At 40.2% G+C, this 576,716-nt stretch overlaps 7 protein-coding genes across 17 annotated transcripts; 2 read left to right on the top strand and 5 right to left on the bottom strand.

The window, feature by feature from the left end:
- Window positions 1–138,719: 138,719 nt before the first annotated feature.
- YTHDC2 (YTH domain containing 2) lies at window positions 138,720–172,335 on the bottom strand. The gene is made up of 30 exons (XM_032205922.1): window positions 172,230–172,335; window positions 172,045–172,135; window positions 169,141–169,337; window positions 167,193–167,392; window positions 166,443–166,609; window positions 164,331–164,433; window positions 163,023–163,179; window positions 161,395–161,502; window positions 160,209–160,357; window positions 157,598–157,733; window positions 157,115–157,241; window positions 155,959–156,024; window positions 154,869–155,047; window positions 154,593–154,689; window positions 154,419–154,506; window positions 154,256–154,336; window positions 153,336–153,418; window positions 152,146–152,251; window positions 151,909–152,028; window positions 151,331–151,603; window positions 150,719–150,845; window positions 149,463–149,668; window positions 148,728–148,923; window positions 145,730–145,839; window positions 144,887–145,179; window positions 144,280–144,454; window positions 143,044–143,247; window positions 140,239–140,421; window positions 139,665–139,768; window positions 138,720–139,519 (listed from the first exon to the last, which is right to left on the bottom strand). Exons 2-29 carry the CDS (start codon window positions 172,131–172,133, stop codon window positions 139,688–139,690), a joined length of 4,101 nt encoding a protein of 1,366 aa, XP_032061813.1. The 5' UTR covers window positions 172,134–172,135; window positions 172,230–172,335; the 3' UTR covers window positions 138,720–139,519; window positions 139,665–139,687.
- A 13,275-nt stretch (window positions 172,336–185,610) lies between these two features.
- Window positions 185,611–395,549, top strand: MCC (MCC regulator of WNT signaling pathway). 5 transcript variants are annotated; one of them, XM_032205497.1, is made up of 19 exons: window positions 185,611–185,744; window positions 211,239–211,486; window positions 218,897–219,108; window positions 323,316–323,429; window positions 330,684–330,826; window positions 338,669–338,805; window positions 342,268–342,431; window positions 347,469–347,675; window positions 358,690–358,836; window positions 359,143–359,232; window positions 359,903–360,051; window positions 361,844–361,984; window positions 363,619–363,719; window positions 366,220–366,403; window positions 373,356–373,590; window positions 379,267–379,473; window positions 380,398–380,495; window positions 390,727–390,849; window positions 391,953–395,549. In XM_032205497.1, exons 1-19 carry the CDS (start codon window positions 185,611–185,613, stop codon window positions 392,131–392,133), a joined length of 3,015 nt encoding a protein of 1,004 aa, XP_032061388.1. In that variant the 3' UTR covers window positions 392,134–395,549. The 5 variants fall into 5 exon arrangements, with proteins under 5 accessions (XP_032061388.1, XP_032061389.1, XP_032061390.1 ...); XM_032205498.1 differs by lacking the exon at window positions 185,611–185,744 and adding an exon at window positions 208,336–208,364; XM_032205499.1 differs by lacking the exons at window positions 185,611–185,744; window positions 211,239–211,486; window positions 218,897–219,108 and adding an exon at window positions 241,384–241,993.
- LOC116500460 (transmembrane protein 150A-like) lies at window positions 222,834–223,639 on the bottom strand. Its single transcript, XM_032205502.1, has one exon. It carries the CDS (start codon window positions 223,637–223,639, stop codon window positions 222,839–222,841), a length of 801 nt encoding a protein of 266 aa, XP_032061393.1. The 3' UTR covers window positions 222,834–222,838.
- A 4,113-nt stretch (window positions 395,550–399,662) lies between the features above and the next one.
- Window positions 399,663–433,265, bottom strand: DCP2 (decapping mRNA 2). 2 transcript variants are annotated; one of them, XM_032205663.1, is made up of 11 exons: window positions 433,173–433,265; window positions 411,770–411,921; window positions 410,043–410,170; window positions 409,465–409,563; window positions 406,898–407,050; window positions 405,989–406,101; window positions 405,773–405,880; window positions 405,061–405,181; window positions 404,649–404,759; window positions 402,932–402,983; window positions 399,663–401,886 (listed from the first exon to the last, which is right to left on the bottom strand). In XM_032205663.1, exons 1-11 carry the CDS (start codon window positions 433,223–433,225, stop codon window positions 401,723–401,725), a joined length of 1,254 nt encoding a protein of 417 aa, XP_032061554.1. In that variant the 5' UTR covers window positions 433,226–433,265; the 3' UTR covers window positions 399,663–401,722. The 2 variants fall into 2 exon arrangements, with proteins under 2 accessions (XP_032061554.1, XP_032061556.1); XM_032205665.1 differs by having other exon boundaries at window positions 404,649–404,756.
- A 9,029-nt stretch (window positions 433,266–442,294) lies between these two features.
- Window positions 442,295–466,282, top strand: REEP5 (receptor accessory protein 5). The gene is made up of 5 exons (XM_032205527.1): window positions 442,295–442,509; window positions 442,835–442,928; window positions 456,876–457,014; window positions 462,425–462,593; window positions 463,635–466,282. The coding sequence occupies exons 1-5, from the start codon at window positions 442,392–442,394 to the stop codon at window positions 463,682–463,684; spliced, it is 570 nt and encodes a 189-aa protein (XP_032061418.1). The 5' UTR covers window positions 442,295–442,391; the 3' UTR covers window positions 463,685–466,282.
- A 5,723-nt stretch (window positions 466,283–472,005) lies between these two features.
- SRP19 (signal recognition particle 19) lies at window positions 472,006–477,017 on the bottom strand. The gene is made up of 5 exons (XM_032205712.1): window positions 476,940–477,017; window positions 475,800–475,875; window positions 474,651–474,722; window positions 473,907–474,018; window positions 472,006–472,807 (listed from the first exon to the last, which is right to left on the bottom strand). The coding sequence occupies exons 1-5, from the start codon at window positions 476,975–476,977 to the stop codon at window positions 472,674–472,676; spliced, it is 432 nt and encodes a 143-aa protein (XP_032061603.1). The 5' UTR covers window positions 476,978–477,017; the 3' UTR covers window positions 472,006–472,673.
- Window positions 477,018–487,181: 10,164 nt separating this feature from the next.
- APC (APC regulator of WNT signaling pathway) lies at window positions 487,182–576,105 on the bottom strand. 6 transcript variants are annotated; one of them, XM_032205581.1, is made up of 16 exons: window positions 576,076–576,105; window positions 548,769–548,921; window positions 531,060–531,144; window positions 529,905–530,106; window positions 522,012–522,120; window positions 518,862–518,975; window positions 514,577–514,660; window positions 508,497–508,601; window positions 503,897–504,019; window positions 500,976–501,354; window positions 499,611–499,706; window positions 498,604–498,743; window positions 497,555–497,632; window positions 496,188–496,304; window positions 494,942–495,156; window positions 487,182–494,435 (listed from the first exon to the last, which is right to left on the bottom strand). In XM_032205581.1, the coding sequence occupies exons 2-16, from the start codon at window positions 548,901–548,903 to the stop codon at window positions 487,868–487,870; spliced, it is 8,550 nt and encodes a 2,849-aa protein (XP_032061472.1). In that variant the 5' UTR covers window positions 548,904–548,921; window positions 576,076–576,105; the 3' UTR covers window positions 487,182–487,867. The 6 variants fall into 6 exon arrangements, with proteins under 6 accessions (XP_032061472.1, XP_032061471.1, XP_032061475.1 ...); XM_032205580.1 differs by lacking the exon at window positions 576,076–576,105 and adding an exon at window positions 559,325–559,371; XM_032205584.1 differs by lacking the exon at window positions 576,076–576,105 and adding an exon at window positions 559,325–559,371 and having other exon boundaries at window positions 503,921–504,019.
- Between the last annotated feature and the right edge of the window lie 611 nt (window positions 576,106–576,716).

Raw genomic sequence — 576,716 nt, 5'->3', positions numbered from 1 at the left:
AATAAGTCATGTTCTGAAAAACAGATTCTATTATTTTCCTCTTGATCGGTGCTGAGAAAAATGCACTTAAATGAACTTGCAAGCACATGGCATCTCTATAATCTAGTAAATGAGTAATTTACCAACATTTTTCTTTCTTCCTTCCTTCCTTCCTTCCTCCCCTTCTCCCTTCCCCCACTCTTTGTCCTTATTAGTATGCAAAGCAAGTCCAAGGAGGGAATCTCTTGTTCTCTTGCTCACTAGCAGGAGGGTTATTCCTTTGCCGTTCTATTTATAGATTTGCTTTCAACTGCAGTGGGGAACTCACCATTAGCTGTTCAGCATTTTATGCTCAGCTAACCTCCTGGGGACATGACATTTTCATAAATTCTATGAATGGCTCTGAGATTGCATCTAAAATTCCATCTGCTTTTCTATTTCATGAGAAAAATCTTATCCTACCACCATTTTCTAAGTTTAAAGAATACCCTAATTTATTTCATAATAGAAGTGCAAAGGAGGCATACTGGCTTGTTTCTGTGGAAAGATTTGTATACAGTTGTTGTTGTTTTAATAACACTACCTATTACAACCATGCAGAAAAAGCTACCACTCTGAAATACTGCAGGCACAAGTTAAGGAATGAGATATTAAATTTATTTATGAAAAGAGATGACTCACTTGATATGATATCATCACCCTTTGAGTAGGGGCATAACATCACCATACAGAAAAAGATATGTAGATCTATTTATGTTATAAATGGTAAGCTTATTTCTAGGATGCAGCAGCTCTTTTGAGGCTGCTGCTGTAAATCCCAGGCACAGAGTACTAATACAGTGGAAACTACAGTCCATCTGAGTGTGGGCTGCCATAAGCAGGACTGCAGAACAGCCTACCAACCAGTCTGTGGAAAACAGCCCCAGGCAGAGCTGATTTCAGCTGGCCTCATTCCCGGGACATCAGTTTTTTCTTTGCTGGTTCTGCACCTCCACACGCTGTCCTCCCCATCGCAGGCTGCATTATGGAAGAGGACAGCAAATGAGGTTGGCTACAAACTGCTGGGCACTAGCACTGTACCTCCAAAGGCAGAGAATCCCTAAAGGTTGTCCTACATGTTTTAGGACACACATTATTCTCTCTCTGGATGCTAGACCTGCAGCCTGCTCTTGCTGAAGACAGCAGGAGTGCCTACAGGGTGGGAGCATGGGCTCTGGAAAGCAAATGGCAGGAGGCACAGCCCTGCAGAGCAGTGGCTTCCCACTGACAATAAAATTGCCACGGGGTACCAGAGGAAGCTCTAGAGGGAAATCTGTCATGCCCACACCATCTCCACCTTTTAGAGAAGGGCCTAGTTCAGCTCCTCATGCTGATACACAGAGCATAACTGAGGGAAGATATCTTTCCATGTTGAAAATCCACATTAATGGGAGTGTGAAAGGTTTCCACTTAAAATAATAATAAACAGGCTTTAATCTCTATGCCAGCAAAGCATTTAGTCTCTTCCTGTATGCTGATAAGCACCTAGGGCATTTGCCTACTGGCATGAAGTGAAAATTGCATAGCCCTTCCATTTCTCTTTCTACCTGTCATTAAGTAATCTAAGGAGGGAAAAAAAAGAAAAAATTTGGACCATTGGGTCAAGAATTGAACTGTGGTCCCACTGATTACACTGGGATCAGAGGCTGCTTGCTCAAATTTGTTCATTTTTTGACTGCAACACACCATTCATAAGCATTAGAAGGTAGAGTCAGGCCAAGAAAATGTACAAGAATTCATTACAAGAAAAATACAAACAATTTTTATGTTTTGTTTTGTTTTTAGAAATAACAAAGCAAAAAAAAAAATGTCAAATTTTTATAAGATCTAAAAATTATGTACGTTACCACTACTTCTTTTTAATTTTCTGTAACAGAAGGGCATGAACTGTTTTAGCTGTGAAATTATTAGTAATTCCCAAAGAAGGAATAATAATGAAATCAAGAGTGGTACTATTGCATAATATGAATAGTCATTATCATTTAATTCAGTGTCTTCTATGAATTCTTTATAGGAAAATTAAATCTATGTATTCTTTTTAGTTATCAGTATCCAAGTGGAAAAATTAACCTTTTATCTGGTACCAAATCACTACAGTTAACACAGAAAAGTGATAGATCAAGTGATAGTCTGGGTGTGTCAAAATAACTCCAAAATGCATCTAAATATTGAAAATATGTGTAATATAGAGTACTAAAATCCACTCGGTGATGACATCATCACATCCTAGCATTGTGTTATGATTAATTCATGATTTTTTACAAGCTGAAGCTTTTATGTCCCATAAGTATCCCATAAATGGCAGAGTGACTTTCAATTTCTTGTGCTCCATTTCTTCTAATTGAATTTGAAAGAGAAAGCCAAGACATAAGAGCTAATTTATGGGTTTTAACTAGGAGTTCAAGCAGTAAAAACACTTCCCCTTACATGTTCACCAGTGTTACACTTCTCCCTGTCACTCCACATTGAATTTCCTATTTGGATTTGGCAAGCCATCATGCCACACTGCAAAATGAGAGGAAGCAAAGTACAATGACTAGAGAGATAGCAAAAGACTTGGGAGACTTACCCTGATACATATCTCTAACATGTCCCTGAGTCCTCAGCTTTTCTGGTTACACTGACATCATCTCAGCTTTTAAAACAAACTCACAGGGTGTCCTGCATGAATCCCCCTCTGGCTGCAGTGCAGACCAGGTTGCCATAGCCAGGTTATCAGTTGTGCTGCCCAGAAAACCTGCAGAGATAGCTCAGATCCCACCAACAATGCTTTGAGCTTCCATCTCAGATCACAGGGCTGTCAGCCTTAGTCCAAGTGAGCAGCCCTGAATCTACAGACAAAGAGACCGTAGATGCTCGCTGCTGACCAAGATGCTTGCTTTGCTGCTGACACAGAGACAGACTGACAAAATGAGAGTAACAGTCTAAGCTTGTGAGGCTCAAGATGGGCTCCTGATTTCTGGGCAAACACTGCCAGTGTGGGATTTCAGGGATGGAAACTGCTCTGCTGTGTCAGAAGGACTCAGGAGCAACAGTGCAGGAAAGAGCATAGGCAGACAAAATGGAAGGCATGAAGAAACACTGCTTTCTGATGCAGAAATAGGTGACAAGCACCAAAAAGAGATGGATGAAGAGTTAAAATGTAAAGAAAACAGCATATCTCCTACCCTGGCAATTTCCACACCTAAAGACAAATAATTGTAATGCATGGTTAGTGACTGGCACTGACTCAGGAGCAATGACAATTTATTTACAGCCCTACGGTGCTTATATAATACCGCTAGGAAATGGGCAAGTGTCTTCAGGAGGAAATGGCTCTGCATGTTCCTACCCTTTTAATTTTGCCATTGGAAATATTCTGGTTCAATTTTTAAAACATAATTAGATACATTCTCTCCTTACTCTTACTTGATTTAAATGTTTCCTTCTCTGTCCACCCTCAGGAAAACATTAAAAGAGTGGACCAAAGTGGTCTGTCTCCAGAGCACTTGGGAAGAAATTGAATACTATTTTTCTGGAAGCTTAGGATTTTAAGAAATCTGTTCATGTTGAAGGCATTCCATATCTCTAATAAGTCACTGGGAAATGAAAGCACACCACTTAATATGTAAAAATAATTATGAATTAATTAGCACAGCTTAAGGCAACAATCACGAACCTGAAATACTGTCTACATTACTTTTACAACAGTTACATATTTAAAAAAAAAAATACGTATTAAAAAATAAATAAATAGTTTGAAGTACTGTCATGTCCTCCCTTGGAGATTTTCAAAACTCAGCTGGACTAAGCTATAAGCAATCTGATATGGCTTTGAAGTGAGATCTCCTCTGAACACAGGGTCAAGTGGACAAATTCTAAACTAAATTTCTATATGAATCCATTTTAATAATATTTTAATTGTGTTATATTTATATGTAGGACCAAGAAAGAAAACAAAAGGAACAAGAGATTTTTTTTTTTTTCAAAAAAAAAAAAAAAAAAAAAGTAGGTTTTCACACCATAAAATTAATCTTGTACAACTGGAAGGAATGGTCTTAAAGCATTTGACACAACACAAAAGGATGAAGGCAAAAAATTGAATAAAATGGTACACAATTGCAGGAAACACAGATTTGCAACTGCAGAGGAAAAGAGGGAAAGGGGAGGAAAGGAGAGAATGGGGGAGAATGGGGGAGAAAACAGAAGAAAGGGGAAGAAAGGGAGAAGAGCTGAACATGTATTAAGAAATATTCAGGAAATAAGCAGAATAAAATCTGCATGACTTATGAAACAATCCTTTTGTCCCACTCTTTTGGTTGGCTATGAGTTACCAGAGAAAATCCGAAAAACAATGAAATTGTGAAAATATGACCCCTGAGAAAGATCAAATTAATTGGGGTGTTTCTGACAGGCAGAAATAGATTGAGGACATGCTGTTAACTGACAATTAGTTGTCCTATTATCAATGTAATTATTGTAATTAGTATACAATAGCTAAAGAAATTATTGAATGTTTCTACAAGTAAAGAATACTTGCAAGCACAAAGAAGCTTACAAGGCACATGGGGGTTTTATTTCTGGAGACGGCAACAAAAGAAACATGAGATATATTGTCTCAAATGTTAGAGAAATGTTAATTGTTACTTATGCTATTTTAGGTTGACCAAAATTGTAATGATAGCAGGAAAAATCTGCAGATGTGGGTTTATTATATACCTAACTCTGCTAGCGAATTTTAGACTTAGAACAAAAATACGGGGGTGCCAATAAGGAGGTGAGGTAGAGGTCTGCTGTGGGATGTTTTTTAAGGTTGCACTTTTAGCAATGCATATCCTACAAAATCCTTGACGCTGAACAGAAAGTAAGTTTTGTAGCCCTTCAAAGATGTGAATAAAATTTAAGTTTTCACAAAGAAAAAAAAAAAAAAAACTATAAGCATCTCTTTTCCTACTGAAGGCTTATTTGAAAAAGCAAGGGAAAAAAAAAAAAAAAAGCAAAACTCTAGCACAGGAGTGTATTCAGACTTATGGTTTAATAAGAGATGGTGCAATAGTGCAAGGAAAATTAAGTTTGGTGCAGAAAGCACATGCACCCTGATTTATACATGGTTGAACAACACTAATAGTCTTATAAAGTCAGGCTTTAGGGCTTATGTATTCATGAATTTACTTTGCTCTTTCAATCTGCATTGTGTTGAGAAAGGGAAAAAGAAAAACCAACATTAAATAATAGTCTCCTCTGAATAGGACAAAAATATAGAAACAAGTATATTAAGCTGGCAGATGGTTTGGTGACCACAAATCTGTCTAAAGAACAAATAATTAAAGTAATATTTTCTTGAGAGTGTAATTTCTTCAGTTATTCTTTGACATTAAGCTGAGCACCTAACAAATAAACTGAAATCAGAAGACTTAGGGGAATCAGCCAAGCTCCTCTCCACTTCTCCTTCTCAAATTAAGGCATTATACAGCAAAAAAAAAGGTTGTACCAGATTTTATTTACACAGGTCATAACTATAATTCTGGCCTGAACTTTTCATGCCAAAAGAGAACAGTTTGGATTGGATCTCTGGTTTCTTACTGGCTGTTCAGTACTAGCACAAATAATGGTATTCTATTTTCTAAATGACAAACAGCATTTACAATTACTATATCTTCTGCAGAGATCTCTAATCATATCACTATCTCTAATTAATTAAGGTATATACTTCCCAGAGGCTTTAGGAAAAAAAATAAATAAATAAATAAAAAGTTTCTCATTTTAAATATGACATCAATGAAATACATCTGCTCAGAGGGAAATTAAATACAAGTACTTCAGTCCTTTGAACTGAATGCATATAGCAAAATAAGCAAAGATCTCAACAAAAGCACTATAACTAACCCACATTTTTACAAGACATACATGAACTTCACCAGAAATTCAATGATTCAATGTTAAGTCAGCAGTGAAATTCCTCTTATTTAAATGCAGTCAGAACTTAGTCCTGACTTTTGAAAAAGATTCAGCAAAGTGTTTTCTCCCCAAATATCGTTTCTCTTCATCTTTGAAGAGCTACTTGGTTTTCCTCATGAGCCAATAGAAAGAGCACAAAGCCAGATCATTGACAAAAGCTGCTTCTTAGGCAGTTCTTTGTTACGGGCTTGCAGGGAATTAACTGCAGCAAAATATGGTCTAAAATAAATGAAAGGATAGAAGGAATAAAAGTGACTCAAAGCTCCCAAAAGCAGTGAGTGACCTACCTATAAGGAAGATTAAGTGTGTGATGCTTTATGGAGACTAAACACAAATCACAGAAACTCAGATTGTTCTTGCTCATTTTATGCTGGTTCTTTCAGTTCTCACTCATCACTGGAAATAGATTAAAAGGTCAATACCATGAAGTGTGTGAGTTTGCTTATTGTCTATAGAGGACTGCCCTGTTTGAAAGCTTTAAACAAAGACAGCATTCAAAGAATTCTAATAATTTATTTCAAGACTAACCCTATAAGTCATGGAGAAAAGGAGAAAGGTCACTGTGATTCAAACCCATGCTTCCAATTCACATCCACTGGGTTACAAAAGCCAGAGCAGATTCAGCCCCAGGGCTCCACTCTCTAGCACAGCTCTTGCACAAAGATATGGACCCCACTTTCTTGGTCCTGCATTTATACAAGCAGACCCTAAGTCAGTCTATACACATATGGCACCATTACATACAGAGTAAACAAAGGCTTTTTTTTTTTTTTTTCAGGAATGTCCTTACAGAAGTATTACAGAAACACTTGTACTAAAGATTCCCATAAAGGCATTCAGACTGATACTGTATTCACACCACTTCATCATGGCCTTCATGAACCAAAATCATCAACATTATACTAAAACCTCACTCAGGTGAGATAAATGGTGCCAAGTAGAACAACATAGGTCTTACCATTGCTAAACAGCCATAATAAATGATAAATAGTAAATAGTAAATAAGAAATGATAAATAATAAATAATAAATGATAAATAATAAATAATAAATGATAATAAATCTTGGTGGTTTTTGTTTGTTTTCTGAAACAAGCAAAAGCAGAATATCATTAAATAAGGATGACGTTTGCTATAAACTTCCCACTGATGAAAATTTTTTTTATTCTTACAGTGAGGCAGAACAGTAATTACGTATGAAAACCATTTAAGCTTTGCTTTTAGGCAAGATTCCATGAGAACTGAGAATGGTCCAGTTTGGAGTTCAACACATTCTAGAAACGGTATGCAGTTTTAATTCCAACTAGAGAGAAATAATACATTAGTTTCAGGTCCATATTTTAACCCATTATGCCTGTGACTGGTCATTCAGGACATCTGCTGCTCAGAGAACATGAATGGCACCAAAGTCACAAACTATGGACTCTGAAGAGATGCAGGAACTGAAGCAGATTGGTTTTCTCAACTTGCAGCCAATTTATCCTTGGGAGGAAAATTAAAAAAAAAAAAAAAAAAAAAAAAAAAAAAAAAAAGCCAGGAGAACCTACATTTCCATCATTTCCCTTGAAATATAAGTTGAGAAGCCTCATTTTTCATTTTCACACACCAAAGACCCTGGGCTTCAGAAAGCTATATTGCAGAGAGATCTATTTGGAGAATTAGACATGGAGAAATTTGCAAGGCATCAAACCTTAAACCTTAAGGCCTACCATGGAAAATATCATTAAACTGCACAAACAGTATCTTGTCTGTCTCCAGCATACAACTAATCTCTAGCATACAAGTTCATCAGACTGTCTCATGAACCTGTCTTGTACTTGATGACGTTGGTGTGGTTTTAATCCAAGCCTCTATTTCCACAACACCATTTTGCCTAGGGACCACAGATTTGGCAAACATCTGCCAGGTACCGTGAAGTAAATTACCAAGTCTCAGCCACCTGAAAACATTTCAATGTGTTCAGAACAGCTCCAGTTTACACAGACTCTTTCAAACAAGAATCTCAAATGCTTTGTAGGTATCCATTAGACTTCACCCCTTAAAGCAAACTGGGTACTTAAAATAGAAGAGTGAACTGGAGACAAAGAAACCCAACAGCAAAGTTCTTATCTGCCTGAGCCAGCATTGTTGTACATGCTCTCCTCTGTGACTGTGACATGAAAGCAAAATGTTGGGAACCAGGAGAAGCTAGTCTTAATGTTTTTCTGAGATCTGAACAGGACTGAACTTGTGCTAGGACAGCTCTGGAAGGAACAAAGCACAAAAGGCACTAGTCTGATCTCTGCTGGATACTCTGCTTTCTTTCCTGAGCAAAGAAACTACACACGGTATTTTACCTTCTACAGTACTCCCTAATACTAATTAAATTATTGACTGTAGATGTTTGTGTTCAGTGTTCTTCTATAAGTTTAACCCCAAGATTGTCAAGTTAGGCCACTTAAATTGAAGACAACTTCATCCATAAATTAACAGCAATAGCTTTTTGGTCATCTGGGAACAGAAAGTTGACTGGTGCAGTCAACACACTCTGACGCCATCAGAGGGACATGGACAGGCTTGAGAGGTGGGCCCGTGAGAACCTCATGGAGTTCAACAAGGCCAAGTGCAAGGTCCTGCAACTGGTTTGGGGCAATCCTGAATGTAAAAACAGGCTGCACCATGAGTGGAATGAGAGCAGCCCCATGGAGGACTTGGAGGTGTTGTTGGACAAAATAACAGGAGCCAGCAATGTGAACTTGAAGCCCAGAAAGACAGCTGTGCCCTGGGCTGCACCAAAAAGCAGTGTGGCCAGCAGGGCAAGGGAGGTGATTGTCCCCCTCTGCTCTGCTCTTGTGAGACCCCACCTGGAGCCCTGTGTTCAGCTCTGGGGTCCCCACCACAAAAAAGGACAGGAACATGTTAGAATGACACCAGAGGAGGGCCATGATCAGAGGTCTGAAGCACCTCTCCTACGAAGAGAGGCTGAGGCAGCTGCGATTGTTCAGCCTGGAGAAGAGCAGGCTCTGTGAGACTTTACAGTGCCTAAAAGGGGGCCTACGGGTAGACTGAGGAGGGATGGTCTTTAAGGTGGTCTTTAAAGTCCCTTCCAACCCAAACAGTTCTATGATTCTACAATTCAGTCTCCCAGACCCATTTCTCTTGACAGTAGATGAATCTTCTTCCTTTCGGATACCTAAGGTCAAAGTTTCATTATGTCAATAGCCTGATTCCAGCCATTTTCTTGTGGAAATAAGGAATAAGCTCTTGTGTATCTTAATATTCAATACTGGCAAGAAGTCAAACATGTAAACTGCAGCTTCAATAAAAACTGAAGAATGATTTATTTGGTTCTGCAAGCTTTAAAAATATATGAATAGAAGCAGAACAAAAATAATCAGAGATGATTGATAGAGCATACACGATCTTTTTGTTCCAGTCAGTTGTTTCACAGCCAAAAAATACAGATCCTGTCACTGATGGCTTTTGTCTCTAGCAAAGCTGAGAACTGTGATTATCTTGTTGGTACTGCAGTTTGGTACTATCCTTACTTGCTCTGCAAGATTATGAACAGAGTAAACCTTCAAAGGAAATACCTTCTCTAATCATTTACAAAGATGAGTTGTGCAACCAGATTCTTTGCACTTCATACAGTGTTCTAGTTGCTGGCACTTTGCTGTCACCATCCTCTGTTAATGCAGACTTCAAGATTTCTAAGGCACAGAAGTGTATTCCTGGCAGCAGTTTCAGTTTTCATCTCATAGAAACCTTTTCATAACAAAGTCTATGTAATTTTGAGTTCTGGGTCTCAGAAAGTGCAAGACTTTTTTTTTTTTTTTTTTTTTTTTTTTCTATATACACCATTCAGACTCATTGCAGCACCTACTTGTTACCACTACAGAAACAACAACAAGAATTAAACAGCAACGATGCAGAAAGGAGGCCAGTACTCCTATCATCCCCAAAAGAAATTTCCTGCAGAAGCACTGATGTTTGCTAACTATATTTATTTTCCTCTTTCCTAACAACAAAATTTCCCTTCAAACTCCTTTTAGATGACCCTAAGCACATAAGGTTATCTCAGGTAAGAATCAGATTACATTACTTCAGGCATGTATCAAACAGGTAACAGCAAGAACTTGCAAAAGATTACAAGCAACCCATGGATGATATAAGAAGTAACTTTACAGAACAGGGAGGATAAAAATCAAAGCAATTAAATATTTCAAATAAGGAGAAGAAGTTTTATCCCACTTCTCACCTGGCCCATATTACATAGAATGATATGCAGCTGTAACAGAATCATACTGTTTAAGGAGAGATTTTAAGGATTATTTTTACAAGACTTTTAGAATTTTTACATTCAAACATATTCAAGAAGCTCAGAATTAATAAATAAAATAAAATAAAATAAAATAAAATAAAATAAAATAAAATAAAATAAAATAAAATAAAATAAAATAAAATAAAATAAAATAAAATAAATGCACCACAGAGTGGAATAGGGAAAAGTGGTAAGTGACACTAAAGAAAAAAATTATTATATCTGGTGTGATGCAAATGAAAAAAATTTACCACACAACCATAGAAGGATTTTGAGAAACTTTAGGAACAAATAAAAATGTTAATCATGTATTTAACTGTGGTGGATCCTATTTCCTTAACACTGCTCCCCAGAATGTTTTAACCTAGCGTGTGAAACAAGCCTTGGTCATTACTTGTTTTTCAATTTACAGTGGCATTAAAAATTGGGGCTTGTGACCTTCCCTTAGAATTCATTCAGACAAGCCCCTGGTCTGCACTGCCGGCATGTGTGTATTTTGGAAGATGTCATTAAAGAACTGTCTTCACATGGTGATTAGGAGAGCACAGCACAAACAGAAAATGACCTGAAAAAGTATCTTCTCTCACCAACTGCCTCAAAATGGCATCACTTAGCAATTAGCATTTCATTGATTGAGGTACACACTGCCCAGTACCAAGGAAACAGCATGCTGGTTAAATGTCAGACTAACAGTTCTCTGACAAATTGTATGTCTCAAATGTGAGTTTGTTCATTAGACACAAGGAGAACAATATGTCTGTTCACAAAAAAAAAAAAAAAAAAAAAAAAAAAAAAAATCTGTAGCAAGAGAACTACAGAACTACTCTGCTCTTGGCCCCAGAACAAGAAGGACATGGACCTGTAAGACTGGGTCCAGGGGAGGGCCACGAAGATGATCAAGGAGCTGGAGAACCTCTCCGATGAAGAAAGACAGAGAGAGCTGGCGATGTTCAGCCTGGAGAAGAGAAGGTTCTGGGGAGACCTCATTGCAGCCTAAAGCAGGCCTACAAGAAAGCAGGAGAGGGACTCTTTTTCAGAGATAGGACAAGGGGGATTGGCTTTAAACTAAAAGAGGACCGATTTAGATCAGATATTAGGAAGAAATTCTCTCAGACATTGGTGAGGCACTGGCTCAGGCTGCCCAGAGAAGCTGTGGATGCCCCATCCCTGGAGGTGTTCAAGACCACGTTAGATGGGGCACTGGGCAACCTGATCTAGAGGGAGTCGTCTCTGCCCATGGAAGGGGGGTTGGAATGAGATGGTCTTGAAGGTCCCTTCCAACCCAAACCATTCTGTGATTCTATGATGATATGAGAACTTTTGTAAATATTCAAAAGTCCAAGAGTACATAACTGATCTACTTCCAGTTCTCTTATGTTAGTTACTGTGAATGGAGCCACAGTGTGAAGTAAGATGCCATTAATTCTCCATAAATATTAGTTTATTGTTATAACTTGAAAATTGACAGATTGCTCAATGTAATTTATTTGGTATTTTAGCTTGGAATAAGGAAGTCAACAGATATATATATAGATATACTCAGATATATATATAAATTTATAAATGTATATATAATTTTATATATATAAATTTATATATATATATATATATATACACATACTCTTGCTTGGCAAAATTGAAGCAAACAGGCATACAGATTTGATTCCAAAGTTAAAATGGTACACAAATACAAAACAGTTCTTTGAAAGGTACTTGAGTCTAAATGGTTGTCTAAAAATGGCTAGACTCAATGTCTGTCAAAGCTGAACTGAAGTATAGTAGTCTTAAGATCCCATTTGCAACAATGAGGAAGAAATTAGCTGGGAAAACAATTATCAACTAGATATCATGTTGGGGATCAACAGAGAGTTAAACTTCATCCCAAGAGGTAAACCCACTGTCTCAAACAATATTGGAAATTACATGTTTTAATAAATCTTGGGTATTATTGGTAGAATGTAGGTTTTGATTTTGTACAGTGGAAGTGTCCTATCAGAAAGCTATAGTTAACAACTGCACTGATCCAGGTGGAGAAAATAAAAAGTTTTGCCAAAATATTAACATACAGTTAAAATGTCTAATACTTTGAGAATTTGGAGACAGCAGGTCAAAAGCATTTAATAATTCATTTTCACTGTTTATTTTCTTGCAAAAGTAGGATTAAAAATTGCAGGACTCTTTTCTTTCTTTGAGTGAATACTTACAGCTTTCCTCACCAACCCAATTGTTTATTCACAATGAGGCACTCATCTCCCCTTTACAGAAAGCAGCAACCTTGCATTTAGTTAATACCTTCAATTTCCTCCTCTTACCAGATTTAGAAGTCAGAGACAAGCATGAAATGCAAAACTGAAGAAAGCTGGATATTGTACCACACTTTTTGTTGCTTTTCTTGTTTTGTCTGTTTGTTTTTACCTTAAAAATAACCAATGTGTAGAAAAGCAGAAAGTGCAAAGGCTCTGACAGATCAGACAGAGACAAGAGCACTCCGAGGCACCCATCTCTAGATGCTTCTATTAGTCATCGTTGTGCACTTCAGGAACCAAAAGTATTTTGAGCCCCACTGGGGATCCGAATGCAAAAGGGAAATTACTCTTGCACTGACCAGAGGACCATCTGGGTGGATAGCCTTGAGAGCACTCAAAACTTGCTTCCTTTCACAAGGACACCAACAGACTAACAATTCTGGCAGATGTTCAAGCAGTTTGAAATGAACTAAACGAAAGTAATTTAAATTAGGCATGTTTGGTTTGAGTCCATCAGTAATTCAACGCCAGCACGGTTCTACTTAAGAGATTTTAAACAATCCAATTGCTAGGCTTACAAAACTCTCAGTCCAAAGCTGTGTCAGGCAAAATCAGTACAAAGCAATTTTATGCATGAATAAGATCGTGTGGCAGTTTACACATTAATTTTGTTTGTGAAATGGATTATTTTTCAAAGAATTTCACAGATAATGCATCTCATATTTGATTTCTGTGACTTGGAGAAAAGTGTAACATTGTATTTAAGAGTATCTTGTGTCTTTGGCCTTTTAAATAATAGCAATCAGCAGCAATTATACACAAAGCCTGCATAATCACTTCCATAAAATGCATTGGCAGTCTCTTCATCCTGGAAAAGAGCTTCTTTGGCATGGCCCATTATCACGTGTATTAAAGAGGTTAAGCTGGGGAAATCAGAGTGTGCCTACATTGAAAACTTTGCAAGTATTCTTCTACCCCATGTAGTTCTAAGGAATCAGTAGCACAGACAGGGCACAGTGGGAATAAAGCAACTATCTGGTAACTCAAAACTCATGTGTCTTCAGCTTCCAAGCTTTGCAGCATTGCTGGAACTGGAGGGTTGTTTAGCAGTGTCTCAGGGCACGCATACCGTAAGACATTTTTCTTAGTATTAATGGTAAGGTAGAAGATAGAAAAAGAAAGAAAGATAGAAAATAATCATTTGAAGAGGAACGTGTTAAAAGTCCTTCAGACTTTGGAGGCATGGAGAGACAGACTCTTTTAAGGCTTGTAGAAAAAGAAAAAAGAAAAAAGAAAAAAAAAAAAAAAACTTTGTTTGGAATACGTTAAATTATTTTTGAGCGGTAAAGAAGATCCAGGATAGAAGAGTCAGAAAGACACAGACAATTGGAAATACGGATTACAAAAGTAAAGGGTTTATTAAAATAATTTTTGCCATCAGCTCCCCAAGAATACTCAGGATCCAGGTAGCAACATCACACTCTTGCTTCAAAAAAGCCTTAGCTGAAGCATAAGATCTTGGGGTAATATCTTTCCTGCTAGTACTGGGCACAGTCAGGGAGGTTCTGCTTATTAATTCTTGCTAACAATGGGATTTAATCTTCCTCAACATAGGAATAACAAACGTTTTTCTGCTATATAATACTGTTACACCTAGCATGTATCTGCTTAAAATGACAGAAAACAGAAAATCCCTGTCAAAAAAGCAGTGCTGCTTGTCCACCACTAACTGTTCCCCTGGGTATGAAGACTGGTCAGTCAGACCAGAGAAAACCCAGAACTTGGCTATACAACACCTAAAACATCTGAAGGTAAGCAATGAGATGTTTCGACAGAAGCATGAGAGTTCAAGTGTCTTTTCACTTTTTGAGCCCAGCCTGGCCTCTTTCTGAATGAAAATATTTGCCTGGCAAGACCCTGGAGGTCCATTATTCCCTAAAGGACAGAAGTAAGGACAAGATTACCTAGATTCCAAAATCTAGGTTTGGAAATGTAAATTCTCTGCTACTCTCTATAAAAACAAAATAATATTTGGAAAGCATTTTCCACCTGTCTTATTTTTTGTGTTTCTATAGGCTCATGTGCATCAATATGAGTATATAGTTGTTAAGATCACTTTTTGCAACTGTAAGATCAAGTTAGAAAATTACTAGCATTAAAAGCTTCGTAATAGCTTAATTAAGCAAACTTCACAATCTGCAAGTCATTGGCTATATGTGGCCTCCTGAGTTCAATTGATAGACACTGTTCTTATATGTGTAAAAGATTATAATGAAGATAAATTCTCTACATGTAGAGACCAAAACAACAGCAAAAAAGAATTAGGTAAAAAATCATCCTTTACAGAGACATGCAAAGTAATTCCTTCTTACTCCTCACCACTAGGCTGTGAACACGTTCTATGATGGTGTTAGCTCAAGCAAATAAAACCCTTATCCTTACAGGGGAAAAAAAGACGTGTTCCAGAAATAGTAGCACAGGGAGGCTGTTGTTGGGCTTACTACAGTATGTTCTAGTTATTCTTTTATCACCCATCACGAAATGCACAAAATATCAGCATGTGTTTTCTCAAGAAGCCCTACATTTTAAGATCTAAAGAGAGTATCTAAGTTTCTTAAGTCAAGCATACAGGGGATAACAATTCGGGTTTAAGTGCACCCAAATGAAGTTTGTGACTTTGGCCACCCAACATATTAGCACAGTAGTTTGAATGCAGTGAAAGAAATTAATTTTCCAACAAAATATTCTTCTCTATTTCAGGGAGATAGCTTTGCTTACATAGCACTGCCAAACTAACACTCTTTTTTTTTTTAAAATCTTTTTTTTTTTTTCACTTCTGTTCTTTCCAATTGTATTTCAAATCAATACTCCTTCAGTGGAATTAATTTACTTTGTGCCCAGGTAGACAAAATTGAAAATGTAATCAATACAAAAGAAAACTTGTTTGACACATCCGGGTGATAATGACCAATGTTTTTTATTTTCTGTCCTTTTTCTCTAGAATTGCTGTGCGAGCAGCTTTAAGAATAGTACTAACATGATACAGAAAGCTGTCCCATCCATACCACTGCCCCACCTGCCAGGCACGCGTTGGTGGCACAGCAGCATTCTAAAACAAAAGAAAAGTGACAAAGGAAGGAAAGACCTTAGAGTTTAGCAGGCCTGTGAGCACTGTACTGGGAAGCTGTTATTTGATTACATTCCAATAATAAAGAGAGGCTTACTTAAGAGATAATGGCACCCTATTATTTACTGGAAGGTGCACATAATGCTCCTGGAAACATTGGAAAAAAAATTCAGACAAAGACAATCCAATTTTGCCTCCCTCCCTCAGCCAGTAAACTGTGGATCCATCAATTCTGAAGTTACTCTTCATCCCAGGAGTTCAATTCATTTCAATCCAATCCAACCCTATACAAAATGCACTAGCAAAGTATACAGATTCTGTATCATGGACAATCATCCAATTTGGGCTACTACATGACAACAAACTGTTTGAAGTCCTACAGTGTTCGCAAAGAATATCCTGTTATCAGCATTTCTTCCACACAGAGATGAGGATTCAATTAAAAATGAGTGGTTCACTTGCAGTGGCACCATGTCACAAGGGAAAAGGCAATCTCACAAGTAAACAATTGATCTAGTGGAAGACAGAATCAGAGGGTATATAACAATAAAAGTGACATGTATAAACATCTTCATCACTGGAGAGGAAAAAGTATGAGAAAATAAACATTTAAATACTTGACAATCCAACCTTTCTCAAAAGGCATGACAGCTGCAGTTGCAAATGATGGCACAACATTTTAATCAGACATCTATAAAAGCATATGAATTATTTGTCATATAGAAGTATATGTATATAATACACATATATGTATATCATTGCTTCACATCGATGTATACCTGTAGTAAAAGCACTTCCACAAATAGACAGACTAGAGGAACACAGAATCACATTGACAGTCTTCAATCCCCCATGACTTCCCATCCCAAATCTTGGTTTCCGAGCTATTCAGAATGCTGCAGAGCACTTAAAATTAAATGCAGCACAATAGGAAATTCATGACTGGGACACTAGCCCTACTTTCTCTTTGCCATTCTAGAAAACAGCAAGGTCACTCTACCACTCAGAAAGTGTGAGGATAAGTTAAGTACAAAAACATTAACCGGATTCCCTACCTTGGCTGAAAAATAATAGCATTGGAAGTGGCAATATGAAGTATTTCTACTAATTTGCTGCACTGTATTTTTGGTGACCTGAGTCACCAAATTTACATGCTTCTTGGCCTTAATGTTTACAAGTGTTTAGTCATTTTATCAGCATTTTAATTTGAATAAAATTTTCAGGACTTCCACTTCTTGTTCACAAACCTTTCAAACCACTAGATCTTTGCCAGAGCAATTTTTATAAGCATAACAAGCCTCTGGGAAATTACTGTTTTGAAGACCACAGTAACCAATGTCTCGTTATGGAGGATTTCATTTCCCAGAATGTTGATTCTCTAAGACAATCTGTATCTGGCTCTTCCTACACCCTAGCATTATTTTCTTCAATAAACCATCCCTCTGTTATTAGCATGTTTACAACCTTTTTTTTGGCATTTGCAAAGCCTTCTGAATATTCCTTATTCCAGCCAAAAGTCTAAAACTTGTTACACTGGACAGGAAATTGCTCTAGAGACTTGAAATTTAGTGTTGTTGGAAAGCCTGGAGTATTTAGATTCTGTATACATACCTTGCTGAACAATGCTCCCACAACCCAGTCCAGGTTCACTTCCTCATACTGACTGGGAGACATCTCAAGACCGCTCCTCTTCCAAGTATGGACTAGAGACACTAGAATACCTGGGAAATCCACGTGGGGAAGTAGCAGCATCCTTGTGATCCGATGATCCACTGGCAAAACAAGTTCACAATTTCTGTAAACTGCACTAAAGTAGGAAGTCTCTTGTCCTCAAGGAAAATTTAGTGCACAAATAGAGTAAGGCTTTAAGAATATTGTATTTGAATAAAACACATAGTTGTGTGTTTTATTCAAATTCATGTAGTTTATTCATGTAGTGGGAGGAGTATTACTAAAAGGAGCTCAGCTTGCAGCAAAGCAGCCAACTGCAAATTAATGTATAAATAAAGATTATCTGTCATATTCTTATGTTCTATAGAGCCAGATACCCATGGGAAAAAAAAAAAAAAAAAAAAAAAAAAAGGAAAAAAAGAAAAACACTCATGTATAAACAAAACCCCATATGCAATTAAATGTCCTGCTGGAATAGCCACTGACTGCACAGTGATAGAGGTCTGTAATTATTATGTAAAATATCAATCAAAACCAAAATGATGAATGATGGGCAGCATTTCTTTAACAGACACAACCTGTTGACAAATGGAGAATCAGTGCTGCTACTAAACAAAATATATAGAAATAGCCAATTGAAAGGAGCCTGTATAAGTCTACTATAAAAAAATCTACAAGTTTTGTAGTGATTCCATTCCCTACAGTGCAAAAGAACAAACTGCATAAAGGGAAGTTGCTCCATAAGAACAACAATGTTCTTTCATAAGAACAACTTTTCCTCTACAGGAAAAACTTGCAGGAAGCAGCTCTTTTACATAAGATCACTACATCAGGGACAGGAGATCAGGGGCAATGCCCTCACACAGGAGGTACTGGCATAATCCTTCAAAGTTACATAGCCTGAGATCCTCAGGAGAAAGAAAAAAAAAAAAAAAAAAAAGAGTTACATCAATACCAGCAGCTTTTTCTCAGCATCTTATAAAGATTCTACAAAAGTCAACTATAAAGAAGCATTCATCCTATTTCGGTGAAACCCAGGAACCCTCACCTCCTCTGATCCACAGCATGTAAATAACTGTGTGCTCTTTATTCTTACTCCTTATTCTGACACAGCTGTTTCATTCTAGCATTTTAATCTAGGCAGCATGGAATTTCAAAAAAAAATAAAAATAAATAAAAAAATAAATAAAAAAAGAGCATTTGGTCAAATACTCACTCAATATTATGGAAACCAAGCCATTTTCAAAATATGTGTGTTCGCATGGATGAGAATTTGGAAACCCCAAAATATCGTTAGAGAAGACATCCTTATAGTACTTCTTGCCCTAAAAAAAATTGTATGAAAGTTTTCTAACTCTGCAGATTGATTCTGAAGGCTCTAGGAATTGAGGCAGTTCAGATAACAAAATGGAAAGTACAGGCAAATTGATTTACCTCATTAATTTACATAATCACCAGTAAATCTAGCTCACAACAAAGAGGAAATTGCAGAAGGTTTCTAATGAGTGAAACATTACTCATTATGTGGAATAACATAAAGCTTTATAAAACAAACAACAGCAACAAATCTGACTACCTTAATGGTGGGATTGTTAACACAATTGTTATTAAACCTCTCTGGTACTTCCCTTTCTTCAATTTCCTATAGCCTTGCTGATTTTCACTTAAATGCAGATAGAGCCTGCCAGGGTAGCATTGTCGTAACTACTGGTTCATTCTTTCTCCTCCTGCTCTTCTCTCTGTTGTCCACTGCACATCTTCCAGATTGTACATTAAATGAGACATAAGTTTGGCAGAGACAGCCATTCTATGATTCTACGATATGACGTGATAGACCACAACCCCTTTTGCAAAAGAATACTAATTAAGCCTCAAAGCAGCCCATCTTCTGCACAGAAAGAAACAATCTTTCTGTAGAAAAATATCCAATCACATCATCAAGGGCTTAATAAAAACATCTCCTAATTTTTATAAGAGTAATATGTTCTTTTCAACATCATTTCTCATACAATTACTGTACCTTACTGTGAGTACCATTCTGCAGACAAAACAAGCACCACTGTCTTCAAAAAGCAAGATGAAAAACACTTTCAATATGCAGCTGCAGGAAACAAGTTTAAAAATATATCTTAAGTACACAATGATCAATAATCCCTGTTTTTCTCTACTCCTATCCATTATATCAGCAACTACTCACTAAAATGTGTTTGCCTGGGAGACTTTTTGTATTCCCATTGGTACTTTAGGGATTTTCCAATATTCTTTACTTCGTTTTCTCAGAGATGAAAGCCTTATAAGAAATTACAACTTTACAGCAGATTGTTCCTCTACGCCCTAAATATTCTTTTCCACATTAGCTATGCCCAAAAGAACAAAGGACCCAGTGGTTTAGTGGCTTGACTTGCAGCTCTAGCTTTCGGGAACAGCCAGCCAGCAGCAACTAATGAGCAACTAAGCACTGCCAGTACCAGCCCAGAATTAGTACAACAGTGTGCAACCACTGATGGAAGCTCCCGCAGGATCCCCACTCCCAGGCACAACAGGAAGCAAGCCAGTGAAAGCCACTAACACAGCACCAGCAACCCAGGTATGGGATCAGGTACATGCCCTGTCCTTGGAAATTCTGGCACGTGGTTTGGGGAAGTTGGCTTCCTCCTCATTAAATTGTCACAACATGATCCCTAAACTGCATTTCTTGGCTCTCATGGAGATGTTACTTGTCCACATCCAAATCACACCATGGCTAAAAGAACACTTACATTTGCAATGTCCATGCATTTCATTTTGGTATTTTCTACTGCTACTGTCCTCCTAATACTTCAAATCTTTGCAACAGAGTGAGAGGATCAACAAACACCTAAATACCTCATAAAATTAACTAATCATTACATACAGAAAAGTTATGATTAGTGGATATTCCACAGCCATCCCATTGCAAAGAACAATATTTGTTAAACAAGGTTTGAAAATAAACAAGTTCATGGAAATCAGGATAATATTTTCCTGCTTGGCATAACTTTTCGGATAACTACGTTTTTTTCCTGTGTAAAAATTGCAATATTGTGCCAAACTCTTAAGAGCAGATGGGTCTGTGAGATTTGTAATGATGTTGTCCTATAATATTTTTCAGGAAAGGAGAGGGTAAACAGGTTTAATTTACAGGGCTACAAGTTGTCAAGTTTAGGTCTTATTTTAGTCTGCTGGGATCCAACAGCATTGTCTTTATATGTCATCAACAGTATATTTCCAGTCAGCCTGTGTTATAAATGGCTCAGGATTCAAATTAGAATTTAATGAATTAGAAGTAGTAATGAATATGTATTAGTCTAGGAGCATAAAAATCAGTTGCTTGATGTAATTGGGGTGCATCCTGGTGGAGCGGAGACTCCTGGTGCACCCAGCGCTGTTTGCTTACCTCTATTCCTTTATATCCTTTAATAAATCCTATTTTTCATTAAAGGTCACTTAGTGAAGTCTGAACTTCTCCATATGGAATTTTCCTAGGTTAGCAATTAGAGACTGTTCACACAGGGAAGGAAGCATCTTAAGAAGAAGCATGGGAGAGGTATTTTTAAGCTGAACAGTCACCACCTTTCTCAGCTAGATGAGTGGAGTGTACAGATCATCTCTGTGCTGTTCGGGAGATGCAGGAGGGGTGGATCTCTCACAACTTACAGGAGAACAGCCATCTGTGGCCATGCTTCTCCCTCCAAGCACAAAGTCCCAGTGGCTTTACACAGGTTCTGGATCAGAACCTCCATCTGGGGAGTTTCTCAACTCTCATTATGTGATTTGTATGGCCAGATAAGTTTTCTTAGTGGTAAACAGAGATAGTTAATTCTATTGCAAAATTCCCCTTATTATAACATTAAAAGGTAAGGAATAGGTATAGTGGTCCAGTAACTGAGAAGCAATTGCAAAGGCAAAAAAAATCATTTGCATTTTGGGCAATCAGATGCCTTTAACAGGAAACTGTTTACACAAAATGTACCAGATCCATTGGACTGGGGAAGACAAATTAACCAGTGACGTTAACCATATTATTTCTCAGCACGAGCTAAAAATAATAGTTCACATCACTCAGAACAGACTCATTTTCATTTATTTTTGCCTTTAAGCATAATAGCACAATATCCCCCAGTATGAATACCCATTAAAAAATATATATGTTGCTCCATTTTAAAGCTTAACAATTGTGTGGTACAGTTACATCCTTGTTATATTCTGTGAAATGATTTTCACCTGCATTTTTTTCCTCATTATTAAGTTTCAATGTCTCGCTATTTATTTAGAAAAGTTTGACACATAGCCTCTTCATGAATTGTAAGCTTCATGGTTGTATTCATGAGAATATTTTTGATTATATAGATTAAATAAGAAAGTTACTTACAATACAATATTGAAATGCAAATTCTGCTTCACCTTTGCAGCTGGTGGAAATTCTCCATAGGTGTAAGAAACCCGGAAAAGAGAGCAAATTATTCCCAGCTGCATCCTGATGCACTTTCATTTAATGACTTAGGTTCTAAAACACATCTACGTTTCAAAACGGACAAGCACTCAGCAGTTCTTACTGATTTATTGATGTAAACAGGGATTTTTGACACCAACTTACCAAGTGATACAACAGCTAATAGCTCCAAAGTGGGACCATGTCCCTGTGTTTTCATTACTGCTGGGAAGGCAGGCAGAGGAGACAATAGGCATCTGGGAGGTGGCACAAGGGACACACCAGACAATGGCACAGTTCAATCTCCATCACTTTGGAGAATTGCACACTTTTTCTGCTGTCGGGTCACAACAAGTCCATGGCAAGTCATTTCTGGCCACAGGCATTGGTTTTGAAAACTGAAGGGAGGAACAAACAGCAGATCTCTCCTCAGCAGAACCCCACACAGAAAGACTCCAGGTGATGAGAAGACAGCACAGATCGATGGCATTACAACTGCTATGAACTGAGATGAATTCAGAAACTCCTGCCACATCCCTGACTAGCAAGGAATGACTGTGTGTCACAAAGTGCATCCATGACAGGGCTTCACACGGATCCCCCACAGAGTATATGAAACACATGCGGATCACACCAAGGAGGTTGTTCTCAATGGAAAACACATTGGCTAATAGTGGAGCATCCCCCGAGAAAGTGTTTGGTGCAATGCATTCCCACCTTCCACCAGGCATATCAAAGCAGAGCGACTGCCTCTGCTCCTCCCTGGACCTGAACCTTACCTGTTATCCTGATCCCATGGGGCCATAGCTCCACTGGCAGGGTGCTCCTGCACTGCACTGCAGGAGAAGGACACCTTTGGCATGGCCAGTGGAAAGGCAATAACGTTAACACTGTGCTCTCTTCACAGCTACTGTTGAATGTGAACATTCTGCAAGAGAAAGGATTTAATCTTCCCCCATAATTCTCTCTACATACTGATATAAACCTTCCTGATTTGTAGAGGCATAAAACCATCCCACAATTAAGGAAATACTTATTTTCAGAGAATTACAGTTTTAAACACGAGGTGGAATATGATTGTGGAGGAACTTGTTCTGCTTATCCAGCAGGTATATTGCATTTTAAAAGGAGAAACCACTTGCTTCTGCTGGAGTAGGATATCGGCTGGATACAACAAACATTTCTCCTTTGTTTCATTGGGTTTGGGTTCAAAACCATTGATGGAAACAAAGCCAGTAGATAAGAAGTACAACATTTTCTGAAGACTAAAGAAACTGGAGAAAGGACTTCAAGAACTACTAAAGAGGCAACAAGCAAAAAAGAAAAAGAAGCATCAAATTAAAAGGAAACTCACAGGAAAAGAATAAGTCACAGAAAGGGCAAATGGAAAAGAGAAGCTGTTCAGAAGTGAAATTCAACTCATTTAATTTCTGGTGTTTATAATACAGATATGCCCAACTGCATTGCCTATCTTCCCTGTACACTCAAAGGAGAGCTGGTGATAATCCCACCAGTGCAGCCTAGCCTGGCCATTGTGGAAGTACACTCTAGGATGAGATGAATCGCACACACATTTCACTTGCAGCGCTGTCCACCTCCTAACTGATGAAAAAGTATGACCTGTACATAAAGTCATAGGATGGTTTGGGCTGGAAGGAAACTTCAAGACCATCCAGTTCCAACTCCCTGACATGGGCAGGGATACCTCCCACTAGATCAGGTCACTCAGGGAATTATTTAGGCCCAGGTATTATTTAATGCATTTGTAACATTGCTGATACTGCAGCGTATGAGAAATAACAGCATGACTACACTCCAGCCTAGAGACAAACATAGTCTTAAATTGTTACTCTACTAAAGGAGCCCTCATTCACCCATGGAGTTCTCCATCACCCATTTACTGCCACATTATGATTCTTCTGTGTCATCATGAGGGCCCTGGAGGGCAATATCTCAGTTAAAAACTCGCTCAGTACACCTTCATCTCCACCCAGAATTTTCAGTTCTAAAAGGTAGGTGAAATTTTATACTTCAAGGCTTGTCTGTGGAAAATCTCATTGTCAAAAAAAAAAAAAAAAAAAAAAAAAACAGTATTTTTATGGAGAAACCTAACAATGACAAGAAAAAAAAATCATCTCTATAAGTAATATTTTTTTTAATGAAACTTCCCATTTCAAACTGTTTCCAAATGTATTGTCTATTGAATATGTATATTCAAACAAAATATGCAGTTTCAATATTCTATTGAATTCTATGTATATTCAATAGAATATTGAAACTACATATTTTGTTTGAAAAAAAAAGTCTGAATTATGCATTTAAAGATTCTTTATTCAAAACATTTTTTTATTCCCTGAAGCATTCAGATACTCTGGCTTTCCATTCCAATTTGAAAGGCAGATGAAATTTCAATATGTCCCAAATGGTGAAAACATTGTTTTCCCAGCCCACTGTGTACAGTTAACCAAAACCAGTTCTTTTCTTACCAAGGTCAGGTCTTTTGAACAATAGGAATTATGACATCCTCCTTTTTAGTTCTGAAAAAAAAACTAAGATGGGCAATTGCTATAAGCGTTTGTAATAACTTACAGAGAGTAGGCAACACAGCCAAAGCTCAGATGCCAAATGACTGACTCCCATTTTTCTTGCAGTCACCAAGAGACCGATCAATGACTACTTTTTTTTTTGCTACTCCAAGGTGCTGGGACAAATATAATCCTTCCTCCCTACTGGCAACCACACCACAGAATTGCACAGTAGATGGTGTCATGATTCATGTACAGAAGGAACAAAAAAAAAGCAGGAAAGGAAAGATGTCCTTATTTCATTGAAGCCAAAACCCAAATACTCACAATGGTTCCAACTCAGTATTTTATTAATGAAAAGACAATTTACATTCATACATATGCCCAGAAGGGACTGTTAGGCTCCTTGAGTTGAGTACCCCGTGGTCACGGAGAAGCATGTCACAGATGTGGATCCAAAGAGTCAGTACATGTCAGCACATGTTACAGTTATGTTCCCCAGTATCACAGAATCACAGAATCACACAGAATTTCCTAGGTTGGAAGAGACCTCAAGATCATCGAGTCCAACCTCCAACCTAACGCTAACAGCCCTCCACTAAACCATATCCCTAAGCTCTACATCTAAACGTCTTTTGAAGACTTCCAGGGATGGTGACTCCACCACTTCCCTGGGCAGCCTGTTCCAGTGCCTCACAACCCTTTCAGTGAAGAAGTTCTTCCTAACATCTAACCTAAAACTCCCCTGGCTCAACTTAAGCCTATTCCCCCTCGTCCTGTCACCAGGCACGTGGGAGAACAGGCCAACCCCCACCTCGCTACAGCCTCCCTTGAGGTACCTAAAAAGAGCGATAAGGTCACCCCTGAGCCTCCTCTTCTCCAGGCTGAACAAGCCCAGCTCCCTCAGCCGCTCCTCGTAGGACTTGTTCTCCAGAAGTATTGTTTTATATAAATTTTCCTTTCAGGGAAAATAAAATAAATAAATAAGTAAATAAATAAAAATAAAACAATAAAAAACATATGAGATGTTCTATTTTTTTGCACTTTTGCACATTTCAGACAGCTTTGGCAATGGCACACAGGGAGTAAGACTATCTACTTTCTATACGGGGACTATATGCAGCCTATACTCCTGATGCACAGCATGAGTCTCCATTCAAGGACAAACAGGAATGTAGCTGCGAACACACCAGCCACTGCTGTTCGTTGCTTTTCCTCATCTGCCCTGGGCTGAAAGCACAGGGCTGAAGTGCTACACTAATGCAGAGGCAAGACACAAAACACAGATTGTTCCTACAAGATGGGCTGATATTTAAATGTTACAAACTCCACTGTGAGATGGAAAATGGACTTCAATAGCTTTAAAATTGAATAACAAGAGTAAAAATAATAATAAAGATCTCTTTGTGAGAAGATGTTCTATGAATGTGTTTTAAAACTTCACTATGAAAAAACATCACCCTTCATACTCTTGAAGTGCACATGCAGCAACAGCGAAGCAAAACTGGTTATCAAACTCAAAATATAGTAAAGGCAATAGATCACATGACAACAGTTTCAGAAAACAGCAAAATACGCAGGGATAGGATAGTTCACTGCATCTTTCAAACTAAATAATTTTGCAGCAATTTGCTATTAACCTTCTTTAATTTCCATTTACACAGTTAACTCTCACTTATCAGAACTACTGCACATAGCAGCATCTTCCTTTCCTACTGAAAGCACTGGAAATGAATGCTAATCTTCTCATTCACCTATGTCCCTTCATTTGACAGTGTTCAAATAAAAAGTTGAGCCAGCTGCTAAGCAATGGGAATGAATGATGTTTTCAGCAATGCTATCTGGCAGTAAGGAAGGGGAGCCAAACAGTTTACTGGTAAAAATCTGTTCGTCCAGAGCTGGCTTCCAAAGAGTGGGGTACTTTAAATGTTAACAAGAATCCAGTGAATTTGGGAACTTAACTGCAGTGTGTTTACATGACTTAGAAGTAACATAACTTACTGACAAGGTTACAGCTTCAACTGCAGACACTGCAGGGCTTACTTACCATATTTTCATGATTTTACATACCAGTTATCCAAAGAAATTCCACAACAGCAGCAGGTGTGCAGGCTCCATTAAAACAACAAGTCAAAATAAAGGGAATAAATCATTCAGTGATAGACAGGCAGATAAAACAGATTTTTAAAAAGCATTCAGTCTCAACATATTTCTGATACTGCTGAAACAAAAGGTGAAATTATCAATGGCAGGCATGAGAGTAACAATAAATTTTCTCTTGAGTCTTTAGAAAAATCACCTTATTTATCCCAGCACTTTAGGGGTTAAACAGCCCCCAAGCCTCCTTTTCTAAATTTCAAATAGAAATATATATTATTTTTTTCCTAGACAATTTGTAGGTCCCCACTTTACTTTATGCAATTAGTTTATTCACAAGAAAATATTTTTCAGCATGCTAATTTATTTTTTTTCACATAAGCATTTTCAGAACTGAATTCCTTAGCCTAAAACAGGAAGAATTATGTAGCCAGTCAATTTTATATTAATTATTTGACTTTAATATGCAGAGACATTATTGACTAAGTATCAACATCCATATATAATGGTTCTTATTAGACTATGGAATCAAGGTCACAGCATCAATCTACTATTGATAATCAGTTTTCCAGAGTTCACAAGAAAAAAGAAAAAGTGGCAAGACATTAAGAATAGCATGCAAACATGAACTTTCTTCATGGAAACAATTTTCAAAAGCCAACATTTTCTTCCTTCTATTCAAAATGGTTCATAAATCTGTCCTTGATGTGTCAAGAATTCAAAAATCAATCATGTTTCATGCTTTGGTAAATTTTCACATTTCTGCAGGGAAGAAACTCTTCAGTAAAGATGTATTCTCATCTTTGTATAGATGGCAAACAACTGCTATTTTGTGTAGTGTGTGGTTTCAGTCTACAACAATTTATCTTTATCACCCAGAAATGCTTGACAATGCAGGACACCATTAATCCTGATTTCAAACTGGCAGATAATTTCACACATACAGTGAACTTTGGCAAAGTATATCTCATTACTACTAATTTTATGGTTCATGTTACCACTTCTTTAAATTACCTTAATTTTTTAAGAGCTAAGGTTAATGGTCTGTTTAGAGTTCTGATTTTGAGTTTAAAAAATATTTTTAAACTGGAAAATGGAAATTTACTTAAATATAATAATCAGTTAATAATAAATACTTGACTCCCTATAAATGGCTGGGCTTCTTATTCTTTGTCTACTTTAAAATTTGTACATATATATGTCCACACATATCTTCTATTTTTGCCACTAATGAACTTCTTCACACACTTCTTAACTACCGTATATTCTTTGTCTATAATACACGAATATTTGTTCATGCTGTACTAAACAACTCTGAATTTGGGAGATGCTAAAACCAGGAACTGAGCTTTTCAGCAGGAATCTCTATTTAGTGTTGTATCTGAATACTCTATAAATTATAAAGACAAACTTCCACCTCAGAAGAAAAGCATTTGTTGTATGTTTAAGTGACCTACTGCAGGTAAGAATAGAAAAAATAACAATTCTGTAGCAACCAAGGCACTTCCTGAGTCACTTAGAACAGTAACAACCACACAAAACAGGTTCCAGCAGGATGTCCTGTTCATCTTCTAGTGAAAGGCAGCTACAAGTTTCTGTCTGTCTGCCCTGTTCTGAAATTCAGGGACAGACACATCACATTGTTCTGCTACAAAATGTTCCAAAGCTTCATCATCCGTACCACTAGAAAGCTAAACACTAGTAAGAACACCTCGTCCTTCCTATTTGTTTATTTATTTGTGCATGTTATTCGCATTTATTTTTATATACTGGCTCTTTTAGCCAGCCTTCTGTCCTTACTCAAAGCTCTCCTCATCAGATCAGAATTGGGTGAACAAAGCTACCCTGTCTTTTGTGGGGGAAGCAGGCTTAAAAATGACAAATAATGTGATGGGAGAGCTCATGTCTAGTTCATTAATCCCAATTGTCCCCTATGCACAAATTAACTTACTCCTCTCCTGTCTTACCTGGTCTGTACTTGAGCCAGCTTGCTACCACTCAAACTATAATCCTAAGTGATGCCTAGTCAATCAATCAGCAGCTTTTGTGAAATGAAACAGCATTACAGATTCTGGACATCATCCATAAAATAAAATTACTGCAACAAAAAAAAAACCCACCTCATTATCTCCTGAAAAATCCTCCACAAGCCTTCAGAAGAAAATGAGCAGGAGCTTGGGTAGGACAGGTATCCATGCTGCCTGTGTGATCTCCTCCCCTGCAAGCAAAGCCTATGATCACAACAACCAACACACAATACACTGCCCTCCTCCACTTATTTGTCATACCCCTCAAGCACAATGACACCTGTTCCTGTTCTGGTCTACAATGGGGTCAATTTAACCTTATGTTTAACATTCTCAAAGTCATACAGAGTACTGAAAATTATCACCACCAGTACACAGTCAGTAGTGTTGCCAAAATGAGAGAAATGTGAGGCAATCACAGTATCATACCATGAACTGAAATGCAGCCAAGAAATCAAGGATTTTTTAAAAACTCAAGGACTTTTGTTAACTACTTTGTCAATGTCAGTATATAACCTTTTCCAAAAACCAAGGGTCTGCAACCAGAGTCATTATCAAGCAACGTGCCTCATCAAGCGCCTGCTGAGCACAACAGATTCTTTAAAACAAGTCAGTCCACTGCTATGTCAAACAGAGGTGGTCTAGAAATACATCCATCATATTCTGCTCCTGAAGCATTAGTCCACTATACCTCATAAACTTTAAAACTCTCAGAAATGAAGCTGGCCTAAATTCAACAGAGAAAACATTTTCCCTGCTTTGCTTCCCATGTTAAATGCTTCATGATAAACCTTGAAAAATCCTTACCATGTTACCTCTGATTTTTTTTTTTTTAATTTTTTTTTTAAGCTACAAACTGACCAGCAAATAAGGGTGTTTGGCACAACCATAAAAATATATAACAAATCAAGCCTAAAAGGATCTGGAAAACAGGTATACAAATGAAACAGGCTTTAAGGATAAACAAATGATTCTCCCAAAAGCTTGACAAATTTGAAAGCTACAAGTTTGTATAGGAATGGTAACATTTCAGAAATTAGCTGAAAAATATGTTCACAATGAACAGATTTTTTTTTCCAGTTCATAATTGAAATGTTATGGCATTTTCACCTATGCCTAATGACACAGAGTCCAAATAACCAGCTGTATTTCACTTTTTGAACAGAATGTTCCCAGGAACAAAAAAGCCAAGCTGTTTCTTTGTCTGAACCCAGCTGCTGATAAGAACATCTAATTCTCAATTTCACTGTCTTCTTAGAGGGTATATTTCAGTGACAAAAGCAGCTTCTTCATTTGCTTTCTCTACTTCATTGCTTCAACAGAGATTTACAAGTGCAATAAAGCACAGGGTCTTGTTCACAGGAACACCTCTCTGTTAAATCATCGTGGCATTTTCCACAATAATACTGGAAAATATTGGTTTCTATATGTGGAAATCAGCAAATAGCAGCTGTGGTTCTTTTTCCTCATAAACCCTTTATGCATATAATTACATTATTTATCAGGATTGATTTTGCTTCTCCACCAATTTATATATTACATGTTAGTGGAAAGAACAAATTAGAAATGCAAAGAATCCATATGTTAGTGTTACAGTTTGCTTTATCTACAGTGTTACAGATTCCCTTCTGGTTCCTAATTGATTTCATAATTTGCTTGGATGCACAAGAAACTGACTTCATAATGAGCTTCTGGGAGTCAATATTTCTATACAGTATATCTGAAATGCCAAGAACTAAGTTAAAGATATTTCAGAAAACTCCTGCAATCTAGTGTGCAATACAGCACAGTTTAAAATTAATAGGCACAGTTACTATAAAAATTCAGTTCATTTTCACCTATAATTGAATACTGCACAGCAGTCTAAAGGTAAAGCTACCTGGTGTCTGTAACTTGCTTCTGTAGGATCACACCTCACTCTCTTCTGTTGTGTCTCAGTTGGTAATTCTCAACTGCAACTCAAGTATAATTCTAGCTTCCTAATGCCAACAAACTGTTCTTTTAGTAGCTTTCCCAACAAGGCTTTCCTCTCAGAAAGGGAAACTGAACCGGAGAATGGTTTGCACTGGAAGCTGGACATCTCTCAGCATTACTATAACAAGTAGTCTGCTGTCCCCCTCAAACATAAGTCCCAAGCACTGTAAAAGAAGCCTTTAGGGAGGTAAGGAGAGCAGCCTAAAAGAAAGCATGGCTTGAGATGCTAAGTAAAGGCAATACAACATCATTTCAGATTATTATCACATTAAAGTCACAAGAGTCCATTATTCTTTCTACTAAAGTACTTCCACAGCAACCTCACCTCTGAGGTCACCATAAAAACTTAGTATTTTCTGCATGGAAAACTTTTCTCCCATTTGTTCCAAATTTGTTTCTCATTAATTTCTATTTGCACTTACTTGTTGTGTTTAAATTGGGCTGTTATTATAGATGAAAATAGCATAGATTCAGCAAACAGCAGGGCACAAGGAACCTGCCTTCTTCATATTAGTTTCAAAGGCCTCCTAGATTACATTCTTCAATGAATACTCAACACACTGTTTTGATCTTGTATTAACAGACACAAACCTCCATTTCCTCAATATCAAAACCCAGACCTTCATCATATCTGAATTTCAGCAAAGTTCTTCTTTGGTAATCAATCAAATTGGGAACCCAATTTGAGGTAGCCCTATTAAGGACTGTTTGGATTGTCTAGACCTTAATAATGGCAACAATAAGTTTGATCCGGCAACGTGCCCTTGTGGACAAGAAGACCAGTGTCATCCTGGGGCTCATTAAAAAGAGCATGGCCAGCAAGTCAAGGAAGGCTATCCTCCTTCTCTGCTCTGCCCTGGTGAAGCCACATCTGGAATACTGTGTCCAGTTCTGGGTTCCACAGTTCAAAAAAGGTAGGGATTTTCTAGAGAGTGTCCAAAGGAGGGCCACAAAGATGATCAAGGGCCTGGATCATCTCCAGTACAAGGAAAGGCTGAGAGACCTGGGCCTGTTCAGCCTGGAAAAGAGAAGACTAAGAGGTAATCTGATCAATGTTTATAAATATCTAAAGTGTGTGAGACAAATGGATGAGGCCAGTCCATTTTCATTTGTGTGCAGTGAGAGGACAAGTGGCTATATCCAAAAACTGAAACACAGGAAGTTCCACACAAATGTGCATAAGAACTTCTTTACAGTGAGGGTCACAGAGCACTGGAGCAGGCTGCCCAGAGAGGCTGTGGAATCTCCTTCTCTGGAGATATTCAAGACCTGCCTGGACACTTTTCTGCTCAGCCTACTGTAGGGAACCTGCTTTTAGCAGGACGGTTAATCATCTTTAGCAGGACTTAATCATCTCCAGAGGTCCCTTCCAAACCCTATGATTCTGTGATTCTGTAAGTGTTTATGGGTAAGAATCAGGGGGGAGTCCAATAAGGTAGATGTCATTGTGGAAGTCTGCTATAGACCACCCAACCAGGATGAAGTGGCAAACAAAGTATTCTATAAGCTGCTGGGAGAAGTCTCACAATTGCTAGCTCTTGTCCTCATGTGGGATTTCAACTTACCAACTGTCTGCTGGAAATACAACACAGTCTAGGAGGTTCCTGGAGTGTGTGGAAGATAAATTCCTGACACAGATGGTGAGTGAGCCAGCTGGGGATGGTGCCCCACTGAACCTTTTGCTTGCGAACAAGAGAAGGACTTGTGGCTGATGTGAAGGTTACAGGCCATCTTGGGCATAGCAATCATGAATTAATAAGAGTGCTTGAAAAAGAAACTCTTGGAAAAGAAGGGTGGTTAGCCAAACTGCCACACTGAACTTCTGGAGGGCAGAATGTGGCCTGGTAAGGAGACTGGTTGGAGGAGTCCCTTAGGAGGCAGTCCTGAAGGGCAAAGGAGTCCAGGAAGTCTAAACGCTCTTCGAGAATGAAATCCTAAAGGTGCAGGAGCAGGCTGTCACCATGTGCCAAAAGATGAGCCAGTGGGGAAGCAGACCAACCTGGCTGGACAGAAAGCTTTGGCTAGAGCTCAAGAAGAATAAGAGAGTTTATGACCTTTGGAAGAAGGAGCATGCCATTCAGGAGAACTACACAGACATCATGAGGCTGTACAGGGACAAAATTAGAAAGGCCAAAGCCCAGCTGGAGTTCAACCTGGCTACTGCTGTTAAGGACAATAAAAAATATTTTTATTAATACATAATCAAGAAAATGAGATCTAAGGAGAATCTTAATCCTTTAATGGATGTGGGAGGAAACATAGTGACAAGAGATGAGGAAAAGGCTGAGGTACTTAATGCCTTCTTTGGCTCAGTCTTTAGCAGCAAGACCAGTTGTTCTCTGGGTACTCAGCCCCCAGTCTGGTAGATAGGGACAGGGAGCAGAATGAAGCAGAATAATCCAAGAGGAAATGATTAGTGACCTGCTACTCCACTTCGATGTACACAAGTCTATGGGGCCAGATGGGATACATCCAAGAGTAATGAATGAGCTGGTGGAGGTGCTTTCACCAAGCTGCATTCCATCATTTATCAGCAGTCCTGGCTATCAGGGGACTGGTGGCTAGCAAATGTGACACCCATCTACAAGAAAGGCTGGAAGGAGGATCCAGGGCCTGTCATGGTGACCTTGGTGCCAGGGAAGCTGATGGAGCAGATTATCTGGACTGCCATCACACAGCACTTACAGGATAACCAGGCGATCGGGCCCAAACAGCAAGGGTTTATCAAAAGTAGGTCTCTTGCTTGACAAACCTGATGTCTTCTATGGCAAGGTGACACACTTAGTGGATGAGAGAAAGGCTGTGGATGTTGTCTACCTACACTTTAGTAAAGTTTTTGACAGTTTCCCACAACATTCTTCTGGAGAAACTGTCTTCTCATGGCTTTGAGACAGGTGTATGCTTCACTGGGTAAAAAATCTGGCTCAGTTGCCAGGTCCAAAGAGTCGTGGTGAATGGAGTCAAATCCACTTGGAGGCCTGTCACAAGTGGTACCCCCAGGACTCAGTACTGGAGCCAGTTCTCTTCAATATCTTTGTCAATGATCTGGACAAAGGGATCGAGTGCATCCTCAGTAAGCCTGCAGATGACAACACCAAGCTGGGAGGAAGTGTTGATCTGCCTGAGGGTAAGAAGGTTCTACAGAGGAATCTGGATATGCTGGACCAATGCTCCAAGGCCACCTGTATGAGGTTCAACAAGGCCAAGTGCTGGATCCCACACCTGGGACACAATAACCCCCTGCAACACTACAGGCTGAGGGAAGACTTGCTGGAAAGTTGCCCAGCAGAAAGGGACCTGGAGGTATTGGTGGACAGCCAGCTGAATATGAGCCAGCAGTATGCTCAGGTGGCCAAGAAGGCCAACAACATCCTGGCTTGTACCAGGAATAGCGTGGCCAGCAGCACCAGGGAAGTGATTGTCCCTCCATATTTGACTCTGGTGAGGCTGCAGCTCAAGTACTCCTTTCAGTTTTGGGCCTCTCACTACAAAAAGGACTTTGAGGTGATGGAGTGTGTCCAGAAAAGGTCCAGAGGAGGGCTAGGAAGCCAGTGAAGGGTCTAGAGAATAAGTCTTATGAGGAGTAGCTGAGGGAACCAGGGTTATTTAGCATAGAGAAAAGGAGGCTCAGGGTAGACCTTATCACGCTCTACAACCACCTCAAAGGAGGTTGTAGCTGGGGGGAGGAGGGTAAATCAGCCTCTTCTCCCAGACAACAAGCAGCAGAACAAGAGAAAATGGCCTCAAGCTGTGCCAGGCGAGGTTTAGTTTGGATATTAGGAAAAGTATCTTCATTGAAAGGGTGGTGAGGTACTGGAACAGTACACACCGTTATAGCGTTACATAAACGCACTCATTTTTATAGACATGCCAAAGACAGCACTCAGAATCATGTATGTTTATTTCATGACCTTGTCTCTGGTCAAATAGGAATAAACCTAAAATAAATCAAAGCATAGACAAGGTCTTTCTGTTAGTAGCATTCTTTTTTAACCAGGGGGGAAAGATCCAGATAACCTCGATAAATAAACACTTAAATAAAGTCAGGGGGGTTCAAATTAGAGAAGAATGGACAAGTGACTACAAAAAAGCTACATCTAGAAGGTCAGAAGTCAGGGTGACGGTAAACTCAACCCAGAAATAAGATACTTTAATGATATGAGTAGAAGAACAAAAAAGCGAAGCAACTATTCATGTGAAGGAATTTAAGATAACTAAACATTTTGATCTATTTTTCAAGTGAGGTGAGTTCACCCCACATTAGGCAAAAGCAAAACTGGAGAATTTAATGCAATGAAGGAAAACTGGGGAACCAAGTAATTCCCATCCCTGCATTAAACTGCAAATTGAGACTCAAATATTTCTCCCTTATTTGTCAGCAAGATTCCTGTCTAGAAACAGCAAACATGACACTAATGGCAAAAAAAGGAACATAAAACACAGAAAATGAACTAGAATTAGTCTTGCTGAATCTCATAAAACAATCCCCTACAATGTACCACACAGCAAACTATTCATCTGGAAAAGCCAGCTCAATAAAAGAATTGTGAGTTGGTAAGGAACTAAGCAAAGGAGAAAAGATGTGCTGTGCAAGGAGTTTTATAGTCCAAAATAAATCAGGTTGCATGAAGATGGATGGATTATAAGAATTGTGTGTTCTTATTAGAGGTAAAGCATGTAGAAGTATGCTAATGACATTTGCTGAAGTCACAACGCTCAGAGGCATTTTCAGCACAGATGAGGACTGAAACACCATACCAAGAGCACTGGGCAGTGGAACATTAAGCACCATTGTTCCACTGCTCAAATGGAGAAGAGAAACTTCTGTTACAGGATATGGCTTTATCTGTGGGAGGGGGAAGAGCAAGCTGCGTAACCAGAGAGTGATTATGAATCACTGGAGAGCTGGGGGAAAAATACAAGCAATTCTAAGGGATATCAATCATGGATTTCCTTCAGAGAACAAGTTTATATATGAGAATATTAAAGCTTGTTTCTTTCAGGAAATATTAGTACCTCTCTACAGAATAAAACACTGAGGTTGTTTGATCAAAATTCACAGAAAGTGTTTTTAACTGAACATACACACATACTTCATGTATGTTCAGTTAAAAGCACATTCTGTAAATTTTGGAGGAACAATAAATTTCTCATATGAAGAAAGAAACAGAGCTAGGTGTGATAATCCAGCCAAATGACAGCAGAATGAGACCACAGATTTTACTCAGAGATGCCCGTGTGGATTATAAGGGAGGAAAAGTAATGTTTATGGCTAATTTGCACTCCAGCTAAATGTATGCATATTAGCCACAGAAGTAAAAATGTTTTTGACTGTTCTGACTAATAACAAGTCTGGCAATCAAACTAGCTTCAGACTGCATTTGAAAACTTTATGAATAAGATTATGCGACTGACGTCTTCAAAAGTGGGGACTGGACTCGTTTGAAAACTGGGGGTTCTCTTGCTCTGCACCTTGTTCAAGTGGAACAATTAAGATAGATTTTATATTACATAAAGTCTAGATGAAGTCTTGTGGAATCCCATGTGTTCCAATTGATATTCTTTGTTCTATGACAGTTCAAAGGAGCAACAGTAGGGATTCAGAGAGGGGGCACTGACCCACAGTTTGCAAACATCTTTCTTTAGGACTGCCTCAAGAATGTTAGCAATCTGAACTGGGATACAGGATAGAAGGAAAAAGGGGAGAAAGCACAGCATTATTTAAAGTGAATGGGGTTTGTATGGAAGAAGCAAAAGAGGAACAGAAGAAGAACAAAGCAGGAAAAGAAACTTCACAATGAAGTTACCTAGGTAAGGGTTTTTAACCTGCTCAGAGGTTGAAGGACCTTTGCTGTTATGAGGAAAGAAACATCTTTATAGTAATCATGGCAACAAGCTTCATCTTCATTCTTTGTGAATACACACTTAAAAAAAAAAAAAAAAAAAAAAAAAAGGAATAAACAAAGCTGCAAACATAAATAAACATTTTAACAGCAGTTTCTCCTTCTAGGAGGAATGACCTATAATTCATATTCTGCAAAGTCAGATGTAAAGAGGTAACAATATCTCAATTCTCATTATTCATACATATTCTTTAAGAATATCTAGGAATTTATATTTAAGAATATTTATGCTGACCTATACTTATGTACAGCAAGTAAAAACAGCTACTCGTGTGCTACCCTGATGCAAAGGGTTTTTTTTATTGCAGATCAACAGAATATTAAATAATTTTATATCACTTTTTGTAATTCTTCAGCATGGTGCAAAATTTACCTCCAAAATGCCAAAAGACTTGGCTTCCAGAAGCAATTTTATACATTCATAGCAGGTTACAGAACAATGTAGTCAGAAAAAGCACACAGACTTTGTCCTTCTGACAGAGAACTATTTTGCATGTCTTCACACTTCACATTTTGTGAGGAGCTAACTCTTTATTACAGTCTACTCCTGTAAATACTCAGGCAGACAACTCATCTCTGCACTTATGGATATTTCCTGATTGATTCAAATTCATCCCAAGGGATTCAAGAATATTATCCCTATGTTCAGGCCCATGGACAAAGCAATAGCCTGTCCATTGTAGGCTACTTCCTACTGCAGATGTACCAAAAGCACCTTGACACCAATATAAACAATACAGAAATAAGGTAGAAGTTTTTTTATCCATAAATTAAATTTAAAAACATCCTAATCACTGCTCTGTTAGATGACTTAAGACAGCTGAGAATGTTGCCAAGTTGCACATTTTGGTTATATCTGATAACCGAACAGCTCCAGAGTATGAAAAATCTCAGTGTGCTAATTCACCATGCCAGCCAGCCTGCCATATCCAGACTCTTATAAAGGCAAACTGACTGCTATCTGTAAGCTGAGCCAGAAACATCTTAGGCTCCATCATTCACAAAATCAACAAAGATTCATTACAATCTCTCAGCTTTGTTTGTTCATTTTTGCTTGGAAATATTTCTTCCGCATATTAGATCTGTAACTGTTTATCATTTAAAAGACCTACAGAGGACTTACAATGCCCGATGCTCAAGAGTGAAGGGAATGCAACCCATGCAAAAAGTAAACAAATAAATAAATAAATAAAAGTCAAATCCTGAGTTCCCTTCATTTCCAAGAGGGAAATATTTATATACCACACAGACAATGCAGCAGAAGAGCATTAGCATAGCACAGGACACAAAGTCTGTTCAGCAGGGTCCGTGCTCATGTGTCTTAAGGCTCTGGCCATTTTCCTGAACATAAACCAAATGGTCATATAGCCCCCTGAGGAGCCACTCTGTCAGTCATAGTTCACCCAAGCATGAGGCTGCCCTTTGTCCGTAAATTGCTGACCTTCACTTATACAAATCTAACCATAAACATGTAGCAGGCTCGTGCTTATATTATATATATATATATATATATATATATATATATATATATATATATATAAACACACATACACAAACAAACAGCTGGTTTAGCAGAACACTAACACAGCTGTAGTGAAAGCATCCATTTCTTTTAACAATCTCCCATGAATGCATGTTTACCAGCTTAATAGCTACCGTGTAGTGGACACCAGAAAATTAGCTGTGGGAAAACACTGCCACATAAGTGCCTGAAAGACAGTAGCTTTCTATTACAGTTTTAAAATTGTGAAGACTTTTAAAGGTTAAAATGCAGGAAGATACAGAAGAGTTAAGTTTTAGTTTTGTCCAGACCAATGTAAAGAGTGAATTGACATTGCTGTTAGCTATAATAATAATCTTTAACCTTTTTTATTCCCTTTTTATCAGAAAATATTTTTTCAATGACACCAAATACAAATTCTTTGAATTCTTTCTCCTGAAGAAAGACAATTCTCACATTACCAGCTTTCTGTAAATGGTAGACAGATTTTCCAGTTGTTTAGTATAACCAAGATCTAATTTGTTCAATTTTCTGCCCCAGAAAGCAGAATTCTTCAGCAGTTACCCTCAGGTAAGGGAAAACGAGAGAGCTATGCTTACACCTGTTCAAAAATTAGTTTCTCTGAGTGGAGTGTTGTGGCCTGCCAGAAAGGATTAAGGAAAAGTCACACATCCTGAGCTAGTAAAAGAAAACAAAAAAGGAAGTAATACTTTTAAGTTTATCTTCAGGTATCTTTGTTGGCTTGAGAAGGGTAATGGAATGGAATTTATCCACTTTTGCTCATGAAGAAACAGATAACCTGAGACACAGAGAGCCACCCCAATTACTGGAAGCACAGTTTCATGGCTGCAGCAAATAGTGACCACAAAGGTACATGTAACAAAACTGCTTTGTCTACACTACTTCACTGATGGCTGCAATTACAGTCAGCAAGCACAGCTCTGAATGTGTTAAACAAGAATAAGGTCACTGCAGTTAGCAATCTCTTCATTACAGTTCCCTAAATCTTCTGATAAGCAGTGCATAGTCACTTTTAGAAACCTTATTTTGTTTTTCTTAACTTCATGCATAGACTCTGACAGACCTTAATAAAACCCTGTTTGTCTTCTACTGTACAGTTCCCCTTCACCCCTTCACTGTGGGTTTCGATTTTTATCCTCAATACTTCTGACTGCACTGAAAAAGTGCAAAGAGTAAAATAACAGAAAAATAAAAACATAGTTAATTTTTAAAATAAGATGGCATTTTCATTCATGTAATTGGATACATTTGCAAAGCAATGCACAAGTTAGAAAATATCAATGCTTTGTGGAAACATTTTTCATCTGCCATCTCTGAGGAATGCTCCAGTACTGAATTCTCAGTGCAAAGGTATTTCATCAACTACAGCTAGCTTAGCTACACTACACCTAGCATAATGATTTGGTGAATTTGGTGATTGTTCAATATAAGGCTAACTGAACTCAAGCAAATTTCAGCAAGGGCCACAAGACTAAACGAACATATATTCTGGTATCACAGTATGAACTCCTTCCTGAGGGAGACTACTTCTTAGCCAGGAAAGAAATCCAGAAATTAGCCAGATCTTAGCCAGGAAAGAAATTCAGTAGCAACTGAACAAATAAAAATGCCTTATTTGTGCACCCTTAGATTACAAACACACTATTTTCATTCTGAACTTTGCTAGAAACTGCTATCAACGAAACAGAATATTGGTATAATTCAGTGGAGAACACAGAAGTCTAAATCTTTTCACTAGAAATTAAGTAACATTCTCCAATGATTCCTCTCAGAAATAGTGACCTAGTTATGCTACCTACACTAATGCAGCTTGTTTTCCTTTCAAGACCAAAATCACCTTTGCACAAAGATTACTGTGACAGCCAAGTGTTGTTTGTCAGCTTCACAGTCAGAAAGTCTGAATACGAAATGGCTCTGTGAAATCAAAGAGAATCATAAGCAACTATTTCTGGGAAGCATTTGCTGCTGACACACCTCCCAAAAATTAACTGTTCCTCTGGACTTGAAAATGAGTGTTCAACTTGCTCATAGGTGATCACAATGAAGTACAGAGGAAATTAAAACAGGGAGACCCAAGAGAGCTGTCTTGTCAGGTCTAATTTTCTATGTGCCAATGGGGAGTGCTTTAATTTCACTTGCATGTGGATTCAGTTGGTGAAACTATGAAAAAGCTACAGAAAATTATATAAAGTAGTGTCTACAGAATACAACTTAGCTTTTAGAAGATGTTGGCTTTTTCTTTTTTGCATACCTCTTAAATCTTAGCATGTCATTTTACCCCAGTTTTCCTGTGTACATCCTTCCCCTCCTAATATTATTGCTTCTGTTCATCTTACAGTACCACTCAGGAGTTCTGGTGAGTAGCACAGCAGTATTTCTGCTTTGCAATCTGGTACTGAAGAGCAAGTATAAGACAATAAAATCTATAGTATACTTGCTGCTCCAGAGATTTTGTTTTGCTCCAAATAATTGTTCCAAGTTATACATGGGCTATAGTTAGAAAAGCAACTATATGATCTCTATTTTGCCTGTGGTGATCTAAGTCACAGCAGGACACAGTCTCCTCCATTCTACTTCTTTCTGGTGTCTCCTCTCACAGATCCACATGGAGAGGCACAAGAACCAGCAGTTTACCTTCCACAGGGGAGTTCTGGCAGGAACCAGACCATGATCTGTGAAAAAAAAGAAGTCTGTAGGATAGCTAAGAATCAAACCCATGTCGCCTGAGCCACAGTTCAGTGCTGACAGCAATCACCAAATTTCCTGTTCATAAATAAATGGCCACAAGTTTTTCAAAATACAACTCAAGAATAAACACATATCATCAGAGGTTTTCTAATGTAGTATGTCAAATGATTTTTTTTAAGAAGCACACTGCAAAAAATAAGATAGTGTTCTATCTCGTTTTACTATTCTAATTTCTACATGGTGCTGTTACATCTGGAAAAGGGGAGTGAGGAAGGATATGCATCTGTCAATGTGTAGAAGAGCCCCACCCACTTCTTCACGTTCAGTGAAGAGAGGTTTTTTTTTTATATTTTTTCCCATTCATCCTGAAAAAAAATACATAAGAGAACCTTATTAGCATGACATGGAACTAACAAGATGAAGAAAAAATTGCATTTTCACAGGGCACCATATCTGCTTTAAATGACTTTGGCTTGTTGCCCCATCAACATCTCAGATCTCGTCAGAAGACAAATTAGAGCAAGCAGGTTTTTTTTTTTAAGTGCAGAAGCTCTAACAAAGATACACTGTGGTAAATTGGCTGCTCATGACTGAACTTCTCTTTAGCCTTCAGAATAATACTTGATGTTTAAAATAATAATACGATTATCATTATTACTTTGATTTCAAAGGTTTTGTAATCACCGTCAAAGAGCCCTGTTTCTCTGGTAGATAATATATTTCACTTAACAATTTTCTGATTGGGCTGTGTGGTAAGAGGCTCAATTTCCTGGCCCATGTTTCCTTTTAATAAGCAAATTCTTATTATCAAAATCCTCACCGGCCATTTTGAGATTACTCAAATTCTGGAGACATTCCATAAACCCAGCACTGCTGGGAAAGTCTGCATCATTCTTTCCAAAAACTGATTACCTAAAAGTTGCAGTTATCCCTCAGCACATGGCTAACTGACATCCACTTACATAAGTGCAAGTGTCAGTCACACGGACATGAATGACCAATAGGTGTACAAACAACTGTACTTACCTACCTGTTCCTTCTTTCTTCTACATGCCCTAAATTAGTAGTTACAAAGCAGCTTGAGAAAATATCTCCGAGATTAAAAGGGCACAAAGCCAAATAATGAAGTCAAAAATTGTTTTATTTACTACTATATATTGGTCTTTCAGAGTAGTAATATATTTTGCTAAGAATGAGAAATCTGAAACAAGGACAGACAGACAATTTGTCAAAAAGTCAAATTCTCCTACTGCATTCTCCATCTTCTAAATTCATCAATACCAATAAATGATATATTCTCAAACAGAAATTGCTTGTGACAAAGCAGAGAGAATAAGGAACTGCATAGCCATTACAACAGTGACAGTGTGCTTCTGTCATGAACACTGACATCAATGGCAGCAAAGCAGAAGCTGTCTGTTATGCACAATTAAAAAAAATATATTAAAGTGTATCCCAACAAGGTGTCACTGATGACAGTTCCAAGTAAATATTTATAAACACAAATATCTGTTGAGCACCAGGTCTATTTGTCTATCCTATCCTTTCATTCGGCAAAGTGGTAAAACAAACATGAAAGTAAACAAATATCTCTTTGAATGAACATCTATGCAGGGGCAAAATTAAACTTTTGTATCTAAATTATATAATTTATTATTAAATTGCTGTGGACTGAGTTCCAAATACAGTAACAAACACTACACAAGTAGATCGTTGCTTATGTATTAAGTTCCTGCTACATCAAGTGAGGAAATAAGACACTTCTGCATGGAACTCCTTTCAAGACTTATTCAAGATGCCAACAGCAGGGTAACTTTTATCATACAGTGATGTACTAATGTACATATAAAAAGAAGTTATATAATTCAGCCTAATATATTTAGATTTGTGCTGAGTTCATTAAAACAAAAAGCAGTTCAGATAAGTTACTCCAAAAGACAGATCCTTAAATTATGCAAAACTGATGAGAGGATGGGACCCAATTCCAGGCTGGTACTGCTGGTTCTGTTTCCAGCTGGCACTAAGAGGTAGAAGTTTGACAAATAAGCATTTTGCCAGAAAATTCAGTCTGTGCCAAGTACAGCTAACTGAACTTTTTCCAGACTCAAAGTGCTATGATAAGTTGAAAGGATCATGATGTTCTGTTTAGCCATATTAGATTAACTAATTTGCTATACTCCTAGCTGATGTGCCAAGTCTCACACTAAACTTGAATACCTGGGAAGAAGAAGCTCCCATATAGCTCATGTATTGGCTTGATATTCAAATCATTCCTTCTTCCAAATTATTCACAGAAATCACAGAAAAGTGAGCTAGCTGTGATTGCAGGGAAACTACCTCTTTATTTCAAGCACGATCTCATGAAACTGGTGGATTTTAGCTAACCCACTCTTAAGAAGCTCTTGTGATGATAACTCCGTAATTTCAAAACATAACCACATCTACAACTTTATGACTGTTCAATTAGAGAGTGTTTCCTGATATCCAACCTTAAACTCCATCTTCAGCAGCAACTTGCTGCACACTTGAGGCCTATTCTCTCCCCTGTTTTCTCATTTCTGGGATAAAGCATTTCACTTGCATCATGATTTCTAAAGCTGCTATTTCTGACTCTTCTCCTGGGCGTTCTCTAAATCTCTCTGTCTCCTTTTTAAGAGTCATGCCCAAATGATACAACTTTCACTGAGGCTTCACAAGCACCAAGGTCAAGAACTATTGCCTCAGTTAGTACTACCCAAATCAGCATTTTTCTCTTCACAACTGCATAATATCAATTCAGCTTTATGTACAGTCTACTGCAAAAGCCTAATCCTTACCTCCACTCTAATAAGATAATTCCCAAACTCCACAAACACTTACAACAAGAGCAGCAATTGCACAAATACCAGTATAAACCAGACACTATACAATTGTCACTACTGTGCCAGCCAGTCCGACAGAATTTTGTCATTTCCTTTTCCCTCGTTGCTACAATACAATTTCCAAGTTGAAAGAAATAATAACCAAGTCATCAATAGCAATGAACAAGCACAGCCATATGACAGCTCAATACAACAAGGCAATACAAGAGTCAGCAAGACAAAGTCACTGCTGACTTCACTGCTGGTAATAGTTCTGCTTGGAGCAGAAGGTAGGACTGGTGACCTCTTAGACGTTCTTTTGCAACTAATGTCTTTACAGGTCCTTTATGCAATGATTAAAGGCAATTAGCACTTTGGAGAATGAAATCTAATCATAGCCAAAGTTCTCAACTACAAATTCACCAAGAACACTTGGGAAGATCAAAGGGATCTGCCATTTTAGCTAGCATATCTGATCTTCACTAAGAAATATTCCCTATATTTATTGTAATAACTTTATTTCAGTATTTTTTTTTAATTCTTCTTGTCTAGATTTTCTTCTTGCACATTTATGTCAAGTACTATTTTGAATACATTCAGGACTTGGTAAGAATGGAAAAAACAGCTTTTTAGAAGCTTCATTAAATAATTTCTGATATGCTACATATACAAAATAGAAGACAGGGTAACAAAATATACTTTTAAATCAGCAAGTCAAATACTGATCATCTGTACAGATTGATTGGGCTCTTTCCAGTCTCTGGGAGGGAACCCAGACTAATTTATGAGACCTTCAGACGCCCCTTATAGTGCAATGGAGACAGCTAACTGCTATTGGAACAAGACCTGTGTGATGCCTGTGTTTTGCACCAGGATTAAGTACATTAAGACTCCAGTAATAAATGCACTTAGACTCTGCAAAACATCATTTAAAATGCTATTTATTAGAGCTAGAAATATACAGAAAGAGAACAGTATGGACAACGTTATGTCTCATTAGATGCTGGGAATCCTGAGTGGTGTAGCATCAAACCCCACACCACAACCTACACACAGCATGCTGTGCAGACCCTTTCCATAGAACAGATTCCTCCATTTTGGACACTCAAGCTTTTACAGAATTTTCCTGCAAGGAAACAACTCTATTCAACATTTCAACAGTCAAATAATAATGATGTTCACTTGAGAAGTTCTTGCTGCATGCACTTGTAGATAAAAGTAAGGCCATGCAGCTGGTGTAACCTCCAGTACCCAGAGGGGGCTCCAGCATGTTCCCACTACTGCTCACTGGCTGAGGTTATCTTGCAGCCAAGGTATCTGTGGAGCCCAGCACAGGCATGGAGGCAACTCTGTATGGGCAGCACAGCACAGTGTAGGCATGCACCTGCCTAGGTGAATTGTTATGTGGATCACTAATTCCCTGATGTACAACAGTCTTCTGGTCAGGGTCAGTACACCTACTAGACCTTTTCCTTAGGATTAGATGTGTCACATCCCCTGTGTACCTTTTCCTCTGCAATAAAGAGCATACAGTCAGTAAGACAAGTCGGATGGCAATTTCTACACTGTTGAAATTTGAAGTTTCGTAGATGACAGCTGAGCCCCCTTCTTGCATTTTTTAAGACAGCTAGAACTAGCAAGTCTCATCTCTCAAATGTGGAAGATGAGGAAAACAGACTTCTTGCACTCTTGATGCTCCTTCAGTTTAACTTTGAACAAACAAGTGATTTGGCTGAACTAGCTTTTCAGAAAAAAAAGTGAAGGGAATATCCTTTTATTAATTTCAACCCTGTCAGACTACAATGTCTGTCTGCATTAGGCTACCATGGCTGGAAGTCCAATGCTAAATATTAATATTATCAAGTTTCAGTTATTAATTCAGTTTCAGAAGTTCCAAAATACAGCGCAGCTAAAAAAAAAAAAAAAAAAAAAAAAAAAAAAAAAAAAAAAAAAAGCATAAAGAAATGTGCTGAAATGTGCTGAAATGTGCAAATGTGCTGAAATGTGCTAGTTGTGAACTTTGTGATCCTTGTGATCCAAGGCTTTTATAAGTAGCCATCAGCGCATTGGTGTCCTTCTATGGTTTTAGAAGCACATAAAATGACAAACAGGTTTCTGGAACAAAAAGAAACTCAAAGAAAACCTACTCAATGCCACAACTTAGTGACTTTTCCAACATAGCCAAAAAAATGCATTTGCAAAAAAAATGTATTCTTACAGTGATGCCAATACATAGTATTTTTCTGCACAGATCATATGTGATAGCTGAAGTGACAGTTTCTGTTACTAGCACCAGTTGTTTTTAATGAATCTGTAGTTAAGAATTTTTCCCTCAGAAGACCCTTTATGGCTCGATCACAGCTGGAACTCTTTCTCTATAACTAAGCTAGGCCAAACATGAATCCTGCCCATCCCTGGCAGAGCCTCAGCCCAACATCCCCAGCCATGGCCAGAGTAGGAATGAAGAGAAGTTCTATAGGAAGAACAACTTTTGCAGCCTACCTCTTCATTTGGAAAGCCTTTTGCAGCCTTATTTCAACTCAGACTCTAATCTTTCTCTCTCCTAACCCTTGCCTAACCTTTTCCCAAAGCCACTCATTGTGAGAAATCGCTATATAAAAAAAAAATTGTGGAAATGTTGGTGGGAAGGGACTAGAGGTCAGCCCATCCTCCTCTAAGTCCTTCGACTTTGTGGCGTTTGCCTACATTTTATATCTCTACAGTCACTGTAATTTAGCACTTGACAGATTATTAACAGTATAAATAATTTTTCCCCAAAGAAATGATTAGTGCTCATGTCTCTGCTACAGAGTGCTACAGTCTAAACCCTCTAATCCTAAATTAAGCACTTTGCTTTGACCTCTGTAGTAGTGCAGAACAAAGTAATTATCTCCACTTTAATCAGTATTTCTTTTTTCTCTGTTGTGAATTGAATGCAACACAAAGACCAAGTAGCACACATTCCATACGGGTCATAGAGCAAGATGTATTGATCACAAGAAAAACACTTCTTTCTGATTTGCATACATTGTACCATGAAAGCAAAATTGGACTGACTCACTTAAAGTAAGCAAATAACTGTGATTTCTGGTCGGTATTTTCACACAGAGAGCTCCCAAAACTTCATCTGTCCACCTGTGATTAGCAACCTATAGTATTTGCTTCCACAGAAGAAGAAAACATGTCATAACATGGTCAAATACCTACATTATAAGCAAGATTTTCTCCCCAGTGTATCCGAAAAGAAAAGCAATACCACAATATATAGGCCTGAGAAGATGTTTCCTAAATGAGATCCTGACAATCATAATAATCATAATCAGCATATTACAGAGTTTGTATGACTTAGGAGATGAAGAACTCTTACATATGAGTGTGTATACAGGATAACGATGCATTTTCCTAGAAGGAAATGAAATTTTCTAGGACAATGAAACTGAACCCTACTTCACCTTCATGGTGAAAAAAGCTTATGTGCAGGCTTATATTTAGATTCATTAACATTTTAAAAATAAATTAAAACTTTCTTGAAAGACAATGGGGAAGATGTATACATTTTCCTTTTGTTGAAGCAACAGGAAATTTTAAGACATGGCACTCTTTGCATCTTTACATCTGCTGTTTACACTGTCACCCAATAAGCCTGACAAGAATAAAATTACAGCAGTAGAACCACAGAGCACAAGAGAGCTTTAAAGGACATTGCGGGTCTCCTCCTCACCACTCATCAAGGTATGATCAGCTGTCTATGACCATTTCTGAGAAATCTTCAAGCAGTTCTCAAAGACCTCTGATGACAGCAGTAATACCAATTCCCACAGCAATCTTCTGTAGTGCTCCATTATCCATACTGCCAGAAAGTGTTTTTAATGGCTATCTCTAATATTTTTTTTGCATAACCTCTAAGTTCATTGTTTTCTGTCCTACTTAGCACAGGCAGAGAACAGATTACCCTATTCTTCTCTACAACAAGCCTTTACATTCTTGAAGACTGCTAATGCATTCTTACAGCTCCCCTGCAGCAGTGATGTGTACAAAACTGTGTCTTTTTTTTCTAATACTTTTCTTCTTTGTAGCTATATGAAGTCTATGCAGAAATTCAAGAGTTTCCTTCACCCTTCTGAACACATTCTGAAGTCCATACTACCTCCAGCCTGAGTAACCATATTAGAAAAATCCCACTACTTCACATACATATTTTCCAACAACAGACTTATCAAAACTAAGGGTGGAAGGAGAGTCAAGAAGGCACGTAATTCCCTCTTTCCCCAAGAGATCATACTTGTTTAAAATTTAATCAGTTTGTTCTTACTTACTACTTCTCTGTGTAACAAAGACACAGGTGGAAGTTAATTAGCCTGACATTTTCCATAAAGTAGGCTTTACTTACATTGTTTACTATCAGAATCTGTACTGTTATCGTTAACTAAGTACTGCACAGGTGGAAGCCTTCACAACGAAGCTCAGAGGGTTCAACAAAATTCACGTGCTAAGTTACATATTCTTGAGTGCCATCTACTGGTACTTTAGCTATTCTGAAACTCAGAGCTACCTGAGCTCCCCTACGACAACAACATAGATTGCTCTTCCTGTTGACTCCTGTGATAATGTTTAATATCCTGTAACCAAAGCAGTATCAGAGGGTCTTCTGCAAAACAAGTGTGTGAGACACCATAAATTGGAGATCAGAGCCATACATAGGAATTGCACTTTTATTGTGCCCCTATATCAATCCTGATGAAATCAACGGAGATAGATGCTTAGTTTCATCACATGACAATATGATTCTAGCTAATTTTAAAACAGGTTTATTAATATACTATAGAATTTACATTTTATCTTGACAAGTTTTACAGAATCTTTGAGGCCCTGAACAACTGGGTATTAAAGACATGCCTACTTCAACCTTTCCACAGAGGTCATAACAAATACAATTTAATACTAGAACCTTTAATACTAGAACCTTAGAACCACATTTTTGGACACGTGAAAACCAAGTACTCTAACTTTTAACAGCACCTTCCATTAACACACAGCTTGTCAGTCCCCAGTCCTCTATTCTTTAGCATTCCTCTGCTCACCAGGAAGTTAATAGGCTATCTTGGCCCTCCTCTAAGCCTGGGAAGCAACTACCCTCTTACAGTTTGGTTAAGTGAAGGCAGCTTCTGGCACAAAATTCATGCAAACACATCTTTGAACCCACATCAATATCCTTCGTTAGCTGCTCTGCTTCTCCACCCACAGGGTAAACGGGTCCCTAAAAAGACATTTAAAAAAATAAAATAAATAAATAAATAAATAAGGAAAACATTAGCCTGTATTAGAGGGCACAAAGATACCAAAAACAAAACAAAACAAAACAAACAAACAAACAAAACTGTTTCTCAAAACAAAAGTGCTTTAAACTTGAATATGTAACCCCTTAAAGTGTCCTCATTTGTTCTCCATAATATTTTGTTCTCTCGATAGAGAGCTGGTTCCTTTCCTAATCATTCTACTACACTGTACAAAAGAAAAATCTCCTGGGCTTTTAAGCTGAGAATTGCAAACATTACTATATCACAAACAGGAAATGATATCTGAGCAACCTGCAATTAAATATGAATCGAAGTGATCTATTAAGTAAAACACTGAGCAGGCCCCAGGGACTCAGACAGTCCTGTGTGTCTGTTCCCAGTCCCCTTGGGCCACCCCTCTGCCCAGGCCCATGCCACCATGTCACCAGGGCTCTCAACCCTTGCCCCAGCAAGGCCATGGCAGGACTGGGCTCTGTCTCCTCACAGCCCTGGCCAGCCATGGTCCTGCCCAGCCAGGCCAACCCCCAGAGCTGTGTCCAGGCCTGGCCTTGGCCCATCCACAAGAGGTGTCCAGTGCTGATGCTGCCCCGTTGCCCTCAGCTGGGGCTGTGGAAGGGGCCCTGCTGCCAGGCCCTATGCTGCCACCCTCATGGGGAACCCCCATGGCGTCCAGCCCCATGGAGCTGGCAGCCCTCAGCACACCCAGACAAGCATAAGTGCATACAGTAGCAATGGATCAACATGATGAAAATTAGCATTTGACCTAGCTATTGATAAGTCATTTCCCTGACACTAATTAGAAATTATATCGACAGGAAAAGCATCACTCCTGCCCCTCCCAGCACACACCTTTTCTGGCTCAGCATCACAGAGTATTATGACCGTTAGGCAGTTGAAGGTTTCCATCATCTCACCCTTCTCCCAGGCTGTGACACGGTCACTTGTAAGCTGCATTTTCCCTAGGATATCACTCAGGTATATAGGCCTACAATGTTTCCTGCAGGAGCATCTGCCTCATGCCAACAACAAGGAAGGGCAAATCTGTAAAAGACTGGGGTGACATGGTTAAAACACCTTGCTTGCCACAAACAGGTGGTAGAAAACTGTGACCAAGGAGGTTTCAGGTGAAAAAGGCAAGTCTGACCAGCAACAAAGACACCTATGCTTGGGGGATAAAAGAGGGAGGATGGCACAGGGAAAAACTATGAATCCATTCCTTTCCATTACACTTACCACATTGGAAAGCAGCACTCAGAGGTAACCACTTTCCGTCCACCCCATTTGCCAGATTCCTAGATAGATGCTCAGCATGCCCATCACCTCATCCCTGAAGACACAAACATCCTGTAAGACCATCACTCAGAAACAATTTGCGTAGGGCAACAAAGACTGAGGGTCTTACTCCTTGCTCTATCAGTACAAGATGGAAAAGCAAGCTCATCTGCATCTCCAAAAAGGTTGGCAAGCACTCCCAGTTGAGGACTTGGGGAAATCGTGTCTGTAACATAGTGCCTGTTGTCTTACTATCATACAGCCACAGGCACTTCCAGACAGAACGTGCTAAAGACAGTAAAATGGGACAAGGGCTCCTATGCGGTGTGAGCAGCACAGGCAGGCATCTGCACACCACAGGTGATATCCACCCTTCTCCTGTGTGTGAGGTTTTATATGCATAATGGCAGCAGGGTCTGTGACATGCACCACCTGTGTGAAACAGAAGGACACTCAGTATTTTTGAAGCAGCCCAATACAGTAGGAAAACAACTACAGATATATGGTTTCTTTTATACAGCCCCAAAACACAAAGCAAGGACAGACAATGACAGGAACCAGACTAAATCTAATCCAAATTACAAAAACCAAATGACATTCAGAGTACATATGGGGTCTGTCTCATCACCTGCTTCAACCTACTGACTCATTTGTATGAGTCATTACCAGGCATATAACCATCCAGCAAGCAGCCAACTGATACCGCCTGCCTGCAAGACAATCATATGCAAGCCACACTATGGGAATGGAGAAGGAGAAAGCAGTTACCTTATGTTGCTGCACTGCAACAGCACCCTAACAACCATTCTCAGAAAATCTGCAATGAAAGAGAAGTTAATATTTGCTCAGCCCAAGGAAGAGAAAAGTCTGTCAAGTAACATAACTATAAATTAACTAAATTATGAGTTCCTAAAAGATGGACAACTACACATTTAGACACCATTTTCAAGGCATTTCTTAAAAATTTGCAGTACAAATAACCTTAAAACCCAACATAGAAGTTAAACTTATCTCAACCAAGGGTATTATCACATCTTTTCACCTGATAGTGAGTGATTTATACCATAATTAGAAACCATGCCAAGTGGCAGTTGTGTAAACCAGAAACACCTAGGTCCTCCTTACTACATTATCATCAATGTCACTTCTCTTCTGTAGTGTAAATAAGGCCCTAAGCATTTGCTGTTACTTGATTCTGAGATCAAGAAAACCTACCAAGAGAGACCTACATATAAGATGACCTTAACTTTCTTTTTCTATTGAGGTTGGTAGTTAAATTTCAATTTCATTCAGGCTTTCCCTTCCAATAACAGTCTGCCAAGAACTCCAGCTGTGAGTCTTAAAAGTTAAAGGAGTTATCATTATGGTACATATAAGGTAAATGAATCATTTAATCTGTGATCTAATTTAACACTGAGTGCATTTAGCACTTCTATGTTATAGCTTTTAGAACAAGCCTCCTTGTTTTGTTATTCAGTACACAAAAATAAAACAATTTCCTCGGTACTTTGCAGTAATTTTTTCAGTCAGCTTCTGCTTTTCTCTTTCAGAGCTATATGTCTGAATCAAAGCTCCCCACTAACACACCCCCCAAAATTCTTAATCAGCATTATGATTCCTGTTGGTTTTGCAAATAACCCTGGTTTAATTACAGATCAAGTTATGATCTAAGGTTCAACATCCTTAAATACTGGGCAGTTCACGAAGAGCTACATTTTGCAGCATCAGCTTATCTGCACCAGAATGTAAATCTCAAAATCAAGTACTTAGAGTTCTTGACTTCAAAGAGGTCAGAGAATGATTACATAGCAAGATCTCATTCACTCTCAAACCAACCACTTGAATTCAAAATTGCCTTAACTTCAGTGGTTTTATGAGTGTAGTAGTAACAGTACAGGGAGTTCACTATATTCACTATATCTGAAGAAAAACAAAGCCTCATGAGCCATAACCAGGTCCGGAACCCTGTATAGGTTCCATGTTTCATACACAATAAGGAATATACAATCCAGAAATACAGATGGAAAAGAAAACACAACTAAACACATTTCTGCACTGCTGAATTAACAGATAACATGAGAACATATTTAATACTTAAACATCTAAAAGGTTTATTACTAAATTATTGAGTTAACCAGCAATAAATTGGTAATAAGATAAAAGCGAATATTTGCCACAGAACATGTGGAATTTCTAAGCAGATAAATGCTGAGATGGTTCTCTAATGTCTTTTACCCTTGTCCTGTGCACTGGTATGCAAAGGGGGAGGCAACAAATCACCAAATTACAACAGTAACAAGTAAGCTTCATTGTGTTCATGAATCCATCTTAACAAAAGTTTGAGAGACACATCAAACTATAGGAGAATAGTCAACTGACATTTACAAAGTCTTGTAGAGATTGAAATACGTTAACTGTAATGCAACGAGTACTTCAGGTACAACAACAACAACAACAACAAAAAGAACCTGATCCTCATCTCTGACCACTTTTAAACACATTAATATTTTTAAGCCAGTGAAGCTATTCCCTATTTACACTAGTTGATATTTATTGAACCAACCACACAGTAAAAGAATATACTTGTGCCATGTTTTATGAACTCAGGCAAGGCCATCAATTTCATTTTTGCTTCAGTATTTGCTTTAATTCTGACTCACAAAAGTCAAACCCTTAAACATTATTAGTTTATGACCAGAAAATTTCAGAAAAAGAGAAGTAGTAAATTGTGAGAGATGGTTTCTAGTAGGAATACACTTCTAGATGGTGCTAGGTACCTAGGCACCTGCCTACTTTTCATTTCTTTGTATTTTCCATTTTTAGAAGGTTGATTATGGAAGCAACTATTACACAGGAGGGGAAAAAGAAAAAAAAAAAAGTCTTAGTTGAGCCTAAGCAGTAAGAGCTATTGAGAAAGCAACCTTTATTTGACCCAAATGGCAATAGATAGTTGAGCATTTATGAGAAAGCTGACTTCATTAATGAAAAATGGAGTATGAAAAGCAACAAGGAAGAGACAAAGATTTTGTGAGTGACCTGTTCAAGTGCCTCACCACCCTTACGGTGAAGAATTTTGTCCTTAAATCTAATCTAAATCTACCCTCTTTTGGTTTAAAGCCATTCCCCCTTCTCCTGTCACTACACTCCCTGACAAAGTGTCCCTCCCCAGCTTTCCTATAGCCCCTTTTAAATAGTGGAAGGCTGCTGTAAGGTCTCCCTGGAGCCTTCCCTTCTCCAGGCTGAACAACTCCAATTCCCTCAGCCTGAGGGAGGCAAATCTTCATGATTCACCAGCTTGCCTGACCTGAGCTGGTACTGCAGTAGGCAAACAGATCTACATTTTCAGTCTTGAAAGCAAAATAGCCATGAAAACATGGTGCTGCACTCAAGTAGATTTTCTTGGCTGTGATTTAGGGTTTATTAACTTCAACACTGCTTGAGGCTGACATGACTAGTCTACTTCCAATTCCACCAGTTTAGTCATGGAAGACCTGCCTTTCATTCTACAGCATGGGTATGTTATATGATTCTTCATCTGTAAAAATAAAGACAATATTGCATAGCTATCCTCCTAACAGTTGAGTATGATTTGATTTCTGCAACACCCCCAAATAAATGTCACATATTCATGGGATACTTGCTGTTTCTGGATGCTCAAAACTGAAGCCAAATTCTGCTTTGCACTTACCATCTTTCTGCTTCTCTCATCACTTTTTGGATCCTAGTTCCTTGTCTATGCTATGCCCCAGTGAGGGAAGAGAAACCTTAGAAATGAGGATTTGATAAATCTTAGAACAATCTCAAACTAAAACAGAAAGAAACCCACATAGCAGAGGTTAATTCAGAAGGCTTGCCGTAGTTCTGAAAATCAACCAAATTGATTTTGCCACCATCTTGAGCTATGAACATATGGTCAGAGAGGAGACATTCAAAGCTTAAATATGGAGCACCCTAAGCTCTTGGGGCTGCATGCAAAGGAGTATGTTATTCATTTGAGAGATTAGGGTATATGAAAGCTGTACATTTGGAAAACAAGCGTTTGGAAAAAATGACACATTTAGCCCACCATATATCTAGGAGTAGATTTGTCACTTTTAAGACAGAACAAACTTGCATTTTGAGGATCACATCACACATTCAATACTTTTTAGACCTGGAACAGCCCAGTCATGAGTGCATTCACAGTTCCAGTAACCAGTATATAGCCTTCCATTAGTGATCTATCAGAGTGCCTAGCGTAAAGACAGCTGTTACAGTCAGCAATATGTCAAATATCCAGCTCTTCACAACTAGTGTTTTAGACATTTGTATAATTCCACACAAGCTATCAATTATCATAAACAAGAAGCTTTCTGGTCCACTTGATGCAAGTGCGTTATCAGTCACAAAACTCTCAATAATTCAATAACACACTGATGCATACAGGCAGCCCTGCCTCACAGACCAGCCTGTGGCACAGTGTGAGCACTGGGGACACATGTAGAGCATGTGGCTCTCAGAGCACCCCTACTTTGCCTTCTGCTTTTCAAAGCTGTCCTGACTGTCTACAGGCTACCATTTGCAAATTTTCTAAGCTTACAGACATACTACATAAGTTCTTACAGTTTAATTTACAAAAATGTTGCATAATCTTTCTTTTCACTATATGTGGGTTGTCTCAAACCTTCTCTCCTACAGATACTTTGAAAAAATGGAAAGAGAACATATAATTTCATAGTTGCACAACTTTATTTTTACTTTTGCACTAAATCTCTCCCTGATCCCACACTTGTGTAAATGAAACAGGATGACGCAGTAAAAAGACTCCTATCTGTAATGTATTTTCATCCTTACACTAACTGGAAACTGCACAGAAAGGTGTGAGAAGGCATTTGCTCATACCTCTACTGGGCAACTCTATCATCCCTGAAAGGTGTTTTCAATTGCAAGAACTCCTCAGTGACTGAAAAAAAAAAATATATATATATATATATATATATATATATATATACTACACCCATCTTCAGAAAAACACAAGATGAGAGATCTTGAGAGATATTGACCAGCCAATCTAACCATAGTCCTTTACAAGAAAAGGAAACACAACCTTGCTTGGTAGGTTTTGGGGGCCATTTCCAGGTGCATGAAATGCAAGAAAGTGACAGTATAGAGAACAGCCACCTTCTATTTACCAAGAATAAATCTTGCTTGACTGCTCTGACTGCCTTCTATGATGAAGTGACCAGCTCTGCTGACAAAGGGAGACCACTGGATTTAAATCACATCCTGAGATTTTGGCATGGTCTGCTGTCTTGTCTTAAAAGCTAACAAGGATGGGTGAACTGTATTGCAACTAAGGAAAGACTGTCTGGATGCCGGGGTCAAAGGGCAGTGGTGAAGGGTTCAAAGACTGCCTGTCTACCAGTTAATATAATCAAGACAGTTAATATAATCAATAACTGTAGCTCCAGGTCTAGCAGTTACAAGTGTTTCTCAGGAATTAATACTGAGGCTCATTCCATTTAATACCTTCATCAGTGACCTGAAATGTGGAAGTGGGTGCACACTGAGTGGCTAGGTAACTCCACATGGGACACAGTGGTTAATAAGTTGAAGGGCAGGGTTGACATTAACAGTTGCTTCAACTAGCTGGAGAAATGAGCTGCCAGGAAGTTAAACATGCATCAGCAGCATGCTCTTGCAGCAGTTAAAGTCCATTGCATACAGTGTTTTAACAGGACTGTAGCCAACAACTTGTGCAAAGATATTGCTCCTCTGTGATACTCATGAGGCAGGATCTAGAGTTTTGTACCCTTTTAAGCAACCTCAGTGCAAGGGAGATATCACAAAGTGTGAGGAAGTCCAAAAGAGGATTGATTGCTACTGTGGGTCAGAGCAGATCACATATGAGAAGAGGCTGAAGAAACTGTGTTTCTCTAATCCAGTAAGAAAAGGTAAAAGAGAATCCAACTGCTCTCTCCCACTACCAGTCTGGGGTAACAAGGAGAGTCAGACTCTCCTCAGAGGGGCACACTAAATGACAAACAGGTAATGGTCTCAAGTTGCAAGAAAAGATATTCCAGACACAAATCAGGAAAAATTCTTCTAACAGTGGTTTAGCAGATGTTCCAGAGATGTTTGGGGATTTTCATCCTTGGAGATTTTCAAGAATCAAGCGAAAAATGTTCCATGTAATATGGACTAAGTTTGATGTAGCACTGGCTCTAACCAGAAGGCTAGCATATGATGTCTGGAAGCCTCCACCTACCTAAATTTTTCTACAAGTCTGTGAACAAGACAGATTATATCAGGAAGAGAAACATAAAAACAACTGTACAGTGCCCTTGAAAATTAGATCTGGAATTACAAAACAAGATTCTAATTAGAAAGTTATAAGACTATAAAATTTCTTCCAGCTCCATCGATGAGTTTGTATAAGGTAGTTGCAAGTACACAGGCCACTTATTGCAAAGTTGATCGCTTCTGGTAAGCTTTTACTTTTCTAGAGGAGTCTTCTAGAGTGATCTAAGAAGAACCAAATACTCTAGACTGTAACTGAACGCAATATTTATTGCACTTGTTATACAAACTACTACATAACACTAAACACTCTAAAAAACTTATCAGTTGTCTCAGTTACTGAGGATCACCAGCTCAGTTGCCATACCACCTGTCTCTGTGCATCAGTTTTATAAATTGCATATGAGAATATCCCCTCACCTTTATGGGTTTTTGAGATAATTTACTGATGCATGGGATGCACTCAAGTACTACAAAAAAAGTGCAACATTTGTCTTCAAATCAGCATTTGAATGTTATTTAATAATTAAAGTGCATCCTCCCTGCAAACTAAGAATGGAAGAACACCAAATAGCTGGTCATGAAGCATGCACCATCCATCCTGTTCATCTAATAAAGGGCTAAGGAAAGGAACAAAACCTTAAAAAGGGAGGTTGCCCTAGCATTAAATAGATACTCTTAATATAAAAGGAAAAAGGTTAAAACGTGCAAAGGTAACCTTGATCCTGCTGCTTCCTACATTTTGAGGATCTGACTTTTTATTGTTAAAGTTGTTCTTCAAGTGCAGTAAAAAAATGTAGAACCAACAGGCAAGAAACAGCTAATTAGACCGTTGCAGCCTAGTCAGTGGGATTATGTTTCTCAGAGAAATTCATTTCACATGCAGTAGTTGCAAACACACTCCTCGGTGTTCACAGGTGAAAATTAGCATTTTTGAGACAAAGTTAGACTACTTCATCTAAGGTCAGCTCACACTTACCATGCCCAGTTTTCATATCAGATCTTACATTGCCTTTCAGTTCACATTTTTGCTTGCAATGAATCTTACAAATGCAGGTTGCACTCACCTTGAGGAAAGATAGGACCAAATACCAACACTATGCTACAGATAATGAAAGATAAAAAGTAAATTTCATTTCCTGCCAACATGTTTTCTATGGGCCCTTTGATCTTTCCTTGTGCTGAATACTGATAACACCCTGCATTCTATAATGTAATTATACCTGTGTTGTCCTCATTGATTGAGCATGACAATTACAGACCACTGTGGAAAACTGAAACTGTAGCTCAGTCCTCCACTGAACCTGTTAGTCAGATAGGGGCAGGGAGGCAGCAGACTGTTGTTGTTTAACCTGGCAGACAGGTAAGCAAGCACCACATAGACATTCACTCACTATCCCCACTCCCAGTGGGATGGGAAAGGAAAATCAGGAGAAATAAAAAATAAAAAATAGAGAAAAAAAAAAAAAAAAAAGTAAAATTCATGGGTTGGAATAAAGACAGTTTAATAAAACAGAAAATGACAGGAAAATAATTATAATAATTGTGATAAAGGAATATTCAAAACATCTGATGCACAATGCAATTGTTCACCACCCTCTGACCAACGCCCATCCCATCCCTAAGCAGAGCATCCCTCCCACCCTGCTGTGGCCAGCCGCACCCCAGTTTATTGTTCAGCATGATGACATATAGGATGTCTGGCCAGTCTGGGCCAGCAGTCCTGGCTGTGTCCCCACCCAGCTCCTGGTGCACCCCCAGCCTCCTCACTGGCAGGGAAGCACCAGAATCTGAAATGTCCTTGGCTCTGTACAAGCACTGCTGTGTAACAACTAAATCAGTGTGTTATCAGTATTATTCTCATCCTAAATCCAAAATGTAGAACCATACTAGCTATTAGGAAAAAAAAATAAATCTATCCCAGCTTGAAACCAGGACACCAACACTTGTCAGTACTTGAAGGGGACTTACAAAAAAGTTGCGGATCAACTCTTTTCTCAGTTGGATAATGACAGGACAAGGGGCATGATTTAAAACAAAGTGAGGGGAGATTTAGATTAGAAGTTAGGAGGACATTCTTTGCTCAGAGGGTGGTGAAGCACTGGCACAGGTTGCCCACAGAGGCTGTGGATGCCCCATCCCTGGAGGTGTTCAAGATCAGGTTAGATGAGGCCCTGAGCAGCCTGATCTAGTGGGTGGTGTCCCTGCCTATGGCAGAGGGGTTAGAACTATATTATCTATGAGGTCCCTTCCAACCCAAGCCATTCTATGATTCTATGAAACAGAAACTTCTTTTTCTTTAGACAGGTAACAGGTGTTTACACCAAAGGCTGAGTTCACCTGACCTTAAAACCAGAAAAAAAAAAGGTAAGAAACCTCATAGATTAATCCAAATTTGGACAACCTACCAAATAGTTTTACTTCCTGAGGAACATTTACTCTCTCTGTGAGATGAAAAGGTAAAATAAGGGAGCAGTTTTCTTCAAAAGTTAGAGTAGAAGGCTTAGCATTACATAAAGATACTCCACAGTTCATAGTACTGGCTAACATATAACAAAAAAATCTTTTTGAACTGGACAGTTCAAAGACAAAAAGTCTCTAACTCAGTCCATTCAAGATTCAGAGACACCAAGGTATTAGCAACCATTGTTTTTGTAAAACTGTGAATTGATCCAAGCTTCCTCAGCCCTTAAAATATAATATATATATATATATGAATATATATATATAATATAATACATTCCACAAAAGCACTTCCAGTCACAGGAAAATTATTTTTCTTGCCTCTTAAGTAATAACTGCAATTTTAATCTCCAGTGAGGCCCTCTGTAGGGGTGAATAACATACTCTAAAGAAGACAGTGTTCTAAAACAAATGTGAGAAAAAACATACATGCATCTTCAGACACTCAAGTGGTGTAAATGACCTTATGTTTACATATCACTTACTTTTCAGTGCTTTCTCATCCTGCCACCCTGAACAAATTCAGAGCAAACTTTTCCTGCCGATTCACAGCCCCACAGTTAAGCAAGCCCTGAGACCAGAAAAAGCTTTCCTTAGAAGGAAGAGAAGATATTCAGCAACATAATCTTGCCAGCAAAATCCGAGATTCAGGACAGATTAGATTAAATTGTGCCTTGTAGGCACAGCTCTTCAAGAAGACTGGTCCAGGGACATGTGGTCATTGCCACAGCACGCAAGGTTCCATGCCCTAGAGAAGCACATTACCCAAAAATCACACACTACCCCACAATAATAAGATACTTTCCTTCTCCCCACAGATCTTCTTATCAGTCAGTTTGATGACTTGGTAGCAAGACATATAACTCCAGTATCTCAGAAAGAAGATTTTCATCACTGTAGATAATTCATTCACCTTGGATGGTGTTCAGCCTCCAAGGGAAGGTTTTCTTTCCTATTTTTAACCATTACCAGCCTTACTACATGGTATTTTACTAGTTGATCATGGGCATGTTAAAAAAGGTTCCCACATACCATGCTCAGGTGAATCTGATGATCCATACCAGCTGTCTACAAACACTGCATTCTTAATTGCATGTAACAGTATCCTAGATACGCATGGCAATGCCCTCTGTTTGATTTATTTATCCTAATTCGGCATAGTTCATCTAATGCTTTTAAATGTCATTTTAATAAGAGCCAACTAACCACCTTTCAGTAATATCAACCATAATGTATTTCCTTAAAAAGCAGCATCACTAACTCCTCTGGCTCACTGCCTACAATATTTGTGACAATTTATAAATAATTGCAAAGTTATTTAGTGTACAGGTATTTTTCCTAAGATATCTCATGCAAATAAATCCAGGAAACAATTTTAAATGTTACAATATGATACCACAGTCTAATTATCCCCATTGTCTTTCAGGGTTGGTTTAAGGCCCACCTTATCACCTAGAGACTGAATTGGTTACTACTCAGGTGGAGGTTTTTAAACACTTCTTACTGAAAAAAAAATAAAAAGATATTTTCCTGAAGACTAACACAATCATCTTCCCTGTCAGTTTCTTGAATATTTATAATGTTACAGTAAGCTTGGGCTTGATACTGCCTTTACTCCTGGACCAGTGGAGGCAGTACCAATAGTATTCCAGGGAAGAGATAAGCATAAGCAAAGGCCTAAGGAAAAAGGACCTGGACCTACTCAGCACCTCTAAAGCTCTTCTTCAAAAGATCCGTATTTTCACATCAACTACCTTCCCATCTCCTGGACGAACACAACTTATTCTCTTTATACACAGCATGATGGCATGTCACTGAAGATGCAGAGAGCCGGGGCCAGAGTTGGGCTCCTCCTGCCAAGAATGGGAAAGAGGAGACCAGGTCAGGAAGCCTGGGAACAGGTCTTGAATTAAACATTAGCAACTTCTGCTGCCCACAGTGGGACAGAAGGGGAACAATCATGTCTTGGTTCACACATACTCACCAACACATGCCTTGACATCAGGAGCAACAGTAAACTTCAGCTATAGAGGCAGTGCAGAGTACTCTTCCCCATCTCCTCCTGCCTCCAAGCAGACACCAGCACCATGGCTGGTCCAGGCAACCTACAGCTGTAGACAACTGCATATCTTAAATGTAGCCTAAAGCCAGCTCTGCATGATCTCCGAAGTTAGTAGCCTTCTCTCCACTTTATTTATGTAAAGAAAATAAAAGGAAATAAAATAGAATGAGAACAAAAAATACGTAAGTCCTTAAGTCCACATATAAAAACAAACTGGAAGAAAAACTAGGGAAAAAAAAGGATCAAGAGACCTTCATATATCACACTGAGATGTTTTATTCTCAGTAGATACTCTACAACAGATTATGTGAGAGTGTTTAGTGCAGTAGTGCACTGCTGTTTTATAAAACAAGAAGCACATTGGTTTTAACAGGCTAAACAATTAACCTTGAGGAACATTTCTTGCTTCTAAGGCTAGATAAACCAATGTCTCATCTTGGTTTTTATGAAAATATGCATACAATGTCATTCATCTGACATAAAGCCTACCCTCAGATGAAGAATTCAAACTTTTGCTGTTGTACTCCACTGTATCTGAAAGTGGAAGTTACATGCGTATAAATCCAAGATAGAATACAGCTGGGAATCCTTCTATATATATGAAGTTTAGTCTGGATGAAATTCAGATTTGGAATGACAGAAAATTTTTACAGCTGTCATCATTTGACATTTTGTAATTTTTAAAGTGATGTTCTATTCATAGCTGAATTCTGGCCTCTGTTTTGAAAACTTCTATAATAGCAATCTGAGCTTATCACTCCATGTGGAAATGAACTGAACACACTCAGTGCTTTGTTTTGTTTTGTTTTGTTTTTGTTATGGTGGAAAGTTTTGGAGACGAGTTCCCTAACTACTAAAAAAACACTTTTATGGTGATATTTGGATTGAACTGCATTCGGAGTTCGACCTTCCTAAAATGTGTGTTTATTTTTATGGTTACAAGAAGCCCAAACTATACTTCTATAACTGTGTCAAGGGGAACAGAAGACAGAATACTGTATAGATTCTACATATTATAAGCAGCACAACTCCATGTGCACTAAAACATCCTATTCCTAAATTTACTGTCTAACTTCCAGAAGTTAAAATTTCCATGCTTTTTCCATCCTCTTCTGACCTGTTAAAAATTGCTCCCATCATCCTGAGATCATCAATCTTGCAGACACCATGACTGTTTCATGACAACAGCTTTTAGTACATATTACATTATTCTCACAGTAATCAATTTTGTATAAATAATTAATTCATTTCATTTAGGTTGTCTTCTATTATAGATAGGCCCTGGCTATGAGCTATTTCTGAGAGCTATTTAGGGCAAGAGTTAAACCCAACCTCATGCCATCTATGTTATGAACTCAGATTGCAAGACCATTTAAAAATAAATATTTAAAAACAAATATTCCAGAAGCATTTTATGCATGGGGCCATGACTATAAAAGCTTGACAAAAACCAACTGGTGAACAAGTTCTCTTTCCTATAATTGCTTACTCATACTTTACTGTTTGATCCTTCTTCATGAGTCTTGTATTCCAACACACTGCAGAAGTAAATGCAGGCCCTCTGGTGATGACTTAACATGTTCTTTTGGGAAGAAGTCTATTATCTAAAAACAAAATAAATGTAAGATTTTAAAATAAAACACATGCCTTCTTCTTGGCTTTCTTCCCAGTGGGTTCTCCGATGAATCTTCAAGCCATGTTTGCTTTTAAACTCAGTTGACAGAAATATTTTGTATTTAAACACATGCCTTCATTCTTTATCTTAAGTGAAGTTACAAATCAACTATAATCAGGGATGGAGCTTCAGGCCTAGAAAACACTCACGTATCCCTAAACTTCAGACAAATCCAGATTTGGGGTTTACTTTGAACTCTGCAGTCAGCTCCTGTGAAAAGTTTGGGTCCCAGTTTGGGTACCTAGAAACCACAGTTTCTAGGTATTTGCAAATATGCACACATGTACATGTATAAATACTGAGTAGAGTCACCATCATCCTAGGCTAGAAAGGAAAGATGAATAGTCTTGATGTCTCTCCTCATAAGGAAAAGTTTGAAAAAGCTGATTATCTGGAAATGTCAAAATGAAAATACAATGAGCAGCAAAATGTTTCCCAGGAGGAGCCATTCTCTCCCTCTTTCTCCTATTACTCCTATTAACTACAGTGAAAGAGTGTGGAATCCAGGCCCACCCAGTCCTAAGTATTAAATAATAATAATAATAATAATAATAATAATAATAACAATAATAATAATAATAATAATAATAATTCTCTCAGCAAGAATGGTATAAAAAAAAAAAAAAATCAGCATAGATTACATCAGCAAAATCCATACTTCCAGAGACACTTCTCTCAAATCCCAAGCAGTTAAGCTGTGGATTTTCAGAGCTTAGAACATAGCCATTGGCATCGCAAATAGAGGGAAAGCTAGAGAATGTCTCTTGAGCTAGGTAGGAGAATCTGTTTACACAGTGGAAAGCCAGAGCTTGTGTGCACACTGCAGCAGTAGGGCAAGTGGTCTGCCTGCCTCTTTGAAACTGCGCCTACAGTTGTCCTCAAATAATCATCAGACTAGTGTATAAATATGGGCTTGAGAGGGATTCAGATGAAGATAGGCTAAGGATTCCAGTGTTGGGTCTTCCTCAAGCAGAGGATGTTTATAATCCAGGTGACTGTTTTACAGATCCTTTCCTTGCCTGCAGAACTGGAGTCTGTTACAGCCCTGTCAAACTGATGCTTACTCAAGCAAAAGCATTTTGGCTTTGAATATTTTCCAGTTCACTCCTCTGTGCATTAATCAAGATGGTGGCCATTGCAGCCACATTTTCTCCTGTTTCAACCTGCAGCACTGACAACACAAATCCCTTTGCCATGGGTGTCCTCTTGATGTGCTGTCTCCTAGAATCACCCAGCCCCAGAGATTTTCACCACATGAAGTGAAAACTGCTACTGCTTTTATTCTAATATGGCTATTACCCTTCAAGTAGTTTCCCAGAAGCTGCAGTGCAGCAATGCCCTCTCATCAGCTTGCAAGACACATGGACAAGTGCAATGAGCAAGGACCACTATTTTTCATTGACATGCTGATCTCACAGCACTGAGGAACCTGGAAAGGCACTCCACCAAAAAAATACCTCTCTCGAGTCACATATTTCTTCTGACCTGAAATCCCCACTTCCTATTCACTGTAGCTTGCTTTACACATACAAAATACGTGCCCACCAGCCTCTTCCAGATCACATGCTCTGCAATCATAAGGTTTCTTTCAGCAGAACAAGGTGCAGAGGCAATTGTTTGGGATTCTCTCTGTAGTGCTTGATCTTTTCCCAAAAATAATAAAACATAAAAAAGGCTATATGCCATTGAGAATTATCACTGCCAATTAGCTGCATATAACCAAATAATAAATAAAAAGTAATATCAGAAGAAAACCACTTATTAATCAGAATTCATCAGGAGGAAGAAAAATAGAAAGAACTAAACAATGGAGAAATTAGAATACCTTATCCATGAAATCTTTGTAGTCCCTTCCTCTTGGGAACAAAACACACATTTCTAGAGGTCCTGACTGATGTCACCTTCCAACTTGATCAGTCCATAGTACAGAATCTCCTAAATTGGTCTCAAAAGTAAAAATAATAACTTAGGTGAAATCCTTTCCAGAAAGCCCAAGACATGTTACAGTATGCAAAACACCATGTTTAATAGCAGCATCTTTCAACCTCTCTTACAACAAAGAAATCTGTAACTAAGCTGCCCAATGGACATCTTATCACCAGATTTTAACACGTTCATTTATGGTTTTTGTCTTGTGAGAAATCTTTTCTGGGGGAAAGAGGATCCAGTGAAAAGCTTATCAAGAAGCTGAGGCTGTATGCACTCAAATAAATTTTTATTTTTTCTTTAGAGACCTGAGAGAATGATGTAATGACAGAATACAAAGCAAACATGCAAAAAACAAAGGGCATCACTAGCTGCTAAAGGTCAAAGCCCACAGTCTTATGCGGATATTTCAAATTCCTTTGCAGGATTGTACCTTTAAAATACACTTTTAAAATCAAAACTAATGTGTGTAAGTGGGGCAATACTAGGTAAACAACCTTCAATTTAAAGGGAGAAAGTGTCATGACAACTAGTGAAAGTATTTAGCTGCTGGATGGGAGGGAGCAGTCAGGCATGGGGATGTTTCTTCAAGACAGCAAGTTTTAAAATGCCACATTATCTGTTGATCAAATGCCAGCTGCTGTCTGGGGCAGAGCATAGAGAAAATGCATGTTCCAAATACAACCACTCAACCAAGCTTTGAGTGGATCACAGAAGAATAAAATACTGAGTCCCTGGTGCTTATCCCAAGTTAGAGGAAGATGCTGACATGTCAAAATGTTTCCTTGTTAATATGTAATTAATTAATCCTTACAGCAGCCCCGCATTACTACTCTAATATCAGAGAAATGGAAAGAGACATAAATCTGAATAAATGATTCACCAAAATGACATAAGACCAGTGATAAGGCCAGCATTAGTCTTCCAGTTAGCTCTGGGTTCAATACATTTGGCATATCAGCCCCAAACTTGTTAAAATCACTTGATTCATCTCTTTCATTAATTCATCTAAGTATGATTTAAGCATCATGCCTTGAGATCAAACCCTGTGTTTTGTACAGTTTTTGGAAAACAACAGCCCTAAATGTATGTTTCCAGAAAGTCGCAATCACAGCAAAATGTGAAGTAGTAAAAACAGCACTCTGCCCTTGAAAGGAAGTAACAAATATTTCACAGAACTGGACAATTTTTTCTTTCTCTTTGGTATAAAAAATACACTGCTCTATATTTGTAAGTATGAGCAAGGAGCCTCTATAAGGTAAATTTTTCGTACCAGAGTTTTGTGGATACCAAAGCACTCGTACACAAATTGTGCTACCAGGTAACTCCACAAAGGAATTACTGCCCTGTTGTCAGGGATCATCCAGGTTTTCCACAAGCATTGTCTGACAGTTTTCAGTAATGTCAGGTCACAGAGGGTTCAGAGTAAACAGTGAGAGTACACCTCAGCCAGCCATGTCCCCACCAGAGCTTTTTCTTCTGTGAGATCTGTTGAGCAAATACGCAGACACCCCTGTGCTGAGTGAGGGGTAGGCAAAACTTTCGGAGCTCAGAACCCACACACAGCACAGCTATTTGTTGTCTGCCTCTAAGTCTAAACAAGGCTGCCTCCCTCGTCTGTCACGCACAAGTATTGTGAAGCAGAAGGGTTTTGTTTTCCTTGTGTATTTTTAATTGAAAAATTGCAAGCAAACATCACATATGTTGGGTCTTTGGCATTTCTATAGCAACACATTGATTTTGCCTTCGGCTCAGTGCATAATGAAAAATAGAACAGCTACTGTTATTCAATCACAGGGAAACCAGAGCTAGTGAGAAGGGTTTTTCTTCCCAAGTTGGATCCAGCGAGGGTGTATTTACACGGTATATTCTGTGAAACTCAACCCTCCCACACTTGCAGCTGTTCTGCACAAACCACCCAGGAGCTGCTGTTGGTACAGTGAGAAGCCCAACTGTGAGCCCAGCCTGAGAGGCAGGATGTACTTGCTTGGGCTCAGCTCACTGTGACTCTCAGTTGCCTCAGCCTGGTGGCTGAGCAGCATGGTGCCACACAGGGCTGATGCGTATGGAAACTTTACATGCAAGAGGCTTCCTCTAACAGTTACCAGTGACCTGGATAGCAGTGTACTAAAAAAAAAAAAAAAGAAAGGAAATGAAAGGTTATCGGTTATCATAAACCTTGACACTTCCTGTGAAACAGACAGAAAGATCCTAAAATTGTTGTAAATGTAATGGTCAGCTGTTGCAGTTTGAGAATTTCACAACACTGTACACCCTAGCAGGGAACCAGAGGATTTCTCATAAGCAACTGCATGCTCCTGAAGCACATGTCTCCTGCTTCCCTTTGGAACTAAATGTTCATACCATATTGCCCCTGAACTATGCAACTATACAGGAGAATTTAAAAGAAGGAAGCTAAACTTAAAAAAGGTGCAAAAGAAACAAATTACAGAGGTCCTTCTCCATTATATTCATGCGGAGCTCATTGTGATTTTTGTCACAGTTTTATGAAATCTTAAGAATTTGTTTGGATTATATTTTCATGTACTGCTCTGGAGAAAAGGCCACTCAAAACTTTGGGGACTCCATTCACTAGAGGGATATTGGACCACCTTTGTACCACTTCATTGCTGGGCACTGTGCTATTTAGGCATCCACCCATTCCGTTCTTCATTAGAGCTTGTGGGGAGAAGAAACCTTTTCATCTTTGTATTGAGAGAAAATGTTAAAAAACACAGAGCTTGAAGATTCACCTGGGCTCAAACGTGTCCTGGCTATTTACAGTGGAAAATTGGAACAAATATTCAGTCTGCAGCTGCAGAGCTATTAACAGAGGTCAACGTTTTCTGTTTGATAGGCAAAAGACTGAGTGCACTCAAAGTCAATGGCTGTATGATATATTCTATCTTTTTACTTCTAGAAATGATATATGAAATTATTTCATATGTATAAATCAAAATAGATGTAATAGTTTTCCCCTATTGCTGTGCACATGTTTTCTAATAAATATTTTAAATATCCAACAGCATTTTTGCAGGGTGTTAGTCCTTGGTCCTTCTTGTAATTTTTTATTTACTGGGTAGTTAGAGTCGCTGAACATTGGACCAGCAGAATAAGATACTTGATTCCTTAGGGCTTCTGCAAATATTTGTCAAGCCTGTTACAAAAATGCTCCCCACAGAGTAGGCAAAACCAACACAGCACTCAGTTGGAGTAAACATGCCCACATGTTGCACTGTTTGCCACTAGCAGAAGCTTGACAGAAAAGGGACAAAGTCACTGTGTGCCGTACCAACACAGTGGTTCACAGCAGGGTGCACAATCCTTCTGCTCTGCCCTGCACCAGGTTGTGGAGTCAGTGGGGACACAACACTTCAAGAACAGTGTGACTAAACTGAAAATATGCCAGAGGAGTCTGACAAAAGTGATTAGTGATTTAAACACATGAGGAAGTCAAGATGAAAATACGTAATGAATTGGGTTAGAATAGTTGGAAAGAGAACTGAAAATGGTCTTCAGATACACAGAGAATTTCAGCTGAGAAGGCAGGAATCTGTTTTTCAGTTCTACTCTAAGTAGGACACACAGTGAGGGATTCTTCTCAAAGGTTACAGGGTTTTTAGTACCCTATTCTTAGCTAACTAGCTCACCCCTTTTACGCTATAGGGACCATAGGCATCTAACTTTCAACTTGCTCCTTCTAGTAGGTGAACACGTTGAAGCTACTGCTTACAAAGGCAGCATTAAGGCACTTAGACCTAGCTCCTCAGAGAGATCCTAAGTCTCAAATTTACAAATAACTTTATAATAAATGTTATAGAATTGTAGAATACCCCAAGTTTGAAGGACCCACATGGATCATCAAGTCCAACTCATAAATTATAAAATGATAGAAATGCAAATGTTAGCTAGTTTATTTCAGGAAGAAGCTGTAACTTTATTTCAGGAAGTAACTGTAATTTTGAAAGTGGCTAGCACATAGAGTTACTACTTTTCATTTTATGGTATGTAACACGTGGTTTGCTTTGCTGACAGTTACATTTCAGAATGGCTGTCACATAGGAATGGGAGCCACTTCTACAGTAATATATCTGTTCAAATTAAGAAAAATATCTCACGTAGAGCCTCTGTGAAGGTACTTTTTTCCCTAATGGCAAAAGCCTTTACTTTTTAAAGGTTAATGAGCAGTCAGAAAAACTTCTGACATGTGAAGCAAAAGGCAAAATTTTTAGAAATGTAATTATATTTTATTATTTCAGAATCCAGACCAAAGCGATTAACATTACTATGTGGATGAAGAGAAGATTTAAAGAAAAGAGATTATAAGTAAATCATGGACTAAGCTCACCCTTTGTAAATCTCACAGGGGTCTGTAAAGCAGTGGTCCAACTTTGAAGAGATTACCTAAACAGAGAAAAGGAAACCTCCAATGTTATAAGGCTTAAATTCATTATCCAGGAGCTAGCACACCTCCTGGATGCTTGATTATATCCTGGAGAGCACTGAAAAGCCATGGTTTAATCAGTCTGTGGTAAGGGAATACTCAAAGGCAGTGGTGGAGACTGTCGGCTTGGGAGTGCCACCTCAAGTGCACATGTTGCCTTGCCCAAGCCACACAGCAAGGATCTCCTGCCTCGCAGGCATGCTCTCCTTCCTTGCACAGGCTGTCAGCACTGAGCAAGTGCAAGGGGATCTGATCCTCCTTCAGGAAGAGCACTGCTGAAGAGTATTCAAGCCTTTCTTTATCCAGAACAAACCATGTAAAACTAACTTATATTCCTTCATCCTTTTGGCTGAAGAAATAATATTGGAAATCAGTAAGATTAAGTACAGTAAAGAGGAAAGCATATATATGGAGGAATAAACACATACATGCATGCAAAATGGAGGAAGGGATATGGAATAGACTAAAAGTAGATCACAAACTGAAGACAAGTGAGCAAGATCACATGATGACAAAATGGCAAATCTCAATTCATAATACTGCATGCAAGATACACCACCTAATATGCTGCTTAATTTAGTGCTGGCGAGGCATTATCAGGGGTATTTTGTCTTGTTGCTGATACACACTTAGAGGAAGACTGATTGTTTAGAGACAGTTCAGCAGACAGCAGCAGTATTACAAAAAGCAAGGAAAACAGTAGCCAAGAAAAAAAAATACAATTAATTAGTCTACAAGGAACATGGAGATTAATAATCAAAGCAGTCTGCAAATATATAAAAGGCTGGAGAGATGAAAATAATGATCAATGGTTCCCCATGTACAATGCACGAGGTGCCTGTCCTTAGAGAAGACTCTTCCAGTTCTGAGAAACTGTTTGCTAAATATCTTTGGGTGAGATGACCTTCATGTGTTGTCTTTGTTCCAGAAAAATGAATATACTCTCTGCCTGACTGAATTTCCTTCAGTTAAAATGTCTGATAATAAGCTAAAGCAAACCAAAAAAGTTGTGTAAAAAAGCAGAAGTAGTAAAAGTAAACAATTTTTTAGAAAACTTGATTTACATGGAAGGGTTTTACTACAACAATACATTCAATCACTATTCAAGTAAAGCATTTAATCCTTTTTAATTTCCTTAGATATTGTACACATGTTGCCAAGGAGGATTATCTAAGTAAGTGACATTTAAAGAAAAATGTAAAGAGGAAAGATTGATTTTCTGTCTTTGAACAAAACATTTGGGAAGAGGAAAGTCTTCCCAATGTTGTTTTCAGCTCCATCATTTCAGGATTGTGAAGACCTATGAGTGTTTCACTCATATGAAATGTTTGGATTGAAACACAAAACGTTTCAGAAATGCTGAAATAGGAAACTATCTTATTTCAGGAATACGTGGACCCTGCTGGTGCTCTGACAAGCTGTTGTGCAAATTTTCTTGCATCTGGGTGTTCAAGGTGGCGTGCCAGGTTTCCCTGGTTCAGATGCCCTGTATCCAGTATCAACAATTTCAGGGCCAGAATTTCAGCTCTGCAGCAAAGCTCCTGGAATCCCACAGCTCCTGCAGCTGCTGCCTCCTTCCAGGAATGCCAGCAAGCAGACTGGAAGGGATTAAGCTCTTGGACTCTCAGATCCTCACCTATGCAGACAGCCAGAAAAGCTGGGCTTGGCTGGCTGTCCCAAAACAACAGTGCCTGCCTCTTTTTCTGCTCCAGAGTAAAGCTACAAAATAGATTATCACTGGGCTGGGAAATGAAGGAAAATCCGCCAGGTTTCTAGACAGCTTCGTTCAGAGATCTTGTTTGGATTTTAAGTAAAATTTGCAAAAAAGAAGATATCTTGAAAGAGACATTTGGTACTTTAAAAAACCTGCACTTTCTTATCAGATAAGTTAGCAAGTTTTACAAGTGTGCAAGAACATACACAGAGAAATAAATCTGATTGTGAAATGAGTGCCCAGCTGTAACTTTCTATTTCAAATATAAATAAAAATAAAGCAAACATCTAGCACAACCCAATGTAAAGGGCAGCAGCAAAACCAATTTTAAAAGTATTTGGCTTTAAAATTAAACTCACACAATCAGTGCATGGACTTCCTTCCACAGGTAAAAGGTATAAAGTTTGAAAAGATCCTGTCAAATATAACTGTAAGCTAGTCTGAATTTCACATGCTTTATATATTTTCATCTTGACAGTCTGTTAATGAGAAGAAATAGTAGAGGTCAAAATGTTGATATGCTGGCAAGCAGTTACCTTTAAGCAATATGAAAGTTTCAAAAGTGAGCTTTAGCTTTATTGCTGTTTTCTTGCAAAATAACTTCACCGTGGAATAAAGTTTGTGAAGATTTGTACTAACTTTCATGTATGCGGTAATCAGTTTTCTGAGTTTTAGAATACAGACTGGAAATCAGTACTGGAAGTTTTTAAAAGCCACATCTCATTTCTCAGAAAAAAAAAATAATAATAATATACATATGTATATATATGTGTCAAAAGTAATGGTGGTAAATATAAGGCTGGATCTTGAAACTTTCAGTTACTTTAAACCTAAGTCACTTTCTGTCTTCCCTCATGGAATAGTAGGACTTTTGCATAAACAAGAAATTCAGGAATTGACCAAAACCCAGGGCAACTCTGGAGACATGAGGCCAAGTAGAAATAACATTAAATTACTCTAAATGAGTATTTCTTATTAAAAGAAGGAGAAAAGTGTCTGGAAAAGCTGGAGTGACCAAGGACGGAACACTCCCATACATGACAAGAGTTTTGGTAACCTCTTCATATTTTCATACATCCAGAAGAGATATCATTTTCATGAGGACAGTAAGGAATGGAATAATTGTATTTAGTCACTTATCGCTCCTTTGGAAACTCTCCTTACAAAGCCCTTCCACATGAACTGCCACAACTCTCCTAACCTGTGTGTGTGGCTGACTGTAGAAATGAGGAAGGTTTGGTAGAGGCTTAGAAAGCTAGAGGGTTAATGGGTACAATAATCAGTGGCAGACAGAGAATATATTGATAAGAATATCAATACGTGACTTGTGGTGAGAGAACAAGAAACAAACACCATGTGGAGGACAGCATCCCACCAGGGCTGAACAAGGTGGATGTTGTTATAGGGAACTCACCTCCTGGATGGGATATCCCCTGCCTGGAAGCAACGCATACAAAAGGTGGAGAAGGTCATCACAGGACCTGAGAAGAAGCAGGAGGTGGGAGAAAGGTTTAAGACTAAAATTTCTGCCAGTTTGTATCTATGTGGCTGCCATGCTACTCCCCTTCTGCAGTACGAACTGAGGCTACAGCAAGCCAAGACCTGGGTCTGGGACCACTTGTGCTTTCTCACATGTGGAGTGAGGGAAAACACATGATGCTGACCCCAATGTGAATCCAGGGAAAGCTCTGGGGCCACCTCCTCTTCCTCGGGTTATGAACAGCTTTGCTACCAATCTTTGTAATGCAATCCGAATGACTACAATCACTGCATAACTTTATGGTTAAATTGTGAATAGATTTTGGTCCCTCAGTATAATGAGGGTAACACTGTGGACAATATGTAATATAAATATCTTCCCCCCTCCCAGCCCCCCCCCCCCCAAAAAAAAAAAAGAAATAATTTTTTTGGCCAGCATTAACAGACTTATTGCACTGCCAAAGCCCCACAAAACAGACATATCACATACATAAATATCATAAGTACACATCCTGAGGGGGACGTCATCCATAGTCTCAGTATGTTCTAGACAGCATGCATTTCACTGTCCAGGGTTGGGTCTAAGGGGGTCTGGAAAGTGTAGCTACAGAGGAGATAGGGTAGAAAACACACCGTATACGTGTAAGATATATATATATGCATATCAAGCACCTGAAAAAATGAAGAAGCAAAGCCAACAAAAACCATACAAGCAAGCCAGCTCAGTCAGGTCTTGGTCATTTTGGACTCCAGCTTTTTTTTATCTCACTATATTGATTGGTCTCTATTAAACACTGTCTGCAGCTTTCATTTACACAATTCTTATCATGAGTTGCTGTTTTTTCCCTGTCCTTAGGTAGAGCAACTGCATCTCCACCTACCTCTGCTGTCATCATATGCTGGCTGACTTAGCTGGCCAGGCCATGGCCTTCTCCAAGTGAATTTATGCTCCTTCGGTCACAGCCAGCTGCAACTTTTCCCCTGGAGCTTTTCTGCATATCTCTCTGGTGGATAGTCCCTGCAGAGACAAACAATTTTGTATTGAAGCCTGTGCCCACAAGCATGAAAGGCCATTGTGCAATCCTCATATGAACTGGGAGGCATCACTAAGACACACCACAGTTGTTCTGGACCTGTAGTTGCAGTGCTTTTTTTAGGTTGTTCTTTCTAAGACTTCATTAGGATGATGTGAAAGAAGATCTCAAAACCATCTATGATGCTTGAAGACATTTCTCTCTGCCAATTTTATTTTTCTTCTTTACTTGGCCCTGGCATAACAGTATTAGCACAGATGCAAAGAGTCATTATGTTGCTGCCAGGAAAAGATCTTTGTACTGACATCTGTGTTTAGAAAGTGAACCTGACAGGAGCGGCAGCCCTGATACTGATTCCTAATCCCCAGTACCTTACAAGTGATTTACCTCACTGCCATGCCAATACAAAAGGTTCCAATATAGGGATTTTAGTAATCATTTTATTCCATTTGTACTCATGTAAGTCATTACACATTTGACATTGAAAGAGAGACTTGTCTGTTTTATGGGAAGTCTCTAACGTGAACAAATTGTTTTTCTGAAATCTTCATGTTGACCACTTTGACCCTGTTACTGTCTGGAATTCAATACTGTGTGTAATAGTGGCAGCAAAACTGGAAATTACATTAGGAAAGGTCAGTAGCAAGATGCATATATGTAAATTGAAGTAAATATATATATATATATATAATTCAAAAATTATTAGGTTTATGTGATGTTTTGACCTGCCTACATTCCAGAAAAAAATATAATGCAGCACTTAAATTATTTATTTATCAGCCTTTATATATGTGTGTGTGTGTATATATATATGTATTATATTATATTGCACTTTTTTAGACAATCCCAATAACTCAAGTCAAAGATACACACCTCAACCAGTCCACACTGGTTGTAGCTTTTATAGTCCAAATACAAAGAAACATGACTTGGAAACACAGGAAAGGTGGTTTTGCAAGTTACTAATATTGAAATTTATTTTTCCCATAGCACTGGATGCAATGCCACACAAGCTACAGCACACAAACACACCGGGAAGTGACTCTCACTGCACCAAAGAGCTAACAGTGTAAGGAGAAGGATTTCTTGAGAAAAACTGCAAGGTTCTTTTAAAATTGACTATTGCAGCCAATTTCCTATACAGTTTTCTCATATTCCTACTAAAAACTCCCTAACCATGTTCTCCCTAAAAATCCCATCTGGCATCTCACGTAAAATTAATCTTTCTCACTTTGACACAGGACTGTCAGGAACCAGAGCTGGCTATTAAACTTACTAGAAGTAAGGATATACTAGAAGCATATTCCTATCCCTACAGGAAAACACTCTTTTCTGGATATGAGGAGAATATTTAAAAGACAAGAATTCTTAAGTCTCATTCTCAGAATAAGAAAACTGAGATTGTAGTCATATATCTTGTCCTATAATGTTAGAAAACTATCAAAATATTGCAGAAATATCATAATGGATTTTTTTTTTCAAAATTGTCAAGGTTCTCCAATATGAAGAAATTTCCCCCACTTGAAGTCCTGCATCCAGGTCTGGGGCCCACAGCACAAGAAAGATGTGGACCTCTTAGAGAGGGTCCAGAGGACAGCCACAAAGATGACCAGAGGGCTGGAGCACCTCTCCTATGAAGACAAGCTGAGGGAGTTCAATTTGTTCAGCCTGGAGAAGGGAAGGCTCCAGGGAGACCTCATTGCAGCTTTACAATACACAGAGAGGTATTATAAAAAAGACGGAAATTAATTTTTTACACTTACAGAGAGTGATAGGACAAGGGGGAATGGTTTTATACTAAAAGAAGGGAGATTTATATTAGATGTTAGCAGGAATTTTATTTTATTTTATTTTACTCTGAGGCTGGTGAGGCAGTGGCACAGGCTGCCCAGAGAAGCTGTGGATGCCCCACCCCTGGAGGTGTTCAAGGCCAGGCTGGATGGGGCTTTGGGCAACCTGGTCTAGTGGGAGGTGCCCCTGCCCATGGCAGGGGGGCTAGAACCAGAGGGTCTTTAAGGTCTCTTCCAACCCAAACAGTTCTGTGATTCTATGACTCTATGAAAGTTACCAGAGAAGAGTTCCAGAGTTACACAATTCTAATGAGTTTTGACAAAACTAGTATAAAATGACTGACAAATTTACAGATTATGGTATACTGTCCTGGTTTTACTAATTGATGTGAAGAAATATGCACAGATAGTAGATCCTTAACATCTCACACTTCATCTGTAAAAATTTAAGTTTTCCATAAAGCCTATCCTCCAGATGGAATGTTTTGTTCAGTTCTGACTTATATTTACCCTTCAGCCCTTTGGACATGTCTTACAGCTAAGAGATAAAGCACTGAATAAATGTCTGGCCATAATCAGTGTGCTTTCTTTAGAATATATATCTAGCTAGAGAGGAAGAGAGAGAGAATCTATCTGTCTAAACAGGAGAAACATAAAGTCAAATCCTCTTAGGCTTTAGAGACGACAATTTCTAACAGTTAAATGTGGGAAAACCTCAGTATTTCCTTTATGAATAAGGAGAGTGCAAGGACTTGAACAGGGAGATTGGGCCTCCACTGACTGTCAGTACTGAAAGGACAATTCTTTATTGTCATCAGGTCTATTTTGTCTCATACTATATGTATTGAAAGACTTTCCTCTGACAGTGTTTTGCCAAACTACAAATGAAAACTCCATTGCTCATCTGACAAAGCACCTTCAGAAATAAAATTACCTGACAGAGAAGAATTGGCCATTCTAACATTAAGCAAACACAATTGTTCCCATGTTCTTCTGCAAGCAATAGTTTATTTTAAGATAAAGTCAGATGTTAGAAAGTCATCCATGCTGTTCCTGTTTTATGCATACAGAAATGCACACACTACTTAGTGCAGTTTTTTTGGAACTACATCATTAAAAGTTTAATAGGACTTTCTTAATAATCCTTTTCTGCAAGCAAACCAAATAAAGGTGGGAGAAGTTAGGAGAACTTATGCTTTATTTTTGTAATTTTACTAGAAATACCTTGAACTTACTATAGAATTTAATCTTATTTGTGCCCATTTTCTTATGAACTGTGGCACAGAAGAAATCATACAAAGAAAACAAATCCCACCCCTGCTAGGTTACTACAGAAGCAAAAAATCATCATCCTGTACAAAAGTCTGTACGTAATTATTGGCATTCACATAATTTTGGAAATTGGTAGGGGGTGCTTGTCATGAGAGGGATATTTGATGATTCTAGTCAGCATGGGAGGTTTTATATAAATAAAACACTCTAACTATGGTTATCTTTGGGATATGCCATTTGTACTACCTGAAGATCAGGCACTGTTGGCACAATGGTCATAGTTCTGCTGTGTAAAGTAGTTAAGCCTGAAGGCACATAAAGTGAAAAAAGTTAGAATCCCAACTAGACTTTTCAGAAATGAGCAGATACATAAGAGTGCAAACCCAGAGCTGTACATTTGACTTGATACTCTGGCATTTGAAGGGTCTACTTTTAGAGCCTTTGGTATGTCCAACACAAAAACTCTGCTACAGGTCTGTGACTAATTCATTGCTCTCTCCTGGTTCAACCAGGATGCCTTTCATTGAGTGCTCTCCTTCATGTCAAAGGCCATTTATTCTTCTGCAGGGGAGCTGGCTGTACTGCTGGTATTAACATTTGGCAGTCCTGGTATCAGCAATACCTGAATGTTAGAAAAACTGAATGTTAGAAAAACTTCAGTAACTGCAGCATGGTTTTCAGTGGACTCTGTGAGACAGCTACAAAAAAGTCCATAAAAGTAATCCCCACATTTGAAATTCCTTAACAAATTAAATAAGAGCATAAGTATGTATTTCACTTTTTTGTTGTTGTGGTTTGTGCTTTTTGTTGTTGTTTGTTTGTTTGTTTTTCATAAAGACAAAAAAATATTTCTTTTAATTTTCTGAGGGTCTACTACTGCTAGTTTATCCAATCCTAAAGGAAAGGTCTGGGTAAAGAGTATGTTCTCGCACTGCAAAACGAACTAAGGAAACAATATGAGTTTTTGCAAATTACCTCCCTGTACCTAGCAGTTGAGCCAGAGGTGATAGCAACTATCCTGAAAGATATAACCAAGATTATTAGCTCTGAAAAAATAAATCCTTGTCTGATAAGGTCAAATAAAACTGGAAGTCCTAGCTGAAGTGAGAGATTTGAGAGATGCATATGTACCTTGCAGCACATAGAGATGAATGTCAGGATTTTCATACTCCCTCTTAAATGTCTTCTCTCACTCATTCTAAGAGGCAAGACCCATGATATGAAGCAAAACAATTTATGTAACCCAAAGACATATGTTGATGTGTTCATAAAAAGAAGACAGGGAAAAACTGACATTCAATAATTGTATACCATTTACAGATTTCAGAGAAATAAAATAAAATAAAATAAAATATATATATATTATGAAGAGAAAGAAAGATTTCCATTATTTTAACAACAGATAAAATGTCTATGACTGCAATATATTTTCAATTAGTCTTTATCTGGAAGCATTATATGTATTCAGAATATGCAAGGAAAGTCAATACCAGTATAAGAACTAGTAGCCTGTTTTTTCTTTTGATCATTAACTGCAAGGCTCCCCCTTTTTATCTTATCTAAGAAAAGTAGAAGTCATTATAATTGTTCATTCATAGGCTATATTTTAATTGTGAATTAGATCTTCTTCCCCCATACTAATCCTGCTTATTTTGCTTGCTCCCAAACTGTTCGTATTCCTGATCTGTATCTTCTTCAACTCAAGATTTTTTGGGTCTGAAAGGAATACTATGAATCTGCAAATACGTTCCTGAACCAGGCAAAAAGCAACACAGAAGAAGAACCTTCTATGTGGAGGTTCATGGAGCCTACACTGTACAGTACATATGATGAAAAGCAGACTGACCTGTCCTGACCACTTGGGTGGGAGTAAATTCATTGTCAGGGCAAAGATAGCACCCAACAAAATCCAAGACTGGGGCCCCAGTATAAGCCTAGAGTCAGGAGGAGAATTTGCCAGGAGGTGCCAGGCTAAGAAAAATCACATCATTATTGAATAACAAAGGAGGTTTACTTTCATCTATTTTCAACAATCCATGAGGTATTTAGCACTTTTCTGCAGTCTACAGGTTTGCTCTTGCATCATTGCAGTGTGCATCATTTTGCATCAAACAAGCAATTTGTTCCAGAATCTAACACTGCGAACCCCTCGTTCTTAAATGGAAATGCAATGTGGCTTTGAGGTTGCTCTAGGATTGTATAGCAATTCTCACCTGAAATATTTTGTACATTTTCTAATTGGAAAGCTTACAGACAGTAACAATTCTTTCTTTAAAAAAAAAAAATTAAAAAAAAAATAAAAATAAATAAAAATAAAAAAAGCATTTAGGTGCACTTTTCTCACACTGCATCATAATTTTGATCATGTTCAAAAGTACTTGCAATGCTTCCAAGAGCTCTGAATATGTATTAGAGAGAGTGATCTCAGAAGCATTAAGGAGTTGTGTCTAAAATATGTACCATCTTGTCCAAAACTAAATAAAAATCAAAATCTAATAACAGCTGTAAAACAGCTGTTAGCTGTATATACACATAGGTCAGTGTGCCAGCTTTGGTGAGCATCATGCTTTCTTAGTATTGCCGGGGCTTCTTTTACCTATCAAGAAGCACAAGAGATATGGAGGGGAAGAAATGACTTGATTCCAGCCTGACACCCCAGGCCTGGTAATAATAATATATAATGTTGGGGAAAAAAAAATAAAAAAGCACTTTATATTTTCTTTTGCAGTATGTGTCTTAGCCTCTAGACTCCTGTGTCCATCTTGTTCCAATGCCTGGTTTCAACAAGGAGAGAGGCAGAGGGGCAGCCCCCGATCAGCATACCCAATTGCACCAGAAAGCAGCAACCATGAATTTGGTCTCCCTTGAACCAAGATTGCCTAGAAGACAAATCTTTCCTGGAGAACTTTCCTAGATATTAGGGTTTTACTAAACAATATATATCTACAAATACATATAAATACTCTAAAATGTTATTAATCACAGTATTCAATGATTACTCTCAATAACATTGTAAGAAATACTGAAGTATCCATTTCCACGATGGGCCTAAACCAGAACTTAGTCTGGAGGAATATGGATTTCAAATAAAATTATCTAAATTATTCCAGAGTCCTTCCTTCAGTGTACTAAGTCTTTTGGAACACAAACATCTACTAATATAATGGCATCTGTTTTAGGACTGTTCTTTCACAAACAAGATTAAATAATGAAATGATTGAATGGAAAGCACACACCCCTATGTTTTTTTAATACAAATCATTATTACGAATCTCATCAAGTTAAATATCTTATTATTGTTATGAAGTATACCCTAGTGGAAGGCCTGCTACCAAAATTGCAAATGCAGTATAATATTTTAGTGTCATATCTAATTACAGCAAGACCATGGATATCAAACTCAGCATTCAACAAAAGACCATTAGAATTAAAGAATTTTTCCAATGCTACAACATAGTCACCTTCAACCCTAACCTCACAGAGGAGATTTTCCCTCAAAAATAAATAAAAATAATAATAATAATAAAAAGCTTAATCTTCCTCAACATTCCAGACCAATAGCATTGGATTTTTCCAGCCTGCAGTATTGCACACGGCAGAATTACCTGCATGAAAATCTCTCTGGGAAGTGCTATCATTGCCTTACACATTGCAGACTTATACTTCCAATCCCTTTCTGCATGTAAATAAATGAATTTATCAAATTATCAAATTTATCAAATCTGATAAAATTGTCCATGTGCATTGGGGCACCCATACAGCTGCCATTATCTTTGGAAAAGAAGTTTTACGAGCAGTAGTGCCAATGGGTGACATTTTTCACCTCTACTGCAATAGTTCTTCAAAATAAAGCAAATCTTTAGAATTGGAAGTTTAAGTAGAGAGCTTCATATAAAAAATATGCTTTTATTTTCATAATCAAACAAAGATTTTTTTATTTTTTTTTAACTAGACCAGTGGCTTTCTATACTAATTTGTGTCTCAGATCAAATGAACATATAAAAAGTAGTAATTATTAATTGTAGTCTACATTTTCTGTCTCAGAAATAAAAGTTTCATATTAAAGATGTTTTACATCCAGTGTACAATTTCTATATTGATTTTTACATCTGTAATTTAAGTTATAATCCAATGATAACTAAAACTAATTGGAAAAAAATGGCTTTAATGTGTGGGTCAGCCATTTAGTCTTACAGACCTTTTCTTGCCATCAAGATTTAATATCATCTTAAATAAAATTGATAAGCATCTAGTATACATTACTCTTGGGCATCACAGTGAAAGTGAAGCCCGTGAGTTGAGATAAAGACAGTTTAATAAGACAGGAAAATAACAACAACAACAACAACAACAACAACAACACCGTCTCCCACAGCATTCTCCTCAAGAAACTGGCTGCTCTTGGCTTGGACTGGCGCATGCTTCGTTGGGTTAGAAACTGGCTGGATAGCCGGGCCCAAAGAGTCGTGGTGAATGGAGCCAAGTCCAGTTGGAGGCCAGTCACTAGTGGCGTCCCCCAGGGCTCGGTGCTGGGGCCGGTCCTCTTTAATATCTTCATCGATGATCTGGATGAGGGCATTGAGTGCACCCTCAGTAAGTTTGCAGATGACACCAAGTTAGGTGCGTGTGTCGATCTGCTTGAGGGTAGGAAGGCTCTGCAGGAGGATCTGGATAGGCTGCACCGATGGGCTGAGGTCAACTGCATGAGGTTCAACAAGGCCAAGTGCCGGGTCCTGCACCTGGGGCGCAATAACCCCAAGCAGAGCTACAGGCTGGGAGAGGAATGGTTGGAGAGCTGCCAGGCAGAGAAGGACCTGGGAGTGATGGTTGATAGTTGGCTGAATATGAGCCAGCAGTGTGCTCAGGTGGCCAAGAAGGCCAACGGCATCCTGGCTTGTATCAGGAACAGTGTGACCAGCAGGGCTAGGGAGGTGATCGTCCCCCTGTACTCAGCTCTGGTGAGGCCACACCTCGAGTACTGTGTTCAGTTTTGGGCCCCTCGCTACAAGAAGGACATCGAGGTGCTTGAGCGGGTGCAGAGAAGGGCGACGAAGCTGGTGAGGGGCCTGGAGAACAAGTCCTACGAGGAGCGGCTGAGGGAGCTGGGCTTGTTCAGCCTGGAGAAGAGGAGGCTCAGGGGCGACCTTATCGCTCTCTACAGATACCTCAAGGGAGGCTGTAGCGAGGTGGGGGTTGGTCTGTTCTCCCATGTGCCTGGTGACAGGACAAGGGGGAATGGGCTTAAGTTGAGCCAGGGGAGTTTTAGGTTAGACGTTAGGAAGAACTTCTTTACTGAAAGGGTTGTGAGGCATTGGAACAGGCTGCCCAGGGAAGTGGTGGAGTCACCTTCCCTGGAAGTCTTCAAAAGACGTTTAGATGTAGAGCTTAGGGATATGGTTTAGTGGGGACTGCTAGCGTTAGGTCAGAGGTTGGACTCGATGATCTTGAGGTCTCTTCCAACCTAGAAATTCTGTGATTCTATGATTAACAACAACAACAATAATAATAATAGTAATACAATGATGATAATAGTACTAATAATAATAATATGTACAAACAAGTGATGCACAATGCAATTTCTCACCACCCGCTGACCGATGCCCAGCCTAACCCTGAGCAGTCTGGCCCCCCTCACCCGGCTAGCCACCCCTATATATTGTTTAGCATGACGTCAGATGGTATGGAATACCCCTTTGGCTAGTTTGGGTCACCTGTCCTGGGTCTGTCCCCTCCCAGCTCTTACTGCACCCCCAGCCTGCCTGTTGGCAGGACAGAGCAAGAAGCTGAGATGTCCTTGGCTTGGTGTAAGCACTGCTCTGCAACAATTAAAACATCGGGGTGTTATCAGCACTCTTCTCATCCTAAGCCAAAACATAGCATTCTACCAGCTACCAGGAAGAAAATCAACTCTGTTCTAACTGAAACCAGGACACAAGTGATGTCTGGAAGAGCAGTCTGAGGCACAGCACAGTCTTGCCTGGCTGGGGAGAAGGTGTAACAGGGGCAGCAGTCAGGTGACCTGGGGCTCACAGATCCACAGGTTCAGGCTCAGGAGTCTCCTGAAAGCTCAGATAGCAGAACTGAATGCCGTCTGCCATTGAAGGTGCTGGTCATGGCTGCTTTGACCATTCGGGCTCTGTATTAAAACATCTGTGGTCAATAGAACCAATCAAAATATGACCATTCCCCCAGTAAGAGCAGTGTTTAAATGCTGTCTGTGTATGGAGGCATGCACAGGAATGGGAAGCAATTTCTAATGCAGTAAAAACAAGTGGCCCTCCAGCCACACCTCAACACCTGGCCTTGTTTGTTTCCAATAATTGTTATTGATGCCAGGGAGCTTTGATAACCAGCTCTGTAAACAACAAGAGCTGCTTTTGTCAAGATCCACTATCAGAGAGTGCTGTGGAATGGCAGCAAGACTCACCACTATTCACTCCACACATACAAGTACTCTTAAGTATCTCTAAAGTTAGTCAGGGAATGACAGTAAAAACAATACAGTGGTTCCATGGCTACTTTTGCCCAACAGAATCTTCTTCATTCCTGCTTGGTTTACAATTAAAGCTGTATTCACAATTGCCTTCTTGTAGCACCCCAATCTAGATACTGAGAGTAATGGTGGGCACAGTCTTTTCAGGGTAAATTGTGTTCTCAGGCAGAGCTCTGCAAACAGGTTTTCCACTGAAGCTGTGCAACCTATCAAATATCTTTCTTCCTCCCTTCACTGCAATGATTTTTAGAGCTGCCATTAACCAAAATTCTGTTGGTAATTCTGTTAGTGATACATGGCAAGAAGTACACCTCTCAGCTCTCTATTTCCATTGCTAACAAGGATAAAGCAATAACAACAAAATGTTTCTAAAATTACAAAAATATATATATAATAATAATAATCACTTCAGGAAAGTAATTTTTGAACAGCAGTGCCAGATTGCCAGGCACTTTTCAAAACAGTTTCTCAAAACACTGGACAAGTCTGCTTTTAAAACTCAGTATTTCAGAAGCTGTGAGCTCCAGAACTGCCTAAACCAAGCTTCACATTCCTGTATGTTTGCAACAGGTAAAATCTTCTTACATTTTATTGCAAACTACTTGTTCTACACATATGTCTATCAACTATTGAACTTGAAAAGTATACATTAACCTTCATAACATGCAAATACCATTGAAGAGTATATTTGGAAATTATGAAAAGAAGAAAATAACATTGAAAATATGCTCCAAAACTATAATCTCTTTTGAACATTACTTTAAAAAAAATACATTTGACACTGCCATCAAGAATTCAATAAGGATATTTCACAGGTAAAGGCTTTTTATTTTCTATTTCAACCAACCATAAAATGGAGTCCTCTGTATGCTTACTGAGGCATTTTACATGGGCTTTTCTTTACCAGTGAACAGGGAAATGGGCCTTCTGCTGTGCAAGCTTTTCCCATGCAATAGGTTAGCCCCACACAACCTAGTGTGATGGGCATGTCCACTGCATGTTGGCCAAAGCAGAGCAGATAATGAATGCTGCAAGGCAATGCTGCTTGACTTCAATGAAAGAGAAAGCTGAGAAGAGAAGCCCCAGCAGAAACAACTGCATGAAAGCAAGCTTAGCCCAAGACCTTTCAGAAACCCCTAATATGTGAGAGCCTTTCTGACAGGTAAGAGTGTTGAAGTTGTTTGGTTAACTGACTCCTACTCGTGGCCTGCTGGGGAGTACTATTTCAAACAGCATGTTCTCTCTGAGTCATTTGCCATTAGATATTTGCCATTGATTCTCCTTTTTCATCTGCAGTGTGGTTTGTCAAAGGTTCCCATAAGATGGTGGCAGCCTTGATACACGTATTCAAGAAAGACCAAGAACAAGTCACGTAACCCAAAGTTTGCCAGCACTTCCACTCAGCAACAGTAAATGCCTGTCCAAAACAAAAACATCAAAATTCATGAGTCCACATCCAAAATATCATGTACCCTGGGCTGTCTCTGGCCCGTCTCCTGACCCAGATATGCCACTCTGCTTCCCATCTCCTGTTCAGTGCAGCCCCTGCTCCCATCTGCCTTATCACAGTGCTTGGCTCCAGACTCACCTTCCCTTGGGGATCAGTCAGCCCTTGCTGCACCCTGACAGAAACAGGCTCAGTAAAAATGAGTGGCTGTTGGACCACTAAAATGAACTTGCACAGCCTGAAAAGCACAGACATAGCCAGTGACTAAAGGGAAGGCAGCCTGATGTCTTAGTCCATACTTACAAACAGCCTCAAAAGGCACATCTGGGAACTAAAATTCATAAACCGACTGCACACTAAAAATCACAGACTCAGCTTAACATTGGTTTTATGGGTCACCACAATTTTTCTCAGGCACCGCCTGCAATTAATTTCATCATGTCCAAGATGCAACAGTTACCCATCCATCTCCCATACATCTCCAGGACCTGTATGAGTGTCGTGGTTTAACCCGACCGGCAGCTAAACACCACGCAGCCGTTCGCTCACCCTCCCCCCTCCCTCTCTGGGATGGGGGAGAGAAATGAAAAGTGAAGCCCGTGAGTTGAGATAGAGACAGTTTAATAAGACAGGAAAATAATAATAATAATAATAATAATAATACAATGATGATAATAGTACTACTAATAATAATATGTACAAACAAGTGATGCACAATGCTCACCACCCGCTGACTGATGCCCAGCCTAACCCTGAGCAGTCTGGCCCCCCTCACCCGGCTAGCCACCCCTATATATTGTTTAGCATGACGTCAGATGGTATGGAATACCCCTTTGGCTAGTTTGAGTCACCTGTCCTGGGTCTGTCCCCTCCCAGCTCTTACTGCACCCCCAGCCTGCCTGTTGGCAGGACAGAGCAAGAAGCTGAGATGTCCTTGGCTTGGTGTAAGCACTGCTCTGCAACAATTAAAACATCGGGGTGTTATCAGCACTCTTCTCATCCTAAGCCAAAACATAGCATTCTACCAGCCACTAGGAAGAAAATCAACTCTGTTCTAACTGAAACCAGGACAATGAGCTCCTTGGCTGTCCCCACGCTAACACCTCCCATACCTCTCTGCAACAAAACATCCTTCTTTCCAAACGTCCTAGTTTTTTAGTACCAGCTAAACTCAGAACTTGATCTCAACCTATACCTAACTTGACAGATTGCTATTAATCTATATTCTTCTTCTTTATATACATGTGTGCAAATAAAAATGTATATATGTATGCATGTAAGTATATATTATGTATGTGTTATTCCTGTAAGTATGCATATCTATCTATGTATATTTCTAGGACTTGTTTGCCTTTTTGCCTGTTTTTTCTAACTACATCAGTTGTACTAAGTGCTACCACCTCTTGCCCTACAAACACTGGCTTGCCTGATGTCTAACTGCCTTTACTGCCTCTATGAAATTTCTGTCAGAAGACCATGAAGGAGGATTTCACACATAATTTCCAGATAGGAAAGACAGAGTGCAGACTAATTAAGGAATTAGCTTTTGATTCAGAAGAGAAATTTAGCTCTAATCAGTAATAATACTGGTTGTATGCAGAGGAGAGTTTCCTCAGTATAGTTTCTATCCCTATTCTCCCATCAAACCACCCCATACAGACTTTTGCTTCCCCTTACGTGTTACTAGGTTTTGACTACACACTAAACATTTTCTCCATCAATCAGGGTATAAATTAAGCTCTTCAACTGCTAAGACAAATGGCAACATGCACAGACTTTATACCATGATTATATAAAAAGCCCAGGAAATGTTGTCTCCAGTCATATTCTAAAGCACAGAAGTTACTTTGAGAAAGTTTCATCTTAATTCCCTAAATATTCAGGAACTGCAGTTAACAACTGCAAGTAAAGGTCTATGAAGCTTTCCTCTCCTGTAGTTTATGCTGAGGAGTCCAGCTGTCACTGTAACAAGGTCAGTCATCTGATTTTAAGCAGTTAGAAAGTCTGGTGTCAAAGAACAACAGAAAGTCAAAGTTGAAACTGAGTCACTTGCTTTGATCTTCCTTCCAGGAACAATACTAAAAGATGTGATAAATGTGACATTAAGTCAAATTAAGTATAGCTTAGTTCCATCTGCATCAACCAGGCAGATTATAAACCTGTTAGGGGATTATGGTAACAGGGTAATACACATAAAACTGTAACAAGATGAAGTGAAACGTATCCCAATGTGTGGATGGTATTGCAAAATTAGTCATTCCAGATCATATGGAGATGTGCTTATGACTTTCTTCCTTCCTCCAAGCAGGTGATACACTTCATTACTAATGTCACCCAAATTATATTAAGCAAATCACAGATAACTAATCACATAACTATTTATGGGATAATAAGATAATGAACTTTGCAAAAGACCAATTAGAAGAAATTGTTAGCCTAGCCACTGTCAAGATGAACTTAATAAGACAGCAGGTACTGTATTTGACAAGCTCTCTGTAGAGAAAGCATCAGAAAAGTAGCCATCAGGAAAAAATGCAGAGCAGCAGAGCAGCTATTACTTGCCTTTAAACCAATGCTGATGAGACCTTGGAAGGACTTTAGAAGAGGTAGATATCAAATACAAAGTAATTTCTTCACATTGTCACAGTTCCAGGAGAAAGTATGAGATATAACAGAATTAATGTGGGGGCTTCTTTTATTATGTTGTGACACTACCTCATCTAAAACATCTTGGATGGCTCCTATGGAGCTGGAGGCAGAGGTGCGAGCCCTAACTGTTTGCTGGGCAAGTGTCCCAGCCACACACTTTCAGCTACTTATTTTGAGTATGTCTTTAGTGCTGTGGGCACTCCTGTTGCTAATCAAAGAATTTCTCTGCCTACAGGAATGTGATGGGAATTGACAACCTAATGAAGTAACATGTGTAAGGTCCTACAGGAAAAAAAAAAAAAAAAAAAAAAAAACATGGTAATTAAAAATTAAAAGTGGAATAATCCTTTATTACATTTCTATTGTTTTTCCTTGATACATAGCAAGACAGGATCTCACACACCGTCACTGAGTGAAAAAAAAAAAATAGGCTTGATACAATTGAAGTTCCAGACACAGTCCACAGTGCAATATAAACAAGTTGTTTTTATCCTCATGAGTCAGACAACTGACCTTCTTATGGAATCTGAAGTCCGCACCATTTCCCACTTCACCTGTGCTCTAATTTTAAATTGTTAGATTGAAAAACATATTTTCAGCAGTGCAGTGTTTACCTAAAGCTGCTTGCAATGGACTACATTCAATACTTCTGAACAAATTCTGAGTTCATATGGTAAAATTATTTGTCTCTCAGAGCAAGAAAATTACTAGGATTTATTATTCTTGTAAGGGTGGTTATCTTGGGGGTTTTTATTCCTCTAAAGTATCTAAATTAATGATTGTCAAGACTAGTGTATGGATAGTATTGGTAGACATGAGAATTTCACTATTTTATGTGAATGTTTAAATTACATTCCTTGAAAAAGAAAAAAAAAAAAACCCTGCATGTATTTTCATTGTCACAGATAATCTATGCTATGATCTGTACGATTGCTTGTTATTCTGTTCAATTTTATTTAAATGTTATTGCAATTTTATTTAAATGTTATTGATTGCTCTTTTGCATGGTTGTCTTTCTTAGGTTGCTTTAGCCAATTTGGCTTGAACATTGTTGTTCTTGAAAATGTACACACTTAGGTTTTGGATAATTAAAGCTTCTCATTCCTGAGAACAGATTGGTCACTTATTTACCACTTTCCAGGAAAATAAAACAAGTCAGACAATGAACTTGATAAATCCTTGAAAGGAATTTCCCTCACTGTGTAGTATTTCTCTTCACAAGGAGGTCAAGTGGTGTCTTTGCTTTAATGAAAAACTGTACTGAACTTTGCTTTAATGAAAAACTGTACATTTGTACTGAAAGACATTGAACCAAAACATAATGGTCCTCTTTTTTCCTACAGGTGGCTGCCCTGGCAGCCATCCACAAGTTGATACACACAGAGTATAACTCGTTCATTGTTAACATGACTACAGTATAGTATACGGTCTTAACCCTGGTAACACTTCCTTGTCTTCATGGTTCATGGTTACAGGAGACAAACCGTGGAGTAGCTTAGCCAACTAAAAGGAAACCATTATGTAGGACACCTTTATTCCAACATTTACAGCCACTTAAGTAAATGCAGCTTCAGAAGGAGCTCATTTATTTCACCTCCATCTGCTTCTAAATAAGTATGGTCAAAGGTACATAGCTGCTTCATCACAAGTACCTCTTTGGTGTTCTTGTTCTTGGAATATAAGAATGTCAAGCAAAGTCAGGAGGAATGGGACCCAAAACACACAGAAAGATGTTGCTCTTGCTGCCAGAGGTAGCAGTGCTGTGGAAATCACTGCCAATGCATGCCATCTTGCAAAACTTGTAGAGGGGAAGGGGAAGAGTGGGCAAATACTTTAAAGAGAGATCCATTAAAGAGTTTTAAGTAGACAAACCACATCAAATTCCCAATGTTTCCCCAGGGTTAAAAATGAATAAATAAATTATGAGGCTTGAGAGAGTACCTGGGGAAAGTACCAAGCATGTTTACTCTGCTAGCCTGTTTCCTTGACATCTGTTCAGTGGCTTCTGTTGTGGAAGGATGCTGTGCTGGCAGGAGTTCGGATATAGCTCTTATATTCTAGCCCACCAGCCAGGACTTTGAGTAGTGCTGGGTTCCGGGTTGTTCCCTGCAGCTGTATCCTTGCACTTGGTCTCTCTTCACTTTGACGATGAATGCTACAGTAACAACCAAATGACTGTTTTCCAAATATGAGAGTATATACATTAAAGAAGTTGATCTGAACTATGTCCACACACCATGTAAGTATATCATATGACAGTGCCAAAATCTCAGTGTGACACATATGTTATCAATATGACATCTACTATGTTTCCCTACAAAAAAGGCCTCCTGCAATGTCACCGAAGAAGATTGCAGACATAGTTCATCCTTAGCAAACTCTTGTTAACTGTTTTCCTGAATTTCTTCTGAATTCAAATAATTTTTTTTTATTTTTTTTTTCTACAGACTCTTCCCTGGGAAGTGAAGACAATGACAGTTGAACTGCCATTCTCCAGATCTATGTTTATATTTCTTTTTATAGATTTGTACCTGTTAATCCTTCCATTGCGTTGCAAAATCCTCACCAGACCCCAAGATAATTACTGCTTGCTCTGAGACTGCTGCAGCCACTTCTGAAAAGCACAATACAGTTTCATATGATGGTGATTTGTAAACACTGCTTACCTAAGTACTAATCCATTTTTCCCCACTACATGCTGATTTGTTTTCCCTTGAAGTAAAACACAGATTATCCTGGATTTCTGATTGTTGTGGAAGTTTTGTTAAAGATTGCTATCAAAATATACTGACTTTGGCCTTCTCACCTTTGTGTGGCAGTAACTCTTTTTCTTTCTTCCGTGGTGAAGCAACACTTCCCTTGTTCTTCTGTTGACTGTTAGTGTGCTAATACAATGATTCCATGGTATCTTGATAGTTTTATGGTTGTTTTGTACTTTGTTGTGTTTTTTGTTTGTTTTTTTGTTTTGTTTGTTTCATAAGTTTATGCTGTAGCTCTGTCCTTGTTCTTATTTATCTGACTTAGTTTCCAGTTCCTGTACACTTTTCTACTGGTCCCAAAGTCAAAGAAGTCATATCTTTATAACATCTCTTATTTTCCTCTGCATTGGGGTGCTTTTCACTCGTGTGCTTAGGAATGAAAGCAGATATGGTGCCGTGAATACAGTATTGTCTGTGTGTATGTGACCATATTCTGAGACAGACCACAAGATTAGGAAGGCTCAGAAAATCTAAGGACTTCCCCATCCTGTATCTGGACATCTGTAGGGCTCCTACGGGAGCCTGGGACCAAGGCTCCAAGGACCAAGACAGATTTACAGGCAAAATGTGCATCACGGATGAGCCTGGGGAGCTTTTGTGTTAAAGGACAATACTGCAATGTGCTCAGGCATTTCCAGGAGTGGGCAGGTACTACTCATCAGAACACTTGTGCATCCTTGTATCTTATGTACGTGACTCAAGTCTGCCTTTGAGTCTGTTATGTGGTTCCAAATAACTATAACTGCTTATTTCCTTGGCTTATTTTCAAGTGCAATATTTTTCCCTTGTATGCAGTGTTGAATAGTTGAGAGAACTCAAGATTATTTAAGTATTATTTCATATAGAAAACTTACTTTTCTTTCTCCCTGAAAGAAAGACACAGTCCACCCACAATAAAATAAATACTACCACTATATTACATACAAATAAAAGGTTAAAGTACTTTTGAAAAACTGTCATCTTATTGGTATTGTATTTCTATACTAGAAAGGAAAGGAAGTAAAATCTTATACTGTCTGGAGTGAACCTTCCTTAAATTAGCACTGCACAGCAAGAAAAGACATTAACTCTACAGTACAAAAATGATTGCATCATTCATCATAGATCACCAAGGCTTGTAGTTTTCAAGGTTTCCATACTAAAAATACAACAATTTAATTAGGATTATAAACTGTGCAATGCTTTACTGCCATCTATTTAATATAAAAATGTCCCGATTTTGGTATGATAAATATTCATTCCACATCTAATATCCAAAGGCATCCGTTCCTGATCATCTGTCTCTGTGCAAACTGTGATAGAATTTATAATATAAATCATTATTATTGGGATGATTAAGTAGAAGGAGATGAATTCTGCTCTCTGTGCAGTGGTGTAAATACAGAGTAACACCATTAACTTGCACGGCATTGCCCTAGATCTGCATCAGGAAGCAACGTGTTTTCAGTTATAGACGTGCTAGTAACAGAGATGAAGAACATTCCATATGCCAGCAGTCTGAAGTTTTACAGATAGGCTTGCCCTAGGTCCTTTTCTCCTTCTCCTCCACCACACTCTTAAATAATGTTAATTATCAGCATTTGTTGCCCACAGCAGCATGAGATCACAGGGCACTCTACTGCCTGTCCATTAATGGGAGTGCAGCTGTCCAGAACATGCACTTCCAGAACATCTCTGCAGAGCAACTGCTATCCAAAAGACACTCTTAACACAGACACCTCCAGCAATAACAGCTACACCAGCTAAGGTGTTCATTAATTCCTAATTAAAACACAACCAAATCTGAATGTACAGACTATGCTATAAAGCAGTCCGGTGAGTGTTTGCCCAGAGGGAGTGACATTGGGTGTCATTTCACCAATATCTGTCCATCACTTCTCAAGCTGTCAGGTTACACCAGTCCTCTCATAAATCAGTGTCATCAGTTACTACATTTATTCTGACAGCAAAGACACAGTATTTAGTAAACCTTCCCTCCCTAACCCTGATCTGAAAACTCCATATGGTTCCTCCAGTAGCTGCTTCTCCCACAGCAGATAAGGCTTTGGAAGGTAGTAGTCACAGAGGCTCTACCTCACAGCAAAGATTTGGGGAGGTAGAGACTGAGAGTGGAAAAGCAAGGAGCAAAGCAGAGAGCTACAAAAACAGAAACAGTTGGGCTCTTGGTAATGGGTGAATGGAGAGCACAGCCCAACAGAGGCAGTTTTATCTCAAGATGTAGCAATATTATGTTAAAATGACATATGTGGCTGCTTAGAAAATTTTATTTCCAGACTGCATAAACCATCTCAGCCTTTTACACTGAAAGCTTTACCTTTTGTACTTACTATGAAACCATAATCAGGATGAAAATGAAATGATTCTTTATAAATTGTATTGAAAACCTGCAGAATGCTGAAGTAGATTCTGTGTTTTGGTAGATAGCTCTGCAATAAAATTCTATTAAATTCTTTGGGAGTTATTACTCAGCAGAGAGGAACTTGCAGAAGCAATAACTTTTCTAAACCTCTACACTTGTTCTTGAGTGGGCCCAAGAAAGTGTATGCTAGTTTTTCAGAAACGGTAAGAACATTGTGTTTGATCTTAAGGAGTTAGATCTTATCACCTACCTACAGAATGTGTTAGGAAATCCCAGAATTGGCTATGGAGAATTAGACTTGATGAAATACAACATACAGTCTGACTGAAGTAAGCAGTTAAATTTTAGGAAGAAATCCATTTTTGTCAATATATTCATATGCTTAAATCAGACAACAAGCAGAGCAGAACTTCTCCACAATAGCTACTGGAACTTTACCAAACATTAATGGAAAAATGCATCCAAATAATAGCTTCAAAAAGATGCATTTAAAGCTACAATTATATAAACAGCTTTTTCATTTCTAAATCTGCATTCTCCCATCTGTCGAAAGGGAAACAACATGCATTCTTAGGCTGGATCACTTATCTGCAAAAGTAAGGCTTCAGATCCCCCCCACGTAACATTATAATCTTTAATACATTTGTTTTATAGGTCTGCTGTATGCAGAGATAAAAACATTATTAATAGTGCCCTAAAGCACCTCACAAAACATCACTTATTATTCATGTAAGCAAGAAGTGCAAAGAAATCTGTAACCTTTCAGCTTTTGAGAAAAATAGAGAATATAGTGCAGATGAATAATTGGATATAATTTGTCTCACTTAAATATTGCTGATATTGACAGTCACACAATCTCTTTCATACACTTTACAAATTAAGGGCTGATCTAAAGGACAATTCTTTGGTGCTGAACACATTTTACTTATTTATTTGTGATTAAAAATATAATCACTATACAGAAAATCTGGAAGGTTTTTGTGGTGCTCCTTGCAAAAGATAAGAGGCAGGCAACACATTAGGCACCCTTTTTCAGAATAATGATTTAAAGTCCCTATTGTTTCTTGTGACTTGAGGAACATTGTGTTGAAGAGCAAGGATGCTAACTCTGTCTTAACTGCAAAGCAGGTTAATCACTTATGGTGATAAGTTAATCACTTATCCCAAACTGTGTCTCTGTATTCAGCCAACATCTGATACAGGAAATAGTTTTGCTAAGTGAAGAGAGACTATTGCTTATTGTAATCAACAAAACTTCAGGAATAATTGTCTGAAAATAACAGGGAGAACTTACTTTTCTGAAAATAATGGTCAGACAAAGAAACAAGAGGGGAAATTATTGCCAACATAATAACAAGTTTGAGTACGAAAGGAGAGTTGCTTCTCATAACTACCGTGTCAGTGGGTGAAGCACTATAATTGACTTCACAACGGGTAAAGGCTTTGGATTGATGCCTTGACTGTCTGCCCTCAACAAGAGCAGGTGTCCTGCCTTACAAAGGCCTATTGTTTTTAAACAGGATAGTTTCTGTAACCAGCATGCATGAAAGCCAGTATTTTTGCAGGAGTCCTGCCAGGATATGAACAGAAGAAACAAATTAATGATTGTAGAACATTTTGTATCCTAATTACAAGCAAGGAAGTAGCACAAGGGAAAGACTACTTGTTATAGAATGATTCTTACAAGGTACATAAAGTGTGAGTGGCTCTGGAGAGCATAGGTTATGCCTTGTGGGGGTTTCTATTTTATCATCGTGCATTCACCCATCTCAAAACTAAAACTCATTTTTCAATAGGAATGGGAGAAGATAATTCAGAATGGGCATGTTCCAGCCTTGCATTACCTCACCCCCAGCTACAGTGGCACTGAGTGCTGGTGAAACATGCCCAGTCCCCAGGCTCTTCATCCCAAAAACATAAATGAGTAAGAAAAAAGTTTCTTAAATATAGCACAGTAAGTGCTTGTGGCAAGCAGGGACATTCTTAAGGCAGTGTTCAAGGAACTGGTCTTTGTTTCACTTTGCCTATACAAAGCCTGGGAAGGTGATGGAGCAATTAAACCTGGGAGCCATTTCCAGGCACATGAATGACAAGAAAGTCATCAGGAGTAGTCAGCATGGATTCTCTTGGGGAAGTCGTGCCTGACCAACTTCTACAATGAAGTAGCCTGCTTGTTAGATGAGAACGGAGAGGTGGATGTTGTCTGCCTTACTTCAGTAAGGCTGTCAACACTGTCTCCCTTACGCTTCTCACAGAGTTGATAAAGTATGGTCTGGATAAGCAGACAGGGACATACATTGAAAACAGGCACCGTTAGGAAGTTTGCAGACACAAAACTGGGAGGAAGTGGTGAATAAACCAGGTCATGCTACTGTCCATAGGGACTGTGATGGGCTGGAGACATGGGCTGTCAGGAACATCATGCAGGTCAGCAAGGGGAAGGGCAAAGTCCTACACCTCAGGAGAAATAACCCCAGACACAGGGACATGCTGGGGCCACCCAGCTGGAACGCAGCTTGGCAGAAAGGCCTGGGGGTCCTGGTGGGCACCAACTTCTACACAAGCCTGCCACAGGTCCTTGCAGCAAAGAATGCCAGTGTCATCCTGAGTTGCTTTAGCAAAGTATTGCCAAGAGGTAGAGAGAGTTGATCTTTCTCTTCTCCTCAGCACTGGTGAAGTCATACCTGGAGTGCTGGGTCCAGTTCTGGGGACCCCAGCACAAGAAAGATGTGGACATACTGGAGAGAGCCTAAGGAAGGGCCGTTTTTATGGCCCTTCCCTACTCTACTCAAGCCTATTTGCTCTAATTAAGCATATTTGCTCTACTGCAGCAAGTATTTGTGTTTCTGAGGAGGTAAGACCAGGAAAACTGCTAGTCTTATCCCCAGCATCTGTGTTCACTGATCATCCCCCCAGTACTGCTTTAGCTCACCTGAAGCAACAGTAAAAGGACACTTATATGATGTGATGGCATGCTGAAAGGGGAACTAGCAGGATTTCCTGCTGGAGTTAGGACTACCAAACTTAAGTTTTGGGTGATGGCTGTAAACTGTTTACAAATTAATGTAAATATGAGCCTTTCCTGTCTGGTACTATTCCTTGGTCACACAAAATGGGAATCCTACCAGTTCTTTGACAGTGAAAAAAATAGGGTCTCCAGGCCAGTTGTGCTGAGGCATACAGCTGTCAGGTTGACAGTCCAGGTCTGGATAGTTCTACCCAGGACATCAGTGCTTATTCTGTATCTCCTTCACAAATTAACTTGCCCAGTCTTTACAGTCTAGCAAGACTCTCAGTTGCTTTGATACTGTTAGTTTTCTTTAGCAAGGGAAACTTTTTCCCACTACACAGAGATGGCTTCACGTGAAAAACTTATTTTAAATAGGCATCTTCTGTGTCAAGGAAGAAAATTTTAAAAGTGTCTCCACACCTTTCAAATACTAAAACACACTTCAGTTTCAATTACTCGTTAATACAGAAAAAAAAATCTCCTCTTATCAGCATTTTCAGCTATACAAGTTTTACAAGATAAACTAATTTGACAACCTTCCCCCCCAGGCACAGATAGACATTTGAAGAAATATCTCATTAACCTATTTTTTAAAGCGCGCCAACCTGTATCAAGAAACAATGATTTCAATGAGGCATTTTTACTTTGCTAGAATTGCAGTGGATGCCAGCTTTCCATTTGGTTGATTTGTAGAGATCTTGAATTCTTATATGGTTACAGAGCTTCTAAAGTGACCAAGAATAAATAATATTATATAATTAAGGATTCTGATCTAGACTGAAATGCTAGAGCACAAACAATTTTCACAGAGATAGACTTAAATTCTGTGGTGATAACTCAATATAGAATTGAAATCTTTATTCTCCCTCAAAAAGTAAAATTAATTTCTGCTCCTGAAAGTCAACAACCTACCCATAAGAGACTAGTGGAAATTTAGGAACAGTTTCCTATTTAAAGGGCCATTGAAACACAGCAATGCAGGCAAGATTTATTTTTGTTTACATTCTGTGTTTAATTATCTTTCCTAGTTTCCAAAATAGCAGTGATCATCACTGCTATTTTTATATCACTTCACTTGTTGTTTTTATATCATCACTTGCTGTTTTTATATCCTGTTTCTCAAAAAAAAAATATATATATATATATATATTTTTTTTTTTTTTTCCTTATTGTCATCTTGTTTCTGTTTGGAAGACAGTATAAACTCAATGAATTTAATGACACTGACCATATATAGTCTGCTGTTAAACACACAATAAGTTTGCAGCTTATGAAGAGTGATTTTGAGATTTGCTCCCAGTTTCCTTCTTACAAAGTCATCTGAAGTCTTGTTTATTAGCCATCATTGATTAAAAACATTCTTAAAACCGTATTATCACAGTAATTGTTCTTACATTTAAAACTCCTACAAAAGCATGAAACAGCAATTAGACTCAAGCTGAATTAGGAAAGAAGTGAGAAAAACAGTAAAGGAATAATGATTCTAAGTGGATTTGATTACAGCCTTATTTTCAACTAGCAACATTCACTGTATCTGGCCATAAGAGATTCTCTGACAGCATTAAAGAGTGGCCAGTTCTACAGAATTTTATGCTATGCTACGCTATTAGAACAAAAATACTACATATGTGAGGCTTAGACAATCTCAAGCAAATTCCCAACCATTGGCAAGTCTAGAAACAATGTTATGAGACTAAAAGTACAATTTACCATGAAGATCTGAACTTCGAATAGCATCTAAAAAAATAACATAGTCCAAGTGGGTATTTTCTGTAGACCGATATGTCCAACAGGAGAGCTTGACCACTTTGTTTTCATTCTGCTGTATTATCTGAGACTTCACCAGACAGATTCAAATGTACATGCATATTAAAATCATTTTTTTGTTTCTTCTCTGCCTCTCGCTTACCTCTCCCCTTGTGCCCAGGAAATTTTTCACCATGCCTAGTTCTCTGAATGAACAGAGCTGCCTTAGGTACCTTGGAGCATCACATTTATTCTCTGGGCTCTTGAAAAGTCCTCCTTCCAAACCAATTAGGCCCTAGTACCAAACTTGTCAATCTGGGGGAAGTGGCTGATCCCATCCTCCAACACAGCCCACCCCACATCACGAGCACTGCTGTACCATCACCTTTCTCCTCTGAGCTTGCTGCCTGAGCTCACTTGGCTAGCGCAGCATTAAGGCTGCTGTATCTGATCTTTCTGTCGCCTGCTGTCTGCAGGAGTCTTAACAGCTTTATGGGGTTGATGAGACATAACACCAGTGTGGCAGAAGGATGACATCATGAGCTAACTAAATTACCCAGTACTGACACATGAAGCTTCTGATAAGCTTGACACAGTGCACAAAGTGTGCAGGATAAGGCTCGCAGGTGAAATCCTGCCTCTGCCAGCATCACAGGATCTTTACCACTCACTTTGTCAGTACCAGAGCATTTTCACAGAGCTTCGTCCCTGCACAGCAGCACGACTAGGCAGTTAACTAGAGCTTCCCCCAGTGAGTCTTTATGTCTTCCACACAGCTCCATTAAAGCTCATGGAAAGATGCATAGGAAACATGTTTATGTGCCCTCCTGCTGCACACTTCAAAAGAATGCAGAATATGCCTCTCTGGATGGGGACAGAGAAACACAACTTCTTCTGCCCACATGCCCAACTGGCCAAAACCAAGCAAGTCCAGCCTGCAGCTGCCAAAAGCATCCAGTACCACACCACTGCACGGGACTTACAAGTCCAGGAGGAGGTGCTCACTGGTGCCACTAAATAGCTTTCTGACCAGAACTGGCTCACAGCCAGCCCACTCAGGACCATGAGCAATGAGCTTGTATCTGCTTACACCTGTCCACAGAAACATGCCCATAAAGTAGCGTAGACTCTAGATAGGATGATATATTTCTAAGAGTCATTCTTATGAGCAATTATTTTAACTGAAATTATTGAGTTAGAGACTGTTAAACCTTATATGTTCTTTTGAGACAGAGCTTGAGTAGACCATCACTAGCAAGATTTAATAGAAGAGTCTTCTCTTTGTGAAACATAATGACAGTAATAAAACTAAGAAATTAAACTACTGTAGCATATAATATAGATTTGGGATAATGTCTATTAATACTTCACAATTATTATTCAGGCATGCTGGCCAGATGGTAATCCTCTTATAGATATATTTACAGTGTCTTCTTTAAGGAATTTATTTGGTAATACTGTAATCACGAAATAGCACCTTAGAACCACTGTCTCTCTTCTGCAAGCCACTTAGTGATCTAGAAACAGACTATGATTAACTATTCATTCTAATAAAGTTAACTATTGGATTATTTGGGGCAAAAATATGCAGACATTATATGTACATTTTTGTATAGATTATGTATAGCCTTCACAGCTCCATCAGCTGTAGTGTAAAAGGGAAAGAGTCGTGCAATCAGGTCATGTAATTTATATTCAACAGAGTTATTGTAAATTAAGAGAAGAAAATACTTGTGCCCAGAGGAGACTGGGTGCCAGGCATTATTTCGTGAGATTCTACATTATTGTTATTACTACTATTATTATTCTCTTATTCTCTTCCCCTGCACATCAACTTTATTCCCAAATGAAGACACAGTCCAATTTATGCACGTTATCATCATGCTGCAAAAAGAAACAGCAGGCTCAGTTCTGGTAGGCCAAATTGAGTTAGATTAGTTTTATCACTGTTTCTCAGATCGCCAGTCTTTCAAGTAGCATAAAAGAAGCATACATTGTAGCTCATTATTATTTCTCACATTCTAACACATCAGAGGAGAAAAACATAGGCAAAAGGCTTGTACAACCCAGTATGTGACAATATCATACCTATTTTCCTAACCTGGTTGAAGCTTTATTCTCATTAGCACAATATATTGCCAACACCTTACAGCCACTGGAAAAGTTCAGCAGTGCTTCAGGGTGTATATTTGTTGCATAGTCATTAAGGACTTACATCTGTTTCTAGTCTGACAGCACTTCTCATAATAGTGAGCTCCTTCAGCCGTTGTCTGGACTGTGCTCTTTGCACCTCTGCAGAAAATTCTATTAGAGCCTGGTCCTGGTCCCACTTAATTCAATAAAAGGTTTCTGATTGGCTTGAATTACAGCAATAGGCTTTTATAGTCCCAGGTTATACAGCAGGCTAAGTCAGAATAAAATTCTGCTTTCTTTAAAAAGGGAGTGGGAAATGGAAAGCACATTTATCATTCATATGCATGGAGAGAAGGGGATGGACACCAGTCATTCATTACATATTTGCTGTGTACCCATGCAATGCCAAGGACAAAATGGCAATAATGACATTATCAATGTATGGGCACACTTACTGTTTCTTAAACCAGTTTTACTAACTTTTTTCCTCATTATTTCCTGGATCTTGGGTAGACTGTACAAAGGAGTAAAGTGTAGGTGGCCAGAGCACTGAGAGATGTCTGGAAAAAAAAAATCAATTTCATTTTGTTAGGATGAATACATTACAAGGAGATGCCTCCAATATTGAAATTAGGAAAGAGTAAAAATAAATCTAGAACTTTTTGAAATTAAAAGAAATTAGAAGAAATAGAACAGCACTGCATAAATTAAGATTACTTTACCATTGAGATAACACCTGGGTTGCTGAAGTCATAGGTGAGCTGAACCTCTGTGCCTTTCCAGAGGTTCCCTGCACAGCCTGACCTCCATCAGCTGACTCCCTCCAGGTTAATACCTCTCACCAGCCCATTCCAGTCTCTCCATAAGCTGCAAGAACAAAATTAATTCGTATCAGTGGGACTACAAATTCTCACAGTCATGCTCACTCTTACCTTGTACATTTTAGTACATACAATTTAGCTGTCTGTCTTTATAATCTAAGAGACTAAGAGATTATTAGAATTCAGTAGCAAATGCTATTACAACTTTTTTATATCAGTATTTTGTGAGGTTATCTAAAAAAAATAAACATTCCATGTTATAAAGTCTAATAATATTAACTGATAAGAGAGTTATTCTCCCTGGAAACTGGACAAAATATTTGCATTCTCTGCTCTATTTTTCATCAAACTGTTATCTTAGCTTCTGAGGAGTTACAAGGAATGTCAATAACAATATACAGGAAAAAGAAATAAGAAAAAGGTCATCTGCATTAGAGGATTTCTATTAGATCAAATAAATAATACATTCAAAGAAAGAAGTCAGCATAATAAATATTTAGAACATACAAGGCATCTACAAAAGATTGGACTTTTCCCTGTCTTCTTTTTGTCACTTACTCCTACACTAGATAGTATATATACAGTATACTACAGGACAGTATGTCCGGTGTCACTTCTAGAACACTGAAGTCAAGGATCTCCCTCATAAATACAGAAATCCTGCCCATACAGTTGTTTCTACAGGAGCAGGCTAGGAACATCGTTTAATTTCAGTCTTGCTCTCATGGCTCAAATCACTTCTGAAGTTCAGTATGGCCTCATCAGAATAAGGTTGGCAGCACTCAGCTGTGACACCTGAAAACCTCCCATTAACAAGAAGCCTTGGCTACATCCATTAAGGATTACTAGGTTTTGCATGCAAGATATATTTATGTTACTAAAAGATTCAGTTCTCAAATTGCAAAATCCTGTGTAAATACCTTTTGAATTTTAGCTGAAAATGTATTTCAGCAAATTCCTAAAAAAATAAATAAATAAATAAATAAAAGATAATATATTTGTTTCTTATAGCTTGTTCTACATTTCACCATGTTTACATAGAGTAGGTTTCCTTTCTATCCTCTGTACTGGTTGTAGAGGGTCTTTTTCTTTCTCCCTCAAGAAAATTTAAAACAAGCTTGTTAACCATATGACAAAGCTTCAACATAAACTTAAAAGTGACTTTCTTTTTTTTCCCCTGAATTCACATTTTCTGGCTATTTATAATCTGCATTTGTTTGTCAACTAGTTTATGTGGGAATAGGCATCATCTGTTTGCTTGCATTACTCTTTTCTGTATTTTGTACATTAATATCAGAGCAGGTATTCATGCCAGTCTGTGACAAATATTTCCATCTGTCACTGAAGGCCACAAGTTGTGTTTTGATACACACTGTGAACCGCACAGCACATTTTGAAAAGAAATTCCCCAGTGAATCACAGAAGTAATTTCTGCCCCTACAAGTATGAAGGTAAACAAGTATGAGAGTAAACAAGCTTTAAAGTGCTCCCATTCAGTGCCCTGATTTCTCTGAGGATCTCATGTCAACACGGAAGAGGCTTATTGGTTGTGTCTTTCAGGCAGAAGCTGCTGCTGAGGATCACAGAAATGGGGTGTCGTTTAAACTGTAAAATCTTCCCAGTGAGACTGTGGAAGTGTTTGAGTCTGCATGTGAGTTCAAGAAGAGTTTTTTAATCTGACACAAAGTTAAAATGGTAGTCATCACAAAAGCAACAAGGGCTTCAACAATGCAAAAACAAGCAACACAGCTAACAGGAGAAAGACCATTAAAAATTCAGGAGGGTCAGGAACTGATGGCCATCATTCCTGGTGAGCACTACATTTGTCACTTCAGCAAGCTGTGGCTTTTGACCCCATGAAAATTGTTTCTTCAGTGACTCAGGTAGGCCAGAGACCACTGTGGTTATATTGGACTCAATTTGGTGCATCCCTAAGTAGGGATGAGAAATACTGTCCCTCATCAGGGCATGGGCTTGCTCACCAGAGATGTCTGCAGGTCATGTCGTACTCCCCTTCCTTTTGGGAAAGGAAAGAACCTCCCCTCTCCCCACACTGCTCACCACAAGGGCCACCATACTGTTCCCTGCTGAAACCTTTCTCCTGACCACGGGCTTTCCCCTGAAAAGAGCAGATTTCCCCGTAGGCCTAGAAGCCAGCTCTGGCCTTTGCTCTGCCACATGCCTCCCTCCTGGCTGCAGCAACACTCTGGGACAGGCCAAGCTCTCTTCATGAGCTGCAGCGAGACCAAGGCTCCCCATGGCTGATGTAACACACCATGAAAATCGGTCTCTCCATGCTAGTGGCTGGCATTTTTCAGTACAAAGAAGGACAGGACTCAGGGGTCTCTTCCTTGCTCAAGTTCTGCTACCAGCAAGCAGACAGAAAAACTGGGAGAAACTTGGGGACTGCACGAGAAAATACAACTTTAGTAACCAAGAGCAAGCCACAGGAGTCAAACTGACTCTGATATTAAACACAGCCAGCTTTAACATAGTTTGGTGGATGGCATATTGCAGATTATTTTGCGAGACCCTGTCCCTAACTTTCAGCTCTACTTTCTTGCTTCTAGGCCTGTGGCCTGTCCACAGAGATGGTCACCAGGAGGACTCTTTATGCTGCTGGTCAGCAGTAGCCAAATAATTTTATTTGGTCGGTGTGTATTGTTTGTCTCCTTTCACACCCAGCCCTTTCTTCTGCTGTAGAGTCCAGACTTGTGTTTTGTTATATTTAAGCTTAGCAGCACTACATGTTTCTAAACTCCCAAGCTATGGTACATCTCAAAAGCTTCTTTACCCTTCAGAATGTGAAAAACACACAGCACAGCCAGAGGTTTTGTGTAGAGGTTTTGTGTCTGGCAGTTGTTTTTGTTTGTTTCCATTTTTTGTTTGTTTGTTAGTTTTTATTTGGGGAGGAGGGATGAGAAGGGTGTTGTTTGTTGGTTTTCTACTGCATCTTACATTCCTCACCTGTAGCATAAGGCTAAATCTTCATCTTTCAAGACTGTTGGGAAATTATTGCTATCTGTAAACCACCTTGAGATTCTTAGGCAGAAGATGCTATGGAAGAGTGACACTGAAGTTGAAAGAGGGAAACTCTCTGGATGAAAGTTTGGCTTCACTTGACAACCTTACATTGATGATGAATTCATTTGCCTCACAGAAAAACTCTCAAATATTTTCCAGAGGAGAATGCACTGATGTGTGTGAGTATTCAAAAGAGAGGAATTCCCTTTCAAGTGCATACGTCTGTTTACTAGCTAGCACTCCTTTAATGTTAGTATTAAAGGCTTTGAAGAACAAGTGCCTACAGACTGTATAGGTTGAAAAGCTGTGACAAGGGACTCAGTGATTTCTGAAGGCAAGTGAACACAGGAGAAGAGATGAGCAAGGGAAGGATCTGATTAAGGACACATGAATCAAACGTGGCAGTTCATCATTCTAATTATGTTAACAGGACTAATGTGCTTCAGCCTGCCGGTTATATTTAAAACTAGCAAAGCGCAGTGCTTGTTCCCGAGGCGTGCGCGCCCTTTCCCTCTGAGCTGCAGGATGTTTCTGTTCACACGGCGGCAGTCACACAAAGAGCAGCAGGAAGCAGCAACGGGGAAATGAAGAACGTCTGGCTAAGACATAATTGCAAACTTATTTCTAGTGGTTTCCAGCCTATCATGCCTATGAACTGAGCAGCACTTATGCTGTGTTTGCAGTATAAGGCTGGTCTGTTTTCCATTTGACCAGGAAACAGAACGCCTTCAGGCAGACAGAGCAGCAAAAAGCTCAGCAGAGAGGCCACCTTCCTGTGTATGAGTAACAAAAAAGTACCACTGAGGGCCAGGAGACGTGAGGGCTGGCGGGGGCCTGGGGAGCACAGCCCTTGGTCTCTCTTTATGTGTTGGATCTAGAATTAATTGTGGTCACATTCTTGTGCCTTGTGACATTGCAGCTAAGGCACTTTCTACCACTCAAAGCAACACGTTGCAGACATAAAAGATATTTCTAGGGCCACCTCTTCAGTGCTCTCCTTTCTACACCTGGCCTTTCTGAGTAGAAAGGCCAGGGTGCCATGACAGAATAAGCGTCTAAGTGTGAGGAGTCCCACACTTCTCCTTGCTCCTTGGTAAGATGAGAGACCCTTCAGCAGAATAGTCTGAGGAAGGACTGCAAGAGAAGTTGAGGGGGCTGCTTGTGTCCCTGTCACTCACAAAACAGGACCAACTCTGCAGTGGAAAGGAAGGATGCCTGCTATATCCTACCCAGGCTAGAAGTGGACAACAACTTACCTGCTCTGTCTTTGGGGTCTTTTGGTGGTGTTCTTTTCTTTTCCAACATTATCAGCATGGTTTGGAGCAGAGATGGGAAAACTGACCTCAAAGTATTAATTAGATTAATGAGTTTGCATTGGCAAAAAACACAACACGGGGAGATTTCAGCAACTGTCAGACTAACTGAATAATATCAGACCACAACAGAAGAACTTCACACTTGACACCCTATATAACTGTTTTGAGAGCAAATATACAAATGGAACTGAATTTCATCACCCATCTATGATTCAAGGTGTTTTCTGGAAAAAAAAAAAAAAAAAAAAAAAAAAAAAAAAAACAGATCCAACAGGGAATGCCAAGAGATTATCTAGCCCACCTTTCAGTCCCAAAGATCAATGTACTACTAGCAGGTGTTTTCCCAGCCTTCTTTTAAACACCTCCAGCAGTGAGGACTCTTAAGGAAAGTGCTCTCTGCTAATCTCTTTAAAAGTACTTTATAGCTCCAGTGTTTTTCCCTAACTTATACTCCAAACAGTTCTTGCTGCAAATTGGCTATTATCCTTTCTAGTTGGACATGAAGAGCAGATCCCTCTTTGCAGCAAACCTGTCTTTGATAGCTGTGTTATCACCTTGATTTCCTCTATAACTTCCTCTGTTGTGTTACAACACAAAACCTTTCTCCCCCCAGGTCCTGTATTCCAGACCCCTGATTATCCCTTTTGCTTTTCCTTGAACTTTCCAGCATTAGTCCACACCTTTCTAGAACTGTAATACCAAAAACTGGACACAACATTCAAGCAGTGCATTATCAGTATTGAACAAAGTAGATGAATTTACTAACCTTTGACTTCCAACATGATGCTTTCCTTTTTCACAACACGTAACATAGTCGACCTGTGCTAAGGCTGACAGCCACTGCAATTCACAGGTTTTTCCTCTAAAGAACCATTGACTAGAGGTTTTCTATTCCTCACTGGAGTGTTTTCATCTTCCCTAAGTTTGCTGTTTTGAATTTCCTCCCAACCTGTATCTTAAATTTCACAGACCATTTGAATTTTTTAGATGACTTTAAATTCTAATCCTACTTGAAGTCTACTGATAATACAATTTCTTTAGAGGAATCAGAGCAGAAAGCAGCTGAGAAGAGTTGAAGACAGTTATCATCATCTCTAATGGATTGACTAGTAATAAAATGATGGGTGAAATTCTGTATCAGTAAATGTAAAATATCACATATAGGGAGAGGGAAGACTCTTAATGACACACGTATGTGATTACAAGCTTTAAGTTAGCCATTATCTCCCAGGAAGAATCTTAGAGCCATCTTAGACAGTTCTATGTAAACATAAGATCAATACTCAGCAGCAGTCAGAAAAGCAAATGGAACATTAAGAACTATTAGCAAAGAAGTCGAGAGCCAGCAGAAAATACCATTCTGCCACCACATAGCTCTTTTGTGCAGCTTCATGTAATTGCTGTGCACAGTTCTCAAGAATATCAGGAAAGTGATCTTTACTACTGAAGCCTATTCCAGAGCTTGAAGTGCTGCAAAGGGTAGCATGGGTGTTCAGAGATGCAGAATGGCTTCTAGAAGAAGGAGAGAGAAATAGATTGGGATTCCTTGAAACTAGAAGACAAATGAGGGGGGAGAGTGATACAGAAACAGCCACAGAACAGAGGAACCAGTAATTATCAACTGTTTTGATGAACATGCAGTTTGAAAGACACGAAATGAATCTTACAAGTAAAAGCTGTAGAAAAAGAGAAGAAAGCTCTTTTCTCCCAGAGTGTAACTGAAGAACAGGCTGTTAAGGTCATATACTGTCATAACTGTAAGAACAGAACTAACAGAGATAAACACAAGTACAATGTTTTTTCCACACATTGGAACATCATACAACAATATGAATTATTTATATGAAACCATAAAATTTTAACAAAATTCAGACCCTGAAGAACAGCAACACTGGAACAGAAAGAATAATGTGGTAGCATTCTCAGAACTTAGTTGGGTTCCCAGAAGATAACACTTTTGTCTGTGCAGAGTTCCAGGAATATCACTTCTTCATTTTTACCATGTAAATAGTGCTAATAAGCCAAGCATCACCTGCTAAACTGATAGCAACAACTGTACCCAAATCCAAGATGGTTTTCCCTTCACATGGTCGTTTGTTCTCATAGCATCTGCCTTGCAAGAAGACAGGATGAAAATGCGCCATCTCATTTGGGTTTCTGTTCTTCACTGCAAATGGGTCAGCATTACCTGTGTCAGCATGCCAATGTTATGTTTTCTTGTATATGACTGGCTTTCTTGATAATGTTTAGCTGTGCCTTAGTCTTTACTCCTGTTGCAGTTCACATAAGGGGAAAGAGAAAAAAACTTTATGATCACATTTAGGAGAGAAAGAGTTGCAATGACCAGCTTGGCAGGTGCTTTGCATTTGGAGCAAGCCTTTACTGTCTTACACTCCTCCCCCAACTTTAACATGTTGCAGTTGCAAGGTGAGATGTAGATGTACCTGATTAATACTATAATCTGATGTTTATATCAGAAGTAGATGCAGCGTCTCTGAAATCCCTGCATATATAAAGGAACGCATTAAAAGGAATACTACTTCTTTTATCTACCCTTATGAGAAAGAGTGCAATGGATAAAAGGTATTTTCCTTTTCTTTGTCACTGCTGTGGGACAGGAGGTTCCTCAGCTGATGAAAGAAGTCATCGTGATGTCAGCTGACCTACTTAGACAAGAGAAAGACATGAAACAGAATTTCAGCCAGCCACTCTTCCTGCCTTCCACTCATCTGTCACATTAAAGCAAAGGTTCCTAGAAGCAGAAATGGAAATTAAAATGGAACAAGTCAGAAGGGCTTTGCAGAGCCGTGCTTGCAGTGATTTCTTTCATCATTTGCTGAGTCATGAAACACAGGGTAATACAGGGCTACTGCTTCTGGGATATTTGTGTCACATGCAATAAGAAAGGCATGGACCATGGCAAATATCTGCACCATTCAGATGCAGAGTTACTGACAATGTCCATTTCCTTCTAACATGTAATCTGGGCAATCCCACGACCTGTGGAGTGTGTTAAAATACCATTGTAAATACAGAAACATTGGTCTCCGTTGGAGTAGTTCACTATTCATATTAACCAAAAGATATCAATGTAAGTTTAAATTCACAAAGCACAAGTGCAGCTGAGATTTCATGATCATAGCAAGTTACCTAGAGATGAGGTCTGCAACAAGACACCATCAACACACCCTAGGGGTTGCTTTTTTACTGAACATGGACATTCGAATCCTCCAGTCTACTGCTCTTCTCATCCTGATGTGTTGTTACGAATTTTGCCCTTAATTGCATATAATATTGAGCTGTTTCTGCCAAAGAATGCCAGATATCAGGTAAATCTCTCATATCTCAGATCCATTTAAGGGAACTCCAAACAATTTCAGGCTCCACCATGCACACAAAGCAGGAGGAGCCAAGCAGCTGCAGAGAACATGTTCTGGACAGGCTGAGGACTTCAGAGTGCCCAAATCTTGATAATTGCTTTATTGTGTGTCCCTAGAGAAACAGCAAATTTTGAGACAACCTGAATTACCATGTGCATTTTCAGGATCTTAGAGCAGCTGACCTTTCAAACAGACAGGAGTTCACCATCCAAACGGTAGCTGAGCTGGCACAGTACTGTAATTCTTTGAAAAAAAGAGAGTAGCTAAAGAATAGTGAGGCTTGACTGGTTTCGCGTTCAGCTGATAATAAAGGATGCTGGATCATTAATCTTCTGGGTGTCACAAATTGTTGCTGCAGACTAGCCTGTCATTTAAGGTCCTCAGGCCCAGCAGCCCTTTGGAGAGAAAATTCTTGTTGAGAATGGAACGAATCACAGGTCACATCATCAAGGGCTGTGGATGAAAGAGAGGCCTGCAAAAATGTAAAGAGCATAAAGATGTAACGACAGGGGACAGTCAAAGAGATGAAAGCCAATCTCTACGGGAAAACTTGGACCAAAAAGGACAGGTGTCTCCTCAGCAGCAGTGTGAGAGCCCTGGTGGGCATATCTGCAGGAGAGGCATCCGAAAGCAGAGACATAAGGAAGAGACCTTTGGCAGGTTGCTCCTTGAAGAAGCTGTGACACTATCTGATCTGGATACAGAGAAAAAGACTCCTCCATTAGACTTTGGAGATCTGTTTGCCCATTTTCACTAATGCTGAACTGTGCTTTTGAGTGATGACAGGGGTAGGACAAGGGAACCTAAGAGATAAAAGATGGCAGCAGTCAGTTTGTACAGAGGCTTGATTAGATTTGTGACATTTCCATTACTACAAGTGCCCAAAGTTCAGCACAAAACACATCTGCAGGTGGAGGGGGTTACTAGATACCACTGCTTTTTAGGTGAGGTTAGATTTCTGGTGTCCCAAGAACTAGATCTTAAAAACAGATTGCCATAACCTAATTCTGTTTTAAATAGTAATATACTAGGTGGTGATATACTCAACTGGAAATACAATTGGAAAACTTAAGTACGTATATATATATTTTGCATTTGTATTTACAGACAAATGTGTGCACTGCATGGCTTGAGAAGTAAATACCTTAGCTTGAAGCTAACTACATCATTAAAGTACTTTCTAAATGCAATTTTTCTCTAATCTACAGAAAATGAGTAGTGTTTTTATGGGTTATACTACATGCCAGGCACCATTACTTTCTGAAGATTACAGAGTTTTCAACATCTTTGTTTTAACAGCATCAAGAAAATGTCACTTTCTGCCAGTTTTAAACATACCTTAAGAAAATAGTATTTCAGCTTTCATGCAGATTTCACACTTCCGGTTTTATGCTGTTGTACCAGTGCTAACTCCAAAGGTGACTTAAATGTCACAGATACATGACTGAATTTATTTATTAAAAAAAAAAAAAAGAGGGAGAGGAGAGGAGAGGAGAGGAGAGGAGAGGAGAGGAGAGGAGAGGAGAGGAGAGGAGAGGAGAGGAGAGGAGAGGAGAGGAGAGGAGAGGAGAGGAGAGGAGAGGAGAGGAGAGGAGAGGAGAGGAGAGGAGAGGAGAGGAGAGGAGAGGAGAGGAGAGGAGAGGAGAGGAGAGGAGAGGAGAGGAGAGGAGAGGAGAGGAGAGGAGAGGAGAGGAGAGGAGAGGAGAGGAGAGGAGAGGAGAGGAGAGGAGAGGAGAGGAGAGAAAAAACAACTGTGCAGTAATTTAAATTTCGGAGTCAAGCCTTGAAAGCCTAACTCCTTAGTAACTTCTAAGTCTCATCTGTAACCCTTTTGTTTCTAATACATATTGTTATATCTGTTGGGTATTTAGTGTCTCACTTTGCCATCAGAATTAATAACCTCAATGCAGAGACAAGATTATTATGCACTATGATGTATTACTGGAGGTTGCCCTTATGATCTCATTGGCTTAGATAACATCAACTCAAGATTTACTCAATGTTCTCTATACATTACATTGACGTTCAGGTCTTGGACCCCCGACACGAAATGTGCACGGACCTATTTGAGCAGGTCCAAAAGAGAGCCATGAGGATGATCAAGGGGCTGGAGCACCTCTCCAGTGATGACAGGCTGAGTTGGGGCTGTTCAGCCTGGAGAAGAGAAGGCTCTGGAGAGGCCATATAGTGTGACCTTCCAGTACCTAAAGGGGGCCTACAGGAAAGATGGGGAGGTCAGAGGGTGTGGTAATAGGACAACAGGGAATGGCTTTAAACTAAAAGAGGGTAGATATACATGTAGATTAGATATTAGGAAGAAATTCTCCACTCAGAAGGTGGTGAGGCACTAGCACAGGCTGCCCAGAGAAGCTGTGGATGCCCCATCCCTGGAGGTGTTCAAGGCCAGGCTGGATGGGGCTTTGGGCAACCTGGTCTGGTGGGAGGTGTCCCTGCCCATGGCAGGGGGCTGGAACTGGATGGTCTTGAAGCTCCCTTCAAACCAAGCCATGATATGATGATTCTACAAGATAATACTGAAAAGAAGATATGACTATGTTTCCTCTGTACACAGTATCTTGAAAACACAAAGAGGAAAAGGGAACACAAGGAAGAACTGCTCAAGTAAAGCAAGTGGAGCAACAACAAGCATGCATCCATTGTTGCTGGGTAAAGTATTGCCAAGGTCAAGCTAGCATATCATAATTGAAGGAAATTGCTGCCAGTAAAAAAGACACAAGTTCCCAAGAGAAGCAGGAAAGGCAGCTTTTGCACTCCCAAGCACTGGCTGTGAGCAGCCCAAGCCACACAGCCATTTCTGCTGAATGGATTGAGAGCTGCTCTACACAGACAAAGGGAGTTTCATTGTTGTGAGGGGTTGGCCATGCCCTTCTTCCCCCCAGTTCCTCAGCTGATGTTCCCTAAGCCCCAGAACGGGTTTTAATGGTGACTTGGCAGCAAACACTGAACTCGCCTCTGCATCGTGATCAATTGTAATGGCTGTCTGGGGATGGCAGAATCACAGAGGGATGTCAAATGATCCTAAGACGTTTTGAATTATTATAGTTCCCATTAGTCTCTCACAGATGCTGAAAGAACTAGATTCAAGCTAAACACGCAAATACACTTGGCACAGGATAATTAGGAAGGGCTCCTTCTTAAAAAGTATCCTACAGCTTCTGTCTTCTTCATGAAAAACAGCACAGCAAATGACAGGTATGAGACTTAACAAGTGAGTGTGATCACTAGTGTAGAGTACAGGCGTGAGAATTAAGAGATTTCTTTTTTGCCCAGTCACAGATCTGCTCTATGACCACAGTCAGCACAACTATGCTGTTCTGTTTCATTTAATCTTTCCATAAAAGAGAGAACTGCAGGCGCAGCCTGCTCCATGGTCAAGCTAATTTGCTTAGTATTTGTGTAGCTGAGAAAGCAGAAGGAATATCAAACTGCAGTTTATATATCATGTGAACCAATTCAGCAGTTCTACAATAAATCTGTCTTACTAAATGAATTTCTGTGCTGAAGCAATGTTGCTAGCAATTTGCAATTCCCCAGAATATATAATATATTTACATGGAAACTAAATACTTGCATTACATCATTGCCTAGAAGATACAAAATGCACATTTATTGCAGAAAATGCATGTAAAAAAATGAACAAATAGAACTAATAGTTGTGTGCAAACAAGGACTTTAAACATCTTGAAATATCAATTCTTTCACTGAAGCAGTTGGAGCTGCATAACCTTGAATCTAAATTCATGCATAGCAACAGAAGTAAATTTGATATTCAGCTGTAAGTATTTACATTCTGTGGTATTAGCTTTTTAAGGCATAACAGTCTCACTTCTACCACCCATCTGGGATAAAAGCAACATTTAGAGGAGAAAATTTGGGTTTTGATCCTCATTGTCCTTGTACAGCAAGGCAAGAAAGAAATGGAGCACAGACATTGTCTGAAGGACAGAAGTCAGATTTTACAGGGAAAGAGAAATGGAGGAGAAAGAAAGACTGCCTGTTCTCCTCCTGACACCCTGCATGCCCCGGTGTGTGGTGTGACCCCGCTGGCGGGCTGTCTCTGCAGAGAGGACAAAGACAGCTGCCCTCGTTTCTGGAGCAGCCCCTCTGCTACGCGGCGCTGCAGCAGCTTTCAGCCACCGGGCTGGCCCCTGGTCACCTGGAGGTCTGAGTACCACTCCTCCTGCGTACGTGAACAGCAGCTAAGAAAAGCAGTTCGTTGCTCTGAATTCTCCTGACTGCTGTCCTCACCTCCGATGGAAAATTTTCAAGGTTGCGCAGGCAGAAGGATGCTGTATCGCAGCCCCGCCTGGCACCGGAGAGGATTGCAGTAGCAGGGCAGAGTGAGCAAGTGTGGGAACTTGCCGAAAAGAAACACTGCTCAGGCCTTGGCATCCCCCATGGCCATGCCCTGCAGCACCAAAACACCACGGGGCACCTTCCATCTGTAGCCACCCCAGCAGTCCTCCCATCTACAAGAATCAGGGAGACTCTGTGTCGGTCTTCCCTTCCACCACCACCACTTTGTCTTATTTGGGTCACAGGCTCCATTTCTGCCAAGGAAGAAGGATGCTGTGGCCATGATTAACGTTGCCTTTCCAAGGACACATCACCAGACCTCTCCTCTCTCAGACAGGCTGCGTTAGGATCCAGCACCTTCCAGGGGAGCCCCATCATGAAGGATGGAGACTGCTGAGAGCTGGCAAGGCTTGCTGAGATTTCATAATTCATACTTGGGTTTTAAGAGCCACCAAGAACCCGCTGCACGAAACTCAGCAGAATACTCCCCTACGCATACCCACATACAGCAAATTGCACACAGAATATTCAGAACACGAGGTTGGCTTTTCATTTATTTCTTTTTAAACACTCTAGCATCAAATCTTATACCACGAAAACACTCTGGGCACATGATGATTTGTTTTGGAAGCCCAGGTTACCAATTCAGATGGAACAAGCTAATCATGATTTTGTCTCTATATTTAACTCATAAGCCAAAGTTAAATAGTCAAACCTACTTTTTACTCCTACTTGTGGACAAAAAAAAAAAAAAAAAAAAAAAAAAGGAAACTGGAGATTGAAAGCTCCTATAAATCTCTGCAAGCCCATATGGATTTTCTTGTTAAAAAGGATAAAAATATATTTTTTTTTCCTTGAGAAGATAGTGTCAAGAACAAGCCAATCATTAAAAACACGAGCAGCAGACTGGGAATCTCCCCAGCCGGCACCATGTGTCTTCCATGCGAGAGGAAAACTCCCTGTAAGGCAGACAGGGAGTTTGAATTATTAAAGCTGAAGGAATAATACTCAGACTGATCAGAGCAGGGCTCTCTCGAGGGCTGCTGGGGTTTTTCCACTGGCAGGCAGACTACATCGTACGTGAGCTGCATTTAAAGCATTAACCAGAGTATTTCCATATTGCTTTCTCAAGCAGAATCTCTATTTGCTGCAAGTATTCCCCCCCCCTGCCCCCACCAAAAAAAACTCTCCACCCCCACCTCCACTGTTAGAGATGATCAAAAAATCAAATGAGAAAATAGGATTAGATTCTCCAGAGAATATAATGTAATTTCCCCATCACTTCACCAGTTCCACGGGAGGACTTTTTTTAATTATGAATAATTGCACCTACAGGTGCATAATGCAGCAAAATGAAAATCTATGAGCACAGGGTTTCCCAGGCAACCTCTTATCAATTGTCTGTTTCTAGGTGATACCATTCACTACCCTATAAAACCTTGAACAGGCTCAACTGTCGCAGACTAAAAGAAGGGGGGGGGAGGCAAAGGGAATCACCCCAACAGGAGGTTCCTTTGTTGGAATATATGAAAGCTCTGTAATTGTTTTGATTCCTAGGAATAATTTGTGAGCTATCTGCGTGCAAATACTCATTGTAAAGCAGTACACTTAAGAAAAGGAAAAAAAAGAAAAAAGAAAAAAAAAAAAAGAAAGAATTTATTATCCTAAAGACCAGAAAATAAATGTTTAATCTCCTATAGAAAAGGTATCTTACATAAAATAAAATTTAGAAAAATCTGGCATCTCTGTGAAATATTTCTGACTTATTTTGTATTTCAGTTGTGTCACTCACATTTAGTATGACTTTCACCTCCTGAGATTTCACAAAAAGAAATGCCAATCACACTACAGACATACCGCAAGTCTTTTCTCTCTGTGTCAGTTGCTTTGTTCCTAAATTCTCCAAGATGAAGAGCACAGAGAGAGGCTGGGGGCTGCTCTCCCACATGCCAGCATTGCGTGGTGTTATGACAGTGGGCTTCAGTAACAACAGCTAGTGTGGGAGCTGAAAGCCTGTGTTTTGGGAGAGTATTTATGTGTCACAGGGTTGCCTGCCCATGCTGAGAAAACAAATCAAGAGCCTCCAATTACTAAACCCAAAGGCTTTCCAGGTAGCAAGAACACTGCATGCAATAAGCTTTCCCTCCTCACTGTCAAACAACTTGCAGCAGAATCTCTCCTGCGAGTTCTTTCAGCAGCCACATTCCCCCCTCATCTTTCTCTCCAGCTCAGTTCCCTTGCTATGCCCTTTCCTTACCCTTTCCTTTTCAGTCGACTTGCCTACACAAAAATTAAAAAATAAAAAATCCTTTGTACCAGTCAGTCAAGGCAGGGAAAGGGGATGAGCTGGTAACCTCACTCACAACACTGCAGCACAGAGACCACCAGCATATTCCAGGAGCTAACCCCCATCCTGCTGCACCTTCCACTCCAGTCCCTCAGTGACCAAGAGGAGGAACACTGATTTTTCTTTTTTCCCTTTCATATTCCCTTGAGATGACAATGAAAAACCACCCGATATTTTGGCACATACACATGGAAGGAAACAGACGCTCTCTTTGCTTCGTCGGCCACCTGGCAGGGCAGAGGCTGTCATCATGGACAAGCTGCATCCCAGATTCTTCCCTGGGGTAACTCAGATGGGAAACACACGGTCAGGAATCTGCAGATCACTAACAGTTAGCAAGGGGCTAAAGAAAAAGATTGAAGCTAATAAAATGAAAAGGTCAAAAGCTGATCCTAACTTTGAATACTAAACAGACAAGCGCTGCCTGGACACATTCAATTACACTCCCCTATTTTTGCTGCAGCTTCATTCCAAATTTAACAATTAAATCACAAGGATAAAACATGGAACAGAAAGAAATTAACACCTAATTTTGGTAACAGCAATAACAGACATACACTGAGTAAAACAGAACACCATCCAATGGTAGTTTACAATAACTTAGTAAGAGAGAGCATTTGAGACTGGCAAAGTAAAACATAGTAACAGTTATTAAAAATTACAATAGGAGATTGCTTTCATTTTGAGCCAGTCCCAAATGACATGATACAATTTAGTCCAATTGTTTGGGATGGTTCTTTGTGTAGTGAGGTTTTGGGTGATTTTTTTTTGTTGTTGTTGGTTTTTTTTTTTGGCTGTAAGTAAACTTCAGAACACTTATACAGTTAGTGGATGTTTTGCAAATAAATTAAAGCAGAAGACAAAGAAAATCTATTATGCCCCATCTACAAGAGCTGGAGGGAATTACCCAGCATTATTGTATCATAAAAATTATTCTGGAACATGTAATCCACTTGGCAAGGCCAGCCCAGGCTCTGATGGATTTCTACTCCAGAGCAGCGCACATGGGTGGGGAAGTGCACTCTGATGGTGTCAGTACTGCTTGTTCTGTGACAGGTTGTCCGGCCAGCAAATTTTGGAGGTAAAGCTCTAGGCACAAGAGAAAGAACGTGAGCTGGTGTGAGCTTAATCACTGCAATATCACAGGCATTACAGAGGAAAGTCAACTGTAACCAAAAAAAACACTGTCTTCATGAAGTCTTTTGGTGCCAGAAGAAACCCCTAACTCCGCTCTGGTTTTATTTACATTTTTTTGACAGTAGCTGTAGTCAAGCAGACAGGCTGGAGCTCCCTTGGGCTGAAGTCCTTCACCGTTGACTTCCCCAGGGTTGCTGGGTCATACAGAGGCTGGAATGAATGAAATCCAGAACTGAGGATGTCAAAAGTAGAAATCTTTTTCTTCATGAAAATGGGAGGATGGGGCGAAATTAAGATGCAGCTCATGATCTTGCCAATGTCGGCCTCCTCTTGTAAAATGTTTTATTAGCTTATAAAAAAAAAAAAAAAACTTACAAAATATTTTCTCATTAGGGCTGAGTACTCTTAAATCTTCTTCAAATAGTTTTTCTGTATATACAGATGGCCATAATCCTTTAAAAGCCCTCTATTAATTACACCAATTAGATGTGCAAAATGTAATAGATGATTGAGAACTTCTAATGAGGAGAGAACAGCAGACAGAAGCAGCAGTGCTGGACATACATAGCCCTTTACCCCAGTACCACCAGTTCAAAGCTGGCCAATATCAAAGGAGACAGAAGCACTCTCATCTGACAGCAATTACATGGGCTGTATGAAATTAGTGGGGAGTTGCACCCCAGACATGGTGAGAGTGCCCTTTCCACACCCCAAATCCAGCAGCTGCACAGTGTAGCATGAGGTTTCTGCTCCCAGTGGGGAAGGAGCCTGTGCTACCCCTTCATTGAAGCCTTGATCTCTGCCCAGCTGAAGGCCATCCTGTTGTAGGCCAAGAGCTCTGCTGTCTCCTGAAAGGCGATGTGTGGGGACAGCTATGCTGTTCTAGCAGCCCCACATCCTCCTTGTGCTGGGGCCCCAGCCCTGGACACAACACTCCAGGTGGGGTCTCACAAGGGCAGAGCAGAGGGGGACAGTCACCTTCCTCCCCTGCTGCCCACCCCTCTGTTGATGCAGCCCAGGATGCAGTTGGCCTTCTGGGCTCCAAGCACACCCTGCTGGCTCAAGTCGAGCTTTTTGTCCACCAGAACCCCCAAGTCCTTCTCTGCAGGGCTGCTCTCAGTGAGTTCTTCTCCCAGTCTGTGCTCATGTCTGGGATTGCCCCAACCCAGGTGCAGCACCTTGCACTTGGCCTTGCTGAACCTCCTTAGCTTCACATGTGCCCACCCATCCAGCTTCTCCAGGTACCTCTGGATGGCATCCCTTCCCTCCAGCGTATCAACTGCATCAACTCAGCTTGGTGTCATTGGCAAACTTGCTGAGGGTGCACTGAATTCCACTGTCTGTCACTTTAGGAATGTGAACTTCCAAATTAGAAAAAGTAAATAAAACAACTGTCACGGTAATCCCTTCATTTCAGCAGTAGCAGGAGAAAGAAAAGAAAAAAAAAAAAAGAAAAAAAAAAAGAAAAAAAAAAAACCTTTATGGCTGATTTCTTAATAGTAGTTTCACTCAGTATTGCCTGAAGAGACCTAACCAAAAGCTGTTCCCCATGCACAACTCTAGAATGCTGTTAATAGCAGTAATTAGCTGAACAACCAAACATCCTTTCCCTATAAAATAGGATCAGTTAAATTTTGAGAGCTTGGATTCCATTCAGAATACATCACCAACACAGTTAACAGGCTTCAGCATTTTATTACCTTGCAATAAAACCCAAAGCAGTACCAGTATTATTGAGATGTACTCGGCTAGGGTGTGAGAGAAGCAGAGGAGCTTTACAGAAGTTAGGAGCAGGAGCCTCAAAGTTTAAATACTGTTGTTGTATTTGTGTTTTTTTTTTTTTTTTTTTTTTGCTAATGCTTCACAATAAAGCAAAAAGTGTGGCGTAATTAAATATATTTAAAATTAGCTTTCCATCAAGGGTAAATAAAATGAACCTAAAATATTATCATAATTACAGCTGATCTGCATTCATTTTAGATGTAAAATCTGCAAGGTTACTAAGTGGTAGCATTAAAAAGCTGTAAAACTAAAAGTTATTATGGAATTCAGTCACAGAAAACACAAATGAATATCTGTTATTCTGAAAATATAACGGGCTTTCCCTTAAGAGGGCATTTCAAGGTTATTATTTTCAAAAGGACTTAATATTATCAGCCTGTGGATTGAAAATGTTTACTTGAAGGGGAATGTGCTAGAAAGTGCAGTTCCACTGTTAATAAATAAAGATTTCTAGTTAAATAAATAGATGAGCTAGATAGCCACAGAGCCCTGCCAAAGGCTTCACTCACCAGCAAAGCCAGGACCCTGTCTGCTGAAGGTGGTGGAACCAGGTTAGCTGGGACACGAGTTTCCACCTCTCCTGTTTGGTGCAAGCCTGTACCTGTAAAATGAGAGTGTGGAAATAGAAAGTGTAATAAACACAGGCATCTCTGTGTGAGTGCTAGGGTCACCCTGCAGCATCCCACCAGTGCTGGTTTATACAAGTGCTGTGGCAGTTTCTCAAGATTTCAGTATCATTGTGATGGGAGGTTTTTTACTCCTTCACAGCACCTCTGCCTTCCAGATACAGTCATTAGCAGCCTCTTGGTTTTCTCCACTCAGAAATCTGCTTTTAACAGCATGGTATGATACAACACAAGCAACAAAGAAAAGCCTCTTTTCGGATGGGGCAGTAAGAGCTGCTGAGCTGCTCACAGGGTGCATGTTTCCTGCTGTGAAAAAGCAAACTAAAATGGTGCAGTTTCATTTTTTTGCCTTGGAGTCACCTCCGTATCAGGAGGCAGCACCAGTACCCACAGTGATGGTGACACAGTGATGCTGGAGCAGCCAGGACATTTAGAAGGGTCCACCACGAAACTTAAAAGTTCATCAGATGACAAACTGAAGTCATTGTTATCTCTCAGTTTTTTGATTGCTGCCAGTTTGTAAGCAAGAAGTTCCTCTCAAAAGCTGGTCCACAGCAGAGAAGGTTAACAAACCCTCACAGGACAGATACAGCTTACACAGCAGGACTGCTTGTGCTGACACAGCTTATTACTACTGCCACAAATGAAATAACCCGTATTGACTTGTTTGTCAAAATGAGTTGCATTTGCAGTGGGTATTTACTCTCCTAGTATGAAAATGCTGATCATTTCAGTTTTCACCCCACAGCTAGACTTGAAAACATTCCTTGCATTGACCTGTGCCAGTGCCTTTCCCTCTCCCTTCTTGATTGTCTGCATTTTTAAGGTTGGTGGGCAGCCATACTTCTGTATGCAGTCCTTAACCATTCTATGCTTACTGCCCTTATTGGTGCTTTCTTAGGAAGTATTTTTTAGGGGCAGTGGTGAGGAAGGAGAGTGACTTTTTTATTTTTATTTAACAATACCCCCAGAAATCAAATTTGGATTGTAATTTTCCAGAAAAAGCTCCATATGAAATATGTTGGTAGTACCATTTCACACAGGCACAATTCCCAAAAGACCCGTAGGATCTTCTAGACAGGTTGCTGTGGAGCATGGGGAATATTTCTTTCCCCACTGTCTGCCTAGTCCAAAATCTTGTCTTCACAGATTAAGGTCTCTGATCACTCACAAGATCAAGGATGACTATCCAGAAACTTCTCATATCATTTCATTGCTTCCAGTGTATTTCTGCTCCCTCTCAATCTGTGTTAAGGAGATTGCAAAGACAAGTAACTTTGCAGATACAGGAACAGCAAGCACCCCAAGGAAAATTGTATTTACTGGAGAAAGAGAATCAGAGTACAGAAAAACACACATGCAAAGCATTTGATACTGTCCTGCATAACATCCTTGTCTCTCAGTTGGAGAGACGAGGATTTGATGGATGGACCACTTGGTGGGTAAGGAATTGGTTGGGTGACCACACTCAGACAGTTGCTGTGAATAGCTCAATGTCCAAGTGTAGATCAGTTGCAAGTGGTGTTCCTCAGGGTTCAGTACTGGGACCAGTGCTGTATAACACTTTTGTCAGTAACACAGACAGTGGGATGGTGTGCACCCTCAGCACATTTGCCAATGACATCCAGCTGAGTGGTGCAGTCGACAAGCTGAAGGGAAGGGATGTCATCCAGGGGGACCTGGACAGGCTGAGAGGTGGGCCTGTGAGAACCTCATGAAGTTCAGCAGCCCAGGTATAAGGTCCTGAAGCTACACCAGGGCAATCCTAAGCACCAATACAAGCTGGGCAGAGAATGCACTGAGATCAGCCCTGAGGAGAAGGACCCAGGGCTGTTGGTGGATGAGACATGAGCCAGAAATATGAGCTTGCAGCCCAGAAAGCCAACCATAACCTGGGCTGCACCAAAAGCAGCATGGCCAGCAGGGAGAGGGAGGGGATTCTCCCCCTCTGCTCTACTCTTGTGAGACCCCACCTGGAGCACTAGGGACCTGTTAGAACAAGCCCAGAGGAGGTCCATGAGGACGATCAGAGGGCTGTAGCATCTCTCCTACAAGAGAGCTGGAGTTGTTCAGCCTGGAGAAGAGAAGGCTGCAGGGCAGCCTTGCAGTACCTAAAGCAGGGCTACAGGAAAGCTTGGGAGGGAGTCTTTGTCAGGGAGTGGAGTGCTGGGACAAGGGGGAATGGCTTTAAACTAAACAAGGGCAGGTTTAGATTAGATGTTAGGAGGAAATGCTTTACTCACAGGGTGGTGAGACACTGTCACAGGCTGCCCAGAGAAGCTGTGGATGCCCCATCCCTGGAGGTGTTCAAGGCCAGGCTGGATGGGGCTTTGGGCAGCCTGGTCTAGTGAGAGATCTCCCTGCACCTGGCGGGGAGGTTTGAAAAAGATGGTCTTTAGGATCCCTTCCAACCCAAACTATTCTGTGATTCTATGCCAAAGGGAAAAACAGAACTAATTCACTTATTTTAACACACAGGTGCTCTGCATTCCCTTGGAAGTTTCATAAGATAAGCTGAAAACAGCAACTGCCAGAGAGAAAAAGAGTGACAATGTCTCCTCAGCTTTTTAAATACAAAGACCAAGAGCAAGATTTGTGTTATACTTTGGAAATGCAAAATTTGGAAATGCAAATCCTACCTGTCTGATCAATTAGAAATGCAGTAATTCTAGACAAAACTGACAGATTTTAACAAATGCTTGTTAATTAAGCTTCATAAACACTATGAAGAGATGGTTCTTCTGAAAGTCCCAACCCCACACAGTTACCTGTGAAATAAACAATGTTTAAGGGTATATATCCTGTTATTTAAGGGTGAAGACTTTCTTGTTTTTTAAGAACATTTTTTTACCTCCTTATAGATAGAGGAAGCATAAGACAGGGCAAATACGATTACCAAAACAGAAATTTAGAATAAACATACAATAGTTCAGTGCTTTCTTTATTCCCTTCTGTAAACTGCCTCCAACCAGATTTTTAAACATTAGCTTTGAAAATGCTAATGTTTATTATATTTAACATTAAAATATCAGATGTCACCAACCTTCCCAAGGTCTTTACTGCCTGACGTTGGAAGATGTAATTGTTCACATACATGCTCTTCTCACTCCCAGTTAATTAAGATCCATAAGGAACGGTTCATTAGCTGAATGAAATCAACCAGCAAGAGTTTTGGGGTTTTTTTGTTTTTTTTTTTTTTTTTTTTACAAACATTTTGTTTCTGATAAGGATGTAAACAAAAAGCTACAACAATTAAAGAATATTCATTTCTATGTTCTGTGGTATAGATTTTTCATCCTCTATTTGTGAAGCTGTAGTTCCTACATTTTAAGCCTTTCTCGACAGAACATCGCCACCTTGTGACTGTGGCTGCTTATGGGAGCGTCCAGAAACCATATTAGAGGACCTTGACACGGGAAAAAATAGGCAGGAAAAAAGCAAATGAGGAGGAAAGACTCTTTTTGTTATTTTCATTTGGAACAGTTTCCTAAGTAATTTGAAATGCAAAAAGATATTTACAAGTTGATTAAATAATTAACAATTAAGTAACAGTATTTACCATCTCAGATAAGAGAAGCCAAGCTTTTAGCTCACACTGTATCAGATCAGTTTAGTTCAGTAATATCAGACATAATTTGAATTCGATTAAAATGTAAAAGATTAAGACGGAAGAAATTCAGACAGTGTCAGCAAAACCTTCCCAGCAGTGAGATCTATTCACTGGAGATACAGACTCTTGATTCCTCTTGGGATTTTAAGTCTAGGCTATACATAAGCCTACCTTGCAGAGTTCCAGACCACAGTTACTAGATTAAAGCAACTCCGTCTAGTCCAATGGATATTTTTTTTCTCAGACTCTTTTTTTTTTGGCTCCAAGATATCTAATAGTCAAGACAGAGATCTCATTTTCAGGTAAGGTCCCCACAATAGACCACACACTATTGCAACTATTATTGAAGTGTTTCTTTCTTCAAGACCATACTACCACTCCAGCTGCACTCTGTTCACTGACTTCAAAGTAATTTTATGAGACAGGAATCCAAAATAAAGACTAACTCAATACAATCTTTTTTTTCCTAAATTCTCCAAAATTAAGGATCACTACTATCTTGTGCTGAATGTGCACAAGACAATGCACATGGCAAAAATGTGTAAAATCATGTTGGAAAAAGTGGTCACGCCTGGAGTTTTCAGCTTGACCAGAGAGTGAACACAGCTGCACCCAACACTGAGCAGTCTCGCAGGTCTCTGCCAAAAGCAAGGGAGTATCCATGCCAACACATTACCACTACGTCAGTTGCGCCTGGGAATAATGGCCTTTACAGCAGCAATTTTAGGGAAGTTTTAGGGGAGCATACTGGTAAAGTGCTTTCCCTTTTAAAATGCTTGCTAAGGCATTTTCTCCCTGGTTCTTTCATTGCTCAGTACATTGGAAGGACCATATTTATGCTTTTCCTGCCAGTAAAGTGCCGTTCCTGGCCCTGTTCCGAAGTTTCATGAAAGCTTTTTCTCACAGCTGCCAAGGGGAATCCTTTCAGGGGTATTGCACGTACATCACTGTGATTAAAAATAGAAGCAGCAGAAGTTATCAAGAGACTAAGCAGGGTAAGAAATAAAGGTGCCGTTTGGAGGCTCTACGGAGAAAGTTGCATTGAAAATCCTGCATTGAACCAACACCTGTTTTGCTATAGATGTCAGTTAAAACAGTGTCAAATCCAAGTTATGATAGCCAGTCTTATTCTCATCTTTCTTAATTTATTAAAGATGAGATAAATTCAAAACTGAGCCTCTTTTTTACTGCTTCCAAGAATACAGTCTTCACTGTGAATTAGGCTCAGAACAGTAACTCACCTTTGTATACTTTGAATTATGTCACTGACAACCTATATTAGCAATGATCAACAGAAGTAAAATGTACGCATCTCATACTGTGTTTTTTTAGAGCAAGCTGGCAAGACAAAATAGCATGCATCATTAATCATTAAAAACAATCTTGATAGTATTGAATGGTACTTGGTTCCAAACCTACATATAAAGATACTGCTAATAGAAAAGATTTTCCAAAAATGTTAATCATTGGAAATTGAAAAGATTTTGTTTAATGGTCAGCTACAGACTCATTTCATTTTAAAGATAAGATTAGGTGTTAGTCTTCTCCTGTGATCATGCTGTATATTTCAGCAGTTAAGCAAAATATGGGCTTTGTTCACTAAACCAAACTGCCCAGTGATGTTCTAATCCACTTAGTACAGCAAATTATTTCATTTGACTTCCCTTGCACTGAGCACTAGCTTTAAAGTCATATTTACAAAATTAATGAACATAAATGAATCTAAATGTCATGTCTTCTCTGAAAGAAATCCCATTCAATGGCCTTATTAATTTGAAATTAACTTCTATTGTTTATTAGTTTTGTTTAGCTTCAAATTTTTCCAGTTTCTCTTGTGCAACAGAAATGTAAGTCTTTTTCTCATAAACATATGTAACATTAAATATATATGTATTAAAGCTGAGACTGATACTCTTCTAAGCTCTACAGAAAGTGACTTAATGCATGATGCAGAAAGAAGCATTTTCCCCCAGTCTTAATAAAAATAAGAAAAAAAAAATAATGCTCCTTAGTTCTCTATGTTTTTTAGAAAATGGTTCGTGTGACAGAAGTTGATAAAAAGCTATTACTTGATTGGCCCAAATATTTCAAAACCCAATAATAATTTATCTTGGAACACATAGGGTTTTATGCCTGGAGTAGCACATACCTGGATATTTTGTGCATTAAAAATAAATCAGCTGTTAAACCTCCACTTTATGTATATCCTGGATCTCTAAGCATATCACAAATCTCATTATGTTGTTCGAGGCAATGTCACCCTGCACATCTAGCAGCATCTGGGAAAGTGCAAGAATGCAAGCACAAAGTCCTCAAGTCTCTTTCATTTGATTACAGGCTAACAGACAGACATTCAGGTTAGTCACTCCAGGGACCCTGGCAGCATTCTTCCTCCCTCTTTACAAACGGCAGCAGAGCCCAGAAGCAGAACAGACAAAACCAAGCTTCACAAAGAAATACAACCAGCTGTGCACTTTGGAGTTGTTACTCAAGAACAGACCACAGGAAAAGGGGACAAACCCTGCTTCAGGACAGCACAGGACATTACTCACTTCAACGTTTAAAAAGTTTCCACACTGTCAAACCAAAAGGAATTTCTTCATGAGGCATGTCTCCATCTCCACGTCCTTTAAATAGACCTTAATATAACAGGATAGCATCTACCTAACCTGGAGACACGTAACAGCAGAAATGCTCTTAATTTGCAGCACACTGCATTCCAGGTTTTTTCTAGCATATCTGTTGAGTTCTCGCTAAACATCATATCACACACAAGTTAAAGTCTAGTGGCAAGAGACTCAAGTTGCTAAGAAATATTACTATTACATCAGACTGCAGGTCAAAACATTGGTAACATCACAGCTGTCTGTGCTAGCATTGTATTTTAATATGCATGCACTATGAGAGTTTGCAATTAGAAGAGCAATTCGAGCTATATGAGATTAAACATGACATGTATGAATTAAGAAATGAGCACAACTATACACACTGGGTTATAACTTAGCAGTTTCAGCTCCCAGTTCAGGAGTTTCCACAAAATAAAATAAAATAAAATAAAATAAAATAAAATAAAATAAAATAAAATAAAATAAAATAAAATAAAATAAAATAAAATAAAATAAAATAAAATAAAATAAAATAAAATAAAATAAAATAAAATAAAATAAAATAAAATAAAATAAAATAAAAACATGTATAGTACAAATTAATTCCAGAATAAGTCAATCCTTTATGGCTTCCTGATCACAATACCATCAGCAACATTCACCATACTTCTTTACAATATCCCATTATACTGTGGCTTCATATCACTTCCATGGTACAAACAGAGTTCTTGTCCAATTCTAGTCCATGCCTATGATCAATGTGAATTATGAAAGAACTATTATTGCTTCATACCTATAAAGCCTTAAAATTGTTAACTGGCCTGGGGATGTTGGGTCTTGCGTGTTGATAGATAAACATGGAGCACAAGTACAGAAAAACAGGGAAACTAGAAAATAAATTTGGATTAAACCAATCATGTTTTATACGGTAAGAGAAAGGAAGAAGAAAAGTTTCATTTAGAAACAACCCAAAATATCATTCAATCCAAAATACAACGATTTCTCTACAGCCCCCTTAACCTTCTTGACTCTTTTCTGTGATCACTTCCAAATAAAGCTACCATTTTCAACTAAAAGAATAAAGATTCAGTTTTCTAAGGATTTCCAAAATTTCTGACTCAAAAACTTCACTAAATACAAGCTGACTCAGCAATACTTGTATTTGCTTCAAAACTATTAGGTTTACTCTTAGACATTAACATTTTGCATACTTACATTCAAAACAAAACCTTAAAATACATGTAGCAATTTTTTTATTAATAACGACTTGGTAGTTTTAATGCATACTTTGATGATTCACCAGCAACCACTTTATGGTATTCTTAAATATCAGTAACCTGTAAATCAGGGGAACAGTGATGTGACATAGGCTGGGAGCAGATCGTGTGCTATGCAGAGCACCCAGCAGTAACCACGTCCCCTTTTCCCTCTGCAAACCTGGTTCAGAGCTGCCTGAGCAATTACTGTGTCTGCAGAGCGTGCCCTGCAGAAGCACAGATCTGCCTCCCACTGTGCCTTGTGCTGCCCAATACCTAGCACAGGATGAAGGGGCATATTTTATTATCTCTTGCCTGGAACTTAAAAAAAAAAAAAAAAAAAAAAAAAAAAATTACTGAAAATTGACTCCAGTTTCCAAACCATAGTCCTGAGGAAAAGAGGCTATTACTGGCATTGAGAGGAAACCCAACTACAGAGAATGCCTGGTGGTCTCTAACAGCATGATAAGCCTCCAGGTCCCACGTAGGCTTATGCACATCTTCTGTGCTAGGTCAGATTTAATGGGCTACGTTGTGAAGCAGGTCAAACTACATAATTTAATGGCCATTTCTGTCTTTAAAGATTGCATAAAGTCTGGGAACATCCTAAGCAGAACACACTGGCAGTCTCCAATCAGAAAGAGCAGAGAAGAACCAAGAGGTATTTGAGTCTCAGCTGAAATCCAGAGAAAGAAAGAGGGTCAGTCAGAGGTAATAGTGGATGACTGCCTCTCCTTTCCCTACCTCAACAACATTTTTTTTACCTGCTTTAAAAGCTCTGCCTCCTCACCTTCCTCAAGATGTGCATGACCAGGAATGATTTAATTGCCTTTTGAAGTTTTTGGATTATGGTAAAAGCATGCAATACCTGTCACAGGAAGAACAAATAAAGCAAAAAGCTAGAAGCAGCCCTCAGCACATTCCCAAAAGCAGAGTTTTGGCATGGCAATAGAATCTCTGGCAATAAAAAAGTCACTTCTTTGCAAAAGGAAAAAGCAATGCACAAGATTTATACCCAAATGTTCAAATAAAGTATGTGGAAGACACAAAACAATCCTGGCATAACACAGACAGCACCTAGCTAGTTGGACTGACTTCTAGAAGTCAGTCACCGGTTGCATCTTGGCATATATTTTCTTCCCCTGGCACAAGCCCGGGGAATGTGTAAAGTCCACCAGATACTCTCTAAGCTTTCACCACACCTCTCTAGGAAGGCCTGTTTTTTTCTCTTGCTGTGATGGCCTTCCTCCCACCTCACACTGCAGGTAGGTCTAGAATCACCACCAGGGCAGCCAGGTTAGGCATTTGGATTTTTCCCTCTGGTTTTGGCACCTCCAGAGGTGATGCATCAGCCAGAATGGCCACTGCCTCAGTATGTTACTAATTACCTGCCATTCAGACAACCAGGATTCCCCTGCTGGGCATGGAAGAGGCCCAGCTCCAGCAGAGTTCACAGTCAACCGTTTTAATGAACACAGAAAAACAGAAAGCACTGTGAAGCCCCCCTACCTCTCCAGCACAGGGCTGGGGCTTATCTCCATGCTGTACTTGCTTTCACCCAGCATTTAATTAAGTATAGGTGATGGGCAGCCTTCTGGTGGAGCCTCCAAGTTCAAAGATACCGTCTTGCACTACACAGCAACTTTCCCCTCCCTCCTGCCAGCAAACACAAAGCAGACCTGCACTTTTCAGGTCCCCTTAAACAAGGCCTAGGTGGGTGCCAGGAGCCCCACAGGCCACTGAGACAGTGTTCAGGACACTGCAGAACCTCTTGCTGAAGAGCAATCTCAGGACAGATAAATACAAAAGCTTTTATCTATTGTTTCATTACACAGTGCTTCATACAGCCTCCACTCTGACAGCATTAAGACGACTAATAATAATAATAATAATAATAATAATAATAATAATAAGGCTGGATGTTACAGAAAGATACTAATCCACAAAATCTGCAGTTTGTGCCAGGTGCAGAGTACATTGAGCAATGGGAACACTTAGTGGCTTAGCACTCGGTGTAGCTTTTCTCTCCCTTCAGCACATCAGCCAATTTCAGACCGAGGAAGAAAAAAGCACACTCTAACTCCTAAAAAGAAAAAAAGAAAAAAAGAAAAAAAAAAAATCTCTAATGCACAGGGAGCCTTCAATGCAGTCCTCTTCCTAATGCTGTGTTAAGGTTTGTTCCCATGCACACAGAGGGAAACAGTTGCACCCCAAGGCAACACGACTAGCACCTTAATTTTTCACAGCCAACTATATATCCAGATAAGCTGTGTCCTGGTTTACAGTGAACACAGCTCATGTTTATAAGATGGCTACCAATGGCACCTTCTAATTTCAATATGAAAGCTGACACATTTCAGTAAAAATGTGGTGAAAAGAGTTACCACACTCAAGCTCCACTTCAAGGTGAAGATTCTCCTCAGTACATTCCTAAAGTCAGATCCAGACAAAATTCCAAGCTATCTAAGATACAGAAGTGATGGAGACAAATCCCATATTAGTATAAATAGTACTAACAGCACAGCCCATTTCAGAGTAAAAGCCAAAAAACTTCATGCAATAAACATTTGTTTCTTTCCCATCCCAATCCAAGGAACAAGAAAGCCCCTGAAAAGCTAGTCAGAAAGACATCCATTGCTTCCTCTCCATCCCACTATGTTCTGATGTCTTTTCCCTTCACTACACTTTTTTTTTTTTTTCTGTAGCTGCAAAGAAAAACTTGACTACTGTCTATCATGGAATACTGTCCATGCAAGGAAACCTTGCAAAGACATCTAAGTCCTTTCTTGATCAGTCCTTTCTGATCTTTTAAAACACAGTTCATGAGAACATTCTGTGCTTAGAAACCAAAATTTGCAATAATTTCATAAAAGGTACACCATCATGTATCCTCTTGCTCCCATTAAATAACACTCAACACAACAGAGGGGTTATAAGCATTCCTGACAAGATTACAGTGAAGAACCCATATTTTCATCCCAAGTTCAAAAATAGTTCATATGGTAAATTGCAGAAAATGAGTTCAGATGATTTGTTGCTATTATTTCAGCAAATTCATCACAATGTACTCTCACTTGTGGTTAATAATAATAATAATAATAATAATAACTGATGTAGTTACTACTTACTGCAAAATTTGGGGGAAGAACCAAAGTTTGGTCAGGTACCAAACACAGCTAGTTTGTTTTTATTTTTCCTGCTGACATTTTGTATGCAACCATTTAAAACTTATTTATTTTGTCTTAGCCAGCCACATCTGAGTTCTCTGCTAAGTAAATGTATTCTTTTTCCCTTCTTGATCTGGGGACTGTCCTGTTTGTTTCTCATTCCCTGCATAAAAACATCTGTCATAAAATAAGCAGAACACTGAGAGAGCCAGTTTTCCTATGTCTGATTTCAAGAGAGAAGTGTTGCAGTGCTGCAGAAAAACAGCCTTTGACTTTCAAAGAACTTGCTGCCTGAAATAAGCAGTAAATTTGAGCAGAACCTGCAGGGCAGAGACTCCTTATTGGTGCATATTGCTTTTGAAAGGATTAAGCTTTGACTAGCAGAGAGAAGTAGCAATATGCCAAGATATTGTTGTCCAAGTACAGCTAGGGCTCTTGTAGGCTATCTACACCATTATTATATAAATTAGAGTGCTAAAGTAGTGATAAATCTATCTCCAGAGGAATAAAACAGGACACACGGATGGATTTCATACAGCACTACTTGATGCTACTGAGTGTTTCGTTTTGGATTAAAGATTCAAATACTTATAAACTCCTTTTCTTTCTCTACTTTTTTTTTTTTTTTTAACTTTTTCTTTACTGTGTAAAGCTGACAATTCTTTCAAAACTTTAAATATCTTTTTCCTCACCTACTTTCAGATCCAGTGAGCCACTTATATCTCTGGTAGCCTTTTTAGTGACTGCACCAGGTCCTGCAGTAGAGAATTTTAGGTCTTGCCTAAATTTGTAATGACACTGCACTAAAGTTTAAGTCCCAAAAGTATCCAGTGACATCGGTCTAGAGCCTTTAGAGTTGCACGTTTTACTTTTTTTGTTGTCCTTTTTGTAATGTTACTACTAATAATACCATGCAAAGTCTCAAGCAAATACAAAGCTATAGAACTTACTCGGCTCCGTGAGTGAGAGAAAATGCTTCCCAAGTTTACAACTCAAGTGGAGTACAAAAGTGCTCCAGGCAAATTCTCTCGGACAAAGAAATAGCCCAGAGCAGGGCTCAAAGAGTTATGCAGAAGGCTGCTGATGTCTGCACTTCAGCTGGGCAAGGAGTTTGATTTTCCATGTGCTGCGTGACCAAGAGCTGATCTAGGTCAAATAAACAAATGTTAAACTGCTTTTATACACAGCATTGCAGTAAGAAGCACTTCACAAGCATTCTCTAGAAAACTCTCAACAAGTAAGGCAGATAAATACCTCTCTAGACAGCTGGGAAGCTATAAGCAAGTTAAACAAGATTGTGGAGAGGAGTCGCGCCAGAGCTGGGACCTGGATCCTGAACCCTGTCCTGAGCTGTTCTTTTGGCTTAAGAAACCATCCTGATATTAGGTGTTTCTTGCAGTTAAGTTGTGTTCCACAGCAGTAATGTTGACACAAGAACAGTATTATTTAACGGCTTTAGCACATCCTTATTGCACTCACCTCTTACCATCTGCTTTCCACAACTCAGAAAAAAAATACTTAAAGATAACTTTTAAGACATGTCTTTTAATATCTACCTACAGAAGTCATTCCCTTTAGGGAAGTGAAAATTCACAGATGAGTATATATATATATAAAGCAACAGCCTTATAAGTAATATAAGCAGATATGAAGCAACAAGTTACTGCATAAATTCCTTGCCATAATTCATTGCTTTTCCTGGGGAGAGGCCATTTCATTTGCATGTGCTGATAAATCTAGGTTTTGTTTTAAAATAAAATCCTCAGCAGACAAGAGATGATATGCTAGCCAACTGCACCACCTAGCTTCACCCTGAAGGATCTCCATAGCCCTATTTTTCATGACATTGGTGTTTATATTCCTTCAAAGTAAATTCCAGTATAACTACTATCTGTCCAGTATCTAATCACCAATTTTACAAACAATTTGTCATCTGTGACATTTTCAAAGGTGAAGAAACCACTCATGGAAAAAAATAAATAAATAAATGCAGTGTTGGTGTTCATAGGAGAGTAAAAGATATGTTATTTACCCTCACATTCTTTTATCCTACGCAGACTGATGTGACCTTTCAGATGGAGGTTGTTTCCTTTAATTCTCATCTCCACGTTTACCAGAGCCTCACAACATCTGTTGTTAGTTTTAATCACTAAGGAGTGAAAGAAGCATCATAAATTAAAACAAACAGAACATGTGAGCTCCACCACTTGTTACTTGTTCTGTGCCTGCAAAGTTAAGGCTCCCTCAAACTGAGCTCCAGCAATATTTTCTTTTCTAAGAGTATTAAAACAGGGTGCCTGCGTTTAAAATAAAAGCTGATACTTTCCCACTAAGTATCAATCCCAATAAAAGCACGATTTTCACAGTTTTTCAGCTTGAGTATTGGGAAAAGAAAAAGAAAAGAAGAAAAAAAAAAAGAAAAGAAGAAAAAAAAAGAAAAAAGAAAAAAAGAAAAAAGAAAAAAAAAAAGAAAAAGAAAAAAAAAGCCTCCATGTATCTCCTCTGGGTAAATGAATCACGACCCAAGTCTTTCATTATTTTCTGAAATTATCCTTCTTCGATGGTTTAAAAGTAAAAGAAGCAGAACACAGTAACCAAGCTATGGTTCAACATCACACTAAAGAGCAATATAGATATGGCTACAGTGCTCTCACATCCAAGCTGGGCCCTGGTCCACCATAGCATGCTTGCACAGTGCCTCTACAGACATAAGACAAAGAAATTCACACATAAAAAATCTGCTGTTTGCCATATATACATTAGCTTAAACAGCCCAGTCCAACTAATGAAGGTAACAAGAAGAATAAGGTTAGAGCACCGGTCTGTGGGTCTCTTGGAAGCTTCCCAGCTTGTTTGTAAGACTTTATAAAGTGTTCTGTGCCCCTTTTGTTTTTCTCTTGTCAAGTGCTTTAGGCTTGTCCTAGAACAAAAGAAAGGAGTATTCCTCTTTCATATAAATGCTGCAGATAGCACACAGTAATTCACTTGCACCTCAACTAGTATAGTATTAGGGCATTTAAAACATAGCAGTGTCTAAGCTGATGAAAGCAGCAGCTGCTGAAATAACTTTGAAGTCCACTTTAAAAATAAATTTGATCTTGATGTTTAACTCCCTCTCCTACTAAAAGCAATTCTGGACCTCAATTTCTGTTGATTTATTTGAGTTATTTCCCTGAATCAAATCTGAGACACATAGTCACTCACTTCTTAAAATGGAAATTCAGGAAAAAAAAATCCCACTAAATTTATAGTTCAGCCTTGGGGCAGCATTATACAATCTACCAGTGAGGCTTATGATAAGGGTAGTTTGCTGTTTTGTTGTTGTTGTTTGTTTTGTTTTTTACATGTGAAAGTGGTAATGATTATAAAGCAGACTACACAATTTCTCTTGAAAATGCAATTTATTATTAAGATGAAAGATCACGTCATCAAGAGGTTTTTGTACAACTGAAGCCAAGCAGTTACATTTACCCAAACTCCACTAAATCAAGTGATAAACAATAACTGGTGTTCATGCTAGTGAAATTTAACCAAGTCTACAAAAGTTTCTGAACTATTGTGAACTACATGTACCAACTATTTCACAGGCATGTGCTACCCCTGGAAAAAAAAAAAAAAGTTAAAAAAAAAAAAAAGAAAAAAAAAAAAGAAAAAAAAAATATCACCACAATGCAGAATTACCTTTTTTTTTTTAAAAAAAAAAAAAAAAAAAAAAAAGATTATTTAAATAATGTGTTACAAAGACAGTGTCAACATACCACATTGAGATTAGTCTTTGGCATGAGCGAACTGGTGCATGAATATCACACTAAATCTCACTGGGGACTGAATTTATTGCCTAAGAAGATAGATCTCCGGTTGGAAGACTTCAAATGCTGCACATTTGAAAAGCTGCTGCACATTTCTTCATGCCTATAGATAAGAAGGCTCAGGAAAGCTAGAGATTTTCAGACAGCTTCTTCTGTAAAATTTGTAAGAATTTATGTGAAGCCACTACCTTTTCCTAAATAGCTTAGTTAAAATCAGCGAAGTGCATCAAAACCTGCTGCAGAAGACAGCATTGCTTCTGCAAAGAAAGAACAAAGTGAAAGAAAACTGTTAAAAAGTAAGGTTTGTGTTCATATTTTGACAGTTACAAAGAGGACACACTGTAAGCTAAAAGGTCACAGAAATTATGTACCTTTTCCACACACTGTGCTTTTAAGAAGATTATCGGGATGTTTCACAGGAGCTGAAGATATTAAATTTATTTTACGTGTCACACAATTTTCCTCTCAGTTTCTACCCATGTCCAGAACATCCTCATATAGAAGCAATTTTGACAATTGTGTTTTGTTCCTTAATCTTATTTGATTTCTGGTAGGTTTCGCCAGATATTCTCTACATATAGAACAAAGTGTTACATTCTTTAAGAGCCCTGGGCTACAACCTTTGCTCATACACCAACAGCACCAAATGCAATTGTCGTGGTTTAACCCGACCGGCAGCTAAACACCACGCAGCCGTTCGCTCACCCTCCCCCCTCCCTCTCTGGGACGGGGGAGAGAAATGGAAAGTGAAGCCCGTGAGTTGAGATAAAGACAGTTTAATAAGACAGGAAAAAAAAATAACAAAATAATAATAACAATAATAATAATGATGATACAATGGTGATAATACGAAAGTAATAATAGTATGTACAAACAAGTGATGCACAATGCAATTGCTCACCACCCGCTGACCGATGCCCAGCCTAACCCCGAGCAGTCCGGCCCCCTCCCCCCGGCTAGCCACCCCTATATATTGTTTAGCATGACATCAGATGGTATGGAATACCCCTTTGGCTAGTTTGGGTCACCTGTCCTGGGTCTGTCCCCTCCCAGCTCTTACTGCACCCCCCAGCCTGCCCGTTGGCAGGACAGAGCAAAGGCTGAGATGTCCTTGGCTTAGTATAAGCACTGCTCTGCAACAATTAAAGCATCGGGGTGTTATCAGCACTCTTCTCATTCTAAGCCAAAACACAGCATTCCACCAGCTACTAGGAAGAAAATTAATTCTGTGCTAACTGAAACCAGGACAGCAATATGCGCACTCACATGGGCAGAGTCACAAGGTCGAGTTGTTAATCTCAAAGCCACACAGCAAGAGGCAAAAAATAATAATTATTTCATACATATGAGCTGGAGGTGGCTTTAAAACTCCGTATGGGTGTGACACATAAAAATACAACCTCCTTTCTGAATTACCTGGGACAGTAATGTACCAATGTTTTTTTCATATTTTCAGGGCTCTAACTTTATATCCTGTAACACAATGTAAGGTGTTGCCTCAGCCTGCTTTCCTGAGAACTGATTTGTCTTTAAAAATCAGACTTTTGCTTTCACTTTAGGTGACAAACAACACCAAATTCCTTTCAAGAACTGTAAAAAGAATCACATCAAATAAACCTTTTAACCTAAAGAAGCATCACCTACTTCCTGTAATGTGGTGCCCATCAGAAGATACAGTAAAGATCACAGCAAGATAACAGCAATGATGGCTTGAAAGCAAAATGGCATAGTCCAGGGGGAAGGAACAAGTGCAGCTGACTGTGAGCAAAAAGATGTAGGGCAATAGGAGACAAACTGACAATATTCAGCTAGAGAAACCCAAAAGTGAATACATCCTGAAAGTGGCAGCTTTGGAACAATCACTACAGCTCCATATGAAAGAGAGGAAGAGAGAGAGTGAAGCTGCAGAAACGACTGTAATTCACTTTAAAGACAAAGTCCCTAGGGGAAACTACGAATGGATCCAACTACAAGCCAGAGAAATTGGCCTGCCAGGTATGAGCTGTGATTTAATTTTGACAGCAGCCAGGATCAAGCATTGAAAAAGCAAGTTGAAAATAAATAAATAATCCTACAGTGGAAATTTAACACACAAGCATTGTCAGAAATGGTCTTTGTAGATTTTGTGGCAATGGAGCAGAAATGGTAACCATTCAAGAGTATCAAAAAGCTACAAAAAAGTAAATATTTAAAGAAATAATTGCTGCAAATGCACAAGTTTAGGCTTCCAAATATTTAACAAATAAAAATATTTTAGAGAAAGGAGCTAAATTCTGTCTGTAGCTAAACAGCTCACCACCTTTACCTTGTTTTCAGAAATATTTTATTGAGGAGGTGCTGTGCCTCATAATTTTCTTACATGAGCCACTGCTAAAGCTCTGACCTACTGTCTCAAGGAACTGTTAAGCAATGCCTTAATCAAAACTTCTTAAATAAGCTTTGCTCATGTATGAGCAGGGTTTGCAAACTTGTGGCTGTCATCCATAACCCTGTTTCTTTCCCCTTCCTCCTCACTCTAATAGTTACAGTGAATGGTCTACTTTGGAAGCACTTGATATTCTCTGTTTCAGAGTACATGTATGTCAAATCCTGGCTGACAAGCACCAAGCTAGCATTTTTACTACTGCCCTAGTAGTGCCCTTTACATCACTGATAGTGATGGGCCATTTTTCCCATTTGTCATAATAGGTGCAAGGCTTCAGTAAACTGCCCGCTGTTGCCACCCTGGTTTATTTTAGGAGATTCACTTCTTTGCCCTGTTTTCTGCTTTAGTTTTCACTGCACACATTCTCACATTCAGTCAATACCAGATAGACTGGGTGTCTCTAAGAATCCGCAGTACAGAGCTTGTCACACTGGAGGCCTTCCACAAACTGATGATCCTGCTAGCAAGCCACATGACAACCAAGATAATATCTTCAGAGACCAGAAATATATGAAGAGCAGAGTGAAAACAAAGAAGTGTCTATACACAGGCTGATGAAACTGGAATGTGCTTGATACCTCAAAATAGCACTTTTCCAAAACGCTCCATGGGGCTGTTTGCAGATATAACATGTAAAGAAAAAATAATAATAATAGTCAAAGTTCATTGTTGCACAGTGAAATAACTGCACAGACATTTTGCATGGATCGCACTGAAGTTTTGTTTATCCATACACCATTATTTCCACTGGATGAAACCTAGCAAAATTTGCATGGATGACAATAGAGAAAATAAAAGTAGTTTACCCAAGAAAACAAGGCCACTTTCCTCTACGTTTCAGAAGTGGAATCATTTAATGTAGATATTCAGCAAGATTCACTCATAAATAATTTAAGCTGACTTCTTGACAATTACAATTCAGAAATGTCTGACTATGGTACTACTAAGAAATGGCTGAACAATTCAGATGACAATGGGACTGAAAATGCACAAATGTAATATATTTCCTTTGTATTTTTTATTCAGACATATGTCAGCAAATGACTTTGCACAGCAAAACATGCATCGTATTTTCTCAGTATTCCTTTGTTTGAAATGACCTCTTCTAGTAGTTTACTTCAAAAAAAAAATTAAAATATTTAAATCTACTAAATATTTAACTAGTCTGAACATTTAAAGCTACCACATGATGCTCCTTACAGGTTTAACATAGGCAAATTGCTGTGTTGCCATTTACAGAAATAGCATTTATATTCAGTTTTACAGACCATATGTTATTATTGCTGAATTTCAAAAGTTCCAATGATGAGCTGCAACTACTGCTTGGTTGTCTCTTGTAAAGGCAGTCTCAGAAGTCACTGATTCACTGACATGCTGTGGCATTGAGCTTATAATTACAGAGATCAGAAGTAAACTTTATTTAGAATCACACTTCAAAAACTAATGTACATATTTCCACATAGAGGACTTTTCAATGCCTCGGTAGCTTCAAGACAAGTCTCTTAGATTTGCTTTCTTATCTCTGATATGTCTTTCCTGAGTTGAGATTTTATTCAGACACTAACAACACTCACAAATACATATAAGGTTATGTGCAACTTCACAGGAAAAGGAGAGAAAGAAGAAAATATAAATGAGCAAGATAGAGAACAATTAGGGAAGAAAATAAAAATTAAAATAAAGAGGTTTTCATATTAATAGAACCAAAAATATCACATTAAGTAAAAATCCTCACCATGAGTATGGAGTTATGAGAGTTTTGTCATTACTAAAATTATTAAAGATATGGAAAAAGCAAAGACCTGTAAATCTTAGTTTAAAACATTTGCTTACCAGTAAAACGAAACCAACTGTGTTAAGTTTGATCATCATGAAAACATTGACAAATCATGGAAGGAAAGTAGTTCCAAGTGTGCTTTTAAGACCACCTCTCAATATGTAGTTAGCTCCTGTGTACCCTCCTAGAGCTTGAATTACTTTTACGTAAAATGTTTGATTCTACGGACATTGCTGCCAGCTACAGTCAGAGCAATGAATTCAATGAACATGTTTTGAAATGCTCATTTCAAAACGCTGTCACATTGTGCTGTGATAAACCTGTGTGGCATCCACCACCATACTCTCACACTCACTTTCCTCGCCAGGACAAGTGCAGAAGAACATGATGGAAAAAAACTCTTGAGGTAAGTACAGAGAGAGCACTCACCGATCACCATCACAGGTAAGACATACTCAGTTTGAAGATTAATGTAATTTATTGTCAAATGATAACAGTGTAGAGCAGTGAAGAAAAAAATAATAAAAAAATAATGAAAACACCTTCCTCCCAGCCCTCCTCCTTCCCAGGTTCAACATCATTCCTGACTTCCCCAACTCTTCACTCTTACTCTCTTCACCCCAAGCAGCTCAAGGGAATGGGGGCTGCAGTCAGTCCCTGACGCTTCGTCTCCTCCGCTACCTCACGGTCCCTCTCTGCCCCTGCTCCCTGTGGGGTCCTTCCCAGGGATGCCGTCCTTCCCCAACTGAGCCTGCGGGGGCTGCCCACAGGCAGCAGCTCTCCAAGCACTGCTCCCACACGGCTCTGGGTCCCCCACGGGTGGGCGGCAGCTCCCCCCAGACCCCCTGCTCCTGCGTGGGCTCCTCTCCACGGGCTGCAGCTCCGGCCCGGGGCCTGCTCCTGCGGGGGCTCTCCATGGGCCGCAGCCTCCTCCAGGCCACATCCACCTGCTCCACCGGGGGCTCCTCCACCCATGGGGGGGCTGCAGCGTGGAGATCTGCTCCATGTGGGACCCATGGGCTGCAGGGGGACAGCCTGCTCCACCAGGGGCCTCTCCCTGCACAGCCCACAGGGGAACTGCTGCTGTCTGCAAGCAGCACCTCCTGCTGCACTCACCTGGGGGGCTGCAGAGCTGCTTCTCTCACGTTCTCACTGCTCTCTCCTCTGTCTGCTGCTGCATGGTGTTTTGTTTTTATCCCTTCTTAAATATGTAAACATATTGACACTACCACTGTCACTGATGGGCTCAGCTTTAGTCCCTTTTGGAGCTGGCTGGAACTGGCTTATCTGTCTCTTCTACAGAGGACACCTTTACAGCCTCACCTGGCTACCCAACCATTCCACATAAACCTATACACACATGCAGGGTAAAAATAAATAAATAAATAAAATCATCGGACATCCCAAAAGTTTTAGTTGATATAGGTTATCAACAAAGTTTTGCTGGAAAAAGTACAAGGATATTTCCATTACTAAAGAATACTTACCTTATTATTTCTTCTTCCCCTTCTCTTAAAAGCCAAGCATGATTTTTTTGTTTGTTTGAATGAAAAAATTGCTGTCCATTCTAGAATTTAAGTTCTCTCTTTCTCTAAACAGTAATTATTAAAAGAGAGGATACTATCAGTCACGTTTAAAGCTCGAAAAGAGCTATGAATTCCTATTCTTACACATGAAGAAACTTGAAAGAAGTTTCCCACGTGTACCTTTGAAACCTATACGCTGCAGCAGGGAGTCCAATGCACATGGGAGAATGTGAGGCAGAAAGAACAAATGAAGAGGTACCATCACTTGCTGGTAAACAAGGTTTAGGCCGGGATAGCAATGTTTTAAGGAAGCTACCATATTGCTGCCAAGCCCTGGGATATAGTAACATATACAACAATCTTTAGAAATGAACAATTTTTCTCCAAATAATGGTACAGGAATAAATACAGATGAGTAGTATAATTAGCTACATCATAAAGACAGCAAGTCCAATAATTAACTAAGACTGGGCTAGACCTAGTATCTGGGCTCCTGAGGACTGACTTACACAACCACAGCTGTCAGACAGGCAAGAAGCAGGAGGCAGCCTCTTCTCTGGACAAGACTTTGCTGGTGCAGCCAAAGACCTCAAGGAACGCCAAACTCCCTAGCCACGCTTTTTTTTTTTTTTTTTTTTTTTTTTTTATTGTCAAGCCAGAGAAGCACCACTTGGGCTTGTTAACTGATCACACACCACCCCTGCTGCCCATGTGCTCCACTTCTATCCCTGGTGTGCATGGGGCCCTGAACAAGACAATACTACCTGTCCTTCTTTTGTGTGCACAGGCCCAAAAGTACTGGAGAAAGCAATACTAGCCTCACACCTCCATTGCATCCATGGTCTCCCACAACACCATATTAGACAATACCAGCTTTACAAAAGCTCAGTCTTGGAAACACAAAACCAATTGTTTATGCATGGCAGTCCCTACACAGTATGCAAGTGAGTACACTGGGTATTCTGAACTCTGTATGAATATTTTTATTAGACACTGAGAACATAAGAACAGGCTCAGAAGCAGAAAAAGCTCTCAGCTTATTTTAGAGTGACTACAAACATCGTGCTGACAGTGAACAGACTGAATTTATACCAGCCTTATAAAACAGTAAGTTAACTTTTAAGGAGAAGCTCAAAATGAAGAAAGCTTTTTTTTTTTTTTTTTTTTAAATACAGCAAAATCACCTTGTAATAATGCCCACATTAGTGCCCTCTTAAGACTTCCACTTGGCACCAGGCCATTGGAAGATTATTTCAGCTTGCCAAAGTGCAAATACCTTTAGAAAGTCTAAAACAATTGAAACTGGAAGTACACAAAGGTAGAGAACAATTGAAACTGGAAGTGCGCATTGGACCAATCTACTCTCAAAGAAGTTTCACACTCCTTTTATTTCTGTATTTAAACAAACTGACATTCACCAGCTGCCCAGTTGTTTGTCTGAATACTGCTCTCTCACACTGCGCATATAGAATTTGAACCAATACACAGAATCTTAAAGTGTATTAGGAGACAACAACTCTCAATTCATTCACTTTAAGGAAACTGCAAAACTAATTAATATTACACTGTTTTCTCTTCCACTTTGTACTGTGTTGAGAAAGTTTCAAATGTAAACTGTGCATTTAAACTACTTGCTGTGCTACTTAAAGCCCACTAACTTAACATGGTCAATTGTTTCAAACTTGGTTCCAAATTAAACCTTTTTTCTAAATTTTCACCACATACAAAATAACCTCATTAAAAAATACAATTCTGTCAAAACCAGGCTGGTGAGTAACATTATTGTTACAATACAGAAATAAAGAAAACAACATAATTTCTTCTTTTTTTTTTTTCTCCCCGCCACTGCTAGCAGCACAGCATTACTAACAACTTCAGGAGCTTCTTGCACCACCTTCTTCCTCTTCTTTATGTTGTAGGCACAGTGCTGGTTTTACCACTTTTAAGTGATGTTTTGACAACCACAGCTGAAAAAAGCAAGAAGAAAAGAACATTTATTACTAACTGTAGCTGTTAATCAATAAACTGCAAAACTAAACACCGTAAGGATATATTGCATATAGATAGCTTTTCCTCTATCATAAAAAGCAAATAATACATGAAATCACCTACCTCTACTATATTACTTTACATCCTCAACTCAGTTGAGTTTTTTCTGCCAAAGGAATACGATCCCAAAGTTGTAGCAACTGCTCTCCAACTTGTGGTTCCAGCTCCTAGAAACAAGCAGGAAATGTGAGAAGTTATTTCTACTGCTACTATTAAACATACAATTTATATCTGACAATTTAGTTTCTGTAACTAGTAAATTTGGAGTATGAAGGAATAATGTACTTCTACAGAAGACTTTCCACGTGAAGTATATAGTTTTGTTGAAAGCATAAATACAATACATATTAAAGCAACGAGTCAGTTTCTACAACTTGACCTATTACTTCAAAGGTGTAGTGCAAAATTCTGCCAAGTAATGCTTCTTCTACCACATGAACTTTCTCTTGTTCCACAACAAAGCTTCCATTAGTTCAACAGTACCGCATTAGCGGAATATGCAGAGTGCCTCAATGAACTGTGATTCAGATTAACAAATACATCAAGACAGCTGATAGGTGTCAAGCCTAAAGGAAGTAAAAATAAAACCAACATAGTTCCATCAAGTAATGGAGATGCTATGAGACAGTAATATTACCTGGCCATCTCTGCTTATTTGTACTTTCTTATTGTCATTCCAAGGGTTGAGCAAATGGTGTGCAAACTGAAAAGGAATGCTTTCTTTTCGGATCCACTCCACCTTAAATATACCTCCTAAACCGGCAGATCCCCAGTCTTGACTTTTTTCACTCCCTATCTCAGAAGACATTCTGGCAAATCCCTGGAGCAAGAATTGAAATGTGAAAGGAAAAACACAGTTAGATTAGATCTATTTGCTTTGGAATTAAGTAATGATTGGACTGGAGACTAAACTTTCAAATTACTTTGAGTGATTCTCACTCTCTCCCAAGAAGCTGGATATTTAAAAAAGTTTACATCTGGAAATTAAAAGTATCTTTCATTTTTTCCTTTTCAAATATGCCTTCTAGAATTTGACCATTGAGAACGCCTCTCAATCACTCATGACTACCGCTAAAAGGCTCTAAACTTTTTACAAAGTTTAAAGTATGTTGTAAAAGCATTTAAGTGTAAGGGATCAAGATGAGTGTTCTACTACAAAACAGTCAGTTATTATTTGCTAGCTGTAGGTATTTCTTACAGAAAATATATTCCTTCATTCTCATTCCCTCTGTTCTACTGACTCTATGTGAAATTTTAACATAGCTGTTCATCAAAGAAAGAAGTCACAGTGTGTTTGGTTTTCTTATTCAAAAAATTGGAAAGAAATTCCAGAAAGACAAGTATACAGATAGGAAATTAGAGAAATTCTAAACCCAAAATTTCTTCTCAGTTCTTTAAGCAGGCCACCCCTACTTGCCTCCTACGAGCCCCTCCCCCCCCAAAAAAAAGAAAAAAAAATTACAAGCGCTCCTAATGCAATCATTCAGGCAAATTTGTGTCAGCTATGACATATATAGGGCACTGCTCTTCTTGGACTCCTGAGTTCCCAGCACACACTACTGCTTTAAGACGCTATATTGGACTTAACATGCCAAGGTTTTGGTAACAGCTTGGAGACTGCAGGGGTGACCTCTGTGAGCAGAGCCCAGCAGCTACCTCATGTCAGAGCAGAGCCAGCTCCAGCTGCTCCAGAAGGGACCTGCTGCTGGCCAGAGCTGAGCCAGGGAGTGATGCTGGGTGGGCCTCTGGGAGAGCAGAGGTAAGAAAGGGGAAAAAATGCTATGGAACAGCAGCTGGGAGAGCAAGGAGTAAAACATCCCTGCAGACCCCATGTGAGTGCAGCAGGAGAGCAGGAGGTGCTGCAGGCAGGCAGCAGCAGTTCCCCTGCGGGCTGTGCAGGGAGAGGCCCCTGGTGGAGCAGGCTGTCCCCCTGCAGCCCATGGGTCCCACATGGAGCAGATCTCCACGCTGCAGCCCCCCCATGGGTGGAGGAGCCCCCGGTGGAGCAGGTGGATGTGGCCTGGAGGAGGCTGTGGCGCCCATGGAGAGCCCCCGGGCCTAAGAACTGACCACAACCTCCATTTGTCATTTGCCTGCTCTGCTTCAGGAGAAGAGACAATAGGATAGATGGGGTTGAAGGGATTGTGCTTTTAGTTCAAGCTGTTCTAGTCTGTTATTAGGAAGCAACAAATTACATGAATCTCCCTTAGGCTGTCTGTTTTGCCTATGATGGTAACTGGCAAATGAGCTCCTATCCTTATGTCAGTCCATGAGCTCTTTTTCCACCATAATTTCTCCTTGTCTTTTTGAGGAGGGGGAATGAGAGAGCAGTATGGCGGAGCTTGTCTGTCTACTGGTGTTAAACCACCACAGTCCTAGATAGCTCAAGACAAACTTAAATGGAAATTAATAGAAGGAATGGAGGTTTAAAAAAAAGAAGTGGAAAGCGAAGACAGACTTGGTGCAAGAGAACAGTAATAGTAATGGAAGTCTCACATTTTCATGAACATTCATTGTATTGTCAAAACTGGAGGGCAAGGCAACATCAACTACTCACACTCCAGATTTCAGCATGTATTTCCTAGCCTGTTTCCTTCTCCAAGAGCCCCAGTACAACAGACCATTTTCGTAACCAACCGGCATGCCAAAAATTTCTTTCCAGTAGCACATCTGCATTTGCCAAATTATCACATGGTATTATCAATACAGATGTATTTTGACTAGGTCATTATGTTTTTACATTTAGCTGACTTATAAGTAGATTTATATAAAAAAGATAAACTTCCTTTACCCATAACAACTGAGTTCACCCTCCTCTACAACAGTAAACATGCAACTTTGTGCCACCAGGTCAGATCTTTAACTTCAAATTGGACAACTTTTGATGACGAATATCTTGCTAAGCTAGAATTTTTAAAGTAAAGCATTATAGTACATTTTACATAGGTCACACTGATCACACCCTCTGACCTAAACATTTGACAAGTCAAGACAAAGCTCTGCAAGTATCATAGTATGACTTCCCCCCCCTCACAGATTTTAGAAAATACTGTTCAAGCAAAACAGCTATTATTCAAGTTAGTCAGAGACATCTATGAGTTTCCTAAATTTAGAAAGCTGCCATTGGATTTTAGCTGCTTAGCCATTTACTAACATTTACAGTGTTAGTTTTGGCATGCAAAGAAAAAGGTAGCAAGCCCTTGCCTTTTTTTTTTGTGTGTGTCTGCTTTTAACAGATTAATGTAGGCCGTAAGCATTCTGACAGATGTTTGAAGGCAATTCACTACTAGCCTTTGAGCAAAAGGTTGAGTTACCTGAAAAGTCTTTTTTATTCTAAGTAAAAGGTCAGAAGTCCTTTTTGAAGCAAAAACCTCTGCACCAAACGTATTCATCTACTAAACCATCAATCAGAGCTAACATTTAGCATTAACTACAGACTCACCTGAAAGTGTCCAGATCCTTGAACAGAAAATATTAAGTAAACCATGCTGCTGTCCCAGAAAGCTCTATTTAGTTTTCGTTCATTGTTTGGCATTGTAGACCATATACCTTTCTGCTGAGAAATATCAAGGTTTTGCAAGTTGCTACTTTTCATTATGAAGTACCTAACTGGCATATTTGATCTTGGTGAAGGAGATTGGGAAGCCTGGAAAAAATAAATTTAAATTAACAAAGTAAGTCAGGTTCTATGGTTTTACTTTTAAAGCATTTTAGTACATGAAGATAAAACTTTCAACTGCATTCCTGCCCTCCATTCCCATATTCTGCTAGAAGAACAGAACTTCTGTGGTGGTTCTGCCTGGGTTGTTTTTTAAATGAATTTCAGGTCTGTTTTTTACATTTTTGAAGCATTTTCCAAAGCAATCACTCATGAGGAAAAGCAATGAAGTATGGCAGAATATGCCTAAATTGTCCAGTGATTAAATAAACTTCTTTGAAGTTTGACACATCTTCAGGTGAAACTAAGCTGCAGTCTAGAAGAATTAACTTTAAGTACACTACTTGTAATTCTGCCTTCAGGAAACACTCTTTTACACTGGCTGAATTTAAAAATTGAAAGACCTAAGACAAATTATTAAATCTTCCAATAAGTCACCGCCTATGGGAACAGCAGGTTTTCTTCTTAGTTATTGGTTTAATATTACTTTGGCTTATTAAGTACACAGGGAGAATTACACCAGTGACTTCAATAAAAATGCATGCTTTGTTAAAATAATTGTCATTAGATAAGTAAGGCAGGTAACACAAAAAAAAAAGAGAATCAGTATCTCAGCATATGCTATTATGAAAACAGAGGTGCGAAAACACAAGAAGCAAATTCAAAAGTGTACTAATTCTTTCAGATCTGTATTATAAACAGTAATTCAGAGTAGAAATGAGAACACCTTATCTGCCTATTATATGTAGTTTTTAAAAAATCATTTTTATTTAGATAGCTTTACTTCAGCTTTTATATTTTGGATAGCTTTTAACTCAGCACTGTACAAAGAAGAACATTTTTTGCTTACTAAACTAGCATAATGAGGATATTTAGTCTAGGTTTTAGGTTCTAAAAGTTAATGTTACACAGCTGTTAAAAAATGAAAATCTAAGTTCTACAATGTTGTTGAAAAGTATCGGGGAATTTATTTTTGAAGTTCTGCTGGTACCAGAGGGGGATAATTTATGAGAACTCTACCTTTCCAGATGTTGTTGAAGAAGGACTAGCACATGGGCTAGGATAGCTACTACTGTCTGTAGACCTCGCTGATGATTGATCTGACCTGTCATCTGATGTTCGTTTGGAGTGCGAAGTGGTTTTTTTGTTGTATTTCTTTGGCTGGAACACTGGAGGCATAGATTTCATTAAAATTCTAAAAAGTAAAGGAAGGTACAGGATGTTTTAAGATACAAGAGTTTGATACAGAAAAATTTACATGTACATATCAGTGTTTTCCATGAATATGCAATTACTGTAATTCCAAACAATATCAAACACTTTAATAATAATTAATATATATATTTATGCATTTGTTTTGCATGCTAGGGTCAAACCTTCTCTTCTGATACTTCTTCCCAGAGAACACAGTTCATGAACGACATTCCTGAATGTCCTCTCAAACAGCATGCATACATACCAAATACTTACCAGTGAAATCAGCTACAGTATACTACAGGAAAGTGCCAGTTCTTCCATCTATACTGCCATTTTTTTCTTCCTTTATGTGACTAGCAGAAATTCAAGTGATGCTTTTACAGATAAAAAAAATATTGCTTATGTTCTCTAGAAGATCTCAATAGCTTACTTTTCAGCATTAGAGGAGTCATCAGGCAATTCAGTTTCTGCCGAGCTATTTCTACTGCTGGTTGACCTCCATGCAGATGCTAAAGGAAGTTCTTCAGAAGACATAGGCCTTGGCCTCTGACCAATTCCTGAAGGCTGCTGCAAACCTGCAGCCTGTTCTTCAGTACTTAAAACAGTTATGATTGCTTTTATTATCGTTTCATCAATTTGAGACCACGGTTTAGAAGGAGCTCGCATACGACGCAGAAATAAGCTATGCCACTTCTGTCTGAGTTGCAACAGCAAACAAGCAACCTGCAATGAATTTCAATTCTGTTAAAGACTAATGAAAGTTAAATCAGACAAGTACATTCAGACTTATTAGTCAGCATCTGGCATTCTAGAACAAGTAGAGTCCAAGCCAAAGGGCAAGACTAAACTGTAGGGGAAGCCGGAGAAAAACAAACATTTAAAGAAAGCTGCTAAGTGCTTTAAGGTCATTATTAGAACCTTTTATTTCAACTAGCTCTGCACCAAATTCAAGTTATTATACAGTAAACTTACAGGACTTATTTTTCACTTTAAGTCATGAAATGCTTTATGCCTTTTCTCTCCACCCAGTCTGAATGTATGCATGCTTCATATAAGAGGGAGAAGAGCTTAGTTCTAGGGGACATCACTTTCTTATGCAAACTTTAGCTCAAAGGAGGTTAACTGAGCTTAGAAGACTCTAATCCAACTTCCATGTTATCAAAGTTTTGAACATCTCTACAAGAGACAGCATTATTGTTGGATCTGATTACTCAGTGTTTCATAAACAACTCTGCTTCCTAAAACAGCCAGAACTTCTCTACACATTACTTACCTCAGAGTCCAGTTTGAGATGAAGCCATTCATCTAGCTTCAGTAACGCTGAATTAGAATTTGCTTCATCCTCCAGCTCACTATCACTGTTCTCATTGGATACCCCATTCCCTGGATTAAATATATGTATATAGGAATGTTAATGTACCTTATATATTTTCTACTTACAAAAAATACTCACTATTGTATTACCTGAAATAAACCTACCTTCCTTCTAAGTTTTACTCCACTTGATACTATTTCACCTACTTTTCAAAGAAACATTTTAAGATCACTCATTTCATGCAAATACATCGCCGTAACAAGTCTGTTGGGCTACTTTTGTTTCAGTAGCAGAACTCCAGCATCCAGACCTGCTGAGGGTCCTGCTATATAAGCAGCTGTATTGACATAATTTGACTCAACCCACATAATGATTCGTTGATGTTGATAATGGTTACCACACAAACCTTTGCTGGAAGCTGTTTGCAAAACTGCACATCACTCTATGCATTACTTTCTAGTGAAACAGCAGATTAAAGACCCAAATAAAAAAAATAGTTATATAGATATTACGAATTATTATTATTCCTTGGGGAAAAACATTGCAGTTCAATCAGGATAAATATCTTTTTTTAAATAAAAAAAAAAAAAAACAGGTAACAGTTAAAGAGCAAGACAAGAAAACTTCTAACAAACTCTTATTTTGATTCAAACTAGTATTTATAGAGAACAGACAGCAGGACAGATTATTTCTGCTTCTATCCCTACAGCATTCCACTTAAATTTAAAAAAAAAAAAATAATGAAACTTCTTTGTATTCCCAATTACTTCTAGCTACTAGGATAGCCAATTGTTTTTAAAAGTTATCAGTAGAATAAAATTGATAATGTTTAAAATGCATGTTTCAGCTAGAAGCCATATATATTTTGCCATACCAATAGTTTCTAAATTGTTTGAGTTTGAATAATCTGGTTTACACTGTCAGAGAAAGTGATCTGTAGGAGAAAAAACGTATATACTATACTTTTCAGTACTAATACTGCCATTACACATTTCATAATATTAGTTGCATTTTTTATTTCATTACTAACTATAATTTGTGATTCTTCAGAACTATGTGAGTATAATTTATGGATATGAACCATTAATATTCATATACATTAATTTAAGTGATGTAATATTGGTTGCATCTTCCTTGGGGAGAAAATATAAAAGTTGCTACTGGTTGCTCTAGAAATATTACGTAAAAAGTTCTAAGTTATTCTGAAAATTTGACACCTATCTTCAAACTAAGTACTAGCACATCAAAGCACCCTCTGTGGAAATTACAGCCTTTCCCAACACCTCATACAATTTTGTTCCAGTCAAAAAATGCTTAACATCACCTTAAGGATAAGCCTCGTGTTGGTCCTGCCTTCAGAGTGACCAGACTTCTACGATTGGCCTTGCCACCTAGACTTTAAGTACTGTAGGGGGAGCTTGAGGAGCAAATAGCAAAGGAACTGCTAGCAACTCCTACAAATCTATGTTGAAGTACTACAGATGTAGTTCAGAGCAGCTTTCAATCACTTTTAAAGCTTGTTATACAACTTGATTTAGGGGAAAAGTAGGATATACTAAATGAGAATCTCTGTTTGGCTGTGTCCATTATCCTAGTGTTTACAGAGAGGTTAATTCCATACTATACCAGGTCTACAGTCACCCAGTTACTGTCGTAAAAACACCTATCCTGATTAGGATAGTTCATGCCTCAAGGAGACAGTAGTCATTCTGACCTACCCTCAGTGTTTCTTCTAAATTTATTTCAGAGATTTTTTGGCAGATTCTCAAGTTATATTCTACAGAATCTACCCTTCTTTTTAATTTCAAGAACTGCAAAACTGAAAGTAGTTTAGAATTAATTATAAATTCTGCTATTACAAATTAGTTAAAACAGAATTATAATCTTATTCATCAAGTTGTAAGTCAGAAGGGATTTCCTCAACTTTAAAATAAGGTCATTTCAGTCCAGACAACATTCAGTGGTATAGCCTTTTCTCCCTCATTTAAGTTCTCTAATATTTGAAGGCTTGTGACAATCTTCTATAAATCTAGTTCTCTACTTCTCCTAACACAATAAGATGCTGAAGTGCTCTTAGATTAGTATAAAATACAAGTACTTAATCAAATACTTTCTGGGACTTCAACAATTCCTTTGCTCACAACCCCTTTTTCTGGTTAACACCTTTTTCTGGTTCTGTCCTGTAAGGACACAGGTATTTTGTATGGTATGTTTTCACAAACAGATAAAACAGTAAGAGGAGAAGGGAACCTCTGTTATTCTTCAATTGCCTTATGCCAGGGAAGCCTGAAACTTCTGCCTTAATGCACAGACAGTATCCAAATCACCCAGCTATGGCTCAACATTATAAACATGGGGAAAAAGAAAACAATACTTGATAAAGTAATTTTTCAGGAATGATGGCTGTTGATGGAACGTAGGTATAACATGGAACTGGAGTTTTCCTAGCATGATCAATTAACAGCTGCTAAAAAAAACAACTCTTTACAGAGAATAGCTCTTACTGCAGATTAAGAATGTAGATCACAATCTCTGCAACAAATTTCATAATCCTTATGTATAGCAGAATATTAGAATACAAGGTAGGGATGGTGATCATTTCTGACAGTACAATGAAGAATGAAGTTCCTTATCTTCTATTTTTTCATTACTTATTATACCAACAGTAAAAAGTTGCATTTAATGAAATCAAAATGTAGCACTTCATAAACGTTTGTTTTGTTTTTGTTTTTTTTTAGAAGAAGAAGAAGAACATTAAGCTAGAACATTTCTTGTGCATAACTAAGCCATTATTTACAGAGCCAGTAAGCTATTCTGGAACAGCTATAGGAACCACAGCTCTGTAGCTTAAAGAATTAGCCAATACATGTACTAAATACCCTTGTGAAATGAGCCTTCCATATCACATTCTAATATGTATTAAATTGAAACATTACAAATCTGAAATCCGATATACCTCGAAGAGATGAAGGCTCCTGCAAAGCGTTACGTGGTAACCTAGCTGGTCCACAGAAGAGTGCCACAGTGACAGACGTTACAACTGAACAACATCTGATATTTGCTATCCTGTGAGCTCTTGTCATTTCATCATATATAAGCCAGTCTGTGGGGAGTGCCTGAACAGCTGCAGCTTGCCCATTCGCTGGTGGAATCTGCACAGAAGCAATCAAGACTAGGCTGTTTTACCCTCTGTTTGTAATTGAATTAAGTTTTAACATTTCTCATTTGATAGATATATATATATGTAAAAATACAAACAGATATACACACACACGAAATTCAATTTTACTTAGAAAGAACATCCACCTTTAAAGCCAAATATTTTGCTTCAAGCATCTAAAAACTCAAGTTTCAGAGCAGAACTGCTTACTACTATGAGCAGAGATCACTGTCTTTTACACGAGTTCATAACTAGGGCTTTAGTCTTTTTTTTTCATATTGTCTTGTTCCACCTAGAAGGATTATTCCTTCTGAATTAATTTTGGATGAAATATTGTAAAACTGAACCAACTCTAATTCTTTGTTTCATCAACAAGCAGGAAAAATATTTCCTAAAATTCTAGTGTCTACTAACTGGCACACGCATGCTACTTTTAAAAGTACAGCTATGAAAGGACATTTCTAAAACTTTCATAAATTTGATAGAATATCTTTGAATCTGTACTTGACAAAAGAGTATAAGGGATTTTACCTTTTTATACTGAGTCTGGTTAAGAACAGAGGTAGGATGAAAACGCACTTTCTTCTCTTTTGGTCCTGTCAAAACCAGGTTTCCCCTGTCCACATGTACTAGATTGGGATACATCCCAGCCACCAATGCAGCTTTAACTACAGCCCAGTTTTCAGAGTTAGTGTTAACATCTCTGATATCAGCTCCTCCTCGGGCTCTGACAAAACCTGAACGAGGAAGAAGACAGATGTAATACACACATTCATAGTTTTGTTTCTCACTGCATTTTTCTTGCTGCATTTTTCACACTGCCAAACTTAACAGCACCAAGCAGAAACTATTCGACCAAAATCCTTCTTGATAAGGTGCTTTGTACTAACTCAAAAAGCAATTAGTTCTTAAAGCACAGAGACATCTAATACAGAAATAAATTAACATAACATACAAATTCAAGAAAACATAGAATCATAGAATCATAGAATATCCTGAGTTGGAAGGGACCCTTAAGGATCATCAAGTCCAACTCTCGACACCGCACAGGTCTACCCAAAAGTTCAGACCATGTGCCTAAGTTCACAGTCCAATCTCTTCTTAAATTCAGACAGGCTCGGTGCAGTGACCACTTCCCTGGGGAGCCTGTTCCAGTGTGCAACCACCCTCTCTGTGAAGAACCCCCTCCTGACGTCCAGCCTAAATTTCCCCTGCCTCAGCTTAACCCCGTTCCCGCGGGTCCTGTCACTAGTGTTAATGGAGAAAAGGTCTCCTGCCTCTTGACAACCCCTTACGAGGAAGTTGTAGACTGCGATGAGGTCTCCCCTCAGCCTCCTCTTCTCCAGGCTGAACAGGCCCAGTGACCTCAGCCGTTCCTCGTACGTCTTCTCCTCAAGGCCTTTCACCATCTTCGTAGCCCTCCTCTGGACACTCTCCAACAGTTTCATGTCCTTTTTATACTGTGGTGCCCAGAACTGCACACAGTACTCAAGGTGAGGCCGCACCAGCGCAGCGCAACGCAACATCTCTCATATGAAAGTCATATTTCATGTGAAAGCCAGCATAATGCAGAACTACAAGAGTACTTTCAGTAAGATTAGCATCTGCTTCTGTTTTTCAGCAACACCTCCTCTCTCTGGTATCTCCACCATGACCAGAATGGATGTATACTGGTCTGTTTCAAATTAGCAAAGGACACCTGTGAATGTTATTCTTGTTATAATCCATATGCATTTACTCTATTTTGGAGTCAGAGGCTGCATTAAAAAAAATTCTGAGCTACTCACCTGAAGCTCTAAGCTGACCAAGCAATTGTGTTCTCATTCCTATGATGATTTCCATGGTGGCCTGAGAAAGAAAGTTCTTTTCACAGAAGGTTCTCTCCCAGCCATCACTTCGTGCCTTCTGCCATGCCTGTAAAGAGTATTTTTACATTTGCCTTTAGATTTGGTTAGCTAAAAACAACAAAAAAAATTACTTTTCAAGTACATTTACATAGAAAAACAAAGACAAAACAATTCTCAAACTGAAATGCATCAAATCAGATTTTTTTTTCTAGTTAATGTAAAGAGAATTTAGTAGGTAAGTTAATTTAGATAATTGGGTATCTCCAAGTTATTTTATATCCTGTTACAATAACAGGAAGTCTCATTTTGTTAGAACCATTAGAATTTAGACAGATTAAAAATATAAATTAAAAAGCTGAAAATGTTTCCTCACGAAGTTATTAGTGAGTTTAACAATCAGGACAGCCACTAGGCAAAAAAAAAAAATTAAGAAGTTTATTATCTAACTACTTACTCACAATCTATCACTCTACATTCAACTTTATAGGCACATTATTTACTTCAGTACATGATCTATGGTGATTAGTGTTCTTTCTGAAGAAGAAATAATACCTGGAAAGCCCTGAGAAGTGCCATATGGTCACTAAACGTTCCTGCAGTTAAACGTTTTCTGCACAGCAAGGCTGCACGCTTCTGAGAGGCCAGTGTAGGTAGGACAAAAGGGTCTCGATATGCAAGAGTACAAGCAATAGTAAGAATGGGATCCAGGCACTTCAAAACAACAGCACACAGCACCATTTTACCAAGGTGTGGCTCTACTGGTAATTCAGCAAGATGATAACCAAGTTCAGTGAGGTCTTCCCAAGGATCCATAGCATCTATTGTCTGTTTGAAGAGAAAAAAACAGAGGGTGAAAGGGGAAGCAGACAAAATTAATTTCCAATAAAAGCAGAAAGAAGGTGCATACAGGACATTAACTAGACTTGTTACAAATACTAAGAATACAAGTCAAACTCCGTGTGAAGTTTGAGATGAATTTAAGCATTCTTTTCCTTCAATATTAAAACATCCATCCACACATACAAAAACAGAAACAAAACCACAGTAAACATGAAACTCAGTAAGATATACTGCTACACCACAAACATAGAAACAAACACAATTCCATCTAAATCTATACTTCTGCTGACCTTAAGCATTTGCACAGCATTTCTCACAATTAAAGCCGGTGGAGGATCAGGAGCTTTCATAAGGAAGTCAACAATTGGACAATTAATTGGAGCCAGCAGTTTTGTGTGTAAACAAAGCTCCTACAAGTTAGAAACATAAAAAAAGAAAATTTAGATTGTATGAAACCAACTCTTGTAATTGGTAGTATAGTTTGATAATACGTGTTTTAAAGTTATAAATTAAAACTGAACAAGCACCTGAAGTGGCATTCGTAGAAGTTCTGGAGTCTGAAATTCCAACATATTCTGAAATCTGAGCCTGCTGAAGAGACGGAAGCAGACTCCAGGCCGACAGCGCCCAGCCCTTGAAAATAAAATATGGGAAGTTGTTAATAATTACATCTTTAAAAAAAAATAAATCACAAAAATCACACACATCCATAAACAACACAAACTTAGAACAGGAATTGTCTGTAGAAGCAGTTCTAATAAAAAGATAATTCTGTTAATCCTAATTCTCACATATAAAGTGAGAGTCTTTCAGAAAGTAGACTGTTTTTGAGTATGGAAATTTGTTAATATAATTTTATGCCAACATTGAAAGACTTGGGGAGACAAAAACAAGGCCTAAACAAAGTGATGAGTGTTGGTTTTTGTTGTTGTTTGTGGTTTTGTTGTTGTTGTGGTTTTGTTTTGTTTTTATACTAATCTAAGATCAATCCAAATATTACTGTTTTAGCTATAAAGAATATAAGTGGCAAACTTCATTTCTTCTTCTCTTAAACCTCCTTACAACCCCCAAGAGCTGGAAGTTTTTCCAGGAGTAAAAGGTAGAACCAAGACCAAACTACTTAAAAATGAGGGGACAAAGAAAGCAAATTCTTACATGCACACTAAGATTCCTGAAAGCTAATGCCAATATTATAGCAGCAAACACTGGTATTTGTTGCTACACTTAGCCGTCACCCACTGTCGACAAGAATGACAGTCCTGTAAAGTCAGAAATAGTTTGGAAAAAGTAAGTAAGAAATCACTGTTCAATGTCTCTTCTAACATAGGGATGAAGGGGCATCAAGCAAAAACTGGTAGGCAGCCCTTTGCCCAGAGATAATATAGGTAAGTTGTGAAATACCTAACAGGATACAGTGGGTGCTGGTAGTGAACAGTTTCATGGGGGGAAAAAAAAAAAAAAAAATCAAAAAACAAGCCTATTGTAAGTTCTGGGAAATTCCTAAGTCACATTTTTCTAGGACTTGGGGAAGTTACTCCAAGGAACTACATGCTGACCGTTACTTTTCTTCAGAGACTTACTGGCCATAGTCAAACTTTATACTGGACTAACCTAGTAATGTTACCCAGTGTGGCTCCCCTTCAATTGTGTACTTTATCCTTACCATACAGGATGGTGGATGTTTGCACAGTAAAAACCAGCATGAAACATTTATTACCTGCCTTTTCTCTGGATGGCACTAGCTTTTGAAATCCACACAGTTTTTAGCATTGTAACACAACTCAGTGCATCAAAAGATTTCTACAAAAGAAAAGGAAAATAAAATAGAGATTTAACAGAGTACATAAAATAAAAATTATTAATGATTTCAATCATCAATAGAAGATCTGTAAAAAATAATATTAAGTACCAACATTTTTGGCACAAAGTCATGTTCTAAAGGACTTACTCAGAAGTGAGGTTATGCTACCTTGTTTGCAGTATCTTTGCACTACACAGTTTTCTAAGTCAGAAGTTTTCTACTCAATGGTGTTAATCAATAAGTGCTATGAGTTGTGTTTTGCAGTATCACAAAGCAAAAATATGTTATTATACGCAATAAAGTTTTACTCTTGGAAATGATGTCCCACTTTCCCTGCATTTGGTGCAAAAATACAAAACAACGGTAGTACCATCAGAACTTGATAAATTTGGTGTGTATATCTCCCATGAAATTACTCTAAGTTCTCATGTTTCTCACAGAAGTAATTAGTATAGGGGGCATTCAACATATCAAAAAACTGTCTGAAAACTTTGCACTAGATTAGAACTGGCCTAGACAGAATAACATGACAGAGGGAACTCCCAGTGTTGTTTAACTCTCAGGAAGATGGGGTTCTAAGCTGATAGACTGAAAATCAAACAGAAGCGCTAAGTTTTTTTCACATACAGTAGCCTGCAGTAACTTTTCCAGCGTTTTTAATCATTTGTTTACAGTACTTGTCATAAAGAAAAAGGATGCCAGAACTTCACAATGAGTTTTGTTACTTGACATATGCTAGCTCTCAAAAATTAATTTCTCCAAAATTTATGGTATATTAGTATTTTTAAATAATCTTAAAAATTTTACTTCCCAAAGAAAGTTTAAGTCAATCATACCTCTTTCATCTTGCCCGAGTCAATAACAAATACAACATCATTAACTGTGATGCTGGTTTCTGCAATATTAGTAGAAAGAATCTGCAAGTAAGAAAAAGACTATAGTAACTGTAAAAGACTACGTAGATCAATATAATATGTGAAGAAGTCATCTGATACTTGCTATTTTGCGAATACCAGAAGGTGGACTTCTAAGCACTTTCTTCTGATCCAAAGTCTGCATATTTGAATGAAGCATGAAAACTTGATATCTAATAAATGACAAGGAGTACTTTTTAAGGATCTTTAAAAGAAACAATAAAAATCTCAATAGAACCATTGAAATAAAACATTTTACCTGTGAGCATTGTCAGCAAATCTCTTGTCATCAAAAAGAATACGGTCCCTCAAGCTAACTATCTCATCATAGCCAGGAAGAAATATTAGAATTGCTCCTACAAAAAGAGTTGATTTATAGAGTTAAAGAACAAATTCACTTCAAATATATGAAAATACACTTCAGTAACATACATACAACTACCCAGAAGGTTTTTGGTATTACTGAAAAAAAAGAGCACAAATAATCAGAAGCTGAATCCACAGCAGTTATATAGGACTGTGTATATATACTTACCACTATCTGAAGTGTGACAGATGTTATAAAGTATGTGCATGATCAGGTCCAGATCCACCTTTTCATCATCAAAACTGTGATGATAAGCTTTCAACAATTCTCTGTCCTCTGCTCCAAGGTCATTACCACTTGACTGAACAAGGGAACTTTCATCCAGATTTCCAAATTCTACTGATGCACTAAAACATACAAGTATAGGCCAGGGTCAAGGTTGTTTACTTCAAGTTTGCATTCAGCCATCAATTCAAATTTAGATCCAGACTAAGATGACTACCTGTGTCCAATGTTTAAAGTGCAGAAGAACAGCATGTCCACAATACTATCACTGTTGACTGACTTACGTGCTAACCCTGCAGAGCATGCAATTCTCATTTTTAGCATTAGAGTTACTGTACTTCGTTGAAACATGACCCAAAACAACTGGAGGTTACATAGTTTGTTTTATGTGCTAAAGGGAAAACATTTAGAAGAACATGTCTTCCAAAAACTTCCCTACCATGAAATTTAGGTAGTAAGGACACTAAGAAACTACACAGACAAATTATAACAACACAGGTCTACAGAACTGTAACTATTTCCTGTGAGTTAAACATCAAACAGTTTTTAATGTACTGGCCTACATGTTACCTGCATACAATGTTTCTTTAAACATGGGTATATCATGTATCAACAATGCACAGAAAAAGAAAGGATGCCGTTTGCACCATTTTCATTTAAGATGCTTATTTTGAAAGCATAGTATAGCATCAATACCTCCTCCATATTTATGTAACTTACTATAATCACATCAAGCCTAGATACTGACATTCCTGTTGTGTTACAACATGACAGTAAAGGCTAATGATATAAGAAAGTTCCTATACCACTAGAACTATATTTATCCCAGGAGTTGTGCAAACATAATCACTAAAAAAAGTTTCTGTTCAGCATCATAAGCAACATATTTTCAGAATGCTTCTACTCTCAAACAAATCCCTCTAGGCCAAATTCTAGAGTACCCGAAACTGTTCTGATTAAAATGTGGCAAAACATAAACAAACATCCATATACCAAGTTAAACAACTGTTTTTGCAAAGTAGTTATAGCTTACCTGTAGGATTCCAACAGGTCAACAACCTCCGTCTGCCCAAAGTGCTTAGCCCAGTCCAGAGCCATCCTTAAAGAGTTGCATAATGGTCTTTATTATTTTCTCTTCACAAGATACATATGAGTAGCACCTTAAGTGAGAAGACAACTGACATGCTGCACTGCACTGTTCTATCATTTCTGCATTACCACTTAAGCAGTGTCATTACTGCTGGATTAGCAACTTGTAAAAACACGTATAATAAATAGTTTCACAATTTGTATATAGCTGCAATTCTTTACCAAGTAAAAATGGTATCTCTACACAGAAGTACCTGCAAAGGGAAAGGAGTGGGAAGAATGGTTTGTGTTTTTTAAAGGAGTGTCACAATGTGCACAGCTAAACTAAGCCTTTTTATAGCAACCTTTTACCTGGTCCTTTAAATAATCCTGAGAAGTCACACCCCAAGTGTTTTTCTCCATAATGCGTAAAACTACTGGGTTCTGATCCCTTGTGGAAGTCATCCTCCTCACAATGCAGTTCATTCTGTTTTCCTTTTAAACTGCATTCCTTCCCAAATTCTTCAAAGATCAGCCATCTGGAATCCCTATTCTTATCCTTCTACACTACAGTGATTCATAGTAGTTCCCAGCTACTCAAAGATAGATTTATAGCCACCAAAATCTAATTTTTTATTTATTTATTTTAAGAGATTAACAGGGATTTTCCTACCCAACAGAACATACTTGCAGCTGTAACACTGCAAAGATCTTTGCACCTGCAGGAGAATTTTTTTTTTTTAATCCAGTATAGTTAACTCTCTTATAATTTGAACCACCAAACATTTGGGGTCTAATTCAATCAACCAAGTGAGGAAATATTCCTAACTTTTCCTAGCAGTAGGTCAAATCAGGTTCATTGAAATCAGGAGTATAGTACATCCTGTATTCAAGGCCATTTGATTGACAATTTAATTTAGAATTTACAGAAAAAAACGTAATAGAACAGAAATTAGAAATTGTTTAGACTGTCAAAACTCATTACCACTTATGTTATTATACCACAATATTCTGATAAATTAGTAAATTAAGAGTTCTGTTATGTTTTCTAAGTTTTACCATTTTTATATTGAGATACAAGTTGATGTTTTTTTTTTTTCAGTTTATCTGTTTGTTTTTACCAGCCATTGGATGATTTGCAGTGGATACTTGCTCCCATGCTGATCAGTTGTTCTACTTGACTCAGGAAGCCTCTCCCTGCTGCAATCATTAGTGCAGTTGCACTGGTTTCACTGTGCCTATAATCAACTGAGAAGTAAAAAATTAGCAAAAAATTACACATTTTTTCTTCTAAGCAAAATATGAATATGACTTTCAAAACCCAGCCCAACAAGAGTTTATTTATTCACTTCATCCTATCAGTCAATTCATGTAAATTTAGAATGTTTCTAAAACAATAATAACATATATATCAATACTTCAAAATGAGCATGATAACAAATAAGTGCACAACTGATTAACTCTGCTAGACACATTCATTTTTTTTGAATAAGCATCAGTATTCAAAAATAACATTTGAGAATTGAGATAACAAAATCACAGAAAATCAAGTCATTTCATGGTTGTTTTTTTCTTGTGAAACAAAATAATCAGAAGCAACTTACCACTAACGTTTTCAGTTAAAATGAAATGGAACACCTGAGCAAAGGAATCAATATCCTTATGCAACCAGATGTCAGAAAGACAAGAATCCATTTCCTTTATTAGCCATGGTTCAAGACAATTTGCATCTTTTTCAGTCTGAAAAAAAAGAAAAAAAAAAAACAGAATTAAAATGATGAATCCCTTTAAAAAGTTCTTTTGTCTTTATACTCACATATGAATTACTAAGTATTCTGTCATTATTTTTTTTGAGAATCAACAAGAAATATAGTATTCAGTGATCAGTAGAAGTATTTGAAGTATCATATGCAAGTACTGAAAACACTATCACTCTATTTACTCTATCTAAAAAAATATATAAAATCATCATAATGGAAAAGCATACTTTGGCTATCTTCTAGAATAGCTCATCCTAATAAAAAGAAAAAACAAGTAACAATGTCCTTCTAGAATCTCTTCATGAATAATATCACAGAATGGTTTGGGTTGGAAGGGACCTTAAAGACCATCCAGTTCCAGTCCCTCTAACTCTCAGTAGACAAGGCTCCCCAAAGCCCCACCATCCAGCCTGGCCTTAAATACCTCCAGGGATGGGGCAGCCACAGCTTCTCTGGGCAACCTGTGCCAGGGCCTCACCACCCTCAGACTGAGGCATTTCCTTCCTGCTAACATCCAATCTATGTCTACTCTCTTTTAGTTTAAAGCTGTGACCACTTGTCCCGCCACTACACTTCCTGACAGAGAGCCCCTTCCCAGCTTTCCTGTAGGCCCCCTTTAGGTACTGGAAGGCCACTAGAAGGAACCCCTTGAGCCTTCACTAAGATAAAGAACCCCAACTACACCACCCTGTTTTCATGAGAGGTGCTCTAGTCCTTGGATCATCCTCATGGCCCTGTCTGGATGTCCTGGTTTCAGTTAGCACAGAATTAATTTTCTTCCTAGTAGCTGGTGGAATGCTGTGTTTTGGCTTAGAATGAGAAGAGTGCTGATAACACCCCGATGCTTTAATTGTTGCAGAGCAGTGCTTATACTAAGCCAAGGACATCTCAGCCTTTGCTCTGTCCTGCCAACGGGCAGGCTGGGGGGTGCAGTAAGAGCTGGGAGGGGACAGACCCAGGACAGGTGACCCAAACTAGCCAAAGGGGTATTCCATACCATCTGACGTCATGCTAAACAATATATAGGGGTGGCTAGCCGGGGGGAGGGGGCCGGACTGCTCGGGGTTAGGCTGGGCATCGGTCAGCGGGTGGTGAGCAATTGCATTGTGCATCACTTGTTTGTACATACTATTATTACTTTCGTATTATCACCATTGTATCATCATTATTATTATTGTTATTATTATTTTTGTTATTTTTTTTTTTTCTTTTCCTGTCTTATTAAACTGTCTTTATCTCAACTCACGGGCTTCACTTTCCATTTCTCTCCCCCGTCCCAGAGAGGGAGGGGGGAGGGTGAGCGAACGGCTGCGTGGTGTTTAGCTGCCGGTCGGGTTAAACCACGACACTGGACCTCTCTAATACATCCATTTCCCTCTGGGTGCCCCAGAGCTGAGCACAGTGCTCCAGGTGGGGTTTCACAAGAGCAGAGCAGAGAGGCAGAATCACCTCCCTTGCCCTGCTGGCCATGCTGCTTTTGATGCACCCCAGGGGTATGGTGGCTTCTTGGGCTGCAAGTGCACATTGCCAGCTCACGTTGAGCTTCTCATCCACCAGCATCCCCAGGTTCTTCTCCTCAGGGCTGTTCTCAACCCATTCTCTGCCCAGCCTTGGGAATTGCCCCAACTCAGATGCAGGACCTTGCACTTGGTCTTGTTGAACTTCGTGAGGTTCACACAGGCCCTCGCAAGCCTGTCCAGATCCCACTGAACAGCATCCCTTCCCTCCAATGTTAACTGCACCACACAACATAGTGTCATCAGCAAACTTGCATTCAATCCCACTGTCCATGTCACCAACAAAGATATTAAATAATACTTGTTCTTAATTCACTGACAGGTCCATACATCAGATCCATGTCTCTCCATTTCAGAGACAAGGATGTCATGTGGGACAGTCTCCAATGCTTTGCACAAACCCAGGCAGATGACATCACATACTCCTCCCCTTATTCACTAAATGTTTCAACCTCCTTGAAGGACACCAGATTTACCAGGCAACGTCTGCCCTTAGGGAAGCCATTCTGGCTGTAACCAATCGCATCTGTTTTCCATGTCCCATAACATAGTTTCCAGTAGGATCTGCTCCATGATCTTGCCAGGTACAGCAGTGAGACTGACAGGCCTGCAGCTTCCCAGGCCTTCCTTCTTTCCCTTTTAAAAAGTGAGAGTTATGTTTCCCCTTTTCAAGTTACCGGAAACTCTACCAGACTGCCATGACTTTTCAAAGAGTAATGTCTTAGCGATTTCATCTCCCAGTTTCCTCATGACCCTTGTATGCCACATATCAGATCCCATGGACTTGAGCACACTCAGGTTCCTTAGGTGGTTTCAGACACAATCTTCTCCTACAATGAATGGTACTTGATTCTCCCACTACCTTTATAAACCAGTTTTTAAATGGATAACTATACTACAAATTTAAAACATCTCTTCCAGCAAATGGAAAAACTTACCAGTTGATTAAATACTGTGTCACCCCCATCATCCATCAGATTATACTCTTCAGATAGATTTGGAACAGATCTTTGTCTCTGAGATTCTGGCTTGCTACTATCTTCTTGAGCAGAATACCACTCAGTAAGAGTGCTTTGCTGTTTTACTTCTAGAAGGTATAAGATATTTCCAAAAGAGGTTTTACAATCATTTTAATCATCCATGGGTTTTGGTTATAAAATATAGTTACATCAAGTCATAAAGTTTTACCTACTGCATTCTCTTTTATTCAGTCGAGAATGCTGGTACCAGTTCAATATAAGTTCTGTGATTAAGGGCACCCAAAGTGTACTATTTTAAATGTCTGCTCTAAGAATAAGGTAAAAAAAAAAATCATTTGGGTGTTACGGGTAAGCCATCAGTATTCCAACTCAACTGCATTCAACAGAGTTTCAACGGAGTTCTCTATCTACACAATTATGTCCAATTTTTCTTCAGAACAGAAAAAATAGAGAAAAGTGAAATATCTCCTACATGTAACAACTACTTTTTGCATGCAAAAAGAAAAAATAGTAAAGGATACTCTTCTAAGTGAACTTTGCTATCCATTGGGATTGAAGCTGAGCAACACAAAGTTCAGATTGTTTGTTGCAGATTCATTTTTTGTTTTGTTTTTTTCTAGACACTGGAATCATTACTTTAAGTTGTTAGGAAAACTTTTCTCAAAAAATATATCTACTTAATATAATTGTCTTAAAATTCGTTAAGTTCAAGTAAGATAATGTCTCTGGGTTAATATTTATTAAGTATACCCATGCATGAAGAAAGCAGTGAAAATATAAACCATTTCTCTGGAAGATATAATGGCAGTCATTAAAAAGTGCAGGACTTTTTAAATTTGTACCCCAAAAAATCAACATACTGTCTTTTGCTTCTGTATTCAACATGCAATTCTGTATCATAATATTTAGGAAAAATAAAACATCTAAAAACTGAAAGCCAGAAGTATACAACTATTGAAAGGAAGTTAGAGGGTTTTTTTAATCAGTAACAAACATTAGGAGGTTAAAGATAGTAACTGTTATCTAATCCTGCCTTACTTAACATCCCAGCTTTGGAACTTTAACACATCAGATCATCCTATTTAATAGTTGAAACACTCAATTAGCCTCATTGCCCACTCTCACAATTAAGATGTATACCAACCTCGCTGTTTCTCCTTTTTGTACTTTGACATCTCTTTGTTTGTATATCCAGTGCTTCGTAAAATGTCCTCTAAAAACATCTCTTTAACTTCAAAAGGCCTTCCTTGTACTGAAAATACAGATAATTCATAAAGTATTAAGTACTTTCTAGTTTCATCGACAATCTTAATCAAACAAGTGTTTTTGTAAACATTAAAAGTCAATTAAAAATTATAAGGTCCTGGTTTAAGGAATTATTACTTTTCTTGACAAATTCTGTAAGACTATCTTCACCAAGAGTTTGCTTTCTTAAGATTACTGAGCCACAAAACAAGATTTAAAATGGGAATGTCAGCTGGGTACATTGTTTTTCATTAACCTCTTTGATGCTATCAAAGCATTGAGATATATGCATTTGACAGCTTATTCATTGCAATTTTATCAAATCGAGAAAAAGAAAATAACCTTTTTCCATCTAGTGTTGAAGAATTCACTGTGTAAGACTGCCACCTGAATTACAGACATAGCAGTAATGTAACTTTAGCGCAAGATCCCACAAGAAGATTGTCATTTTGTATTGAAATTTTTTTTCCCCCCAAGAAATGTGAGATGTACTTCTTCCCTCAATTTCTTTAATCACTTCAGCCTTTTTTTTGCTGAGTAAGTTGTAACAAGTGAGATATTCCAAACGGTCTTCATCTCCTAATAATCTACCCTGATTTCTTTTTCAATATCACTATGTTCTAGACCGTTCTAACAGACATGAAAGGATACTTTTTCAAAGGAAAAAATTCTCTAGATTTTAATTTCTGGTCCCTTAGCAGACATCTGCCATAGTCAAGTTTCAGTTACCCAAAACTTCTCTCTTCTTCAGAAAGAACCAGCTTGAACGTATCTTTAAAAGCTGTCAGGGAGAAGGCTTCTAACACTGATCACAAACTGTGTGGCTGTGGGTTCCTGTTGTATGCAAAGTGCTGGTAGCCGTGGTCAGGGTTTTACAGTCTACATCACTGAAGGAGGATCAAATCTTTTTTTTTTTTTTTTTTTTTTTTTAAAGACCTTAACAGATACATTATCTAAACAACTGCCTTCTTCTTTTAAATTCTCAAAAATGCAAAAAGCTAAGAAAAGCTAAGAATCTTAAATTGTGATTAGCCTGTGTAGACTAGTAGTATGTAGTCAAAGTATAACCACTGAGGTAAACGAAAGAGAGGTATCTGTTTTCTGCATAAATATATTGATATAAATTAACAGGATGCTGCAAGAAGAGTAAACTGGAAAACCACACAACATAATTGAGGTTTCTTCCGAAAAACATTTTGATGATAGTGAAATCATGTTTAATTTCTAGATTCCCGCCTCCAGGAAGTTGCACCCTGGAAGTCAGTACATTAAGAACTTCTCCTTTGCTTCAACTGAACATTACAACAGGGCACTCCTGCACTTACCATACCTCCTGTGATAAAATACTTCATTCTGAAATGGCTGCAAAAAGTTTTTAAAAATGGCAAAACAAAATAAAAGGACAAACATTATTCTAACTTTCACTCAGTGTTCATGTTCCCTTGCTCAGAATGCTCTGCTATGGTTTATTAAGAACTATAAATTCTAGGCAGGTATACTCAAGTTTCAGTTTACAAAAATACTTACTGTGTATTACGGGGCAACTTCCAAAATACCTAATAAAGAGATTCGCATCTAGAGCAGCACTAGAAATGATTAGTTTTAAATTACTCTGTTTCTGCAATACATCTCTCAGTTTTATTAACAAGAAGTCACTGAATCTATCCCTCTCATGTACTTCATCCTAAAACAAAAGAAAAAGAAACCAACAGATAAACACCACAGATCTAAGATTATAACCTTTCACAAATATGAACTTCTTGAATGAAAATATATAATTCATTTATACATTAATGATACATTAAAATGTAGTATTCTAAATAGTTTATCTAAGGATTTTTTTTACAAAGTATCCAGAAGTCGAAAACTTTTCCAAAGTTTCACAACAGTATCAGAACAGATTGTGCTGTATAACGTATAAGCCACAGACAGCTTGACTTCAGAAGCTGAAGTGAACTTCTGAAACTCTTATATTTTAATGAATCTCATCTCCAAGATCCTGACAAGAACCACTGTTCCTACGTCTTATTTTAATACACTCTCACTTCAGAATTTATGAGCATTTGAAGAAATATATACCACACAACCAGAAAAATTGATTAAGTCATGTAGAAAACTTAACACGAATTAAGGTATACAGCTGATTAATCTAATAATTGTCAGTTTTTCTTCCTATTTTCTTCCACATTATTAATTTATCTTCCACATTATTAATTTATCAAGCAGGAACCCAAACACAACATTTTGAAGCTGAAGTCAAAATTATATAAAACATTCTCATACTTCCATTAAACAGGCAAGTACATAGAATTATTTTTATTTTTTCCTGTTTTCAGAAATAGGGAAAAATCTTGCAAGATGATTCACTTGCTGGTTCACTGAGTTCTAAATCTCCATAATGGAAAAAATCAATCGAAAAAACACTTTGGTAATTTGCTGAAAGTTATACTACTTATTTTGAAAACATTTGTACTAACAAACAGACTAGAGAAATAACTACTGCAAAAAGTAGTATATAATACAAGAAATTCTAACAGTATCATATTGAATCATATCCACATAAGCCTAAAGCTTTTATGCTTTCTGACAGAGGAAGTTAGGAAAAAAATAGAGCTCTGTATGCCACAACTGCTTCATCATACCTTAATTAATCATTGGCATGAACTTACAATAAGATACTTTTACAAAAGAAAAAAAATATACATAACACACACACACGTTAAAATAGGCTCAGTAAACTAGAAAAAAAGTCATGTTAGAATTAAGAAAACTAGGATCTCGTCTTCTATTATCAATACGTGTTGTTTCATCTCACATGAAAAACGGGACTCTTACCACAATAACATGTGTCACTGTTGATAGAGCACTGTCTCCTGTCATTAGTGTGCGAAGTAGTATGCCATTAGTGCAAAATGTTAACAGTGTCTTTGGAGAAACCCTATTGAACAGTTCATAAAGATACTTCAGTCTTTTACACCATTTAAATGCATGCTATCTTTTCATTACTGAAAATTAAAGTATTGAACAGCTACTCACCAAAAGTACGGTCTTCTCACAAAAAATTCATAGTTTAAAACTATGCCTATTCCCAGAGAACGCCTACAGAATGTTGGTGTTTATATTCCAAAACTTCAGACAGTGGATTCATTAGCAAAGTGAGGATCACATTTAAATAAATATATGAACAAATGAAAAAACCTTTAGAATCTCTGTTGTCTAGTTAGTAGACAATTGTAGTCTAGCAGAAAATTGTGTGGATTGCTTTACAAAAACAAGTTCCAATTTTTCAACATGCTTGTACTGAACTATTTGCATTTGACTATACTTGACTGAATCAGGTGAAATCCTTTCAAATGAATCATTTTTTCTCTTAAAGAGTTTCAAGATCTGGAAAAGCTACTATTCTAGTACCTATGACAGAGTTAGTTTTGCAAGTAAGACAGCAGTTGCCACTGCTTTCTCCAGTACTGCCAGCTTAAGTTCTAAAAAAGTCCTTGCTATCATACCCTAGAGTTCTTTTTTCGACAGCATATAAACTCACTACTTATCATATACTTTCTAAGTTTCATCCTGCTTTTCAAAAATCCTCCTACATCATACTAAGTTCAAGGATTCAATATTCCAAAATGTACTCCTCTCCAGCAGCCTTTTCTAGAAATCATCATTGCTATCTAACAGTAAAACGAAAACAATAAAACACATGTGTTACCATAAACAGCCCCCTTTTTTTTTTTTTTACCCAACGTTGGAAATAATGCCTTCTCTCTCTTTTGTCCTTTCTTTTGAGAATCCTATTTATTCTTTTTAAGGAACTGCTTCCAACTGCTCTTTAGATCCAACTTTGTTCTTCTTACTCAACCATTGTAGTATTTCCATACAATAATTATTAACTTTCTTCCCTCAGAGGGTGGTGAGGCACTGGCACAGGCTGCCCAGAGAAGCTGTGGATGCCCCATTCCTGGAGGTGTTCAAGACGAGGTTAGATGAGGCCCTGAGCAACCTGATCTAGTAGGTAGCGTGCCTGCCAGCCTGTGGCAGAGAGGTTGGAACTAGGTGATCTTTCAAGTCCCTTCCAACCCAAGCCATTCTATGATTCTGTGACCTCATTTGCAATTCATCTTTTCTAGATCTTTATCTCTCTTAATAAGCTTTTAAGCTTTTGTACACATACTCAAATTCTTCTTTAACTTGGCTCTGTTGTTCAACTGTACTTATTTTTATTAGCTATCTTCATTTCTATGAACAACATAGCCAGTCATACCCTTTGCCATCTTCTCATTCATTTCCCAACTACGAGAATCTCATCCATCTACACAAGTTGGGGAGTCTAGACATCCTGCACAATCTCCAGAATTTCATCCATTCCTGGTCTGCTTTGGGAAAATATTTCTCACACAACCTAGAAATCTCTACTCCTGTATCACTTAACACCTTAAAAAAGAAGAGTTGAAACATTAAATTTATTCCAGACTAGACTGGTAAATAATGATCAGCTTCATCATTAATATTTTGTTATCTTATTTTCCTTTTTAAATCCCCTATAAACTGTCACTATAAAGCCCTCCTTAAAGCACACTGGCCCTCCTACCTACCATTAAAGCTTGCAGAACTTTTGGACCTACACGCATTACAAGACAAAATGTGGGGAGTAAAAAGTAGAGGAAAATGTAGACTTGCTCTGAAAATAATAGAAGTTTCCTTCTCCCCCCAGAAATGATGTGAATGCACCTGCAAAACATGTGAGAAAATCTACTACATGTAACTACAGACTACAGGAGGAAAACTGTCTTCTGTAAATACTCCACTGCCTGGAATTGCACATCCTACCTACATTTTATACACTTGGCTGTTTACTAGGTTTTATCCCCAATATACTATAGTTTCAATGTACACGAGATTCAAGATACCATCACAAGATCAATTGCCTCAAAGAAATACTGTTAGTACCTGCTTTCTAATCGGATCTGATAACCAACTGTCTGGCCAATCTTTTCTCTTCTTTCTGCCGCCACTCGTTCAGCCACAGCAATAGCTGCCAAACGTCTTGGCTGAGTGCAAAATATACGACAGGGAATTCCATTTTTGTAACAGTCATCAAGAAGGAACTGAGGAATCTATAAGAAGTGTTTTCAAGTTACTTGTTAGTTTGATGAAGTTACAGGGTGTTTTTAACCACACTGAACGAACTTAACCACATCTCAGTACTAGCGGCGTTGCAAGAGCATTCACAACAGAATTACTACTTGAAATGTACTTGGAACATCAGGAAGACAGGAAAAAATTATTAGCTTAGAAATGTAATCTGCTTCACAAAAAAAAAAAAAAAGCTGAACCTATAAAAATACCTGTAAACGACTTTTCTTTTCATCATAACAATATTCTACTCTTGATACTAAAACCAGAACTAGCTGTAGAAGAAAAAGAACTAAACAAAATAATAACATAAATAATTGGTAAGAATGGAGCTATTTTAATGAAAACTAGTAACTATCAGAAAATTACGTAGACCAATTTACACTTTTAATAAGTACCTGCGGAATTAGTATTTCAAAAGCACAAAAGTGAATTTAGACAAAGACTTTACTATATAGGAAAATAAAAGCCTGAGAAGTCAAAGAAACCCTTACTACTTACATGTTACAAAAATTGTGTTAGTTTTGTAAAAACAGTTTTTTTAAGAGAAATAAATATACATACTTGAGTAGTTTTTCCTGATCCAGTCTCTCCCACAATTAGAACAACTTTATTTTCCTTGATTATTTTGACAATTTCCTCCTGTTTTTCAAAAACTGGTAGTGACTGCCTGAAATAATCAAACTCCGATTCCCCTCTTTTCACAGGAACCTGAGGGATACCACTGTTCAGCCGTCCACTTGCCTTGTTGATTTCTCTGTTTTCTGTGGAGAGAATTTAACAGTTTAGGTATGTATGCGAAGAAACAGATACCAAAGAAGGTCATTAAGATATTGTTCATTTTTGTACGATGGTGAAGCATTCCTGACCTGGTATGCATCCCTACAGATAAAGCAATGCACCCATCATGTATTTATAAGAAATGTTTATAGTTCCATATTCTATTATGGTGCTTGAAATAAATATCGTTTAAAGGAGTTACTAATTCCACAAATGTTTTAAACAAAAGCAGACTTTTCCAGTACTTTACTCAAAGTCAAAAAATGTCATGAAAAAACAAAAAAATAGAAACTAAACTTGAGAAAAACAGCCTGGTGTTTTTTTCATGTTTACGCATTCACACCTCCATAGTTTGCCTAGAAATATTCACTGCATAGTTAAATAAAGAGAAATAAGTTATTCCAAACTGAAAAATATTACTTCATAGAATTGGCCTGGGTTGAAAAGGACCTTAAAGATCATCTAGCTTCAACCCTTCTGCTCTGGGCAGAGTTGCCAACCACTACAGCAGCCTGCCCAGAGCCACATCCAGCCTGGCCTTGAAAAATTACTTCTGAGAAGTAACTCGGCAGTGATTCATATCCACTCTTTCATTCTGCCTGTTCTTCTATTACTTCCTATCAGTAAATTCTATATAACTTTATGTTCTAGTCTGCAAGATTGATCTTAAGTAACAGAAGTCAACTACACTGTATCTAGAACCCTAAACCCAAATATGACATTACCATGGATTAGAAAGAAATGCGTAAGTATTCAAAGAAACTGTATACATTCAGAAGTAATTACTTCAAATTCAGCATTGTAAATGCTGTTCTAAAATCCCCTTTTTTTTTCCTAGAAGAATAAAAAGCCTTCTGTAAATCCAATGGCATGTACTAAAGATGTTTAACAGATTACAAGAAGCATCGTCTTACCAAGAGAGACATAGGCTAACAGATTACAGTCAAAAACTGTAGAACTAAAACATCATTTAAAGAAAACTAGAAAAGAAACCACTTGGAGCATGAACCATCATAAATCTGAAATACCCAATGAAATAGGCTGTTTTCCTATTCTACCCATATTGGTAGAAGTGCAGCACACCTTTGCACATCTTTGAGCACAGAAATATAATGAAACTCTTGCATACAACTGTTAAAGCAATAACCTTATTCAAATGATTGTTTTTAAAAAAAAATAATAATAATAAAACATATCAGAAGCATGCCTTCCAGCGGACTCTTTGATGTTCTGGGAATCAAAAAGTCTGGACATTAAGCTCTTTGGAAACAAGTTTACAGCTAGAAGACGAGACAAAATTAAACTTGTGTTATCAAGAACATGAATACCTACAAGAAGAACAACCTCACTTTCTCACAGGCTATTCTTATGCAGTGGACTTGGTAGCATTTCTCTCTTCAGTTCAACTTCACAGAACTTGTAAGAATTTGTTTTGAAGTGGCTAAAAGATTCAAAATTAATTCTGCACAAGGGAAACATCAGAATGTGCGTGGCACGATTGCCTAAGTAATACTTCATGAAACCAGCCTGAAGCCACGCTGTATTAAGAACTGAAGATCGAGTCAATTAATAGCTTTATCTAGGGTGAGGTCTCTCCATTGGAATGCAAGAGGAGACTGAAATCAGTGTGGTTTTATGTGGCTGGGTTGTGTTGTGGTGTCGTGTTCGTGTGGTATTTTTCTCCCCTAAGCCATACTGATGCACAAGTCCACATCAGATACACTGTACTTACCAGCTTCCACAGCAAATGCATTTCCTCGCTCAGTCTTTGGCAGAAGTTCTGTTCGTTCTTTGCTTGTGACAGGAAATCTCTGAATCAACCTCTGAATGGCATGTTTTGTCGTTGGAACCAAACAACAAGTCATTACTGCATGAATTACTTCTGATCCATCTTTCTTCCTTACAGTCAGGTATCGATTTGATCCTTTTCTGGGAGAGGAAAAAAAATACGAATAAGTAACTTATCTACCTCTATGCAATGATATTTCACTGTAATTCTTCCAAGACTGCTGTCAGATTAGTTTTGAATAAAAGGTTATAACTAGAAATTTCCTTTGCCAAGTAACACATAATCAAAGTGAGAGAAGCATCCTCAGTATCCAACACCAAAGCCTCCCACTGTTACCTTAAGGTAATAATGCAGAGACATTGCAGGCTTTGCATGCCTATGCCCAGCACACCACAATTAGGTCTCCATAATGTAATGCTGGTCCGCTACATTTTTTATTTATTTATTTTTTTAAAGTTGATCGTTACATTTGCTTCCCAAAAGATAGTGAATTCCGCCAATCACCGTATCAATCAATACTGAGAGGTATTACACAAAAATCATTTCTAGATAGGAAAGAGATTTAGAAGTTAAAAATTAACAAATAGAAGTAACAGAAAAGCAAGAAGAAAAACAGCAGCTGGGAGAGTGGGGTGAGACAATGTGAGAGAAACAGCCCTGCAGACCCCAGGTGAGTGCAGCAGGAGGGCAGGAGGTGCTGCAGGTGCCAGAACAGAAGTTCCCCTGCGGCCTGTTCAGGGAGAGGCCCCTGGTGGAGCAGGCTGTCCCCCTGCAGCCCATGGGTCCCACGTGGAGCAGATCTCCACGCTGCAGCCCCCCCATGGGTGGAGGAGCCCCCGGTGGAGCAGGTGGATGTGGCCTGGAGGAGGCTGCGGCCCATGGAGAGCCCCTGCAGGAGCAGGTTTCCAGCAAGAACTGCAGCACGTGATGCACCCATGCTGGAAAAGTCTGTTCCTAAAGGACTGCACCCTCTGGTATGAAAAAACTGCAGCCCTTCTCATGGCCTGTGTTGTAGCAGCTCATCAAGTATTTGTACAGCATGGGAGGGACCCCACACTGGGAAAGAAAAGCGTCAGGAAGATGGAGCAGCAGAGATGAAGAATCATGGACTGACCACAGCCCCCACTCCTCATCCTCCTGCACTCAGAGAGAGTGAGGCAGAAGGAGGCACATGGCAGGGAAAGGATTTTTAGTTTTATTTCTCACTGCCTTACTCTGTTATTAATTGACAATAAAATCATCTTCCCCAAGTTGAGTTGATTTTACCTGTGACAATAATCAGTGAGTGATCTCCCTGTCCCTATCTCAACCCACAGATTTTTTCATTGTATTTTCTCCCCCTCCTGATGAGGTGGGAAAGTGAGAGACAGGTGAAGTGGGAACCTGGCTGCTATCTACGGTCAACCCACCACAACCGTCCACAGGAAAACGTAGTTGCTATGAAGAGTTTATAATTCAGTTTCTTTAAGTATTCAACATGTGCTTCCTTAATGTAAAGAAAAAAAAAAAATAAGGACGCACAGCATTGACCTGTGGTTCCCAAGAAACAGTTTTCCTTATTTATGCACTCATTGCCACAGGCACAGTAATGAATATTAATATTAAAATTATACTCTATTTAGAAATACAGTGATGGAAGTTGATAACAATCAAGCTGTTAAAGACAGGTAACTAAAAATTATTGCAAGTGTCATTATGGAGCTAATCTGGGGACACCAAGTCTAAGAATACTTGAATTTATTTTAAAAGGAGATTTATGTTTCCATAATGTGCAATGTATTATCATAGTCAAAAAAAAAAAAAAAAAAAAAAAGGTTTAGCCTTTCTAAGAGAATACTCTTTTTTTTTTTTTTCTTTCCCCATCTGATTAAATTTCAACTATTTTCCAAGTTTCAAGTCACCCTGAATGCTCCAAAAAACACTGCAAACAGTATACCATACTTGGAAGTCACTCAGAAACACTTAGGTAGCTCTATGAGGAATCAGTGGGGATTCAAGCAGGGTTTACTGTTTGGAATAGGTACAGTATAACTCCAGTGTCTTCCTGCTGACTGTTTCGGCACTTGTGCTAAAGCTTTCTAACACTTCACATTCCCAAAATATGATGCAAAGATACACAAGTTCAACCCAATTTATTGGCCCAGGTATCTGCAGCAAAAATCAGCTGTGCTACCCCAAGACCAGAACCAGTGTAGAGCAGCGTAACTTCACCTGAAAAGCATTCAAGCAATTCAATAAACTCTCCTGAAATCAAGCTACTCACTCATAACAAGTTGACCTGAACAGCACCCACTGAAATAAGGCAGGTAAGCACAGTTCAGAGAATTAGCAGGTTACACTCCTTTAGCAAGAATCACAAAGTACCACCAGAAATGAGTAACAGCAAATACTGCTGCAGTTTTACAACACTCTACACACACACACCCACACACAGGTTACATGCGGGATCCTAAATTTCTGGGTTTGTCCTTCAACTTTCCCTTTTCTCGTTGTTTTTTTCACTTTAGCTCGCCCAGGAATCAGGTTCTCAGTTTTTATGCGAGCTTATCAGGTCAATAAACACGGATTCCTTCTTTGAAAGATCAGAGAAGGAGGGGGGGGGGGGGCGGGGAATTGTGAATACCCATGTATGAATCCTGTTCTCTTGCACTTCTTAGAAGCGCTCTTCTGGCGTTTTACCTGTAGCTATCAGATTGTGTGCAAACCTCCTGGGCAGACAGCAGGGCAGGGAACTCTTTCCAGGGCCTGGAGCACTCGCTGCAGCAGTTAATTAATGGACAAGCCACCGAGCGTGCCAGGGGTTTTGTGCACCCGGCCGCTCGTCCCCGCACCCCGCGGGCTGCTTACCCTCTGCTCTTCGATACCAGCCCGAGCGACTGGCACAGCCGGTGCACGAAGGCCCGCTCGGTGTTCGTCAAGGAAGAAGGGAACTCCATCTCTAAGACAAAAAAAATAAAAAATAAACAAGAAGAAGGAGCGAGGCGGCGTTGCTCCGGCCGTGCCCAGCCCCCCCCCGGTCCCTCTCCGCGCACCTTTCTCGTCCCCGTATCGGAACCGCTCCAGGGCCGCGCTGACGGCGATCTCCACCTCCTCGTCCACGCGGATATCCTTCAGCGCCCGGCCGCGCCCGCGGCCCGACGAGGAGCCCCCCTGCGGGCCGCCGGGCTGCCGGGGGAAGCCGCCGCCGCCACCGGCACCGGCACCGGCACCGGCAGCGCAGGGCCGGGCCATGGCTGCGAGCACCGCGGGGAGCCCGGGGGAGCCCTGCGGGACCGGCACCGGCACCGGGCACGGAGCGGGCGGGGGCAGCGTCGTGACGGCAGCGCGCCGGGAGGGGCGGCCGCCGGCTCCTCCCGCCGAGGGGCGGCCGTTGGCGGCCGTTAACGGCCGTTAACGGCAGGGGGGAGGGCCTGCCAACGTGCGCTGGCAGGGGATACGCGGCTTATCCCGTAACTCCATCTAACTTACTCCACAGGTACCGGCAGCACGCTGTTGGTGCTGCTGGTGAGTATTTAGTTAGTAGAAGCACAAATAATCATTATAAATATAAAACTGTATTGTAAAATGAAGAAAAATGTTTTGCTTTGTTTTGTTGCAGCATTAGGCTGCTGAATTGTATGTCCTTGCAATAGCCTACAATTGGCAGTGGCCAAAAAAAAGAAGCACTGATATCCGTCCAGTCATAAATTATGTAATTTAGCTGAGTGATATTAAATACAAATGGGTAAGATCATCACAGTCCTCACTCTCCTCACCGTAAAGTACTACTTGCTCTAGATTTTGTAAAATTTAAATAATATTTCAAGATGGAACTCCAAGGGAAGTTGTTTTGTCCTTTTGCTGTATGGGAAATTTGTCCATTCCTTAAATATTCTTTAGACCAGTAAGTAACCCCTTGGGTGAAACAAGCCTACACAGAGGCTAAGTTAAAAAAAAAAAAAAAAAAAGGCTTTTAGACATGGCACAGGATTCACTTTTGACGGCTGCTACTTTGTAGTCATCATTTAGTCAGGAGAATACTTGGACCCAGAGCAAACTATTCCTCAAGTGTGAACTTAAGTGGACAACTGGGCCAATAGATAGCAAATAAACAGTGTAGAGTGTAGGTGCCTGAAAAATACCTCTTAAAGAGAGCTCTACCAAAGCTGTATGCAAAGCTCGCTTCAGTGTAATTCTGCTCTGAGAATTAAGCTGTGTACCTTAGGAAGATAAAGATCCCATGCCTTGGTATCAGCAGTCACGTTGTGTGCTGGGCCCGGCTGGGATGGAGCTGGCCGTCCTGCAGCAGCCCATGCAGCACTGTGCCCCGCACCTGCGGCCCCAGGCCCCAGTTGTTTTGTCTGCAGTGGGGCAGAGCTGGCACAGCACCAGGGCTGGCCCCCAGCCCCACAGAGCCAGCAGGATGGGGTGGGCAGCCCCGGGGGGGAAATGCACCAAGGCAGCTGGCCCAAAATGCCCGAAGGGACTTTTGGGGAAGGGGCTCTTGTTAGGAAAGCGCCCGTCCTCCCAAGCAACTTGCGACATGTTGAGACCCTCCTTCCTGAGACATGGCTGAACACTGCTTGTTGGGAAATAGAGAATAACTGTTTTCTCCTTTTACTTCTGTGCAGACTTTGCTTGTTTTTCTCTATAATTAAGCTGTCCTTACCTCAATATGTGAGCCCTTTTTCATCATCCTGTTTTCTCCCCCTGCTCTTTTCAGTAGGGGGTATAGGGGGAGTGAGAGAGCGGTGTGGTTGAGTTTAGCTAGCCATCAGCTTGATAACCACCACCACATGACTGACCATAGCAGACTTGAAAGAGTCACATTAGACTTTCATAATTATGAACACAGATCTGTTACTAGTTCCCATGTCTTAATAGCATCATCTTGCTTTCCTACAGAAAAAGCATGTGATTCTGCAAAATTATTCTTCAGACCCTGTTCTGATACCAAATTTGCAATCTTGTGTACACAACAGCTCACAAGGATAGTAATTCACTATTATGATAGGTTTTGTATGGAAAGTTAAGAATATGATGGGGCCCAAGTGCATCCAGCAAAACAAATTTCTTAATGCATAGCTTGCTTCTTCCATTGCTGTGTTGACTCTCCAATGCTATTTTTTGTGAAAAATTAGGAAGATGCTATTTTAGTCAAGTGAAAAGACATGTTTCAAAACACAGAGAGTACACACATTGGGAAAGAAAGAATCATTGTTATATATTTCTGCTGGAAAATTAAGCTACATTTTAAGGAGTGCAGCCTGAACTCACAGCTAGCATAACTCTTGCTAGAATTACACCAGAGGTTAGTTTGTCTCCAGGTGTTTAAGACAGGAACTCATAAAATATTAGTGAAATAAGGGGAAGCTTGGCTCACTAAACTAGCAGTGTTTGAATTTAACACATTGTAAAGATGAGTGGGGTGGAGGCACACTGAGCATGATATAAACTATCTGCTTGTTACAGCTTTTCACTATCAATATGCCAAAAAAAAAAAAAAAATCAGGCATCTAATATATCATTCTCAGACTACAGATACACATTGGAGGAGTAAGGATTTAGGTAAAAATATCTACTGAACACAGAGTAATTCAACACTACAGTGAAGTAGGAGAAACATTTTCATGATAAGTAGCTGCTACCCATATGCTGCGTGCTCCAACAAGTCCTAGTCCTGCTAACTGGCTGTTTGAAATATGCGCTGAGTGTATGAAAACAAAGAGTGAAAACAAAATTGTGCCTTAAGCCCCAGTGTTCTGCGGGCTGGACTCCAGATTATGAAAACACACTTCCAAACCCACAAAGGGTGATTCTAGACCACCTCGAGGCTGCCCTGCAGCTCTGACTCTCCAGGTGCAAGCCACAACCCTGGTCAGGCTGCGCAGCACACGCTCACTGGAGGACTTGACACCCAAACACGGCCATATCAGTGCGTCATGGGGCAGGCCCAGGAACTGCCCAGGGCCAGAAGGTGGAAGCTGATAACGAAATGCACTGTGCCTGCTGTTGCTGAAGAGCCTGCTTTTTCACAGCAATAGAGCTGTGGCATGCTCCCTCTGTTCTCTGCTCTGTGAGGAGGAGCACACTCTTGCCTTCAGAAACAGGCATGTGGATCTGTGGGTTAGATAATTAATAAATATGTGGGATTTAGCAGTCCTTAGTTTTGGTTGGTTGTTAGTGAGAGTTTGATATGTGTTTTGTTATGATTAATCTCAGTAAATCATCATGAAATTCAAAGTCACAAATTCAAGTCTGTTGTATGTGGTTTCGATTCAAGACATACTAAGAAAAGAGGAGCAGAATAAACCCATGAAACATGGGGTGAAAAATTAAACAGCATGTAACAGAACAAGCAAGCAGACCATGACTGACAAGCCAAAGGGATTCTTGAGAAAAATTGTGATGAACATATTCATCACAATTTGGAATTGGAATCATCACAATTTGGAATGTGTTGTGTGTGTGTATATGTGTATATTGTGTACCTTGTATATGTATTACATGTGTAGTGCCTCTTCAGTATTGCCATACAAGCAGAAGGGCCTAATGCCATGTAAATGCTGCCATTGTTTTAACTTCTGTGGTTTATTATCTTCATGTAGGCAAGGAGAAATTGTAATTGCAAAGTGCAGTTTTGACAGCTTCTCTTTTCCCCTTAGGAGTGCTCTCAACATACTTGCTTCTCAGTCAGTAACTACTCACTCTGTAACGTGGTCAAAGACATAGGTCCATTAGATTTGTCTTGTCTCATATGTTTGAGAAAGAATCTTTACAGAAAGGTCTGTGTCTGTGAGCAGAGGAAATGCTCACCTGCTTTCAGGCAGCTCTTCACCCAGTTTGGTACTCTAGCACAAGCTCAGGCCAATATTAGATGTAAAAGTACAGTGGGAACATAGAACAAATCATTCTGAAAAAAATTACATCCAAAACAGGTTTTGAGTTTGTTTCAGTCTACATTCTTTTACCTGGTAGTTCATGTATATGAACTTATACCTTTTTATAAAAACTACTAGCTGTAGATTTTCTTATTAAAGTTAATAACTTGTAAGACTTCTTAAAACCTCTTTTCAGGGTTGGCCTCAGAAATACCTTCTGGCAAAGGCTTACACCAAGCAAATATTCCTCAAATGAGAATTATTTCCTTCTATCACCACATGACCAAATACCTACATATTTTTTTTTAATGAGAAGCATTAAGAGGCAGCAGAGCTTAATGCTAAAATACGCCTGCATATTCAAATACAGTTATGCATTCTTATCTTGCCCTCTTCAGGGGCACTTTTACTATGTAGCAGTATTTGCAGGCTTGTTTTTTACTTTGCGAAATATCCTCTGTCTATTGAATTATGAAAAAAATATATCCTTTATGCACTAACCTCTTAATTGTATTGTGTCAGAGTTGATTACAAAATAGTTAGTCTTTCTGTGATTTTTTAAAAAGATTTTAGTGGTTAATGTTGTAAGATTTACTTATCTCTTCAAATGTGATGCAAGAATCACTGATGATCTAGTATTAACATACAAGCTCGGGTTACTGAAAGAGCAAAGGATTTATATTTTTTCAGTCCCTTTATTAGAAAAATGACATAGTGATACATTTTTGTTTTAGGTATCATAGCGAATTTGTAACCTGATAGGTATTGGCTGTGGTTATTAACGGTCCTATTAAGATGAGTTATGTACTTATAAATATTTAAGGCAGTATGGCTAGTGTGAAATTAGAATGAGAAATGTTTATTTAAGAGAGGACATGGTGAAAATGATCCTCTGTTGCTTTACTGCACAAAATGGTATACACTCATAATTCCCTAGAATTTCTACTGCTGGTGTGACTTACAGACGCATGATTGCCTCCTCCACATTTCAGTTACTGTGCTGGGTTTACATGGCAAGGTTGTGGTAGCAAGGAGGGGCTGCAGGGGTGGCATCTGTGAGCAGAGCCCAGCAGCTGCCTCATGTCAGAGCAGAGCCAGCTCCAGCTGCTCCAAAAGGGACCTGCTGCTGGCCAGAGCTGAGCCAGGGAGTGATGCTGGGTGGGCCTCTGGGAGAGCAGAGGAAAGAAAGGGAAAAATACTGCTGTGCTACAGCAACTGGGAGAGTGGGGTGAGAAGCAGCCCTGCAGACCCCATGTGAGTGCAGCAGGAGGGCAGGAGGTGCTGCAGGCAGGCAGCAGCAGTTCCCTTGCAGCCTGTGGGTCCCACATGGAATAGATCTCCACGCTGCAGCCCCCCCATGGGTGGAGGAGCCCCCGGTGGAGCAGGTGGATGTGGCCTGGAGGAGGCTGCGGCCCATGGAGAGCCCCCGGGCCGGAGCTGCAGTCCCTGGAGAGGAGCCCACGCAGGAGCAGGGGGTCTGGGGGGAGCTGCCGCCCACCCATGGGGGACCCGTGTTGGAGCAGTTTGCTCCTGGGGGATGGATGGATGGAGGGACCCCATGGGACGGAGCCGTGTGGGAGCAGTGCTTGGCAGGAACTGAAGCCCATGGAAAGGACCCATACTGGAGACATTTGGGAAGTACAGCATCCCATGGGGGGGACCCCACACTGGAGCAGGGGAAGAGCATGAGGAGGAAGGAGCAGTGGAGAGAAAGCTTTATGGACTGACTGCAACACCCATTCCCCTGCATGTCTTGGGCCAGGAAAAGGTAGAAGTGAGAATCAAACTGAAGGTGAGCCTAGGAAGAAGGTAGTGAGGAGAAGGCATTTCTAGTTTGCTTTTTGTTCTTGCTGCCTTATTCTGCTATTAACTGGCAACAAATTAAATTCATCTTCCCCTAGCTAAGTCTTCTTTGCCCATGACAGTAACTGGTGAGTGATTTCTCTGTCCTTACGACAGCCCATGAGTTCTTTCATCCTATTTTCTTCCCCTGTCCTTTTGGGAGTAGGAGTAAGAGAGCAGCATGCTGGCCAACTGGTGGCCAGTCAAGGCCAGCCCAGCACACTTAACCCTTTTACAATGTCTAGATACATTTCTCTTTCATCTGTCTTTTCTAGTGCCCTTATTCACTTTTTAAAAAAATATTATTCATTCATTTATTTTTAAATGTAAGGGAAAAAGTCTATTAATCAATTTAATAAATGATCAATCATTGTGTGTGCAGATAAATATTTACACGTGCACTTGTCTGCTCTCAGTCTCTTCTGAAGTTATGTTTGAACCTCCTCACCAGTTTAAACCAGAATTGAAGGACGGGGTGAAAGTCTCAGGTTACAAATTCCATAAAGTTTTATGAAGATAGGCAGCAGAGTAAGAGATAGATATCCTATATTTCTATTCAGCATAATAGAAAGGATGCCTCATGAGCTCAGTCCCTATTAGATAATGGAGGGACTTTCAAAATGTATCAGGTCCAGGAGAAATTTTGTTCAGAGTTCCTATCTAGTAGGCTCTAGAAAATCTAATTAATCACACACTTCTGGTATGGATTCATGGAACCAACTCTTTTATTCATTGCTGCTCTTTTACAGGTTACACTATTTTTTGCTATGTACTCATTCACTACCAAAATATGTCTTTACAAAGGGTTTTAGGAAAAGGGCTGTAGGAAGCTTCAGAGGCAGGATAATGTCATTTGGTGACATATAAATTTGTTGGCCACAACATAAGGACAAAGGCAGTGAGCCTTCTACAGTTTTCATCCTTGAAAGACACTCTTGCAGCTACTTAAACTTAAATTTGAGTCAGTAATAGTATCAAATGATTTAGTTCACCTTCTACAGCTACCAAAAGTGCACCTCCATGCCCAAACCACACTGTTGATCTGTACCAAGACCTGGGTACCGCAGGAGTTCCAGGAACCCCATCCTTACATGCTCTCTGCTCATCTCTTCTTTCTGAATCATTTGGCTTCAGTTAGGTTTCATTTCATTTAGGTTCCAAGACAGGAACCTGTATTTTCTGAATAACAGAACAATATGAAAGTAAAAGGTAAAGTTCCACTTTTCTATTGAGTGGAGAGAACTGCTGAGAGCAGGAGTTAACACTGACCTCAGCTGGTACTACTACACAATATGGGAAGCATAGCAAAAAGGTATTATCTTATCACAGAAAGCAGTAGAGTTGCATTGCTATGATGTTACGCTTGAACCATCTCAGGCCATAATGAGATTCAAGGCCATAGTGACGCAGTTTATGCTTCCAGTGCTAGCCCTCAGTTCCTGTCAGTCAGATTTTTACACACTGAGGGTATACATGGCTCCGGGGGGGGGGGGGGGGGGGAAGGTGGCGGGAAGGAAACTTTCAGAGTTTCTCTACATAGAGAAACCAAAAAATGGTGTACTGATTATTGAATTTGTTTTTAAAATCCTGAGCAAACCACTCTGAACTGTAAGTTACTTCTGTGAGCCTGCAGCAGGCTTTTCTCTCCACTGAATATGCTGAGTTATCATTGTTCCAATTTACAAAGAAACTGTATTTTGGACAGGGGAAATATATATATATATATATTATTTTTTTTTCAAATATATTTGTTGTTGCTTGGCAAAAGATTTGTAAGACTTTGTCATCTAGCAGAGTTCCCCATGTCTTCTGTGACAAGATCAAGTTTCTTGAACAGATTTCACTACATTAAACGTAATATAGGGAATGCACTTTTCCTTGGATCTTAATTAGTTTTACTTGCTTATTTTGTGCCTCAAGAGTCCATTTCAATATCATTTCCACTTCATAAAATTTCCACTGTCAAATAAGGTACCTGTTGGTACAAAATAGAACTCAAGTAACTTTCATCATTGATGGGTTATTTGCTGGTGTCCCCTTCAAGAACAGTGCTTAGAAACCAATCTGTAACCCTATTAACATGTTATTACTTTCGATTATAAATAGTCTGTGTATAGTAGTGTTGTGGTTTAATTCTGCTGAGCACCACAGAGCCATTCACTCATTCTCCCCAGGTGGGATGGAGGAGAAAATCAGACAGGCAAAAGTGGGAGAATGCAGGGGTTGAGATAAAGGTAGTTCACTGGGTAAAGCAAAAGCTGCACACGGAAGTGAAACAAAGCAAGGAATCCATTCACTGCTTTCCATTGGCAGGCAGGTGTTCAGCCACTCCCAGGGAAGCAGGGCTCAGCATGCGGAACAATTTCTCAAGTAGACAAACACCATCACTCTGAACGTCCGCCCTCTTTCTCCTTCTTTACCCCAGCTTTTATTGCTGACCGTAGAACCACACGGTAAGGGACATCACTCTGGCCAGCCTGGGCCAGCTGTCCTGGCTGTGTCCCCTCCTAGCTCCTTGAGCACCCCCAGCCTCCTCACTGGCAGGGCAGCACCAGAAGCTGAAACATCCTCAGCTCTGTATGAGCACTGCTCTGCAAAAACTAAAGCATTGGTGTGTTACCAGCATTATTTTAATCACAAATCCAAAATACAGTGTTGTGTGAGCCTCTGTGGAGAAGAGTAACTCTATTCTAACCAAAACCATGACAATATCCACCCCTTACTCTGTATCACTTTTGTCATGCTCAAGTCCCACACCCTCTAACACATTCTCATTGCCAACAAACTTTAAACTCTTTAAAAAAGAAACATTTTACAAGGTGGTTGGTCATTATAAAGGCAAAGATTGAGTAGGAGGCTTCTCAAAAAAACAGCATTGATATCACATCTAAATGAAACTAATTTCATTTATAGATAAAATATCTCAATTTTACTCATCACATTCTGAAGCAGAAGAAAACAACCATAAAAATTCTCATCAAAAAAGTTATTTTTCCTTTGAAAATACAGTTCTGATGAATTTGTTATCCAGCCTTGCTTGATAATACCCCACAGTAAGGGCTGTATGAGAGTACTATTTCTAGCGGAGGGAAGTCCAATGCGTGTGATGTGAGATGGATATAAATGAAGTAATGTGAGAAGGATAATACACTGACTGTAGACACCGAGATTTTGATGACAATTTAACTGGCAATTTCTTTGCTAAGCCACAGTTCTGTTGGTGCCAAAAGCACTTTGCTGTATATGTGGTTGTTTTAAATAATATTTGTTTAAAATAATGCTCATTTAAATTCACATTATATGTCTGCTCCTTTCAATTTCATTAATGTGAAAACTGATGAACAGAGATAGTCTTTATGTGAAGCCTAGTGGAATCAAGGATAATCTCTCCTTTGATGCCACTAGGCATTTGTTTCAATCCTTGTCTATGTCAAAAACTTCCTTCTGAATACCTAAGTAGTTGCAGCAATTCGAACAGCTAAACCCTGGATCTACATAACAGCAGCAAGAGAGATATGCATTTCAAAGTTGATAGGAAAGAAAAAAAAAAAGGTTTGTATTAACGTTCCCTAATTAAAATAATTTTTACTTAGGAAAATAACATTTATTTAGCTGTTATGTAGGTCATTGATACAGACAGATTTTGCTAAGGTGCATAGATGTGGGCATGCCATCCACATCTTGTTAGTGTGGTATACATGCACAGAGTCATTAGATGATGAAGTGACTGCGTGAGGCACTGTACATGTTGCAGAGACACCTAAACACCTGTACATACAATCAACAGCTCCAAATATCATTTTACTGAGTCCATTTGGTGAGGTTATGTCAGAGCTGTGAGGACACAGCCAGACCTGTGTGTCCCTGCCCAGGCCCATGCCACCATGTCACCGGGGCTCCAGCTCCCCCAGCCCTGCCCAGCCATGGCCCTGCCCAACCAGGCCCAACCCAGAACCGTCTTCAGGCCTGGCCTTGGCCCAGATAGTTGCCCTTCATTAATTGCTCTAAAACTGTTTTCCATAATACTTGTAATGTGCTCCTAATACATTACTTTTACCACTCTCTTGGAATTCAATGCCTTTTCTTCATTTAGGAGAGATAATGGTACATGAAACACAGATATCTGGTCCAAGTGTGCCAGACCTGGCACTACTTCCCAGCTGTTCCTGCTCTATTCTCTCATCATTCTATCCTTGTCTGAATAATGAACTAACTGGTAACTCTCAAGTGGGGTGTGCTTATAAATGTGGCCTGAGGTGCTGCCATGGTGTTAAAGAAAATGGGAATCATAAAGCCACTTGTCCCTCTTGCCCCATTGCCATTAATTGGCTGAGACTAGGTCAGAACATTGTTGTCCCATCACTGAAGTGTAGTCCAGGGCCTAATTACTGAGTACAGCTACAAATAAACATGGGCAGCAAGTTAGCTTATGTCAGCTAATAGCCTGCCAGATCGCACTGTCTATATGGAGGTGTCAGTCAGTTTACAGGGGAACACTTGTTATCTAGGTATTTCATGGAGAAACATGGAGCTGTAGAGCACGTGTTTGGCACAAGCAGAAAAGGGCTGGATGTGGTATTTAGGAAATGGTAAGGGATGGTATTCCAGGGAATTGCACTCTGGTTGCTAAGAAAATTCTCCACTGCAAACCCTGGCTATCTTACTTAAAGGAATATTTACTAAATTAAAACTACTGCTCACTGCTTGAAATCTTAAGTTGTCAGATGTTTTGCTTGTTGGTTTTGAGGGACATTAGACTGCTGTAGCTGAAAGCTATGTAACAGGATTATTTTTTCTTTTTTAGTCATGTGATTTTGTCAGCTTTTTAGTTACCTTGCCTGTTCTCTTGTGCAAAACCAGCTGTAGCTAAACTTCAAGACATATACAATTATTTTATTTCTCTATTTTTCAGTATTCAACCCAAGATAGCTGTGACTTTCAGATAACACCTAAACCTAAAACTCCTGTCGATTTGGTACAAGTCTTATGAGTCCAGCATGTCTTGAAATCAGGTAGCCCATGCTATTTAGAGATCTCAGACTTTGTGTACAAAAGTATTGTAGAATGCAACCAGTACTGGTGCAGTCTTCTTACTAGTTTTTGCAACGACTGTCAGGTATATTTTTGCATTTGAGTTTGGAAGGCAGGGCGTTATGGAAAGCTGACTGTAGAAAATAACCTAGTATTGAAAAACCATGGATTCATTTAACTTAAGTGAAAAGAGAAACAGGAAAAAAAAACCTGACAGATGAGATCCTCTATTTCAAAAAGAAAATCCACAAAATCCCGAGAAATATCAAGCCTGTTTTCCAAGAGGGGATAGGGAGCAGTATGGAGGTCTTACTCCTTGCATCCTTCTTTGTTCCCTGTTCATAACTTCCTGAACACCACTCACCCATTCCACCAGGTACAGTGAGGATGCAGTTCAGGAAGAATCCTACCATCTACTGCAGACCATGTTCCCTGTTTTAAGCATGGTTTTGCCATGTGAAATTCATATTGTTGGCTAGAGGAGTGGACTGACACATAACTCACAGCAGGCATAAGAAGTCTGGGGGTGGGGAGCTTGCCTACAGCTTGGCATGCTGCTTCCCAGCTGATGTAATATGTCTTCCTAGTAAAAGCTAGATTTGGACCATGATACAAAACAGTAAGTTCAGCTGGCTTTACTGTCTTATGTGGTATGCCACAGCTATGATAACAGCTGTTCCTATCAGCCAGGAGGAACTGGTGTTACTGATTTTTGTATGGAAAAACTACTGTACTAGGTTGTCCTGGGGCTTACCTTGAAAATACAAACATTAACTGCAGCTTTGATCCCCCGGAATGGTAAAAGCTGGCAGGAAAAAAAAAAAAAAAAAAAAAAAAAAAAACAACTCAATGGATAAATAACCAAATCAAAAACATCATTAGCAGGGAGCAAGAGAGAATATAAGGAATGGATGAATTCCTGACCAGCAAAGAAGGCTACCGCATGAAACACATGGATAAAATAAGACCAAAAGATATAGTGCCAAGTGGGAAATACGGCTGTATTAGAAAAATTGGGTGGATTAGTTTAAAGAAAGAAAAAGGTAATAACTGGATAACTGTAAGGCCTGGCAGATTATCTACTGCTCAGACAGATAACAATAGGACAAGAGGGAATGGTTTTAAACTAAAAGAGGGGAGATTAAGACCAGATGTAGGGAGGAAATTCTTCTCTCTGAGGGTGGATGGGCACTGGAACAGGCTGTCCAGAGAAGCTGTGGATACCCCATCACTGGAGGTGTTCAAGGCCAGGCTGGATGGGGCCCTGGGCAACCTGACCTAGTGGGTGGTGTGCCTGCCTATTGCAGGGGGGGGGGGGTGGAACTGGATGGTCTTTAAGGTTCCTTTCCACCTAAACCATTCTATGATTCTACAATAGCACTGGTATGGAGGGAGGTCACTGATGGAGATTCTTATTGCTGTTGGTTGGATCCAGTCTTGTTTCATTGGTATTGGTGGCTTTGTCGGGAAACACTGTTTTAGGAGTCTAAATGGTTAGGAATTTTAATTCTCATCAGAAGTCTATGCAGTATTTTCAGAATGCGTGCAAGACTTCTTGCTACTGGGATCTGGCTTAAGAAAATGGTCTTATGACTACCCAGCAGATGCAGTCCTCAATGTGAATCACACAGCTGCAACAAGCAACCAGTCTCACACATGAACATCCTACATATGACTGAGAAAGAGCACCTGCTGGGACCAAGAGTGAGATCGTTGCAGGTCAGAAGATGGAACAAGACGTAAATCTTCAAAGACAGAACCCTACAGTATGAAGGAATGAGGATATAATACTTGCAATATTCCCTGCTTCCATTCTCTTGAAAGGGTATGGAAATGTGTTGGCCTGGTGCACTGGTCATCCAGGAAGCCCCATGTGGGCAAGGAAAATTAGAAAAACTGAAGAGAATGAGAATATGACAGTGAGTGCATGCATGTTTGTACTTGCAAGTAGTTCTAGCTAATAAAACACCACGGAGACTCTTTGACTTGTAACGGCTTAGTTAAAATACAATAAATATTAACAATGGAACAACTGCCATCAGCTATTATACTTGAAAGCAGCTGTATAACACGAAGAGTTTGATAACTTTGCTGGCTTTACATATTCACCAGACATCGTCAATGTTATGTGGGAAGAAATGTCTGTCTTCAAAGAATGAAGTACGGAGAGTAACATACGGTAGTGCAGAAAAAAGGTGTGCCCTTAGAAACAAGAGTTGGCTGGTTCTCAATTGTATTGCCAACAGGGATGAACGACAGCGTTGCTACTGCGTGTGCTGATGGCGCGCGGGTCCTCTTCACACCTGTAAGAAAAAAAAAAAAAAAAAAAAAAAAAAAAAGGGGCTGATTAAAACTTAACCAGGCATTGAAAAGGACACTTACTGCAGGAAATAAGAGATGAACGCACGCTAAGTTTGGCACCCAAGTGTGTTTTTTCTCCGCAGCTCCGTGCCGGCGCGCACAGCCCGCCAGCTGCTCCGCGGGTGGGGAGCAGCGGGCACGCGCCTGGGCTCGGCGGGGCCGGGGGCGCGCGGCGGGGGCGCGCGGCGGGGCTCCCCGCCCCCGAGCCGGCTTTGTGCTGCCGCCCGCCCGCGGCCCCGGCCGCCTCCCCTCCCCTCCCTCCCCTCCCCTCCTCTCTTCCTCCTCCTCCTCCTCCTCCTCCTGGGGAGCCGCGCGCGTGATGGCGGCAGCCGCCGTGGCGGAGGCGAGCAGCGGCGGCAGCAGCAGCAGCGACACGTCCAGCACGGGCGAGGAGGAGCGCATGAGGCGCCTCTTCCAGACCTGCGACGGCGACGGGGACGGCTTCATCAGCAGGTAGCGGGGCGGCGGGCGCCGCAACTTCTCCCAACTTTACACCCGCAGCCCGGCGGCCGTGCCCGTGCCCACACCGGGCCGGGCCGGGCCGGGCTGGGCTGGATCCTCCGCCCCGCTCCGCCCCGCCCCGCTCCGCCCTGACGGCGCCCTGACGGCCGGGGCGGGGCGGGGCGGCCGGTGCCGGCCGTTGGCGGCCGTTGGCTCCTGAGGCGAGGGCCGGGGGTCGCCTCGCCTCGCCTCGCCTCACCCAGCCCAGCCCAGCCCGTGCGGGTCCCCGAGTTAGTTTCTTGATCGTGGCCCAAAGCCGTGGATTTCTGTCAGTGGTGGGCTGGCACAGTTGGGGTGGGCGTCTGGAAGCGCACCACAATCAAGTGTTGTGTTGCCTGGAGTTAGCGGCAGCGCGTTTCGCTCAGGGTTGGGCTTAGCTGGAAGGGTGTTTCTGGGACTAGTGCCCTGGTCTCGCAGCAAAACTGTAAAAACGTTGAACTTCAGAACATTATATTCGTAAGAGCTCGTGGGAACTTGCGTTTTCAAAATCTTGTGTTAGCTGCGATTAGTGAGTGCCTGTGGAGAGCCAGCTCAGAGCGAGGGAGTTTCCAAGTTTGTCACTAACCTGAAACCTGAGGGTATGGCCCTGGGGAAGGGCTAAGTAAACTCCAGCCCTCCCTGTCCTCTCTGTGGAACCAGAAAGTTGTTGAAAATCTCTAACAGCTGGCAGTCACTTAAAAATAAAACTTACGCGTCATGATATTTCTTATCTAAACAGCTCCCAAAACGCTTTTTTTTTCCCCCAGTCTGGTCATTATTTTGACAGTTGTGGTTATGAAAGGTAAACTTTGAAAATCTATGCTTTCTAACCAGCGTGTTAAGATCACTTCTCTTTCCATTTGTTTACTGTCCTCATGGAAATTATTCCAATGTCTGAAAACTTTGTACGTTGGCTTAAAGCATACACAGCCTCCTCTGAGCACACTCTCTGATCTGCACTTTGATGCTTTCCTGTAATGTAAACTCTACTGAGTTTTGTATATTTGTATTTTAAAGCACTTACTGGGAGAATGTTGATGCCGTTGTGCTTCGTACAGACAGCTGAGAGATGCTAGCATGACATAAACCACTCACACTTCAGATTGACTTTTGTTACCTTTCCTAAGTTTCTTTCCAACTAGTATTATGTGTATGTCAGAACACGTTTCTGAATGCTGCTTGAGCTACACTTCTGAAAGCTTTGAGGACTAAAGGACATATCTGAGGCACTGGATTTCAGTAGCAAACAGAAATACAGCTCAGAGGATAGCTGAATACCCTTCTGGAGACAGTGGGTCTGTTGTTCAGAGCTGGTAATGCCTTGCTTCATAAGGGAGTTGTGCCTTCAACGTGAAATTGGTAAGGCCTTGATCAGAATGTTGTGTCATAAATTGTCTTGCCTCAAATTTCCCTATTTGCAAGAAAGTAATGAATGAATACTTAACAAATGATCTTTGACATGAGAGGGAGTAATTTCTTCTTGACTTCATTAGCAAGCCTAGGTAATCAGTCTTGTAAATGCAATGCGTTCCTTACTTTATGTAGTGTCTCCGCTTCTCTTATGATCTATTTGATGGCAATGGCTTATGCACAAGCAGACTGACTCAGTGTTTTTTAAATAAATTTATAGTATATGCCACCACAGTCTTGAAGACAGTTTGTTCAGGTTCATGGGCACGCAGCATCCCTATGATATAGTGACTTTTTGTCAATGTTTATAATCTTAGTGTTTGGGTAATTGCATCTTTTTTAATGTAGTAAATTAAAACGAAATACACTTTTGCAGTAAACTTAATCTTGCCATTCTGTGCATACTGTTTGTCTTGCTACTTCTTTTTCTTCTCTGTACAGGCCAGTTGGTTGATTTTCCTGTTCCCTTTTGCCCTGTTTCCATGGTCTTCCCTTTACTTGTGGAAACTGGTGTTTTCCATCTTTGAGGGCAATGATATCTTTGTTGCTTTCCTTGTAGCCCCAGCAGAAATGGTAAGCTGACCTCTGCGCGTTACTTGTGCCTTTTACAGCAGGTTAAATGTTGCAATAAAAGCCTGGGCATCTGTAGGAGGAGCTGAAAACAAGAAGCTGGCACTGTAAAATTGGCTGCTTCCTTGTGGACTGGAACTGTTCTACAGCCTCTTAATAGTTTGAGCCTCTTCAGAACTTAATTATTTTCAATGCAGTGGGATCAAAATATGCAGTTTTGCAGCTGTTACTCAACATAAGTTGTTGTAGCTTTCAAAATGAGTATCCCTTCCGTTCTGCTTACAGGGCTGAAGCTTACTCATTCGTTTGCACAATGAACGCAGCGATTTGTTTATAAGACATCTTTCTCTCCTATTCTGGAGTTGTTATGGAAGAGATTTTTATTCTTGAAGCAAAGGCAGGCACTTTGTATGCGTGTTTATTTAGTTCATTTTGCATGAGGAAAAGAGCTGTTTGCATTGCTAATGAAGTTATATGGTGTCTCAGCTGTGGAAATGCTTTGTTGTGCATCAAACTGTAAACCTTTTTAAATAATAGCAGGGAAATAGAGGCACACAGATGGAGAGGAGGAGCATGTCCTGAGATACTGATTAATTTTCCTGCTCTTACCTGAGATACTGATTGTGTTCGAGGGTCTAAATAGTTAGGATGATATGAGAGTGTGATTGTTATGTGTGTATTGGTTGTTGGTGTTTATAACCGAGAACAAGCTGGATGATGGGGCATGAAATGCTTTGCCTGTGTCAGTCTCCGTATGTTGCATTTGACATATGAACATTGAAGTTTTGCAACATCTAGTTGTAAAAAAGTATTATTAAAACACCAAAGCTCTAACTTGTTGGTTTGTAGTCAAATGGTTTTTGTTCCCTTTGGGAGAAATAGTAGTTAAGTAATTATTTTAGTATCTCACAAGTGCTTGGTATCTTTCTAATACCTCAGCAAGAGGTAACTATACCACTAAAAACATATGCAAAACAGTCCATGATTAAGACTGGATTTTGAACACTTATTATCAGCTGAGTCAGCCTTGCTTGGAGCAGAAGGCAGCTTTAAGCTGTTTAGAGCAAAACTTAATTTTTGCAGCTGTAGGTGGATTGTGTTTTTATTAACAAAGAGCTGTTAACTGAAAAAAAAATGTAATTGTATTCATTTGTTGAGCTTCTGTTTACTTTGAGGAGCTTTGGACTCTGATGCTATGGTTATTTAGCTTCAGGGGGTTGGTGCCTTGGGGAGGATATAGGGTGGCATAGAGTAGAATAGAATATGTGCTGCTATTTAAAAAAAGTAACTTTTATTTTAATATTAGCATATATGGTGGCACATATAGCCTTGGTGGTTGTCAGTAAGGAAAGTGAGACCTTGCTCAGTTTTTACAGGTGTTGGGCTTCTTAAATGCCTTTATTAGAAACTTAAATGCCTTTATTATGTATGGCGGGTACTAAACATCCATTTAGAATAATGAATTTCACCTTTATGGCAGAAGTCACTGAGTTTTCAGGTTATTCTGTTGGAACGCTACATGGTGTAAAATTACGGTAACTTTAAACAACTTATTTCCTGCACATTCAAAAAATTGCAGCTATGAGCTATGGAGATAATGGGTGAAGAAAAAATAATTAAGTTACAAATATATGCTAATTTTCTGCATTTAAATGTTTAAATGCAGAATAATAATTTTTAGGGTTATGCAGCAGAAAGTCAAAACTAGTGTTTAATTCAGAAAGAGAAATTTCATTATTATATTAAGAGTAATCAAGTTCTACTTGTACAGTTTGACAACATTTTAATCTGCATAAATTTTTTATGTTGTGCTCAATGTGTTACTGAAATCTCTGATAATGAAGTGAGATGTTTAAAAAAAACCCACAAACCTGCTGACTTCGTTTTGAGCTTGTGCAGCCCATTAAAAAGACTTGCTGAATGAAAGAGTTCCCCCTTTGACAGTCCTTTTCTGAAGTAGGTAAAAGAAGCTTGTTGGATTTGATGTATTATGTGAATGGTTTTAGTGGTACATAGCTTTGGGAACTAACAAGCTTTCCAATAGCAATCCGATGCTTCCCTTTCTAGTAGGTGCAGTTGTTGGGGCTTTCCCAATCTTCTTGTTCTCTGAGTATATTTTGTTAACCACTTCAGTCTTTTTCTGCTTCTGGTGGCCACATGCTGTTGGAAACAACAAAAAAAGTCTTTCAAGAAGACTTAGATTGCCTTCTACTACCTCAGAGTGGGCTGAACTTTTTCCTGGTTATAGTGTAGTAGCAGAAAATTTGTCCTGTTGAGCTCGACTTGGTGGGTCTTCAGGAGAGAACATATATAAAACAAAACTATAAAGTGACTTGCGGAAAGCTGACTCCACAGTCAGTCCCGCCAAAGTCGTGCACACCTGATGCGGCAACTTGCCTCGGCTATATGCAGGAAAGAGTTACATATGCATGAAGTTTCACAGTACGCCTATACATGTTCATAACCTGTCCCCAGTTCGTATTAAAATTAGCTCCAAGGAGTCATTTCCATAAACTCCTCCCATCTGCGCTTGCGCAGTGTGTTCTGGTGGTGGGTGCCGGGGGTCGTGGGGATGAAGATTGATGACTCTTCCTTGTCACCGCTCCTTGACCTCTTGTCTCTGCGCAGACTCAGTTGCTCCTTGGCTCTTACCCATCCCCAGGACCAGTTTCTTCCAGTTTCTTAAGACAGGCTCACACTCTAATTAGCAGACTGACCTTGATAAGGGGCCCAAGGCTTCTTGCTTTAGTTAATTTGCACAATGCACCACAGCACTAAGCAGCATCCCAGTTTAATGCCGTCAGTGCTCTATCGCTGCTTGATAAGATTCTCTTAACTCCCTCTCTCAGTCCCCCCTGTTCTAAAAAGTTAGTAAATTCTTTTATTGTATTCTCCTAACTCCCTCTCTCAAAAGTAGCAAAGCTGTCAGTAATTTCTTTGTTTAAAAGTAGTATGAAAGTTACTTTTTTTCTCTGAAACAACCTTCTGCTATTCCCTTTTTTACTCTCCACTTTAAAAATAAGTAATTACTGCAAAGTGTTTGAAATGAATTTAGATAACGTTTTTCAAGCCTGTAGTCTGACTTTACTTTTTGCAGCTTATTGAAGGGAATACATCCTACTTTAGGCTATTGCTCCATATGAAGCCACGAATTGCATCCATGCGGAGCATTGTCAGAGATCTTGATGAAGCATCATTTGTTTTAAAATTCATCTATAAATTGGAGGGAGTGATCTGAATGTCACAGAATATGAATAAATGATGAGTTCAGAACTCTGCTGCACACCATTATGATGGGGTGGGGGAGGAAACAAACAAACAAACAAACAAAAAAGAAGCTACTGGTGTAGGGTAAATCATGATGAACTTCTGAACGGTCCTGTAAATAACACAGGTAAATGAAATAAGTGTGAAGTATTTAACACCGGTATTTAGTGAGAACTAAATGGATAAATGCAGAGATCCAAATTCTCAATAGGTTAACTGCTACTGTTTTACTAGAGATGAAGAAAACTGAGGTTTGGTCCAGTGTTACTGCTGGCTTCTCTCTGTTGCTTCTACTCAGTGGACAGAGGTGCACTGTGTTAACAGTGTTAAGGTAAAACATGTATTGCTTCCAGGAGAGCTGACTGCAGCACAGCAAGGTTATAAGGTACATAACGAGTATACCTTCTGCGTGGCCAGAAAGTTTCCAGACTCCTACTTCCTGCTGTGTATTTCTGAGTGTTGCAATTAAAAGATTACCAGTGCTGGTGAGAGTTCTCAAGTACACAGTTCTGTTGACGAGAAAAAAAGTCCTTTTTTCCTCAAAGGTTGTACTTAATAAAGCAGTTTTTACAGTGGTAGTGACAAGAAACCATACAGTAAAGAAAACATAAGCAGACTCTTCCTGTCATTGTATTTTCTTTCTTTAACTTCTGATAATGGTCTCATGTGGTTGAACTGTTTTCCCTTCACAGATGACCTCAGGCAAAGGTGAGCAGAGGCACTTGTATGGTTATAATAGGGACTTGGAGTATAATGTTGAAGTGATGCCTCTTCTGAAACTAGCCTAATATATAGACTTCGCAAAAATATCTGAACAAAGAGCTGTTTTGTCATTTGCTCCATATATACACAAGTCACTTGTTGGAGACTTAATTTATAGACAGGTTTGTCAAAGATCTTTATCAACTTCTTTTGTTGTTCAAGGCGTGATGTTTTATGTATTCTACATGCAGTTCTTCAGCCCTGTGGTGGTATAACATAATTTTTACCTGCAAGATGCTTGTTACTGAGTCCATGCAAATATTGTCGGTGAGGAGCTCTCAAAATTTAATTTGGACATGAGTTAACACTTTGCATGTAGGTGCTTTCTAGCCCCTTCGGGCTATTCTCTGCTGGTTGGAAACAGCATAAGGAACAAAATGCGTAAGTAGAACCTGCTAAGTGCTCATCAGTGAGCAGACTAGGGAGCAATACAGCCATATGTCCCGGAAGCAAGGCTTTTAAAAGTAATTATGTAACTGAAATTAAAAAAAAAAAAAAAAAAGACTTGTGAGAAAAGGTAATATTACTCTGCTAGTTTTGCCACCTTCGTCCATCTGATTAAAAAGGGAATATTATGTGGAAACACTCTGCAGATATCATCAAGGACAACTCTTTAGTCCTTGCATTCTTTCTGGCTCTTCTGCATATTGTTGGGTCATTCTTACCATCATGAAGTTTGTAATGTTGTTATACCCCAGTTCAAGATGTTCTTCTCACTTGAGATCTGGACTATTTGCTCTGTGTTTTCTTGAACCACAACATTTTAGGAATTACCACAAAAATTGCCTGAGCCTTTTTGAAATTTACTTTGCTCTTGCCCTATTTTATTTGTTTTTCCCTGTGTGTCTTGAAAATAGTTTCATCTCCCAAGTACTGTTCCTAGACTTAATATTATTCTTCATCCATCTCCATTAGGAAGGTGCTTAAGGGACTGTGAAGCAGAACAGGTAATGGAAAGAGTGCTTTTATACAGTTGAAGCACAATACTGTATGTCAAATAAGATGGTGAGTTAGAAGCACTGTACTGTTTTTTACATAGATGTACTCCATTTTCTCTGTTTCCTTTGCAGCTTGCCTTAGTCATTGGTTCCAAAGTTAAATAGAATTTAGTGGGTTTTTATTCTGTTTGTCCTCCATAGGTCCTCTTAGAGCATCACATCTTAAAAAAGGAGTAAATTATGGGGGAAATGTGAGGGACAGATATAGACAAAAAGCCAGAGGAACACTGTGCATGCTTAGTTTGGGCTGCAGAAAAATTATCCCTTTGTTAAATATTATGTCTAGCAACCATACCAAGAATTAACATTCACTAAAGGCTTACACATTTCAAAGTCTGTATTTGTTACCATTAATAAACAGAGGAATATATTCAAACTTGAGTTTTCTGAACCTTTTATATTTTAGCATTAGGTAGCTGTCCAATTTCTATGTAAACATCAGACTCATGAAGAAGGGGTATAGTAAGACAATTTAGCTGGAGCTACTCAGGTTTTAATGTTAGTGTGTTTTACACAGCTTATTCCATTTTTCTTTCTCATTGGCATTAGTAACTTGTGAAAACTGACTTAAGTATAACTCTCAGGCTTTATGTTAAATGGTTTTATTGTATTCTTTTTCTTTGAAGCTTCATGTCCAGATAGATTGTAACATTGAAAAACTGAGCAATATGCTCAGTTTGTTGAACTTTTTGATGTCTTTGAATGAACATTACCATTAAGTTAACTGACAAGTGCTGAAGCTAGTTCTTACTTTATTCATTTTAATGAATTTTTTACTAATACTGTGTTATTGGGGTTATTACCATAATAGAATTGAACCTCCCTTTAAAGTCAATAATTTGTGCCTTTTGTGGCCCTGGAGGGAAAAAAAAAAAAAAAAAGTAGAGCAACTGTCATCTTTTTATTGTGCTTTGCTGGGTTTCTTGATGGCCATTCTGAAATAGTAAAATTTTACTAATATACTTGTGACTGGTCCCTCAGCTTCTGACCTCAGTAATACGTTTAGAATAACTTCACACTATTTTATAAGGGAAATGGCTATTCACTGTGACCAAGCTGGTTGTGTGTCAGTCCCCTTCCCCTCCTCATGAGACCTTGAAGGTCCTGCACACTTGACGAACTTCTCCCCCTCCATACCAGCCTCAAGGTTGCTGGGCGCCAGGCTGACTTCCTCAGTTCTTAGCAGCCTTGAAGATCCCAGGCACATGGCCAGCCAGGTTCTGATGACCCCGTCAGAGAACAGGGAAACATAACAGCATACAGAGTGCTGTCTATAAAATCAAGCTGCTACAAGTTGTAGGCAGGACTTGGATCAGATCTGCTGCAGGACGGCAAAACCAGTGATCCTCCAGTATCTGGGGACATTCCACTGTTGCCTGCTTCCTCAGAGTGTTGAGTGAGTGACTGGTATTCTCTTGCGTGTTTCAAGTCCAGAATATGATTGTTATATTGTGTGCCAGGTATTGAGATTTGACCCAATTTGCAGAGGGCCTGGGTGATTAGAACAAGCACATTAAGAGACCGTAAACTAAGTTGTGCTATGAATTTTTGTGGTATGCTACTTGTAAAATCCTGGAATAGAATTGTTTGGTTGGAAGGGACAAACAAAGATCTTCAAGTACAAATGCAAAAATCTGTGCTAAGCTTATTCTGATCATAAAATCCTCTGCTCTGCTGATCACAAAATTATGTTGAATAATAAAGCTCTAATTGTCACTACAACTTTGTGCTGTTGTCATTCTGCCCAGGATCGCCAAAAGAACTTGTATGTCCTTACAGCATCGGGGACAATACTCTTCTCTAGGCTCATAGCAAGCAGGTAGCCTTACAAGGTGTTTTGGTACCTAGTCCTTTTGGCAAATCCGTAGCCCTGTGGTTATAGCACAGAGATCAGTGGTGTCTATTTCAGCAGTAGTATTGAGACTTCAGTAAATACTTGAATAGGTCCTACTGATGATTGCCATCTTCCTCTGCTCGTGACAAGCAGGGTTGCTGGCATCCTTAGCCAGAGCGACTTTCTAAATGTATTCAGTGTTAGGTTGCCAAATTCTGTAGCTGAAAAGTAATGGATAAGCTGACTGTTCTGGGATGCACTTGTGTCCTGGTTTCAGTTAGCACAGAATTAATTTTCTTCCTAGTAGCTGGTGGAATGCTGTGTTTTGGCTTAGAATGAGAAGAGTGCTGATAACACCCCGATGTTTTAATTGTTGCAGAGCAGTGCTTATACTAAGCCAAGGACATCTCAGCCTTTGCTCTGTCCTGCCAACGGGCAGGCTGGGGGGTGCAGTAAGAGCTGGGAGGGGACAGACCCAGGACAGGTGACCCAAACTAGCCAAAGGGGTATTCCATACCATCTGACGTCATGCTAAACAATATATAGGGGTGGCTAGCCGGGGGGAGGGGGCCGGACTGCTCGGGGTTAGGCTGGGCATCGGTCAGCGGGTGGTGAGCAATTGCATTGTGCATCACTTGTTTGTACATACTATTATTACTTTCGTATTATCACCATTGTATCATCATTATTATTATTATTATTATTATTTTCCTGTCTTATTAAACTGTCTTTATCTCAACTCACGGGCTTCACTTTCCATTTCTCTCCCCCGTCCCAGAGAGGGAGGGGGGAGGGTGAGCGAACGGCTGCGTGGTGTTTAGCTGCCAGCCGGGTTAAACCACGACAGTCTTTTTGGCGCCCAACGTGGGGCACGAAAGGTTGAGATAACGGCAGATCTGACCAGAGTGTGTTAAACTAAAATTGGTATAAGTATTAGACCTGCTTAATAGTCACTTGTCATAATGCTGATTGCTTTAATCTCAACTGTGCTGCGCCTGTTTTCCAAATTGAGTATTATAGCACGTTATTTTCCGTATGTGCTCTCTGTCATGTTGTTTATCCTCTCCGGGCCCTGGTTTCAGACCATTATGGTACTGTGTGTTGTATCAGTGGCTTATGAGATGATGAAATATCTGGCCATGACTCTAACCTGGTATTTGTACTCAGTAACATCTTCGATTCTATACTTTGGAAACTGTATTTTGGAAACTATTAGCAATTGTATCTGTTGCCTTTTTTCATTAGGGAGTCAATCTGTGGAGGGGAAAGGGGAAGATAATTTTTCTTACTTGATCACTCTCCCTTTCTCCTTCACCACCCCTGTACCCTCCTTGATCACTCTCCCTTCCTCCTTCACCACCCTCTTATCCTCCGAGTTTATTACAATAGCTCTCCAAGATATTGAATATCCTTGGGATACTCAGACCAGCATAGTCCTGTTGTTCTGCCTCCTGAATGCACTTCAGGTTCTGCTTAAAGTTAAACAACTACTTAGGAAGCTCATCCGGAGATCTGCCCGGAGGCAGTATAGTTGTGGGTGGCAGGGAGTATGGGAGGATATGGGCAGGCATCTAGACCAGTTGGCACCCCCAGTGTTTTGGAAATTCACCCCTGAACAAGTGCAAAATCCTCAAAAACTGGCAGAATGCTTGAATAAAAGGTGTCGCGATTCGGGAAGTTCCAAAGTAACACAAATCATTGTAACATGCTGGGGCCTGGCTTACGCCTATCGAGCTGCCATGGATACTGCTATCAACTTAGTGACAGACCCTGCGGCCACTCCAAGTCCCGTGACAGATCCAACGGCCACTGTGACCCCTACGGTGGACTCTGCAGCCGCTCCAGTCCCAGCTTCTGCAGATGCTCCAGTCCCAGCTTCTGCAGATGCTCCAGTCCCAGCTCCTGCAGCCGCTCCAGTCCCAGCTCCTGCAGCCGCTCCAGTCCCAGTTCCTGAAGCCGCCCCAGTCCCAGCTCCTGAAGCCGCCCCAGTCCCAGTTCCTGCAGTCGCTCCAGTTCCAGCTCCGGCCGCTACTCCAGTCCCAGTTCCTGCAACTGCTCCAGTCCCAGCTCCTGAAGCTGCTCCAGCTCCAGCTCCTGAAGCCGCTCCAGCTCCAGCTCCTGCAGCTGCTCCAGTCCCAGTTCCTGCAGTCGCTCCAGTTCCAGCTCCGGCCGCTACTCCAGTCCCAGTTCCTGCAACTGCTCCAGTCCCAGCTCCTGAAGCCGCTCCAGCTCCAGCTCCTGAAGCCGCTCCAGCTCCAGCTCCTACTGCTGCTCCAGTCCCAGCTCCTGCAACTGCTCCAGCTCCAGCTCCAGCTCCTGTAGCCGCTACAGCTCCGGTTCCTGCAACTGCTCCAGCTCCTGTAGCCGCTCCAGCTCCTGTGGCCGTGTCAGAGAAACGAGCTGTAGCAGTGCAAGTTGACCCTGCAGAGGGCATTCCAACCCCTGTGGCAGACCCTGTAACAAAGTCAGAGAAACGAGCAGTAGCAGTGCAAGCTGCCCCTGTAGAGAAGGTGAAAATATGGTATAGAAATTCAAGTCGTTTAGAACGCAGAGAGTCTTCTGCCAATCCAGGTAAGGCTTCTGCCAAAACTAAGTATAGAGATGACGAAGATGATGACGACGCTGGGCCGTCAAGGATTCAGGAGGAGGAAGATGAGGATGCCGAAAGAGCAACAGTAACTACCCGAAGCCTAAACGAGCGCGAGCTACGAGATGTGCGAAAAGATTTTGGTCGCTGTATAGGTGAGCAGCTTGTCACCTGGCTGCTCCGGTGCTGGGACTCTGGAGCCAATTGTGTGGAATTAGACGGCAGGGAAGCCAAGCGGCTGGGATCCCTTGCTCGAGACGCCGGCATTGACAAAGCAATTGCAGATGGAGCACGACCCACCAGCCTCTGGAGGCGTCTCCTCTCAGCTGTGAGGGAAAGGTATCCCTTCAAGGAAGATATTTTATGTCTACCAGGCAAGTGGACCACTATGGAGAAGGGAATCCAGTACCTGAGGGAATTAGCCGTACGGGAAGTGATTTATGAGGATCCAGACCTCAAACAAACATCCACAGATCCAGATGAAGTCAAGTGTACACGACCCATGTGGCGGAAGTTTGTACGGAGTGCACCATCATCATATGCCAGCTCATTGGCAATAATGGCCTGGAAAGAGGATGAGGAACCCACAGTGGGTGAAGCGGCTAAACAACTCCGGCAGTACGAAGAAAGTCTCTCCTCTTCCTTACAGGCCTGCGTCTCAGCTGTGGAGAAACTTTCTGAAAAGGTTCACCAACTTGAAGAGAATCTATTGTCCTCCCCACCTGAACCAACCAGTGCCCACCGACCAAAGGAGAACACTTGGGAGAAACTTTCTGAAAAGGTTCACCAACTTGAAGAGAGATTATTCTCCTTCGCACCTGTACAAAGCAGTGTCTCAGCTGTCAGGGGTAGGCGTTCACCCACACAAGGAAGACGATATGGTGGGTACTCACCCCGTGCCACCCTGTGGTTTTACTTACGAGACCATGGAGAGGACATGAGAAAGTGGGATGGAAAATCTACCGCGACCCTAGAGGCACGGGTACGTGAGTTGCAAAAGAAAACAATCAGGAAAAAGGGATTCTCCGAAAAGTTTGCTGCTCCAACTTCCAGCAGACAGTCCTTCAAACACAGAAACGAGGAAGATTCTGACCAGGATTAGGGGGGCCCTGCCTCCAGCCAGGGGGAGGAAAGGGACAATCGAGTTTATTGGACTGTGTGGATTCGATGGCCTGGCACATCACGCGCACAGAAGTATAAGGCTTTAGTAGACACCGGTGCACAATGTACTATAATGCCATCGAGCTATAAAGGACCAGAGCCCATCTATATTTGTGGAGTGACAGGGGGATCTCAGCAGTTGACTGTATTGGAGGCTGAAGTGAGTCTGACTGGGAATGAGTGGGAAAAGCACCGCATTGTGACTGGTCCGGATGCTCCATGTATCCTTGGCATAGACTATCTTAGAAGAGGATACTGCAAGGACCCAAAAGGGTTCCGGTGGGCTTTTGGTATTGCTGCCTTAGAGACAGAGGGCATTAAACAATTATCTACCTTGCCTGGTCTCTCAGAGGACCCTTCTGTTGTGGGGTTGCTGAGGGTCGAAGAACAGCAAGTGCCAATTGCTACCACAACTGTGCACCGGCGGCAATATCGCACCAACCGAGACTCCCTGATTCCCATCCATAAGCTAATTCGTCAATTGGAGAGCCAAGGAGTGATCAGCAAGACTCATTCACCTTTCAATAGTCCCATATGGCCAGTGCGAAAGTCTAATGGCGAGTGGAGACTAACAGTGGACTATCGCGGCCTGAACGAAGTCACGCCACCACTGAGTGCTGCAGTGCCGGACATGCTGGAACTTCAGTATGAACTTGAATCGAAGGCAGCCAAGTGGTACGCCACAATTGATATCGCTAATGCATTTTTCTCCATCCCCCTAGCAGCAGAGTGCAGGCCACAATTTGCCTTCACTTGGAGGGGAGTCCAATATACCTGGAATAGGCTGCCCCAGGGGTGGAAACACAGCCCTACCATTTGCCATGGGCTGATCCAGTCTGCACTAGAGCAGGGGGAAGCTCCTGAACACCTGCAGTACATCGATGACATTATTGTGTGGGGTGACACAGCAGAGGAAGTTTTCGAGAAAGGGAAGAAAATAGTCCAAATCCTTCTGAAAGCCGGTTTTGCCATAAAACAAAATAAAGTCAAAGGACCTGCACGGGAGATCCAGTTTTTAGGAATAAAATGGCAAGATGGACGTCGTCAAATCCCAATGGATGTGATCAACAAAATAACAGCTATGTCTCCACCAACTAACAAAAAAGAAACACAGACTTTCCTAGGTGTTGTGGGGTTTTGGAGAATGCACATCCCAAATTACAGTCTGATTGTAAACCCACTCTACCAAGTAACTCGTAAGAAGAATGAGTTTGAATGGGGCCCTGAACAACGACAAGCCTTTGAACAAATCAAGCAGGAAATAGTCCATGCAGTAGCCCTTGGGCCAGTTCGAACAGGACCAGATGTAAAGAATGTGCTCTACACTGCAGCCGGGGAGAACGGCCCCACCTGGAGCCTCTGGCAGAAAGAACCTGGGGAAACTCGAGGTCGGCCTCTGGGGTTTTGGAGTCGGGGATACAGAGGATCTGAGGCCCGCTATACTCCAACTGAAAAGGAGATATTGGCAGCATATGAAGGAGTTCGATCTGCTTCGGAGGTGGTCGGTACTGAAGCGCAGCTCCTCCTAGCACCCCGATTACCGGTACTAGGCTGGATGTTCAAGGGAAGGGTCCCCTCTACGCATCATGCAACTGATGCTACATGGAGCAAGTGGGTTGCACTGATTACTCAGCGGGCTCGAATAGGAAACCCCAGTCGCCCAGGAATATTGGAAGTGATCATGGACTGGCCAGAAGGCAAATACTTTGGGATATCATCAGAGGAGGAGGTGGGTCGTGCTGAAGAAGCCCCACTGTACAACCAGTTGCCAGAGAATGAAAAGAAATATGCCCTGTTCACTGATGGGTCCTGTCGTATTGTGGGGAAGCATCGGAGATGGAAGGCTGCTGTATGGAGTCCTACGCGACGAGTTGCAGAAGCTGCTGAGGGAGAAGGTGAATCGAGTCAGTTTGCAGAAGTGAAAGCCATTCAGCTGGCTTTAGACATTGCTGAACGAGAAAAATGGCCAGTTCTCTATCTCTACACCGATTCATGGATGGTAGCAAATGCCCTGTGGGGATGGTTACAGCAATGGAAGCAAAACAACTGGCAGCGTAGGGGCAAACCTATCTGGGCTGCTGCATTGTGGCAAGATATTGCTGCTCGGGTAGAGAACCTGGCTGTGAAAGTACGCCACGTAGATGCTCATGTGCCCAAGAATCGGGCTACTGAAGAACATCAAAACAACCAGCAGGTGGATCAGGCTGCTAAGATTGAAGTAGCTCAGGTGGACCTGGATTGGCAGCATAAAGGTGAATTATTTATAGCCCGATGGGCCCATGACACCTCAGGCCATCAAGGTAGAGATGCAACATACAGATGGGCTCGTGATCGAGGGGTGGACTTGACCATGGACGCTATAGCACAGGTTATTCATGACTGTGAAACATGTGCTGCAATCAAGCAAGCCAAACGGTCAAAGCCTCTTTGGTATGGAGGACGATGGCTGAAATATAAATATGGAGAGGCCTGGCAGATTGATTACATCACACTCCCTCAAACTCGCAATGGCAAGCGCCACGTACTTACAATGGTGGAAGCAACCACCGGATGGCTGGAAACATATCCTGTGCCTCATGCTACCGCCCGGAACACCATCCTGGGCCTTGAAAAGCAAGTCCTATGGCGACATGGCACCCCAGAAAGAATAGAATCAGACAATGGGACTCACTTCCGAAACAACCTTATAGACACTTGGGCCAAAGAACATGGTATTGAATGGGTGTATCACATCCCCTATCATGCACCAGCCTCCGGGAAAGTTGAACGATACAATGGCCTGTTAAAGACTACCTTGAAAGCAATGGGCGCTGGGACGTTCAAAAACTGGGATACGCATTTGGCAAAGGCCACCTGGTTAGTCAATACTAGGGGATCTACCAACCGAGCTGGACCTGCCCAATCAAACCTGTTACGTACTGTAGATGGGGATAAAGTTCCTGTAGTGCATGTAAAAAATATGCTGGGTAAAACAGTCTGGGCTACTCCTGCCTCAGGAAAAGGCAAACCTATTCGTGGAATTGTTTTCGCTCAGGGACCTGGATATACTTGGTGGGTAATGCAAAAGAACGGAGAGGTCCGGTGTGTACCTCAAGGAGATTTAATACTGGGTGAGAATAGCCCATGAACTGAATTGCACCATGTTAAATAGTATATTATACTGTATATTATCACTACCATGATTACTATAGGTGACTAATTAGAATGTATGGAAAAGAGTGTAACCTGAGCATGACATAAATGGTATGGAATAAGGGGTGGATAGATGTCCTGGTTTCAGTTAGCACAGAATTAATTTCTTCCTAGTAGCTGGTGGAATGCTGTGTTTTGGCTTAGAATGAGAAGAGTGCTGATAACACCCCGATGTTTTAATTGTTGCAGAGCAGTGCTTATACTAAGCCAAGGACATCTCAGCCTTTGCTCTGTCCTGCCAACGGGCAGGCTGGGGGGTGCAGTAAGAGCTGGGAGGGGACAGACCCAGGACAGGTGACCCAAACTAGCCAAAGGGGTATTCCATACCATCTGACGTCATGCTAAACAATATATAGGGGTGGCTAGCCGGGGGGAGGGGGCCGGACTGCTCGGGGTTAGGCTGGGCATCGGTCAGCGGGTGGTGAGCAATTGCATTGTGCATCACTTGTTTGTACATACTATTATTACTTTCGTATTATCACCATTGTATCATCATTATTATTATTATTATTATTATTTTCCTGTCTTATTAAACTGTCTTTATCTCAACTCACGGGCTTCACTTTCCATTTCTCTCCCCCGTCCCAGAGAGGGAGGGGGGAGGGTGAGCGAACGGCTGCGTGGTGTTTAGCTGCCAGCCGGGTTAAACCACGACAACTTGGATGAGAGAAGACTTCTTCTATGGAGCGGTTAACTCCTCCTGTTTCTTTATTTCCCTTTTTTGATGCAGTTTAAGGATACCATGCACAAATACTTTGCAGGGTATTGTGGATGGATTCTAAAACAATTAAAAAGTCTTTGTCTTGGATTTCAGAGGTAGGGTAATTAGTATCTGAAATTTCTTCAACAGGTTATGCATGTTTTGGCAGGGAGCAAGGGGCCTCACAGGATACTTGGACACAGGGCCTTTTTTTGCAAATACAAAGCCCTGAGCTAGGTGCCAGCATTCCTTATGAAATCAGTTGCAAAAAGTGGAGGTGTGTGGTTTTTGTTTGTTTGTTTGTTTGCTTTTATTTTATTATTATTTTTTTAAAGTAAATTTAAGGGCAGGATGCTGCTGAAGGAGTTGTTCCACGGTGTGCAGTCCTGAAATTTCACTTCTGTCTGCACTAGAATTTGTTCAGTGAGCGAGAGTGAAGAACTGCTCTGGCTGAAAACTAGCCCCATGAAAAAGTACTTTTTTTCTGGGCCAGGTAGTTCATGGTTGTGGCTTGTCATATGGCTCTGTTGGTCCTGGAGAGAGGCCAGAAACACTGGGGTTAGGATTTAGTTGTGATCCTTCTGGCAATGTCTGCTTGGTTGTTTTCAACACTGTTCAATCCAAATACTCTCAACTGAGAAACATCTTTAAAAGTTAATTCAAATCCAGAAAAACAACATGGTTTGAAAAACCACAAAACTGAGCAGAGGTTTTATTTGTACTCTTGTCACCTCTGCTCATAAATGAAAGAGATTAACTAGTCTAGTGCTCTGCCTAATTATATTTTTGAAAGGATGGGCTTGGAATGGCACCTGGAGAAAATCAGTTAAGCTGTGGATTCACAGCTTTTGAAACCTAATTTTTACTGTGAACACTCGTGCATCTCCAGAATAAATGGTACATATGTGGAGTATGTCCTGGAAGAATGACTATTCCCATACATGACTTCGTATATTAATTAACTGTAATTAACTGTAATGATCAGCTGTAATGAGCACATTTAATGTCTTATTTCTTCTGAGAGGTTTTTGTTTGTTTGTTTGTTTGTTTTCAGCGCTACTTTCTGAAATTTAATGGAACAGTATTCATGTAGCACTAGCAATAATTTATTCAATGAAATCCTTTACGCTATTTGTATGGGTAGGTAAGGTAACAAAGACCAGACTGCCCATGAATGAAATCTGTGCTCCTGGTAGTTATTACCCTGTGGTAGAGTCTGTAGGCTGAATTGATACTGTGTTTGTGCAAAATTTGAAACTGGTGAGCAGCACAAAGGAAAGCATAGAGTGGCAGAGGTTCTATTGACAGACCCTGCCTCTGTTGATAAATGGACCTTTGTTTGCCTGCAACAATTCCCTCTCCAGAGGTGACAGCCTTAGCTGAAAACGGGCATATTGCTCTCACGGGTTGTAAGATGCAGTTTGTGCTAACAGTGAGTGTTCAGAGTACACCACTTATTTCTAATAAGTAGAGAGTGCATTTGTTGTTCCTGCTACAAACAAAACATTTCATTTCTGGAGGTTCCTGTGAGAGATGGTTGGTCTTGTCCGCATCTAGTCTGAAGTGTAGCAGGGACCATGAAGCGACATACTGACTTGCAGAGAGCTTCCCCCTGCAGGAGAAGGATCGCCGTGGTGGGCTGTGCAGCGGTGGTATAGGCTGTGTGGCCAGAATAGTACTGTGAGAGGTTGCCAAGCCAGGGCACAGCTGTGAAGTAAAACCTTAGCTGGTTGAGTTAGGAATAAAGCTTATGTAGTTTGGGGGCTGGTTGGCAGTTAACCCTTCCTTCTTCCTGGTTCTGCTTAGCATGATGGAACCAGGACAGGTTGTTGAGTTTAATTGTGGACTTGTAGAACATACAGGGGAACATGCAAGGCAGAAATCTAAACTAGCAAGGAGTTTCAAGAGTAACAAAAATTATTCCAGAATATGTAAACAATAAGAGGAAAACCAAGGAAAGGGCACTCGGGAGGAAGCTGATAAGCTGTTGGTGGCTGATGCTGAGGGGTATCAGAAATTGTTTTGTTTGTCTCTGAGACTGAAAATACTAAATAGAGAGAGATGGTTCCTGCAAATAGGACTGATTACTACTACCTTGAAAGGCTAGAGGAAGAAAGAAGTTAGAGATATTTGGATTTATGTTTTAATTAGCTTTACTTGAAAAACTTGAGTTAAGGTTTGTAAAGACAGCCTCAGAACTATTTTGTGTTTTCATTTTTTCATTCTTGAGATCTTTCAGAAGATAAAAGTAACAGAAAATTGGGAAAGATAAAATGCTTATTTTCTTTAAAGTCATGTTGAGATGGGGATCAGTCTGTATACAGTGTATATCTGCCAGAATATGGATTTGTTAAGAATAAGTTGTATCAAACTATCAAACCCATATGATCTATCAGAAATCTCTTAGAAGAACTTAGTGGTGGAAGTGAAACGAGATGCCTTCTATCTTGTGCTTACCAAAGCTTTTGATGTTTTATGATACTGCTAGCAGTGCCAGAGAGAGGCTGCTTTTTTTTTTTTTTTTTTAATCCTGTACTTAGATCGTTAGATACCAATAGTTTATTTTACTAGAAGATTGTATCAAATTGAAATTCTAAGAATGGCTCAGGCCAGATCAGTACTGTTAAGGATTAATGATCTGGATGACATGATAACAAGTAAGCTTAATTAAATTTAAGATGGTACCAAGATAAGATTGCAGATATGCTGGAGGAGAGGACTGGAGACTAAATTGGTGTTGAGAAAATGGAGATACATCTTGAAAAAAAACAGGTGAGATAAAGTAAGGATAAGTGTGCAATAACACATTTGATGGTAAAAATATGGGATATGTAATTGAAGAAACACTGAGATTTATAGTAGGTCTCAAGTTAAATCAGAATTAGCGATAGTAAGATAGGACTTACGCTTTCAGCTTTTCTGCTCATTTTAGTGTGTGCTTTAAGACGATCTCTAGTTTTGCATGCCGTCATCCATCAAGTTGGTGGATCAGCTAGAGATAAGAGCAGCTCACCGAATATGATCAGAGACAGAAACTTCTTCAGTTCTTTACTCAAGAGAAGATGGGACATCAAGCAATGGGCTTCAAATATATAGTGACTGTTTTTACCTTATGTACTATGATTACAGAAAATAAATGGTTAACTTTTTTTTCTGAAATAGTGTTCTAAATTGCAATTGGGAAGTTTTAGGTTACACAACCTGTAGGAGAGGACATGGAAGCACTAGGACATTTGGAGCTTGTAGAAGCCTTAAGAATGGGTTAAAAAAACATCTGTCAGGGATAGCATGGATTTATTTATTCCTATCATTGGTACAAGGCTGGATAATTCTTCTTTGCGGCCTTTTGCATGTCCTCATCATGTGCTGTATTTCTGTAGGGTGACACTTCACTAATATAAGCTGTGTTCTGTTGACCTTTACACACCTGAGAGTGGAGCTCTGCACTGTTCCTCTTCAGATTTAAAACATCAACAAAATGTCCTTGCACTCCAAGCTTTTTCTTCACCTCTCCATGCTATTTCCCAGAATAGAGTCCTGCCTGCTTTCTTCCCTCCAAGCTCTTATGTCTCTGTTTGTTTGTTTGTTTGTTTGTTTTCTGAAGCTTCTCTGACTCTTATTTTCCCCTTAATTCCAGAGGAGCAGCTACATACCCTGGTACCCTGCTTTTGGCCCAGACTAGGAGAATAGATCATGTTTGAGAAAATAGGAGTGGTTGTTCTATAAAACAGTTTGAAGCAGTGTTGTGTTTCTTGTGCACAGGTTAATAAGTTCTGTCGTTAAAAAATGATGGCATGATGTGGTCAGTGCTGTGCTCCTCTGTTCCCTCCTTCCTTGCACAGGGTGTTTACCCCCTGCTGATAAGGCAGCCTAGCTTACTTCTGCAGCACTTTTCTTGTCTTATTTTTTGGCTTTTTTTTTTAGCTTTTTCTTTGAGTCATGTGTTTTCTCCACAACAAGAGCGTCATTGCTTGCCTTCTGCAGTTTATTTGCCGAGTTCTGCAATTTGGCTCTTGTGCTTATAGGATAATCCAGCGAATATGCAAGAACCCATATAGTGCCATATAGACTCTAAGCAGTAGCACAGAACCCAGTGGCTGTGGAATAAAAGCTTCCTTGCAGGACTCTAGTCTGTTTTGATTATTCTTTCTTTTTTTTTTTTTCCATTTGCTTTCAACTTTATGTTTATACTTTGCTTTCATCCTTTGAGATTTTGGAAGAAAAAATCCTCTAACCAGCAAATGTCAGACAACAATCTTATGTCTTCCCCAAGTTTTCATGTAGCCTGGGAAAGCATTATCATGAATTCCCTTCCTGATCACAATGAGATGTTAAAACTGAAGCCTTAGTGTGTGTTTTCAAATCCCAGCATCAATGGTATTGCTGCTTGGAATTTTAACTAGTGTGTCCAGCTAATGCCCTGGGTAACACAAGCCTGACTTCTGGTACTTATGACTCACTACAAATGTCAGTTTAGTTGAAAATGTCTCCTTTACAATCTTCTACCTTGTTCTGACGTAGACTTGATACAGTGAAAGGAGAGAGTATTGAGACAGTATAAAGTAAGTGGAACTTGACAGCCAAAATGATCAAGATATGTTACTGCGTGACGTTTATAAAATATTAGAACTGCTCAGGTTGGAAAGGACCTTGAATGATCGTCATGTCCAGCCTTTTGTGAGAAAAAAGAGCCAGATGTGACTAGCTAGCCCCCTGTCCAGTTGAACCTTGAAAACCTCCAGTGACAGGGACTCTGTCACATCCCTGGAGAGCTTGTTCCTGTGACTGATTGATTGTTCTTACTGTAAAGAAATTCCTTTCTTACATGAAGACAAAACCACTACCAGTGCAACCTGTGCTCATCACCTGTCTTCTGTCTTCCTCATGGCCTGCCTTTGGACCCTCTCCATGCTGTCCTTGTCATTGTATGGATTGTGGGGACAGAACTGGACACAATAATCAGGCATGGCCTGAGGAGCTCTGAGTGGAGGGGTTTGATTTGTCTTGGTTGCTCTAGCAGGACACTGCTGACTCTTGCTCAGCTCGTTGTCTGCCAGGACCCCCAGGTCCCTTCCAGCCAGGCTGATCCCCAGTCACACAGATCCTAGCCGGTACTCAGATCTTTGATTATGTTGTCCTTGCACTTGTCTTTGTTGAGTTTCAGACAGCTCTTGCTTGCCCCAGGTCTCTCCGTAAGGTAGCTCTCCATTCTGACGTGTCCATCTCACCACCTACTTTGGTGTCATCAGCAGACTTTGTGTGGGTACTTTCAATGCCCTTGTCTAGATCGTTTATGAAGATGCTGAACAGTATGGGGCACAGGGTAGATCCCCGGTGGCCCTCACTTCTGCAGGCTGCCAGCCCAAGTAAAAACCATTGATCTCCATCCTCTGAGTGACCATCTGCGGGCCAGTTGATGGAACCGACAGAGTTCGAGAAGTGTTTGAACAACGATCTCAGACAAAGGGTCTGGTTTTTGGGTGATCCTTTGTGGAGCCAGGTGCTGGACTCAGTGATTCACGTGGGTCCCTTCCAACTCAGGATATTCTGCGATTCTAAGTTTCCAGCTGCTAAAAAGGTTTTATGGTAATTTTGCAAGAAAACATCTGATCTTTGCTTATGCAGCCCGCAGTCTAGGCGTACAAATGACTTTGAAGAAGAAAAGTCAAAATTAAAGACAATCCCAAGTTTCCTAGATGCAGACAGAGTACAAAAACAACAAACATAAGAAAATTTGTTCCATACAGTTGTGTTATGAAATGCATCTAAACCAATTGTGAGCTATCTGAAATACTAACTTAAAATGGACTCATTTGTGAATGTCTCTCTAATCGCAGAATCACAGAACCATTCAGGTTGGAAGAGACCTCCAAGATCACCTGGTTGAACCATCCCCCTACCACCAATGTCACTCACTAAGCCATGTCCCTAAGCACTACGTCCAACCTTTCCTTGAACACCCCTAGGAACTGTGACTCCACCACCTCCTTGGGAACCCGTTTGAACGCCTGACTGCTCTTTCTGAGAAGAAACGTCTCCAGAGAAAAATGTTTGTGGGTGGAGATTAGGAAAGCTCTTATCAGCTTTCTTCATATTGGTTGTTACACTGGAGGTCAGTTATTTTCTGTAGTGCTAGTAGCCCTCGGTTATTTTAGTAGTTTCCGATTTCATGTTCTTTGTAATGAATTCCATCTTTTCTAGTGATTCTATAGGTTGCTTCAGGCAGTGCCTTCAAACTGTAGATGCTACAAATGATATTTAGTTAATGTTTGCGTAACAGGAGAGAAAGCTTAGCACCTTTTGACTGTCAGGAGCCAAACATCAATTTGGAGATGTCCTTTGTGGGTTGTAGTAAGACATGAGTGATGGAGACTTCAAGTTTTTGCACAAAGGCATTGTGTAAGGCATTCCCACAGAAGTGTTAGGAAATGCCTCTTCAGAGACTAAGGCAGCTTTGTCCTCGACCCCCCTGGTGAAGTCTCTCAACACTTCATTTCCTAGTAATAATTCCAAAGATTAGTTCTCCTAATAGGAAGATAGGGAGTCTGTCTATCTTGTCACGTCGTGTGAAGTGCACAAGTAGTTCCTTTGTAAATTGCTTTTCATAATTCTGTTGCTATAGTTGAAGCGGTACATAAAGCAGTTGCAGTCCATGCCACTACAGCACTACTGATGTTAAAGGTGGAGGATAACTCAGGTTTAACTGCTGGCATCTGAATTCAGGTTAGCGCTGCTTTATATTGTTAATGTAGACATAATTGAGTTGTTTCCCTCATGAAAACTTGAATGTTTTGTCATTGACCAGATTAAATGCAAAGAGCAAAACTGACCAAAATTTTAACTACAAGTATCACTTCAGGGTTGGCACATGTCATTTAATTCTCTTATCTCCAATTACATCAAGAAATTACTCTATGCATGATAAAATACATGGTCATAATTTTATAATAATAATAATTATTATTATTACTACACTTCACTCTCACAATTAGAATCTCTGCTAAAAAGTCCATTGTTCTAGAATTTCTGTGTGAAACACCAAGTTCCACCTAGCATAGGGCTTTTTTTTCTCTAGGATGGATGGACAGATTGACATGGATTGTGATACTAAATGCCTTTAGTGAAATACTTTATGCAAGAACTTCAGATACTTCACGTGACCTTGTAGAAACCTCAGAAACCTTCAGAACAATGTTCAGGTATTTGTATTGAAATAATAATACTAAATATATTCTAATTCACATAATAGTAATTTTATTACACGTTTCCTTTGTCTTCTTTCTATGGAAAGGTCTGCACAACATAAAAATGAGCAGCATTTAAAGTAAGCTATGAAATATTCATACTATTTGTGGTGTGAGTCAGTGTGGTAGTATTAAGCAATCCAAACCAAAAGTGTTTGAGAAAATTATGGAGGGAAAGAAATAGTAAAGGGTAAGACTGCTGAAGTAGTGATAATTTTTTTAACCTTTGAAATTTGATAGAATGATGCACCAAGTGATGCACCACTTGGCAGTGTAGAGCAGCTGTTGCTTCAGATCTGAATTGTCACCCACACATTATTTAGAATATGATTAGTTGTCATTTGACAAATATGTATCTGTCTTCCTTCAGTAGCTGGAAAGGTTGCGTCAAGATTTTGTTTCCTTCTCTTTCTCAATGCCTCTTCCTTTCTTTAAGTGAGATAGGACCAGATGGGAGGGGAATAGCAAGAAAAAATTATGAAATAGGGTCTTTTGCTGTCACTTCTTTTGGTGGCTGAGAGTCTTTAGCAGCAACAGTCTATCAAATTTGTCTCCTGTTTGTGAAAGCTGAGCATATGGAAAGGGACAGAGGTGCTGTCTCTATATGGTCGGGAAGATTATTCATTCGTGGTTTGCAGAGCTGTCTTTGCACAAGAAAGCACTGGTATTTTTAGTGGTTAACGTTTTGGGAAAAGTCAGTGTGACAGTCTCTTCAGAAAGAACCTTCCTTTCTTGAGGGTCATTGTTGAGGAATGTCAGATGTTCGTCTAATACATGTAGTCCACATATTCACCATTATTTAGTGATCAACTTCTTACTCATGGTGCATTTTCTACCAACTGCTGCTGAATTTTTTCAAAAAAACTTAATCTTACCACAATTTTAACAAATCATAGTGTTGCTGGCTGTTCTTTTTTTTTTTTTTTTTTTTTTTTTTTCCAGTATGTTTAGGTTTATTTGCATGCATTTATCCTAGGATAAATCCTAAGAATTATCCTAAGATAAGTCCACCATATAAATTTTAAGTGTATCTTATGATTCAAGTATCTTCCGTATTGACCTGGTTGCAGCTGTCTTACAGCTACTCACACACGGTGCCAGAGTATTTTTCATGGTACTGCCCTCCTCGCAACTTTGTGAGTTCCATTAAACTGTTGGGCCAGTCAAGTTTCTTAAGAGGATTTTGTAGTCATAATGTTTGGAGACAGGTTTCCAAATGCTGTTTCTCTTTTCTGCTGTTTTCTTTGTCCTTCATATTTGTCCTCTTTAACTTAACTGCTGTTCAGTGGCAAAAGTCCCAAGTGTGGCCTGTCCCAAGTAAAATGGAAGTTTAAGTTGCCATTGATCTTATTGGAGCATAACAATTTAAATTCTTGCTATGTCACTTCTTCAGAAGATCCTGTGGAGATCAGCAGCAAGATTCAGCTCCTACTTGTGTCTGTTTCTGGTTGTAGAAATGTGGGTAATAGCAGGAAAATAGAGGTTAACACTTGAAGAAAAATGTTTCTTGCTTTTCCAAGGTCTGTGTTGTAATTTCATGCCAACATCATGGTTTCTTTATTGGATTAACAAAAAAAAAATGGTTGGCTTATTGAGTTTAAATCTATGCATTAATTCATTTCCAGATCAGACAGTATTTATTCTAAACTAAATTGTTTTTTCTTTTCCATTCCCATTTCTCCAATCTTTCTTCCACTTTCATCCCTCCCCTGCCCCCATTTTCCCTCTAAAAATATCCTTAGGAATGACTTGCTGATGGTGTGCCGCCAGCTGAATATGGAGGAGTCTGTCGCTGAGATCATGCACCAGCTGGGAGCAGATGAAAATGGAAAAATATCCTTCCAGGATTTTAGTCAGTGCCGCATGGAACTGGTGCGAGAAATCAGAAAGGAGGAAGTGGAGCTTTCTGTGAAATCGGATGACTCTTGTAAAAAGAAAAAGTTAAGGGATAGAATAGCTTCCTGGCCGACTAGCAGCAATAACAGTTTAGGTAGGTATGACTTCTAAATGTCGTGCTGGAGTGGTTTAACAGACAATAAACTCTGGGGTTTTTGTTACCAATTTTTCTGGTATCAGGATTTTCCATAAAGGGTTCTCTGAATATGCTTTGGCATAATTTTGTCATCTATTAGTGGTGTTATAACTGATGCAGCCTTCTCTTCTGGTGTGTTAACAAGTATCTGTTGCAGAACATCCTCTTCAAAACATCCTAGTCAGCCAAGACAACAAGCTTTCTTGAAGAGACAGGAGCTGTGGAGCTCAGCTGATAACTGTGATGTAGTGAGCGTTTTGTTGTCCAGAAAGCCCAGACAGGCAGGTACTTAGGTAGAAATATAAACAATTAGGAAATAAATAATCTTTGTATTGCAGATATAGGATACTTTAGGAATGTGGATGTTTCTTGGCTGCTTTAAAAATTGATCCACTTAGTTGGGGATCCAAGTGCTGGATGTGCCAATTGAGAGGATACAGTAATTCCACTTTCCTTTTGCCCTCACTCTACCACCTAAAAAAAAAAAAAAAAAAACACAATCTCATCTACAGGAAGACAGGATGATGTAGGAACAGAAGATTGTCTGTGTCATTGAGTCCAGTCTTCCTTAGCATTTTGATCAATTGCCATCAAATCAGAACTATTTACAACTACAAAATGCTTCCTTTCACCCTGTAACAGATGCAAGAGATCAGAAGACAGCTGTTGGTCTTTAGACAATAGCATGTGGTCATAAACCCACCAATGCAAGCTACTGTGGAAACTGCTGAGGAGACTGGCAGCACTCTCGCTTCCTGAAGTAGCTGCATGCTAGCTAAACATGGCCCATGGTGTGGGTACAACCAGGCTTCAGAAGAAATCTGTGATTGTATTTAGTGAGAGATATATCCCCATACCTTTTTTTTAGACTAAATGACCCTAGATTTTTTTTAAAATGCTTTTGTAATAACAGGTCTTCCATTAGTCATCCCAATAATCTTCCCTTGTACACATCTTAATTAGCAATGTCTTTTTATTTTTATTTTTACTCTCAGATATATTTAATGCTTCTTCCTGAACAGTTTGCTTGTCTCTGTTTTGGTTCCTCATGTTTCTGACCTGTCATTCCTTTTCAGTAGACAGTCTCCTAGAATGTAAAACATCGTGTGTATTGTTTCTGTTTTTTGCTTGTTTAGTGGGGTTCCTGTTTTTTTTTGTCTTGTAGTAACTCTGCATGTATTCTTGGCTTGTCTCACACATTCAAATGTTGCTTGCTTGCCTTGGATCCTTAGTGAATTTCCTGTCTTCCTGCTTTTTAGATTGACTGTACTTCTCCCTCACTATCCCATCATCTGATGCTCATTTGCTTTTTTATTTTTGTCCTCTCAACATAGCGAATCTGTTTCACAGTGTTCTTTGTTTTCTGTCTGATCTCTTTTGCTATTCTTTATAGGCATACCTTTTTGTATTTAATATTTCCTTTGTTTATCCTTCTTTGGTATATATGCTTGAGGTAAAAGATGATTAACTGTTTAGTTTTTGTGTCCATTCTACATCACCGGTTACATTGAATCTTCATAATCCCTGGGCGCAATTGCATTTCCAGACCATGAAAATACTTCATGGAGCAGGATCAGACAACACTTCAAAACCAAGATGACCCCTGAATATCTTCTATATTGGATTAACAATGGTGTATATTCTGTAGCTCATATATGTATATTCAGTTATCTTCACTGTCTTTGTTATATAAGAGAGGGCCTAAACTTTACTGGAGAAAGGTCTTCATTACAGTCTCAAAATGCATTCCACAAAGAAATCTTGTTAATTGCTGCCCAGAAGTGGTCAGGTGGCAAAATTGTGGTCATGTGTCATGTACCAATTCAATCTCTACTTTTTTTTCCCCTGTTGGGGGGATATCTGTATTTCTAACGGCTGTATGAGAATAAGGTTATTACAATAGATTTGCCCAACAAATGTTTCTACTCCCATATTTCCAGGCGGCATGCCAGAAAGCTAAAATGGATGACAGTTTTAATCAAGATACAGAATTCAGGTTTAGTAATACTCAGTTATATCTATGCTCAGCAAGTCAAACCTGCATGTGTCCACTAGCTTGAAATTCAGTAGAGTGTAAGATTTAACAGTTTAATCTTTTATTCAAATGCATGAAAAAGGACACTTTTCAAGTTACTAGAATTACATTTTTAGCTGCTCGGATATCAGCAAATCAAGGCTATTGTAATGTATTCTAGTTCTCACACTGTTAAAGTCAATGGGAACTTTAGTTTGCAAGTACTGTTTAGTGATTTTTCTATAGATAAAGCTGAATGTGAATTTTGTTACTTTAATGTTCTTCTGAAATCCTTTAAAATGTGTTAAACATGAATAACTTCTGAAAGTGTTGCTGGAGACTTGCAATGACAGTATGGTAACCTGACTCTTTAGGATATCACTTCAGTAGGATATACAGGAAGAATGTCAGTTTTTGATCAGATCTGTGGGCACTGCTCCAGTTACGGAGACTGAGAACCATGATGGGTATATTAAATCTGTGTGAATAGTGTATCCAGTGATGGAAGTGGATTGCTCGGCAAATGAGCCCTTACAGTACAGAAGAACTATGCCTCTAATGATTTAAGGCAGGAAATGACCCGAACAGCTGTGGCTTCTGCCAGGTTTTTCAGTGCTAATGGTTTTACATGTTTTATGTAAAAGCTAGAATTAGAAGCATTTGTATTATATTTTATATAGATTTGTGTGCGCTTTCCAGGTAATTAGTAAATTGCTGGGTTTTGTTTCGTGATAAAGATAGCCTGTTTTGCAGATGAATAAGAAATGATGTTTATTAGTGAATTCATTCATTAGACCAAGTGAAGGATTTTCTGTCCCACTGAGAGGTGCTTGTACTTACTGGTCTGATTTCATATTCTAGGTAAATAGTTATGAATACCAGAGTTCACAACCAATCTTTAGCTGTCAGTTTGTGATAAGTAATCAGCTCATAGCCAACTCCCCTGTTCTCTTTAATGAAAATAAATCTCTTGAAAATTTCATATGGTAATGTATTCACGTTATGGATCAAGCATGAGAATAAATCAGAAGAATGATAGAAATTCAGCCTGAAATTAAGCTTATGGGTAAACATGAGAGGCTGGCCAGTTGGAGCTGAAAAATCATTACTTTTACTTTGCACGAATTCCACGTTTGATCTTATTGCAAATAAATTGCCTTCAAGAAAGTGATGCAGTGACTACATTTGTTTATGCTACATTTAATTAAAAGCTTTGGAGCTAATATGATCTCAAAAGTGCACTACAGATTCTTCTTGAGATTTATGAGCAGAATTTCATCCTAGATCTGTTTGACTGAAACAGCCATGACTATCTGTTAGGCTGAACTTAACTACATATAAATTTACGTTAACTGTAAATGATTCCATTTATTAATTTTAAATACTCCTTTGATACTGCTGTCTTTCTGCAGATCAGCAGACTATATGTACCCTTTTTTTTATCCCTAAAAACGGAGAGTGCTAAATTCTATGAGCAACAGAATAAATGAACCTGTTTTTCTGTGGGATTTGCATTTGACAGCTGACTAATCTTATTAAAACTGCAATATATAGTGTATTTTAGACAGTAGCAAATCTAGAAAGGAAGGTATTATACAGAATGGGTGCTATGCTGAAGGTATTATTCAGGAATGGAAAATAGCAATCAGGCTTTGTATCTCTGCTGTTGAAGATACACAGTTGAGTTGTAACTGTGTGACCTAGAGACCAGTTGTGCTTTGTATTATCCTTCATTGCCAACTGTCTTCATGTTTACCATTAATATCTTCATCAATGATCTGGATGAGGGCATCGAGTGCACCCTCAGTAAGTTCGCAGATGACACCAAGTTAGGTGCGTGTGTCGATCTGCTTGAGGGTAGGAAGGCTCTGCAGGAGGATCTGGATAGGCTGCACCGATGGGCTGAGGTCAACTGCATGAAGTTCAACAAGGCCAAGTGCCGGGTCCTGCACCTGGGGCGCAATAACCCCAAGAAGAGCTACAGGCTGGGAGATGAGTGGTTGGAGAGCTGCCAGGCAGAGAAGGACCTGGGAGTGATGGTTGATAGTCGGCTGAATATGAGCCAGCAGTGTGCTCAGGTGGCCAAGAAGGCCAACAGCATCCTGGCTTGTATCAGGAACAGTGTGACCAGCAGGGCTAGGGAGGTGATCGTCCCCCTGTACTCAGCTCTGGTGAGGCCGCACCTCGAGTACTGTGTTCAGTTTTGGGCCCCTCGCTACAAGGACATTGAGGTGTGGGTTGGTCTGTTCTCCCACGTGCCTGGTGACAGGACGAGGGGGAATGGGCTAAAGTTGTGCCAGGGGTATTTTAGGTTGGATATTAGGAAGAACTTCTTTACCGAAAGGGTTGTGAGGCACTGGAACAGGCTGCCCAGGGAAGTGGTGGAGTCACCATCCCTGGAAGTCTTTAAAAGATGTTTAGATGTAGAGCTTAGGGATATGGTTTAGTGGAGGACTTGTTAGTGTTAGTTCAGAGATTGGACTCGGTGATCTTGGAGGTCTCTTCCAACCTAGACAATTCTGTGTGTGTGATTCCGTGTGATTCACAAGCCAGGCACATTTGAGAAGCCCGTGCAGGGTAAGCTTACAATATCACACATTTCCTGGTATCATGGATCCTTCAGTGCCGTACCATTTTGGTGGTTTCTCTCTTCTACTCTGTGAGCAAAGATGAAATCATAGAATGCCAGGTCCATCGGCATAGTCTGGTGAAACTATCTTTTACCAAACTAAAAAGCATGTTTGTATGGTCATGACTTATAGTCACCCACTTCTCTGTTGCAGTATGCAAGGCTTCTGCACAGAATGCTAATTGTTAGAAGATAAAATGCCATTTACATTCAGATTAACACAATTAAATGACACCAGCATCAGAACGTGGCCCTCTGTGATATTACCTTTGCAGGAGGTATGGCATCATACCTAATGGATCCTCACTTTCTGATTACTACTGTAAGAGCAAGTGTTGTATGTCAAATACAACATATATCCTGAGTGAATTACCAGCTGTAACTGAAGACACAGTTTTGACAACTCCAGAATTTCTCTGCTGAGCCCAGACACCAAAGGTGAATGAGTGAGGAGGACAGCATGTTTAGCAGCTGGAGTTCCAGAATCTGTTATATTGGTCAGATTTAGAGAACAGCAATAAATTACTAGAAATACTGGAAATGCCTTTCTCTCTGACAGTCATGACTCCTTTCATTTTTGGAATGTATATTTTAAGCCAAGAGTACAGGCTTGAACTTTTAAGAAAACTTGGGTTAAATATACAGTCACAATACTGTCATTACAAAACAAACAAACAAAAACCAAACCAACAATAATTCCATTTGTGACTGCCAGGTGTTTTCTGCATCAGTTCAGTGTTTTAATCGAATAACAGGTAGTGAAGTCTACGAAGGCCACTTGGTTCTTCAATAATGCTGGTATTGCTAATTCAATTAATATGAGAGCTTTTTGCTCAGGACAATGTCTTTCAAGTAATAGAAATTCACAGTGCACATACTCTGTTGAATGTGTGCCATACTTAGTCCTGTAAAAACAGGTGTGATACAGCCTGCTCTCAATTTTGTGGCTGCCCCTGTGGAGACAGAATTGTCTGAAGTATTCTTGTCTACTCTGGGAGAGGGCAGAACTGGTTCCCCATCTCCCCTCGTCTCCTGAGACATCTCTGCTGCTTCAATTCTGTTGGTTGCAGATTTTCCTGATGTACTGTATACTGTAGCCACAAGAGGGCAGAGATGTGTAACACTGTACTTAGTAGTCAGTGCTCTACACAGGATGTAATGTATTTATGGTTTGGATGTTAAACAGCTGGCAGTGGTATCTCAGTTCAACTGTGCTGGACAGCTTGCAGCATGCAGCTAGATTATTCACAGTTGATGCATACATTTGGTGTAAAAGTAATTGAATTAGTCTTTAATAGTTACCTGTACATGTAATATGAATCAAGTTTAGTTACGTTACTATAAAATATAATTCTTTTGTTGTTATTTCTACTTGAATGCTTAAAAACTAGTATATTCTCTTTACAATAAGCCAGGGAAACCATCTCAGGGTTTCTTAAGAGGATTTATCAGGTATAGCTGCTGTACAGGGCTGTTAGGATGTTGATCTAATGATATAAATTAGTTGCTACCTTGCTTCCCTTCTGGATGGTTTTCTATTTGCATGTTTGCAGATTTAACTTTTTTGGGGGAGGAAGTGAAAAGGCACTCTACTAATAGTTCATTACATAGTTTGTTCTTTCTCCCTGGCATTTTACTTAATAAGTGATAAACACTCACTTGGAACGCTTTGAGTGTTCAGAGAGAGAAATAGCTATAAAGGAAAAACTTTTGAGCCATCACGATGGCATTACAGACAATTACTTACATTTTGCTGATGGCATGGTGGATATAGAGCTTTGCTAAAGTTTTCAAATCTGGATTTTATTCTGACTTTTAATTTAGAATGGGTGCTTGGACAAGTCACTTAATTGTTTTCAGTATTCTTTGTGCTACATGTGAAAAACTATAGCGCTGCCCAGGGTTATTAAATAATCTATGGAATATTTTGCCATGCAAAAATTTTAAGCCTAAAATCTAAAAGCTTTTTAAAGGATTTAGACTGTTGTATATAAAACAGAAATCCACAGGGATTAAATGGTTACTGATAAAATAAGAAAACTGTTTAAAATTTGGTTTAGGGTTTAAACCTGTCTCTGACTGTAAGAAATTGGAAGGATTATACAAGAAGAAACAGCAACCCTCCATCTTCCTGATCTAAAAATTTTCCCTGAAGCATTCATTGTCTCTAGCTACATGACTGTAGTGTTGCATTGATTTTTTAATGAAACACCTTGTGACTGATGTTTCTGTGGAACCTGAACTGTAACGGGCAATTCTGAGATAATGAGAAAGTGTTGCTAACATAAAAATGTCATAAACACTGTACACCCACAGAATTCATATGTTGTGTTGTTATTCACTAAACTAAAAGTTAAGAAGTATGGTTTTCCTCTTCTGTTCTTTGATTAATACTGTTTTTTAATCTGACATAGTTACTGACACTTCTTCATTCCGTGGTTCTTAACTACTGTAAATTAAACTACTTATTTTACATCCTTTAGTAAATAATGTATGCAAATGTTTTTCATTTTTTCATCTGGATCCTGTGATTTAGTAAACGTTCTGTGCATTGAAAATGTTACTGCTTTTCTTCTTTCTTTCTGGTATTGTCAGCATGTGCAAGATGGGGTATAACAACAGTGGAGCTGTTTGCTTTTTATTTTTCTGGAAAGGCAGGCTGGCTTGTTTCTGTGTTCTTTATACATAGCCCATACTAGAATGGTTTTCTGTTTCTGCATTTTAGGTGCCTTATCAGGAGCCAGAGAAAGCTGGGAGTATGATTCAGGAGCAAGAGACCTTCAGAGTCCAGACCTCCAGAGTCACTTTACACTACTGAAGGTGTTGGAGAATGGTGGAAGCAGTGGGACTCAACAGGCTGCTCTGCAGAGGCTTCTGTCTCAGGCCTCAAATTTTAGCAGCTCTGTTGGAGGAAGTTACTTGGAACTTGCCAACACTGTAAGTGCATTTTGCCTCTGCTTTTAAGTTCTGTAGATATTTTTTTATTGCTTTTTCCTGATGAAGTATATTAATCCATCCTTTGAACTGTCATGGAAACAATGCCAGGCTGCATTTGCAAGAAAGCTAATGTGATTTTAGCAGTTGAAAGGTGCATAATATTTCTATAGTTTGTATAATTGAGTTCTACCAGAAAGGATAGGAGTTGCTGAGGAACCAAGTTCAAGTTCTTATTTTATACAGTTTAACAAAAGACAAATTATGTGTGAAAACTTCCTACCAAACATTTATTTATTTATTTTTAATCAGGGCATCAGATTGTTTAGAAGTATTGTGCAGAAAAGTTCTTCCGGTGTTGTTTCTGTACTGGCCACTAAATTTTTGATATTGGCTTTAAACCCTCAGTTGCAGCATATTGTGCTCTTTATTTCTGTAATGACTATTCTCTGTTGTATAAAAAGTGCAGCTGTTCACAGAATCACAGAATTTCCTAGGTTGGAAGAGACCTCAAGGTCATCGAGTCCAACCTCCAACCTAACGCTAACAGCCCTCCACTAAACCATATCCCTAAGCTCTACATCTAAACATCTTTTGAAGACTTCCAGGGATGGTGACTCCACCACTTCCCTGGGCAGCCTGTTCCAGTGCCTCACAACCCTTTCAGTGAAGAAGTTCTTCCTAACATCTAACCTAAAACTCCCCTGGCTCAACTTAAGCCCATTCCCCCTCGTCCTGTCACCAGGCACGTGGGAGAACAGGCCAGCCCCCACCTCGCTACAGCCTCCCTTGAGGTACCTATAGAGAGCGATAAGGTCGCCCCTGAGCCTCCTCTTCTCCAGGCTGAACAAGCCCAGCTCCCTCAGCCGCTCCTCGTAGGCCTTGTTCTCCAGGCCCCTCACCAGCTTCGTTGCCCTTCTCTGCACCCGCTCAAGCACCTCGATGTCCTTCTTGTAGCGAGGGGCCCAAAACTGAACACAGTACTCGAGGTGCGGCCTCACCAGAGCTGAGTACAGGGGGACGATCACCTCCCTAGCCCTGCTGGTCACGCTGTTCCTAATACAAGCCAGGATGCCATTGGCCTTCTTGGCCACCTGAGCACACTGCTGGCTCATATTCAGCCGACTATCCACCATCACTCCCAGGTCCTTCTCTGCCTGGCAGCTCTCCAACCACTCATCTCCCAGCCTGTAGCTCTGCTTGGGGTTATTGCGCCCCAGGTGCAGGACCCGGCACTTGGCCTTGTTGAACTTCATGCAGTTGACCTCAGCCCATCGGTGCAGCCTATCCAGATCCTCCTGCAGAGCTTTCCTACCCTCGAGCAGATCGACACACGCACCTAACTTGGTGTCATCTGCAAACTTACTCAGGGTGTACTCGATGCCTTCATCCAGATCATCGATGAAGATATTAAAGAGGACCGGCCCCAGCACCGAGCCCTGGGGGACGCCACTAGTGACTGGCCTCCAACTGGACTTGGCTCCATTCACCACGACTCTTTGGGCCCGGCTATCCAGCCAGTTTCTAACCCAACGAAGCGTGCGCCAGTCCAAGCCAAGAGCAGCCAGTTTCTTGAGGAGAATGCTGTGGGAGACGGTGTCAAAAGCCTTTCTGAAGTCAAGGTAGACCACATCCACAGCCCTTCCCTCATCCACCCAGCGCGTCACTCTGTCATAGAAGGAGATCAGGTTCGTCAGGCATGACCTGCCTTTCATAAACCCATGCTGACTGGGCCTGATCGCCTGCTTCCCCTTCAAGTGCTGCATGATGACTCTCAGGAGGATCTGCTCCATGAGCTTTCCTGGCACTGAGGTCAAACTGACAGGCCTGTAGTTTCCCGGGTCTGCCCTCCGGCCCTTCTTGTAGATGGGCGTCACGTTTGCTAGCCGCCAGTCGATTGGGACCTCCCCCGATAGCCAGGACTGTTGATAAATGATGGACAGTGGCTTGGCCAGCTCCTCTGCCAGTTCCCTCAGTACCCTTGGGTGGATCCCATCCGGCCCCATCGACTTGTGCACATCTAAGTGCCGTAGCAGGTCACCAGCCAGTTCTTCATGGATAATGAGGGCCACATCCTGCTCCCCATCCCCTTCCACCAGCTCAGGGTACTGAGTATCCAGAGAACAACCGGTATTGCCACTAAAGACTGAGGCAAAGAAGGCATTGAGCACCTCCGCCTTTTCCTCATCTCTTGTAACTAAGTTTCCCCCCGCATCCAGTAAAGGATGGAGATTCTCCTTAGTCCTCCTTTTTGTGTTGATGTATTTATAGAAACGTTTTTTGTTATCTTTAACGGCAGTAGCCAGATTGAGCTCCAGATGAGCTTTGGCCTTCCTAATTTTGTCCCTGCACAGCCTCGCTACTTCTTTAAAGTCCTCCTTAGTGGCCTGCCCACTTTTCCAAAGCTTATAAACCCTCTTTTTCCTCCTAAGATCAAGCCACAATTCTCTGTTGAGCCAGGCCGGTCTTCTTCCCCGCCAGCTCGTCTTTGGGCACGTGGGGACAGACCGTTCCTGCGCCATTAAGACTTCCCTCTTGAAGAGCGCCCAGCCTTCCTGGACCCCTCTGCCCTTCAGAACCGCCTCCCAAGGGACTCCACCAACCACTGTCCTGAGCAGCTCAAAGTCAGCCCTCCGAAAGTCCAATACAGCGGTTTTACTGGTCCCCTTCCTGGCCTCGCCAAGAATAGTGAACTCCACCATTGCGTGGTCACTCTGCCCAAGACAGCTCCCGACGATCACGTCCTCCACCAGTCCTTCTCTGTTTGTGAAGAGAAGGTCTAGCGGGGCACCACCCCTGGTAGGTTCACTAACCAGCTGCGTCAGGAAGCTATCTTCCACGCTCTCCAGAAACCTCCTAGACTGCTTTCTCAGGGCTGCGTTGTGCTTCCAGGATATGTCAGGGAAGTTGAAGTCCCCCACGAGTACAAGAGCTGATGATTTTGCAACCTCTGTCAGCTGCCTGTAGAATTCCTCATCCATCTCCTCATCCTGGTTCGGCGGTCTATAGCAGACCCCGACCAGGACGCTAGCCTTGTTGTCCCTGCCGATCCTAACCCAAAGGGACTCGACCTTGTCATTCCCAACCTCGAGTTCTACAACCTCGAAAGACTCTCTAATATAGAGAGCCACACCACCACCCCTTCTATGCTGCCTGTCCCTTCTATAGAGCTTATAGCCAGGCATTGCAGCACTCCAGTCATGAGACTGGTCCCACCACGTCTCCGTGATGGCAACCAAGTCGTAGCCTGCCTGCCGCACGATGGCTTCCAGCTCCTCCTGTTTGTTACCCATGCTGCGTGCATTGGTGTAGATTTTTTTTTTTTTTTTTTCTTTATTTTAAATTTTATATACATCTATCCGTATATATACGTAGCTCTATGTACACTCGCACGCACTCATTCACCGCCCTCCCCGCTCCCACCAGCCTCCAGGACGGGCTCACACCAGCGGGGTGCTCCCCCCGCATGATTGTCTCCGACAGCCAAGGACGCAGAGGGGACAACCCCGGCCCCAGCAGCCCTTGGGGGGCAGCCCCTGTTTCCCGGGGGCTGGGGGCTGCTGGAGGAGCCCGGCTGCAGCTCCTGGATCAGGGGGGCACGTACCAAGCACTGCGTGTGCACGCACACGCACGTGCACCCCGAGGCACGCGGGGTCTGGGAGACATTCGGGGTGGGGAGCAGCTGGCAGGGCCCCACTCGCTGGTCCCCACTGTCAGCCGGCCTCCCGTCGAGTCACACCATGGCCAGCCCCTCCGCGCCGTGGATGCAGGCCGTGCCAGGCAGGCTGCTCTCGCCTTTGTAACTTTTGGGGGCCCGGCTGGCTTTCAGCAGCACCAGGAAGGTGTCCGTGGAGATGGCCCCGAACTTGAAGGTGAAGGTGCCGTAGAAGACCAGGACGTCGATGATGAACATCCACTCGCACAGCGCGGCCACGTGCTGCAGAACGAAGCTCTCCTGGATGAAGAACACACCGCTGAAGACGAGGGTGATGAAGGCCACGGCGGTGAGGATGCTACGCAGGTGTCCCGTCCAGTAATGCCCGCGGGTTTTGGCCATGCGGTAGGTGAGGACGGACTGCAGGAAGACGAACAGCATGCTGGTGGGGAAGGCCACCCCCGCTCCGATGTAGTGCAGCACCTTGGCGTGGTCCACCTGGAAGTTGCCGACCATGGTGAGGCCGGCGGCGCAGAGCCAGCCAGTGGCCAGCCCCAGCGTGTTGAGCAGCGACGGCCCCACGCGCTCCAGGACGTGGGCGTACCTCAGCAGCCCCACCAGGATGACCATGAAGGAGCCCAGGCTGCAGATGAGGCTGAAGAAGCAGCTCTCGGGAGGCAGGGTGCCACACTTGCTCACGAGGGGGATGTGATCCAGCGTGCAGCAGGAGCCGGGGCCATCCACGCCACACGACTGGTTGTAATTCCAGTTGTGCACGGGGCAGATGTGGTTGTTGGAGAGCGCCATGGCGTACACGATCCACATGCCGGTGATGGTGAATGCGGGCAGCGTGACGGGCAGGATCCCCCAGGCGGGCATGGCGGGGCCGGGCATGCCCCTGCAGGCTAGCGGCGGGCGGCGGGGCCGCCGGGGGAGCCTCCCCGCTGCCTCCTGCTGCCGGGCCGCCGGGCCCAGCTCCCCATGGGCAGCGCCCGCCGCGGGGCCGGGGCCGGGGCCGGGGGACGGGACGGGACTGTTGAAGCTATAAGGCTTTATTTTTGGCTTTCCCATCAATTTATTGGGATCAAGTTTGTGTTTTAGCTTTAAGTGAGGCATGTTATAGAAGACTGTTTCGTAGCATGTTTCTGATTATGCTGCACAGGGTTTTAAGTGGAGAAATAAAAGATGATAAAATGAAAGATACGTTTTTTGAATTTTATGATCGTTTATTGTCACATTTGACTTTGAAATTGATACATGATAATTCTAGCTGCAAGGGAACCTTAGGAGGTTGTCTAGTTCAGCCTCTTGCTCAAGACTTAATGCCTAATGGAAGTGGTTACTGGCATCAGAGTAAAATCAACTTCTTTAAGGTACATTACTCAAAAAGAAAATACCCTGAAAGTGTTTTTAAAAGACTTCTTCTAATATATATATGTTTTAAATTCATGAACACGGTCTGATGTAGGACCAGAGTTTCCAGGTGCAAACTAAAAATATGTAGATATTAAAACATGATTTATCTAAGAGACAAAAGACCTCAAGTAAGTTGACAGTTCCGTAATCGAATTGTGTCCTCATTTTCTCTAGCAAGCACAGCAAGAATTAACTGTGGTAAATTGTGAGCTCTGATCTTTGAGACTGGACAGAAGCATTTGAAAACTGTAAAGAGCAGAAAAAGTGCCAGCACACACGTAAAGAAGGCAAGATGGAAAATCTGGGTAATTATAAAACAGTTAGCAGCATTACTTATATCTTCCAGTATTTTTCTGGAGATGTGCGCAATTTTGACTAAGAGATGACATCTTGGTTTATATAAGAACAATCATGTCCAGCCAATCTAAAACCTGTTTTTACAGAACATTAGACTTTGGATATAGTGAAGGGATAGAAGATGATGTGTATCTCTGGTAAGGCGTTTGACCCTGACTTGAATAACATTGTCACAATCAAATGCAGAATAGGGTCTAAACTACTACTTAGGTATTTGCGATTGGTTTTAAAGTTGTGAGGTGCTGTGTTTTTAGTACCTTTTTGAGCTCTGTTCTGCCCCATTCTCTGGTTTGCATGAAAACACTAACAAACTCAAATCAAACTCTACTGGTAAAATCAGTGCTTATCCACACTGCAAACTGGATTTGTGGTCATCCATTAAAAAGGTGCAAGTCTAAGGAAGATAGTGAATCAGTGTTCAGTTATACATATTTTCATGACTTTGATTGGTTTGCTTAAGAAAGTATGTTTTTGGAAAAATGTGAGCTACTTCCCATAAGCTTATTTTAAAGGATGTAGGATGATGCTTAACAGAAGTTTAAGTGGAGCTGCTTAAGACCGATGTAGCTGTGCAAAAAGAATGGAGTGAATATTTTTATTTCTGGATTAGGACTATGAGTTGCTGTGTCCTTTTTGATTGGAGTTCATTCAGATTTCAAGGTGGGTGTGTACTAATACATCCTCTTTCTGTGCTCCTCCTGATTTATGATGATTCAGAAGTGGTGGGCTTTAGAAGCTGTTGTATGTTTGCAAATAAGAAGACACAGGTGTGCAGTGTTATTTAAGAATGCACGGTGTGAAGGCTACTGCATCACTCTAATATGTAGCTATCTTAAAAATAAAAATGCTGAAGGCTCATATGAAATAAGATCTCCAGGTATGATGGCTTTCTTTGTTCCCACCTCTAAGTTCCTTTTATGCTTACTGTTTTGAAAGACACCTTATCTTTGTTTTAACAAGCATCTATCCTACTTTTAAATATTCTATGCTCTTTTAAACCATAGGTACAATCAATAGTCTCTCATTTATATGTAGATGAATATAATAACATCTCCATTTGACTCCTTCTTAAGCACTGGTATCGTGAGTAAAAGTCATATGCAAAATCTTGCTTTGGTTTTCTTACAATGGAAAGAAGAGGTGAGAGAAAATGGAGAGAGAGATTTACTTTGTTTTTCACTATTTGCATTTATTCGATTTACACTGTTAATACTGAGGGACTTACTACAGTCTAAATTTAGACTTCTAAAGAGAGAGACAGGCTTAGAGCTGTGAGCTATTATGGTCCTTTATTCTCTGTCTCTTTCTCAAAATGTTTTACCAAACTACATTTGCCACAATGATGGGCCTACCTGCTCCCTTGGGTTCATTTTGACACATCCCAAATCATTTTCACACTTCTGTGGGCTACATCTAGGGAGCTTTGCCATTTGTACAGAAGGAGCTGGGCAGACTTCATTACACTGTAACTAGGGTTGCTTTTAAAAAACAAACAAAAACAAAACAACAACAACAACACCCCCCCCCAAGAAAAAAAAAAAAAAAAAAAAAAAGATGGATCTTTTAATAACTGCATTTCTGCCCTTTTAGAGTTGATTGTTTCTTTTTGTAAAACTGTGTGATAGAAGAGCAAAAATTTTAAAACAAACCATGTGTGGACATTTTCCTCTGGTACATAAATGCTGCTGAAGTTAGCCAGAGTTTTAATCTTCTTCAGGATGATTACAAAAAAATAGAACCCTTCTCTGTCATCCTGCTCTTATGAATGGTTCTTGACAATTGAACATCTCCCAGATATATCTATGTGGGCCGTATGTACATATTCTTGAAAGTAATGTTTTTTACATTTCTTTGTAGATGTTTAGACTTCAGACTCACAGCTCTGAAAAAATACCTGTTGTATGGCTGAACATGTGTAACCTGGGTGGTCTCTGGTTAGAAGTTGTGATTCTTTTTTCTCTGTACGTATGACTATGCAGTCAGGCTAAAGACATCCCAGTGTATGTATAGCATGTCTAGCATATGTATAGCATATCTTGCAGCATAGATTATATTCCTCAATCAGAGGGTCTTCATGATGCTTTTAAATATTTAACTACTCAGCAGCATTTATCCCTGTTCCTTCAAAAGAGTGATGAAATAATAATAATAATAAAAAAAAAGCTGTTTGAAATTTAACCATGCATGTTCATTGCATGTGTTTGTACCTTTTAATTTCATTTTGCAATATTTTTGTTTATTAACACGTGTTCACATTCAGCTTTTATTTTACCTGAATAATTTATTTTGTAGTCTTTCTAGAATGTATAACTCTTTCAGCGTTTTTCAGATTCATCACAAGCAGTAAGAACACATTTCTCTTTATAGCTTCTCACATTGGTACCAGTATTTATGACTAACATATTAACCTTTAATGTGACCTGTCACCACTTACTGATGATGTACCTGTTTGTGTCAGTAGGTTAAACACTACTGTAAATATCTCTGACAGGAATCCACGTACATGTTCCAAATGTAGTCAGTCTGTGTTCTTCATATATATAAATTTTTAATTGCATTCAGATCTAAACAACTTAAGTATGTTTCATGGATAGCAAAGAATTCAAGCATTTCAAATTACTTCTGTCAGGAGTGTGCCTGTTTGGCAGTTTGCTTTGTATTTGTTCTTGTGTCTGCAAAGTTGGATGAGAATTGCTAGTCTGGGTACTTGTATAACTGTGGAGAAATAACTGATTCATGTAGTGTCGCATCTGCTTGCTTCCCAGGAGGCCATGCAATCTTGATTTGTTCCTGTGGTGCTATCAGGAGGAATTGCACTCTGTTGTAGAAAATGAAGTATTGTTGTTCTCTGGAAACTTGACACAGGGCAGCATTTTGATATGATATGCACCCTTCACACTGGAATTCCAGTGAAGTTCAATAAGATGAAGGAATGAGGTCTGCATATGTTTAATTTTCTTTTCATATTCTCCTTGCACATGATTGAAACAGAGTAGGTAAACTTGATACTTTTTCTTTATTGAGTAGAACATGTACATATAAATGCTCATGCATATCTGTGTGCTTACTGTTGGTTTCTGTTGCCTTATTTCAGTGTTGGTAAGATTAATGTATTTGTTGTCACAAGCAGCTATATTTACGTCAGTAAAACCAACTGGGATGGTTTGATTTGACATGATGATACGTTGATATGATTTCATACCTCTGTTCTGTCAGCTGGAAATAGCTCTGTTTTGTTCAGGAAGTTCCTGCACAAAGATCTTAAATTTTAAAAATGTAGCTCAAAGCATGGAGATGTATATTTTTTAACTAGCCAGTCTCTGGACTGCTATGTTCTGGAATGCTTTAATCTCTGTTTTTTTCCTTCCTAAGACGCTATAACTGTGAATACACCTTCCTTGCTATAGCTATTTTGGTTGTAAACATTTAGGAAATATTTGATGGGGGTATGGTTGACTTGCAGAGGAGAAAAGTACAGCTTTATTTTGGTGAATAGCCTGTGGTAGGATTCCTTCATGACCACTTGCTTCTAGAAGCCCATGTTGCTGTTTCCTTTTCAAAGCAGTTTTGCAAGTACCACAGATTTGCATGTTCATACTAACTTAGAGAGAAGGGCAAATTTACAGAGAGTTACTTTCATTGCTTCCTTCAGCATGTCGTTGTTCTGGTCACTGACTAAGCAGGCATGATCCTGCTTTATCTTGAGCAGAGCTGTCAGTGCAAGATGAATGTGTCCAGAGCACTGGTGCAGATTGCTCCACCTGCCAACTCTGCACTCATTTCTCATCCTAAAGGGAGCTGGTTTTGGAGCATCTCCATCAAGAATAAAACAGAAAGCTAATGCAACAAGATTCTTAATGCATCTTCTTGAAACTTTCCTGGAGTATGCTCTCGAGTATGCTCTTCCTCAGCTTATCCTGTTTGGTTTGTATGTATGTGTACCTCATTTAGAGGTATTAGAGACTTTATTAAGCTTGGGACTGGATTGTTTTGATCACGCATCTCTGTGTGACAGGATGCTTTCTGTACGGTGTAATTAGGGTGACTAAAACAAATTTACTTCCTATTGTGGATCATCTGTGGCAAGTGTAGGTACCATCTCTGCGGGACACACAACTCAAACGTTCGTGAAGAACAAAGGCAATACTGCAAAGATTCATAGCAAAGCCATGTAGCAGTTGTATTGATGTAAGCTTCTCACCATGATCACTAGCAGATGAGAACCTGGTGTGTTTGTTTTAGGGAAGTGTCATGTTCTCTGAAAACAGATATTACCACAGTTCCTCTTTGTCAGACTCAGTGGATGCTTGCATTGCTAATTTTTCCTTCTTCAGAGTGTTGAGCTGCAAGTTATGAAAGTTATGACAGAGAGAACCATTGCTTTGGGAAAACTATTCCTTTTAGTTTTTACTGAGTGATAATACTTCAGAAGTCACCTTTTTTTTTTTTTTTTTTTTTTTTTTAGGGATAGGTGGCTTTTCCTTTGCCACCTAGAAGATCTGTGCCATAATTAGGCAAAAATCATTTGCTATGTGACTAGCAGAAGATGTTTCTGTGTAACTAAAAGTGTTTTCTTATAAAGACTGATATGATCAGATTATCACAGGTAACAGGAGTCTGCTTTTTAGTCTTATAAATAAGTTTTTATTTGGCAGAACTCAATGTAGAGTGTTGAGGGAGTAAAAATGACGGTACTAAAAAGCCCATAGCACTCTCCCTCACCCCCCCTAAAGCTGTAAACCTTTGTATATGTACTGTAATTTTGTTAGGCTACATTATTGGCACATTTTAACTAAGCTGGTGAGCGTAGGTTTTCAGATTGACTCCTTAAGTACAGGAAAGGTGGTCTGGTTGCCAAAAAAAGCAAAAATGCTTTTGTAGGGGAGAGGGAAAACAGGACTTCACAGAGATTTGTGACTGCTGTGGAGAGACTTTTTTTATTCAGTCGAGGTACATACTCTTAACAGCTATCCTAAGTATGAACCATTTTTTCTGTTGTCCAATTTGTAGCAATCAGCAGTAAATTAAGCATGAATTTTATTGCAATTGCACAGATATATTTTTGGGTAAATGCTCTTTTAAATAAAAGTGTCAAGGAAGTTGAAGACAGAACTACACTTTGAAAGGTAATTCCACAGCTGGTTTGTAGGTTACTTTTGTTTCGTGTCACAGTTAATGAGACCATACTGTTAGGCATCTCATTTCTTTTCTAAAGCTTTTACAGTTTGACAGCTCAGTAAGATGTCCTTTTCTGGTGCCCCTTTTTGTTCTTTCCCTTCTCTCCAAATTTTGTATGTTTAAATTCAGACTGCTTGTTCCTCAGTTTGGGAAGCTTCACTCCTTCAGCTTCCCTGTCTCTTACATACGGGGAAATTTGGACCCCAGAGTATCAGGTATCCCATGCTCTCATGGAACATCTTTTTGAATAGGAGAGAATAATGCCTTTCTAGTCCGTTTGCATGAGACTAGTGTTGATAAGAAAACACATTCTATGTGTTTCAGGGAATTTATTCAGTGCTATATCCACACTGTAAGTTAAACCAGAGTGCACAGATTGATTTTTCCCAGGTTATTTTGTTAGGGAATCTACTCTGTATTCAGCATCTAGTGCACACTATCACAGTAAATCACGGGAACTAGGTCTTTTCCCCTCCTCCCCTTATCCCCACTTGTTTTCAGTCCTACATGCAACTGTTACTACAATTTCCTTTTATGAGCTGTTAGCATAAAAATGTAGGCTAATGATTCATTCAGCTGAAACCCTCCTAGGTAGGAAGGGTTGAAGTTTAAGAAGAATTCAGTGGTGTGGACAATGGAGCCTGCATTTCATAAAATATTTGTGCCTAAGATAATCATGCCTTTTGTGTCTTTGCTTCCAAGCTGGACATGTTTCCATTCAACCAGGCTTAAAATAAGATCTGAGAATTCCATTGAAGTGAAAACTGATTATGGGAATTCAGGATTCAGGAGGCTTGCCTTGTCAGAAAGCAGTCACGAAAACAGTTTTGTTTGATGGACATATTTTATGTTTTAACATTATGTCGGAAGCTGTTTGTCTTTGATTTCAAGCCAGCATTGTAATGGAGTTAGTTTGTTGACACAGGCATCGTGTATAATAGGATAATGCAATGTGTTCATACAATCCTGGCTTCTGTGTCCCTCTACTAATGCTCAGTTATGCATTTTTCTCTTACAAGTTAAAAATGGAGATTATGGATTAGATCCTCCTGGAATCATCTATGCTATGTAGTTATTGGATCATAACAGACATAGCTGAGCAAAAGGCAGGTTATAAATTTCCTTGAAAACTTCTTTTGGTTGCATATTAGCACCATTTTTTTCTCTATATTAGATGATAATGTTATAGTCCCTTTCTTAGGACTCTATGCTGAGGTTCCTTTTTTGTTTTGTTTGAATCCGGTTTCTACCTCCACCTGCAGATGATCACAGCCCAATGTGATGGGTTTCAGCACAGGGCACATTTATTCAGGCAGCCTTTTAATAGATCCTTTTGAAAGAGGCTTTTAATTGGATCTTTTACGTGACGGTGGAACAATATCCTGTACAAGCAAGTGGGGAAGGTAAAGCTCACAGAATGATGGTTTTTAACCCGGCTCTGCAGTTGTAATTGTATAATGGAAACTAGCACGTGGCAATCAGGTGCTACAGGAAAAGGAGCTCTTAACCAGTCTGTCTAAATAGATGGTTTGAAGGCCTAGGGACTGAGTTACAAAACTTTAAATTTAGCTTAGTTGCAAGGACTTTGTACCCTGCACTTCCCCAACTTCTCTACTACATAGAAACTGTTTGTGCAACTCCGGTGTCGAGAGGCAGGAGACCTTTTCTCCATTAACACCAGTGACAGGACCCGCGGGAACGGGGTTAAGCTGAGGCAGGGGAAATTTAGGCTGGACGTCAGGAGGGGGTTCTTCACAGAGAGGGTGGTTGCACACTGGAACAGGCTCCCCAGGGAAGTGGTCACTGCACCGAGCCTGTCTGAATTTAAGAAGAGATTGGACTGTGCACTTAGGCACATGGTCTGAACTTTTGGGTAGACCTGTGCGGTGTCAAGAGTTGGACTTGGTGATCCTTAAGGGTCCCTTCCAACTCAGGATATTCTATGATTCTATGATTCTATGATTTATTCACTGTAGTTCTTAGAGCTCTGGCTATGATGCACATGCTCAGATCTTTTCACTTTTCCCTTTTTTTTTTTTTTTTTTCTCAGTTATCTGCAATGATGAGCACTTCACCTTGTGTACTGGGCTAGCATCACTGCACATAGCTATACAGAATGTAGCATCATTATACCTGCTTGGCAATGGTAAGCTGAGCCTGAGGCCTGGGGTTAGTCCTCTGAACTAACATTAAAGTCCTGCATTCCAGTGTGCCAGAAAGATTACCATGTAGCTCTAGTCATGGGAACTTCTGTTTTATTAGCCTTTCTACTTGTTCTCTGTCCACTTGCTGCAGTTGTAGTTGGCTGAGCTTCTATGAACCCTCATTTATGAAAAAGTTGAGAAGACTTTTCCTTCTCCCCTTTTACAAGTATGCTAGACTCTTATGTTTTGATTACATGATATATAGGTATTTTGAAAATGAAGTGAAAATCTTTCCACAGTGAAAGTTTGCACAATTGAAAATGGACTCTAAGTGCTTTTCCAGTTCAATGCTAGTTCAGATCAAATGGAGTAATCAACCATTATAATGTCAACCGTGCAAGACAAGGCAGGGTTTCCACAGAAATCTATCAGTGTCATGATTAAATTCATCAAGATGTTTCTGCTCTCTGGAATCATTTCTCTATCACTGGTCAGGTTTGGGATATTGACCCAAGGCAGTGCAAGCTATTGGCACCATTCAAATTCCATGCTTCTCTTTCTGTTTTGTGTTTTTGTAGTGAATGTATGGTTGTTAGCATAGCTGTTTGGGGGAACTATTTTGGTGCCATTGCAGAGAAAATGGGAAGTGAGTACTTCTTCACATATATTCACTAGCACTTCCTCTTTTTGCATTTTGTGAAGATAGTTTTCAATATGATTGCTTCATTTTGGGATACAAAACCATATTGTCACTTCTCAGCTGGGAGACAGATTATGATAATACCTGCTTTGTACTACATTAGTAAACTCCACTTTTCATCATGGGAGAAAGTAATCAAAATAAACTATTTGAATTTCAGGGAGGGTGGTGTCTGCTCTGTGAAGAGTTGATAGTGAAATGAGAACCCCGCTGATGTGCACAAGTGAGGTTTGTACCCTTAAGCTAAATAGCCATCTCTTATTTCCTACACAGAATTTCCTATTACTTTACCTACTTGAAGCTATAATTTTAGTGAATTGAGTGGAGAAAAAGATGTTGAATCTTTCTGCCTTATGCATTTTTAAAGAGATGATAAGTGCCTATTATTGGTTGAATCTAATTCTTTGCCTCAATGTTGATTGTCTGGTATGTATTACAGAAAAGAATGAAAAAAGTTTGTTTGTCTGCTAACCCCCCACAAGGATGCCAGGTGTTTCTTTATAATGATGAAATGTCTTGTGCTAGATTTCTAAATCATAATGACAGAACAAAACAGACTTTTTATAAGCTGGAGTTGTTTATTTGCTGTGGTTTCATTGGTTGAAAGACCCTTGTCTGAGTGCGTAAACACTAGAAATACTTAGCAAGACATTTCTGAACTTAATGAAATAAGGGAATATCCAGGTGAGGCATGAAAGTAAAGGAGATTTTAGCTTTGTAACCGTGTTCATAAATGGTATTTTCATGAACATGAAGAAGTGTAACTAGCTTCAGAAGAGTGTAAACGGGTCTTGGGTTGTAGAACCAACAGACCATAAAAAAAGTCAAAGATAACATAAATGCTAAAGCAAGATTGCTCCCCGTCCCTCCCAGTGTAAAATGAAACTGTCAGGTACAAAAGGTGAAGCAGCAATGAGGCAGCAGTAAGGCAGTCATGAAGATTATGTTCAGAAACATAAATGTAGAAACATGTATGGGAAAAAAAGTCACTGGAGAAATTCAGAAGTTAAAAGAAAAACTGCGTTTTGTAGAGTAGACAGGCAGTTAGAGTAGAGAGCTTGGATTTTATGTTTAGCTATCTGGAGAGAGAAAAAAATAGACGTTTTGGGAAAAACAAAGAAGATTCATATTTAATAGATCCTGAATAGTAGGAAGTTGAGAAATGATCTGTAGGCTAAATTCTTGATCTTCATGAGCAATCACTAAACTGTGTAGCCAAGGAAGACAGCCAGTAAAATATACTGCAGATGAGAGCTATAGGAATTCAACTGCAACGATCTTAAATTTGTTGGTGGTAGAATGGATCTGGTTGAGAACTAGAGGTTTTCATTCACCAGAAATGTATATGTATCATTTCGGCTCCAATGATTGTGGAAGTAATTTTTGCTACAATTTCTGCCAAACTGAAAGCTCTCAAGTCTTCATAAGTGTTCAGTGAAGTTGATGTTTGTTATTTAAGTGCACAAAAAAACTCTTGTAGGCCTTCAAGTTGGCATCTGTCAGATGCTTGCCTTGCATGTGCAGAATTCATCTGATTGATAATGTTTCAAATGAAAAATTTCAGTCTTGATGAACCCAAACTTACACATCTTTATATACATACATGTATATAGAGGTGTGTGTGTATATACACACACACATATATATAGTTGTGTGGGTGTATATATGTATACTTGTTTATATTAAAATATATATAAACATCACACATTGCACATGCATATATATATATGTATATAGACATGTAGTCATAAAATCTCTGGCAACTAATCCATTAAGCAGTCTGAAGAGATACTAACCATACATGCAGAAATGAGATGTTTGGCTAGGTGGGGAGTGAAGACTCAAAGTACAGCTCTGATGTAAACCAGGGATCTCTCAGTCTTCTTTGTGTCACTGTGAGCACTTAAAAGATCACAGATCCAGTCCAGGAAGTTGTTTGTTTAATATGCCAGTGGTAGTAGAAGTCAATGGAAAGAATTCTTACTATGAGAAAAGACAATTGCAGACTGACCACATGTGGATGTCTTGGAAGGAGTTCATGAGTAAAAGAAGTGGCCAGCTGATGAGTTGCAGTACTGAATGTTTAGAGATGAGAACATAGCTGGGGACTGGGGACTGGAACTAGATGTAAGAGTGTTTGAAGGAAAAGATACAAATCTCAGAGAGTTTAGGAATAAGAGTAGAATGTAAATGAGGAACTCTCACTATGAGATATAGGAAAAAAAAAAATAGGAGAGGCTCAGAAGGGAAGAACTGGTAAGCCTTTATTATGTAATTGAGATTTTTTGAAAGAGATATAGTTGACAGCTTATGTACACAAGGGACTACAAGTTTTGTTAAAGTGGAAGAGGAGATATCTTAAAGGTAGGATTAAGCCATATGCGTATTACTAAGAATGGTCTTAGAACAATAGGTATGCAGTACTAACAGGCTATTTCAAGGGAATCTAAATCAAAATGGCTACCAAGCTTATAGACACTAGAAATGAATTGAGTGTAATTACCCTGTACTTAGCACAGAATGACAGGATGGTAGAGGTTGCAGGGGAATCTGGAGGTCACCGGGTCCAACCCCCTGCTCAGGGAGGGACACCCGAAGCAGGCTGCCCAGGACCACGTCCCTCAGAGGAGGGAGACTCCACAACCTCTCTGGGCAGACTGTGCCAGTTGTGGTCAGGCACAAGTAAAGAAGTGCTTTGTGCGATAGAGATGGAGCCTCTTGTGTTTCAGTCAGTGCTCGTTGCCTCTTGTTGTGGCACATGGACAGGAGGAGTGCATGACTGAACTGAGGGAATGCTGGATGATGAAAGGAAGCTCATCAGAAATAAGATGATGTGAATTGTACTTTACAGAATGGCCTCATTTTAAGCAAGGAGCAGATGAATAGTGATGATAATTAGGTGGCTGCAAGATAAAAGCAGTGTAGAAATTGCTACCATCTTTCCCTGTTGTCCTCTCAGACAAGTCTCAAACATGAAAAACAGGCACACATTGATTCCTGGTCCTTTTACTGTCCTGACCTGATGTTTAAGGCTCAGTGGGGTCAGATGGAATCAAAATGAATGTGATGGCTTTGGATAAAATGACAGCAAATGAGAGTGGCTGGTTGACAAGTTGGTGAGCGTCTGCACGGCGTGAAATACTGGAGAATAGAAAAAGGGATCAAATGTAAACTCCCATGGAGACTTGCCAGGTCAAGGACATGGCTTTTTAAGTGGATTAAGTATTTGGAGAAGGGTGAAGGGGTGAGAGCAGCTGATTGAAGTGCTATTTGGAAATTACATTATTCTAGATGTTTTAGACTAATCGAGATGGTGTGATTGAAGGAAAGAAGATAAGTTTGCTTGTGTTTTTCAGAGAGAGTGCTTCATTCTTGGGTGTAAGGTTACTTGCAATTGTTTCAGATGAATTGGATTTTTTAGATGCATGCACTTCACTAACAGTAATGGGAACAGTTTGCATCAAGAAGAATCTACACCCCTTTCAGGCTCTCACTTTTAAATCATAGTGCATTAGTGCTATTGAATAAAGGGTTGTCTGGAAACATTATCCAGATATTATTCTGAATTTCCACTTTGTCCATTGAAATTCAGAACTTGGTATTACACCTGTGTGTTTCAAGCCAGAGTGAGAACAAGAACGTGTACTCAAGTTGTGTGTAGTAGGTTTACAATATATGAAGGTGTAATTTTTTTGTGTGAGGATTATATGGAGTACTCTAATTGTAGAGAAGATGTTGAAACAAATGAGCTAAACGCGTAGTGAATTTCAGTTAGTGTCATTTTGATTGCAGAGCTAATTAAACGAAACAAACTAAGCTGATCACAATTCTGGGACATATGGAATCAAACCTTCTAATTATGCGTGTTGTGTGCAGAATTAAATCGTTTATCAGAGAATGGTACACTGTGCTGAAAAATGTGATACATGCATATTTAATAGATAGCTGCTTTTATGCTGTCGCTTTCTGTCTGCAGCTGTCAAGGATGGAAAATTCATGTGTGGCAATTGTCACACCTGCTCCAATAACTGTTAAGAAACCGAGAGAGATTGTGTGGGAGAGACCTTGTAGAGTAACTGCAGTGCTAAGTTTTTTTCATATTCTGTGGGATTTTCAAAAGTAAAGGTGAGAAGGGCAAGAGTTATCTTGCCCCACAGAATCCTATTACAGATCGTGTAAATCTTATTAAATGATTATTCAGATACAACAGTGGGCTCCTGAGTAAATCTCTGGTACTTTTAAATGATTGTTTTAACAAAGGTTTAAAACAGTAACAAATGGAATAGAGTGACCATAGGACTGTTAGATCAACGATCAGCAAACTTGCTACACTAATGGCTGTAACTGGATAATTCTGAAATTATCTTGGGAAGAATCTGTCAGTGCAAATGCACTTACCTACAAGCAGCGTGCATCACAAATGCTTTAGAGGTACAGAAAGCAGTAATTGATCCGAATGGGCTGAGACTGAGCGGAAGGCCAGACCAGTATCTATTTCTTGACAGAACACTTTTGGCAGAGGCTCTTTCTGTGATCCTCAGTGACAATTGAGTTCATCCAGCCTGTTGTTACCTTGTTCTTGTTTGTGTCATGGTAGCACACACTGAAACATCTGGTACATCATGTGCTCTTGGGCTAAGAAACGTGCATCTACATATCAGGACATCTTCTTCCCATGCTCCCTGCATGTGCATCCATGTATGCACAAGCACACCCTAGCAAGTGTAGGTGCTAAAAACGGAGGCAGATGGTGGGCAACAAGGGAGCATTGTTATCCTAGGTGAGAAACAGAGTCAGGGGAGAAAGAATGAACAGTCGAATGCAGAGGGACTGAATCCCTAGGCACCTCTATCATGCTGGATCACCAGGTGCTCTGTTCTCTTTCTGATAGCATAAATTTCCATTCTTGAAATTTTCCTTTGTTTTCTTTGAACCCTGCCTGTCAATGGGCACAAGTCAATGGGAAAAATCCATTTTTTTCAATATTGTTCTTAGTGCCCTGCTATTGCATTAGATCACTTGCATGTATTTGAAAACAGTGAAACAGTCTGAAGAAAAGTCAGATCTATCTGGGAAATCAATTTTGTGATGTAATGGTTTCACTGAATTAGTAAATGGACTGACAAATGCTAGATAACATGAAATTTCAGGGCAACAACTTCTAAATCTTCAATGTTCAGAAAATATTCTATATGTTGTTGAGCATTTAAAAGTTATGGTATAATTAGTTTAGAAGAATCACTGCATTTGATCTTTGCTAACCCTCCACAATAAAGGAAAGCCTGAACAGTTTGTAGAAGAGCCAAGTCCATTTGGAGGCCAGTCACTAGTGGCGTCCCCCAGGGCTTGGTGCTGGGGCCGGTCCTCTTTAATATCTTCATCGATGATCTGGACGAGGGCATCGAGTGCACCCTCAGTAAGTTCGCAGATGACACCAAGTTAGGTGCGTGTGTCGATCTGCTTGAGGGTAGGAAGGCTCTGCAGGAGGATCTGGATAGGCTGCACGGATGGGCTGAGGTCAACTGCATGAAGTTCAACAAGGCCAAGTGCCGGGTCCTGCACCTGGGGCGCAATAACCCCAAGCAGAGCTACAGGCTGGGAGATGAGTGGTTGGAGAGCTGCCAGGCAGAGAAGGACCTGGGAGTGATGGTTGATAGTCGGCTGAATATGAGCCAGCAGTGTGCTCAGGTGGCCAAGAAGGCCAACGGCATCCTGGCTTGTATCAGGAACAGTGTGACCAGCAGGGCTAGGGAGGTGATCGTCCCCCTGTACTCGGCTCTGGTGAGGCCGCACCTCGAGTACTGTGTTCAGTTTTGGGCCCCTCGCTACAAGAAGGACATCGAGGTGCTTGAGCGGGTGCAGAGAAGGGCGACGAAGCTGGTGAGGGGCCTGGAGAACAAGTCCTACGAGGAGCGGCTGAGGGAGCTGGGCTTGTTCAGCCTGGAGAAGAGGAGGCTCAGGGGTGACCTTATCGCTCTTTTTAGGTACCTCAAGGGAGGCTGTAGCGAGGTGGGGGTTGGCCTGTTCTCCCACGTGCCTGGTGACAGGACGAGGGGGAATGGGTTTAAGTTGAGCCAGGGGAGTTTTAGGTTAGATGTTAGGAAGAACTTCTTCACTGAAAGGGTTGTGAGGCACTGGAACAGGCTGCCCAGGGAAGTGGTGGAGTCACCATCCCTGGAAGTCTTCAAAAGATGTTTAGATGTAGAGCTTAGGGATATGGTTTAGTGGGGACTGCTAGCGTTAGGTCAGAGGTTGGACTCGATGATCTTGAGGTCTCTTCCAACCTAGAAAATGCTGTGATTCTGTGATGCTGTGAAGACTTCAAATGACATTGAAACAGGCAGTGGTGGGTTAGTTAAAGATAATGATTGATGCTTTTTAACTCAGTAATGTGTAACCCTGTAGCACTCGGTGCAGGCATGCACTGACTGCACTGGGAGTCCTCTGGAATTAAAGCAAAATCATTTTTTCATTGGTTTGTTTCAACTGTTTCATTAGTTTGCACAGGTTAAAATTAATTTTTAATTTAAAAATGAATATTGTTCTGAAAGTATCTGCATGTATCTCCTGTGTTCTGGTGTACATCTGAAACTGTAAATTCTGCTGTCACTTCTCAGTCAGTGTCTCTATCTCTGTTCGTCATGTTCCTGCGTGGATTTGGAAAGAGGCAGAAAAAAGTCCCATGCAGCGTACAGGTGCACTATGATGTGGAGCTAGCTCAGTTCCTCACCCTTATGGTCGGGATGCTTCTGTAGTGCTGTGTACTCTGGTCTGTTGGATCCCTGCTCTGCCATGAATGGACAGCAATGGCGAGTGGAGAAAGTGAATCGGCACTTTTAATTTCTAAGTGCCTGTCTTAGTCAGCAAGGAAATATTTTGCATATAGGGAGGTAATATGGGAAATGCAGTATATTGGAGCCCTAATGAATATGATCTTACTTTAGTCAAGGAAAACTGTAGTATTTTATTTTTAGATAATCCTGGGGCCAACCCTGTGTTGGTGAACCTCTGATACAGGTGCCAAAATTGGGCAAAGATAAGATCAGAAGAGATTCTAAACATTTGAGAGAAAATACAGAAGTTGTTAGGAATACTGATACAAAGTACAAAAAAAGTTTGTCACCCTCCCATTTGGGAAGCCATAACTTGGAAAAAATAAAATGTTTTAAAATGTACTGTGTCAGCTGCAGAAGGTTTTGAACTCAATCGTTTTTTACTCTTGTACGAGAAATGAGGTAGGACACTATAAAGTACTTCTGTTTCTGGGAACACTGTTAATCAAATTTAAATGCCCAGTAAATCAGTGCACAAAACTACTCTGGATACACTGTTTCATACTGCAGTCTGGAGGACTCTGCGTCTTCTGGCAGGCTAACCACGGGAGGTGGGATGTGCTGTTTGCCCGGTGTGGCACTGTGCTGTGCATCTCGTGTGGCGGAGACAGCAGTAATCTGCCAGCAGAGAGCAGTGCAGCCCGTTGTCACTGCTTGAGGGAAGATAAATGGAAACATATGTCAGGAACAAAGCACATAAATAAGGAATACAGAGAAGCACTAAATGCACAGTTAGAACTGAACATAAAGGTGAGGCAGGAAAGATGCTCTCAAGGAGTAAAATGATGAAGAATGGAGGCAACACTTGGTGAACATAAAAAAGAAGAGAAATATAAAAATGGATTACTAGAAAGCAAACTGGAGAATAAGAAAAATACAGAAAAGAGAAGGAAAGACCATGAAAACAGACACAGACACAAATTAAAAGTAGAAATGTAAAGAGATTGAGGTATTCCCCTTGCCCACGAGCCAAAGTTTCAGTTCCTGATCCCTGGGCATTGGGGAAAGACAGGGACACAGAAAATGCTAGTCCATTTTAGTATCATGGATCAATATGTATGTGTTTATCTTGGTTCTACTTCTTAATGCACCTTCTGTATTGTCATTTGGATGAATTATCTTTATGTATTCATACTGCTATTCATCTATGATTAATTGGGGATAAAATAAAACTAAAGTCCCAGGCTGATTTTCAAAATCTTACTTTTGGAGAGCTTTGTTTTACAAGTAAATGTTTTTGCAAAAGTGCAAAGGTTGTACCACAGCTTTTATGAGAAACAGGAATAAATTCTATAAATTTTTTGAACTCTTCTCAGGAATTTACACTGTTATAGTACATTGGATTAAGCTGATAGGTAAATTTCAGCTGCAGAGTGTGGCATTCCCCAGTTCTAACTCAGAAATGCATCATAATCCAGCATCACAAATTGTGTAGGACTGCCAGTAGATTTTAGGGGATGGAATGAGGGGGAAAGGAAGTCTTCTGTTCTTGCAATGGGTACAGCAGAGCGTGTCTTCAAATCCAATTTCTTAGGGATTTTTCTAGATTATTTGTTGCATGTTGAAAGCAAGTATTTTTTTCCCACCTTCTTCCCATAGTATCTCCCCAAAGTCTTTGTAAAATGTCAGTGTGTTCTGTAAAACCTGCAGCTTTCTAATGGTGCTCTTGGTTTTACTGTGACCTTTTGAGATCATTACAACCCCCATCCCCAGAATCCCCTGGCTTTTCATACTTAATTGCACATGGGAATGGGGAAATAGGATTCCAACTTGATTGTTATCCAGGTGGCGTTTCCTGTTACTTGCTTAGCTTTATAGTTTTGGGTACAGTAATTAGTATACAGAAAGCTGGAAAGATGCCTGTAATTCCAAAATGAACTCTCTATAGCTCTCTCCCTCCCACTTGCACTCTCCTTTTAGTACCGCCCCTTCCATGCACCCTTTAGCCAGCAGCAAGACAGCTGTGTTTGATCATAAACCACTTAAACTCCAGGCTCACTGGAAGGGGAAACTTTAGCGTGAAGTGCAGGATTGGTTTGTCTTGGGGAGGGGAGCTTTCTTTTCTTTTCCCTTCCCTCTCTCTCTGAACATTGAAGACCAAAGCAGCGCTCTCCTTTTATTTTCTCTGTGAACTTGCATGAAGCTTACCAAATCATTCTGAGTACATTAAGCGGCTTTGTGAGATGCCCTTAAACAGAGTTCTGGAAAAGAGCAGCAGAAAACGGACAGCGGAGGTGAAGCACGACTTGCAGATGGACTGAGACAGCCCTGGGATCTGGGCAAGCAGTTCCTTCCCTGCATTTTCTGAGCACTCCACAGTATTAACAAATCGCTAACAGCAATGGATTATATGTGAAGTGAAAACCAGTTTCGCTCTTTTAGATTATCTTACATCATTAATTTTAACTATGAATGTGGAGTAAAAATGGCTGTCTAGAGCAAAATATGCAAGACGGGGGAAAATTGCAGAAGAAAGTATTGAATCAGTTAAACAAAGCTTCGAAGCATTAAAATCTGCAGAAATCATCAAGCCCTGAGAAGTCTCATCATGAATTCTGGAGTTGCTTTGAAATATGGAAATGACTCTCCTGCAGAGCTGAGTGAGGTAAGCAGTTTCAGTGCGTTTCAGTGCCCTTCTTTATGCTTTAAAAAGAAACGCTCCCCGTTTGGGTTTTCACTCTGCAAGCAATGCAATTAAAAATTAATAGAATGTGTATCTTGCTATAACTTGCTGTGCCAGTGAGGAAATGACCTGAACTTTCTTGCTGCTTTAGACTGGTGAAAAGCAAATGATTGTAATCGTGTAGAGACGCTTTTTCCTGTTACCCTGCAGCAGAGATTCCCTTACCTCCCAAGAGCTGTGTTTATACCCAAGGTTCATCTTTGCAGTAGGTGAAATATGGAGATCTCAGCTGAGATTAACCAGATGGTGACTAATTTAGGAGGGAGGTGGGGTGAACAGAAGATGTCAAATATTTATTGGTATGACAACAACGTTGGCAAAGTTGTGTTTGATTGTATTTATCCAAGGTGATGTTGTTCCTTTAGGTTAGGTTAGGTGAATGTTATTTTCCTTGCCTAAAAGATATCAAGCCACGGGAAACTTTCTGCTTTTCCCTTGCAAAACCTAGCATGCTGTTATTTCTTACAGTTGTGGGTATGTCTTTTTTTTGTACAACATGTTTGTGTATGTTTTTAATAAATTAGAAATTAAAGCCGTATCAGATGTTATGCAAATATTTAATAAATATTTCAGAAGTAGTATATTTCTGGCAGTCACTGAAATGTTTTGGATGCATCATCTTTATGGGTTTACTTGTCCTGAGAACTGCTAATGTGAATTATGTTCTGAAATCCCAAGCATTCTATTGAGGTCATTTTGTAGAAAATTGAACCTGAATTCCCAGTTTAACTGAAATGCTCCCCTTTCTTCTTTGCCTATTTCTTTGATACACCTTGCATTGCAATGTTATTTATTTTATGTTTTATTAGAAATAATAGGACATGCTTAGGAGAATGAGGGAGTTCACGATTTGTAGAGTTAATTGTACAGAGATGGGAGACACTGAGGTATAGCATGGAAAGTTAATCAGAATCAGTAGGCTCGTGAGGGGGGCAGCAGTGTCATGGAAAGCAAAGTAAATACGAGAGACCTAAGACAGTGCAGTATCTTGCCATGCAAGATGAGTGGTAGGTTTGTGACTGGGGAGTTCTACTAAAAGAAATTCTGGGTATAATCCTCCTTTAACTACAAAATAGTTCAATTAAATTAACTCTATGTTACTTTTTCAAGTAATTGTTTAGAAATTGTGTACTGGCAACACAGCATAGATTGAGTTCATAACCTCAGTATAAAAGCCTGGGTTATTTTTGTAAAGAGTCTGCCATGGGGTTCCTGGCTACACTTTTCTTGTTGGCCTGTTGTTCAGTGCTTTCTATTCCTTTAACATTTGATTTTCAAGGCTCCAGGGTCACACACAAAGTAGAGTGTCACAAAAATCTGATACTTGCTTAGTTATTTTGAGCAGGCAGTATTTACTGGTGACACTTCTACCTTGAAACATTACCTGTTCAAGTTTACTTTACCCATCACAAAATAAGACTTTGGTTGTAAGTATGTTTTGCATCTGATGTTTTAACATGAGAAATATCAAAAGAAGTCTGTGTCCATGCACCATGGAACATTTTGTTTGTTTGTTTATTCCAATGAGCTTACTTTAATACTTGATTTACATCTGTAGTCTTGTGCCACAGATGAGTTAGAAGGAGACCCCTTTCTGACTGCAAACATACCAGTGAAGATGTTATGCTCCTGCGTTTCTCCAGCTGCTAATCATCATTTCTTTGCTGATGGTTTTCATCTCTGTGATTTGAGTTGTTTGTGTGAGCATGCCTTAGACTGTTTCACTCAAAGGGCCAGGTCAGCTTCACTATTGGTCTTTAAATAAAACAGCGCGTTCTGAATGAAACATGGAAGGCTTACAGAAGTAAGCCCTACATGGGAGAATACGCATAAGTACTCTGAGATGCAGTTAGTTACTTGCTTACCTTTAATTACTCAGCCAACTGTTGTCTCCATGTAATTTGCATCCTTCCATTATGCCTTTTCCTACTGTTGATTTGAGCTGTTGTGTTTGTTGTTATTGAAGACAGCAAGCCTTTGGGAAAGCCTATGTGCATATTTTATATATCTGTGTTTCTCACATCTTTGTCATGCTTTTCCGTTTTCCTTCCTTTCTGATTATACCTTCCGTATGCCATGTTTATTTTTGATCAATGGAAGACAGTGGCATTGTGTTCAGTGGGAGAAGTTGGAACTATCTACAATAGGAAATTAGTGCAGTCCTACTCTGTTTTCACTTGAAACTCTGTTTCTACTGTCAGTTCATATTTTCCTGTTGCAGTGGCTGTTACCAGTGTGTATGTCTACATGGCAAAAGAATGACAGACAGACCAAGAAAGTCTACAATGCACAGTGGATTTTGTTGTAGGTGCTTTCGTCTCTTTGTTTTAGTATGTGAAGTTCTAGGCATGAAACTACTATTATTAAAATAAATAGGAAAACTACAAAGCCCTGGAGGTATAGTAAATGCGTTCTTGAATGGATGCATTAGACAAAATAGAAAATGAAATTATTGCAACTCATTCCATTTGTATTGAAACTTTCTCTGCTTAAGATTTAGATCTCTCTTTGGGAAACGGGCAAAATACAAGCTACAAATTTTTTTCAAGACACAACTGTAATTTTAGAAATTTTTGTGTGGTTGATGTTTGCTCTTCCTATACTCTTGTCCAGGTAAACAGAAATCTTGATAGTCTTTATTTGCTTCTCCACGTTCCATTCCAAAGGTCATGCAGAAATTAAATAAAAATAGAAAATAATCTTGTACAAAATAATAACTTGTACAAAACTCATGCTTTGTGGTTTCTAGAGTTCAAGCTGTTGATTATTGATCCATATATCAGTATGTTACCTTATTTTCTCAGCTTTTCTTCAATCTTATTTTCGTTCAGTTCAAAGAAAGATTGGCCAATGTGCTGTTTGCATGGGAGATTCAGTGTGTTGTAACTGCATACAGTGGTAGAAAAAACATTGTTCTTGTGTTGCAAGGCTTTCTGGGGTGGTATTACTGTTGTTTTTTGTTTGTTTGTTTTTTAAGTAAGTGATACATTAAGCAAGGCAAATTAAAAAACTGTACTCAGTGGGAATGCAGTACAGGCTTTGATACCTTTGTAAATAAGTAGTGATATCAAACTATGTGGGCTTTCACCTGCCAATATTATGCCTTTAACATTATTTGTAGAGTTCTCTTTTTAAGGCTTCATTAAGTATGGATGTGATGTGTATACAATGCATAACACACAAATTAGGTATGTGCTCTTTGGATTCCTTCTTTGTTTTTTTTAGTCATGCAGTACTGTAAACCTTAAGAGTACACTATGTGATTGTACTTAAAGCCAGCATCATGAGTGACACTGAAAACATGTACAAGTAAGTAGTTCAGTGCACAGAAAATGCAATTATACTGTTTGTTGTTTGTTTTTTTTTTTGTTTGTTTGTTTTATGTAGTTAAAATGAAACTATATCAGAATGAATATGCTTGGTACATATTCACTTGGTAATTTTGCAGAAAGAGGTGTTTGTACGGAAGGAGCTAGATGGTCTAATCTGTACGTTCTTCTTCCAAATTCAAAGACTCTACATCAGGAAGACCCTGAACCTCGGTTTGCTAAAGCTGAAGTAGCCTTCCAGGGAGGTGCTACTTCATGCTAGGCTCGTTCTTATACCCTTCCCTAGCTATCCACTGATACGGATGTGCTGAGGTAGGGAGGTCTGTGGTCTGACCTACTACAGCTGTCGTGCTAAATATGCTCAGCAGTCATGCACATGCCTAATCTGAGACAGTTCAAATGAGTAGTGTAGGAACATTAAGGGAATAAATTGCTGAGCTTTCTGATGTCTTTCTCAGTTGTATACTTAAGGGCTAAATTACATCCTTGGATCAAGAGCCAAATTATATCCTTGGATACGATTTTCACTAAAGGGAGGCTAGTGAACTTGGTGCTGCTAAGACAATGCCAAAGAGATTTTGTTGTGGGCTAAGTGTTGGTGTTATAGTTTTGCAATACATTCAGCAGTTTAGGTGCAAATGTTTTGTTTAATGTCACCGTTTATGTTCTTTTATCATTCAGTGTATAGGCTGATGCTGTGTAATTTCTGAAAAAGGATATATTTCCTGCACAGCAAAATTAAAAGGTACTGGGCAGATTTAGGTGCATACTTTATACCTTCTGCTTCTTTCTTTGTGCTTGGGAGTTAGGTTTTTGCAAGCCAAAATGTTCGCTTCCTAGCCATAGATAGAGAGTGAGTGAGTCTGGGAGGAGTGGTGGGATGAGGTGCAGGACACTGGGCTTGAGCCCCTCTGGGAAGGGGAAAGTTCAGCAGCAGCAGTCCCCACCCTGAGGTACTTTCCTATGTGTTTCTCTGCTCTTCTAGAACAAGCGTCAGCTTGTGCTCATACCATACATGCATGTGAGGAAATAGCACTGATGGAATAGGGAACAGGTTTTGTATGCATTGAAGGCTGGGATTAAATCTCAAACACTTGTTCTGTCTCCTGGGTTTGGCAGTCTTATTAATGAAGCAAATGTCACCCTGCAACTGCTTCCTGAATGGTCTTTGGCTGCGCAACAGGCGTGCAAGTGCACTCTCAGTACTTCTTGTGAACAGATGAACACCATCTCCCATTGGAAGCCTGTCTCTGCTGCTGGACATGGCCTTGGCCTTCAGTGTGAAAAGTGTATGGAACCTGTAATAAACAAGCATGTCTAGCATCTTCCCACCAGAGAGGGTGTATGTGTTTTGCCAAGCAGATGATGATGTTCTGGGAGTTGTGGTATTGTCACAATCCTTTGAAATATTGCGGTCTTGCAACAGAGCTGAGTGAAACGTGCTTATCCAGTACTAAACATGGTATATTTTTAAATTACTTGATTTCAGGAGATAAACTGAAAAGGTGAACAGTGATAACTGCTGAGCAACAGCTGACACTACATGTAAGTTTTGGAAGAGTGAACAAAGCAACCCAATATGCTTAAATCAAAGTGCCGTAAGGAGAAACTTTCTTAAATGGACTCTAGTGGAGATCTGGATAAAACTCTACTGGTAGCAATAATATCTGTAGTCTTAGAAGGGTGTTCTCGGTTTCATTGCTACAGAGGTGGAAAGGGACAGTTTGCTATACCTCTTTAAAAGTCTTTTTTAGGTGAACTCTGCCCATTGCCCATCCTTTTTCTTGATTTGAATGGCATATGTGACAACTTTGGAAATACGACATTTTAACATATTGTTGTCCTGAGGGGTGTTGAGATACTAAATGTGAAATATAATTAAAGAATTTGAAGAGTTACTTTGCATCTCAGTTAGACTGATGTAGCAAGGAAACTTGATTGTGTTCCAGGATAGTAACTGTTGAGTCTGAATGCAGGTTTTAGGTTGGATTCACTGCTCTTCTATTCCACAAATCTCCTACGGATTATTCATCTCTTTGAAAAATTAATTTATTTTTATAGCTTATTTTGAAACTTATATAGGTGGAACCATTCTTCGAAAGGAGAAAGCCAGCTTTCCCTGCATCATTTGGACATATATCCACAGTTTATTAACAGACATGTTTGCTCTTATGTTATCGGTGAACTGTACTGCTGATTTTAGAAACATGGCTTAGAACATGAACTTGAATCCATAGTCTAGCTGAGGGGGTTCTATTTCTGGCATGATCAATGTATGTAATTTACGGTGTGACTGATGCCTGGTATTTCCGGTGTAAAAAATACAGTGACTTCAAAGAATGTTTACTTTCTGGATTTGTATGAGCTGCTTATCAGGCACAGAGTGTGTTCCAGGCTTGGATGTTATTAAATTGAAGCACTATAAAAAGATTACTCAAAATGCCCAGACACTGTCAGCACAGATAATGCTCTTCTGCAGCCTTCTAATGAAAAAAAGACAGATTATGTAACTTATCTGCCTGATATTTTAATGTTCCTTGATCCTAGAAAAACGTATTTGAAAAATGCCTTACAGGCTGAGAAATTAATAAAGACAAATGTGTGCTGTGAAAATAACATTACCAATGTATTGGGTCCTCTAACTGTTTATAGAGACTTCCTGTTTTTATTCTTACATAAAAAAGCCAAAATTCATTCCGGGAGATTTTTGGAGATAAAGGTCAACTTGACCTTCCTTTTCTATTCTTCCAATCTGTGTTGGAGAATAAAAATGTGTTTTTGTGTATGTACTGTCTTGGACATACCAAGACTTGGCCACGTGTGGAAACAGTTGTGAGACACTCCCTCTTGTTTTGCAAGGGTTTTGGGGTTTGTCTTACTCTGCTGTCTATGGATCTGCAGTCTGTAAAGGAACACATAAATGGAACTTTCTGCAGGCAGAATCCATAGATTGCAGAGTTACTGTTTCTAAAGGCAGAAGTGTCTATGGTGTATGTATGTGTGGAGAGAGGGCACAGGGAAAGGCTTTGTTGTAAAACTGGGCAGCTGTGGTAGGATATAATGAGATATTTTGTACTGGAGCCCTGAGTAGCTTGATACAAGATTGAAAAGGAAATGTGTTGTTGCCACTCCTTTTTTTTTTTTTTTTTCCCCTCATGTTTAGGTTTTATAGTCTTTTTGACTTGCATAGTGTTTAAAATTGCAGATTTTACTTCTGCTTCTTAGAACTCATGGAAAAGCCTCCTTAAATAATTACGTTACATATAGTAGTAATATATAAGCCAATGTACTCTGCAGAGCAATGTGGTGATCTCTGAATTCAAAGATTTTTTGTGATCTTTGTGATTTTTTGTGATCTTTGTGATTTTTTGTGACAAGGCATGGGGAGTGGGATCTGGTGCTGGTAATGAGAATTTTTGGCTGTTGGTAGTCTGCATTAGTCCTGGGTCAGGATTTGCTATATAAATGAACTTTCAGTGTGAATGATTTATATTTTTAGAAAATCTAGATTTCTGCCATCTATAATGAACAGAGAAATTCATTAAAACTCTGGAAATTGGGTTCCATATTCTAACTCAGTAGATGTAATCATACATGTAAATTTGTAACTTAAATGAACTTGTTAATTAACATTTTTTCAGTCCTACCAAATTTAAAAAGATAATGCATAAATAGTAACGATTAGGGTCATTTAAAGATCCCGAGATACTTGTAATAAAAAGTGAGATGTTAATAAAGAGTTTTGACAGAATTCAACATCTGACATTACAGTTGAGTTCTGAGAGCTTGGAAACAATCAGGGTAACAGGTGAAGGTTTCCACAGTGCCACTAAGTCATCGACAGAGTAATTCTTTCTCCCTTTCATGTTCTGAAGTTTTGCTTGGAGTGCTGCGTGCTATTGACTGCTGCTTTGACATGCACATTGAAAAGCTACTTCTCTCAGTGCAAGCTGATATTACACAAAATGTTTAAAAACGGTATTTATGTAAATATTTAGACTTAGGAGGTGAACCTGAAATTGAAGCAGGAATGCTTGTGATGTTTAAATTTGTGTTTACTTTTAAACATGACTTAACTTTGTTCAAATGTTTCTTTCTGTAGTATCCAGATGTCTCTGCCCTAACTATTTCTAAATGCAGATAAAAATGTGATCAACATGTGGTCTCTGAAGAATTTCTGGCATTACTTAATATCTTAGGAACTTTTAACTTTGTGTTATTTCTTGTTTCTGCTTTTGTTACTCTGTTATTCTCAGCTAAATGCAAGGTATGGACAAGAATAGTGACTTTTACTAGTGGCTGCTACTGCAACAACACATTTTTTGTTATTAAAGCATAGAACATTGAAAAAATAAGGCAGGAAGAGACTACCCCTTTTAAAATACTAAGTTTGTAAGTTAAATACAGGTATTAATAGTAATCAGATAAATTCTAAAATTTTGGTCAGCCTTGCCTTTATAATATAGCTCTTTAAAAATTTGGAATTGTAAAGCAATGAAAGAGTTAATATCTTTAGGTGGGACTGATAACGGCATGGTTAAGGCTGCTTCCTAATGTAAACTCCTGTTACATTCTAGCTTTGCAAAAAGTTGTCTGTTCAAACTGAAGTCTGTCCATAAGTTGAATCTACTGGGAAAATTATTAAACAATGTTACATTTGTTTCCACAAATAAAGCCAGTGAAACAGGTAAAACTTTCTCCTGTTAAAAATACAAGAACTTAATGCTGATTCTGCTGTCGCCAGGGTTTGAAACAGAACCTGAAATTTGCTAGGGCGTTACCACTTACATGTCTTTTCTTTTAACTGACCTTGTGAAGGTAATCAGGGAGGGGGAGGCAAGAATTTTTGCAAGTGACTAGTTTAAGATTTGTCTCGGTCATTGTAGTTAAAGTTTCTGCAGTGAAGATTTAACTAAATTTGTTTAATTTCAGAGGTTGGTGGAAATCTTCCACTGTTGTATCACTGGGCTTTGGGTTACACAGCAGTCACTGTGACATGGTGTGAAGATGTCAGCTCCTTTCTGGCCTCAGACAATTCCCAACCTTACCCATCCAGTCAAGTCGTACCACTTGCTGAGGATCTTGTTTTCTGATTAAAAGTTATAAAGGACAAGAGTTGGGCTTAGAAATCAGGAAAAGGCACAAAGAAGGGGTAGGCTCTCACTGGCAGTTGTGGAGGATAGAAGCGGAAACTAGGACTTGAAGCAATGAGTTGGCGTAGAAGGACGGGGCAGTGGAGGTCACCAGGAATACTGCTTCAACAGCAAGCTGGATATGTTGCAAGACGTCTTTGCTGGAAGGTGAGAATGGGGACCTGTGAGGCTGGGGGGAGAAGTCAGCTGAAAAGGGTATGGATGAGACCTGGGTATGGGCTCTGTAATAGCTGGAGACAGAGCAATCTGGAAAAGAAATCCATAAAGGAGAGACTAGAGCTGAACATGTGTGGGTACAGGATATATATTCAAGTTTCCCATCTGTGCAGCAGAAAAACGTTATGCGGTCGTAGTATCCATTTTAATACATTAGTGTAAAGGCTTGGAATTATGTTTACATTAGCATTGTAAGTCAGGCACTTTCAAGTTCCAGCTACTGGATTTTGAACCATTATAGTGCTTCTTTTTTAAAATACTTGTTGGTTGTATTATTATTGATTGCAGGCTAAACTTTGTAGATTACAATCACTAGCCACTGTAGAATTTTGGAAATGTTTCAGTGGACGCTTGCTGGATTTTTTTTACCTGGATTTTTACCAGGACTTTTTTACAAGGATTTCACTAGAATATGGTACATCACAAAGTGGAAATTTCTATCAGGTTTATGGAAAATGGCCTCTGATGATAACTGAAGTGAGATAGTGTTCTTAAGATAGGCCATTTACATGCTAAAAAATGCGAGGATGTTTCAGTGTTCACTACAGACACAACAGTACCTCAGTACTGTTGCAACTTTTTGAAACATGTCCAAAAGACTAAATGATATCGCTGCAATGTTGACAATTGGAATTCCACAACAGAATGATGATAAATGATTGTGATGACACAGAAATATAAGATCATTACTGTGCACTATGGTAAGGCCAAATTATTTCACTGACAGCTCAGTGCCCTTCTGAACCATGTTTCCAAAGGTTTGGATGAAGCTGTTGTTCCCACAAAACTGAGCATGGGTGACGGTCTTAGTAAGTCTATCTTTGGCAACCTGCAAGTCCCGGCGTATCATGTGTTTGCAAAGGCCTTACATTTACTGATATTTGCTTACAATAGGCTATGACCACTCTACCCCAAACTGCTTATATTTGAGATATGTTTTGTAGCCATTGTCCAGGTACCCATTTATGAACAGTGTGCCGAGGACTGTCCTTTGCTGCTGCTAAGTCTGCATGAGATAATTTAATCTTTCTGCCCCTTCTTATCTTTCCTTTTTTGGTTGTATAACATATTAAAACGTATATTTTGCTGGTTATGGATGTTGCTGTTGTTTGATTTACAGACTTACCTGGTTCTTTTTATTTAAATTCAAGATGTCTACCTGTTCATTAGCTGGTTCTTTCTCTTTATGTATGGCAGTCTGATTCCTGTAGGAACAAGTGATTCTCTTGTGATGCTTGTGTACCAGTAACCAGTGCTCAGACAGGTATAACTAACCCAGTAGAAGGATTGGCCCATGCTAAGTAAATATACTGTTGTTTTTAGTAAGATCAGTAAATAAATTTTGAGGAAAGATACCTCTCTGCTACAGCATGATATGTCACTTAAATGCTGTGAATGGTACCAGTATGACAGCAATATCAAGGTGACTGCTATATGTAAAGGAAGAAATTTGTTATACTTCCTTTCTTTTGAAAGGAATGACTTTTCTTGTGTCTTATGAGGAGCTGGTATTAAGAACAGATAGAATCTCGTCATTTCATCTTCTCCTCTGAGAGATACCTTCCCTGTGGTGCAAAGATAAAAAAAAAAAAAAAAAAAAAGCATGTTGGCTCATAACAGTTAAACATTGTTTGGCATGGAGATCTGTATGGATTTAGTTATTCTGATCTATCTCTGCAAAACAAGAACTTTTTTCATGCTTTTAAAAATGTACAGATTCTCCCATATCCTGCAGGGCTGAATACTTACGTATACCCATAATTATCTTTCTTTGTGAAAGTCAATGCAGTCAAATTTCAATAACTACCCCTTCTGCAATATGCTGTTTTCATGAAAGAGGTTTTCTTCTTTCCTGTGAACATTTAACTTCCTATATTCCCATGTTATGTGTATTATGCTGAATCTCTTTTTATGTGTCATTTAAACTTTTTAGAACCTAATAATTGATTCCAATTAGGTATAGGTAGCTGCCATATCTCATTTGGAATATTATATGATAATATTCTGCAGTAATAAGATTTCAGTTTCCATAACAGAGTGACAGTTGAGGTTGGAAGTAAACTTTGGAGATCATCTGGTCCAGGAATGCTGTTTAAGCAGGGCCACCAAGTGTAGGTTGCCCATGATCAGACAGCTTTTGGTTAACTCCAAAGGTAAATACTCCACAACCTGTATGAGCAACCTATGCCAGTGCTCAGTCACACTCACAGGGAAGGTTTTTTGTGATGTTCAGAAGGAAAGTGCTGCATCTCAATTGTGCCCATTGCCTCTTGTCCTGTCACTGGGCACCACTGAAAAGAGACCGGCTCCATCCTCTTTGCCCTTCTCTCTTCAAGTGTTTATATATGAGATTCTTCCTGAACTTCCTCTTCTCCTGCCTAAACAGTCCCAGATATCTCAGCTGTTCCTCACAGAAGAGATGTTTCTTCATCATCTGCGTGGCCCTTCACTGGATTCTCTCCAGCAGCTCCAAATCTGTCTTGTACTAGGGAGCCCGGAACTGGACCCAGTACTCCTGGCACGGCCTCACCAGTGCCGAGAAAAGGGGAAAGAAAGATCACCAAGCTGGTGACACTCCCCCTAGTGCAGCCCAGGATACCATTAGCCCTAGTTACAAGGGCAGATTTCTGGCTAATGTTCATCTTGGTGCCCACCAGGACCCCCGGGGCCCTTTCTGCAGAGCTGCTTTCCAGCTGGGTGGCCCCATCACGTCCTGGGGCCTGGGGCTGTTCCTGCCCAGGTGCAGGACTTTGCTCTTCCCCTTGCTGATCTGCATGAGGCTCTTACTGACCCAGCCTGTTGAGGTCCCTCTGGATGGCAACACATCGTGGTGTATCCACCACTACCCCCCAGTTCTGTTTTGTCTGTAAGCTTGCTGAGGGCACACTGCCCCACCATCCAGCTCATTAAGGAAGATGTGAAAAAGGATCAAATCCAGTAGCGACCCATGATATACCACTAATTATTAGCCTCCAACTAGACTTTGTGCCTCTGATCACCACCCTCTGGGCCCAGCCGTTCAGCCAGTTTTTTGCCCACCTTGCCATCTGTTTATCCAGCCCATGCTTCAACAACATTTCTGTAGCGGTCATACAGGAACAGTGTCAGAGGTCTTACTGAAGTACAGGTAGGCAATGCTGGCAGCTCTCCCCTCATCTACCAAGCCACTCATTTCATTGCAGAGGTTTCATTGAACCTTCCCAGGTTCAATTCCAGCTGGGCTTTGGCCTTCCTAACTTCAGTCCTGCATGCTCAGATGATGCCTCTGAGTTTCCCCCAGGTTAGCCACTCTCTGTTTGCTTCCTTTTTGTACTTGAGTTTTGGCAGGAGCATTCATGTAGTAGCAAGGGATCCTTTAAAAACAAAAACCTTTCTGCTGTTCCTCTTTGTACCGTCTCTGCTAATCTTTATAGCAAGTTGCAGTGGCTTTTTATGGAAGAAGTTTTCCCTCAAAAAGATCAAAGGAAGATTTTTCCAGTTTTAGTTCTTTCTGGCTGTTGAAAGCACATATGTTCTGCCACATGCATTGCTAAGAATCTCAGAAAAACAGTACTATATATGTTACAGTAGGGAAGTTTAAAATTAGGTTTTGTTTCTGAAATGCAGCCATTTGGGGTTTTCTAGTGATAGCAAGTTGTCTGTTGATCCAGAATGTAATAGATTAGATGATATTAGAAAGAAATTCTTCATCGCTGAAGGTGGTGAGGCCCTGACACAGGCTGCCCAGAGAAGCTGTGGATGCCCCATCCCTGGAGGTGCTCAAGGCCAGGCTGGATGGGGCTTTGGGCAACCTGGTCTGGTGGGAGGTGTCCCTGCCCATGGCAGGGGGTTGGAACTGGGTGGTCTTGAAGGTCCCTTCCAACCCAACCCATGCTATGATTCCTTGATTCTGAACACTGAAGTGTGGGGAAAAAAAGAGAACAGGAATTAGCATCCACTGGGAGAGGGGAAGAAAGAAGAGGAAAGAAGATGGCTGGAAGAAATAAATTTATTGTAGAAAATTAGATTAGTTTAACTTTTGTGAGCATTTTCCACTATTGCTGATTCATGACACCTTTTAAGGGGTGTCAGAAGACTGTTCTGACAACTGAGTAAGTGTTTGTGTTACAAATGTAACACTAGAGAACTTTTTTCCCTACCTGCTGACTGTTTAAATGAGATCTGTGCTCTTACATTCATTTTTCTTTTTCATTTGTCATGAGCTTAATGGCTCTTAATGTTAAAAAATAATAATTGCAAATGTACAATTTAATAAAACTTGGCAAGCAATATCTTTGGGATACTAAGTCACTGCAGAACAATGCCATATGTATGGCAAAACATGATACGTATATGGGAAATCATAATAATATAAAATATTTAAATTTTTAAAATTCCTATTTAGCAGAAATATAGATAAAGGCATAGAGGACACTGAAGAATTCTAGAACTGTTTTTTAAAGTTGTTCTTTAGCTATTTTTTCTGTATTTTTATTTTTACAGCTGAAATACATGATCAAAAACACATTGGCAATTGGGGTACCGAAAAATTCATGTGATTAATTTTAGTGATCTTTTGGACTCGATGAAGTCATTCACAGTCCTGCTACAGTTCCATTTTTCACTGTTTTCTTCCCATCCAGCTGGACTAGGACTAAAGCTGCACTTTTTGTTTGGCTGAATAGGAGCCGTGATCAGTTGGTAACACTAAATTGTCTGACTTACTGTCCTAGAATAGCTAAAGGACCAAGTTGCCATGGTTTAGTGGGTGTTGTTTATAGGCCAGAGTATAAGTAAAGTAAGTAAAGATCCTTTTCTTTGTTTAGAACATATTAATAGGACAACTGATAGAGAGTAAACCTTGTGTTAAATTTGAAATGCCAGTAATGCCCAGTAGCACTGCAGCAATACTTTGTACTTCATAGTGCATTTCATTTGAGGAGCTGAAATAATCTGTAAACCATTATTGATGCAATTCTGTCATTGTGTATGAGAACTTATGTTTCAATTTGTTAATTACATTATGTTACATGCTTTATCAGAAATCTTATTAGTCAAACTGATAACTCAATTCTTGTTGCCTGGCTTGGTCTTGCAGAGAGAAGTGTGTCTTATCAGGGCATGGTTATGAAATTATACTTAAAAAGACCATTTTACAGAAAGGGATTTTAGAGGATTTTAATGGTAGGTTGAGTTGGGACAATTCTACCCTTTTAAGAATGACATTGTTGCAGGCTTTAAGTAGATTTGATGGCATTGCATGAGGAGACATTGTAATTTAGTAATTTCAAGATAATAGATTTTTAAAAAATAAGGTAACCCTGACACACAGGAGTTTTAAGTCACGACGCCTCCTATTTGTACACTTAAAGATGAATTGTTAGCAAAACCATTGGCAATTCTTCCCCCACCACATAGTAGTTGTATTTAGGCCCTAGAGGCTCAATCAGCAGATGTTTATTGAATTTTATGGGTTGCCTTTGGGGAGGCTTTTCTGCTTCTCAGTTGTCTGTGTCTGCTGTTCATTCTCTTGTGTCTTTCTCACAGCTTTACTGGATGCCGTGTGTACTCTCAGCTTTCATTAGCCCTTCATTTTGGTCCTCTTGCAGTTGGTAATTTATTGTTACTGCCCTTTATCCCTTTGCTTTTGTATGTACCCAGCCCCTTCTTCTCTGCCTTTTTATTTATGTTTTGCTCCACGGTTCTGCACAGTGCTTTAGAGTTCATTCTAATAGCCTTCATTAAAAGACAAGGGAATTACACCTCTTACAGAGTTGGCTGTATGAGGCTGCACGTGCTTTGAGCAGGGGGCCAGTTGTGTCGGGGTAATGGCATGTACCTGCCATGTGATTAATTAGCATGACGTACAAAATAAATGGTCACAGTTAAACCAGCATAAAAGAGGTTAGCATGTCTTGGTCAGGGTGATCTGTGGTGTCAGTCCAGCTGTAATGCAGAGCTTTGCTTTGATGGGAAACCACTCCTTTTGCAACCACAGATTTAGAGTTCCCAGGGATTATGCAGTACTTCAAATTCTAGTGCTAAAAGTAAGGTTTCTGGAGAATTTATGGCTAAGAGTGAGCTCTCCTGTAGTCTCCTGAAATATCCTCAACTTCAGTAACTGTTTCCTGTTGAGGCATTTGAGAGTTGTCTGAAGGTAGTTGTTGTCACTCTGAGCTGGATTCTCAGTAGTAATATGCAGCTGTCTTAGGTCTGGTAGATCCCTGTCCCGCGTGTCACTACTGTTTCTTGTCCTTGCCCACAGCCATGGTCTTAGGGGAGCGTAAAAGAGAAAAGAAAGTAATGTAAACAGTGAAAAAACCTTATCTGTATATTTGATGTTATTCTAGAAAATACCCTTTTTCTTTATAAGAGAATAAAATGGATTTAAGGTTTAACTTTGTTCTCTTTAGTGTTCTACTAACTTATCTTTGGCATTTTAATAGAAATTATGAAAAACAATTGACCCAGACAAACTGAGACCTTTGTGACCAGAGTGAAGTCACTGACATTTTGGCACTGCTACACTCATTAGTGGTACTGACCCAAGTGTTTTGCTTTCAGCACTGCTGCATTTCATGCATAAAATTTTATACGCAGGAAGATAAAGACCTTACAACCTCCTAATTAGCAAATCTAATAAGCAGTACACAATTTATGGTTATGCACCAACTACATTGATTATGATTATGAAGTCATTGCAATATAGTAATGTAATTTGTCAATATAAATCACAATCCTTCTCATTTAGTGAAAATTTTAGAAGCCACAGGAAAACGTTGTTTCTCGTTAGGTTAAAATAAAATGAATGCTGAAGTAAAAAGAGAATAAAAAGGACAGAGAGTGCAGTTCTTTTGTAGGCCAGGTTCCAAAAAGTATTTTTGCAAGCCTGGCAATATGTTCAATTTTTAATTTATAATTTGGCAAACATAAAAATAATATCCTCCTTTTTTAATTCACTTTTTTGGTGAATCTATTTTTGTCAAAGTGCTTTAAAAAGAAAAAGTGTCATCCTGAAAAAATGTGCAGCTTTCATATTAATGCTACAATAGTTCTGTTTGGTTTTGGACAGGATATTTTATCCAAGACTGGGTCACATGAAAAAAGTAATTTGTTGATGTTGCTCAACGTCAATAATCACTGGTTAAAAAAAAATATTGACTGGATTAGTAGTAGACTAATAAAGATCACATGATTTTATGTCACTTACTAGATGGGGATTTATGTTTTTTCTCCTGAAACAAATTTTTCTTTCCTCCTTTATTATTCCCTTTCCTTTGAATTCTTAAGCTTTTTCTGCCTTCATGTGTGTATGCTTGAAAAGCTATTTCTTGTTTATCCGTGCCTTTGTCTTAAACCGATGTTTTTGTAACCAAACAAGACAGTGCAGAGACTGGCATTTTTAAGCTGTCATACTAATGTAGCCTGCAAAGTAAGTTATCAGAGCCACCAGAACAATAGGGCTTTTGGTGTTTCTAGTTTGTTGGTAAACACTGTGCACTTACAAAGCTGCTATAGCAATTAGGCTCCCTAAGAGGAAATGGCTGAATTTGAGTATTGCAGTGCATATTTAGATGCGTCTTAGATTCAACATGTCACCAAACTGCAGTCCTAGGAGGTAAGTAGCCCTATACCAGAGCACAGAGAGGAAGGGATAAAGGACTCAGAAAATGGAGGGAGAAAAAGAGGGAGAGGAAGGAAATGGAAGGAAAAAGTTGCACTCACTGTTTGGAGTTACTCAAAATATTTTGACATGTTACCTTCTTAACAGCAGGCCTCATGGCAGATCAGGTGTTGCCTGCCTGAAGTACATTACTTTTACTCCTGATTATCTGTTGTCTGTCCTCCAATAGCCAGCATAAAGGTACAAGCTGGTATAAATGCTGTTATAATTACTTCTGAATTATTCAGTAGAAATACAGACATGAGGCTTTGCCCCTACAGATGGAATTTGTTTTGCTATGAGGTCTGGTAGTGTTGAGGTACGATATCAATAATCGTGGAACCACAGTATAAGTAGTAGCTTTCAGACATTTATGAGGTACAAAGATAGAAAGAGGCATAGAGATGCTTGAGCTCAGTAATCATTTTCCACTGTTGTGCTGCTGTCAAGGCAAAATATGGAGGGAGATGAAAATCAGAGTAGGAGGAGTTCTACCTGCAGATAAAATGGAAAAAGGTTTTGTTATTCTTTCACAGGAGACTGAAGGGTAGAACTAGATGCTGAAGGCAAGCTTCAAAGAGAAGTAATAACAAACAGTAGTTTTTTGATTAAACAAAAAAAAATGGCACTCATGTTAAAACAGCAAAATGCTAGAGCACACTGACATTTGAGGGCATTATTAATCTTGCGCCTGATCTGTGTTTATTGAGGTAGGCCTATGATCTTAGTGATATTACATGAAAGATGAAGTATTTACATGAAAGATGAAGTTACCAGTATGAAAGTAATCCCTGTTTATGTGGGGGAAAAAAAGTTCAATGCAGGATTTAGTATAATGTTTTCTAAGTGTTCTGGGTCTGAATGGGAACTGGACTGGCATCCTGTGATTCTATCAAAAAGTTTTTGTATGGGTGTTGGGAGACACTGCACAGTCATAGTGTGTAACCAGTCTTTTTAACTGTTCCAGAACACGGATTTTGTTTATAATTTAGGGGGAAAAAAGGGCCATTTTTTACTTCTTTAAAGCTTGTGATTCCATTGGCAATGGGTGGAATTCATACACAGGGGAAAAAAATCTATGTATATTTTAAATTTCTTCAGGAAGAAGCAAATCAGTTTATTGCAGCTGAACACAAATGAAAGATAAAGTCCCCTTCCTTTTGGATCCCAGATGACAATGTACATTATCTATTACAGAGCCTTATGGTGGGGTAGCTACAGGTCATGAGCAAATACACGTAAGTGTTTGATATCCTTGACCTGTCTAAAGTTGCACTCCAGCCAAGGGCTGTTTATGGCATATAGTTTTCACAAAGTACAGCAGGATTATTTGGACGTTTTCAGTGTGTAAGATTCTTGGCATGGTTTCCAGTCTAGGTGGAGCAGAAAGCCATTAGAGACAGCACAGATTCCAAATGTCTAATTGTTTTAAAAGGAAGAGTAGTAAGTGCATGTACAGTTTTTGTCCCAGGGCAAGGGGAAACTTAGTGATCCCTCCCTTCCCATGCTTTATTTAATCAGAAAAGAAATGACTCTTATTTTTATCTATGTATCTACAATTAGAGGATTGTTCTGAACATTAGTTAGTATTTGTATAGTGTTTTGAAAACATGAAATACCATGTATCTATGATACTTTATTTGTGCCCCTTTAAAACATCAGTTATATCAGAAAAAGATGGCTTTTTAAAATTTAATTTAGGACAAGGTACTCTGTAGGAAAAGGATTTGCTGATGGAAAAAAAAGATGACATTGTTTGGAATTGTATTTTTCAAGCTAAATTACTTGCAGAGTCATGTCTTGGGAAATGAGACTGACACTCTCTGCTTTGCAAATATCTGGATTTCATTTTTTTTCCTTCCTTGCACAGTAGATTTGAACTTCACAAGAGGCTGGCCATTTGTTTCTCATGAGCTGGGGGTCAATAGTATTCTAGCTTTGTCCTCCCCTTGTTGTCATCTAAATGGACGGCTGTACCGTTTTTTGGCTCTTGGAAAATTTTATTTTAGGGCATTATCAACCTCCTTAAAATGACTCCCTCCCACCACTACCTACAGTTTCAAATCTATGAAAAATCCAAGCTTTTTGAGAAATGGCATGCACTTTTCTGTTGCTGTTGAACTGATATATTTTCCTTTGTTAACAGGGTGATATGAAATATGCTTTTCTCCCATGTTTTCCTTCATGTTTTCCTATTCCTTTGAGCTGTGCTTTCTCTGGCAGCATTCCAGAGCAAAGGATGTTGTTTCCCCGAAGGATTACTTAATATACGTATATAATTTAAAACCCGACAATCTCAAGGTCTGTTCTTTATATCAAAATACTGGTCTCTGGTAGACCTGAGGACATGAGAGAGCATGTCTGAGAGAACGTCTGAAATCTCACAGTCACCATGAAAGTAGGTAGGATCAATTTCTTTAAAAATACTGCTTTTTGCTTTCTACCACTTCATATGATGACTAGTTTGGGGTCCTTTTTAAAGACATATCATTTGACTTATTAAATGAATATGCTGTTTTACTGTAGTAGTAATAATAATCCAAAAACAATTACCTGGGCAGCTGTCTGAAAGACTATGGTATTTTGAAAACCATATCTGCTATGAATCACAGAGCAGACTTAGCTGTTATTGAAAATCCAGACTGCCCAGTGTTCCAAAGTAATGTTCTGTCTGACATTTACTGAATAGGGCATAGTTATCAAAGAAGCTGGAGAGATTGCAGTAATTACACCGAATCTTTATCTCTGCTCTGATATGTAGCTGACAATAAAGGATGTGGAAAATAAATGTATTCATTTTAATGCATCCATTTATGCAGTGTTTCTTAAGAGCAGGTGGCAGTACAGGAGAGTTTTCACATCTTAGATAGCAGTTTTAAAGAATTAGCTCTTTCATAAACTCAGTGCTTCCACATTTCTCTGTGATTTAAACTATGTCATTTGATAGTCATATACATCTGTGACTTCAGCTGAGGTTCTTGGGAGGAGAGGGTACTTGATCTAACATCTCTCCTTCACACTTGTTTCTCTTGAAGAAGTTTGTTATATGAATGCCTGTTTAATCTCAATAAATGAAGAATTTGTTTTTGTATTTAATTTTCTCCAAGTTTCATCCATATGTCATGGTTAGATCATGCTTTCTTGACTACAGCAAGTTTGCTATCTTCATGTATCAATGTTTTAAGAGAGCTACTCTCACTTGGTGACTCATCTCCTAAAGACTAACAAAAGGGCTTGACATGGGAATAAATTATTCTTCAACAGAGAGTGTTTGGTCTTGTTGGAGATGAAAATACTAGATGAAATAAAACAAGAATGTCAAGATCATTTCATAAGAACTATCCTGGTATAATCATCAAGGTTTTCAAGAGTCATAGCAATTTGCACAAACCATGTCTTTTTTGTCTTAGTGGCTGTGTTTTGTCTTTAGAGCCATAGTTATGCAATGTAATTAACCATCAAGGGAATTTGGGTTTTTGCTACATATTGCCATTCCAACAGATGCCTGTGTTTTAACTCCACCCAGCGTAAAGCCTGGCTGCTTTTAGCTTGAATGCTCCTTCATTAGAAATATTGCCCTTCCTTGAGCAACAAGTGAAGAAACTCAGGTAGGATATCCAGAAATGCTTGGACTCACCACTGTTGGGAATGTTTGTTCTGCTGTTACATGTCTGATAAATGAGTTTCCTAGGGCAGTGTGATTTCCTTATTGACAATGTTATGATTTCTGTTCGCGTTTAAATCCAGTGTGGCTCGTCTGTCTTAAACTCTTAGCTGACTCCTAGGCTCTTGTTCTTTCCAAAGTGATTTTCAGATTATTTGTCATCCATGTTCTCTTTTCTTACGGATTGGCAGATAGGCTATAACCCATGCTTTCTGCTCTCCTTTACTTTTTTTCTTCCTTCCAGCCCAGTATGCATCCTCCAATATCTATGTTCGACTCATTGTTTTCCTTTAGTGCCTGACAGCCGTATATGCTATGGATGCATGAATGTACAGACTCACTGGTTGTTCCCATTGATCTGCTCTAAGCCCTGGCTGTGTTTGGCAGACACAACTCAGCTGCTGTGAGCTGTTGCCAGGCTGCACAATGCACTCTTCATTTGGAAAGTGTAGCCACTGATGTGTAAGTTAGCGGCTGCCTGAGGCCAGAGGCTGACTCTTGTGTTCTTTGTTTTAAAGAACAGGATCCTACCACTGTAGCTGCTCTGAGCTTGGGGGCAGGCTGTCCCTGCAGGATGGAACAAACTTTCACTACCATTTTCTAAGCATCACCACTGCAGTTGATATTGATGAGAAACTGATTGAATAAAAGACGTTATCATAAGTATATCTGCTATACTACTCCGTACCCATGAAAATGCTTTCAACATGTCTTTGTAAAAGAAAAAAAATCCCAGAAACAATCTTTGGATTTTTGAAGACATACATTTTGAATATTTGTGTGTGTTTATGTGTCTGTAAGTGTATTTGTAAATAGTTGCAGCTAAGACATTAAACAGTACTTCTGTGTATTGTTTGGTTATTGTATTGATGATTGGATCTTGCAGTATTCCTAGGAACTGTATTGTGTAGGTATTTCTTGTTGTGAACTTGTCTCATGAGAAATGTCGGTTTCTTTCCTCTGCTAAGTACCTAATTGGTGAGCTGTTCTAATAGTAATTTTCCAGGGGTCAATGCTATGATGGTGATTTAGTCTGGCAGTCAGAGATAGGGCAGCTGAACACTTTGTCCAAATTTAGAGGAATCACACCATCCATATCTGTTTATTGGTCACAGTTTGTGTGTTTTTCCAATACTCCACAAGCTGTTCCACAGACTTTTGTAACCATACAAAAATAAAATGTTCTGTTCTCTCAGATACCGGTGGTCTTGGCGAGACAAAATGTAAAATTTACTCAAGTACAGTTACAGTTGGGATAATCTGAAAGTGAAATCATATTGATATTTCCTACTTACTGTACTGGTAGACTGAGCTGATACTTCCAGGACATGGCGTTGTGCCAAATATTGCCAGTATTTTCTGAAGTTAAAGTTTACCTTAAGTCTTGATGTTTTGATTGGTCCATCTTCTCCTGCCTGCTGTAATGAGATGAATAAGTGCTAACAACAGTTTAGTATTAAACCCATCAATGGTGTTTGAGTACAGATAAACATGAGGTTATGTAAGGCACTGTGATTTGGTAGGAAGGTGCTGAGCAGTCTTCTGCTGCCTCTGCTGTAAGAATGACAGTTTGTGGCCAGAGAGATGGCTGGAAGGCAGTACCTCTGTAAATTGCTTCCATGATGCTTGCTAAACCTTGCTTTAGTGCTGTGAAGTTCAACACTAATGTCTGTTGTCAGTCGTGTTCCTCACAATTGTGTAAATGCCATGCTGAGGGACTGCATGTGTTGTTTATGTACAGGGATACCATAGTTAGTGATGCAACTGAAGAGCTTTCATGTGAAGTTTTCTATCTTTTACTTCTCTTATTAAAAGCTTGATCCTAACAGGCATGCATCCTTTTCTTGGATCTCCGTGTGTTTAAATGGAATTGCTGACTTTGGCTGAGTGTGCTTATCCATATTGGGTATCCAGAATAATTATACTTTGCCTTCTTGCCAATATAACTGACACTACATTAATTTTTTTGTCAGCTCAGTAAGAATAGCTGAAATCATGTATTCCTTTCCTTCCTTTCCTTGTTGGCTAGTGTAGGTGTGCTATCGAAACTCCAGAAGTGTAGATCAGATGCAGAATTCCTTTTTTTTTTTTTTTAAATGGGGAACTGCCCTACCTGAGTGTGGAATGCAAAGTTTTGCTTTGACTATATTTTATTTGACAGTGCAGACAAACTACACAAGTAATATTCATACCAGATGAAGAACCCTCTCATAGCAGCATCAATCACTTTCTGCCACAAAATTTCTTCTTTTTATTATTATTTTTTTTTTCTTCCTCTCTTCTGACCCCTTCCCTCCTCATGTAAATTGTGCCTGATTTTCTGGAAGTAGTTTCATGTGGAGATTGGATATTCTGTGAAAGTTTAGTCTGTGCCAAATTCAGATTTATTTATTTTTTTTGCTTTTTGAAGTTTTATGTTTACAGTACCTCTCAGCACCTAGAAAGGTATGTGAAGGAAGCTTGATAATATGTTTGAGGAGGCTGATTGCAAACAGACTACTAAAATAGCAAAGGCTTAGGTGCTTTTTACCTCTGTTTTTCAAAGCCACTGGCATATGCAGTATCTTAGCATGATGACAGAAATCTTTCTTTACATGATGAAAGATTATGATACCTTGGGAAGAGTTATGAAAAATGCCTTAAAAAACAAACAAACAAACAAAAAAAAACCTGAGTGTGCTCAAAAGAAAAATGCCAAATGCCTACAGAAAATTTGAATCGATACCATAGGTAAAGAACTAACTCCAGTCATTTAGAACCTGGTAAGTAAAAATCTAATTTTTCCCTACGGGGTAGCATCCCTGATATACTGGCAACTTTTAGTACATTGGGTTTTTTGTTTGTTTGTTTGTTTGTTTGTTTTCTCTATCTCACTTTGTCACTTGCTTTAGAAGTCATCTGAATTCTAGAATACATGTGACATGGATTCTTTTATCACAGTTTCCATAAATCAGAACAGAAACTTTTCTGGTTCACTTCAGTTGGTATTTTTCCAGCCAACATCTCTGGATAGCAGAAGAAACAGCAGCGTAGTGTTTTCACTGCGTTTTGAGAGTCCATCTGAGAACCACATCCCTTGTAGCAAAAGGCATCCATGCAGCACCAGGTGGAGAGAGACTGTGAATGAGACTGTGCATCAGAGCAGATAGCGTTTGAGTCATGGTATTCATACTCTGAAAAATAAACCCCTCTTCAGATCTTTCTGTGCAGAGTTAAGTGTTGACCCAGCATCATGATTTCAAATGTACTTAACCCTTCAGTGCAAACAAGCTCTGTTCCAGATGTAAATCCTCAAACTCGCCTCTGGGATCTCTCAAACAGGTAGATATTTTGGCTCTGATATCTTACAGATTTTTTTCTTGTGCCATTTAACCCTTGCCAGAAATGTCTGAGATCTATTTAAATAACATAGAAAAATTATCAAGCTTACATTATTCGATAAAATAGGTAATAGAGCACTCAAAACTATTGTAGAGAAACACATGAACCCATCTGCTTTAAATAAGCTGTTTTCTACATGGGATAGCTTCATTATACCAACACTTGATGAATCATGATGTTGTGCTTTTTTCAACACAGCAGTGGTTTCAGTTATTTAGTTATATTTCAGCTGAAGTTAAGTCTATAGCTTTTATTTCATACTTCTCTAAGTCCAGACATTCCCTTTGAAAGTATGCAGCATTACAGAAAATAAGTTCTTCTAGACTCCAACAGACTTACTTCAGACTAGTCTGATGTGGTTATAACATCTGCCAGTCAGAAGCAGGGTGCTCATTGCTCTAAACTAGTCCCTGTCTACAACAGATTCCTGAGGCTTAGATGTTAATGGAATGAATAGCTTAATTCTTTTCAGGGTAACGTTAATATTTTAGCTTTCTAAAGGTAGCAGGGACATTGATAACTCATTCCAGTGAAACATTACTTTGAGACTCTAATACTCTATGACATTATTCTGTAGCTTTCCCTTTTGGAAATGATGTAGATACATATATTCTAGGAAGAAAAAAAAAAAAAAAGAAGTGTGTGAAAGTGTGTGTGTGTGTGTTTTTGTCTCAATTGTTTTGCCACAAAATCATCGTGAAGATCATGAGATTTTTCTGAAGGATTCTAATCATCTCGGAAATATCCTCACAGGAGTTCAATACTATGCTGTTTGTACACTAAGGGTACCCTGCCCAGGATAGTCACGTCACCTACTTTTGCGCACTTCTCCAAGTCATTTCTTCCTTAAATTAACTTCTAAATGTTTCCAGTTATTGTACAGATTCAAATATATGCGTAATTGTTTATTCTGGTATAGCAATTTCCAGCTGTCCCACTTTATACTTCAGTAAAATGATGGCTACAATGTGCATGTTTCAACAGTTGCTGCCCCGAGTTGATAATGAACTCTAGAATTGTACAGTGCACTGTACATAGGGACAGTGTCTTAATTTTTCTCTGTCTTAAGGAGTTTGTAATATAAAAAGGAACTAAATGTGCAACAGAAACACAGGATAAAAATAGTACTGTCAACATATTTACCCATTTGCATTTTAATTTTTAAATAAATATTAGGAATTACTGCCTTGCCTCAGAGGGGTGGGAGTTGAAGTTGCATATTTATATCCCTAAAATGATTTGTTTAGTCTTACACTAATTTATCTAAATAAAAACAACACTATATATTTTATGCATCATAAAATCTAATTTTACAAACTATGAATATATATTTCAGTCGCGGATAATCCCTGAGGAATTTACCTATTTTGCAAATACTGAAACTGGGCTATAACATGTCAAATATAAAACTGTTCTTACTCTTCTAATTTTTGCTACTGTGAACTTAAACACTGCTGCCAGTGATACGCCATTGCCCAGTTCTTACCACAGTGTTGCCATTGATTCTGTAAATAGTTTTAGTCAAATTGCTTAATTTTTGCTTCTGAATTCTCTCTTTTTTTCATAGACACAGTATTTTTGACAGTTGGTATTTTTCAGGAGATGCTTACTGTTTATGTTTAAGTGCAAGCATCCAGGTGTGATTTTAAAGACAAACAAACAACAACAAAAAAATCTTGACTTAAAAAGCCAGAGGAGGGCACATGATAGAAACAGCGAAGTACAGAATTAATATTAAAATGTTCCCTGCGTTGAAGTATGTGCTGTTCTCTGTTTTTGTTTTGTTTTCCTGCAAGTAAAATGTTACAGATTATGCAGAGTGGATGTGGATTTAGGAGAAGACACCACCGCAAACTCCCAGTTGTGAATGAGAATGTACCTCATGTTTATAACATACAAGGGTAACAACAGTGGGGAAAAGGCATCCCCATTAGAAGTGTGCTCGTAGAAGGCACACTGACAAAACCTACAATGACAAAACTGTACAGCCCTATCTACAGAGCATATCCTTGCATTAGCTGTTCCTGTACATCATACTTTATTACTTGGGCTTGGACAAGAGCTATACTGGATGTCAAGCTTTCTTACTTCTAATGCATGGTTCTGCTACCCCTGCCATGTAGACTTCAGTTATAAAATCAGGCAGACACACAGATACCCTCACTTTTGTCTCTGCACCACTCCCACCCCCATCACTCACCTTGATACCCCTACTAAAGAGCTCCCACCATTGCATCAGTGCTGGTTTGCTGCTGTGGCTCTCAGATATACAGGTCATGGCATTCATTGTGCATCCCTTGGAAATACCTGTACCTCATCTGTAAACTGTGCTTCAGATGCCAAGAAGCACTGGCAGGGGTTATCCAGAAAGGAGTCTTTGGATGCAATAGTAGTCCCTATTGTCATTAGAAATAAACAGGTGTTCCTTTGAAAGACTACCCCTGAGTTTTTGAAAGGACCCCATGGAAGCTGAATACCTAAATCCCGGGGAAATAAGTTTGGACTCTGAAACTCTTTGACTGCTTTGAAAACTCTGAGTTACATTTCTGGATGCAGATTCCAAGGTTATCTGTCTAATATATGCAAGACTGTAGTCTTAGTTCAAGTGAGCTTTCTACATCCATATCTTTTCCATTCAGAAAAGCGTGCTAGGTTTCTTTGAGATATTTAAGGGAAGTACTACTACAGTCCAATATTAGCTTCCATAGATAAACAACAGGAAAGATCTACTTTTCTCCATGTAGCAATTTACATCTACTGCTACATAAATAGCTATGGTGCTAGTCTGGATGCCTAAAATCTCTAAAGTTAGTTGGATAAATACTCTCCTAATGTATGCGTTTCAATAAAGTCACTAAAGACAGTAAATCAAGTCAGCTTCCCTTCTTTTCTTTATTTACTTCTCAAAAAAAAACAGCCAGCAGTCAGCAGGGGAGGTGTTTATGTTGGGTTTCCATATTCTTTCATGAACTATTCAGTTCACAAATCTGTTTTAACTGTGAGGTTTTGATGGTTCAAAATGGTGCTGTTTCACATCTGAGGTGGCCATCCTTACATTGGTCCAAGTTTTCATCTTCTTCCAGAAGCAGTAGTGGTAGATGTAACCAAGTGTTGGAAGTGGTTTTTGTTTTTAAACCTTCTGTAGATTCCCTCGTGTTGCATTTCCCTTTATTTCTTAGCCTCTCATGTATGCATCAAGTTCACTGTTCACTGGTTACCCGTTGTGTGACATCCCAGACACCTGGGAGAGCTGGGAATGTTCCAGAAGCACCAGCAGCAATTTCAGTTCTGTTTAGTGCCGGGTCTTTTTTTTTTTTTTTTTTTAATGATCCTTCCAGATGACTTAGGTGAGCAACAACTTGAGTAATATTTCCAGGCAAGATGCATCCTGGCCTAAGGTAAGGGGATAGCTCTTATATGGTAGAACTCCTAAAGACAGTGATTTTTGGAGGAGAGCTTAAGAAAACAGTCCAATCTGAAAAAATAAAAATAAAAAATAAAAATGTGAGATTAAATGTTCATATGAAAAGAATACATGTTATATTATCTAGAGTATTGTAATTAATTAACACTGTTGTGATGAAAGGAAGTAGTTATTCCCACATTATACATGAGCAAACAGTAAGGGCTTGTCTACACAGGGATGTTTTGCAGTTGTGCTGTTAGCCAGTGCACTACTATATTTAAACAGCTGTAATTATGCTGGTAGAATTCCTTGAGTGAGACTCTACTTTGACTAAAAGCATGCCCTTTTCTGGCTTGAGGTATATTACTTTGGAAGCAATTTGAGCTGAGCCAAAAAAAAAGGAAAAAATTAAAAAAAAATAAAAAAGCTTTTGGTTCAATATAAAATAAGAGCAAATACACAGTAAGTTATACCATCCTATATTGCTTTCCTGGCTAGACAAGCCCTGGATAGGTCAGCAATGTATGTGCTTGTGTCACCATTCAGCCTTCATATTTATACAATATTACTCTCCTTGTATCTACTCTCTTCTTCCTGTATCATAACTGTTTATTGTCTACATAACTGTAAGTCTTGTGCTTAGTCTAGAGGGGTGCTTTTGCAGAATACTGGAACAGTACTGCAGAAGCAGTAGAGAGGAGATTAGATCTGAGGGGAGTATTCTGAGCTGTATTACTTTTATGACAGGATGGATAATATTTATTTGTATTAATGTTGGATGTTAAGTACATTCCTATTAATGTTTAGTTGAAATGAAAGATACGTATGAGCAAAGCTCTGCAGCTCGAAGTCCAACCTGTTAGATCATACACATTCTCAGGAAGCTCTAAAGTCCACTGCAGACTAAGCTAATTTTTCTGATCAGTTAGAACTGTAGAAAAAGTAAAGGAAAAAAGACAATTAAATGAACTGGGACTTGCTTTAGTCTACTTTTCTGTATTCCTTTGGGTCATTGGGATAGATGAAGTAATTTCAATTGTTCTTTGCAAACTGTATATATGACTTTTTTTAATGTTTTGTTTAGAAGATGCAGATAATTTTTGGTGTTGTAGTGATGATATTTGAAATTATGTCAACTGAAAATCTATACCAGTTACAGAAAATCAATACAAGTTACATATAGGAAGGTCCGTGAAATCTTGTACTCCATATCTGTGTCAACGTAAGAATGCTTCCCAAAGTGTATTCATTATCCAACGTATGTATTCTTCCCAAGCTGTATGCTTCCCAAGTCAAGGGATATTTAACACTGCCATTGGGAAACCATTATACAACTCCTCTGAATTTTGTTGTCAGGAACCCCTTTGGAAAGTTTGTGTAAATGTTCTTAGTTTCACTCCGATGTTCTTACAGCTACCATTCCAGCTGCATTTTTTTATTATTATTTTTAAGCTCACTTTCTATATTTGTGTATTTTCATGTGCATGAGAGATTTGTGATTTTTCTCACTCAACAGACTGAGGCGAATGTGAGTGTATGAGACAAGTTTTCAAGTTAATGACGGTATGCTTCCAAGTTGTTCCTCCTGGAAAATTATTCATTCACAGATTTTAAACAATTTTTGTTCCTTTCTTTCTTTCTTTTCTTCTTTCCACCCTTGATATGTTTAAATTGCATGATTGCTTACATAGATTCATGCACCTAGTAACACCTCGTAATGAGTAGTGATTATTGTTAATTCAAATACTGTTCTGTGAAGTAACCTTTGTATCTCAAAGTCATAATTGTTTTCTTGATTTCCCTTGTTCATATATGCTCAAGGTCATAGGATCACAGAACCATAGCATGGTTTGTGTTGGAAGAGACCTTAAAGCCCACCAGTTCCAGCCCCCTGCCATGGGCAGGGACACCTCCCTCCAGACCAGGCTGCCCAAAGCCCCATCCAGCCTGGCCTTGAGCACCTCCAGGGATGGGGCATCCACAGCTTCTCTGGGCAGCCTGTGCCAGTGCCTCATCACCCTCTGAAGGAAGAATTTCTTCATAGTCTAAACCTACCCTCTTTTAGTTTGAAGCCATTCCCGCTTGTCCTATCACTACACCCCCTGACAAAGAGTCCCTCCCCAGCTTTCCTGTAAGCCCCCTTTACGTGCTGGAAGGCTGCTGTGAGGTCTCCGTGGAGCCTTCTCTTCTGCAGGCTCTCCCAGCCTGTCTTCATATGTCATATTTTTATTCATTTGCATGTTCCTACACATCATGAATGAATTAGCACAAGCCCCCAACTCATATAAAAATGAACAAAGTAGTCCCTTCCCCTGGTGAAAGGAGGGAAGTAGAAGTTATTTCTTTCAACTCTTAGGAAAGACTTAGCTCGTAGATTTAAACTTCATAGGGAAAGGAAGGCCAGTGTAAATGATGCCATTGCCTCCAAAGAGACCAAAGGATTCAAAGAAAGAAGAGGAACTTGACATAGAGGTTGCTTTTGAGGATCTCCTGAATCCTCAAAATTTCTTTCACAAAATAAATCTTGGGGTTTTATGTCATTATGTGTCCGTCAGCTATTTTTTCTCTTTCACAAAGCAAAACAAGTGATCTTTTTTCCTTTATCTGTGTGTGGCTCTGTAAATCTTCAGATTTACATCTGAATGCTGTTGGAGAACTCTTCAGTAGCCTTGCAGTCACGCTGTAAGAAGGTAAGAGAAGCCATTGGACCAGAAGTCTTACCTACAAACATAACTTACAACTACTGAATTACATAGAGTGTAATTTCACAGGGGCTGAGTTGTTCCAGTATATAGGCCCAAGCGTATATCATCTTTTGCTATTTTTGGAATATTGTCTAGTGCCTGTTTTATCCTGGACATACTAATTGGTATAACGTTTTGCTTGTTATCATTTTCATGTGGCATTTTTTACCCCCTATTTATTTATTATTTACCCCTTATTGGGTGAAAAAGGTGTTGGCATGTTGAAAAGAGAGAAGATAGAAAGATATGTGTTAACGCGGGGTTAGAAGAGACAGGATTTGTGTGTGTGTGTTCTATTCAGTTTTATTTTGTTTTTCAAAAGCGGTGGAATAAAATCTGCATTAGCAGCCAGCACTTGTCTTGTTACTACTTTGCCAGTTTCTTGGCTCATATTTCTGGCCCATTGGTGAATATTTCCAGCCTCAGACTGGACAGGGTTGTTGAATATTCCTGGACCTTTCAAGAAACATCTTCACCACCACTGCAGATACAAGAGAAAAGATGCCAAATCTTTGTTGGAGAATTGCCTAAGCAAGCAGTTCTCATTGGAAAAAGCATTTGGGTATCTTCTCATCTCACCACACCAGTTACACCCCATAATCCCATCCTGACCCAGATGGGACTTTCAGACTAAAGATTAGGGCAGCAGGGTTTTCTGGTAGGTTGCACTTTCATCAGTGTTTGTGTAATCTTCCAATTATGTGAAAGTGCAAACACTTTGATTTTTGAAACTCATTAGTGGGTAGCGCTTGTTTGAAGTGTTGCTTGTTTGAAGGATAGAACTGTTAGTTAAATGGTTGATAACTGATACTTTGTAAATCAAACTACAGTTTCTTCACAATGTTGTTGAGAACAGTGACTGAAATACATTTTTGATTTGTTTACATTTGTTTGAGAATCATAGAACCATAGAATATCCTGAGTTGGAAGGGACCCATAAGGAACATCAAGTCCAACTCCTGGCACCACACAGGTCTGCCCAAAAGTTTAGACCATGGGACTAAGTGCACAGTCCAATCACTTTTTAAATTCAGACAGGCTTGGGGGAGGTCTTTAACCCATTTGATTATAGTTCATTTTCCGATTTTAACATTCAAATACTTCACATTCTGTTACAAAGCATAATGTATGGGAGAAAAGGAGGAACGTTCAGTTTCAAGCACTAGACGTGCATAAAATTAAATTTAGTCCTAATGTGATGAACATTTTTACACATCATTAATTTTGCTTGTTTAATTTTGTAGACGCTAATTTCATGTTTCAAAAGTGAGGATATTTTCTTATTTTTGCTCTCATGTCCACGTTCTGACCTTTTAGAAGAAGCTGGACCTTTCATTATCGTTAACTTCAACTGTGCTTACTACTCCTTTAAAATTTCTGCTAGAGACTCGTAACAGTGGAGCTTAAGACACTCATTCTGAGAAAATCTTTCTGGAATGAGAGAATGGAAACTACTACTACTACCTGTGCGTAAATTACCTTTGTTTGAGAAAGCACAGTTTACTTTATCTCTTCTCTATTTTTTATGTCATTGTTAAAATGCAAAATTCTGGATGTCATTAATACAATGAACAATTTTTGTGTTTGTTTCTCATCTTTCAGGGAGCACAGACCCATGTTGCCTTTACTCACGGTAATCCTATGCAGCCATTTCAACAGAACTTTTCTTTCTTGAAGTCTGATATTAATCAAGCCAGAAATAGCTCAATGCTGATTATAGTCAAAAGGAAGAACAGGAAATACTGGAAGAAACTTTTATTAGTTCATTTGATTTCGATGCTGGTGCTGAGAAACGTAATTCGCACAATTATTTCAGAATTGCAGGACAACTACAATAAGATTTCCATTTCATTTAATGTGGTCAGAATTTTTCAGGTTTTTCTTTATCCCCAGACAAATGTGACACTTGCCATATTTTTTTTTCTGCTTCCATCTGTATCTTTTCTTTTGCTTGCCTAAATCAACTAAATAAACTTCATGAGAAGGGAGAAGGCAGGGAGAGAAAAACATGGTTTTCTTAAATTACATATTGCTCATCTGTGGCTGTGTTTGTATATATTCATGTTGTATTTTGGACGTAGGAAGCTTTGTGCCATTGCTCTGTCTCAATGACAGGTCTGTATCTACATCATTTTATTCAATTTCTGATTCCTCTTTGAGATTGTAGTGCTGAGTGATATAAATGTAATGCTGCCATATATAGAGAGATCTTAAAATCAGTTTATGTTCTTTTCCACCAACCCCGGGACCTAAAGGCATTTCACTGTGACAGACATCCAACTCTTTCCACTCCTTTTATTCCGGCTTTCTTGAGCGAAACATAGAAACTCTCCTTTTCTGAAAGACAAAAAACAAGAAGCACCACAACCCATTTTAATTGTTTTACAACAGTGGGAGCAGTAAATAAAACTTACTGTGGAAACCCATAAATATTGGGGGTTGTGTAATAAAATCTATCTATGCAAATACAACTATTGAAAAGCATTTCTCAAGGGTTAGTTCAGCTGTTCACAGTGATAAAGTACGTTATGCTTGGCAGAAGATAACGCTCGGCAGTTGAACAGCTGCAGAGTAAGTGACAAATGCTCTTCCATAATTTTGTGAAGATGGAACACCAGCCACCACCAGCAGTGGGTCAGAGGTGTGGTAGGAAGAGAAGCTGCACAGGCATGGAGCTGCTGGGGACTTCATCCGCTGGCACGGTTTCCCTGAGACCTGTATAGCGGTCTGTGTGGCCCATCCAGCTACGGCAAATAACCAGGCCAAGGGTGCACCAGTGCCTCCATATGGGAACCAGAATACAGATAATTGGGAGTGCGAGACTCCTGGCCTTGTGCTCAGGCCGTGTTCAGATTTCAGTCTGCAGTGCGGCCACAACTTGAGGTTTCATGGGGTATCACAAATTCAGACGGAGCTGAGGTTGGAAGTGGCTTCTGCTTATCCCACTCTTCCAAACAAGACAAGACAAAAAAAAAAATCATTGTTCTTTTTCACTCCTCTGCGTGACTCAGGATTTTAGTTCTTCATTGAACAGTGAAGAGACGAGTGGTTTATTTTCAGTTTTTGTTCTACAACTGGGACAGTATTCTCCTTCTTCAGAGGGAACTGCTATAATGTTACGCTGTTGTCATTGTATGTAAACAAGGGTTAAGAAGCAAAATTCTTTGAAGTCAGGTAAATGATCATAAACCTGTTAAGGTTATAGACACAACCTAACTTTAATGGTGTTTTAACACTGAGCCTGTGATAACTGGCATTTTTTCTCCGACTAAGTTCTGCTGTGTTTGCTTTCATAGAGCAGAAATTTTGTTCCATAATTCAAGCTGGAGTGACCTCAGGATAACTGTAAACCAACCTCTTTCCCACAGCACAGTAAACACGGGATTCAGACCAGTCTACTCAAAGCTTTATTCAGTCAGGTCTGGAAGCCTGTAAGGATGGAGACTGCACAGCGTCCCTGGGCAGCCCTTTCTTCTGCTGGATCGTCAGCTGAAAGGTTGTTCTACACATCCAGTTGGAACTTTTTTTTTTTTTTTTTTGAGTTTATTTCCATTCTCTCTTTTCCTCCTGTGGTGTACCTCAGTAGTGAGCCTGTCTCTGTCTTACTGATAACCTCTTCACACCTACTGGCAGGCTGGTATTCAGCGAACATACTTCTTAAAATCGAGCACAGGACACAATACTTGATGTTGTATACTGTAGTGGGTGAGCCTTGCTTGGCAGCCAGGGGCCACCCCAGCTGCTCACTTGCTCGCTCTGCCCTCCCTCAGTGTGGAAGAGCAGGAATGGGACAGCTAATGAGTCAAGGCAGAGACAGGGAGATTGTTTAACAGTTACTGTGCAGGGTAAGACAGGCTCAGTTTGGGAAATAAAACTGAAAACACATGAGGAAATCACCTTTACCGCCCCCTTTCCCAGGCTCAGCCCCGCTCCAGACTTCTCTCTCCAAGCCTTGCTGCAGGCTGCACGCCGTCCCCTCAGCACGGCGGGTGGGCCAGGCAGTGGGCTGTGGTTCCTCCCTGCTTTTCCACTCTTCTCACTCTTCTCCTCTGCTCTGTCATGGGTTCTCCACAGGCTGCGGTGCCCTCAGGAGAGTTCTGCTCCAGAGAGAGCTCTCCACAGGCTGCTGTGGAGATCTGCTCCACCCTGGAGCGCCTCTTCCACAACCTCATCCTCCTCCAACCCCAGTGTTCCTCGTGCTGTTTCTGGCTCTTTTTTCTTCCTCCTTTCTCTGGGGTGTTCTTCTGTGCTTTCTTCTGTATTCCCAGAGGTGCCATGACCTTGGTAGTGGTGTGCATAGTGGTGGGACTGCTGGCATGGGACAGCCCCTAGCCTCTTCTCACAGAGGCCACCCCACCTCTGCAGCCCTTGCTGCCAGCACCTTGCCAAGGACACCCAATCCCAGGTGTGGAATTTGGGTAGTGACTGGGTTTTGGTTCCCTTCAAATGATCTTTAATAGCTACCAGTGACATGTTTAGTCCCGTAGCTTTGAAAGAAACTAGGTCAAGAATGGATGAACTAGAGAATCTTCAAGCGAGCTGTCTGTTACAATCCCTTGGAGGTTTGTTTGTTTTTCTGTCTGTTTTGGGACCTGCCATTTTAATCCTTGCTGCTAAGAGAAGATGTGGTTAGGTTGAAGTACGTAGGTACTTAACCATTGTCAGGAAGCTTCTGTGTTACCACTGAACATTTCTTGCTGTTGGCTTCTGTTAGTGACTTTTTTTAACCTTCAGTTAATATATGTAAAGTGTACTGCTGTGTAGGAGAAATTTAGTGGGGGGTTCCTAAACTATTCGTGGAATGGGCTGGAAGATAAGCTGGGTTTTAAACGCTAAATATTGAATGTATTTATGTGTGTGTCTGTCATCAAAGCTTTGCTTAATGTCTGCTTTCCTCGTCTGAAAAAGAAGTTCACAAAACGTAATGAGAAACTGATAGAAGAAAGAATGAAAATAATCTTTGATGAGCTGCATAAAGCCTGCAGAGAAATGTCCCTTATTGGTACTAAATGCCAAACTATATTGGCAGGGATACAGGACTTAGTTACAAAGTACTGTGAAGTGTATTTTCAGGCCACTTCTGTGGAGTCAAAGATCTGATAACCTTTATAGATAATGGGAAATATTTCTGGGAATACTTATTCTAAAGAGGAGCCAGTAGTGCTGATGAAAAAGTGTGATTAAAATAATAATAATAACAAAATAAAAATAATCTTTTATGCATGTAGCCTGGATGTTTATAAAGATTACTAAGGAAAAAAAAAACAACAACGTATACTTATATGAAAACCTTGTTACGAGTGAAGTACTGAAGGTATTGTTCAAGTATAGTTTCAAATAATTCCAAAAAGCAAAGAAATGCTGTGAAGATAAAAGTTGGTAATTGTGCTCAGCGAGTGCCTGAGTTGTATCAAAGGTACCGATAAATTATTAAGCAGGGGGAGGTGGTTAGGAGTTCTTTGTTGTTGCTGGTGATTCAGAAGGGCTTTTAAAAACCTTTGATTTTATTCATCTTTTTAATGTAAAACTTATTTCCTCTTCTCATGTGGTACATATCCCTTCTGCATTTTACATTGTTGTCTTTTGCTCGTTTTTGTGCTCCCTTCTGTGAAACTCAGAGGAGCTGAGTTCTCTCATGCAAGGAATGAGTTGCTGGTGTGGTGGGGTTCAGTTTTGTGTAGAGTCCAGAGGTGTGTCGTATGATTTTTTTTTGTGACCTTTTGTAATGAATCTTTTTCATTCCTGATTAAATTCCAGTAAAAATTTTGATTTCATTATAAGTTCTCATTTTGACATCATAGCGTAGCATTAATTGGTTGTGTGGCACACTGCCTTGATTAATTGGCTTTACAGTGGCTTGCTTAGCTCTTATTTAAGTTTTCACTCCTATAGAAATATGACTGTGGAAATCTGCAAGTTAATGCCTCAGTGGAAAGTACTGTATAAATTGTAAATGTTGTATAGTTGGCTGCTGTTAATAAATAATAAAGAATGTTTTATTCAAATGGGAAGGGAATCTTTTGGTTTGGGGAATTTCCAGAGAAACAGAAAACTGCTTTTACTGGAGCTGCTGTCTTAACTTTCTTAGTCTTTGGTGACCACTCTAAATCGGTCATGGTACAGTACCTGTTTTCCAGATACTATTTTTAACTTTGATTGGAAGGTGCAGAGTGCAGAAATTATTTTCAGAAAGTGGTACATGAAATGCCTTTTGCAGAATAAAACGGTTTGGGTCAACTGAATTTACCAAATTAAACCTGAAATGATACTTAGAGATTTTGCCCAATTAAATAAATCATGCCAGCTTTTCTGAGATGTACTATTTTATGCTTCTGAGTAGGTTGATTATTGAACTATTAATACATATGAATACATAAGGAACAACTAAATTAAAAAAAAAAACAACACCTGATGGCAGGAGTCGGATACATGATCCAATTAAAAACTGTGTTTTATAATATATATATATATATATATATTTTAATAACAAGAAAAAAAAATACTAAAATTGAACCTCACTGAAAAGAAAGGCTACTTGGGTGTTGTTTGAAACAGGATGATTGGATATTTTAGCACTATTGCAATTCAAGCAATGCTAATTTTATCTCAGATTAGGAACTGATTTTGAAACTCTTCTAGTCATCTGGAATTTGCCAGAGTAATCAAATAATTGGATGCAGTATTGTTGATGTGAGGGAGAATATGCCAGAATGCTGATGTTTGGCTGTGTCTTTTCAAGTCTAGGTGCCTTTTAAAGTTTTGTCAGTTTTAGAGAATATAGTAAGCTTTTTCTCTGTGATTTATGTGGCAGAAGAGGAGGAAGGGTTTTCTTTTCTGAAGAATGCAAGATGCTGAAAATTGCATGTGGTTTCTGGTCTTAACAGTGAATATAAAACATGCAGACAACTCTAGCTTCTTAAGCCACTGAACATGAATAAAGAGATCACCTCTTCAAGTTTCAAGTTTGTACCAGCTTTGCAAAATGTAATTAATACCAGTTAATAAGTGGATCATCACAGAGAAGACTGAACATTAGTGCAGATAGAGTTGACCTGTATCACAGTCAGTTGTAGTTTGAACATTTTTAAGGTATGCTGAACAGGTTAAATAATCTCAAAGCAAATTTAGAACATACACTAAGACGTGCCTGATTACTGATAAAACCCCACTTCAAAATCACAACCTCTCAAGCCATTCCTTTCAGAGTTACTGACAAGTTGGCATGAATAGACTGTGCTATACTGTTAAAAGTTTCACAGCTGTCAAGAAAATTTGCCTGAATTTGAACAGGATTTCCTTCTGGAAATCAGACTAACAAGGAAGTAGCAAAAGTGGTTAAATGATGTTTCATAACAGATTTAGCTGCACAGAAGGAATGTAACAGGTAAAAGGTCATATCCTGTAAATGAAGCTCTCATTTCTCACTTTCCAGTAATTTATGAATTGTAACCAGATACAGCATGTGATGTGGTTGAGTTTGGGATTTCAACAGCAGATTTCAGTGGATTAATTGAAATCTGTAATGCTTACACAAAAACATTTGGAAGTCTTGGACTAGAGTAGGGAGGAAGGAAGACTTCGTGTCTTATAATTAGAAAGAGAGTGCTGGCCTTGATTGTAGCACATAGTTTAAGTGTAAACACGGGCAGAGCTATTTTTTGTTTCTTAAAGTGTCAGAAAATAAGGTCGGAAATAAGCCAATATTAGAACTGAATTTTAAAAGAGGAAATACTTTGCTGGTGGACACTTTCATATCCTGAATACATCCAGATGGATGCATATAATACAAACTTGCACAGTGTAGAGAATAAACCTTTTTATTTTCTAACTTACTCTTTTCTCATAACATGGAGATACTGTGGCACCGTATGGCATTTAGTTCTATGTGTTTGTGTCACTGCTGACAAACGGCATAGGCAATGGAAAAAAGTCAGCCTGCTTGGTTGTCAGTTCCCCATAGTCCCTCAGACCACAGTCAGGCTGAATGCTTGAAATCTCCCATGGTTAGAAGACCCAGCCAAGCCGCTGTCTCCTCGGAAGGAAGAGGTGACTGGCTGCCCTGACCTTTGAGTGCTAGCAGTTGCTAGGCTGATGCCTTTTCTTTGGATGGGGGATTTCAGGGGACTGTTGGCTAGACTAGTTTCTGTGAAATGAAGTCTCTGTGCCTGTAAAAATTGTGCACATAAAATCTAAAGGAGTATAAAGCAAACAGCAACTGTCTCTAAGGGAAGCGGGGTTTATGAAGGAAAAAGTATGCTTTTGGATTAAAAATGTGTTTTACGTTTTTTTGAGAATCCTTCTGTTGTCACTTAATATTTGTAGTTTGTATACATATGTTTCTGTTACCACTGTTGTTGTGTTTTTTTTTTTTTTTTCCTCTTTTGGCTCTTGGGAGAAAATTGATTCAGAAATTATTTAAAATTGAGTAGGATTCTTCAGACTAGAACTCAAGTAAGCTATGCAGGCCATCCTCTTGAGGGCATGATCTTGAATACACTCACCAGAACAATTTTGTTCATCAGTAACACAAGAACAGAATAAGGTATTGATACGCTTGTAAATGGGACCCACAGAATAAGCTTTCTAAGATAAACGTCTATGAAAAGAGAATTTTCTTAAGCAGAATGAGTGAGTGTGCTCCCTTGGTTCCCTTTATGCTCCATCCATTTCAGTGAAACTTTAAAAAAAAAAAAAAAAGTAAAAAAAAGTTTGCAAAAACAGAAATGGACTCCTTCCCATTTCAAAAGGAGAATAAAAATAAAAGTCATTGTCTGATACTGCTTGCTTTTTGCAGCCCTGGTCAACTGCCATCCCAAGTGTACCAGGAAGACTGCTTATCATCCCCAATTAAATGAGCAATGCAGGCGTTAATGATTCACACGCTACAATTACTACTGTGGCTAGCACCTAAGCTGCTTCCTGTCGGAGATCACTTGTTCATATCTTGAAAACTTGATCTTGTCAGTCTCCAGACTTGCCTCTTCATCACATTCCCATCACGTTTTGCAGTTTTTGCTGTGATAGTGACAGCTGAAGACCAGTTATTATTTGTTAAATTTGCAATGTAGAGGAGAAAAAGCAGCTTTGCAAAGGGGCTGCTGTCACACTGGAGCTCACCATACCAGTTTTTGAGTGTTCATTCTCTTTTGCAGGAGTAACATCTCAAAGTTGTATTTCCTGGGTAGAGGTTGAGTGAAAGATCAGAGTCCCTAAGATAGCAGGTTTATTTCCAAACTTCCCATACTGATAAAATTGCAATTTAGGCATCACATAACGTGTTACCTACTGTAGAGGAAGTACTGGTGAAGCTGTCAGTTGATACACTGCAGAACAGGTAAGGCGAAGGCACAGAGTATGACCTGATACCAGTGGGCTGTGAATCTTTTTGTAACAGATTAAATAGAGAGGGTTTAGAGTAGCAGAGAGAGAAAGACATAAGTCAGCTGGAAAACAGGGACTAGTCTTCCTTTGCACTCTCTCAACACAGTGTGAAATGCTTTTGCTATTCAAAGTCCAGGAAGACACTTGCCAGGAGAAGAAGGATGGATATATGCTCATTTTAGAAAAGAGCCAATTGCACACACAGAGCACTGCATCTGTTAAACACAGGCAGGAAAACCTTACAAATTACCCCATGTGTATGTGCATGAATGCAAATGAGACTCCTCAAAGAACACTTGGTTTTCACAGAGGTGTGGAAGACTTGGAATTTTAGTTTACTAAAGGAATGTTATTAATGGCATCCTCTTTTGAGTCTCCATCCCCAGAAGTCTTTAAGGAACATGTAGATTGAGAAGTTAGTAGCATGGTTTAATGCTGGGTTTAGTGCTGGGTTCAGGCTTGGACTAGATGGTCTTGGAGGTCCTTTCCAACCTGAATAATTTCTCTGGTTTTAGTTGGGACCTTTTTTTTCTTTTCCTTTTTTTTTTTTTTTTTTTTTTATACTGCTAGTAGGTCCCTTAACAATAAAGACTATGCAAACAGAAGGAACATCTCTATCAAAAACATGGCAATGCGCTTCAAATACATGCACAACCAACCCTCTCTCGTAATTTTAGCCAAATTCACATAGGTGCTGTTTCCACAGAATGTTTCAGTGACGGGATAGGGTCAGAAATTAGTACCGAAAATCGTTCTTCTGTTGCTCAGTATGTTCTGTGATCTGCATGCGGACTGCCCCCTCCTTGTGAGTGACTGAAATGCAAACCTCCTGTCACTGAACTGCTGTACCTCTCGGTGTTGGAGGAGAGGTGTTAGAGGCCCTGGGGAACTGCTGGGTGAGTTACCCCCACCAGAACAGGAGTCGTGCTTTGCTATCAGCTCACATTTAAATGCCTCCTGAGGGAGGAATGGCAGCTAGAAGCAGGCTGTGTGCATTGTCCTTGTGTGAGTCTAATTTATGATGGTGGAAGAAGACCAGGAGATCTAGGTGAGCACACCAAAACCTCCAGTGAGCTGTGTTTGATTTACTTGGGTATGTCCAGACGGGCAGTGTTGGGTGTGGGTGTGTGCATGCCCAGTGCCCTGGCACTGTATGATTTCAGAACAGCTTTGTAGGAGTCAAAGTTTGTCTCCACTGAGGTGAGATCGCTCTAAATCAGTATTGCCCTCTGCTTAGGTTTTCACAGGGAGTAAGTACCGTGCTCCTGAACGCTCTGAGAAACCTCAAAGTGATGTGTTTCTCTTTGGTAAGGGAAAAATCATGACAGTTGTACTTGAAGTAAATTCTTATCAGATATGCGCTGGAATGTGTCATTTGTCTGTTGATATCTCAATGCACAGATGATAAAATTTGATACTCAGAACCTTTTACAGTGCTTCCTATATTAAAGCTCATGAACAAGTATGTCCGTGATCTTGAGCTACATGTGAGAACATCAGCAAAAACCTCTTTTTTTTTTTTTTTTTTTCCCTAGAGCTTTAAGGACTGTAGTTATTTCCTCCTTTTGAAACATGTCTTGAAACAGACTTCTTTGTTTCTGTTTGGAAACCTGCTTACCAACAGAGGATTCTGTCAGCTGTCTGGTTCAATCCTTCTCCATATTTTAAATGTTTCTGAATAAAAGTTGGTAGCTTACTGTCTTCCTTGGATCATTTATCTCATTTATATCATCTTTTTTATTCTCACTTTGGTACTGCTGTTTGGCATTAGTGAACACCGGTGCTGTCACAGGCCTGCAGCTCTTCCAATGACACGGTGTTTGCATGGTGGTTAAACTTCTGCTGACACAGTGTGCTAAACACATGAAGAAAACTTAATACTTTCTTTTTTGGTAAACAGAAATCACCTCGGTCTGGTGTGTTTAATGGAATTGAGATTTAGTTTTCAGTTAATCCACTTGGGGCTGAATTTTGACAGGGGTGTAAACTGCAGGGATTCACAGTGCTGCTGCATAGCTTGCTGGTCTTCCTGACACAGTCTGTGTTAATCACCTCTCACATTTCAGCCCTGTCTTCCAGGACTGCTAACAGTACTAATCTTGTCAAGGAGTGACTTAGAGTAACTAAAATGTTCCCAGTAGCAGCCGTGGTGGTCTCAGGGGCTTGGTTTGTTAATTGGAACTTCAGGGAATTTGAGAAAGGTGTAAAACTATCCCTTCCACACCTATTAACCAGTCTTTTATCTGTGTTTGTGCTGCTGAACTGCTCTGGAAAAAGCCCCGTGCAGAATCTGTTCTTTATCTCTGTGGATTAGATTCTCTCTTGCAGCCCTGGCTCTTATCCTGGCTGTGGAAAGACGCTCCACCACTCTTGGCACTCCAGTGAAAATTTTCCTTCTGTAGGCACAAATCTCCCTCCCCTGTAATGTTCACCAGGTGGTTTCATTTGATATTGTCACCGAATTGGTAGTTGAGACTGCAGCTGAACGGAAATAGCTCTTCTGCGCATCTCTCTCTTTTTTTTTCTTTTTTTTTTTTTTTTTTTTTTTTTCATCCATAAGATTCTCTGCTCTCTCTCAAACACATATTTTTAAAACCAAGCTGTCCCTTCTCCCTTCCCATGCTGCATTTCTGGCTGACTCAATATATGAAACCTGCACGATGATGTGTTCCCAGCTTCAAGGATTTTTTGAACTTCGAAATCCTGGATCTTTTCCTCTGTGCTTTGCTGTGTCTGCTGCCAGCTGTAGGTTGCATTCTCTAAAAAGAAAATTCTCTCTATAAAACTACTTTACTTTCTCATTCCTTTAGTGTTTACTGCTGGACCTCTGTGCTGTTTACCTATCTAAATCCTAGTGATACCTTGGTAAAACCTTGGTGTGAATGCTTTAAGTACTCCTTTACACTTTGCTGATTGATCTCATCACCTGCTTCTTCAGCTGTACTGTGTTCAAGTCGCATTCCCTTTCCTCAGCTTCAAACTCCTGAGGGGCTTTTCTTCTGTTTTCTTCTTCTCTTCCTCTTCCTCAGTGCTCTTGCAGATTTTTTTCCTTTTCGGTCAATATCCCCCTGGAGTTTGTTTATCTTATTGAAAACAGGCAGCACTTAATTTGAGGGGAAGTGGGGTGAAAGAAATTGTTCTTGCCCACTCAGGCAGCAGCCAAGCAAGCTGGCACACAAGCCAAGCAATTTGGCATGTGTGAGGAGGTGGAATGCCCTAGGCAGAAAGTAGGAGAGGGGCTGGCACTTCTCTCTCTGAGAGAATTTCTGTTTCACTGGTGGCAGGTCTGCTGCTGCTGGAGGCTTATGCTCTTGTGTCCGTAATGCACTGCTTCCATCTGGGCTGAATCAGCCCAAAGTAGGGGCTGGAAACATCCTTGTGAGAGTGGGATCAAGCAGAGGGATGTTGAAATAGAAAATCTTGGATTAGAAAAATGAGCTTTTGGAGGTTGTAGAAATGTAAATTGATAAATGAAAAGGCAATTACTTAACTCGCAGTGAAGGGCCATCAGACTACATCAGACCAGAAAGCCAGCTACCCCACTATCTGATTTTAGATGGTGGCTGAAAGCAAGGGCTTGTCCAAAAGTGGGGCACCATAAGACGACACTGCCAACCCCTGCCAGCCATGTTCATGAGGAGACTCCCTGAGCTAGAGCTGTTCTGGGGGTAGGCAGATCTGCTTGATAGTTCTTGGAGGATTTTTCATGCATTAGTTCAACCATAAATTATTTGAATTCATGTAAACTTCCAAGATCAACAGCATTTCAGGGCGGTTGTCCCAAAGCTTGATGGCACATTGTGTGAGGGTTGCTATTTGTTTTTGTTGAACCTGGCATCTGATCATTTCCAGTGTTACAACTTTATTTTTGCATTGTGAGACAACGAAGACTCAATCCTCATTTTTCTTTTCCTTAACAGTCAGTATTTTAAAAACCTTGGCTTTATTCCATGCCTCAACCATCACTTTTTTCATGCTGCTTATAGTTTGTTAAATTATTTTTCTTGTGAAGACCTTGGATTGTTCCTGACGTCCATCTTTGTTTTATTTTTAGCTCTCTAATGTCTTTGCATACCTGGGTTAGGTGCCATTTAATAGCTTCACCCTCAGATTAGCATATTCTTTGCGTTCATTCAATTATTTTCACAGAAACATTTTAAGAAGATTTTCCTAACATTTTCTCCTTATTTTATTTTACACTTAACAGATATTTTTTCTTGTTTTAACATGTGGTTTGTTTGCTCTAGTTTTTCATTCTATAGACATTTTCTAGTTTAATAAAATGTTTTCAGTTCCCACTCCTTGAGGAATAGACCATATCTGTGCTCTGACTCAACAGATGCAGGTGAAAAATGGGGTGTGGGTTGGACTTTGCTGTTACTTTTGTTAGAACAAAAAGACAGATTGGTGGTGTGTTGTTTTTCTTTTAACTACAAAGATTAAAAACAATGACAACCGATTTCTGTATCTGCTGTAATGTAAGGTGATAGCCAAAAGCCTCTAACAAGAAACCAGTTGTCAACTTCTGAGTTTTTAATTTTAATTGCTTGAGTTGTAGGAAGCTGTGGTATTACTGAGACACAGCTTCGCAACATTGCATGTCCATAGTTCACTGGAGATCACGCTGAAGCACCCTAATGTTCTTCATACCAGCTTTGGAACAAACTGGGCACAGGAGGCTCCCTCTGAACACCAGGAGGGCCGCTTCACTGTGCGGGTGGCCAAGCCCTGGCACAGGCTGCCCAGAGGCTGTGGGGTCTCCTCCTTGGGGACCTCCAAAAGCCCCCTGGACGTGGTGCTGGGCACCCTGCTCTGGGTGGCCCTGCCTGGGCAGGGGTAGGAGCAGTGCCCCCAGAGGTCCCCGCCAGCCTCAGCCCTGCTGTGATTTATTTTTTTTCAAAGGGCTAATGTTATGATGAAATATTAACATGGTTGCATATTAATCTGGGGTGCTGCTTATACCACTAATAAAGATTATACCAGGCACTGCTGGGACTGGTGTAACTGAGAACTATTTAGCAATGGAAGGAAAGAGCAATAGGGGTTAATTATGTCAAAAAAATCATTTACTTTCCAAAGACGTAAGGTTGTTATCTCAGATGAATAACATTGATAAGAGGGGAATTTGGTTTCAGTAAAAACTTTTTTATTAAAATATTCTGAAGTAAGGTTAATGTGATGGCTCATTGGAGGAAATATGTTCAGGAGCCAGGGTGCCTGTAAGTTTTAAACATAGTGCATGTGCAGACAAATCTGTTTTACATTCATGGAAATACTGAAGTAGTTCTGGAAAAAGTTTTGAGACAACATAAGAGGAAAATCAGTGGGGAGGTATCTCTGTAATGGTAATTGTATACTCATGCAAAACTGTGAAAGGGAATAGCTTTCTAACATCAATGAGAAATTGACTCTAAAATGGGGCTGTTTGTAAGGGGAAAATATTTTTGCAATGGTAGTTTTGGGCAACAAATTTAAGAAATTGTGTATAGTGTATTGGGTTTAGACTAGAATCCTTTTCCTCAGTGTTGCTTATATAATTGAAGTATAACTGAACTGAAAAAGGTACAGAAGCTGTAAGGACCTCAGCTTTCAGTAACTGTAGTAAGGAGCATAAGAAAAAATGATACCCAAAAATGCAAGTGTCAAATTTACTCAATTACCATCTTAATACCTTACATCAGATCATTTTAAGCTCTCGGTCGTGCTGTCAGGCAGAGATAGTTTTTATGTCTAAGGCTGTCCATCCACCACTGAGGCTGCTGCTCTCTGTAGGCGACCTGGCTCAGCTGGATGTGAGTGGGGCTTCTCAGCCTCCTCATCTGCATGGCCGTGTGTTGGTAGAGCCAGAAGCTGGGAGTGATTCACAGGCAGCGGTGGTGCTGAGGAGCAGGCAGGTATGTATTCCCGAGGTAACCAGAGAGGTCATGCCAGGGAAGAGCTGCTTCAGCTGCACCACCTGGCTCTTCCTGGCAGCATGAGTCAGAGCCGGGAGCCCAGCCTCCTGCCCTCCTTCCACTGCACAGAAAGCAGACGGCCCTAGTTTTTGGTAAGACAGGATGTGCTTTCGTGTTTCATTATAAATTCCTCATGGAGGGGAGACAAGGCTGTTTCCACAAGAGCTGAAGTAATTCCCTGCAGTCATCCACCTTACCTGGTTTATCCCATGATGACTAAAGCATTCATCGACATTGTTTGTGAAAAATCTCATGTGCCAAGATTTCTGAACTCCAAAATACGTCCTTTTTGTGGTTAAGATGGCAATATGGACATTCACACAGCCTTGTTTTTCAATCATCCATCTATTTAAAACTGTTTTCCCATCTGAAATGTGGGAAACAGTGTGATATCATGCAAGTATGGAGTTGGTGCGACTTAATAGGATTAAAAAAGATTGAGAAGCTGTAAGAATACTTGGATAACGTTTTGCAATTAAGTCAGTGACCTGTGATAACAGCATTCTGCTGGAGACTCCTCCCTCAAACCATATTGCCTGTTGGCCCAAAAAGCCACATCCTGGTTTGCTTAAGGATTACGTGCTCTCTCATGTGCTTTCTCTATGTATATTTTAAAATAAAAATTATAAGCATGAAAATAGTATTTCTGCATTAAAAGTGTTATGGTGGCTCGTGTTTACTAAAGGATTGCTGTATTTATACAAGAACAAACACAGCCGTTGTCGTCAGTTTATACACTTGCGAATTGATGATGTCTGTGATAAATGCTGAAAATGTTCTTCAAAAAGTACAATAGGCTGAGTCCAGTGCTGAACAGGGGTTAGGCAGAAGTGTCTGGAGAATACAGAGACCTGAAGTGCTGTGTCCTTCAGCATGATGGGTATCACGTTGGAAGCTGCCAAAAAACATATCTGAACATCAGCAAAGTAGGAAAAAGCCCTTGTGTTTAGTTAAGGATTTTATCTTTGTTTTGATATCTGTATTAATTATCTAGACCATCTGTGTAACTCAGAAAGAAAACTTGGAATGTAAAAGGCAGATTGTGGTTTTGTTCCATATCTTGCAGAAACACTTTTGGTTTTAAAACTTGACGGGCGGTGGTGGTAGTGATAGATGAAGCAGAATTGCAGATAGCTACCTCGTTAGTTCATATAGCACCAGAAGAAAGAAACCAGAAAAAAACCTTCTCTTTAACAACAACGTTAAGATGTTGTCACCTGAGGATGCAGAGAGAAAACAATGCACAGGGTTAGAAGATGCAGTTGCAACATTGTTGGTTTTCCACCTCCAATCACACTGCAGTCCTCTTGACTTCACTTTCCAAGCAATTTGTTGCCATTCTTCCAGACGTTTTTTTTTTCATGAAATGAGTAGGCAGGTGGGTACAGTGCACAAAAACTTTGTCTGATGCTTGCTCTGCTGATTACTGCTACACCTGAAAGGGCAGGAGAGAGTTAACTTGAAGGTAGCTTTCTGAGGCTGACCACTTGGTTACTTTTGTTGGTTTTGATTTATGATAAACACAGAAGGGGAGCATCATGAACAGAGTATGTGTGTAGGTTGCAGCCAGAAAGCTAATATATTTCTGGGGTAAATTTTCTCATTATGTCAGTACTTGTGGGCAGAGATTAGGTATGTACGGAACCTAATTTGATGAAGAACATGAACATTTGAAATAATTTGTTCTTGTCAAGCCAATTTTTTTTTTGTCTCTGTGACACAAACAATATGTTTATACCTACAAAATATATCTGCAACATAAGTCTTACTAAAATGTTTGTGTTGAAAAGGTAGGTGTCTGCTCGTGTATCTGAATAATTTATTTACCTATGTCAAAAACAATCAGAAGTTGCATGAACGCTGGTCTTGGGTTCTTTCACTTAGGTGTTGGAGCTTTGAACACCTCGGCCTGAGAAGGCTGTTGGAAAAACAGCCATGCTGGAGAGCTGCTTTGGATCATCCACGGGGACACAGGGTACAAATTGTGACTGTGGAGCAGCACCCTTTGTCCTTCCTGACGCAGGCAGAGAGAGCTGCTGGTGTTACGGTTGCAACTATTGCCATTATCCTGTCCGGAAACACCCTGCTAATGCCCCGGCGTTACACTGGGTACCTGCACTTCACGGGGCAGCAGACAGACATCTGCTCTGCTGGAGAGGGAGCTAATTCGGCTGCACTGAGCAGTTTAACAGGGGACTGCTCTGTCAGCACAGCTGTGGGCTGGTAGAGTGTGTGGCAATAGTGTCTGGATCTGGAAGAGGATGTCGCTCCACTCTCTGAGAAGTGTGCTTGGGAGGTGCAGAGCCTACCTGATGCAGCATGCTTTGAATTAGTATTGTAGGTGAATGTTTCAAAATGGATCTGGCAAAACCAGTGTTGATGAGTTACCGTATCAAACTTGTCACAAAGGCAACTAATTGCTAGGTGGGGTTACGTAGCTTGTGTTATGCAGGAGGTCAGATTAGATCATCACAATTTCTTCTGGTTTTAAATTCTGTGACTCTAAAGCAACCAGTTATTCCATGCAATCACTGTCCATACTTGTTTATCACTGGCACACCCAAATCAGCTTGCATCCTTGAGTGGCTCACAGTATAGTAGAGCTGCCTGTTTTCCAGGGCGTAAAGAGCTTTCACACAGGTCAGTGTGGCAAGCAAAATGAAACTTAGCTCCATGTCATGCAAGTATATATTTTTTAATCTGGGGGGAGAGAGGAGACTGAAAATTACAAAATTCTGAATTACAAATTCAGCTGTTCTTGACTAACTTAAGCTAAATCAGTTGAACCTGTTGTAAACTGAGGTTGTGCTTCACTTTGATAGGTTGAGAAACAGGTGTAGTAGAAAGACACACTCAATTTAAAACAGATTTGGATTGTAATCATAAATCTATGCATAGAATTGTAATATGCAACATACTGCATGAGTTGCTAGATTTCTCTGGTTTTCACTTCCACCTTAAGTCTTACTGCAGATGTTTTTTTCCAGGCAATGCACTGAGGGTATATCAGTCATAGACAGGCTTTGCTGAGAGTATGTAATGACAGAATTTTGCCCATAGATCCTGGAATAGGAATGTATTGAGATTTTTCACACGCATTTAACTAGATACCTTTGTATATATGTAATGCAACTAATTCTGTGTAATTACTTGAAGATGGTGATATTTTATTGGAACATGTCAATATAATTCCATTTGTTAATACTAGGAATTTGTTAAGGAAGGAAAATATTGCTTCCTTGAAATTAAATGTTTTGTCTCTAATCAACAAAAATGTCAGAAATCGAAGTTTCTGTTCAATTTGCAGGAGAAGCATGTCTGTTCTGTTTATGTCATTTATATGTGTTTCGCAGAAGAATTAACTATGCAGAAATTGCTAGCTTAGACATTGATCAGATTTTTGAACTGCCATTTCAGGATGAATAATGCTTTTAACTTGTCTTCACCCATTGTCCGAACAAGATGTAGAACCAGTTTAAGTAATTATGAATGGATAGGACTTGGGAATGGGATGTACAATATTTGCTTCCACTTAAAGCTTTCCAGAATTTGCACTACTTTGGGGCTTTGCACGAGTGCTTGACATCTGCGTTTACGTAGTAGAAGCTCTTTTCATGTAGGTGAGGAGTTGACACTGATGCTCAATTGCATGAGCTTTATCAATGGGAAGAGTTACTTTATTAAGTGTCCCCTCAGCCCCTTCAGAAGGAAAGGAGAAAGAGAAAAATAAAAAGCCTACTTGCCCAAATTATCATGCGTGTTTGATTGACGGGCTTAAAGCTGAAGTAACACGAAACTAGCAACAAAACAGATTGGCCAACTTCCAGTAAACTGTTGCTGCTTGGAAGCTTTTTGTATGACATTGGCTATGTTCAAATGAACATCTAGTCTGACTCCATTGCTGGGTGTTCAGAGAACAGGTCAGAATTGGCCAAAAGATAGCTTCAACCAGGTGTATTTGGAATCCTTGAAAATAATGCTTTTCTCAGTGGTTGAGATGTGTGTAAGCAGCCCTGTACTTGTGCCGGTAAATCCTCAGCTCTCCCTTTGTTCTCACATGCGCTGGTTACAGGCATGGATTTTGCTGTGCATGCAACTTTAGGCTAAATCTGACGGGCCGAGTAGTGGAATACTAACCTTGTTTGTATGAGAATTAGTGAGAGAAAGTTAAGACTAGGTTTCAGACGGTTTGTATGCATGGAATATATGTAAGCTATTAATTAAATGTAGGTATACAAAGGAACACATTAATTATTGAAGAAGTTGATTTGTTTTTTTTTTTAGCCTATGTGAATATGAGTTAATTTTTAGTTTGCAGATGGAATCTGTGGTCATATTTAGCGTGCCTGGTTAGTGTTACTGCAATGCTGTCTGCTGTATTTGTGAGATGTAACGCTCTCCACGCCTTGAGTTCACTGCTTCCTGGAAATAGTTGTTTCGCCAGGCACATTGCTTTGTGAGGAAGGGACGGGAAGGCGTGATTTTCAAAGCAGGACAGGATTGGAATGCGTGTCAGAGCACTGCCCACATTTTAATAAGGTCTGAGTCAGCACCACTCCAAGCTCTTAGCGCCCTGACTCAATTTATCTGTCTTAAGGTACTTATTTTTATTTGATGCAATTCAAGTAGATTCACAAAAACGGGTAAAGTAGATGTGGGTAGAGTGATTGTCGTGTAATATTAGTTAGTATGCTGACAACTGTACTGTAGACTTCTTTCTTTGCAGGGACTGGGATAGGATGTTAAGTCTGAGTGTTTTCCTCAGTCAAACAAATACTTCATTTGAGATGGTATATAAATTTTACTCAACAGAGTTCATTAGAAAGTTATTAAGGAGGCTTATTTTTAATGGAAAAATGTATAAATACTGAACTCAGTGTTATCTTTGATGTGATCCAAACATTTTTAAACGTCTTTCCGACAGATGGTCTGCATAGCTCTTCTCTGGAATCAGCTATGCCATTAAAAGCGGGAGCATAAATAGGTCAGATGAAGCTGCTAGGTGTTGTAATGTATCAGAGCACCCGGCATAACACAGGCTTTTGGTACAACGCCACATCTTTTTTATTATTGTCTGAGGAATATGTTGCAGCTGATCCAAAGGAAAAATTGTGTATAGAGCTGTTGAGCTGTTGCGTATGTTGTATTTTTCTCTGACACCCCTCACTGGTTTTGCTTATATGGTTTGGATGGATATTTGCTGTGGTTTGGCTGCATATTGATTTAGTTTCTCTGAAACAAAAATACAGATGTAAAAAGTAATGATTAAAAAAAAAACCCACACTCTTTAAAATCCAGTTTGCCTTTAGAAGAACAGGGAGAAGTTTTGAAGTCTGAAAATAGTAAAAAATAAATAAATTGCTACATCATTTATTTTTGAGGTTACCATTTCTTCAAGGTGCCCAGGGATTACTCTAGCATTACTATTTTACATATTTGTTAGCTGTAAACAGATATATTTTGGGTGAGTGGGGAGGTGGTTATAGCTACTTACAGCTTTTAGGGTTATCATTACTGGCTGGCAGGATGCCTGGCTGTGTCTTCTATCAAGTATTTTCCAACTGTGCTTCAGAGGCTCGTCTGCCATAACCCCCACACTTGTGTGCGCATTTACTTTTGCTGTTATGTTGTACAATAAACGTGAGGTTTTTACCATTTTCCTTCACAAGCTCTTTTTAATAGTAAAGGAACTCGTTGCTTCTGGTGGTGTAGGCTACCACCAGAAGCACCAGCCTCTGGTGTAATTCTTTAAAAGCGGTTTTATTAAAGTGCTTTGATGATGTCAAGATGCTGATCAGAACCTTGAGTCTTTGAGGGTACACTTAAATATGAAGATATCAGAGTTTTTCACTTGAGTAACCAAGTAACCAAGAGGCAATTTAAGCAACTTTATTCAGCTGTTTTCAGTTAGTTTGTTATTTACTTTCAGCACAAAAGGCACAGAAAGAAAAAATAAATAAAAAAGGAGGCTTTTGAACATGTAAGTGTCTGAAGTAAATAAATCCTGAGAACTTGCACATCATCTAAACCACCTTTCTTTTAAAAAACATCACAATTTGCTGATGAACCCGGGGCAGCTCCCTGGGGTTGGAGAGGCATGCTGTTATCCATTATGAGGAATGGAATGGGAAACGCAGCTTCACGTGAACCACAAGCGCACAGCTCAGCGGTGGGTACGGCACTTGGGGCAGAAGCAGAGGCTGAAATAGCCTCAAACAGAGCAATTACAGCAAAATTATGCAGAGATATCTGTGCCCTTAATATTGCCCTAGTAGAACAGCAGAAGGACTATGTGGATAGCATTGTATGTGTTAGAAGTAATCATAATAATAATCATGTAATGCCACAATCTTGCAAGGCAGGACTGTTGCAGAATGTATATGGAGACAGTGACTTGGAGTTAAACCTGTGATTTCCATTCTCTGGGGAGCTGAGGGCAAGAGCTCTGAAAACAGTATGTCCATGGAAGCTCCATGTCACTCAAGATAACTAACAGACATTTTTTGTGAGAGAGTTGTTAAATAATTCATTTTTTCATATGCTTGTAGTCTTAAAGGAATGAACAAAATTTAATTTTCTTTACCATATTCAAACTAATTCCCAGTTTACTTGCTTATAAAAGGAACTTGTATCTACAGAAAAGTATTCATACATTCCAGGGTTTAAATCCGTAGCCGTAAGTGTATGAACTTAGGGAATACAGTTGTGAGTAAAGTAGCTCTCAACTGAAATTTGTCATTCATCTGCAAACCAAACTTAATCAAATTTATCATCTAGCCAAGTGTTGCCAATTAACACAGTTTTTCCAAGAGGATTTATGCAAGAGATGGGCATTCTCTTGTAAATGATTGACTTTCCTAGAGTAGCTTCCTTCCATAAGAAAGCACTTAGGAAGAAGAAAGCTTTTGTACTAATCCATAGGGAAAGAGACAAAAATATTAGTCTGAGCAGGAGATACTTGCCTTTGTAGGAAGGGTTGCAGGCAGAAGCAACAAGCAGCACGAGCATTTTCTAACAGAAAGCATCATGTGCAGACAGTAACACAACAGTCTACATCGCAACATCCTGCAGATGGTTTAGTTGTCAGGGTCTGGAACCCAGAATTTTATTTGGAATAGATTTTAGAGTGATTGTGTTTGTGGGCTGAGTATTGATAATGATATTCTACTGGTCTTTTGCTGAGCTTTGGTATCAGCATACATCTTGTATTTGTCATGTTTTATTTTTATTTATTTTTTATTAATGATATCTATTAATAGGTATAACTTTTAAGAGATCAATATACTTTATAGAAAAAAACAGGACGTCTTCCTGTGTGCTTTTGCACTTCTTAGCATGTGTTGGATGCCCCTTGGTTGATACAATCATGATTGAATTTGCTTTATTAAATAGCATAGTATTATTTTGTCAAAGTGCTATTTAGTACTACGAAAATAGATGGATATACGTTTATAACCTGTTTATAACCTGTGACTTTTGTGAGGTGTAGACTGCCTTTGGCCTGTGTTATACGTGCATGTTTATTATCGTAGGTTTGGTTCTTGGGCATTTACTACAAATGTGAGTACCTGAAAATAAGCCTTTTGCCAAGCTGGAAGTGCGATAAGCAAGGGCAACACTCCAGCTTCCAGAGGAGGTCTGCGAAGTACCACTGAGATGTGGTTTGGGTCGTCCTGAAAGCTCTTGCTGATGTGAGATCCGTCTCGGCGGAGATGTCCAGCTGTCATACGATCACCGGAGAGCAGGGAGGGTGACTCAGCTGGGAGGGAGGGAAGGCAGAAGCCTTCCTATACTGCAGGTACTGACGGTGTGAAAGGAGCTGATGCTCATTAACCGGGACTGATTAAACAGCTGCGGAGTTTGTTGGGCACAAGATGCCGTGCTCACTGCTCACGGGACAAGTAGGCAGTGCGTTAAGGTAAGGGCACGGCTCTCCAGAAACAGATGCCGAAGCTCTGTCGGCTGTGCCTGCGGCGCGGTGCTGTAAGTGCAGCCTGCTGCTTCGCGGCTGGGAAGAAATCGGCTGCCCCGTCACACGGCATTGTCGGAGAGGCAGCTGGAATGCAGAAATGCCTTTGAACTCAGGATGCGTTTGTTTTCGCTTCCCAGGCAGTCAGCACCAGTGTTTGTGAGCACGAGGGAGGAGGCCGGTTGCCGCAAGGTTTCCTGTTGGTGTGGGTAAGGAGCCCTCGCGCAGAAACAGGAAAAGAGAAATTCCCGAAATTAGGCAGCGCCGGGCTGCGGGCGGTGTCGGCGGGGCGCCAGGTCCCGGGACGTGCCCTCGGCGGGGCCGAGCGGCAGCCGGGGACGAGGCCGCGGAGCCCGTACGGGGGGGCGCCCGTCCGTCCGTCCGTCCTGGCGCCTGCCCATCCGTCTGTCCGTCCGTCCGTGCCGCCCCGGAGAGGCGAGGGAGGCAGCGGGAGGGCGGCCGCCTCTGCGCCGGGCTGGTCCCGCAGCGCCGCGGGACACGGAGCGGGCTCGTAAAGCGCCTGTGCTTTGTCTCGGCCGTGTTTGCCCGGTCCTGTTCCAGAGGTCAGCAGCGTAGGGAACGCGGAGAGGAAGTTTTAGCGCTGCTGGCGGCGCTGGGTGGTGATTTGAGTGGCCTGGATGTAAGGATTTCAGAGCTGTGTGATGTTGGACGTGGGAGCTGCAGCTAAAGAAGTGAAGGAGATCCCGTGTTGGACATGCAGGTGAGAGGAGTTAACGTGGCTGAGCTGACCGTGGGAACCTGGGAAGTGAGAAAGAACTTTGACTTACTGAGATGGTTAAATCACTCAAGTGATTTACACAAGAGTGTGTATGAGGGAACTTTTTGCTCTCAAAAGAGTAAACCAAACAAAACCTCACCTCATAGCAAATCTGTTCCTTCCTTTGAACTGGAGGCTTTTCTGTAGCTTTCAGTCACCTCCATCCTGAAAACTAAAGAGAATAATATATAAACAATAAAATGGGAACAATAGCAAGCTAATTTTATATAAAACATTGAGAAAAAATTTGCTGCATTTTTGTAGTTGAAGGAGGTACAGGATCCTGAATTCCTCTAGAATGCCAATTTCTTGCAAGTAACCGTGTAACAAAGTCTGTCTGCACTGTGTTACAGTACCATTTGAAGTAAATGTGGTGTTGACAGCATTTTAAAATGGCTTAATTTTACCCGAATATAAAAAGTTTATACCATTAGATTTTGATCAGTGTTATAGGTGTATTGCTAAATTGAGACACAGCAGAGGTCAGTGGCAAGAACAGGCCTGTTTTCAATTATCAGACCTTTTAATTCACATCACTGCTTTTATTGTAATGCCAAGTACAGATTGCTTGTAAATGGCATTTTGATGTGAACCTACCTGGCAGTACTACAGAAGAGCTGGAGACAAATAAATAAGAGACCATACCTAATTGCAGTAACCATTAGCATTTAGACAACACCTCTGAGTGCATTGGATTTGGAGGAAGCTTAATTTCTTCACGTTCTTATCTAGAGTATAAGCTTTTCTGGACCAGGCTGTATAGGTATTTTCGGTGCCTGGCAGGGTCTATGCGTAGTGGTCTGTTGCAGCAGATAACGGTAATAAAGGCTTCTGATAAAAACATAGATTTTTCTTTTCAGTAAGCAGTCTGCTTTTAATCTCAACTAACATGTACAAACTGTTGTTAAAACTTTAACCTGCTTCCACACTGTTTGTATACGTTAGATTCTTTTATTAGAAGACAAAGCAAACCTCGGCATTTAGTTCTTGAGCTGGGTAGTAGAGGTGAGCTCCAGTAGTCTGTAGTGCATTTGCTTTATTTACACATTACAAGAAAGGCTGCATTGAAGAATGGTTAGAAAGTTTTCAAGACTCCTGGAAGCCTCTCTACTTGAACCCTCTCTATCTCAGTGCAGATATGACAGCCACAGAGCTCATGAGAATTGGAGCAGGAGTAGGAAGGGGGTGGGGATGGTACGTGATGTGCTAGAACAGCAGGTTTTGCTAACAAGTGTAGAATAAAGAAGGTAGAAAAGAGGGTTCATTGCACCCTCTCCTTCCATCTGTGTGTTAGGGGTAATGTCTCTGTGCTAGATCCAGCATGCCTTGTAAACTTCATTTTTCACTGAGTTGGGCAGCCCTTCTGCAGAATGATTCAGACAGGACCTCTGCTTTGCTAAGTAGCTGTCAGTTGCTTTGGGAGGCTCAGGCAAGGCAGAAAGGATTTGCAGTGCAGGATCCTCTTCTCCATTTACTTCCCTTTGGCATAGCTCCTTTCCTGTTGCTGAGGAATCTGGGGGGGAGCTGTGCTCAAAAACATGCTTTTGGGAAATCTAATCCTTTCTTTAACAAAGGTACCCATATTTTAAAAAATAATAATCATAAATAAAATCTTTTTTTCCGGCCTGGTTCTCGAATTTGAAGGCCTTTCAACAAGTATGATATGAGAAAGACGTATAGCAGCCTTCCCCTTTCACTGTATATTTCTCTGACATCATCTAAGCAACACTGAAAATGGTTCTTTTCTTATACCTAGCGTACTGCTTTGTTTGTGCAGTCCTTTCAAACTGTCTGACATGTTTTATTTGTTCTCTTTTTTCCGCTTCTTTTAGCTTTTGGAGGTGGTTGGGCTGCCTTATGTTAGCACTGTACCCATCCTATATGAATCACTATACACTAAAACTTCACAACACATGTAGTATGAAAACCATGCCTGGTTTTAACCAAACTCCCCATCTTTTTGCTCTGTTCCTTTTCTTCCTGTTAGTGGAATGTCTTTCCCAACTTTGAGCAAAAATGAGAGGCATGGTGAGTACAGCACTTCTGCTGCTCTGGAGATGTCACGTTGCCCATTTATCATTTTACTATTAAGTCTGTTCTCCACTGTGCATCAGCAGTGACAGAAGTTCAAACCCATTATTGACTTCGTTCATTGCTGTCACAAGGGCAGCTCCTGTATAGACAGGACTCAGGTGTTCTTATTTTTAACAGTACATTGACCAGTCCTGCTCACTATTAGAAGATGATGTGTTTCAGATTACCTCAGCCCAAATACAGCAGGGAATAAGGAACAATTTTAATCCTCCATGCAGAGCATTTCATTGACTGTGTTGTCCTTACTTCCTCTGAAATGCAGAATTTTAGCTGATATTAAAGACAGCACCTCAGACAGGTTGCTTTTTTAATTCAGTGTGGCAAATCCTCCATTTCCAGCCCAAATGCACACACTATTGTTGCTAATAGAGCACTCCTTTCCCTTTGTCATTGTGTAACGCTATAGACGGTGAACAATGCGAGCTAGCATGTGTGATCTAACACTTCAGCCATGTCCACGGCCCTTCCTCTTGTGCATTCTTCTGCTTCCGTCTTTGCACTCACTGAGTATTTTCCAGCTGTCTCCGGGACTCTTGTCTGACTGGAGTAGCAGCCATGCACATCTTGAGACCCTGGCTTGCTCGCATGATCTGTCTTCCATGAACTCCCTTAACCCAGTTGTTCACACAGTCTCTCACTGGGAGACAAGATGAAATTTCACCTCCCTATAGACTGGATGCTCGGGGCAGCGTAAGTATCCAGAGGCCAGGAGCATGAGATCACAGCCTAGGAGCACGCTGGCTCGTTTCTCACAGGGGCCACCATTCTGCTTTACAAAATACGGGTAGACTATGCTTACTTTTACACCATGAAGTTCCAGAATTAAATTGGGGGAAGTCTGTCACAGTCCTGAATATAAGCAACAACATTTTTTCTCTTCTGGGGGTGCATTCAGTAATTGAAAAGACAGGAAAAAGCAAGCCATTCCCCATGGAGCACCTGAATAAAACACCTGTGAAGACAGAATCAAAAAATTACCACAGCAACAATGGAGATGTTTTAAGCTGAGTGGTGGTGCATGGTAAGATATGAAGACAACAGTGTTATTCCGTGATGTTTTAGATGTCCTAGGGGGATGTGGCAACAGTCAAGATGACCAAAGCACAAAGCAGGTATTTAACAGCAGAGAAGTGTGCTGGGGAGGAACAAGTGGCAAGCTTCAGGAGGAATCTCGTTCTGAAACAAGCAGAATTAACCCATTGAGTGTGGCCAAATGATGGGTTTTTCCCACTCCAGTGGAAATCAGGCAAAGAGAGAGATTGCTGATAGATTCCTGACTAGTGACGTGAACCAGTGTAAAGAGAAGGCACAAAGTAGCACAGTGAGGTGTGTCAGCAACTCCAAACCCAGTGCGGGCAGAAAATAGCAGGATAGACCAGTGGGATTACGTGAGGCACAGGTACACACCGAAGGGAAGGTGATAACAAGGAACTCGGGTTAATCTGTGACCCAGTGAGATTCCTTGTGACTCAAGAAGGACAGTCAGCAGGACAGTGAAAATGCTCATGTCCTTGAAGTGCCTCCGCTGAGAGAGCCTCTGAAGAAGCCTTTCAGAAGGGTTTCTCTGATGATGGAGGCAGCATTTCTCCCCTGCATCGTTGTGTTGGGGCTTCTTGACTGTTCCATGCTCCTGACTGAGAGCCACAGTTCTTGGTCATAGAATCTCCTGGGCTAGTTTCCTAAACAGTGTTTGCTTGGCTTTCTCTCTGATTTCACAGCTAGCTTTGCTACCATTTTTTGTCCGGTTGTTTCTTCTGTTAGAGCTTCTGTAAGAGCAGAGGTTTAATTATAAGGATCTGAAAGAAGCTTTATGGCCGTGGCCCCTTTTTTCTCCAACAGAAGGAACCTTTTGGCTATGGTAGAACTCATTTCATATGAGCTCTGAAAAGCTGCAGTGGACATGACCCCTATGTGCTATACCCGTAAGTCATTTTGTGTTCTGGCCGTTGCAGAATAAGGAACAGATTGGTATTTGATGATTTTCCAAGTTGCTTCTCTCTGAAATTAGTTGTGCATTAGTCAGACCTGCAGAGGCAGACCTCATTCTTGCTGAGCTGGATTACAGCCAGCATGAAAGCAGCAAAGTCAGAATCACTCATTTAGAAGTGAACTCCCTCGTTTTTTTAAAGCTATTTTTAGGCAATTGTAGAAGTCTCTTCTGCTGGCACAGAGCATTTTCCTGTATTTCAGTGAGTTATATAACATCTCATGTTTTGGAAAGTTCATTTTAACAAGCTTCTTAGCACATCTCTCCAAATCTTAAGTTTATTTAGGTAGAGTTAAAAAAGTATATATTGCTAGACTTGTTTCCTGCTGTTTACTAATTCATCTGCCTTCTTTGCCATTCTTGTTTTAATCATTCATTGAACTGAATTTAGCCTTTAGAGTGGTTTGTAAGAAGAGAGAGGATGAAGATGCTGTAAATGGTATGGATTCTTTCACCTGGGAACACATGGGATTGCTGCATGCAGTTGAGCACAGTGGTGGGTTGACCCTCTGGCGGCTGAGGCCCCATCTCATCACTTGCTTGCTGGCCCCCAGCACCGTGGGGGAAGGAATCAGAAGGGCATGCATTTTCAGGGTATCTTCTGTGACAAGCCAGAAGTAACATCAACCTAAGGCAAAATCAGAAGAATGCCAATCAAAACTAGACCTGGCTTTCGGGTGAATGGGTTTACATGCTTTCTTGCAGCATTACTCATTTAAGACAAATATGACTGTTCTAAAGAACTCAGACACAATAGTTTTGTGTTTACGGGATGTCTTTTTTAAGAGAAGTAATTAGTGTATGCATGAGAGGTCATAGTACAGTAACAATGATCTTTTGGTACAAATCTAGTTGTGCTGTTAAGTCACAAGAGAGATTGTTTTAGTTATAAGTTGTTTGTTGTTGTTTTTTAAGGATTTAGATAAAAATAATTCCATACCTTCATTTTCTCTTGGGCTTTTCTCTTTTTCTTTATATATATATATATTTATGTTCTTTTCTTTTTTTTTTCTTATATATATATATATAATATATATATTATATATATATAAGAAAAATATATATATATATTATATAAGAAAATATATATATATATTATATATATATAATATATATATATAAGTTCTGAATATAAGAGATCTGGAGGATTAAATGCAGGGCCAGTTTTATAAGATACCTGTGGTGGTTTTACCAGACCCAGTACAATACCCTAGAAGTGTACAACACTGGCTGTGGCGAAAGGCCTCAATGATGATTTCCCTGCCTGTGCAGGATTACTCTTTACAGTATGTTTTAGAACACTTTCCATCTTTTCAACATGTTTTTCGGAATGGAAATTCAAATAATGGAAATTCAAAAATGTCTCCAGAGATTGTTCAAGCAGAATAGAAATCTTACAGTCAGAAAAAAGTCACAGTACACATTCCTTTCTTACTCTTCCCCATCTGAGTCCTTGTGGGCCAAAATGCATTTCCTCATTGGGTGCCTACCCTGGAATTAGCTGCCTGTGTTCACTGTCATTTACCCAGATTACACACCTCAGCCTCACATGTGCCTCACAGATGTACACATCCTGTTGTGATGGGCAGGTAGGCAGACACACAAAGCAATCATTGGCTTTATGATTTTCATTGGTTTGTTGTTGTTGTTTTCTGAATTTCCCTTACTACATCAGTCTTGGCTTAGTATTGAGTTTTGCAGGAGTGGATGGATTATTCCAGAGGGCTTCTTACCTGAGCTGCACAAACAAGAGGTGTCACCTTCTTCAGTCGCTAACAGGATCCCTCCCATAAACTGCGCAAGGTGCACTTCTTTTTCCTGCTTCTTTACTTCTCACTTCCTTCACTTCTCCGTGCTTCTTTCAGGATGCTCCTATATGCTAACTTACCCTTTGTCTTGTATTCTTCCATTTTATATTACCTGGCCTTTTTCCAAATTAATCTTGATTTCCAAACCATCTTTCTAAATCGTCTGTATTGTTCCTCATCAAACTGATGTTTCCAGCACCACCCAGTTTACTCTTATTTGCAGATGTCATTAGTTCATTGTTAGTCCCCTTTTATAAATGTTGTATAAGTTAAATGAGATGGGGACTGGTCATTTAATACCGCTGCACAGCTTAGTATCTTGTTTGTTTCCTGTATTGTGGCACTGTTTTTGTGCAAGAATAAGTTAATCACATTTGAAATGAAGTATTCATGAGACACTGACATAATTTCTAGTAAAATTGAATGTATTTTACCTACTGTGGCTGCAAAATCTAGGGCTTCTCTGTTTGTTTGGTTTGTTGTTGCTGTAATAAAGCAGCGGTGGCAGAATGGAAGTGAAGCCACTTCCTACTGTAGTCTTGTTCCATTTGTGTCAAGGTACTTGGGAAAACTTTTTCAGGACTACTTCAGTTTTGTTGTTTTTTTTGTTTGTTTGTTTGTTTTGTGTTTTTTCCCTTTTTCTGTCGTCAAGGCATTATTGGTGAAGCTGTTTAGCTAATAAATAAAAAGCCAATGTTTTTAAATTCATCATGCCTTGTACTGTACGCCTGTTACTTGCTATGCCTGTTGTGGCTGTATGTCCAGCTTGGAGCCTCTCAGCACAACAGAGATGAGTGGGCCCAGTGGAGGGCTGTCAAGATGATCAGGGGCTGGAGCGCTTGCCCTGGGAGAGAATGGCTTCAGGCTGGTGTAGCAGAAGCCCCCGTGGCCTCAGGGGCTTGTTGTGAAGCTGGAATCAGGTTCTTGCTGAGAGGGAGCATAGACATAAACTGAAATGGGACATAACTGAATATATGGAAATTTTTCTGTGTGAGGGCAGTTGAGCAGGCAAGCTGGTTTCTTGGAGTTTGTTCAGTCTTCATCTGAGGAGGTTTTCAAGACCCAGCTGCACAAATACTGCTGGTCAACCGTGACGCTGCAGTGAGTGGGAGATGGAACTCGAGACCTCCCATCCAACCTGAGAGCTCCTACGGCTCAGTACGATTCATCAGCCTGTACCACTGCTGATCTATCAGACTGCTCGTGCCACAGTATTTGCTTTACATAAAAGTACACTGAATTAACTCTAATTTCATAGGTCATCTGAACTCCAAGGTACATTTCCAAACATGTTTTACATACACTGGCGGATATATTTTTATCTACTGATAGGTGCTTTGTAAGAAACTAATTTGCTTTTATTTTAAAAGGAGCATAAGAATTCTTTTTGTCAGCTGTTCCTGTATTTCCATGATGTCTGACAACAGAGCGCATTACCATGATTAATTTATAATAGAAAACAGGGTGTTCTGAAACAACCGCAGGGCTTGCATGAAACGTGAACAAGTTGGAACTAACGTAAGCTATATCTATTATTTCAGTTCCCCTCTGATGTTCTGCTTTCTTAACTATAAATAATATACAGCCCCTTTTACATCCTCTGTTCTGAATACTTGTGCTCCATGTAACTTGCATAAATCTTGTTTCTATTTTAGTTTTAATTTCTCCTCTGCATTATAGCTACTGCATTAAAGTATATTAGGGTATAGGGCTATGATCTGTAGTCTTTTTCACATAGAATCACAGAATTGTCTGGGTTGGAAGAGACCTCAAGATCACCGAGTCCAACCTCTGACCTAACACTAACAAGTCCTCCACTAAACCATATCCCTAAGCTCTACATCTAAACGTCTTTTAAAGACCTCCAGGGATGGTGACTCCACCACTTTCCTGGGCAGCCTGTTCCAAAGTCTACCAACACTTTCGGTAAAGAAGTTCTTCCTAACATCCAACCTAAAACTCCCCTGGCACAACTTAAGCCCATTCCCCCTCGTCCTGTCACCAGGCACGTGGGAGAACAGGCCAACCCCCACCTCGCTACAGCCTCCCTTGAGGTACCTGTAGAGAGCGATAAGGTCGCCCCCGAGCCTCCTCTTCTCCAGGCTGAACAAGCCCAGCTCCCTCAGCCGCTCCTCGTAGGACTTGTTCTCCAGGCCCCTCACCAGCTTCATTGCCTTCGTCGCCTTCGCCACTTTTTGTTTGTTTCTGGTACGCAGAGGCTGCATATAGTCTTGTTTATCTGTTTAGCGCAGACAGATTAAAATATCTTAAGTACAGTACCTGCCAGACAATTTCCAAAAAGGTGTTATCAAATTTTAAGGTCTAGAATGGAAAAAAAAAAAAAACTAATTTCCATATTCATTGTAGTAAACAATAGAAGCTTTTCTTTCATTCTCATTTTTGCTTTGGACGGTTATGATCACTGGTGCATTTGGGATTTTATGTGAATATATTTTCTCAACTACTATTGCAAGATAGACTTGCTCATTCTCCTTTTCCTAACGTAAAAATCCATTATTTGTCACCAAAAAATGGCAATGTCACCTCACTTTTCACTAAAAAAGTGTATTAACTTCAGAGTTTCATCAGTTTGTAAGAACTAACCATTTTTACGTCAACACCGTAGTGCATAATTCATGCGCAGTAGAATAAGATAGTAGGCAATGTTAGCACTATGTTGTGCTTGCCAAAGTAAATTCATGAAATACATTGGGGGCCAAGATGGTTGAGCGATTAGAGCACTGGTCTGGGAAATGAAACACCTGGCTTCTAGTGCCAGGTCTGCCATTCCCTGTCTGATGTTTGCAAAAGAAAACCAATCTCATTTATTCTTGTCTGTGAAGAGGAATACCATTACCCACTTCTAAGTATTAATACCATATAAATACTTTAAAGTGTTTTTACCTTGCACTCAAAGATTTCTAAGTATTATAAATTTTGTTTTCTGACTTAGTCTAGGAAGTCCAAGGATGAATAACATGCATAGTGTATGGTGTTTGCAGGCTTTAATTCAGAAAAGTTATCTGTAATGAGCTCCTCAACTCCTTCCTTAAACGGGGTGCAGCAGTTTCTGGGTGTAGTGTTATTGTCAATGTTACTTGGAAGATCAGGTTAAGTGATTTTGCCTCCAAGATGTGAAATAGTCTTGTTGCTTTTGGAGGTGGGGTGGGTTTTTTTTGTTTGTTTGGTTGTTGTTTTTTTTTTTTAATGTAATATGGAATCTGCCCCAGTTAGATGCTGCAACACTATTTTGGTTTATCTACGTATCTGAGAGACTTAGTGAAGGGTGATTGAGGTCTTTCTCTTAAAAGCTCTGCCCATGTGATCATTTAAAAATCTGTATCTTTGACAGCTGATAGTGTAATTCCATCACCCTGGGCATGGAATCTCTCCCTGGCCTGCGGGGAGTGCAGAGGAGGAGGATATAATAGTTTAAAAGTGGATGATTCAGGCTGGTGGGAGAAACAGCTCCAGCCTGCGTGTAGGGATTAGAAACCCAAAATCAGCTCAAATATAAATTAAGCTACAGTGTGTAAGGCCTGCTGGGACTTCAGAGGGCTGGGACGTTCCCATCTGTGTTCATTCTGCCTCTGGCTGAGGAGTGGGCTGAGCAGACAGAGCAATTGATTCTCACAGCTTCCCTGAGTTTGTTGGCAGTTCAGATCTGCCCATCGGTAGTCACATAGCTGGGCATGTACAACGAGACCTAATTTTCCATCGGGTGATTCTGCCGCAGTCATATCTCCTGCAGTATATAGTCGCAGTCCTGGGACGTGGGATAATGCTGGAGCTGTTAAGTCAGTAACACTGGAAAAATGTGCATGAGTTGTGCAGAAAGATGTTTATATTTAAATGTAATGTTCTTGCCTAGAGCCATCTGGTTTATACTGTCCTCGAATTCTTTTCCAGATCTCTGTCTTAGTTTCTGATTTTGTAATGTAATGGAACATTTGCTATTAATTAGAAGAGAAAAACCCTTAATGTCCCTAGTCAGGAAAAGCAGCTAACTTAAATCTCAGGAAACTGAAGTATATTAATTCAGAGCAGGGTGGTCTAATTCGCAGCACAGTTTACAGACCAAGTCCGTGCAGTCTGCCACCATAACCTCTGGGAAGAGGGGGGTGACTGCAGGGTCAGCGAATGTCAGTGGTACAGCTGAGAGTCTCCTTGTGCGCAGCCAGGGAAGAAAGCTGTGAGCTGCTGTTCCTGCATCCTCCTGCAAAAAGAAACTGAGAGCTCCAGGGCATGGCTGGTGGGTGGCACTGCGTTAAGCAGGAGGGACATAAAATAGGTGTTATGAACCCTGTCACCATTGCAGTGTTTGGACCATTGTGACTCAGAGAAGGCTGCGTTAGCCGCAATGCATACATGTTCCTGCTCTGTTTTCTAACAGCAGCCCAAACTGTCATTTATTATCCAAATGTAGGGAAAAGGGGGAAGGGGGGACGAAATAAGGGTTCCTGTGGTATCCCACACGTTGCATTCCTCAGTCTCTTGTTTGCCAGATCGTTGGACCTGACCTCAGGAAGAAGTTTTAACCGGGTTAATCTGAATCCAGTTTTGACCCAAAGCACCTTGAGGAGGCTGTGTGCAGTTCTGCTGGTGCAGGCAGAGCTGTTTCAGACTGGTAATAAGTATACAAATGGAGCTTCAGTGGAGCCTCCTTTGAGTGTGTATGAGCTGTGCACGATCGTAGCTCAGACATGAGGATTACAAATTTCTGTGGTTCTCTGCTCTTGAGGCTGGACAAATGCAAAGTCCCAGTAACAAGGTTGAAGAGAACTACAAATAACGTTTACAGAAATACTCTTCTGGAGTTATTTGAGAAGGTGCATTTGAAAATCTCAAATCCTTGGTGGACACAACCTGAGGAAACATTGCTTCCCCTCCTGCAGCTCCCACCTGCCTCCCTTCAACATATACCTGCACTTAAATTTGACTGGATGTGGGTATATTTTAGGAATATGCAAAATTTTATTTAAACTTAAATATCCTTGGTAACTAAACCCCACTCTACATGCAGTTACACTTCTGTGATCATCTAGTCTTTGAAGTGGGGAGGGAACAGTAGTACTGGGGCTTGTTTTCTCTCTGCTATGGAAGTTTGCTGGAATATGTTTATAATAAATTTTCTGTCTCAGTCCAGACCTTAGATGTAGCTGTTTCAAAGTGCATTCCAATGGAAGTTGAAACCTTTTTACTCCAGCAGTATAGGGTATGTATCAGCAGCTTTTTATTTAGAGTGACACAGACTTTCAGATACAGTCTGGTGCTGTGACCTTAGAGCAAGAGGAAAAAAAGACTTACTTCCCCCTTTTTCCTGTGTAGAATTCAGTTTTAATTTTTCCTCTTTGTTGTAGTGGACATATGGATTCATGCTGTTTAACTTGCCTCACTGTGATGTTAGGGTAACTAGGGTGGTGGGGAGGTACTCCTTTTTGTGGCTCAGATGAGCCAATCCACAGTGGTGTCTGTAGCTGTTGTAACCTTCCAGTTGAGGCTGCAAGGATGCTTTGCACAGAGTACTTGGAGGGATGCTCAGTGTCTGAAATTGAGCTGTGTCTTTTGAAGCATTAATTTGAGATCCCATGGCATGCCTTCAGAAAGAAACTCTTAGCTTGCTTTCATTTTTTCCCCAGTCTTTCCCTACCAGAAATTTCAACGTATGTATGGCTAGAAGAAAGAGACGCAGATAGTCGTAGGTACACGTAGGGAAAAGGAGCAACCAGCTAAAGCGTGTGTTTTGGGATCAGTCGTGGGATGCCTCGGGTTTGCTCTGTGAGTCCCAGATCCTGTAGAGAGGTTTCCTCCAACATGGAAATGGCAGGGCCTCTGGTGGGATGAGAGAGAGAGTAAAAGACTCTGTGATGGTGGCAGTCTGCTGCTGCAATGGGGAGCCTTACGCCAAGCAGGGGGCAGACTGGGAGGGGAGATGTTTGCATTTGGCTGGTCAGTGTTGGCTTTGAATCGGTGCTGCTTCTACCTGGGTACCCACTGCCAGCATTGCTGCTCGTATTTCAAGCAAGAGTGAATTGTTTCAAGCATAGCTATTTCTTAATACTATTTTTGTGTAAAATTCACTGAGTCCATTGAATGACAAACTTTAGAGAATCGGATGAGACACCTGAGGCACAGCTATGTAAGAAAGGTTGCTGACTGCCTTCTTGTGTGGGTTATAAGAACAGAAAAAATGCTTTTAGAGAACTTGGTAATGGGCTCAGCAAGATGTTTTGGGGGTACGGGGTGGTGTTAGAGAAGGGATGTGCACCATTTTATTGCAGAGTAAGAACATCCTTGTGAAGAATTAATATCAGCTTAATTGGTTTTCCCCAAGTATAACTTTGTTTTGATGTCTCAATTGTTTGTTTCTGGTCTCTTCAGAGAAATGTGAATCAAAAAAAAAAAAAAAAAGAAAAAAAAAAAGTTTTCTATGTTCCAAAATACTCAGGCATGTGATTTAGCAGTTAAGTTTATTTCAGCTATATTGGATAATGAAGCAGTCTACAATTTTAACCAGGTTCAAAAAATTGAAATGATGGGGTACTTTTTAACATTGCCGCTCTTTTCCATCAGTAGCATATTTTAGGCTTGGTCCTTAGTGTTTTAAACCTGATCCTTACCACACAGTTTTTACAATTTATATATTTATTTATTTAAATACCTCTTTGTTAATTTTAATTTCTAGAAGAAGTCTTTAAGATTTCAGGCTTCTGCTTGCACTGCTTCTCTGGCATGCTCAGTATTACAGCAGAAATAGACAAAAATGGTGCTTGCAAACTGAGACAATATTAATTGCTCCCTGCAATTAGGTAAATAGCTGCATCAGCGTGTAACAGCAGGAGAGAGAGGGTCAGTGAGGGGTTAATTCCTTCCTCAGAGGGACCGCAGAGCAGTCTGGAAGCAGCTGCTGTACTCCAGGGCTCGGGCTGAGCATGGCAGGCAGGAGGCTGCTGCGGTGACGAGAAGACTCAGGAAAAGACTGCTGAGTAGGGAAGAGAAGAAACCACCCAGAAAGGGAAGGAAGGACGCAGATAAGAGTCCTGGGTCTTGGGCCCCAGGAGAGGAGAATCGTAGCTGAGGCAGGGTGGGATGCAGGGGGTTCAGGCTGGAAGCGCACATCCAAGGAGGGGTGCAGCCATCCGAGTGCCCTTGCCCTTTCTGAGTGAACACCACAGCTTGCAGTTAAGTCGGTAATATGCAGAGTAAGCCAGCTATATCCAGTATAGCTTGCACAATAAAACAGCACAGCTGTGTTAATGGGATGCTCACCTCAGCTAGCTGGCTCTGTTACAAAGCAGGGGAATGTTACTCGTAGGGATGCAGCGTATATATGGCCGTGTTTATCCAGAACAGAGCTATTTGTCCAGGACTGCGCATTTCTGGTGGCACCTAGATGAGACATTAGGAGGAAATTCCTCACTCAGAGGGTGGTGAGGCACTGGAACGGGTTGCCCGGAGAAGCTGTGGATGCCCCGTCCCTGGAGGAGCTCAAGGCCAGGCTGGATGGGGCTTTGGGCGACCTGGTCTGGTGGGAGGTGTGCCTGCCCATGGCAGGGGGTTGGAACGAGGTGATCTTTAAGGTCCTTCTATGCTATGATTTTGTGATTTGTCCAAATATGAATGATGTTAGCAGTTGGGTTCACTAATGTCTGAAACAATGAAGTCCAATTATCCAGAGTTGTATAAGGTATGAATAATTTGGATAGTTGTCACCTCTGATAAGACACACAGTATTGCTACCTGCAGGTAGCTTCTTTCTGTGCCTGTCACACGCATGGAAATGTCTCGTGTTCTTACTTACACACTAGGAGTTGTTACTGGTGCTCATACACAAAACCTTTCTGCAGACACCTGCCTGTGTTTTTAACCAGTGCTTGCTTGTGTGCATGGGGACACTTGTTAAGATAAAGCATTGTGGGGGCTTTGAGTTGGAGGCTATCCACTTTATAAAGAGGAACTGCTAATGCCTTTGCCACTGTGCTCTCCTGAAGACAAACATTTTTCCCTGCAATTGATACAGTCAGCTGGGGAGGGAAGGAAAGAAAAGTCTGGGACTTCTCAGTACAAAGAACCATGGAAATACCCTGGGGTATACTTGAGAACACAGGGATTGCTTATGTACGGGCTAGATTAACCCAAATGTTAATACAGCAGAGGCCAGTGATGTAATATATGTGTAGATTTAGGTTGCTGACAGCAGAAAATGGTCAGCCATGTCAGCTGTGCTGCCACGCGCTGTCCCACAGGGCTGCAGTGCATCAAGCACCAGAAGCGTAAAACCAGAACTCTCCAAAGAAAGACAGAAGGAGGGATCAGAAGTGAAAGAGCAGCTTCTGTTAAACACATTAGTGCACGTCAGCCTGAGATGATAAGGGGGGAAAAGGGCTATATATTTTGAGAGGGCATTATAAATTCATGAGTAGCATGAAGATCAAAAGGGGAGAAGTTACCCGTGAACGTGGAACACAATACCAGGGAAGCATTACAGCTGGGTACCCAGGTCTCACTCTTGGCTTTAGCTTCTGTGAAGGACCGCTCCCAGAGGCAGGACACGGGGCTGTCAGCCTGTGGTCTAGCCTGATACAGCACTTCTGAAGTCTGCTGCTTGAACCAGGATACTGCTTAAAGGTGGGGGAAATGTCGCCTTTTTTTTTTTTTTTTTAACTGACATTTCTTCATTTAGATTGGAGTGGCTACTGTTCCGTTACTAGAATGATATTAAAGGTAATGCTTCTAGTATGTCTAGATTTTAGAACCCACAGAAAGGAATTTTGAGAATGTGAATTAAAAGGAAAATAATGCACCAAGGTAGTGCTTCACATGAACCGTGAAGTATTATGTTGCACAAATGTTGAAGCCACGAACTACTGAAAAAATGGACTTCCACCTTCATTCTACCAAGTTACATGAGGGAGATATACACCATGTGCTGTATAAAGCTACAAATAGGAATGCTCTTTCTATGAGTGAGGAACTTGCCCTATGAAGAATTAACACAGAATATCTGTAGCTTTGGTGCAAGCAACCATTTGGGCCTATGTAGCGTACACGAGTGAAAAATAAGCCATGTGTTAAATGGATTAATGCAGTGTTGATCCCTTTCTGTCAGGACAATTAACATGAGTAAAATATTTGCCCTACTTTAAACAGATAAGGAGGTACTGTATTGTGTTCTCCTTAAGATTGATGTTCCTATATGGGTAGCAGAGAGCACAAGATTTATATCCTGAACATTATGTAGATTTATGGCTGTGCCAGTTACTGCTTGAAAGCTCTTTATGAGCCATGTTCACAGCAAGTCTTTTTTGTGTACGTTAGAGAAAGTGGTCATATGAAAGATGCAGACGTTTTGAAGTGTTAAATGGTTTGTGTGACATGTACAATGCCTTTAAAATACATATTTTGACTTGTGACCTCTGCTTTTTTTGTATGTGTACATATATTTGCATGCATTTGTATTATATAAACATAAAATTTATTTTATTAAATGCTTTTTTATGCATTTATTTTATTATGCATTTATTTTATTAAATGCTAACTTCCTTTACTGTCCTGACTTCCTTAGAGAATTAGTGATGTTTTTTTCTGTTGTTATTTTTTGGGTTGTGTTTTTTTGGTATGTGTTGTTGTTTGTTTTTTTCTTGTGTTACTATTTTATGATTTAAACCAAAGAAAATTACACTCAAGGAGAGAATGACAATCTCATGGGATATATGCTCTTTCCTTGCAACTGTGCCCAGGACTCATAAATATCTATGCAAATCCTGATTATTTAATAGAATTGCATGGGTGAAATATGAGGTCAAATTTGGTATTCAGAATCCAGGGTAAGGAATGAACCTGCCTTAGACTGGGTAGAGACAGGAACATAAAGGTGGCAATACTATGTTAACAAATCTCAAAATGTTACATCAGTTTTTATTCTTAATTTTTGTTTTACTAAAGCTGTTGGCTTTGCTAATTGCAAGTGTCTGACGTTTCATTATTAATTGCAATTAAATTTTAAATGTGTATGTGTACCAGTTACAGTGAAGATAAATTGTCTGCTAAACAGTAAAAGTATTTTAATCTTAAATTTTATTCTTCTGAGAAAAGATGATATAAAATGGTAGTCTTAACCAAAATATATGGTAGTCTGGCATAGAGCTGGTTAGAAGATGGCTTAGATAATTTAAAACAATGTTTATGCATTTTTTTATTTTTTTTTTGTGATGAACAAGGGATTTTTTTGACGTCAATTGAAAAGAAAAAGGCATCCTTGCTGGAAGAATATATCTCATCTGTCAAGTTGCTGCGTCTCAGCTTACAAAATAAAAGAACAAAAATGAGCTCATTGTTGGAGAGGTTATGAGAAACAGATTTCATCTTGTACTAGGGTTTACTAGACACCTTTTCCCACCCATGAGCTGTGCAGAGCTGTGAACCATACTTAATTCTACTCATTACATTTGTTGGGATTGGATTAGCTTCAGGTTTGTCATTACTGGCTACTTGTCCCTTGGAATTAGTTCTGATGATATCTTCACAAATTAGTGTCACCTGTTGACTCAGCTCTTACAGTTTTGTCATGCGATAGAGACTTGGTTCCCTACAGATTTTACAGCTATTTTCATGTCTGTTTAGGGGAGTGTACAACATAAACTGCTGAGAAAATATGAAGCTACTTGAGCAAGGTACTGTGCTAACACCACAGGCAAAGATACATGTTGGATTATTAGTGTAGTGCACAACAAAAGAAAACATTTATTCTGAATGGAATAATGCATCCAGGTGTTACTGAAATACCACAAAGCCTATTTACATAAATTCCTATTCAGTAAGCAAATTGAGGTATGCCAGCTGTGCAACTTTGCCTGTGCTAGTGCAACTGATAATAAAAATTTATTATTGTTTATTTTGACCTTTTTGGTTGTTTGTGCAGTGGGGGTTCCATTCCTTTGAGTATCAGCATTATAGTGACTCAAAAAGATAAACACATGGATGTAATTGAATTTCTTTCAGAAAGCCTGGTTCATAAATGCTCTGTGCTGTCTGCTTCTTTGTGAGCATAGATGACATGAAGAAGGAGCTTGGGGCATTATGCAGAAATCTGGCATAAGTTTTTCTCACAGTTAGCTCCAGATAGGAACATGCAAATAACCAGCACTAACTGGAGTCATACAAGGAGTTGGAGGCCATATTCTGTTTTTCAGTCCTTCAACTCACTGCTTTGGTCTGACAGAAACACCAGTGGTTTAAACTAATGAAATTTTTACCCATGTGGGTTTTTTTGTTTTGTTTTGTTTTGTTTTCTGCAGAAAGTAGAATAGTTTTAACTGGAGTTCTTAAAAAAAAAAAGAGATCTGTTTCAAAAGAGTTATACCACAGAGATCAAAAACTTACTTGGATAGACAGAAGAAAATTTGTTAGAACATAATACGTGTGCTTCTTTTTGTTTGTTTGCTTTTGTTTTTGTTTTTGTTTTTTAAGATGCTTTCTTCAAGAAAATTATCATCATCTTTAAATATTTTTTAAAAATAAAAAATAAATGACTGACTGACTAGAACTCAGCCAAACAGATTATTTTTTTCCTGTTGCAGGCAAGCTGCTCTAAGAGTCTTGTAGTATTTTGACCCTTTGTAACATACCCATTTCTAAAAGCCATAGATGGTCATAGAGTGTCATCAGGGCTGTATTTTTAACAGTAGCTATTGTATATCCAATTTGTTAAAATTGTGGTTTCACTAATAACATCCAGTGCAATACAAAATGCAACAGGATGTAACAAGAAGTCTCACCCAGTTACCCACCTAATAGCAAAGCTTTCAGTAAAGTCAGTTGGCTTTTCCCTTGTGTATTAACCTGGTAATAAGAAAGAGGAGATGCTGAAAGATGCAGCACTGGAGAAGTCTAGAAATGCTGAAATGTGCTGGATGTTATTTATGCATGAAGTACTCAAATATCACTTTTTACAAAGGTTTATTGTGTGTATCTAGAGGAAAATTGGGGTAGCTTCCTGCAGAAACTGGAGTTCTAGTAGTACAGGTAATTTTCCTGCCTGAGGATTTTTGCATTAAGTTTGAAAAAGTTAATTCTGCATCAAGGTTTGAACTGGTTGGCTGGTAAGGACTGCAAGGCAAAAGAGCCGAGATCTGCCTAAAATGACGACTGACCACAGGAATGGCACTTCTGCTGAGAGCTGACCTGGACTATGTGGTGGTTTTACCCAGCTGGGCAGCCAAGCTCCCCCACAACTGCTCTCTCACTCCCTGTCCTCAAAGGGAAAGGGGGAGAAAAAAAGGTGAAAAGGGATCGATGGCTGAGATAAGGACAGGGAGAACACTCAACAGTTATCTTGATGGGCAAAACAGACTCAGAGTAGGGAGTAATAGGCAATAAATTTTATTTATCTAACAAGCTAGAGCAGTGAGAAACTAAACAAAACAAAACAAATAAACACCTTCCACCCTCTTCCACCTCCTCCCCCTGAGCAGCGCAGGGGAACAGGGAATGGGGGCTGCGGCACTCCCTGCCCCTGCTCCCCATGGGGTCCCTCCCACGGGATGCCGTCCTTCCCGAACTGCTTTTCCAAAGCTCTTCAAGCACTGCTCCCACACGGCTCCGTCCCACGGGGTCCATCCATCCATCCATCCCCCAGGAACAAACTGCTCCAGCACGGGTCCCCCACGGGCCCATGTTCCTAAAATGAAAGGTGGACGATACTTGGTAAACAGTATACAAGTTGAGTGTTGTTTATAGTATGCTATTTTTCCAAAAATAAAATAAAATAATAATTAAAAAAAAAAAAAAAAAAAAAAAAAAAAAAAACACTGCTGTCTTGCAATCTGGGTGATCACCAACTAACTCTGCCACCCTGGAGAATGTGTAACTGGGGGAACTGCAGGTGCAGTTGTGGGAAGAATTGCCACCACAGGTCCCGTGAGGAAGGAAAGGCCATGGCCTGGGATGAAAGCAGCAGGGAGGGCGATGCGGACGTTCCAGAGGTGCCGATAACCTCTCAACAATGAGGTAGTTAAGAACTGAACGCTGTGTATTTTGCTAAACAAGCACTTGCTCATCCAGGGAATTTTACTGCCGCAGCTGGGGGCTCTGTTTAGCCTGTTGAGCCAGGTTTAAGAGGAATTGCTTTAGAGCTGTAGTTCGAAGCTACATGATGGGCGTTCTGATAAAGCACTTCAGTGCATGAGGTGATTAAGAAAAGTTGGAAAGAAGCTTTCTCTCTGCGAACAATTGAAAAAGTATGTTACAGGGTGTTTAGCTGATGGGTTTGGCATTTTGTTTTCTTTGGATTTTGTTCTTACTGCAGCATCAAACTTTGGCTTATGGCAGAAGAGGAGTATTGCATTTGGTGGATCAGTGATTTGACCTGGTGTGACAAATTTTCTCTCTCTAAATTTGTGGTGACAGCAGATCATGTGGGCCATTGTTGAGGTGAGGATCCATGTGTCACTGTAAATACAGCTCTGTTGCAAGTCCACGGCCCTACCTTGGGAAATCAGAAATTATCTGCTGGTTGAGAAGTTTTGGAAAGATTGTGAGAACTATGGGGTGCTTATTTATTTATTTATTACTAAATTAGCACAATAAGTAATACTTACTTTTGAGTGGCTCTCAAGTGGCAGTCTCTACTTCAAAAGATCCAGATTGTTCTCAGAAAAGACCGAAGGTGAACAAGCAAGGTAATGTGATACAAAAAAAGGTGGGGCTGCTGGAAGACAAGTTGATGTAAATTCACTTACACCCCACCTGTGACATTTGTTGTATCCAGCACTAGAATGTGGGCCACCATAGTGCTAAATGCGGAGGATTGAGTGGGGTGCCTTCTAGGGATTAGTTTTCTAATTCTTTCTTCCCTGAGAGGAGGATGATAAGCTTGCCACCTCTGGGTGGTCCTTGCAAACTGGAGAGGGACAGAGAAAAGGCTGAACCTCACTGCTCCTCTCCCTTCCTGATTCAGTTTCTTCAGTTGTGTTGGGCCAAAAGAGAAAGAAAGATCTTTTTCCTCTTTCCATCAATTTGAAGTGATAAAAACAATGGGATAATTTACCTTAATTGAATTGTATTGATAGTCCTTCTGCCAGTAATTGTAAGGGCTGTAAGAATGCTAAATAAATTGACTGATGAGGTGGCATCAAATCTTGCTGTGATTTCCCCCTTCGGAGTGGGCAGTGGGTTTCCCCTTTGGAGGGCTAAAGCAAGGCTGAGCCTTTAAACGTAGCACAAAAGCCACGTGAAAGGGTATCACCGTGGACGTGTGGGCTGCCTTGCAATGGGACAATTGATACTGTTCAGAATCCCAACAGAGTAACCTTTGCAAGGTGTGGTTTTTCTGTGCAGTCTTCAGATTCAGATGTTTGCCTCTCCAGTTGCTTTTGGACCACGTGTTTAGGCTTTTCTTCTCATGTCACCTAAAATTTCTTTTCCATGAAGGTGTGAACATCTGCTGTAATAGGAGTAGACCCACTAATCTGTCCCTCAGGTGGACTCGTGAAGTACAAATTAGCACATGCTCTGTTCATCAAGTGCAATTTGTTCTGAGTACCTTTTCAAATAAAGACGTATTTTCCGTGATTATGTCTTTTTTTAATGATGCTCTAAAACTGATCATACTCAGTGGGATAGCACCAAATTATCTGTTCTGTTACACTTCTGAACAAGCCTGTAGTATATTTTCTCTGTCAGATACTTTTCACTGATTAAGGCAGGAATTTACTGTGATTTTTAATGTTTTTGTTTATTTGTTTTTAAGAAATAGTTTGAAATATACACAAGCATATGAAGTGCCTGGAAATGTTCATTTCCTTTTAAAAAAAAATCTTAGTTAAAATTGTTTATAAATAACATGAACAGACTGAACACATCTTCTGCAGATTTTTCAAATTAAAACAAAGTATGCCTTACGAATGTTTGTCTTTGTTTTTCTAGAATTGGGATGGTTCCTTCATGGCTTGTTTTGGCACATTATTTTTTGGTATTGCACAAACATATGATGTAACTGTCTAATGTCTAATATGGCAATAATTGGTTCAGCAGGATAGTCACAAAATGTCCATTTTGTATGTCATTTAAAAACTTGTAGCTTTTTTTTATTACCACGTAACGGTTGTTTGAAACATTCAGTGTTAGGGCATGTTGGTAGACATATCGAACAGTTCAGTGATATTGCTTTTTTAGTCATTTTGACTTTGCCGTAGGTATTTACGTAAAGGGCAGCTGGCAGTGGTATTTCAGGGTTAAGCTCCAGAGATCAGAAAGCTGAAATTGTCTGGAGAATATTGAACTGTCCTGTCACTGCTTCTGGGAGATGGTGGTTCTTTTATGTTTTTCAGTGTCACCTTGCCACTACATTCACAGAAACAGGCTTCACTTATATTTATTTCATCACTTGTACAACAAAAATGCACCTTTCGTTGAGCCTGAATGAGAAAAGGAGGCATAAAAAACATGTAGGACTGAGAAGAAAAACAGTTTAGAGTATCTGCACATTTATGTAGCTGTCACTTTAAGTGTACTATTTGCACATAACACTCTGTCTGCACTACTGATAAACCGTAAGCTTAACAACACCTTCATTATGTACAGCGACTGTAACGCAAGTTTCATGTCTATAGCTCCTCTCAGATGAAAGTTTGTTTGCAGTTTTGTTTGCTTTTGTCTTGACGTTTTTTGAAGATGTGAACCCGTGCTGTAATTTTTCATGCTGTTTTTTTTCCCCGTACATTTCTCCTCTTTTACCTTTGCTATGCAAGTTTGAAGTACACATGCCACATGTTAGGGTGACAGGTTCTCTTTCATCTCAGCTGCTGACATCCAGCCTTGCTGAAGCATTTCCTGGGCTAACCGTGGCATTGTTCTCGGCTGACAGTGAAGGAGAGTTGCACGTCTCTGAAACTCCTCAATTCAAAATCCAGACAAAGTTTTATTTTTCTGTCTTAAAATGTGTTTCTCATTATAAACTTATGTTGCCGACTTTTTTTATTTCCTTGACAGTAATTGCATGGTTTAGCCTTATTTTTCCTCACCTTGAAGATGGGTGTCAGAAAATACAACACATAGGCACTTGTTGTTTTGCCCTTTCCACAGTTCTAAGCACAGCATTTTGCATGCTGTACTTGAAGTCTCCCATCTCTCATATTACAAAGCCGCTTTGTAATGACATCTGATAAGAAAAAGTTTGGTAGGTTTTCACAGATGAGGCAGCATTCTGAACATTTGATCAGGCGTGCTTGTGTATACAGCCTGCCATTAAAATGAGTTGTAAGAAAACAAAGAAAAAAACCCTGTGTTGTGTGTTATTTGCACCAAACTGTGTAAAATACAAATGGAAAACAGAGGAAAGGGTGTCAGGGTCCAATACGTCCTGAACAGGTTGTTTTAGGTATTTCTTGTCTGGCGGGTGCAATGTTTACTGTTAAATATACTTACGTGAAGGTAGGTGATACTACACAAGACTTTTGAGTTAGCATAGTGATAGAAATACACGGAAAGTACAGCACAAATTGAGTTGCGCTTAGAGCACATAGGAATTACAGTACACAGTTCAATCTCTACACCAGTATAAGCTCTGTTACTGGTCTCCGTAATGCTCTCGCTTGTCACAGCACTGAGAATCCCCAGTCCTCCCAGGAAGGCATGCCTGGGCTGTAGCCAGCTCTGCTGCTGGCTCACTCCTCTCCTCAGCCGTTGTTTAGTTTGTAAACTCTGTGTTGGGCTGACCCATGTCTACACCACCCCAGTGCTGGTTGTACTCTTTTAATGATCTCAGGGAGGAACATCTAGACCACCAGTTCATCCACTCAGCTGATGCAGCTGTTTATTTGAAATGATGGCCACCCTCCAGCCCCGTTTGTGAGGAGATAAAATCGGCTTTTTCGCAGCAGCTGTGGTCAGTCACAGGCTTCGTTATTCCCTGAGCTTCGTGGGGACATCGCCTGGCCCATCTCCACTGGGCCTTCTTCCAGTGCACGGGTTTATTGGCCAGTTGCAGAAGACACAGGCAGAACAAATAAATGGGTCGCTTGGTGTTTGGCTTCTTCATCTTGGTTTATGGGTTTATAACACCTTGCCATGGTCTTGATGCTGTTACAGCTCACTTACTATGTCACAAGTTAGGTTTCTGAACACCAGTTCCCAAGCTGATGTGCAGCGTGTAGTAGCTAATGAAAGCAGGAAATTAGGAAAAGGGAAAGACTGGTTCCTTAATTTCAGAAGGAGAAGGTTGTCCCTTTTGTGAGTGTTCTGCTGAAAAGGATACTGTGAGTAGAACTGGTTTTAGCAATCCAATTTAACTAGGCTATTTTCAGAAGGAAGGGAAGAAAAATGAGGATCAAACTTAGTGATGAGGTTAATTGTAACCTCTCATTTTTTTCAGCACTCTCCTTCATTGCTCTTTGTATCTGTCTCATGTTTTGTTCGAGGCATCAGAACACTTCCAGCAGTATGTACTACTTCAGTGGTATCCTGCTTCCTTGTCGTTCAGTTCATATTACTATCCCATCTGCTTTTGCACTCTTCTCCCCAAAAAATTCTTGAGACACCTGACTGCCAGAAAATACTGCTTCTAATTGCACCTGCACAGAAGGTGTCACAGAGCCCAGCACCAAAAGCAGCTGTTAAGGCAGCATACAAACAATGCATCATTGAATCATGTCTACCATACATGTGTGAGGTGTTGTAGAGGCATGTAAAATGGGGAAGGGACTTGAGTCACAAAGGAAGCTGGAAGAGAGGTCAGGAGCTTGGTTTTCCTAACCTGGTGCTGACTTTTTTTTTGAGTTACTGTATCTTTCAAAACGTAGCAGTACAGCAGTTTTCACTTTAAAGGCAGCATGTTATGCACAGATTTCTATTTGTTTTATGTATGTTTTATATATTACATATATAAATATGTATTATTAAAAAGTGGCAGGTTAATATTGGGTATAAAATGTGGTTTATTTATGTTTCGGCGAACAACCTGCAGTTGCCATTGCATAAAATTTTGTAGAAAGTATAACTTCTGAGTTAAGTTAGGTGGTGCATTTTTTAACAATCACGTGCACCTACTTTCTTGACTGAAAGAACTCTTACTTCTTTGGCCAATGGTAGAGGAACAAGTTAGTTTGCCTGTCTGATCCCTTCTTTCTTGATATTGCTTTCACTTGTGTTGACCTTGCCTGTCCTGTTGGACAGTTTGGGTGCATTGGCATCGTATAGTGTTTTCTTTTTTTCCTGTGAAATGTGAGATTCATTACGTTCTGTATTGGATCAATATAAAGTGTATGAACAATGCTGGCTTTGTCAATGAAATGTTCTCCCTGTACTCAAGCAGCTCTTCATGGGAGCTGTTGTTGAAAGGTTCAGACCAGTATGCTGTGCAAGCAGTCGTATTTGTGGTATATAACCTAATTGTTGCAAACTATGGAGTTTTTAATTTATTTCCTGGTCTTGTGCTGTTAAGAGGCAGCCCTCCATGAGTTATACATGTCTGATATCAGTGTTGGCGATAGTCAGTCTGCCTTCTCTGTTGTTTGCTGAAGATGAAAAAAAGTTGTGTGCCGTTTGGCTACTTCCATTCTCCTCTTTTTCTCAGCTCTCATATTGTGAAATGATTCAGTACCATAGAATTGCAGTCATGACAATCATTACTTTCTGGATGAGATTTATAAACGGAGTCTTTCCATCCTTAATAGTTGGGTTTATTCATTTGAATTCTTAATATGGGCTTTTTTTTGCAGGGTAATTTTTTTTGTTTGTGGTAACTCTTTGTTCACATTTCCTTACTTCCTTAAGGAAAGATACAGCAATACTTCCTAATAGCTTTTTTTTTTTTTTTTTTTTTCTACAGCCAAGGTCAGACAGCTACTCTACCTTTGCTAACCTTATTTTTTATCACAGTAGTAGCTGGAGGCACCACTCACGTATTACTTACTGCTGTTTGCACTGGGTTCACTGAAAGAGCACATTGAAACTGAAGAGTATCCCAAACAGCATTCCTCTCTGTCTGATAACTTCATGTTGTCTAGTCTGATATTTCTGTTATGCTAATTATTATTTTTTTATTGGCATGTAGAAACTGACCTGATTCAAATTATGAAAGGAAAGGATCATTTTGCATAGTGAAAGTTGCAACAACCTTTTTGTAATTAAAAAAGCAGCTCTTTTTTTGGATAAGAGAGACCCTATGGTGAAAGCAAGGCAGGAGTAGCTTGCCCGGTGGATACCCTCATTTGGCAGGGGCTGTCAGGCCAGGCAGCAGCATTGTGGTGAGGCTGGACATATTCGTGCTGCTTCTTAGCTCATTTGGGATGTGCTAGGGGGCATGAAGAAGAGCTGAGCAGCTCTTAGCGTGGGAAGGATCAAAGACAAATCCACAGGAAGCCAGCTCCATCAGTTCCACTGTTCAGAGAACAAGTTGGTTTTCATTGAGATTTTTAAATTAATGGTGTCCTTTTACAGCTCCATGTGTATGAACATATAAGTCTGGTAATTAAAACCACAGCTGGTGATCATCTAATTACAGTGTGCAAAAGGGAATGATACTTACTTGACTATGCACCATTTTTTTGTATTCAATTTAGAGAATTATAGCAATTTTTTCACGTGTGTTTTGAAAGCTGTGATAAAGGATGCAGAATCTGATGAACAAGCTGGTGAGCTTCATTGCAACACTTCTCTGTTAAGGGAAAAAATGGCGACTTACAAGTTCACCAGCTTTCCTGAAGGTTGCAAGTCAGTTATGAACAGCTTGGTGCCATTAGGCTGGTTCTTGTTTCTCCACACTGTAAAACCAGTGCATGGTTTCCTGTGGTAGGAAGTAAAACCTTATTCCAAAGGCCAAGAATACTTGAATATCTGGGGAGCTTCTGGACCTAAGACAATTCAGAACACATATTTGAAAGAAACTGTGTAGCATATGTCCATAGCAGGCCTGAACTGCTGTTTTTTTCACTTGAAAAATGAGGCTCAAGAATCTTAAACATACTGCAACGTAAAATTGCATATGTGTATGTTTATGCTGAAATGAACAACTGCATGTGTGTAACACATTTTTGAAGCTGGCACAATAAAAGTGCTTTAGACTGAACTGACAAATGAGCATGTCCAGAGCTTTTAGTGTAAATAGTTACATCTCAATTAAAACTACAGAATTCACATCTGAAGTTTTTGTGCAATCAAGTTTCCTGTGCTGAAGCCAGAAGTGGCCTTTTCTGTAACAACAGGAACACCGCATGCGAAGGAGTTATCGCTAAATGACCGAGTCTCTTTTCTGTATTACAACTACTTTCACACATCAGTGCATGAAAACACATACAGTTTTGCCAGCTTTTAGTATTGTGAAGGTAAACTGATACAAAAATGGGACTCATTAGCAGATTGGCTGGAAATGTAAGAAGAAAAATAACTTAAAGAGACCTGCCCAATAAAATGTCAGACTAAGTGACAAAAAGGGTTTGTGTTTTGGTCCAAGTCTTTGCAGCAGAGCAGTGTTTGCTGCGTTACTTGGTCCAGTGTGAAAGGTCACTTTAGTTTTCACACCCAGTATGACTTGGAGTTGTTCCTTTACGGCTACAAATAAAGGCTTCAGAGTTATTGGCTAGTTTTCCTCCTGGGCTTTTCTGTTGTGGTTGTCAATACAGAATGTTGGATTCCAGCTGCTACTTTTGCTGTAATAATGAAAGGGATATATTGAGGATAAAAGAGAATGTGAATGCATTGTAATTGTTGGGTTTTTAATAAGGATTATTCTTGATTTCTAAGTTAGGGAGCTGACATAACTTAGTTATGTTGTTTATCTTAGTTTCCTATGTATTTCCAAATGCTGTCAGTTAAATGCAGAATCACAGAACCATGGTATATCCTGAGTAGGAGGGGACCCAGAAGGATCGTTGAGTCCAGCTCCAGGCTCCACACACAACCACCCAAATATCAGGCCTTGTGTCTGAGAGCGTTGTCCAAACACTTCCTGAACTCCATCAGGTTTGGTGCCATGCCCACTGCCCTGGGCAGCCTGTCCCAGTGCCCGACCACCCTCTGGGTGCAGACCCTTTCCCTAACCCCCAATCTGACCCTCCCCTGTCCCAGCTCCATGCCGTTCCCTCGGGTCCTGTCGCTGTCCCCAGAGAGCAGAGCTCAGCATAGATACATATCTTTCATCAAAATAATCTATTGCAGAATGAAAATCAGTTCACGTTCTTAATGTGTGGCTTCAATAGACTAGAATCATTGCCTCTCAGTGAGGTGAGGTTGAGGAAAACAACAATAAAGCAGTAGCTGAAAGTTGAATAAGCAGTAATTGCAAATTTAAATTGAATCCTATGCATGGAGTTGTTCCCTTTGCCACACTGATAACCTCTTTATCTCCAAAGACATCAAAACACAGAACACCTTCTTTTATATTACAAATCTGGGTTGATATTTAATGTAAGGTTTTATAACACAAAGCTTGAGATACTTCCTATTAAACTCATGCTAGAACTGAGATGCACATTTCCAGCTGAATTACTCTGCATTGTGTTTATCCTTATAATTTGTTTTCTGATGAAGGAATGTGTGAACTAGCACAAGAGTACAATTGCATGTTAAGAGAGTTTAGTGATATGTGCTTTGCTTTTTCACTTCCGTTATTCTAACTTTCTATTAACTACTTAGAAATCTGCAGATGTTGTAGCTGCTGTGTAATCCTGTATCTTCTTTCAAATTGTACTGCTGTATGGCTTATGACTTGGTTAATTTGTTTCTTCCCCTTTTGTCTTGTAGCTTCATTTAGCAGCCCTGGCATCATTAAAGGGAGACATAGTGGAGCTTAATAAACGTCTACAACAAACAGAAAGAGAGCGTGACCTGCTAGAAAAGAAATTGGCAAAAGCACAGGTGAGCTAATAGTTCAAGATTTTGAAGATGATCCTTGGTTTTGTGTTGCTCTTGTTCCACATAGAGAAATATAGTATGTGGGGAAAGGATGAAATAATGTAATGTGTGAAAAGAATTTTAGGACTGTAAGAAACATAGTTGCCATGGGTTTTAAGTTTTATGTGCTGATGACATTCTTTTAAAAAATACCAAGAGAGAATTAGATTGATTTTGTTTTGAAGCCAACATAAACAACCTCTTTTAACGGTGAGTGCTTCAAAGCATTTTAGAATATAAAAATTGCAATTCTCAGTGGATTAGGTAACTGATCACAGAGTCTTTCAGTCTTGGGCACGTTCAAATAGCACAAATTAACACTGATCAAAAGCTATTGCCAATTTGCAGTGCTTTGGTGGTATGTGAAAAGTGATTAGTGATCTCAGTCTACCTTCTAGTAAGCCTGTTTGTATGTATCTGTTATGGAAAATACAGTCAGTGGTAAGTCAAGAGACTAAATAGGAGTAAGATTTGTGTTTTAATGCCTTCTCAGCTCTTAAAAAAAAAAAAAAATCAGATTAGGATAAACGTAGAGAGCCAGATGTAAACAGGGAAAACAACAACAATTATACTTCTACAAACAAAACCCTTGTTTTCAGGTACTGCCATTCTGGCAAATACCTTCTGTAAGTACTTTACAATTTAAAACTAATGCAAAATACATACTAATTCACACTAGCAGAGAGCCAGACAAAGCATTTTGTAGTGTAAATTATCCCATCTTATTTGTTGCCCAGAGAGGCTGCAGAATCCCCATCCCTGGAAGTACTCACAAGCCATCTGGAGGTCTCGGGCAGCCTGCTGTGGGTGACCCACCATCAGTGGGTGGGGTTGGAGAGGTGACCTCCAGAGGTCCCTGTCAACCTCAACCATTCTGAGTTTCTGCAAGTTTAGCCTTCAGTATTCAGGACATTTGGGTAGGGGCTTATATCTATGTGTTACTTAAACTCTAGCCAAATGTAGAAATATTGAAGCAGTCTGAATTTTAAGGATTTTACTTCAGTTCTTCGAACACAGAATCATGGAATCATTAAGGTTGGAAAAGGCCTCCAAGGATACCTGGTCCAACCATGCCCCTACCACCAATGTCACCCACTAAACCATGTCCCTAAGCATCAAGTCCAACCTTTCCTTGAACACCTCCAGGGACGGTGATGCCATCACTTCCCTGGGCAACCCATTCTAGTCTGGATCCTTGTCTGCATTCCCTGATTACTTTTTCAGTTACCTTCAAGGTGTTGAGGCTTGTAAACAAGACCCTTATTCCATCCCATCAGTGCAACATACACAAGTAAAAAACACCCTCATCCCCTTTATTCCTTTTATCTATGAGCCAGAGTCACACACACTATTTACCAGCTATTGTCTTGAGATCCTTTCCTAACTTCAGCTGCTCTCTGAGGTAGAGTCCTCTTTCTGAGGTACAGCTTGACATGATGCTGCATTTGGCAGTCGTTAATCAGTCAAATGGGTCCACCTTACCTAAGCAATCTTTATCGTTCCGCATGGCTACACTGACTTTGTTGTTATTTATAACTCTACAGAGTCTTGTGCTAACTAGTTTTGTTAGGTTCAGGACTTTATGAAAAAACGTGTATAAAAATTTCAACAAATGAAGAGTACCTTGTAGGTACCCTCCTTCCCTCAGAGGGTGGTGAGGCCCTGGCACAGGCTGCCCAGAGAAGCTGTGGATGCCCCATCCCTGGAGGTGTTCAAGACGAGGTTAGATGAGGCCCTGAGCAACCTGATCTAGTGGGTGGCATGCCTTCCCATGGCAGGGGGGTTGGGACTGGATGATCCTTGAGGTCCCCTCCAACCCGAGCCATGCTATGATTCTAGGTGCTCCCATGCAATGATTAATCCTCTTTGATGGTTAACTGTGCTCTGTTAGCATGAGATTGTTTGGTGTTTTCCTTTGATTGGTTACTAACTGTGCGTGCATGTATTGAGAAATTTGTAATGCTGAGGGTTTTTTCCATCATCTTGGGCTGATGATGGTTGTAAACAGGACAATAGGGATGACTGCCACCGAAACTATGGATATCATTAAATCAGAGTATCTGGCCCATCAGAAGTCTGGTGTGCTTCTGCTGCACCTTTCTCCACGCTGAAAACAACTTCTATGTGCACACCTAAAAGGAAGACTGTAAAGCTGTGGGAGTGGGGCTGAAAAGGAATGCTGATGGGAATAGAGAAATTTTAGGGGAATGGACGACTGAGCCCACTGGTTGTATGGTGGTGATTATCTGTTGGTTACAGAAATGACAAGGACATCTGGGATGTCTAAAAGGTGCTCTGTAATGCTACATTTGTGGCTGCTGACAGACATTGTCACAGTTGTGTTTTGGAAAAAAAAAAACACTTAAATAATTTTTATGTAGTTTTAAATGTTTTAGCATTTCACTTCTACCCACTTGAGGGCTTTAAAAGAAATTGGAGCGTGGCAAAGTTTGAAATGTTCGTTTTTTACATAGCCATTTTAAACAGTTGTTTAAATAGTCTTTAAAAGTCATTCATCAAGGGCAGCTTATATATTCAATAAGTTGGCTATGTTTAAGTGCTGAGAGACTCTGATGGCCCACTTTACCTTTTCTTCTTTTTCTAACTGCATCACTTTTTCAAGTAGATGCTCTACATAATTTTTTTTTTTTTCTCTTATCCTCCTAACCCGCAGAGATTTCTCCATATTCTTATCATATGTGTCATTTTCTCCCCTATAACCTCTGGCTCATGCATTTCTTCCTCACTAATATGAATTAGAGGTTCAGAAGGCATAAATTAGGTAAGAAGTGTTTGAGGTTCTGCATAACTATTTTCAGGAGCTAGCTGTGCTAGCATTAAAATCTCACTTCTGCACCTGGGCTATACTTATGAAAGCAAAGCATTTCATTTCAGCTGGCATTCTAAATGCATGCTAAATGATACAAACGGTTCTTGAACCACGTTTTTGGTAATATCTTTCCCGTTGTTTCATGGAGCAAATGAAATGCTTTGGAAGAAAGGATTAATGATTTGCAGAAGGGAGATGATTTGGGGAGCCACAATTCATGTAATAGAGATGAGAAAGGGCTAAGAAAGATAGTTGGATAGCTTGTGCTTAAAATTTTTATAAAGGATGTAACTGATTAATGGTTGTTGTGGCATGGTAGAGCTCATTTCCAAACCTGCAGTCTGTGGAGACCCTGCTAGAGCATTTGTCTACACCCTTGTATTATTTCCACAAGACAACAGACCTCCTTGTGTCTGTATTTGTACTGGTGTGCAATTTGGTGCCAGACTGATCTTTTGGATGGAATTTGCTGTAAAGCAGTGGTCAACCACAGCTAATCTCATCTCTCCAAATCTTACTGTGATTCTGAGAATAAAAGTAGTGCTTTCTGCTAGTGGTGTCTGTCCTGGTGTCCTGGCTCTGGTAGTGATAGAAAGTAGATGTCTGAAGGGAGGGTGCAAGAAATACATGTGGGGTTGCTGTTCTTTATGTGTCCTTGCCTTTCCACCACCAACAGTGTGTGAGCTTCCTGAGCAAGAGGCTGCATCACGTGTAATAGTCCACTTCACCTCCACGAGCAATTTGTATCTTAATCCAGAAGTTTTCTTCCTTTTGCTCTTCCTTTTCCCCTTCCCTGTCCCACCGCGATTATTTGGTGCCTCGTTACCTACCACAGTTGATCTGTAGCAGCTCTACAGTTTCATGGTAGAAGTATGGAATTGAGAAACACACTGACAGCTTCAGTAAATACAGCAACAACAAACAATTCACTTCCTACACCTCACTTGTCCTTTCATCTTCTTTCACAAGGTAATTCTGTTCTCTTCACTCATTCCTGGTAATTTCAGACTTTCATAAGAGCTCTAGGCACAGAGTAACAAATACTCTGCTGCAACATTCTGGATCCTTTGTCAGAGGAGCAGTCAGTTCCATGACTGCAGTTACAATTCCTTGCCATTCTTCCAGTTATTCACAATATAGGATGTGCAGCAGAACTTCAGCATGTGAATAAATCTAACACGCTGTAGGCATGCACACTTCATGGGAAAAAATCAGTTTCTCAAAAAACTGATTCTGTTGTATGATGTCTTCATCGCACGTGGATTAGCCTTGTTTTCATGTATTCTTTTTCTACCTTAAGTATACACTGAATAAACCACAAAATAATTAATTCTGACCATGTATGTATTCATGATTGAGGCCTTGGCACAGTGGACCTGTGTTTATACTTAAAATTAGATGAATTGATTGCCACTTTAATATCTGCCACTCCTCTTAAATTAAAGTGCCGTATTACTTGAGTAGAGATTTTTAGTTCCCGTGAGCCCGTTAGACAGGTTTGTCGTTGTGGCTAATTCAGGTGATGACTTGTATTCTTCCTGAATGGTGCCGCAGCCAGTGTTTGTGTCTGTGCAGGGCCGGAGGCGCTCAGCAATCTGTTAGCCTAGCACCACTGCTGGTGCTTCTCTTTCTTTTTTTCTTTGTGTCCTCTGACTGAGCACTACCAATTTAACACAAAGGTCTGCACCGTGTCTTGGGTTGGAGATTTGTGTACATTAGTGGGCAGTAGCATCGTGTTGCAACAGTATCCTTGGATTTAAATATTTTCTCTTGTTATCCTTTTCTTGCATATTCTTCTCGCTTTTGTGGTTCTTTCCCAGCATCAAGAGGTCAGACAAAGGTCTTTCCAGGCATCGTTAATTTATTCCGTAATTGAAATAACCTTTTTTGTCTGTACCAAAAACCAGCCAAAGGTCACTTACATAGAAAATTGTGCTGGAAACTTTTCTCCTGACCTCAGCAATCACTCATCTTTTGCAGCCTCTTAGTGGATTATCCCTGTGTTTGCGTTCTCAGAGAATCAGAGCCCTTAATGTTTTGGTCAGAACTTAAGTATGAAGCTGGAAGAGGGATGAGGAAAAGGGTGTAAGGTATTTGTCTTAAAAAGTTTGTGATTGACATATGCAAATAAATCATAATCTAAGAGAAATAGGAACTGGTGTGAGATCATTGTTCTGATACTCAAAAGACACAGAAACTAAAGAGTGATGAACAGACTGAGTATCACAGAAAGAAAAAAATAAAAAAAGTAATGGATACCAAGAGAGGCATTTGTTTCTTTTCCCTTTCAAGCCTTGAGATAAATGTGCAATAATAAGGAGCAATACTGTATAACCATAAGAATTTTACATTGCTGCATTTTGGGATTCATACTGGATTGTATTTCCATTACGTGGATGGAAACCCATTTTCAGTTGAGACTTGTCATGACTGACCACAATTTATTATACGTGACCCTGTACCCTCCTCCAAGGCACAGCGGTCCTTCTTAGCATCATGTCCTACCTCCCCCAGAGGTTTCTTCCTGCCTTTTCAAGTTACTTTTGCCCAAGATAATCCAAGAGGCCTTTAAAAAAAAAAAAAAAAATCAAATCTGAAACTACTGTCTTTATATTGCCAGACTGCTGGTTGTTCACAATGTATGTCATGTCACTAAATTACAGTTATCCTGAAAAATGGTGACTGTGAAATGGCTGGAAAAAACAGAAAGCAAGTCTGGTAATGTGGCTGAGGTCCATTAGCAGGAGTCCATATATCTTCAGTCAAGATAAACAAATTCTGCTTTTCAGTGCAGAGCTTAAAAAGATAAAAAATGTTGTGATAAGCATTTTATTTATTGTCTGAAAATAATTATTACACACTTTATCCAAAACATCCTTTGGTTTAAAAGGAAAAAAAACAGTGATTCACTGTTCTGGAAAATGCTTAACTAGTGTTTGTGGACTTCAGCATTTATCATGAAATGTGGATTTAGAAAGGAAGAACAAGCAACTCTGTATTGTACTTAAAAAGTTTTAATTTTTTGGTTAAACATTTTCACTGTTACTGTTGCACTTTGAAAGCAGTTTTAGTAATTCATCCAGATACAGTGTTACAATATGGAAACCTGAGAAATAATTTATTGAATGATCCTACAATAAGAGTTACAATAATATATATGTCAGTTGTCAGCATGAAGTCCTAAAAGCCTAGTGAACATTACCAGTCTTCTAAAATTTAACCCTTGCTTTCCTCTTCATCATGAAGACATACTCTGCTTGTCTTGGTGAAATTGCTTTTGATTCAAGATTCACAAAGAAAATAACATTTTCTTGTCGTCTGTGGGAGGGTGCTCTAATGTCTGGAACTACAACCTTGGAATGTGCGTATTCCTAAAAGTTAAAAAATATTGAAAGAAATTTTATTAATGACTGCAAAGAAAAATGTTATTGAAATTTGATTTGAAAAAATAAGTTTTGGTGCAACAATGTTAGAGGACCTCATACACTACTATGAATTGTAGCCTTTAGAATTGCTTTTAGGACCATCTATTTCAGCTCTTCAATTAACAAATGTGTTTTTTATACTGTCAGTTTGTTTGTGAGTTTTTCTCTTGTTTGCAGCACAGTACACATGCCATTGTGCTGTTTCCTGCAGGGGGTCAGAAGCAAAAGGTTAGAAGTATTGCTCTTTCCAGCCACTACAAAGCATAACTTCAATCAACATGCATTACTGAGAGGCCATAATTGCAGTAGAGTGTCTGCTGGCAAGAAGAGTAAGCCAAAGAGGCTGGAAATAATACTCAGTTGGAAAGAAAACGTAGTATTTCATGATACATTTAAAAAACAACCAGAAGTACAGCCACTTAATTGTTTATAATAAGCATTTTATTATAGGGGATTTTAATAAGGAAAATGTGCAAAGGTACCTTAAAGGGTAATAAAAACAAATATTCTTACTGGAGAAGTCATAACCTCCAAGTGTGGTTGCTCTTCTTTGTAATAATGTGGTTTCTGCCTTAGGATTTGTTCTAATTCACATATTCAGTGTTGGGAAGGCCTCTGAGGTTTCTTGATGCATCGTGAATCTCATGGATTCAAAGCTGATATATCAGTAGCTGTTTTGTGTTAAAAACTATGTGTTTTTTTTCAAGCTAGAAGAGCAACTGTTCGATATGTTTAGAAAAAAATAATAATGAAAGTACACCGCATAGTTTTCCATTTCCTAAAAATTTGCTAATTACATACCTTTCTGTACCTGTCAATATTTCACTTCTGTTCTTTTTTCTTGCTATGCGGTTTTGGTTTGATGGGTAAGAAGACCATACAATGCTGTGCACTTCTGCCTTACATTTGATTTCTGTGCAACTACTCATAAGACCCTTTCTGTTTTCTGCTTCTCTGCTTTAGTGTGAACAATCTCACCTAATGAGAGAGCACGAAGATGTGCAGGAGCGAACAACGCTACGCTATGAGGAGCGAATCACAGAGCTGCACAGTATCATTGCTGAATTAAATAAGAAGATCGATCGACTGCAGGGAACAACAATAAGGTAGGGAAAGTCCCTGGAAACTCTGGACCGCCTGCGAGAATGATGGAAAGTATGATGTGAATTACGCTGTAAATATAAGTTGATCGCAACCTTGAGGTAGCTCAGCATGTTACGACTGGTGCTAAATAGCTGCCCATAATTAAGATGTGTGGAGTATCATCCAAGGCTCAAAAGTGCTGCATTCTCACTGGCAAAGTCACACTGCTCAGCCTAATGAGCACTGCAAAGAACTGCACTGTGCCATCTAAATATTCATTAGCTAAATATAAATACCAAGAGACAAGGTAAGTGGATAAAGGAAGATATAGCCAACCAATCTGCAGCTCAGCTTTTGACTTTCTTCTGTGGCATCCTATAGATAACATAAGCCAAATCACTTGTGATGAGAAATATGTCTCAAATGGAATTGAGTAGTTTTGACATTTGCTAGTAGTTGTGACAAAACACAGAATGATCATAGAATCATAGAATATCCCACGTTGGAAGGGACCCACGAGGATCATCGAGTCTAGCTCCTACAGATCATTCTCTTGGCTGTTCTTCAAGCAGCAAAGCTTGGTCATCACTTGTTACTGTTTTAAAATAAACTTACATTTGACTGCAGGAGAATGGTTATTTTTCCTCACTTGGACTAAAGGAATGAAGGAGTTTGTTAAAATACGAGCTTGGGGAGGAATGCAGGTAGACCACTAGAATCTATGGATTTTCTAGAAAACTTCCAATAATAATTGACACCTTTGTAGGTAAAACTTACATGATGCATGTAGCAAAATCTGAGTTCTTTGTAGCAAATTTTGAGTTTTTCCTGCTCATTAGCTACATGTTTTGTAATATTTGTTTCATTTGGTTTTCCTTGTAAACGTTGCTGTTAGCAGAAGGCATGGTTGTTAAAATTGCTCATTTAACCTCTTATGAAAAAATGTTTCTGAAAAAAAAAAGGTGTATCATAAATAAGAAAAAGTATCATCATGCATATACTTTTATAAAAGCAGTAGTAGAATGATGTGATGTTAACATTATTTAAGAAGATAAATACTGGAAACTCTGTGATGGTTGTAACTGGTGATAATCGTGGTGAGATTTTTCAAGTAAGGATTTTCTAAACTGATGGTACATCTCTGAAAAAAATCTCATTGACTCCTCTGTTCACACAGACTTGATACCTCTGTATGCAAAATTTCCATTCACCGTGTATTGCATTTGCTTTTTAGTATGGGAGGACTGGCTGCCCACTTAACCTTCCTCTCTGGTAAAACTTTACCAATTGCAAAGGCTGATTGAAAAATGAAATCTGAGAAGTATGAGAGCTGAATTGGCCTTTTTTTTTTTTCTTGAATAGCAGGAAAAATTCTGAGAGAATTAAAAAAGATCATACATAGAAGCCATGAGAGGTTTTTGACTGGAGTCTCTGTGGTAAGCTAAAGGCCAAATTACATATCGATTGCAAAGTATTAGGACTGGGTGGATACTGTGAGTTTTTATCCGTGGCATAAGCTATGGCATGCACAGGAAAGTGTGGCATAGGAGCTGCCTTTGATACAGAGTGCAGGCTGCTTCTCCTGAGAAGTGCAGTTGCTGCCCCTCTGGGGAGCAGACATTCGAAGGCATCAGAAAAATACTGCTGCAGCAAATATTGAACTGCTGTCATGCCCCACCTGTTTGGTCTCACCATATGAAAGCTCCTTTGTTCAGACAGCTAGGAGGCCACCTGTTTTGATTTTTTTCTTGTTTTACTAGCAAGAATAAATGTATTTTTGAAGTTAGTGTTTTTTATTTATTTTAAAGATTGCAGTGCCTTGTTCTCCTTGGCTGGCCAGTAGCTCAGTGTTTGGGGAACAGAGGAGGAATATTTCTCCTAAAATGGCAAGCAGAGGTAGAGTTGGAGAGACATCATACAGTTTGTAACAACAGCTGAAAGGAGCAAAACTAACACTTCCTGCTGTGACTTTCTGTAAATTCACCGTGGGATCCTCCTTGCATCACCCTGTAGAAGCTGTTCCATCCCACAGAGCAAGGGTGGTGTAATTGCCGTCGCTGCTGGGACAGGTGTGACTCACAGCACTCCACCCTTGGCCCTCGGTAGTGTGAGCCCCAGAGCTGGAACAACACGGCTGCTCCTGGCCCTTGGCACTTACGCTCTCTTGCTAAATCAGAACGCAGGAGGGACTTTAGTTCTGAGATCTTTGTATGACGCTAGGACACCTGCAGGTACTACTGAGAGGACTCTTTGGTTGTGATATCACAAGATTTAGGGTTTCTAAAAGCAGTTTCTTGAGTTAACCATAACTGCAGAACAATGCAGATAAATGTCTCTCCCGTGCTAACACAGAGATTGTTCAGTATTTCCCTGCATTGTTTTTAGGATGCAAATATAAACTAACATGTAGCTTGGTGTACTGCTGCTTTATGACATCCTTAATGGCTCTTTTCAATAAACAAAAGTATTCTGGAACTGATTAGAAGATAGCAGAGTTTCATGGAGAGTATTCAACTATCCTCCTGAAGCTCTGGTATCTAAAAATTTGTAACTGTTGTTCTGAATGTGAATAATACTCTCAGAAAGTAGGTAGAAGGTAAACAGAACTGAGTGTTTTAAGTCTGAATGAGGTATTGCAACAGTCTCAGGACTGCTGTAATGCTGTATAAATTGGTTAGTAGTCTCCATTCAGAGATACTATTTCCCTCTCCTTTTTCCTTTACAGCCCCCCTCTTTTTTTTTTCCCCTTTCAATGTCTAGGTGTTTCACTTAGCTTGTAGTGTGATGGCTCTTGCTCACATGGTTTAAAAGCTTAAGGTGCCTGTGCATCTTCCCAGGTAGATTTGATGTGCTGATCTTAGTAGCAATAACCTTGTGTGAGTGTTTTTAATAAGTTTCCAGGGTTGTTCTAGGTTTGTTAGCCATTTTTTGGTACAGCGCGTTCCATGTGTGTGGTCACATTAAATTAGTTGCTGCTTTTGCACTACATTCTTCCAGCATTCTGAATGAGGTCACTGTGGATGTGGGAGCAAGCCAGCATTCATCTGCAGTTGTCTCATCTCCCTGCTGCTGCTCTGGACAGCTCAGCTGGCTTAGTAGCCCAGCCTCATTTAAAAAAAAAAAAAAAATAAAGTTGTTTCACAGCTGTAACTGATTTCGTATTAAAGCTAAAAGAGAGGTGTCTATACTTACACCGCGCATGTAGAAAAACCTCTTGCTTGCCTGGTTCGTAATGTCTGCCTCTGCAGAATTTACCCACTATCTGCTCAAGAAGCTGGGGGCAAAAGAACTGCCAAGAAGCGGTCAGCTGGCATGAGCATGCTTTTTTGTTTGAGCACTCTGGAGACCTAGGCCTTGGCTCTGTTTGTTCTTGGAAAATTACAACTGGGTGACAGTGTCTCACTGTACTTGTCTATGCTATTAGGAAGAGAGTAGGAGGATGCGGCTAGCATATTGTTTAAGATTGTTTTCAACCTTAAGTCACAGGCTTTGGTAGTGCTCAGAGGAAGACTGCTGCATGGAGGAGGGAAGGTGCTGAGCATGTTTAGTCAGCTTCTTTCAAGGTCCATGTCTTTCACTGGGCGGTGGTAGGTTGGAACTCCTGTTAGAGGTCAGCTGGGTGCAGGTAGCGGTGTTACCCCTGCTTCTGCTCTTTCAGGTTGCACGAGAATGTTTTTACATTCATTGTTTTTCTGTCCTTTGACAAGGTGTACATGCTTACTTGCTTTTTCTCTCAAGGTGTGTACAACTTAAAAGATAGCAAAGCCAATCAAATGAGTCTTTCCAGTTTCAGAATCATATTTTAAATTTTGGGAGATAAAGGATACATCCTGATAACTCTGAAACATGGAAAGGATTTACAAATTATGCAGTAGTGTACTAATATGGAATTAAGTCTACATTAAAGGTGAGTATTTCCTGACTTCACAAGTTTTTGGGTATTACCTTATATTCATTCAAACTCATCTCTTTTTTCCTTAATCCTGAATTTGACTGGGAGAATCACCTGTAATCCAGTTATGCAGAACTAATGTTGGCCTATGACTGACAGTCTTCCTTAGATGTCCCCTTGAAGGTCAGAAAAAAGAAGAAAGTGCAGAGATCAAGTTGCTTTTAGTTCTAAGCTAGTGACTGGATTCATCTGTGCAACTCTTAAACATAATAGTCTGAAACAGACAAATACTCCTTGGTTTATTGGTGCCTGCTGAAGGTTATTTGAAACAATCTTTAAGAAGTTTGTAACCCATTGCTGGAAAACCATTAGCTCAGGCTATAGCTTTTAATATGAAATAAAACATATTCAGAAAGTTGTTTGTCTTGGAGTTAATGAGGAAGGAGAATGAGTGGACTACAGCGTCGCAGGAAATAGCACAAGGCACTCAGTCGTATCTACACAATGACCTAGACGTGTGATTCTTGCTTCTAAAATGTGCTAGGTGGAAGCTACGGAGACTCAATACAAATTGAATCATAGAACCACAGGATTGTAGCATGGTTTGGGATGGAGGGGACTTCCAAGACCACCCAGCTCCAACCCCCCCCCGCCATGGGCAGGGACAGCTCCCTCCAGACCAGGCTGCCCAAAGCCCCATCCAGCCTGGCCTTGAGCACCTCCAGGGATGGGGCATCCACAGCTTCTCTGGGCAGCCTGTGCCAGGGCCTCACTGCCCTCCGAGTACAGAATTTCTTCCTTATTTCTAATCTAAACCTACCCTCTTTTAGTTTGAAACCATTCCCCCTTGTCCCATCACCACACCCCCTGACACAGCGTCCCTCCCCAGCTTTCCTGTGGGCCCATTTAGGTACTGTGAGGCTGCCGTAAGGTCTCCCTGGAGCCTTCTCTTCTCCAGGCTGAAATAGCAATGCATGTACCATAGCTCCAGCCCCACCTGCCTTGAGTGATCGACTCCCACGTTGTCTCAAGTGTCTTGCTCTTTGTTTACATGTGAACTAGTTCAGACAGACCTCAAGTGTGTATACACAGGGAGCAGCCAATCTCTGGGTTGCAGTGCTCATACACCTGTAGTATTTTCTATGTGAGGGTCCTAGAATGCTTTAAAAATATTTGTTCAGTAAAATGATTGTAAAAAAAACCTGCTGGCACCTGAAGTGTGAAACTGTCCGGTGTTTGCAGCTGTGACAAGAATGTGCACCTTACCAGGGCTGTGGCAGAATTCTGCAGCGGTGTGAAAAGATGCTGAAAATATGATTTTTCACACATCTGATATTTGTTCAAGTTTTTCTCTACAGCTGTAAAGTAGTTGTGACCCTTGGTTTCACCTAATGTGAGGAAAGAAGTAAGTTAAGGTGTACCTGTAAAAGACACTTTTTTGTTCCAACATTGAACCCAGGCTGCTCTGTGCTCAGGACAGTTTGGTCTGGTCTTAGTTGTCTCCAGCTCACCATGGCATTTCAGCAGCGGGGCACCTTCAAGGCAGACAACAAATAAACGCTTACTCCAGCCAGGCCCTAGCTGATGGCAGCAGGAAAAGAAGCAAGAAGGTTCCCATGAAAACTCCACCTCTTATGGGTGGTGCTGCAGGAGTTCAGTGGGTAGTCAGCAACTGTGAAAAGCTTTGTATTTCCAGTGCCTGTCCTGGAGGAAGGGGAATCTCTCAGTGTCTTCTGTTACTGACAACTTCAGTTTTAAACACAGAATTTCTGTTTGCGGTACTTCTTTATCCTTAAATTCCCCCTTGCATTTTTAGTCCTCAGTCTGCAGCGTGCAAGGCTGGTGGTGGAGACAGCAACTGACCTTGCTGTTGCTTTACCAGAGATGGACTTCTCATCTTGCTGGTGAGGTCTTAGAAGCACAAACTCATTAAAAATCTGGCTTGTGACCTGTGTCCTCAGAAAGGTGTGAGTCCTGCCACACGACATACTTTTCAAGTGCCCCAAGATACTGAGAGTGTTTAAAATTGGGGAGGGGGAAGGGGGGAGAGGAAGAAAAAAAAAAAAAAATAACACACTAGGGCTAGCTAGACAAAGCTATGTTGGATTTTAAACAGGAAGTCTAAGCAATGAGAGCTAAAATGAGAGTGGTGAGAAATTATTATTGTTCGTGTACAGCAGGCATTGTTTTATGATCAGTACAGCCTTTTTATCTATTTATAGAGGCAATTCAGGTTTTAAAATGTAGGAATAATTGTAGAGAAGGCTGACATAAGTGAAAAAATGAATTATGTTCAAATAAAAAAAAATGCAACTGTTTGAGTATGTGGTAATTGGTTTTTGTCTAAAGCTAGTTATTGTTGGCCTCTGCTTTGGCTAATAATAAACTTATTCATGGAACATTAACTCACACTTATGTGTCTTCATTACACTGTTTTAATTCCTGCTATTCATAATTTAGTTTTCACACTTTCTTAAACATGTATTGCATAGTACCTAAAAGACTTTTCTTTGATCTAAATCTTAACTTTAACCAGCTGACCTGCATTTTTGTTTGATAGGTGCTTCTGATAACGTCTGATTTTATTTTATTTTTTTGAACTGAAGCAAATGTAAGAGGTAGAAGAGCATACTCACTGCTGTAGTAATTACATCTCAGTACCTTAGAAAACGCTGCTTGGCAAGCAAGCTGAAATGCATTTTTTGAGTTGGCCTGATTCATAAATTGTCATCTCTGCTACTTTGAGAGCAGAGTTTTTTTTCTGTTAGTGTTCCATGGGCTATCTTCTCTGCTATTCTCCCTGGCAAATCCTGACAAACCTCCAGGGGAAATCCTGCAATATTTCTGCACCAAACACTCATCACCATGTAGCATACACACAGAAATCTTACAGAACAGATGCCCCGCCCAGATGTAGATCCTGAGATAGCTCTTTGGATTTGGAACCAAAATGAAATAGCAGACAGTTCTATTCTCGTGCTGTGTTTCTTATCCACTGTTCTGCCGAAACTGCAGCAGAATAAATCTCTGCATTTGATTTAAAGGGTAACAAAATGATGGCTGTTCTCCCACTTGTCCAAGGGGCTCTGCACCAGGATAAACTGGTGTTTGTCTCATGTTTAAACTATACACTTTAACGTCAAAACAATCACTACAGATTTTTTTTTAGTCCAATCAGCAAGTGGATCAAAAGCAAAAATGTTCACAAATGTTCTCAGGCGAAGCTATTATTCATTTACTTATCTTCTTTTCCAGTCCTTTGAACTCTTCATATGGAGACAGAACGGAAAAGACCTAATTTTTAAGCTTATTAGCTTTAGCTAAAGTCTTCTGTGTCCTAAATGATTTTGGTAGAACCTGGTTGACAAATAACTTAAAACCTAGGTAATTGAGGCTTTTTGTTTTCCAACAACTCCAGCAGTTCAGTTTTGTACTCACTTATCTGTTCTCTTCCTTTTGAGAAGAGGAAATAAAAACCTACCTGTCCCCATGAGAATTCAGTATGCATATTCAGGAGTGTGCATGTATACGCTTGCTTTGCATAAGCTGATGGTGTCCTCAAACAGAGGAGGAGACCAAAATCAGTTACTGCCAGTCCACTTTGGGATCAAAAAGCCACTTGTGCTCGTTAAAAATGGTCAGCTGTTGAGTTATGGCAGAGCAGTCTGAGTCCTTGCACATGTTCTTACTTGCATGCAGTTCCACTCCTTGTTTCATTGTATGGTGTTCTGGAGTAATAAAGAAAAGGGAGTAAAGAAATGGAAATTAGACATTAGCTACTAGAAGCCTGTGTGACAGGTACAGCACGGTGAAAGCTGCTTTGCAGGTATAAACCTTTCACTAATGGCTGGACAAAATGCCATTAAATTTGTGTGGATTGTATCCTGTGGCTCAGTTTACAGGTATAAATAAGTGTCACAGAGATGCATATCTCCTCAGAGGGTTTTATTTCTGCCTTTGCTCTTGCATGCAGGGAGGAAGATGAGTATTCAGAGCTGCGGTCAGAGCTCAGCCAAAGCCAGCATGAAGTTAACGAAGACTCACGCAGCATGGACCAGAATTCTGTTTCTGTACCGGAGAATCAGTCCACCATGGTCACTGCAGACATGGGTGAGTGATGCTTCTTAGGAGACACAGAATCACAGAACCATACAAGATCCTGAGTTGGAAGGGTCCCACAAGGATCATCTAGTCTAACTCCTGGCTCCACACAGCACCATGCAAAAACTCAAACCCATACTTCTGAGAGCGTTGTCCAAATGCTTCATTGAACTTCAGCAGTCTTGGTGCTGTGACCACCACCCTGGGGAGCCTGTCTTAGTGCCCGACCAGCCCCTGGGTGCAGAACCTTTCCGTAACCCCCAGCCTGACCCTCCCCTGTCCCAGCTCCATGCCGTTCGCTCAGGTCCTGTCGCTGTCCCCAGAGAGCAGAGCTCAGTGCCTGCCCCTCCGCTCCCCTCATGAGGGAGCTGCAGGCCGCCATGAGGCCTCCCCTCAGCCTGCTCTGCTCAGGGCTGAGCAAACCAAGGGACCTCAACTACCCCTCAGACGCCTTGCCCTCCCTTCACTGTCTTTATAATCTTCCTTTGGACCCTCTCCAGTAGTTTTATGTCCTTCTTGTACTGTAGCACCTCAAACTGCACACAGTGCTCGAGGTGAGGCCACACCAGCTCAGAGCAGAGTGGGACAATCCCTTCCCTTGACCAGCTAGCCGTGCCAGTCACTGCTGACTCACAGCTTGCGTGTCTACCAGAAACCCCAGATCCCCTTCCACAGGGCTGCTCTCCAGCCTCTTGTCCCCCAGTCTGTATGTGTACGTACAGCCAAGGTTGCCCCAGCACAGCTGCAGAAAGTGGCACTTGCTCTTGTTGAACTTTATGCAGTTGGTAATTGTCCAGTCCTCAAGATCTCAGTGGTGTCTTCTCATAGCAGAAAGACATCCTTGTAGGAGAAGTACATCATAGCCTGCGAAATGCCAATCAAAACATTTGTTGAGGAAATAAATAAATCAAGGCTGTGTTAATCAAAGCAAATGCTGGAACTTCTCCATGACTATGAGCTTATACTTGAAACAACCTCTGTGCCTTTATGTAGAACAGCTACAGAGTCTCAAATGGAGCGGTCTGTTCAAGAGAGCTTATGAGTCTTAGGAAAGAAGAGGAAAGATCTTCCTTTTCTTCCCTGGATAAACCATATTCGTGCATGAGAGCTTCAATGGGTGACAGTATACACAAGCAATTATTTTAGGAAATAATTGAAAACAGCAGTTTTAAGTCTTCCTGCAGAACTTGGTGAACCTTAAACATCAAGCTATTAATTCTACAAGGGGCTTTTTTGTCATGTAACATACAATATTTTGCTTCAATACATAGGACACTGTAGTAAAAGAGTTTCCAATTGCTTGGAGCAGTGCAATTTATTATTGAGAACTTCAGTATCTTTTAGAAGAATTGACTGAGAACAGCCTGACTTTTGGGCACACTATTTATTGCCCTCAAGTGGAGGTTAATGACGTGTTGATATTGTAAGCAACCATATGCAAGAGATTTTCTGTATGACTTCTTAAATTGAACTGAATACACCAGCTCCTGAACTGTACTTGTTCATAAATGGAACACCTGCCACAGCACATTTGTATCGCAGTGTCTTGAATTTCTAGAAACATTTCTTTTACTTTTTTGAACCACAAATTTCAAACTAATTTAGTACTCAGCATTTATTTTGCTGAAATATTTAGGTGAGAGTTTTGGTTTTGTTCCTCATGGGAAGGAACTGAAGTTGTACATTAATGGCAAGATGTCTTTAAGTTTCTCCTAACAGTGGGAAATATGGAAATAAAATGAAATACAGCAGTGCACAAAATAAGAACATTAACTAGGAATTCCTGTGTTTTTCCATGTTATCCTTCTGTGCATACACTTTGTCCGTTCCGGGTTTTGTTTCATTATTCCTTTGAAAATAAATCCTTTTTGTATGTGCATGCATGCAAATATATATACATATTGTCCTTATATTTTAGAATCATAGAATCATAACTAATAACTGTGTATAGCCTTGCTTACTGACCTAACAGAATGAGCATCAGTGACTTAATAAAAAACGTAATATGTCATGATACACTAATGTATTTGGATATGTTGCTCAGTTGCTACAGGGAATCCAACAGCGAGAGCTAAAACTATGAATGTTCCTCAGTATGTCTTGCAGAGCTTGTGATCAGGTTGTTCTGATTTCCTAGGTAATGGAGGTCTCTCATTATTGTAATCCCTTGGCTTCTGGGGAAAAAAATGTTACTGTAGGAGCAAAAATGAGCATAAAAGGCCTTCTGTGATCATTGTTTGTTCAAATGACAAAATGTTTTATATAAGATGTAAGGGAAACAAAGGAATTCAAGAAAACAGATATTTTTACAGTTACACATCCTGCATGGTATATGCCACTCATAAATATGTGTTACTATAGGGATTTCTGGTATTCTTAAAACAGACAGGTGGCTGTTAGTCTGAAACTAGTAAATACGACTTCAGGAGTAGAGGTTTTGCTTGCATGTTGCCCGTTCCTATTTATTATATGATACTGTGATGAATTCATTATACACTCTTTTCTTTTGGTCAGCAGTAGGTTCATGTTTATATGCATTATGCTGTGGAGGTATATTTTTTGTAACGAGTTTACAGTATTTAGTTTCATCTCATCCTTTCATCTGACCTCTTTTAGTCTTCTCTTGTGTGAAGATTTTTTAAGGCAGTCTAAAATAATCTGATGTCTCCAGTCTATTAAAGTTCAGATATAGTCCAGTACCAGACTCCTTTATGCTCCATTAAGCACCCCATCCATGAGGCTCATATTAGATTCTGACTGTGGCAGAATGCTTGGAGCAGTAGCGTAGAAATAGCACACGGCAGCAAGAGTGCCACTGTTTTTAATAAGGTATAGGAACTGATGATGCACTGCTGTCACGTGGTGCACTATTCGTTATTGCAAGCTCTTAACCAGTAAGGCAGAAATACTAACCATCGTGTTTGAGAGAGAGCCTAAGAGGGAATTTCACCATGTCTGCCATAGAAACTACTGCTATCCATCACCAGAATGTGAACATCATAATGTCATTGAATGTACCAGGCAGAAGACTTGTTGAACTCACAGAGAAAAACCTTTGAGGGTAATCAAATCATGATAGTAGGCCATGAATAGCAAAAAGAAGAACCAGAATAGAAGTGGCGTAACATAACATTTACGATTAAATTTTAAATTTGTAATTATAAATTTAGATTTTAAATTGTAAGTCTCAACATTTTGTCCTCTGAAAAAAATGTTTTTGAACTGTGAGTGTACACTGTGGATAAGTAGGGGGAGTGTTACTTGTAAGATTGAAAGTAACTCTTGTTTTCTGTTGATGTAGTTATATATTTAAGCTGTTCAGCTGGTGGGGGGGGGACATCAGATTATCAGGACATACTTTTAACAAAAGGAGCCTTAGCTGTTCTGCACTTCATGGATGAGAGTTTGTTCTTTAATTGAGTCACTTATTGTTGCAATGTAACATGCTTGTTTTGTTTTGTTTTGTTCTAGATAACTGTAGTGACTTGAATTCAGAACTGCAAAGGGTGCTGACAGGTCTGGAAAATGTTGTCTGTGGGAGGAAGAAGAGCAGCTGCAGTTTATCGGTGGCAGAGGTGGACAGACACATTGAACAGCTCACTACTGCCAGTGAACATTGTGATTTAGCCATTAAGGTAACAGTAACATTAGACTCTAAATGTGTTGTATGTATTACATGGTAATACTCTGTAGAAATAGCACTTCTCAAATCAAAATGCATCACAGAAATCAACTCTAATTTATTTTATGTGTTGGATAGGTAGTAGTACACCTGCTCTACACTAAATTCTCTGAGGCACAGGAGGAGCTACTAATAGACTTTTGGTATCTAAACAGGAAAGTATCTGTCTTATATCCATTTCAGAGATAAGAGAAATTAGGACACTCGTCAGTTAATTTACTTTCTGAAGGTTAATCCTGAAAGTAAGTTGTCACTTTTCCCAGGGTCACACAGACAGTTAATAGCTGGTAACTGAAGGCACAGTATGCAATACTTGCTGAAACTTGGAGGTAAAATGCCATAAACTGTACTTAAGTTGTGACTTTGATGCCTTAAAATAGTAACTAATAATTTAAAACAAAACATGTGGCATATTAATTTTAATGGGGAACAGATAGTTCAACTGATACTTGCATGTCTTGTTTTTATTATGCATATAACAGAATAATAAAAAGGAATGCCTGGTATGACACGTATTAGAGTACTTGCTACATATGGAGGAAGAGGTGAACAAGTTTGTTGTGTTAGGTGGAAAAGACCAGCGACTCAGTTATATCAGAACAATTGTATTGACACTTTGCTCTTGAAGTGGGGAGATCTGTGACCACTCTGAACTGCTGAGATAGGCCTTTGGTGTGTAACTGGAAAAAGTCTCCTCTGCTCCTGGTGGTGCCTGAGGAGTATAATTGCCTATAAAGAAATCAATGCTGAGTAGCAGTTTGGAGAATGGGTATGTATGAGAGAGACAGACTGACTCCTAGATCTCTTGGGAATGGTCTTAAATCAGCTTATTTGAGTGTCTAAGAAGATTAGGATCAATACTTTGAATGTTACCCAGCATTTTCTGGAGTTTTAGGATTAAGTGTTCTCAGAAGTCTGTACTCAGAAAGAGAGAGATTGTGGATCTTGGAAAACTGGTAGAAATTGGTCTATGTATAGTCCCCAGAGGTATCTGAAGTAAGAGGCGATGAGAACTGTCTCAGGAAGAGGATTCAGTTAAAAAGCCAAAACAGCTGCCATAAGCGTTCCTCTCAAGCTTTTTGTTTTAGGCACATTATTTACTGTTGATTCAAATTAACTGCAATGAAACTTTTATTGTTCTGAGTAACTGTTCACAGCTTCTTCCTGGTACAAAATGTAGTCTTCCTCTTTTCACATAATCTCATAGCCATTTTTGGGCCGTGGAAGGGCAATGCTTTTCCCCACTGTCTGTGTTGCAGAGCCTGCAATTTTTTGTGTTAGACAAGTGATAGCATGCAAAGGATGTTAACCTTTCAGGAAGATAAGACTGTCATGCTCAGATTGTGAGCTAGGGAAGCGTGTCACTGATGTTCTTATTATAGCAATACCAACATGTAGAGCCCCTGTCTGCAGCTACATCCATGGCTGCAGGTTGTTTCTCCTTTCCTGCTCTTTCCTGCTTCCTCAAATAGAGAACTGAGAGACTTTTAAAACAGATGGGATCATGAATGCAAAACTGGAACATTCTGTCATGTGCTTTGATGTTGTCTCTTCTCTTCATTGGTGGGCTGTTGCCTTTAAATGTTTTGAATCTTTCTGATTTAATGGTTAGATTTCATTGTTGTTGATTTTTTTAAGGCTGTTCCTGCTAAATTTTCTTGTTTGTTTGTGCAAGTCATGTGGCCCTAGCTAGTTCACATGTTTCTGCCCCACAAAGAACAAGAAGACCTTGAAATGAGCAGATTGTTTGATAAACTGGACAGTTACACAGCTATCATTTGTTTTAGAAAATTTCCACAGAATATGCTGCTTAATGCTTCAGATGTTTTGAAGAGTAAATTCCTATCGGACCCAAAAGCAGGTACCAACTGCTAACAAACTAGTGATTCAAAAAGTTGTAAATATTTCTAAACCAAATCTACTTAAAACATGAAAACAGCTACCTGGGTTGAACTGAAAATCCACCTGTCTGGTAGGAGATGTCAATGGAAAAACTGCATCAAACAGGACATTCATAGTATGTCCTTATCCTCCTTCCTTCATACATGCTTCCACCAAGTGCAGTTAGGAACAGCTTGAGCCAGAGAAGTTGTCTTTGAATTTAATAGTCTTGAATGTCATTCTCCTTTGTGTTTATTTCTGATGGTTTTTGGACCCATCTAAATTGTTGGCCTCCATAAATTCTGGTAGGAGTAAGTTCTACCATTGAGTTTGGCCTTATGAAAAAGTGCTGCTTTTCTGCATCTTTTACACCTGATACTTGCTGGCTGATTCATCTAACATCATGTGCATAACACAACACCTCTTGTAAGAGTACTGATACAGAGAGTACTGATGACAGTGTCAGAGACAACACTGGAATTACCATGATATGACTTCCTGCCCTCTGCTCAGAGCATCATTTGTAATGCAGTCTGTGAAATCAGGCTGTAATTCAATCTGTTAACTTAGACCTGAATTTATCTGCTGTGCAGCAGCATGCCTGTTAAAACTGCTCTGAAATACTGCTTTGAAAAAAAAAAAAAAGCCCACACACGCTAGTTTAGGGAGCTATATCCATGTACCATAGGTATCTTGCTGGTCATCAAACCAGGGAACAGTGGCAGTAGTTCAGTCAGCAAAAGGATATTGGTCACAGCAAAGCGAGGTAGCACGGAAGCAAGCAGAAAGGTCCCTCATTTTTTTTTAAGGACTGTTGGGCAGCCCTTAGTATGGCTGTTAAGCCCATGCTGATGCTATCACTGCCTGAAGTTTGTAGTTGTGCAGGCAGCAATGGAGGGTGCAGGGAAACAGCAGCAGCAGCAGCAGCCTCTCTGTCTCATGATACCTCCATGGTCATGAGCCATTGCTGCTGCTTCATCTTTCAATGTTGTTCTCTGCTTATCACCCACAGTGGAGCTCTGAGGAGGAGCAGAGGCTCAGAAAATTAAGGGATTCTCTAAGAGCATGGGGAATACGGAAGAAAGAGACAGCAGCAGAGCTTGGCATTAGTGGGATGAGGGAACAACAGGGAAAGTGCATGAAAGAGGAGAGGAGGTTTGGGGGTGAAAGGGAGCGGAGAAGACAGCAACAAAGAGGCACTCTTGAAAATAAAGCTGGCATCATAAAGAGAGAATGCTCCTGATGTTACAAAGCTTTTCTTCATGTTGTAAGATTAATTGCCAGGCACTTACTTAGAACTTGAACACCTCATCAAGTTGTGTTGAAACAGTTTTACCTTGTCTGAGACCTGTAGGTGCAAGTGGAATTAATATAAGGAAGGACTGTGGCATCTTTTGTCTTACAGAGATAATGCAGCACATTGTTCTGTAGAAAATAAATTGAAGCTTACTACCAAATACGTAAATAGAATTATGATTTAGATGCTTTGTCAACTGGATTTTATATTGATGACTCTAAATGTACAGCAGTTTTAGGGGGGAGAGAGGAAATATGATTTAAAAGAATAAACTGAACCTGACTGCAAAAATTTTGTCCCTACTTTTTCCACAGAGTCTAATCTTGAGTTGGTTGATGGAAGTAGGTTTTGTTTCCTCTTGTATGAGTGTTTTTTCATTACCACTAAGGAATTTCGCTATACCCAAGAAGTATTTAACATTAATGGATTGAAAACAATAAATGACCATCTTTTCATTATTATGGACAAATAATGATATGTCACTAATATGTCACCTTAGTGTCACACTGCTGAAAATACTGACAGTATTTCTAGCAGAAAAAAACAGTGCTGTTTTCAGCTTGGCTTGTCCTTTTCAGCTGTACTCTAGTTGGACCTTTTATTCCCTCTCTATTTAAGGACATAAACTTTTAGTCATTTTTGTTATATATAAAAATAAAATTCTTTTTGTATAAAACAACTAAATGGGCTATTTTTACCTTGGTATCTGACTTATTTATCTTACATATTACATTTAAAAGTACAGGTCTTAGCTGTGACATATTATTGGAATGTCCAATGAAATGAAATTTCTAGGTTGCTTCTAATGTCGTATGTTCGTTTATTTTCCATGTCTCTTGTTACCATGTAATACAGATTGATTTAAAAGAGATTCAAAATCTCATAAGGAACAACTGGACATTTTTTCAATTTTGCAAAGGTCCTGGATAAGTTAGTAAATTTAATGCAAGTATAGCATATGTTAACTGCATAATAGCGTAAGAACTGCTTAGAAGTAGTTACCTGAGTGTTAAGAAATTTTAAGACATTGAATGATCAGTCTGACTTAAAGTTTATGCATGGCATTGTTGACTTGCTAGTGTTGTGTGCATGAAGGTCAGTTCCAGCCCGTGGAACTTGCTCCATCTCTTCTGTGTTGAATAGTGCCTATATGTCATAGTTACGAATGAGGGAATGGCATGGGGCATCCTAAAAGGCATGAAGTCCCACAGTAACCCAGCCTGTTTTCGACAGTAGGAGGGCTGTAACATCTTTGAGTACTGTGTAAGCCTAGCCAATGTCTGTTTTATTTCTCTGTGCCCTCCAGGAGAGATTATGCTCAGGGACATGGGAAAAAAGAGTCCTCTGCTCTGTACTCTGTTCCTTGCCCTTTTTGTGGAGTTGGTCTAGTGTTAAGAAAGGCTCCGTGCCCTTCACATGCAACCACAGGGTATGGACATGCTGCTGCTTTCCGCCTGTTAACCAGGCAGGGAAGCAACAAGCACAGTGCTTACCTGTAGCAAGTAGTCATTAATTTGTTTTAAAATGTTTTGAGATGAAATTAACTGGGACTGCTGTCATTTGTGGGTATTACAAAAGTAATAGAGCCAGTTTGCGCCTAAAACATCCCTTGGCTTTGGTGTTCGTCAATACAAAACATTTTAATAAAATGATTGTTCCTAATACCAAACGAGAGGCAAACTAATGGTGTTGTGGGACTGGGTGTATGCACATGGTTATATAGTTGTTTGTTACACATTTCTGTGCTGTGTATCATTAGTCTTGTTCAATCACATTTGCTTCTTTCTCTTTTATGATGACTATTTTTTGCAGACAGTAGAAGAGATCGAGGGTGTACTGGGACGTGACCTTTATCCAAATTTGTCTGAAGAGAGATCTCGATGGGAAAAGGAGCTTGCTGGCTTGCGGGAAGAGAATGAGAGCCTCACTGCCATGCTGTGTAGCAAAGAGGAGGAGCTGAACAGGACCAAGGCCACCATGAACGCTATTCGTGAAGAAAGAGACAGATTGCGTAGAAGGGTAAGACCTTATGAGTGTCTGAATGCTGCACAGATGATCACTTCTTACAGGGGAAAACTAGTCTGTGCAATGTTGTCATCAGAGCAAGCGTCCCTTCCATTGTGCTTCCTCTACTGACTTAAGGATTTTCTGTTTTTAAAGCTGAGACATATAAATGACAGAGCTAGGACAAAACTGAACATTATTGAAGAAGAGTATGTGATGAATAGGCAAGGTGTACAACAATCTGGAGTCAGAAAGCATGTGCTAGCAGGAATTCTGATATTCATCTCCAGTGGAGCATATGTAACTCATCTATAGAGAAAGCAGATGTTCATTTAGTGAATTTTCCTGTGAGGCATGTTTTTTCCTGTAAACAACAAATATTGCTTTGTTTTTGATGGGAATTCAATTTGTGATTAGGAGAAAGAAAAAGAACAGGACTCCTGTCACTGGGTAATAATTCTCTGAACAGAACAATGTGTAGTACCAGCCATGTTCTGTTTCCCTGTCTAAGTTTTATGGTGCTGCTATTTCAGATAACAGCTTTGTGTTTTGTGCAAAGTCTTAAGTAAGAAAACTGGAAGTTTGTTTACAGAACAGAAAGATCAAGATAACGTGACCGTAACGTCCGTTACTTTTATAATGCGTTAACTTTGTCCCTGTTATATCTGCAGAGTTTTAGTGAGATATCAAATAATTTTGTTATTAAAATATGGCTGTTTAAAATTCATGCTTAGTTTGGGTAACAATTTAGACCACTCTACCTTGTCAAAATTACAGGAAGTGTTGCTCTTTACTTAGTGGCAGCAGAGCAAACCTTTATGCAAATACCATATTTCTGAAACAACATTGTTCTGTAGTGACTGTATCATTTTGGCATGAAGCTGCATTGTGTGAGACTTCAAATTTTCAGATACCAAGACACAAATTACCTTTGCAAAACTCTCTAGCTTCTCTTAATACTAAGTTACATAAAGCAAGACCGTTTCCAACTTTTTTGTAAAATGCATTCCTATTATATACCATAAGTGTAAGTACTTTTCAGTCCTGACATTTTTGGACTGATTTTAGACTGACACTTTTCAAATAGAAGCAGTACCACGTTGAGCTATGGAAGCTGTATTTATGCATATCATCAGAGTTTTGCAGGGAGCGGGGAGAAAAGAACAGAAGTGTGTGCTTGTGAAATTTACTTAGAAAAATGCAGATACTGGTACTAGAGGTGATGTAGATCAGTATTGGGATATCATACAAGAAAAAAGTAGATGCCTCTGAGGATAGAATTAATACAAAAAGAATTACATTTCAAGAAGTATGGAGTAGAAGTTCATGGGTTTAAAAGATTGATAATGAATTTATAATGACAACCAGGAGATCCTCAGTTAAAATAAATTTAAAAGGGAGGTGGGGAGGGGGTGTAGAACTGATGTTTGTACCCTCAGGGATCAGCATGTTAATAAGCCATTGATGCATGAAGGAAAATGCAAACCTATGATGTACCAGATTAGATATTGCCAGTAGAGAATGGAAAGACTGCTGCACTTCGTGTGAAGAGTGGTAAGATCTGATCTGTAATATTTTATGTAGTTCTTATCTCTTACACTTAAAAAGATTTAGTTTAAATTGACAAACAGATGTAGAAGATGGTCTTAAAAATGGTCAGCTTATTTGTAGAAGTGACTAAAAGATTGTGTTGTGTAACCTGGCTAAGCAAAATCTGAATTTGATTTCTCTTTTCAAGTGCTGGAGAAAGCAAGTAACAATGGGAGATAATGGCTGTTCAAGTTTAGGGACAGAAATGGAGCAAGAAAAAATGAATATAAACTATCCACAACTATGTTAGGCTACTAGGTAGAAATTAGACTATGATGGGTATAACAGACAAGAGGATTGTGGTTCTGAAGAAAGAGTAAGGTGAGAGAAAGTAATTTGAAAATGGAGTTTGAAAATATTAAATATATGTTTGTATGATGAAACATATGACTGTATAGATACCTGTCAAAGCCAGGACATTAGGAAGGTATCCAAAGAAAAACAGAACAAAACAAAAAATGCTTTTAATTTGCCTGGTTAATACAACTGCTTTAATTCTAGTGTTAGGTTTAGTATCTGTACAAAACTGTAGTATTTTGTCTGTTTGCCATCAATAGCTGAGGGCTGGATTAGATGAGGAAGAAATTGCTGCCTGGTTCTGTGTATGTTGATAATGCTTGAATTTGCCAGACTCTGCTCGCATTCCCAGTGACCCAAGCATGTGTGGAGCTACTCATCTGCTGGCTATATTATGAAATTTGTGCACAATTTCTGTTGTAAAGGCAGTGACTCGGAATGAAAAGGTGGTGTGTTAATAGTGTCGATCTAGTAGTTGTTGGCCTGTCTTTTTGAGCTGTTAGCATGGATGCTGCAAGCGTTACTGATGTGTGTCTGCTGTGGAAGCATCTCTGGTGGACACAGAATAGAGACATCAACTTGCTTCATGTAATTGGCTAGCACAGTTGTCAGATGGTACCAGCGGGGTGACAGTACTGATCTGAATCGTGTTTGGACCACTGACCATGGAGATAATAAGTCTTCAGTTGCTCTGTAAAAAATTGAGAGCTGTGTAGAGTATACAACAAGTTTGTCTAAATGTTGGTTCTTTTTTCATTAAGGAAATTCTTCTTGGATAGATTGGATAGATACCTTGCAGTAACCTTTCAGTAGGTGAAGAATTAATGTTGGATTGGCACGTGCATAACAAAATCAAGCAGACTGTATTCAGGCCCAGCTGGCAGGGTTTTTTTTTTTTGGTTGTTTTCATTTAGTTTGCACCTACAGAGGACTTTATTGAAATATGCTTTTTAATATCACCCTGAACTTGCAGAGCAACTGGTTTATTGCCCCCACTGGAGAAGTCTATGGCATAAGACTGTCAGCAACACTATGCGACTGTTGTACTGGAAACCATATTTGCATTTGTAATATAACTCTATGTCTGTAGTTGCAACAAAATAAATGTTTTCTTTGACCTATTGAATATTTTCTATATGCTACCTGAACTCAGAGTCACTTCAGATTATTTCCCTGGAGAGTAGAAAAGGAGATCCAACTAAAATTTAGTTATTGTTCTTCTCAAATTAAATTGGATGAAGCGAATAAGCTGAAGTTGGCCAGATCAATAGGTCTGTTACTTTAGACCAATGTCTGTAATCAGGCAGAGTGCTTTCAATACATTGTTCTCAGGCTTGTTGGAGATTTAATTTAATTAGGTATTTAATGTGCTCAGTTAACAGATTGTGCTGCTTTCTAGAGCAGTAGCTATGGAACAACATACATAAAGACTTTGTTTCTCACAGGTCATTAGTAAATGAGGTAATCGCTTATTTGTGTAGGGTGCCTGCAGTGTAGCTAATTTCATAATACAGAGTTTTATTTTACCTCTGCATGATATTGCCATATTAAAAATAAAATTTATTTAGATATGGGCTGGTCTGTGCCCTGGAAGCTGCTTACCAGCACAAAATTTATCAAAGTTCTGATTCCAGTAATATAAATAAGATGCTGGGGAACTTCTGTACCAGCTCCTGGGATTAATATTAGAATAAAATTGGAATCAGAGTAGTGCTGTTTACAGCTGCTACATATATATGCATATATATGCATAGTGCACCCTCAGTAAGTTCGCAGATGACACCAAGTTAGGTGCGTGTGTCGATCTGCTCGAGGGTAGGAAAGCTCTGCAGGAGGATCTGGATAGGCTGGACCGATGGGCTGAGGTCAACTGCATGAAGTTCAACAAGGCCAAGTGCCGGGTCCTGCACCTGGGGCGCAATAACCCCAAGCAGAGCTACAGGCTGGGAGAGGAATGGTTGGAGAGCTGCCAGGCAGAGAAGGACCTGGGAGTATTGGTTGATAGTCGGCTGAATATGAGCCAGCAGTGTGCTCAGGTGGCCAAGAAGGCCAACAGCATCCTGGCTTGTATCAGGAACAGTGTGACCAGCAGGGCTAGGGAGGTGATCGTCCCCCTGTACTCAGCTCTGGTGAGGCCGCACCTCGAGTACTGTGTTCAGTTTTGGGCCCCTCGCTACAAGAAGGACATCGAGGTGCTTGAGCGGGTGCAGAGAAGGGCGACGAAGCTGGTGAGGGGCCTGGAGAACAAGTCCTACGAGGAGCGGCTGAGGGAGCTGGGCTTGTTCAGCCTGGAGAAGAGGAGGCTCAGGGGCGACCTTATCGCTCTCTATAGGTACCTCAAGGGAGGCTGTAGCGAGGTGGGGGTTGGCCTGTTCTCCCACATGCCTGGTGACAGGACGAGGGGGAATGGGCTTAAGTTGAGCCAGGGGAGTTTTAGGTTAGATGTTAGGAAGAACTTCTTCACTGAAAGGGTTGTGAGGCACTGGAACAGGCTGCCCAGGGAAGTGGTGGAGTCACCATCCTTGGAAGTCTTCAAAAGATGTTTAGATGTAGAGCTTAGGGATATGGTTTAGTGGGGACTGTTGGCGTTGGGTCAGAGGTTGGACTTGATGATCTTGAGGTCTCTTCCAACCTAGAAAATTCTGTGATTCTGTGATTCTGTGTGATATAGTAACAGGCTTAAACAGTGGTAGAAGAAGTAGTAGTTGTGCTCATAGGCAAAATCCCCTGTATCCACCAGGTAAGTCAGATGAGCTAAATATAGTGTGTATGGCATTTAACCTGTATCATGACTGCAGAATAGAAGCTTAATTTTCTTTTTAATGAGAAATAAGTAAATAAAGTTGCCAAATTAGTAGTGCCATGGTTCAGTACCCTGCAGCGTGTTGGCGTAAGAAGTGATAGGCATGGGCAATGCTTCCCTGAGGCTGCGAGTAAGTGTAAAATGAGAAAGCAGTTTCAGCTCTGGATGTCTGTTAAGTCTATCCTCTGCATAAACCATATGTCGCCATTACAACTTAGAGTGCAGTTAATCAAATGCTTTCAGTTGTGATGCTTGTTTGTTTTTATCTGCTCCAAATTCACCAAACTAACCAGGAAGAAAAAAAAAAAAAAAAAAAAAAGACTTAATATTTTATCTATCTTTTGACTTAAGACCTTAATGAAAATATAACCCACAGTAGTATAGAGAATTGCAATTTTAGTGTGTAATCTCTCCAGCTGCCCAAACTGCCCCTGCTCCAAGAAACTGTTTTAATATGAGGGCTCTCCCAAGATACTTCATTCTTGCAAGCAGTTGAAACCTACCCAGACCACAGAACGAGTCAGATTCTTGGCCATGCAGGCATTCTTGAGCCCACACTGTTCTCAGATGACACAAAGCTGGCATGAGCAGCTCGACTCTCCTTCTTTTGGCATTGCTCACATTGGGATCAGAAGGCATTGCTCCAGATTGCTAAAGAACGCTGATATGTTGCAGGCTTTTAGAGGTTATTATAAGCTTGCACAGCTTAAAGTGATCCTTGAGCTGTTGGGTCGCCTTGTATCTTGCCAGAAACCTGCAGTAGCATCAGAAACCTATTTCCAATTCTCCACCTCCTTCAGTTGCATGGTATTTGTTTACACAGCAAGATCTCAGCTATTAGAGTGTACAAGCTGTTCTTCTTCATCCACGCTTGTATGGAAATGCTCAGTGATTAATCTAAAAAATAAATGAGGAAAATAGATAGGTGTACTGCTCTCACTTGTGCTTGTTCCCACTGGATGCTAGCCTGGGTCAGAACGCTCCACTTCGTGTCTGGAGCTTTCAGGATCCAGCCTTTGCACCCCGGGTCGCATCCTTGTATTTCCATGCTTCGCATCCCTCAGAGAGGTGCAGCACCCGGATCCTTTCCATGGATCAGCATGGAGCACAGCATGAGGGACTCCTGTAGAGCACCTGGTAACATGTCTCTGGAGCACTGTAAATGTTCCTGATACGTAAAACTCCTGTGTGTATTAACCTTGACAGCATACTTATTCTCCCATAGATGGTTATGTGTCTGTGTGTTGTTCCCTTTCTCTGCTCCTCAAAGTACATGTAATTTTTCAAACTGGATTGATTTTCAGTCCTGCCAGAGGAGTAGAGCTTCCAGTGACAGTTAAATTCCTATGTATTTCTTGAAATTACATCTCTTTGTAGAGGAAAGAGATTCTGTAGATGCTTCATCTGAAGTGATTCAGCTCCAGAGAATTCATCGAGAAGGCTCCCCTAAATACAAGGAAATATATCTGTACGGTGCAGGCTTACAGCAATTCAAGACTGCTATATTCAGTCAACCAAAACAATTTGTAGGAAATCAAGCCTTGTTAGGCCTGTCAGTGATGATTGTTCAAACATTTATGAGAAGCTACATCTGACTGAAAACAATTGCCCTAGGCAGGAGTGAATGTTTCTGGGGTGCCCAAGGTGGGGAAGGCCCTCACCGCTCAGAGCAGCTTGAGTCGTCACATGAGTATTGCATTTTCCACCTTCTCCTCCACAGATCTGCAGCATGCAGAAATAAAATGGAAAGTGGGAGAGATACTCACTTCCTGTGGTTTGCTGTACTTCATTTTCATCCTGTTTATAACAGGAAAAAAAAGATGTGGTACTAAAATGCTAGAAAACAAACAATTATGTTACAAAAAGGGTTCAAAGATACTGAATAGTGAAAGAGTCAGGTCCCAAGTAGAGTAGAAAGAAAAGAATCTCAGGCATGCCTCTTATTTGATTTAGGAACAAACGCAGCAGGTGGCCTTTGAATGCAGAAATGAGTAAAAATGGATAATTTCTGTTTTTTACTTAGTGTTTGCCAAGAAATCATGTAGTTGTGAGTCTGTATGTGTAAAACACAAAGAGTAAATTATGTTTCTTATTGTTATAGACAATGAGCAGGTTCCACTAAAGTAGTTTCTATAACCTATTTTTCATTTCTGCAAACAAATCTCTGATGTTTCTGAATCAATTTTGAAGTCTTTCATAAGTCCAACATCACTGTAGCATGTCACCCCCCTTTTTCTTCTATGTTTGCTTTTTATTTATTCTTTAAGGTACCAAAGTTACACTTTTTCTCCCTATTTCCTTTTCCAGTTCTCAGCTTTCTAAGAAAAAAAAGAAACAGAAATGCGACTTAGCAATTGCTAAATACCAAATTAATAAATAAAACATGAAGTCATGTAAGTTTATAGTAATTACCTGAGAACATCTATTTGCACGTGGCTTATATTGGTAACTAGGCTATTGATTTGAAGTCTAGTGACTCTGTTGCCCCGTGTCTCACTTAATGCTCCCTCTGCTGATGTTTCCAAGGTTCTAACACTTCTTTACTTCACTAATTCTTCTGGCTTTCTCAAGCTGTTCAGATCTCTCCTTCTCCACTTTTCTTTTTTTTTCTTTTTTTTCAGTGGTGGATTTCACAGGTGTTTCCTTGGATTTCTCCTTTTTCTAACCTCTGTCTCTCCTCAGCCTGTTTTTTTTTCTGATCATATAATTAGATCTGCCTGTCTGCCATTTTCCACCTCAATTTAGAATTTTAGGACTTTACAGCAATTTTGATAATCCTTCTGGATGTTCCCATCTTTGAACTAAATATGACGCAATGACTTAAGAAATCTTTGTTTAAATCCTTCCACATTATTCCTTCCCAACTCACAAATCCACTTTTTCTCATCTCTTAGCGGAACTTTTTTTTTTTTTTTTTGCCTAACTTGTCTTAATCCATTAGATTTTTCCAATTTTGTCGTTAATTTCCTGTAAGATCTGCCCTTCTTCTCTCACCTGTTTCTTAGTATTTATTGTGTCCCACGTGTAGTACTGTAATTACTTTCTATCTACTAAAAAAAAATAGGAATCCTTCAGAATAATTTATATCATGATGGTGACAAGACTCAAGATGGTAGATGAGGTGGTCAGACAATTTTTAGTCATGGCTTTTAAACCTGTCCTTTCATAACTCATGCATTCACCAGTCTGATGAAGAAGATACCTCTTAAACCTTTTTTCTTTTTTTTTTTTTTTTTTTTACCTTGATTCCTGTTCTTTAGTGTTCCATTAAAATTATTACTACTAGTGTGGAAAAGTACCTTCTGAGGAGATGGTACATACTGCTGTATTTACAGAGAAGGTTTTGGTGACCAGAAATAGTTATCTAAGCTGTGTCTGGGCAGACTGGAGGGGTGCAATCCGTTATGAGGTTCTGACTCATGAATGTATGAACTGTGATATCAGTGATTTTGCAGGTAAGACAAAATTGTTCTGTTATCCTGTAGAGAATTACCATCCAGTACTCAGTGTTGCTAAAGTTAGTGCAGTTATTTATAGCAGTTAATTCAGCATGTAATTTCTCAGATGAAAGCCTGGATCAGTAAATATATCAAGAAAGTAGACAGCTTAATCATGCTTTTTTAAGTTGTGGTTGCTTATATGATATGGTATTAAAACAAAGACTTGCACAAATTCATAACTGTGCTGTGCTCTGTGTTTTCTTTTATAAATGTTCTCCTGAGCAAAGCTTTGCCTGACTACAGTCTCAGTTACATTCATTTTTCTTTCTTCTACATGTATGAGTATTGTTTTAGATATCCATAAGAATAACTGCCTTTGTAATTGTGGCCAATAATTACTTCTCACTAGTATAATAAATAGTTAAACATAGACTAAAAGAAACCTATTTACATTAGAGTTTTATCTAATGTTGTCCTTACGTAAGGTAGCTTTAAATTTTGGAGTAAATGATTAAGTAGTATTTTAATCAACTTCAGTACTGTGCTTCCTGGTTGCTGTTACATTTAGAATGTTACTCACTTTTGGACTGAAATCTTCCAGGGCTAGCTTCTAGGCATAGGTAAATATTTTAGCAATTTTTGAGTTGGACATCAAGACGGGGATTTGATTTTAAGAAGAATGTATCCCTACTATTTTTCCAGGTTGTATGTTTATAAGCAATGCTCTAACTTAAGCACTTGGGAATTTAGTTTAGAATAGCATGGCTTTAAAGAAATAATAATAAATGTGATTTTTATTTAATGAAATTTTAGGGTTGCTTTTTTTTCCCCAGTGAGTGTTAATGCCACAGTACAAATCCTGTATGCACTGGCATACCACATCTGCAAGTATAAACATACATACATGGTTTATTTCATTTTTATGCATATCAGCAGGCTAAAATGATTGGTTTGCATCAGTACAGCACTTCTGTCCTTAAGGTTTGCATTAGTAAAGCTGTACCCATATTGAAATTATATATGTCTGTATGAACAATGGAAGCCCTAGCTGAGAATAAGTAGAAGATAGATGTTCTGAATGTGCATTTTATATAGAGTTTTACATCTTAAATCTCATTACAAATACCTGCATAAATTTTTCAGCATGTTTCCTTCATTGGGGATTTCCTTTGGAGGTATTTTATACTTCACTTTTTTTTTTTTCTTTTCTTTTTTTTTTTTTTTTTTTTATCAGAGAAATCACAGGAGCTATTTGGCTTCACCTTATTTAAGGTGTAGCACTTCTCCATGGCTGAACAGTGAAGTTATGAGTGCAGTTAGCTTTTATGTACTCTTATTGTTGCCCCCTGCAGCCTTTTATTAGGAACATGCAATTGTTCTACTCTGCTATGTAAGGAATCTGATTGTTGTTTTTGTATGTTTGTTTGGTTTTCCTCCTCATGATTTGCACCTACCTAAAAATTCTGTTGTTTTTGTAGCAAGTCCTCAGACTACCTGACCTTCAGTTTACCTAAAGGCTGAGGCAGAGGGAACGGGACTCTTCAGGAAAGTAGAAGTAGACTATAGGGAATTGTAGGAAATGTAAGATACTACTAGTTTGGTGACTGGAGAGAGTTCCAGCTTGAATTCCTTCCTCTCTGTAGTAGCTTGAAGGGATCTGTACACATGCAGAGAGCATGCTGACTGCCACTCCTTCAAACAGAGACTGCTGAAGCACTGACGGTGCACTTAGTGAACCTATAGCTGAAGAAGACCAAAGCTTTAATGCAACTTTGATGTTTTCTGACAAAGGTGTTTCAGCTTGCTTAATCTGTTCTTTGAACATATTATATAAAGGTGGATATCCCACCGTTTTTATAGAATAGGTATCAGAGCTGCCTTTCATGCTTCATGGGGTTATCAAATAGACTGACCATATGTTATTCACTGAACTTGTGGTAAATTTTCACAAGTTCTGTTTTGCAGGTGGACTGTTTTAACACAACCCATGTAGAAACCTGCACGTTAAAGTAAACAGTCTACATTCAGGGAAACTTCCTTTCTATGTTTCCACCCCCTTCTAATGTCTCACACTCTTTGTTTCCAACCAGGATGCTTATTCTGTGGGAAAAATGAGCTCTGTCACATTACCTTGTGGCATAATTGTTGTGTTAAGCAGTCTGTTTATTCTTTGTTAAGAATTATTCCAAGGTAAACACTATAATCTTTTGCTCAGCAGTACAGCTTGGCTCCTTCGGGCCTTTCCTCCTCCCCCTTGCAGGTTCTGAAACTCTTGACGTCAGTGGTTCAAGTATCTGCTGTGTTATGAGGGCTGAACAGTGTTTTGCAGAGAGCTTCTGCAAACTGTTGGTTGGGCACTTTGCTTCTATTTTCTTCTCTGTACATTGCTCGCTGTGTGATAGCTTTACTTAGATATAGTTCTGAAAGCATGATTAACATTTGAATTTTTTTGACCTTTAAATGTGACAAAGTCATCCTGTGATATATTTATGTCAAGAGTTTCTTCAACACTGGAGCTTTCCATTAAGAACATGACCTTTGGTTTTTGTTTAGACATCATAATCTAAGGCTAGAGTATTAGCTTCACACCAGAGAGAAGTTTCATTATTTACAAAACTGCTACACTGAAGAGGGTTATATGACACAAGATGAAACGTAAAGTGATTACTCTACTGTATTACATTTGCATATTGCACATGGCAGATAGTTTTTAAACACTTGACAACAATGAAGTTTTAAAATAATGTCCATGCATCTGCTCCCACATGAAAACTTTGCAGCCACCACAGGACAAAATACAACGTCTGTGCTCAAGCCACGGTTTGGCTAGAATGATGAAAAATTGTCTGAACTAGTTAAAACATAAGACGAAAAACAGAACATTATGTTTTATCCTTAGGTTCGGGAACTGCAGACGCGTTTGCAAAGTGTGCAGGCAACAGGCCCATCCAGCCCAAGTCGTCTTACTTCTGCAAATCGACCCATTAACCCCAGCACAGGAGAACTGAGCACAAGCAGCAGTAGTAATGACATTCCCATAGCCAAGGTGAGTGTGTTTCAGTTGTGCTTCACATCATCTGTGAGAAGCAGGCTTCCTTTAGCTGCTGTGCAGGGGTGTAATTAACTGGGAAATATCTAGAATCCCCTGAGAAATTTCTGGGGTCCTAAGCAGGCCCATGAAATTCAGCAGCAGGAAGAAATAAAGCACCACTGATTGTAATTCTCTCAGTTACAACTCAGGTGTCAATTCTACAGTAGTTTACTTCAGGTTTGTAAATACGGCTAGTGAACAAATGCATTTTGTATAATGTTTATGGGTCCTGTGTAAGCTGTACAGCATTCTGACTTCTAGATTGCTGAAAGAGTGAAGTTGTCAAAGACAAGATCAGAGTCTTCATCATCTGACAGACCTGTCTTAGGATCAGAAATCAGCAGCATAGGGGTAAGGACCAATAATTACGTGCATGCATGAAATCTTCTAAAGATGAATTGTGTTCTGTTAGCACTGTTTTCTTCCTAAATTAAAATATGAGCTAACTAAAGAAAGTTTAAAAATTATATTGAGAAAAATTTCTCAATGGAGAGGATTTCACCTGATATCAATATCTCATTTTCTGATGACTGTTGGCTAGAAATCATTCCCTGAGTAATGTTAAGAGCATAACTCTGGAGTCAGTTAGTTCAAAATGTAACTTCTCAAGAAAAGACTGGTTGCATTCCACAACTTCCAAACCAACAGAGAAATAGATTCTGCTTTGTAATGCCAATGTAAATCCACCATGTTGTTGCTACTGTGTGTTAATATTTGTTTCGCTGAAGAGCTTGGCTCTGCCATTTTGCTAAGCTTTCAAGAAAGTAAATAGCTTGCTGTTCAGGTTTTTTAAATCTGTCATTAAATAATGGGCTTCACCCTTTGGTTTGTAGACTTTTAAATAAAAATAGCTTCTTAGAGTAGAAATTTATAAATATTCTACTGAATGTAAAATTCATAGTAAAAAATAAATAATGAATATCTTGAGGTGAGCAGAGAAACAAAGCTCTCAATTCAGACTACCTCTGAGAGGAATCTGGTTGCTTGCTTTTCACAATAATCTATTAACTACCCTGTGCAGGTGTCTAGTACTGTGGCTGAACATTTGGCACATTCCCTTCAAGACTGCTCAAACATCCAGGAAATCTTTCAGACTCTTTATTCACATGGATCTGCTATCTCTGAAAGTAAAATCCGAGAATTTGAAGTGGAGACAGAGAGATTAAATAGGTAAGGTGAAAAGTTAGATGTGCTCAGTTGTGTTATACAGTTATCTCTGTTGAAGTTGCTACTTTTTTCTCTTTTTGAATACATGTATTTCACGGTTCAGTCCAAGCTCAACTGTGGCAGCTGCAGATAAGCATGAAATGTAGTTGATGAAGAGAAGATTGAATCATATGCTAAGGACTCTTGCCATGAGTATGACAATTTTGTCATCTATTATTAGATCAGCACAGTGCCTTCGTCTGTGCTAGTTTGCACTATAGAGTGTCCTTCACTATGGCCAACCAAGTAGATATGGCATCCTTTTCCATAAAACACATCAATGCTATAAATTTCCATTACTTACTATCCATCATTCTGGAAATAGCTTGCTTTGCTTTGTCCTGAAGAAGCAGAATTCTAGCATTATCATATCAATAGATGTACTGATACATGATGGTGCGGCATGTGTACCATTAAATAGACTTCTGGCTGCAGAAGAAAGATTGCAGTGTTCTTGTTGCAGTTAAAATACTGTTGGTATCCTTCAGTGAGCTCTATCAAAATTAATGCCTCAATGACCTGTTTGGCACATAAGATCAAAAACTGTGAATCAGGAACATGAGAATCATGTCTCAGAGTTCTTTAAAGTTCTTTGTTCCCCACAATTATCTCAAATTTATTTCCCACAGCTATCTCAAATTCAGTCTGATCAGTACAATATCTCTGTTACTCATAGCTCCTGTTTCAATAGTACTGCAATATTTTTCATCCTTTTTTTTTTTTTTTCTCTGCACAAATTTTATATTGACATTGTGCCATTACAGGAGGTGTCAGAGAAGAAATAGGAGATGAAGCATCTGGAAGGTCTAGCAACTGCGGAAGTCAGGGCTTCATTCTGATCACTGAGGAAATAGTATCCTAGCCCTTCTCTTTATTGTGTTTGTTAAGAAATCAGTGATTTCAGTGTTGATGATGGCATTGATTTCTTCATTAGCTACCCACCTAAACATTAAAATCATTTACCTGTCCGTTCACAGTATATGTCCAACTCTTGTGATTAGACATAATAATTGATGTGTTGTTAGCAGCAGTGAGAATAATCAATAATTCTAATATTCTGAAGCCTTATTTTCAGATTCAGAGTTTATCTCATTTAGAAGAATATTATAATTAAGTTCTGATACAAGCTGACCAATGAATGATTTGAACATTGCCAAATTTGTGGAGATCTGATTGTGTCGTTGACACTCAGTTCATATTTTGGAAGTTACCTCTTTAATCATGGCTAAAACTGTACTCTAAATGAAACAGTTACTCTGAACAGTCCAAAGAAAAGGGACATTTAGGTAGCTGTATAATCCCCACACACACCCACACATTGCATTAATGAACACAACACATAAAACAAGAAGCAAATGTGGTAACAGGACGTGAGGAATGGAGGCAGAAAGATTAAGGAAAACGTTAATAAAATAAAGATCATATGCGGTCTTGTGGCTACAAAATAAGGGTACAGCTTTCTGCTTGCTGCTGTTTCACTTACTTATGTTTATGTGGGTTATGTTTTACTTAGTAAATTTTACAGGAAAGAGATGAGAAGAGGCTGTCCAAAGAGAAGCAGATACCCTCTTGGCTCTTGCTATGGGACACAGAACTGATAGGTTTTGCTGTCATCATTGGTCTACTGCTGTCAATAGACCAAGTGGTCTTGTTCTTTTACATGGTCTTGTTGTTTTAAATTACAATTGTTTTAGAGTTTTCAGGACAGCGCCTGCAAGCTAAGCTTGGAGGTTGCCAATTAATTCCTTTTCAACAGCCGTATTGAGCACTTGAAGTCCCAGAATGACTTGTTGACAATAACACTGGAAGAGTGCAAGAGCAACGCTGAGAGGATGAGCATGCTTGTGGGAAAGTATGAGTCCAATGCCACAGCCCTCAGACTTGCGTTGCAATACAGGTATGTACTTATGCAGAGGGTGGCTCAGCCACAAAAAGGAGGAGCAGGGGAGATGTGATAGAATTCTCTGAGAGTTAAATTGTTGGTGTGCCATGGTAATGCTCTTAACTTTCGATTCCTCCCTGAAAAAAGTCCCGTTGGTTAAACTACTTGACAAACTACATAACTGAACTTATTGGTACAAGTGTATCTCAGCCCTAGTTCAGCATCAACAAACTCAATCTACTAGTTATATATGGATTTACCTTTTCATTTTCAAATAATGAATTAACATTTGAGACTGGGAAAATGTATTTATCTTTTGTACCTTTGTGCACACCTAGAACTACTATATATATATATATCTGGGAGGTGGGTGAAGGAAAAATTCAGATACTTGCTAGGAACTCATCATACTTGATGAACATTGCTAGTACTTTTTGTCATACAGCAGAAGGACTGATGATGACTGAACATCATGATTCTCTAAGTTGCATAACATATTCATAAGTGCAGTGTCTTGATCACTCAGATACCATCATGAGTAGCTTCAGACATTTCCTCTGAAAGCAGAGCATTTCCTAAGCAAAAATACTGAAAACCTCTCCTATGAAAGCAGAAGTGTTCCATTCCTTTCAGTTATGTGTAGGCGTGGGCTATATCTGCGGTTTCTGGTCGTAAGGCACAGCTATTAGTCTGTGTTTCTGTATTAGTCTTGCACCTTTTACAAGAACAGTGGACCAAGGAGTTTTACTGTACTCCATATAATTTAGAATGACTTTAGAGTCACTCAAAGTAACTCAGAGCGACTTTCCAAAATCAGTAAGAATTTTGCGTGAATTGCTTGGTATTTGATTACAAGTATCTAAATTTACTTTAAACTGTATATGAAAAGATGGCCTTACTCAACTCCAACTGCAACTAATTTAGAACAGGCACTTCTGGTCCTAGTAGAAATTGTGTACCTTTTAAAGAATGCATTCTGTCACTATCGGCCTTGGGCAAATTATAAGGAAATGTGAGTTGCAGATAGCTGTAGTCACGTATCTGTTCTCAAAAGCATTAAAATACAACAGGAACGAGTGGCTCACAACTCTGTATAGTATCTTTTGACTTGTATGGAGGAAAATCTTATAGCCAGGAAAGAAGTGTTTTTCTTATGTTTTCTTTTCTTCTTACTATACTTTGTGTAGAATTGTTCCATAATATATTATTGTTACATAGCACAGTATATTTATTATATATTATATATATTATATTATATAGTTATATAGTATAGTATAGAAAACTACATTTTATGTAGTAGGAAGGCCTGAAAAGAGTTTCTCAGAGGAATAATCTCAACCATCAGTCATATTACTAACTGTTTCAAACATGCTTCTGGAGACCTCCTCACATCAGGTCATTATCTTCCATTTTAACTTGTTAAATTACTTGAGGCCAGCCCGGGACCATCAGAAGGCAGGAGAGATTGTTGAGTGCTTGTGATAGAAGCCATGTATGTTATGTCTTTTAATATCTCAGCTGCTAGACTCAGGGTAGGGAATCACGTAGCTCAGGTACCTCTCTTTCAATGCTGATCATGGGTATTTTTCCCTTCCAAATTACAGATTCGGTTTGTGTGATTTGTTTTCCTCATTTGCTTTCTCTTTCAGTGAACAGTGCATAGAAGCATACGAGCTGCTGTTGGCACTGGCAGAAAGTGAGCAGAGTCTCATTCTTGGGCAGTTCAGAGCTGCAGGAGTTGGTTCTGTTGGTAAGATTTCAATGAGTCACTTTATTTACTGTATTTTTTTCTACGTTCATTAGCATTAGAGTTAGTTATAACAGCATGTCAACTCATGACCTGCCACTTAAAAAGGCTCTTTGCTCTTTTCTTGTTTTTGACTAAGTAAATAATTTTACACACTCAAAGAAAAATGGAAAATTGAGAGCGTGGAATGAAATCATAAAATTCAGCAGCAATTTAAATTAACCTGTGTGTGCTATTACAAGGAGATGCCTATTCTGGTAGAGCTGAGGCAGCTACAGTCATGCAACTGTACAGAGTGGAATAATTGATACTCCCGAGCATGTGTGGCTTAGGATCATACTACTATGGAAACTGCAAATACAGGTTTTGTTTCAACCAGCAACATTGACACCCCCTCCCCAAAGCTGAGTCTAGTCTGTTTAAAACTGGGGTAAAGACAATACAAAAGTAACATTTAGCGGTAAGGAGAAGCAAAAAAAATCTCTGGTTTTTCACTCTACATTTCAGCTTTGCTCTGAAATTGTTCACTTTTATACCTTATTGTACTGTGTTGTCTGGGATACTAGTCTATATGTTCTGGGTTTTACTTATTTTGTGGATAGTTAATTTTGAGGCTAGAGATTTGGTTTTTTGTTTGTTTGTTTTAGAATAGACTATTCTCTAATTAATAGAGTGAACCACTTTCATGGGTACTGTTCAGAAGTGTTTCAAACTTGACATTACTGATGTCTCTCTTTTACTGACAGAAAGAAGCATTCACACAGCAAATTTGAATCTGCATTTTACAGTCTCATTCCTCTTACTGTTAGGAGAAGGTAGTCATAGTAATCTTCAAGTAGGAAGAGGGGAAGCCCTCGGAGAGAGAATAGCTTTGCATGCTCGGCTGAGGCATAGTAACTGCACAGTTGAGGCAGTAATTTACAGCTCTAGCTTCTCAGGAATCACTGAAATGTAAACTAAAAGCTTTTAGGAGCGAAGTGACCATCTGGCTTTACAGCCACAAGACTGATGGGTACAGACTGTAGTTTCAGAAGGCTGTATGCACTCATCCCACAGTCGCTGTACTGTTAACCATTCAGCTTTTTCTGTGTCTCCTCTAGTGCTACAAGCAGGCCTTTGTGTAGTTGACTTTGCCTGTACAATACATGTCATGAAAAAAACAGCAGAGTGGATGTCTGACTTTTTCACCCACCTTTCTTCTAGAGTCTGGTTATTCCTCTTCACAATGTGGTTTTCCTGCAGGAAGTGACCAGGGGCCACATAGGTGACAGAAATCCTAGAAAGGAGAAATATTTTAGTTTTCAGTAGGGCATCATCTTACATGCATTTTATGAAAGAGAAGGTGTTTTTTATATAGGTGATTTTATATATGTGTCTGTTGACAACTATTAATTATTGCATTATCAGTTACAGCCCTGTGATAGGAATAGTGTCAATTTCATGCTACATAACACAGTTTTGAAGGAGGTTGTGTATGGTTTGTGTACCTTTATTAACTGTGAAATCTGATTTAAAAACATTTTGATGAAATAGCAGATTCTTTGTCTGAAGAGCAGACAAGTTTAATACCAACATCCATAAGTAGAAACTCATGGGAGGTGCTTCTGCATCACTTAGAGCTGTGCACGTCCAGCTGCTCCTAACAGAGCATTACAGTTATTTCTACTGCATGCACTTGACTTAGCAAGTGTGAAGTATGGGTAATTAGTCTTTGACTCAAATAAGGATGAAATGAAAGTCTGACATAGAGCAAGCTGTTGTTTGTTTATATTCTATGACATCTTTGCATTGCATTTGTTAAAGTTTGAATATATTGCATGTTTGTTCAGACTTTCAGTTTAGCCACAAGGTTGTGTTTCTTTACAGATTTGACTCCAGCTGCAGTTAGGACTACAAGGGTAGTGACTGTGGTGATTTCTGTCCTACCACTGCTGAAGGGATGGCTTAGCAGCTGCGTGGTCACTAGAAATTACAGCAAATCAATAAACAACAATGCTGGTGTTCTTTTGTTTTGGTATGCGTGTTTGTAAACTCTGAAAGGCTGCTTGTAAACAGTAAAGCAATCATTCCAGGTGGAAAAGGCTTGAGATAAAAGCATTTTGAGAAAAGGCACTGGAAATGGCTATGCTGTGAAACAGCAGTGAACTGCTTGGACTAAGAGTTGTAATTAGCCTGGTGGTTTTCCATTGTGTTATTAACTTGAGACTCCCAACTTAATCCTAATGTGCAAGGCATGTCCTTACAAACTGATGAGCTCACTAAGGTAAAACATCACTTAAGACAAGTACCTGGAGTTTACGGAGAGGAAGGAGGTCCATTCAGGCCAGAAACCCAGTTATCACTGATGATCACACAGAAGTGAAATTGCTTTTACATCACAGATTTGTAATTTATTAGCATTATTTTGGTATAGGCTGAGAATGCATGGAAACATCTCTACTCTTGCTGTAATTTTTATCACCTTCCTCAAAGCTCTGAAACTGTTTGTTTGTTTGAAAACTAGGGGACCAGACAGGTGATGAAAACATCACCCAGATGCTTAAGAGAGCTCATGACTGCAGGAAAACAGCTGAGAATGCAGCAAAAGCCTTGCTGATGAAACTAGATGGGAGCTGCGGGGGAGCCTATGCAATCACTGGCTGTAGCGTGCAGCCCTGGGAAAGCCTCTCATCCAACAGCCACACAAGGTAACTGCAACTCATCTGCTCTCCTAATCTCCAAGCATTTGATTTCAGGCCAAAAGTTATGTTTTATTATATTTGTTCAGCTACTTTCTTCACCTCAGTTTACTGAGTTCGTTGCTTTGGTTTTTCTAAGTTGTCATGGCTCAGTGGTCTAATTGTCTTTAGACTTTGAGCAACTGCAGCCAGAAGGTTTTGTTGCAAATGGGTGATTTGTAACTTTGATCTTCCTTATAAAGGGCAAAACCATTACATTTGTTTTACTTCAGTGACTTCCTTGCTGTTTTATTGAAACTTGGATTGTGTAATTCTTGTTCATATCTATTGTATAGAGATAGCATGTCTGTACAGAGAAACAGAGATCAGAAGTATGCTTCCACTGGGTTTCTTGCATGCTCAGGAGTCGTTTCTTAAACATAGCAAATCCAGCCGATTCATTTTAAAACACCTCCTCTCACTTCTCATTTCCCTTTGACCCCTAAAAACTCATACTTCCAATGCTGTTCCTCTGCATGTTAAATAGCAAATGAGCACTGTGAGCAACAGAGCAGATTCTTCCAGAAAAGGGCTGGATATTGCAGTTTTTCTGAAGACCTGTAAAACAATGAAACTTAAATGAGCTATTATTGCAGCAATGTTCTAGTTCAAATACATCTGCTAGCGGATTCATTTTGAGTCATTGCCTGCCTGCAGTGTAATTGTACTATGTGCAATGAATATGTGTGCATGTGTATGGATACAAAACTGGCAAGCATCCTGGGTAAATATAGATGAACATTTGTCTTTTTAAAAGTTATTTTGGTTCCTCAGATCCACTCTAAAAATTTATTTTAATTCAATTTCAGAGCCAGTTCTTTATTCAAATGCTGTCATTTTTTGTCACTCTTAGAAATTTTAGTACTATATCATTTCCTTTTCTTGCTGATATCGCCTCCAAAGGATCTTATTTCCTGCCATGTGACTAGCATGGAATAGTAAAAAATCAGCACAAAGATCCAAATCTGAGATAAACTTTAATACTTTATTTCAAGAAGTCTTATGACGCTCTATCAGTCCAAGAAAGCTGTATCTTTTTTTCAGAAATTAATATTGGCAGCATCTGTGCTTGTAACACATTGATCACTCTTCGTGCAAAAAGTATTGATCCACTTTAGAAAAAGGTTACAAAAAGCTGTTTCAAGTATTTGACTTGCCTTACTCTACGTGCACTTATGCCCTATCTACAGCTACATTTGAGCGTGTTGCAAGTGGCCACATGTGCAATATCTCTACCCAAGCTGAGCCTCTTTACCACTCTAATGTTTAAAAGGGTCATTTTCACTGGTTGATAACTACCTCAGTGTTTTTCTTCCTTGTGAGATGTCTAGTACGTAGTTGAGGCATAGGTGTTTGTTTTTTGTTTTTCTTTTTCGTGTTTGTTTTTTTTTTTTGGTTGGGTAGGTGGTTTTTTTTGTTTGTTAGTTTGTTTGTTTTTGTTTTTTTATTTAAACAATTTGTAGTTCCCAGTATAGAAAGGGGGAACTGTCAAGGGGGTAAAGGGGTGCTGTTTTTCTATTTGTTCTCTCAGCTTTTTGCTGGTGGCATTTTGTAGGTATATAGCCTTTTCAGTCTTTGCTTCGTTGAACATCACTTTTATTTTGTTGGGGGGGGGGGGGGGGGGGGGGGGGGATGATTGAAATGTGTTGGGGGGGGGGGAGGATGATTGAAATGTGTATGTGTTTGGGAATGAAAATCATCCCTCATGCTCTTTGTTTACAGTGAACTTCTGGAGGTCAGCTGGCACTATGTGTATGTGTGCATATAATGTTTTGGTTCAATCAATGAAGTTTCAGCAGAGTGTGCTTAAAATGGCATAAGATTTCAAATTTCATCAGTATAAACTGTGGAATAAAATGTAAAAGTGCAAATGTAAATGTGTTTTCTTGCAAGAGGGGTATCTTGTAGCTTGAGTCATTATCATTGTAGGATAAATTTTTCTGGTTTGAAGCAAGATACTGTACTGAATAAGGTAACAATTATTGTCTGCTTTGATATGTGTGGAACCTGGGAAAAGAAAGCTTCTTTCATTCAACCAAGGGGCACAGAGCAAGTCAGGAATTTTTCATATGGACATCTTGATCTGATCACTAGTTAGATATTTCTGCCCCTCCCCTTCCCTCTGCTCCCAGATTGATTTTTCTTTGTCTAAACAAAAAGTTTAGTGAAAACATTTCTGAAACTCTAGCTCCTGCATGAAATACAATTCATCATCTGTCCTTCTGTTGTGTTCAAATGATACGAAAGAGGTGTTTTCAGTTTTCTCACTCCTGTGGATCTTGTCTCAGAAGAGAAGCATTCCCTCTTCAGCTTACAGATACCTGACACCTTTGTGGCAACCCATAGATGGAAAATCTGTCTTGTTTCAAAGGGCACATGCTTTCTGTATTTATGTCAGTGAATGTGCTATCTCAGTTTTAAAGAATTTAAGATTTTCTCTTTAAATCTCCTCTCCCTGTCATTCTGGATCCTTTTTTCTCTTCTCTCTAGGACCTTTCTTGTGGTTTTTTTGGTGTTACCCTGCCTATATTGCCAGCTCTCTCAATCCATACATATGTGCTTCCTTGTCGCTTGGCTCCCTGCTGCTCTAGACAGACATCCCATCGCCACAGACTTTCAGCCCTCTGTGATTCTTCTGTACTGATGGTTTCCATTTCCATTTCCTTTTCTTTTCCACTGCAATAACAATCAAGACAAAGATAGGAGGACACACTCTGGATTTCTAACTGTTCCTGCAGGCTTAACATTTTTTATTTGTTTTAAAGAACTTGTCAGTCTATAAAACTGGGGAGTAGAACAAGCCCACATTACTAGTAAGTGCTGTGTGAACCAACATTTGGGGACCACTGCACTTAAATGAAAACACTTTTACATCATGTGGTGCAAATGCACTCTGAATCTGCAAGACTGATCTTTTGCTGTAACTGTTGTAGTGTTGCAGGCTTTTAGTCGCAGACATGCATTGCTACCTTTTCCCTTTGTAACCAAGTGAGTAGAGGGGGACGAGGTGATGAAAACCCTCCTTCACTGAGAACTGTGACAAGTGAATAATTCTCCCTGCTGTTTGAAATCCCGTAGAATAGGCACTTATAATGGAAGTGTTGACCCATCTTTAGCTTTGGCATTTCGAATGTGATTCTGAATGTCAAATCGCTGAACACATTACTGAGAAAAAATGCTTGGTGAGCCACCAGTGACAAGTGTTTAAAGACTGTAAAAGGGAGCAACTGAAATGAAATGAAAGGGCATTGCAGAGGTTGTTACTGGTGAAGTGAATAAAAATAATAGCAAGCATCTCAATTCATTTGACTGGCAGCAGCACAACAATGTTGCCAATTAATTTTTGAAAATAGAAATAGGTCTGTGGTGTAGTTTGAAGTCATAATTACTTTAATGGACAGAAAGTAACTGTGGAACATGCATACATGCATTGCCAACAAGGCTTGACTGATTGCACCTTAAAAAAAAAAAAAAAAAAGGGAAACAAAAGAGAAAAATAGCAATTGTAATACCAAATGAAAATGATGGGGTTTATTCCATGCATTGCTAGTGACCCTGACCTTACATCTGGATTCACAGCAGGCAAAATCTTCCCTCTTACATGCAAAGGGAATCCTTGTCAGTATGATGTAGTGTCACAGAATACCTGAACACAGCCAAATACTTGGTGTCACAGAATGCCTGGACACTCTACCCCTCATCAGAATCACCTGGGATTTCAGATAAGAAATCTTTAAAATTTCAGATAATTATCTTGTCTAAAATGTGGAAATAAGTTATTTAGAAATATTCTAACAGTTATCTTAATGTTATCTATGTAACATCTATCTGTCTATCTAAATCAGTCCTTCAAAAGGAGTGAGGGCAGATGCACCAAAGGTTCAGATTTTAGCCTTACGTACTGTTGTTTGTATTTTGACTGGTTGTAGTATTTTTCAGTTTTTCTGAAAGTTATTGTTCTTCAGCATTGTGCTGTTTCAGACCTCAAGCCACAAGATTCACACAGAAGATGGCTGGCTTATGCATGCTTTGTACCCATCAAATTTATTCTTTGAAGTGTAAGGTTGTGTGTAGACATCCAAGCAAGTATTGTGGATTCAATACTGACAGCATTATTTTAGTTCTGTCAGCTTTGTATTATCTACACTATTGTTGAATTGCAAATTTATTTATTAACTTGATTATTAATATATTAACTACACGTTTTATGGACAAAATTCTGTAGTATAAAAAAGTTATTCGCTCAGTGACACTTTGGGGAGAAGACTTGTTCATTACCATGTACTGCATTTCTATACAGACACACGCACATAAGCCAGCAAATAAAACTGCACGTCGTACCACACCAGCATGCATTCTGCTGGTCTGATTTCCTTTGTCCCGACTGCCATTAGAAGGGAACGCAGGATCTGAAATTCAGGATCGTGTGCTCACCAGCTGTGGACCCTTCAAAAGACCAGCAATGGGCTAGCATTCCGTCTGTGGAGAGACGTATGGTAGGGCTTTTAGGGGAACACACCCAGGCAGAGCTGTGCTGTGGGAGTTCAGAAGCACTGCAGTGCTGTTGCAGTTGCTCATGACGTAGTCCTGATTTCACAACTGTTCAAAGTGGGCTTTGCACCCTGCCTCTCTGCTTCCCATTCTGCTTCCTTGCCTCTGCGCGGGGGCTTGCTGCTAAATGCAAGGGTAGAAGGAAGGTTCTTGTCCCTCATTGTGCTGGCTGAGAAAGCTTCCCCATTAAACTCCCTTCACCTTATTTTTTTGTTTTTATTAAAAAAAAAGAAAAAAGAAAAAAAGAAAAAGAAAAAAAAAAAAAGAAGAAGAAGAAGAAGAAGACCTTGCTAGCAATTCACCGGAGGAGCCAGCTCAGCTGCAGACAGGCAGGCAGGCAGGCAGCCAGGACTGAAGTAAAAGCAGCCTGAGTATCCCTGGCAGCAACCCAGACTGTCTTCCTTAGTTTGGACTGCACTCCCCTAAGATATACTTGCACAGCCGTAGGTCTTTAAGGGCCAAAATCTGTGACTGTCCAGTATGATTTTCAACTTAACACAACAATAGATTTATCAACATTTTTGCTTGTGTTTCATTCCCAGCAGGAGAGGTAGATTTTCTTTACAAGTGAAAAAAAAACTAAGAGGAGCTCTTTGTGTCCCAAGATTTGAAGCCTGTGTAGACTTTCAAAGCTGTCCTTTCTCCAGCAACAGCTGTTTTACATTTAATCCAGAAAAGCTGTGCAATTTTTGTCTTTGGGTGCGGAGGAAACTTGCAACATGACTTCAGTATAGAATAAATGTTTCTCACATTGTCTACCCCCATGATTTTTACATCAGTGTCTACTTATGAGAGGTGCCAGTGGATTTAGCAAAGCAAGGCTTATGAAGTGTTTCAAGATTCTCTAATAAAGAGCACATACGAAAAAAAAATGTTTCAAACTGAGTTTCTATGCAGCCAAGGTACTGGGTGTTTTGTGTTTCATGGTAGATGGAAATCAATGAAAACAAAAGCAAAGACCAGTTTACCCGCATTGTGGTAAATGTGGCACCTGTAAGGAAAAATAAATAAATAAATAAAAAGGAATAATGGGAAATTGTTAGAGGACTGTAGGAAAGGAGTGCAATGCAATATTTCATGACGGGAAAAGATTTTGAGAAATCTTTGTAGACCTGCCAACTCTCCATCTCCTCCAAGATTGTGCTTGGAATGTGTGGAAAGATTAGCAATTATTTCAGGCACTTAAAAATCAGTGCAGCTTTAGCTGAAGTAGAACTGAAAGAAACGAAAAGAAATCAAGCCTATCTTCATAGGCTTTCCATTTTTCACATGCATAAGATATTTTAGGACATCATCCTGACTCTCACAGCACGTAGCGGGTGGGGCTTCTTTTCTTCCTACAAAAATGTTGAACAGCAGTGCAATTTGATACAGAAAGTGATTTATTCCCCTGCTGATAACTGAGATCATCGAGCATTCCAGACAAACACAGTTAATGGATGACTTATCCCTCACCCGGCAGCTGATTACAGGACCTCAGGAGACAGCAGGCAGCTTTGAGTGAGGTTATAGAAACAACACAGCATTTTATTTTCCTTTTAGTGTTATTGCAACTGTATTGAGCCCTGGAATGCTACAGCTGTATCAGTCTTGGCTCCCTACAGCATTGGCAAGCTTGTCGGTGGGGAGGCAGCACTGAGACACCTTTGCTCTTACCAAGACCTTAGTTATCCCTTTCTGTAATCTCTTCATAAACATTTGTGGGGCAGTCGTTTGTTTGAAACCATGCCCATAGAAAAATTCTGGCAAGTCTGGTGATGATTTTTTACTTAAAATACTGCTGAATTATGACTTTAAGCCTCTCTGAACCTAAAAAAATGTCAGTATACTGTGGAATCTACCTTAACATGGATAGAAAGATGCTAGCACCTGGTGGATTTTTTCTTAGATTGATTCCTATAACTGTCTGTTAAGAAATACGTGACTTGGTAACTGGTATTGCCATCAGCAGATAAAAATGAGGAGAGGGCTGATTCTTTTTTCTCATCAGATGTTTCTTCCCAAAAAAGATGAATACTCAGTGGCTGAGCAGCAGAGAGAAACTTGCTCTGCTAGGGTATTGCAGAGAAATCTTAAAACACTCATTTCAGAAGACACCGTTCTCTAAAAAGTAATTCAGTTACATCTCAGTAGATATCTGGCTTTTCAGAGAAGTTGTCACATGATCTGATTCTTTCATGCAGCTTAGAGAATTAATTTATTTTCTGAATTTAGCACACCCCTCTGCATCTTCTGAATATTGCATCATCCAGTCCGCAGTACGTGTCCTTTCTGTGAACTTCTAAGTAAGACTCACATGTTCATGTTGGGAGAGTGATATAAAAATACAAATTTTGTTCCTAATTTTTAATACTGTTTTTTCTCTTTCTAGTACTACAAGCTCAACTGCAAGCAGTTGTGATACAGAGTTTACAAAGGAGGATGAGCAGCGGTTGAAGGATTACATCCAACAGTTGAAAAATGACAGGGCAGCAGTGAAACTAACAATGCTGGAGCTGGAGAGTATCCACATTGATCCCCTTAGTTATGACGTTAAACCTCGTGGAGACAGCCAGAGGCTAGACCTGGAAAATGCAGTCTTGATGCAGGAACTTATGGCAATGAAGGTAATTTAATTATGTGCAACAGGCTAACTGCATTGCTGACAATGCCCCTGTGCTACAAAACAAGCTAAGAGGAGGGAGGCACTTACAGGGATTGCTGGGTAACAAGGGGTTACTTTGTTGAAGCGAACAATCAGGGCTGAAAATCCAGGAGTCAGACAGTGACAGAAGGCAGTGCATTAGCAATGACGAGATATGGGTGTTTTGAATTAGGCGAAGACTTCATCCGTGGCTCTAAAGTTGGAATGTTCTCCTTGACAAACCAGATGCTCTCTCTAAGAGATGCGGCAGTTGAATCGCTTGAGGGTGACCAAAAGCATGATGCAGCACTTCCCAAGAGACTGTTCATTACTTCACTTACTTGCGTGCAAATGTGCATCTTAAATATTTGTGAACTGAAGCAAAACAAATTCCCTCCTTTTAATATTGCTGTGGGAGGAAGAATGGTCTGTCAGAAGCTATCATCCATAGTGCTTTACGCAGTCACAGCTCCAGAGCTGTTCTAGACAGCATGTTGCAATTAGTAGCTCAGGTTGTATTGTAGCTGGAGCAAAGAGCGGAAGTTGTAATGACTAACAGGAACAGAGGTTTTAGGAGAAAACTCCAGTCCGTTGAGCCTGCTTTGCATGCCCAGTTGTAAAGGTGGGATGTAGACAAACTGGTCTTTACTCACCAGGTACAAAACTTATAGCACTTTAAACCTGATTTCTGTATTGACTTTGTAAATTGAGAGGTGAACTAAAACATAGCATCATATTAAAGGGAATGTAACCATGTGTCTGCATTTGGAAGTTGTCTGGTTTTGGTTCAGTTCAGGTAAGTCTAATTTCTGCTTGTTGGCAAGTCATATTTTAGTCAACTACTGGCAGGTGTGTCAGTTAGAGCGTCATCTGGGGCAGCAAATCCTGATAGCTTTATAAGTTTGTAAAGCTATGGATTTTTGTTTAGGTCTCTTAGTGCTGGCTTACTGGTGGCATAGTAATGACAATTATATTCTTAGTGGCACTGCCCTTCCATCTGCTGACAATATAGCATTGCAGTAGTACATGTGGTATTTGTAGTCAAGAAAAATAGAAACTACCTGATACTAGTCAGAAATTTTAAAAATCAACAGTGTGAATATATTATGGCCAACAGGAATATATTCCCCATAATGAAAGTTATGTGAGTTGTACTAAAAGACATTTGTAGGTCATTAGACATTATTGTACATTTCAGGCATCACACTTCCTTCTCTTCTTTTGCCTCCAGATCTTCACTGAAACTTCTTGTACACTATTGTTACCTCTGTTTTTAAACCAGTTAGTAAGGGCAAACTGCAGAGCTATCCCTTGTGATTACTGCCCGTGCATTCCCCTATCGTGACGAGAACACCCACAGTTCCATATTAATTCTGGCACTGTTCTGAGTGCTGGTAATCCTTTAATTCTCTAAACAATCATCTAACTTGCTTTTGACATAAGGTGTCCACCCATAACTTTTGGCTGCACATAGCACACTGGGTTTTCAATGCAGGAATTGTTTCCAGAAGAAGTCATCTTTCTTCTTGATTGTTTCAGTGCAGTGCATACTGGAATAGATGCTCATCTCTGTGCCAAGCTAAATGTATGGGCAGGACTCACAAACAGGCTTTGAGACTTTCAGAGTGTAGTATTTTATCTATTATTTGGAGCATGTAGTTTATACAGAATAGTATACATCTGCTTTCTTCTTTAAGTTGAAGCAGATGTACCCATCTGTGCTTCATCATGAGCATCTCTTTATCTGTTTCCTCTCTCCCACATTCTTAGCAAAGATGATACAGCTTGATTGAGCTGCTCAAGGATTTGCTGTGTTGTTGAGTCTTATGACCTGCTGCTTGGTTCTTGAAACTTGCATTTGCTTAGCATCTCTGCTGCACCTTCTGTCAACTTTCATTTACAACTCACAGTAAAACTGATCACTGCATCAGTTATATTGCTTCTTGCATCTATGCTAATGAAATTCTGATAATACTTTTACACCATTTGTTCTTTATTACCGATGAAGCAGATCCACAAAAGGATGGGTTGGAGCTGGTGTTTGGAAGCCTCATATTTTGTTCTGTTCTTCTGTTGCCTTGTTTATTTTTTTTAACTGATCCAGAGTCTAAGACGTAGTGGTCCACTAGTGCTTCTGTGAAATCCACATCTTTGCTTCAAGCAATAATTAGCCATGTTTCCAAATATATTCCTGTATGTGGTTTGTCGTCATTCTGTGGGTCTTGTATTGAGGTCAGTTGTTTTTATGCCCCATTTAGCAAAAAGATTACTTCTGATGAGTGTAAATAATTCTTGGTCTGTAGTCTTTCTGCATTTCAAAGTACATATAACCTATTTAAGAAGACTCCACTTTCTACACAGATAATTTTCCTCTTTTGTGTACAAGAGGTGATAATATTGCTTTGAGATTAGTCTACTCTTTGCTGAAAATGTTAAAAATACTTTTGTCCACCTTTGTTACAACATTTAGCACTCTTAGACACGTTTATAGTAAAGTACACTTAACCAGAACACCACTTTTATCCAATCCAATACTTGTTTTTCTTCTGAAAGATTTCACCTCGTGTACAGTGATCCACTTGGCATCCCTGTTCATGAATTCCAGAACTTTTTGCCACATAAGGATCCTCACAGTTTTATTCTTTTGATGTGACTACATCCAACACAAATTTTAATTTGGAGGATGATGTGGTGTTGCTGATTATATTGAGTTGGGATATTTCATTCTCATTCTAGTTTTCACCCCAATTCAAAACTGGAATATGGCTACAAATAAAAAATATACATAATTCAGTGGATTAGTTCTGAAGTGAGTGATTTGTCACTTGAAGCTCATGAAGTTGTGTGGGTTACCCAAGTTGTCTTCAATCATCTGGAAGAGCAACAGCTGTCCACCTCCTCCTTCAGTGTTTCATTTTGTACGGGCCACTTTTGCGTCAGGTCCATGCTATGAAGAAGCTGCTACATTAAATTACACAATAATTCACTAGCATCCTGTAATTAAAAACAAAACAAAACAAAGCAGGGTAGTAGATATGCAAAGGCTATACTGTCATTGAAATGAAACTTGGACGTTATCTTAGAAAATATATTTTCATAGAACAATTATTGTGTATGTAAAGGCTAATTATCTCTTTATTTAAACTAGAGTTACTTAATTTTTTCCACGTGGAATCTTACAAGTTGTCACCCTGTCTCACAGATTTTAAGTGTCAATACCGGAATCTTCAGGTGTAGTTTTAGTTTTAAATTTCAACCTTACCATTGCATCCAATTCTGTTCCTTTCAATTATTCCACTTTACCCTTTCTTTCTCTTTGCATCTCTTCTTCAAGGTCCCATTTCCTTGAGAGGAGAAAACTAATGGATAGGGGGGGCATTTGGGGAGTTCGTATTTCTCTTGTGACAGGATACAAATTTGTGAACTCCCAGTGACTGTGTGATGATCTAAGCGTACTGTCTTCATAAAAGAAGTAATTAACCCACCATTGATCCTCAGATTTGTTCTTAGCTAAGTACAAACAAACATCCAGTTTTTAAGTAAAAGCTCAAGTGATGAATAAAATAAGTTCCATAGATCCATTGTTCCAGAGGTTAAATTTTCCTTCTTCTTTTAGAACACTGATGTCCCTTTTTTCTAGGCTAAATCTGCCTAGCTTCATCTTCTAGTCTTGGAAGATTGTGTCATGTCCCTCCCATGTAGATTGACTGTACCCCTCTGTCAAGAATATTTTCTGTTCACCTAAGTGCCAAAATACTCTGCTTAAATTACTTCTCAGCATTCACTGAACAGGCTAAGTAGATTAATGGCTTTGGAAATAGAGGATTAAGAAGCTAAATGCATATGCTTTAAGTATACCAGACAATCCAGTTAAGTTGCTATAACTAAGTTGCCTCATCATTATTTACATTTTTACTGTTCACAAGGGAAATTAATGTTAATTTTGCCTAACATTTAAATTTCTGTAAACCACATAGAATGAAACAGATTGTGTTTCTAACTTTCAATCCACAAACAAGTAGATGAAAAACTGAATGATTTTAAAGCTCATAAAACCTTTCTAAGCCTGAGGGTTTTTAGGATGTCAATCTTATTTTTGCATGGATGGTATTTCTGAACAAGGCAGTGATTACCTTGGCTACAGTATGCTCTCTGTAACTGTACTATACATGTATGCACTGTCTACATTTAAACCAGACAATGAATTTCTGTTAGGAACACGTTTCCTTCTACAGAAAAAATCTGTATAGGTCTTGACATTGTTTATATAATCTTCCTTAATAACAGTTATCTTACAAAGAGAATTATTTCTGAAGAATGAGACAAGGCACCTGAGATACTCTATTCTTGTGACTAGAATATGTATTTCAGTTAAAAATTATTAAAAAAAAAAAAAAGTAGTGATTTGTTTTTAGGCTGGGCATCCAACAAGAAACTTCCTTCTTTCAGAGAAGTTACAAAGTGAACAAGTTTGTACTGAGCTGTGTTACTGCATGAAATCACCATTAACATGTGGGATGGACTAGAGCTTGCCATGACCTAATAATGAGAATGTGATTCTGACTTTTGTTGTTATTTTGAGGGTCTTTTGTGTATTCAATGGTGTGGTTTGTTTATTTATTTATTGAATATAATCTGCATTAAGTTTTAGGGCTATTTCTCTAAAGGCTTTGTGGTGCTGGGTTTTCATGAGTTCAGAATAATAAGGCATTCCATGGAAGAAACGTTTCTGAAGAGTCCTTAAACACCAAGGGCCTTCTTACTCAGACAGCTCGTTTGCTGCAGTTCATGGGAGGTTGGGAGCAAGTGCTGAAAGAAGGGTCACCTCACTCATGCCTTGTTCTTACGCTTCTTCCCAGTCACTGTCAGAGTAGATGTTAGAGTAGACGTAACTTAGCAGTTGTGTTATAATAGCAAAAATATCAGAATGGTAGATCAATTGCACACAAGAACTAGCTTTCAGAATTGAGTTTCCTTTTATGAGGTACCAGTATCCATTTTCTGTGGATAATATTTATGGAAGAATAATAGAGTGCAGTTTTGTGACCATCCAGTTGTATATAGTTGGGATTCTGGCCGTCTAGAGAAGGAATATTAAAAATAGATATCTGATGATGCCATACTCAGTTGCCCTTTTTAATTAACTTGTTCTACTGCAGAGGCTACTAGTGTGAGGCAGGAATACGTCATCTGTGTTTGATGTCCTAGTCCCTCAAACATATTCCATTGTAAGGAGATAAACCAACTCTAATTCTTATGTATCAATAAAAAAAAAATGGATTCTGTCATTTAGGGAGCTGTTTGATGAGCAGATCAGACACTCCTGTTCTTAGCCAGGATGAAGGGCGAGGTAGAAGTGCAAGGTAGAACAAAAGAAACTTCAGCAGCTGTTGGCAACCCTCTCAGATCCCCAAAACTCTAATTCAGGCATCACGTTATATCTGAGACAGATGGAGGGACGACCTCAGGGTACTAACTCTTAAAACATAGTGGCCTTCTGACAAATAGGGCGTGCAGTCATAAAAAGGCTTCTGGATGCTGACAGTGTTCTTCATGGAAAGAACACTCAAGCAATGGAAGTGGAAGAATGCTTTGTTTGATCTTACCTTCTTTGTATTTAGTCCCATGAAACATCATGCTGTTAATGTTTTTTCATCAGGAGGAGATGGCAGAGCTCAAGGCACAGCTTTACCTACTGGAAAAAGAGAAGAAAGCATTGGAATTGAAACTGAGCACTCGAGAGGCCCAGGAACAGGCTTACCTTGTTCACATCGAGCACTTGAAGTCTGAAGTGGAAGAGCAAAAAGAGCAGAGAATGAGGTCTCTCAGCTCAACAAGCAGTGGAAGCAAGGACAAACTGGGCAAGGTCAGGAGTCAAAATCAGTTTCTAAAATCAGCATAAACAAAATTTATTGTGTCCCCCACCTCTCTATAGCAGTCTTTAAGCATGTTAATCATTCTGCTCTTCTGTCTGTATGTTCATGTCTTTTCTCTGTTCTCTGGTAGTTAGATGGTTTTTTCCATCCTGTGACTTGTGAGAATTACTGCTAAGCCTGGGCTAAAATAAGGTTGTCATTCTGGGGAGGAGTACAACAAAGCCACTCTTGTCAAACTACAGTGGCTAAGCGTGTTATGTCTTGCCTGTTGCCACTCACTGGAAACAGATAGTGGAAGAGAGTCTAAATAAAACATGATTCTTTCCAAGCCCCAAACATGAAAAATTAGAGCACATTTCTGTGAAGCACTTAGAGCATTGTAATGACAGTCTCTTTTGAAAATCAGTAATGATTCAAGAACTAAAACTTTTTTTCCCCTTAGTATAATAAAAAATAGACAGATTTCTGCATTTGCACTAATAATTCACATGAAGAAATAGTGATATCTAGAAAAACTTTACTCTTGTTCTTCTAGTGCTTCTAAGTGTATTTAAAAATAAAATCCAGAGCTAGTGTTTAACAGTGCCCTTACTTAACTGTTTCTGGCAAAACATCATCTACATTTTTTGATTCAAGTGTGAGGTCAAAAGCAATGCGAGGCACCACTTTATGCACACTATAGCAAAATTTTGCAAATTAGTGAACTGTGGTGGTTTAGGAAACCTTATAAGGATTTGTACAGTGTAAATTTGGTAGTCCATTGCTTGCTATACTGATGTGCTGCTGTATTTTTGTGACACTGATGTTTATTTTACCTCCATTTCAAAAGTAGCTGCGTACATAGAGCTTTTTAAGAGTTTCTCCATTAAGATGGTAAGTGAATTCAATGGAGATGATCTTGCCTCACTTCTCAGGAATGCAGCGATGGCACCGCAACGCCGTTAACACTAGCTGAGCTGAGACCGTACAACGAGAGTGAACTGACTGCTGAACTCACAAACGCACTCAGGCGGTAAGCATCTTCCCTTACCAGAGACACGACTTGTTCTGTGGGTCTAGGCTGAGATTTCTAGTTCCAAGCCATACCCTCAAGTGTTTTTTAGGATTGATCTCAGATTTTTCCTGTGAGGTAGAAAGGGATCAAAGTTCTTCTAATCTTCCCCTCTCTTTTGCTCATGTTCTTAACTTGATAAAAGTCCTTCCATGGTGCTCAGTTCCATTCCTCTTAAAGGTCTTTAAAATTCAGGTGAGCTTTATCCTTAAGAAACCCTTGAAATAACAGGAAGTTTATTCCATATTCAGGCAAGAACATGGACACAAAACAGTGACATGACTTGCTTGAAGGCATGCAGAAAACCTTTAATAATGATGGAATTTGAATTCTGATCTTTGGCTAAGAAGGTTGTTTGCAGGTTAGAACTTGGGAAGGAGTTACAGGAGTGGGAATTAACAGTGATTTTGATGACTCAGATGCTGCATTTGCCTCCTGAGTATGTAAGGGGAGACACAATTTGATTACAAAGAACATTGTTGGAAGAAACATTAGTTTTCTAATGAGAGAGAAAAATTGATGTCTTGATGAACTGCTTTTATCAATAGCCAGGTTTTAGCCAAAGCTTTCAGCACAGTTACACATTAACTAGGTGTTTGTTTGTGCAGCAGTTCTCACTGCACCAACTCTGGTAGGCTTCATGACCAATATATTCACTGTTTCGATTGTTGTTTCTAGTACTTCTTCCACCTTATGTAAGACATGGCTATGTAATGTCTAATCAGGTTATTGTATTTTGAACCTGTCCAAAGTGCTATCAAGAATTTTGTCTGGGAAGAGTGTATTTTGCTTTTCTGTTTGCTCCCTCTCTGGTGGTAGAATGTCCTCTCAGGCAGCCCTGGTGTTTCAGTCCTGAAGTGCTTTTTTTGTAGGTGCAACTTGCAGTGTGCCTTAGGGACACTTAAGCCTGAAAGGCACTACGTAAAAATGTAAGGATCATTACCACTGCAAAATCAATATATCTCATACCATTGGCTTAATAGTCTGGCAGTCACTGCATACTTAGTTTTCTTAATAGTCTGGCAGTCACTAAATACTTAGTTTGCTTGATGCAGGAGACAAAATTTTGTGGTTAAAATAATTAAAACTATCATTTTTGTGGGGGTGGATAAAAACCATCAACAAAGTTACTCGCATAAACATTATTCAGAGCCATGGCCTCCCCCACGCCCCCCACACTCCAGTCCAGTCCAGTGAGCAGCTCCACTGACATTTTCTATCTTCACACAAACTGTAGCTTTTTCCTGGTCTTGTTATTTCTTCCTGGATTTTGAGAAGATGCCAGTGACCTTAGTAGAAACTCGAGTAAAGTCATGAAATGTGGTTTGCTGACAACACAGAGGAAAAAAAATTGCTTTATCTACTATGCCTTAAGTTGATTAGCATGGATCAGGGGCCTAGCAAGTACAGTTTGTCAGGCAGAAATGGGGAAGAAAAGTAATCGGATTAAACTGTACATAAATTTTGGAGTGAAGGCTCTCTGTGTAATGGAAATATGACTGTACTAAATGTGATTGCTACTGCCAGTGGGGCTCAAGCACAGTTTCCGTGAGCTGTATGGACAGGGTATTTTTCTCCCTAATCAGTGTGCCAGCCAAGACAGCCTGAATGCTTAGTCTCCTTATCCTGAAGACTTCTGTCTGGAAAGGGGTAGAAAGTCTGTCTAGCACGTGGGAAAAACACACTGGAACTTGTTTAGCAACAGCTATCCTAAAAAATACCAGCAATTCCTAACTGTGGTACTGGGATAAATGGGAGCCTGAAATGCAATGAAATTTATACCCTCATGGATCCATGGAAGAGTTTTCAAAGTAATTGCAAGGTATTCTTCTGTGCTGCAACAACACAAAACAGCCTGAGGTGAGTGGAGTCTGTAAGGAGAAGTGGATTTAACTCTTCACCAGCTCCTCAGTGCCCTTCCTGCCTGCATGGGAAAACACGTGCTGACTCTGCTTGTGAACCAGGAGGTCCCGGTGGCTCCCCCTTGGACCTTCCCACCACCAAAGAACTCGGACCAGAATTAAAAATTAAAAAAAATACTTTGCACAGCGACCATGTTTTTGGGGGATGGCAGGAGGAAGACGCAAAAGAAGTGAATCCTTGCACACCGAGCCTGCAGTCTAGAGGCAACATTTAAATGCAAATGTTTGGGAGTATTTCGGTGCTGGTTGTAATTAGTGGACGCAACCGGCCATTGAGCCTATCTGCCGTTCCCGCAGGCAGCAGACACTGGTGCAGGGGACAGCCAGCAGCTGCAAGGTGGCCAGACTCAGACTTGGCGATTCAAAAATCCATTTGCTTTTGATTCCCTCTCTCTGAGAGGGAATGTGATATCAATCAGCAGCCCTGCTTGCTGCCCCTCTCCCCATCCCATCCTCACAGAGACAAAAGCTCTGGCAGCTCCCCCCCACCACTGCTTTCCCATTCCGTCCTTCTGTTGCTGCAGAGCTGTCAGGTTCTTCTGAGTTAATTGAAATAGAGTGAAACCCAAATAAAACAGCAGGATGCAGTTATGGTTTGGATTTTAGTGTAGTTGGGAAGCATTTGTACAGTCATAGTCTGCAAACAGCTTTGCAGCAGAACAGTTTTGTCTGCAGAAGTAGCCTATCTTCTCTCTGCAGACGTGGACTTTCTCTTAAATCTGGAATGCAGCAATGTGTCTTGAAGCTCCCTGAGTTTCCACTGGTCCTGCCCATCAGCAGAAATTCAAGGCAGGAGCAATTCTTCATGTATTGTTTCATAGCATGTTTGTTGTAGTAGGACTCGGGGTTTCCCGGAGCAGTGTTTAGCATTAAAACCCATCCTACGGGCTTCCCACAGAAATGGCTTTTGTTATCCACGACCGCCGTGGTGACGAGCAGAAATCCAAGTTACCTGCAAGTTCCCTATTGTACAAGTTACATCTGGGTGACCAAGGCAGTGGCATCGCAGGCTTGGGCCGCGAGTTTAGAGGCAGGATCTGTTCCAGCCAAGCGTAAATACTTTCTGCCAGTCTTTAGCAATTTTATTTCTCCTCCTCTCCTTCCTTGGTGGAATGACGGAATGTGTCAATGGACGTGAAGCCTCTAAATACCATTCTCTTGAGCTTAACACATCCATAAACAGGCTTGTTGGCAGGAAATACTTTATTTTTGTGGAGAGCTGAATTGTATTCCCAGCAGCCTTATGGCCTGGCATTGACGCACAAGTGATGGTGCCAGAGGCCAGTTTTATGAGAGAGGATCTGGTCTGAGTGCCCCAAAGACAGGTGTGTTACACAGGCTCTGAGGGAGACCCTAAAACTACATGTTCCTCGCTGGTGTGTTCGGCTCTGCTGCAGCAGGGGAAAGGAGCCCTGAGGATTGCTTGTGCGAGCATTTTACTTAGTGGGCACATACTCGGTTGTAAATGCATTAGATACGGCAGGGAGGAGGCAATAAGAACATTTCCAGAAGGGAAATTGCTTTAGCAGGGTGATAACAATGGTGGGGCAACTATTTTTTTTCTTTTCCAAACTATGTTTGTTCATTCTGTGAAAAATGGCCAAGCTGGCAAGGCTGAAACTTCTCCCTCTCCCCAAGCCTTGGTAGGAATGCTGTAGCTGTAGCCTCACATTGCATTGCCAGTTGCTGGTAGCTTTTCTTCCTGCACAGGGTTGTATTTTATGTACGTGTTTAAAGATTTTTAGGATATCTGGGCGGGAAGGGAGGTGACAGTCATGGCAGACAAGACACGCTATTGCCAGCGTGGCTGTTCAGACCCCAGCTGGGTGATCAGTGGGCACAAAGTGATGATCTCTGAGGGCTGTGCAGGGTCACACGAATTACCTCAGTCTCGATGTGTTTCAGTGTCTACCTCGCAAAAGGGTGACTTCCCATCTGGCAGCACAACAAGCAGTACATTCACCATCCCTGATGACTTCTGACCCAGAGAAGCTGTTAAGTGATGCTGTTAATTGGAAAGTCACCATGCAAAGGGAAAGGGGGAGCCATCAGCAGGACTGGCAAACAGGTTTCTCTCTTCCCCTTCCTCCCCCCACAGAACTGTTGCACTGCCTCTCTGGAACTGGAAACCACAGGTATTTCCAGTGGGACACAGAAAATTTGCCTTCCTGCAGTGGCTTCTGTGTGCTCCACCGAGACACAGCGCTGTTCTAGCTCCTCATGTCCTTACAAAGACCCCAGCCCTGTGTTGCACCAACCTTCTTGTTTCGGGAGAGCAACCAATTCAACAGCAAGCCGCGCCAAAGCTCGGCTGTGACTGTGTCCCGGCACGGCGTCTGTCGGAGTTTGCAGGGGCCACCCTTGTTTTCGTGGCAGCAGGATCCAGTGGTAGGTGGAAGCGTCTCTGAAATTCGGGCTCATCTTGGCTATCAGCGAGTCCAGCTCTTGGAAGTGAAAAGAGGAACAGCTAAAACACATCCTATTGTAATAATGCAGATTGAAAACGACTCTTAACAATTGAGGCAGTAAAATCCTCTTTCTTTTCCAAAGTACAGCGTGAGCCTTCAGTGGATAAAAGGGAAGGGATGGGGAGGTCTGTGGAGGAGCTACTGATAAGCTTCTCCAGTGCATTACCTGCTGCTTTTTTTTTAATATATATGTATTTGCCTATTCCTAGGCTCTCACTGCACGCCCACTAAATGGGGAGATGCGGAACTGTGAAACGTTTGAAAGCCAGACACGGCATGGGTTGCAGTCACTGCAAATTTCAGGGATCTGTCTGCTTTATGACTGTGCAGCCTCCTGCTGTGGTTTCCCCTGGCTGCCTGAAGGGCTCAGGGGCCCGGCGTGCCCACGGAAATTCCCCCCGAGAGCCCCACTGGGAGGGCTCCTGCAAGAAGAGAAATGACTCACGGTGATACCAGAGACAGGCTCCTCTGAAGCGCCCCGGGTAGCTATTATTGCTGCGTGCATCACAGATAACTGTCATTTGTCTTTCTCTGTGTTATTGACATGGAATAAGTAGTTCTCCCTACCACTGAGTGGTTATCTCAGCTGCTGTGTGCTCCGATACCATTGTCGGGGAGCTCCAAATAGCTCCAGGCCTGGAAAGCCTCCAGGCTGGGCTGGCAGAGACAGCGGGGGGCTGGAGCGCGGCAGGCACGCTGCTGCCTCCCCCAGGCCCGTCCTCTCTTTCTGCTGCTGCTCTGTTTTTAACCAGGACCGCACCTCGCCTGGTACCCGCTGGCTCCTGAGACCCACTGTAAGCACCTGACAAAAAATAAAAGCAGCAAAAAAATGCCAGCAAAGCGTGTTTTAAAGCACCCACCGTCTGCAGGGTGCTTCTGCACGGGCAGCAGGCAGCACGGGTGATCTCGGGTCTGCCAGGGCCCAGGGGTGAGGCAGGAAGGCACGGCATGTGGAGAGGGCAGTTTGAACACTCCTCTGGTATCTGCACAGTGTTGTTCTGTTGCTTCCTAACAGCACCAACAATGTGTTACATATTAGTTGCTTTCCTTAGCAGGCCAACACAAACCAAGAGGGAAGCATGCGTTCACATTGGCTTGAGGGTCCTGCATGCATGTCTGACATCAGATGTTAGTTTAAACTAACATCTGAGGAAACCTAACTGCTGATGAAAGGAGAGGAATTTATCTGCATTCCTTTCGAAGGTCCAGTCGTGATCTCCTGAGAAAAGAGGAGCCGAATGCCTAGAAACAATTACGGGTCACCCTGTCCAGCTGGAAAAGGCAGAGGGGGAAGTGAGGGAGCGGGCCTGCCCTTCAGAGCGGGCTCCTGGCCAGGGGCCCTGCAGAAGGTGCTCCCCTGCCAGGGGCTGGGGGCTGTGCTCGTCACAGGCAGTGCTTCTGTGGGGAAAGGCTGCTCCTAGGGGTGTCAAGAAGTAGGATCATTGGCCCCGAATGCCCCTGACTCCTCTGCCTTACCTCCTGACACAGGGAGAGCTTGTTATTCCTCTTCTGCGCCGCGTTTGGCAAGAGCTACAGGTGCTCCTGATGCCAGGGCAGAGGGGTGATAGCTGGTGCTTTCACCGGGAGGGGAGTTAGCTGGGTACACTCCAAGCCAAGGGCAGGAAAATCATCTTTCTGCATGCCAGGGGAGAGCAGCTTCCTGTTTGCAACATCGGGGAATTCTGGATGAGATGAGCAAGGGCAGGAAAATCTGCCTGGGAAGGTTTCTGGCATATAAAACCCAAACATGTCTCAAAAAGCCCAGACAGGAGGGAAAATACAGGGTACTCAGGATCTCGCTTACATTTCCCTGGTCCATACATGGTGTCATTGTATGGAGGCCAAACTGACGGAAATGTGCCCTGTGTTGTATAATTTCCTGCGTGGCTCTGGCAGGCTTCCACCTCCTGTGCAGCGGTAGCCTTGAAACCAGAGAAAATGCAAGGCCCTGTCAGCTCGCCTTTCTATTGAAACCAGCCTGAAACAAAAAGCCCTTGAAAACCATTTAACAACTGTCCACTGAATGTTTTGATTGTGAAAATGTAAAACAAAAGTCTTTGTTACCAGCATGCGGCACATTTACTCAGCATACTGGTTGTGGTGCATGTCAGAGTAGGCTCTAGGCCTCCGAAGACATTTATTCTGAGTTTTTCCTTGGAAGCTGTAGCCAGGGATTTCCCTCGCTGACTTCTCGAGTGCCCTGCAGTGAAGTCCCTGTGCTGGGGGTGAAGGGACCCGTGCTGTCAGGTCACCAGCCTGTTGCCCCTGCTGGGAGCCTGAGGCCGTGCTTCCTGCTCCTCCGGGGCAGCAGCCCGGGGCAAGGGGAGCTGGTGAGAGAAAGCAGGGCTGATTCTGCAGGCCAGTTAACTTGTGAGTTGGGGGATCACACAGCAGTAGTGTTCTCCTAAAAATATTTGCCTCTCCTTCTCTCCTCTCTTAAAGTACAGCCAGGATCCGTCCTCTTGTGTTCACAGCCCAGGGGCAGGAAAGCAGCGTGAGGTATGGGGTTGGCGTGCAGGCTGCTTCCCTGCCTTGCTCCCCAGCCTGGCAGGCACACCAAATGCAGCTCCTGCCCTGCTTCACAGGTCTGACACTGCCTCATCCTGGAGAGATGCTGCCTATGACTAAGGCTATTGTTTTAAAATATGCTGTTTTATTAAGCCTGTAGAGGCTGATTCTTCATATCCTACTGATTTACAATAGCAATCAGGACAGTGAAGTGGTGCTAGAAATCCCATGAAGACAGCTAACTGTAATGCGCTGAAGGAATACAAAAGAGCACCTCAGGATTCATTATCGCTAGCTTTTGCTGCCAGACTGGAGCATCAGCTCTAGAAAGACACAATTAAGGACAATTCTCTGTCCAAACAGAACTAATTAGTGTTAGAAATGAAGAGAAGTGAGAAGAGTTGGCATTATGGGGCATGGATTTTTATGAAGGACAGGGCATTTGCAGACCCACTAGAGAGGTCCAGCTCCGAGGTCTCTAATCTGCTACTAAAATAGAAGGCACAGCCCTCTGGGAAAAAACCTCAAGTGTTTATGCGAGTAACAGCCACTGAGCAGGTATATAGGCATCCCCATTTTCCAGGATAAAACAAATTATTTACTGCGCCTTTGCTGTTGCTGCTGTGTCTCTCTAGCGAGGTGATATTTCTGCTGTGAAATGACACTTTAAGTAAAAATATTTGGACAGTCATGTTTTAAATCAGGAGCAGTAGGCATAGCAGTAAATCCCTATGCCTTGTTTGTGCAAGATTTTGGGGCATTTCAGTGCACGCAGCCAAGCTGCCTGTTGCCTTCCCTGAGAGCAAGGTGAGAGCACAGGCGAGCAAGTGCCCTTCCCACTGGCCTCGAGAGCAGGCAGCGGGTCTGTCTGGGTCCTGCCACTGCCTCTCAGGGGGCACGTGTGTCCCAGCAGGGTAAATCTGCCTGTGAGGCGCCCAGGTTTGAAGCTCTGCCCTCTGTCACTGTGTAGCTGGGTGGTTCAGACCCGGCCCCTGAACTAGCCCCATGGGCTGGGGCTGGCAGGCGGGGGTGCAGGAACAGGCAGGCTGCTCTCCTGCCTCCGTAAGGAGCAGCCGAACTTCACCGTGCGAGAAAAGCTCCTCCAGGTCTTTCCATTGTGTTCCTTTTCCACGCAGCGTTGGTTACAGGAGGTTGTTGCAGACCCGAGCTACAAGCAGCACACCGGGGCTCTGCGGGGCCGTTTCCCACGGGACTGCGCAGGGTGTTCTCACAGCTACGCCTCTCACACGTCACGTTGCATCGACTAACAACGATTTTAGTTTCCTTCTCTCCCCATCCAAGTGTGTGCTTCCCGTTGCTGCACACACCAGGTCGCAGTGCAGGGCACCAGAGCCCCCGGCTGCGAGTGCACCCAGTCCTCGTGGTACCGCGTGCCACGCAGACGTGGGCGAGCAGCAGAGACCTCTGCTGGGCCTGATCTCTGGTGTGTCTTACGCCACAAGTGAAGGCTGGATTTGTTCGGTTCCTGTTTTCGTTGCAGAGCACAAATTTCCAGTGCAGACGGCGCCGATACCAGCCGAGATACAACGCAAAGACACGAAATTTATAATGGGGGTGGGGGGCGGTGAGCTTCCAGCCCCGGAGGAAAAAGACGGAGTCGTTTGAAAATTGCGTGTTCCTGCGGGGCAGGGACGTGTCACGACTACTGATGGCTCCTCACCAACAAGGCCTCCCTTTAATTCGGCCGGCGAGGCAGGGATATTTCCCCGGCTCCCCGTGTCAAAGCCGCTCTGTTGCTGTTGCGGGGGCGGCGGACGGCGGCTGGCCCCGAGCGCTGCGAGGCTGCCCCGGCACGGCCGCACCCGGCACTGCGCTGCCCGGCCGCGGGGCTGCTCCGGCACCTGCGGTCGCCGTGTTACTGAGATGAAACCCGGTTTTCTCACTGAGCAGCAGTGCAAAAAACAAAACAAAACAACACAAAACAGGAGGGAAACAGCAAATCGCTGCGAAGCGCTCAGGGCAGCAAAGCGCAGATGGATGTCCCCTTGCGCACAAAGTTCCCAGGTGTAAAGTTTGGCGTCACACAGTCTAGCTTTCCTCCCAGTTTACCCCATCTCTCTTGTCATTGTCGTTCCCCTCCCTTGCCCCTCTCCCCCCACCCTTCTTTTTCCTCTTTTAATCGGAGTTTTTCAGTGGGCTGCCTACACCCTGAGGGCAAGTTTCAGAGAAAGGCTCCTTGGTCTCTGCACCAGCACCCAGGAGAAGAGGTGGGGAGGCCACAGGTCTGTGCCAAAACACGTGTGGGCAGCCAGACCCCAGCTCTGTATCGGGGAGCTCCGCGGGAGGAAGCTCCTGCCTCATCCCACCTGCCCAGGGAAGCTTTTACAGCCAGCTCGAACCCCACGCGTCTGCACTGACCCCTCCCTAGGACTTCTGCGCTGTTCACATTTTCTTTTGCTAGTAGAGATAGGATATTTTATATTTTGCTTCCATCTTGGCACACTTCTTATAATTAGTTTCCAGTTAGTAATGTGTAGGCATTTTAAGTGATGGTAATTAATGATGTTGTATTGGTATTTTAAACGTTGCTACCGTAGTTTGTTTGAATGAGAGTAGCTGGTAGAAGAAGGTGCCTGTGCTCTTTGTTTTGTATTTCTTGTGCTTGCCCTTTTCTGTATATTCTCCCCTCTCTTGTTCTCATCTTTCTCTGTTTCCTGCTGCCATAATGGACTGGACTTGCTGGATCCTGAAGAACCCAGTGATCTCCTGTAATAGGGAGTGTCATTTAGATTTCTCGGGTAAATTGGAGATCGCAACTGAAATCAGTGGGATTGCTCCCCATCTGTAGTATTTTCTAAATGAAAAGAGATTCAGTAAATTACATTTAAGGGTAATTCTTCTAATTTTTATTACAACTCCTATGCGATTACACCATGCTTGATTTCTCTTCATAGCTTCCTTTGTTACCTAATTCAAGACGTAGAAGGTGGCATGCTTCAGGCATACTTAAATAAAACTATCTTTGTGGTTGTTTATTGGTGTGATTTGGTACATAGAGGGACATGATCCAACAGAGAAGCTTGTTTTCTCTTTTGTCTGCCGCACCTCTGAGCCTATATTCTAAAATGGTGAATTGTGTAAAATCAGTCTTTGGAGAAGTTTAACAGAAGAATTGCCTCCTGCATTGCCTAGGTAGTGTTAAAGAAAATATTTTCAGCCTGTGGGAAGGCTGAACAACATAGTAAGAAACTTGATTACCACTCATGCTTTTGTAAGCTGAAGTGTTATTTCTGTTTTGAAAGTAGTTTTCTCTCTCTTTTTCTCCTGATCCAGGGAGAAGAAACTGAAAGCTAGAGTGCAAGAGCTAGTGAGTGCTTTGGAGAGACTCACAAAGAGCAGTGAAATCAGACATCAGCAGTCTGCAGAATTCGTCAATGACCTGAAGAGGGCAAACAGGTAAAGGATCTTCCAGCAGATGGATGGACCATTGATTTTTTTTTTGCCATGTTCTCATAACACACTGTACTCTTCCCCCTGCCATAATGCCCAGTTTCTAGATGCTTGCATTCACACAAGTTGAAAACTAAAGGTTAGACGTGGGGGAGATAAAAGCGTCCCTTGTAGGATGCTGAAAACTACATAGCCAGAAGCAGAGTGGGGAAAATAAATAGGTTAATCTTAACTGAGTTACTAGTAAATTTATTAACATTAAAACAAACAAAAAACTAAATTCTTCCATTTAGTCAGATATATGAATTTGTTATTTTGTTTAAATTTGCTTCTTTTTCTCTGGTTACGGCCTCCTTATTAATAAACTGGGTTCAATAGTCGCACTTACACGGCTTAGTCAGCAGGTCTGGATGAACTGCAAATATGATGGACTGTACCTGCCTTTCCTGCAAGTCCACAGTGTAATTTTCATTAGTAAATTACGTTTAGTAGAGAAGGCCCTTATGGTAAGGAAGAGCACCCACCTCACGCTTCTCTGCTGAATCAAGGTGGAGGCATACACGATACTTAGCAGCTGATAAATTAGCGCAAGATGCCACAGACATCATGTTAGTTTTTAAATGTGCCTGCTTACTCGGTGCTGGGTTTTTGTAAGGGGGTTCTGGCCACACGAGAATCCTTCTGTAAAGCATTACATGTTTAACGTGAAGCACACTGAGTCTCAGTGCTCTGCGCGGTCATCACAAGCACCCATTAGCCAGCATTTTGAACCATGTTTAAGGATGTTTTCAGTAACTGGGAAGAATGTGTGCTTAACCAAAAATGGTACAGAGGTTAGCAGATCAAGATTGATCCAGATCTGGATCAGTGAGGTTTGGATCAAGTGAGTTTTAAGGCTACATCAGTTTTAGGAAGAGAATCAGTATCAAATTCTGTAGTTCCCTGAAGGTGGTAGGGTGTTTATTGTTTTGTTGGTTTTTTTTGTTTTGTTTTGTTGTTCATTTTTTGTTTTTTGTTTTTTTTTTTAGGCTAGGTTAGGTTATGTTTTGTTTTGTTTTCAGTTGCTGTGAGCAAGCTTTTTTGAATGACCTTGTATTTGTTTCTAACAGCAACTTGGTAGCAGCTTATGAAAAAGCAAAGAAAAAGCATCAAAATAAGCTGAAGAAACTGGAATCGCAAATGATGGCCATGGTGGAGAGGCATGAAACGCAAGTAAGGATGCTGAAACAAAGAATAGCTTTACTAGAAGAAGAGAACTCAAGACCGCACACCAATGAAACTTCACTTTAAGTGCGTCTTTTTCAAAGATGCATAGTGCCATTACAAATTTCTTTCTTTTGGAGGCTGGCTTTTAGGTTGCTTGTATGCTAGAATACCTGACTGTCCACACAGTTTAGCACCATCTCTTAGATCTCAGCTGTCCAGCCAGGAGTTATGGGGATAATCTAAACATTAACTAAGGACTGTTTAATAATGTAAAATGGCAGTGCCTGAATTATCGTGCTATGATTATGTACATTGTCATTATGTCTATACTTATACATGTTCTTCTCCATTTTATGTCCTACGGATGACAGTGTCACGTAACAAAATGCTTCATGTTAATAGATTTTAGTTTGGGCAGGTCGGAGATAGTTTGAGTTTTGCTGACTCCCAAGTCCCTCCGCACACAGCTGCGTTTTGCATCCTCCAAACTCGCTGCTGTGGGCAAGGAGCCGGGCAGGCAGCTGCAGAGCACGGAGCCAGCAGGCCGGTTTGCTCTGGGCACCACAGCTGCAGTACTGTTGCTCCCAGTGCAGATCAGGTAGGAAAACTGCTGTTGATTTGGGGAGGGAAAACAAAACACAACTAATCAACTAATTGCATCTCTTCAAAGGATGGTACATTTCCTAGGAGTCGTCTGCGAGAGGTCTAGAGGCTCTAAGTTTTACCATGCCAGGTAGACTGTCTGTGCCAAGGGTGGTTAAGAAATCACAGGCCATCTCCTGGTATTTATCTTGCATGGTGCTTGTGGTTATTTTGTGAAAATTGAGTTATCATGTCAGTGCATTATAGCCACGGTTTTCTTTAAGAGGCTGGGCCATCTCTGTTACTTACAGAGCCTTTAGTACATCCTTCTACAATCACGAAGTAGAACGTCATCTTTTTACACTTGTGACCAAAAAAGGTACTTACTAGGAATGTACCTGTTTAGTACTGAATAAATATGCACGAAACTATAAATGTGTAGGTGTATGGATATACAGCCACAAGCAGAATGTGAATGATGTCTTCATGCAGCTTTGTAAGGTTAACTTTTGTTAGTTTTACTGTTGTTTTGTTTAAGTCACATCATGTTAATGTGTTATCAAAGTGAGTGAATGGAAAAATACTGGCCTATTATGGCAACGAATGTCAAGTGCAGCATGGGGATCAGGTTGGTTTCTCTAGGGAGCAGATGGAGACTGCCCTAGAACCTGTTTCAGACAGAGATTAGTTCTTCTTGACTGAGTGCGTAAAACGATTTCCATGTTTAAGTCTGGTTCTAGTTTAGCCGAACTGGAGTCCGTTAACCCTGTTAGCCTGTTGCTGTTACTCCTCTAGTTCGCATTTTTCAAGCTGTGTTCTCTCCAGTGAACCCGACTTGAGGAGCTGTCTATCGTTTTTGCTTTACCTGCTGAGTTGCATCTCAAGTTTTATTATAGTGTATTTAGAATTATGATAACGTCTCTCATTTAGTCCTACAATTTCTAGTACAAACAAAATATTTTTAGAGGACTTGAACTGGTTTTGTCTAGTAGAGGTTAAGGCCAGGCAGCCAAACAGTTGTGAGAATTTGTGTTAAGAATGCGGCATTGTTGTCAGCGGTTGGTTACAACTGGCCCTGAAGCAGTTTGTGTTCACGACTTCTGGATTTCATTGCTGACGTCTTATTTCACTTACTGACACGTAAGACCAGAAAATTCCGAAAGCATGTGGAAGGAAACTTCTATGCTGTTCTACTGTTGCTGCCGTTCTCTTCTTTCCTTAGGGTACTAACTATTTCATACTTTTCTAGAGTCTGACACATCAGCTACAAAGCCAGCATCATACGTGATTGATTGCAATAGCACATTAAAACAATGCTGATTTCAAAATTAAGTTGGTGGTGATGCCTTGGGGTTGATTTTGGTCAGTCTTTTTTGTCAAGTGAATTGTACTTAATTTATAATGCAAATGGAAATTTTTGAGACCCTACTGTTGAGGGAATAAATACATTGATTTCTTATTGTCACTCTGGTTTTGCTAAACGTCCGTGGTGTTTCTCTTCTTGGTCAACGAGTTTCTCACCAACAGGAATGTGAGTTTTTGCCATGTTTCAGCAGCTGACCACGCTTGTTTCTGAAGAAGCGTTCTGAAGAGCAGTGGACCTGTTCCCGTGGCAGAAGTGCACTTACGCTTCTGTCCTCTTGCATCTAAAGCACCCGTCTAACGTGACGTCGTCTCACACTGTCACTGTGAAATGCCTGTCACTTACGACAGCTAGAAACTGCTCTTACACCGCCTTTCCCCAGGCTCCATTTTTTCTATTCCGTGGTACCTGAAGAAGCTGTTAAGTGCACAGAACACGATAAAACTTAAAGCATTTGAACTGAAACCTCTCTTTATAGAAAGGGTGTGCACTAGGAAAGCATAACTGCCCCTCGGTTAGACGCATGGGAAGTTGCAGTGCCCCTCAGTGTCTTTCTAAGGCCTCATGATTTGCAGGTTCTGCACAACTGAATGCTGGTTCACTGCATTCTCCATGTACGTCCCACACCCACCGTGCTCCAAAAGTGTTCTAGAATAATTTACAAATGATAACCACACGTAAGTCACTTTCCCTTTCTTCCCATAGGACTCCCAGAAAAAAAGGCCAGTGCCATTCAGCCCCAGCAGCAGCTGTTACTTGCCCAAACAAGTTACTCTGAGCAAAGAGCTACTCGCCCCACCCCCCCTTTATTTGTTGGCATGCTGGAAAAGGCCAATAGGGAAGTGGCGGAAGCTCTACTGGTGTGGTGGGAACTGATTCACATCACCAGTGGCTCTAGTTCCAGTGTACTGGTCGAAATGTCACCAGTCCTGGGACTAAATACCAAAACACACATTCCTGTCACTGCCTGGCACCTGTTGGAAACACAAGTACACCAGCCTAGAGCCAGATGTGTGTGGCCTGTACACCACTGGTGCAAATCACAGCAACTTCACTCACTTAACTGTTGCAGAATAATCGTGCACAGCAAGGGAAATAGATTCTCTTGGCAAGACCCACCGAAGTTGTTCACTCAATTAATTCATCTTAGGGTGTCTTTTTTTTTACTTTCTAAATTGCCAGAGTGCATGAAATTTTGTATTTCAGTGTGTTCAGTACTTTTCTTCTGATTGAACATATAAATCTTCACCAGCTTGAATGTACTGTTAGCTGTTGCGAAGCACATGTGAGTAAGTTTGCATTGTCAGTATTGTTCTTCTGTTTCTATTAGGACTTTCTCATTTAATACTGTACCATACATTGTAATTTTAGATCCTTCTCACCCTCTTCAATTAGCTTTAAATGTGTTGCTGCTTTTTAGTCTCCTAGCCGCTGTAAAATAGCTATTTTGTGTTTATTTGATATAGAATTGTAAAAACTGCATTTATTTATACAGAGACATTTATAATACTTATTTTACAAATGTTCTTATATTCTGAATAAATTTCTAATGCTGTTTCTTTTCCTTGGGGGTTGCTTTACCGTACTGTGTCCCTTGCTGCTCAGGGGCTCCGGGAGGAGGTACCGCAGTCACCTTCCCTGAGAGAAGGCGACCGAGGGAGATGTATGGCACGGCCAGCAGTGTTCCCGCAACGGGGACGTGAAAAGTTTGAAAGAGCTCACTGGAGATCTGATCTTAGCGTACTTGCCAGGAGCTGCCTATGTCAAGGAACACTTTACAGAAATAGAAGGGCACAAATGAAACCTTCTAACGACAAATTAAATTATGTGAACCAAAAAAATACGCTACTTCATAAATACTTTAAAAGCAGTGATTGAAATTCGTGTACTTCCTTTCTTCAGTACATCTAACACTTAAACAAACATGTTTGCTACCCCCTGTGTTTGATGTGCCCCTCATCCACCTTTAGAAATAGTTCTGGAAATGATAATGCTTTTAACTGGCACATAGAAAGGTCAGTGCTGCTAATTTGTTTAAGGCAATATTAGTTTAAACATTCTACAGTGAAGGAATAAACAGGACAGATTTCACAATTCACACTGATCAGTAACACTCATGTTCAAACTTAAGTTTATACACAAAATCATTTAATTTTAGAGAAAAATTACATTATAGAAGAAACTGTCAATTTAGTCATAGCCTTTTTACTGGTGTGCTTCAGTTTCCAAATCATTGAATAACAATTAAATCACAATCATCAATACAACATTTGTTACAGGTAGTTACTGATTTTATTTGCTAAAATTGAAGAGCTGACCAATACAAGCCCTCTTCAAGACAACATAATGGAAATTGGATAAAATCTTTACATAGGTTCAACTCACAACTAGCTGTAAGTACTTTACACTTGGCACTGATATGCCACTTACATACCAGTGAGGAAAACAGAGTAAGTCTTTGCGCTTAGAAGAAACAGGAGGAAGACATAACCCATCATGCATGAGCCATATTAATAAAACACTGGCTCCCTGTTTTTCTGCAAGGCATGCAATGCTGCACAGAAAAGTTTTCTTTGGGCAGCGGTTCCTGAGTCAGCCTAGGTCCTAGAACACGTACAAGGATTCAGCATTACGCCAAAACTAACCAACAAAACCCCGCCTAGCTCTGTGGGGTCTGTTTTGTTTTGTTTGTTTCTCATGTTAAAGTGCCTTGCAAACCCAGCTAGACTGCTCCTCACAGTTGAAGTACTGCTTCCACATACTGCAATGCCATGCAGACATGGTAAAGTTACTTAAGGATCCTGTTTTAAGTATAGGCTTGAGAAGTTATTTGCTGAGAGCGCCTACTCATGCAATGTTACAAACCTTTCCTGCATAACAAAAATACGTACCCAACAGTAAGAATAAATGGTTCATCTCCTTAGTTTAAAAATTTTACTCAAACATGCTTAAAAAACCTTGCAAAGTAAATTTTTCTCAGTGAGAGGTGTGTAATAGAGAATTGAGTCTCTAGGAGCTATATTCTTAAAAAGCTATCGATGCCTTGTTTTACAATGATTTACACCCCATGGGGTGTAATCACTTTCTTCAGGGCACCGAACAAATCAAAAGCTAGTTCTTCTGCTAAACAATGTAAATGCTTAAGAATGATAAAATACTCATCAGTATTTTCCATACATTTCAGGGCGGACCTTTTCAATTTTAAGCATTCTGTACCCTGAAAATTCCTGACGATTACAGAAAGACACGCTTCCCGCCACCCGAGTACTGAGGGATGAATTGAAGGCTCTTACACTTCCTTCCCAGCAGTCCACAGCTGAGAGCTGTTTGAAGACAGGTGTTCCTGCAAGGTGGAACCTGTACAGTTGGTCTAGTTTAACCTAACACTTTCAATGAAAAGACACGTTACAACCCAAGCATTCATTTTTCATGTACTCTGACTAATCCAAGACATTTTATCTTGCATGATTTTGAATATGGCCAACGTAATTGCTACAAAAGTTGTCTTGCTTATAAGTTCACAACCTACTTGAAACAGTGAAATGCACACACAGCACGAGTACTACTGTATCTATCAGTGCTTATGTACAGTATGGAGAACAGTGCAAGTACGAGCATTTAGCCTACTTCTTTCATTCCTGACCTAGACTATTGCTATAAATGCATAAGGACAGAAACCTACTATGCAAGAGTAGTGACATCGCCAAGCCTCATTTACTGTTAAAGCACCTTCATTTAGTAGAAATTTACCACATCTTAAATAATTTTGGTTGCTTCAAAAGCTGACATATTGTAATAACAAAAGCAATCTGAAATTAGTATGAAGTCATGTATAAGCACCAGACCCTTTAACAGTAACAGTGCAAGCTCAAATTCCTGTAAATAAACTGCTTCTAAATCAACAAGAGAGGCTATTCTACCAGCTCTCAATAGTCTTGAACTTCCGAACAAGTTTACAGTTTAACTTCCTTATTTAAAAGATGAAGGCACCTGACTTTACCTCTGGGAAAAAAAAAAAAAAAAAAAAGTTCTGTTGCTCAGAATTTGTGAAAAACAAACAGCAAACAGGTAGCTGAGAATTAAATGGCTCACTGACCCAACAACTGGAAAGCCAGTCACCCGTGGAGCAGCAAGACCATTTTGTACCACAGGGTATTTACTGGAGCTTGGGTTCTTAATGTAGGCTCTTGCTCTTTACACCAGAATGACACGAGTGCTGCTATACACTGCAAATCGTTAAAAGCAAACCTACTACAGCGAGTAAGGGTTGGAAAAAATAATTTCCAATCTGAGAGCAAGTCTGTTAGGAACAGCCAAACCCGAATCCTGCCTTGTTTTCAAAAGCAACTGTTCCATAAATTACAGCTGCAAGTAGGTGAAGGAAGAAACTGTAAGCATTGTTCTCAATTCACTAAATCACATCAGGAAGGTTGGAGCACAGCACAGAAGCCTGAAACAATGACTAGGCCCAGAACTCTATTACAAGCAATTTTGCAAGTTTGGTCTAAGAAATTTACATTGTATAAAAAAGAAATACTTTGATTGTGCAGTAAATAAAGCTATTTACCCTCTTCTCAACACTGCTATTTCCTGACTTCAAACTACACAAGACACAGATACTTTAAAAAGCATGCATGTGCATCAAGGAGTTGAAGTTAGTATTTCAGCACAGGACATAATTAATTCAATTAGGCAAATCACTCTTCAGTCAAAGTTCAAACCACTCTGCAAAGGAGAGATGGCTGAAATTTCACAATGAACATGGAATTTATGTCATTCTAGAAACTGCAAACTAGTACTAGATTCATTCCCGGTACCCAAAGGTGTTTGTTTGTTTTGTTTTGTTTTGTTTTAGTTAAAAGTTTGGTTAATTCCATGTCTTCTTTAATTTCAAGAACACTGAGTGACCAATCATACTCTGAATAACCCCTTCTAGGCAAGCATTCTGAATTGCTTTAGCCCTAAGCATAAATGGAGTAATGTTTAATTTTCAAGTATCTTGACATGAGCTTGAGTCTGACATGCAAACAGTTACTCATTTTTCTGTGTCTAGTTCCCAGGAAATAAAAACTCACTGAAATCTATACCTCACTTGTAATTTCTTCACTGTTTTACAGAAACTAATGTAAACTGTATACTTCTAAACTTGAAAATATACTTAATTATAAAATGATGGCGAAATAAGAACATGAACTAGTAATAGTAAACAATCCAAAGTGTTCACAGTGCGGGGCATGATGGAAACCAAAGGGTAGGTCACATGCTGCCGCACTCCTGTTGTTTTAGCAACCTTACTGAGGAAGCAGAAAAGCAATGCTGCTACAAGGAACAGTACCCTTATACAAGGAAGTAAAAGTTATTGCATATTTATCACATTTATCCGCAACTCACATTAAGGCTAGATTTACTAAGATCATGACATGAATGAGCCCCACTTTGGGCTGCTTCACAAAGCAACCAGCTTCTCTTACACTGCACCGAGCTGTCACTACGACAAAAACGACCCAGTGAACACAGAGGGCAGTCAGCATCTCCTGCTCGCAGGACATGCTTGCTTCATTTTAAAGACTTCCCTCTGTCTGTGACAACAGAAGTTCACTGTTTCATCAGCATTCCCCTTATTTCACAGAGCACTAAATGAAATAACTGATTTTTTTTTTCTTTTTTTTATATATATATATATATATATTTTAAGTCAACCTACTTATTAAAGATTCCCGCAGCCTGATATTGAATCATGCCTTAGGAGAGTCTTGCTAACTCCACAGGCAGTAGCAGCCTCATGATATGAATACAAACTTCTGCCTCACTGTGAGTAAAGGCACTTTTGCTGGGAAATCAACTATTTGCACTAGAAAAGTAACTAAAGGTTATTTTTCACCTGAAGCTGAGTAACATAACATCCTCCAGCATTATCCCACCTTCTCAACTACTGCTATTTACCCATTTACTGCTTTCTACATCCTTTGGATTTTTTTTTTTTTTTTTTTTTTTAAACAAGGTGAGACAAAGCTAGATTGAGTTATTTCATGATTTGGTCTTGAAAGACAAGGCCCTCAGGACTCTCGTCCTCCAAAAGGAGGAAATGCTGCAGTCTGTTTCTCCTGTTAACTCATACAGAAGTCCAGGGTTCCTTCTGCCAAAAGCATTACAGCATTAGAGTCCCAAATCACCTGGTGTCAGGCAGGTAAACAAAGCAGAAGATAGTTCTAAAGCTATTTCTGAGGAAAACCACTAGGTAATAGATGAAGTAGGGAAGTTGAAGGAAGACCAGGATTGTGTTTTTGGATGCCACATGAGTTGCATAAAGACTCAGTGCATGAGCATACACTCTGAACGAGAGAGGAAGGCCTAGTTCATTCAACTAGGAAGTTACCAATTGCTCACCTTTATTTTAGAGAAGAATCAATTCTTAAGTCTGGGACACTATGCTTGGCACCACAAGCTGCTGTAACAAGTGAGTTCAGTGCATTTCTCTCAACTGCAAAGCTTGTGTTCGAAACACCCTAACTGGAATCATGACGGTGATGTAACAGTTAACAGTTCATCACCTCCACTGTTACGATTTTATTTTTCTTCAGATCTTTGATATTTTTACTAAGAAAGCGTTGTAGCTCCAAAAGACTGAGGCTACATCATTTAAATGCTAACTGCAAGTGCAATTCAATACGACTATATACAGAGCATACACTACACAAGAGAACCGAGGACAACAGCACAGAATACAATACTGGACATCCTTAGAATAGTTATTGCAAGCCTGATTAAGCCTTTTAGTGTCACACAATGATTCTATTATCCATGCACCTGCTTTCCTCCTGGCAAGATCTACAGAGGCTTATTTACATTCAGCATAAATTCTACATGAGTAACTTCCCACAAACGAAGTTTGAGCTTTTCTTTTCGAAAGCAGCTACAACTGGGATAACACAACACTTTCTCAACTTCTTTTTACCCAGCTGGGGACAGTGCATGAGTTGAAGCTAGACACTTTGAAAGGCTAAGCTCTGCCCAGTTTGTGTATCCTTACAGGAAACAGAGGCAGAGTAGGTACAGAAGAAGTCATGCTATAAATTTGACTCAAGTACTACTGATTGCCAGCCAACAGAAATTGACTTTCAGTGCGAGGGAAGATATTGTGGGCAAGCCACCAGGAAAAAGAAAGGATGACAGACTGAGGCTAGGTTTGAAATGTGCAACTTATGGTTTCAAAATTACTGGGACAGAGAGAGGAGTCCTCTGAGAATCAGCTTCATTGCCACTGTCATAATATTGCAATGTACTATAAAATAATGACTAACAAGTCCAATAATTTATATCAGAGCAGTTAAAAGTTTAGCAAGCTGGTATACTCCAACAGTACAAAAAAGTCAATGTCAATGACAATCTAAAAAACACACAGCAAGTTAAAAAAAAATGAGGAAAAAAGAATGCCCTCTAATGCACAGCTAGGAACAAGTTAACTGAACACTGGAAAGGTACTTTTGTGGACAAAGGCTATACTGCATTTAAAGTGCAACACTTGACTATGCCACTCCCGTACTACAAAGAGAACAAACCCTTCCAAACCACCAGTCAGTCCCTGCATTGCATTTAAAAACAAATAATAAAATAAAGAAAAAACAGCAACGACAACAACAACAAAAAAAAACTCCTGAGAAAGAGTAAGGCTGGATAAGAACCCCCCGCAATTGCTATAGGCAAGTCTGATCTTTGTTCATAATAAACTCAGGGGTCAAAACATTTCATTATGGCATCATGGTCAAACTTGAAACTCAAGAAAGCTCTTGATGAGAAAGCAAATTTGTAATTGCCATTGCATGCCACAGAGTTCCCCTCTACGTTTTCTGCCACCGGGTCTTCACTGGAAGAACACATCTCATGTGCTGCATCTGTTTACAGAGGGAAAAAAAAAAAAAAAAAAAAAAAAAAAAAATGGAACAAATTTTAGATGTCTAGTTATCAGTGAAAGAATCAATGACAATACAAGGCTGTACCTGTAATGCGCATTTAATTAGTATTTACGAAAAAGTCTGTTTCCATGGTCACAAACAGAAAAAGGTGTATCAAACAGCCATACTTACAAGTCATCTAGTGGCTAGAACAAATCTTAAAGTCACAGCAACTTGGGGGCACTTTCAAGAGCCAGTTTTACCCACAGGTTACTGCTTTGCAATGTATATCATGATGTAAAGGAAAGAAATGTGGCCCTATTTTCTGAGCAGAAGTAAAGCACTGTGTAAGCACTCCGAAGTAGCCCTGTATTGACTGCAGCTTATTGTTAGCAGGACAGAAAGCCTTCAACCAACATTTAAGTAACAGCATACTGTCAACTGAGATGCTACTTTCCTAAACTAGTCTTTAGGTACTCTTCACCCAGCAACACAGTGTAATCTGGGAATTTTCACAATTAGAAGAACTGTAAAACCGACATGATTGCATCACATTAAGTTAACCAAATAAAGAGGAACTCAGACTTCCTTAGAAAAATACGGCTTTACAGCACTTGGATTGATATACAAGGAAGGAACCGCAACCATCATTAGTCAGTGCTTTCAGCTTTTAATACACAACTTCAGTGCATAAATCTGCACCGGGACAGGCTGCCCAGGGAGGTTGTGGAGTCTCCTCTGGAGATATTCAAGGTCCGTCTGTACACCTACCTGGAAACCTGCTCTACAGAACCTTGTTTGGCAGGGGGGGTGGACCCAATGATCTCTTGAGGACCCTTCCAACCCCTACAATTCTCTGATTCTGTGATCTCTGGAGGTATTTAAGAGGCATGGATGTGGTGCTTAAGGTAATGGTTTAGTGGTAGACTTGTCAGTGTCTGGTCATGGTTGGATGTAATGATCTTAAGGATCTTTACGTGTCTTTTCCACACTAAAATGGCTCTATGATTCTATGACTTTGGATGGAAATTCAGAGTATACTCACCTGTTTCAAAGTTATCTTGAAGTCTTCTTGGATGAAGCTTTTTTTCACATTTCTGGTTAAGAGAAAAAACACGTATTACTCTTAATTTAAAAAAAAAAATCCCTTTCTTGGAAGTATAGCTTAAGTGTTAGCTAAGAGGTGTGATATATTTGATTTGATACACCGCCTGTGTGAATCGTTTTACTTGTAATTCAGGATGAATTCATTACTTTAGTATGCATCAAATCCACAAGTCTTTCAGAAACATTGCAATCTTGTAGCAACTGACCGATCATTCTTAAAATGCAAGCTTTTAAATAAAAAAAAAAATGACTGTTTTCTAAATACTGTAAGCCCCAAAGGTCTTGCAGCATGATGGTATGGACTTGAAGTTGCATATGCATAAGCCTGTTCTTCAATCTGCTTTTCTCAAAACACAAGGGGTGTGTATTTGCAAGCAGGCAGCCACCGCCACTTAGATTAGCATGTATTAGGGATGCAAAATTAGAATTCTCCAGGGAAAAGAATTAGCCTTAGGTATGCTGCTCTACGAACACAAATACAGAGAAAAGTATTGTCCTTTGCACTATGCAAATTAAGAGTCCCAGGCCTCCAAACAGCATTAAAATGTTATCACTGGGACGTGAAGTCTTTAAACTTCAAAGGACTGGCAATCATGAAAATGCAAATGAAACACCACATAAGTGTTTAGCAAAGTCTGTAAAGAACCTGCACAGTAGAGTATTAACAGTTCCATTTGTTTCCATCAAGATCCTACAGATTTCCATTATTACACGTTTTTCTACACAGCCAAATTTCTGGCCAGTCAATTCCTTGGCTTTTCTTTCTTCTACTTGTAGACCTAAAAGCAGTTAACTGTTTCTTGCTATGAAAAGAATGAAAAATCAACAGGACGAAAGTAGTTACATTTTCAGCACTTTTACAAGAAAAACAGAAAGAAGGTAGAAACTGCAACCCAGAATGAGAAGAATCTATCTTAAAGCCAGTAATCTAGAAAAATTAAAGCAGGCTGATCTGCATGGAGAACAGTGCATGCAGCTCAATGCTGCACAAAAGCCAACAACACAGACTGAGAGAGCCATAAAGAATAGTGGGGGGAAAAATCAAAATGATGTTGTAAAACAGGTTTCTCAGTGAACCTTCTCCCATCCAGCAAAACTTTGGGGACAAGGATATTTAGTTGGTGCAAGGGAAAGGTAATAAACCAAGAATGTCATGCTGCAACTGACTAAGTGTAATTCCAGTATTTGATTAAAAATTATATGAGATCAAGGCAAGTCTGTATCTCATTGTTTTTTGCTGTTGAGGAGAGAGATAATAAACATTAACATATAAGCATTAACACTTTGTATCAAACTGTTGTAGGACAAAACTGTTTACAAAACATAAACATGTCAGACATGTCCTACATTGACTTATTATGGCATCCTGTGGTAGGCTGGAACCTGGAAAGCTGCAGAGAACTGTCTGCCGACATGGCTGCTATTTTCAACAATAAGCCTTGGTTCCAAAATGCAAACTTTAAAGGAAGGATGCATCGTCTATAGATCTGTATGCTCTAAGGTAAGAAATGTCATACTCCCACAGACACTTACTAAGTATTTTGTTAAAATATATTTTCAAGCAATAAGCAGTTTCTCTCAGCAGGACTTCTGCCTGTAAATTTCTTAAGCACTACTGGAACTTGTTAATGAGATAGCCACTAGGTTTTTCTTACCAAGGTGTGGTTTTGCTTTGCTGGTTGACTGTGGACTCCATTTGTTCTCTTCTTCTGTGTGGCAGTGTCTTGATTCTGCTTTCTGCCATTGCTCCTCAAGTTCTGACTCTGCTATTATGTCCAAAAGGTAGTAGAAGGAAGAGTTTAAATGGCAGCATCAAAAATTGTTTGTTGACAATCGCTATTTATCAGCTAAAACTGACATAACGCAACTACCACCTGACACCCACCACCTCTACTGTCAGTAGCAAGCAAACAATCTGAGAAACCCCCTAGAATTTTATTTTAATGTTCTAATTTGCATACTATAGTGTTAAAATTCAGTATTTCAATTCCAGGGAGGAACACTTATGAACAAAGACATTGGTCTTAAATAGTCCAGACACATACTTTTGCCTAAGAAACAACCTACCTTTGTTTTTAACACTTCAGACGTTTCAGGATGATTGCATGGCTTTTGTGTTTGTTTTGGCTTCATGCACTGCTCTCCTGTGCCATCTGTGAGCACCTGCTGACTACTGCGAGGTTTGGATCTAGTACATGAAAACAGAGGTTAAAAAACAACTTAAGAGCTATTGGTAGCAGAACTGAAATGAAGAACTTTCTGCATTTTGAGAGTAATCTGGAAGACAAGTTTAAGTAACCTAGAGTACAAGCTGTAACAAAGATCACTGCATTCATACTGCATTGTTTTGACTGCTGGTAGGAAGCTTATGTTCTGCACAGACAGCAAGCTAGTCTCACGTCATCATTTTTAATGAGCGTTGGTGCTAACCTGATCTGAATTACTGGAGTAAAGCCTTCTTTTTGTGAGTCCAGGTTTTAAAATTTGCTCTACTACTTCTAGCTTAGATGAACCAAAAAGGGAGGGTAATCCCATACACTGGACTCAAGGAATTCTGTCAGTTCTATCACACTGAAGAATTTTCCAAAAAGCACGTCATGACGCTAATTATTAAGTTTTCATCCTGTTCACAGGCCTGTAAGATACACCTGTAATTATTTATTTATAATTAGCCAACTCTATTACTAGGATAGAAATATTCAGAGAAAGGACGATTGGCTTCATATGACCAACATTTTGCAGAAAGGATATAGAGATGTTAAACTGACCTGGTTCTTACCTAGCTTTTTCCGAATTGGGCTTAGCGGGTGTGCTCACTGTAGATGAAACACCATTGTCACTCTCTGAGGAATCTCCATTCCTTCGGGAAATCCATTCCCTCAGTGGCCTGGTAAGTGAGCAGAAGTTCAATATGATCTATTTGCTAAAACAAATCTAAAGAATTAAAAGTTTTCTGAAAGGCACTGGCCTAGCATTTGCTTCATCTTGAACATACCTGATGAAAGGAATGGCCATAAAAAATTTGTTAGGTGCCAGACCTAGCTTGGACTTGGGGGTCATGTCATTCCTGTGGCATGGCAATTTGTCAATGGAAAACCACTCAATATTCTAGAAAAATGAAAAATAAAATCAAAATAAACCACTGTTGTTGCTGCAGAAAATACATTACAAACACATTTCAAACTTACTATGCTTAATTAAAAAATTACAATGAAAGGCTTATTATGATACTGCAAGTTTTTTTCTACAAATTGTTAACTAATGATGGGGTTGTTCTTCTGACAGCAGCTACAGAGTAATGGATGGTACACCTCATACACATTCCAAGACATAACTAAAACATGAAATATATCATCCAGCAACTAAATTCTGAATATGAATTTCAGTAAACAAGCAAACAAAAAACTCACTACACACCAGATGCAGTAAATAATGGTAGTGGCTTCAAATAATTTTCCAAGACACTAGTATTCTTGCTGCTTATATTTAAAATCAAAACCAGACTACCAATACTAGCTCAAAAATTATCAGAAATCAGGGAATGAAGTTTGCTGTACAAGTTTCAGGTTTTGTTATAGAATAATAATAATAAAAATAATAAAGTAGGAATACCATGAAATAATTAGCACATAGACTACCTAAGAAAGAAGATGGAGGGAATTCCAGTTTGACTGCATGTACTAATGTTGTTTTCGTGACGAATGGAGATGCCAGAGATTGTTAAGAATCAGTCTTTCCATTAGAGTTGCAACAACATGACAAGACTCTACAGTGACAAAACACTATTTGTAATTAGTATTTCAAGAATTCATCATGTTTGTTGGTTTCATTATTTCACAGACTATTAGCTTTAAAAGCCAACCTCCACAATCAGGTATCCACAAAACTAAACAAGTTAACATACCCGAATTTCCCTCCTGGTTTTGGGGTTGAATTTTGTATTCTTGGGAACTCCTGGAATGATGTAGAGCCGTGCTAACTGATCATTAATTCGCAGCTCAATGTATTCTTCTTTACTGATGTAATCTTTTATGTCAAACCCCGTTTCTTCAAACACCTGAAAAACATAAATGATATCAATGCATATATTTAAATTTATCCTTTTAGGACCTATCATCCTAAGGCAAGACACAAATAGTTTTCTGACCTACTCATGACAGCGGGCAACTGAAGAAGAGAGCCACAGGTACATGAAACAGAAAAGGCTGTTAAGCCCCACTGCCAGTAATCCAGAGGTAGGACTCCTCAGTCAATTTTTTACAGACCAGATTTAGAACTAAACAGTAGGACAGCATCTTCAGTGAAGCCTCTTCTATTAAATTGTGAAGTTTAAAGCTCCAGAGCCATGCATTGCTCTTTTACATTAACTTAGCTGTTTCCTGAAACAGTGATGTGTTGACTAGAAACTACACAGCATGTGGTCCTGCCTGTGAATATGTAAAACAAAAAAAATAAAACTGAATAACCACATGAAGTAGCTACAGCAGGTAATACTTAAAATGTCTTGTGGTCAAGTGCATATATCAATATCAGCAAAATGGTTTCAAGTTCAATTTTTCAAAATGTAGAGGAAATTAAGCACAAATATTAAAAAATACTCAAGATCTTAATACAAAGTAAATAACTGACACCCAGTCTTCAAATTAGTACTAAAAACCCTTATGTAAAGGTCAAAAGCAAACCAAGCAAATCTTAATGTGTAACTGCATTAGGAACAGCAGAGTTCAAAAAATAACAAGCATAATGTCCTTATTCTTCCTGATTCTTCCAGATGATTTAAATGAATTCATTGTAGAAACTTGTTTTGCCTAAATGGTTAACCGTATAGTATGGTTATTCCTTCTGCAGTACAACTGAACCGTCTAGGCACTGCCCAGAGCAGACCTCTTCAATTAGACCACATGTAGGTGCAGTTAAAAGTTTTAGACCTGTGCTGACTCCAGAAAAAAAAAAAAAAAAAAAAAAAAAAAAAAGGTTTACACACACATTTTACGGACATTACAATGTTTGGCAACATGTTAGCTTTGAAAAATGTGCAAGTTCATCCACAATGACAATTTACCTTCATGGAAACAGATCAAAACAACAGTGTTGTTCACTAGTGTATTATAATATATTCTCCAAATTAGAAACATCAAACTATTTTCCCAGTCTAACTGTGTCCACTTTAAATGCTATACCCACTGTTTGTGGTCCATATATTTTTATTTTCTCCTTGCCCTTCAGTTGTAACCCTTTAGACTGAAAAATAAAAATATAAAACAACAACAAAAAAAAAAAAAGGAGAAATAAAAACACCACAGAAGCAACTGCCTAACAAAATTTTAATCAAAGAATCTATTTATGGTGTGTTGGGGGAGCATAAGACATGCATTTAATAATTAGTTTAACCTTATTAAGTCTCTGCTCATCCCTTGAGTTGTGCTATGATAGCCCACTGCATACACTGCTCAAGTATTTCACTTGGCAAGCTATCCAATACTATATAAGTAACACTCTACACTGAAAAATAAGGAGTGCTAACGTGAAAGGAATTCTCATACATGCCTGTTGCATAAAAGTGTAGTGTTAAGATCTAACACTTTATTTTGTTTTTCCAAATCAATCCTAAATATCTTAGGGGTATGGAAACTACCCTCAACAAATCAGAAATGCTGAATTTTACATTCATGCTTCTTCAAGAGGCATATTTAAGAAAAGTCCACAACTCCTCAGATACAAATTCAGTCCAACCATGAAGAAAATTAAAGCATCTTGCTGTTTTCCCTCACTTTTGTTTTCCTTCTCTTAAGTTCGAGATGCATTATGTTAGAGGAACATTGTGAAAGAACAATACTGGTACAAACGCAGACTATTTTCAACATGAAGCTCTACTATCTGCTGCGGCAATATACCTCACAGATTGTTTTCTTTAGCACTTAATTGCCATATATCAATATTGTTGCTTGTTCCTTTATCACTGAATAAAAGCTCTTCACAATTTTTCCATAATCTTCTACAACCTCCATCTCATCTCTTCAGTCATTTTACACAGCCCAGCTCTCATACAAGCTAAATTCCCATTCTTCTATCACCTTGTATGTGCAGTGGCCTCTCAGCTTAATATTCAAAAAGCCATGGAGTACCTCAGATTTTCCAAGCACCAAAAGTAATATTTAGAAGTCAATTAATAGTTCAGAACTGAACTTCAAAAACAGCATTCATTTAACATAGTATGTTAGTACAAGACAATGAAAAACATCAACACCGATTTTAAACTAGTTAATCACACCCTTGGTGATCACTCAGAAAAGCACTAAAAGCTACAGCAGAAGACTGCAACAATTACCTGATTTCAATAGAAGACATACCTAAGTAACACGTCTTTTCATCTACCACATATATCCTGCTCTCAGCAAAGCTTCATTTACATAACTTTAAAAAAAAAAAAAAAAAAAAAGTTTGGTTCCCTTAAGCTGATTTTTAACTTACCTCTCTAGCAGCACAGTCATGAGGAGCCTCTTCTTTATTTACTTTCCCTTTTGGAAATCCCCAGCCAGACTTTGCTAAATAGCCCTGAACCAAAAGAACCTGCAAAATACAGTAAAGACATCTGTCAATACCGACTGTTCTAATTGATTTCTATTAATTCTCTTCCCTTCGCTGTCCTCTGCTTCCGACCCCCCAGAACAGTGACTTCAGCCTGGAGGAGGAACCCATTAGGTTTTCTGTGTTCTAGCAAAAACTGCAGATTTTTATTTTTTTAATGAAATCATGTAACTCCGAATAAAGAAGCAAAACTGAATAGGAAAGCAAGCAGAAGAGACTGTCTTCTATATCTTATTCCCATATTCTATTTTTGTACACACTCAGTGTCAAATATCTGTCATTTTTTTGTGAATCTGAAGTGTGCACTTTTTTTTTTTAACCAGAAAACAAACGTAAACTACAAAATTACAAAATGTAAAGTACAAAGATTACTTTTGCCAGCACACGCCATCCTCCCCCCAGCTCTTCGAAACTATATTCATATTTACATTACATTTACATATTTACATATTCATACTTACATTTTCAAGTGTCTCATCAAGAATAATTGCACCATAGGTTGGCACTCCCATTTTATATTCCTTCCACTCGTCTAAAACCTTTTGTACGTCTTCACCTTGAGGCAGTAAAAAAGGGCAGTGATTGAAGAGTACAGCAGCAGTCAAGGAAGCTAAACTTGGGTAACCAATCACTGGCAGTTAAACAAAAGATAGCCGTTCCAGTATTTACAATAACCACGCACTATCCTCCTAGTACTTTCACATGCAACATCTTGTAAGTTGGAAGTATCATGGAAAATCCGTTACCAAAATCAAAAGTTAAAAAAGCATTAATTGAGTAATTTGGCAATTCTAATGCAAGCCAATTAAAAGATGAAAAAAAGACGGTGCTTGTTTGAAAGTGTCTTCTAATTTTGAAGAAAAGATATCCACATAACTGCTGTTTTAAATGTGTTAGTCTTAAAAATTTTTACATTTTGAAACTAATGGGAGACAAAAATACTCTCTCTCTTGGTTTAAGTGGAGAAATTTTTGCACAATCATTTGTTAGTCTACTGTGCAGAAACCATTCTTAAGCATTTCCTATTTAAAAACTATTTTTAATGGCATCATGTTACAGAAATCTAAATTTAATACACTTTATCAAAACTCACCACACAGAGAAAATAAGAACAGAACTTTTATAACTCTAAAATTTCAAAGGGAATCTACAAAAGCTTTAAAACAAAGAAGAAAGTTACTATATTATATACAAAACTATACTGCCAATAAGAAACATTCAAACATTCATTAGTAGTGTACACAAGACACTGCAGCAGAACTAACATTTTTTAGCAAATGTAAGCCAGAGAGCAAAAGATATAATGAATGAATATTATCTGTCTTACTGTATTTTTCCTGCACAGCCTACGACTGCCAGAGAAATTATGCTGATCTGAAAACTGTTATAATCTAAAAAATCTACTTTAAAAAATAACCACATAACATCAAAAAGAAAAAAAAAAAAGAAATAAATCACATTTCTACAGTTCACTGTTAAAGTAGAATTTCATTATCAAACTAACAAGGAATATTTTGGTTAGTGAAAGCAGAGGTATCATGAAAATTAGAAGCAGCACCCAGTCCCACATCAATGAGAAAAGCTTACCAATAAAACAATTACTGGATGTTGGCATGAAATTTACTTTATGAGCTTTTCCCCCATGAGGACTACATTGTCTAAGTTTTATCAGGCCTTTTGAACAATAAAAAAAAGCGGAAGTTAACCATATGAATTTAGTAGTCATATGTCCTTTCTCCTGCCAACAGAACAGTTTCTAGCAGCATCTTTTTGTGACACAAATACATGCAGCTACCCATCAGGGAACACATACCATCTTCAGCTTAATATTTACATCAGCATTTCCTTGGAAAGAGATTAAATAAAGGAGAGAAAACACCACGAAGAGCTCCAGCACCTCATCTTTGAAGCCCACCTGCTCTGTCAAACTGCAGCCATAAGGAAAAATCCTCAGAGAAATTACCTGTTTTCCACAGTCTTAAGCCAAATGAGAATCATCTCTTCTATGGATGCCACAAAATTATGAAAGCAATGAAGAGATAAAAATCATAAATCCAGCAATAGTACTTTTTAATCATTAACACATGAACTGTCATTTTCCTGCTGCAGGTATAAAGTTTTGTTAACAATATTCAGTTTATACTTCGACCACTGAGACAGAAAACAATCACAGTAATAAAAAGGATATCAGCTTTCGCAAAATCTCTTATCCCACACTGAGGTAATCCTGGTGTGTTTTGCATGTAGAAATCCAAGTAAAACCAATGGGCAAGTTCAATCTGAAAGCATACTCTGATTGCATTGTCTCTCTCTTCGCTTGGAATGTGCAAAATAAATCGACTGCCAAGAAATTAAAAAAAAAAAATAAAAGCATGATTAGCCAAGTCTATTGATTTAAACAAATCTGAAAACAAAAATGCATTACAGCAGTGGAATTCCTGATCCATTAACACAGCACCACAGATCTTCCTGGAGGTCTGGATAGCAAAAGTTTTTTCTTAAGAAAATAAAACTTTGAACATCAAGAAAGAAAATGGATCGTGATGTTCTTCTACAAAAATCAATTACAAGGAACTAAGTAAATTAAGTACTGTGAAAACAGGGAGGGGAAGGACAGCCTATGTGAACAGCTACAAGAATGAAAACATTTTTAAATGTCCAGTGAAGAACATCTGCGAACTCTTGATAACAAGTCTATACATTTCTTCTGGATACAAGTTAAACACAGATGTCTATTTTCACTGAAAAACACAGTGAACTATTAATTCACACAAGTTTTAAAACTCAGTATGGTCCCATTAGTTTTCTCAATCTGGAACAGAAAGTGGACAGTTGGTTTATTTTTCAAGCCTGCTTTATGTTTCAGCCCAGATACTGGCACACACAGTTCCAGAGATGAGCAGATGAGTAGCAATACTCTGTGATGGCTCATTTTGTTTACACAGTTAAACTTTATTTATCAATTCTAAGATCAAGAATAAAATAATTTTCCTTTTGGAGATTTATGGTCACTCACCCGACTGAACTTAAACTATTTGACAGTGCTGTTTTAAACTCAACTCCTGAGGTTAAAAAAAAAAAAAAAAGGCCTGTAATATCTTTGCCAGAAGTGACAACACTTCAGACATCTTTACTTAAAATTTACAAGCGTAAGTCGTTAAGGAATGCCATGAGCAGCCTCCTCCTCCACCAGCTGTGGCCAAGGATGCACTCCTGCCCAGCCCAGAGCCCTCGGCCCTTTCCTGTTTTCGGGCTCAGCAGGTAGTGAGGCCAAGCACCTGTCCCAGAGCCCATGAGGTGGCCAGCCACATAGGCAGCCCCAGACAGTGCACCTGCAACAGGACCCAGTCCCTGAGGGGCAGGACCCTGTCCCTGAGGGGCACTGCACCATCCCCTCCAGCCCTGGGGCTGGTAGAGCCAGCAGGCCCTGGTGCAGGCCCACAGACAACATCCCGAGATCTGCAGGACACAGACATTGCACATCGTCCTCCCACAGCCTGACACAGCCCCTCTGCCCCTTGCCCTGCGGGGCGCTCGGCAGGGCCAGACAGCGATGGGCCCTCCCGATGCCGATGCCAGGACCCTGCTCCCTCTCCGCACCTCACCAGGGGCTGGGGCTTGCAGCACACCCACCTGTGCCACAGCGTGCAGACGGTGGAGGAAAGACTGAGCACAACACAAGAAGACAGGACAGACTGTGCCCATCAGGTGCAGGGCTCTGCCAGGCAGTCACACTGACGGCCCTGTTTCACACCCCTCCTGCCCACCCGTGCTTTGCAGGTCCCCCCGTGGGTCCGTACGGCTCCGTCAGCCGTGAGGTCCAGCCTGATCTCCCTGGAAGCAGGGCCTGTAGTTTCTCAACAGCCCGTCAGCCACTGCAACCAAGGGGTTTGTTTCTTGTCACCGTCTCCATTTTTCTCTTCCTAGAAAGAGAGCCTGCGTCTCTGTATATTTTTGTTATTGGTTTCCCCCCTTTCCCCTTCTTTCCTGATTGACAGGTTCCCACTCAGACCACTGGAATAAACACTGTCACTTTCTCATGGCCTCATCAGTTAGTGAGACTGATCAGATTTGGTTCTCATTGCTGCCCCTCTTATCACTTGCCTGTCTGGTTTGTGTCCCAGTGTGCTTTATTTATGGATTCCTCCTTTGCTCATTATCCTTTGCATTGAAAAAAGTCCTTGACCAGATACTCTTACATGAATAGCCTTATTCAATTCAACAAGAATATTTTCCTCTTTGGCAATTTTTGTGCTGTAAATAACAGCCACGCTGCTCCCTTCTTGAAGGCTCTATTACTGCTGAAAACATTCCATACATATAAAGCTGTGGTAGCTCAAAGTTGTTGTTTTTATTTTTTTAAGCCTATTTTACATCATAACTAGTAGATGCTTTCTTACACTGCAGCTAACATTAATCTGAAGATACAATACACAGAAGTTCTTAATTCCGCTTGGGTACTACATGTCAGCCCTGGCAATAAAAGCAAAAACAATGAAGAATACTACTTACAAATCGAAAAGCTAACTTTTCTAGAGTAAGTGAAGTCCAACAACAGGCACTTCAAAGTGTCACGGGGCTGCCCCGTGCCGACACAGCCGGTTCCAGGCAGCTCCAGCAGCCTCACTGCAGAGCACGGCCAGGCCCTGCAGCTGAGATGGCAGCACCTTGGGGAAACGGGTTTGAGTAAGAGGGAAAATGCTGGACAGGCAGAGGAGGAGAGGAGAAAACAAGTCTGCAAGAGCTGCACAAACTGCAAGTTCAGAGTGAAGGGGCAGAGGACAGGCCAGGTGCCCGCCCTGCAGCCCACTAGTAAGTAGAGCAGCAGGATGCTTCCTATGTGTGAATAGAAATGTTGTTTTTGCAGAGTTACATCGCTTAACAGTAAGGAATCTGGTACTGCGATATGCTTGCAGTGATAAGAAAACTTAGCAGGCGACCTGGTAAAATGCAGACAACCAGACTCCTCAGAATAATTAGGTGAATATCACGGTGTCAAGCCAAGTCAGATAAGTGAAGAAACATTACACCACTTCAAACAGTAAAAACGTCAAAAGATTTGAAATTTAACAGGCTGGCAACCGCAGGACATGTGTAGTCTGTGAAGCATCAGATAGATTGTGAACCTGGATTACCCACTCAGTGGGGAAACAGGGGAGGGTCCTGTCATCAAAGGGTATATAAACTGTTTTGGAGCTAGTAGAGGCGCTCCTGCTTGTGGGGCACCTGCCATTGCAACAGTGAATAAATTACTACTTCACTGAGACCCTCACCTGAGCATAAGTTATTGGCTACGGTGTGTTTCTCACAATCTGGGGGCTCGTCCCGGATCCAGTCACCTGCCGGGGAGCCCCACCGCCGCAGCAGCAGGAAGGCATGCCCCGCTGATTTCAGCGGTCCTGTGCATCCGCAGTGGTGGTTCTGCGGAGAGCTGACAGAGGGCCCAGGGCCCGAGACTGGTTACAGAGGCAGGATCCTTGGAGTAGTGGGGAAGGGAAGAAGGTAGGCACTCTGGGTTTAAGAATTGATCCGGTAACTCTGAGCACAGACCAAGGTAAGAAATATTAAGTATTGCCTTGGGGGTCAGCTGAGACTCTGTGTGATGTGTGAGTGAGATGTATTTCTGTGGAGTCCTGATCCGTGGAGTCCGGTTCTGTGGCTCCGCGAGGGGCACGGCCAGAGACGGATAAAGCGTGAGATAAGGGAGAGAAAGGAAGAGTCTCTGGAAATTTGGTGTATGGTGAGCCCTTGCACAGGGAAGTGCTTGGCAGTACACCCCCATCTTCCAGGATCAGAACGTGAGTGTGTGGTACCCCGCGGGAGGGAAATCTCTGTAGCAGCACACTGACAAGGGCTAGGAAAAATGGGACATATGACTTCCAGGGGACAGGGAGATGTCCCTGGGGGAGTGCCTACCAACAGGTCTTCCCGAAGAACAGTAAGAAACTGGAAAAATAATCTCAAAATTAGAGGAGACGATAAAAGAAAAAAAAAAAAGGCTAAATATTGTGTATCAGTCTGGACAAAAGAACCAATTAAGGAAACAGCAGTATTTTGGCCAAAATACGGGTCTGATGAAAATTCAGGCTTTAACTTTATATGTAAACAATAAGATTCCTTCTTTGGAGAAGGAGCTGAGTTATGCTCCCTGTAATCCTAATATTGCACCCGTGGCAGCAGCAGTCACTCCAGGAAGGAGACAGGGACTGCAATTAACACTGTCCCTAGAGAAGGAGCGTACTCTAGGCTCTGGCAAGAATCAGAACAAGGTAGAAGAGATATTGAGAATTTCGCCTTCCCTGATACTAGCAGTACTAACACTACCTGTGTATCCTCTTAGGTGAACTACCCCCCTCCCTACCAGCAGAGAGGTTAGGAGTTTTAAGAAGGAGATGAAGTCTTTAATTGAGGACCCCAACAGCCTAGCTGAACAATTAGACCAGTTTCTAGGGCCTGACTTATACTCGGGGGGGGGGGAGGAATTATGTCTATAAGTATGTTGTTTACAGGGAAAGAAATGGGAATGATCAGGAGGAGAGCTGCTATACAAGAATGGGAAAGAGCTCATCCTCCAGGACCAGGGGTCATACCGGCAGGGCAGAAATACCCACTTGCCATCCTGGCTGGAATAATAATAGTGTGCAACACAGAAATGAGAGACTTGGGGTCAGAATGAGAAAGTACTCAGGGGTGAGTCCTAAGGACCTGGTATCCCAAGGGCACTTGGAAGTTCATTTTGTGATTAAAGCCTGGCAAGATACACAGAAAATGCTCCAGAAGGTGGGGGGATGTTGTGAACAGTCACTGGGGGGCTCTCCTGAGGCAGGCCCTGAAGGTGTGTGCCAGGAGGGGAGATGAGAAGGAAAAGCAGAGAGCGACAGTAATGGTAGTGACAGTGCAGTGGGTAGTGAGGCAGAGGGCTGGAGAAAGAGGAAGAAAATCTTCAGGGGGAATCAGGGCCAGGATAGAAAGGAGAGGAAGAGAGATGAAGGAATGGCAGGCCAGGAAGGCTGCCTGTGCTGCTGCCTGAATCCTAGCAGGGACAGGCTTTGATGCTTTGTGTGGCCAGGCTGGCCACTTCAAATAGGAATATCCTGGATCCTGGAGGGAGAAAGGTATGGAATTGAGTTGGCCAATGACTGAGCCTTTGGTGAAAGTACAGGCTGGAGGAGGACAGAAGTGTTAAAAAGGGTTACTGAAGGTGTTAAAGGTGTGGTATGTAGTGTCTGACAGAGCTGTCTGAAGTTGAGTGTGCAGGGAAAGAGGATGTAGGCATTATCTAAGTACCAGTCTGGAAGTTTTGGTATCTTTGCTGTGGTGTTTGGTCAGTTTCCCAAGTATCAGGAAGCGGTGGGGGGGGGGACATCCTGCTCCACCAGGGGCCTCTCCACAGGCTGCAGGAGGGCTTTGGCTCCGGCGCCTGGAGCGCCTCCTCCCCGTCCTGCGCTGACTGTGGTGTCTGCGGGGAGGTTTCTGGCTCCTGGCCCTCCCAGCTGCTGTTGAGCAGCAGGTTTGTGTTTGTTTGTTTGTTTTCGTGGATGTGCTCTCACAGAGGCACAGACTGTGTCGCTCATGGCTTGGCTCTGGGCAGCGGTGGGCCCCCTTGGGGCCTGATGAAATTGTCCATCTGCCACAGGGAGGCGTCTGGATTTTTCTCATGGGGGCTGCCACTGCAGCCCCCCCCCCCCAAAACCTTGCCACCGAACCCAATACACTGGGGCAGCTAGGTCATTACTGGCCTGTAAAGCATCAGGGATTAAATTAACTAACGAAACCCTAAATGTGATGGGGGTAGAAGAGGCTGGGATGACAGTGCCACTTTGGGGGGATACCAAGCTGAGACTAGTGAGAGAGGGAGTTAGGAGAATACAATAAAAGAATTTACTACCTTTTTAGAACAGGGGGGACTGAGAGAGGGAGTTAGGAGAATCTTATCAAGTAGCGATAGAGCACTGACGGCATTAAATTAGGATGCTATTTAGTCTCTTTGCTAACTATGGTGTGTTGTGCAAAGCAACTAGATCAAGAAGCCTTGGGCCCCTTACCAAGGTCCGTCTCATAATAAGAGTGTGAGCCTCTCTTAAGAAACTGGCAGAAACTGGTCCTGCGGATGGACAAGAGCCAAGGAACAACTGAGCCTGTGCAAAGACAAGAGGTCAGCTGGTGGTGATGAGGAAGAGTCGTCAATCTTCATCCCCACGACCCCCGGCACCCACCACCAGAACACACTGCGCAAGCGCAGATGGGAGGAGTTTATGGAAATGACTCCTTGGAGGTAATTTTAATACGAAGTGGGGACGGGTTATGAGTATGTATAGGCGTACTGTGAAACTTCATGCATATGTAACTCTTTCCTGCATATAGCCGAGGCAAGTTGCTGCGTCAGGCGTGCACAACGTTGGCGGGACTGCCCCCCTGCTGCCCAGCGCTGAACAAACACACCTACTGTACAGTCCTACTGACTGTGGAGTCCATTTTCCATGAGTCACTAGGGGATAAAATGATCACTGGGCAATTATTGTATGTACCCAAGGCACAGACCAACTTGTTGGGAAGGGATTTGATGATTAAATTGGGCATTCAAATAGTAAACTGTTACACTGGAATAACTGTTATTAATGGAGTGTTCTTAGGCCCTGAGAGTAAAGATACATTCACCTCTGACTGGAAAGACCCTGAAATGGGGGCGGAAGCAACAGTACAGGTGGAGTTTTACCTCAGGGGTTTACAGGGCCACCGATTTATTTGGGCAAGTTCTAGAACAGATTTTGCAGCAATTGCAACCTCCCGAGGAGGTACTACTGTTACAAATAAGTGGATGATTTTTTATTGTCAGGACAGGAGAAAAGAGTTGTGAAGGAAGCTACTAACAAGCTATTCAACTTTCTGGGAAAGCAGGGCTTGGGAGTATTGAAAAATAAATTACAACATGTAGAAAGAGAAGTCAGGTATTTAAGGCATTTAATGTCTGAAGGAAAATGAAGAGTAAAGCCAGAGAGGATTCAGGGAATTGTTGAAAATTAAGAAAGAACTAAAAAGTTTTAAAAGAAATATTTTTTTTTAAGGAATCAGGAGCCATGAAGTCTGAAGGAAAATGGATAATCCCTGATGGGAGAGAAACGCTGAATAAAGCACCAATGAGGCAAATGTTAATCGTTTTACATCAAGAGTCATTGGGAGGTGCAAGCAATGTGTGACGTTGTGCTAAGTATGTCTGTACACTTTAGTGAAGCAAATATGCAGAGAATGTACCATATGCCAAAGGGTAAATAAAAAGGTCATCCATAACCCACCTAGAGGGGGACAGGAGCCAGGGATTCGACTTTTTCAGAGTATCCAGGTAGACTTTACTGAGCTACTTGTTTGTCATAATTGACCCAGTGACTGTATGGGTGTAAGCTTTACTGCAAGGGTTAAAGCAGGCCTTAGAGATTGGGTGGGATTTTCACTCCCCCTGACACGCCTCCTCTTCTGGGAAGGTGGAGCTAATGAACCAGACATTAAAGAAGCAATCAACTAAATTAGTGTTAGAAACCCGACTTCTTTGGGTAAAATGCTTACTCCTATAGGTTCAAACAGCACCGAGAAAGGATACAGGAATTTCACCGTACAAGATGCTGTTCGGATTGCCCTATCTGGGCAGAAGGGATGAGATACCACAATTCAAAACAAGTGAGTTTTCTTAAGAACTCTGTTCTGGAGTTGTCCTCTTCTTTGTCATCTCTCGGGATCCGTGGGCTGTTGGCTCAAACCCCACAAACCCCATTCACCACCACCACCCAGGAAGTTGGGTCCTGATTTGGACCTGGAAAGAATTAACTCTGGCCTGAGTGGGAAGGACCATTACTGACCACTGAAACAGCCGCAAGAACTGTGGAAAAAGGCTGGACTCACTATACTCGAGTGAAGGCATCCGTCGACCCTAGTACCTGGGAAGCTGTTCCTACAGAAGACTTGCTGGAAGTTGAAATCGAAGAGAAAAATCTCATAGTGGACTCTGAGCGGGATAAAAGCTTACAATTGTAAACTAACCTTTTATTTTCACGGGTAACTAATGAGTGTGGCCTGCGAGTGAGAGAAAGGACTGGCCTATAGCAAATTGAAGTGTTCCCAAGGGGCTTTTGCTCTAGTAGTACATATATCTTATTCTTTGTATTGATAATTATTTGGAAACCTGCAGGTTAAAAATAATGACAGGGAAAATTCAACTGTTAATTTTGTTTCTAAGTAATTGTAGGCCTTAGAGAAGGCCTTGATCAATTGGCAACGTGGAAAAGGCATGACCAGATAATAGTAAGACGGGATACCCCGTCAAGATATGGGTGACTGTGACAGAGGGTTATGTACCACAGTCTGTCATGTTTGATGCTTGTGAGGTGTTAGCTTGTGGAGATTTAAATGCCCAACAACAACTGAGCAGAGAGAACAAATAACTGGGAGAGACCCAACAGCTAGATTGAGAATTGCTGTATGGAAACGATCCTCTATTGCTATCAGAGAAAGGGAGAAACTCAAGGAGGAAACAGGAGAGAAAACAGGAGGCCCTGTTTGAAATGCAGCCGTTCAAACATTTGAGATTCAAACAGGGTATGGGGATGTGAATGCCTGGATAGAACGGGTCAAATATACCGTCCAGAGTCTCAACCGTAGCCACTGCTATGCTTGTGCCTCGGGATGACCGATTGCCAAGATAGTGCCCTTCCTGTGGGGGTGGACCAAGGATTTCCAGGGGATGTGATGTGTGATTGCATTGTACCAAGAAAAGACTGCCTGGGGAAATGAGGCCTGTAAGTCTCTCTTTGCTGTTCCTTGTGTGATAGCAATATCAGGGCTCCCCCTGCATTCTCTACAGCTATAGGTAACCATACAGCTTGCCTCTCACGGCAGGGTGTGAGTGCTGCTCAGCATCGGGGAGAATTTGCCTTGTGCTACCAAAGACTTGATGGGAAACTGCTCAAGACTGGAGATCCCCAGGGCAGATCTCTGGTGGTGCTGTGGAGGGAAGATCTTACAGCCCACCCTACCATCTAACTGGGGAGGCACTTGGGCACTTGTTCAATTAGCTATACCCTTCACCCTGGCATTTGAAAGAGAAACATCACAAATACCCAGAAGAAGTAAAAGAGGCTTAGGTGTATAATCCAATGAGAGTGTACATAGATACTAATGGGGTGCCTAGAGGAATTTCTGATGAACATAAAGCCAGGAATCAAATTGAACATAAAGCCAGGAATCACACTTAGGAGCTACAGCCTGTGGGAAGGACCCACAGCAGAGGCAGATGGAGCAGCAGAGAGGAGCTGGGATGGACTGACCTCGAGCCCCATTCCCCATCCCTGTGCATTGCTCAGGGTGGGGAGAGGAGGCACAGATGTAGGAGTGCCTACAGGAAAGAGAGCATCAAGCCCCAGACCCTACATGAAGACACTGTACCTCCTTAAAGTACAACTCAGCAGCACAAGGCAGCATGGTGAAAAATAATGTGGACACCTGTGACATATTAAAAAAACAGGTCAGAACAGTCCTATTATTGAAGTATAAACACACATTAAACTTACTAGAACTAGAATAAATTGTAACCTAGCATTCTGTAATTCCAAAAGAGCCTGAGACAAAGGCTTGAAGACATTATGTACCTGGCTTTAGTTTTCAACTTGTCTCCACACGCTGCCAAGTAACACTTAATGCTCTGAACAAGAATTGTGTTTAATTTTTTTTAGCTTAGTTTAGTAGCAGGGAAAAGCTGTTATGTAGCTTGAGAAGAAATGTTCAGGGCAAATGCATTAGACTACTGTTTTTAATCTTATTTTGTTACCATTAGCAGAATAGTTTTGCAAGGAAAGCATTTAACAATAATCACCACCACCATTATCACCTATACTCAATCCTCAAACAGCCCCCTGAAGCTGAATTTGGAAGCCTAATTGTTATTTTCTACTGTTGGAAAAACTTGCGGCTTCTTGTTGTTGTAGTTGTTGGGGATTGCTTTTTGACAAATGCTAACTAGGGTTGCTACTAAACTGCCAAACTTTACCCTCACCAAAACACACCACTGCACCAAGGCTGCAAGGCAAACTTTTTGAACAGACTTGCCCAGTTAGTTACATTGTCACAAATCCTGCCTAAGAACATAACACAGACACATCTCAACGTTAACCCATCTCAAACCTGAGTTACTTAAAGTGACGGCAGACAACAGAAATGCGGATACTTATCCCAGTTAACTGTACAATTGAATGGTATTTGGCACTGTAGTGGGTTTACGTGGCAAGGTTTTGGTAGCAGGGAGCCATAGGGGTGGTTTCTGTGAGAAAGATCTAGAAGCTGCCCCATGTTTGGGAAGGGCCCCATTGTTTTCCAGATCCGAGCCAATAAGCGATGTTGTTTTGCGCCTCTGTGAGAGCATATTTAAGACAGGGAAAAAAACGCTGCGCCACACAGCAGCCGGGAGTGAGAAACAGCCTGCAGGTGGTCAGTGAAGAAGGAGGGGGAGAGGTACTCCAGGCGCCGGAGCAGAAGTCCCCTGCGGCCTGTGGTGAGGACCATGGTGAAGCAGGATGTCCCCCTGCAGCCCATGGAGTACCACGGTGGAGCAGGGTTCCACGCTGCAGCCCGTGGAGGAGACCACGGTGGAGCAGGTGGCCCTGCACCGGCGGAGGCTGCCGCCTGTGGAAGACCCCTGCTGGAGCAGATTCTGGGCCGGACCTGTAGCCCGTGGAGAGGAGCCCACGCAGGAGCAGGTGACCTGGCAGGAGCTGCTGCCCGTAGGGGAGCCAGGTTGGAGCAGTTTTCTCCTGAGGGATGGACCCCGTGGTACGGACCCATATCTGGAGCAGTTCTGGAAGAGCTGCTGCCTGTGGGAAGCCCATGCTGGATCAGTTCATCAAGGACTGCATCCCGTGGGTGGAACCCCACAGCACAGGGGACGAGAGTGACCGAGAAGGAGCGGCAGAGAAGAAGTGCTGTAGACTGACCATAACCCCCATTCCCCCGTTCCCCTGCTCCGCTTGGGGGGAGGAGGTGGAAGAGGGTGGATGGGGGGGAAGGTGCTTTTGTTGTTTTTTTCCTTTGTTTTCTCACTTCTCTCGCTTGTTAGTTGTAGGCAATAAATCTTACTATCTCCTTATGCCGAGTCTGTTTTGCCCGTTACAATAATTACTGCGTGATTTTCTCATCCTTATCTCAACCCTTGAGCCCTTTTCACATATTTTCTCCCCATTCCTCTTTGAGGAGGGGGAGTGAGAGAGCGGCTGTGGTGGAGCTCGGCTGCCCACTCGAGCAGAACCACGACAGGCACTAAGATCAAAACTGGTTACTGCAAGAAGAAATCCCATCATCCTGCACATTACATAAGAACTGGGAAGCTTTAAACCACAATGACAAAAATAAAATAATGAATGTGGCAAAGGTTACCCAGTCGTACTTTTTTATTATTATTTTTTTTTTCCCCAAACTATCTAGCAAACTAATTAACACACCACACCCTCCCCTCAAGTCATACAAAATGAAGATACCAGGTAAGGCACCTTTGTATGCCTTTGGAGCCAGGAACTGTCAAGAGGATTACCTGCAGGCATTAAAACAGCTGTAGCTGCTCTGAACGGCTAAATTACTACTTAGACTAATTGGCTGAACTAGGTGGAACAGCTGAAAGTGATCTGAGGACCTAGCACAAACCTCTCTGAGTAGCCTCTCTGTGGCTTCTAAAGAAAGTGATTCTGCTTAAAGGAACATCCAAACATATTTTAATTCATCGCTTTGTATGTTAATTGCATTAACTCCAGCTCACAACGGTCCTTCTGTCATAAGGAAATGTGTTAAATGTCCAGCAGGTTAAATAGCAGATACGGTCAGAAGTATCTGATGATTGTGTCTGCTGTGTACACAAACGTTTAGCAAATAGAGTTTACTGCAGAGAATCCAGACTTTTTTCCCAACAAAATAAAAATAATCATTATAATCATAATCATCCTGTCCAAAACTGAAGTGTTAAAGTCTAGAAGATTCTCTAATACTCTCGAGACACAAAAAGACAGTAAGACAATAGTTCTGTTTTGTGGACATCTATGTTTCAACTTTTTTTTTTTGTTTTCATACTTAAAAAAAAAAAAAAAGCCTTGACTACTGGGCAAGCATGACTTGGAAGCTTGTTTTTTGTCACTTTTTAGCTTAGTAAGAGTAATGCAAGTACTTGCCATCTCCTAAAAGTTCACTAACAGTACTTACATTTGCTGTTTACACTGCTGCAGTTCATGTAAAAATGTAATAGACAGATCCTCTGGGCTCTGTGAGTTTCCAAACGTGATATATTGAAATTATCACAATTACGTAAGTAGCAAAGTGGCATTTGCTGATAGAATTAAAGAAGTTATATAGTACAAGAATAAACTATACAGTATAGGGTATAGGTTGGGCTAGAAATTTTCTTCTTCTCAGTAAGCACTCTTCTCAATAGACCTAACAACTAAGTGTGAAAATTTGCTCTTTCTTCCAAAATTTCTGTCACTATCATGTGTAGATATTGTAGATGTGTAGAATGTAGGAAGTGACATGTATTTTAATAACCCACTTATAGCCAACCACCTGAAGCACAGCACCACTGACTAATCCTCCACTGGTTTAAAATGTAACCTTCTTGAGCCAAGGCCTATCAGGCCCTGCCATTTTTTTTTGTGCACAGGCTCAAGGACTGACTCCTCTGCTCCTTTCAGTTGTTCTGTCCATGCCCCACACAAGGCAATGTATTTGAGGGCTCATCCACTGGCACTAATGCGAGTCAACAAACCATGAGGAAAAGATGAAGAACAGGACAGATGGTAACTGCAAGTATACTGTGATATATGGAGTAATAATTCGTGTCAAGAAGATGGTTGATATTAATAAAGAAGGGGAAGATGTGGGCCATGGGGGTCGACAAGCCCCATGCCATGGTTGGTGATAACATCACACATTTAACGATGAGGCCCCAACGACCCCCACCAAGAGAATTATGATATGAAGCAGGGATAGGTTATACATATGTATAGGTGTACTCAGGTTTCTTATGAATATGTAAAAGCAGTGTTCAATATGTATTTAGGAAGTTCGACGGTTGGGTGTGCGTGTTTGTTGGGCATAGGCTCCCTGTGCACCCAGCGCTGTTTACTTGCCTTTTATAAATATTACTAAATTCAGATTGAGTTATATCTTCATTTATAACAAACTGGTGACCCTGACGTGATCTTCTTGGACTTTCGATCTGCGACCGGTAAAGGGAGGTGCCCCACACAGTGTCCCTTGCCAATAGCGGTGCTAGAGTCCAACAAGATTTCGAACATAAGAGGCAAGTAAAGAACCAAGAGCTCTCCCTCTGTGACCCGTAATTTTGCACGTGAAGACCCGAACGAAGAGGATTTGTGAGTGTACCGTTCGGTTGGGTGGGATTTGGCTGTGTGACTGCGTGTAAGGGTGTGACTGAGATGGAACTCAGTTCAAAAACAAGTGCGGAGGTCTTCTAACTGCAGTTCTGATCTCCCACGAGGGACTTGGCTGGTGAAGGACCGAAGCGACTGCTCTAGGAATTCATGGGTAGGTTAACCACTTGCAAGACACCTCCAGACACAGGCACAGCCAGGGACTCAGAACCTCCCTAAGGGTTCCAGGGATTCAGAACTTATTTGAAGCTTCCAGGATGGGTCAGGAGCAAAGTAGATTCTCAGAGAATCTACTTTCTCAAAGGGCCCGGACATTCCACCTGAAAGCCCATTAAAGTAAGAATGGGAACCTCTGGATAACATACCCCCTCCCTATCCATGGCAACCAGAACCACCACCTGTTAAAAGTCGATTGCCCACGGCCCCTGTTCCCTCTCCCTCTCCTCCTGCACGAAGGACTAGAAATAAGGTACGAGCCACAGAAAGGGAGGAAAGTGAAGCACGAGGTCAGACTGACTATTTAGGAGGTTTTTACCCTTTGAGGGAGGTACCCCTTGGGGAGAACCAGGGGGAAATAGGGTTTGTAGCAGTTCCTTTGAACATGTCAGATTTAAAAAAATAAAAATAAAAAAAAAATCTTTAGAAAGAAATTTTAAGAAGGAAATGGGAAGCCTTTTAGATGACCCCTTTGGGAGTTGCCGAAAGATTAGACCAGTTCTTGAGTCCGAACATGTATACCTGTGAAGAAATGCAGTCTATATCAGGGACCCTCTTCAATACGGAAGAAAAAGGAATGATCAGGCAAGCAGGAATGAGACTGTGGGAAAGACAAAACCAGGGAGGTCCTCCGGGGGATGTGAAATGGCCATACACCAACCCTAACTGGGATCAGCAGGCTGCTCAGGGGAGGCAAAATATGAGGGATCTTAGGACCATAATGATACAAGGGATAAAGGAATCAGTTCCAAGGGGACAAAATATAAATAAAGCTTTTAACGAGTATCAGTGTAGAGACGAATCTCCAACTGCATGGTTAGAAAGGCTGAGAAAAAGCCTTCAGATATACTCAGGGATAGATCCTGATCCCCCTGCAGGAGGGGCACTGTTGAGAACCCAGTTAGTAGCAAAATCCTGGGAAGATATCTGAAAGAAACTGGAGAAGCTTGATGATTGTCATGAAAAAGGATTAGAAGAATTATTGAGGGAAGCGCAAAAGGTCTGTGTGAGGAGAGATGTGGAAAGACAGAAGGCAGAAGTGAAGATTTTTGTGGCAGTGATAAGGGAGAGTCAAAAACCAAGTGGATGGGAAAGCAGGAAAGGATCAGGGAAAAAGGAGGGTGAAAAAGAACTGAAGGACAAATGGAAAGGACAAGACAGAATCCCTATCTGTTACCATTGTGGCAAAAAGGGGCATCTTCAGAGGAACTGTAGAAAAATAAACAGGATGAAGAAATGTTTAAGGAAGACTAGGGGTGTCAGGGTCTATATCTTTTGGGAACCCGAACACCAAATGAGCCCTTGATATAATTATTAGTAGGTCCCCAGAGGGAAGAGGTGTATTTTTTGGTAGACACGGGGGCAGATAAATCAACTATTAGAAAGTTACTAAAAGGGGTTAAGGAAGGGAAGAGGAATACCATGGTAGTAGGAGCGAAATGGGAGCCCTTTAAGGTTCCTATATTGGAAAACACAGAAATAGAATCAGAAAAGAAACTATGTCTCAATGACCATTGAGCACAACCTATTAGGAAGGGACTTAATAATAAGATTAGGGTTGGAAATCAAGAGCCAGTGGGGAGAATTAAAAATTCAGCTATATACCCTAACCCAAGAAGATGAGGGAGAAATAGACCCGCAGGTATGGTATCAGGAGGGAGATTCAGAAAAATTAGCTATGGAACCCTTGGTAGTAGAAATAGTGGATCTGCAGCAGACAATAAGGATTAGGCAATATCCTATCCCATAGGAGGGGAGAACTCAAACCAGTTATAGACAGGTGTAGGATAACCCGACCGAAAGCCCCGGGACAAACGGACACAACAACCAGCGTTCTGTGCCGTAAGCCAATTTATTGCTGCGTGACAGTATCTTATATAGTGTTAAAACGTCCCACCCAGGAACCCAGGACCCCTCCCACTGTGCTCGCAGGCACCCCAGACCCCTCCTTTCGTGCACGCAGGCACAACCCAGAATAATCCCACAGACAGGTTGCTCCGAAAGGGGATGCTGGAACCATGTATGTCCCCACATAATACCCCCATTTTGCTGGTAAAAAAGGGCTGATGAATCATATAGGTTGGTTCAGGATCTTAGGGCTGTGAATCAACGAACCATAACCATATTCCCAGTGGTGGCAAACCCCATATACTTTACTAAACCACCTAACACCTCAGCATAAATGGTATAGTGTAATAGATTTAAAGGATGCTTTCTGGGCCTGCCCATTAAGTGAACGGTCTCGGAATTCCTTTGCCTTTGAATGGGAAGACCCCGAAACAGGAAGGCGGCAACAGCTCATATGGACCATACTTCCTCAGGGATTTACTGAATCCCCAAATATATTTGGCCAAACCTTAGAAAAAGTATTACAACTTTTTGAAGTAAAAGTGAAACATGGGATTGGAAACTCAAGAGCGACTGATTAAGAATGAATTTGTAGGCAACACCCACTGCTTAATATGTGCTACATTTGCGATGTGCCTGTGCTGCGCTTAGGCCTCCAGATAACAGGAGCCCCTGGGACCCCAAGAACCAGATCAAACCAACCTTATGGTTCGGACTGTGACCAAGGGCTCAGAGATAAGGACTGTTCTTAAAAGGACAAGATAAAGAATGTCAAACATTCAAGGCCTCAAAATAGCAGGAGCCCCTCACACCCAGAGAACCGGACCAAACCAACCCTATGGCCCAGACTGTGACCAAGGGCTCAGAGAGCACGCACAAGGAGACGAGTTGAAAAGTTCAACCCTGATGAAGACATCTTACTTCATCCTCACGACCCTCAGCGCCCACCACCAGAAGGCACTGCACAAGCGCAGATGGGAGGAGTTTATGGAAATGACTTCTTGGAGCTAATTTTAATACTAAGCAGGGACAGGTTCTGAGTATGTAGAGGTGCACTGGGAAACTTAATGTATATGTAACTCTTTCCTGCATATAACCAAGGCAAGTTGCTGCGTTAGAGGCACACGACTATGGTGGGACTACCCCAGTGCCACCCAGTGCTGAATAAACACACCTACTGACTGTGGAGTCAGATGTACATGAGTCAAAGGGGGAAGTGAAATTGTTGCAATATGTGGATGACCTATTAATAGCTGGGGAGACTGAAAAAGAGACCTGGAGAACCACTATTGAATTACTTAATTTCTTAAGGATAAAAGGGTTGAAGTTCTCAAAATCTAAATTACAATTCGTGGAAAAGGAAGTAAGGTACTTAGGACACTGGCTTAGCCAAGGAAAGTAAAAATTGGATCCTGACAGGGTATCTGGGATTTTAGCCCTATCATCACCCAAAACGAAGAAGGAAGTGAGGCAACTGCTTGGGCTCTTGGGATATTATAGACCTTTGATTGAAGGGTTTAGAGAAAAAGCAAAGTTTTTATATGAAAAATTGACTGGAGAAAAGGTTAAGTGGAACAAGGAAGATGAGGAAAAGTTGAGGTTCATCAGGACAACATTAATAGAAGCTCCACTGCTGAGCCTCCCAGATTTAGAAAGACCCTTTTATTTATTTGTAAATGTTTCTGACCAAACCACATATGGAGTACTAACTCGAGAATGGGCAAGAATCAAGAAACCTGTGGGATATTGTTCCAAACTACTAGACGCTGTGAGCAGGGGGTGGCCGGTGTGCTTACAGGCAACTGTGGCTACTGCCTTACTGATTGAGGAAGCTAGAAAAGTCACTTTTAGGGCACCTCTGAAGATATATACGCCACATAATGTTAGGGGAGTACTCCAGCAAAAGGCTGAAAAATGGTTAACTGACAGTAGAATGCTGAAGTATGAGGCCATCCTGATCGACTCCCCTGATTTAGAACTAAAAGTAACTGCTGCACAGAGCCCTGCACAATTTCTATATGGGGAACCCCTAACAGAACTACAACATAACCGTGTAAAAGGGATTGAATTGCAAACCAAAATCCGACCCGATCTCGAGGAGACAGAATTAGAGACGGGGGGAAAATTATTTATTGATGGATCGTCCAGAGCAGTAGATGGAAAAAGAAGATCAGGGTATGCCATCATAAATGGGGATATGGTACTAATGGGATCAGGACCACTCAGCGCTGCCTGGTCCACTCAAGCGTGTGAACTTTATGCATTATTATGAGCCCTAGAACTACTGAAAGGGAAAAGTGGCAGTATTTATACAGATTCTAAATATGCTTATGGAATAGTCCACACATCTGGGAAAATTTGGGAAGAAAGGGGACTCATAGGCACCCAGGGGAAAGGGCTGATTCACTAAACCTTAGTTACTCAAATATTGCAGGCATTGAGAGGACCTAGGGATATCGCTGTGGTACATATCAGAGGACATCAAAAGGGAACTGGCTTCCACATAAGAGGGAATAACCTAGCGATAGAGAAGCTAGGGAAGCAGCTCTTAGGAAGCATGATGTAGTCCTAACCCTACTAGAAACACATAACAAAAAAGGGACACAACAGAAAAAGTATACAGAAGCCGAAATAAAAATTATAAAGACCACAGGGGCAGAACTGAAAGAAGGAAAATGGATTCTGCCTGATGGAAGAGAAATACTGCCAAAGGAACAAACTAGGAGTGTACTTTTATGGCTACACCTACAAACCCATTGGGGAACAAAAGCACTGAGTGATCAATTTCTAAAATTTTATGGGGATGTAGGAATATATGAGATAGCCAAACAAACCGTCCAAGGATGCTTCACGTGTCAAAAGGTAAATAAGAAGGCGATTAGGCAAGCACCTGCTGGAGGAAGAAGGATTGCATATCGACCATTTGAGAGAACACAGGTGGACTTTGCTGAACTACCAAAGGTAGGAAGATATAAATATCTGTTGGTAATCGTGGATCAACTAACACATTGGGTAGAGGCTTATCCTGTGGCACGAGCCACCACTGCAGTGGCAGCTAAAAACCTGTTGGAGAATGTTATTCCTCACTTTGGTTTAATCAGGAGCATTGACTCCAATCAGGGGACACACTTTACTTCAAAGGTTTTAAAGGCTTTGACTGTGGCCCTGGGCATTAAATGGGAATATCATACGCCATGGCATCCTCAAAGTTCTGGATGAGTCGAGAGAACGGATCAGACAATTAAACACCAACTGGCCAAATTGATGACTGAGACTCATTTATCATGGGTAAAATGCTTACCATTGGCACTGCTAAACATAAGAACCATGCCACACGGGGAGACTAGAGTATCACCTTATGAGATGCTTTACTCCCAAGAAATGCCCTTACATCATTCTTTGATAGAAGACTATGAGACCCGGAAATATGTGATAACTCTGGGAAAACAACTGAACGAACTTCAGGAGAAGGGGGTGTTGGCTCATCATGTGCCCTTGGGGTTCACAGCTCATAAAATACAGCCTGGAGATAAAGTGTTGATAAAAACTTGGAAAGAAGAATCGTTGTCTCCACACTGGGAAGGTCCTTATCTCGTCCTGCTTATTACAGAAACGGCTAGAACGGTGGAAAAGGGGTGGATGCATGCATCGTGAGTAAAGGGACCCATAACAGGAACCTGGAAGGTTGAGTTAAGCTTAAAAGAACTTGAAGTATAACGGGGCATAGCTACCCTTTGGATGCTAACTGTATGTATATTAAAACTTGCATTGATTAGAATATTAGCCATCATTGGAAACTCATATAGAGGCCCTAATAGAAGGATTTGGGGACCCCAAAACCCCACAGGGGGAGTGCCACCTCAGGCAGAGATACCCGCAACATCTTGAATTACCCTGGTCCTGAAAATTTAAAATAATAGGTGGGAAAATTTACCTAGAGGATTGGTTATCTGCTTTGAATCGAGCCCCCGCTAACTCATGGAAAAGCTGAATGCAAATAGGAGAACCATCGGGTGTGTAAGCCTGAACCATTTCCTAAGAAGCATCAGGGAGAGGGCAAGACCAGAGAAGGGTCTTGCCTCAGCAAGTACTGTGGCTGAAGAAGGTCTACCAAGGGCTGCAACCCCTTAGGGTAATAACCGCTGGGTCACGTGGCCTTTACCGGACCTCTCCTAATTCCATGCTGTTGGTCTCAGAACTGTAGAGAATGTATTGTTAACACCCGGAGAAGAAGAACTCAGGAACGAATGCTAGTAAATATGCCTGTTAAACCCATGCTATGGAAACCAAATAGAGTATGCTCGATGTAATGAAAGCAGTAAGGCAACCTGTTATGATCCCAAAGAGGTCCCGTATCAGTGGTGGATAGAGGTAAGAACTAATAACAAAGGAGGAAGGCTAACTGGGAAAAGTCACATCACCACAAATCTTAGTAAGCCCTTAACAATCGAATTTGATGTATGCGATGCTGCTAGTGACGATAATTATACACCCTGTGGAACAATGAGTTGGGCGAAATATTACCATGAAATTGAAACAGGAGCTAAATATGGCATTCCAACCATTGCTAAAGACTTGTTTACAAATCTTGCATAGAATATTGCGAAGACATTAAATGTAACAAAATGTAACAGAGTCCTCTGTGGAGGATTACTAACAATCAGTTTACCACAATCCCGGTGGAAAGTCCTCAAGAAGACAGTCTCTCTTACGGTTCAACTGGCCTTGGCCAAATTCAAAGCCAAGACACGAATTAATGACATTCAAAAGAAGAGGATGGATTGTGATATATGGAGTAATAATTCGTGTCAAGAAGATGGTTGATATTAACAAAGGGGGAGATGTAGGAGTGTGGCCATGGGGGTCGACAAGCCCCATGCTATGGTTGGTGATAACATCAGGCACTAAATGATGAGGCCATCAGGAATGGAAAGAGTTTAGAGGGAACAAAGAGGGGTGATTGAGGTGACACCTTGCCATCTCAGGTTGCTTGTTCTCCTGCCCTTAAGGCATGGAAGTTGCTGGGGGGTGTTGCTGGTTGGACCTGTTAAAATTTGTTGTTTGATGCTATCTGATAATCACATTATTAGTGTGGTTTCAAGGGTTGCCAAAACGTGGTAAGAGATGGCCTCGCATGGGTTGGTCTGCTTTTGGGAATCTTGTGGAGGGCACAGCACGTGCAGAAGAAGAGGGAGGCAGTCAAAGCTGCCCCTGCGGTCTGGACGAGATCCAGGAACAAAAGGTTGCCAGCGGTGATGGGGGGAACCGTGAGCCTTCATCCCCACGACCCCTACCAAGAGAATTATGATACGAAGCAGGGGTAGGTTATACATATGTACAGGCGTGCTCGGGTTTCTTACGAACATGTAGAAGCAACGTTCTAGGTGTATTTAGGAAGTTCGACGGTTGGGTGTGCGTGTTGGTAGGGCACAGACTCCCTGCGCACCCAGCGCTGTTTACTCGCCTTTTATAAGTATCACTAAATTCAGATTGAGTCGTATCATCATTTATAACAATACTATTCCGAGGCTTTAAAAAATAAATAAATAAATGATAATAAAACAAATAAACAAAGCCACTTTCCTAAATTTGTACTTTCACAAGGCAAGGCACCGTTTCAAACACGAAAGCCGAGAGAGCAGCGTGGAGCAAGGTGAGAGAGCGCGGCTGCCCCCGTAGCGACGCGATTACTCGTGTGACCTTCCCTTCCCTTCCCTTCCCTTCCCTTCCCTTCCCTTCCCTTCCCTTCCCTTCCCTTCCCTCACCGCCTGTTTCCGCGCTCTGAGGGCTCCCCGCTCCCCGCCCGGCTCCCTGAGCCCTTCCAGCCCCTCCTCACGCAGCCCCCAGCGCCCACGGCAGCCCTCAGCCCAGCGCCAGCCGCGCTCGTGGCGACGATTACCGACAAACCAATACAGAAAATAACATTAACAGCCGCCCCGATGAGCGGCCCTTCGCCGTGAGGGGACCGCTGCTTCCCTCCCCCCCCCCCGCGACCGTTGGTGCTCCTCCAACGGCCGCCCCGCCCAACGGCCGCCCCCGCAGCGTCGGCCGCGCGGCCGCAGCGGCACGGGACGGGGCGCGGCGGGCCCCGTGGCGGCGGGCCCCGTCCCGTACCTGCACAGGTCGTCCAGGACGCTGCTGGGGATCTCGGCCCGTTTGGTTTCCATGGCGGAGCGCGGCTCATCCCGGCGCGGCGGGGCCCGGACGCGGCTCGGCGGCGGCGGCGGCGGCAGCGGCGGCGGCGGCGGGGGTGGGGCGGGGCCGCTGCCCGCCCGCCCGGCGGACCGGGAGGGGGCGGGGCCGGCGGTGAGCGGCGGCGCCCTCCGCCAATCGGCGGCGGGCGGCGGCGCGGGCGGCCAATGGGAGGCAGCGGCGGGGCGCGGCCCTGGGGTGATGGCGGGGAGGCGCCAGCGGAGCGCCGCTGACGGGACGGGGCGGCCGCCGCCATCTTGGGGGCGGGGGGCGGCCGCCTCCGAGCCCGGCCTTTAAACCGCCCTCCCCCGCCTCAGGGCTCCCGGAGGCGGCTGCAGCCGCCGGGGGGCGCCCGCCGCGGGTTGCGGTCCTGCCTCCGGTTCCTGGAATAAAGGAAGGCGCTAATAAAGACACCCCGAGTCACACGAAGCATGATTCACAACGCGTTTTGTCAACCGTTAGGGGGGGAAAGTGATAAATGCATAATTTGCCCCCCCCGCTCAAGTTAAGGAACAAAGACATCACGGTGGCTCTGGAATCACAGAATCACAGAATTTCTAGGTTGGAAGAGACCTCAAGATCATCGAGTCCAACCTCTGACCTAACACTAACAAGTCCTCCACTAAACCATATGCCTAAGCTCTACATCTAAATGTCTTTTAAAGACCTCCAGGGATGGTGAGTCCACCACTTCCCTGGGCAGCCTATTCCAATGCCTCACAACCCTTTCGGTAAAGAAGTTTTTCCTCATAGCCAATCTAAACCTCCCCTGGCACAACTTTAGCCCATTCCCCCTCGTCCTGTCACCAGGCACGTGGGAGAACAGACCAACCCCCACCTCGCTACAGCCTCCCTTGAGGTACCTAAAAAGAGCGATAAGGTCACCCCTGAGCCTCCTCTTCTCCAGGCTGAACAAGCCCAGCTCCCTCAGCCGCTCCTCGTAGGACTTGTTCTCCAGGCCCCTCACCAGCTTCATCGCCCTTCTCTGGACAACATATTATAAGGCAATTTTGGAGCACAACCTTGGTAGAGGCAGGAGATTTACAGATATTGCTGCCCCTCTTCAGCAAGGTCTGCACAATGGTGTTTGACAATGGCGTTTGCCCCAGTATCTGTTTTGTGGTGATATCTGAGATGGCTTGTGTCAATCTGCACACACAGAAGTAGTTTGAATGAGGAAGGGGTGGCCCTTGACACGGCTAAACAGAGAGACAGGTGGAGGGCTCTGAGTGCAAACACAAAAATCCCATTGCTCAGGGTTGCAGCGAGTTCAGTTTCTACCAGAAGGGGTAGATACACAGGGTCTACAAAGATACACGACCTGCATCGCCCGATTTCCCGGGTACATGCTTTTGCTAATTGATAAGTGCAAAATATCGTCCGTAAGTCAGTGAGCAAAGGCCTCAAACGTACTTCCAAGCAAGCAGCATTTATCTGGAACCAAAGCAGCTCATCGCCCATCGGAAAGAAGTCACTTGATGGTGCTAATTCCACCATTCCTACCAGCCGCGAGAGGACTATGATACCAAGATGGCAAAACTGCACAGCTCAGAATCACTCTGCTGGAATTCATTTCCTTGTCCCCACCTCTCTCTTATCTTCTTTGCCCGTATTTTCCTTCTTTATTACTTGTCATTGCTGGAGACACATAGTTATATAGCACCAAAATTCAAAGTCTAAAGCTTTTCCTACAGAAATCATTGCACTTACAAGTGCTTTTTACATGCAGAACGCTGCAACTCGAGACTTGTTTCCCTGGAGGGCTAAGAAGCAATCTCTCTTACTGAAACCCCCACATCCTGAAGGGTAGAATGAAATATCCAGCCAGTTTGTAGGAGGTATCTGTTGTGAAGCAGGGATCAGAGAAAATCTTTCTGCTAGTGTTATTCTCTGCTCTGCTGGATTTTCTTTCTCTCTCTCTCTCTTTTTTTTTTTTTTTTTTTTTTTTTTCCCATGCCGCTGTTGTACCAAGAACCCTGTCAACTGATAGAGGGAGAGAAAAGTGTTTTAGAAAAGGTAGGTTGACACCTTATGTCAGCTAAGCTATTATTAGCCCATTCACGGCTGGGGGGAGGGAGAGTGTGATACAATGATATGCTGAATGTGTGTAATGTTACAGACCTTATGAAATACCCTTAGATAATTAATTGCTTAACGCATCAGAAACTGAAGAGCATAACGAAAGCTTAGACACGATGCTGCCAAGCCCCCAGGACAGGAGAGCAGGAGACAGACATTTGCAGAGTTCTTGCTGCGCTTCTGAAACGTTACTGAGAGACATTAAGTTAGCCATAACAGGAATTTAAGAACAAAACTTGTTATGTGGGATTTGGAACTGCAAATCATTTTTTTCTTCATTTAGAAGAAACTCATGGGTCAACCTCTTCTTTGCTAAAATAGCACATACTCCTTTCTGCCATAAGCTCATGCAAAGCAAGCTTAGTTAGAGCTGACACATTCAGGTTATAGCATTTCCCCAAAGATAAGTCTCCATATCGACACGTCCTGGGAAGGTGCACGCAGAGACATATTGAGGGCAGAGTTGACAATGTCTCTTGTCAAGCTGCAAGCACAATTAGGATACAAGGATGGTGACACACAGCATGGAGAACTTTTCCCTAGTATGTACAGCACCAGCCAACCTTTACAATCATCAGGTAATGTAGTCAAACAGGTTTTTAGTATTTGCTTATCAGACAGCCCTGGCTCTCAGTCAGAAAGGCAACAATACAAAGTTTGGAAATTAATGTTTGTTGTCTGTTTGCACTGGGACAACGAAAGAAGGTAAGAAAATAAAAATGAAAAAAAGATCCACACTTTGTGCCATCAGAAAGAAGTCTTAGAAAGGGATCTAGACTGCAGAGGAAAAGCAACAGCCGAGGGTGGAGAAAGTCTTGCTTGGAGAGGCTGACCGAGGTGGATGACAGAATTGTGTTGAACAGGAGGAAACTCTCAGAAGCTAAGAGCCAGCCAAACCCAGAGCTCAATAGCACGCATTTGCAGCTCATTAATTAGATTGAAGACCGAGGCAGAGTGTGGAGAGTCTGCAAACAAATGTCCGGCGTTGAGGCCCACCCAGGTCATCAGAAACAGGAGTCCTTTCCACTCAGCCCTCCCATAAATGCTTGGTTCCTATACTAAAATCTCCAACGAAGGACTGCTGGCTAACAGCAGGGGGGCTGAAAAGCACTGATGTAGTTCTTCTAAGAAACGTGAGCTTACACAAGCTCAGCACTGCCAGCTGCTGTAAGTTCATATTTTGGGTTGAATTTGCATAGAAATTACACAGAGACAATTCAAGCACTACTGTTCGGCTCAGTTATCACAGAATGGTTTGGGTTGGGAGGGACCTTCAAGACCACCCAGTTCCAACCCCTTGCCATGGGCAGGGACACCTTCCACCACACCAGGTTGCTCAAACCCCCTCTTGCTCCCCTGGCCTTGAATATTTCCAGGGATGGGGCATCCACATCATCTCTGGGCAACCTGTGTGCCACAGCCTCACCATCCTCTGAGTGAAGAACTTCCTAAATTAGTCAGTGTGTTACAAGGGAAATGAGCTGAGTGGGAGAGCACACACAGGCATCCAGCTTAGATGGGTGGTAGAGATCAGCCAGCACTATATAAACCATAGTAAGAAAGAAACATAAATACATAAATACTTAAAGGATTTGAAGATGAATTTACATATAGCAAATCACCCACACAAAGTTAGTGAAAATTTACACCTGAATTCACATATGTCCCAGTTCCCTGTTTAAGGAAAGTTAGCCACAAAGATCTTCAGAAAATAATTCGGCAGGTTTTGTGTTTTTTGTTGCTGTTGTTGTTTGTTTTTAAGGAGACGCACTACAGAAAAGACCACACATGTAGTGAAGCACAAGAAATTATAATAATAAGATGCATTCAGTAGAAGATTTGAATGAATTATAGTAACTAGGCACTGGTGAAATTCTCCGAATGCTGCAGAGGAAGAAGGCGGTCTGTGGAAAAAGAAAAGTCTGTGATCGCATGGTTACAGTATGTATAAAAGCTGTGGTAAGCCCGCACAGAAAATCTGCATTTAGGTTTTTTGCTAACATTATGGTATTTTACTCAAGTAATTTCCTGGTTTGTGAGTTTGCAGGTAATAATTAATTTAATGGCAATAATATGCACATTGTTATACAGACAAAACAAGGCTGCAGTGAAGCACAGCATATGCTACAGGGCATGCCTTACTTAAGGCAACACTGAACTCAAACAGGCTTACCCAGCTGATCCACATAACAATTTACACATCCCTTGGGCATGATAATCCCCTCAAAATCCAATTTAGGCAGATTGTTAGATGAAGTGTGCACCTGTGCTAAAGCCAGAGCTTAACCTTTAACTGTGGATGGATGACAGGAGTGGACCACAGTTCAGGATGAGGAACCACGTAGATGGAAAAGCAGATAAGGAACCAGTGAGCATATCTAGGTCGTTCGGATCCTCAAATCAGACTTAATAACTTAAAACACCAAACTGGAGAAGTAAAGACATCCATTTGTACTAATGGGGAAATAAAGGTAGAAAAAAAATAGTATGCAAACGTCCTGGTTTCAGTTAGGACAGAGCTGGTTTTCTTCCTAGTAGCTGGTGGAGTGCTGTGTTTTGGCTTGGGATGAGAGGGGTGCTGATAACATGCTGATGTTTTAATTGTTGCAGAGTAGTGCTTACACCGAAAGAAACATGAAGAATGGTGGAGAACGATAGAACAGAAATAACCCCGCTACATGCCATTCTTTTCCACTTCCCCTTGAAATGCAGCCCTCACAGGGACAGAATATGCAGCCTGCCTGCCTGGGCTAGGCTTAATTGTGCAAATCCTTGCCAGCTCTGCTGTGTCCAGTAGCCCGTGACTCTAGATGCCTGTCCTCACTACGTCATGGTAATTGCAGCTGGAGGCACAGCAGCCTGCAGAAACTGGCTACTACTGCATGCACTTTGGTTCTGACTGTGGACACATCTTGCACACTGCCACTTTCAAAACTTGCAGGGTAGGAAACCACTTGTCTTTTGGACCTCCACAGGATTGTCCTGCTGCATTTGTGTTTCTCCAGCAGAAGCTCCCTGGACAGGTCATTCAATCCTCCTTCCTCTCTAGGCTTGCTCCTTCCTGTTGCAGGATTCTTCCTCTTCGTTTCAGGCTTTCCTGGGAACAAGAAAGAATAGTAGCCAATATTTTTTGTTCTCCATATTGTGTTGGAAGAGCATTGACACAGTGCTCCACCTTTATTTCCATTTGCCTTTCCAGCCTGCTTCTTCTAGCCACCCATTTTGCTCTTGCTCTATAACAATTAACCTATCATAAACAAAACAGTTAAGCACATAACCTTTAAAAGGAATTTCCTCAGCACATTGTAGTGCGCTGACAATGCTTGTCTAACACAGGTCCCCTCGTTCTCTATAAAAGCCCAGACAAATCGGATGGATAATGCAGACAGGGAAGGATGGGGTGGCAGTGGGGGAACTGGGACACATGGCATAGGAGAGGCTCAGAACCTGTGACTGTTGTGCTAGTTCTCAGAAGTGAAGGCTACGTGGGGATATCTGATGGCTATCATCAGCTATCTGTCTGGAGGGTAAGAAGAACCAGACCCTCCTCAGATTTCCTCTTCCAGAGGACGAGGACAAGATGAAGCAGTCACAAGTGACATCAAGGGAGATTTCAGTTTCAGGCATAAGAAAAAAAGTCTTTTTATTTTTATTTATTTTTTTTTTTTGTCTGTGTGTTTGCGCAGTCAAACACAGCAACAGCCTGGCCATGGAAACTGCAGAATTTCTATCCTTGAAGATGTTCAGACCAAACCCCCGGCACCAAGGTCTAGCTTTCACGTCAGACCTACACTGAGTAGAAGGCTGGACTACATGACCACCTTAGAACCCTTCCAACTGTATTTTATGGTTTCATTAAGGAAAGCTAAGCCCTTATCACCATAAATAAATAAATAAATAAATAAAATCACAGTACAAACATTTTACCTGGAGTTACAGACCAGGCTACTAGCAATGCATCTATTTCAGCTAAACCACACAAGGTAGCCTGGAAATAGTGGTGAGTCATTGTGATGGGTGTCCCCTGCTGCAGGGGACGGAGACACTCGCCTGTCAACCTGATTTATTGATTAGGAAGGTTTGCTGCCTGCCAGGGATGCAGAGCAAGGATGCTGGTCCAGCTCTCTGACTACTGCCTCCTGCTCTTACTCCACATGGGTGCAAATGGTACTGCTAGGGGAAATCTGGGCAGTATCAAACGGGACTACAGAGCTCTGGGGGCAGTCTTCAAGGGCATGGGGGCTCAGGTGGTGCTGACCTCCTCAGTCCTGCTGAGAGAGGAAAGGATGTGAGAAAGAGGGCACTGATAGAGGAGGTTAAAAATTGTCTGTGGAACTGGTGTGGGCAACAGGGCTTGAGGTTCTGTGACCATGGGACCCTGTTTGAGGATCAGTGTCTGCTTGGGAGAGATGGGGTACAGCTCTCTAAGTGGGGCGAGGACAATTTTGCCGATAGCACAGCTGATCTCATAAGGAGATAAACGAGGAAGAGGGAGAGGGTACCCAGTGGCCCTGTGAAGGAGTGATGCATAGGGCTGCTGAACAATGGGCACAGGGTGATGTGGCAGGAAGGGATCACAAAATCAATGATAGGGCTAAAGCAGGCTACTTCCAGCACTTGCAGGCTAGCAAGGAAATGCCTACAAGGCATTATTACGGAGAACTCCCTCAAACACCCTCTAGTAACACAGCATGCTGGGGTACCCCTCTGAAGCGCCTGTGTGGGGAATAAACAAGAGAAGTTAGAGGTGTGCATATGCTTCCAGGGCTGGGATCTTACTGACACCAAGGAGATGTGGTGGGATGGCTCCCATGACTCAGCTGCTGGCATGGAGGGATAGGGTCTTTGGGAAGGACAGGCAGGGGAGGCGTGAAGGGGGCATCGTGCTTGACGTCAGTGAGCAGCTGGAGTGCATGGAGCTCTGTCTGGGGATGGATGAGGAGCAGGCAGAGAGCCATTGGGTCAGGATTACAGGGAGTCCCCCATAAGATCCTCCTATAGAAGCTGCTGAAGTATGGCCTGGTTGAACGGTGAGGTGGATTAAAAACTGGCTGAACAGCCAGATCAAATGATAGCGGTCAGGAGCACAAAGTCTAGTTGGAGGCCAGGAATGAGTGGAGTATCCCAGGGGTCAATACTGGGTCCAGTCTTGTTTAACAATTTCATTATCAATCTGCATGATGAGGTGAAGCACACCCTCAGTAAATTTGCAGACGACGTGAAACTCAGGGGAGTGGCAGACTCAGCATAGGGCTGTGTTGCCATCCAGAAGGACCTTGACAGGCTGTCGAGGTGGGCTAAAAAGAACGTCATAAAGTTCAACAGGAAGCGTGGGCTCCTGCAACTGGAAAGGAACAACCCCAGATACTAGGACACGCTGTGAGTCACCTAGCTGTAAAACAGTTTTTCAGAAAGGGACCTTGGAGTCGTGATGGACACAGAGTTGAACATGAGTCAGCAATGTGCCTTTGTTGCTAAGACAATTAATGGCATTCTTGGCTGCATCAGGCAAAGTATTGTCAGCACGTCAAGAGAGGTTATCCTTCCACTGCATTGAGCACTGGTGAGACCGCAAGTACGAGAGAGACTTGAACATGCTGTTGAGAGTCTGATGGATGGCTACCAAGATGATGATGGGACAGAAGCACCTCTCCTATGAAGAGAGGCTGAGAGAGCTGGGACTGTTCAGCCTGGAGAAGAGGAGGCTCAGGGGGGATCTCATAACTGTGTATAAATACCTGAAAGGAGTTCAAGGACGATGGATGCAGGTTCATTTTGGTGGTGCCCAGTGCCAGGACAAGAGGCACTAGGTACAAACTGGAGCACAGGAGGCTCCCTGTGCACATCAGGAAACACTTTTGTGGCATATGGGTGTTGGAGCATTGGCACAGGTTGCAGAGTCTCCCTCCTTGGAGTTCTTCAAAAGCCCCTTGGACATGGTCGTGGGCAATAGTCTAAGTGTCCCTGCTTGAGCAGGCGGCTGGACCAGATGACCTCTGGATGTCCCTGCCAACTTTAACCATTCTGTGATCCCACGATTATTCGCTGCTTCTCCTCATTCCCGCCTTTAATGACAGCTGCCTGAAGAAAATCTATTTCAACAGTAAGAAAAAACTGTTTTTAGTTCCACGCCAGAAGCATTTCCCCAGAACAAAGACAGCATAAAAGGATAATGTGCAATTTACATTGATTTTTTCTCAGGTGAAGGTAGGAGAAAAGGAAAATAATAATAAGGCAAATTAGTGTTCCAGCATGCCTACGTGTAGCGCAGATTCGGAGGCATGAGGAGTGTGTGTTACTGGCTGTAATGCTGAGTCAGATGCAGAGGGGCTGCTGGGAAGAGTCAGCACGCTGAGGAAGTTTCCGAGACGGTGTCATACCCAATAAATTATATTTAGTTGGTAAGGTTACGCACACCATAAAGCCTTGGGTACTGTTACAGCCCTGAGCCACGGACATCCACGCAGCTTTTGGGGAGCAGTGGAACCACATTTTTTCAGCCCTCCAACATCATTTCGGGTCCCACCGGGAGGTCTAGTGGCTTTTATTCGCCCCTACACACCTGCGGTCACTCGCAACGCACACCACGGCTTTTAACCTTTTGGCCAGATTTCCTCACACCACTTTCCGTGACCGGTACCAGCCACGCAGGGCAACCGCGGTGCGGGCCCTGGTGCTCCCAGGAGTTATTATTATTATTTTTTATTTCGCAGGGGATTCACAGCACCGCTGTAACTAGCGTAAAGCACCGAGCACCCCGCCTCGGGGCCGGCAGCGGGGTCTGGGGGCACCCCCGGCCTCCATTTTGCGACCCGGGGGGCCCTGAGGGGGGGGGGCGGTGTAAGATGGCGCCCCGCCTCCCCGCGGGGGGGGCAGGGAGGGGCGGTGGCGTGGCGCCCGTGCTGGTGGCGGTGCCTCCTCCTCCTCCTCCTTCTTCTTTTACTCCTCCTCCTCCTCCTCCTGGCCCCGTCGCGGCCGCGTGCGGGCGGTGCCAGACGCCGAGCCGGCCACACGCCCGCGGCTGTGTCGGGCTGAGGAGCGGGCGCCCCCGGCACCGCCACCATGACGGCGGCCATGCGGCAGCGCTTCGACCGCTTCCTGCACGAGAAGAACTGCATGACCGCCGCCCTCGAGCGCATCGAGAGCAAGACCGGCGTCGACCGCAGCTACATCGCCATCGGTGAGCTCGGGCACCGCGTTTAGGGGGAGAGAGGGGCATGGGGGGACCGGCCGGCAGCGGGAGGGGGGCGGCTTGGCAGCGGCTGCAGCCGCGCCCTGCCCCGCTCCTCCGCCTCTTCCCCCGGGCCGCCCCCTCGGGCAGCCGGCGGGGCAGCGGCTGGCCCCTCGGCAGCGCCATGCACCCCTTCTCCGTCTACCCCTTCTCCGTGTACCCCTTCAGCGCCGCAGGTGAGCCCCCGCCCGGCTCGGGCTGCCCCCTCTGCCCGTGCCGTTGCCTTCTCCTAATTCCCTCTCCGCTTTTTCCCCCCCCTCTGTTCTCCCCGCAGCTCTCCTCGGGGCGGTGGCCGTGTACCTGGTGATCGGCTACGGCGCCTCGCTGCTCTGCAACATCATCGGCTTCGGATACCCCGCATACGTCTCGTGAGTGCTGTAGGGTGCACGGGGTGCGCGGGGATGGCTGTCCCCGTTACCCCGGGGAGGGACCTGGTGGCAGGGTGCCAGCCCCGGCGGTCCTCGAGGACCGTGCCCCAAAACCTGGCTGCTCGCTGTCTGCCCGGCAGGTGCTGTGTCATGGGCTGGCAGGTGCTGAGCAGCTTGAAAGCGATGCCCACAGTGTGGTACGTGTCCTCCTCGGCTTCTCACGCTGCTGCTTTTAGCCCAGAGGGCTCCCAGGTGCGGTGCCAGCACGTGTTTAATGCAAAGCCCCCTGCACGGAGGCAGGCGCATTAAGGAGCGATGCTTGCCGCAGGACAGCCTGGCGGAGGAGGAGGGGGAGAGGAAGGCTTTGGGGCTCCTCTTGAGAGTTAAAGTCTTAAAAAATATTTTGCCTTTCAGAGGACAGTTTAGGAAAGCCCCCGTGGGTGTTCTGTTTATAAAAGTAGCTGGTATCCTTTTATTGGCAGTATACTGTCAAATTACTAGAACAAAATGGCCTTCCCACTAGGTAAGACGTCAGTAGGTTGCAAAACACTTTTTGGGGTTTACTAAATAAAACCTTCTGTGTAGCATGCAGTGTTCATAAAATGGAAGTCCTTCCCAGCTTTAATGTTACGTTGCTGAAATGCAGCGCTTGGCTCTTATATAACCACTTACATACAGTCAGCGGCTTTTAAAAATGTGTTATCTGGCAATTAGCTTCTGGGCAATTAAAAATATGTTGCTTTGCTTGCCCTTTCTCTTGTTTCCCGAGTGGGGGAAATCAACTCAGTTTTAGACTCATACAAGATTAAAAACGACTTTTGAAATGCCTTATGGTTACGATGCTTGAAGCTAAGCAGTGCTTTTCTAAATAGTGTTACTGGTGTGCACTAATTTAGGAGATAATAGGTCAAGAACAACTTGGGGGAAACTTAGGGTTTGTTTTATATAAGGCAATTTATAATTGAATTTTTTAAATTAAAATCTGAAAGTAGAAATGTTTAAATACTGTAGAACCTTTAAATAGTTGAATAGGAAATACATTTATGTACTATTTTCTGCCTGAGTTAGGCCACTATTAAATTTTTATAATTTATGATTGTGAAAGGCTACTTAAAGTTTTACGCTTGTTTGAGATCAGATTTTAAATCTGCCTATATTCAATTGGGATGAATAAACAGACTGTAGAGCTCTTAAAGTTGTGGAGGCAAGACAGTAGCAAATCAAATACAAATAGTATGGGTTTTCTTTCTTCTCATGTTTGTCTCTTTTTTTGTCCAAATCTGGAAAAATTACTTTATCTTTTTGTAGAGTGTCTACCCTTCTGTGTGCAGGTAGTTTTAAGTGTACCCTGGCTTGAAAATGTACCCCATCAATATTAATACTGTGAATTTTTTTTGGTCTGTTTTTGTAATGGGTGCATTGGCCATTGTTCTTGATTACAAGTCTTAACTAACATATGCAAACAAATGAAAAAAAGCATGAATATCACGCACATTTATACAGTGCCAATTCTGGCTTTTCTGAATCATGCTGATTTAATGCTTTCCCTTTGTATATCTTTTTAATGTGGAAACATTTTTTTTAGGGTAAAACTATAATCTCAGGTGATAATCTCATTTATATAGCATGCATGCCAGGGGCATACACTTTTTAGTGGCATCCTGCAGAGAGGTGTTAGCCTGTGAAGTAGTCTGCTGACACATTGGCTGCCCTTATCTCCCTTCCCAAGTGCGGAGATGATGCTTTGCATTCTCTGACGAACAGTGTTCTGCCCACAGAGCCAGCAGCCCAGCACAAGTGCAGAGGAGATGTGGGAGGGAATATGCTAGCATGCATTTTCATGGTCCTGTTCCATTTCCCCTTTTTTGGGGAAAGTGTGTGAACTCAGGATGGGCATAGTAGCCCTTGCTAGTCTGTACGTGGTTATGGGATCAGCCTGGGAGCAACAGGCCAGGATATGTGTGCTTTCTCCTGAGATGGCTTTCAGTCTGCTGCCATGCATGGGCTGCCTAACCAAACCTAAAGCCTGTTTGGTTTTACCTGGAAGACATCACCTGTCTTCCACTGCATGGGTTTCTTTTTGTCCTGGCACTACCATGCCACGCTCTGTATTTACCTTAGGGTAGATACCCTAATGTAGGGATAAGCCATGGGAAGATACAGCTGAGTTAACAGAGTGATTCCAGTTTCCTTTCCACAGCTTTGATCCTGTACTGTAGTTAGGGTGCTGCTGAGTCTTGTTCCCTCTGCTTGTGGTCCTAAAACACAAGGAGCTCCAGCCAGTGTGGTGTCTTTATTCCTCACTTCTCTTCAGTCTGTTCCTCTTTGAAAAGACAGCTGAAGAGCCCACTATATGAAGTGTCAGTACAAGTGAGAGTTGCTTCCTAGCATTGGGTAGAAAACAGTTTCTAGCTTTTTTCATTGGTTGAAAACACCTTCAAATGTGCTGTGGTGGGTTAACCCTGGCTGGTCACCAGGTGTGTACAACTACACTGCTCTCTCACCCACCTTCCTCTGAAAGACAGGAAAAAATACAATGGAAACACTCAAGGGTTGAGCTGAGGGCAAGGAGATCATGATAGTAATTAGTGTAATTGGTGAGTAGACAAAACAAGCTTGACTTGAGGAAGATTAATTTATTGGTTATCACTAACAAAGTAGGAATAGTGAGAAATAAAAAAAAAAAATAAAACACCTTCCCTCAACGCCACTTTCTGTGCAGGTTCAACTTCACTCCTGACTCTGCTACCTCATCCTGCACCCCTGAGCAGCACAGGGAATGGGTGTTGTGGTCATCCACAGTGCTTTGTGCTGCTCCTTCCTCATGCTCTGCCCTTGCTCCCCATGGGGTCCCGCCTGAGGGGGCTGCCCACAGGCAGCAGCTCCTCAAGCACTGCTCCCACACGGCTCCGTCCCACGGGGTCCATCCATCCATCCATCCCCCAGGAGCAAACTGCTCCAGCACGGGTCCCCCACGGGTGGGCGGCAGCTCCCCCCAGACCCCCTGCTCCTGCGTGGGCTCCTCTCCACGGGCTGCAGCTCTGGCCCGGGGCCTGCTCCTGCGGGGGCTCTCCATGGGCCGCAGCCTCCTCCAGGCCACATCCACCTGCTCCACCGGGGGCTCCTCCACCCATGGGGGGGCTGCAGCGTGGAGATCTGCTCCATGTGGGACCCATGGGCTGCAGGGGGACAGCCTGCTCCACCAGGGGCCTCTCCATGCACAGCCCGCAGGGGAACTGCTGCTGCCTGCCTGCAGCACCTCCTGCCCTCCTGCTGCACTCACCTGGGGGGCTGCAGGACTGCCTCCCACTCCTCACTTGCTCTTCCTAGCTGCTTTTGAGCAGCAGTATTTTGTCCCTTCCTTAAATCTGATCTCCCAGAGGCCCATGCAGTGTCACTCCCTGGCTCAGCTCTGGCCAGCAGCAGGTCCCTTTTGGACACAGAGGCCTCCCCTGCAGCCCCCATGCTACCAAAACCTTGCCACGTAAACTGTACAGCTGTTAAAGCTGTGCCTCCTGGAAGAGGTCAGGGAACACAGCCATCAACAGAACATGTAACAGAGGGAATTAATTTGATGTACACACAAGCATGTCAGCAATGGGTCCACATGTGAATCAGCTCAGAAGAGTACTGAAGGAGAAAAAAGAGACTGCCTTTCCCCAGCTAACTTACTGTCTTTGGTTGTGATGTAGATCAGTGTGTCGTTTTTGTGATGTGATTGAATAGTTTAAGATGAGAAATAACTTAAGTAACCAGTAGAAAGACTGGTGGTAGCATTAAGTGGTGGGATGTGTGTGTTCTGCAAGACAGATTACCTCCTGTTCTTACAGTTGCTTAAAACAGCCAACAGGCTACTACTGATGAGAGACTTGCTAGGCATGTTCCAGTTATCCTCTGTTAGGATTTTAGTTTTGGATTACCTTGGTCACAGTAGTTACTGATCATCTCTTTGCTTGCCTGAAAGAAAGTGTATCTGGAAAAAAAAAAAAAAACAAAACAGTCCAGAGATGCTCCACTCGGGAGTTCAGTCTGCTCACAGGCAAAGCCTTGGCAGTTTCATAGCTGCCCACCATGCCTTGTGTAGTTCTGTAGTTTATTTTCTTTCCTTAGTACCATTCTCTTTGCCCTGTGGCCGTGTGTGCTGTGCAGCAGATGTGAATCTTGCTGGTGTGGTACCTGAGGGCTGCAGCCACCAGTGAGACTGGGCTGGTGGGGTGTGCTGCCAGCACTGGCCAAGGCACAAGGTGGTTTCAGGTAGGCACAGCTGCTTCCCTTCTCCTTCCCCCCCTTTAATGTTCACCTTTGGCTTGGCTTTGTGCAAGTCTGTGCTGTGTTTGTGCACAGAGGAGCCATGCACAATCATCTGTCACACACAATCTTCTTGGCTCTTCTTTGAGCAACCTGGTGTGGTGGGAGGTGTCCTGCTCATGCCAGGGGGGTTGGAACTTGTTTGTTCTTGAAGGTCCCTTCCAGCCCAAACCATGCCATGGCTCCATGATTCCCCAAATCCCCGTCTTCTATGCCATGTCATCACCCACAGGGCTCTTAATGTAGGCAAAAATAAGCAGTAGTTTTCCAAGGAGAGCTTATCTGGCTATCGCCCAGAACATCAGACAATCTGGGTTACAGTTAGTCATAAAACCCTGGCGTTTTTCCCTCAAATCCTGTGCGGTGCTCTGTGATTAAAAAGAGTAATTGTTTTTAAGTTGAAATCTACTACTCATTTGCAGGCTGTTGTTTGCAGTAGGCCAGCATTTGAACATTCTCCGCAGGTGATACCAAAAACCTCTTACGCGTCCAGTGAGCTTTAGCTGCACAAGGCGATAGACTAGGAGATGGAAGGAGTGAGTCGTGCAAGTACTTCAGTAATGTTGCCAATGTCTCGCTGCTTTTCTAAACTTTCCAGATCTAGCCTGTTCAAACATAGCTCCACCCATAGCCCACGGCGGTTAGCTGACTCAGAAAAATTAGAGAGTGCAAGCAGGAAGGGAGCCCCTTATGACTCAGAAACGCGTGCAAAGGATTTACTGAAATTTCAGAAGTGCTGTCATGTTTGGTTTAAACGTGGCTAAGATGAAAATAGCTCCGGGCAGTAAAATGTCTGAACTTATTACGGGTGTCTTCAGGGGAGAAGAGCAATATAGTACAATCATCCCTCCTCCCGCTCTGGCTAATTTTGTGCTGTTACTTCAGTTTATCTGTTTTTACTATTTAAGTGCTTATTATGGCATTTTAGAAACAGGAAACAATCTATTCTGATTACAAAGAGGTGTAAACATGCAATTCAAGTCTTGTAAGTATCATTGTGAACCTGAGCCTGTCTCCTGGTTTCTTTGCATGTTCCACGTCACTGAAATAGGAATGGTGCTTTTTTTGGTCAAAGACGGTTAAAAAATGTGAAATCATGTGTTTCCTGAGAGCTAGGACAGTAAATTTGCTTTCTCATAACAAATTTTGAGAGGAATGCTTACTTTTTTACTTCATGGAAAATTCTGCATGGTATATTTACATTCACAAGCAATGCTGTGCTGTTGTTTTATAAAACTGTTCTGAGAGAGCTGATGTATCTCATGAGATCTGCAATGTTCAGAGTAAAGTTAAGCAGAAAGTTTCCAAATCTGTCTATGCTTATACTGTCCACTTTCTCAGATGACACTCTTGCCATGGAGTTTCAAACTTTAAAAGCTATATATACTTTTTGCGTATGTTTTGCATAAGTCAGTTCATCTGAAACATGTTTGTTTTTTTTTGTCTTACAGATTTTAGAGTGCTGTGTTTAAAACAAAAGCTGTGCATCTGTTAAGTAGGGAAATGGCGTGCTTTTGTTTCTAGAGACAGCAAGTTGTTTGATGCAGGAGTGACTCTTAACATTACAACGAATGTAGATACATTAGAATTTATCTCCCACATTTTAAATTTAGGTTAAAAAGCTAAAGACCTTTGTTCTACAGGTGGGTCTGCAATCCAGATTAAACTCCTTGGAAGGCTACTGGTTTATAACTGATACAGACACTGTTTTAAGGAAAAGCTGATGTGTTCATTCATAAATGAAGGCATTTTACCATTTTCTTAGTCTAGAAATACACTATTGCATGCACTGTTCTCCCTTAACTGCAGTAATCTCTAGCAACTTTGCTGGTGTTAAGGATAGTGTTGTTAGTGGGATAGTTAGGATTACACCACTGGTGTTTGCTGAAATACTTTCCTAAACTATGCTTTCTCCTGCTGAGTCACAGTGCTTCTGAAATTCGATGTGTAACATTGCTGATCCTAAACGTCGAAGAAGGTGGAGTCAAAAAGATAAAAAAAAATGTGGATTATTGTTGGTTGCTGTTCTTGTTTGCCCCGTGTTGTTGCAGTCACATGTTCTAGTTATGCTGTAAAAGGCTTTCACCACAGCTGTGAGACTGCTGGAGGAGAGTTCATCACACCGTGCCATCCTGAAAGGACGGCAGCCTACTTGCCACTGGGTACACAGTGAGCAAAATATGCAATTTTTGGACGAGGTTAATGAAGCTGTCTTCAGCTCCTAGGAAGAGAAATGCAGTCTTGCATGTGAGGATCTGTGATCATTAGTTAAAACTCAAAAATTTTGAAAAAGAAATGGCAAAATGTTATACACAGTTTAGTAGCTGGCACTGTACTCAGAAAGGAATTGAGGATTTGCAGAGACCTGAACCCAGAAGCAATTCCTCTAAGTCTGAAACTCAAATCCCTTTCCTACTCCCTGATGAATCAATTTTTTAAATTACTCTCAGTAATTAAAACCATAGGATCTATGTAACTTGCTTTCTAATTTAAAAAGTACTTGCACAGTGATCACCTTACAACAGCAAGATTTTTCCATCCAAGACTGTAATTGCTTTAAACATCAAGTCTGAAAATGTTGCACCATTTTGTGCTTAATTGCACATTTATGTAATTTAAGGGCACCCTGTAATTCATTTGCCAATATCATGGTAAACAGAACTGAAAGGCAGTCTTAGAGCTGTAACAAAATTATGCTTAAAATACAGCCTCCACAGTGCACTTCATGTTGACAAGGAAATGTAATTTTTATTCTTTCTATATTGTTTTAAGCATATAGCAGAGGACGACGACTTCTCCTCAGGGTAACAACAACTCTTTGATCTCTGTGCCTATACCCTAAAAAGTAGCAGCTCTGGAGAGACAATCAAAGAATATGAAACATGTTTTTCCTTAAACAAAATTGCCTGTCACAAGTACAGAGGGTGCCAGCAGCGTTGCAGATTGCCAGCGAGTGGTATCTTCTGGTGGGGATGCAGCATGTCTGCATTTTGCAGGTAGGATTTGGCTTTTTTGTAAGCTCCATGAACATGCAGTTTTTGTCTTCCTTGTCATAACCTTGAGGAAAGACAACTTGGAAGACTCCTGTAATAAAAAGTGTAATAAATGACTAAGTCCCAAATAGGATTACAATCAAAGTTTACAATTTATTAAGCGAATAGAGGTAAGCAAACAGCGCTGGGTGCGCTGGGAGGCTCTGCTCCACCAAGATGCACTCAAGTTATATCAGGCGGCTGTTTTTTGTGCTCCTAGGCTCCTGCATATTCATTATTATGCTAATACATATTCATTACAACTTCTAGAAAAGGCAGGGTTATTATAATTAGTTCCCTGAATCCGAACCCTCCTGCTGGTGCATGCGTATCAGTCTCTAGTGGTCCCTCTGGGGGTCTCTCATGCTGAAGGCTCGTAGTCTTCCTCCCAGGCTTTTTTCCTTGTCTTTCGTCTTTGTCCATCTTGGCTGGATGTCAGAGACTTGTGCAGTGTCCCCTGCAAGCTTTGTCTTTTAGTCGTCCTTCAGCTTTCCCCTTCCCCTTAATCTCTTGGCCAGATATCAGAGACTTGCATAGTGTCCTGTGCAATCGTCATAATAGTTAGCAGTTATTCTGAAACCCCTTTGTTCTCTTATCCCCTGTGGACAGGAATTGCTGGACCATTCCTTTGCAAGATACAAGGAATACATTATACATGTGTATACAAGAATACAAGATACATTAACCACTCTGTCTTCCTTAGACTTGTGGTTATACAAGGGTATGTAAGACAGAAAGTCGCATTTCATCATATCATGCAGCCCTAGCATTGTTCAATATGGACACGAATCAAATGAACACGTTTCACAAAGTGAAACTGGAGGTTACTGAAACAGGGCCTTTTAGGTTCAGGAGACACTGGTGTAGCTGCTCACGCCTACAAGCACAGCCAGCAGTAAAGCTGGTAAAGCTTATTCTGAGGATTCACGTGCAGGCGAGCTCTGCTAAAGCCTGCAGCGACGTCCCTCACCTGCGTTAAGGCTGGCAGTGGAGCAAATCCTTCTGGTAGAGAGGGTAGATGGACATCTTCTAGGGAAGCAGAGCCGGGGATGCTGCTGGAGGCCCTCACCTGGCCTGCAGGGCAGCAGGAGCAGCAGCGTGATGGTGTGACAGCCTGGACTGAGGCACTGATCCACGTTAATCCCAGCCAAAAAGAGCCTGCGGTGTGGGAGCGTGTGTGGGGAGCTGGCTTTAGCCCGACTCAGAAGTGGGGAACAGATCCATCACAGGGCCCTACAAATACCCGCTCCAGAGGAGAGCGGGACAGGAATAAACGGTGATGAAATGACAGAACTGCTGCCTTTTTTTTTTTTTTTTTTTTTTAGGAACCTAGCTTTGTGCTTATTTAACATAAGCTGTGGTACTCTCTTCACCCGTGACAACAAATACCCTTCCTATACTTCACGAGTTTGTCTGCTGCCATCTTCTGAATATACAACATTAGGAGAGGGGCAGTGGTAGACCTGCACTTACACAACTGCTGCAGGGTATTTGGCAGGGATGTGTTTCCAGTATCTGCAAAAGCATTACGCTACTAGTATAGTCTGGAGGAAGAAGCATGGAAAGACAGAAGGCTTTTAGCTGATGGATGAAAATGGAGAAGACAAAATGGTAAAGCAAATACAAACACACAGGCACAGGCTTCACTGCAGTGATGCCAGAAGTTTCAGGGGTAGCCTGGCAAGGGGGGTCTGAAATGAGGATGGCAGGGAGGCACAGGGCTTAAGGAAGAGTGTTGATCCCACAGAGGTGTCTAGATAGCTAGAAGTAAATTGGTTATGAAGCTCAGCAAACTGCTGTAAGGAGCCGAGACAGCCTGACAAGTATAAACTTTAGAAATATAGAGAATTTCTTTTTTTTTCTGAAGTTTTAAAAAAAAAAAGGAAACGTTAACCTTAGCAAGAGAGTCGTAGATGTGCCAGCCTACTCATTCAGTATAGCTCTGATTAGAAAACTGAGGGGAGGATGCACAGAATGGCTTATCTCCTCCATAACTACAGCAGGACTGGGTTTAGTTTAAGCAATGCAGTGTGGTTGTGAAATACATGTGTTGAGGGATACGTGGTTTACTGTGCACTAAAGATGTCTTAGACTGGAGCCTGCCTTTTGTCTTAAACTTGTAACTTTATTTGTACAAGAGTCATCGGGTATACCTTGTAAACTGCAGAGTTTTGAGTGACACTAGGTAATAAATTTTGGCATTTCAGCATTTCTTTCTCTTAATTTCTGGCTTCCACATTTACTAGCTGGACTCGGCTCAAAAAAGAAAAAAAAAAAAAAATATATATATATATATATATATCCTTGTAAGATTATAATAGGCTTATTCTGTGAATACTGTATGTGTGAATTAACTCATCATTAACAATGATTTATTATGCCAGAGCTAATTCAGGGGTGAGTAACAACCTCTTCCTGGAAAAGAGCTGGTATTTTTTCAAGATGAGACAGATGCTTTAAGTGAAATAACTCAACTTGGCAAATTACTAATGTTAGGCTTAATCCAATTAATGCTAGACGTGGTCCAGTTGGACTGATTGTACGACAGAAGCAGTCAAAATTTGGGACCCGTGGTCCTGAGACTGCAGCTGCCCAGCCGCTGTGAACCCTGGGCTGCTGGAGAGCACGGCAGCCTCGGCTCTTCCCCGTTGGCGTCAGCAGCTGGACGGGTTATCAGGGAACAGGGGTGGATAAAAAGGACGCTGTCAGTGCTCTCCCCATGTGTCTGCACAGGTTGCAGTGCTGGCTCAGGGCAGGTCATACGCAGTGCTGCAGAGATACCTGTGTTTAAAATAACTGGGCTGTGATGTTTACCAGCCAGGCTGCTGGAAGCTGTTCTCCGTGACTGCTGCTTCCTCCTGCACGTGTAACTTCTGTAAGTAGTTATTTGGGGCTATGATTAAAGTCCTCTGCAATTAGAGTATAAGCACCAAATAAATTCCTTTGTGAAGTGTGATTGCTCCACATAACTAACGTGAAATTTACTCATATTGTTATTAGACGAAAAAGATATCAAACTACCTTCTTTATTTTCTATTTATTTATTTGTAAATTTGAAAGCATGGGCTTTGGGTGCTTCCTCCTTCATTATGAGACCTTAATGATACATGCTGCTGAAACTGACTTGTTCCTGCAGTGTACAAATTGCAAGGAGGCTGTCCTAAAGCTGGCTGTACTGCCAGCATCGTGTGGTCTGTACCTTTCCACTTACTGATGGAGGTTGAATTTTGAGTATCACACTGAGTCATGATTTAACATGAAGAAAAGCGAAATGTCCTTGCCATGAAGTAGCACCTATAATGTATCTCCTAAAGTTAGTTGTGCGGAACATTATAGCAGGATAATAGGTAATAAATTACTGAAGTGCAGTGCAATTAAGGTGAAATTCTCCTGCTGAACAGAGTTATAAATGGACAAAAATCAGCTCAGATACTGTAGATAACCTACTGTACTTGCATATTCTTGAGTAAGAGATATTTTCTGTGACTTACTTTTGAAATGGTGTAAGTAGCAGAGGATGTGGTTATCTGTTGTCCTTTTATTAGGCAGGCACGTGTTATTATTGTATGGACTAGCACTGGCACTCTCCACTGAGGGACGTATTTCCCATTACAAAGCAGAGTGCTCATCACATATTCACCTTTCCTCGACTCCAGTTACACTGGTCAGTCACTGACAGCTCTGTTGTTCCCATTCTTCCCTTTCTTCCCTCCTACTAAATGGCATTAGGCTGGCGTCCTCCTAACAGCTGCAATTTTTGTTCTTGCCTCTGAGCCAATGGTGCTGGCTGTCATCGTCTGTGGTGTGGTGTCAGCCCTGTGAGCTTGTCCCGTGATACCTGGACCAGGCATCAGACCTGAGGGGAGTGTTGCTCTGCTGTTTTCTTCAGCGTGCAAGAAAGCACCGTGTGTGGGTTTAGTGTTGCATGTCAGCTGGTTAAACCACACCAGTGAATGACAGCTTGCAGTGCTGCTGCTCGTGACAGTCTGGCCAAGAAAGTGTCCCGTTCAGATGCTCCTCTGTCACTGGTAAAAGGAATCCGTATTCCTTGGGTGTCTTCCCACCACCTTCCACCAGGAGGAAGACTGGGAAAGCTGTGGGGTGCCATGTGTAGCACGTAAGCTCCAGTGAAAGTAAGTTCTCAAGATCAAATGAGAGCCTGACTTGATTGTGGTCACGGCTCATTCTTTGTCATCAGCATTCATTATCATCAGAAGGCCTTAAGATACATTTCTTCCTTATATTAATTTAGTGTCATGTCCTTGAGAGGGGTGGTCATGTTTTGAAATGTCTCTCTGTGATGCTCTCAGGAGTAGTTCCTCATCATTCTAACAATTCCCATTTATTTCTTCAAGATCCTTCTTCAGGTTTTGAGGATTCGCAGCTTCACAGTTAAACTGAGACTTCCCAGATCAGCAGAGCTTCCTCTGAGGTGCTAGCAGGACTCACGAGTGACATCACCAATACTTTGGAGCAAAGGCTGCCATTGCTTGGGCTTTTTGGATGAGTGAATATGTTGTAGATATGACCATATGCAAATGTTTCATAAGCATCCCTACAGAGCTGAAGTACTTTAGAAATAACAACTACCTGGCAGGTAGAGAAAAACGCACGTCACCTTAACTTAGTGAGTCTGAAACTCTTGTTTGCCTGTTATTTGGGATCTTTTTTGGGTTCAGCTGGGGACAGTCAGTTTGCATTCTCTGATTTGACCAGGCAAGGTATCAGCTTAAGCAACTGCAGGAGCAGATGGTGAACGTCCAAGTGGAGCAGCACCCATTTCTAGAGGAGAGCAGATACGAAAGCGAGCCATATTGGCACAGCGATGTGTCCAATGCCCTTTGCCACTGAATTGGAGGCTCTACGTTTTTCAGTGAAAACTGATTTTTGTGATCATTAGGATGATTTTTAATAATGTTAACAAAAGTTGAACAGCCTCCCCCTAAATCTGTCGACGGCTTCAGACGATGAGTGGAAAGCAGCAAGGCTGTTAGCAGTTTCACTGCCAAGTGTTCTCTCGCAAATACCAAGCTAGCATGTTTTTTGTGGTAAGATAAGCCTCCCCCAGTATGCCAGCAGTGAAGAACTTGCCAGTGTAACTGGAAAAATTAATGCCCAGCAGGTTTTCCTTAACCACGAGAAGCTGCCATATGTTCCTTTCCCTCCCCCGTTCACCCCTTTGTTCAGCGCTGACTTCCCTGCTGGCTGATTTTGCTGTTTCTCTCCTTCAGAAGGCAGTTCCACGCCGTGACAGCAGCCCGCACCAGGAGCTCTCTCCCTGACCTGCAGTGCGTTTTCTCAGTGGCCCCTCAGCCAGCGGTGCTGAAACTAGTGCAGATGATGCATACATTAAGTGTCAGATCCTCTTATTGCATCTGAAAGTAATTCAATCCAGGAGCTGCACCAAATCTCCCAGTGTGTGGTGGGTTTATCAGTGCTGCTGCTGAAACATAAGGCATGTCGCGTGGTTGGCTTTTTATTTTGACTTGCAGAGCTAGGAAGTGACACACTCTGAAGGGCTCGTCAATTCACAAACCAGGAAGTCTGCTCACGGATAGCCATCTCCTTGTGCCTTCTGTTTGGTAAACCTCCCGAAATCTCAACCTTCCTTACTGTCTAAAAGAAAATTTTACACCTTTGACTTACCCCACAGATCTTGCATTGGCAACAGTGTAGTTGATATTAAAGGAACAAATTGTAAGAGATTTAAAACCAAATATACAAACTTTAATCCAGTGGCACGAGTGGAGAGTACAAATGCGTTTTAATATTCTTAATCTTCATATTATCAGGCTTACGGTGGCTAGCATTTCCTTCTAAAACTTCTTATCGTGCTAATCTAGAACTGAGCAAGACCCAGTCTCCATTTCTCGTACTAAAGAAAACACGCGTGCATCTTTCTTGCAACCCCCTATTTTTAAAACTGTCTGAACTTGCATGCCCCCAGCAACTGGGGATTTAAAGCCAGTTAATTATTAAGCAGAAAGCCCAAGACTTCACTTGAGGTTTCTCCGCTGTTCGTAATGCCATAACCTACATCATGATATGCCAGTCCTGTAGGAGTGGATTTAAAGAGCGAAGCAGCTGGGGGTGCAGACACATCGTCCTCGCTGCCTGCGTTTGGGGGAGGTTGCTTTATACGGCCTCTGCTCGGCTGCTGTAGACCAAGTGCTCGCTAGCAGATAGAGCAAACCTTCCCATCTGCCTTTTCAGAAAGGAATCCAGCTCATGTACACGATGAATAAAGGTGTTTGATACTCACTTCCAAATCCTGGGCAGGGTTGCCTTGTTCTGGTCTCTTACAGATGCTGGTGTCATTGCTGGTGCTGGGTGATGATGTTCATGTTTCTCTTGCAGTCACAGTGGTAGAAGGTGCTGCTTCTTTCTGAAGTCACATGTTTAGGACAAAGCTTTCCTATCCAGAAATCTTGGGCACGCTGTCCATGTGATGGATAACATTTAAATCTGTTCTGCAGCTGATACAGAGAAATTAAATTATGAGAATTCACACGTTGCAATAAACCTGAGATGTAAAAACTTCACCATTACAGGTGACACTAGTGCTACTGATTTACTTACCTCTCTTTTTTTTTTTTTTCCCTTACAGGATCAAGGCCATTGAAAGTCCCAACAAAGATGATGACACACAGTGGCTGACTTACTGGGTCGTGTATGGTGTTTTCAGCATAGCAGAGTTCTTTTCCGATATCTTCCTGTCCTGGTTCCCTTTCTACTACATGCTAAAGGTATTTTACTACCCACCTCCCTCTCTTAAAATGAGACCTTTGATGTAACTGCTTTAACGTCTTCAAGAATGAAGAGATGTCAACAGACTCCTCTGGAATCGTGCCTGGGTCACACCTTATTTTTAGATGCTGGTTACACTAATCTTGCTCTGTGAAAGTGATCTGGTTACAGCTGATGTTTTCAAAAGGCAAGTGGGAAACTTGCGGTGGGTAACAGGGAAAGATCTGCTATATTTTAGGAAAGAAGAGATTATGGAGATATTCAGTGGAAAGACAGTTGGCCTGCGGTGCAAGTTTGGGCAAGATGAGAGCACTTGGTAAAATCTGCAGAGTGGCTTCATTTCTGCTTTAAGTGCTTTAGTAGAAGTGGAGAGTTAAATTGCAAAGGCATCAAAAGGAAGTATTATCTTCTGTGCTATTGGGAGCAAAGAAGGAAATTACAACGTAAGAAATAGATTCAATCATACAATCTTCGTTTTTCATAGAAGATACTTTCCACTTCATTTCAGGAAAGTTTCAGAAGAGCTTGTTGCTAACGTGTATTTAGTAGTGGGGTTTGACTACCAACAATTATTTGTTTGATGTGTTCCAAGCTTCATTTGTCAAATACAGTATGACTGTACTGTCAATCAACTTCCAAATATTAAATTATTCTGTGAGGGAGTCAATTAACATGTATGCTTTTGGGTAGAAGCTTGCTGGACAGCGATTTCTTTAGCTTACAGAATTATCACTTCTGTGTTCTCTTGCTTCTTTTTCCTACCTTTGTTAGCCTGGCTTAGCCTTTGCAAAGTACTTGAAAGGATTTGATTGTCAGCCATTGTGGTAGGGGCATTTACAGTTTTAATGGTAAGGTCTGATGTTGCCAAATAGTTTTTCCAGGAAACGCTGCATTTTGAAGACAGAACGAGCTTAGGTGGTTCAGTTACATGCATTACTTTTGCATTCTTCCTTTTGAATCTTCAGCTGACACCAATCATACAGTCATTTAGATGTTTAGTTCCCCAGCTCCCTCAAACACTCTGACACATTAGAACTGCTGCTTCAAACCTAAAAAAAAACAAACAAAAAACTAGGCTTGTCTCACAGAGTTAATTCTCTCTTCCCCCTTTTTTACCCCTTAGTCAAAAATTACAAGTTCTTTTACTATTTTAAGCCTAATGTTTTTGCTTGCTAAGTTTTAAAGAGTATGCTAATTTTGAAGTTTACTATGGTCTACACATACATGAAAGATTTACCGTTTTAATATATTAAGATCAAGCCAAATAGCAATGAAAATGCAAGTTCAGCTGACCTGAAAACAGGATCCAAAAAGATTGCTTATGGCACTGGGAGAATCTGTGCTCACACAGTTGTTTCACATCTCCATCTTCACCTTACAGTTGAGCAGCATTATAACTTTGCCTATTGTCTCCAGTTCTGAATTCATAGGGAGTATTCTCAGAGCTTCTTTTCTGGTAAAAACATGGCAATGATTTCTGCATGCCTGCATAGCACTCCTTCTGAAGAGCGTTCAATTGCAATTCAGGCTGACCTAGCAAATAAGAAACAAACAGATGGCTGTGATAATCCTGTATCAGAAATACCACATTTACATGTAGTGGTGGCAAAAACCGTAAGATACTTATCTCAGTTCAGCAGAAGCAAGCAGAAATGAAGGAAGCAATTGCAATAAATGTACAGCTTTCTATGATAACTGCTAAAGGCACATGCAAGTCAAGTATTTACTGTTAGCAGTGGGTAGGAGAGAGATACTTTTGTGATACAAAGGCAGACGGAAGGTGTTGGCTAAGAATCAGAAAGCACTGCTAACTGGGTGGGAGGATGGAAAATATTCAATGTGGGGAAAAGGAGGATTCTGGCAGCTTCTAATTTTCAGTCTACTGCAACTAAAACCTCTTGTAGTACTGTTTGTGATGTCTATGTCTCTTACGATCTTATGAAACAGAAGCCCAAATAAGCCATACATACAGATTTCAAACTTGCTTTTGTTTTATAAATATGCCAAGTTTGCATATTTATATTATTTTGATAGAGCTTGTAGTGTTCGCTCTGAACAGTCTTAGCTGCTTGTTATTCCTGTGTGCCTCAACAGGCAGGGCTGAGACTCTGATCATAGTTGCTCCCATACTTTCCTAAGTCCAGTGACCCTGACGTTTCAAGCATACTAGGAGTTTTCATATGTGGGTGAAAGGCATGTTCAAGAATTCTTTTGATATGTGGTACAATACTTCCAGATACTTTTTGTTCTCTAGCAGAAAACTTTTGAGTTCTTTTGGTTCTGTGGTTGCTTTGCCTTTTTTTTTTTGTAATGCCTATTTTTTATTTATCAACTTCTTTACCTGAAACACAGGATATGTTTGCAACTCACAGTTTCATGTGTATGTGACCTGATTTTTGATACTTCTGATAATTATTTAAAGATTTTTGTTGTTGTTGTTCTGATATTAAAATACTATGGCCACTGAAAGTAGTAGAGGTTGTCCTAAAAGTATTACGGGAAGGAAGGAGATTCCATGCTTTACTAACAATTCTCTGATGAAATAATACCATCCTCTTTCGGTCAGACACATCACATTGGCTGTATTATGAAAACTGCTTCGACGAAGCACTCAGTGAAATGAAATGGGAGGAGTTTTCATTGAGGCTGTGTTATTGGCTGTATTACGAGGCACTCAGTGGAATGAAGCAGGAGGAGTTTCCGCTGTGAGTGTAGTAATGTGCCGCATGTGGCAGTCTGACTGTGCTTCAGGACAGAGATCCCATCCTCTCACCCTTGCACTCTGGGCAGTTATGAATCTCATTCCCTCCTATGGCTGGACTGGAGAGTCACAAAGAATATAGCCATTATTTTTTTTTTCCAATTAACGCTTTAACCACTCTATGCTTTGTATACCTTTTTTTACGAATCATTTTATGGTTATTTAATATGTTATGGGTATTTAATATTTTTTGTTACTTCAGCCTCATAAGAGACAAGGGAAAAGTAAACTAAGTTAGCAGTCTGACATTCTCGAGCTTTGAAAAGGCTGAGATTTGCAACTCTGGTATGTGCCCTCTTGGAAAGGTATAAAACCATTTTTCAATACCTTTCAATAGTCATTGGTGTTTGAGAATAAATCTAGAACTGTAAGATACTTTTTTCATCACTAGACTGGGGCAAAGCTGTAAAAATCAATATGACTAATTTTATTGCTAGGCAAGAAAACAGAAATTTCAGTGTCTTTTGTTTCAAAGGAAGCTGGACTTAGAGGCATGGGATTTCCTAAAATAAAGGAGAACTAAGTAACATCTGTGTCTCCTGAGACAAGTAAAATAGCTGTTGTTAATTGGCCAGTTATTCCTTAAAGGAAATAGAATAACTCTCAGCTTTTACTGAAAGGTGCAATATAAGATGCTACTATTTATTCTTTGTTTTATTCCATTCCAAACAATAGAAGCTTTTGAAAATAAGTATTGCAGCACTTTCTGCCTTTATCTTTTAGTTCAAAGATAAAAGCTTAGAGCTTGCCTAAAAGGATGGTGAACTGCCTTGGCAGAAGTTTGCAGTTGTTATCCCCTGGAATCGGGGTTCCTTTTTGGAAAGAAATCCTCTTCCACACCAAATATGTCATCATTAGCTTTCTACAGGGCTGGGAGAAGGAAAATGTGCCTTAAAGGAAAAAGGAGTTGCAGTCTCTCCAGAAACAATAGGTTAAAGATGTTTATTTCAACTGATGCATTTTTTTTGGGGTGTATATTGCACTGAAGACAGAGCCAAAAGAGCTGGAGAGCAGAACCTACCAGAAGTCATCCCTTATCCAAGAAGGGCAGAGGGTAGACACCCTGAAATATTTGGAAGGCTTGTCTGGAGATCACTATGTAGTTTTCATCATTCAAAGAGGATTCTATTTTTTTTTTCTTTTTGTTAAATCAGAATCTTTCCTTTAAAGTAACACCTCATGACTTCAGTGACTTTGTGGTGGCCAAATTGTTATTTACAAGGCTCTTACGTAATACCAAAACAAATATTTGGGTGTGGTTTCGTCTTTGCATTTTTCCAGTGGGAAATCAAAAGCATAAGTGGAAGGAGAGGAGACAGAAATGCCTAGGTAGGCACAGTGGTACTCTGAAAGGATGCTGTAATCGAACTGATTTATAGGAAATGCTTTTGTGCTGTGCAGTGTACTCATACCTCATGAATAAATAAGAAATGGCTTGTATTTTTCAAATGACTTTCAGAAGCCATAGTGCATGCATTGAAACCTCGGTGCACTGCCTCTTTGACTGCTGGAGATACTGCTGTGAAAACCAGAAAGCTTCTGAGATAAAAAATATTTAAATAAGTCCTATTTGCCAACATTATTGAAAAGCGGCATTATCACTTTAAATTAAATGCCCATTTTTGGCCAAAGCTGGGGTGGTTTTGTTTTGTCTTTGAAGAAAAGGTGGTCTTCTGTGAGAAGATGTTCTGTTTTTATTTTTTGGAGAGGCTTTTGACACTGAATAATATTGTTCTCCTTGTGTCTGGAAAGAGTTGTTCTATTGCTGAGAAAATTTGCTTTTTTTTTGTTGCAGTTTTATTGCTGAAATATCATTCCATATATACTCCCAGTGCTCAAGCAGATTCAGTAGTGGCACTTCCTGTCCTCTACATGTTTTCATCTTGCTCTGCATAGCCATCTTTCTAATGCATATGACAGTGGAACTGAGGCCAAATAAAGGTGCTTCAGTGGTGAAGATAGGTATTTGTAACATACGTAATAGCTGTCTCTACAGTCCCCCTTTTAAGATGCAGAAATATTACCCCACACACTGTGGAGGTGGTTTCTGTTTTCCAGAGAGCAAACTGTGGTGTAAAGGCTATACCTAAACTGTGCAATCCCAAAGCATTACCCTATCTGTGTGCAATGTGTAGCTTGTTCGTGGCTTCTCATCAAGCCACTCTACCACTGGAATGCACACAGACCCTTTTTTCCCCTGCTGCATGGCCAAGGTGAGGAAGCAGAGTGGGTAGGGATGTGTTTTAGCTGGATCAGAGGGACCAAGGGGCTAGACCCTGAGTCATGTCTGTGCCGTTGTAGTTCAGATGTAGCCAGAGACTAATGTTTTGTCTGGTCAGCCTTTGTGTACTACTACCTTATAAAAAAGAAAAAATAGTGCAGTCTTGGTATACCTTTTACCAGATGAGCTTTACTGCTACAGCCTGCTGCCTTTATCCTATCAGTGTGCCAGAAGTTACTCCAATATTAAGATTTACTGTGCAAAACTGTAATGATACATGTACTTATTTGGCTGTGACCATACAAAACTGCAGGCCATTATGTACCATTTCAAATACACTTCAGCCTGTGGCAAAGTTAGGAGGGCACACTGTTCCTTGTCTGCTGCTCGTCTCTTCCACTGACACAGATGTCCTTGTTCCCTCTAGTGTGGCTTTCTGTTGTGGTGCATGGCTCCCAGCCCGTCTAATGGAGCAGAGTTTCTCTACCATCGAATCATCCGGCCTTTCTTCCTGAAGCACGAAGCTCAGCTGGACAACGTTGTTAAAGATCTGAAAGACAAGGCTGCAGAGACTGCAGATACCATTGCTAAAGAAGGTGAGGAAAAGACCACTCAGTGATCACACCGAGTAGGAAGAATTTACCTTTGCAGCTCTAGTATTAAAGGTAATATTAATCAGTTTGGGGGGGGGGGAAACAAGATTATTATGTAGATTTTAATGGAGAAGTTAAATTGGATGAAACTGTCAAGAAAAGAAGACTACAGTGAGTTTTACTTTCTGGGAGTACAGTTATGCTAGAATAAGCACAAACTGTATGAACACAAGAAGCAGCTTGCATTTTTTTTCCAAATGTGGAAGTTTGTGTGTCTTCTCAACATACATATCCTATCAAAATTCTCTCTAGAGACAGGTCTGAACATCCTCACAAGGTATTTTCCATAAATCTAGTTACCGTTGCAGTGTGTTTCTGTATATCCTAAAATACCATCATCCCCAGTACCTGGCAGTATAGGACTGACACTTGCCTAGTAAAGCAAACCCTTCGACTCAAGCAAGCAGCAGTGTTTGGAGTGGAGGTTTTTTGTCTATAAGATCTTGTAATTTTAATTCCTTTGGAAATCAAAGGATTCTGAGACAACTCTTAAAGAAATTTCTTAGATTCGTATTTGATTGAATAACATCCTAATTTTATCACAGCCTGGAGTTACTTAATGCGTGCTTTTATTGCCTTCCATTCGAATCTGGGCCTGTATACTCCAAAATGTCCAGTGGTAATTTCATGAATGAGAAAAGGGAATCTATTAATTAGCTGAAGTAAAACTTTACTTAAATATCATTTGAGAGGAAAATTATAAGATACCTCAAATCACCTTAAATCTGTTCTTCCCCAAATAATATATGCAGTCTGATTTCTTTTTACCAACTTAAGAAGTGTTCTTATGAGTATTTAAATGATCTGCCTTTCTCAACTACTCTTGGGAATTTTGCTGCATGACCCTTTCTGAATCATTATTGTTGAACAGGTATCTTAAATAATGTTCTTCATCTGTCCTTATTCTGTCACTTACTACTTACAGCGAATAAGCTACTTAAATCTGTAGGCCACTGTTAAGTTTTAATGTTTATTTTTCTACAGCCAAGAAAGCAACAGTGAACTTACTGGGTGAAGAGAAGAAGAGTACTTAAACTTTAACTGGATAAAGCTTCCCTACCACTTCCTTTACGAAGCTTGATGTTACTGGGAACTGTGGTATAACTTTAATAATGTTGCCTTGGAAACATTTTGATATATTAAAGGAATGTGTTATAAGTTCGCTTACTACTTTGCTGTTGTCTGTATAGAGATTGAGCATTTTTATTTAAAAGCAATGCAGTGGGCAGCATCTGAAGCTTAATGAAAACATTTTCTTCATCTTCATGCAGAAAAAATCTTTCAGTAATCACCTTCTGCGGTAACATAAAAAAAAGGTATATCTCCCAGCAGCTCTTGCACTTTAGTTGTCTCTTCGTGCATGTAATTACCCTTAATGCTGGTTTTGGTGTGTCTGGTAATACGATGTTATTGTATAAGGACAATATTAGTCTGAACAGATTTTCTTGAATATACAGGGGATAATTGAGAGAGATGGCAGAGCTGATGTATTTCTCACTAGTGAAGTAGTGAATGATGAAATTACCTGTTCTAGAGGCACCTGATGATAGAGATTATTCACTGCTGCATGTTTTGTTGTGTTTGGTACAATGTGCATATTCTTAAATGGATAGACGCTAAATATGAGAGAGTAACTTCATTCGAGTGATGAGACCTATATTAGTGTGAGGTAATTTAACAGAAATGATGCGTTAAGTTGCACAAGATGACTGCAGTACAACTCTCTTGCCTTCTCTTTCTAAATAAAGTTGTCATCTAAAATTGTAAATAGAGTGCCTTCTTAAGCTCACACTCAAAAGCACAAACCACCTTTTCATTAGGAACAATAACATTACAAACACTTCTTCCTAAAGTCCTGATGATGTATTATTTACTGCATTAGGTATCAGTCCACGGAACTACATCATTAATGGGGTGGACGGCCAGTGCCACCAGCTTTTTCTGCACATAAACATCTCCAGTCTGTTCTGACTGTCCAAGAACAGCTTTGCATGAGCACTGAAAATTCCTGAATAGAAGTTATTTAGTCTATTAAATAAAGAAGTCTATTATTTAGTCTACTTGATATATTTCTGACCAATGGGTAAGAATGCAACCCAAACAAAGAGAATGAGCGCTTTTTCATAGTTGATGGAAAATATTTTTATAGATCTGAAGCTGCATTTGCTTTCACACTACAGTATTTTCAACAAATTCAGCATGAATTACTGAAATCTCTGTTTTCATCTCCATGCTGACACGTCTTCAAAGCCCACAGTAGTGTTCTGACAGTTTTAAACTCAGAAAACACACAGAACGTGGAAGGTAAGATTGAACTTTTGATGTGATAAGAAGTGATTTCTGGTCCTCAACTTAAATTCTAGAGTAAAACAGACTTTTGAAGATTTGGGGCTTTCTGGAACAAGTTGGTATAGAAACATGTACTCTAAATTCTCAGGCACAAGAACTGTAAAAGAGTGAAGCACACAGTTACTGGGCAGATCAAGTTTACATTTGAGAAATGCCTATTATAAGAAGAGATATAACAGTGTCTTAAGAGTATGCATTTTAAACTTCAAGCTGCAAAACAGACCTTAGAGCAGTCAAATAACATGAATAGGGATGCATGAGGTCCTATGCATTATTTTCCATAGGACAGCATAGAGCTTGTTATTTTAAGAAAAAAAATAAAGTATCATGCACTGTCATTCAGTGGCAACATTTTATTATGTGGGGATATGCAGAAAAAAATACAGGGTAAAGCAAACTTCTTGTGAGCAAGTAGGAAGTTTGACGTGACCCACACATTTAATGCTTTATTTTCTCATTTTCCTCTGTCTTTAACCTGCTGAACTTTTCTATAAGCCATACTGAATGCTAATGCTGTGTTTCAAACACTGTCAGCTGTGTGCATACCAGTCACGTTGCCAGTGCTATTTAGTCTCACCTCTAGAAATAGTCTTACAGACACCTAAAAATTTGATTTAGGTACAAATTGCTAGGTAAACTACTCCCCTAAAAGCTGTCGATAAATCTTAGACGTTCCAAAACTAACCAGAGCTGTGCTACGTTCACCATGCTCAAACTAGTCAACAGTTCTTCCATTGTTACCAGTGGAGATAAAATGCTTTTAGCTTAAGTTTTAAAATGGTCCTTACATCTCTTAGAACTTAGTGGTTAGTTAGGCTTTAAATCGACTTCTGTTACGTACAGCTCAGTATTTCCTGATCCAGCAGCCATGCTCGGTGATCCTTCGTGATTTCTGCTTGAGGTGGACCTACTGTCTGATGGGAAGCTGTGAGCAGAACTGGGTCTCGTTTACCTTGCTGCAAGTGGAAGTGACCATCTAGGACATCCATGGACTTCTAGGGAGACTTAATTCTGAGAGCTAAACACACCGTGTCCTCACGGAAACAATTAATTTCTAAAAGATTTAGGCAGTTCTGTGAAGACTTCAGTTAAAGGTAAACAGTGTTTCTGCGGCAAGTTGTCCTTTCCTGCAGGTAACTCCATGGGGCTGGCCCCACACACCGTGCTCTTCTCAAAGTCCTCTTCACAACATCTATATGCGAATGTTACTATACACATCTACTCAATGTCTGTGCTAAACCTGTAATGTGCTATATAAAAACAAATAAAAGGAGATTCTTACAGGACTGGCATGATGCTTCTGTGTTGCTTAAGAGCCCTGCGCGTCAACGCAGAGAAAGCCATTTATTTAGATTAAGAACACAGATCTTCACAGGGTATTGACTTCTTAAACAAACGTCATTACTGCAGAACAAATAGAAGCCTCCCTAAAAGCCTGAAGGAAGTACTTTAGCCTTTTGACTAGCTCTCAAGGGTCCAACCAAGCTGTTTCACAGCATCAGGCCTGAACAGAACAGTTTGGACTACGGGGCTGCTCTCAGTAGCGGGCACCACAGGAGGCTGACCGCACCGTGTGGCTTTACAGACCCCGTTGCCTCGCCTGCCTAAGGAATCATCAAGGTTTACGTCCAGAAGGAAAGCATACTTTAGAAGTGTGTGTGTGTGGGGGAAACAGTAAGCTACAGGGATTTCAGACAGCTGTTTCCTTGCCTGTTGGTTTTCTACTGTTCCATTGGTGAAACAGTCGAATAATACAGCAACTGGGATTTGGAATATATCCTAGAAACAAGTAATTAAATAATACTGCACAGTTAGGGGCAGTTGGGGTGGTTGCACTTACGGTTCTTCCAGCTACCAGTATATGTAAGTAGGACATTTCTTCACCTTTATCACACAAGTTTCCAAATTCAGCAAAAAGAAAAGCGTTCTTAGAGGAAAGACCTGTGAGGAAACACAATGCAGTCACCACTGAAGATACTAAAACAAAACGAAATTCCTCAAACCAAAGCAGGATAGTTGAAAAACGTAAATTCTTGTAAGTAGTGGAAGATGTGACTAACTGCCAAGTCAAACCCTCACCATTTCCTTAGTTTGACTAAGAAAGTGTCCTGAGTTTCCATTCCAGTCTTACTAACTCTGAACAAGCCTTCTGTTTAAACAGCCTAGTTAAATCAACACAGACGTATGACTAATTCCTCAGTTACTCTCTAATCCCCACTTCAAACTCCACCGACTTCCTTACACAAAGCAGGAAGAACAAAGTTTAATAAAATGAAATTACTAATTCCTGTACTTCCTGATAGTACATTAAAGAAGTATATTAAGTTGTGTTCTTTAGGTTAAACGATCATCTGTCTATGGACAAAGAATAATTTTGCAGAAGTCACACTCCTGCAGTGAATCTTAGACTTGCTAAATCCATGATTATTCAGAAACACAGTGTTTTCATGTAAACTGCACGTTCAGCAAGCATGTAAGCAGCGTGCACGTCAGTCTGGTATTCCCAGAGAGATTCTACATCCCTTGTGATGGAGTGAAGCAGTATTTAAGGAATAACAACCTGGAGAACACTGAGGGAGTCCCTTGGCTGTGCAACCACCTACTTTGTGAGGAACTGATTTCTTCCTAGCTTGTAAACCAGTAAGATGTTTCTGAGCAAGCAAACAAAAACCTCTGTTGACCACTGTGGTACCCAGCTGGGCAGCTGAACTCCACCGTAACTGCTCTCTCACTCCCCATCCTTTGAAGAGGGGAAGAAGAAAGTACGCTGGAAAGAAAAAAACAAACAAACATACAAAAAACAACAACAAAAAACATAGGTTGAGATAAGTATAATTTAATTCCTTTAATTAAATGTTCATTTGGTCAGGAAGAGGAAAAAAAAAAAAAAGCTGCATGGAAGCGCAGAGAGGAGAAAGGAAGTTACTCTCTATTTCCCACCAAGGAGCGATGTTTGGCCATATCCCAGGAAGCAGGGCCTCAGTGAGTGTAGCGGTTTGGGGGGATGACTGTCTTCATAACAAGAGCTCCCCCCCCAACTACTTCCCCAGCTTTTATCGCTGAGTGTGACACCACATGGCAAGGAGTTTCCCTTTGGTTGGTTTAGGTCAGCTGCCCCGGCCATGTCCCCTCCCCATCTCTTGCCCACCCCAGCCTGCTGGCTCTTGGGGGGCTTGGAGAGAGGCCCGATGCTGTGCCAGCACTACACAGCAATAGGCACAACGCTGGAGTGATATCAGTGCTGTTCCAGCTACGAGTGCAGAGCACAGCACTGCAGGGAAAGTTAACATCCCAGCTAGACCCAGCACCAACGTACAAACCCATGAGACAGTCAAGTAAAAGTAATTGAAGATGAACTTTGTTGAATTTAACATCTTTTGGAAGGCTATGTGGTTGATGTGTTTGGTGAGGCAAATGGAATTTCACACAAAACAAATAAAAATGCTTCATTTACCTTCCATTTTTATTATTGCATCCTTGCAGGATGATGTAACACCATAGGATCACAGAACCATAGCATGTGTTGGGTTGGAAGGGACCTTAAAGCTCACCCAATCCCACCCCCCTGCCATGGGCAGGGACACCTCCCGCCAGACCAGGCTGCCCAAAGCCCCATCCAGCCTGGCCTTGAGCACCTCCAGGGATGGGGCATCCACAGCTTCTCTGGGCAGCCTGTGCCAGTGCCTCACCACCCTCTGAGGGAAGAATTTCTTCCTTATCTCTAATCTAAGCCTACCCTTGTTTAGGTTAAAGCCATTTCCCCTTTCCTTCCTGACAAAGAGTCCCTCCCCAGCTTCTCTGTAGGCACTCTTTAGGTACTGGAAGACGGCAACGAGGCCTCCCCAGAGCCCTAAGTACATTAAGTGCAGTTTTGCCAGAGCAAACTGCCAACCAGAAGGGATAAACGTTCATTCTCCTTGACTGTCCATGTTCCATCTGGGGCACAGAACGGTTCTTCATGACTGAGGAGAACTCACTGACTTTGAGAACTTGCCTTTGTATTATTTCAACCTTTATTTCAACCTTTTATTTGCCTTTGTATTATTTCAACCTATTATTTCAATTATTTCAATTTTCAAGTGAATCAACAGTTATAACTCAAAAGTTATAATGCAATAGATGAAGAGAGCATTTGTATCAAGTCTTTTTTCTTTAGGAAAAGATGTCTCTGAAAAGCTGTAGTAAGACATAAAATAACACCATAAAGTCGAGTTTGTAACAGGAAGAAGCTAAAAACATTAAAGCACAGCTACACCTGCAGCTGCTGACGGAGAATGAAACGAGACCCAGTGGGTCTCGCATGCTCTCAGTGCATTGCACAAGAACATCCCAGCTGCAGCTGCTGCCCCAAAAGGCAGCGCTAGCTAAAAGGCTCCAATCGTTGACACGCACAACAAACAGGATGTACACGTGTTGGTTTTTTATTTTTAAGAGTAGCTGTTTTCCCCAAACCTGTTTGCGAAATTTATTTCATGACTGAAGGCAGAAAACTATATATGCTCATACCATACTGCCACCTCTCAATTAAAACATATTTCAGAATAACCTTTGGAAACTCTCTTTATGTTAGGAACTGAGTAACAGCGGTTGTGCTTCTGTGAGAGCAGCTACGTGCTCCCTTTCACGCAGCCGAAAGGACGAAGCATCTGTCCCGAAACACCGCCGAATTTTCATTTTTAGTCACCGCTGCGCTGCGCCTGCAGAGCTGCCCAGTGCCTGCCTCAGTGCTCCCACCGGGCGCCGTCACGGCTGTAAGGGCTGCTCCAAGGGTTTGGAGCTCACACGTCCCCTTCACCTGCTTCATCTTTGCCTGTGTGCCTTCCCCCAGAAGCACAGGAAAATGAGGATACGCTTCCAAATACCTTGCCTGGTGCCTTCTGGGGGTCGCCAGCCCGGCATCCAGACTCCCCGCGTCGCACCGCGGAGGTGGGCTCTGACCCCGCGATCCGTACCCTTGTTAACGCTGCCACCTGCTGGAAGCCGCACGGCCCAGCGGCCTCTCGGCAGCTGCTGCGGCAAATGCTCGTGGGAGACAGTAAAAAAAAAGCAAGGCAGATGGAATAAAAAGATTTCCAGATTCCTTAAAAGAGATGGCTATAACGGAAGATAGTTTTGAAGAGAAGAGAAGCCCTGCAGAGGAATCTGACTTTCTATCCTGGCCTGTTTGCTTTTATCCTCTACTTGTTAACTCCACTTGTTAAAAACTCAGGAATCCACAAATAAAAGTCAGGTTTGCGTGCTTATCTCTGCTGGTAAAGGGGGAGTTGTGCTGCGCTGCCCGATGCCTCATTTAAGAGCCAGCATGGCTCACGAGAGCACTAACTTGAAACCAAACAGAAAATGAGAAAGCAAAACGTAGAGCAAAAATAGCAGAACTCCCCTGAGCTCGCAGAGATGAGGGGAGAAGCATGCAGGGTCTGTGAGAATTGGGTTTTGAATCCCTACTGGTAGTAACCAGCTGATTTCCTACTAGTGCACAATTTGCTTAAAATAAGCCAGCCTTACCCAAAATACCCAGAGCTTTGTTCATTTATTAAATCAGTTTTATGTATCTGAGCTTAACAGCAGTTTTTGCAGAAACTGATCTCAGCGTTTTTGTACAATCCTTTAGTTTTCACGGAGCTCCCACTTTAAATATTTCAGAAAAGTTACTCAGTGATCAGGAACAGTCAGGAATAACCAGAGCCCCTAAATCAGTGAGCAGTTACGGTCTTCCACACAACTATCGCACACTCTTGCTCCTCTCACTTGCTGTTTCAGCTTCACAGAGCAGCAGTGACTACCGAGCGACCTCTGCTCCCTGTAACGAGCCCTTCGCCTGCTCCCGGCAGTGCCCACGCCGCCGTCCCTGCCGCAGGGCTCTCCGTCAGCTCCCAGCAACACCCCTCAGCACTGCATGTTCAAGGCCGGGTGACCCAGAGGAAGCTCCTGCAAACTCTTCTGTCAGCAGAACAAAAGGGATCTGCTGGTACAGAGCCATACCCAACCGCAGCCTGAGAGCACAGGATTTCCTCTCCAGGCACTGTGCTACAGGTAGCCTCTGCTGTTACTCGCACTGCCATGGGGCTCGGGCTGGGGAACTCATCACGGCAGCCTCAGGATCAGGTGCAGCTGCTGTGAGAGTAAGAATGCGTCCCACGTGCAGCACTGCAGTACGAGAGCCACACCTGAAAAGCCTCAGAGAAAGGAAATAAAGCAGACTCTGAACCACGCACAGGCAGCGGACTCCAAGTCCTTCGCGGTGGGTACCAACCAGCAGCAGCTCCAAGGGTCACTGGTAACTTGCTGTCCACTTGAAAAAAAGCACTTGGGTGGAACAAAGAATAGGAGTATAAGAAAACCCAGAACACAAGCATGAGTACCTTGAGCAAAGACATCATCAAGTAAGAACTCAAGAAAGTTTCATTGCTTCAGACTCATAGTCATTAAATGTTTAGATGAATTTTGAATGCTGCTTATCTTTGAAACAGGGAAATAAGTGATGCCAGAGAACATACCTGACAGACAGATTAAACAAATTCGAAAAGAGAATACTGCTGCATGAAAAAATCATCAGAATACTCTGGTAACTTGTTTCTAGCACCCACCTGGGAAAACATTCAACTGGCTTTGTTTTCATGTATTAGAAAAGCTCATGAGGAATTTAAAAAAAACACAAAACTCAAAACAGGTAGCACTGTTTCCCGTTCAGTCTCGTTACACTGATTACCCCTCGTTTAGCTTTTACAGTACATTCTTCAAATAGTTCTAAGGCTCCTTGTTACTGACAGCTGTTTGGATCAATTAATCTTCCCCAGGTATGTTTCCATCCCTGTCCATGCTCTGCAGATACGTATTTTTGGAGCACATATTTTTATGTTACCAGATATTGCAAGGCTCAGACACCAGAAATAGTATTTGACAGGTAGAAAGTAAAGCTAGGAAGTGCGTTTCATAAGCTCTCAAACAACCACCCAAAATACATGTAGGATAATACAGTATTTCATATTCTGTAAGAAGACAAAAAAAGAGTACGACAATTTGTTTAATGTGTTCAGTTTTCAGTCATCATAAGCAGGATACTAACACTGCAATATGTCACTGACTTCTTTAACAGGTTGTTGAAGAAAGTTAACACTTTTGACAGAAGTAACTATACAAGTTATGTTCTTCAAAATTCATGTGCCACCTTTATTAGTGTACTGACAATTGTGAAAGATGATCAGCAAGGACATTTACAAAGTCATAATGTCACTGATGTACGTTTTGTAGTTGGTGGTACAGACCTTCCAGAAACAAGACAGTCACCTTACTAGCAAAGGTAAATGGTTAACCAAGCTGGAAAAACGTTTGCCTATCTAGTTTGCATAAAATTTTACAATTATTTTTTAAAAAGCTGCATATATCTTTTGGAAAAAATATTTCTCCCCTCCACACGACTTGCTTATGTTGCTCCGCTTTTAGAACTGGATGCTAGCTTCAGACTCGCAGGTTGTGTGTGAAGACAGATATATTGTTACAGATGAAAAGCAGGTACATGCATTCCAGTTCCAAAATAAGCCGGCAGTTCAATTTGGCTTGACCTGTTTCTTTCTGTCCTGTATCTTTCACTTCAGAGTTGCAGTAGGGTAACGTGTCCATCCATGTCTGTCATAACCACAACTATTCGATGTTACAGTTACTCCTGATGTGGGATCATTTCTTTTTCTTCCCTTTCCCTTTCTTGCCTCCCTCTCCTTGCTGAAGACTTTGATCGCTACCTCCCATCTTCTGGGTTCTTGTTTTCAGTTTAGGAATGGTTTCTGCGGCATACAGCATGACTGATTTACCTGAAAATACAGAGAGAGATCATTGCATACACCTGCTGCGTTAACAGCATCCACATCATCTTCAGACAGAAACTTCAGTCCCATTTCAGATTTCTATTAAACACATTTCAGATTCAGGTTTCTGTTAAACTGGATATAAAGCCTAGGAGTTCAGTTTCCCTCCACTCTGTAGCTGGAAGTTTGGAAGGAACGTCTTTTTTTTTTTTTTAATTTTATTTTTTAAGCACAGGAATCAGACATGTCAGAAATCAGTATTTCAGCAGACCAGAACTGGCACATCACCTGACAATATCTAAAGCATCTACATCCTTCCTGTTTCTCTCTCCCCTCAACTTTTACTGGCCTAAAATACTTGGTACAAAATGACTAGGCAAACAGCTACAAGTGTTTTTACAAAGACACTGCCATCTTCCTACTGTAATATGGTTTGATTTTTTTTCCTTCTGATTAACAGTGCTCTTCAGCTGCTCTCATTTTAGTATTCTTCTTGCTCTTTCCTTAAGTTACCTGCTTCTTCAGATATGTATTTGCTTGCCTTTTACAATTTGATTCCTTGTCAAGAAAAATGCACAAGTCCAACTAACAAGAATAGCTCTTCAAGTAATTTCCAAGGAGCTGCTTCAAGACCTGCCCTTTATTGTTAATTTTTGAAAACAGACAGTAGAAAACTGAACTGCACACTCAGTGTTGTGTTTTACCTATCTGGCACCTGCAATGATGCCTAACTGATGTATGCAGAGTAAGAAAAAGGTGTGGAATTGAGCCATTTTAATATCAAATCTTTGGATTCGACTGTCAAAAAAAGGGTAAACCAAAACTGAATGGATGATTAACTCAATATAGTTATCACACAACACTCCACAAACTTCTTTTTGATTCCAGTGTTGAAGAAAGAGCACTATCAAAGACAACAGCATTTTTAAAAACTCCGCTCACTGCTCATACATGGACTTGATTTTGTTGACTTTCAGAGGTGAAGAGATTTAACGTAACATTCTAAAATTTGTTAACAGTAGAACTAATTAAACAAGCTGCTAACAAAACAAAGCCTTTCTGTTCTACTAACAGGTAAAGTGTCTAACCCAGATACTCTACTCACGTGTTGGGAACTGAGGTAAACACGGGTTGCCATCATCTTGTTTGAGCTGAATTCGTACTCTACCCCTGTACTGCACATCGCGGTTCCACTCTCTGGGATACATCTTGTTTTTCTGTCACAGGGGAGAAGAAACTTGCTTAGGTATGAAGTAATGGACTCATTTTCTACAAAAATTGTCAGGCATCTGATCTAAGTCACAGCATACTGGACTTCTGAGCAGATTCAACCCAGACCTGTGGCTCTCCAGCCATGTCATCCCCCAAGCATTTGGCCAACAGTATTTTAAATTAATAATCTCTTCAGAAAATGAAGTGTGAAAAGTGACCTCACTACAAACACAGATTCATTCCACTGGGAGAAAGTAACCAGCCAATAACGACCTTTCATTGCAAATTAAACTTTAAAATGCATGTTTTTAGAGTTACACCTTGCAGAATTTCCTTTTATTCTACTTTACAAAGAACTTTTGAGATACTAAGATCATCTTTCCAGAATAGGTAACTAACAATAATCTTTTTATAACCTTAAAAAGTGACATTAACTCAGAGATTCAAGTTATTCTTGCCTTGCACACAGTTTTCAAACATTTCCTTCATCATTATTACTCAAAAGCAATCAAATATCTCTATTGCTACTAACAAAAACTTCTCAGTTGCAGCTTATCCTGCCTGAAACAAAAACCAAAATGATAGGAGACAAACACCGAGGCAGCTTTTTTTGATCGGTTTGTTTGTTTTACGTTACCTCTAGTAGCACATTGAATCCAACTGCTGCACACACATCTTGGATTTCTGTGGACGTGGGATTTTCAACAGCCTGTTGAAACAACATACTACTGTTACACATCCTTCAGTGGTGCACTAACTACTTATACAGAAATAGTTAGTGTTTCCCACTCCATACTTTACAGCTAGAAAAAGCAGATGGGCAAAGAGATGGCACTGCAAATAGTGACTTATCTACTGCCCTCCTACAGATTAGGGAACATCAAAAAGAATATATAAGGTATCAGTAAAGCAAAGCAGATAAGACACAATTATTTAGGACATAGGAGAAGGTAGCTGAATTGCCTAGGAAAAATAACTGAAACAACATCTATTATATTTATACAGAACCAAAAAAGACAAATTAATGACAGCAAAACTATAGCAAAGACTGCAGATAAACATTTTTGTCTCTTTTAATGTAAACTTTTTAGGCCTGTGGCAGCAGATTCATCCCATAAACAGATCTTTGACTGGCAATGTATATGCTCAAGAATTATTTTCACTTTTTTTTTTTTTAAACTATTATCAGGAGAAAGAAAAACAAAACACCACCGAAACTTCCTAACCAGTGAGAAAAGCCATTTAAATTGCCAGCATTGCTTGTCAAAAATGCTATAAAGAAGGATGTGATCAAAACTATTTCCGTACAGATTGAAAACAACAGCAACTACCACATCTACATGCCACAGCATAGCCTAAGCTCATAGATAAGCTCTTATCTTTGACAGACAGCAGCAAAGAGGACAAAGCACAGAATATGGGCATGTTTCGATAAGCCAGTCATGAAGCACACAATCACAAGCTAAATATTCTTTTCCGCATCACTCTCTTATTTGGCAAATCAATTCTGTAATAGATTGAGCACATTTGGTTTTCATTGCTTCACCTTCTTGCCAAGGGTGCTGCTCACATGAAAACAGATGCCTGAACCCAGAGCTCCTCTACCAACTCGACACGTTGACATTAGATTATTGTCAAACACACTGTAATTTCTAGTTATCAAGCTACTTGCCACAGGGCATAGGAAAGATCGATAGCTTTGAAATTTATTTTTGTTTTCCAATTCTTTGCTCACTACTGCACAGCAAAACAAAGCATCATATTTCCCTGCCGCCCCCAAAATTACTTTGTCTATAGGTATCCTTCTTCCTTCTGCTATTGTCTTCTTGTTGTTTAAATATGCTGGATAAATGCAGATAAATCTAGAAAAAAAAAGAGAGAACAGGAAGTTTTAATTAAGTAACATCGACTCCTGACATTGTTTAAACATTATTTTCCTAGTAAAAAAAAAAAAAAAAGTTGCTAAAACACACAAGTTTCCACAGCAGTTTCATTTATTTTTAATACGCCGCAAAATCCCATTTCAGTTATTCAGTATGCTGCCTGACCATTTGGCAAAAATCCCGTTTGTGTGACACTACTTTTGGGGGCAGAAAGCGTACGCAAGGTGGGGATATCTGTTCTGAGAAGAAAAAAAGGGTTGTGAGGCATTGGAACAGGCTGCCCAGGGAAGTGGTGGAGTCACCATCCCTGGAGGTCTTTAAAAGACGTTTAGATGTAGAGCTTAGGGATATGGTTTAGTAGAGGACTGTTAGTGTTAGGCCAGAGGCTGGCCTGGGTGATCTTGGAGGCCTCTTCCAACCTAGGTGATTGTGTAATTCTGTGAAAAGGAGGCTGAAAAAAAACCACGTTGTTTTGACCCATTTCTTAAAACCCAGAAAGCTAAGAGAAGAAAATATATCTCATACGTTCCCTTTTGCTGAGAATTAATGGAAGTTCCCTCAAAGGGCTGTAGCACCTTTGTTGATGAGTAAGTTATAGGCAAAAATAAGATTCACTTTTTTCCTACGTATTAACGCTAGCCAGATTTATATAACTTGTAAGTTATATAAGTGAAAAAAATCACGCTTAGAGACTCGACTACGTTGAATTGAGATTGTTTCGCGACACCCCATCCTGCCCAGCACGTACGGCGCCAGCGCCCCAGTCACGCTCCCCTCGGGCACACCGAAACGCGGCCGAGGCCCTCAGGGAGAGGCCCAGCAACGGCCCGGGCGTGACGAGACCACCGAGGCCGCGCCCGGGCCCGCCACACGCCGCTTCTAACGGCCGCGCTGTAACGGCCGCTTGTAACGGCCCTCAACGGGCCCCCCTCACCGCACGCCCCGGCCTCGCCCCGCCGCCGCCCTCCCGGCCCCGGAGGGCTCCGGTCACGACGCGAGGGGCGGTAACGAGGCCGCGCTGCCGCCCGCCCGCCCGCCATTACCTCTCCTTGTCCGACGGCGAGGCGGCGGCGGCGGCCATAGTAACGGCCGGGCCTGCGCCGCTGCCCGCCCGGCACCGCCTCCTCGCGCCAAGGGGTCCCGCCCCCGCACGCCATCTCGGGGGTGTGATTGGGCGGCGGTGCCGTCTCTTCGAGCGCCGTGTCCAATCAGAGGGAGAGACGTGCACACAACGCCGGGCGCTGAGGGCTCCGCGGCGGGAGGAGCTAGCGCTGGTGGGGGGGGGGCGGTGCACAAAATGGCGGCCGCGCCTCATGGCGGGGCGGGGCGGGGCGGGGCGGGGCGGGAACAGAGTGCAGATGATTCAGGCACAGCTGCGCGTCTCGGATACCTCCCCGATGGGAGGCTGAGAGAACTGTTCCACAAATAGCTGAGCATCTAGCCCTCCCTGTAATTTTTCTGCTTTAACAAAACGCACAGGTCTCCTAGAGGAAGTACTGGAGAGGAGGGTGCTGAGACACAGAATGTCTAGGTTGGAAGAGACCTCAGGATCATCGAGTCCAACCTCTGACCTAACACTAGCAGTCCCCACTAAACCATATCCCTAAGCTCTACATCTAAACGTCTTCTAAAGACTTCCAGGGATGGTGACTCCACCACTCCCATGGGCTGCCTGTTCCAATGTCTAACAACCCTTTCGGTAAAGAAGTTTTTCCTCATAGCCAATCTAAACCTCCCCTGGCTCAACTTAAGCCCATTCCCCCTCGTCCTGTCACCAGGCACGTGGGAGAACAGGCCAACCCCCACCTCGCTACAGCCTCCCTTGAGGTACCCATAGAGAGCGATAAGGTCGCCCCTGAGCCTCCTCTTCTCCAGGCTGAACAAGCCCAGCTCCCTCAGCCGCTCCTCGTAGGACTTGTTCTCCAGGCCCCTCACCAGCTTCATCGCCCTTCTCTGGACACAACGCAAGACAGGATGGCATTTGGCACCCATCAATGAGTTACTTGGTCTGTTCAGTGTTTTGGATGATGGACAGTTTTGTTGTCTTCTATCTTTGCTCTCGTTACGTCAGAAGTCAATAAGCTGTACAAAGTACTGCAGGAAAGAAATATGAGCAGTGCAACTCTGTGGTCTCTGCAGTAGCAGCTTTCAAAAATCAGACTGCAGCTGTCCAGAAGCACAGCAGCTCTTCACAAACGTGACACAACAAGCTCAGCAGCTAAAAAAAAAAAAAAAAAAGAAAGAAAGAAAGAAAAAGGTTATGCAGAGTTGTGAAGGAAGCTGTTGATCCAACATGCCAAAGTTTAGCAATGTGCTAAGGACAGATTTTTGGAGGGTGATCTACTGGTTACAACTAACCTGGATAATACAGAGGTAAGTGTACCTCTCCAAAAGGTCATCTATTGAAAGTAATTATTTAGATGTCTATTTTTTAATAACAAAACATCTTGTTAGTACTAGCTTGATAATGGATTCCGTGTTCTTGCTTTGTACACGGTTTTAACTCTTCGTTGCACACACATGCACACATCCATTAAGTGGTTTTCCACTGAGATATCCATCACCAACATTAAAAGTTATCTCTTCACTCTGGTTTTTGTTGTTGGTATTGTTAAATTTCTCAATGTTTGTAATTTCAGAGTTACTTTTTAAAGCAAGTTCTGGTGCATAGTGGACTACCATTAGATCTCAGCTTGAGAAACACTACTGTGACTTTACATTGAAGAAGGCATTGAACGTCACCGGTTTATGGATGGCACAGTACCATCGTTGCATATTAAGTTTGCTCTCAGTCAACCCACATAGTTCAGGACACTGAGAAAGCTTTTGTGCGTTTTATTTTTTAATGTTGTTTGACAATTGCAGGCTATTTTTTTCCTTCACTTGAATTCATACAGCTATTTAATGCCAACATATTAGGGGCAATAGCTCCGCTTCTAAAACAGTATTTAAACTTACTATATCAGGGCAAAAGCTACATTGCCTATATCAGTATTTTCGGTAACAACAAAAATGATTGATTGTTTATTTTTCAGATGAAAAAATCATAAAAAATTGCTGGGAGTTTTTTGGGCTAGACTGAATCATGTGGCATACGTGACTGATGATGAGGGAAGTATATCTTTTTTTCTGCCGATCCTATTGTTACATACCAATCTTACTTCTTGGTACTAGTATTCATAGTGTTAGTGAAACTAACATGCCTAAAATGAACCATTAGGTACAAACATGTCAATTTAATCCCCATCATCGTTATAGAATGACCTCATTGACTATACGGCATCCAGTCACTACATTTGTTCTCGTGTCATAAGAAATACATTTCAAACTTGAGTTCTGCTTAATTCTAGCCTGAAGAATTCAGGGACAGAAGTAGGTCACAAAGCACACTAGCTCAGGCACGTTATGGCTGCATGCACTTTCCAAATATGTGCTATCCCTGACATCAGAAATTTAATAATGAAGCAATCAAAACCTGACAGGCTTTAAATATTTTAAAGCAAGCTGAAGATGCAATCGCTGGTGAGCATAGGACTCATGCATGTCTGTAGCAAAATGTCAAGACTGCAAATACTGCCTTTGCTTAATACCATGGCTCCTGGTCTCTGAAAGCTGTGCATAACTTGAAGTTATTCCATTTGTCATTACTGCTGTGGAAGGGGCAAGGAATGAACACTGCACTGCCTGCATTTCAGAGAAATTTCTTCACTGCGCACACTGTCAGCAGCAAGTTGTGTGCCTAGTCAGACCTTACTTTGTTACTGTTAAGAATGTCTGGGGAAGAAAAATAGTATCATTGCCCCTGCCCCAATAAAATAAAACAAAATAAAATCAAGGGCCCTATAAAATAATGAAATAGAAGTTCAAATTGGTTTTACTAGGGAGTGGTACACTTCACCTGTGATAAATCCAAGTGCCCTGAACAGAAGTGGCACTCCAAGCGCAGATAAATGGCTTGAGCTGCATCAGTACTGCTGTGTTTCACTGAAAGGGTCATGTACAGATGTCAGTTTATTCAGACCAAGCTTACGTGTTCAGTTTTCTCTAACCCAGTGTTACACTGCATAGTCAGTCATGCTAGACATGCCTCTATAATAGGTGGACTAGTGAAGTCATTCAGGAGGCGTGTTTTCAGGTAGATGGGTGCAAGAGATCTGTAGTGGACTGCAGATAAAATGTGGAACAAAAAGGGGATGCAGAGAGGTGTTAATTGGTCCAGTGGACATGGAAAGGAAGGGGGCAAGCTAAGAAGGATTTTCTCTGCAATCTTTATAAACTAGGATTCAAAAAATATATTTTAAACTTAACTATGGGGTCTGGAAAAAAAGTGTTCAAAATGGAAGTGTACTTCATGCTTGAGACTGAAGTACAGAGAGGTGTAAACCTGGTCTCTCGAACAGAGACCTTTCATCAGCATAGAGGGAGAAGAATGCCGTCCTTAATTCAGAGCTGTAAAACTAGTATTACTTACCATGAAATAGCAATTTTCAGAGTGAGCCATTTCATTCTTGGTGTACTCCACTTTGCAGTATGTATACTGCTTTCCCAAAAGGAGTGATTATTTTAAATACAGAGTCTACTTAGCATTTTCTGGAGGTGTTCTTCCTCATGCCTGTCCTGCAGAGACAGCAGCTGCACAACTATCTTTATTAATCAGCAGAACCCTTGGTTCTGTTCATCTTGATGCTAGAAGCCCATAATCAATCTTAATAGGCTGTATATCCTTAAGATGAAAGAAAAACATCCCCAAGATTTCTAAGGCCACAGTAGATGAATATGCTTCATCTGTTTAAGTGCTGCACAAGAGCAGCTGACAATCAGAGTTGCTTTGAAATAGTCCCCGATTGTACTCTGTTCAGAGCTAAAAGTCTTGGATTACTTCACCTAGACCCATCCCTTGACCTACGCGGGGTAAATAACAACACAGAGCATAGTCCATGTACAGTATTTCACAGAGGTACTGAGGAGACTGTCAGGCACTACATTCCCGATCGATTGTATCCAAACCCCCGTTTAGCTGGCAACAGTGGAACTGACAAAATTGAAATAGAGAAACATGGATTTCTGCGGATCTCTCATTCCTTAGTAATTGCAAGGACTATGTCTCTAACTTACAGATCTTGGTTTTACACCCAGTCGTTCTCTGGCCTTGTTCTTGCCCTGTAGAACAGCTGACAGCTGTGTAAAGTCACAGCTGTGTAAACTCAGTTTTTCAGATAAAAAGGAACCATCAATCATCCGGATGTATGTAACACAGTAACATAGTATTTGTGCTGAACTCATAGCTTCCACTTAAGCTAGAGGATTTCTGTTGGTAAGACTTCCAAATAACCTAAAAAAGTGTCAAATAATCCATCGTTTTCATTCAACTGCTCAATTATAGTAGGAACAGAAAGATGCCAACCCCCTTTCATCATGCAATGGGATTAAAAAAGAGGCTTGCAGCCATCAGTTTTTCATCTACCTGCCTGCTCTTCCATATTACACATCTGCCATCACAGACCTTAGTAACAACCTAGGTAAGATGCACGAAGCCTGAACTCTCTTTATTGTACACCCAAGATGTCTTTCCCCCTCACCCCAAGCAGCATGTTATATTGCACAGAGAATGGTTAGCAGGGACCGAACTAGGCATAAGCTACCTTCATTTGTATTAAATGTAGCTCACTCAAAATCCTGTAATTTTCACCATCCCTACTGACTGAATTACTAGCAAGGAATTTTCTCTTTCTGTGTATGAATCAAGACCTTGAAGTGTATTTTTCTTTAGACACTTGAAAAATAAGGGACCAGCTAATCAGTCCTGAAATTAGACCTTTATTTTTACTTATTTAAATGCTTCTAACTATGTCAAAGTCTAGGATGGATAGAAGAGTGCAAGCCAAGCATACGTCTTTAACTACATGTTTGTGTATGTATTGGCAATCAACTCATCTAAGTCCCTTAATAGCCTCCAATCAGAAACAAAATGCATTAGTTAAGAAAAGGCTGGAATTAAATGAGTCTGCCATGCTTGAAAGTCATGATGAAATAAGCTTCCTTGTGAACTTACTGTAAATATCAGAGATTATGGAATTACATGGTGTCAGAACTAGATTTTGTGCAATTCATTTAAAGTGAGACATGGAAGAGAACAGAATTATACTGGTGACCTGTGTGTCCTCCTCAGCCTTTTTCCACTTGGTGTTTACCTGAAACGTGGCTACTACCAAAATGAAACCACGTGGTTTCTCAGACCATTAGTTCTGATATGCTTTACCATTGCATAAGTGTCTCAACAGCTACTTTCTTTTTACATGAAATCGTATTTCTAGTACAGCAAACAGACGGCTAACTTTTAGAAATAAATAGCCAAGAAAAGAGTTCCACTCTGACAAGGTGCAATCAGGAGGAAATTTTATATAACACTGCAAGTAATAAGTTATGCATAGCAAGACTAAATTCAGAATTAGTATACTGTGAAGCAAAATACATTAGAATAGTTGAAGAAAGAATTACAGAGTTAGGATTAAAAACAGTAACGCATCTCAGGCAGAAGCAAGCAACAAAACTGAAGGAAAGAATTGTGGGCTGAGCTTGTTAAAGAGAAACAACATTCATAGGTGGGAAAATGTATCTGATCTCAGAGGATAACAACTTACTTACTTGCAGAGAACCAGCACAAGCTTTATGCATCTTAAATCCCACTAGGAAGTAGGGCACATGAGATACTCAATTTGTATGCATCTCTTGAGCTTACGACTCTGGACGGTAGCACGTTTCAGTGAGTGAACAAGCTCCCCCTATACCTTCATGAAATCCTAATTGCAATTCCATGTCCGCTCAAGAAAAGAATACTTTCACCACCATCAAAATTAGAAGAACCTCAAATATTGGAAGTGGCAGAAACTAATATTGATTTGTAAACCAGTAGCTACGAGGAAATTTCACAAGGAGTGGATTACTTGCAAAACTATGCTAAGGAGACATTATCCAGTCTTAGGAGTAAATAAAGAGCACGTCTGGAAAACTGAAAATTGACAGCAGAAAACCTAGTTATTAAATACATACTTGATAATCATCTGGGCATCACAAATTCATTGACACCTACGTTACTGTTGTGAACTCTTAAGCTCTTCAGCACCACACCAAATTCCCTTGCACTTCCAATATGTAGCCAAATACAACACATAACCATCTACCTTACCATTCAGACTAAAAACTCAACCTTAACTACATTAACATTCTCTACGATACGCTTACAGGTACAATCTGTTATTCTGCATATAGTAAACTATGAAGCAGGAATGCCATTTCTATATGTGACTGGAAAATAAAGAACTGGGGACATCTCTTCTGGTTATGCTTAAAAGTGCAAAGGAGATGGCTGTGGTAGCAGAGAGTGAACACGTTTGGGTGATATGGTAGTAAGGAAGTCCTCAGAGCTTTAAGCGCGTGGAGGAAGTCATGCTGCACGTTAACTGACACTTCACTTTTGATTCACAGCTTCATCCAAATCACACATCTCATCGAGAACAAAGCTGTCAGACAGGTGGATGAGACCTTGCAAGGCATTGCAGTATTGTTAAGTTATGTTTAGGTGGAAGTCTAGGTAGGATTGTTAGCGACATTCAGGTTGTACTTACTATTTAATGGGAGGTCTGAGAAGACTTTTGGGAGGTATCTAGTAACAAAAGACTGCAAGAGCTTGTCTACCTAAACATTTTCCAGATCATGCCTACAAGTAGTACTGTCTTCATCAGGGAAGGGATATGTCCTCTCACCCTTCAAGCCTCTTCCAGAAATCAACTAATTGCAGTAAATTAATTTTGAAGGATTTAATGCATTTGACATTGCAAATTTAAGAATTGTTGCATACAACTTCACATATGGTAGAAAAAATCATTTCTTTTTTTTGAGATTTTGAAGAAGAATGATTTATTTTCTAGAAACACAGACTAATGTAATACTTCTTGTTAGTTGTTAGAATTTCCAGGATGATGGACTTACCTGGAACACAATATATGTACATGCAGAGTGCTCAAGGCCATTAGGCAGAAGTTTAGAGTGAACAAGTTAGGGGTCCAAAACTTCAGTTTGCTTTTGCTGTCTCAAAAAGGGTGAAGAACAGTTCTGGAACTTGCCATATTGGCTTAAAAGTGCAAGTAATGGCTCGATCCAACCACTTTCCACCAGCACTAGCTGCTTTTCTCTTCTGCTGGCTTAGGCAGCACTTACCTGACCCTGCACGGAGCAAATTCAGCATACTAAAGCAGCACAAATCATACTACTCCCCTCATCCAGCTCTACCAAAAATGAGCTGAACTGGTCCACTGAAGGGTCAGATGAGTGCTGCTGCTCGCAGTCTCAAGTTTGAAGCCAAGTCCTGCTTCAAACAATATTCCAGTCTTGCCAGGAAATCCTGGCAAGGCTGCTGACTTTCAATTTTCAATCTGGCAACTCTGACAAGGAGTTTTAAGAATTATCTTTAAAGTTTCAAGGCAAAATATTCTGATGGAGAACCGCACGTGAAAAGTAAAAGTAGATTAGTTCCCTTTTAAAGTCTGCAACACTTAGAAGAGCTTTCACAGAAATTTAGCAATAACCTTAACTGTGGCACACTGCAAGGAGCTAGATGAACATAGGTATTAAATAGTAAAAATATGCAGGGAGGTCATGTTTCCACAGCTCACATAAAGAGAACAAAACTTTGTTTAGTAAACTAATGCAAAGACAACTGCAGATCTGCGTACAAATCACAAAAGTTCTACCAAAATCTGTAGAAAGGCAGGCAGTGTATCCCCAAAGAACAGGAAAAGGAGCCTTGGCTTTCTCAGCTCCTTACTTTCCCTTGTTTTGCCTCAGCATAAGTAAGGTCTGTTGCCTGCTGCAGCAACTTCATTTAAGTAAAACCAAGGAATAAATCTTTGGCAGCACAAACCAAATCTGGCAACCATTAATCTAGACATCACTAAGAAAATCCAAGATCGAATATACTAATTATAACTATTTCCCATTTTCCCGTTTTTATATTTCTGGGATCTGTGTTTATAGTTAAGCTTAGAATCCAACTTTGTATCCTAATCACTAACATGAATCAAACATCCTGGATGTCCTTAAATATTCTAAAAGGCTCTTAACAGCTATTATGCATTTTAGATAAAGAATCAGAGACACGCAGGTCTGGCACGGATTTCAAAGGATCACCTAAGCCCATCTCTGCACGCAGGCAATATGAAATATACTAAAGTCCATCCCTATGAGATGTTTCCTAAACCTCTTTTTAGAACTTCTATAATGGAAATTTAACAACTCCCATGGGAAGCATATTTCAGTGTTTCACTACCGTTATAGTTGGAAAGTTTATCTCATCTGTCTTTGCTACAAATATAGGCTTGTTTATGAGGGTATTAAGAGAAACTTCCCAATTATAATGATCATGAAGTACCTCCAAGACTATCTAAAGAAGCCACTACAATTTTCACAGACATTCTGGTGTTTGATATGCATACCATTATTGATAGTTTTCACCTCATGTTCTTCTGATTACCTCAGTTATAAAGCTGAAATCAGAATTTCTATATAGGGATTGAGTTTACCTTTAAATTCTTAGATCAAGAGGATGTAAAGCTGGTGCTAACTGACTATCCTGGATTACATGGTATATCTTCCTATTAGTAGTTAAAAGCCCAGCACAAAGGAGTATCACATAGTTTATGGTCTTCCATTTTAAACACAAGGATGGAGTTCTGCATTCTACTCCAACAGCAAATCCTAACTTCAAACAAACCACATAATCTTTGTCTCTACTTCCTCTTTAAAGAACAGTAATACTAATATTAAAAGTCTCATGAAGATACTATACGCAACATATTATATAATAATGCTAATAGCAGAAGCACTGTTTGTTAACAGATTCACCTGGTGGTGCAGAAATACAGTATGTCTTTAAGCAGATTTGTCGAGAGGCAAATAACAAAATATCTAATAAGATGCCACTTATTCCAGAAAGGTACTTTTGGTATTGGCTTTAAATTTAATCAGAATTGACTGCTGTCTGCTGATGGTATCTCAACTCTGTTCATAAACAATGCAAATCTTATGATGAATTTTAGACAAAACTGATTCATTTCAATATCAGATTTAAGTCCAAAGCCACAGATACGATGTACTCTGCAACAGTGTTAAAGCTACCATAAAGGTAAAACTTCTCTATTTCGGGGCTTCCTGATATTAGGGCATCTTGAATCCTGAATATGAACTGTTTAGAATGCTAACTTTAGAATAGTCCAGCTGAGATACAACAAAACTGACATACCATTTCATGGTTTGTTCAGTCATGCACAGAATCGTTAATGTTTTGTTATCTTGTGTTTCTACTTTAAACCAATTCTTATCTAAATTCCAACTATATATATATATATATATATATATATATATATATATATATATATATTTAAAGCACAAATCTGTCTTTTCAGCATTGTTCTAGCACAAACCATATTTGCATCAAAAAGGCTTGAGGCAGCAAATGTCCTGGTTTGTGTTCAAAATTGTTTTTCCCCTACAACAGCAAATTTCTTGTCACGGAATTCTTGCTTTGTTTCCCTTTATAATTTTTTTCTAAAAAACAAAACAAAACAAAAAAAAAGCATGAAGATTTCAAATAGAATTAAAATTTCATCTTATAGTCACTATTTCACATTCTACATTATATCCCCATTTTTTTTTTTTTTTTTTTAAATTGCTTTATAAATATTATTCTTATACATACAATATTATTTCAGGCTCGCAGTGATGAAAACAATTATCCTGTTTGGCTTCTGGAAATACCCTGCCTTTAGCCTTGTTATGCACCTGAGATGGGTGAAACTGTCTCAACTATAATTATATTACAGAAGACCTAGGGCCTGATCCTGCAGCTGTTAAGCATCCTACAACAGCTATTTGTCAGTGATAAAGAAGAACAAATACTGGAGGTACAAGGTTTTGCTGGATCAGGCCATAAATGTAAGTGCATTATACAACATATTATAAGGTGACATCTCAAAATAAAGTACTGTATTTTTATGTAATGCAGAAGTAACACACACAATTTACATATAGTAATAATTTATTCTGAAATGTTCATTTTAGTCTCTGTTGAAACATCCCCTTATTCTCATTAATAAAAGAGCAGCCATCTCACCTCAAATACCAGAATATACAACAAGTTACAGCATAGCAAAAAAATTCTACCTACTTTAAGATAAAATCTAGATCAGGTAAAATAATTTTGTTCAAGGTTTTACAGTTACACAGTTTTCTTTTTTTTTCTTTTTTAATTTTTATTTTTTTTTCAGAGCACAAAGGAAGTGTAAATTGTTACACCATAACTATCTATGCACGTTATGTGACCACAGAAATGTTATCATTACTTCAGAAAATAACCATCAGTTCCATTCATGCAGAAAAGCAGGCTGGGAATGCTTGTTCAGCAGAAACCATATTACTGTGAATTTCACAGCCACATGATTAATTATTGGTTTAGATGGACTCACAAGTACTAAAACTGAGTATACTTTTTTGCATAAATAATACCAATTCTTCCCTGATGTAGTTTAGTCAGTCTGCAATCTAGAAATGATTGGTAAAGCAGTACACTGTATCATTTCTACCTGCAATGCTCCATAATTTCAAGACAAGCAATATTTAAAGATTATGGGATGGGAAGCTAATTAAATACATGTTAAACATACTGTACAAATATACTTGCATTAGCAATTTTATTTCAAACTGTCAATCAGGTATTCCTCCAAAATATTACCAGTGAAGACAAAGTATACTATCAAATATGGCTTCCAGAACAAGGACTCTCTAACAAGAATCAAACCTATTTACAAAAAATAAAAACAACAAAAAAAAGCAATCCCCATTTTTCTTAAGTTTCATTCGAAACAAAAGTTCTAAGTAGCTGCTATATGTAATACATCAGTTTTATTTTGTGATGTATTTAAACAGAAGTCACCAGGTAAGAGCCAGAGTGGCGCTTCGGACTCTGAGTTCCACTGGAGTCTGTGTTTTCAGATTTCGAGTCACGTTTCTTTGTGCTGTTGTTTACCGGTGTCGGTATCTGCGACGGCCGAGCAGAACTATTGTCCACACTACTCTTCCTACGGCTCGGATTGTAGTTGAAAGGAGTAACTCTTGCGGCTACAGCACCGATGGGGGAGCTGTGTTTGCTTGAACTACTGGAACTGAATGGTGTACGCTCGCTCACAGTACTCTCATTATTTTCTGGTGCAGGAGCAGGATTAGTCTGCAGAGGTTTTGTTTCAGTGCCTTTCTTGTCTGGACTGTCTATCTGAAAGAAAGAGTTCAGACGGTTTTCTAAACCAACGGTACGAACAGGAACACTTCCATTCCCTGGATTTTGTTTTTCTTGAATCTCTTTAGAATCTTTGCCATTCACACCCCCTTTCTCTGAAACACTGTCAATAACAGGGGGAGTATTTCCAGTCGGGGACCTTCCAGATCGAGGATTGTTAATTGGGCAGTCCTCAATCCTCACCCACACATCCTCTGTCTTAGAGACAGCTGGTGCCATCTGATAGATCAGGGTTTTGGAATCAGAGCTATTTGTGGCACCCGAGGAAGAATGCTGAGGATCATTCATTATCTGGGGAATTTCATTTTCTTTTATTTTTCTCCAAGTACCTTTTGCTGGTGCTTGGCTTTCTTTATTTTGCTTGTGTCCAGACACAGAACTTCCGTGCTGCTTCTCATCTTCACTTTTTGCCTTCTCACTGGATTCTGAAGAAGCTGACAGAATCGAGGAAGAACTTCCAGTTCTTCGCCAAGTGCTTACACGAGGAAGTGATGAGGAATGCTTACTGTGTTCACGTTTCCATGTTCCTGATCTATTGACTGGCAACCTAGATGGACTTTCAGAGTGAGAACGAGCTATATCATGACGTTTTGCTGGTCTCCCATCATATTCTACAGAAGGGCTCAGATTAGGGGGTAATTTTCGCCAACCGCTAGTCTGGGCAGTTGAATGAGAGGACAAAGACATATCAGGAAGAGAAGGACTTAGAACTGGGGTCTGTAGCTGGGACCTTGTGGGAGAATCTGGCCTGGAAGGAGACAGAGATTCAAACGAAGCAGACTCTTCCAATTTCCGTCTTAGAGTTGGACTTGGAGCTTCTTTAATAAAAGTTGACTGGCGAACAAGGACAGGTCTCTCAGATCTGTCAGATTCACTTCCGCTAGATTTTGTGGACGACATTCTGGATAGGTCAGTCTTCTTGTTTGATCCGCCACTGCTGAGAATTTGGTTTAATCCTTTTGAAGCAGACTCACTTCTTGGGATGCTACTGCTACTCTTCGGTAAGGCAGTTTGCTTAGTAAGGTTTTGTTGGCTCATCTGCCTTCCTGGTGACGTGTATGACATTCTGCCTGAACTTGAAGATTTAGTTGAAGCTGTGCTAGGAGATGATGTCCTTGGCAACTGAGACAGTTTGTTTGGAGGACTTATACCATTTCTTCCTGGTGAAATTGAGTTTCGTCCTGGAGATTGCAGAGGCCGACTTAATGGCTGCTGTTGAGGTCTAGAAGGAGTGGAGTCTCTAGATCCTGATCTAGAAGGTCCTTTACTTGATCCACCCTGGTTCAACCCTGAAAGTTGCCTAGTTACAGGAGCTGGCTCAGGTTTTCCTGATGACTTGACACCTCTTGGAGAGCTAGCTGAACTTTGGCCTTCACTGGGACTCTTGGAATTTGCGTTTTTGAGTGGGGCACCTTTTTTGGAAACAGGACTAGTACTTGAAGAACTATTTCGAACTCCTGGAATATGAATCATTGTCCTACCACGTGAAATTGAAGGCACGCTTGTTTGTTGGGGTTGCTTTAACTGGCTTGAAACTTCTGAATTGGAGCGAGCTTTTCCTGTAATCATACTTTTATACACTTTTTTCCCTCCTTTGATTCCCTTATTTTCAGCTTCTGCTTTTTTAGACTCCAGTGTACTTTTCTCTCCTGGCTTAAGGATTCGTGGACCTTTATTACTAGTAAAAGGTTTTTCTTCTTGGTCTGGAGTAAGATGAAATGGTGACCCAAGGGAAATACCAGATTTTAATGAAAGGATAGAATCAGAGTCTGATGAAGCTTGCCTAGACAGTGATGCAGCAGCTGCAGCTTGATGCAAACTACTAACTATAGAGTTCGCACCTTCTTGTATTGCTTTCCAGTCAAAGTTCTCTGAATCAGGTGAGAAACCATGTTCTGAATCTGGCCTCTGTATCTCTCTCAAATCCAGTGTCAAATCTTCTGCCAATATACCACCTATATTTCTGGAATTATTTTTTTCACTTTCGCTCTTTATCCTTGATGGTTTTTTCTTTTTAGGCATGGCAGAACTAATGCATTCCTGCAAAAGGTCATCTTCGGAGTCAATACTAAGAGAACTCAGAGAGCTGTTTCTAGAGAAACATACAGGTGTATCTTCAACATGAAATGATTTGGGTGCATAACCAGAAGTCTGTGGTCTGTTTGGTTCTATCTGTGAATCAGGAGCCTCAGTTCGCTTTGCAGGTTCTCCTTCTTTGTTGTTGTTGTTTTCTTGATCAATATCACTAAGGGAACTAAGAGATGAATTGCGAGAAAAACAAACAGGTGTGTTTTCGATAGCAAAATTCTGCATTTTCTCATCTGTAGCTGCCCCTCTGTCTGGAATATCTTTAGTTGACTGACAGAAACTTTTAGGCTGGCTTCTGCTTGTTGGGTGTTTTTGACAAACTTGTGTCCTGTTGGTTGATTGCTGATTTGAAGCCTGTTCCACATTAGCGCAGTCTTTAGCTTCTATTTCCTTTGCTTCTTTTCCTTTTCTTAATTCTGCCTTTTCCCTTGAAAGGTCAACATCATCATCATCAAAGTCTAAAGAACTTAGGGAATCATTCCGTGAAAAACAATATGGAGTTCCCTCAATAGGCGTATAATGATGAGGTGAATCAAATGCAAAGCTTCCTCTTACACGCTCTTCATTATTTGGAAGTTTGTCATTAAAATCTCTCGCATTATTTTTAACGTTCTGTTTCTTTGGGTCTCTGTTCTCTGAATAGCTTCTTTCATTATTAATATTGCTTTTAGGCTCTGTGTTTTTTCTTACACGTGCTCTGTATTCATTGTTTTGGGGAACAGGCTTTACAGGTGATGTTGGCTTCTTCTTTTCACCTTCTGATTGGTTTTTGTTACTTAAAGATGCAGATGCTTGTTGAATTTGATCCATTATTTTCTTCACTCTAAAAGGTTTGTGACTTTTTCCTTTTGGCATAGCTGAGTTAATGCACTCAGCCAGAATATCACCCTCTTCTGTTTTGTCATCATCCAGTCCTGGGGCAGTCACAGTTATGCTTTTTGCTCTCTGAGAGTCATCTGTACTCCTACCTTCTGTAGGAATGGTGTCTCTCTTTTCAAATTCCCCTGACTCTGCCCCTGTACCCACACTGTCTACGTTGGCCAACTCATTTGGTGGTGATTCTATTGTAAGATCACTTAAAGATGTAGCTGTTGAAAAATTTATTGGTGTTCCCTCAACGCAATACACCCGCGGCATATCATCACCTGGTGTAAAACTAACGTGCTTTTGGGATTGCATTCTGCTCTGTGAAGGCATAAGCTTGTAAACTGGTAGCTGGCTGGGCTTTCTGGCTACAGGAGGAGGTATTTTTGGAGCAGATGCTTGAGAAGGCTTTTTGGCTTTGCGTGAAGACTTTGTTGGCATTGCAGAAATAATACATTCTTCCAGTATTTCAATATCATCATCATCAGAATCATCCAGAATGTCTTTTTCTGCTTCAGAAGGCTTCTCTGCTTTCTTCTCTTGGTTATCCTTTGTATCATCTGACTCTTCAGGTTCTGCTTCATTTCCATGTTCGTTTTCATGTACGGGAGGCATTATTCTCAACTCTACATCTTTCTGTATAAATGGCTCATCAAGACTCAGAGCACTCAGGCTAGAAGAGCAAGAAAACCCATCTGGTGTACTTTCTGTGGCAAAATGTAGTAATGTATCAGCATCTGGCAGTACCTGAACTCTCTGCACAGCTGCATTTACAGCTGCCTGTCTAGGACCAGGCTCTCTCTTTTCTGCACTAGGTACTTTACCTTTAGCTACATCTCTTTTTACCGGAACGCCTTGAGAAGGAGGTGGAGTTTTACTTCTGCTTGGAGGCATTGTTTGTCCTGGGCTGTCTGGAAGATCACTCGGACTTATAATGCCACTTACCATTCCACTGCAAGGCTCACTTTGAACCGAACTGGCAATCGAACGGCTTTCAAAACTATCCAGGGAACTTACAGAAGTACACCTGCTGAACATCAGAGGAGTTTCCTGCACATAATGTTCTGGTGGGCTTTTGGGGGTTTGTGCACCACTCTTTGAGGGAGATTTGGCACCTGAAGAAAACTCAACAGCTTTATGTCTAGAGGAGTCGGAAGGAGATAAGCTAGAGGTTGGAAGTCTACTGGATTTTGTTCTGATATGTTGTGATGTTGATGTGATTTCACTTACTGAGGCTTCTGCAGATAGAGCCCCACTGTTTTCCTTCAGTTCTGCTATCTGTAGTGTATTATTAGCATCTGCCACACGTGTGGATTGATCACGTCCTATTTCATCTTCAGCTGATGACAAAGATGACAGAGAGCTACACCTTGAAAAACATATTGGTGTATCTTCCACACAGTAAGTTTGTATAGTTTCCTGATTAATAGACGGAGTCTTACAGGAGGCAGTCTTTTGAGCATGACCTCCTCTGCTCTGTGCAGAACTTGGGTGGAGCTGATTCTGTCTCTTTGAAACAGCTGAGGGGGCTGATGCGTTCCCAGTGCTTGAGGAAATACGGTCAGTTTTGGTGCTTTGCACTGAAGAAGTCTTAGAAAAAGTAAAAGATGGCTTCTGAGAAGAGGGAGGAACTTCTGTTGAGTATTTTAGACTATAATCAATGGGCTGATCGACATGATGTTCCTCTTCATTGTACTTTATACTGTAATTGGTTGGTCTGTCTTCCTCTTCGTGTTGTTCCTCCTCGGAGTAACGCTCACTGTAGTTGGTTGGCTTATCATCATCGTAATCATCAACCTGGCACAGGGACTGGTTTACTTTCTGATTCATTCCAAGAGTTGAGCCTACTCTGTTCTGATCTGAACCATTGGATGCTCTTGATCTAAACGAAGAAACGCAATCTTGCTGTCCAAAAGGTGACTGGTATTTCATATGTTTATCATCTCCACTCTCAGTGTACACTGGGTAGGCTGCACTTTGGCTCCTTGACTGCCTTTGTTCATTCTGTTTCATTTCATCATCTATTATATGCTTAGGCCTTGCCCATCTTTCATTCTGAGAGGGGCTCTGCCTTCCAGAATTTAGCTGTTCATCCGAATACTTAAGACTATAGTTAATAGGAGTGTCTAGCTCTCCATCATTGTCATCCATGTGATTTGCACTGTGTATCTTATGTGCCAAGTCAGCTGGATATTGACCGTAACTACAAAACTTGCTTTCATCATCTTCAGAATAAGATTCAATGGAAGGCTTCATTTGGCCTCTTTTACCATAGCCATCACTGCTGCTTACACTATTTAAACTATCGTTTGAAGCTCTCTTGTATTCCATTTTTGCGTAAGGCACAGGACATGTCCTGCTTGAATTCTCAGGTTTAGGGAAGTATGTACTTGAGTGAGTAAGGGCGCTGGCTGCTCTCCTCGGGGCATTTCTGTCTTCTGTCAAACAGTGCATTTCAGAAGTGGAACTAGAACTTCTGTCTTCTTGTGGAATATGCATGCTTGTTACTTCTTCCATAACTTTGGCAATTTGAGCTGCAGCAGTAGAAATTTGCATTCCTATTCTCTTAGAGGAGTTCCCAGTGTTCTCTGTAGCCGGATGATAGGTATTTAAACCTACTGCTCGATCCCTGTCAAGACTTCTGTCTTTCTCAGACCGACAATTTTCTATGTTTCCTCTACTGGAAGAAGAGGAGCCAGGCAATACTGTAGTATTTAAATATGGTGAAAGTACAGTCATATTACCAGTATTAAAACTTTCTGATCTGCATATCGCATCATCATGACGACTAGAATCCAAAACATACTCACTGTATATGTTCTGCTTATGTCTCTGCTTATTACGGTGAGATGCTTTTGGGCTTAAATTATCAATATTGTCAAAAGTCTCTGATAAATGCTGAGCATCTAATTCTGCTTCCAGTGCCTTTTGTTTTCTAACATGAAGAGATGGTAAGCTTGATCCTGGAGACATAATATTAGCATCCTTATACTTTGCTGGCCTGTTTGCCATGAGGTTTCTTAGAGCTGCAGCGCTGCCCATTGCTATCATCTTGTGTTTTGAGTGGATGAGATTTTTGAGCATGCTGACTGCTCCCATGTCCCACAGTGCCTCCTGATCCTTTGCATTTCTTGCAGAAAGATTCCACAGGGTCCCACATGCATTACTGACTATCGTCAAACTGTGTGACTTCAAGTGTTGTAACAAGGTTTGTAAGCAGCTGTTCTCTCGTAAGATTTGCCTGGTGTTAAGTAATTGAAAACAAAAAATCAGTAAGTGGCATTTCAAATGAATCAGAAATAAAACAAAAACCTACTATGCTACAGGTGAGGTTAGTCCTTTGAAATGATGAGTATGAATTATCTGGTGCAAATCTGTCTTATTTTTCCTCTATTCATATGGAAATCCATCCAAATCCAACTGATCAAATACTAATACAAATATGAATCACTTGTTCCCACCCTACACTCCCTGTATTAAATATTTTTCCATTCCAGGTTGTTTCCTGTACAGCTTAGCAATTTTCTCTTTCCTGGAAAAGTTTCTAGTACCGTTCATTATTTACAAGCAACAGATTTGATATTATTGTATATTCCTGTTATCTGAGTGGAATACGTGCCTTACCATATTCATCACAAATTATTGTATTTGATTACTGTTCTTAATGAATGCATTCCATTAAGATTCAACATACAAACATGCTTTTGGTACCACTATACTGTAAATTGTCAGAAAATGTATACATACCTGTGGTCCTCATTAGTAGCAATTAAGCTAGAAACATTTCTTAATATTCCTCCTCCGCTTTCTATGATGGCTAGAGTGTTTGTTTGGCTCCGGTATGTGAGTGTGCCGACTAGAAATGCAAGAGCACCATCAACAGCACATATATCAGCTTTGTTCTCAGTACAATGTGCTGACAAATTCCATAAGGCACTCAAAACGCTTTTTAGGGTTGATTCCTAGGAAAATAAAATGATAGAATTAGAAAAGTTTCCAACTGTTGAACACAAGCCCTCAAAAATACTTAAGTTAGCTTCAAGGACTCTGTCAAAGATCTGTCTTTCCAGTTCCCACTGATGCAAAGTGGAACCAAGAATAAACTGAAATAGTAATTCCTATTGAACCTGCACAGTCTGAAAATACAGCCCAGAGATAAAAACTGCCTCGCTGATTCTAACCTACATTTGCAAAGAAAAAATTCATTGATCATGGGGTATTTTTTTCCCAGTTAACTGCAGAATTTTATTTTTGCTTGGATGAAATCTCGTGTTGTATGTTAAACACCCAATATTTTGTTTTCTGTTTTCCTATGCATGTCTCTATTTCTCTAGTTTTCCTCACAAACACTCATAATTTGTGATTTAATTATGTTCCAATTTCTGATTTCTGAGCTGGTAAGCTAGAGACATATAGCACTACACACACCAATAATTTTCTTTGCTTCTCTCTTACCATCAGCTATGGATTTGCTATTGCTTGCCAGAAAATTATGAACCGCAATATTTGTTAGCTGCCATAATGGTAAAAATGGTTTGAAGATTAGCTGGCAGAGGACTCTGGGATGGAATATAATTCCGTATGATTGCAGGAATTACACCAAGAATATATCCAGAAAATGGCAGAAGTGGAAGTTACCTATTCACTAAATCAGAAGAGGTTGCACTGAATTGCAAAATTATAAAAAGTGCCTATTAGAACAGCGCAGCTCATGAAACTGAAGAGCAAAAGCTGTCAACTCTCATCAATAAAATTATATACCATTAGTTCTGAGTTGACATTGATATGTTGTGATCTGCTGCCCCATTAACTCAAAGCAATTCTATTCAGCAATTTCAATTGCTTTGAGTTAGGTAACTTTAATTTAGAAGTTACCTAAAACACCCCAAGTATTTGATCTACGACTTCTATCAAGAAGGACAACACTTTTATTCTGTATAGAATAAACAGAACATTTCAAAAAATTTATCTTTTAGTTATTTATACATGATACCTTCTTAACTTCCAAAGCACATTCCATCAATGCTTTCACACTCCCAACTTCTCGTAGTGTCTTCTTACTGTTTACATCTGCTCGCCAGGACAAGTTCCTCAACACACTTGCAATGACCTGCAAACCATGAAAGAAAAATATTATACATAGATGCATATAAACAGGTGTATTTTATATATGTATGTATAAGCAAGCATATATAACAGTCTCATTTGTGCCAGGAGAGGTTTAGATTGAACATAAGGAAGAATTTCTTCACAGAGAGGGCAGACGGGGCTGCCCAGAAAATGGTGGACTTCCCATCCCTGGAGGTATTTAAGGTATGTATGGAGGTGGCACTAAGGGACACTTTAGCGATGGGACCTGGTAAGTCAGGTTGATGATTGGACTTGATGATCGTAAAGGTCTCTTCCAACCTAGATGATTCTGTGATTACATAAGAAATATATATCTTATTGCTTACGACATTAAATAAAAATAATTTAATATTTAGTAATTTTAAACAAGTTCCCAACCAATGAAGAACAGTTGTGCGTTCTCAGCTCTGAGGATCACTCTACACACTTCATAAATACTGTTTATTTTCAAGATATTTTCCTCTACAGCACAGGATCAATAGGAAGAGACACTCGTGTCACACCAAACACTTTGCTCATGCTTTGGCAGTTTCTCCGGGAGGTGCTGCTGTGGAGAGCAGGTATGTATGTACGTACTAAAAGTACAACCTTGGCAAGTCAGATACAGGTTTTTTTTTTTTTTTTGAAGAAGAGCTTCCTCTACTACGGTCCCCCTATTATTAACTTTCTGTTACTGTAGAGGAGCCACAATAATGTGTTAACCCTCAGTCCACTAGCACTACCATAAGTAAGCTGAATTAGAGAATCTAGGATCACTTTAACTTTTCTTGAAAATTGGATTTCCACCAACAGACGAGGATCATACAGACGAGTTTTACAGCCCATGTATTTTGTGTGTTTTGGTGAGAAAACAGTACCACAGCTTACCATTTTTACTACAAGAAAGTTGTACTTCATGGTTCACAGAATTAATATAGGTACTAACTTTGCATCAAACTTAATGCAGGTAAGACAAGGAAAGAGCAACAATTAAAAAGTCAGGCTAGGATAAATGCAGCACATTTCAAAGACACACTAATTAAAAAAAATAGAGAAGGCAGCACCCTAGAAACTTAATGCAAAGACAGAATTCAAGTATAAAAAAATGATGTCGAGAGTAAATCAGTAGAAGGAAAGTAAATATTAAGAAAGGAGAGCAGAAATACAGTATTTTCACATAATGCAATAAAATTGAAATGAAGCAAAATAATGGAAACAGCCAAGAAATATTTCACCTAGTAAAGACATTACCTGCTGTAAGTCTTCACTTTCAGACTTCAATTGGGCTACAAGAGCTCTCATGCAGCCCTTCATAGAACACAATGTAGCCTGATAAAAATCAGAAGAAAATAGAGAAGAAATAGTTCTAAATGACAGATTATGTGGCTTGCTTGTGCTCAATTCTTTGATATTTTCATCTGATCATTTGTGAAGTTCAAAAAAAAGCTTTGGAATACACGTTTCCAACAATAAACATTTGGTCCACAACTATTAAAAATTTAAGCCTAACACAGTTTCTGTACTGGGAAATCCCAAAGTGGTAGAATCATGCTAAATTTTATTTTATTTTATTTTATTTTTTTTTCCAACAGGTCTAAGACCAGATCTGGAAAAGTACTAGTTGAGAAGCCTTCTTTAACATATGCTGGGTAGCATACTACACAATTACCTGTAAGCTGGCAATATGTTTTTCCCTGCTCTCTATAGAGTCTCACAATTACACTTTTCATTTCAAACATACAAAATACTAAAAAAGATGAATATTTAAAACGAACTAATTCTTCTAATTCTTTGAAGTAGTGCCTGTGATGAGCTAGATATTCAATAAATGTTTAAGAGTGAGCTCCAGCTTGAAGAGGTTTGCAAAATCTTTTTGGACAATAATAGTATTATTAAGTGACTATTTAACAAAATTTGGCTCAATTAACAGTTTTAGTTCAACATCCTCAGAAAAATCAGTCACTGTCTGTTACTGTTGGTCCATAATCATTGTGTTATACATTACTGAAAGATCATATGTATTGCTTATAAAAAAATAAAATCAATTGGTAAAATCCTTACTTTCAGTGACAAATTAAAAATGACTTGATTTAATGTGACAGTTGATACTGTAATGGTACAATATAACATTCATGTCTGTGGTACTCTCAGTAAGGAACAGGATGAAATGGCATTTTCTTTTTCTCTCCTGAGCTCAAATTCAATATCCTATCCTCAAGATTTCATCACCTGCCTGAGTATTACAATTCAAACTTCAGCTTTCAACTGAAATTACAATATGTTTGAAATTCTATTCTTACCTTGTTTGCCACATCCCCAAAAGTCAAGTTTGTCAGAGCCATTCCAGCATACCTCCTTAATGTAACACTATAGTGGTCATTTGTAAGTCCATACATTTCACAATCCACTTGCAACAGTTCAGCAATGGCCTGCAAACCTCCTTTAAAAACAAATTAATAATAATAATAATAAATTATAGTAACAAATTTCAATCCTTATACCAAGAATACAGCTTGTATATATACCAATGAACAAATTGCATTTATAGGCATGGAACAAAGCTCAAACACCTAAAAAACCTGAAAGGCTCTGAAGTAAAATAAGCCATTATATAATGACTGTGGATCTCAAATTCTATGCTTAGCACTGGCTGAAAGGTTGCACTACATCATACTGAGATTTTGGAAGAAATGGAGTGAAGTGGGAAGAGAAACATTTATGCAGAAGTAAGGAAAACTCTCACATTTTATCTCCACCCAGACAAAATCATGACCGATGAAATCACACCAGTTACATAAAAGGCTATTTAGTAAATCTGACAGGTATTGATTTATTAATTATTATTACTGAATATTATTTTCTCAGGAAAATATACTTAGAATATTTTTACACAGAATCAGCAAAGAAAACCTGCCTGCACAGAACTGACTGAGTATGGACAAAAAAGTTCAGGCTGCTAAACGGGAGCCTACTCATGACACAAAAAAAAACCTCTGGAAAGCAGCCTTCACTCCAAGCTTCTGAAAATCACAAGTACTTCTATGATTATATACTCTTCCAAAATTCAGTGTTCATGCCAAATAAAAGAGTAACTTGTATAATAACCTGTCCAAAGGCAAAGGATACAGTTAATTTAAACTGCTTTAATCACTTAGAGATCAACATCTGACACAAATGAACTGAAAATCTGTTTAATCCAGTGGTAAAACAATGCCACATATCCATCACATATCCATATACAAATATGGAATGTCAGTGTTTCCAGCAAGTGTTTCAAAGGAAGTCAGAGCAATACATTTGGTCTTACCGAGCTCATTCATTGCATGCCTATGTTCTTCGTCAAATGAAAGTTTCATCAAAACGCACACAGCAGGACAGATCTGATGATCAACTGGAGCAGGCACTGATCCAGAAATAGGTAACAATTAGTATTTCCTAGGTATATAGCTTTGTATAAAAATTTTCAAAGAGAAACTAAATTTAAGATAAATCAATTACAATTTTTGTTCAGGGTTTTTATCTTCCTATTAATCCAAGAATAGACAATTACTTCAGAATATTACTACTGTATCTGTATACACAGATGCCTGAATAAATCTACAAAAAAACAAGATGACATATAAGTACTAGAAATATACTTGATGCTGAAAAAGAAACTAAGGAGAATCATTAATCTATATATTAAATTAGAAATATAACTTCTGGTACCAATTATCTTACTACTCTTGAAAAATAAAAATCTCTGTGAAAGAAAGCATTAAGGTTAAATATTATAGTGGCATTAAATAACACACCTAAAGTGAAGCTGTTTCATTGGGTGTTAAGTCATTAGGAATGATTATCTAAGCCCCTTTGTTTCATAGTTTTAAAATTCGTTATTTTGTTAGCTAGATACTGGCTAATGCATAAATTGTATTGATGCATGTTGTTCAGAGCCCAACTTCTGCGAAATGGTTGTGGCAGAAAACTCCAAAACCTATGATGCAGCTCACTGATTTCAGTAGTACTTCCTACAACCTGTATTTACAAAATGCCATCAATTCAGAAAAGCAGTTGAATTATGCAGATTAAATCTTTTTTGTAACTGCTCCTTAAGAAAATTCCTATTTCATTTACATTGCTACATCTCTGGTATTTTAATATTGAAATATGTCTCATGTACCACATTATAAATAGTAGCCGTTATATTGGCTAGATTGAGATTACTTAATTTGCGCTCTGTACCTCTCTCCTAAATGAAGTGTGAATCTCGCAAATACATCTGAATGAAGAACAATTTGGGATTACTTATTTATTTAGATATCCTTCATTATTCATCAAAATGTAAAACAGGAATGAATAGAAATTTACTTTTAATTTACAGACCATATGCATAAAACACTAGAGTTTTCATCTAGAAAGCATACAGAAGCCTTATGATTTGAAGGAACAGGTTTATAAATAGGGCATCATATTTGTAATAGATACTACTTCCTAACACTACCTTGAACTTAAAAAGTGTATTTGTACATACACCCACATGCATTTATTTGCAGATACCCATATATATACATATATATATATATACATATATATAAAACAAATCTTACATATATTCAACATGATTTCAGATTATATTGTATTTTTTGTTAATTCACTGTTTTTCAAAATTTATACAGCTTGAAGAACCTACTTGGGTTTTTGTCTTGGTCCATGCCTTGTTCATGTGCTTCCTGCCATTCCCAACATGTTTCACAGTAAGCACGAATCTGCTCCAAAAGATGGAGCACGCGGATTTCCCGTCTGCCTCGCTTATCATCAGGCTGGGAGTGAATGATGTTATGTAGTGCTGCGCTGGCTCTGGCACGGGCCTCTTTGCTACCACGAGAGTTCCCTAACAAGACAGAGTCTTTATCGTTGCCATGTAAAAGCTGGATGAGGAGAGGAAGACATCCAGACTGGCGCATGGCTATGCAGCTGTCTTGGGAGCTAGACATTGCTAGCAATGTTCTTGACATGTCATCTTTATCATGAGTACCAAGCATTGACAACAATGAGTACACCATTTCCACCTGCAGGTCAAATGATTTTAAAAAATACAGTTACATTTTAAAACTGCATATAAAAATAAATTATAATGAAATCTGAATGGTACACATGAACAAAAAAACCCCAAAGAAACAATTGATTTAATGCTGCAAGAATTTTAACTATTATCACTACTTCACCATTTATAACCTTAATAAATCTCATTTAGTGATTAAATAGCTAGAATAAGTGTGTGGTAACTGTAAGCAGTTCTATTAATCTATAGGTCAAATGGTGAAGACTTCTAACTTTCCATTGTACAAAAAGATTAATGAAACATAGTAATGAAAATATTTTAGTTTGAGACAGTTAAAATATAGTTAAAATAAATTATATCTCAAAAAATCATGTATGAACCACATTTTCATGTACGAATGTTCTTCAGTGAGAAATTATTTTCCAAATGGCATTAAATACAATTATTTGAGGCAGGATAAGAGTGATTACATGAACTTTTAATTTCCATTGTACTAAAACAATGCTGCATCTACATAAAATTTTCATGTAATATTTTCAAATTAACTAACCATTTTTTGTCACAATGAGTGACTTGCATACGGACCAGATTACTTACAGCAAATGCAAAGCTGAAGAGTTAGAGGAACTCTTTATGGGGACAAAACCAGAAAAGAAAACAAATGCTCTTTTATAACATATCATGTAACTACCGAGCATTTATAAAACTAAATAAAGTCATATAAACCTAGCATTACACATTTAACTTGGTGCAACAAAAAATCACAGCAAAAAATAGCAATTCTTGAGGGATCCCAATACACTATTTGGCTTGTCTACCCAACCTGTTTTCTTCACTAGTAGCCTTATAATGAGAAATGTATTTGGTCCTTGCAGTCAACTATTAGTAGAATAATATCATGTAGAAGGTGATTTAGATACTATCCGAAACTCCTGAACTCTATCCAAACTCCTAAAGCCAAGATAAACAGCAACATTCAAAATGACAGCACAACATAAAGAAACTACCAAAAGGAACTGTGAAATAGCAGAGGGAGTTTATTTAAAATATGCTAAGAAATAGCACTTGGGACTGCTAAACCAAGTTTTCTACTACTAATTAGATTTTTGCACTAGTTACTAGATCAGTAAATGCTTTTATTTGGTTTCTTCACAAACAGTTCTAATGTGTCTGAAGGTAAGTACAAATACCTAGTTAGATAAAAATTGAATGGCAGTGAGTAGACTAAGCAGAGAGTCTGGTAACATGTATTTCCCTAAATGCCATAGGACTGCTGGAGCAAGGAAATCTTAAAATTTACAAAACTATGATTCCATGCAAAATCCACTGAAATAGTCCTGTAGCCAGTTTTATGACAGTCTAGCATCCCGGTTTGGAGATTCTTGGTCTGGGAAAATTCATATGTAGTATTAAAACAAACTGCTTGGATTCGTAAAAGAGAGTGAATTTAATCTGCTTTATGTGTGCCTTTTGACAGATGTTTCAAGTTGCAGTTTTTATTCCACAGTTACTGTGATTTGGAAGGCAAAGTTTCTGTCACAGAATAAAGCTGAAGCCACCAAAATCTGGCCTAGAAGTTGTGGCAAACACAGTATAGGAAAAACTAAAGTGTACTTCCCTCTGTCTGTATACCACACTGCAGAGACATCTCTTTCTGTATTTGTAAATGCATAACTGTATGTAGAACCCCTACAAATTTCCTCTCTTCTCATGCATTACTACTAAACTTTTCTTACCCACAGCAGAGTAAGTTCAGCCTATTTCTTTGCCTGTATCCTTCCACAATCAGCATCCTTCCCTGCATTCAGGGCTATCCTCATCTGTAACTTCTAGAAATTCTATGATTTGCAATGAAAGATTTTTAAACAAACTACCTGATATCACATTCATTTGCTACATGCATACAATGCACGACAGAAAATCTGTTATAACAACCTATTTAAAGCCCAAAGTAGTTAGTACTATGCCAATCTAATAATAGCCCCTGCTTCCCAGAAGACTGGGCTTAGCACCCCCATCTATACTACTGCTGATTCCAGAGGCAATATGAACTCCAGTGGTTCACGAACTTAATTGTGTGTTACAGATTTACACATTTTTCCCTCTCTTTTTATGCTGTACACACACTTTTGAGTGCACTCTATCGCAAACAGGCATTACTGTGAAGAGCTTACATGACTTTTTTAAAGTTCTGGTCTAGTTAATGTCTTAGCAATCACATCTATTTTGTGAATTTGGTCTCTGTAAAAGTGTTTCAAGAACTGTTTTTAAAAGGGTTAGTTTTCATCTTGGAGTATAAATCAACATCACAGTTTTAGAATACTGCAGAAATTTCTAGCAATTGTTTTTTCCTTACTGTAGTAACTATTAACTGGTCATCAATAAGTTCAGAACAGGAGGGTTTCTGTGGATGTATTTTAAAAGGGGAAAAATACTGTTAAGTTTTATCTCCATAAAATTACTATAGGTGGATAGATTATTCAACTAATATTAGTACTACTGGCAGAAACAATGAGATTATTGTATTAGTAAAATGTAGCATTAGCGACCTGTGGTTTGTAATCTTCGGTTACCTTGGTACCCAGATGACTTGTCAGTCTGCGAGGAACAGAATAGTTATTACTAGAGCTCATAACACTGGCTGTCTCATGGTCCATTCGAGCAGCAGAACCCTACAAATTTAAACAACAATTCAGTATAACATGAAGTCTAACTGAAAAAACAACTACTGTCTAATTCAATTTCAGCACTGGATCATGAAATCATATTTATAGTGGTGAACTGTCAATGTATTTTGGGTAAGTTAGGTCCTCCCTGCCCTTACACTACTTAGATGTCTCTGTTAGGTGGGGTTTATTAACCACTTCTCCCAAAATTCAGTCTCAATGGAGTTCCGTTTTCAATGGAATTGTTTTATATTTCCTATTTTCATCGAGAAAAGGGAGAACTGGACTGTGCAGCAAGCTGAATTATGATTTTTATGGAGAGAAAAAAGCAGCTTTTACTTTTATGTCAGATTACATACTGCCTAATGATATGCATACATCTTCAGAACGCGATCAGATAAGCAAGAACTGACAAGTTAAGAGATTCATCTGGACAAGGAATAACCATACTTGAATTTGTCCACATCAAAAGCAAATTACAAATGGATGAATCGGTTTTATTTTTAATGAAACATTGTAAAACAATGCTGACACTATTTGCTGCAAGTTTCTTAGAAATTATTGTGAATGTCCCTACCTACTGTAGCAGGAACTACTATTAGGATATTTGCTGTCTTTCAATCTATTTGGTGTATTTTTCCTTTTCCACCTTTGCTGTCCACTTTTTTTTTTGTCTTTGCTGATCATTTTCTCTGCTTACTGTCTGTGAAGTTTCCTTTACTATTTCCCTCTGTCCCCATTCAGTTTAGGAACTTAAAAATACATTTGAATAGCGAACACTTGAAGAGAACGTTGTTCTATTTATTTCATTTCTGTATTGGTGAACTTCATCTTGCAAATGAGATGAGTGCCTTACAAAATTTACATCTCCCCAGTGCTCTGTTGACCTGAACCCAGATCTCTGTTGTCTTTGGTGTTTTTTTTTTTTCTTTTTTTTTTTCCACCTCCCCCCCCCATATCAGGTCTAACAGCAGCTGATAGCAGAAGGAAGACAACTTCCTGAAAGTCCTGAATCCCTTTATATATACCTAGGTAAGTATGTTACCCACCACGATCATAAGATGGTGATATGATACATGTGTATCTGGAATCATGTTTGTTCTCTCAACATCACAAAAAATAAACTCCAGAAGCTGAAAAATTACTTCATATTCTAACTGTTTTTAACCACTAACTGTGAGGGAATCACAGAAGCCACACAACTCCTACAAAAAATCATAAATATCAGTGGACTGTATCAGTGACATTTAAAATGCTACGGATAAAATATTTTAAAGACAGTTCTTTCAATCTAATGACTTCTAATATCGGAATTTAAAATTAGATTCAATTATAAAATTAAAAGTAGTTAGTAGCATACTGACTATGCAATCAGGGCAAAAATTTCAAAGGGGGTGCCTGCACACCTAGTTGAGAATACCTGAATACCTCAGTGGAAATCAGCAATAGGAACTGTAAATGCTCACTCACTTTTAGTATCCAAAAACTGCTTTACTGAGGTAGTCAACAATCCTTGGCTGATCTTGCCCAAAAGCTAGAATGTGTTCGTGAAATTATTAGCTTAATTAACAAAACAATATTGTCAAGCTATCTGGATGAATGAGTATCAGTATTTTTTTTTTTCCAATGAAAACATAAAACACCGAAGAAAACTGTATGAAAGACACTTTGAAATAATTTGTTGTTTTTCAAGGTGCACCATAAAGAAAGAAGATGAATATTCCTCTCAGAGTATTTGCTATTCATACAGTTCAATATCTTAAATTTGAAATTGAAAGTGAGTATAATTAAAGTTGGAAATAGCTTCAGGTAGAGTTTGTTTAAACAGAAAAAATCTCATTATATTGGAACATTTAGAACCATTATTATACTCATTTCACTCTCCATTTGAATCCAGAACATTCATACATATTACAGAATAAGTACTAGCACAGGATGCTAAAAAGTTGTAACTAGAATGATTTAAAGTCATATATTAATTTATTCCAATATATATTTCCAATGTAAACAAGCCTCTATGTTCGCCGTTGAATATGAGAAAAATTCAAAATCTTTAAGCTTAACATGAAAACTATATTTTACTTTTTGAATTACTCACTTCAGTAATCTGTGGTGCTATGAATATGGGAGAGGACCCCAATATTTTTACACTGACCAATCCCTTCATATCATTTTGACCTCAGACTACGTTCAGAGGATTACAGGTTCAACATAATGTATATGCAAAAATTCTCCACTGCTAAATTCACTACGATCATCTTACCCAATACAGTAAAAAAGATGAAAGTTTGGAGTACTACCTGTTAAAGTTCACCACAGTACAGACAGTAATATTGCACTTTTCCTATTCTTTCTCCCAAACTGTACTTATTTTTGTTCCCATACCTATTTCATTCAGAGCCATCATGTGGCCTTGCTACTTGCAGGATGCCAGGAGTCCCAAAAGAAATGTAACAACCTTTTTTTTTTAATGGGTCCTAAAGACTGATTTGGAAGAATTAGTTTAAGAAATGTGTAGCCATTCATGTGAGAAAGTGAAAAATTACAAACAAATATTACATGGACCATTCTTGTGTAGGACTTTCTCATTTTAAACCATCTCCTATTTGTCTACTTCATCTTGTTTTCTCTTGTTATAGCTCACTGCTATTCACTCAGTGTTTGTTTTACTATGCTTGTTACCTTCCCTGTCAGTCAGGTTATTTTCCCTATTTTGTGTCAGATTTTCTTAATGCAGCAGACAACCTAACTGAATTCCTTTACAAATCTTGCAAAACAAAGGAATGCAAAAACTTCTCTTCAGTGCCAGCACAGTGACCATAATGGGAGAACAGAGCTGAATGATGAAAGGGACAAAACTGAATCCTGAAAAATCTCAGCTTCAACTGGCAGCATTTCAATTAACATTCATTTATGTTAGTAGATGGGGCTACAAAAACAATGAGACCCAGGTTATTTTGTTAAAACTTGTTGCACTCCACTTAGTAGTGACTGCTAAAAGAAACAAAGTATATTCAGCTGGTTTGTCACAAATAAATGTTATGCCCAATCCATTAAGCCTTTTCTCTCTGGACTTGCACTGCAAGTAAATAATCCCCAGATGTCTCCAGAACACAGATTCAGAGCCCTGGATCTATCAATCTCCAGGAGGAAATAATATGCATGTTTTAAAGATTTTTTATGAGGCAAAATTCAAATCACTAAAATCCCAAACATAGGACCTCAAATGAAGAATGAATGAATCCTCCACTTGAGTAAGTCTGCCAGGACATGACAATCCCTTCTTTCTTCCTTCCATGTAAAATATCTGTTCTCCAAAATAACTCCTGATTCATACAATGAAGACAGATGATACAGCCACAATGCATCAATTATTCAAACACATTATGCTTTCAGCCTCAAAGCAGTGCTGAACTATTTTTTTCCCCACACAATAAAGCTGTCATAAGAATTAGAGTCAGAGCCTCATGCAATTGCTCAGATATGGCTGATAGAACTTAATTCTAAATGGTAATCAAATATATTTCAAAAGCAAAATCATGAGCTCTGCTTAATGTTTAATCAAATGAAATATTCTAACCAACCACAATTTATATTCTTTCTGGTAAATCTTCTTGTCCATAATACTTTCAGAAGGATTAAAATAATTCTATTTCCCCAAAGTAGCAGAAATATTTTACATATGAATTCAACTATTAGATTTGTAGTGTGAAGTTTAGGAATACACATTACTAATGGGAATGTCTCAGCTACAGTTGGAGATCATGAACTGAATGAACATTAATGCACGGTAAATAAATCAAAATATTCTTAGCTATTGAAGGGTTGATAAGTATTTTTTTAAAAAGACAGAAAGAATTTAACGTAACACCTAAAATGTAAACCCACTAATGTATTTCACTAATATAATGAAGAACAACTGACTGTTTAGAAGCATTTACAAAAACATTTAGCACACTTCCAGATTATCTCATTGATAATGCTGTTTCAAATCTTTACCTGAAATAGTATTAAAGAAACATCAATGATAAACCTGCCATTTGAATCTTCTCTTAAAAATCACTGACATTTCAGTGATAATTTATAAAGTAAAATTTTGAACCATTTCTCATAACTAAATCATACTGCTAACATTACAATTCACCTACGGTAAAATATTTTCTCTAGTCATTTTTCTTATATCCATCTTAGTATCAAGGTCATTAATTATTTAAACAAAAGAAAACCACTCCCTGCATTATAGAATGCTTATACTTCATCTTATAAAAACATTTCCTTCTAATGAATACAAGTAATTACTAATTTCTAGATGGAATGAAGAAAACCAAATCTTTTTAAAATGAGCAGGCATACAAACATTGTAAGGTATATATCAATAAAAAAGCACTGTACATTTCCAGCACTATTACATCCACATTATTTATGTATAACATCACCAACTGAAAAAATATATAATATCAACAAACAAAAATAATCAATTTACCTGACCAGTACTGCTAGTTGGCATACTGATTTCTGCTGCTCCTTGACCTTCACTCTGCCTCTCAGTATCATGGGAACCTGCATCATGCTTGCTTTGAGGTGCTCTCTGTTAATATAAGAGTTTATGAAATTATATTCAGAAATGAAGTATGCAACCATTCAAAGCTCTCTAGACTGTGAATATATCAATGCTGCATCTTCACAAAGCCGTTGAACAGTACTTTATATTTCGCAACACTTAGAAATAATTGAGAAATAATTAACAGCTGAGTGTCTTAGGAAAACTGCAGGATGAAAGTGAAGCATGTCCTCTGAGGATTATAGCCCTGCAAGACAAAGGATTTGCTGTGAGACACTGGAACACCATTTTCCACCAGCTGTGCTCACGTCGCTATCAGAAATGTAACAGAATTGGAGCAAACAACTGTCTTCCCTGCACTGCCACGTGATCCGTGCATTTGCTGGAGACTAGGGCTAGCACGGTTAAATTAAGCTTCACAATCACAGACAAACAAATTCTGGGTGAAAAGAAGGCCACCTGTATATTAAGGATTGTTCTGAATTTTAAAGTCAAACAGAGTAGGAATAACTGGTTCGATGCAAATAAAGTTGCTATATCCTTGATGCTGTATCAACCTGATCACATACAACCAAAATAAATTAAACCTATAGAGCAACCTGACACAGATGAATGTTTCAGTTTCTTAAGGAGACCCACTTTTCTGCACGAGTACGTGGAAATTAAACCAGTGTCCCCACCGCTCAGAGAGATCAACACCAAAATCAGGCCTTTAAATACAGTTCCTTAAAAAAGCAAGTAGAATAACTGAGTAGTTATGAAGTATGTGAATATCCAGCATCATCCACTACTATGCTTAAAATGTCCCAGCTTTTCAGAACAATACATAAGCCTGTCCTTCGAATTGGTTTGAAGTCTAGAGTTGAAAAAGTATCGTCCTACCTCAAAAGCACGATTATTCTTACAGAGTCACAGAATGACAGAATACCCCAAGTTGGAAGGGACACACAAGGATCACTGAATCCAGCTCCTGGCAAATTAATTTTGATGCCAAGCCTCATTTTTTAGAGGCTACTACCATACGCTTATTTGAATTTCATTTTTTAAATTATTTGTTTATGCTTGCTATATTCAAATCATTTTTCACAGGGACCTACGATGTTTTTGAGCAGTACAGCTTATCATAGCACAGTCTACCCCATCTAGCTTTATGGAAATTTCTCTTTTACTTTCAGGAGAAGCATACTTCAATGCGCACATACTGAAACTCTTTCGGTTACCTGAAAGAAGTTAACTTCTTTAGGTGTATGGTGATCAAACTCATACATTATCCCCATTATACACTCTTTTATTTTGTTCATATAAAGACATTAGAGCCTCAAACCCAGAAAACATTTAGTGTTGAAAAGAGTTTCAAAAAACAGTAACTACACGTTTGACAATAATTTTGGGACAGACATTAAAAAAATAAATCATATATATATATATATATATATATATATATGCTAATGGAAGAAAATATGTCAACATAACACAAAGTAATAAAAAAAATGACATACACGACTGTTACCATTTTTCTTAACATGATATGCTCAGTTGTGGAAACTGAGTATCACATTTGCCTTTTAACTCACAAGGCCAAACTCTGAACACTTTTCTGGAAACAGCATTACTGTTCTTTTAAATTTGAATTGTAATTTAAAAACTCACTATCTCTGTCTGTGTATGAGATTATATTGCTATGGATGCTCATACCATGACTGAAGACATTTTGGTCCCCAGTACAAGAGTGGGGACTCAATCAAGATCGGTATGAATACAGTATAATGACTCTCCCTCTCTCACAGTATTCTCAGTCTTGAATAAAGTGTAATGATGAGTTTGACATAAAATCTAGATCCACTGTAACTAAGAACAGAATTTTCCAGCCATCAAATAATTTTCGATCTCATGAAGAAGGTAGTATTTAATGTACCTAAAGATGAAAAGCAGAACCACTCATTAGCAAGGCTAATGAATTACTGGGTTACCCTAGGGGATAATGTTATCCATCGAAAAATAGTCCTGGATTTTGGGCACATTTTTTTTTAGGGATGATGATGGTGGTGGTATATTTATTAAATACTGTTAATGTAACTAAAGCACAGTCAGGGAGATACTTCATTCCCTGACACCAAAAGCAGAACTCTCCTCAGCACTCTGTTCCTCTCTTCCCATTTGTATCAATTTTATTTTTCACGTGCTATTTATGAAAGAGGTGGCTTCCCTTTTCCCCAAAAAGCTCTCAAAATATGCCACTACAAAGAGAAGTCAACATTACATCCAAATTCATTCAGAATTATAAGGCCATTCTTAACATTTATAAAAGCAAGGCTTACCTTATTTTAAACATCAGTGTGCACTCGCGCAACATGCATGAATAAACACACATATTGTCTCATCAGTCATCCATAGGGCTTGAAGGTCTGTCATTTCTGATTTCTGGCATCACACTACAGAAGTAACTCTAAGCTTTTAAATTACCACGTATGCTTGTTTACTTTAGTAGCAGAATAGCGAAGGACTGCACGTGCCTGTAAGAGCAAGATAGAGGTGCTCCCTCCATCTTGTCACTATGCTCTGAATGCTTCTGAAGTCAACACCAATTATCACTTGACAAGTAATTTTGCTGTTATTTACTAGTAGAAAAGTACATTTACATTTTTGCTAAGACGACAAACTGCAAATAATTGTACTTAATATCTTGTAAACATGAATTGCTGAAAGTCTTTTATGTATTTATTAGGACTAAACAATTTTCCATTCAGAGATTATTTTTTTCACAATATTCAACTACCCTGTTATTGTCTGTACATTGAAAACTACAGACTCTTATTTTCTAGAGAGTATAAAATATGCCATAACTTCACAGTAAGCACAACGATTACACACATACGGGTGTAAATAAGAACTTAAGACCGAGAACAACACAAGAAACAAGAACAGGCCAGAAGACTGAAACAGTTTTGCTTCCACTGAGTCATAAGGCAAAAAAAAAGCAGTCAGATGAATCTTTCAGAGGATGCCTGCCTATCACAGTTTAAACAGTTAAAAGTTTGCAAAGCATTAATCTCCGTATGTAATAAATCCTTTATTTTATCTACAGCAACACCGCAAAATGGAACATTCACATTTCAAATGACAGATAGGCCTGTGCCACTGTAACAAATTGAAAACCCCGTATTAAGTACTTGACAAGAAATTGCCTTTTTCTATTAAATGCAATTTCAGATTTGTACCTGACAGCAAAACATCCTGTCTTTGAAGGGGTCTAACTCTATATAGATTTCAAACTTTGCTATGAAGGTTTTAAAAAACATTTTATTGATACATGAGAATTGTTATGAAACTGGGAGGTACTCGCAAGTAAACTACTTCAACTATTTCTAACAGCATTTACACGAGCTAGCAATTTGCAAAGCCTTACAAATGAGTGCTGAAGTTTTCTTTGCTGATTTATTTCATAAAACTACTCTTTATAGTATATTATTATATTTGGTCTTTTTCTACAGCATATATTGCTCTTAGATTCCATAATGATTGGCATAACCACACAGGCCAACCATATCAGCAGATAAAGCTGTGGCATTTATTATTGACAGTAGATCTTTATAAACATAAGGAGCACATTCAAGTTGGGTATCATATCAGGCACAACAGAAATATACTAAATGCCTCGTGTTTACACTTTTCAGTTACAAGGACTTTGCAATTTCACTGCTAATACCCTCCTTTTCTTGCCACCAGGCGATTTCAGCTAGATCCAGATACTATTCAATAGGATATCCATCCATCAAATGACTTAACCTACACCAAAGTATTAATAACTGTGTAGAAACTACCTCCTTTACCACCAGCACATAGGTAACTCCTAAAACACGCAATAACAGTACAACCAGCCAACCAGATGCGTTATGGGTAAGACACCATAATAAAATTTTGAAAAAGCAGAAGAATTAGCATGTATTCATCAGCCAAGTAATTTGAAAAACGGAGGAGTGGAGGGAAAACTAAGACAAAAATCTTCTCTAATTAGGTAGTTCCATCTCATTGCTGTTTGACCATTTGAGTGTTTGACCTCCCGTGAGGCTAAAATACTGTGCTTTTTTTTTTTTTTTTTTTTTTTTTAAACGGAGTAAGAGAGAAGTGTTCTGGGGACATGCTCCATCTGATCAGAAGAGGCAACAGTATCACAGGCTGGCCAACTGCTAGGGAGAGCTTTACACCAGAAACAAGGGAGGGAGTGATCCCTCAAAGAACAAGTAAGGAAGTTGCAGATAGGGTAGGCAAGCCGAAGGGCCCTGAGGGATGGGAAGACAAGGGCAGTCCACAGGACAAAGGATGTGGAATCCCTTTGTGGACAGTCATACAGAACAGCCATGGGGGAAAGCTCTCAAGCCTGTACAGGGGGAGTTGGCACGCTCGGGTGCCTCTCTGAAATGCCTCTATACTCACGCATGCTGCACAGGAAACAAAGAGCAAAGGTCTGTGTGTTGTTGTAGGGCTACGGCCCCCTCGGATTCATGGAGATGTGGTGGGATAGCTGACATGACTGGATGGCTGTGACTTGAGGGTTAAGTCCTTGTAGGAAGCACAGGCTGGGAAGGTGAGGAGAACAGCTGCAATGCTTGGAGTTGTGCCTCGATGGGTAGCGGTCAGTCAAGAGCTTATGGGTGAAGATCAGCTGGAGATCAACATGGGTGCTGCTGTAGTGTGTATCTGCTATAGACCTCCTTATCCAGGAAGAAGAAACAGACAAGACCTTTTCCAAACAACTGGAGGAAGCATTGTGTATACAGAGCCTGGCCTTCACAGGGGACTTTAACCACGCTGACATCTGCTGGAAGGGCTGCACATCAGGGCGTAACAATGTGATGACAGCTTCCTGACACAGGCAATCAAAGAGCAAACAAGGAAAGCTGCCCTGCTGGCCCTAATATTCACAAACAAGGAAGAATTTCTGAAGACATGAAAGTCAAAGGCAGCCTTGGCTGCAGGTCACCATGAGAGAGTGCAGTTCAGAATCTCAAGAGGAGAGAGATGGGCAAAAAAACAGAACAGAAACTGTCCTTCGTTGCAGGAAAGCACCATTAAACCTCTTCAGATATCTGCTCAGAATAGTCACACAAGATACAGCTCTGGAGAAGAAAAGGCTCAGGGGTACATCAATCAATGTGCACAAACACCTGGATTGGCTAATGCATAAAAAGACCAGGTAGTTTAAATTATACACACTTCTGTCAGCTTCACTTATAATACCAGATTTTCCCCCAGATCTTGAAATAATGAAAACATTTTTACAAATGGAAAAACATACGTCCCTTAAGAATTTAAATACTGTTCTGGACTCTCACTGTAGATATTTTGAGTGAAGATAAAACCTAAAATATTCACATCTAAGATAAAATTTATAGTTAATTTACCAGTAAAAGCAATTGAGTTGAACTTTTAAGCGAATTTCCACTGTGAAAGCTGTTTTTGCTAATGGTAATTACTACTATAGACTTTGTCATTTACAGGAAACATTATTTTGTACTTCTTAATATAGAATCCAATACTCATGCTAAAAATATGCCTTTTAAGAAGTCTGACTGAGGCTGTGTTCACCAATTTTTTTCTTCTGTCTCTCACGGGACGAGCAAACCATGAAGCTGCTTATTAGAAATTCTATTTGGTAAGGCGTGTACAAGTGATTGTTGTAACTATTTGCTAAAACCAAGACACAGCCTTCATAATACATTGCACTTTCACCTTCTAACTGAACTTGCTGGTTGAACTTTTAACTGACTTATCATTAGTGACTTAAGTTCAGTAATAACATAAAGAGTAATCCAAGTATTTTCACCATCAGTTAATTGTTAAGAGAACAAGAAAAAGCCTGCGTATATTGACTAGTTCATTAACTGTGACATCACTAGTTGGTGCGAATAATCCTGCCTATGAGCTTACTGAAATGATTTGATTTTTTTTAATTAGATATATACCACAACCAAAAAAAAAAAGGCAAGTAAATGCTCACTAACCTCTGCTTCAGCTGCTTGTGATTGCAGGAGCTGTCGAATACGCAGAATGTCCTTCTCTATTTGTTGAATTCTCGCCACCCTCACCTGAAATGAGTACATTTTCATACTTGTTTTTGTTCAAGAACTCCTTTTATTTATTGCATATAATGACAATATGAAGAGTTCATTTCAAATACAGGTGACTACAACAGCTTCTACTAACAGAACTACTTAATTTATATTTTAATTCAAGTGTACTTCACAATAAAACACAGGCATGACTGCAAACATCGAAAACAGCGGGTAGCTGGGTTTCTAATAAATCTGACAATAGCATGGATATAATAGCAGGTTGTCACACAGTGCAGACAGGCATAGAAAAAAGTCTCAGTATACTCTAACAATTTTCCCATTTCTGAAATTAACATTCTGTCCACATTTATAGCAAATTATTTCTTACATGTCCAGTGTTAGAACTCTACTTGCCACATAGAAATGTGGGAGATGTTTATATTGACCGAGTGTCTTAAAAGTATAAAATCCTCAATGACTTCCATCATATTCAGTTTTTATGATGATCTGTGACTTCTGCCTATGCACTGCTTCTGAGTATTTTCTGCTTCTACAAATCTCAAAGAATATACGAGACAAGAATAAAGAAAGCTACATACTACTACTTTGGTTTGTCTGGGATTTTATACACATCTCTGAATCAATGTGAGTCTTATGAAGATATTATTCATTTCCCACTGCAGTCAGTGTGTGCTTTGTAAATTGAATACTGAGAAAAACTTTAAAGGCTAAATATACTTCATATAAGTTGTACTGTGAAGCACAGGACACATTGTGATTCTGTGAAACAGTAAATTAATGAAGTAGAAGATCCCTATGTGAGTTTGATAATAAGTAAGACTTAATTTGACTTTAAAAGTGGGCAGGGAATAAAAAGCCCAGTAACATCAGGAAATGAACAGAAAACTGATTTTTTTTTTTTTGTATTATAGATAAATACAATCCTGATATTTTTACCTGAGTAACATCTTCAATGTCATATTAAAAAAGAAAAGACTTTCTGCATTTAGTGGAAAAGGATCAACACTATAACCAACCTTATTTAACATCTTTATAGCCTAGAAAATGGAAATAAGGTGAACTTTAAAAAAAAGGTGTTTTTATCAAAAGATACACATGGAATAGAAATATGATGTAATCTAGAAATCTTAGAAATACAGAATATAATGGTGAATTGGAATGAATTCATGGAAGATGCATCATAAGCTGTAGGAAGAGTATCATGTGTATCAACACTTAGTAGAGATGCAAAACTATAAACAGCAAACTAAAAACTTGATTTGAATTTTGCAAAGCAAAGTGTCAGAAATATGACCAATAAATTTGAAAGCAGCACACACACAAGCTTTAGTAGAACATGAAACAAATAATTCGCTCCCCTTAGTTCCCTCACAGGAAATTCTTAGTACTATAAAGATAATGAAAATGAATTACTATAAATAGCTGTACATTAGTGAAGTGATACATGACTGACAGAACACGTCCATTCTCTAAGAATGCCTTGAATTTCCCCCAAAGTGAATTTATTTCTGTGTAAAAAGCGGTTTATTTCACAAAGCGCATCAAGAGAATCTGAATATGTGTACATACCCATCTAAACATGGGGAAATATTTTTCTGCATATGAAAAAAACCTTAAAGATCACATCATTTGTCTAACAACACCAGGATAGGAATTGAATCTGTATCTCCCAAATTTTAGTCAAGAAATTTAAACAGACTTTTCTTCTTTCTGTTGATTGATATCTGCATTACGGGGGACATGAGGAGCTTCGTCTTTAAGATTTTTTTTTTTTTTCCCCAAATGAAAGCATAACATACTTAATAGGCAGAATTATAAATAGGTTGGTCTACATTTAGAGTCAGGACTGCTGTATCTAACAGAGTTGACATTTTTATCTGTACAAGACTCCAGAATGCAAATTCTCTCCTTTCATTAATGGTCTGTTCATTTTTTTTTTTTTTTTTTTAGCAAATTTTTGAAGATACTGTGATAAATTCTTATCAGAATTATCATTTTTCGCTGAGATTTTAAAGAGCTCTGAACTTAAAAACTCGTGATCTTTCATATTCTGGCATGAAGGAAAAATAAATTCTCTACGATACTGATTTCAGCCTTGGAATTTTTATTTTAAATATCTATAAATATTTTATATTTATTTTAATATTTATATTTCACAGAAATTAAAATGTACTTCTACTAAGTAGAAGTACTAAGCTTACAATATTTGAACATAAAATAAAGCATGGTTTTATGCTTTTTTTTTCCTCTGAAGTCAGAACTATCATGTGAAGTTATAAACTTCAGGTATTAGTACAACTTACTGTAAATAATTAAACAAACTGAAATAAATTCTTAATGCATCTTTTTGAGTAACTACTGGGCATGTTGTTATATACAATCATCAAAAGGAGTAACATGAACAATGACTGCTGTGAGCTAACTTGTTTCAGAAAGAAGTTCAGAGGAAACAATGGCAGATAAAGAGAGGGAGAGGAGCATTATTTTAAGGTACCCAAGAAAGGAGTACATGAATTACTTGGGCGAACAGAAGGCTATCAGCTCTCTCACAGAGTAAATGTTTGGGACTCTTAATACTGAGACGTCTGCAATGCCATCCTTCATAAAAAGCTGAACTATTCCATCCTTCAACATTTATTTTGCATTGTCTTCTGTATCACATACAGTTACGGCAGAAGGAAAATACAGTACAGCAAGAAGGCTGGAAAATCAGGAAATTTGCTCTGTTTGTCAAACACGAAAGGTTCAGTTTGCAGATCTGAACAGCACAGCAAAATAATCTAAAATTTGCTTTTATATGTTTATACGCCAATGAACTTCTAAACAGTTTTGGCACCTTTCCCAAAGCTCTCAAGAAACAGACGTGGATGCAGCTACTTTCCATTTGATCATCTTTACATAATTACTATAGACACCATAACTTCTCTAAGTATATAGTGCTATACACAGAGTTTGATAGTCATACAGCGTGACAAACCCACAGGCAAACATTGATCCAGAAAACTGTAAAAAGACTTCAATATCCTCTTGGTAGGGTTTTTTCCCTCTTGAAATTAAAAAAGAACAAGTAGGGAAGTAGCTACTTCAGGGACAACTTAATTACTTCCACACTGGTAAAACTACAGTCAAAGTGCTTCTTTTAACAGTTTCATTTATTCTCTGAGTGAATTTGAAATTGGCCAACAGCCTGCTATATCCATTTAGCTAACTTATTCTACATTAGTCTGTTAGTAACAAGAGAACTTGTTCAGAAGTTTCAGTGTTGATGCTGCACTGCTTCCTTTTACAACAGGGCTAAACAGACATATGCAGATGAAGCCTGTTCTGCATTCACTCAGAACTGGCTGACTCAAGTTCCACAGCTGTATTCACGAAGGGCATCACTGTAGCTGATAAACACTGATAACATAGCCACGTGGCTTCCAGATCAGAGGCAGGTATTATCCAAGCAGATTAAAACAGGGAAAAAATGAACTTGGGTCTGTCTGAGCACACCAATAGTGACTGATGTTTTAACAGACTGGCTATTTAACATCTATGGAAATAAATGGTAATAAATATTTCAAATTGTCACTCCACTGCTGTGGGAGAGTAGTTTTTATAATGAGCGAGCAACTGATTATTCTGTTTACAGGTTCCATACGATTACATTCAGATTTATACTTCCAAATGTGTGTAACATGATTTGCATACAGAATTGTGCATGTATTCATCATGAATGCAAAACAACTCTTGGTCAGAGCAAACAACTTTCAGGCATACATGTGAATTACATTTTATTTATACATCATATGCTCGTATAGGGTTTCTGGTTAAGGAAACCTATCAAATCCTAGACGGATTTTATTCTAACCTTAAAAGGCACAAAAATCACAGCACTACAGAAGCAAAACAAAGGAGCTGAAAAACACACTTGTGTGAAGCTAAAATGATAATAAATTAAAAGCAAATCATCATAAAATATTTTCTTCAGAAGGAAAATTAGTCTACTTCTTTCTAACTCACAAGTCTTCTTCCATCCAGGCAGAAGAGCGTGTTGCTTGTTGAGTAGCTATTTTCTATGTTCTGGTTCCTGTTTTTGTACTTAAAAGGCTAACTAAATGCTGTGTGGTATCACTTTGTTCACACACATTTTAAAGATACAGCTACCAATAATTCAATAAAATCACTGGAAAACTTCTTCCATTCTCTCGTAAAGAAAGAAAAAGTATACCTGTGCTCGTTTCTCCATATCCTGACAAGTTCCCAGCTGTTCTTCCATTGCAGCTCTGATTTGTCTTGCCTCATACTCCAGCTGCCTTCTGGTCATATCTGTTTGCAAGGAGAACTGAAATTTGAAGGACAGAAAAAAAATTTTAATACATCAAACATCATTTAAATCATATACCTCACTTGTGTAAATGTAGCATTTCATTAAAAAAAAAAATAGAACAGTTACTTTTGACAGCAAAATTCATGAACAAAAAACATGAAATAATAGATTCCTATAATATGAATATGTTATTAAAAACAAGAGCACACAGTATGTTTCAACTAACAGGCTACCTGCAAGTTCTGCCAAATAACTAAATACAATATAGAAACACTGGGACAGTATCATTCATTACAAGCCTGGAATATTTGGCTACTAACATACTTCAGCATACCAACAAAATGTTACGCGTACCATTTGAATCAGTATTTTCAAAAATATTTAGAGGTATCAAACAGCCGCAAACAAGTGATGGTATTCATGCTTCTGCTATCTACCCTATTTTTAATTATCCCGTGAAAAAGGCAGATGTTCAATTCATAACAACACAGGCACTCCAATTATATGTTTTTCAAGGCACAAGCAAAACCAATTTATGATTTTAAAGTAGATTTAAAACAACAAGTCTGTAAAATTAATAGATAAAAATTAGAAGAAAAGTCAGTTAAGTGCTAGTCACTCAAGCTTTATATTAAAAGATGACAATTATAAAAAAAGATGGCAGGGACTTCTGGAGATTACCTGGACAGCAGGGTCTTAGATTAATGTACCCAGGCCTAAGTCAAGCGAAGTTTTGGATAATTCCATCAGGGCAAATTTCACCACTTCTCTAGGCAACCAATTCTAATGTTCAATGGTCCTCACAACAAAACAGGTTTTGTTACCTACACACACAATTTTCCCTGAAATAACCCACTCCCTCTTGCTGTGTCATGACACATCTTTGTAGAGTATATCCCTCTTCTCCATAGCTATCTTTAAAGTTTTAGAAGACATAATTTGATCCCTCCCAGGCCTCATCTTCTCTAGGCCTAACAAGGCGATTATTTCAGCTAAAAATTTAACTATTTTTCACATGTATACAGGTCATATATTCATGCACATGGAAAATGGAAACGGGTCCAGTAAACACGTTTGCTCAAAAACTGAATTAGTGTCATCTTTCAATGCACATCATCACATTCCTATCTTGCTGTTCTCATCAGATGAGCGTAAGTTTATTGAGCTTCTTGTCAGGTCAGTAGTTTCAAATATGTAGCTACGCGAGAGTGTCAAGTAAAATGAAACAAATGGTATAGAAGATTGTAAGTTCTTTCATTTAAAGATCAGTGACAACTACGTTTGTGAATAGCACAGCACCATCTCTTTCAAAAGCAGAGAGGTCATGAGCAAGTATTGCACCTGTACTTCGTTTGTGAAGACTTACCTCTGTTTTGCAACACTAAGGTACTAGCAAAATAGAGCACAAATCAAAGTAATGACTGTATGGATGTGAAAAACAAACTAGAAGGCAAGAAAGAAAAGCAAATTAGCCACAGCACCATGGCATTGATAATCATCAAGAGAAGACAGAAATGACTTTTGCTTCTTTGCTCTAATGGTGTGGAAAAAGGAAAAATCAAAGCTGGTACAGTCTAGTAGCTTTGTTTCACCAATAATATGCAAAAATCTTACCGAGGCAGAACTCATAAACCCTTTCTATTCTGGGAAACTATCTTAAAAGAATGTCAGAAGGAATCCTTCAGCTACTGACATACAGACAGAAAGGTAAAGATAGACACAGCCATAGAGCTAGTTCTACTACTGCAGCTGCACAGAAATGAGAAGGCTGTGCTTTTCAACGTGTAAGACAAAGATGTGGGCTACACTGAGAGGCAAAAATCTGAGAACATGAGGAAAAGTTTTCTAAAGTTTAAAGCTTTATTTATTCTTAGAAAATTCAGGTAGGACTGATGTATCTTTTCCTAGGAGGCTACACTACACTTCTTAGTCAATCATCCAGCTTGCAAACAAGCTAGTCTCCAAGAGCAGCTCTCATAGGTTTCAACCAGGTTCATTAAAAGAGTCAACAGCAGACAGAATTGTCTACAAATACGTAAAATGCTACTAAAAAGAATGGGGTCCTCCCTTCCCCTGTGGATGCAATTAGTAGTACTACATTACCACAAAAGTGTTTTAGTGTAGATATTAGGTAAGATATTCTAATAAGAAAAGCTGAGTTAATTGATTATCTTTGAAACCAGGGAGAAGTAAATCTTAAAACCTACAATATGTTTAGAGTGGGACAGACACAGTTGACAGCGCCTTTGCAAAAGGATTGCAGTACCTCAAGACCTATTTCAGACTTTTCTCCTCTTGCTTCCAGTTTTCTGAACAATTTGGCTATGACTTACTGTTAGAAATGCTGAAGTCCAGCTGCTTCATCCCTATCAATGAAGTGTTTCCATATTCTATTTTCATTTGCAGGACATTGACTAATGCCTAACCAGGCTTGACTGTAAAGATGGGCAACCAGATCTTCCCAAAACTGTATGGACAAAGGAATGTACTGCAAATACATCCAAGCTACTGAGGTCTGACAACAGAAAAACCTGTATTATTCTTGGAGATCAGAGATCTTCATTATCCCAGATAATGGTGACTAGACTGTGAACAGCTGGGAGACATAAAGGTAAAACCTTGGAGCAACTGCATATATATACACTGTAGCACCACTTCACTGTTCTGAAAGAAGAGTTCTTATGTAAACTGTCTCTTAGACTCATATTGCTCTCGGAACTGAAAGAATCCATTAAATAACAGAAATGAAAGGAAAAAGACCTTTGGGGGATATAGGTAAAGAAGGAGCTTACTGACACGTAATTTATTTGTCATAACAACTTCTTAATGTTCCTTTCCAGCACTGGCATTCATTCTGATAGGTATGAATCTTAACATACAAAATCATACATGAAGAATATATCATTGAGACTAAGTGAGCTTTACACAGTGAATAGAAATATTTTAAATTAAAATAATGGTAGAGGAAGTCACCAAATTTGTATATATATACAGCATCTAAACAGAGATTGTAGTACCAGATACATGAAAAATCATGGAAAAGTTACTTACATTTTCAGTAAGGGGGAGACTATCAATCCTTTTAGTAAGGTTCTGAAGCTGGGCATAATACCAGTCCTTTTCTTTCTCTTCCTTCTCCAGTTCCGCAAGCAAAAGAGATCTGTTGAAAACAGAAGCAGGAAACGTCTCACTATTAAGACCTCATTACCAAATATGAGTGCAGAAATGAGCATTGATACCAATATAAAAGATCTATTTAGAAACACGGTTGGGGAAGATGGCACTAACACAACGTCTGATAACATGGGTTCTGTTCCCTTGCCTCAGCTGAACAAACTATCTACTGTGCTGTCTTAAGCGAGTCACTGTAAGTTCTTGTGCATCAGGCCCACATCTATAAAAAAAAAAAAACAACTAAATTTTTCTATAAAATGAGTCTGAAATCTCAGAGTTGAGATCTCAGGTTGAGAGGCATTCAGTGAAAACTAAAGCACAGTTATTAGTCATATGCTACCTCTCATCCTGTTTCTGAGGCCCCCTAGAGACAGACAGAAGCATTCATGATCCCTGGTCCTCATGGGGCACTTGAACCACCCCAACATCTGTTGGAGGGACAGCACAGTGGGGCAGAGGACATCCAGGGGGCATTGCACTGATAGAATCCAGGAGGAATGCACCGGTGATGACTTCCTTCTCCAAGTGACAAAGGAGACAACAAGGAGAGATGCTGTGCTGCACCTCATTCTCACTAACAAGAAGCACAAGTCCAGGGGACCTGGTGAGATGCATCTGCAGGTCCTGAGGGAACTAGCAGGTGAATCTGCTAGGCCACTGTCCACCACGTTTGAGAAGTCAGGGCTGAAGAGGGGAGGGGAAACATAACCCACGTTTAAAAAAAATAATAATAAAAAATAAGGAAGACCCAGGAAATTACAGGCCAGTCACGCTCACCTCTGTGCCTGGCAAGATCATGGAGCAGATCCTTCTAGAAACTGTGCTAAGGCACACAGAAAATAAGGAGGTGACTGGTCATAGCCAACACGTCTTCACTAAGGGTGGCTTATGCCTGACAGATTTGGTGGCCTTCTCTGATGGGGTTACAGCACTGGTGGATAGGAGAAGAGAAACTGACATAATCTACCTGGACTTGTGCAAAGCATCTGATGCCGTCCCCCATTATATCCTTGTCTCTGAATTGGAGAAACATGGATGTGATGATGGATGGATGGATGGTGGGTAAGGAATTGGCTGGATGGTTGCAATCAAAGAGTTGCCACCAATGGCTCAATGTCCAGCTGGAGATCAGTAACAAGCTGTGTTCCTCAGGAGTCAGCACTGGGACAGGCACTGTTTAACATCTCTGTCAGTGACAGGGACAGTGGGATTGAGTGCAAGTTTGCTGACGATACCAAATTGCGTGGTACAGTTGACACGCTGGAGGGAAGAGATGTCATTCAGAGGGACCTGGACAGACTTGAGAGGTAGGCCCATGCAAACCTCGTGAGGTTCAACAAGGCCAAGTGCAAGGTCCTGCACCTGGGCTGGGGCAATCCCAAGTATCCTAAATACAAAGAGAAAAGAAGTTGTGGATGCCCTAATCCCAGGACCCCATCCCACGAGGTGTTCATGGCAGGGGAGTTGGAACTAGATGACCTTCCACCCCAGGCTGTTCAATGATTCTACAGTTGTGTGATTCTACAAGTAAAGGCTGGGGGACAAATGGGTTGAGAGCAGCCCTGAAGTAGAGAACTTGGGGGTACTGGTCAATGAAAAACTGAACGTGAGCTGGCAATGTGAGTTTGCAGCCCAGAAAGCCAACAATAACCCAGGTTGCACGAAACGTGTGACCAACAGGTCAAAGGAGGTGTTGCTCCCCACCTGCTCTGCTCTCGTGAGACCCCACCTAGAGCACTGCGTTCAGCTCTGGGGCCCTCAGCACAAGAAGGGAAGGGACCTTTTAGAGTGAGTCCAGAGAAATCCAGAGGACACACAAGAAGATGATTAGAGGATTGGTGCACATCTTTTATGAAGACAGGCAGAGAGAATCGGGGTTGTTCAGCCTGGAGAAGAGAAGGCTCCAGGGAGACCTTACAGACACCTTGCAGCGCCTAAAGGGGGCCTACAGGAAAGCTTGGGAAGGACTCTTTGTCAGGGGGTGTTGTGATAGGACAAGGGACAATGGTTTTAAACTAAAAGAGGGCAGATTTAGATTAGATGTTAAAAAGAAAGTCTTCACTCAGAGGGTGGTGAAGCACTGGCACAGGTTGCCCAGAGAAGCTGTGGATGCCCCATCCCTGGAGGTGCTCAAGGCCAGGCTGGATGGGGCTTTGGGCAACCTGGTCTGGTGGGAGGTGTCCCTGTGCATGGCAGGGCGTTGGAATTAGATGATCTTTATGGTCCTTTCCAACCTGAAACAATCTACAATTCTTTCAGACAGCAAGTTTGTATGACACACTGAACTACCACTGCTACTTAAGAAAAGACCTGGAAATTACAGGAGTGCATATGTCTCAGAATCATGTTTTGAAACTTAGTTATCTTTTCTCATCATTAACCTGTCACCCATACAAAAACAAGACAAAGCATACAAAAATCAAGCTACTTGTGTGATTACTAAGAATACTTAAAAAGAGTATTTCCCATCAAATGTTATAGACAGAATACATCTGCAGTGATTTATCACATTTTAAATGAGTATAATGAACATACTGTAGATCTGATTATTTTCATGAATTTGACTACATGCATACTACCAAAAAAATCTTTTAAACATTGTAACTACTATTTTATGAATCCTTCATAAACTACATTTATGTTGCAAAATTTATCAGTATAGTTACATATTATTTATTTTCATCACATTTTTCAAAATTAAGATTTTCAGGTAAAATCTGGACAGTACAAGGATATAGACAAGCTACTTTTTTTTTTTTTTTAATAAAAGTGTATTAGCTTCTTATAAATGCTCTCTGCAAGTGTTCTTCCTTCCAGCATTTTAATATTGCTCATTAACATTTAAAGAAATGCAAAAAATGTCAGATTACAGATAAGATGATATAAACATAGAAATACTCTATTTTAAAAAATTAAACATGCATAGTACATAAAAAAAAAAGCTGGACTGATAAGGCTGAAGACTGAACTCAAACACCAAGCCAGAGGACAGAAAGCTGCAAAGAGCATTGCCCAGTATTGCTTCCTATGCCTTAACTTCTGCATCTGTCTTTCTCTAATCTCAGGCTGCGTTTTTTCCAAGCAACAGCCATATGAACCTTTGTGTGTAAAATACAAGAAACCATTATGGATAATTACTCCAAGTTTTTAAGGAACAATAACAGCATACAATAGCAATAAAGTTTTCCCCTGACTACTTCGTGAATGCATCCCAGGCACAACCTGGGATGAAGTTCCACATGAAAGAATTTGATGGAGAAGAAATTAAAACCACAGATTTTGAAGGACCTGACGACTTAGTTCCTTCATTAAAAACTTTTCAAACTATTTCTGATACTTTAATACTCCATACCCAAAGCAAGGATGTACCTGGGCTGGAATTCCTTAAGTCCTTTACAGACAGAATGAAACATGAATAGACAGACTGTGTTCTAGGAAAGCCTGTGACAAAGTCATTCAGTTGCCCTCCCCTCCTATCCTCTATCTAACACATAGAGGATAACCCTGCCTGCCTGATCTCTGCACATGTCCGCATCCTTCACGGCTTCCCTTCTTTACACCCTGGTGAAAACGCACTGTCGGGTGTCCAAGCACTGGTTGCCTCCAATTTGTGAAATCAATTTTGCAAAAAGTATAATTAATGCAATTCTTATAAGAAGTATTTTTATTTCTAAATGTGTTTTCTAACTGTAGTAATCAGATTATTCCCATCTACTGCTGGTTAAAACCATGCACAGACTGCAAATGTGAAAGGACTGACTAATTCTCCCTCTGGGTGTCAAGGAATTGGTAGTAGAAACAGGAGGGATTACTTTCAGCTAAGCAATTACGTTTCTCTTGCAAAATGTAGGGTATTCAGCTCGTGAGTGAGACACCGTGTCATTCAATCTGTTTTGACATGCTTAACAGATGCTAGAAGCAAGAAAAGAACTTAGGAACCATCAGTGCTCCATAAACAACATAATGCATATCCTGGGGGTGTCCCCCTTAATTTAATAGTGTCATTTTTGCCTCTGTGCAATGCTCTGTTTGGGCTTACTACTTTGGTATTACTGCTCCAGGAGAATTTAGATTTTAACAATATTTTTAAGGTCTGTCATTTCAAAGCCTGAAGGAGTTGGTACAATCATAGCAGGTTGGTCTTCAGTTTCTTTGAAAATAAGCAGCAAGTCTTTGTAGATGTGTATGATAAACTGCTCCCCACACCTACATTACCATCAGATACTAAATTCACCAAGCAGAATAAAGCTGCTTTTGCAGCCTTTTGGAACTTCCTAGTTGAGAAGACTGTTTAAGGTGGAAGAATTGTTACTGATCATGGAAAAAAACAATGGACTGAAAATCCCAGCATGGTTATTCCATCTTTGTATACCCCAAAACTGTTTATCAGCACTTTCGCAGTAACAGAGAATATTCTGTCCTCTGTCATACACCGTCAACTTCAGTTAGAATGCAGCAAAGGCAAATGTAAGCTTTTGGAACATGACAATGTTTTTAATGAGTTAACAAAAAGTTTCCAATGTGAAGAGCTTTTCTAATGAGGAAGTATTTAGAATAACTTCTGTAATATGTTTTTTTCTGAAGTTCTGAGCAATAAACGAAACTGAATGAATACAGGATTGCAGAAAAGCGGTTCCCTCTTTAGGAAATCTTTTCTGGATAATCATGCCACTATTAAAAGTTTAAAAGAGAGAAGGGTAAAAAAAATGCTATTCTACTTGTATTACAGAACTATAAATAATATTTCCATTTCCACTGGCAGGCAATGAAACAACAAAATCTTGAAAACCAAACACAAACCTGAAGATGTTGTGAAGACATAGGTAAGTCATACAAAATTCAACACGGGACCACCTGCTCTAGTGGTAAGTCACAGAACCCACAAGAGTGAGAATATTTAAGCTGTAAAAGGCAAACCAAATAAAAAAGTAACCTGTGGTTTATAAAAGGTAACCTGCAGTATACTCTGGAAAGTTTTGTTGAGACAGTTTCTTACCAAATACAGCTGAAAACATTGAGAGCCCAGGCAGGACGTATTAATCAAGTAGTGTATTCTGAACTGGTAAACTATAAAACAAATATTACCTACTTTTTTTTTTTTTTTTTTGATTTTAAAACTAGAGGACAACTCAGCAAATGAGAAACACAGAAACAACTTCATCTTACCAACTGGTTAATTTTTTCCCTCTCAGATGATCATTTTTGGCCAAGCTATATAAAATTTTCAATACAAACGTTTTAGCAATTTTTATTGTTTCTTACTGTTTATATTTATAAACATCTAGTGATTTTTTTTTAAATAAACATCCCATGATTTTGCCAAGTTCACAGTCAGTTAATACTTAAGTTGGTCCTTGCCCAAACACTGCTGCCGGCAAGCAGTATGTATTGTTTTTCAGTGTATAAAAATGCTGAGTGGAAATGTTGTGTTGCAGGTTTCCAAAAAATCCTAGTTTTCTTTTTAAATTTTCTTAGTATTTTAAGGTTTGTCAAGTTCTTTGAGTTCTTCAAAAGCCTTTTTAAATGCAAAAAAAAGTTTTACTAGCAAATAATATATGTTGAAATATATGTTTAGAAACACAGAAACTTAGTAAGTATACCAAATAAATTCTGACACAAAGCATAGAAAAACTAGTTAATTTCATTTCAGAATTTGTATTGATTCCAGATGGATAGCCTTGTATCCTTTACCCCACGTTCTGATTCTTCTGGCTCATGCCAATGCCCTAAGCATTCCTACATGTCCCTTGAAACAGCCAAAAGAATAGGACAGTTTTGATTATCCATCATTCCATTAATAATGGAGCCAGATGTTATCTGGCCATGGCACAGATCATCTTCTCAGCAGCACTAATCTTCATCCCCTCAGCTATGAGGGTAACACTGCCTGAACTCATGTGAAATTAAAATAACTCTCTCCATTTTTTTCAGCATTATAAAAAAAAAAAAAAGTCAGTTCACTGCCTCAACTCTCCTTATTGATGAGCAGAACATCCAAAGAATTATCACCTCAGAATTCACGACAGTGGGAAATGACCACAGATCATAAACCAGATGCACTAACCAAACTGAAGAAATCCAGTTACTCTAAATTAATAGTCATTGTTCTGAGTGACCTGAAGTTCACTTGAATTAAAATGGAAACCCTCAGCTGCACTTAATGATTTCATTAACACATGGTAAAAACCAACAACGGTAAGAATAAAAGCAGGTCAGTATTTTGTTAGGATGGACATCGAAGACTACTGCTAGGTTCTTACTCTGGATAACAGTGAAGTGCCCTGTCCCTGTCAAATAGTACACATGGAGGGCTTTTTTACCAATACTCTTTGCACTAGAATGGAAGACCATTTCAACAGAAAAATGGAAGAGGGAATGAATAGCCACGAGCTCAAATGGCAGACACATTAGATTATTTAAGACTCTGAAGAGATTCCTGAAATCCTAAGTATTCCTATCCAGCTCTTCAAGAATTTGTATTTTTGAGAGGGAAGGAGGTTCAGGTCGGAAATGAGGAGAAATTTCTTCTCAGAAAGAGCAGTCAGGCACTGGAACTGTTTGCCCAGGGACGTGGTGGAGTCACCGTCCCTGGGCGCGTTCAAGGGAAGGTTGGACGTGGTGCTTGGGTTTAGCGGGTGACACTGGTGGTAGGGGGATGGTTGGACCAGATGATCTTGGAGATTTTTTCCAACCTTAATGATTCCATGATCAGTGATCCTGAGTAACTGGAAAAAAAGTGACAAAAGATGGACGCTAGAGGAGGTGCAGTATGGATCCATGGGAAGTTACTTTCATTTTACTGATAGGACCAACAGAGAGGGCCTTGAAAATAGTACCTTATAGGAAAAGTGTACTTTCAGCTCTTGATTGCAGAGGTTTTACTTAACAGCAGGAAAGGCCACTAAGAGCACGAGTTGCTAGGGTGCTGCCCCCCAGACCACTTATTACCCACCAAAACTTTTATATTTTTTATATAAAAGTTCCAAATGGTATTCTTTGGCTTGTTCATACTACTAGCCATAGAAATAGAGTTGCTATTTGTTTTGTTTTGCAGTCCCACAGCCTGACATCCTATCCATTGAGTTTCTAAAGATTTGGTCATTGGAAGAAACCTTCTTATAAGCACATACTACAACTCTGCATTATGCTCAGGACCTTCTTCATATTAAGTGGTTAGCATGGACTTTCAAGAAAAGTAACTCCATGGTTTTGCTAACATGCAAAACATCACACAGGAATTACATCCTGAAGACTGAATAAGTATTTTTGTTTAGCTAATAATTGTTAAGTTACAAGAATCAGTAGGCAAATGTCTACTAATAGTAACAAACTGATCAATCAGCTCAGCAGCTGGTAGCTATAACCATCTGCAAAAAAAAAACAGAAAATTGCACCATCACCTTGTTACAATTTCAACACTCATCAGTAGTGGTGAGGAGATACAGAGGTGTTTGGGATGCCGTGCTCTCTCTCTCTCAAAATATTTAAAGTGCTGATAATCTGCTGATCAAAACACAACCTCCAACCAACAAACAGTAACAATAAAATGCAAATATGAAGAAGCAATAGAAATTGTACTATGTGTTCTAAGATATTTTTTATTGTGCGTATCTAAATACAATGTAAAGTCCTGGTATCTTTATCTGTTAAGGTAAATATACTTTAACAGCAAAAATCATTTTCATGACAGCTAAATATTTAGTGTGCCAGTAAACTTTCAAATAAAATTAGAAGAAATCAATGTAAACTGAATAAATAAATGGAATTTACCTCTCTTTTTCCAGCTCTTCTAAATAACCAGTGCTTTCCCTGCTTCCATTCATAAATCCTCTTCTTGGAAACGATCCCATGGGAACAGGACTGCACTCTCCTGAACGGCTTGACACAGACCCTTCCCGGCTCCCATATGAACGCACAGACACTTTTGGCCTTAACTTGACTCCAGGGAAGTTGGTACTTTCCAAGTTCAATTCTGGATAATAAAGAGCAAATAGTTTCAGAGCTGAAGTTCATCAGTGCATTAAGGAGATCTTTTCTATCTTGATTTTGTACTTCATGAACAAATCTGTGTTTTTTGATGGAAATAGTTTAAACATTTTGCATTGGCATTCACAAAAGAACATAATGTGAACAAAGCCAATCTTGATGGTACACTTAGAGATACTTGTCCTCTGAGCAGATGGCAAAACTACTGCAGTCCTGCTCATCACAACAGTGTCCCCACGCTAGTTTCCCTGCCTCCTTCCCAGAAGACTTAAGAAATGGGCCAAGTTTTGCATAAATGCCGTTGGAATTGCTCGTGGCACATTTACAGCCTCTTCCTCTGCTATCTTGTATATGCTTCACTGTCATGCAGATGACGACAAGTCTGATCACCACCAGGCCCTTAAATGTAGACCCCCTCTACAGTATTTCTGGTTCAGTAGTAAAGATAATGGATATATATTGAAAGTTACTGATTAGTACTTGCTCTGCAAGAATTATATGGGATGGTGCACGTTCCGCCCCATGATCTAGGGAAGGAGGTATCAGTTTTCAGCATGGCAGATACAATTCCAGTGATGTGGCGCAGAGAGGGTAGGACACACAAGCAAATTTGGAGAAATCATGGAACTAATCCATCATTAATTTTAAAAATTACATCTACTTTCTCTGAAATAATGAATGAAGTGGAAGTTGCATCAAATGCAATTCATATGAAGTCCTACAGTAACAGTAGAAAAAGCACAAAAGCAACTTAGAAACATGCTCCTTTTTGAAAATATGTCTTTAAAATGCTTAGCCAAAACAACTATGCATTGAGAGTATGCCTAACCACCAAAGTCAGCAGTGGAAAGAAGGTGCATTTGAGTTTGGAAATTTTACCCCCCAAAAAAAGCAATTAAGAAGCAAATCACCCCATTTAAAACGTAATTGTAGATTTACCTTTAAGTCGTTCTAGTAAGTCAATTTGTCCAGAAGATGCCATTGCCTCATCTTCAATACTTCCTTGTAGCTGTTTCAGCACCTCCTGTAAGAAATTAAACTTCATTAAGAAACCCTTACAGTAATAAACCACAAAGTAAATACACATCAACTGTCCTCAAGTTCACACTTATGTAACACCTACTGAGACACTGATGTAAACTTTATTTCACGAGACCTGTGATCAAGCGTTGTAACTTTTATTTCTGTCAAATAAATCCTATAGCATTTCCCCAAACACTGTCACAATGTAAAGTATATCCTGAATAACAGACCCTCTGGTAATGCAAGCTATTATCTTATTTAGAAGTCCTTCTCAAAGCAAATATACGTTTTATCTCTAATTTACAGATGGAGAAGTGGGAACACAAAGAAATCTGTCAAATTTCTTCACCTGTGTACCTAAAATTAGTCTCGTAAAAATGAAATTTGGGTACATGACTATAAAGTTACTACAGTATTTTGAATATCACATTAAACCTTAAAGGTATCAGTAGAAGTTAGCAGCACTGTAAACCAGCAAGGAGAGGCATAATTATTCTTACTGATACTGTTACTATTACCACCAACTCTGTCACCACCACACCCATGAGAAAAAGACAGGATTCCTTCATGGCATCATCTTATTTGGCTCTGTAGGATTCCTTCATGCAGCTAAAGCTTCAAAGCCAGTAACATACCTGCATGCTGTTGAAACCAAATGAACTATACAGCAGAAGCAACATAATTCTAATGCACAAAAAGCTTCATAATAAATGATTACTGTACTAAAGAAAGGGTCTTGTAAGCCCCCAGGTCCCTAATGCTCAGTGGCCTAAATTCAGGTAGCAAATTAAATGCAAGTTACTGAATGCCTTTTCGATATTGTAATGATGGATACATCAATAGCAAAAATTGAAAACACTGGGAATAAATCAAAAAGCCCTTACAAGAATTTAAAATACGATTTTTCATATTATGGCATAGAAAATATTTTAAGAAGGTCAGGAAACAATAACTCTGAGTAATGAAAGGTACTCCATACTTTTCATACAAAGACTCTACACCTAGAATTGTATTCCTATTCAAACCCAAAAACTAATGAATTTTAGATGACTTTAAAAATCTTTGTATCCCTGTTTTGCTCTTTTCTGAATTCAGCATGCCTTATCATCTACATTAATGATTCCTGCAGCTTCTACAGAAAGTTCCTTTTGAATCTATTTTACTCTGTTCAAAAGAAACAAAAGCCATCTACAAGATGACAAGATATTATTTATTTTAAACAGATATACTGAGGTTTTCTGTACTCAAACTGTTCTTCCTCACACACACACACACACACAAAAAAAAAAGGATTTTGAGTATTTTAGTCATTTTACTGTGTGTGGTCCTGGGAATATAATCTCCAAGCACTGCACCAAGAACAAATGGTAGCAGCACACTCATTCTGCAATCAACCATTATTTAACTACATGCCAGTACTGTAAGCAGAATAATTCTGCTTGATTCTAGATGTATGAACTAGGTCTACTCTGTTTTTTGAAAATAATTCTGAGAATTTGGAAATTGAGGCCAAATTTCCCACTTTACATACTGCCTGACTTGCCAAATCAAGACATGTGCCCACACCGGTGCACTTGTGTGAAGCCTGACTCCCAGCTGCCCCCACTGGCTGCACTTTGATTCACAAAGCAGAATGATCTCAAAAGTGTAAACTGAATTTCTTTCAGACCAAACTAAGCCAGCAGTTACTCTCAAGACTGCTAACAGGCATTCAGCCCATGGGATCAGGCTGTAACTAGTCCAAAACCAAAATGCCATGATATATATATATATTGGGGGACATATATATACTATGCACACTGGGTCCTCAATGAAATTCATCTACAAATCTGCTCTTACTGTGCTCCCTGTTAATGCAGGCATAGCCTTCAGGATCATATTTGGTGGGATAAAATCACTACTCTTGGAAAGAAATCTCCACTGTGCTTGTGCTTTTAAGTGCGTTCAAGGGTGTCCTCATTAGCCACATGGCACAGCCATTTCTATACATAACATCTGCCCTGTCAGCACAGTCAGACAAACGAGTAGTCTGGTGTTTTTCAAAGAAGGACTCCTACATTATCTGACACAAAGGCAGATAACATTTGCAGACAGCAGTCTTAGCTTAAAAGCCTGAAAGGGCAATGTGGGTATGTGGAGTGGTCTTGGGAGTTTTTCAGGCTTCTGAAAGAGCTGTCAACTCAGATAAATTTAGAAATAACTGATGAACCCTCTTCCTCTGAGAGCAGCACCTTGGTGCAGGAAAACAAGTAAACAAAAAAAAACAACAACAACACAAACCTCCAACCTTTCCTCCCACTCTCTTAAAAGCCTTTTTCTCACCTCTCTGCATGCTGGTACTATAGTCCTGCCATTTCAGAGATGGTATGTTCAGGATACTTTCCTACACTATGAGTCTTCTTGCTTCAAGAGCCAGCGTGAACAGCTAAGTAGAAATATTATCACCTTCTCCTATGCCACCATGCCTGCATGGTGTCTGAGTAGCCAAGGACTGCTCTCTCTTCTTGAACATCCAGCATTGGCAACAGTTAAAATCAGCATACTGAATCACCCTTCTCAATGTTCTCTGCTGCAACTCATTAGTTTAGGTTGCACGTTTAAGTTTTACTTTTTCCCCCCCATTTTTCTTCCCTCAACAGCCCACGCATTTTTTCTATTTAGTAGGTAAAGCATTTCATCATCTGTTTTCTTTACCACCATTGCTAAGGTAACGGTGCCATTACAAGACTACTGTGTCTATTTCAAGCTCACTCACAGCACACTTTACAATCTAAACTGACACAACAGAAATGTTATGGAGGGCGATGCAGACCCCCAGTACCAGTGAAAAATGAAGGAGTGTGCTAAAATGACACATTGGGGAATTTGAGCTTTTATTTGAGTAAAGAAAGGGAGAAGTTGTCCACAATAACTGATTTGCAGGAAACATGGCAATTTAACTGTGATAACACAAATTTTTATTTATACTTACTATAACTCCAGGATTCAACACATTCCTTTCACCTGCAGTTCTCCTATTTTTTTTCTTCTAAGATTAATACAGTGTTTTGAAATAATGCTTTTCTATGAGTAATAATCTTGCATGTCTTCTGATATCATGCCTGTTAGATAGCACAACATTGTCTCTCTCTATTAAACTTGGACCACTTTACCTAAATTAATATTGCTATTTAGTTATGCAAACTTGAATACGTACACCACTATGAGTTTATGCCATTATTCTACGCAAATTCTTTACTTGATTGTGACTTCCTAATAAAATAGTTACACAAATCTATGTATATCTACAAAAAAGGCTGCAGAAGATTTTTTTCCCCTCTTCTTTTAATGAATTGAAAATTAAATTGTTATAATGGTCTCTCAAATATAACCTAGGCAGACAGGAGAAGTACATGAATGCTTTTGGAAATAAACGGCAATGTCCCTGTGACTCACCATCATTTAAAAAGGTTTCTGCCTTCATAGCCTTTCTGGACTGAGAAGGAAACTAACAATGTCTTTATGTGTGCGTTCTGTCAGTATAGTCCCAAGCTTACAACTAATTCACGGCTAATTAAATAACGAAGATCAGACCCATCAGCAAGTAACTGGAAAACTACCAAGGAGTACCTTAACAGTAAATGCACCCAACTAAGTAGTACACTTGTAAATAAAATTGCTTAAGGGTTGTAAATTTACTCAAACTCCTAATAAAAAAGGAACCACAGAGACTAAATGCTAATAATACCAAGTTTCAAATCCCAGTGAGTTAAGGTTTAAAAGTATATTTAATTTTGGAGGATTGGAAGTGTATTAAATATCTGTATCTGAAAATATCTAAGAAGATGGTAGCTGCACTAACACATTCTGGCTTATGTATATACTTCTTTGGCAGAAGACAGAACATTTACAGGAGCCTGGTCACATCAGATAGGCTTAGTCTTCTGTAAACTATACTTGCTATTTCCCCTTGCTTTTAATAGAGTAAGCTTTACTACTTTATGCACTTTTCTAAAGGGTTTTTGTTTTCAGAGAATGCCCAAATGTATGAAAATCGTAACAAAAATTAAATACATGAAAACACTGGCAGCAGTATTCCAGTCACAGATGAGTTTCAGTTTGATAGTAAGCAAACGAGATGTTTTAAAATGTATTGGATCTTTTAAAGGTAAGCATGAGCCTGCACTGAAAAAGATTTCTACCAAAAGCTATTCTGTCGATGACTTTTTATTAAGACACTCTTCATACCAGTTCCTTCTTTTCAGGCAGTAACTATACGTGGTCCTGAATGAAGACGTTCCTGTCATCTAAACACTAGACTTCACTGTGTGTATCTTTCAGTGTTTGTAGACAAAACCTGAGTCATCTTTCAGTTTATATTTTAGGTTATGTTTACCTTGATTAGCACTATATTTCTAACACTTGAGTATAAAACCAGGCCTAATTGCACAAATACAGGCAGTGTTTATAATTTCAGACAGTAATTGAACATCTGTCTTCGTACCATACAGGATGGAATAGTACATCGTGAATGACTCCAAAATATTTTGCATTGTTTTTAAATTAGAATATTTCTGTCAGCAACTGTGCTTATGTTTTTAAATGCAATATGCTGAAAGCTTACAATACAGCTGAACTCTAATTTTAAAGTGATTTTTACAGTTCAATCCAGTGCTGCACATTGTTTCAATTATTGGTTTGAAAGGGCAGAAAAAGAGATAACATACTAAAAGCACATCCATCACTCAAATTCAACAAAAGCATTAGGTGCCAAAACAGCTGGGGAAAAAATCAGAGTGCTGTTTGCTATTCGTTTATGGAGAGCAGAACCTGAAGCTCAAGGTCTAGCATGACCCTTCACAGCTGTATCAACTCGACGGTGCCTTAATACTATCACACAGGGCAGCTGTGACACTCACAGGGTCAAGTGAGCATTACGGAAAGGTCCTTCACTCCTGTGCATTCTGGCAAATTACAATGCTGCTTAATCTAGCTCGGTGGGAGCCCTCCTCACTGGCTGAAGCATCAGGCGATTGCTCTGGTTCCTCAACCCTATAACCGAGCCCAAGTGATCACAGCGATGGTGACAGTACTGCTGACTGAGGTCAAACACTGAAACAGATCAACTTTTAACCTTGTAGGAAGAATAAAGCGTTTCTTATGTGAAATGATGTTGTTCATTTTAATTTCAAACAATGTCACTTTTTAAAGGAAAATTATTTGCACGATGCCACCATGCTCATGAGCTGTCACTTGCTGTAACCACACACTGAAACACATTAAGATTTTAGTGCAAGTCCACTGTCAGATCAACTAAAGCATCTTATTTTATGCTCAGAAAGAACACTGTCTGAAATAATGTCAGTAACTATAAATATCACCAGCTCATTTTCACACGAATTACAGAAAAACCTTTTATTCAATTTTCCAACCAATTTGGATTCTGGAACAATCTTTTCAATTGCAAACACCGTGCTAAAAATATTAATTATTGTGAAATCAGAACAGCAAACTGAGAGACACAAATCCATGTCAATATAATGCCACTGTTCCTTCTTTATTGACAGAATTCGCTATTTCACATCTCTGCATTTCATAAAAAACTGGAACTTCCACAACTAGAAAATGGTGCAATTTTTAATTCACTTGAACTTAAGTTATTTGCAAATGTCTAACTGCATTACATGTGGAGTCACTCAAGAAAAATGTTTTCCAGAATTATCATTTGATTCAATTTGTAAAAAAACTGTTCAGCTTAAGGGATTTTCTTCCACTGACATTACCAAATGTTCAATCCACATGAACTGAAATCCTCAAGTTTACCGTTAACATTCTTTTTAGAGGATGCCTCTACACATTTCACTGTCCGGGGCATACCTCCTGTACAGTCAGTGTCGTATTTTTCCCTCCGTGTTATAATTCTGATGTTACAGGCTCCTTTTCGTGCTTTATGACTGACATTAACTCTTCCCTCTTAAGAAAAGCGTGGGTGTGTGGTGCATAGGGTACAACAGAAATACCCAGAATGTGGAAAATCCATCTTAGAATACGGCAGTTACTTTGAGAATGTAGATGAAAGCTCGGGGGGGGGGGGGGGAGAGGGGAAGCATGCTTCCTATGCTAATTATGAACAACAATCTCCCTTAAATATTTGAAAAGTTCAGCTGCTTACAAGTTTGGAAGGAAAATACTGAAATAAAATGGAAACCAATCATATGTTGTAAAGAAAATAATGAATAAATTAATACAGCATGTGGTACCGAAGCTCAGAATTTAGCACCTAGCCCACAAATAGTTGCTCAGGGTAGGAATGTTACCGCTGAATCCCTGGCTTTGCTCCCTTCTTGTTCATCAAACAAAGCACTACCAGTTACAATAGCGTCTCCATCAGATGAAATTAAAATCTTTAGAAATGTATCCTCAAAAGAGGCATTGTCAGTGTCAATGCAAGACTATTAGGAAGTGAAAGTATAGTTGCTAGCGCTCTGCTGACCTGCACCTAAGAAATAATTCTCCAGATGGACAGCCTTTATATTCAAGGCTGTACACAGCTCATTTCACTTTCAGACTAGACCGGTGAACTATTATCATGTACAGTAACACCGATCATACAGGCAGTTAAACAAAGCAAATATTAAGGCTTCAGGGAAAGAAGTGGAAAGCTAGTATCACCACTCAAAGAGCAATGCAAGGTGCCATCATGTTCTGTCCGTTTTTACGATGCCTGCTGCGCAGAATGGGGTGAAGTAAAAAGCTAAAGAAGGTTTTCACTAAGAGCAGTGGCATATGCACACACTCTGAGCAAACACCCACTGGGCCAAGCATTTGGGAGAGGACCTGACTTAAGGTGTCAGATCCCATGCTCCTATTGTATTTCCCAACCTCCCCCTTACTAAATAGATATGAGGTTAAATACACGCACTTAAAACTACAAAGACAGCTAACTTGCAGATGAGTTTTAAAACGCTGTATTATTCTAGAATATAAAACATAATCCAGTCATACTGAAAGCAAACATTTATTTTCACTGAACCAAAATATTTGGTTGGCTGTACTGAATATGTACTGAGTTTTGAGCTCTGTCTAGGATGACACAGTGCCACGTGAGATCTGCATCTCTGAATTTGCATTGAATTCCCTCCTACCTTCTGCTCAACTTTACGGACACGGTGTTTCTGACTGTGACTGAAGTCAAACAATTTCCATGATGTAGGCTACCCAGTCACAGAGAGACCATAGCTTATGAAGGAGACACTATCAGGCTAAGAAATCCAGTTGACAGACGAGGATGCAGTTCTTGTGTTTTTAACATAGTAAGCTGAATTTTTTCTGTCAAAATACAACTTTCAAGAGAAATTCCTGACTCTACACATCATTACATGCATGAAAGTCTGCACTGAGAAACTTCAATTGCAGATATAAATTAGAAAATAACACATTATAGAATGGTGTATTTTCATCCTTATTGTAAGCATTGAGTTTGCTAACTTCAGATGATTTTTTTTTTGGTACAATACGTAAAATTGTATCATCCACCCATGGTAGGGGGGTTGGAATTACTGGCACCCTGAAGGTGACTTCCAGCCCAAACTGTGTTATGATTCTACAACCACAGTGTGTACAGACAGGCCAGCTGCAAAATACAGGTGTCATCATCTGTCTTAAAGCTCATGTTTCCTTAATGGTTAAGTGTGCAAACCCAAATAAGATGCCTTCTAACTTATTTTTTTTTTTTTTGTGGTATTTTCTTTTCCGGTTTAAAGAGAGAAAAAAGTCAAAAACCTCTCTTGTGTAAATGACCATGCTTTCATTGTTTGTTTCAGTCTGAAAGCTCATTTGTGTTACAAGTGAAGAACAGACCTGGGAGTCAGATAATTTGTATCATCCCCACCACTGGAAATGGATACAAAGATGAATTTCACAGAAATGTCTTTATACTTCTGACTCATTAATTCCCTCCCAAAAATTCCTTTTCAAAAGAAAGAAGCTTACTCAAACTCCTCTTGTTCACTAATGCAGCTTGAGCTGTTCTTCAAAACACTTTTAGTTCCTTCTACATTTCCCTTTATTGTCTGCTGTAATTTATGTTTCTGCTTAAAGCTTGCCTAAAGCTGGGCCACAACAAAATTCAGTGAACTATCAAAGAAATCAAAACAAAGCTTCTACTGTGTGCTAGATGGAACATCTATCAAACCGGGCTTTTAAAAATGGAGTTAGGAGAAGAAAAACAACCTCTGTTAAGTCAACAGAGGACACAGAACCATACAAATAACTCCTAAGAGCCTAACTTTTTGTAAAAAGTACAAAAAAAAAAAACAAAAAAAAAAAAAACAACAAAACAAACCTTTAACTTTGGCCACTTTTACCAAAATGTTGAAGAATCAGTCAGACACAATGAGGCTGATTTATTAAAGTTGGCTGGAAAATGCATGGAAACAATGCCAGGACAAAGACAGATTCAATGTCGGCACCACTTCTTGAGGTACACTACTTGCATGGCAATGAGCAAATGTCGAGCATGCTAGAAGGTTCTCATTAGCTGGTGACACACAAGCTAATTAAGGAAGGAGAATTTATGTTTAACTGCTCTAAGTGGCAAGCAAAAAAGTTTCTTTTACTCCCATTTGTATCAATGTAAACAGGATCCTTCTCTAAAAAGTTGTCAGACAAACATATACAGTCAGAACCAGGATGATGGGAAGAAAAATAAAACACTGGAAGCGAAGGATACAGTAAGAAATGGCAACATTTCAACAGTCTCACTGAAACATTGACCTCACAGTATGATCACAATCCTTTGCAACTGCTTCATCAATTATAACAAAGCAACTGGGTCATATTGGCAACTCTACTCAAATACTCCCATCCTTCTAAAACAATCTAAGAACTCAGGTTTCCTAAAAACAACAACCACAAAGAAGCACACGACCCACAAACAAACAAAAACCCCACCACTTTCTATCATGTTATCTCAGAGCCACCTTATATAGAATTTCCGAAGTTAACTTTTCAAGCATTTTTGTCCCAATTAACATGTTAGAGTATAAATTTTCACCAAAAAATAGTAAACAAACAAACAAAAAATGTTTCTGAAATTATTTTCAAAAGTATTTTTTCCATGAACTAAACACACTGAGGATTCTGCTACTTAGGACCAGAGCTATGCAGTGGATCTGCTTAGACCTTCTCATTAAGACCTTCTATTGAGTACCTAACGACAACTGAAAAGGTTTTAAACAGAACAAAAAGCTAAGCTGTAAACCAGGATAATTAGCAAACCTTTTAATAAAAAATATTAACAATTTAAATGACTTGAAAAGACACTTCTGCTGCATTTCCTGAGGCCCCGTACAGCTCTCCCCTGCCTACTGCACCCCTTGCAGGGCAGATGTGAATTGCAGCACACGCTGTAGATTGCTACCTGCTCAGAGAAAGGGCTCTTTCCAACACCAGCCAGGTAGACTGCTCCATTTCCTACTCTCTGCTGCAGTCTCCTAGGATCTCTTCTTCAGTTACGGGCTCCCCGGCATGTTGTTGTTGTCACCTTCCCTTCCCTCTCCCCCTCCCACCATCCCTTCCCACACCCGGCCTCTGAAGGCCCTCTCCTTCATAATGCTCAGGGGCTCTAGAACAGAGGAAGATTCCTCCTCCTCCTCCTGGGGCTCTGCTCCAACCAGCCTTAAGAGATCGTGACCCTGCTGGGAAAAAAAGAGTGGAAGCGAAAGCAGGCACCCTCCTCACGCTGAGTCAGACCAAATGCCAACCTGTGCCAACATCCTACCTTGGCAGGAACCCAGAGCAGATACATGAACAAAAAACACATTGTTCATTCCACTCCTGTATCCCTCTTCCCAGCTGTCCTTAACTTGCAGACTTCCTGAATCTGCATCGCTGGTGGTGCTAACCCCTGATCGATTTTTGGCATCCAAACGCACTGAGTTTTATCTGGCACCCATTTCCTCAGTCACTCGATACCACAAAATCCTTCTGCAGCTCTTCACACTCAGTGCTCGATATTGCCTTACCAAAAATCATTAGTCAAACTTTTACATCTTTTTATTTTTCTTCTCCAAATAACTTGCGAATATGTTGAAAAAAAATCAAGTCACAGCAAAAATCTCACTAGGTCACTACTGGCTACAGTAAAAAAAAAAAAAACCAAACAAAAAATAACCATTTATTCTATTGTTTATTTTTTTCTTTATTTTCTATCTTTAACTCACATAGCAATTGAAGAACTTTCCCAAATTTTCAAGAATCTGATGAGGGAGATCAGCAGTTTTTCCTAGGACGTTTTCTTGAAAAGTGGCATCACACCTGCCACCTTCCGTAACACTCACGCTGAGGGCATTTTAAACATGTAGCACAGATCATGATCATTGTCTGACAAGCACCAGTGGTTGCTATAACCAGGAGGACTTCAGTAAGCAGAGGATCTTGCAGGAAAATTACATACACAAATTTGATGAGCAGTGCAGATGTCTGTTTGGTGGAAGAGTCAAATTAAAAAAAAAAGATTACCGTCAGTTTGAATTCTGTAGATTGACAGCGTGTCATTATTTGCTATCTGTTAAACATAAGGGTAAGGGAAGATATCTAAGGAAGAAAGTGAAAACATGCTGGGTAAGAAGCCCGGGAGACAGGGGTCCAACTCTAAAGCAATACAGTCGACACAGCGTAGACTATATGGGGCAGCAGCTTTGACTAAGAAGCTCTACGTGATGAACTGCTGTGAGGAGGGAACCTACCACAGAGAAACTTTGCGATCCACGAGCAAACAAGAAATGACTGGCTGACAAGCCAGTGAAGACTGTGGAAATGTTTGGCTAACTACAGTTATAAGCATCCCTATCTCATGATCACTCCGGGAAATGATTTTTCCTCTTTCCTAGGCTGTAATCCACTCTTTCTCAAAGCCAGAGGGGTTACGCCTCAGTCCTCCAGTTGCCGAAAACCAGGGGATGGCACAGGTTGCACCTTACTGTTGACAGTTCAGTGATTTCATATGTGAATTACTTCAAAACACTTGAGTGAATATCAAATATTTCTGACATTTCACTGTATCTTTTATCCCTTCATGCTAAAAGTTTTTTCTATTATTGACAATAAATTTTCAGACACAACCCCTGAGATGCTCTCTGTGTATCAGGGAAGTATCTCTAAGCTCCTTATGTGCAATTACTGTGGAAATATTACTACACTGCTTTTAGTTATCAAGCAACTACAACCCACTCTATTATACTTGTCCCAATCTCTTTGTGAAAGTATCAGATGCCTCATCACACCTGGAGATCAGATTTCCAGTGACTGCTCTGGAAATAAAGCTAGTATTCCAGTCCGTGACAGAACGCACACAGACACAGCTACGGCACTAACACTTAAGATTCAAATACAAGCATTTCACAGTCACACTGCAGTTTGCTTACTACCCTTGCTTACCAGCCTATTCACTAACAGGAATTCCAGATCAAATACATCTATTCTAATGTGTTTCTCTTCCATGTACTGAATATTTTACTTTCATATCTTAACATTATTCTTCAATTTTTTTATTGCTGTATGCCTTGCTGAAATACTTTACTCTGTGATGTCAACTATAAATCTTTTCTCCAAAGATAAAAGAAGAAAAAGGGGAAAAGTGAGATGAAGCAACAAATACTTTCCTTTCAGAAAGTGATGGGAAAGACCTGTTTATCTGACACAATAGTAAAATATACAATTTCAGGTACTTTGTAGTAAAAACTGCTGATAGATTACTGAAGATGGGATCCATTAATTGTATGTATCCACCGTTAACCTGACTAAGCTTATGTATAGGAAGATACATACCATGTATGCATACAACATGTGACAAGATTTGTAAGCAGTATGTTTCAGGGATTTCTGTCAGGCTTCAAATGTGACAGGCTTCAAATTCTGATTTGCAAGCACATGGATTATCACGATACATTGAAATGGATTCCCGTGCCAGAAACAGAAAAACCTCTTGGCATCTTCTGTGCTTTACAATGAGGATCACTAAACACTGCCGATCAGAGGGACAACTGATCAGAATAAAGTAGGTTCTCATGGTTAAGTATCAAGAAACAGTGGCTAAGCAGGAGATAGTCTGACCATTAAATGAGGAAGGTGAATTAAAAAAAATGCAATCACCTGTTTAGGTAATCAGGAAAGCATTAGATAAAAGCATTTACATATTCTGGAAGAGGCTCTCTCTGGGCAGACATTTTGAACCAAACCTTAAAATGTGCATATGAGGAATGAAGAGTGTCAATAACATTTAAATTTTTATGTTTCTGCAAGTGTAAACTTTTCTAAAAAAGGATGCGATTCAGTCACTGGTATTCTTGGTGTAAGAAATCAGCATTATTTGTTGTTGCTGTCATTTGAACTCTTAAGGCAAAATCCCACTTCCACACGTTAACGAGGAGTTCATAAGCAAAAAGTGTAACAGTGTCAAAACACTGCTAGTGAGCTTGCTCCTGAAACACTCTGAACATCCATCTCCAGTTTTCATAAACAAACTTCAAGCTGGAAGCAGTGCATTTTTAAAATTCCATCTTTTTCATGAAACAACCAAGCTACTGTAACTCTTCTCTTAAGTTGCCATCTTGCTAGTGAGTCTGCTATTCCTGCTAAAGATCTGTTTGTTCATCTCTTTAAATAGTCACAAAAAGAACGGTGGGAAGTTGTATTTGCAGAGAAAATAAAATGCAAGTTATTTTTTTTTTTTACATAAAATCACACTCAGTTCCTCTAAGGAATAAGCTTTCCCATATTCTCACAAATTTAGCATGACCGCTGCAAATGGAACAGGCACCATGGCATCTTGTATAGCACACCTCTGACCTTTAATTCAGCGAATTTAAGTATTAATTAATCAACTGCACAAAGTATACAAAAACCTAAAATAAATCTGATATATTATATTGGCTTGAAGTGTCTTCTGCAGCTACTTTTCAGTTATCTAAACGCTGTACAAACATACTCAAAATCAAAATTCTCAAAATATCAGCACTATTTTTTTAATTCAAAATCTGTTCCAATCCAACAATATCAACGATTATGAGGTTTACTACTCTGCTAATTTGCAGAAAAAAAAAAAACTTTCCATGTCAAAAAGAAGCCACACTTTGGACCCACACTGAACATCACAGTAACTAGCTCTCTAGTTTGTCTTTAAAATCTGAATTCTATAAACAAACAAATAAAACAACAAAACAAACAAAACAGAAAATCATTAATACTAAAATATTTATATGAAGGCAACCATCTGCCAAAAAAATCAAAAAAAAAATGTAAAAAGTATGAAAAACGTGTTTCATGAACATGAAAAGAAAAAAAGATTCCATAGAAGTTTAACCATTGCTTTGTTTCTTTACAGTGCAGTTTCAGCTACTTAGAACTCTTCTAAAAATAATCAGGATATCTGAATGTATTTTGTATTGATACATGGAGACAGTATAGAGGACATTAAATGAGCTGGAAAATAATATGGAAAATGTAACTGTAAATGTGCTATATAAACACAAAAGGGAAGACATTATGCTCACAGAGCAGTGCACATAATAAAGTTGGCGTCTTTCTCACACAAGACAACACACAATTATTATTTTACAATTAAATCCAAGCAGAGACAGAGCAAGCATGGAAATCAAACATAACATAAGTTATTCTTTTGCTAGCTTTTAAGTATCTGAGATTAAATTAAAAGTAACCATGTCCACACAGATCTTGTATGGGGAAAGATATTGATACGAATTCAGTATCATATGAAAAAACGCACCATCCTTAACAATTGTTCCTCACATAAGCCAAGTAGGACAGTCTTCACTTGCAACGTATGTCTTAAAAATTGAGGTCTTTTTCTGACAGAGTTCTACATTTACAGGAAAGTAGCAGTAGAGCTGATGCTGAACTGCTTTTTGTCTCTTCAAAAAATTTACAGCCTTTGAGTTCAAATCTGCTAGTCCATTTTTTCCTAAATTTGTCCATAGTCTGTGTTTTATGTGGTTATGCTTACTATCTACACCTACACACTTAAACTGTTCTTTTATGTTTATGGGCCAACATCATTAATTCATTGACCATCAAACTCCAACAGCATATTTGTTTATTTGGAGAGAACATTTTATCACACAGAACTGCTGTATTTCATCTGACAGTAAGCCAACAGTAACGACTGAATTTCCCAAGTTAGTCATAATACTCTGAGGGATTTCTTTTGTTTGAACAGTTAATCTCTAAGACAACACAAATTAAAAAAGAAAGTGTACACTGTTTTATAAGTCATTTTGGCACCCTGATAGCATTCATCTTTGTTTACCCCTCACTTCCTCTTTTGGTCAGCAAAGTTTTCCCTTTTAATTATGAAATTTAGCTTTAAAAATGAAGCATTCAGATGCAGACGTTGTTCTTATATAGGTCAGTAGTAGTTTACAATAAATGCATCTGCAAGATGAGCTCATGTTAAGCTTTTAATTCCAGTACGATTATCTTACATTTCAGGAATGGAGAGATTATGAAAAATGAGGTATACTTTCACAAATTTTAACACTACAACTTTCAGAATCAATTTCTTTCAAAATATTCAATATTGCCTTCAAAATTCCCCTCCCAATGATTGCCTTCCATGACTGATTAAAGAATATAAGGCAGAATGGGCAAACATACTAGCACAGTCTGAAGAAAAACTATGAAGTATTTCTACAGATCAAAATGAACGGTGTAACAGCGACAACACTGCTGCACATAATGTCATGGGACCACAACTCATTTGCCCCACTGCCACTCCCTTTATCCCTTTCGTGTTTGGGACTGCACTTGGCAGGAGGAGCTGCTACAGCTCGACAGTGCTTATGTGGTATCCCAGAGGACTGGAGTTCGAAAGTAGTTGGAGCATTAACTACTTATATGGTAGCCCAGAGACTTTCTATCTACACTTCCTTGTTTCTTCTAATTACTTTTATTGCAATTATCTCTAATCATGGCACTGGAACCATATGAGCCATGAAGAAACCAGCTTCTTTCAGTGGTACAAAGCCACTATGTACTTTCTCTGAAAATGTACAATACTAAAATTGTCTCCTGAGTGAACAGAATCCTGCAGGATCCCCATCAAACTTTTTCACCCACACGCTCCAATACTGTCCTGGTTTCAGTTAGAACAGAGTTAATTTTCTTCCTAGTAGCTGGTGGAATGCTATGTTTTGGCTTGGGATGAGAAGAGTGCTGATAACACCCCGATGCTTTAATTGTTGCAGAGCAGTGCTTATACCAAGCCAAGGACATCTCAGCCTTTTGCTCTGTCCTGCCAACAGGCAGGCTGGGGGTGCAGTAAGAGCTGGGAGGGGACAGACCCAGGACAGGTGACCCAAACTAGCCAAAGGGGTATTCCATACCATCTGACGTCATGCTAAACAATATATAGGGGTGGCTAGCCGGGGGAGGGGGCCGGACTGCTCGGGGTTAGGCTGGGCATCGGTCAGCGGGTGGTGAGCAATTGCATTGTGCATCACTTGTTTGTACATATTATTATTACTTTCCTATTATCACCATTGTAACATTATTATTATTATTGTTATTATTATTTTGTTATTATTCTTTTCCTGTCTTATTAAACTGTCTTTATCTCAACTCACGGGCTTCACTTTCCATTTCTCTCCCCTGTCCCAGAGAGGGAGGGGGGAGGGTGAGCGAACGGCTGCGTGGTGTTTAGCTGCCAGCCGGGTTAAACCACGACAAATACTTAAGGTGATTCCCATAATATCCTTCAAATTCAACATAAGGAAGACAAAGCAAGGTTTCAATCCTTTTCAAATATATCTGAAACAAACAAGAGAAAGAAATGGCATCTTGCTTTGGATCCAGAAGCAAGCACTCATGAGGAACAGAGATGCCTGGGATTCTTTGATAGAATATGGGGAAAAAAAAAATCAGATTAGTCTAAATAACCTCCTCCCTCTAAAATGAAAAGAAACCCTGAGACTGATACTTGAGTTGGAGGAGTTTTAGGATAAATTCCTCATATCCAGTTTGTCATTTAAGGAGAGAAAATATGAGGTATCTACTTGGAATACAAGCATAAACATTTTCTGTCGAGTGTGATAGAACTGCTTTCAGTTTGGTGATCCATGAGATTTGAAGTAAGGGAATACGGCTGTCCCACATCCCAAATTAATGCCCTAGAGGCATTAATGTCTGTCTCTATGTCACTGGAAATTTATCGATCTACACACACAAAAAAAAGAGCTGTATGGGAACAAGCAAGGGAAAAAAGGCATTTCTGTTTTTCCTTTTCAAAACTGCAAAGATCACTTATCCCATTCTTCACTCCCTGCAGTGAAGGAAATTTTAGACTGCAGTGTCAGAGAGAGAAGGAAAGTTACTGATAGCTTTGTTATAACGTTATCTTAAGAAAAACAGTGTAAGTAACAGATCTAGCTTTCAGATAGAGAATTAAGCAAACAGTTGTTTTTCACAGTTGCTAATACCAAATACAGTTTCAAGTAGCTGGCGCGTTACAGACTATTACTTCATCTCAGTTTAGGTAAAAGACACTTGCATTTTACCCCACAATATAAGGTTTAAATAAAAAGAACTACAATTTTTTTTTGGTTGTAAGTGTTGTAATTTCTAATGACAGTGATTCAGAACAAAAAAATCCTTCTGACAAAGAATATATAGGTCATTCTACATGCTGGAGGAAAGTTCAATTAAAAGTATTTTTTTTAATTGCTATAGTAATCAGATTACAAAGATCAGCTATAAAGGTAACAATAAGTCAATGATATAAAGATGGGAATGCAAGGAGATGGACACTGTTGTCCACAAAAGTTGTTTAATATTTAGAGCTAGCCTATGCTATACAGTACCATTTGCAGAGGTAACAACAGTATTAGCTTTGGTACCAAAAGCTCTCTGGTTCTGCTGGCTGTTAGCAAAAAGAAGCAAGATTTGTCAGCTCAAGAAGGGCACCCTATTAATGCTGCTAGAATGCTTCTGAAATTCTGCCTTCTTCAGGGTCATTGTCACATAGATGCAGCTGTTATGTATCTTCCAGTTTATCAAAATCAGTCTAAATTCCATTTTTGCCCAGTGTTTTGTCCTGGATAGGTCATTCTGAAAGCCTACACCTAGACGTAAGACATCGTTAGATTTGGATGGAATTATTGTATGAATGTAGGCTGTCAGAGAGGCTGAACACTTCTGGTCTTACTTTAAAATTAACTTTTTTTGGGGGGTTGCTATATATTGTAACTCTAATAAACCCCAAAATTATTAAATTATTAAACTTACCTTAAAACACTGACAGTCTCCAGCCTCTCACACAACTTTCTGCTGGCAAGTACAGCAGTGGTAAAATGGTAATATGTATCATGATACACCAGGAAAAAAGCTAGAAAATTTGAAGGAGCTTCTAAAAACAGTTTTGAAATATTTTGATTTCCATATTAAAAACAAAAGAAAACAAAAAGTACATTTTATTAAGTAAATTTGATTGATAGCTGTTTCCCTTACACAGCCTGTAAATGAAGGCTTGTAGGAATCTTGAAGAACACTGAAACTATTGAACTACCAGTCCACTGAAACACACACAATCAAATACAAAAGGCATCCACACAAAAAATGATGCAGTTGCAATACCTTCATGTTAGATGCCTCAGTTTCCAGTTTTGTTAGGTGATTTGAGTTGTCCTCTAGCTCCTGTCGAAGGTTGGAGTTCTCCATCTTTAATGCCTCAACTTGTTTTAACAACTGATCATAGGAAGCTGCGGCCATCCTGGGCTACCCTCAGCCCTAAAAAAAATAAGAGAAAATACTAAACATGAGTATTTTGGCAAAGCAAACAACAAGAAAAAAATTACCTAACTGTAAAATTTTCTCGGTCCCACTTACCACTGAACTTCCTAAACATTTAATTTAAACCCATTAAACAGAACTGCCAGTATCAAACGATTGCCAGTTCAAAGGCTTTTTCCAATGGGCTTCCATTCGATACACACGATTAAGCTTATGAAAGTAGTTCATTAACGACTGCATTAGGTATAAGGGAAAGCCAGAATACATGAAGGAAAATCACAGCATCATATTATAACACTCCTTTTATTGGCACTCTAATTCTAGCAATAAGAAACTATAGAGATAATAGACCATATTTAATCATTTATGTATGATCAACAAGCACTGCCAAACATATCTAGAAGATGCCGCCTACCTACAGGTTTTATGAAACAAAAGGTGGTCAGTCCAGTGGCTCAAGATTCCTTAGGACAGAACAGACTAATGGAGATGTGGTGTGAAAAGACAACGGTAAATACTGACAAATTTTAACAGAATAAAAGCATAAATATACTAGTAATGGCGTCTGTTGTTAAAAAACAACTCCAAGTAATCAAGATTAAAGCAAATCTTCATGCAGTATCAACCCAAGAAGTGGTCATACTGCACAGCAGAAGAAACAGATAAAAGCCAATTCGTAGTATTAAGACACCTCATATTGTAAATATGTGTAGGGAAGGTATGGCACAGAAACCATAAAATTGAAAATGTTGTTTTCATAGTGATTGTGCTAATTGGTCATACGTGCCTTTTCAAAAAATGTTACTTTGGTTAATATCATAACATTGGTTAATATCATAACATTCCCGCTCTACTCTGTGCTGGTGTGGCCTCACCTCGAGTACTGTGTGCAGTTCTGGGCACCACAGTATGAAAAGGACATGAAACTGTTGGAGAGTGTCCAGAGGAGGGCTACGAAGATGGTGAAAGGCCTTGAGGGGAAGACGTACGAAGAACGGCTGAGGTCACTGGGCCTGTTCAGCCTGGAGAAGAGGAGGCTGAGGGGGGACCTCATCACAGTCTACAACTTCCTCGTAAGGGGGTGTCAAGAGGCAGGAGACCTTTTCTCCATTAACACCAGTGACAGGACCCGCGGGAACGGGGTTAAGCTGAGGCAGGGGAAATTTAGGCTGGACGTCAGGAGGGGGTTCTTCACAGAGAGGGTGGTTGCACACTGGAACAGGCTCCCCAGGGAAGTGGTCACTGCACCGAGCCTGTCTGAATTTAAGAAGAGATTGGACTGTGCACTTAGTCACATGGTCTGAACTTTTGGGTAGACCTGTGCGGTGTCAAGAGTTGGACTTGATGATCCTTAAGGGTCCCTTCCAACTCAGGATATTCTATGATTCTATGATAACAGTCTTAAGTCAAAATTACTCAGCCATTACAAAGGAGAAATAAAAAACTAAATGATAAAAATTCAAATTGTTCCCCACTTTTCCAATACCAAAAACCAGAAGTTCTTCCTCTAACAAACAATATAACTAAACATGGCTAACCATGTTCGAAGCTCTTTACAGCTGAAATTACAAATTTCTTATTCATCAGAATAACAAGAAGCCCACCACTTTGTGCATGTGTAAGTTACCCTTCTAACATCATAGTGAGAATTTCCTAGGTACAGGACGTCAAACCCGAAAGAGAAAAAGAGAGAAATTCATTGTTACTGCAATACTTTGGAAAAGATGAAACAACTAAAACCTCCTATTCAGCAGTTTTTCTGAACTTCTGGAACATGCTGCAAATACAGCTTGCAACCTATCCTGAAAACTACACTAGCAAGAAAGTATTTTCCGTGTATGCTCTCATTAAGCCTTTGACCTTACTGCTTGTGTAACTCCTTATACAATCCTTATACAAATTTGCTCTTCCAGATGAATCTTAATTGAATAATCAAGTCAACTAAAAGGTAAGTAAAATCATGCTAAGAGGTTTCATTTAGTTCCCCAATATAAAATTTGAAAATTAAGTTTAATTCTTCTGAATTTAAACTGAATAAGGAATATGAGGAAGTATGAGGAAGCATGCGTACCATTGAAAACAGGAAAAATAACAGAAGCTGTAGTGTTTTTGATATGACAAGCTTATTTCTTTTTCAAGAAACAGATCTTCATGTCCTAAACATCTGTCGTCATTACAGAAAGGCCAAGGAAGAAGCCTACCATTTATGGAATTGTGATTTCCATGACACTATAAATAAGCTGAAGAAAAAAGAATCCTAATAAATTTATTTTATTTTATTTTTTTTTACAATTTGGTCATATGTAAAGGGAAACCTGACTTTCAGAGAATTATTCTGTGAATTCCGTGCTTTTACAACCAGTCTCCCCTAAAAGGTGGAAAGCTGTTGAAAAGAGTTTTAATGAAAAAACAATGCCAGACTGCTTCTGTTCCACTTCATGGATGTATTTAGTAAGTACTATTTTTGCATTCTTATTAGTAAAACCAAAAGCTATAGTTTATATTTCTTTTCAGAACATAAAATGCAGAAGGGATTTCTGCATAAACCCGAGGAAAGGTAGATAGCTTGTAGATGTTTCCCATTCTGGTAGTCATAAAAATTAGCACTGTATTGTAACTGGGAGCCAGAGAACAGCGAGAAGCTCGCTGCTGCTGGCCAGTGAGGCGCTGCAGGCTGCTGGCACGAGTGTGAAATGCAGCAATGCCTGGCAGCTGCTCTGCGCTACAGCGGCATTCACATCGCGTCGCATGGTACTACAGGAATCTTAAAGAGAACCTCCCCTCCCCCAAAACAAAACAAAACAGATCAGCACAGCATATGTTTTGGTAACATCACAAGGTTTTGGTCACAGAACAAGGTCTGGGGGAAGGCAGGGCTGAAGCCTGAATCCACTACCTGAATGAACATCCCTGCGATATCACCTGAAGCATTAGAGGAGAGGTGAAGGGCAGTACCTGGTGCTGGCACGGACACCACCACGCAGGGGAAAATTAAAGAGTTCCCACCCTGGTTCTGCAATCCCAGTGCCACACTGCCCCAGCACCTGCGGCAGGGGTCCCTGCTACAGGAAAAACAGAAAACAAAACCAAAAAACCACCTCCCTACACCACCTAAAAGGCTGCAATAGCACAGAAAGCTGGACCAAAAACAGACTGCGGGCCATGAAGGCACTGCTTACAGTGACTCTTGACACGCCACTGGCTAAGGCACCTGGGCTTCCTCAGGGCACACAGATATTTACCTACCTCCCCAGCCCTCCAGGGTATTTTTTTTTCCCCTGTCTGTAAAGGGCAAGCTACCAAATACTTGAGGGGAACAGCAAGCTGCTTTGTAGAAGTAATACATCTGTCCTGCTGCTCTGACTGTACCAAAGCATTTGATACGGTGCCACATGTGAAATCAGATGAGGCTATGAGCAGAAAAATTGTATGGGGATAAGGAGTAAGTCCAAGACAAGATGACACTGGGCAGCGCTCAAAGCCAAGCTGATGGGCTGGAGCCAGGTCTCCACTGAATTTCCACCAACACCGGTCTGTGACGGGTACTTGCAAATGTTTGGCGTTTTAAGCCAAAGGCACAAGGAATGGCTGGGTGGCAACAAAACTTGCTGCCATGAATTCGAGAAGCTTCATGAGGTCAGAGGGCTACATATAACACACAAAGAATGTGATGACCTGAGCAGTGTGAAGGGGGTGAAATCGTGCGCGGGAATCCCGTCACTTGGAAGGGAGCAGCGAGCGGGGAGCAGCAAGGTGAACCGCGCACCGGTCAGGTCACTGCACACCAGAGCACTACCGACACGGTCCCGACACCTGGAAAGCAATCACGACCCCTGGCGTGATCAGGCCATTTTACAAGGCACAGGTAAGAAAAGTGAGTTTAAGTGGGTGCAGAGAAAGATGCTAAGTGATCGGGCGACTGCAGAGTCTCTCACGATAAGAGACTTAAATCCTTCCTCTTCAGCAACAACAGCTGTAATCACATGGCTACGCTTTATTACCAGGAAGGGGAAAATGCTCGAGGAGGAGAAAATATTTACGTTAAAACACAATACTGACACAGAAGAAATGGCTATAAATTGGTCATTAATCAATGTAGACTGTGAGCTCCCACTGGAAGTTGTAAATGCAGCAGCATCCCTGCCTAGCTCACTGCACAGGAAGGAAGGGTGCCTCACCATTCAGAAATCCAGTCTTGTATTCCTAAACTGCACCACAGAACAACTCTGTATTTTTATTCATCTCTCCTATGTACTGTAACTCTTTTCTGCATCTTCAATCCATCTGCATCTTTTTCTCCTACAATCATTCTTTCAGCACCTTTTGAAATAATAAAATGTCAAGTCCTTCACCAAGGACTTCATTATTTCATGTTAAAATGGAGGAAACTGACACAGGTAATGCATGACCACGAACACCCAGGCTTTCTGATGCTGAACACCAGACTTCTCTCGAGCAGACGGAGATCACAAGGCTCAGTGAGACACGAGCTGTCCCCGTGCACGTTCAGTTCACACCCCGAAACTGAAGCCATTTAACAGCCACTCTGAACACGCACTTACCCTGCCTCCCAAGCGCACGGTATAAAGAAGGACACACCCCGAGGTCTGCCCGTCTTCCAGAAATAGCTGCCTCCCACAGCCTCAAACGAGACGCAGCAGATCAGAGTTCAGCTGCAGATACCAATTCTTGGATTTATGCTCCAAGTAAACCGAGTACAAAAAAATGATTTTTTTAAACAGAGAATTGGTGGCAGCGGTAGAAATGAGCAGTATCGCTTTGCTCCCTCCTAGTAATTTCTTAGGGGTCACGATTCGAATGGAGGCATCCCCTTTTCTAGATTTACTCCACGAAACAACCCTCTTGGGATACAGGAGCTTTGAGATTGACTCCCTCGATATAAGACGCACCAAAAATCTAGGTCTCCTAGGTCCCTTACCCATATTCTCAGCATTAAGAGGTTTCTTCTCCATCTTCTTATCAAAGTAAGGTGAAATTATGGCAACAAATTTCATGCTGTACTGAATCAGCAGTTTGCGTGAATATACACATCAAAGAAGAATTTCAAGCTAGATATAACTCTTTCACACTCCATAACCAAAATTAATGAGAAGCCTACATTTATGCAAATGTACTGTTAAGATTTAGATATGCATTTTTCCACATTAATGGAAACTGCACAAGTAACAACTGCCCAGGAACCGGGAGTTTAGATATGCTCTTTTTAGTCTCAAATCCCAAGCAGGCAAAAAAAAACCAACCAAACAAAAAACAACGAAAAAACCCAAACCAGTATCTTCTCAACACTTACAATTTCTTATTGATCAGAGCATTTCTTTTTTCCTTTGAAATTAATGAGCAGTGTACTCAAGAGCCCTGAAGTTCTACTTAAGAACCCCAAGCTCAATACTTTGTAACACATTAATCAAATATTCTTATGAAAATATTTCAGACTCCCATCAGTGTTTTTTTAATCCATAAAAAAATGTAATTACCAACAGAGCACAGTATTTTATAGAGCAACTTCTGTACAACAAAATTGTCTTAGTCTTTTCAGAAGAAGCTAAAGAATGATCTAAAATATAAAACTTTTTCAGCAACACAGGAAACTGTTATTGCCTGTATGTAAGGCTAGGTAACATTTTTCCCTACAACCTATTAATTTCAATTAAAATTTTTTCAGTAGAATTATTATTCTGGGACCTACATTAGCTGCCTGAGGGTGATATATAGATACACATGTACTTATATGTAACTGCTATTAACAGTTAAGTTATGTGGCTACAAAAATCAGTGGCAAAAAAAGGCAAAATTACTTTATTCGAAAAGGTCATTTCAAACAACACTAATGTCAACTATGGCTCCAGTTAATTTGATTACCGATTACAAACGTTGTTGAAAGTAGCAAAAGAGATGTTTGTTCAACTCTCTTAAAAGCAAACAAAACTTAACATTTTATTACCATCACCCCTGGTAAGCAGATGTGCACACTGTAACTGGAGATTTTTCAGAATGCAGTTTATTTTGTTAAGATACCAATTTGTAACCACTGCAACTGAAACTGATAAACATCTAGATTGCAATTTAGTAAGGTTGGAAAAGAAGATCAACTTTGATCTCTTCCTGTACCCACAAGTGTTACCCAGGATCTTGTCCTTACCACTCCTTACCATTCTGTCATTTCCCTGTCATCCATTCACAGGTGGCAAGGGAGAATTGTTTCTTCATGGGCTTATCACACAGAAATCAGGAAAAAACTTACACAGTCATTTCTGCATATTTGAGATCTTTCCAATTAGTTTAGCTTAAACACATTTCAAAACGCATTTCGTAGAGTGCCAAGTCCAAGGGTTCTGACTTGGACGAGACCAGGGCTAATACTGGCATGGCTGCAAGGGTGCCAGCCCCAGCTGTCTGCCCTTCCCATCTCCACAAGGTTCCCACCCAAGGATGAGAGAAGGGCTCAGCTGCTCGTGCAGCAGCTGCTCAACCACTGCAGATTACTGCCTGACTACCAAGGTAATCTGAAATAGGTGTCGGTTTAATTTAATATGCTGGGCCATTAACCACAATGGTTCAGCAGCTGTTACACAACTCTTCCCGAAAGACTGGCAAGGCTGACAGACAGAAACAAAAATCCAGCACAGCTGTTCTAAGGTAAACCAACCACCCTTACTAATCTCAGCCTTTGGTTTACCATTTTTATACAACTGCATTTTTAAATATAATCAAGCGAATAAAGCAAAATTTTTTTGGCCATTCTTACTGCAAACGTATCAAGCCATGCTGATTTGCATTAATTCAATTTCTCTGTTGACTAAATCCTTTATTAGGTTTTCCATTATTCTCTCTGAAGCTGGTCTTCATGTAAATGGTTTATATGTAGATATCTTTCTGCTAGTCCTTCTTTAACTCTGGCGAAGTACCAGCACTCCGGGTGCCGTGCTTAAGAGTTTAATCAAAAATGGCTATCGGTAGGCCAGAGATCGTCTTACCCAGTCCAGTCGGGGGCAAGTCTTCCAGGCCTCCTAATTTAAAATGCTTATCTTTCATAGGTATTAACATTCTTCTTTTGTACTCACTGAAAAACACTGCATTGGCATCAGGTCGTGGGAGTCTGATACCCTGATTCTTTCACACAAAAAAATCAAACTTTTGCCTTCTCCAGCATCACGCTGATCAACTATGCTATTTTTAACTGGTGGCAGACCTATGCTTTATTGAATGTCCTTTTTGGCCAGCACATTTCAGTCTTTCTACCCTTACCTGCAGCGAAGAGCAAACCCTGAATCTTCCAGTCAGCAGCAGCCTGACAGGAGGGTATTGTGTTTGCTTTTTTTATCATCTGCTCTAAGCAGGCACGCAAACATAATGAGGGGACTGAAAAGATGGCTTTGGGTGTGGTTGAACAGAATTAAGAAAATACTCAGCAGAAAGTAAGAATTGCCATGAAAGGAACAGCAGGTCGCGCACCTTCTGTGCACGTTCTCATTCCTTCTGCATTTGCATGCTCAGGTCAGAGACATGCAGCAAAGAGTAGCAAACAGCCGTCACAGAAAACTCTTCTTCATTTGTTCTTGAGCTTGCTTCAGTAGCAAGGACTTGGATATGAGGAAGCGGCTGCAAATAATGTAACGTTACTCTTTTTAGCGAATGTCAAATAACTGAAATTGAAAACCAACAACAAGTTATACGAAATGATAATCTCTAGAGTAGGTACTCTGAGTTCCTGGGGGTTTTTTGGCTGTTGTACAAGAAACAGGAGCCAGATGAAAAGCCACTCTCAGTTATCCTAACACAACGTGTGAAATCCCTTGGAAAGTAAGCCATGCTCAACTTTCTCTTCCTAACCTTGCCTGCATCAAGAGGATTTTCTTCTTAGTTCCTCTATCTACATCTGCATGCAGATTATCTTTGCGGGCAGTAGAACAAAATACTTAAGTGTTAATATACCTGACCTTCTTAAATCCTTCTGACTGCGGGGTAGGTTGAATATTTCTTGTTATTGTTGCTGTTATTGTTTCTGTCCTTCCCTAAACGAACATGTAATTTGGCAAGACCTTTTGATCCACTGTTATATTTTCTGGACAACGTTCCTTAAGATCAATAACACAGTTAACTATGCTGCAAAATCTGTACTGCACCAAAATTTCAAATATAGCAGGAGCTTTATCATGCACAAGAGTCAACCTGCTACACCTTCAGACGCAGGTAGTGCAGAATGCCGTATGCTTTGCCCTAGCAATGACAGTCTTCATAGCTCACGCTCTCGGCCTGTACTCACAAACGATCATAAGCAGATGCATCATCTGTTCTTTCTAACAAAACATAGCTTGGCTGATGAAGGTGCCAAAATAAGATGCGATCCACACTCTGCATTCTTCAAAAGACCATGAGGAAGGAGAGAAGGAAGATGGTGGTTTGATCGGAAACCGTGACTTGCCTTCCTTGTTTCAGGTCTAGTTTAACTGCAGTTGTGTGTGCGCGTGTGTATTAAATAGAGATGACTTCACCTTTATGCTTTTACTAAAAAAAAAAAAAAAATACTAATAACAAAATCATATTAGTACAAACAGAAGGAAATCCAGAAGTCATACATTTCAGGCTATAGACAGTCATGTTCAGCTTCCATTACATTCTCAAGACAAAAACCCCACTTATTCCTTTAGAATTCTGTGTCGGGAAGTTCCTTAGCTGGTTAGTCATGCTGCATTCAGAATACGACTGTGAAAATACGAAACATGATTTGCATTTAAATACTATATTGAACACAAAGCAGTCCAGACATCACTTGAATCATAACTTATATTGGACCAGGGATGATTCACGATCCTGAACACTCATTCTTCGGCATGATCATTTTTGCTATTCATGGTGAATTGCGTATGCTCTCACTGCGTATGACTTGCTGCTGGTTAGTTTTCATTTCTCATCATCTTTTAAGGATTCGATTCCAGAAAGTTTAAGCCATCAGGAAGCCTGAGGCACGTCCTTATTCTCTTTAATTTGTATTTTCAGTTAAAATAAACCAATAGCATGAAATAGAACAGCCACAATTTAAAAAAAATCATGAAAAAATATTATTTTAAATAGGTGATCAATCAGGGTCATCTTCAGGATTCGTTTCAGCACTTTTTGAGAACATAAGACTGTCTCGCAGAAAATACATCAGTTCGTGTCCACACAGGTCCTGTACAAATTTTGGAAAACAATCGGTGGAGACGTGCAGTGGTCTTCACCCAAAATAACTCTGTTACAGTGTATCCCTAGCAGTATAGCCTGTGTTAAATAAGATTTCTTTACATTGATGAAAAAGTAATTAATACCATCTCATTGGCATAAACGTTTTACTGAGTTATGATAATACAGAAATCCAACATAAGAACTTGTAGACCAAAGGTAACCCATTTTAGATATAGGCATTTCCAACATATGCTGCATACTATGACATCTATCAGAACGTGTATCATTACCCAATATTTTGCACAAAAGTTTTGGCAAATATCATGGCATGCATGATATGAAGGATGATGCTTATGAAAGTCTGCAGTCGTAAATCATTTGAAATATACTTAGAAGTGATCTTTTATTCAAGCTGCCATTTTAAAGAGCATGACTACTGACAGGAAATACTGCACTTGTCATGCGAAACAACACAAAGACCGTCTCTTCTCATGGTTCTTCTAAAGAAGCAAAGGAAGAAACATCACCAGAATAACTACCACAACTATCAGTTTGCTTTTATCGCCTTCCTTCTTGTCAGAAGGGAAAGTGGTGAACGCACCTCTGCACCTATGGCACCTTCTAATGTTTCAGGTGCTGGAATGGATGTTCAAAATGCGTAGGAGAAAAATCTAGAATCACCACCAGCAGCCAACTGCTGAGTCCTCACCTGATGCCCTAAAGTTCAGCATAACCCATACCTCGCTGACAGATGTGGAATGAGCCTGGGGTCCGGGTAGCGAGCGTTTTCAGGGGGCGTTTCAATCACAGCACACGAACAGGCTCGACGAAGGCAACCCCTTTTTTTTTGCGCATCGCCGAATCGGGCCGAGGAGCAGCAGGGACGTGCTACCAGCTCCTCGGAAGCCCCTCCGGGGGGTGCCCTGGCGGCAGGGCCGTGCTCGCAGCACACACACGCACACACGCACCCGGCTACGCGTGGCGCTGACACCCCGGGGGCGCCCCGAGCGGCGCGGAGCCCCCCGGCCGTGCCGCGGCCGCCCGCAGCGCGCAGCCCCCCCGCCCCGCGCCCTGACCCAGTTCCCGCTGGCGCTGCGGCAGCGCAGCCAACAAAGCGGCGCGGCGCCGGCTGCCGCCCGCCACAAAGCCGCTTCCTCCGCCTCCTCCGCCTCCTCCTCCGCCTCCTGCCGGCCGGCCCCGTCCCGTGGCGCACTCACCCCATGGCCGCGGCCCCTCCATCGCCGCCAGCCCCGGCCCGGCCCGGCCGCTCCGCCCGCGCCCCCCGCCCGCCGCTGACACGGCCGCGGCGCCGCCGGCACGGCCCGGCCCCGCCGCTGGCCCCGCCCCGCCCGTCACGTGCCGGCCGGCGCGGCGGCGCAGCCAATGGGAATCGAGGGCCCGCCCCGCCGCCGGGCGCCGCGCGGGGAGGGAGGGGGGAGTCCCCGCGCCACGCCGCGCCCCCGCGCAGCGAGCGGCGCTCACTCCGCATGCGCGGCGGTCGGGGCGGGGCGGGGCGGGGCGGGGCTGTGGGGTCCCTCAGCCCTCAGCCCTCAGCAGATGCCACGGGCAGAGCGCGGCGCGGAGCCGCCGGACCTGCTGCGGGGCACCTCAACCCCCAGCCTGGCCAAAACAACGAAATCTCCGCATGAAAGCTGTCCCAGCGACACCATGCGTCATCAGAAACAGTTTCATCAGCTCAAAACGCGATTATTTGTGTTATTGTTTGTAGCAGATCCCCCGCGCCGTGCCGAGCACAGCGTTCTCACACAGACAAGCAGGAATTGTGCCTCGGAAAACAGATTAATCTTTTCATAGATTACTTTGTGCAATCTGTGTGCTATTTCCCAACTCACCGCATTTACGTAAATCCAGTCGGAGGCCAAATACAGTTTAGCCATAAGTTCAGAAACTAAAAAAATGTCAACCGCATCTACTAAGTGAAGCTAAACAGAAGCTCTCAGCACAGTAAGGTTCAGGTGTTTTTAAGAACATAAAGGACATTCTCACACACATTTATTTGCTTCTTGAAAAATCAAGAATATGACAAAAGAAAATGCTAGAGGTTTTCTGGTTTTAGACAGCTTGCCCGTAAATGGGACAGCTCCTCACCCTCTGCAGCAGTACCCTTTTCCCCACTCAGCGAAAGCTTTCCCAGAAGCTTTTCACTATTTCATATATTTGAAGTGATTGATATTTCATTATTAGTCATTGTGCATGCACAGTACTAACTATTCCAGAGTCTTTGGGCATGGTGAGTGGGTTGGATAATGAGTTAAATTCTCCCTCTCCCTGTTGCCAGGCACTGTGGTTGGCATTATTCACAGATGTGATATGTAGTGTCACCAACTTAAGAGATCTTATCTTCAGAGCTTCATTGCTAATACAAGTTTTACTTACTGATTTACATAAAGATGCATCTTTTATAAAGGTGGCATAAACAGATTTTATTAACATAAAACAGTGAAAACATTTCACAACTGTTTAACAATGTAAATTTCATCTTAATACAGGACTTGATTTAGTAGCTGCTATAACCAAAGACTGCCTCCTTTCTTTTAACTTTATTTTAAAGATCACTGGAGCAGAATGTGCTCTCTGCTTGTCACTGCCTTGGAAATTGTGAAGTAAAGTTGCTTTCACCTCTCACTACCACACACAGACTGAGCATTGTTCCCTCTGGGCCTTGTCCTTACCATGTGACTAGGACCAGCAATAGTTCCCATATTCACACACATTTCTAATACTCACAACCTGCTCTCATTGTTTTTTTTTTTTTTTTTTAAATTGAATGATATATTCCTATACTTGGTCCATCAGGACTCTTTTAGAAACACTGTGTACTATTTCCCTATACAGATGATATCCAGCTATCAGCAGAAAAAGGTTTCCCAAGGAACAAGAAACATACCACCTTTCTCTTGCAGATACAGAAAAGAAGAGTGAAAAAACCTCTGTTCCTTATGCATTGCCCAGAAGACCTGCACTCAACTCCTTTTCCTACCAAAGGAAGCACAAAACTGCTGACCTTAGGACAGAGAATCAGAAAGCAAGTTGTTCCTGTAAGATTTTCTATTACAGTAATGTACTGAAATTCCACTTCTATTTTGCAGAAGGCCATGCTACAAGTTCCTGAGCTTGAGAAGATTTTTCCACCAAAAAACATCTTGGGGCCACTTAACAGGGCCACTTAACTACCAGAAAGTCACGTAATGTAAGTAGAATGAGAGAAGCAGAGACATGTATTCTGTTTAGTTATTTCATAAATAAGTCAGATTGACAGAAAGCCGTCACCTGCTCTTTACATCCTCTGCTACGTAATGCTCTATTGTTTGCCAGTTCCTCAGTTTTGTCCGGAAGCGCTGTACTCTGAGGCATTTCCCACTCATGCTTTCTTCTATCCCACTCAAGCTTTCCAACTGCATGCAGGTTTCTTGTTGCAGCTTACTAAAATGAAGATTCAAGTAGATCTATACACAAACCAATCTGCTATATTAGTCACGTATATCCTAAAAACAGTACAACAAAAATTCCACTACAATAATGGAAGTGGGTTTGCCCAGCAAATCATTCATGCAGCCAACTTCACCATCCATTTACCCGTTCTTCTATCTCATGCACATAAGGAACCACATCTGACACGGACTACGTGCCACATTAACTACCATTTCCTCATCCTCTAATTAAGAATGTCACAGTATCCCTGTATTGCATTTCCTCTGCTGCTGCTCTCAGGCATGTTAAGTAGCTTACTGTATCTGTGCTGTAATTACCACTTCTTATTCCAGCCATGCCTTGAGTTTTTCTTCTTCTCCTAACCAGACACATTACTTTTCCAGCCTTCCCTTCAGTTATGTTTTTCTCACCTCTTAATACTATAGCAAAGCACAACACTCGTTAGGCCTCATTTCTAATGGACTTTGGAGCACAAGCCTTTATCAGAAATGTTTCTGTTCGAATACCAACAAAGTGAGCTGTCACTTAGTCTGGGCCTCACCCCTACGACATCAGGCAGCAGCGAGTCAGGACACTGCTGTGCGGTACCTCGGCTGAAAGGCAATAGAGATGTTCACTACATACCTACATCTGCCCGTGCCCTCTCAAGCTGACTGCAGATGTCTTCATCTTATCCAATACTAATGTTTTGCCCTAATTTTCACAAATACTTTTTAAATGAAAAACCAATCCTTTACAAAGAGCTCTGCTGCAACAACATAAAGATGCAGGAAAAAAAAAAAAAAAAACAAAAAACAAATTGATGGTGCTCAGTCCATTACGAGGGTAAACCTTCACAAAAATTTTGAAAGCTTTTATTTTCCTTCCAGATTCAAGCTAAAAAAACTAAGATGGTCAGAACGTGAGCTCAGATTAACCAGATAATAAAGCTGACTTTCAAGTTTACTTTATTCTACCTCCCTGCTTCATGCAAGCACCCACTCACTCATTCTAGACCTCCACCAAGCTAAAGGTTTATTCCTCATTTTTTGGAAACCTGTAACTGCATCTTTAATTCAGTTTCAGTCATCTGTTCACTGTACCAGAGGCTGAACGTCTTCCATGGAAGAGCCCACGCCTAGCGTACCTCTGAGCTTCTCTGGGAAAGAGGTTTCATAGTAAAAAGCCCTTTGTAGAAGACTTCGTTCATTTCTCCTCTCTTCCCAATCTGGGCTCTAGAGTAGAAAAAGATCAAATATCTACAGGAAGATCAATAATTTTATATTTTCCAGTCTTTCCCAGGGAGTGGCAGGCTCTGGATCTGTCCAGTCTTCACTAGAATAATCTCTTGTAAGGGAAGCATTTCATCCTAGCATTTTTTGTCCTTAGCTGCAGCACAGCTGATAGCTGGTTTATGCTTTTGCTCTGTGCTGCACAGCCACCAGCTGCTCAGAGACTGATTCCAAGCAAGACCCAGTAGAAGAAACATACCTAGAACATCTATAGTGGCCTAAATTGCATGACAAAGCCATGTTTTACGTATTTTTGATATTTAGCATCAGCCGTAAATTAGTTTTCAAATGTGTACATAACAAATGGATGAGTGCATATGCAAACAGATGATCAGATTCAGTTCCTTGGTATACTGAGGTTGACAAGAGGTCAGTGCTAAAAGACATAATGCTATGTGATTATGTGAGCTCTATAGGCAACCTGCGAGCATCCCAGAACTTCACACCACTCTGACAAATGGAAGCTCTATCACTGTTCGAATATTTACCTTTTTCTTCACAATCTTCTTTTCAGCCTTCCCTTTGTTTGGTTTGAACCAGATGTTCTTAATGCAAGAGTTGATTCCTTGTAAGCATTTTGACATTTTAGTAGTAATAAATCAGTTAAAAATCTATTTAGCTGAAAGCCATCAACATGTGCGATGCCCAGGATATTGAAAAAGAGAAAAGGTCAATTTATGTGGAACCTTCTAAGCAAAGACCTTTACGAAGAGGTATGTTAACTATCACCGTTCTCCATGTCTGCCAAGAGGAAAGAGTTCCAGCTATCACCTCTTACTAAGGCCAACTATAGGAAATTCTTTAATACCCACTGCATTAAGAGAATGCTGTGACAAGGTCTAGAAACAACACAAAGATCTTGCTCGGTCATAGCCGTGCGTTCCCTCGATTATAGTCTTCTAAATCCTTAAATTAGGGCCTGAAACTCAGATGCTCTTAGAAGATGACAACCATGTAAAAATCAATCTAAAAACTGTCCTTTACATAATAACTTGTTCACAAGGAATCTAAGGATACATATTTTCCTTTAAAAGAGCAAAAATGCACATTTCCGTACATAAAGTACTGAAGAGCTCAAAAAAAAGAACACAAAATGGCTCAGTTTGCTAAGTAAGATTTATGCTGTATGGTTAAATGGGTGCAAGTTAATTGATTTCGCAAAAAGTAGGTTGTTTTTTTATTACTATATATTGAAAATATTCTTAAGTTCATCACAAATGTAAAGAGATCCAGCAGGTGGAAATTAGACAAACTGGAACTGAATTTCCTAATGTCTGTCTGGTTAATCAAATCACAAAGCTCAGCAGGAGCTGAGCCCACAAAGGTGAGACTAGGTATTTAAGAAATACCATTTTTAAATGTTCTGCAGCTTCTGTGTAGGGGGGTCGCACCAGACAGCACAGGGATCCATTCTGGGCTTAAATGCATGGAAGTTCACAATTTATTTGATCCTTCAATAATGTAATTCCTTGCAACGTCCACACCCTCAATGTGTTGCAGCAATTACAATCAATTCTCACCCTTCAAAGATTTAGATTGTTGAAGTCAGGAAAGAAAGCCCTCTTTTTCCTCAGGACCAATGCAGACCGTGCTTCACCATTAGCTGACTTCTGTTAATGTGGAGGCTCTGCAGGAGGCAGCACTCCTGCAGAAGGGTCTGGTGCTTCCAGGTAGCACAAAGCACCACGAGACTCCCGGCCAGCACACAGTTCTCCTGCTCATGAACATACTGATCATCAGGCGCAATGATTCACATCACATTTTTGGGTTAGCTTTTGTTTTGGAAGTGTTCTTCAGATTATTTACTCCATAAAAATGCTTACTTGGATAATCTGGGTTTCACTCCCTTTGGGAATTGTCTGCAAAAGAAACCTTCAAGTGTATTGGTGGCATACTAAACATTTTTTGATTCTCTTGGCACACAGTTCAGTGTTATTTTTTTGTTGTTGTTTTGAAGTTAAAATCCACAGACACCTCAAAATACAGGGCTTTATGGTGTTGATGTGTATGGAAGGGGATGCTAGGAATTGTTCTCTTTTTCTTCCAGAATTCTTCAAAACGTCACTTCTGTAGCAGGAGTGAGGTTGAAAATCAGACTTCTCACTTTTTTTTTTTTTTTTGGGCAGGGTTGTTTTTGTAAAATTTGAAGAGTCTGTAATATTTTAGACATTTTCTCCTGATAAAGAAGGGTCAGCTTGCTGAACAGTCAGTAAGGAACAAAAATTCAAGTTGGGATGAGCGACTCAGTCTGCCCAAGGTCTGTCAGTTCAGACATTGACTAATCTGCCCAGTATCTAGCGTGGTTATTTTCTGAAATTAATCTACCTGTTCATTTGACAAAAATGCAAAACAAGTATTTGTTACATCACAAGCCAAGCTGCTTCCAGCAGCAAGATTTATGCACGCAGCAATAGTGCTCAGTGACCTGCACTGTTAGGACTTGGGCAAAGCTAGCTTTTCTTTGGCCCATTCTTCGTCTTGGAAACCAACATGCAACTTCAAAGTAACAGAGACAGCATTCGAGACAGTCACTACTAAACATTTACCACTAACAAAGTTGCTTCAGAAAAGTACTGGGAGAAAGCAACTGAAGAAGAAAAGGGCTGACAACCATGTCCAGGACAAAGCGCCAGTGGAATAATACAGAAGAAAATGCCCTTTTAAGCCTGTCAAACCAGGAAACCCGGAGTGTTTTTCAATTCCTTGATCTAGATTGAGCGCACATTTGAATGCCAGCTTCCCTTCTCCAGCTTGGAGCCAAGGCCACCAGCTACTCAACTGAAAAACCTAAGATGCATGTGTTAAATATTAGAACCCCACGATACCACTTGGCATTTAAGGTGTATAATATTGCAACTCTCTCAAAAGCCTTGGGCTACAGGAAAACCACCCTACTGAGCTACATTTTCTATTTCATATTCCAAGTCCCCAGAGACATGGGAAGGGAAAATTTTAAACCATCACAACCATGTTTAGAAAAGCTTTCTGTATTGGTAACTGTACTGAAGAACACTTTCCTTTTTTTTTTTTCCCCCCTACCCAACCATATAAACCCAATACTTCAACTTTCACTGAGGAAATGAAGTATTTTCAAAGATCCCTGAGGCAAGTCAGCTAGAACACCAAACCCAAGTAGCTGAGATTTAGAGAAAACAAAAACAAAAACAAAAACCATTCGACACTCAGAACTTTCTCCTCAGGATAGATTTGTTTTTTGTTGATCCATTACTCTTTAATGGCTGTTCTAAATATTTGATCTAAGACTGAATCCCTTACTAGAAATAATTTATATTGCTTTAATGTTAGAAGTCGAATCAATTAAGTTTAAATTCACCTGGTACTGAGTAATCCTAAGCAAACTCTGGCAAACAGGAGACACTGTTTCTACACACAAATTCCAAGTAAAGTAGTTATGCAGGCAAACTTAGTGCCTACCAATCAAGTTAAATACAGATCCCATGTATTTTAAGCATTTGCCACAATGTAGGGAATTCCCACTGTGTGGGGTTAATTTCATGAGTTAATTATCACAGGTGGTAAAGCAAAGAAATCTTCACAGTAGATGTTATTTGTTCTGACACGGATGAAACAGTAGGAGAGATCCCATGTCATTGGCAAAATCCCTTCTGTCACACGAACACAAAACCAAAGCCCTTCTCCAGTAACTCAACTGGCAGAAATCGAAATGTCCTCATCTAAGACTACGTATGAAACGCTCCCCAGTTTTACTTCCTACTTTTTCCACTTTCCTGAGTTTTTTGCCTTATAGTGTGAGCAAACACATCATATAACAAGAACTCAATGCAGCGTTCGTTCTGTGGTACTCACGCATCTCATGAGCAAACGGGTATGTGATTAGAGTCACCTGGCTGAACGACCTGACCCGAACTGTTGCCGTGCCTGGGCACGCACCCTCTAGCTGGAAGGTTACACCCAGGCTTCCATCACGCAGCACAGCATGATCAGATCCATCAGGTCCAAGCACTTTGATGAAAGGCTGTGCCGTACAGCTTCACTAAAAGGCAACTGAGCTACCAGCACATCGGCCTTGTAGTCTACACCTGGCAGATACTCTCCTGATGTTTTTATTTACCATTTCTTGCCTTTCATCTCTCAAAGAGTAAATGTTAGCAAATGCTAGTAGTGAGCTTCATGAAAACCTTATTTCCCAGATTACATGCACAGTAACATTCCACATCAAAGGCTGGGAGCAGCGTTGTTGCTTCAGAAAGGAGTCCTGTCTTTATGGATGTGATGTCTGCCCATCACAGAGCAACTCTGATGTTTAAAGGGCTTCTAGAGATTCCTGCAAGATAATTACATAATAACTTGAGAAACGGAGTGCAGCAGCAAGAATGACAGAAAGCACCATCCATCCATGTTTAAACTTATTACACCACTGGTAAAGAATGTGAGTTGAATGAACTAAGGCAATTCTCCTTCAATAAGTAGATTCGTAGGCAAACTGTCTAGGCGGATAATTCCTTGCCTTTGCAAAGATCTCCAACACTTGCAAGTCAGAAAGTTTTCAAGGAACAGAATCCTCACCAAGCAAAGAACAAACTTGTATGTTCCTATGCTATCTACGCTCAGAGCAGTTGACTTTAAAGGTAAGAATTAATACACTGGCAGAAAGCAAACGCAAACCAGCACACTGAAGGCAGATGCTCTTCAATTATTACCTACTGAAGTTAGATACAGCATTCCAAAATATCAGAATTATCCTAAAAGTAATCATTATAGCAAATTACAACCAGTCTTTGTTGTTACAGCTGTTTCGTGTCTTCCTTGCTGCATGCACACTAGACTGTCACATGGACTCTTCACTACCTTTGTATCATTGAAGGCACAATTTCACCTGTGAAGAAGAGATCTGGACATCGTGCTTACAAGTAAAATTGAGAGAGAGACTTGGAACAGTATAAAGACAGTCATGTACAGAAAACTACTTTTTCATGCAAATAAAGCAATACACAAATCCATTGGTTTTAGAGAAAGACAAGGTCTCTTTTTCCATTCAATTCACTCTTTTCAGCTTCTAGCACTTGAAACATTTTTTGGAAAAAGCTTTATGAATCAAGTCTAGTTCTCAAGGTCTTAACAAAGACATTTAGACATTTAATTAGCAAGCCATCACTTAGACTGGCATCTAAACCTTTTGTCAGAGACCTAATTCCATGCCAGTTCAAACATCCTATTAGTCTTATATTAACTAAAAAGAACTCTCATAATATTCTGGCTACCGGATTGCAGTTGCATACATTAACACAACAGTGGACTGAGTCTAACTGAAAGCAAGGACACAGATTTACAGTGTACATGTTAAACTTTGAAGGATACTTTAAGCAAGACAGAAATATATTAACTGCATTCACGTAAGAGCTAGTACTCAGGCAGATTCTGTGTTCCCTGGCGGCCTGGATACAATTATAATCAGAATAACATTCAAGTGAGGAAAAAAAAAAACACAACACGTAATGAATTAGAATCGTTTCACTGATTTCAAGCTGAATCCAGATCTCAAAAGTCTCTGGAGCTCATTCTGAACATTTGGAGACTTAAACATGTGAATTCAGTACCTTTACCTATTTTGGCACTTCTACGCTCAGTCATGTTCAGTATATGGAACTTGAAGTCATGAACATACATAACAATAAGCAAACTATATTCAGAATCAAAAGGAGAAAAATGTCACGGTGGCCAATAACATAAGCTTGTATTTTTAAGTTAAACCTGTGGTTTTCCTTGCAAATAACAATAGCAAAATCCAAAATGTAGACAAATGGTAGGGTGAAGGGCAGGAACCATGTTTTTCTCTTGCACTCATGAAAATAGTAATTTCACATAAGTTTGAGTTACCACTCTACTACATTGGGCTAGAATTAGAGTCTTAAACAATGAAAGGCTTGTAGTTGAATGATTTGGATACTAGGAAACAAAATCCCAACAGTAATTCTGCTGAAATAGGGGGAATGATGAAGGCTGCTAACAAGAGTTTTTTTGTTTGTTTCTTTTAAATCTATATGGGAACTGGAAGTATTCAGAGTTGTGCTTGACTTCAGTGTTGATTTAAAAGTGTGTAAACAAACTGTTATATTGTGTAATGAAAAAAAAAAATCAGTTCAGCTTTGCATTAAAAAGCAACAACATGGGAGGAACACAGCCAAGAAGTAGATTCTGCTAGCCTCGGACTGTCATGAGTCTCAGCACTGCCTACTGACACTGTCTTTTCAGCAATGGCAGGTGGCAGTTGTACTGTCAAGGTTACTGGCACAAAGAGCTTTTACTCCAGAACTGCTGACAAGGAGGCTACTAATGCCAATTTTAAATAAACAATTTCTAACATCATCAGCACTCTTTTTCCTGTTGTTATTGGTGGTCTAGATTCCCATATACAGCACTTGCTGACAGCCAACAATTTAACTCATTCCCCATCCAAGTCACTAATGACTAATACAGACTAATCAAGAAGACTTTACACGAGCCCTTGGTTTGGGAATTCTGTGGGAAACAGCTTAGAAAGAGATCTTGAATACAGATCTTTCTGAGCAGAAAATAAGAAGCTGCAAACAAACTCACTGAGACAAGGCAGGCATTTAACTCCAGAAATCCTGGAGTTATTCAAGGCATGCACAGCGTTTCCTTTGTGGAGTGTCTAATTCAGATACCTAAACCTGTCCCATCCATCCCCCTCCCCCCTGAAGTGAAAAACAAAGCTGAATTCTAGAAATAAAAAAGAATATCAGAAAGTTCTGGTTCAAAACTACTACAATACGAGAAGATCACACCTACTTCACCCTTTATGATTTATATGCTTCGCACATCATAAATGGGAATTTTCTGCTTGAACCTCTGAACACGAGGTAGAGAGAACTCCTTCCCGAGGCAAGCGTTAAGCTGGAAGAGGACGACAGCAGAACTGATAGAATATGAACTTCTTTCAGAATGGATGTTGATTTCTCTTTCTTATGAAAATGAAGTACCTTCCTATGTAGTTGCAGCTTTCACTGAATAGCAAAAAGATAAAATCACCGGCATTAAAAAAAAAAAAAAAATAGATTGCAACATGGTACTACAAAGTCTACTGTAGATAATCTGGCATCTGGTGTGAAGACTTTTTTTTTTTAACTATGCAGGCAAGGATATTTTGAAGGTCATCCACTTCTTTAGGCCTCTGCAAAGCATTAAGTAGCCTTCTGACAATGCTTCAGAGCTTTGTAAACCAGAATTCAGCATTTAGTTGCACAAAAACTTCACAAATGAAAGCCTGCTAAACCGCTGGTCTTCAGAACAAGATGCTAGAATTCTACAATTTAACTAAGCTGCATTTATTTAATCTTTACTGAATGGTAAACACCAATATCAGTGCCAGAAGACTTCACAACTAGAAAAAGTGTTTTCAACTATGTTTTCCAAATGCATCTGATATTAGCATGGTCTTTTGAAAACAACTAATTGAAAAAAAAAAAGAAAAAGATATTTAATCTGATTAGCACAAACCAAGATAAATAGACACGAAGATGTCAGCAACTTGAGGCAAAGTGGAAGTTCTCTGCAAGTCTCACATCTGAACTTAAATCTATAATGCCAACACTACCATCACCAAGAACAGCTGATGAGCTCAGCATTTTCATTCAGATACTATAGACACATAAAACAACTTAGCGAGTATCTGAACTTGTTTGATCAAACTATTTTGCTCCACCTTAAAACCTAAGTCATGTTCCCCAGTCCAATGAGCCTTACACTATCCCAAAGTACATGCACAAAGTAATGGAGAAGAAGGTCCAAGTAACTCCTCTGGAGGTTAAACAAAGCTATTCTGCTTTCTAACAACCTCTTCACGGATGGCTCAAGCCAATGAGGAACGAATTGCATTATTATAGGAAAGAAATTGGGCATTTTTGACTCCAGAATTTTTTAAATACAGAAACACTTTTAACGTTTAAATTATTGATAAGTGAATTTTTCAATGCTCCCATTACCATTCAAATAAAACAGAAGTGGTCATTGCATCGCATTATTACTAGCCTTGATCATTAAAGTATCTGCTAGGATAACGAGTAACATGACTGGTTCTTACACAACTAAATTCCAATGCCAGTAAGCAGGTACCAACATGGTCAATTTATTTCCCAAGACATGCCTCACACACCCTCAAATGTACATGAATGTTAGCTGTACACTAGGACTTCCAATGAAAAGGGGTTATCCTATTCCCTAACACAAAGCCCTAACACAAATTCCCTAACACTGTGAAAACAGCCACTGCATTCTGTAGTCCTCTTATAAGGAGCAGCAGCATTTGCTGTTGAACTGTGCCATTTGGTCTGCGGAGACTAAGCCAAACACAAGCCCTGAAACGCAGGTACAGCTGTACACCCACCTCAGTTATTCAGTGTGACTTTGCCGACACACTCCTCGGATCCTCTTAGCTACAACATAACTGCTTTTACCAGCAACAGCTCTTGTTATATTTTCCTCCACACACATGCACAGCTGGCATAAGTAACATTACTCACAAACTGCACAAGCTTGGCAAATCCCTTCTGAGGACGGCGATCAGCTGCAAGATAAGACACTAAGCAAGAACTTCACACCCACAGTGCTGTAACAGCTACCTACAGCGCGCAGGACAACCCTCATTACAGTCGCTGAATTACAGAGAAGAGCACTCCATCAGCTATTCTAATAGAGAAGGCCACAGGTTTATTACAAAGACTGCTTATGGGGAACGGTTAGTTGTAAAAACCCCAAATGAGAAACACTTCACAACAACAGCAGTCTCTGCTGGCTACGCGCTGTATGTATTTCCTTGTTTTCATTAATACCCCTCTACTTCTAGGAAATAATTACAACACAAAACCACGCTGCCTAAGTCTCCTTGGATTGGGCAGCCTCCTAGTAACAATTCCGAAGCAGTAACATTTTTTGTCCTATCATACCACAGATTGCCCATTTACTGCAGGGATAATACCTGTTCCTATACTCCGAAGATTACTCTATTTATCCAAGGATAATAAAGGCACCAACCTGGATTCAGATCTCCTCTGCTGTATTTATCCAGGTATAAAGTCAGTGACCAGAGGTTCACGATACTTTTGTCAAACAAAATGTAAATCAAAGACAAACCTGACGGGTAACTTCCACTAAAGCTATATGGACACATTTAATATTAGAGTACATCTGATTTTCACCACCATGTTTGAACCTCATTTCTTGTTCACTTGACCAGACAGTCCACATCATATTTTTATTTATACTGTAATTTCCTTTTCCACATTCCCTGGTATCAATTAGGAAAAATACTCCTTTTTAACATGAAATCACATGTCTTGAGGCAAACAAAACATGGAGAAGGAATCCATTTCAGTGTATGCAGTGACAGCTGTAAGTCCCATCCTGACATGCTTTCTGTCTAATAAAATTATTTAAATGCCTGAGAAGTCATTCCACTACCGAAACAGGAAGTTTGCAATTCAAATGCAAACTCCAGCAGAACCTGTAACAAAACAAGCCAGAGGGGCTGAAGGGCAATGATTCCCATTGATCAATTGAATTTCAGTTTATAACATATCAAAAAAGTTGAATATCTTACTCCAAAAAATAGTTGCAAAGCGTGAACAAGTCATAAAACAATGTATGACTCATTCAGGTTAAAGTGAGAGAACAATGAGTGAGAGAAGGCATTTGTAGATAAAGTAACTGAATTTCTGTGTTGCACATGGGAACCTGGAATTTTTAGACGTACTCATATACCTTAAATAATAACATTATATATATGTGTGTGTAAGAAGAGCATTGCATACCTCTGAACTGATTTTTAGCTGAAGCCCTTTAAGAGGAAGAACAGCAGCAATACAGGATCTCCATAGCAAGGGTGTTAGAGAAGAGAAAACGCTCATGTGATCCTGAGAACCTTTTTCCATTAATAAAGGGAGAGCCAACTCACACAATTTATGCTTTCATGATTTCTTTGCACTCTTGTCAGACAACAATGAGAAGTCCTAGTTTCCTTCCAGTTCTCCCCACATGCCAGTTACCACAGAAAGGCCGATCTGTTAACAGCCAAATTCAGTTTTGGGATACTCAGCACCTCGCAGAATCTATTTAAAGCAATCAACGCTGACAGCATTAACTGTGACAACTTCTGTAAGAAAAAGCTTTCTACTGATATCCAATTTCCAGAAAAAGTGTGCAACTTTCACACAAACAATCTCATGAACTAAGCCTTGAGTGATGCTTTGCGTCAAGAGTAAAAAGCTCCTATCTTAAAAAAAAAAAAATCACGGTATCAAGAAAGACGTTATTGCACTATTTCACACACGCCTTAGTTCTTTTTATTCTGAATTACGAGGTCTAACCAAGCAAGGTGTTTTCTTTGAAAGATTAACATTATATTTATTTGTGATTTAAAGGCATACCCAAGGAATAACACTACGCTTAATACGCCTCAAAATGCTATCCATGCTCAAATTTTAATTATTTAGTTTGCCATTTCCATAAAGAAGTCAACCTATGCTAGCACAATTGTATTAATTCAAAAAAAATCTTGTTTATTGAATTTTACTTCTCACTATCTGAAACTCCACAATGTAAAGGCAAAACAGACCCCCTCCAGTCTCAAAGCGTTCACATTTGCACTAATGATAACTGATACTAAAGCAGTAACAAAGACACAAAGGAACATGCCCACAGAACCCTATTCATTTACGGCAGTGAATTCAGATTGCCCTTCCCATAAGCTTCTTCGAAAAACAGCATCCCCACTGAATATAGACCTCTGTTGTTTCCAGTGAGTTCTCCAGCTATACCTAGTAGTAAAAATGCAAACTTCCACCGAGTGGTTATCACCCAACAAGCAACATTTAAGAAGAGTACAATATAAGTTACTTATGAAATCAACATCACAAGTTCTTTTAACGGTTTCTGAGCAAACTCATAACTGTAGTTGTAATTCATGCTAATTAGGATCAAAACCCCAACAGTATTAAATATCAGATCATTAGAAGGTGGGTATGGGAATCAGGGGGTCAAAGCTTAGAGTATAAAGCCTTTACTTTGCTAAGACTGGAAATAAGTGGATGGCTAAAATAATATAAATTTGAACAGCAAATTACTAGAAGATCCATTAAAAAATCATTTACCACTACAGGAGTACATTTCCCAGCACAGTCCTTGCAAACTCATTCAGTCACGCTGCATTTTTAAACTTAAACCTAAGACTTCATTGAAAGCTAAACTCTTAAAGCAATCCTATGATACTTTTTTTTCTTTTAACATTAGTACTATTGGCAGTCTCATAAAGACATGAAAGGTTAGTAATGAACGTTTTGTTCACCAAGCCATTTAGCTACCTAACTTCAGTCAACTTACCCACTGCTCACTCAGTCACTATCATACAAGTTACTAAAATGATATTGTGAAAACACTGTAATTTTATGCAGAGAAAGGATACGCTGCTTTCTACTGTCCAAGTTAACAATGCAGTGGAGAATGTTTCACAACTTGCAACCATACAAAATTTCAAAAAGCAAATGTAACACCTACGTGAATAATTCTATTTCTTGTTACTGAACTACCTGAAACAAGAAAAGTTAACTGCTACAGCACAGCCCAAACTAGTTCTTAAACTTTTTAAAAAAAAAAATCTTAAAGTAAGAATTTTCAGAGTCCAGGCAAAATAAAGTTTGTTAAATCAAAAATCTCCTCTTGATCACTGTAGGATTAAGTTTTATTATTATTCTGTTTAGTTTTCAACGTGGTAATAGGACATAATTCCCTTACCAACAAAGGCATCTAGACCTAAGAAAGTTCTACAAATCTGTAAGTCTCCATCGAGAGTAAATATATACACACACAAATGCATACATATTTTTGAAAGCATTCACACTGTACTGTAAATGCAAAATAAAATGCTTGTTGAGGCCAATAATTATTGATTTCACTTCAACACTGATCTAAATGAAGAACCTGAAACTCTCTGCACCCAGTAGCACAGCACATTGCTGATGGCATGACTGTCTGGTACTCTTAAGAAACTGGAACTGTGATGTTGGTTTACCCGACAAACATTTTGTCTAACAGATGCCTGGGTATCTGAACTTCATGTACTTGACCACGCATTTCATTGCATTTCCTAATACCTATTCATACGCTCAATAGTGTTTGGTATTGTAACATTCAGAAGTAAGAAAAAAACATCAAGTACATCACCATTTGGATTACCACAGTTTTGGGTTGTTTCTTTCATTATACCATTTAGTATAGAAACCTTTTACCAAGTTATATACATTTATATTTGTTTAGGAACCTAATGCTTCAGTGGAGAGCAAGTACTTGCGACTGCAAGGTCTTTTTGCAGGGCAGAGCTATCCTATAAATAGTCCTCAGCATAACCAGAGGAAAAGAAACATACTGAGGAAGTTGAAGCTGAAGCATAACAATGATCTCATGGCACTCACTTTAGCACGGAAGGCACGTTAGCCTTCTTAAAGACTGGATGAAACCATTTAGCACACATTGTTTTTCAAACACAGTTTAAAAGACTACAGCACCTGAAGAGGAAAAAAGCTGTTTTCCCTTTCAATTAGTGACCAAATCTTACTCGACTTTTGCAATATTCTTAAGAAAACTTCAGTCACATCAATTCGGTTTCAACCTCCTGAAGGAAAGCTCTCAAACCTGTGCTTCTTCACTGGTGCGTAGGAAAACGACCTCTTGTGCATTTTGTAACTGGTAGAAGCACATGAAATCAACTTGTGGAGATTTTTAGTTTTTTTTTTTTTGTTTGTTTTGGAAAGTTTCTACGACAACTTCACCAAAAAAGGCTCATCCTCCCAGTGCCACAGGACACCACCCAGCCACGCTGCTGGGCACAGCTGCCCCTTCACCTCTCCGCTCCTCCTCGGTGCCACGGCGAGCCCGACATCCACACCAACGCCAAGCCCGTGAGGAGCCGGATCCCTTCGCAGCTCCGAGGGGCAGCCCCGGCTGGCGGGACCCCAGCAGGGCGATGCTCCGCCGGGCACACCTGTGCACACCCAGCCCTCGCCCAACTCCTCGCGCTGGCGGGAGGCAGCGGAGCAGCAGCAGCCCCCACCAACCACCGCTTTCGAGCTCCACCGACGCCCTCCGAGCCTCGCAGGCTGCCGCCGGGCTCCTCAACACCCTTGGCCGGGGCTGAGGCAGCCCCGCCGGGCTCCCCCCCGCCGGGCAGCGCCCGCCCGCCCCGGGTCACTCACCTGCGCCCGCCTCGCTCTCCCCGCCCGCCCGCAGCTCCGCCGACGACCGCTCCACCTCCACCTCCACCGCCGCTGCCGGGGACCCCGCAGGGGGCTGAGAGGGAGGAGCGGAGCGGCGGCGGCCGCGCATACGGGGCGCGGGGCCGGGCGGCCGCTGCCCTGCTCGGCGGCGGGGGGCTGCCGGCCGCCCGCCTCACTCGGCTCCCCGCGCGGACCTCCCCGCCGCCATCTTGTCTGGGGGGAGAAGGCAGCGCGCAGCCGCCGAGGAGGAGGCGGTGGCGGCCGCGCGCATGCGCCGAGGCTGTGGCGGCGGCGGTGGTGGCGGCGGTGGCGGTGGCGGTGGCGGTGGGAGGGGGCGTCCCCTGCCGCGGGGGGCGGCTGTTAACGGGCTTGTGGAATCGTTAAGGTTGGAAGAGATCTTCAAGGTCGTCTGCTCCAACCACACCCCTGCCACCAGTGTCACCCCCTACACCGTGTCCCCAAGCACCACGTCCAGCCTCTCCTTGAGCACCCCCAGGGACGGTGACTCCGCCACCTCCCTGGGCAGCCCGTCCCAGTGCCTGGCTGCTCTTTCTCACAGGAGATGTCTCCTACTTGCTGTAACTGTTGCAGAGCAGTACTCAACACTGAATAAAGGATTG

The sequence above is a fragment of the Aythya fuligula genome, chromosome Z (genome assembly GCF_009819795.1).
Source record: "Aythya fuligula isolate bAytFul2 chromosome Z, bAytFul2.pri, whole genome shotgun sequence".
Lineage (NCBI taxonomy): Eukaryota > Metazoa > Chordata > Aves > Anseriformes > Anatidae > Aythya > Aythya fuligula.
Note: the sequence above shows the minus strand (reverse complement) of the source record. Positions and strands in the feature narration are given on the sequence as shown.

Bases quoted from the DNA above. Each gene is read 5' to 3' on its own strand.
- YTHDC2 (XM_032205922.1), bottom strand. From the start codon at position 172,133: ATGGAGTTCCCTTCTTCCTTGACGAACACCGAGCGGGCCTTCGTGCAC. The intron at 150,846-151,330 runs GTATTATTTCTT...TACTCTTTACAG, and splicing joins CACTTCTCAGGGCTTTCCAG to GCATGGCAGAAGGCACGAAG. The intron at 139,769-140,238 runs GTAATATTACTG...GCTTGTTTCTAG, and splicing joins AAATAAGCAGAGATGGCCAG to GAGCTGGAACCACAAGTTGG.
- APC (XM_032205581.1), bottom strand. From the start codon at position 548,903: ATGGCCGCAGCTTCCTATGATCAGTTGTTAAAACAAGTTGAGGCATTA. The intron at 497,633-498,603 runs GTAAGAATAGAA...GATTTTTATCAG, and splicing joins TTGGGGATGTGGCAAACAAG to GCTACATTGTGTTCTATGAA. The intron at 494,436-494,941 runs GTATGTATACAT...ACTTAACACCAG, and splicing joins GCTACTAATGAGGACCACAG to GCAAATCTTACGAGAGAACA.
- REEP5 (XM_032205527.1), top strand. From the start codon at position 442,392: ATGACGGCGGCCATGCGGCAGCGCTTCGACCGCTTCCTGCACGAGAAG. The intron at 442,929-456,875 runs GTGAGTGCTGTA...TTTCCCTTACAG, and splicing joins GGATACCCCGCATACGTCTC to GATCAAGGCCATTGAAAGTC. The intron at 462,594-463,634 runs GTGAGGAAAAGA...ATTTTTCTACAG, and splicing joins AGATACCATTGCTAAAGAAG to CCAAGAAAGCAACAGTGAAC.
- LOC116500460 (XM_032205502.1), bottom strand. From the start codon at position 223,639: ATGCCCGCCTGGGGGATCCTGCCCGTCACGCTGCCCGCATTCACCATC.
- DCP2 (XM_032205663.1), bottom strand. From the start codon at position 433,225: ATGGAAACCAAACGGGCCGAGATCCCCAGCAGCGTCCTGGACGACCTG. The intron at 405,881-405,988 runs GTATGTTCAAGA...CTCACTTACCAG, and splicing joins ATGGCCATTCCTTTCATCAG to GCCACTGAGGGAATGGATTT. The intron at 404,760-405,060 runs GTAGGTTGTTTC...TGGACATAATAG, and splicing joins CTGAAGTGTTAAAAACAAAG to CAGAGTCAGAACTTGAGGAG.
- MCC (XM_032205497.1), top strand. From the start codon at position 185,611: ATGGCGGCAGCCGCCGTGGCGGAGGCGAGCAGCGGCGGCAGCAGCAGC. The intron at 323,430-330,683 runs GTGAGCTAATAG...TCTCTGCTTTAG, and splicing joins AGAAATTGGCAAAAGCACAG to TGTGAACAATCTCACCTAAT. The intron at 358,837-359,142 runs GTGAGTGTGTTT...TCTGACTTCTAG, and splicing joins ATGACATTCCCATAGCCAAG to ATTGCTGAAAGAGTGAAGTT.
- SRP19 (XM_032205712.1), bottom strand. From the start codon at position 476,977: ATGGCCGCCGCCGCCGCCTCGCCGTCGGACAAGGAGAG. The intron at 475,876-476,939 runs GTAATGGCGGGC...TTTTTTTTCTAG, and splicing joins TCGCCGTCGGACAAGGAGAG to ATTTATCTGCATTTATCCAG. The intron at 474,019-474,650 runs GTAACGTAAAAC...CCCCTGTGACAG, and splicing joins GATTCAATGTGCTACTAGAG to AAAAACAAGATGTATCCCAG.